Source organism: Melospiza melodia, chromosome 1 (assembly GCF_035770615.1).
Source record: "Melospiza melodia melodia isolate bMelMel2 chromosome 1, bMelMel2.pri, whole genome shotgun sequence".
Classification (NCBI taxonomy): domain Eukaryota; kingdom Metazoa; phylum Chordata; class Aves; order Passeriformes; family Passerellidae; genus Melospiza; species Melospiza melodia.
The window spans coordinates 106,828,574-107,272,206 of NC_086194.1; the positions used below are offsets into that span (position 1 = coordinate 106,828,574).

Here is a 443,633-nt window from a genome sequence, read left to right on the forward strand (position 1 = left end):
TTTTGAAGAAAAGTGACCACATCAAGGAAAAGTACTCCAAACTGGTTTAGACTATTAAAACCCAAAAGATGGACTACCTATTAAACTGAATATCACAGAAAAGAAAACAATGGTTCATGTTGCAGGTATGAAAGTCAGTCTCAAAATCAAGAATGAAACAAACGGTGTATTATTAGGAGTTTATTACTTTTTACCCCACCGATCTTTTTCAGTACTGTTGTTCATGGATTTTGACTGTTGTTTCCATTTTTGCTACATAGCCAGTTAAGATAAGAACAGAAAGACAGGAAGGATGTCTGTGATAGCTTAACAAAATTTTTAATCAAAGAAAATCAGTATTAAGCAAATACGAAGATTCAGTGCCAAACGCAAAAAAAGGATGTCACTGTTCTGAATTTCAGAGTCCCTGATCAGTCGCTTGGCTGATCCAATACTGTCCTCCAATGCAATATTCATAATAAATTCCTTTTAAATCTGCATGTTGTGCATGTACTTCTCCATCTGGGTATATCCGAGGATGGCACTACTGCAGCAGTGTGAGGCACCAAGAGTGCAGATGTTGGGGTAGTTGTTATGGCTAATGCAGTGCTGAAAATGAGCTGCTTCATGCTGACTGACAGACTGAGCCCATCAACATAATTCCTGTATCCCACTGGGAATCAGGACTCTCACCACCTTTACTGAAGTCCTGGCTGAACTTCATTGCAGCCTTCCGATCATTCTCTCCAATAGAAAAGCTGTCTGTGATCCTCCTCAGCCATCTGTGCTTCATTCACAATCTTACGTGTGGCTTATTCTAGCTGCAGCTTCATCTGCTTTCAGTATCCACAGTCTCACTTGGGGGCTTGAAGGGAGAGGTAGGGCAAGGTCATTTTCTGAATCTTGGTTACAGGGGTTTGTAGGAGGTGCCCAGGCTGCTGTGCTTGAACACAGTGGCCTTAAGCAAAAATTCCATTCACTACTTCTTATCTCAGCAGAGATCTACAGGTTATTTGCACTATTCAGCAGTTAAGGGGAAAAAAATCCCACAAACTAAAGAAAGTAAATCTCAAAGCTTTTCATACAGATAACATTGAGAAGTACCTTTCTACAGTAGAAAGAGTAACAAGAGGAGAAGGCAGCATGCTGATGCAAATGTGTTACCAGAGGACATTTTCATTATTACTAATAAAATATTTTGTAAAATTAATGTCTCATGATAAAATAAGAAAATGCCCTCTGTCCTCCTAAATCATTGCGAGTCATTTCTGCTCCTTGCCTCAGATGCTGGCAGATAAGGGGTGAGGACTAGACCACCAGGATTACACATTGTGGGTTTGGTTTGGGGGTGCTTTCTGAAGATGGAAAGGGGGAAAGCGTGTGACATTAAAATATAGGGTGTAGTGCCTTCTGATTCAACAGTTCAAGTGGTAAGCAGGATAGGCTGGTACCCAGAGTTTTAAGGATAGCACAAACTAAGCAAAATAAATAGCTCCTTCAAGGAGTTCCTTTCTCTTGATTAAAAATGCTGATAAAAAACAAATTATATTTTCAAAAAGTGAAATATTTGTCTGTGCATAAATGAAGTGCTCCAGGAGATTTTGCTATCACTCATTAGGGGATGAACTTTGATTTGCCTCTGTGTTCTCTTCAGCATGATTAGTCCACCAGGATAATAAACTTCTCACATGACGAGAATAGTTCCATGTTTTGGGCTTAGAGCACATCCAGAGCTTTCTAACACCTAGTCCCTGCCCCAAGCCACCAGGTTTTGTATATTCCCGGTGCCCACCATGAAGACTGAGGAGTGGAGAGTCTGTCGGAGAAGAGCCTGGTGGTTGTGTCTACATGGCACTGCCAATGCTTCCAAGGAAATGGTTAGAGAGATGTAATTGTTTTCCCTCTTGGCCAAATACAGTTCAAGGAGATAGACAAGCAATCTCTGTGCAGGTTTATTGGACCTTTGCTTTTCAGAAATCTGAAGGACTGATTTGAAAAGTAATATCCAAAAAGGCAAACTCCTTAGCTGGTTGGTGTCAAGTGGCACAGGTCCAAGGAATAGGCCTGCAAGCTTTAGCCAGCAGAACAGGTTTTTATCCATCTGGAATACATAGGGATCCCTTCATGTTTCTTCAGGGAAAGGAAAACGGACATTTACTGAGTTGCAAGTGACAACCTCAGGCTATAGCCGAGGTAGAAGCCATTGTAGAGTAGCGAAACAGAAAACATCTCACTGGCCCAGAGGCATGAGGATTCTTGTGCCATTCAGCCCTCAAGCAGGGGATTCTAAATAAGAGTCCTAGTAGAGAATTATTTTGCAAGTCTTCAAAAAAGCCCATGTTCAAAATGGCCACCTGCAACTCAAGAAGGATGTTTAATTGCTCCCATAAGTAAGGGATATGCAGGAGTTCTCTGTTTGCCTATGCATACAAATATTTATAATCAAATATACAAGGAGATTGATGTACACGAGAGAGATGAGGTAAGACAAGTCATTATAACAAATTATTACGAAAACTTAAAATATGCAATGTGTTTCTGCTATATATTGGAAGAAGCAGTCTGTATCTGGTACAAAGTCTTACTAGGTTCTATAGCAACTGTGCCCATTCCAGGAAAATAGCATTGCTTTAATATGAAAAGATAGATGAAACTCCTGCTCTACATACACCAGGGGCTGGAAAGCGAAAAATTTAATAAATAAAACTATTTGGATGCATAAAAAATGGGATAAAAACTAATACAGAAAACATTACAATGGCTTTATGAAGATAGTTCTTTTTATTCTTACAATTCTCTGTCCAGTTTTCAATTCTCCACTCCCCAAAATACAAGCCAAACATACAGCATGTTCAGAGGTGGACTACAGAATAGCACAGGAATGTAAAATTTTCATTTGAAGAGAGGAAAAAAATATTAGACGTGTTTATTTTACAAAGGAATTGAGTAAAAAAGATGTGAAAAAAACTATTTAAAACAATGAATGCTGTAAAAGTAAAAGTATTAGTATCTCTGCAGCTGTCTACTAATGTAATCTTTAAAGAAAATTGAAAATAGAGGAATTCCAAAATGATGAAGTGGAAGGTTTAAAAAAAAATCCATATTTAGCCTGTGGAACTTCTTAATGTGAAACTGCAATGAGGTCAAATATATGCCTGTATTGAAGAAAGGAGGGATTGGTTACAGCTATGAGAGCATATGGACCTAGAAAAGTGTATGAAAGATGAATATTTACACCAAAACTGTTGTGGAATATACAAAGTCATCTGCCAAAAAGTGTTTATAATTAAAAAGTATGTACTAACTATCTTGCAATTTCTTAATATGGAGTCCCCTGCTTCTCATCGTGGGGGAGGTGATATTGGTCTAAGACTAATATTCTCCTGTTTTAACTGTCCCCAGAAATTTGTTTATGATCTTGTGTTTACAAAACCAGTCAAAAGTAATTTTGCATTGAGGATGTTTATATCAGCATAGGACTCTTTATGTCAAAATAAATAATGCTGGATTATCTACAGTCACTTCACTTGTTTATAAAAGTTGATATGAACACTCCCCTGTGTTTTCATCAAACCACAAATATTTATTCTTGGTCCAATCCTGGGATACACTTGTTGTATGTGTACACACTGACTGGGGAAAATATATTTTAAGTAGTATTTTAATTAGCATCTAACTAACTTAAGGTGCAAATGTCCAACTACAAAGACAGCTTGTAAAACTGCAGAAGCTCATTTTGTTGACAAGAGGACTGATAACTGCCAAGCACACCAAGTATTTGTGGGGTTTTTTTCCATAAACACTTTTCCCCGTAAAATCTGCTTATTTTAACCTCCCCAGTTTCTAGATCAATTTTCATCAAATGAACATCCACAATACAAAGTGGAAACTCAAAATGTAAAATGTCCAAAGTATAGTTTATACAAGTCACTGAGGCAAAACAGCATTACTTTATAAGATAAAAGTAACGTGATAACAATTAACCACTGGATAAACGCTGCTGGTAACAGACAAATTAAAGCAAATTTTGGATGCTCAGATTTCAAACCAAAATGTATTGTTTTTACTCAAGGAGATGCTATTCTTATCTTAGAGAATGCTTTTAAAAATGAACTGGGTCTTGATAGTTTTTCAGTTGTGCTTAGTTAGGTCATGTGCCAGCAAATGGCCACCGCATTCCTGGCTGCTGTCTGTTAAATGTCTGCACTGCTTTTGTCTGGTGCTTGTTTCTGTTGAGCTGAAAATGCAAAAACGGCCACCACAGCTACAGCATGCCTGTAAGCAGGTTGCTTTATCCCTGTTTCCTTCTTCCCCTTAGTCCTGCAATGATAGAGGCTTTCTGTGCAAATGTGTATGAAACACGAACTTTTCTCCTTTGTAGAAAAAAAGAATTAAAAAAGCAGTTACACAAATTACACATGAAAATAAAATTTATTTGCTAAGTAATATAAAGTAATATAATCTATGGCAGTGTCTTCCAATTTTCCAAGAAAGACTGACTAACTGAGTTTTATGGTAAGATGTTATCCTAGCAAGATAACATTATATTTGATAAAACCAATGTCAGCTTATTTTAGAATTAGTGTGTCAAAGAATAAGAAGCTCCTTAACAACCATTCTCACTGCTGCAGGTGGGTTTTTTCTTTTTCAGTTCAGGTGCTCTTTTATAATGGAAAAAAGGACTGTGCTTTATTCTTTATCCCACTGAAAAGAAATAATCAACATCATTGCTGAGCAAAAAAACATTTATGTTTTCAACTAGCTACTGGGCAGGAAATTACTGAAAGTTTTGGGGGTCCTCATAGAATTTGCCATACTAGGATGGACAAACTGGTCCATCATTGTCTCACCTTGCTTCTGGAAATAGCCTTTTCCCCATATCCTCTCTGAAGGCAAAGCTCAGAAACCCTTTCACCACTCTGCTGTTCCCCTTTAGTGAGAATGAGGAGACAGATGAAGTGAGGCAAGCTCTGTTGACCCCCTTCCCCAAAGTGAAGTTTCCAAAGTGGATCAAATGGCTTTTCCATTCAAAAGCCAGACGTGTTAGAATATGGGCTAGTATATTTCCAGTAAACTCAAAGTGAGGAACCCAGAAATAGAAAATGCTCGTGGCCAATTCCTCTTTCAATGCACTGGCAGGGTTAAGCCAGACCTGTCTTCCAGTTCTCTGTTCAGTCATTTCATTAACTTTCTAAGTAGCAGCAAGCTCTGTGCCCTCCCCTCTGCCCCCTAGCAGGTTTTCTTTCCAGTTCTTTTGTGGCCCAACTCAGCAACCTCCCCATCTGAGCATGATCTACAGGCTCTGAGGTCCCTCCTGGGACCCTCACTCTCCACCTTGCCATATACTTTAAGCTGTGCAACTTCCTCCCCTCCATCCTAATTAGCCAATTCCCAGAAAAGAGCAACATTAATGTCACCTGGAAGAATCTACACAGCCTCTGATTTTTTAAAGGATAGTGAAAAATGGTCAGAAAATCATAGAAGACATAACTAGGTGACAAAATGAGTACTTTGATTTGAAGACTGTGTTTTTGTCTGATTTTGATGGTCAGTCCTGGAGATCAGTCACCATTTCAAAAGCCACGTGTGGTTACAGCCCTGCAACATTACAAATGGTAAAAGACCCCACAAGCAGAAGTAGCTCTTTACTGATGCTTGTTCTTTCTTATTGTTTCACACTTACATGCTTATATACCTTAGACATGTTTGTTAGCTCACTGGTATCCATGCGACTTGAGAGCTTGAACAATGACAGTTATTTGGAATTTGATAAAGCATGGATGATCCTTGGCTGGAGGTTTGATGTATAGTTATGGAGAGTAAAGGGTAGTGAGAATTTTCTTTGGAAACTAAAAAAAAAATTTCTGCACATGGATATACAGGCTTACACAGGTGCAGAATAAAATATTTTCCGAATAAATTTTACTTTACAACTTCATGTGATATACTTGTTTTCTTTCTGAGAATGAATTGTGGCTGAGTGGCAGAGAACATTGTTTCCTGCAAGCTCACCACCCCCTTGTTAAGTCACTTAAAGTGAATGAATCCAGAGGCTTGGACTCAGGTAAGGGTATTAAGCCCCAAAATGAAGTCATGATTAAGCCCCATAAATTCTGCCATGGTAAAATTCCAGTGCATAGCTAAAATCACTCCTAGGAACTTTTTCAGAGTCTCACTGCATGCATTTTCTCCTCCTCTGTGCAGTCAAGTGACTCTCAGCTGCACTTCCAAAGCACAATGTTTCTAGAAGTTTTGAAAACTGGTTTAAGGCAGCCCAGAACTGAAGAGCCGACAGCAGTGGTTAATTTTGACTTCATCTCCATTTTTTCTCGTACCACTCCAACCATCTAAGGGGGGAAAAATGACCTTCTCTCTGCAGAGGAGTGCCATGAAAATAAATTAATAAATAGTTGCAAAGCTATCGTCTATTTTAGTACAGAGCACTGGAGCAAAGCTCTTGAGGAAATTAGTTCTGTCATCAGAATAGGGTTTAAGTAGCGTGCAATGGATATGGCAGGAGGCCTTGAGCATCAAACAGTGAAGGTGAAGTAAAACACCTCCATGCATGAATCAAGCTCCCTGCTCATCGTGCTGAAAAAGGCTGGAGTCCTTTAGGAAACCAAACGTGTGCTTGTGCAACCAAAGACTGCATTAAATGGCACTGAGAAGTGTTCACATCACAGAAACCTCACTTTTCAGCCGTTTCAGTGATGATTACATCTTTAAGACCTGGCTGCCGTAGGTGAAGACTTTGCACAGAAGGTGATCTGCAGGATCACCACCAGAACATCTAACAGATTATCTCCTGGGGTGGCATATCCATGGATCAAGGGCTTAGTTTTTACAGATCTGTGTATTATCTTCAAATATTGAGTGACTTTGGAATTGTGAACCTTGAGCTTCATTCCCAGACTGCACTATTACCCAGTGTTAATAGCATATATATTACTTCATATAAAGTATTAGCCAGCCACCACAGAAAAATAATTTTCAGTACAACTCAACAGAATTGGAATGTGTGATTCTGCAATTCAAGCTTAATGAAGACCACTGACAAACTCTGGGACTATTACAAGTCCTTAGCAACCAAAGAAAAATTTTTGTTACCATGGGATTTTCTGTGGATGTTTTCTGTGACCCAGTCATATGACACTCAGTTCAGGTTCCATTGCAATAAGTTAAAAAAAAATCATATTAGTATTGTATTCTTGACCTGTCAGCTTCCCAGTTTCCCCATCTGCAGGGTGGCAGCAAGCAGGCAACATTTAATGGTAGCTGAGTGCTTTGAGATCCTTGGATGATGAAGGCCAAAATCCACAGTATTTTTCTTTTTCGGTCTTGTGACAGACTGGATTTCACTTACCATTATTTTGAAAGTGTGTTAGGTTATTTGCCTGTCCATGCTAACAGTGACAATAAATCACTTTCCACACCTCACTGAGAGAACCAAGCACTATTTACAGATTATAGTGTGGATAAAGCAGAAATACTGTTCCCATCACTATGGTAGAGGATCTGTCAGCACTTCCATTACCATACTTCAATTCCAGTGGTTTGCAAGCTCATTTTGATTACCATTACCAAATAGACTGCTATTTTTCAGCTTTATTAACGTTAAGTGAATAAATCATGGAAGTTAAAATTGCTTTTGTTCTCCCATAACTAAAATTGGCTTGAAGTTCAAACAAGGAAATTTGGAAAGCAATTCAGTTTGTCCAAAAGAAAGAGGTAGCGTCAAAGGATGGGCCACTTCACATACTTAGAATTCAATCTCACCATCATGCATCTAGCTCTGTATTGACATGACGATATATCAGAAAAAATAATACTCTTGTGGAGCTCTTCCAATTGCTCTGATACTTAGAATCATTTTTTAAAACTGCTTAAATACACATTTACATTGTGTCTGGGTGGTCTTTGAGTTAAAAAATATGCTTTCAATAACTTTGCTTCAAATACATTTTTTTTTTTAATAAAAAAGAGGAAATTAAACACAAAAAAACCTATGTTATTTTAACATGGAGGTTTCAACAATAATAAAATTCAAATTTAAGCTTGACACACCATCTTAACTCATTCAACAATGTATTTCTAATAAATCCCAATAGTGGGATGCGTTAAGATGAATAAATCAGTCCTAAATAACAACTCCTAAGTTATGTTTAATTCCTGAGAAATTTGTGCACATAAAGGATTTCTCCCTTATGATTATGTGAAACAAACAAACAAACAAACAAACAAAAAAACAAACAAACTTGTGAGCTTGAAACTGAACTTTACTTGATAGTGCAAACTTTGTTTTCCTGGAAAGGGTGTGCGAGATGGCTCTCGGAGACCCCAAGGTCAGCAGGTAACACAGCCCATGTTGTCTCCTCCAGGTGCCTCCTCCAGGAACGAGACTGGCTAGCCCATGATACCACTGAAGGCACAAGGAACACAGCCTGACCTTTGCTGGCAATTCCTCGGAGCTCCTGAGCGCTGATTTTGTTCAGCATGACTGAAGTAAATGCGCTCTCTCTCTCTGAGAAGGCCTTACCTTCCATCATGGCGAATGGGATGAGGCAACCTCTTATGCTGTTCTTGTCGTGTCTGTGTCTTTCCAGGTGCAATGCCCACGGTGCCTTATGCCAGAGACTTCCAACAGGTGGTATCTGACTGTTTGCATTTGACTGTGTGTTAAGGTTTTTTAAAAGAATCTCACATTCATTTGAAAGGCTGCAGTGGAACAGTGAGAAGGAAAGTCTGTCTGCTTGCCTTGGTTTAGCTGCTGCATTGAATAAATAAAACCTGGAGAGAGAAGAGAGAGGAGAGAGACCACTTTCCTGCAGTCTGCAAAAGCAGGCAGTGAGTGAGGAACGGACTTTTCCTCACAACTTTGCACCAGAATCGTAAACTGGTGACTGGAAGAGGAGGGAGCAAACTATGTACAGCCCTGGCTCAGGCTGATGAGAAGAGACTGCAGATTCAGAAGGCCCCTGAAAAATATGTAGAAAGGTGGGAAAACATTCAAATGTAGAATTTAGGTGTGTATCTCTCCCTCTACACTCACACTTATGGACCTTGTAATGTTATTCTGTTTTATCCAGCAGATTTGTTTTCTCTTTCTACCTGTATAAAGTGAATTAAAATTCAAGTAAAACCCAGATTTTGAAATTCATAGCCTTATAGTGGTTTGGGGGTGTTTACAATTAAGAAATAATTGTAAAAAAGCTCTGGCTAACTCAGGATGCTTTGATGGTTGGATTGCTCTATTTTCCTTCCATCTTGGTCATAAAATGTCTCTCCACTGGCCACCTTGTATTTGGAAATCCAGTTGAAGACCACAACATGCAAGTAATAGCTCTTCCTTATGGGATTTAGAGTCTGCGGCTAGATGTTGAGCTTCAGAGTTATCTGATCTCTGTTAGCTCCAAGGATTGCAGCCATCCTTTGTTTTCATTTTCCAGTACTGGATGAAAGAGAAGCTGATGCTGTCACATAGATTCTATTCAAAATCATGGCTTCCATGATTTATTTAAAACGGCCCTCCAAATATTAATACCTCTGCAATGAGGCAAGTGCCAGATTTTTAATTTAAAAAAAATCAGGGTTAATACAATGAATAGCAAGGATGGCAATCTTATGCCACCTCATATTAACCACTGATTAGCAGCAAATGTAGAAATTTGCTTTACAAAAATGGAAGTTGAATGGCAATTTAACAAATTATGATTAAGAAAACCAAAATATCCTGTTTAACTTTCACTTCACATGGTGACAAAAATACATAACATAAATAAGCAGACAGATATACAGCAGTACTGTTCTCTCTAGAAACTTACTTCCTGTTACTAGAGGAGATGTGAAAACAGATTTCTTTACCAAATAGGAATTTTAAAATAATTAGATGCAAAAATCACAGCCACATACAACTTCTCTTTTCTGAAAATATTCATAACTGCTGGCAAAACTGAACCATGACAAGTTAGTCCCAAGAATAACAGAAACAGAAGGACAGACCATGTGTGGACAGAAATCCCCTTTTGTCTCAATTCTGACAAATACTCCCAAGCCAGTAATCATTTTGGGAGGAAACTGTTGCTTCATGCAAACACTATGATCTAGAGGTCATACTTTCTTGCCTAAGACACATTTCTGTGGTAAATCCCCCAGTTCCCACAGCACTTCAGGTCTTATGCCACAGGCCAGTCTGTGAAGGATGAAAGGTTATTAACCATGGCTTTAAACCATGAAGCATCCCTTTGGGCAGATACTCAGCCTGTGCAAATGCAGCCATTCCCACAGGTGAGACCCTTCACTCTCTGTATTTCACCTGAAACTTATTTCATTGCTATTCCTTCACCCCGTGCCCCCAAGAGTGAAGACCGGAGTGTGCATCCTGAATCCCAGCCAGGAGATCGCAGACAGAGCACAGCTTCACCTCCAAGAGCAAAGAGTGCAGTGCTCTGCCCTGTGCCCACCCAGGGGCTTGGCACTTTGTCTCCATTTTCCCCTAAAAGAAAGAAAGAGCAGGCTTAAGGCAAGAGAGAGCCAAGACGCAAAGACAGGCAGCCTCCTGGCCGGGATGGGAAGTCTGCCCAGGCCCTATGCTCTGGGAACCCCGGCTATGCATAATCCTAATGGCAGAAATGGTTTTGTACAAATACAGAAAAACGATCTTGTGTACAATACCCACAAGGTTTCAGGTCAGTTTCTAAAGCATACCCACGTTACAGGTCAATTTCTAAAGAATACCCACAAGGTTTCAGGTCAGTTTCTAAGGAATACCCAGATTTCAGGTCAGCTTCTAAAGAATACCCATGTTTCAGGTCAGTTTCGAAAAGTTTTTTTTTTTTTTTTTTTTAATATTACACTGAATATTTAGGACATCTGGGATGTTTGTGACAGCAACACCGAGCTCAGTACACGCGCCCTGTTGCCGGGAGCCCAGGGTGATGCAGCGGGCGCGGCCGGCGGGCCCTCTGGCCCCTCTCCCTCTCGCTGGCCCTCTCGGTGTGCGTCTCCGTGCCCAGGGTTCCTCTGGCCCCCCTCCCTCTCTCTGGGCCTCTCGGTGCGTGCTCCGTGCCCGCGGAGGCCGGCGGAGGCGGGGGCTATCCCGGCAGTTCTCCCTTCCCGCCCGGCCGCGGGGAGGTCTCCTCAGGCCGGGGGAGGCGGGGCGGCGGCGCGCGGCCGCGCGGCGGCGCTGCGGGCCCTGAGCGCGGCCTGGGGGCTGCGCGTGCCGGCCACGGCATTCCCGCTGCCCGCTCGGCGCGCAGCGGCCGGGAATGGGGGAGCTGCTGCCGCCGCCGCCGCCGCTGCTGCCGCTCTGCCCGCGCCCCGCGGCTCCGGCGCCGCCTCCTCCTCCTCGCTCGGCCTGAAGCGCGCTCGCACTCGTGGATCCCGGCGGGGAAGGGGCCATGGGCCGCCTCCCCGAGGCGCGGCGGCTGTGAGGCGGCCGGCGCTCGTTCGGGGAGCCGGGGGGAGAGGCTGCCGGCGGCCGGCCAGGCTGCGCCGGGGAAGGGAGTGCCGCTCGCAGCCGGCGGCGGGCGCGCAGGCAGCACCTCGGTGCCGGTGACTTGGGGGTGCCGCTCCCCGCCCGCGCCCGGCCGCGGCGGTGGATGGATGCGCCATGGCCACGCTGGTGTGCCGGGTGCAGCTGCTGGATGACACCGACCCCTTCAACAGCACCAACTTCCCCGAGCCCACCCGGCCGCCGCTGTACACCTTCCGGGAGGACATCCCGCTCGCCACCCAGCTGGCCGGGGTGCACCGCCTCCTCCGCGCCCCGCAGAAGGTACCAGGGAGGGCAGGGGCGAGTGAGTGGGGGGCGCCGGGGAAGGGCAGCGGCCTCTCCGCCAGCGCCCGGCAGCGGGAGCGGAGGCCGGCGGGCGGCCCCCGGCCCCTGCGGGGCGGCAGCCAGGGCTCCAAGCCCGGCGGCGGGGCTGCCCCGCCGGCTCCCCTGCCTCCGCTGTCCTTAGTCCCGACAGTATAGGCATCTCCTTAAGTCCTGGGGAGAGGCCCCGGGGGACGGCGGAGGGGTTCCCTCTGCTGCTCTCCCGCGTTTCCAAACGCTCTCAAGGGCAGCTACCGCCTCTGCTTTAGCTATAGCTGCCTCACTCTTTCCCTAGGAGAAGAAAAACCTCATCACACCAGAGGCCAAGTTGGGTATCAAGTGCTCGGTGCCTGTCCTTCGCTAGCGTTGCCTGGGTATCTGGGGATACTGCGGGATAACGTGGTGTGTCGGGCCAGCCGGGCACGGTCGCGCCGGCAGGACCCGGGCTTTGCCTGGTTGAGATTTAATGAGCCAGGCAGTTCCAGCCGGGGCTTTGGTAAAAATAGCAGCGTCTGCTGCCCTTGAAACAATCGGTGCTATTAGTCCCTCTTGCGAAGAACTGCAGCATGGCCCTTGTCAAGTCTTACCTATCTCTTCTTGCATGCTTCTTCTAATACATGTGCTGGCATTTGTAGCTCTGCCCTTGAAATCAGGCACCCGAGCATTATTCTTGAATTTTTAGTTTTCAAAGCAATGCCACTGATTGGCATAATAATAATGTCTTTTTGTTATTATCTTGTATCTGCACATTAGTTCTGTGGAGTGCACTGAAGAAGAAAGGAAAAAATGCCCACTTTTTTTTTTTTTTCTACAAAGTAAAAGTTGTAAAAGTTTTATTTGCCCTGTGATGAAGTGGGAGGAAAATACTCTCTTAACATCACTTGTTGTATTATGCTCATGGGAGCCTGCGGAAAGATGACAAAGGGCTGTGTGTCCCCTTAGATTTAAGGATATCCAAAAGCCCATAAAAGTATTTCAGAGAAAAGCTCATGGAGCAGACAGAAGTTTTGCATTTGTAGAACGGTTTCCTCGCATAATAGTTGCCAAGGATACAGCATCCAGTGAACAGAGCTCTGCCTAAAGCACAAAAACTTTGGAAGCTCTTGGTGCGCTGGGTCAATTCTGTTTTCATGTGCTCAGTCGTCCTCAATTCAGAGAGTGGTCCCATTGTTTTCATGGGAGGCTTTTTTTTTTTTTGGAGTGAGAGCTAATTAAAAGAAAGGCAAGATGGATTCTGACACCAAATGAAGTGAATAAAGAGATAGTTTAAAATCTGGATTTAGAGTTAATTCAACTTCATTTTCAGCAGTATTTCATTTTGCTATGTTTTGCTTTGGTTTGAATACTTCCCTGACAATTTTTTATAACTTTTTGTACTAACACCGCCATCAACTTGGTTTAGCATCTTAGGAGCCAGCCAAAATCCATGGCCACTTGTATATGCTTCACTCCTGCCCAGTCTTTCTGCATGTAGCATTTCTCAGGTTTAATTAATGTTTGGAAAGTGTACTTGCAGACTTGGGGTGAGAGGTGGCCTGTGTCCCTAGAGGTGCTGTAAACCTGGCTATTGAAAGATAGCTGCTGTGCTAGAGGCAAATCCTGGCCCAGAGAGAATTGTTAATTTGTGGTTCTGGCTCTTCCAAATACTTTGTTTCCGTTGTGAGGGTGTAGGCATTGAAATCTGCTTACATGGTTACAGTTACCTTTGTGTTTGCATAGCCTCCTGTTTCTGCCTTAATTATGTCTTGGCTTCTACCAGGTAAAAAAAAAAGGGTTGGTTGATTAGACTTGTTTACCTTTATTCATTATAATGAAAGCTTAGTTCTGTGTTTACACTTGCAGTCAGGGCAGCATTGCTGTGTTTGGCATTACATCTTTGTACCTGTAATTCTGTAAAATAAACTGATTTGTGTTGCATTCTTCTGTTTTTTATTTTTTGGGTTTTTTTGGGGTTTTTTTTTTTAGTTTTTTTGTTTTTGGTTTTTTTTTGGTTTTTTTTTTTTTTTTTTTTTTTGGGAGGCAGACATATTCTTTCTGCAGCCTTTCCTCAAGACCATATTCACTGGTCAATAGAAGATCACCACATTATTTGACTAAGAAGAATTTTGCTCCATTTCACCCAGAGATTAGGGCAAATTCTGATCTCAGAGGAATGCAGCTGTCAAAGCGGAGCATAGGTTGAAATTCAGGTGTCGGTTCACATCAACGCATGTGAGGTTTGATTGATTAATTACTTTGAAAATTGCTGAGCTAATGGATTGAGGGTCCATTTAGTATCATCACAGTGACTAGAGCAAAATATCTTCAAACAGACCTAGGAGTTTCTAGCTCAAATGATGTCCCTGCCCATGGCAGGAGAGTTGGAACTTTGAGGTCTCTTGCAACCCAAGCCTTTCTATGACGATGATGATGATGAAATGCATAGGAACACCAATGTGTTCCTAAATAATTTCTGAAGTTTTATAAACTGGTAGCCTTTTTGCCAGCAGGTTTGAATGATCAGCATTATACTTTTTTTCCAGCGAGTTGCTCTTGATTTGGGTGAACATGCACTTACTGTCTGAAGAAAGCTGCCACCTTGTTGCCTTCACACCACTGGATGATTTGCACATCTTTTAGATAATCTACTGCTGTGGGAAGCACTTGATAGGATGAAGTCAGTGTCAGGAATCCAGCTCACTTCAGTGGGGTCAGATTTCGCCATTGCTGTCTTGAAATTAGTAATGACGACAGTGTAGTGACGGTGGTATTTTTGTAGTTAGTAGGACAACTTGTATACTGCAAGTCATTTTAAGTTAAACATTATAAATAATTATTAAGAGAACCACTTAAAAAGTAAACTAAAAATGCTTTGACATTCGGACCTGTCATAGTATGTCATTAGTAGCTTTTTTGTAACCAACAGATGTTCTTGCTTGATTCCAAAGAGCAGGATTTCTTCACTCTAGTCCTTTGAAAGTACAACTCAATTTTGCATGTTGGTTTTACTGCTTCTTTTCTTTAAACTCACACTTCTACTTGAGTTAGGATGCAAGTCTAGATCTACACTCTGTCTTCTGAGCAGCAATGTTTTTAGATCCTTATGGAGGTTCACTGGGAAGTTAAGAAACTGAGTTCTGAGAATAATGTCTGGGAGGGTCTTTACAACTCTGAATAATCTGGAGTACCTAAGCTGGTTGATAGGGAAAACCAATAAGAAGAGTCTCTGCAATCTTTCTTTCACTTGGGATTAGGTGCCTGATTGTATCCTCCTTCCTCTTTTTTTCCCTGCTTCTCTCTGTGCACATACTTTTCTCTACATCCATATCTCTGGATACAGCAGCTTGTTGTTCATTGGGTTGTGCTCAGCTCTGTCTGGCATGCACACTGAGCCTCATGGGGCAGGACACTGTCATCAGGAATGCTTGTTTCAGCTATCCCCCGTGGTTATGAGTGATTTGGTCCTAGATGGTAACACACTGTCCTAGCTGACAATGCAATCAAGTACCACAAATTCTGTTACAGTATTTTAGCCACATTTACAAATTCTTGCTGAGTAAGTATGCCACGTTGCAGAGTTTTTGTGGTTTGCCTATATTGATTTGGCTGCCTAAGGTGCCATTTTGAATTTGGCTTTTATTGTTCATGAGGATTTTAGGTCACTCTTACTGTCTGTTGCATGAAGTAGAACTGGATCTAGTTTGGACTCTGACTTCAGATGTCCCTTTTGCCCATTTCTGTGAACCTTGGGAAAATTCAGAACTGGGTCTAAATTTGTGGCTCAGGCCCTGTGCCAATAATGCTCTTTGAATCTAATTCGGTACATTGGGTTTGTTGGTTTTGAATTGCTTTGAGTTACTTGATACTTATAACTTGCTGACATAGGGTCGCTCAGGAGAGTAGCTATATATACATGGCCAATGTCAAGTGGTGTGCTTTTTTTAGAGATCTTCTTCATTATAACTTATTCACATAATTACAGCATGCTGGGTATGTTGCCATAGTCTGTTTTCACATGCCACAGTAGTGTCCAGTGTTGGGGCAGCTCTGTAAGGAATACATCTTTACAATAATAGGACGTCACACTGCCTAATTTATCAAGAAAATGTAATTGAAATACTTTGTGTGACAATGGAAAGCGACAACAAAAAAAAACTTTCCGCATGGGATACTGGTGGAGACAGTGTAAAGGAGAGTTATAGTTCGATAAGGATAATTGTTTTGATGTCCTGTTCCTTCTGAGAAAGCTGGAGATAACTTCTGTGTTTAAATGCTTCCAAGAATTTGTAATTAGGAACAGTGTCATTCAGAAAACAGTGGTATAAGCAAATAAATCCAGTGAGTGCTAGAGGGATTCAGGAGTTTCATTCATAAAGAAGCCATCCACATTTCCATCTTCAGCTGCTGTGATTTAGCCCTGCATTTAAGCCAGGGCTCACTCTGAGGCATGGTGTGATGTAAACTGATAGCAGGGATAGTTCCACTGGTTGTGTCCTGGCATGGAGCTCAGCTCTGGCATTGAACTCAGTGCCAGGCTATACCCTGGCAGCAGCCTCAGGTTTTCTGAGAGCACTAAGCCTACCAGCTGGCTCCTCTTCCCTGGGGTTCCTTGGCATTTAGTTATAATGCATTGGTCCACAGAGGCTAGGCAGAAAAAGAAGAAAGTATGGTTTGAATCCTGATGTAGGTACTGATAAAGAGCAGCTGAAGAGAGCATTTCTCTTCTCTGAAGAGAGTATTTTTGGATTAGTCATTATGTTGTTAATGGGAGCTGAAGAACAGAAGATGGAAACTGGAATATTGTCATTTTCCCAGGGAAAATGAACCCACACCTAAGGGGAACTGGCTGGTATCTTCTGCAAGCGTTGATGCTGAGGACTGGGAAATATTTTAGTTGAGAGCTGTAAGACACATAGGTCTTTCATATTTTGCCTGAGGCAGGTGGACATCTGCCTTTTTTCATCCTTCGAGTGGAGGGAGGATTTAACACAAAGGTTGTTTCCAAAAGATTTCCAAAGTGTTATGACTCTAGCAAGTATTTCTGGAGCTGACAAATTCCTGTGCTTCAAGAGATTGATCCTGTAGCAGAAGAAACATATGCTCGTATTTTATAGGGAATTTTTTATGAGGACAGAGTGGGGTAGGATACTGCTCTATCTCCTGACTTGACAGCACAAGCTGCACCAGAGTCCTCTGTGGAGCACACTTTTCTGGGGGAGTATAAACACTTGCCCTAAAGCACAACTGTGAAAAGTTTCTCAGTCTCCACCAGCTGACTGTCTTCTGTGGTGTGGGCCTTCAAAGGAGAAGAAATACCTGTAGAACAGATACAAAGTAATTGTCAAATGCCTGGCTTTGCCTCTGAAGTTTAAGGTAAGGGGACTTTGAAGTTCCTGCATGGTTCTTCTGACAAGTTATGGTTTGGGCAAGTTGCAGTTCAGTTCAGGTGTTTGATCCAGGCATAAAAGCTGTGTTGTAAAATCAGGGGCACAAATCTATCTATCTATCTATCTATCTATCTATCTATCTATCTATCTATCTATCTATCTATCTATCTATCTATCTATCTATCTATCTATCTATCTATCTATCCCAGAGACTCAGTTTCTGACTTTGACACCTCTCTTGCAGGTCACTGAGTTTGGCTGATCATAGCTCAAGAATGATAGGAGCGAGTGTACTGGTAGTTCTCACGATTCCACTAAATTTTTAGATCACAGATCAGTCAGATACAGCCTCTGGAAACTCACATCATCACCCTGTGTTTCCTGGAGGTTCTTAGTCAAAGAAAGGAGTTTAATAGGAAGAAGTCTGACCTTGCTGTTATCCTACCACAAATCTCATATTTGCAGTTCCAATTTTTGATGCTTGCTCTCAAAACCAGTTTGTAGATACCTCATTTTATCCAAATTCTTCTTGTGTAAAGATTACTAGTGGATTAACCGAGCAAGAAACTAAGATGACTGCAGTTCATATCTATGTTGGTAAAGGAATAGTCAGATATGTGGGACTTGGCCTGTTGCAGTCTCCTCTTCCTGTGTTGTTCCAAATAAGAACAAAAGTTCTCACAGAAGTTTTATTAGAGTTTTCCCTTCCTAGTGCATCCACAGCCATCCTACCTTGCCAGTAATTAGGGTCTAAATGAGAATCCCTTTTCTTTCTGTCTGATCTCACTCGCTGGGTTGTGACGATGAGCGATGAGCGTTACAGCCTTTGTGCAAATGTATGCAAGGCAGCTGGGCTGTAACTCACCCATCCATCACATTGTCACTGATGACAACCCTACTTGGTTTTACAGTCCATTTCTCTGGCTGGAGTTCAGCCAGGACAGGTTGGTACCTCTAGTCTTTCAAAAAGGTGTTTTCTATTTCTGAGTGATGTGAAGTGGTCTGGGCTGGGGCTATACAGCTCCTTTGGTAAGTGCTGCTTCAGTAGGCTGAACCCATGTGCTAAGATATTATTTCATTACCAGCTCAGAGGAAAGAGTGCCAGCTACTTACACCTCTGTCATCACTTTCCACACAACCTGGATTGTGTTATATTAATATTAACTTTATGTTGTATTACAGTTACTAATAAGACAGCAAGGAATGTTGTTACATATTTTTAGCACTTGAACAAGTTGGGACAATAGTAGCAGTGAGCTCTCTAGTAAGCCCAGCTACCTAGAAACATCTGCAACTGTCTGGCATATGAAACTATTGAAGACTGTCCACGTCATCAGCTCAACACATATATACCACAAAAATGCATTGCAGTTTCCAATTTCCAAGTTAAAAAGGAGTAATTCTGTCATTCCCAGCATTTTAAAGATGCTTAAAAAAAAAAAGCTTAGACTTTTTCCTTTACTTTCAGTATGACTGCTTGACTTTAGTAGTCATACTTCTCAACTGACCCTCTGTCTATTTTGTGAGAAGGATATTTATTTATTTTATTCCACAGAATCCTGGAAAATTGCTGATTTTGGTCCTGCATGCCTAGTTGCTATCATTAAATATGGGCAATGCATGCATTAGTTTTAATCTTTTAGTCGTATTGGTTATCATTTTACGTGGTAGTGATCATTAGGCTGAATAGAAAGGATTGGGGTAACTGGAAAAAAAGCTTCATCTTCTTTTAGTTCTAGAGGGGTTTGTATGACAAAATATATATACTTGGAAAAATGAAACAGACAGTGTTGTCTTGTGTTTACTAACAATTAACTCTTGTGTTTACTAACAATTAAACTCTTAGTTTCGGGATGATAAGAAGAAGCTGCATAAATAAGCAAGTTGTAACACAAAGTAAAATCAGGTATGTCTGGTTACATGCAGCAGTGGGGGATTGTGTATGGCTTGAAGCTTTATGTTCATCAGCCACAAAAGTAGTAAGCTGTATCTTGTGCAGTTGTATTACTTTAACTCTAGTGATATGGATAAAGCAATACACTTTTCCTCTTGTACACAGCATGCATGATTCTATTGGAATAAAATGCACTTACAGATAGGGTGTATTTCCCTATTTAGGAAAGAAAGTTTACTTTCATCATGGTTTCTGTGTTTCTTCTCTTCTATAAGCTACAGATTATGCCAGTTAAAAGGATAGTTTTAAGCAACTTTCATATTAGTTAAAAACTAAAAATGAGGGACATTTCAGTGCTGTTCGTTGAAGCTAGCTGCTTCAGGTTTACTAATGAGCCCTTCAAACTTTGTAAGTGAAATTGAGAAAATAAGTATTTTCTTTAGAATTGTGAATATACTATTGCAGCCACAAGTAGCAGCATTGCAGGTAAAGTAGCTGCTCCTATTGCTGGTGAGGTGCCTGTGGATTTTGTGATTAGTTTTTTTTGGGATGGCTTTGTTTTTGACAAGGAGATGATGAAGTCCCTGGACTCTGTCTGGTGGGTTTTCTTTGCATGTTCACTGTGAACCACCTGACATGATTTGGGGGCTGGCAAAAAAGGCACTTGTAGCTCTCACAGCTGTGCCAGCCAAGTTGCTTATCTGAGTGTTATATGCCAGGTAAAGCTAGTTGAAAAAGCACATTGTGTCTGCTTTCTTACTTCATTACTGCAAGGCTTGCAAGGAATGAATGTAGTAGTGGAATGTGCAATCAGGAAACCAACAAGAATCTCATCTGTACTAGTGAAATGGCAAATAGGGTCTTGTGCCTGTTTTTTCTCAGTGGAATTAAAGTTCTGAGTTTTCTCCAAGTGCCCGTGATGAACCCATTCTAGCTATGGGGTGGACATTAATAGACTTCTAGTACTTGGAAAAACTTAGCATTTTATGGGTAGTGAAGAAATCAGAAAAAACCCACATATCTATGCTCTGTTTATTCCCATACTGCAGCAGCTGGCCCTGGAGCATGACCTTTGACTCCCCACACAAAGGGTTGTTATTTTCCCCTTCAGCTCTAGCATTGTGAGGGACTTGGCTTGTGAAAATCTTCAGTCCTCTGCCCTCTTTAAAGGAGGTCTTGGTGTCTCTGTTATGGAAGACCCTTCCAGGTTTGCCAGGCAGAGAATTAAGGATACCTGTTTCAGATTCCTGAAATTGTAAGATTTTTCTGTGCTGCCCTGCCTCATAGGCAGGAAGGACCTCACTGTCTGACTATTGTCTATAAAAAGTAAGTGAATTTGTAGGATTTTCTTTGTGTTTTGGTTTGGGCTTACTTATTTTTGTTAAAATTGGTCACCTTCAAAAAAGGCCGGGACTGGGAAGCTTTATAGTGGTAAGTTCCAAGGAGATGCAGATTCACATATATCTCATTGTGGAACTGTGCCGGTCCTAAGGCTTTCTGAATTTCAGAAATCCCCCTCATGAAGCACATTTCATCATACTCCTTCCTTTAGGCATCTTTATAGGAAATTGTAATGTGATTTGAAAATAGGTGTTTTGTAAAAAAAATGTGTTACTGTGGAAGAAAAAGTGCTGCTAAATTACACTGTTTGTGCTTTTCAGTCTCTACGTGTGTTATTTTAGTGTTTTCATTATTCTTTTTCAAGTACTCTACCATGCTACTAGTTGATTTGAGTTTCAGTTACAAATGCAAGCAACCTGCAATCCCAGTGGCTATGAGTAAGGCAGGCAGGCTTCATTCACAGGTGGAAAAGCAGTGTATTTTATTTCAGACGGACGTGACTGATTTATCCTATATGAACATTCTAAATGATTAATGTATTGCAATGATCATTGCTGGTCACAGCTGACGGGGTCTCATCTTACTGTGAATTTTTTTGTTCAGGTTTGATCATAGTGCATGAGGTGTTTTTGTCTCTGACTACACAAGGCAGAAAGAAATGCAACTCTTCTGGGTTTAGTATCCACAGTTGTGTTTGCCTGTGATCTGAGCACTCCTGTAGTGTCTTATATAGATCCTTCACTTTATACTGTAGTATTGCTCATTATTTTACTTGTTATGTCTCCTTTATTTTTTGCACAGAAGTGAGCTTGAATAACTGCAAGTAATGCACTTAGATTTGTTATACTTGCCTTGTAGACAGTAATGTGTTCTTGTTTACATGCTGATTTCATTTGTTCCTTTTTTAGCCTAATTAAAAAGTCAATTTGTCTGCAGTATTGTTTCAGCTACTGTATGGTGGCATTACTGTATGCTGTTCTGCCTTATGTGTGGATTACTGTTGTTATGCTTCTTCTAGACTGAGCCTTGTCTGGGAAGAAAAATGAGTCATTTTTCTGACAAAGCTGAGAGTTGTGGGGGAAAGTGGTGGAAGAAAATCCTCATCTCTTAAAAGCTAAAGAAGTGTAGTTTCTGAGGCTTAAGATGGGTGTCTCAGTTCAGATGCTGCTGAATTTGCTAAAACCTAAAATGCTTTTAGGTTTTCTGTCTTCTTAATTTTTTTTTGCTTAGTTTTGAAATGTGGATGAAAAAGCCACCAGTTATCACTGTGAATTTATGTCAAGCCTAGGGTGTGCCCGTATCTTTGAGTTTCTGAACTTATTGTTCAGAGACTCTGAATCTGGTTTTTTGGTGCCTTCATTTCATCTTGCTAAAGAAAAGTGATCAGCACTCAAAAATGTGCCCTTTGAAGAAATGACCACCTGTAGTAAGTTTGAAATCTAGGAGCTTTTTATAATGGAGAGAATTATCTCAAGATACAGAATTCTTTCTTTGCTAATTAGATGTGCCCATAACTTATATAAGTGTTTGGCTTGAAAGTCCTCAGAATATGTATGTATTCCTTTTAGTATTTTTCTCTCTTTCATCAAGGGGTTTGAAGGAAGTGTTTCCTAGTGGTCATTTGTATAAAGATGAAGAGGAATAGGATGCTATTTAGGCTACTTTCAGAGGCTGTATAAAAAAAAAAAAAAATTGGTCCTGGGAAACTGGTAACGGAACACAGCCATAAGCTTCCTCATGTCATTGATTAGTATTCAACCATAGTTTTAGTGTATGAAAGTCTTTACTGTTTGATGAATCATTTAACTGTGTCCTAAAGGATAAGTTATTGTATTGTGAGGTTACCTGTTTTTGTTTTGATAGTTTCAAAGCATTAAGTCCTATAGGTCCCAAGTCTGATCCTGTCTGTTACACAGCAAGGTTCATTTAATTAAAAAAAAAAAAAAAAGTTTGTATAGTTGGATGGGAAAAGCCTGAAATGTGACTCCTGAAGATTAAAAACATAACTAGAGTGTAACATTTTTAATTAAGAGTTAGCATTTGAATGTGTAAAAATATATTGGCTTGAAAATCTTAATTTTTCTTTTCTGTGTAATGAAAGACAGCTATTTAAAAGCATCCTTGCAAATGTTGTAACTGCTACCTCAGCGCAAGAGTTCAGGAGAGCCAGAATGAAGACAGTGTTGTCTCTTCATTGGCAGCATTCTCAGGCAGGATTGAAGAGGGCTGCTCAGAGTTGGCGAAGCTAAAGGTTTCTGAACACCTGCCAATGAAGGTAGAAGGATATTGATTTTCAAGATTGCCAAAATGTTGTCTGTTTTTCATAAGTGGTAAATCACATTGAAAGGAATTGGTGTAAAACTGTCATTTGTTTCAGTGTTTTCCTTTGTGGTCTGTTAACAGAGATGGGTGAGATGGGAGCGTGAGCTCTACCACGGAGCAGCTGTGTGTCTGCTGTGCCTCCTCCCAACACTGACTCCAGTTTGCCACCACGTTCTCTCAACATGTTTCAACATGTAATTGCATTGGCCTATATACAGCAATGTGGCTGTCTTGGACTGTAATCCTTGCCATTGTAAGAGTGCTGATTGAATTGCAGACTAAAAATAGGCTGGACTCAGACATGCTGTGGGCTATCACTTGCACTCTGCTTTAGCAGTCTGTTGGTAACATGACATAATTAAAAGTTGACAAAGGCCACAGGCAGAATGCTGTCCCATGATTTCTAGGATTTAATGCTTGAAGAAGGTATTTTCTTAACTTGATGAATTTGGCTCACATTATTTTAGCTCAAATAAATGACCTACTATACTATTCTTCTATAGTTCTGGTAGGCTGTTGAAAGAATGTCCTTGTCTTAAACCCATTCTTTAGATTGATGTTGCTTCTGTGGGAAAGCCACTGGTAATAGACCATAGCATATGGAAATCATTACAGTTACGTGTGATTTGAGTGACAAAAAGGAGATTAGAAATATTTTTCAGTGCAGTGTAATTTGAACTATATTTACTTCCTTTATGTTATTACAGTTTGTCACTGATATTCCAACAAATATTTCCGAAATATATATGCAGATGAGAAGAGGGAAATAGCTTACTATCTTGTGAGTAGTCATCAGCTAGTGTTATTTTAAGAAGTTTCAAGGGAGACAGACTGATTGAAATTATGCTTTCATGTTCTTCATCCACCAAATTAGATTTCTTGAAATGAAGAGTAATCTAAATGTCTGAGATAATTAAGCACCAATTCATAAATTATGGTTTGCAGAAATACTCAAAAAGGAAAAAAAAAACCAGCCTTTTTCCTCACTGAATTCCTCTGCAGGACCAGCCATGGGATAAAGGCTGATGGGTACTCAGTCTCTGTTTAATTGCTAAAATCAGGGAAGGGAAAGTAAGCTACAAATAATTACTGTAAAAACATTACTTTCTTGGACATTTGTGTGTATATGTAACTGCAATCAAAGTAATATTAATCCTACCTTTGTTTTCTCATGTTGATTATTTGTCCATTTTTTTCAAAATAAGTCAAGGCTGAAGTGTGTTCTATAGGTGAGTCATAGGAGGTTATTATTGAAGCCATGCCCCTGTGGTACTTTTTAACCAGCTGGATGCTTGACAGTTTAAATAAAGTGACTGATTTCATGCTTTATTTCCATGTGGCTACTAATAAGTTGTATGGTTCAAGTTATATTTGAAGGCAGATTTTTGAGACAACCAAAGACTGATGGAGTAGGATGAGGGTACATGATAAGAAATAAAAGGAAGTCTCTAAAGCTTTCCTGGCCCAGAAGCAAGAATACAATCATGAGCAGGTTGTCAGCCAAATTTAGTATCTATTGTAGACTGCACTTTGTCACTTGTAACTTGAATAGGTGTTATGTCAAGATATTTTGTAGGACAATCTGTTCTAGCAAACCAAACCCCTTGTTTATTTTTGGATATCTCTGTTAAATATTGATGGGCTTTGTTGTGAGAAGTTCTAATTAGCTGCTTGGGCAAGTCTGAGTGATTTGACTTGGATGTTCTTACCATAGCCTGTAACAGCATAGTTGTGTGAACTTGTGCCTGTCCTATTAGGGAATTTGACTGATACTTGCTGTTGCAGTGGAACCTTTGGCTGTAAAACTGTCACCACTGGGCAATGACCTGAGTGGTGCTCATACTAGTGTCTACCTTTATGAGCTACTAATGGAAACGGAAAACCCTATTTACTTAAGAAGCTAATTACTGTGTTTAGTTTGTTTGTCTTGTGAAGAAGGGAGGTGAGTGCAAATCCCCAACCACAGAGTGTTTATACAAACACATGGAGGTGTTTGGGCAATTACAATGGGCTATGTAGCAAAGCAGGCTATGTAGTTTGTGCCATGTCTCATTCTTCCTACCCATCCCCTTTCTGTTTTTCAGTATTGCAGCCTGTGCTGTGTCTGAAGGTACAAGCTCAGCTTAAAGCTGATGTGGGTTTGTGGTTTGCTGTGAGTCAGGCTCCTCAAGGAGACAGATTTTGGCGACTGATGATAACTACTTTGTTCCTCTTCATGGGTGACACTATGCTGATGGGCGTTTGGTGCATGGGACAGCTGTCTTGAGTAACCAGGGCTTGCTCCTTTCATGCAGTACAGGTAACAGTAAAAGGAAGGTCTGTTCTTTTTTAAGAAAAGGGTTATTTAAAAGACATAAATATCATTGTAATTGCTTGATTCTCAGAAGCAATTTCTGGAGGGCCATCTATAAAAGGGGTGTGGCTGTAATCTCCAGTGCTAACAAAAGGATAAGCAAGTAAGGAAATTACATTTGAACTATGAAGTACAACGTAATATTCAAAGCCTTGTTGTACTCCTGCCCATATTCGTGATCTACATTTGGGAAATGCTTACTGTTAGTTGCAGATCTGCTTGCAGTGGGTCACATAAAGATGATTTTTTAATTTTTTGAGGCCACTGAGTGAAGAGCTTCTGTTTGAAGTAGAGAAAAGGTGAAGCTTTGAACCACATCAGTAAAGAAGGGCAGAACTGGCAGAGCTGCTATGCTAGACCAAAAGGAAGAATCAAACAAAAGCCTTGTAATACAGAGAAAGTCTACCTCATCCCTGGATGCACATGTATGTTTGTGGTATAACAAAGAATGCAAAACAGATTTTCTTTCCTGTATCATTCCTTGGAATATAGCCATTTCATATTCCCAGAGAAACAAAAGGTTTTGAAGCATGGGTCATTGTCTCTATGAGTGCAGGAGTGAGTGGGGTGGTAGAGGAGAGCAGTGCCTGGGATTCCTGTAGAAGCATTTCAGCTGAATGGCTCCTAATGGAAAAATTGGCATGATGTTTGAATAGCAACATTGCTGTTGCAGATTATGCAGTTAATATTTTGTTTATGCAATTTTCCTTTGACTGTTATATTACAACCTTAGCATAGTCTTCTAAAGTACAAAATAAAGTACAAAACTGATAAGCAATCTTTTATTGCACCTTGTTTTGTTCTGGTTCAGGAGAAAAAAGGTTTGTACATAATCTATTGTTTTATGATTTGGAGGCAGGGGAATTATTTTTTGTCTTTAAATTCTTCAAACTTTCTAAAGTGAAAATAAGCTTAAGAAGTATGTCTATTGCCAGGGAAAAAATATGAAGTCTATCCAGCTTCCCCAACTAACTGTTATACTTCAGCCAGCCCCTGAGAAAACTTTTACAACTCATTTCACTTGTGAGTTGGTACCCAGTTGTTTTATTTGTCCAGAGGAAAAATTATGTTTACGTCATGGTCTCATCAGTGTCAGGGCAGCAGGTGTCTCAAGTTGCTGTGAGGAAAACTGGTTTTACTGTATATTGGGTGAAACATGTGTAGGCCATGGTTTTAATATGCTAGTCCAATGTACTAAAAATGCCCAGTTAGTGCAATAAAACTGTATCTAGATGGATTGTTTTGTCTCAAGTGTAAACCTCATGTGTTTAAAAGTAGTTAGTTGAATGCTTGTTGGAAAAGGTTTTTGGGATGAAAAGTTTAATGGAATTTGTCAGGATAGTCATGTCAGTACCTGCTTAAGCAGTTGATTTTTGAACAGGACTCAACATTCAGTTTCCTTTGCCTGAAGGAATCTGTATCCATTTCTCATCTCTAAGGAGACGGCTGTCACTGTTAAATGTGGACCATTCCACATTTGTATTAAAAATAGAAATCCAGCGTACAAGACAGTGGTGATGTTTGACAATATGACCCATGCTGCAATCTGCAGTCACTCTAGTTTTGGCATGTTGAATCCTATCATTCACACAGGAAGGGTGTTAATGAGACTTCCCTTAGGGATGTACTTGTTTTAATGGCCTAAGAGTCTTCTAACTGTCATGTTTCCTGTGGGAATGTTACTGATATTTGAAATTATTATAATGAGTAAGAACTCTGTTTAAAAAGTAGTATATATTTTTGCTATTCAGTTCAAGTAATTTAAACTGAAGAAGGTAAAGAAAGAACGTATAAATAGGAACCTAATAAAAATATAATATTAAAAAAGAACTTGATTTGATAACAAGATTTTTTGAGCTACCTTCAGTTTTGGGAGACACATAGAAAATGAATGATGGGAAGATACTTGTTCGCAAAATACTTGCTGTTGAAGGAACACACCATGTTGGCATATGTGGTGAAAGACTCTCCAGACATGTAAGGTGCTCTCTGCACAATAATGTTTTAATTAATTTTAATCTTATTTAACAGATTGTAGCAGGACAGTTGTCAAAGGTGGGGATATTTTCTTCATGCTCTTGATGACACGGTGCTGGCTAGAAGTTTGACTCTGGATCTTACCATAAGTACTTTTGGTATTTTACTGTGTGTGTCTCTGTAGCACAGTGGTCAATGACTGGTACTTGAAAGCCATTTTCCTACTTGCTTAGCTATCTCCACTGAGATTTTCTAGATATGGGTCGGAGGAGATATTTTTCTTTTAAGTTTGAATCATCTTGAGTTGGATGTGGTGGAATAGTGAGCCATGAGCATGGCCTTAATATGCAGCTCAGATGGATTCTCAAATGTTACTTTTCCAACAGCTCTTTTTAGTGAAATAATGGCTTAAACAGTAAGTTTCTGTGCACTATCCTTGTGTAAATTACAGTAATTGTTTTACTATCCAAACTCGAGGTACTTTTTTCAAATATATTGTAGATGTCATTTGACTACTGAATGAACATTTAGTGCTGGTATGCATTCTTTATTCTGCTTTTTTTTTTGGTTAATTATGTACTTTTGTTGTCTGTTATCCCTTTGTTAGTGTTTTTCATTGTGCCGTCAAATCATTCAGTATTCATAATATAAGAATAAGCTGCTTCTGGTTTGTACTTGTCTATTGAGCCTGATTGTTCTTCTGCTTCTTCTTCGTCCTGGAAAAAGTAAATACCCTTATTTGGTATTACAATTATTGTTTTGTCACAAGCCATCATTTAGGCTTATAATAACAGTCTATAAAAACTGCTATAGGCTTTACATGAAATCTGTTGTGTTTTTTATATTTTTTGCATTTTACAAACAAATGAATTGCTACCAAAGAATACAGAAGTATTCTTTGGGAAGCTGGACATGTTTAAGGGTAACTCAGCAGAATGGTTTGTCAATCAAAAACCCTCCCAGCAGAAAATCAACCATAGCTAGTAATGATCTTGGATTCCTTTCTCTTCACATCCTGTTGAGATTTCAGCAACTGCTGTGTGTAATCAGGCCAAAGCACGGTCAGCTTGTCATCATGACACCGTTGTTTAGCAATCAGAGCCGATCTTTCTGGAGTAGAAATTACTGAATTACTTGATTACACTCTTTGAAAGATGATCATAGTGTACCTGAAAGGTCTATGACCTGGGAAAAGAATCTCTTGAATGTTTTATGTGAAATATACCAATGTTCTCAAATTGACTTGTGTCACCTGAAGCTAAATTCGAACCAAGGCTGTAGCGGAAATGAAGCATGGGTTAGCCTTTGGCATGGGTTAGCATTGGCATGTTATGCATTTATATACTGAGGTTCTCTTATATGCATTTCTGCAATGGGATCATCTGTACTGTGGAAGCCTTGTTGTTGTTTTATGGAATCAGTTTTCTGCTTTGGTGTCTCACAAAACTGTGTGACTTAAGAGCTGTTTCTGTCACCTGTGCTTGAATTGTGGCCTTTGCTTAGCAGGGAGCCCTACTACCTTCACAGCTCACAGGGCCATTAAGGCATACAAGTGTGTAAAAGTTACTGCATATGCCAAACAGATTAAATTTTTAATCCACTGTTTGTCAAAGCTAATGAGGGGAGCCTAATGTTGGGATTGAGATATCCAAAATAAACTTAAATTGCAAAGTTTTACTTGCAGGATTTCTGTCCATCGTGTATTTGCAGAATTCTTGGTTTTTGTTTTCAATGATGGACTTTGAGTTGTGGTTCCCCTCCAGCATATGGACAAAGTTACCACTTACGTAATAATTGCAAAGTATAGTAGAAATTGACTGCAGATCTATACCCTACGCTGTTTACAACCCCCCATCTCGATTATTTAATAAGTAGTTTCTAAAGGAGGACTATTTATTTACTAGTAATCAATATTTTCATATGGTTCTGGAAGGACAGTCAGGACAAATGAATTGTGTTTATTAACTTTTCTGTTCGTTCATAAGGCTTGCAGTAACTCATCCAGTCACTCATCAGTGTAATTTCTTGTTATAAATGTAGGGCAATTTCATATCATAAACACTGTGTCCAACTGGAAAAGAAGAGGGAAAAAGGGAAATCTCACAGATTTAATTCTTTTACCAGAAGTGTTTTGTGCCCCAATTAATCAAGATTTAAAATTTTTTGCTAGTACAGCTCAAGATACAACTTTGTACATTTGGTCTTATAAAAAATACAAATCAGTTAAATATGATCTTCTCTCTGTGTGTTCAGAAAAATCAGGTAATATAGACAAGAAAAGACTGCCTTCTAAGCAAATACTCTGAGCAAATCCTTGTAAACTGTATTGCCAGAGCTTTCTGCTTTGCTCTGAGACTCAGGAGGTATCGAAGCTGATTCCGTGGAGATTTATGGAAGAACTGCACTTATGGTGTGAATGAGAAGTTGCTGTATAACCATAAGTGTGATAGAGACCCCACTCCTGTCCCTCTGAGGAGAACACTTTTTTGTTTGCTCCTGAAAAATTAGGATCTTCATCTCTTCATACTTGGTATTTCTCAACTCAATATATTTTTGTGGCTAAGAAATCTGAGTGCAAAATCTGTCTCTTCCTAGAGGTGGCTGTGTAGAGTTCCAGTATCTTCTCTGGAATTCTGCCTGTATATCTATGAGGAGTAGGAGGTGCTGCTGCCAGAAAAATCCAACAAGAGTACATTAAATAAATCTGCAAACCTGGTCTTGTATAGTGCTTCCCAAAAAGACAGCTGACATATTTCCTGTTTAAAAAAAAGCATGCGGTATTCATTTTTCTTCCCAGCATTGCTTGTTTAGAATTCTTGTGCCACTGTCTCAGGAAAAAAAGACAAAGCTGCCAAGAGAAGTAGGGTTCTTTTCTTAGATGGTGAGCCTTTCCTCGGGTCTGAAATTGAAGTAGGAACTCTGAGGCCTGAATGTCAGAGCACTCTGTGATAGATCATGTTAACATGACAAAAAATTTGAGAGGGAAGATGTCTGATAACTGGGGTGCAGAGACAATGTTAGCAAGGGTGGGGAGAAAAAGCAGCAGTTGCTGCCTGCAAAACATCCAAAAGTTACCTATCAATGAGGAAAAACAGAGAGATAGGAATTTTGGCTACTGAAATAACATGATCATCAAGGGTTCTACATCTTACTACTACCTAAAAGATGGGTCTACACATCATTAAAGCTACAAGACTTTCCAAGGTTTACGAAAAGGAAAACCAGCCCTCACATCAACCTACTTCATGTAATTATAAATAGAGATGATGTATTTTTTAATTAGATTGTTTCTGTCAAATTTTGCTTGCCATAGTGTGCCAAACAAGGATACAGATATGCAAAACACTACTAAGAGGAAGGTACTAGGAAGATTTAGTTGCTGTTCACTCTTTCAAGTAATCCCAAATCCATCTGGTACAATCTGCACCTATAGCCTATGGATACATTTATAATAATCTTATAAGCAACTTTTTGGAAAGAACATATTCATGCCTATCATGAAAAAAAATAAGTTTTGACTTTTAGATATCTGAGACATCTGGAAGGGCCATGAATTTCCTGGTGGAAAACCTTCTCAGTGAAACATCTGGGGCTTATTTCTCTGTCTAAAACCAAATAACCTGAAAACTGTTTGAAGCATGTATTTAAACATAATAACTACCAGGATGTTTGCTCTACCAGTGAAGAGCAATGAAATGCTTCAGAAAAAAAGGACTCAAAAAGCCCAACCTGAAATGCCTCCAATGCAGAAATTGAAGTATCATTTTCAAAATAAAGAAAGAGTAGGAAGGTCTTGTGCTCACAGTTGCTTTTTTCACTGAGCTGACATTTAGTGAAAATGTTTTCTGATTTTTTTGGTTGGGTTTTTTTGCAGACTTTTTTTTTTTTGATTTTTTTGTTTTTTTTTTTTTTTTCATGGAGGGAAAACCTGTATTTCTAATTTCTTACTTTGAACCTTCTTCTTGCATGACAAAAAGGTTCATTCTTTTCCTGTTTTAGGATGATTGAGTTATCTATTTTTTGCCTGGCCAAACTGAGCAACCATAGCTGTTGTTTTCTTTTTAACTGGGCTTCACAATGGCTTTTGGATCATCAAAAACTTCCTGCTACTTAGGTTGTCAGCATTTTCCCAATCTGTGGATCTTTGTTGGATTGTGCTTTGTTTGGGTCTTTTTCCTTTGGACCATTGCCAGGATGGGCTTGAATGTTGCCTCTTGCCTTTGCCTTTTTTTTTTTTTTTTCTTTTTCAGTTTAGTTTTTGCTCTGGAAGTGAAAAGTCATCTAGAGGTACTGCAGGCAGGAGAAGAGTCAGTATCCATGGCCACAGGAATGCTCCTGGGTGCCCAGGGTTTCCATGGCTGTGTACCAACCAACTACAACAGCAAAGCACCTGTGGAGAATTTCAAAACTGTCTCCCCTTTCACAGACTGCCTTTTGAATGCACCCCCAGTATTCAGTCCTTGTTTTGCCCCTTATAAATAGAGAAGGACTAGTGCTTCAAGAGGGGACTGTGTGTGCACTGGTAAAATAATGGGTAAACTGTGTGGGTGGTCTAGTCCAGAGAGTGATGGTGAATGGAGTTACAAACCAGTTGGCAGCCAGTTACAAGTGGAGTTCCCCACAGCTCATTATTTGGGCCAGTCCTGCTTAACATCTTTATTGATGATAAATGGTCATCAATAAATAAATGTTAATAAATATGTGGTCGCATGTACCCTAGGTAAGTTAAAGACAACACCAAGTTGGGCAGGATTGTTGATCTGCTGGAGGCTGAGAAGGCTCTGTAGAGGGACTGGCTGAATCGAGGGGCCAAGGCTATCTGCGTGAGGTTCAACAAGGACAAGTGTCAGGTCCTGCACTTGAGTCATCACAACCCCAGGCAGCACTGGAGGCTGGGACAGAGTGGCTGGAAAACTGAAAAAGGACCTATGGGTGCTGGTTGACAGCAGCTGGACATGAGTCAGCATGTGCCCAGACGGCCAAGAAGGCCAATGGCATCTGGCCTGTATCAGTAACAGTGTGATCAGCAGGACCAGGGCAGTGATTGTCCCCTTGCACTAGGCTCTGGTGAAGACACACTGACCTTCCGTGTCCAATTCTGGGCCTCTCACTGCAAGAAAGACATTGAGGTGCTGGAGCATGTCCAGAGAAGGGTAGTGGAGCTGGTGAAGGGTCCAGAGCACAAGCTTCATGAGGAGCAGCTGAGGGAGCTGGGGCTGTTTAGCCTGGGGAGAAGGAGGCTTAGGGGACCTAATCACTCTACAGCTCCCTGAAAGGAGGCTGTAGTGAGGTGGGAATCAGTCTCTTCTCCCAGCTAACTGGACAAGAGGATATTGGCCACAAGTTACATTAGGGAGGTTTAGATTGGATATTAGAAAAAACTTCTTTATGGAAAGGGTGGTCCGATACTGGAACAGGGTGCCCAGGGAAGTGGTAGAGTCATGATTCCTGGAGGTATTTGAAAGATGTGTAAATGTGGCATTTGGGGACATGGTTTAGGGGTTCACTTGGCAGCGCTACAGTTAATAGTTAGCTTGATTATCATAAGGTCTTTTCCAACCTAATTGATTTTATGATTCTATGAAAGCCAAACAAAAGGAATAGGCCTTCTTGCTTATTGAAAGAACCAGTTTCTTATTTCACTTACAAGCTCTTGGAGAGGATGACATCATCCCTGCAGAGCTGATAAAGTTACACTGGTGTATACATTGTGAGTGTAGAATGGCACAAAAGGCTCTGATGCTTTGCAAACTGCAGTTGTTTATATGTTAATTTAAAAAATTATATAGGGGTTATGCCTCTGTCCTTTCACTATGTAGTCTAAGAGGGCAGCTTAGCCAAGCCATGCTTCTCTTCCCACTGTAAAAATTGCTTTCAAATTAATTGGCAAACAAAAGCACCATGAATAAAACAGAGCTATGTGCTTCATATTTCAGAGTTTTTGATTGTAGCTAGCTCCTACTAGAGAGTGTGAGCTATGTGAGACATTTGCCTGTAGTGAATGAAACTGGAAGGATGAATAGCAACAGCTCCAAGGTAAAGTTCTGTTGTGTTATTGTGGTATAATAGTGGTTAAGCTCACTCTGAAAGTAAATTAGTTCTTGTTGTAATTTATAGTAAAATCAATTCTGAAGAGAGAGACTAATGGCTATTGTTTGGTTTTTTTTTTACCTGAATGTGTTGTTTACTTGTTTGGGGGTTTATCATTGTGCTGCTGTTTATTTTTTAAGTCAGTGAAAGGTATGGTGACTATCGAAGGAATATATGAAATGAGAAACAGGTATGTCTTTCTACTAGTTGCTCAAAATGAGTACTTTTTTATCAGAGGGGAGAGTTTGCCCTTTTATTGAGCCAGATCCTTTTGTAATGAGGTTAAAGCAGCTTTATGGAGGGGAAACCTATTTTATTCATTGTTACTAGTTAATATTATGCTTTTTTTAGTTTAAGGTAGTGTAGAATTAGTTCTCGTGTCAGAAGAAAGCCTATACTTTTGTTTTGAGAGGTTTGGGTATCAAAACAAGTACCAAAAGGCCATGTTTGGAAAGAGGGGATAAGCTTGAGATGAATGCCTTGATCTAAGGCTTGGGAGAACATTTGCTCTTTCTGGATGTGCCAGAAGCTTGCTGTGTGACTGTGGGTTAACCATCTTAGGGTTGCCTCTGCTGTGGGAAGTGTGATTCTTCCCACTGTTTTAAATTTGCTCCTAGCTTTGTTCCAAACTGCAAGCATTGGGCATGTTTCTCCATGTGAAAACATTAAAAGTCTTTTCAACTTTTAGTATTAAAGGTGTCTACATGCAGCTGAATTCCCTTCATAAACCACATACACATTCCCATTTAACTCAAAATCATAAATCAGGGTATTTAGTGTGCTTATTGAGGATTTTTTTTTCTTTTTTTTTTTTTTTTTTTTTTTTTTTTTTTTTTTTTTTTTTTTTTAAGAGAAGTCCTGCCCCACAAAGTTGGGAGGTCCCTAGTTTTGAATGGTGCAAGTATGGTGTTCCTGCACCTTCTGGAAAATATTAGACCAGATAATCCATACAGCCTCAGGACATATTCTGTATGTAATGGGGTATTCCAAGTTACTTTGTTACAGGCAGCAGCAAGGAACATCTGAGCTCTCAACTGCATGGGTATGAAAGCTTATCTGTGGTACAAAATATTACATCAATTAATTTGAGAATGGAGAACTGTGTGTGGTCTTGCCTAGCTCATATGAGCGCAACCCGAAGGACCAGATCTGCACAATAGCCCTGGACATCTGTGAAATAATTTTGACAGTTTAATATTCAAAGTAGCATCTCCCCCTTCCTTGCTTGTTCTCAGCTCTCTAAAGGAGAGTTCTCACATGATGCATGGGTTTGGTTGCAAATCTCCATCAGACACTTCCAAACAGCTGGTCCAGGGCTATTTTGACAGCTTGATGCCCAAATGCATTGCAAGGAAACCCAACCATTTGTTGTGAGGGAGATTGTCAAAATGATCTGTGTTACAAGTTGTGAGTGCTGGCCAGGAGCTGGAGTACACAGGAGACTGTTTGCTCCAAAGCTGACAAAGTTCCAGCTTGCCTGACGATGTTACATAGTTACCTAAAGGTGCCGTGTACAAATGTAGGTCTTGTAGGTGTCTGGGACCATTTCCAGTATCTTTTTTGCAGGCAAATACACTCAAATCAATTAAGATAGATTTCTGTAAGTCCAGACAAGTACTGCAGAAAGCCATGTGCAGTCTTAGTGGGTTTGATCCATTTCTCTTATCAGAACTGCTCTTCATGCTTTAATTCAGTCATTCAGATTTGGTTGTTTGGTTGTTTTTTTTTATGTTGGCAGCAAGCACTGAAAACAAGGGCCCCAAGTGGGTTGGTTTATAGGAACTTTTTTGCTTATAGTGAAATACAGGTACTTAGTTGTTCTTTTGTGCATTAAAAGAAAGTGATAACTGATGTCATTGATCTATAGTAGCTAATGCCAGATGTTTTAGAGGGATTACTGAGATGATGCAGGCATGTTCCACAGCAGAGTAGGAGATCACAGCATATAGGGGGATTTCCTGAGATGGGGAAATCCCAGGGAAGTGCCAAGACCTGCCAGGAGCTGGCCACTTGCATGAGACATGGTGGTATGGGTCCTGTGACTAGAATGGATGGATGCAGGCTCCTTATGAGGGACAGGGAGAGGGGACACAGGGATGGTCAGTGACCATCTGGAGTGCATGGAGCTCTGGCTAGGGGTGAGTGAGGACACAACACAGAGTTCATGGATCAAGATTAAAGGGAGGACATTCTAGTGGGGGTCTGGTACAGGCTGCCTAAGTGGGAAGACCAAGTAGGTGAGGCCCTCTGTAGACAGATAGGAGAAGCTTCATGTTCACAATCTCTGGTCCTCAAAGCGGAATTTGACCATCCCATTATCTGTTGGAGGGACAACACAGTGGGCAGAAGCACTCCAGAAGGTTCCTGGATTATGTTGATGATAACTTCTTTCTCCAAGTGATGGAGGAGCCATTGAGGAGGAATGCTATGATGAACTTTACTCTCACCAGTGTCGCAGACATTTCTCCACAGAAATCCTTTCTTTCGGATTTCTGCGTCTTCTGGAGGCCAGAGGCCTCAGAAGACAACATAAACAATTATTATCAGCTGCTGGGGAATGCAACAGGGGCACCTATTTTGATTGGTGATTGGTTCATGTTCTATGTTTATAATTAAGGGCCAGTCACCAGTGCAAGCTAGGGGACTGAGTCCTTGAACACAACTTTGTTATAGATTTTTTTCTATCTATTCTTAGCTTAGCCTAGCTGCTCTGCAAAACCTCTCTCTATATTCCTTTTAGTATAGTCTTAATGTATTATATATAATATCTTAATAAATCAGCCTTCTGATTCAAGAAACAAGATTCACCGTCTCTCTCTCACCAGCTGCGACCCACTCAGGCGCAGTAATACACCAGCAAGGAGGGGCTGGTGGGGAATGTGAAGCTCAAGGGCAGCCTCAGCTGCAGTGGCCAGGAACTGGTGGAGTTCAAGATCCTTGGGGCAGACAGGGGGATGCACATCAAGCTCTCTGCCCTGGTCTTCAGAAGAACAGTCTTGTCTCTTCAAGGAGCTGCTTAGTAGACTACCATGGAATGAAACCTTGGAGAATGGAGGAGCCCAGAGAAGATGGTTAATATTGAAGGTTCACCTTCTTCAAGCTCAGGAGTGATGCATCCCCAAAAAAAGGATGTCAGGCAAAACCACCAGGAGGTCTTCATGGATGAACAAGAAGCATCTGGACAAATTTAAACTCAAAAAAGAAGCATACAGAAGGTGGAAGCAAGGACAGGTAGACTGGAAGGAATACAAGAAAATCATCCAAGAAGCCAAGTGGGAATTGGGTTAGGAATACTAAAGCCCTGACAGAATTAAATCTGACTGGGAATGTCAAGGACAGCAGAAGCTTCAGCAGGCATGTCAGTGATGAAAGAAAGATTAGGGAAATGTTGGCCTTCTATGGAAGGAACCAGGAGACCTGGAGATCCAAAATATGGAAAAGACTGAGGTACTCAATGACTTTTTTACCTAGGCCTTAAATGACAAATGCTCCAGCCCTGCCACTCAGGGTGCAGAAGGCAAAGGCAGGTACTGTGAGATTGAAGAGCTGCCTAATGTAGGAGATCAGGCTTGAGACCATATAAAGAACCAGAAAGTGCACAAATCCATGGAACCTGATGAGATATATTCATGAGTCCTGATGAAACTGGCAATGATGTTGCTAAACCACTATCCATTGTATCTGAGAAGCTGTGGCATTCTGGGGAAGGTTGACTGAAAAAGGGGAAACATAACCCAGGGAACTACATATCAGTTGGTGCCCAGCAAGGTCATGGAGCACATGAAATTATGTGGAGGCACATGGAAAATCATGAGGGCATTGGTGACGGCCAACGTGGCTTCACTAAGGACAAATTTGGTAGCCTTCTGTGATGAGGTTCTGGTGTTGGTGGGTTGTTGCAGACATCTTTTCATTAAAATCCTTTCTTAGGATTTTTTCCTGCTGAAGCTGAGAAGTTTCAGCAACAAATGTAAACAATGGTTATCTGCTGCTGTGGAATGCAACAGGTGGATCCGTGATTGATCTCCTGTGGATGTTTGGATTTACTGACCACTCACGGCAGAGCTGCTCTCGCTCTCTGCCGGGACACAGATCTTTGTTATTCATTCTATTCTATTCTTAGCTTAGCTAACCTTCTGAGAACTTTTCCTTCTATTCCTTTTAGTATAGTTATAATGTAGTATATATATCATAAAATAATAAATCAAGCCTTCTGAACATGGAATCAACATTCTCGCCTCTCTCTCACCCTGAAAACCCTTGTGACCGCTGTCACAGTGGGTGAGGGAAGAGCAGCTGCCATCATCTACCCATAATTGTGCAAAGCATTCAACAAAGTCACATACAAAGTCCTATTCTCTGAACTGGAGAAACATGGATTTGATGGACATCCCACTTAGTGGATGAGAAATTGTCGGGGTTGCAGTCCGTGTGTCAGTGCCGAAGTGGAGACCAGTGGTGAGTGGTGTTCCTCAGATGTCGGTAATGGGACCAGCGCGTTCAACATCTTTGTTGGTGGCATGGGCAGTGGGATCGAGTGCACCCTCAGCAAGTTTGCTGATGACACCCAGCTGTGTCATGTGGAGGGAAGGGATGCCATCCAGAGAGACCCTGCTCCCGTGAGACCTCACTTGGAGTACTGCGTTCAGCTCTGGCCCCATCAGCATGAGAAACACATGGATGTGTTGGAGAGAATCCAGAGGAGGGCCACAAAGATGCTTAGAGGGCTGGAACATCTTTCCTTTATAGACAGGCTATGAGAGTCAGGGTTGTTCAGGCTGGGGAAGAGAGGCCTGCAGGGAGTTCAAACAGCAGCTTCCAGTATTTATATGGGGTGTAGGATACCTGGACAGGGACTTTCTACGAGGTCCTGCAGTGATAGGACAAGGCAGAATGGCTTTAAATTGAAAGAGAGTAAGTTTAGATTGGATATTAGGAAGAAATTGTTTACAGTGAAAGTGGTGAGGCAGTGGAATTGGTTGCCCAGAGAAGTTGTGGATATGCCATCCCTGGAAGTGTTTAAGGCCAGGTTGGATGGGGATTTGGGCAGCCTTGTGCAGTGGAATGTGTCCCTGCCCATGGCAGGGAGGTGGAACTACATGATGCTTAAGGTCCTTTTCAATGCAAACTATCCTATGAGTCTATAACCTATACTGAGTGCCACTCTAATGAACCAATTTAAATAATAGATGTTGGATGGCTGATGTCTTGAAACATAGGGGTTTTATTTGCTCTTAAGTACAAAAAATTAATCTTCCTATTCCTAAACGTAGGAATCTAGTTAAACTAGATTTGATATCTAAGCTTTGCTCTAATTATGAGCTTTATTGGCCCATTATGTAATGTTTTGAATGTTCACTTTTAAACAGTTTTGCATTTCCATCAGGCTAAAAGCATAATTAACTTTCTTTTTGTTGGTGTTCTTGAGTACCATGATCCTCAATTGCTATTTCCCCAAGCTATTCCCCAAGCTATAGTCTTTTTTTTCCTCTTAGGGCATCAGCTAGTCCTCCATGGTGTCTTTTGGAGTCTCCATGGTGTCCATTGTGAAGGAAAATAGATCAGGAATTTGTTATTGAAGCCATTTTTTTCTACTTATTTTCCCGATGAATCAGGAAAATAAGTAGAAAAAAGCAGGGTGACCAGAGTGTAAGCAAAGAATGAGTATTGTTGAGATATGGCTGGTAGTGTTGCATTCATTCTTTCCCCACAAACCTATTATTTTACTTGTAACTGCATTGAACAGTGTGTTTTTTTGTTTTAGTGTTATTCAGATGTTATCCTAATAAATTGAGAGGGGTTTTTTTGTTTGCCTGTTCTAGTCCAGACAACTGTTTTAAAGCTGAGGGTTGAAACTTCTTGGCAGCTAATCAAACAAGGAAGAAATGACTGATTAAAAAAAAAAATAAGCACAAATGCCAAAAAAATCCTGCTTAAGGGTAGAAAATGTGACTTGAGATCCTTTGTGCTTTTTCTAAAATCTTGAAGCTAAGAAGAGAGTCTGCAGGATACTTGTATTTTCCCTATTTTTCAGTGTTCTTGTATTGAGTTTCATTCTCATAAACTTTAATCTTGCTCTTTTAATGACATCCCAATTGATGTTTGGTTTAGAAACCACAAAGCTTTTAAGAGGCAGTCTAAGTATTAGGAAGAGTTGATGACTGTACTCATTGTAATATTGTTAGTAGAGCAGATCTTTCATTTAAACCTCCAGGGTTCAGGCTATGTCTGAAAAATGATTCTGTTGACAAATGTATGATGTTCTCTTTGATAGTGTTGCCATACTTTATTTTGTTTTGTATTTCATGCAAACCCTTTTTGTGAAAATGTTTAGTGTATTTTCTTCTATCTAAACTTATAGGTTTGCGCTAGTTTTTTAGTTTTGTTGTTATTGTTGTTGGGTTTTTTTAGCTTTCAGACACCTGATCAGAAGATTCTGAGTCAGAGTTTGATTATAACAAGACACTTTATTCTGGGCTTCTTATATCTTTTACTGGCTCAGTCTCTGACTCTCATGAACTCCCCATCTCTTTTAGCCCTCAAAGATTTGTGATTTTACTAGAACTGCTGTTGTTCCAGAACTGTTCCCTACTTCTCTTTCTCTGAAGCTGTCTTCTTTCCCCCAGGACCTTCATGCTCTAGGTTTTCAAATGGCCTGGTATCTTGCCCCTACCTTTCTCATTTTTTCTTAGTTTTGATTTTTCATGGAGAAGTGCTCATGGATGCAAATAACTTCTTCTATTTAATACTGATTTTAAGTACGTCTTATTGCAGGACTGACATTTCAGCTGCACCATTTTTAAAAGAGTGGTGATGTGGGTCATATAGATGGAAATGCCATCTACACACAGTGTTATTGCTTGTCATCTTTGTTTTTTTTTTTGTTTTTTTTTTGTGGTATATTGTCTAATAGGTGTTCAGCCAGTTATGGCAATGAAACCACCGCAGCCAAAGATGGGTAATTGCTTACTGTGTGCATTCCTGTATATCTGTAAATTGTGTGGGTGGTTCTGAAGTAGTCCAGTATTTTAGTTTTGTGATAGAATAGTGAGCTACCTGTGGTGTCCCAAATGCAGTTAGAATAGCAATAGCATAATCCTTGTGTGCAAGATGGAGGATATCAATAGAAAGCTTTTACTCAAGGTTATATGTTAAAAATAAGAGGCTGCAATTTATACATTCATTTTCCTACATGACTACAAAAATACTTTTTCAAATATGAAATACTTCAGCTTTCAGTTTAATAAGAGATGCACAAAAGACAGGTGGAATTATCATGAAGTAGCTATCATTTTGCCTTCCTGGACTACTACTTCCCTTTAAAATAATGATTTCTGAGATTTTAACTCAGTGCTTTTCCTACACACAGATAGACACACTCTGAACAAAAGATTCCTCAGATGAAAAACTTCATTGAACCTAATGCTGTCTCTCCTCCTCCTCTTCTCACTTTTCTTGACCTGTCTCCTTCTTTGAGATTATTTCCATTTCCTTGGATACCTTCACAGTAATTCCAGCCAAATGTTAATGGGAGCTTGTCAGCTGTAGGGATCCCCTATGTATCAGCCAAAAAGCTGTATATACTTTCAAATAAAGAATCTTGGTTTTATGGCATCTCTTCTTTCTGTTCAGCTGAAGATGTCCTTAATCATGAAGGTGAGGAGAGCCAGCTCTTTGTCTTGGTTAGGAAAAGCTGAACACAGATGGGGAAAGTGATTTGAAAAACTAGATGCCAAAAAGTTTGAATAGATGTAGAGGTTAAGTTATTCTCATGCTATAGGTTTGTTATGTTTACTGTGAGAAAAAATGTGGTTTTTTTTGAGTTAGAGATGTAGATGTTAGAGATTTTAGTCTAAATTTGACTTTGCTGAGTTATGTTGCCTGTTTGGTTTGTGTGTCATCTCAAATTTAAGTAAATTAAAATGGTAGAATTAGGTGTGTTAGTTCCCCATCCCATATGCTATTGTCAGGGTTTTTTTATGCAGAAATGCAATTATTTTAAATTTTTTCAGTTAATTTTTTTAGTTAATAGCAAACACTGCACTAAACACTAAATGAATTTAGCTGTCTTGTTCCATGACTATTGACGTTTTGAGGAATCGTACGCTTTCTAACAATGCCTATGTGGCTGCTGTTGGAAGCTGTGGTGTCACACTTGGATGCAGATGCTGTAATAAATTCTAAATTACTCTCTGGAGAGCACTGTGTTATATGGAACTGCAAAGCAAAAGGTCTGAGAGTCAATGACAAAGCTGCCCAAGAATAGCAACAGGTAGGCATCCACTCATTACATGTTCGCTGTGGTCTTGTCTGTACTTGAGACCTCTGAAATAGCAGTTTCAGAATTTTGAACTCTGAACTTCCTTTTGTTATTCTTAAGTCAAACCCATAATATTAACATAACAGCTTTCTGTGTTTGTTTTCAATGTCTTTGTTATTTCAGCAGAATATTTTTATTGGCAGTGTATTTTTCCAGTGGCTCTTGAGGATCTAATGTGGCATTTATGTTTCACTTCATGCCCTGTATTACCTGACCCCAGGAGTATTTTGTGGCGTCTACCAGACCAGAGATAAAAGCTGCTGTTCCAGACTAGGAGTGCAGGCCATGTTCAAAATACCACCACTTCCATATCAGAGTAGCAGTTCCTTTTAAAATGATTGTGCTCCTGTGTCCCTACGCCCAGTTGTGCAAACCTTTGGATTATCCTTTGTGTGGAGGCATGGCTTGGTCAATGTGACTGCACATAAGCTCTGCAAAGTGAGCACAGTTTATGAAGTATTTTGACAATGGCAATTACTGTGCTGAAAATAAATCACATGAGCATTAGCATTAATAACCACTTCTACCAGATATGCTAATCACTCCTAAAGGGCTGAAAAAATTGGGATACTGTTGTACATGCTGGATTACTTCTTATAATGTAAAGTTTAAGATCTAGGAAGTTATGAGGGGTCTTTCCATCAACCTCTAAATGAGTATGGAAGAGTGAGTTTGGTAGAGTTCAGCAACCACTGACTTGTGAGCATGGATGACTGAATGTGGCTCAGTTGCCATCTCCAAAAATGACCTTCTGTATAGCCCCTGTGCCTGACCTTTTAAAACTCTGACCTCACAGATGTATTGGTTTAGATGGAATTTTAAAGGATAGATTTTTGTGTTGTTTTTAGAAGATACTTTGAGTTACAAAATTAGTTTTAAAAGGAGAAAGGTATGGGGGAAGGAGTACAACTTAGTTTCAAGTAATTGCAGTGGAGCTGCTTGGCACACAGGCTTTTAGATCAAGATAGTGATGGTGTGTGGGGTTGCTGTCGTAGTTGAAAATGAGAGTAGTTTTTAGTGTCCACTGTTAATTTTGGGCAGCAACATGTGGCTTACTTACAGATTATTTGCTTTCCTTTTATCTCATGAATGTCAGGCTTTTTACTCAAGAAAGGTTGTGTAGCATCAGTCCTGGCCTAGGTACTTTGTTCTTTCTGCATCATATTACTTAAAGTGATGATGACATGACACAGACCAGGTAGCACCTACTCACATGAGAAGGGGCACACAAGAGAGCAGATGATTGTAACTGAAGTCAGATAAATCGTTTTTGCATTTGCTGTGATCTGTGGGATGCAATTAGACTATTACTATTTTTTCTTAGTCTGTGACAACAAACAGTGACAGCAGCCATGTTATGTTTTAAAGTGCCACCAAAGGACCACTGTGTGCAGGTACAGAAAGCCTGAATCTGCCTATCTGCAATAAAATTTGAAAAACATTAAAATATGGCACATTCTGAAAACAGCATGGTCATTCTCATGTGAAGCTTGGTCTTGGATGACATAGTATTAAATACTCATTTCTGCCAATCAATTTGTACTACTTTGCTTAGAAATATAGAATACCTTTGTGGTGGTGAGTAGGAAGAGCTGTTTTTTCTGCTTTTTCCTGAGGAGTAATTGGTTTTATTAAAGAAGAGGAGAGGATATGGGAATGCAAAGGGAAAATAGACTTGATGCCCCTGGTAACAGGATTCCCATTGTGTTGGAAACAGCTGAACCAGAAGGAAGAGTGTTTAAGAACTGCATAGCTTGAGCGTGTGAATGTGTCAGACTCGTGATGTGTAAAGCTAAACAAGGCTTTGGATTTAAAAAGGGAAAACTGAGTGTAAAGAAACTTTGATTTTCATCAATCCTACTCTGCAGAACATGCTGTAGGTGAATAAGGAGCGCACCACCACTAATAAGAACAATTGTAACCCAATCATGTTTAAATGAAAGATGAGCTAAGACATTTGAGTAAGATAAGGATTTTCAGAGGCTGTGCCAAAGGCTAGAATTAAAGAAGGATTTTTATTTCCGCAGTTTGATACTGGATTACTCTAATCTCTCCCTCTCTCATTCCCTTTCTCTGTAAATTTTGGAAACAACCAAATGAACAAAGTAATCTGTCCAGTGGGTCTAGCTCGAATTACTGGAAATCTGGTGAGAGCTGGCTGTGATTTCAGTGAGCAACTGCAAATTTTAGTGGTTTTGGTGATTTGTACTAACGCCAGTAAAAAAGAGTACCCTCCTCTCATCTCATATGCAGGGCCCTTTGTCCTATGAATGGAATCCTTGATTACTATTTGAATCCTTGATAAATGTTTGAGGTGTGCCTACTTTTATTTAAATAGAAGGTAATATGAAGAGAATACTTGGTGTATCTTGGCACACACACTGGCTGCCAACTTGGTAACACTTTGTTCGCATTTATCATAGATCTGTTGGGGTTAGAAGGGATCTTAAAGATCATTTAGTTCCAACCTCTTGCCATAGGCAGCAATGTCACCCACTAGATTAGGTTGCTTAAGGCCATCCAATCTGACCTTGACTATTTTGATTGATGGCACATCTCCACTTCTCTGGGAAACTTGTTAGAGTGCCTTACTATTCTGAGTAAAGAATTTCTTTCTAATATGTAATTTAAATCTTTCCTCATGTTTAGAGTTGTTCTCCCCTGTCCTTTTACTAAATACTCATAAAAAAAGCTGCTCTCCCTTTTATTTACAAGCACTTTTTAAGTACTGGGAGGCCTCAGTGAGATCTCCCTGGAGCCTCCTCTTCTCCAGGCTGAACAAGTCCAGCTGTCACAGCCTTTCTTCACAGGAGAGGTGTTCCAGCCCTCTGACCATCTTCATGGCCTTCCTCTGGAACCCTCTGATACGTCCACATCTTTGGCTGAGTACCACAGAACTGGATGCTGTACTTCAGCTGAGGTCTCAGGCAGAGGTGGACAATGAGCTCACTCAATCTACTGATCATGCCATTTAGAGATTTGTTCAAAAGATGTTCTTCTGAATAGATTCTCAGGGCAGGGAGTTGGAGGTGAGAAAAGAGCATTTCTCATGATTATTTGTTGAAAAAGTACAACTGATGTCTTTGAATAAACAGGGAAGAGGAGAATGGCTTGTGGGTCTGCTGTGCCTTTTTGATATGGAAGTAGGGTGCATCTGCCATTTCCCTGCCTTAACCTCTGCCAGCCTACTGCTGCCATGGGACAGAGACATTAAAACCAAGGAACATCCACTTGGATGTATACTGGTGCCTATCAAAGCCTTCTGCAGGAAAACAGATTTGTGTGAGTTTGCATGCAGCAGTCCTCAGTCTGTGCAATGGCTCTGTTCTTCTCACACCCCTTGGGCTTGGTTTCTTGGTATTTCTCTTGGATTGTAAGAAGCTGAAGGCAATAGATGAAAACAATGACTGAATACACATTTATATTTTTATTTATTTTTAAATTTACTTTAATTTCTGTTACCTAAATAGTTTCTGAAAGTGGCAGCAGTCATTTTTCAGCACCAGGTAACTGGCTGATTCAACATCTTTTCTTGCTGCTCTTATTTTTTTCCCTGCTATTCTTTGCTCCTTTTGGTGATGTACTTCAAGTAGGAATTAAAAAAAAAAAAAAATAAAGAGCTTTCCCGTTGCACAGCAATAAGGACTTCCTTATGTTCCTTATGAAGAAAAATTACTCTTTCTGTGGGTCAGTGCTGGAAATAAGAAAAAAATAATCATCACTGGTATACTACTAGTGATCTATTCTGAGTCTTCTTAAGCTTGGTATTCTTGTTATATGAACTATCTTTGCCCCACAGGATGAGGAACTAGCCACTACTAGCCACATATGGTTACCTGAGACAGAAGATAACAAACTGAGCTTCTGCCCTATGTTCCTGACTTACTGGTAGCCTATAAGGAATGTGTGCAAGTGCATGAACCTGTATGTGTTCAATTTTGCAGATGGATATTTTGCTGCTGAGGGCTCTCCATGTGCTGGTGAGGAGGGGGTGACCCTTGATTTAGAGCCAGGATCAAGCTCTGCAGCTCTGACCTTGTTATGCTTGTTCCTGGCAATAACTGAAGCCAGGATACCCCTATGCTTTTGTGTGGTACAGTTTTACTCCATAATGTGAGAAATGGCAAAATATGAAGGAGTAGGAAGCTCTGCTTTTGAATATTCTCACATTTTAACTTTTTAATCAAATGTTTATTTGCTTTTGCATAATGAATTGTGCTCAACTAAGTGAAACTTTAACCAGTGTAGGTATAAATATATAACAGTCTAAATATTGTTTGTAATCTTATGATCTTTTTATGTCCTTCCTCTTCAGCTGTTTTAGATGCGTCTGTCAAATTTAGGCAATTGTTACTTTGTTTTTTTTAAACTGCAGGGAAAACTATCTAAAATACATGCATAATTTATATCCCTGTATATATATAGAACTGTCTGGATGGTGGTGTTTAGCTTTGTGTGCATGGTGCTTTCATGCTTTCCATTTGTTTTGGCTGCAGCATAGGTACTGTAGTGTGTAGGTGGTGTGGATCAGTTACCACTGTGTGGATACCAGATACAATCTGAGAAAGTTCAAACATCTCTCTGTTCTTCTTCTAGAACTTTTATTACAGAAAGAATGGTTTAATTTAGTTGCTCTACTTACATGTCAGGCTGTTGTACGCAAGCATCTGGTTGTCTCACTGTTTCTACGTTTCTGGTCAGTTATGGAAAATCAGTGAGTAGCTAGTGAGGTCAGTGCTGCTTAAGAAGCCTTTCCCATGTTCTCCTCTTGTTCAAATAGACAGCTATAAATCAGTGCATCAGCACCTAAGCAACTGCTACTTCTTGAAACTGGTCTGGTCAGGACAGAGTACAGATCTTACCATTTAAGTATGAAACTGAAGATGATAATTAGCACATCAGTTACATTTTTAATGAGGATGATTGTGGAGGGGTAGAATGTAAGAAAATAGTGCAGAAGGCAGTCTCACACCTGAGGAGTTGCAGCTGTACTAATCACCAAAGATTAGGAACAGGCCTGCCCTTAACAGGCCACAGCTGTGTCCAATAAGGATGAGTGCTACAAAAGGTGGGTTAGCTGGGTGAAGAGAGAGTTGGCGTTTGTTGGTTGTGCTGTGAGGAGGAAGGAGTCGGTGCTGTGAGGAGTTGACCGTAAGAAATCATTGAGAAGGTATGGGAGCTTTGCAATGTGATGACCACAGATGACCTGTGTACAGACAGTCTTAATTTCTTTGCTTCCTTTCTGTGATCCCAGTGCACAAGTCTGACTATCCACAGCTGCTGAGTCTGACTAAAACACTTATTTTGTTGACTCTTTCGTGTGTTTTTCTTTCTTCACTTGTGTGAATGAGGCTACTCCTAGGTAGTCCCACTCTTCGTAGAGATTTCAAAAATTTCCACAGGGATTCAAAAATACACCATGGATGTTTTCCAAAGAAACTGTTCATTTGCAAAGATGAGAATGTAATTGAAATGAGCACATTGGGTTTTTTATGGCTTTTTGATAGCTTTTAATGCTTATACTAAAATCAAAAACCTTGAAATTTTGCAGAAGACTGATTATGGAGTAACCCTGTGTTTGACTCAGCGAAGTAGCATTATCTTTGTCCCATTTGATGGCGCTTATTTCTGTTGATGGTTCCACAATACTGGTAGTATTCTTTTAATGTGATTATAGGAAAGTTTGGAAAAGCCTACAGGATGACTTCCATTTAAATGACTTGCATCAGCCTTTTGGATCTTCTTGGCAGTACAGTCAAGTGTCATGCAAAAAATGATAAACAATTTGAAGGGATGGGTTAGGGATTTTTAGAACAAATAGTTTTGTAAGATTTTGAAAATGTCTTGAAGAATCTCACCTTTTGGCAGTAGTATAAATGAATTACAATTTAATAACAGAATGCAGATCAGAATTTTGAGGCTAGTAAGGAATACTGAACAGTTAAAGAAAATTATGAATAAAAAAGATTAAATAAAATAAATTCCCAAGAGCTGAATAGAAGTCTCATTCATGATGATGTAAAGCAATTCAGTTAAATATTCTTTAAAATATTGTTCGTAGGAATTCTGCCTCTTGATTTTCCTAAGAGATGTTTTTAATAAGGATTTCAATGGGAATTATGATCAAGCATGGAGAAGCATGTAATGAATGAGCTAGATGGGGCTATTTGTGACAGTCTCTAGAGAGAGGAGAAGTGATGTATAGCAGATAAGCATGGGATTAAAGTTGAGCAGAGGGGAGGGACAAACATCCTGAATTGTTACTAATAAGCACTAATGAAAGAACATCAGGCATCCTTTGTGTTGAAAAATGCAGGCAATTTACTAATTAGAAATAATTCATAGAGTGGCTTCTCTTTTTGTGTTCTGCCTGTAATATATGTGCAAGTGAAGCTGGAGGCAGAGTAGCAAAGTGATCCTATATAAGGAAGATTTTAAGAGTTTATTGCCGTAATACTTATCTGAACTTTTAAAGTGGTGCTTTGATCAATTCCATCTTTGTGTGTACTCATGAAAGAGAATAAAAAAACCCCAACTTTTTGGCAAGACTCAGAATTAAGGGAAATAAAAGATATTGCCATTTCTTTCATTACCATAACTTCTGTTAACAAATACAGCATGCAATGTACAGTGCCTTAAAGCCCGAATGAATACCATGTTCAGCTGAAACTATGAAAATGAGATGAACATAGGTTCAATGTACTATTCTTACTTATTTTGTCCATGAAGGACTTCCTGTTCCCATAGTGCTTTTTGTACACTAAAGTCACAAGATATTAGTAAGGCACAACTTCTTTTCTCTAATTATGCAGTGTAAATGGAAATTGTGGGCAAATCTCCTAATCTCCATAGAGACAGCACAACATTTATCTAATTAGAAGTTTGCCTTTTGGCATTACTTTGAATAAATTAGCATTTCATTACATACCCTGAACTACTTTGAAAAAGTTTCCCAGAGTAGTATTTAGTCTTTCTTTTCTGAAGAGTGTATTTTGAATTAGTGTAGTTTAATAATCTCCTTTGTAACTGGAAAGAGGCAGAGTAGTACTGCTATTGTATTTTTAATATCAGAGGGTTGCACTTGCAGGTTCTTTGTTTTCTTTAATCCCTAGGAATCAGAGTAAAATCTTATGTCACCTTATTTAATGGCTTACTCCTTTACCAGGGAAAAATCCAAAAAAGAAAGCAAAAAACAAAATGGAACCAGTTTGAAATACAAATACCTCCTCTCGCTACCCTTTGTCCAGTGGTCGAACTTTTCTTTCAAATTGCAAAAGTCACACTCTATCACTAATTGTAAATGAGCTTTTCTGCAGTATTTCCAATGTAGCTAATCCAGAATACACTATTTGTCTTCTTTTCTTGTATATAAATCAGTGGCAGGAAACAGAGTGACTAAGTGTGGGTATTGACTGCCAGATAAGACAAGTGGCTGCTTATTAGGCTTTTCCTGAACAGGTACTGAGAATCAAAGCTTGGATGGGAGATTAAAAGAGATAATTCATCAAGCATAGACTTTAATTTATTTTCTTTCTAAGTATTAAAAAGAGCAGAAAGAAGATTCCACAGAAGTGCTAAAGGATGGTAATTTCCTTGCCTTGAGTCACTGGCTGTTTCAGACCCTTGCTCACTCCTTCAGAGAGTCATTGGCTGACACCTGTGGCAGAAGATGGCCATGAAGTGTGCTCTTAAATATTTGACTATTCTCAAAGTGGCCTTTGCAGCAGGGATGTGTGGTTTCACCAATATTGCCGTGGTTGCCTTTTGGTAGACGGAGGCATGCAAAGAATCTGTCAGGTTGTTTTTGCAAAATCCAGAGGAATGAAACCATCTTCATTTTGGGTTCTTTGATTGTCTTGGCTTGAAAGATGTGTCTGCTCGGGAAGGCAGGAGCGTCCCTTGGAATGGAGCATATGAACGCCCTCCCTCTGAATTATTATCATTTTGGAAATTAAGGGGCTTTCGGACAAAAAGGTATGGGGATAGGAGTAACAGTTCTTTACTAGTGTGTATAATAAACAAGCAACATTAACAACAAACAGAACCAGAAAACCCAGTCCCAGCCTTGTGGCTGTGGCAGTTTCCCCTTTGGTGCAGTTACAGCTTTAAACAAGATTTGGATGGGTGAGGGGATAAAATCATGATCACTGAAGAGAGACCTGGAGGCAGCATGCCACTGTTTGACAGACAGTGTGCTAATGAGGTCCTTTGGTCTGCTGTCTTGTTAGTGTTAGGGGGTGGAGATCCATGCAGCAGCAAGGGTTACTCATGTGCTAGAAACTGCAGAAGCACTTGGGAATGCTCATGGAGGAATTGGAGCTTCTTCCCATGAATAGGCAGTGAGATTGATCATCCAAATGAAGTGCATCTACACACAGACATGCAGCATGGGCAGCCAACGGGAGGAAGTGGAACCCATTGTGCAGCAGTAAAACTATGACATAGGAGGTTGGAAGTAGGTGATTAAGGGTCCTTCCCACCTAAACCATTCTGATTCTGTTACAAGAGGAAATAGCCTCAAGTTCCACCTGCAGAGGTTTAGATTGGATATTAGAAAAAATTTCTTCACTGAAAGAGTGGCCAGGTGTTGGAACAGGTTCTCCAGTAAAGTGGTGGAATTGCCATCCCTGCAGTGTTCAAAAGTCATGTGGATGTGGCATGGAGGAACGTGATTTTGTGGTTAACATGTGCTGAGTTAACAGTGAGACTTGATGATCACAGAGGTCTTCTCTGGCCTTAATGATTCTCTGTTCCTTTTGGCTGTCAGACAGGATTTTGTATCTAGTAGCACAGCACATCTGTAGCTTATGATATTTGTGCGCTTGGAAGCAGTTACAAAAGGACCCCCAGTGCAGTGCTGCACATGATGGTCCCAGCAGCATGTCCAGCTGGACTCACTGATGTCCATTTCTATGCTTCTGGGCCAGATTCTCTGAGCAGATGGTCACTTACCTCCCTAGTGGTGAGGTAGGACAACCCTGTACATTCTCCTGCCCCTTGGTAAATGTTGTCTTGTTCTCTGGGAAGGCTTTTTTCCTCATTATTTGTTATTTGACACTGAGTTATGTCATGGTGAGAGAGGAGCTCATGTTCCTTTCTAGTTCTTCTCCCAGCTTCTTTACTTTTCCCTCTCGATCATTAACTATTTTGTTTTCCTGGTCAATGAGTTGGCCAGAGTTGTGCAATGATTCATCCTAGGTCTTCTATTGTGATAGCACCCTGCAAATAAAACCCCAGAAGTTTTTTTTTCTAACTTTGGTCAAATCTGGCTTTTTTTAACAGCTGGAGCAATTAATGAAAAACTTGAAGATGAAGGAAAACAGAAAAGAAATAAAGATAATTTATTAATCCCTCCCTCCCAGCATCATTGTGGGTAGATTTCTGCTTTCAGGTCTAGTCCTTGATTACCTCAGTACCTTTGTAGGAAGCTGGCGCAGGTTTCCAGTCCCCCCCCCCAGGGCCTAGGAATGTTGCTCCTGCACCTTCTGAGGCTGATTAGTGCTTGGCCGTAAAAGCAGAATTCCAGAAAAAAATCTGTGATTTGCTTGACGGTACTCGCCCTTTCTGTAGGACCCCAACTCTTGGCTGCCACATTTTACATTGTCTCTTGGCTATATCTATCCTCACAGAGGCCATTCAGTGTCTCAAAAAACAGCTCTTTCTTCCTTCTATCTTCATCCAGGGGCTCAGAACCTTTACTTAAAACTCTACTGTAAGAACAGAGAACAGTAATTTGTATCCTAAATACACATTGAAATTAACTTCTCTTTCTGTATTACATTTTAAAGGCTCTGTGCTAAAGCCCTCTAATCTTCTTCTGTATGTTCTAATAAATTTCACTGTGTTAGTTGTGTTGATATTGTGACCAAGCTTGGTCTAGGGAACATGGGTATGCAATTGAGTAAATTGCCAAAAAATTTTTTCTTACTTGCTCCCAACATAGTTTGTTTTAGGGAGATCTTGTCTGGGGATGTGGAAGATGGGAAGGCAATGTTAGAGGTATGTTTGAGAAAAAGACTGCTCTAATGTGATGGTCTGATTTTTGTTCTGCAGCTTGATGACTGCACCCTGCAATTGTCTCATAATGGTACCTATCTGGATCTAGAATCCACCCTAGCAGAGCAAAGAGATGAACTAGAAGGTTTCCAGGAGGATTCTGGGTAAGTAAAGGTTTACTAAATTTTTCTAAATAAGCATGTAGTTTACTTCATGTGTTCAGGTCCACATGGAAGTGAAAAGATAAAAATCTTTCCCTTGTATGCCCGTCTGTCTGTCCCTTTGTATGATTAGAATTTTATGACTTCTCTTTCTACTTTCACTCTTACAGTTTCTCTGAAATATGACATAGTGTAAAGAAATCTATGAATATGAATATCTTGATTAGTCTGGTAAGATTTTATAGTTCTTTGAAAGTTGATAAATTAGGATGGTTTGTTTGGAGAACACTGAGATCTTTCTTATGATATTAGTCATTTAGAGGATTATATTGGGGTGATGTTCCTGAAGTTATAAATTCAATTTACTTTGCCTTGGTAAGTTAAGTCCTCCGTTTGTATTTTTGAAGAAAAGACCTGTATTGGTTTCTTCTTTTACTCCTGGAATTGATGGAACCAGTCCAAGGGATGGGTGTGCATGGTTACTTTTTAAGATTCTCCTCTCTTGCTTCTTTCATATTTAGTTAGTACTGGCACACGTGGATTGTTATGACACAGTTTCCCTAATCATCTCTTTGAGAACTGAAAGTGAAAGCAGAAATTCGTACCAGTGTGTGTTTGTGTAAATGCACATAGGAGATTTGCTTTTTTAAAGAATTTTCCTATTATGGATCTTTCAGATCATTGTCTTACTTAAGATGTACAATGAATAGAAAGTCTAGATCTGTTTTTGCATTTCTGGTTACTATTGGATTGGATAGTTGTGGTTATTTTATGGGTGTGTTTAACTGAATTTTGAATTGGTCAGAGTTTGTTAACAGTGGGAGATACAACCCTTTTACTTATGCTTCTTCTCCAATTCTGGTAGCTGTCTTGCCTTTGATGAATATGCCTTATAAATCTAAACTGTGCCTCTGAAGATTATTTTATGTGGAGAAGAATTTTAAATAATATTTTCCAGATATTCATTTGTGTGCATTTGTGTATGTCTTATTTGCCCCTACCAGTTTGGGGCATGTTTTATAACCATTATGAGATAAAAAACTGTTCTGTTAGAAATCAGTTAAAAGAGAGTCTGTTGGTAGACAGATTAGCCAATACAAGCTGAACTGAGCTTCCTTTCCTATGCAATAGGAGTGTTGAGTGTAGAAATTGATATAGTCTTCAGTTTTGTGCATAGATTATAAAAATCACTGCAAAGAACACCAGATTCATATTTCCAACTAACTTTATAATGAGCTGAAAGCCATTAATTTAAAGGATTTTTTTGGGGGGTAGCAATACATTTTGAATTTGTCACATTTTTTCCCTTCCATTGGTGTCTCTGTGATAATTCTGATAATTTTAACTTCACTGCTTTTAACACCACAGTAGCAATTTGGCACTGCCTAGCAATCAGGCAAGTGAGAGACAATTTGGTGCTTTTCCTGCCAGACTTTGCTCTTGAAATGGCAAGCTATTGTCCACCTTGTTTTATTTATCTGCTTCTTTTGGGCATGTAAAATCAATGAGATGTTTTGTTCCACAAACGATTATAATTTTCTCTGCGGTAGCTATCCTGGGGGAAAAAACCCAACAAAACAAAAAACATAGAAGTGGTGCTTGAAGGTGAGGTTTCAAATGGATATCTGCATTTCAGTTTTGTTCATGTTTTGTGAAAAAAGAAGAGATAAACAAGACCCACCAGAGCTTTAGGAAGTATGTGGGATATGCTTCTCTGTAGGACTTAACATTGTTACTTCATGGTAAATGCAGATTATGTGATGTTATTCTTAAAACTGGAATATTCTAGACTTAGGGTAGCAAATGTGGTCAGTAATATCTTCTTTGTCCTGTGTTTCTAGCAAATTAAACTCCATTTTTGGGCCTTGCAGTTCTGCGAACAAAACACTGAGCTGGAGTGCTCCTGAGCTGGAGCTTCTGGCTGCAGACATTGGGAGCTTAACACCAGGTTGCTGTCTGGGAGGGACTGGCTGCAGAAACCATTTAGTCTCTCTGTTTCTGTCTGGGTCATTTCAAGGTCCTGCTCTTAATCTTCAAAGCTTTTAATTTTCTGAGATTAGGCTACCTCAGGACCTGCCTTTCTGCCATGCCAAAGCTGCTGTGCTCATCAGGGTCACTGAAGCTTGCTGAACTCTGAGTGAAGGCTTTAGTAGCTGGATATTCATGGCATTTTTAAAATTTCAGAACCTTAGCTGTGGAAACTCCTACTCAAAATGGCCAGAATGTCCTGTAATCTGGCTGGATTTAGCATCTTTTTGCTAAAAGTTCCTGTTCATCCTGGGCAAAATGATGAAGATGTTCTTTTTAAAAACTGTTGAAAGGTGACTTGTAAATAAAACAAAACAAGCAGAAAGCGAAGTCTTAAAAAATTTATTGGTTTGAGAGGTTGTAGGTATTTGCTTTCTCTGTGTGGGATTGGATAAGCATAGTGAAAACATGAAGGATTTTTCTTCAAAAGGAAAGAAGAGAATGGTGGCAGTTGCTGCAGGTTTATGATGTGTATCTGTAAAATAACCTGGACAAGAAGCATATACATTCATGCAATTGCAAATCAATGCTATTCTGTTACTGAATATAGTGAAAAGAGGCTTTTTGTCAGTTGCTGTCCACTCCAGCAGAATGGAAACTTTTATCTAGCGAAGGAGAAAAGCCAACACATGTGGCCTTTAACTAAAACATGTGTGGGGATTGGGTGGATTTCTGGTCTCCACAGCTTCACCTGCTGCCATTTGCACCCTTGAGAATAGCTGTGAGATTCAGGAGAATCAGATTGTTTTTGTATGGGGGCTGGTTTTGGAAGAGCCAGGATGAACATCTGGCCAAGTAATGAAGCTTGCCCTACAGAAGGTGTTGCGACAAGCAAAAGGGTCAGTAGGAGCATGTAGGAAAACAACCTTTCTTTTCAAGTCTGGGTTGTGTTCATGGCTCACTTGCTTGTTGGGTTGCTTAGCTGTTAGGCTTTTTTCTCTTGCTTCCAACAGAAGTTACTTGGTAGATGCTTCATTGTGTAGGGTAGTGTACAGTGGAGGTTGTTCAGGCAGGCTGGCTACTTTAAGGTGTTGGGGACAGGTAAAGTTCCTTTGCTTGGCTTCCTTGAGGTTTTACAGAGAAAGCGAGAATTGTCAAGATGCTGTTGTGTTTAAATTAGCATATAATTGCTCAAGCTCTCTTTGTGGATATGTCTTAAGAGGCCATCATGGGAGCCCACAAGGCAACACTGTCCTAAAGTGAAGAACAAGAGTTTTTTCAGGCAGTATGCTAGGAGCAATGAAATTTTTTTCAGAGAATGTTTTCAAGACTCCTGTTCAGCAGGAATTCTTTTAAAGTACTTCTCATAAATGGCTTCAGCACTGATGTTTTTGCATTCCTTCTAGACACCCTATCTCAAGCCATTTTGGTTGGGTGAGTCCCATGATAGACCTTTTCCCTCTTGATGGTGCTATTCATCCTGGTCTTCATTCAGAATCTGTTGGAGACAGTGGAGTCTGGCAAGGATCTCTAACATTCTTTTCCTGCTTATGTACTGTATTTTTTCCCATTTAGACTTTGCAAATAGCACAATTGTGAGAATGAAAACTTTTTGTCACTTGTTTACATAAGGAAGTTGGGGATGCATTTGAAAGTTAATTTAGTTTTTGTCTTACAGAAATGGTATGGCTTATTTCTTGAAGCAGTACTGAAATCTAGCAGATTGTGTGCTGATTTTGCATTAGTTTAAACAGAATGTATTTGTGTTTGTTCATGGGTGGAAAATGATCTTAACTTCTGATAGCTTTCTCTGTGTTTTGTCTTAATGTTAGTTTTATGTTTCTCAGTGCCAACAACAAGAAAAATAAGGGAGGTATCAGGATTGTCATTGCATTGTTACAATCAGAAGACTGTGACTACTTAGTGACATGATTTACTCATGTTTACTGCCCAAATATTGATTTCTCTGATATTTAGCTATTATGCTGAATCTGAAAAATGCAATTGATAGTAACAATTAAAAGCATGCAACAAAGCAAGAGAAACACTCAGCAAAAACACCAGAAAAACAGCTCCCTAGAAACATCAAACTAAAATACCTGGGCTGAGAGGTTATGATATTTTTTTGGAAGGTGTAAGAATTTCTAGGCTGGCAGTATTTCATTCTATAATGTATCAGATTGAGATGTTGAATCGCATTTTGATGTGGATGTTTTGCTAAAACTTTACTGTTGCAGAATAAATGGTGATACAGATGAAAATTTCACTTTCCTAAAGAAATACGTTGGATGAGTAAGTTGGTGCTGTTCTTAATTACCTCAAAAGATTGAGGGCAATAACAGTTACCGCCTGTATTTCCAAAACTTTATGCAGCTTTTTTGCTTCTTAATCCTGATACAATTTCATTGTTTGTATAAAAAAAAATAATCAGGTAAAATTTGGAAATTGATCTTTAGGTTGAACTGTAGTAATTCATTTTCATAGTTATCTTGCAATAACCATTGACAGCAAAATGAAATATAATTACAGGTCCCATATGGTTTCCCTATTTAGAACAATTGGCAAGGTATCTCTGAGCATTCCTACTTCCAGAATATGTAATCAAAATAATTACACAAATGTGCATATATTTTGTAGCCTGAAAAAAGAGACATGTGACTTTGAGGGATGTGCAGGATGGAGGCAATTAACAGTTGTAAGTTCCACCATGAAAATTATTCACCAGTTATGAGATTTCTTATCAGTGGATCTTCTTCACACAGTATCTTGTGAAGAAATTATTGACAAATTAGGGTTCCTACTAATAGTAAAATGCTACTACTTTTGTAGTTAAGAAATAAATACTGATTTGTGAATATAAAATGTATTTAGAAAACAAGCATCTTCAAAATAATAAAAAACTTGAATAAATTTTACTGCAGGCCAAGGTTTGTTTTCTTACATAGTTTCAGCTTTAAAGCTGGCTTGATGGTATAAATCTCTTCTGCATATATTGAGGTCAGAGACTGCAAGCCACTTTGCTCACACCAAAAAAACACAAAATGCAAAGTCTATGCAAGCTTTTGAAAATAACCTATTTTGGTGCCCTGTTTTGGTGTGTGCTGTCTAGGAGGGGTCTGGAGTGTGTCAGTAAGCACAGAAATTACAGGGATCACACCTTACTGGGTGTAGCAGAAGTCTGGGGATGTCAGATGGGGATGCAGTCTGTGCACCTGACAGCTTCTTCCCCGTCTAGATGGAGAACCTTCAGGCAAGTAGCCTACAAACAAAAAGGTGCAATATTGAATAGTGTTAACTTTCACTGACGTGCTGAACATGTCCTTCAAAGGGAAGCAGAGTTGTTTTTGCTCTTCTCCAAGTGCCCCAGTCTTGGAAACTGTTCTGCATCCTTCCGACTGTGAAGGAGCCAACATCTATAGCAGGGGCTCCCCTGGCTTGGACAAGGAGGCTTCATGAGCTCTCAACCCTCTGTGTGATTTTGGTTTGGGGTTTTTTTTTGAGGGTGTTTAAATGTTGGGGTGTTTAAGAGCTTGACTCATTATTCCATAGCTTTTGTTTCTCAATACTGCAGCAGCTGTGTCTCTTTCTCTCCCACTTTGCCCCAGAGTTTACTCAGTCATAAAGGGAAAAAAAACTACATCTGTACCAAAGTACCTGCGGAAACATTTGAAGGTTTGCTGGTTTTGAATTTAGAGATTACTGCTGGCAATGAGTGCTTTTATTGAAAAATAATTTCCACTAAAAATGTATTGCAAAAGCACTGTTGTGCTTAGTTCTCTCCCAGCCCGTTACATACCAAATAAAGTGCCAAACCAAAAAGCGTGTGAATAATTCTTACAGTTTTTGCTAAGACAACTTTTTTAAAGACAGCCTAATTTGGCATTCAGATTTGCATGTGAAAATAGCTGAGAAGTCCAGTATTTTTTGGTGGAAACTTAAATAAAAACAGCTTATGGAAACAGCTGATGCCAGATGTTCTATTTAGAACCATTTAATTTTATTAACATTGAAGCTGCTTAATGGCTGTGTTTGCACTCTGTCCTCCTCCTCGATGATGAGGCTGTGAGTGGCTCTCGAGGCTTGGAAATGTTTCCCTTCAGCTTGTGAGGAGGAAATCCCTTCCTCTCTCCATAAATAGATCATCTGCAGGGCTTCAGGTAAGGCTGCCAGAAAGTGCTGCAGGGCTGCTCTGAACTCCTGTTGGGAGTAGAACCACTGATTTGGAATCCAAACCTGGAACAGTACCAGCACCGTGGGCACTTACTGCAGTCTGCAGGGGCGAACCAGTGTAGTATTGCCCAGAGTGTGTGGGCAGCCAAGGGAGTTTGTGCTGGGTAATTAATAAAAGCTGTGAATTAGCTGCACTTCTATTCCATGGCAACTGTTCCTGTATGTGCTCCTACCCAGCCGTAAATGCAAAGGTCTGTGTAAGCAAACTCATGCTTGCTTTTCTCCCATGGGAATCCATTTGTCTCTGTGCTTGGTGTGTGGTGTGTTTATTTGGTTTACCCCTGACTAAACTCAGGTAGTAATCTGCTTCTGATAAAAATAAGTGTCTCCATTTAACCTCCAGTTGTGAGCTAACAGCTTAAACTGCTGCAAATCTGTGACTAGCCCAGGATCTCCGGTAATGAAGCCATGAAAATTAGTGAATACTGCCAGGGTTAAGACCACAGCAGTGCAGCAAAACAGTAGTTTATTTTACATTTACTGCTCAGTAATTGTGCTTGCTAGCAAAAGCATTGATGGCCCAGCAATAAATGTAAAGCCCATTTCCAAAGTGGAATTAATATGGAGAAATAAGTGGTCTGTGAACAGTGTTTTATATTTAAAAATTTGTATGTCAGGTTAGGAAGAAGCCCTTGTCAAATATGATGCTAATGGAAAACTTGCAAAAGAAGAAAGAGACACAAAGTAGTATGTTGATCAGTGCAAAGTAAACTTTATTTTTATGTACTTACATAATCATATGCATGTTCTACTGCAAAGTAGGAGAGCTTTTAAATGGTTCTTTCTGAGTCTGGTTAAAATGGTCGCATTCTGATAAAGTGTAAATGAGTAGGACATTGCTTTGAAATGTGTTGTGCTGCTTTGGATATCTTCTTTACTTTCTTTAGTATCATCAATTAAATTGGAAAACCATACAAGATGAGGGTTTTTCCCTTAAGGTAGTAGAGAATGATTTCTAGTAAAAGGGAAATGTTTATGAAAATTTCTTAGAAGTATTTTTTACAAACTGAGTCAATTTTTTTCATTTTTTTAAATTATTAAAAAAATGGTGCCTCTTTTGGAACTGTTAGTCAGATTAATGTCAGGTATCAGGAGCTTTTGTAAGAAAAAAAATATTATTCAGATGCTGCTTGTTTCTGCTCTGAAACTATGTAACTTCATTAGAAGTTGGTCACAAAATCACCAAGTGGGTCAGGTTGGAAGGGACCACAGTGGGACTGCTAGTCCAACCTGCCTGCTCAAGCAGGGTCATCCGAGAGGCCATAGCACAGGATTGTGTTTAGCTGGTTCTTGAATATCTTCAAGGAAGGAGACTCCACAACCTCTCCGGGCTACCTGTTCCGGTATTTGGTGACCTGCGCAGTAAATAAGTTCTTTCTTATGTCCAGGTGGAATATCCTGTGCATCAGCTTCTGCCCATTGCTCTTGTCCTATTGCTTTGCACCGCTGAGCAGAGCCTGGATCCACCCTCTTGACACCTTTCCTTCAGATACTGACCTACACTGATGAGATCCTCTCTTGGTTGCCTCCTCTAGAAGCTGAACAGGCCCAGCACCCTCAGATTTTCCCCATAGGAGATGCTTCAGTCCCTTAATGATCCTTGTACCCTCTGTTCTATGTGCTCCAGGAGCTCAGTGTCTCTCTTGTCCTGAGCAACCCAGAACTGGACACAGCACTCCAGGTGTGGCCTCACCAGGACTGAGTAAAGGGGCAGAGTCACCTCCCTCTTCCTAATGCACCCAGAACACTCGCAGTGGTCCAGAACCAAAACTCTGGGTCCCACAGTGTGGCTGCGAGCACTGGAAGGACTCTGCCTGAAGGTGTGGAAACATCAAGTGACTCAGCGGTTGGAGGATAATTTATTTTACTTTCCTCCTTGCCCTTGTCCTGTAGGTTTCCAGTTCTTCTAATGGTTTTTCCCCAAAAATTCAGATATTTCAAAGGCATCTGTTTCTCCAAGTGTGAAGAGGTTTTAAACGAAAATCCTCATGTAATGTGAACTTCAAGTATGGTGATAGCAAAACCATATGACCAGAAATTACCTGATGTAAAGATTCCTGGGAGGAATGTGCAGCCAGAGCTTGACAGTTACTGACAGCAGTGGGAAATACATAACTTAAGAACTGGAAAGCATTGGCAAAGTGATGTGTCATCTCTGAAGAGGAACATTATGCAAAGTTGACAAAAAATGTGGAAACAATGCTTTTGGTTTTGTATTTTATCCAGAAACAATATTATTGTTAAAATAGGTCTTCTAATGCAATTCTCTTCACTCTTTTCCAACTCATGAAGTTTGTGTTTTCTTAATACAAAAATACAAGATGGAGATTTAATTGAAAATGCAATCAGTATTTCACAAAATGACAGGATAAACATCCCACTCAAAACAATTATGAGTTGAACTTTTGGGTTGGGAAAGGACGTAGTTTTGTTCATGAATGACAGTTCTTGAAAAATGGGTATTTTCTGACTGTGAAGGCAGCAGTCAGCTCTGAAACATTTGAGGGGTTGTTGGAAGGTTTTTGTTTTAATGTGTGGAAATCGAGCCATTAACAAGTGAGAGAGAGCCAGCATGATGATTCAGAAGGTATGGGGAGGAAGTGGGGAGGGAATTCTCACTTTCCAGCTTCTGAAGTTTGCTTGCACATAAACTACTAAAAAGGACAAATGGAACAAATGTTTCCCTCATTTTGAACTCATTGCCTTTTAGAGAGTGTAAAAGAGATTCATTATCTTTTGGCAAAAATAGTTACCTTGTGGTGAGGTATGCAGAAGACTGCACCTTTTACCAACATTAATAATAAATAATTTGGTGATATTCACGTGGTTTATAATGCATACTTGATGAATCCCTTGATTATTTCACTCCACACTTTTGAGTTTCTCATTTTCTTCCCCCTTTTCCTTCTATACTATTTTGTTTCCATTTAAAAAGAGGGGGAAAACAAAAGGAAAAAAAAAAAAGAAAAATGGCAACCCTGCCTAGTAAATGTGCTTATGAAAAGTTAGGGGAACATAAAAACCCAGCACCTCATAGTGACAGTTATAGATAGTCCTTATTTGCACAATTATACAGACAATGCTGTGTCAGCCAGGATGCTCTTCCACTCACTGGCATTCAGATGGTGGTGGTTTATAGGTTTTTAGTGGGAATGAGACAATTATTTGTTAAAATCATGTTGACAAACACAGAACGCAATATTAGAATACTCCGCTGGGAAAACACATACAAATCTGAGCATACTATGTTCTTTTGGATACTATTTCTTGCTTTAATAATTAGTCAGATTTTGCCATCCTAGTTTTTGCTTAGGGAATATGCTGGGATTATTTCTACTTGGATTAGTAAAGTTTTAATTATTACGTTTTGGTTTTTGTTTTTTTTTTTTTTTAATACAGACAGGAATGGTTACTATCTGTTTACTTTTGACAAATGATTGTTACTTTAGTAAATTTGTCATGATGCAGGAATGCTCTGAATAAAACCACTCTGCAAAATAATTAGATGACTTGCAAATGTATTACACGAACAGGATGTAGACACGTTCTGACTTCACACTAATTTTTTAGATGGAAAAAATGAGGTAAGAGAGAGAAGCCCACTGGCTTACTTCCTGTGAGGATGAGTGTGTGTGTTTGCCTCATACAGCCTCAGGTACCAGAATAGGTTGCTAATGCTGTCATCCATTTGAAGGGTATTAGCATGTAAAAGACTTCTTTTTAATTATTGATATTATTTCCTGAGCTTATCTGCTTCCATTATTCAATGGCAATAACATGACCTTGAACATGACGTTTGGATAATAATCACCTAAGAACTTCAAAAAGGTTACTTGTTTGGATAAGATTTTCAATGAGTTTCAGGGAGATTCTTAATTCCACTCTCCATGCACATGTGCACTCTCTCACTTTAAAAAGACTTGGCTTTTATGCAACCTTTTTTTTGAAGTGTCAGAATTTTTTTTCCATCTCTTGAATCTGCAGTTGACTGGAGAAGCATATCATAGTGAAATGGCAGTCAAACTGTATCTTAACAGCTTTGAAATCAAAGCCTAGGATTTGTGCTGTCTGATTAATAGGTTAAAAAACACTTTCCTTATTGTGTGTGTGTGCTGGCTTGCAGATTTTTTTTCAGGGAAAACCCGATAGACTCAAGTGCTTGAACTCTGGCAAAAAATTCATCCTTTATGCATTCAACAAGGAACAGTTTGTTTTCCCTTGCTGCTGTGGAGTATCTTAAATTGAAGTAACTGTGAGGCAATACCCCATTGCAGAAGCATTTTCCACTCCCTAAACGGAGTGTGCGAGTGAAGATGGAAATGGATGGGTTCTAAAATGAAAAAGCAGAAGCCATTTGCAAAAGTAATGCACTCTAGAGCAAGTCTCTTGCCATGTGTTTACTTCTGATGGTGTACTGTACTCTAGGTTTCTTTTGTGGGCATCAGTGATTCTTTGTTGAGCTCAAGAGTTGCTGGATGCTGTTCTCATTAAGCTACTTCTGTTGGAAAACATGGATGTGATTATTGGAGATGGTTAATAGCCCACAAAGAAACCTGAGTGCTATGAGAAACTGTAACAAAATGTGAAGCATGTGTTGTGTATGTGTCTTTTGAAAGCAGCATCTGTGCTAGATAGGTTTTTATAGTACTTAGATTGTTACATCAGGCAGAATTAGCTACAGAATTGGTATAGGGTAAGTTGTCAGGTTAGGCTGATGTTAAATGCTGTCCAAGTCTGGAAATAGTTTCAGTGTTATCAGGTTGAAGTTAGTTTTCCATCCAGCCTCTGCCTTTGGGATGAACAGGCAACTGCTCATGGTGTTAGTTTAGCTGGGTTCAGTAGCCTGATGTGTTTGCTTTGGTAGTGGTTCTGAAGGTTAATGAAAAAATCATTTGGTTGTTTCAAGAGAGCCTTGGTGTAAGGTAAATGTGTGGGGATCATCTGATTCCCTCTGGTTCAGATTTGGCCTTCCTGTGAGTGATTGACTGATACTGCACTTCATAGCAGTGTGAAAAACTAAATATGGGGAGAGCTGGAGGCTAGGGGAGCAGCAAACCTTCCCATCTAACAACAACTAAATAATGAAAATACAAGGTACCTATACTGTTTTCCAGTATATGATTTTATTTTCCTTTATTTTCCTTGATTTGGTTAAACTTAGGAGGGCAAACCTGTAGGTTTTGTTTATTCCACAAGTTAAAAGCAGGCTGCAGCTGGGAACCACTTGCTCTTTACAGCGCTCCTCTAAAGTAGGGTGAGGAGGGGCCTCAGCTGTGCTGTTAGCCCAGTGCAGGGGGAAAGGTAAGGTCTGTCCTCTGGACCCCCATTCTTACAATCCCTTTACTGTTATTGTCTGTTTGAATAGAAACTTCTAGAATTCATTTTCCACCACATCTAGGCTATATTTCCAGAATATTGACTGGGATATGAGGGAAAGGACACTCATTAAATATCCAAACTTCTATGTGCACAAACAAGCTACTTTGTAATTCTCAAAGGTTTTGCATAATTGTACTTTCTAGCACAACAAATGATTTTTCTGAGTTATCATGAAGAATTATCTCTGTCTACAACTGACTGATAACACTAATCTTCTTAATGGATGAAATCCCTGCTTGGAACAGAGTACAATGAGAGTCATGGGAATATGCTACTTGAAAATTGCTCTGAGGGTAGGATAAAGTTACCTATTATAATCTATTTATTTATTTTTAAAAAGTCCCAAAAAACCAGAGTTAACCCAAAAAGGTGCATCGCTCTTAGTTGCTGCGTTGCTATATGAATGTGTGTAGCACTGCATGAAAGATTAAAATCCAAGTTTGCCTCTATTGGATAATGTTTTTTTAAATACTTTAAATATTTCTGAAATAGAAGAGTGTGCAGACCTTGGTTAAGAGCAGAGGTTGGACACTCTACATTAACTGAAAAGATCCAAAAGGTTGGTGAGCTTAAAATCATGGTTTCTAACAGCATTGTACTCAGCTTCTTCTTATGATGGCCTTTTCATGATTGAGATGTCTGCAACAGATTTTATTTTTTGAGCAAATACAATGAAGAATAGTAAGTTTACTTGTCTGTGCGACTATAAAGTGTTATTAAAACCATTGCAGTTTGTCTGCTGCTGTGCTATACAACTGTAGCTTTTTCAATGGTTGTCAAGTATTGTGTAGAAAGCAGAACAGGAGGAGCCCAGAAGGACATAGTGTGGCCTTTTGTAGAATTAACACCTTTAATCTAATGAATTTTCTTCATTAAGTTATTAAACAGTCATTAAGAAAGTTAGAGAAGTGATTTTTCTACTTCGGTTTTAAATGATAGAATAACGTATTTTCAGAATCTAGGGATTTTTTGAAGCTAATTTTTTAAAATTGAAATATCTAGCCCTTTGGAAGAATATTAGGAAGTCTGAATAGTTGCTTCCTTAAAGAAACACTGAAATACAAATTGTATGTGAATTGATGTATTCTCCTATTTTACAAAGATGAGCTTTGTCAAGCAATGATTGTGGTCTGTATTGCTAATAACCTTAATAAATCTTAATTAGATATTTACATAAAAGTCCCATTTTTCATACCAGCAGGTCTTTAGTGTAGGTCTGAGAAGAAGGATGTCATGTCTTAATGAAATAAACTCTCTTAAAATTTCCTTTTAAAGTGTCCTTGAAACATTAAGAGGAGACTGTGTGTTGGCTTCTTTTAATGTGTGATTTTAGTGTTAAATGGTTACTTTGTTAATGCTTTTTCCCCTCTGTATCCCTAATAAAATTCTTAGTATATTTCATCTGGTCAAAGGATTGCTTGGCTCAGACATAGGCTTTGTTTCAAAACAAGTAACTGTTTAAGACAGTCAATTGAGGTACTATTTTCAAAATGTCACTTAAATCAAGACTTGAAAACATATAATTGAGGGAAACTATTTGTAACGTGGTACAAAAACAATGACAAAATAAAGCATTTATATTCGATAAGACAGGCTCTCAGTGAACTGTTGGCATTTACTTTAATTTATTAGAGAAATTGAATATAGAAAAAGTTTTGTGTCTTGGTAACTCCAAAGATTAGAAGTTAATCTTATAGCAGTAATGATTCTGATCTCAATACAGGTCAGCAGAATGCTATTTCAGGACAATATGTGAAATTTACCTACTCTTCTATTGCTAAATTTCAGTTATTAAATTAACTCAGTTAAATACTTACTGGATTTTTTTAATAAACAGTAGCCAACTGCACTCACTGAAACATTTTTTTTTAAAGATGTATCAATAAAAAGATAAGCCTTAGTTAAGAGTAGATTATGAACTTCGTTACATGTCTAGACTTTGTTTGGAATAAATGGACCTTGTTTGTTGGAAATAGTCTTCTGTGTATTTTTGAACATACGTTGTTTTTAATTCAAATGGCTTGTCTGTCCTGTGGTACCCCCCTTCTCTGTCCTGATATCATGGCAAGCTTGCCTATGGGCATTCTTTCTAATACTATTTGGTCAGTAGTTCATGAGTCTGTGAAATCATGGATGGATCTCAAGTTAGCCTTTTTTTTTTGAATTTATTATTGTAATATGCTTTCCAGGAAACTGGTATCTGTAGAATCACGGATGCAGTAATTTTCAGAGGTGATCTTCATTTTTCAAAAGTGTTATTCATATTGCATGATAGTCAAAAGTATTCATCAGGAAATTGTGTAATTTCTAATATTTTACGTGTGACTGGTCTTATTAGAATTAGCTGCTCTGTGGTAAATCTAGTATGCCTAAACCACACAAAATGCCTCTGTGGTGATGATCATGGTGTGGCCTGGGGGGAAGGGGGGAAATACAGCATCATAAGTGAGTCTTCATCTTTGTAATATCTGGGGCTTGAATCATACTGATTTTGGTAGGCTGGAAAAATTGCCAGTGCAACTCCAGTGGGCGATAAAAATTAATGTTTGCGTGTGTGAGAATTTTCTGTCCTGGGAGGTATTACAGTTGCAACGATAGTGTAGAACAGAGCTGTAAGGAGATGAGGTTGAGGAGGAAGTAGCATCACTTTTGAAGCTTGGAGAACTACCAAAAAAATAAAGGCCTTGTTTATACTGTGAAGCATTGTGCATTGGATTTTGAGAAAAGGAGGGAAAAACTCTATTCAGTTGTAATGGGCCTGAATCTCTACAGGCCTTAAAATGGTGCTGATTTCTCAGTTTCTTTTAGTTGAACAGTTTTTCAGGATGGGAAAAATAATATGTCTGATTATATAGACTTCCTTTTTCTTTGCTGATTCTGGGCTATCCTTTTACAGTTTTGAAATAAACGATCTTGACTCAATTCTTCCATTTTCTGATTTTATCTTGGAGGAGTTGTATATGTCAGGTGTGTCAACAAGTCCATGAAAGAAGGGAGATCAAGAGAAGCAGCTTCTGTACAGAATCAGACGTTGTGAAGGGCAAGAAGTTTTGTCAAAAATTCTTCACTAACTTGGCAAATTCAATATTCTGGAGGAATCCTGGCATTCCTGTGGGGAGGAACAGCTATTAAAAATCTGCAGAATATGAACGCAGGCAAAGACTGTGTCCTACCAGTACAAAAGGAGGCATTTAGGTGGACGGAGAGTCAGTCCTAAACCTGGAACTGCTCTAGGGAATTTCACTTTCCGAGCTACAGCCTGCTTTTGTGGGGCAATAGCATGTGCTGCTTGGCACTTCAAGTTATTAAGAGAAAGGTGACACTTTGCCCACTAATGATATCCAAATGGATCCTTTAAAGAGTAATTTTGATTAAAAGTTTTTGGTTTTGCTATTTTTTAAAAAAGCCCTCTGTTTAACTTTTTTTTTTTTTTTAATCTATAGAAAAATAGATTACTGAAACTGAAATAAAGGCCTCTATTAGCAGGTACACAGGTCAACATTAATCACCTTTTATCAGGTCCTTAGTTTTCTTTGTTTTCCCTTATATTTTCCGAAGGGCAATATTTTTCTGAAAATACCTGTCACTACTTTCCTTCCTTTCCTCCCCTGAAAATCTTTCTGAGAAGTATAATAAAAAATTTTCCTTAGTGTTTTCGTGAAAATAATGAAAAAAATTTTGTTCTGCAAAATAACTGTGGGTAGGAAAACAGTAAGGTGGGGAAGAACTTCTGTTATTACTAGAAAACTGCATAAGATTCTGCTGGGTGTCTGTGCAAAGGGTTTGGGCCTGAATCCTCTCAGCAGGGTAGCAAAATATGTAACTGAGAAAGGTTGTGCTGGTTTTGTGCTCTAACTTGTATGTTGAATTGGGTCTACAGTTCGCATGACAACTAAGCTTCATTCTAAAAACAGTGCGTCCTCATGAGTGTTTTCCCACAATAAATTCACTGAATCATGGAATGGCTGATTAGAAAGGGACCTCTGGAGGTCATCTGGGCCACCTAGAGCCACTTGTCCAGGAATTGCCTTTTTAGTTTGAGAAAAAAGAGGGAGAATACAATGCTGTACAAGCATAAAAGACACTTGGCTTTTCTTACTCTCTCACTTTCCATCAGGTGAGTGGGTTGGATGCAGAGACAAGGTGCTGTTGGTGCCCTCATGTCAGTGTGCAGGTGTAGCACCTAGAAATCAAAAACTCTGCTCTTGTCCAGGTTGAAGAAATGCAACTAAAGGTAAATTGAGTGAAAACAAAATGAGGTATTTAGCAGCTAATTAAAATAGTCATTCCATTTAAGCCTGATATGGAACTGAGAGTCAGAGTGGAAAAGGACCTCAGTTTTGCCTCTACATGAAAAACATAGCTACTTTTGTGCTTTAAAAACACATTAGGCTACATAGGCAGGCAGATCTGTGAAAGTGTAAATGATTTGTTTAACCTTGGATTTTCTTTTAATGCTTAATTATGCTTAGCATTAAAGTATTTCTGTGAAAACTAAAATGTGCAGTCATCACTTGATACTTCTCTAACAGTTTTCATTGTGGTGTGCTGTCCTTGGCAATTGTCCAGATGCCTGCCCAGCTCTTCTCTCGCTCCCTGTCCTCAGCAAAAGAGAGGGAAAATAGGATAAGAAAACTTGTTGTTTGAGATAAAGATGGAGACATTCCTTAACCATTGATATCATAGTCAAAACAGTCTTGATGAGGAATATTAATTTATTGCAAATTAAAATTGAAGTCGATTATGAGAAACAAAGACAAAATTTCTAATGTCTTCCCTTCCCTCCCACCCTTTTTTTCCTAGGCTCAAATTGACTTGTTTATTTCCAGTTCCTCTTCTTCCTCACTATACCTTTACATACTTTTCTTCTCATTTTAGGAGGGGCAAGAAGCACAGCATAATTCTGAGGACCCAGCTCTCAGTGAGAGTCCATGCCTGCATTGGTAAGTTAAGTTCCACATGTCTGAAAGAGAACAAATAAACAGAATGGATTTCCAAGAAGCAAACCTGGGGAGTATGAATCGGACTTAGCTGTGTTCCAAATTGACAGTAATGGCCAATAAATTGATTTTATTTTGTTTGTTGCATGCTGCTATTAGGTTGTATTAACTACACTACCCTTCAAGCATGTTAAATATCACTGGGAAGTATAGCATTTGACAGTGATGCCAGATGGTTGGGTGATTCTTTGAAGAATCTTCAGTTGTCTGTCTTGTCACAGCCTTTGTGTGCACCTGAAAAAGACTGTGTTCTGGATTGGGAATGGGATCTGAAGAATTGTTGGCTGACAGCTATCTGCTATATTTTAATAGCATATAAAGTTTATTACTTGCAGATCTGGGCTGCATATTTGTCATTATCACAGTGTCACTGTCTTAAAAACCCTGGTTAAAACAATGCTGTCAGAAGGAAAAGTCCAATGAAAGTCATAATGTGTATGTCAAAAGAGCTTTAAGGTTCCATGAAAGGAGGCTGATGGTGTTAATATGTTCTCTATGAAAGGTCTGGGATGGTGTTAATGTGTTGTCCAGCATGCAACAGAGCAGAATGTTTAAGTGTCAGTGGCAAATCTAATGCTCATGTCGTGGTGACAGTATGACAGATTCTATGGGTGGCGGGTCTAAAACAAAAAAAATTAGAATTCCTGTGTGTCTGTGCCACAGTTGTTTTCAGCTTCTCCATAGTAGATTCAACAGTGTAATACGTTTAACTTGTTGGTCTTGGTTCAAGATATCATAGCTGAAGCCTTGAAATATATCTTCCTCAAAAGAAGAGGAGAAAGTCAAAGTTTTGTGTCATTTCTACAGTGACTTTGGAGGGATTCAGCCTTTAAATACAGCTAAACCTTTTCCCCTGCCCCCAGGATATGTTATGAAATGGCATTTCTGAGAATTTGAACTGAGCATAAGCAACCTACAGAATTCCACAAATACCTCTCATTGAGAACAATTTCTAGGCTGCCTTGTGCAGGAAGAGTTTCTCCTCTACTACCATTGACTTGTGGAGGAACAGTAGAGCAAGCATACGTGTTAAATGTTAGAGAAGGAACAGAGATGATGCAAAGTATAAACTGATTTCATAAATGTGAGTGAAATTAAGAACAGCTTGTAGAAGATTGTTCTTGTTAGGTCTGGAAGTATATTTGGCAAAACAGACCAGTACAGCAAGAAAGATTTGATAAGCTTCCCGGACTGAGGTTTTATAAAAAGAATTTTCATGTAATTTTTTTTTCTCCAGAGTGCAGCCATCGAGGAATTGGAGCACATAAGGTTCTGAGTGTCGACGTGTGGTTGCATTGTTGTTATCTGTTTTCATTCAAGCTTACTGTGGGCAATTAGCCATATTACTGTGCATGTATCTTAATTGTTCCTATATGAAAGTGTAATCCCTTGTCAGGTGCTGTTGCTCTCTGGCGGCAGTGATGCATTCAGCAGTGAGTACAGAGGAAGCCAGGCTGCAAAACTTGAGTCCAGATTTCAAACTCCTAGAGAAGAGGTGTGTTTGGATAGGGGCTTTTGGCTTGGTTCATTATAGTTAGAAAAGCCAAATGCAAGTTCTGGTTCTAATTTCCATCCCCCCTGCTGAAGTTTTGATTTTTGGGGTAAGGTTTTGTTTCAGCCCCTAGCTTGATGTAATGTAGTTTCTTTTCTTTTATTTTCTTTTTCATTTCTTTTCATATCAAGTTCGTCTTATTTTTTTGATATGGGATAGTTTGAACGAGTCAGGGAACATTCTGTGTTTCTTACTACTGGCACTGTTTGCAGAGCTGTGCCTGGCAGTCAAACCTGTCACAGAATAAGAGGGCTATTTCATTGGCACAGTGGGTACTGCTGGTGTGTGTGTGCACATCAGCTGCCTGTTAAGTCTCTTTTGAAATGCAAGCATTAGGTTTAGATGTTAAAAGATATGTTACATATTTGGAGTAGAAGTCAGGAGCTGAAGGAATCTGAGATGGTGTTACGTGGAGTAAAACTGTCACACTTTGGGTGTTTCTTTCAGTCTTCAGTCTCCACAGAAAGAATTGTGGTTAGCAATGTTACTGACTCTGCAAAGTCCCCAACAGGTAGCTAGGGCTGCCTTCTGAGAAGGAGTGGTTTGTTGTGTAGTGACCTTTCTGCAGAGCCTCCTGTCATCTTTGTATTCAGAGTTTTACTTTCTTCTTAAGACCGGATAGGTGTAAAGAAGTAGCTCTCCTGCCATAAACTCTCCCATTTTGAAGCTGGATCACTATTGTTTTCCTTCTTCCTAACTCATTGTACTTTTAAATGTTGGGAAATAACAGAAGTGTTTATGTTCAGATGTCCAGATAAAGTTTTCCATCGTTAGTGACTTCAGATCTCTGGAGGATTCATTGGGCTTCAGTGTCAGAGGATGTATTGACTAGATCTACTACTACTGATGTTTTTGAGACCTGGGAAGACTTAGCAAGTCTCATGTCAAGTTGGGTAGGATTTTTGGTTTCAAGCAGAGCAGGGAAGGAATAATACCTAATAACTTGAGCGCAGAAGTTGTGGTATTTTCTGCTCTGTTAAATATAAGTCCCTGTTAAGTACAAGTCCCTGTTAAGTACCTTAATTTAATGCATTATTACTTTCTCCTTTTTTTTCAGCTCTCAATTTCAGTTCTTTTCTTATGTACATATTAAGGACTTTCAGCATGAAGGAATAAATTTTCTTTTAAATATTACTCTATTCTCCCATTTTGGCTTAATCCTGATTAAATTATCAGGATTAATTAATAGCTTATACTTTTAAGTGGTTTTAATATAAACTTCAATATTTAGAATGTTTCTTTACATCAAAAAAGAACATTCCTGAAAACAGTTCTGTTCAGAGAATGTAACTAATTGAAAATTATAGATGTATTTTTGTACTTGTTGATGTCCAAAGACCTTAGTTGAGGAATCATAAAATCATAGAATAGAGAGAGTTGGAAGGAACCCAAAAATCATTTAGTTTGAACCTAATAACTAAAAGTCGTTTAGTTCTAACTCCCTGTCATGGGCAGTGATGCCACCCACTAGAACAGCTTGCTCAGGGCCTCATCCAAGCTGACCTCCAGTACTTCCAGTGATGGGGCATCTACATCTTCTCTGGGCATCCTGTTCCAGTCTCTCAGCACTCTCACGGTAAAGAATTTCTTCTTAACTTCTAATTTAAATCTGCTGTCTCTGAGTTAAAAACTATTGCCTTTTGTCCTATTACTAGCCACCCATATATAAAGTGACTCTTATTTTTTAAAAGACCCCTTTGATTACTGCAAGGCAGCTATAAGGTCTCCTTGAAGCCTTGTCTTCTCCAGGCTGAGACCCAGTTCTCTCAGCCTTCACAGGAGAGGTGACCAGAGGGCTGGAGCGTCTTTGTGCCCTTCAGACCTGTTCTACCAGGTCCATGTCCTTCCTGTGCTGGGGATTCCAGAGCTGGATGCAGAGCTCCAGCTGGGGTCTCAAAATGGCAGAACAGAGGGGCAGAAGCCCCTCACTCAGCCTTCTGGCCGTACTTTTGATGGAACCCAGAACATGATTGGCCTTCTGGACTCTGAGTGCTCCTTAAATCAGATAGTGTCAACTGTAGGGTTTTTTTCCCACAAGCTTTTGAATTTGACCTTTTATTCAAATCACATTTATTATGAGTTACTACCCTTGTGGGAAAAGTATTTTTAGTATTTTTGGCAGCCATATGACTTTGTATTTATTGTGTCTTGACATTATTTTAGTTTGTATGTATTTAACAATTACAGGGCTCAGCTGAAGCCTTGATAAAGTCTAATGTAAATGAGAATGTAACTATAGAAAGTGAACACCAACAATGTCAAAAGTTTTAGCCCCTGAAGCTAAATGGAAGGTTGTAGTCAGAGCAACATGATGACAGTGAAGTTTTAAAGATCTTTACCAGCTCCACTTTTCCTGCAGAAGGACTCTGTTTAACCATTAGGTCCTTGGTTGGCCAGCTCTGTTTGTGGCTCCTGCTTCCTTTGTTTGTTCATTGCTTCATGGCTTTTTTTGTCAAAATCTGGTGTGATCTCTGAGAGAAAAGGCACCATTTGCTCTCATATATCTGGATGCTGTATTTAGCCCAAGAGAGCCCCCATGTCCTCTTCTAAAATGCTTATTCCTGTGATGTTAAATCAGGAGTGTTGCAATCAGTGCTGAGAATGATGTTTGGACAGGGATCCATGACAATGACTTAGAATGATTCTGCCAAAATAAGTTTGGTGTAAGCTTCAGTTGTTAATACAATGTAATACAAGAAGAATGCAAATAACAAAAGTTGATGTGATTCTGAGTGAATGTATTGACCTGGGATTACTTAGAATACTGTGGCTTGGAAGGTTAGCAAATGTTGCAAGGAGTATTTTAAATTTTACTACCTTTTTGTGTCAGTTTGTTAATAAAAAATCCCCCAAAACCCCAAGCCAAATAAACAAACAAAACCAACCAAAAGACACACCCAGGACCCCCAGTAGGTTATTTAAATGCTTTTGCTTTATAAAATTACACTTTTTGTATGGTTAAATCTCTCTCCTATATTTGTGCAAAGTTTTCTTTTATCATCCAGTAGATTAAAAACAATTTGCATGGATATTTGTGTATATTGCATTTCATAGCTTGATCCAGTGAGGGCCCTAAACAGAGTGCAAGTATATTATTGCAAGAGTCTTGCAAAATGTATAATACAGCTTTGGTATAAGTTGTTATAGCCATTTTATAATCCTGATCTATTGGCTCTTGCATGTGAGTAGATGCAGAGTTACCTCCACGGTGGATTATTCCCAACTCTGGGACACCAGTGCTGCCGTGCTGCACAGCGGCTCTTTCTAGCCCCTACTATCGGGGCATCTGTGTTAACCAGCAGTGTTAGCACCAATAACTCAGCCTTTCCACAGTGCTCTTGGGATTATCTTTTTGATATCCCTTGCTCTTAGTATCATTTGTGAAATGTAGCCATAAATATTTTCTTGAGCATGTATTGTTCTGGGATACCTGAGGGAAGCTGTAAGCTGGCTGTAACCAGGGGGCTAGTAGAAGACATCTGTTTTTATTTGTCCTGTAATAGATGAACTATGCACCTAGTCCTTTTTTCCATGTACAGTTTTTCCTTCTGTTATCCATTATGTGGACTTGCTGCATGTGTTAGAGCAGATATGATTAGATTCTACAACTATTTGTGCATCTACTGAACCTTCTGGTAGGACTTGCACCTCAAGCACATGGAGGGACAAGTTCCTCTGGAGTGGAACCACTCTGCTTTCAAAAAGACAAAATCTTGTATCTCAACTTTTCTGCAACAGAAGGCCAGGTAAAGTTACAGACTCAAGACATGGACTGAAAGGGGGAAAACTCATGTTTTTGCCTTGTAAGAGCATTGAAACGTTGAAAAGTCAGTGCTGTTATGGTTAAGGAAATGTGATAAAGGAATGGTGAAACCAAGTTGCATTTCATTCTCTGAGAACTAAGTTAAGCTTGAGCCTACAACCCATGTTCTTGGTACTGTCTCGCATGAGATGCTTCTCCCTGCACATATCATTACTCCATTTCATTCTTCTGGAGTTTGTGCATTTGCTGAGTGCTGGAGTAGGTTTTTCATGGTCATGGACAATTTGAAGTTCCTCTATCTCACACTTCAAATCCTTGGTGCTTTCTTTTTAAGAGGAAATAACTTAATGGATTTTAAAATAAACAGCTTGCTTTTGATAAGGGTGTTTCTGAACACACTAAGAAAAGAAGCCTTACTAAAAAGCTTTCCTAAAGGCAGCTTAATTGTAGGACTTTGAGCTGTTCATTTGGGCAAGTAGTGATACATTCCAAAGAAAGAGAGGAACTTTGGGTTGTTTGAAGGACATTTTACAGTTTTATGTTCAGTGCTAGGCATTCCTAATAGAAAACATTTTCAGTCCGAGAGAGGGAACATGTGGAGAGCATTAGCAGTTCAGTAAAACGTGCAACCAATTCGGATTTAATTTAAAGGGAACAAAAGAGGTGCCTTGAGAATTTGTCGGAAGCGCTGTGGTTTTGCCTTCTTTGCACTGATGGTAACAGGAGAGAGAGAGAGAGAGGTGAGTTGAAATTGCTTTATCAAATATCTTCTTAGCATAATTTGGACCAAAAAGACTGTGATTAATGGATATAATGGTGCTACACAGGGATCTTGCATGCATTATGGATTTGTAATTGTGATACGCTTCCTATGACTCTTGCTGCAACTTGGTAAAAGTCCTGACTTAAATGAAGATAATAAACAACATACTTATTAGATGTAAACTGACATCACACAAATTGAAAAAACCTGAAAAGAAATGCCAGAACTCGGGGGGAGTTTTTTAAGGGCTAGGCTTTTTTTAATAGAATAATTTGAGTTCTAGTTAAAGCAGTGCACACAGTGCTTACTGGGGCCTGAATCCAGATGTTATTTGAGATATCTGGTTCAACTCTCTTTGAGTGAAATGTGAAATAGCTGCAAAGTCTGTGATAAAAATACCTTTTTCAGTTTTTAGGATTATTTAAATTTTCTTTCCTGAGAATGTGGAACACAGATGCTCTAAGTAAAATCCTCTGGTTCTCAGATCCGATTACTTTGTGAAAAATCTATCCATATAAATAACTTGTGGTTTTGCTTTAAAAATGTACACCTCTATAAATTGAAATGTTACATTTCTGTTGTACTTGTCGTGCACATGTTTGGTCAGCCTCTTTTGTGGGTATGAACCATGGTACTTCCCCATAACCTGTGATTTACCTTCTGTTATCTCACTGGGAAAGCTCTGGGCAGTCCTGCAGGATCTGAGAAGTTGTTTGAGACAAGGATAGATTTCCAAGATTTGCCCTGCATATTTGGTTTAAGTTATGATACTTAAATAGACTTTTTAGCAAGAAGAGCGAAGAGACTTTAGAGCAGGTAATGTCTCCACTAGCAGTGGCATTTTCATATTGAAATGGTCGATTCTTGCATTAGATGGCCTTGTTCCAGATTTGAAGGGACATCTCTGGGGCATGCTAGTGGGATGCTTTTCTTGTCTTGGGAAGCATTGTTTTAAAATGTGAAAGCTTAGCTGTCTCAACTCACACTGGGAAGTGTTGCCGAAATTGAGTGAAATGTATCTGAATTTCCATATCCTCTTTCTGACTTTTTTTTTCCTGACAACTTTCCTATTTTTTTTTTGTTTGTTTTGTTTTTGCCATATGTAAAGATCTGCAAGGAAGATGGACTCTGTTTTTGACTCTGAACAGTGAGATTTAAAACAAGTCCTATTTCTAAACAAAATAATAACAACAACAAAACTTCCTCAATCATCTTCAGTGGTACTATAAAGGAAACCATCTCCTCATAAATCCAGGAAGGTAAATTAGTGTGATACTTTGCTTCCCACTGCCCAACAGAAGTCCATTTGGACTTGTTTCAGATTTTTTTTCTTAAAGGACTTTAAAAGTATCATACTATTGATAATGGAATTTTTGTAAGGGGATTTTTTCACGGCAATCTAAACATATCTTCTTGAAGATTAAAAAAAAAAATCTGTGCAACAATTTAAACAGTTTATAGCTGCTTATAATGGACTCCTATGAAAAAAAATGGTAACAAGTGTTGTATCTATGTTATTGAGGTCAATGTTATTGATAGCACATCAATAGCTGTTGATAGTTTTCATGTAGTTTCCCTTTTTGGCTATTTGCACTTCCTAAATACATTATAGATATTTGTATTGACAGGCAATGCAGTTCAACCTCATGGTCTGTATTCAGATGAGCTGTTAACTCATTTTGCTGTAGACTGAAGTACAGCATGTTAAAGCCCTTAATTAGGGGAGGAAAAAGTTCATAAGAAATATCTTCAAATAAATTAGCGTGACACTTGGAAAAGAACAGAATTATTTGTTTCCTGCCTCCATGTAAACCTGCTCTATACATAAGATATAAACCAAACAAGTGAATTGGATTCACATTAGTTCTCTTGAAACAGTCCAGTACACTCTCATGTTTTACGCTTTACCCTGTAGAACAGTAAAACAAAATTAAGGACATAAACTATGGAAGCAAAATTAGAAACTGTTACTTTAAAGCTGTGGGTTTGGAATAGGAAATTTTGGTGTTTCCATGTGATGTTGTTTTCACACAACTTCTGATTTGGCTTTGTTTGTAAGGAAGGCCGAGGGTTGCTGATTTTGCTGAAATGGAATTGGGCGAAATGTAGTTCCATCCTCTCTGAGGTGTTGCAAGATGCATGACCTGCTCATGTAGTGTAATACAAGGGAAGAAGGGTGTTAGTTCAAAAAACAGGGAATCGTGCTAGAAAGTAAGCTTCTCTTCAAAATTAAGCATTACATGTAAACTTTTGATGCCTTATGATGGTTTATTTCATATTAGCTTAAAAAAGAAAAAGGTGTGCATGTAATTGAAATGCAAGGTCAGGAGATGTATGTTTGAACATTGTCAGACTGATTATCTTAAAAAAATGGCATACTCAAAATGTGCAAACTCATGGTCAATGATGCTTCAAGCAAATGCCACTTACCAACTTTTTGTGAACTTGCTGCAAGGCCAGGTGTATAAGTATCATAGTTTAGACCAGGGCTATGTTGTTTCAGTCGTTATACTTACTGAAAGGAAGGTTAGGTTTTGTTACCATTTGAAGATCTCACTGCGGAAGATAATGTAAAATACATGTGGTTTCATAATGCTGTTCAACTGATTTTTTGTATGGTTTAATAACTTTCTTCCCACAATGATAGGTAATGATAAATGCACTATCTCATAATTCAGCAGTCAAGAAATAGTTGCTCCCTGTTGTTGGTTTTCATTATGACATTCAAGTAGTGTGTACTGTTCTTTCCTTGCCTTCAGCAATTCTATTCCACTTTCATTTATATTCTTTTCATGTTTTTCATTTGCAGCTGCTTTTATTTCTGTAGAAATTAAGATGATTTAATTTGTAAATTGTGTGCTTCTCAGTTTCTTTCATGAAAGAAATAGTTCAAAGATTGAGGAGCTTTATTTAAATAGGTGGCAGAGCACCCTGATGTAATATGTGTTGTTTTCTCTAAGACTCTCAAGTGAGATACACCAAATCGACAAATCAACCCAGTTTCAAGAATAAAGTTTACTATTATGAAAAATATTGTGACAGTACCTCTGGAAGCATTTAGATGCAATTCTTGTTTTGGGCTCAGAACATGCCATGGTCAGATGTGGTCATGAATGATGGAAGAAGCACCACTCATTTTCATTATGGTTTTTGTACTTGTATGAGCTTGATGAAATTGAGGAAATCATGGTATCTCTGTCTGGAAAAGGGGAAGAGAGAGATGGCAGTATTTAATTTGGAATATTATGCAATGTGGAAAATTAGCTTTATTTCACAACTTTTCATGTCTTTAAGTGTTTTTAAGTATGAGCTGTCCTTTTTGTGGGTGTGGGCGTTTTGTTTGTAGGGGAGGGGAGAGTTTGTTTGGTGTTGGTTTTGGTTGCCTGGTTGATTGGTTTTCTTGTGTTTTTTATGTGCAGCATCTATTTTAAAAATGATAACATCTTCTTTAAGGCTTTCTTTTCCTGCTTATGACTCAACAAGGTGCATAAAAATTTAGGCTATGAAGAGGTAAAGTTACAACCTCTTTATTTAGAACCCCAGCAGTTACTGTGGCTCAGCATGCTATTGTAGGATGTCATAAGATATGTCAACTCATATTTAGCAGTTTGAGATAAGTCTGATATGTATGAAGTTATAGATCAGGTTTCTTTTAACCTTTCAGACATTAAATATTTAGCTCTGGTCTTTCTATTAAAATATGAAGAGGAGTATGTTGGTAAACTCTTTGCTTAATAAAGGTCCTGTTTTTGCAGGTTTATTTCTCCCTGTGGCTATACACAAGGTTTACACATGAACTTTAATGGCCAGAATGTCTAAAAACTGGCATATCCAGTTAATTTGTTTCTGTACTGGGGAGTGAAATATAAATGTTGGATGTCTTCCTTACTTCTTCCCATAGTCCTAAATTCAGATTCAATGGACACTTAAAAGCCTATTCAGAATCAAATGCCTGTGGAGACATTTGCTTTCTCCTTCACTTTGTGTGAAATAAAGAAAGCTGAGAGTGTGGAAGAGTTTTCATCTGGTTGGGCATGGGAGGAGGCTTGGGACTGATCTCACCTGTGCCCAGGGGCTGGGGCTTTCCTCAGCCCTTTCAACAGTAGGGCTTATTCTGCCATATGTGCGGGCTGCATGAGCTGTTTTGGGCAGGGAGGGTGGTGGTCATGGTGGCAGGATGGCAGCCGCCTGTGACTGCCTTTCTGCTTCTTGCTGCTCAGAGCATGCATGAGTGGTTCCTTGTAACTGCATCACAGGTACATCAGGAGGCTTCCTTACTTTTTTTTTTCCCCGTCATTAATGCTGAAATGCTTGGTGTTGCACTTAGGAAGAACTTGCCGAAGAAAATGTGGGTGTGTTTGCATGAAAGGTCTAGCTCCATAAGTAACTAACCAGAAAACCTTTGTCAAATCCCTCACAAGAAAGTTCTGCTATGTTATTCTCTTCAACAACAGTACATTACAACTTAGTAATTTTTATTAATACCAATATGTTAAAATTCACAGTACATTAAAAATACTTTGGAACCAGAAAGAGTGGATGAGCAAATAAAATCCACCCCTATATCTTTGCTGGAATAGCCAGGTCCTCCTGCAGTATTCTCAGGGGTGGTGTAACCTGGGAAAAGGGTGCTACAAGGATGCTCTGAACAGCTCCTTGAAGCCCTGGCTGTGAGCACATGCTGTGCTTTTGACACAAGGTGAGTACAAGTGATGAATAGCAAGCACCTATAGCTGCCCTAGACAACACGCTCTGGTAGCAGTGACTGAGTCTCCTGGATTTTCACCCTGAGCTTAGTGATCTGCACATTGCTGTCACCAGGGTCTTCCTGTTTTATATCGTGTACTGCTGCTGTTGGGTGTGGTCTTGCCTTCTGTACAGTGCATGTTTCAAGCTGACATTCAGTCATTTGTAGATCTTTACTAGGACTTCGGGAGTTTTTCTAACCTGACAGCTGTGAGATTGAATCTCTTTGTTTTAAGCCACTAAAATGCATATAATTTGGTACCAACTAGCAGGATCTAAAGGACCATCTGTGGTAGTACCTGCTTGACTAGTGCCTGTTACCTTGGGGTGCTGGGTACTGTTTCCAGCTGGCCCCTGGGGATGCTTATTGGGAAGGCAGGAAGTGGGAGCAATTCCAACACAGAAATTCCCAGTTTCTAAATTTCTCAATAGGAAAAAACAAAACAAAGAGCTAAACAGGAAAACCTCAGGTGCTATGCAGAAAAAGCAATTGCATCTGTTTTGTGAAGGCAGAAAACCTTTTGTCTTACTCTTGAAAATAAAATCAAAAACTCAAAAAATGATCACCCAGGCCTCAAGAGAACTCTCCAATGCAAAAAATCCTCCAAATGCAACAAGGAGACAGTATGGATTTAGTTTTTCCCTCATTTCTTTGAGTCAGGAAAGCAGTAAGATCCTTGAAAGCCTTTTTTTCAGCTGCCCGGTTGCTTCAAGATGTCAGGCAGAGTTATTCTTTCTCATATTGCTTAAATTGGTTTTAAGTATGTAGGAAAATCCTGTTTCTAGGTGAAGGTTTACTGCTATAGCAATGCCAGGGTTTCTCTTGTTGTCAGCCTCCCAGTGATGCCAGGCATGCTGCTTGGCTGCTGCATCAGCCACTGGGCCTCCTCTGTCATGGAGAGCAGAACCAGCCTGGAGGGCACTCTGGAACATCTCAGTTATGGTCCTGCCCTGAATTGCTCTTGCTCCATTGGCCATAAAGAAACAAATTTGGGAGACAAATTGCCTGGTTGAGAGGTATGCATGTGGTCCATTGCCCATTTCTGGTTTCTGTCTTCAGAGTCCTGATAGTCAGTCTTGAATGATCGCAGCTTTTTATTGAAGTTTGGTTCTTTGCCAAGCTCTGAATATAGTTGCACTGATTTCTTTTTCCTAGTTCCTGTCAGAATCTAATACATAATTTGTGTATGTAAATTTGGAATAACGTGCTGGAATAACTCCTCTGAAGTTTCACTGTAAAGAAAGTAAGGGTAGGATTCAGGGATTCAGGCTGTGAGTTAGCTCCATTGGCTCTAAGGCCCATCATATGGAATCAAATGGAGATGGAGTCTACTCTGCATGTGTAGTGAAAGCTTTGCTAAGACTGAGACAGAAATTATCAGCGTTGGTGCACAAGACTTTCTGGGCAAACCCTTGCCCCAAGAGGTGGCTTGGTGTTACAGTTGGTCCATTCTGCCCTTATGGAAAACCAGTCTTGCACTCAAAAGTGATGGTGCTTTTTGATAACTTGTATGAGCCAGTTTCCCAGGGATCAGATGTGCAGGTACATGCCTTCCCAGGAAAAGAGGAAAGTTAAGGAGTTTTACTCTGGTATTTCTGACATGACTGCCTTCAGAGGAAGCAAGGAGCTTCCCATGTTGCAGAGCCTGCCATGTTATGTGCCAAGCTGCAAATGCTTAAAAAGGGAATTTATTTTCATGTTGCCTATCTCCTGTTGCTGCCAAAGAGTAACTTTCTGACATTGCCTCCTCCTCCTCCTCTGAGCCTGATGCCCTGCAGCTGGCAGTTTCTGGGGGTGGCTGCCTGCCTGTGCCTCCTGCTGACAGATGGGTGGGGGTCAGGCAGCCCCGGCGCCGCGCGCACGGCCTGCTGCCTGTCCTGCCTCTGAGGGCCGGCTCAGCTGGAAAGGTCTTGTCTGTGTTTCCAAAGAATAGTAAGGAGGACAGAGTAATTTGGTGGGCTGTAGCTGTACCTGCCTTCTCCCCACTGAAAAAACAAGGGATCTGTTTTCAGGGCGGCTGAATGTCCTGGGCATCTAAATGAGATACCTTATCGGGGTGGCTGTGGCACATGTCAGCATTCACCCTTTTTACCCTGTCTTGTTGGTAGATAGTGAAATTGAAATTGTGACTTAGACCTGTCAATTCTGCCTTCTTGATATGACAGCCAGCATTACAGTGACCCAACTACATGCCGGTGACCTCTTCAGATCTGTCTGTACTGTTGCATAACAACATTGTTTTTAATTTTTCTTTTTTTCTTACCTCCTTGATAGTACATGAAATGTATTACAACCTCAGTACTTCTTATCAGGTTAGCTTGTTTTCTCCAGGAAGAAAAACAGTAGCACAGTTTGTCTGAAAAGCCCAAATTCCTATCTGCCTACCCTTTCTTTTCATGCATACTTTGGGTTTAAGTAACATCAGAATTATGCAGGGAACCTCTTATATTTACTTACATCCACCTCTCATTTCAGAATAAAAGTAGCTGTTGTGGATGGAGCATTTGCTTGCAGATGTGTGTTTGTCATTTTGAGCACCATATCCGATTTGAAGTTGAGTGTTTTAGTGTTACAAGGAAGTTTTTTGGTTGGTGTAAATTGGTATAAATGCCTTCAGCATTCACCCCTGCCTTTGTCTGTCCAAAGCAGTGGCCTGAGCAGCTGGGTCCCTCTATTTCTGTTGGTCTAGTGCTTTTCCAGTAATCCCATGGTCCTCATGGGGCAGTGGGAAGTGCGTGTGCAACTGAGAACTTGGCATCTTCCCCTGAATGTGAGGCTCCCAAAGCACTGCCTCATGCCTGAAAAAGCAGGTAGCTTGCTTGTGGCTTTCAGGGGTTTTAATCAGCCTGAACAAACACACACACTGGGGACAAGGTGATGTTCATGTTCTGTGGATTTCTCACATGTGCTAAAGTGACTGGATTAGTTTTTCCCTTATGAGGTAATTAGGATTATGTTTCTCAGACTCACTTCTTTGACAGTTTTGGTCAAATATAAGGAGATTAAATTTCTTGGAAAAATGGGTTTTTCTGAGAATGGGTATTTCTTTTCCATCGTGATTCGTAAGACTTTCATTAAAGATGTGTTAGCGAATACCGCAGTTTTCTCCATCTTATGTTTATTGTTCCACGTTCTCTTGATTTTTGTAGCTGCCGGGTACTTTGGCTGCTCTGAACTGCATGAGTGGGAAGGCCATATTGTGCTGCTTATGTTCAGAGAAAATGAATGAACACCTCTGGACAGCTGCAAAACAAATGCTGGTTAGAGACACTTGGTTCTCTGCTTTCAGCTCTGGAAAATTCCAACCTGGTTTGTTTTTTTTTTTTTTGGTGCCGCCTTTCTTTAAGTGTACTTTCTCTCTGATCATCTCCTGAAACCTGAATACTGTTCCCTTTTGCAGCTGAACCTCATGTGCAGTAGGAAAAATTTTAGTGTCTCTTGCCTGGGGACAGCTGTGCAGGTAGAAAACAGTCTACAGGCAGGATCTGTGGGAGCATTCCTTGCTAGCAAGCGAGGTAAAAGCATAAAACCTTATTCTGTTTTCTAAAGGGAAATCACTTTGTAGTCCCTAGGAACCAAGCTGAAAGAATAATACTATATCCACCCCTTGCAACACAGGTTTGCATGTTTGGAAAACTAAGCAGGTAATAATGTAATGGTAAATAACTCCAGCATCCTCAGAAAGCAGTTATTTGTAGGAAGGTTTTGAATGCATGGTCTTGCTGTTGTGCTTTGATGAAATAAAATAGGCTTGCAAGCACTTATTATGAAGGTGATGGTTTTATTTTGTACACAATTATTTTACAGACATTAATTGGATAATTCCCAATGGATAACTTCTGATTGATTTTCATCTTCCCTTTTAAAAAGGATGGACGATCATTAAGTGATTCACAAATGGGCTGTGTAAGAAAATGGCCTTTGCTGGATCAGATCAAAGCTTCATCTAGACCAGTTCCCCAGTCCTGCTTCTCTTTGCAACAGCTAGTTTGAGTTGTTGAAATGAAGAATATAAAGAAAAGTGACAGTGTTTCACCAGAGTGTTCTCCATTCTCTGACAGTTTTGTGCTTCAGGGACTCAAAGGTGGTATCTTCAAGGTGCTGTCTATGAAGTTTGCCATCCTCTGTAGATTTTTCTTCTGGGAACCTGCCCAGCTACATGTGAGACACCCTTCAAACTTTTAGTGTATATAAAATATCGCAAGCATGAGTTCCAACAATTCAACTGCAGGTGGGTGAGGGAGAGATTTTTTTGTTTGTTTGTTTTTTTGACTTTTTTGTTAGTCGATTAGTTGGGTTTTTTTGGGTTTTGTTCTGGTTGGGTGTTTTTGTTTGTTTGGTTGGTTTTTTTGTGTTTTTTTTTTAGTTTTTTTTTTATACTTGGGGGTTTAATTTTGTTCCCTGTAGCTATATTGGAAAAGGAGTTTGCTATTCACCTTCAGGCTTCTGCTGAAAGCTTGGTGGCTATCTCTCTCAGTTATTCTCCCACACTCTCACCAGATTATATCTTTAAGGAGTGGAAATCCCCATAAAGGATGGGAAAGGCCTGTAAAGTACTTAGGACTGGTCTGGGTGTCCAGTGCAATAGGCTCCAGTGCAAACTGGACTGTCTTTGCTGTGTTATGCTTCCTTAAAATATTTCAACACTGACTTACTGTGGCAAAGTTGACTAATAGCAAAACTGGAAGAGCTAGAGCTGTATGCATAATGTTCGAGACTCAGGGTCTCACTTGTAATTGCTATTGAAAATGTGAGTACACAATTTCTTTAAACGGTACTTTAATGATTCTTTCTTCTTTGTGTTCCTTTTAAAATAATTCCAAAGATAATTTTGTTCTGGAGAAGCTAAAGAGCAATGTTGCTACAGAACTGTATCATCTGAGCAGCTTCTGAGTGATGAAATTCAACTCAAGGCCATAACTATGTGGAGGGTTTGTATGAGTTTAAAAACCTCACTAAAATGCCCACAAAACCCCCAACGAAACAACCCAAAGTCAAAAAAACCCCACACCAAATATGTAACACTGCTGTGCATTGAATTTCATCTGTCTCTTCTGTTACCCCAGTAAGTATTGGGTGTTCCTTTGTCATTTCTTCACAGCTGTAACTTTTATCTCCTTTGTTCATTCTACTCAAATGTTTTTCCCTTTCCATGTAAAGTTTTTATTCACCTTTTTTTGTGATCATGGTAATCAGCACAGGGCCTGTTCATCAGATCGATTCACTAGACCCTATATTAAAATTTTGTAAGTATAAATGGGTTATAATTTTAGCTCTGGACTTTCTGAGGAGTTAACAAAGATCTGAGCTTGCCCTAATACATCTCTTTTGATGTGAAAATGAAAGTGTACCCTGATGCATGTTTAGGTATATTGAAGGAGCCAGAACTAACCCTTGTGTTCATTGTTCCAGGATGGGCTTGTCTTAACTTGAATGTGATTAATCACCACACATCTGTTTTTCATTCTAATCAAAATGTAACTAATACTTCTTTTTGCTTGCTCATCACTGATTTTTCATGAGTCCATAACAGACTCAAGAAAAAGGTTTTCTGTGTTTGGCTGAAATTTGAGATCATTTGAGTAAAATTGCTTGAATATCACCAGTAAATTTCAATTAATGCTATTTAGTAGGAATAATGACTATAATTTGACAGAAAACAGGTCTTTGCTTTACGAGCTCATTCCCTTATCAGAAATAACACCACTCCTCTGTCTCTACTTACTGAACTGCCAAAGACACAGTGAGTGCTTGTAGGGGTGATTTTCTCTTCTCCCTCATGATGGTACTTCCATAAGGCTTGAATGCAAGGATTTTCTGCAGACATTTGCTGAGGAACTTTTTGTGTTTGGAAAGGTCCTGCAATTCATTGAGCCTATTGATGACTTTTAATAATTAGGGTTTAAGAAGGCTAGTGGGGTGTCCCAACCACTAATGTCATGACTTGGGTGCACATGGGAAGGAAAACTAAATCCAGTAACAGCTTTGTACCTCCTGGTCAGTTTGGTGATTTGGGGCAGCTGGAGGACCCTGTGTGTATTGAGGATTAGCTAAATTCAGGTTGTGGTTTCCAAGAGGGACTTTTCTGCCTCCTGCCCCTCCACCACAATTTGCCATCCTCTCAGTCCCACAAGTGCCTCTGCTAGACTGTGTTCCTTGCTGGATCCACCAGTATTTAGTGGGATTCCTGGGAATAATCACAGTCTGTGTCCTGGCACAAGTCCTGGATGGACTGCAAACACAGTGCTACAAGATCTTTTATACTTTCCTCAATTTTAACCAAAAAATATGAGCATCCTGTTAAAAAAAAAAAAAAAAAGAATGTTTTTAGGTAGGTGCTATGTTTCAGAGGATTAAGAAAAAGCAATCTGCATCACCTGTGCAAACTGGGAATGCGTTATCCAAACCAGTAAAAATGTTCTGTTGAGGAAACTTGTTCCTTTTCCTGCTTTATATCTAATATGTTTTAAATCTCCTGATCTCCTTGTCCTCCTGTTATCTTCACTCTCTGAACAGATTTTTCCCATTTCAAGCCAGAAACAGTTGCTGTGAAAATTTCTGCTGAAGCTCTGAGATGTTAGCATATATTGAAATCAGTCCCTGTATTTGTCAAGTACTCATTATTTGAAGATCTGTTTTGGGTTTTTTTTTTCTTCCCTTTCTGCTTTGCAGTGTCTTAGAGTTGAGGACTTCAGTCACTGATACTTGTTCACCAGCAGGAAATGTGCTGACAACTTCAGTTTTATTACTTGGTTGCTCAGTCATTGTGAATTCCCATTTGATATGGGTTGAAAATCCTAAAGCTTTGCAGTCTGTTTGCATGTGTAAATCTGACCCACAATGGCAAAGTAGGGGGTTTTGAGGGCAATTACTGCTGAGCAGGGAGGGCAGCTGATACATGCTGTGTACAGAGGAGATCAGTTTGCCGTGGAAAGTCAAAAAATGTCTGCAAATCTGTACATCAGAAATATAAAGTGACTCATGAGGTGAAAGCATTGCTTTCCACAAGGAAAAAAGAATCCTCTGCTGCTTTAGTTTTTATGCACAAGGGTGTTTATGGATGTTAATTTGAAAATTTGTGCATGCTTTCAAAACTGTGCTATAAAGAATGTGCTTTGGGAAATCACTGCTATTTTGCACCGTTCTATATTAAAGTTGGTTTATTACATCACATCTAGTAAAAATCACTTTAGACAAGTTTGGTTTTTTTTGCTAGTCTATGAAAGGATTTAAGACTGGCAAGGGCATCCTCTGAGAGCAATACTCTGCTATCCCACATTTCATAATCTCCTCTATCAAATTCCTGCTTGATATACAGGGAAATTGCAACAGCCACTATTTTTACTTTCAGTTGCATCTACAGATTTCTAAATTCACCCTGTAGATCTGGGATAAAAATTAATTTCTGCTAGGCCTGCAGCCCAAGATTTAATTACTGCTGATCTGACTTGGCATCCAAAGTTTGGGAACAGCTAAGTGTGCTGAATCAGATCTTCAGCCTGTGCAAACTAATTCTTTTGTAAGTCAGCTGAGACGCTGGTACAGCCTGTATGCCATTTCTGTCATGCATAGATGTGAAACACTTATGCTGACCTATGGTGTTGCTCTCTAGATTTTGGGTTCAAAGCAGCAAGGAGCTTCCAAGGTGGAATCTGAGAGTGGAATAAAATTAAGATAAACATAGTTGGGGTGGAGATCCGCAGTCAGAGATTAATGAAGGTCTCATGCTCAAATTTCAGATTGAACATTTCTGTACAGCAGCACTTCTCCTTTAGGGATTCTGTAGAATTAGTTTTATGCTGAGTATATTTTCATTGCATTGATTTTAATCAACAGAGTGTTGTATGTGGCATGTGTTCATTGAATATTGACAACTTAGAAGCACTGGACAAATGTCTAGAGTGGTGGGAAGGAAGAGACTATGAGTTTGCCCATGAGTCTTGAATTTCTGAATGCGAGCAATTTATCTTGAGCAAATTATGACACGGATTGGTGCTGGATGCTTCTGTGTTGCATATCCTGCAGATTTCCAAAGGAGATGCTGTGAAGGCAGTTAAATTCACTGTACTTTCTCTGGGATTACAGTAGGTTATTTTGCACCAAAAAGGATATTGAAATTTGAGGATATAGACATACTGTCAAGGCTACTAAGCTAACTCAAGGGAATAAAACCTGACCAACTCACCCTTCCCTCCCTTCCTGAGGGAATGCCAGCTTCTGAGGATAAAGAATATCTAAGTGGTGTATATTCATGTTACAGTGGTCTAGGTTACCTTCATATCCAAAAGCAACGCTTGAATTTCCCTATTGCTTTAGGAAAAAGATGATAGTGTTATTGGGAAGTTTTCAGTGCTGCTGTGAACAGATACCTGGGTGAAATGAAGCTGAGTTAATTCAATACACGCTCACTCCTAGAGGACAGGTCAGTTGAGCAGAAGTAAAATATTGCTGTAACAGACAAAGAGAACTGCTTGGGAAAGAGATTGAAACAGAGTAAGGTAATTAGGGCAGGAGACAAATGTATTGCATGACGCTACGTACATACTAGAGCTAGAACCAACAGCAACCTTCCCGGAGGTCTTTGGCTGTAACACCAAAAGGAAGGAGTAGAAAAGTGGAAACAAAACATTATTTCTATTATGATATCTTTTATATGCTTACATACAAGGTACTTTCCAAATACTTGAAAAGGATAATCTCTGCTTCAAAGCATTCATTTTTTGATAACAGAAATGTAGAAATGTATATGTAGTTTAAATGCCTAATTTACCATCCATAAAATTCTCAAAACAATTAAGGTTAAGAGTTAAACTTTAAAAAGTTGGGACCTGTGGAATTACAGTAGATTTGAAAGCTTTTATTATGACCTTTTTATCTGTGTGTCTTTCCTTGGCCATGTATACTGTAGAAGAAGAAAAGGCTGAAAGGGGATCATTCCCTAGGGAGTTAAGCTTCTGCTACTTCAGACGACTGTGTGCGTTAGATGTTGGGTGAGAAGGACCTTTGCAGCAAATACCGTAGGTCGTGGCACACTTCTCACCATCCTGCAGGCAATCAAAGGGCAGAGTGAAGCACTGGCAGATGTAATCACAGCCTAGAAGTGATGGTGGGCAGTGCATTTCCCAGCTGGGATTTGTTCCTTAATTAAGCATGCCATAGAAGTCTTAGAGTTGTGTTCAGCTTGCAGAAAGGCTCTTGTCAAATTCTGATGTATGGCATCCAGGGCTGAGTGCAGGGTTTCTGGGGAGACTTAGGTGAATCTGTGTTGTGGACTTCTTGGCACAGCTGGAATTGCCCTAATGGATGGCATGGGAAAGTTGAGGTTGTCTGTGAAAACTCATATTTTGCCAGTGGTTTTCTCAGTTACTTGCATCAAAAGTATGTTGACATTTAAAAGCTCAGATTTAACTTCAGTTGCTGGAGGGAATATGTATTAGAAACCACCAAGTTTTTCTGTTTTGGTAGCTAGATTTTCTAGCTACTGGTAGAGGAGAAAAGGAACAGAATAAAGTTTCTTTCTTCCATGTCTGAACCATTTTTCCCTTTGTTATCTTTCCTTGACTGCCTCTTTGCCTCCCAGAAAGGAGAGAAGAGGGGACAGGCAGCAGACCAAATGGCTAAAGTTTGGCTAAAAAAAAAGCAGTGAAGAGTAGAGCCTTATAAAACAAGCATTAGGTGATATTAACAAGTGGCAAAGCTTACCAGACTCACTTGTAGCTAACCTACTAATGTTCTGGGACAGAAGTGTCATTCACTAAGGATGACTGATAAAACAGCTGCTTCTTCTATCAACATGTAGGGCTAGGGAGAAAATTCTCATAAAATAACAATTTAACAAGTGTACTTTTAACTTTCTTACATTTCTGTAACTGAGAAGAAGATGGGTGGCACAGTGCACTGTTGAACCCTCCCCCTCCTCTCCTTTATTTTTAGGACAGTAGTTACCCAAAGCTGTAAATTATCCCACTGAGTATAAAGACTGTGCAAGAAAACCTGTAACACGAGCTTACACATTTGAGTTTTCTCTGAGTCGACCTCCAAGACCATATCCAATGTTTGAATATCTTTCCAAAAGGAGGTTATTGCCAAGGACGTCTTGTGGAGGTAAACCATGTGTGACTGCCAGTACCTCCAGCAGGCAATTTATTGCAGGAAAAGTGCCATGTCGAAACATAAGTCCCTTGGTTGCCAAGCACTGGATTGTGCATTTTCTTGTTCTGTTTGCAGCTCTAGGTGGCTATTGTATGGGTTATGTGTTATCTCAGAGGTTCAATTCAGGTTAACCTCATTTATTTTCCTTCTCTATTCCCTGTCACTTCTTCCCTGTTAGATTCGCAATTTACAGGAGTATAGAAATCTGTTTTTTCTTTGTATTGATACACAAAAAATTGGCAGTCAAAATACTCTACAATTCAATCAAAATAAACTAATAAATAAATATATTGTCTCCAGTATAGCAAACCAGGTAGGAGTGGCGATACAGTATATTTAAAATATAATTTGTATGTTTCTTCATCAGCTTTTCTAGACATGGATACAACATTGGGAAGGTGAGAGGCTTTATTATTACTTGAAATAAAACTAAGTGAAATTGTGTGATCCTAGAATTAAATGTACATGGATAATATTGCTAAGGATTTTGTAATCTAAGTTTTATGTAGTTGTATCACTTGAATATTTTTTGTCTCATGATGACTTCATGTATTCAGGTATTAGCAGCTCACTGGATCATTGTATCTTGTATCTCTTCACTATTACCTCTATTTAGGAGATGTACACAGCTATGTGTATTCTATTTTAATTTGAAATACCTATAAAGCCTTTCAAAGAACTGTTTTCTGTGGAACTCTTAAGAGGCTGAGGGAAATGCAAAATAGTGCATTGTAAACTGATGGTTACAGGCATTGCAAGAACCACTTATCCTCCAAAGCTTTATTTTTCACTGTTGAGGCCAACCTTTTGTCGCTGTCCTGCCAGTTCTGTGTTGTGCAGCTGCCTTTAGGCTGGCTCCTTGCTTCTGCCATGGGCTGAGTGGAAAGTGCTGTGGAAGAGCAGTTATCCTTCAGAGGCTGGGGTGAGTAAAAATTTTTAAAGTGCTGGACTGGAGCTTTGAAACATTGCTGTGACCAGAGTGACAACCTGTAGGAGATTGGTTTTGTGTATGGCAGGTAGTCTGTGTCCTGCAGTGTGCTGGGCTGCCACTTACTCCTCCTCCTCCACCCTGGAGTCAGTATCCCAGAGGCAGAGTTTTTTACACCACCTCCACCTAACTCTTGGTCCTCTTGGACCACCTGGGCATCAGGAGTACAGTCAATCTGGCTGCACGCAAGTTTCTGCTGCTGTCTCCAAGCAGCTATGTTTCCCTGCCCATGTTATTTCTGTCTTAACAGCTTAAAGAAAAACAAATAAAAATTCAAGCTCCACAGGACAGGGGATCCCCAAGCTCTATTTATAAAAGCTTCTTACTCAACTTCACATTACTCTGTGGCAGCTGCATAGTGAAGCTGCTATGTTAAACTCACTTTGACTACAGTATTATAGATTCAGTTCCTTTGGCTGTAGGATACAATGGTGTAGGATCATGTTTTGGGGATCAGATAGAAAATACCAAGTCATTGAGTTAGTGATTTTGTTAATCCACCTTTAGGAAGGATTGTGATATTTAAAAAGAGATCACCTGTTAAAAAGCGAGACCTGAGGTGCCTGTACATTAACAGTTATGTGTACGTCCACGTTCAGCATTATGAGAAGCACTGTACTCCTGTTTGCAGAAGGGGACAGCAATGAAAGAAGCTTGTAAGTGAGGACATCAGTTATATCTCAGTATTTGAAGGAGAACAAGTCATTGCCTCCTATTTCTTTGTCATTCTCTAAAAGCAAGGGGCACTTGAGATTTTTCTCTTGAGATGAATAGGTTCAGCTCCTTGAGAGTTTCTTCTAGAAGAAAAAGGCAGTGACACTACTGTTTGATTTTACTGCTCTGTTTGTTAGGTTGTTTATTTTTACAAGCTTAATGCATATAAATTAAAAAAAAAACAACATTTTTTTACTAGAAGAGAATCTGATAGCTAAAACTGAGGAATAAGTAATCTATTTTATAAAGTCTGCATTGCTACTTATCAACTCATTATCTTGTACATGATATTTTATAAAATATGTTGATTCATTAGTTTCATAACTCTGACAAACTTTATGATAGATCACTAGACCCTTATGCCAGGTAAAGAATTCTCTTCATTTTCTGAAATAATTTGTTCTTTTCTAAAGACACCAAAGAGCTTGTTGCTCATTCAAAATCAACGAGTTTCTGAATTTGCAGTGGCTGTGCACTGGTATACCACAGCAATGCAGCAGTTCTGTAAATATTCAACAGGCAAATTCTCTGAAGTTTTGTGGAAATGCTTCTTTTTGTTGATCCACACATCAGGCACCCTAATTATCTGCTAATTCTGTTACTAAAGTTCAAGAGAGTCCTGTACAGCTAAATTGCTTCTTCCCTTACTAGCTTTTCAAATTAGTGAAATACATCCTGGATTAGAGTGAGCAGAAATAAATTGTTAAATTAGTATTGTTTTTTTCCTTTGAAACCCTTTTACTTTCTTTGAGTTTGGTTTGCAAATGTAGGTAATCAGATTTTGTTCCTTGCTGAAGCAGTTTGATGGGTGCTAGTGGACTGATGTGTCTATCGAAGGAAGTCAAGATCTCTGAGTAAACGGAGTCAGGTTAAGATGGAGGAAAGTTCTATTACTGTTGACGTTGGATGCAGCAGTGGTGTTGTCTTATATTTTCTTTTCTAATAGGCTTGTTCTTTGTCACCACTCACAAGCCTATACATAGAACAGCTGCCATGAGGGTTAACAGATTGTACATGTGGTCAGCATACAAAAGGGAATTGTCTTCCCCTTGGTGTTAACAGTCCCTGAAAACCGCCAGGGTCGTACTCTTGTACGACTTCGCTCAAAGCTCAAAAGGGTATGGAATATCCAATAAGAGAACTTCTACTTAGCAGTTTTAACAAATAATTGAGTAAAGATAGAACAAGATTTAAAACCCAGCATCGACGTCTGTCCTTGCCTTCCTGACCTGAAGTTAGCACAGCCCTGTGGTGTCCCAGTGTGTCATTTTCAGGAGCAGAGCTGTGCCCAAATTTCAGTTTTGAATGTCATGTCATCCTTTGGGACCAAGAGACCTTCAAGTGTTGCCAGTGATGGACAAAAACAGACTGCATGATGGCTGAGACTGTGCATGGGCTATTGGGAGTGGTGGGGACAGTCTCCATCCCTCAATCTCCCTCTGTCCAGTGGCTCAGGCCACATGTAGGAGGTGTGCAGGCTGAAATCTGTCTGTGGGGGTGAAGTGAGGTCAGCAGGTCTGAAAGGCTTTTTTCAAGTAGGAAACAGGCATGATTCTTGTTTTCTGATGCACAGTGAGGTAGTGACAGGGAAAGGTCCCACTCCTGGTGGGTTGACAAGCACTTGTCTACCAGTATCTTCTGGCTGAGCACAGGAGGGGTGCATGTGGCCCTCAACAACAGGAGGTTTTTTCATTTAGTTTTCTTTCTTTAAGTCAATATGTTGGACTACGTCCTTCAGTTGTTAATTGTGTACTGAAGTGTTGAGAATATTTATTTCCTGTAGTGTCAGCATTGCACTTAGTTACATTGTTTATTCCATAATACATATTTTGATTTTTGTCTTTATATTAGTAACTAAGTAATAAAATGTAGCTTAAATTTTAAGCTATTACTAAATGCTAGCATTTTGTCAGAGGAGTGGCATTGTCATTACAGCTCTCAGTAGTATACAGTACAAAATTAGCCTTGCTGAGATATGTTCTCTCTGTAGCAGAGACTGATCTCTCTTGGATTGGGTCTCCTCTGGTTGTACTGCTGAAAATGGGAACAGGCATAGCATTTATTCTGTGGTATGAGGAAGCATGTAGTCCATGCTGCTTGAGTTCTGAGTCCTAGAGAGGTTTGGGCAAAAAAGGCATGTGTAGACTTTCTGTAGTGCAGAAACTTTGTAATCCTCTGTTGTTTAGAGATTACTGAGTTTGTGCGCATTATTGAAACATGTATATTTAAACACTAATGCTATCCCTGATCATTGTTTGTAATGACTATTTCATCAGTTGCTAATTTTACTGTATAGGAAACTGTCATGTTCATAAAATGATAGCACAGTTTGAACAACAGATTTTTTTTAAATGCATACTGCAATAGAATTAGTTTTGATTTGTCATGTAACTGGTGTCAGAGTAGATTCTTTCATTGATTCTGATAGTACTAGTTGTTTGTTAGATTTATTTAAAATGCTAGTTCATGATTTTGTAAACTTTGAGGCAAAGTTTTGCCTACTATATTTTGAGATCTATCAATAATTCTGGAGAGTATCTAAGTGGGAGATTTTATTTACAGTATGTACGTGTTAAGATGTTCTTAAGATGTTCTTTTAAAAAGCTGTTTTTTTTAGTCCTGACTCCTACTTGATCATGAATGGATCTCTAGAATGAAAATTCTAGTTACATGCAAATCAATGTATAATATGGTGAGATATGATTAAATGTTGACACTGATATGATTGGTGTTGGAGGCCTCTAATTCTGTACTATGTATACAACTCAGAGTCTTCAAATTGCATTTAGTTGGCCCTTGGATGCTCTCACCCTAGTTTGTGTCACTTACAGCTGTATAAAAGACCAGTCATTGATTTGGACTTTCACTTTGTCTTTAGGAGTTAGAACATATTTGTTGTGTGTCTGGATCATGACTTCTGGTTTAATTTATGTCCAAAAGAAGGATTATGTTAGCATACACCAAAACTTCTCTGTAAACCAAAGCAATGAATGATTAGTGGGAGCAAGCTGGAATTTTTTTTCTTTTGAAACAACTCCAGCTGCTATCAAAGGCAAATTTAGCTGTCAAGAGAGGTTCCAGAAAATCAACTGATGGAAATGCTTTGCTGTAGTTCTCCATCTAGCCTGTCACATCTAGCAATGTCGCTTATAGAGTAAATTAAAAAAAAATGCTGTTCAACAAAGTCCTGCCATTGATGTCTTTTCTTCTAGGGGGATGGTAATGATTTACCATGGGCCAGAAAATGTTCTATCACTGTTTTCAAGGTGGTACCATTGGTTCAGTGAAATAGAGAAGTCTTGCTCGTTTACACTTCTGCCTATGGCTGTTGTCAGGCCTTGGGCCAAAGGGCTAAAGGGCCTGCACCTTTCCATGTCAGGCTGTTATTTCTAGTGATTGTGGCAGTGGGTGGCGTTTGCTGGTTAGGCAGCGTGACTGGAAATGCAAGTACATGAACTGGAGAGTTATTTCAGAACTGGTGTTTCCCAAATGTGTCATGTGCTATGAAAAAGCAACCCAGGTGTGTATAAGCACTCACACTCTACAAGAAGATTTTCAATTCGCTTTCTTTGTTAAATTTTCATGTATTTAATGGAGTCTCTATATGTGTGTCTATATGTGTATATAAATATATATATATAGCATTACATTTTTTTTTCTGTATTGACATGAGAGTTGCTGCAAAAAACTCTCAAAATAGCACACTAAATTTATGTTTCTGTTTTCACATCAACTTCATTAATAAAGCATTAAAAAATTGAAGCAAGATGCAAGATACTCGTTTTCAGTTTAACGTCAGAAGACAAAAGTGGATGTTGGTTAATTATAGTGAACATACCCAAAAATTTCTGTGTTCCAAGTGAACTAGTTGTCATCATTTCACTATGTAATTACCCAGAGAGATTGCAAGTGGTCTGTGTTGTGAGTCTAATCCCCAGGGTGCTGGTGCATATAAATAACCCTAAGTGCATGAACAGACTTCAGCAGTTGTGCTCAGTGCTCTCTTGTGCTGCAATTGCTGTTCTTTGGACGAGGGTCTCAGTGGAGTTGACGTGCCACCAATCTGCAGTAATTTTGCACCTTTCAAGAGAGAATTGTTGCTTTGTAGGATTGAAAAATACCTAAATCAGGGTATAGCATACTTCTTCATGCAGAAGAATGCAGTCTTCATAGTTCTCAGTTTTCTTCCTTCTTCTGGTAGTAATTTGTGCGTGTTTATTAAATATTTCCAATATGTGCATGAGAATGCTTACTGTACTACCCATTCAACTCTTAATTATGCTGTGGCTCTTTGTCTTGAAGTTTGAGAGAACAAAGGATTTGTACTTGACTCCATGGAATTTCTCTTTACACAGGGTGCAACAATACATACAGGTTTAGAGCTTTATTGAGTTAAACACTCCTGTAATTTCAAGTGAGTATGTGGAAGGTGGAGTCTGTCATATGGGAAAAAGATGTACCAGCTATTTCACAACTACTCTGTCTTTTATGCTGAAAAATGTCACTATTACATCTCTTCAGTGTCTTAATTCTTAGGTTGTGTGTTTTGCACTGTCTATATATGTGCAACTGTAAATTGTATTGAAATGAATTGGATTGTTGTAACTAAAAGGACTATGCCCCTAAATTCTGCACGTGCTTTGTTCTTGCACACTTCAATTTTAATTTTATTGGGATGGGATGGGGTGAGTGGCTTGTTTATTTTTTTATGGATAGTGTTTGGGCTTTTTTGGTGACTAAAAATACAGAGTGAATTCAGATTCACATTGAGTAATCCTTTCAGGAATAGAACAAACTGTGATGCCTAGGTAGAATGTCAGGGTCTTCGAATTTCTAATTTTTAGTGAGTTTACTTGATGCTTTAAAATACTGTTTTTAAGAATTGCCTTGACAGTGCTAATATGATGACCAAGTCCAGCAATCTAGAAGCTTTTGGAAAGCTGGAAACTGAAATGTGATGCTAAATAGATAAACAGAAAACCCTTAGCCAACCTACATTTGCTTCATTCAAGCTGAATAAATGATACATAGTTTTTTTTCCAAGCCTTGGCCGAGGAAACATATATATAGTCCATGATAATGCTGAAGTTCAGGGTGAGGGAGAAACAAACCGCCTGAGTTTAAGACAGGAATCCTTTGTGTGTTCTTCTTACAACAATGTCTTCAGTTATTATCCATAACTATCATCTGGATTGGGAAAATTACTTTGGGAAGATATCAAGCTGTTCACCAAATCAGTACAGATCCTTTTGTGATGTCACAATAAGTATTTAGAAATGCAGACGTGGAGTGTGGTTTGTAAGGAGGCAAGATTAGCTGGCAAGGGAGAATCTAGGCAAGCTACTTGTTAGCCCTTTTTATGAGTGTTGTAAAGTAAAAATATCTGATTTATTTCTTTAATTAATGTATTTCTTATGAGGAGATTGGAGTCCATTGCATCAATTCCATGGTGAGGTTTTGTTGATTGCTTCATATCTAGTTCTGTATATGTCTCTAACCTGTTCAGATTCTCCTCAGTTCTCTATATATCTTTATTATTATATCGTTATTCTTACCAGTACTGCTGAGATGAAGATACCATTTTTTTTTCTCAAGATGTGCAGAAAGTAAGGAGGAAATGGGTTCTTTGAAAGCTGTTCAGTGTTTGATCCCAAGCAATTGGTCACATTTTGTTTTGCCATCTGATTTTGACATTAATGTTACTTAGTAGCATGTTCTGTTGAGTGACTGAAAAAGAATAAAGAGGATATGAAAGTAACAAATGAATTTAGTAACAAAAAAGTAATAAATGAGATAAGAAGCATTTAAAAAATAGGTATATTTTAACATGTGGATAATGGGAAAGCTTCTTTTCCCTTAGATAATATGGTAGGTAGGATCTTTTCATGCATGCTATTTCTGCTCCTTCCATTCTTTCTCTTTCATACTCATATTTTCCACAAGTTTTTCCAACTTTCAGAGTTTAGTTAACTTCTTTGCTACATATTTCTGTATTTCTGAAGGTAGTAGTAATTATAATAATAATCTTTTAACATATTGATTTCATTATTAAGCAACTTAATTGGAAGAGCTTTAATTTACAAACAAGGATCAGCTGGTGCTCTTCTGGTTTAAGTCATGGGAACACGTTTCTGTTTTTTGAGAGTGTCTAAAAATTACTCAACTTTTATTTCAGTAATGGTTAAATTGTCAGCCTCCAGTTGGAAATAATTTGGTTTAGATGGTTGTATTAAACTGGAGGGGGAAAATGCATTTTGATTTTGGGTGTGTTTATAATAAAAGTGAGATAATAATAATTTTTTGGGTTGAAGATAAGAGTAGAAACTCTAAAAACCTTATAAGCTACCTGTGGGATGACTTAGGGGTCTGTGAAGTTGCATAGCCTTACAGAGCTTGATTTCCACTGAAACTGGTTGGAAAATAAATAGCACATGAAGCTGCACAGATACAGGAAGCAATAAGAGCCTGAAATTTGGACGTGAATTTTACCATTTGTGTTGGGTCTCTAAATAAAATGGAAATGATGGAATTATTGAATGTGGAATGGAAATGATGGAGTTATCAAATTGAATTATTGTGTGCTTGCATAAAAGAAGATAAAAGTGAAGTTTTTAAGATACTCTGTTGTTATGCTTGAGGAGAAAAATTGTCGCCTGAAGTACCTTTCTCTAATTCCCCTCAGTTGCTTCCTTTAAGTCCTTCACATAACCTGAAGGGTGATAATTTTTTTTTTTGTGTGCAGCAGTGCTAGCATCCTGAATAGATGCAGGGATGCTGCTCTGGAAGCAGAGCTCCTCTGGGAACTGCTGCCTTTATCTTCCCTCCTCGAGGTGGGATTGAAAGATCTTTGATGCCATTTGCATGTCAAACAGCAGCTGGGAGTCCCAGGGCACCCCCTGAAAGGCCTTTGCCACCCCTGGCACAGGGGCTGTGGGAAAGCAGCGAGAGCAGTCAGGGCTTTGTGCTGCTGGCTTTGTTCAAGCCCAAGCGCCATGAGCAGTCACCTAACTGCACTGCGGACACAAGGCAGCAACCTGAGAAATACTGCACTTGGAACAGCATGCAGGCTGCATTTCTCCCTGCTGAAGTTACACCATCACTGAAAGCAGGTGAATGTAAAGTTGGTTGAAAGTAGAATAGTATGAATGTTTCCTTGAAGTTTATATGGTTTATTAATGGTGGGTTTTATAACAATTTCTGTTTGCAAGCGGAATGTTGCTCTTTTAGCCTACGTGTAAAAGTTGTAGAGATGAGCCCATTAATGCTTCAGTTGTTTTGAAATGGAGACATAAAAACAACAGGCAATGAAATAATTTCAAAAGTCTTCCTTGTTCATTGCTTTGGTGTTAACACAGAACAAAAATGAATAAAGAGGAACAAGTACTGTAACTCTCTCTGATAAAAGATTAGTAAGATGATGTTTCTTGTGATGACAGTTCCTGCTGGTGGGCTGTTTGGTTATTTTTGTCTAAAATTTTTGCATGAAGGAAGGGGATCAATGGTGTCATATTTACAGCTGTGTGTAGTGGGATAAAGTCTAAGTGATACACCCCTTGATTTCTTTGGATGGAGGCAAAGACCAGTTTAGCCCATGCTTTTTAAAAGAGTATTTTTCTTAGCTGCAGGTGGAAAAGTCTTTAAGATGAATATTTCTGTAGGCTGTAGCAACTTAAATGAGGTTTTGGCAATACTGCTGTCTTGTAATAATATATTTCTGACATGTTGCTTTTGACCATTTGATGCTTAAGAGCGTAGTTTGTAATTCTTCAGAAAAGGTGGAAGAAATTTAACTTTGTCAGTTGTTTCAAATATTGCCCTCTCTATGTTTTAAGACCTTACCTTGCGTTCAATTACTATGAGTTTTGGCAAGTACAGTATTGACTTCTGCATAACTCTTTTAAATTAATATTTTTTTGTGTATAGGGGGGTGGGTTTTATATTTTTTTTTTAAGAAGTAATAGTAAGAGGAGATGTTTGCCAAGGAAGAAAAGGAAAGGAATAAAGGAAAAAAGAATATATTTTATATTTCTGAGTGTTTCAAAAGTCAACAGAAGGACATAACTGAGTACAAATTTTATCTTAAGGTCTCCTTAAATTGTGTCATTTTGATCAGTAAGATTATACATTCTTCTTATGGCATTTGTTGTATTGAATGAAAAACCTGATGAAGAATAGCTCTTCCAGCTGCAGAGCCCAATCCACACGCTGCTGAACTTAGTTGGAGTCTTGCCACTTGCTTCCCTGAACATTGGATCAGCTCCTTGAAAATCAGCTTTGAGAAAGACTAAACCTGAGAAAGCTTTGAAATTCAAGAAGTTGCATTTCTAAGTCCTTTAAGAAATTGTCAAGGAGACCATGCTGTCAGCGGAGAAAGCTTTTTCTGAGCCCTTTGTCATCGGTGGATCGAATCCAGCCCTGAGAAGAGATCTCACATGGGTCTGGAGTGCCCCTTGGATGCCCAGTTTAAGACTTCACAGTAAATTGTGTATAAAAGGTACATAAGCCTGCTCAGGCATTTTTTCACAGGAGCTGGACCATTGGTATTTTGCATGTGATCAGAAGTAGGTAACACATCTTCAGTCTCCCAGCTTCAGAGGTTGAAGTGATTTTGTTTATTTTATTTTACTTAATTTAATTTGTAATGGTAAAATTAATTTGCACTGTCTTGATTGCAGGAACTGGAACTTCAAGGAAATAATATTCTCCCAAAAGTGAAGCATTGTTCAGATGGGTTGCAAGATTGTGATGTTAGTTTCAGCTACATTGTGATATTGCCTAAAGGATGCAGTAGTTTGTATAGACAAAACTTACCTATTTTTTATTCCAAATTTTTAGGTTTTAGTAAACGTGGGTTCTGAACAAATTTTTTTAATGCCTCTGTTATCTTATGCTAAATAATTATGTTTATTTTATTTCATAACTAGTGTGTGCATATATATGTATATAATCTAGTCTTAGCAGGATTGCCTGCAAAGCACAGGACATCATTGCTAATGAGGAATTGGCCGTGCCACAACCATGTGCACAGGGTTCACTCTCTGTGGATGCTGCAGAGCCCAGAACAGCAATCTGCACAATGACTTCAAGCTTTTCTTACCTGTTGTTTGTGTACCCTTTTCAAATGGTCCGTGGACAAAGGCATGGAAATTGCTGGTGAAATGTAGGAAAAGATGATAAAGAGCCTGTATGTATATATGTGTGTATATATATACATCTCCACCTCAGAGCCCTTGCAGTGGGCTGTAGCTAGAAGGGAGCGTAGCAGAGCTGTGCCGACCCCGGCGAGCACTTGCCGGAGCTGGTGAGGTAGAGCCAGCATCGTGCAGTGCAACGTGGAGACGCGCTGTGGATGCTGGTGGTGACGAAGTTTGGTTTCTATTTAGAGCTGCCTATTGTGCAGTCTGCATTCCTGCCCAAATCCCTCCATTTCGCTGGAGTGCTGCTCTTGGGTTGAAGTCATTAGAGAACTGCTTGAAGAGTTCACTTGTACATTCTCTATATAATTTTAGCAGCCTGCTCACAGGCTTAGTTATGCCAGGCATGATACTGAAGAGCATTTATTATCTTTGGAAACTGTTGACATGACAAAAACACATGGGCTGGAAGTTGTTCTGTAAGCTCATATTGTAACCAGTTGAAGTCAGCTTTAGATAAAAATGTTCTCTCTGTTTTCTTAGTAGTCTTATTTCATTGATAAGTATCATGACACCATAGTAAATTTAGAGGGGAAAAGGGAAGAAAATTAAATCACGCATCCACTTCATTTCCATTAGATGGTTAATGGGTAATTAAAAAGAAAATAAAAAGTTGCAACAGTTGGTAGGTGTTAGCCCTGGAATATTACCTGCTGCTTTTAATTCCCAGTTCTCTGCTGAACCTCATTTTGCAAAGATTCTCCCATTTGCCATAAAGTTCAGGAACAATGAAAAACATTATTTGTTCTGAATGTTGCTGACCAGTATTGGTCATTTAAGTTGACTTTGAAGCTGAAGTCATGGTGATGCTAAAGTAGGAATATTTCAAGTTCTGTGTCTTAGTCAGAAAGGAGTTAAATGTCTTTAGTTCCCAGAAAAAAAAAAAATCTCCTTAGGTGATTTCCAGCTGAAATCATGACCTTTTTGGATGCCAGTGTAAAATTAGTATTGGTCAGATAAGGGTGGGGATTGAAATGCTAGGTCATGAGCATTATTTGATTGAGTAGCAGCAGGTTTGATTTCACGGTTTAAGAGATCTCTGAATTCCCAGATCAGTCTGTTACTCAGTTCAGTTCCTATATTTGACAAACTTAAGTAGGATGTACAAAAAAAGGGAGGGATATGTGTATGGATGGAGGTACTCATGTTTAATATGTGTATAAATCTGTTAAAGACAATGAAAAAGCCAGAGTCTTGGAAAGATTAAACATGTTCTTCAGTGTAGTGTTGAAAGAAGAAGCTATTAGAATTACAACACCAAATGGGATTTGAAAATGCCTTTCTTGCCAGAAACAAGAATGAATTCCATTTTATTTTTCTGCTCTTATTTCAATAAGAAGGATTTCTTCTCATTCCTGTGGGAATGGTCACACTTTTGAGCAGATTGGTCTCTCTTTAATTAAGATCTTGGACATACCACTAACCAAAGCTTCCATGTAATAAATTCTTCTTACCAAAATGTGAATGCTGTTTATGTGTTTTTATTTTGCTGCGAACTTGTGAGAGAAGGTTTCAGTGAAGGTCAATGATGAAGCATAGGATGTAGTTTGTGTTCACAGGATGGGAAAGGTATTGAAATATAAGTAATTTTAGATCTGTTTCTGTATCCTGATTTCATTTGTTTTCCCTTTCAGAAATGCATAATCAAGTCTGTGTCTTCAGAGCTTCTAATCTTCCTAGGGGTTTTATACAAAAAGGTTTTGAAGTTACACAGGTGCTTCATGAAAAAAAAAGCATCTATTTTCATGGTTCCATTAGCTGGTAGAGTACAGACTGAATATTGCAGTCATTTTTCATGTATGACAAGCATCACTCAAGTCTCTGGTCCTACATGCATGACCTTCATAGTCTTTTCACATAGGTCTTTTTATCTTCCTCTTGTCATTTTTGCTTTAAAAAATCCAACAACAGTAACAGCAAAGAAAACAGCCCAAACCTGCAAGTTTTTGGAAAGATTTTTGTATAATAACATTGTGTAATAAACATTAGTGGTAGGTATATTGCCTAAGGCTTGAACACAAGCATGGGGTTTTGTTGCTGCTGACTTGTTCCAGTAACCCATGCAGCAGTGCTTGTGTTGACAAAAAAGGAAGTGTCTTTGGCCTCCTTGTCTGCCATGACAGCCATGGTGTGTGAGTTTCAGGTTGTCTCTAAGTAGCTTTAATTTATTCCTGCTTTGCATAGGTTGGAGCCTTTTACAGAGCATGTTTGGCTTTTGGGTCAGCACCGTGTGTACGTGTTTCTGCAAAATGATGGCTGGAGTGATTCCAAGAAGACTTCCTCAGGAATTAATTGTCCTTGGTAGTACTGCACATGTAAGGCACTTCCATAGTAGAATCCTGCTTCAGAGGCTGATGGTACCTCCACGGTAATGGAGTGCTTGCCAGGATGAAACTTAATATTTAAAATCTCAGTCTGACACGTGACAAACCTTTTCAAACAAGCTGAGAAAAATCCATCTCCCCATTTTTCTTAGTGTTGGGTGAAGTCTGACCCTGACTGAGGCCCATGGTTATATGCTTGTTACATTCGAGTAAATACATGACTTGTCTACACATTCCTTTAGCTTTGACAATTATGTATCTAGTATAACCTCCTCTTTGTCCATGCCTTTAACATTTTTAAGGTAAATTTTAAGTGGGTAATGAGTGTTTTGTCACACAGTTTCTATCCATGTTGTAACAGACCTTGAGTCTAGCCAACCTAATTGATAGGGTGTCCTGGTAGTGTTCTCCAGAGGTGTTAGCTAAGATGCCAGGGATAGGCTCCTGCAATGCCCCATGGGTTTTTATAAAGAGGAGTTCATGAGCAGAAGACAGCTTTACTTGCAGGAAGCTGCATCATGATGGCATCCTCTGGCACGTGCTATTTCCCAGGTGAGAATTGTTGCTGAGATTTTGCAGTGAACATAGTTCATCTTTCTTTACCTTGGAGCTGGTTCAAAGCTCTAATCCTTTTTTAAATTCAAGGATCATAATGTTGTTTCAAAGAGCATCTCATGCCCAATTCCTGTTTATACATGTGCCCAACTTCACTTGATCATCTTGAGAGCTGGAGCCATAACCAGATTGTGAATGAGGAACTTCTCTCTGTGTGATGGGTGGTTGTTCCATGAATGCAACCTGACTTTGATCTAGTTTTCTGTAGTCTGGGCTTTTATGTTATTAAGAAGTTACGATAAAATGTTAATAATATTTTTGTGCTGGTTTGCATTTGGATTCCTCCTCTTTTGGAGGTCATAAAATACTAAGTACATTAGGAATATTTGAATATAATAGAATATTTCAGTTGGAAGAGACTAACCCTTTGCGAACCCATGTTGAGTATGCCTGATAATTGCATTATTCTCTTAATGCCTTTCAAAGATTTTGAAAATATATTTCAGAACATTGCATGAAGGAGCAGAAGCTGTGATATCTTGAATATCCAGAAAGAGAATGTGACAGTCTTGGCAAAGATTTTGTCTCTTTGAAACACTATTAGATGTATATCATCTCTCTTCCCAGTTATGTTACTTGCCATTTATGCAAGCTGTTTGTTGTAACAGGAGCTGTGTTTTGATATTCCTCAGGTCCCTTCCAACTATCCATAGAGGATATTCTGTGATTCTATGAACACTTAAAAACTCTCCTCCAAAATACAGTTTAAAATGTTCTGCAAGCTGGCAGTCTGTTGTTTGCTCTGTGTTGTGTAATTATACCATCTGCAGGATAAACAAAAAGTTGGAGAAGTGCTTGTCAAACCTTTGAATGGGCTGTGTAACCTTTTAGTAAGATAGCACATGGAACATTTAAGTGGCCATTTCTTTTCCTGGTCTATTTACAGATAGCAAAGGGTTGCTTAAAGGACTTCTAAAATGTGGTGCTTAGGCTTACTTGTGCAAAGTGTTTTGGTGGAGTCTTTTGTTTGCTTGTTTGTTTTCAGACTTAGTTTTATTTATTTATTTATTTAGTTTGAATGCCAGGAACAGTTATTCTTTGGTTTACAAGAAGATTTCGGGGAAGATAATTAGAAGTTGCTGCTTCAGGTGTCCTTTTAGTTCTCCTGCTTTAGCTGAAAGGAAATAACCTTGACCAATTTGTATTTTCTTTTGAATGTGTTGTTAGCTGCTAGGAATTATGGGGAAAGTACTGAAACTTCATATCCCTGGGGAAAAATCTTTTATTCGCAGTTGTTTGGCTTTATCCTCTATTCTTATTGGACATTTTGCTGCCTCCTTTATCAGGTGGTCCCTTATGGAAGGCAAAATTCCAAGGGTGGTTAGAAGCAGAAACTAGTCAGCAATGATCCTGCAGTGATTGTCATGAACCTTCAATTGGCCTCAAGTGCAGTTTTATCCACTTGGCTTCTCATGTTTTGTAAGTGCATTTCTGAAAAGAGGAAGGGGTTTATGTTTTTATTATTAAAAAGTCAGTTTGTTCACATGCAGTGACTTAGTCAAAGCTTGGAAGTCTTTCCTCCCTTTTTTTCTTTGGTGCCAGAAACTTAGAATACCCACTCTGTTAGCTGATCATGGCATCTTACTTGCATGCAGTAATTCTGTGTGGGAACATGAACATTTTTAAGTGTGCTCATCCAACTGGACTTGTAGAAATTGCAGTGTCTGCTCGTCATGCAGAAAGAAAGATGCAAAGATAACAAAGATAAAACAATAAGAACAATAGGGGTGTTTTACAATTTCAAGCAGTTCTGGAAAATGAAATAGTATGTGCCAGGATTTGACACATCATAACTCTGCCACTATAGTTCTCCCTCACTGGCAAGGAGAGGAATGAAATGGGGTAATGTGATTAACCTGCCATATAGCTGATGAGAAATACTGTGAAAGCAGAGAGAAGAAAAGGAATTGAGGAAAAGAATTCAGCAACATTGCTGGTGTGTCCTGTCCCCTCTGCATGGCTGCCTATCAAGGAGGTTGATGAATGTTTGCACCTCTCTTTTCTATATAGAAAGGTGTATTGAGAAATCCTGCTTATGTTGAATCTGCTACTGCTTAAGGAGAACTGATCAGAAAAAAAAAAAAAAAGTCCTCTGAAAAGTTTAATGCATAGTTGGAATTTATAATCTATTACAGATGAACCACTCCTGGAATTACATTTTTCAAACAGCAGCCATGCTATACTGTAGTGCTCTAACATCTTTCTAGAGACTAGAGGGCAAAACAAAAGCACTAACTCATTGACAGATTTAAAACAAGTATGAGAGAGAGAGAGAATGGGCTCTTGTCTGATTTAGCATCTGTTGCAGTGTACTTAAGAAACTGGGTAATATTTTGAGCTTCTTCCTAGTATTTCTCTAACAGCAGATAGTTACAAGGAGAAGGAAGGAGCTGCTGTACAAGCTGGATGTCACTCATCCCTGTTAGTGATGTGCTGGTGTGGAAGCATTTAGGTGGGCTGGCACAGCTTAGGTCTGAACTTTGTGTGCAGGCTGACTTGTTGCCATGATTAATTGTTTTGAGAATCATGGGCTGACATCAATTTGACAGTAACTTGAAATGAAGCAAATAATTTAATGAGCAATTCATAATGCTTTCAAGACTTTACCTTTGGATGAGCTCACCTTTCTTGCTGATGCATATGAAGCCACCCTTCCACAGGAAGTATGTGAATTTCGCAAGATTAATTTTATATGAAATTTCTTTTCCAAGATCCTTTTTGTATTTCTTGAAAAAGTCTCTTTAACTATTCCACATCAGCCAACTTTGCTTCAACTGTCTGGGGATTCAGGGTGCTCCCAATGCTACTGGCTTTCCAGTGGTCTGCAGAAATTGCCATCTGCAACAAATCCTTTTCTCTTTCATGCGTCTCCCTTTTGCTGGAAAGACGAATAATCATGTTGATTTTCCATGAGTCAGTCTGAGGTTGATAAAGCAGCCCTTAGCCTGGCCCTAACTTTGGTATCAGAGTGACAAAGTGGGTCTATCAGGAGGTTCCCACTTGTGCCAGATCTACATTCTCCTGCTGGACAGCCTGTCTGTGCTTCTCCTTCCAAATATTTGTGTAGGGTCCTAAAGAAACATCTGTGCCATCCTTTGGCTATGCTCGTGTTTATGGAGAGAGGCTTGGGGCCTAACCATGTATTTTGCTCTTGTTCTTTGTTATTTGAAACACATGACTATAATTCAGTTTAAGGTTTGTGATAGCACTTTCCATGCCTCTTATGCTAACATAAATGTACTGGTTTGAAACATGACTTTTGGATCTATATAAAACCAGGAAAGGGAAGGGGCAAGAGGGATGGGATTGAAGGGGAGGAAATGAGGCACAAAGAGAACAGGTGGAATAAGTTTTTGTCTACTTTGTTAGATAACCTTGAAAAATAACAAGGGTTTTAGGGGGTTTATTGGCTGAGTGCCTGCTGGAAATAGAGATGTATTTCTATAACCTGAAGGTGAGTTATATGCCTTGCCCCAAAGCTGTTCATGTTCCTAGGATAAGACTAGTATTTTTTTTCTCCTAATTGTTTCCTCCTTTCCCCTGATGCTTGCTTGAATTGAGGTGATCTTACAGAGCCAGAATTTGCTTTCGTAAGGTGTTTTGTGCTTTACTATTGCTGTGTGATATACTAAGCCCTTTTTATTCTTCTTTTTCTTTTTTATTCTGGAGATAGAGATTTGGTTTGTTGATTTATGCTGATTTTTTTTGTGATTTTTTTTGGTGACATTTATTTTTTCTGATTTCTCCCTCACTCAAGTCCCAAGCTATTATGGATTAGACATAAAAAAGCTTTTATGATAAAATCAAGTGGTAATACTATGTGGTAAAATTTGAACATTTGTGCAATGTTTTTTCAATTTTTTCAATATCATGGATTTATAGCTTTGTCCAATTCACTGGTGATTTAAATTATTTTTAAGGTCCTTAAATGACAAAACTGTGATACGGAGTTAAAAAGAGAAAAACAAAACACAGAAGAACCAAAACAGCCCCAAACTTTTAAAATTTCCTTATTCTGTAGAGGGTACATTATGACATGTGCCCTACTCAGAGCTACTTCAACCACATTGTGACAGAAAAATGGGGAGGTGGTGGGACTGTTTACTGAGATTAGTCTTCTGCTTGGATCTTGGTTTTAACATAATATCCTGTGTTAGAATTCTGAATTAATTTTTCATCGGTCTTCTTTACTTTGATGGGTACTGGACTCCATCACCATTTTAATTTCTTTAATTTTATCCTTTGCCAAAAAATTCCATGATTTTACAAAAGAGTTTAGCTGTTCCAAGGTAAGGGTAAGGCTTCCACTGCTGGTGCTTAGCTATTGCCTGAAGAACACAGCAAAAAAAATTTAAACCAAATCCCAGGCCACTGATATATATTGCATTATTGTATTCATGGTGTTAATTTACAACAAAAAGAAAAGGCATGTTGGTCCATAACAAAAACTTTAAAATAAAAGAATTTGGGTTTTTTTCTGTTTATCCTTCTGCTTTCCCTCCCTTTCAAAAAGACATTATAACAACCTTAAGAAACTAGTACAGAAATGCCTTTTTCTCTTTGTAAATTCACCCAGCAAAACCAGGACAGTGTGTGTCCCTGACTGACATTTTCTCCTATAAGAGGCAGGACAGCTTGTGCAGCTGGAATTTGACAAGGTAAAGCATTTGGCACAGGACAGATGCCTGCAGTATTAACTGCCCTTGGTAATGCTGCTTCTGGGTATAGACTGCAAGAGAAATTTCTGTGATGGGTTAGTTTCGAAGTGATAAATTTTCCCAAATCATACTTGTTGAAATTTGTGCTTTCATGGAATTTTTTTATGAGCTCTTTGAGAGTTTTCACTGAGACTCTGTGCAGTATTGATGGATCATGCTGCCACTTAGAGAAAAACTGAAAAAATAGTTCTAACCTTTTTGCCACTATAAAACTTAAGCAATTTTTCCTAAAAAAAAAATCTTTTTTTTTCTAAGTACTTAGACCAAATTTCTGAAAATAATTGCAGAGTGGACATCTAGACCATGTCGTGACTTTTAAACATACCTATCAGTTAATTTCTTTTGCATACAAACAGAAAAGGAGTACTTTGAGTGTCTGGTCTCTGAGTTTTCCCTGAGCTCAGCCTAGAAAGCCAACAGGCAGTCTGTGATGTGTCTTCATCTCTGAGAATGATTTAACACCAAGAAATGTCAGTATTAGCAGAGGAGCAAGTGAATACAGAAAAAATGTATGCTAAATGCCTCCAGTAAAACTATTTGTGAGAATTCAATGGAATGTTCAGAACGCTTAAATAAAGAAAACATAAAGGAAGCTGGTTGTGTCAGCACTGTGATCTGTTTTCTACCCTGCTCCCTCAAGTTTTAAGAAATCCAGCTTTCTTGACTTTCAGAGTGAGATACTGTTCTGCTATGTGTTTGAGAAAATTCACTTTAGTTGTAAACCAGTAGCCTCTGGGCAGCCCTTACATGTGCAGCAAGTAGTGTGAGCAAGTGTTAAAAGGACTTTTGTTTGCTGCTTCCTGTGTGCTATTGTATTTGTTTGCTGCTCAGTGAATAGTAGCAAGGCATAAAGAAGAATAAGCTGAAGTAATGAACAGCAGAGACGTCCCAAAGAAATTGATTAACGTCTTAAGTTGCTGAATAGCTCAAAAAATGCAGGCTTGCTATTGTCAAGTTTTAAATTTCTCTGGGTATATTCCACATGTTACTTGCATCAGTCATCATACAGAATAGGGTACTGGGTGTGCCTTTATTTTTTTTGACAGTGCTACTTCTACTTCTGTTTATTCTTTGTACTTTCACTTATTTGTATTCTGAGGTCCAAGCAACAAAGAAAGATGCCCAACCTCATCACTGTTTAAGAAATGTCATTATTCAGATCCTTTCTTTGTACTTTTTTAAAATTATCATGGAATTTTTTGCATGATCCAGATTAGGTACTTTGGTAGAATTTGCTGTGATGAGTTCTTGGCTGTTCAGTGATAAATATGTAGATGGAGATGAAAGTCTGATAGCACAATTTTTAAAATTTTGATATTTAAATAAAGGTGTCCGAACTCTTACATGCCTAAACAGTGCTCAAATCCTATTGCAGCTTCGTGCCAGCCTCTTTGGAGCTGGGCTATAGTTATTTTCATAACTAATGATGAACTTATGTCTATGTAATGAAACTTTGTCCTCTGTCTTGTGTCTGAGGTCTGTGTCTGGCTGAGACTACTGAAAACCTGATGATACATCTAGAATCTTTGTACTTGAGATAGTTTCAGATAGTCACAAACCCCAGGAAATCATGGTATTTTGAGAAACAGAGAAGATGCAGTGTCAATGTTCACTCTCAGTGGTATTGGTCTGAAATGAGGAAGGGGCTTTCCCAAGTCTTCTTTTATAGGAGCTATTCCAAGACAACTAGTTTGAGCTGTCCCATGGCTGAGCTTGAAATGTTCTCTTTTTAATTTGCTGAACTAATGTCAAGGTTTCATCTGGTACGGGTCTGAAGGAAATACAGGTTCTGTAACTGATAGTCAACAGTTTGAAGTTTAACAGTATCAACAAAACTCACCTGGGAATGATGAGTTTTGATGTATTGAGAAAAACATACTGTAGAATGATGGGATTTTAAAAAGTAGAGGTATAATTTTAAGAAATAAAACTCATGGTAGAGGGACTTCTAGCTTATCATTAAAACACCAAGTGGTTAATTAGGTTTAATACCTTTATGCTGGAGCTGACCTGCAGACTGCAGTAACTTCTGGTGGATAAAGTTGAATTCACAGGCCTGCAGCAGTGGATACACAAAACTAAAGACTCAAAAATTCACTGTGTACAGCAAATGCACAGAGTATTATCAATACATACTGCATTTTTTGCAGTTCACATCTGAACTTTACATTTTTCTCTGTAAATTCATTACCATGTATTCTACTGACCACATTTTGCTAATTACTGCTGAAGTGATGTAGGGGGTTTAAGACAACGTAGAGTGTAGTGTTAGGGACTCTTGCCTTATTTTTAGTTCATCATTTAAAATGGTAAGCAGGAAAGTTTCTCATGACAGGCTCAGATTTTCCTTGTTTCCAGATATCTCCAATGCCATCAAACTGCTGAGCATTATAAAGTAATTTTGTAATGTTGTTTATCAAATTAAACTTGAAGCAGTTACTCTCAACTTGTTTATCTTGGAAGTTTGTTACTTCTATTTTAGGCCTGAAAAAACATTTGAATTTCCTTTGTGTTTCCTTCCATCTCCTAATTGAGTCCATTGCTGTGCTGTCATTCTCTATAAACTTTGGTTTGAACAATCTACTCCATTTCAAGGAGAAGTAATAACAAAACCACTATAATTGAGTGCATCAGAAATGTCTTGGAATAATAGATATTTGATTTTATGAAAATGTATATTTTTTGCTTTTGAAGGCTAGATTCTAGTGAGATTTGTCCTTAAACCTGAGGTGCCTAAAATTTCACTTGCTCTTCCATCTCTGCGAAGTGTAGGCCAGTTGAAACAAGCTTAAAAAAAAACCAAAAAACTTCTGTGCAAAGTGAACACCAGTCTAGCATTAGACATCCAAGATGATTGCTCTCAACAGCCTTCTGGATGTACCTGCCTTGCCCACTATGTATGTAGGATGCATCCATAAGGATAAATATTTGAGTCAGGAATTTAAAGATGCCCACAGTATGCCCATGTAAGTGCCTAAGCGTGGTAAAACCTTGCCAAATGTTGCCACAGTTTTATTGCAATAATGTCATCCTGTATCAGTAGTCACTCCTTACTGAAGCAGAATGAAGCAGACCAGCCTCAGTCTCTGTGGCACTAATGTGACTGTACGCATGGTGTGAGAGCTGAATCAAAAGAGCCTTTTACTGATTTAAGACAAAAACTGAAACAAAGTCTAGGTACACCACCCATTCGAAAATAAAGTCTTGAGAAATACATTGGATATAAGAATTTGAATTTCAGACAAAAGGCTTCAAATGTCATTCTAACCCTCTGAATAATGGTTGAGCTTAAAGTAACGAAAACTGAAGAATCCCTATGGTATATCTTATAGCTTGGATACAATTGACTGTCTTCATTGTCATTTAGCAGTTCAGTTCTCATTTCTCAGTGCTAATGAGTCCTCAACTCAGTTTTGAGCTTTCTAATTATTTATTATCTTTTATTGGTGCTGAACATCCTTTTCTGCCAGTGTTCTCTGAGTACACAACTAAATCTTCTCACAAGAATTTAGTTAATAAGAAAGCACTTCACTCTGCAAGAAATCTGAAATTTTTAAAATTGTGTCAATCTTCAGTTATTTACTATGGGAAGTGTTTGCATAATTCTTGCAGGTAGTGCTTGTTCTCCAGCTTGTTTGTGAGAAATCTATTCTGAAGAGCAGTATTTCAAATCCCAAGCTGTGTTGTTGACCTCTATTATAAAGCCCATGGATTAGGTGGTACTCTGATCTGTTCCCCAAAGTAAGAGCCACAAGATTAAAGTGCATTTGTAGTGTAAATATTTGTATTTGCTCTCAAAACTCTCCCTGAAGAAGCTCTCAAAATAATACTTAATGTGCATTTTTTCAGAAAATCCCACCAAAATCTTCACTAGAAGCTCTATGCAAAACAACTGATGAAAGAAAGCTCATCTTTCTTAAAATTGTCTGAATAAACCTCCTCCACCATAATCACTTAAGATTTTAAATTTAGCATACCTGCTTTCAGTATTATTTTGATTGTTTGATGCTTCAAAAGGTATTTGTTCTGGGTTTAATCATCACCTAAAGAACAGCTAATAAAAAAAAAAAAGCAAGTATTTTTACTTGATGAAATCAAATTGCAGACTTTGAAAAATGGCTAAAACATGGGGAATTTTTCAGTGTGGTGTTCATGAAGCAGTTCAACAGAAGCTGTAGGAAGCATTCAGTACAACTGCCCGGTCAATGACATCACCACTGTTATTTTAACTTAAGGCTCACCAAGATTTTGTCAAAGATAGCTTCGTTTACACAGGATTTACAAATGTCGCTAGAACAAGGAAATCATTTATTCAGCTTCCCTTTAACATCCTCCAGGCTAAAGATCAGGTGGAAAATAGTAGTTGACCTGCAGTCATGCTCCGTAGTTGCTGTTGGCATCCAGCTCTCTCTCTCCTAAGAATATCTTGAACTGTGCTTTTCTTCCCCAAACAGATGATTCCTCATTGTTACCACAGATGAAAGCCTGAACATCAAAGAGAAGCAGATACCTAAGGAAGAATAAGGAAACCCAGCTATCTAAGGAACCCTGTATGGATAAGCAGCAGCAAGCATAGATGCTTGGCTGAGAGTGAGTGTGCTTTAGGTTTTGAGGAGTGAAATGGCAGCAGAGCATCGCTGCCATTCGTGTGTTAAGTGGAGATCATGGCAGCAGGATGTGCTACAAGGCCAGCCCGAGACCGGGGCTGTGCAGTTTCTTTGGACATCTGTGCATGGGCACACATGTGCTTGCACTCAGCCCTGGGAGTGTTTGAAACCAGATGGAAGGTCTGGGTAATGTTCTCATCACCTCATAGCATTTCACATGTGGCTTCTTCAAAGCAGGCAATAGTAGCAGTGCAGGGCAGGCAAAGACCTTAGCTCAGCCACAGCCATAGCTTTGATTATTACCTGAACTGGATGGTGCAGATGCCTTCTGTCAGTAAATATATGACAGTGACACACCATGTAGGATTTGCTGTATTTGCCACAGCAGTGGCACAAATTACTTACATTCAACAAGTCTAAATGACAAAGCAATATGGTGTCTATTTCTACATGTACAAATAAGAGTAATTTTACCTACTACTGGAAATAAAGCTTAATTAAGACAATATTGGGGAGGGAGGGCAGGGAATAGGGGCAAACTAGTTTAAGTACTTTTCAGAGAACCTTCCTGTAGAGCCTTTTGTGTGTATGTCAGCAGTTTAAAGGGAGACTAGCTTAACTAGTTGGCATACATAGCTGTGCTTAAATCCAAATGGACCTTTTTTCTACCCTGCCAGCCACTGGAACCCAGAGGAACCCAGGAATAACGGTTTCATTCCCAGAGTCTGGTCCCATTGCTGTGAGAAAATTCCTAGCATGGACTCGACATGAGCTGCAAGAGCTTAGCACAGAGTCTGAAAGCTGATTTTTCCTACTCTATGGAATGTATGTTTAGTGGTATCTAGGAATTTGTTTTCAAATGGAGATTCTAGAAATCCCACCTGTTTTTGAACCCACTGACTTAATGCACATGCGCAGACACATGTAACTGAAAATGCTCAACATCTGGAAGACGGCTGTAAATGCCATTGGCTTTTCTGAATGGTAAAAAGATTGGATAATGTTTTATGTGAGCTTCTGATAATATCACTTCTAAGGAATATTATGCACATCTGAATCATCCATTTGTTTTCATGCTGTTCTCTGTCACTACAGCTACTTCAGGACTTTCTCACATGATCTGCCAAAGATTAGTCACTGTCCTGGTGACATTGTGTACAACCTCCTCTTCCTCCAAGGGCCAAGGCTTTTATTCCAGTTGTATTGTGGTGGTAGTTTGGGTCAGTGCTTTTGTTGTGGCTCTTTGGAAATGGGTCTCTGATTTTGGCTGCTGTTTGCTTTAGGAATTGTGAGGGTATGAAAAGATCCTGTTGTGGTAAAACAGCAGAAACATCTGCTGAAGAGTGGGAGGAGGAGGAGGCTGCTAACCAAATGCAGCAGCAGGGAGCTTGCAGTTCCTTCTCGTCGGCTCTCACTGCTACATGTGAACCTGCTGTAATTAAAGGGCTGGCACCACAACACAGGCTGCAGGGGGAAACAAGTCTCAGGTCAGCCAGCTAGAGAAACCTCAAAAGAAAACATTAAAACTGAATAAACATTGGAAATAGTTTTGGTAGGTTAATTCACTCCATTCTGTCCCTAATGCTGTTCGGAAGCTGTGTGTAAACTCCAGGGAAAGGGAAAGCAAGGCAAACTTGTGCGGTCTGCTGCTTCTGAAGTAATGACAGCCTTTACACATACACATCAAACTTTTGATTTTTATTGAAAAATTAGAGGAATAGGTAGAAATCACATCACTAGAGGTAGGTTTCAAATCATACTCTGCAGTAACCACTCTAAGCATGTGTACTTCTTGTTTGCTGCAAATTAATGTGTTCAGCCTGCCGTCTGTTTGGCTGGCTTGAGCAGTGAGAACAGCTTGCAGTTCTTTTATGTGCAGCATGAAGAATGTTTCATCATCCTCTCAAAAGCAAGCTGCTGATAAAATTACTGATTTCTTGCTTTTATTAGGATCAGAAGGCAGAAAATTCTGGGAAGCAGTAAAGAAGATAGGGAGGTAGGTTTCTTATGAAATAGAATCATAATATCAGGAGTGATGGTTGTGAGTTTCCTAAGAGAACCAAACAAATACACACTAGAAAGTTTGTAAGCAAATATTAGATCATCTTACTGAGATGTGAAAAATTAGGGGAAAGCTTTAAGGTACTACGGTCTAACTTAGAGGTCAAATTGTTGGCTTTGGTACCTTTACCACATCCTTTCAACTTACTGATTTAATCAGTTTTCACACTGTCAGGACAAGGTATGAAGAGCCAGCACAAAAATGAAATAGCAGTCTGTATGTTTGATCTGAAAACCATGTTTGCCCCTAGACATGGAGAGCTCTCTGCTTCAAATTTTTGCATATGGGATTGAAGATGATGAGATGGATGGGATTGAAAGAGAGCAGTTGTTCTACCCATCTCAGCTGCTACTGCCGTGTGTTGGGAAGAGTGGAGTAGTGCCAGGGCAGTGAGCGTCATGTGCCTCAGGTGAGAGCAGCTCCTGTCCTATGGGATGTCTGGTTTAGAGGTGGCAGCAGCTGCTCTTGCCCAGTTATTCCCAGCCTGCAGAGGAAAGGTAAGGATTTTCAAATGGGTTTTCAAGCCATTTTTTATCTCTGCTTTCTAACTGCTGCTGTTGAGGGATCGAAGATGACAGTCTTTGGCTCTGATGCTGCTGTGCTTGGACATATCCAAGAGAGACTGCTTGCAGTGTTTATACACCAGCAGATACAGTGAGGTGTCTACCAAAGACATGTTTGTATTCTAAATACTTGTGGATAATGCTCAAGATGGAAAATGCTGGTATTCTGGAGGGTTCCACAGAACAAACCTCGGAGTGACTGATTTCTGCCTTTTCAGAAAGCACAGTCGTTCCAGGTAGTCTTGATGCTGTCAAGCAAAGATGTGGTTGTGTCTTATGGGAAAAACTGTTGTGAAGATCAGTGTCTTAAGTGTAGGACGTGTAATGAGATAAACATTTTCAGTAGTGGGTAGTTACACTTTATTCTGCTCTTGTAAGTTTTTATGCAGCCCAGTTATATATATTTTGGATCAAAAATGGCTTACAGTCTTTCATGCTGCCAGTCAAAATAGCACACCAGTTTATTTTATTTTAAGGATTCCCACACCAGATTGCTACGAGATATGGATTTGGCAAGTTTTAAGTGATGCCGATAGGGAGCTTATAATTGAGCGATAACCATGTTTCTTGGTAGCATCCCAGTAACTGGGCCCATGTTTGGAGCAAAGCAGAAAGCTGTAAGGCCTAAAAAGCATCCATGCCTGTCATACCTGGAGTTTTGTTGAACATTGCTATGCCTCAGCTTTGTTGGACAGATAGCAGAAGGGTCATCATTCGTCTCTGGTGATTCATTTATGTGCCAGAGGAGAGCAATGGGCATGTCAGCATTGCAACCCTTTGGGTTTTTTAGTGTGTTAAAGGAAATGGGAAGAGGGAGACATCTCTTATTGTCACTCTGTATATTTCTTTGTAAAAGGTCCTTGCTTTTTAGAGTAGAGATGAATCCAGTCTAGATGGCAAAGCATCTCACTAGTCATATATTTCATCCCATATATCAGTTTGCATTCTTTCTCTTTGCTTTAAAAAAACCAACACACAAAACATGTGATTTAACTTCACTTTTAAACCAGTTGAAATTACAGGTTATCTTTTGTTTATGAAGGCATTGTTCAGTTTGAAGAGGAAAGAATAGGAACAGTAATTTGTGACCTAGGTCAATCAAGCAGTCTTGCATTTTGAAAACTCAGTTCCTCTAATTTCCTGACAAGTTTGGTTGCAGTTTTGCTCTATGTTTTCTGCTTTGGTTTTTTTCTTGATTTTTTTTTTTTTTTAACTTTAAAAGCTTCTCTTCTCCTTTTTCTTGTCATTCAGTCAGAAATGTTGAGGAATTGAAGTTTCTAAAACTTCAGCTCCTGGAATTGTGGGTTCCTATCGGAGATATCAGCTTTGGGTGGGAGCGTAAGTTCATATATTGCTTTTTGTTTGTTTTTTTAAATAAGCAGCTTCAAGTTTTGATCTGCCTAAACTGAGCAAGTATCTCAAAACCTGAAATAAACCACTGTGCTGCTTATGTAGTGTGAAAATTTTTAGTAATTTAGCTTGAGTTTTAATGTGACTTTTGTTTCTTTTAACATACAACCTTACTGATTTTTTAATTTTGTATGCAGACATAAGTGCTGACTCATGATATTTCCCTCAATCATTATGAAACACTGTTCAGTACTTTCTGGAGCATCAGTCCTTCCTATCTATCTCATCTCATGTCCTGAGGTTAAAGTCCATTTCCTATGCAGACTTCTGGCACCTGTACCCAAACCATTGGTGATGTATGTTCCTCCATCATGAATATTCTCCTCAAAGCTTTCTAGCAATAGAAAGTAAACTTCTTTAAATGGCTGGCTAAAAATTCCATCTGAAGACCAGCTGGGTCAGAAAATGTTGTACTTGTGAGCTAATGCCACGGGATGTTTTCAGTTGGTTTGTCTTCATTTTTGGTTATGTTTTGTACTGTCTTGGCACTGCAGTGCAAGACCACTCAAGACCACAGTGCAGACTAGTGTGACATGGATAATTTTTGATGGTGACTCAAAAGTGCAATTCAGCCTTTAACTGGTTCCTAGTCACTCAAACAGGAGTTAATACAAAGAACACGTTGGTAAAACATCAAGCTTTTTATTTTGTTGTTTTCATGGTTATTGTTTTGGGATAGCCTGTAAAGTAGAGAAACAAACTAATTCTCTGGAACTAAGCAACATTAGGTAAACTGTGGTTGTATTTAATCATTGTAAATGTACCTGGTGTTAAACAATGTTTTATTTTGCTAGCTGGTGGTCTTCTATGAACACATGGTGCTTTCGAAGTCCTGTCACCCAGCACCCGCCGCCAGGCCTGTCAGCACTTTCATCTGAGCTGTCCTTAGTCTTTCCTGCTGTGAGAAAGGATGACAGCTCATTTTATCTGCCTTGCAAGCAAACACAAAGGCTGGATTTCCTGCATGTTTTTTAATTCTCCTCCGTGGGGATGGAGGCTTGTGTATGAAGAGACACTGATTAATGCCAGCTGTTTGATTTGCAGCTGAGGACGGGTCCCAGCTGAAGCACTAGAGACATTTGTCACCAGGAGAGCCAGTGCTCAGTTCAGAGACCTGAAACTGTTTCCCTTCAATAGGCTTTTTCAAGCACCCTAAACATAGAGATAGTAAATCTAGATCTTAGTCTTGAGACTTTGTTTTATGAATCTGTGTTATCTAATTTGTGCTCTGTACCTAATCTTTTAAGGGTTATTAAGCCATTATAACACTCAGTAGTAAACTGTTTAGGGTAGGTTTTGAAAAAAGGAAGGGCTATGCAGCTTGAGGTGTGAGAATATAGATGGTTGCTGAACAAGTGGCTGATATCAGATTTCTGATACAGGAGTTGAATGGAAGATTTTACTGGGGAATTTTGTACCAGGGCCATTTCCCCCTTCTGTTCCCCTTTATTTCTGCCACTTGTAATTTTACTCCATCTCATCCCACTGCTTCCTAAAAGAATCTGTGACCAGTTTGTAAAAAAGGAACAAAATCTTGTCAGTAGAACTGATTTTTAAGAAACTGTTATGAGCAGGGTATCTTTCTAGGCAAACCTGACATATTTTACATATCCTTTCCCAGAAGGGTAATGGACTCTGAAGAGTGCACTAAAATTGGTTTGTAAACTTGTTATTATGGGAAGGTCAAGATAGAGGAGACAGATTAGGGGCAGTGGAAAGAGGATTAAATGTCCAACAAATATTTATATAATAGCAAAGCCTATCAAATCTAGATTGAACCTTCTGGGATATATCTATTTATGTGCTTTTCTTTGGGGGTTTTTCATGATTTGTATTCTAGAAATTTTCATGGCATTCATATGTTGCTTGGAGCATGAAATACTTTCTCCAGCCTTGCTGACAGGTAGTTATTGGTATTTGCATGGGTTAGTGCCATGTGCTGTAGGCCAGAAACAGGGAACCAGCTCCTTCACAAGGGGTCAGTGAGGCCTTTTGGACACCCTTCTGCAGGACACCCTTCTTTGTATTAACGCAAATCTTTGTGGTATTTGGTAATAGCAAACAGAAAGTCAGCCATTGGTCATATGAAATTAAGCTGTAGACTGTATCCTAAGAAGTGCTGGCTTTTGATTCGTGCCTTTTTAATTTATGTTTTATCTTAATTTGGTTCAAAAAGTTTGACTCAGTGCTGTCACGATTCTTTTCTACACTAAAATTTACAGTGCACTGTTTGTCCTTTCAGCCTGGTTCTGCACCATAAACAGCTTTCTACAAAGAAAGAAAACATCTTCATGCTTGTATTGATTTCTGTTTTTCTGATATAATTGAGGATGCTGAGTTGGAACTAGCAGGAGAGAGAACTGTAGTGTTAATTTGTGCCGTATGGGTTTGGTTCTCCACCTCCAGATGACTGCATTTGGGACTTTCTGAAGACCTGTCTATGCTAAAAGCACATGGGTCATGTTCAGGTTGACATACTTTCTTTAAATATTATAGTTGTTTTTGCTGTAAGTTTGACTTAAGGCACTTTTATATGTTTCTTTCATTGAAAGAAAGAGTACAGTCCCCTTTCATTTTTTTGCTGTAACATTTGACATTCATGTGGCATCTATTTTGAATTCCCCAAGATAATACTTCTTCTTACAATGATACTTTTAACTTATTTTCATGAGAATCCCATGCTGCTCTTTCTGCTTTCCAATAGTTACTTGGTGAACTTCACAAAGAAGTTGAGTATATTTAAGAAAAATGTATTTTGCAGTGTGGCAATTACAGCTGGCATGGAAGTGGCTCAGAATTATTGGTTGTATAGATAACTTGTTTGGTCTGCCTTTTTTTTTTTTTAAGAGGGACTCTGATTACTCTTTAGTTTTACACATGATGTTTACTGTGATCTGTAATTTTCTTTCATTCAGATGCTAAGCCAGCTGGAATCATGTTTCAAAACAAATTGCCGCCTCTTTTATTTTAAAACTTTTTTTAAATCCTGCTCTTTTTAGAAATCTTATTACTTGGCAGACACTTCTGATTTAATAAAACTCTCTTTTTCTGGGGAGGTGTTGTGGCCATTTTGTTTTCCTCCATGCAAGTAGAATAAATTTTTAAAAATTTATTTTTCATTGTGTGCTTTATTAAGCTGATGAATTTTGCCAGTTTTTTCCTAGAGAAATTTCTCAAGGATGATCCTTCTGTGCGGGGTGATGCATACTGTGTGCAACTACCTGTTTTTGTGTTGCTCTTGTACATTGTTTGCCTTTCTCTTGCATGCTCCTCTGTGAATCTGCTCTTATTTTCCCTTTCTGTATAAGTCCCTGCAGCCAATTCCATAGCAGATTAAGATTTTTCAGTGATGTTTTCTGCTTTCTGATATAACATGGAGTGTTGCAGTTGAGGTGGTCGATTTCTGTTTCATACAGAGCTTGTTCATGGTAGCCTCTGCAGAACGAGGATAGAGGTTGGGGCAGAGGAAATGGTGACTTAGCTATCAAGAGCTGGGGAAGATGCAGTGTAAATGAGTAGGTTTAGAGTGATTGATAAAACTTGCAAATATGTTCCTCTTTGAAAGCATAACTGAGCCTCTAAATCACTGATATCAGTGTGTGCTGGTTTTAGGGACTCAAGAAGCCTTTAAACCAGAGTGTAAGGGAAGGGTGGCAGGAGAGCACTGAAGATTGTATGGATGAGGATGAGGTGAAACAAGGAGCCACACAACAGCTATAAGAGGGACCATGTGGTGATGGTCTGCCCATGTCAGGAAGGCAAAGCTGTTACCAGTTGGCTGCACACCTTGTCATGGTCTGGCTTTTGGTGCCTCTCAGACACTTCCCTAAATGTCTGAGCAGTGGCAGTGGCGGCAAGCTCCACAGCCAGGAGAGAATCAGGAATAGAGAAGGCAAGGGACAGCAAATACAGAATAGGCAAAGAAAAAGTAAATGCTAAAGCAGTGTATTGTGCTGATGTTGCTGAGTTGTCATGCATTTACACATATTGATGTTGGCTTTCCTAGTTTGTTAGAAGGATCTGATACTGTTTGTAAAAGAATTTGAAGAGGAAAAATGAATTTCCTGAGATGTATTGATGCAATCATTCCAGGCAGAGCTCAAGGCAGGAGCAAATGAGGTGACTGCAATTGAGTTGCTGCTTATGTTTATATAAACCAGCATCTCTGGCGTATTTATAACTAAAAGGTCTTACAATAACTTAAGAACCATTTTATCAGATCTTTTTCCTTTCACTCATACTCAGTTGAAATAATGTTCTTGTGTAAGTAATCTTCCCCAATTAGAGGCCAAAAAGAAATATCTGTTGCATTCAATTTCTGTATAGCCTTTGCCAAAATGTAAGGTTAAGGTTGAAAATGAAAGAGATGGATTCGATGGACGTTGGATCCAGAACTGCACGGCAGACTTTCTGAATTGCTTATAAAATTTTAGCTATAAATAACTTTTAAGGTGCTATAGAATCCAAAAATACTTTTTGCTTAGTTTTGGGGAGTCACATGCTTCTTTGAGACAAGAAACCACCATCTGGGGTGTATTGCCAAACATAGGTAGTATGTACTGCAAAACATAGGTAGTTCAGGATTCTCTAAAGGAAAACAATGTATCCAGCAAAATACCTGGGAAACAAAATAGCTAGATATTTGGATAAATCTATTCTAATGAATATTATGTATTATTGATAATTATCTTGTTCCATGAAGCAGGAATAACTATTACTGTGTTTGCAATTAAGGCTGAGAAAGAAGCTTGATGCCCCCTCCCATCTGATTTTAGTTTGAAGGAAAGTTTTGTAAAATATCTGATTCAAGGTTGTTTTCAGTTTCCATGAGTGATGCCTGAGTGATTGAAAAAATATGTATCATGGCATAGATGTTGTTTTGGGTCCCTGTCTCTGCTCTGATCTTTGGTATCGGCTTTGGCAGTCCCTTGTGGGTGGTAGCACAGCCAGCTCCCTGGGATCCTTCCAGTCTGCCTTACAGCAGATTTATTTTGGAGACGGTGCTTTTTAGGGCAGTTGCCTCCAAAAGAAACTAATAGTCTTTAGTGTTCTCTGGTAAGTGCAAGTGTTGGCCTGACTTAGGTTCCTAAGGAAGGAAGAGGAAGAAGAAAGTTGAGTTCTGATTGGCATTGTAAAGTAACATCTTTTGTGTGGGAGGCCCTTGGCGCCTCTGCAAGCGTCTTGTCTTTGGAGAGACTCTGCCCAGTCAGTCAGAGGTTGCTGCCAGCCCAAAAAGCTCCAGCAAGGAGTCAATGAGTGCTCTGTTGCCTTGCCTTTGTCTGGCCACATTTTAACAAAGTGCCTGTGTTGGCGGGGTGGTGGAAATGCCATGCCTTGCCACAATAACCTGAGTGGGGGCTACATGAAAAGTTTCCAATTTTAGCTTTTCTTAACATAATGAAAGGGATTGTCTGGGGCAATGTTGATATGAAAGGAAACTTTGAACCATTGAGTAAATAAAACCACTGAACGTATGTGATTTGAAATTTTGAAGAAGCCACTGTGAAATGGTCAACTTGTTCTTGTTTCTAAGTGGAGCGAGAGGTGAAGTTGACTTGGAAAAAAAAATCAGAACCTTTTTTAATCTTGTCTTTGAGATTAAAAAAAAAGTAATGTTGCATCTGAATTTAAGAACCAAAGCTTGTGTAAGGGCAGCTAAAAAGCTGCAGAGTAAGTTCTTGGGAAGCTTGGCCTTCCAGGAGAACAACAGGCTCCAGGCTGCCATGGCTCACAAGGCCTTGGCCTTCAACCCTGCCTGGCTGTGGAGGATCCAGTCAGCTCCTGGGGCTCCCACCCTGCTCCAGCCTGCAGCTGCTGCCTGTGCCACCTCCTTGCAGCTCTCCTGGGGTCACAGGCAGGGGAGGTCAGCTCTCTGCAGCCCCTGGCTCCACATGTGTCAAGGCAGCACCTGTGCTCAGTGTGTCCCTGAGGCAGGAACCTACCAAGGGATGGGAAATGAGGGATGAGAAACCTTTCGTTGGCCCCAATTACTTTAATTTTTGGCAGATTTAGGCTGTTTATAGTAGCAATTTCCTGACATTACAAAATGTGGGAGCTTGGGAAATTTGCAACCTGGAGCAGGCTAATAAATATTTTATTTGATATTTCCTTGCAAAAGCTTTTTCTCTTCCTGGAATGAGCCAAATATGTGTGTCAGAATGCCATTTAATGAAAATCCTCAGCATTTGGTGGTTGTTTTGGGATTTTTTGAGGTTATAGTTTTGTTTGTTTTTGTGGGGATCTTTAGTATATATATATATATATATAGCTATGATAGCGTACAAAAAGTTGTTTTCCTAGCAGACTTAAGTTTTCATTTAAATAATATAAAGCAGATATTTCTTTGACCTTTTTTTAATTGTCTTTTTGTAGAGCTAATGTGCATTAAATTAGTATAGATTACAGAGAAATATCTGTGTGTGTGTCAGGTTGACTTCTAGTGGAATGCATTGACGTCTCAGCTAAAGCAGATAGATCAGTGGTCACCATTGGCCTGTTTCCCACTACAGCATGGAGGTCAGTAAGAAAAAATGGGAACAAAAGAAGCAAAGAGAACACAGTGTATTTAAACCTGGGGAAAACTGCTTTTTCACTGAAGTTAAATAAATCAGGAATACTTTTTTTTCTTGAAGACAAAACTGGTGATATTCATAGTGCATTGTTTTATTTTTGCAGTTTTTGATAGAGATTACTTCTTTATGCCTTCCTGAATATTTACTTGCAAGCATGTTATATGGTATTTATGGGCTTACTATTTTATGGTATTTATGAGCTCCATGTCATGCAGCTCAGTGTTTGTTTCCATGTTCTTCCCCCTTTAGTTGTAAAAATTGTTCCTGTCCTTCAGCTTCCACTGTCTACTGCTGTCTGACAGCCTTCTTGTATTATTCCCATTCCATTTGAGCATATTTGTTGTTTTCTTGTTATATGCAAAGATGTTTGAAGGAGAGCTAAACTGCCACTTCTGAGCAGTGGCTGGTAGAGCCAGAATCCCAGTGGCATCTGTCAATCAAGCTGTTAATCCACTTGGGAAGATTTTCCTTACATACAGCAATTTTATGGCTGCTGTGCATCAATATATTGTGGTTTCTGTTCTGGCTTGTTGGCTTGATTGTCTTTGTTTTCTTTGTGTTGTGCATGTATATTCTTCACATATCGTGATATGTTTTGGGATGTGTTGAAGCTTATTTTTGGCTGGGTGGTACCTGGTTTTCACTCTCAGTGTTCACTGTAGTGGGTGGCCTCTGCATCAACCAACTGCTAAAGGTGAATATTTTTGTGCTGTTGTTTAAAACTCAGTTTTTCATTCAGAAGTCTCTTATGTCATTGACTAAGTAGTCAAGACACCTAGAGCAAGATTTGCTGCCATTTCTTTTGGAGTAATTAACCAGATTTTCCTCTGACTTTGTTCACACCAGACTTTCAAGCTAGTGAGTGAAATGTGAATCTATCTCATCTTTTTCAACTTTCTAACTTCTCTGGAAATCTCAGTAAACAGAAGTAGTAACTTCACAGAGCTTATTTATTTAAACTCTGCAAAATTCTGTCATGATTCTCTGACTTGGTTTTAGGAACTGTTCCTGGGCTGAAGTTTTATTGACGGAAGCAAATCAGGATGGAGTCCTTGCTTTGGCTCAGGAGCATTTGTGTGCAGCTGGGATTGCCCCCTTTCATTTGCCATGGTCCAGGAACAAGTGGTACAAGTCTCCTGCTTTGGGGAAGACAGGGAGCTGTGGTATTCTCTGATGATTTCTCTCAATCTCAGTAGCTTGGAAATGTGCTAAATAATATTTAGCATAATACATGGAAAATAAGACATTTGTCAGGGGCAACCAACTCACTTTTGGCAATTTTTGCCCTTCTGCTTTGCATTCTTTTTTTTTTTACTATTATTTTCTTCCCTCAGGCTGTGTTTTGTGGGAGAATCTTATTGCTAAGGAACAAAAATGCTTCTAAAATATTGAAGAGCAGTGCAAAACTCAACACTAAAGCTACTCAACTCGTTGTGAAGTCTCAGGACCATTCAGTACTTCCAGTTAAATAAGGTCTTTCACACTTGATTGCAATTTCCTAAGACTTGTTGCCCTTTCACTAGTGAAAGTATTTTTTATGATCAATAAAGTAGTTAAACTCCATACTTGAGACCCTAAATAAACCTGTTCTACACTCAAACCAAGAGGAAGAGCTGGTGGGTAGAATCACCAGTATTGCATGACTGCCACAGACCTTGCCCCTTTTCCTCTGGATCTGCTGCTGCTCCCAACCTGAGGTAGTGTGGGAGACTAGGCATGTCTGGGGTCTGGCTGACACCTGAATTCTTTCATTATTTTACAAAATCAGTCTCACAAACAAATTGGTTGTGTGAAAATCTGGGGTAAGTTTTTATTAGAAGAAAATCTTGGACTTCGTCTTGGAAGGTCATGTGAAAATATTTGTGCATGTCTCCTAAAACTTGAAATTAAACAAGAAGTAAAATAAATCAAAATTTATCAAATTAATAATCAATTAATCAAATGTAATAATTTTAAGAAGATTAAATCTTTAAAAAAAAAAAGTCTTAAGATTTCTAACCTGCAGATTTTGACAGCATTGTGCCCTGGCAAGATTTGAAAATGGCAAATACTTTCACTGTCAGGTATTTGTAAGAGTAAGAGGCTGCAGCCCATGGTGGGTTTCGGGGCACAGAACCAGAGAGAAAGCAGGGTCTGTTTATGTGGCAATGTTCCTCTGACAGTTTGGTGTTGTGTTTTTGAGCTACAGCAAAGCCAGATCTAGCAGCAGCTTTATTAATCTATGATAAATCTTACACTCCCTTGAGTCTAGACAGGCAGAAAGCTCTGAACTGTGTAGTGTTGGTTTGGGGCAGCATTATTCTTCTGCTGAAGTTAATCACTCACTGTGCAGCTGTTGGTGTTGCTCTGCATTTGATGTTCATGAAGACAAAGATGGAAAAGGGAGGAGTGTTTTTTGTCAGTCTCAGATTTATGTTATGATTTTGTCAGATGCTTTTCTTCTGCTGTTGCAATCTAGGACCAACTTAAAGTGAATCTGTTATTTCTCATATTTCAAAGCAGAAAATTTGATTCAACTTCCAGGGGTCAAATCAATCCCCTACTACTTCTTTTTAACTACATTTCAGAGTTGTCTTTTTTTCTCCCCATGACTGAGATCCAGCCAAGATAGTCTCTTCTTCATTCCTGCCATTCAACATCTTATTGAATTTTGACTGCAATAAAACTAAAATTTATCTCTGAGTTTGCCTTCAAGCCTGTTTCTTCGTTCAGTTTCATTTGTGTCCAGATATTGTCTTCTGAAACTAATATACTTGAATTGCTTAAGTGGCAGAAATACTGTTAAATGATGCGTGTTTTCTCTTGGACTTGCTGCCTTTTGGGATTTAACATAGCCTTAGAAAACAAGGAAGGCAACTATATCAAAGGCTCATATAGATGCCAGAAAGTATAAAAAAACCCCCCATATCTATTTAGTATTGAAAAAATTTCCAACCCACTGGGAGTATTTTCTGTTTATTTGTGTGGGATGCTCAACATTTCCACCAAGTCTCCTGAGGCAGGAGCAAGTGAAGAAGTGCAGGGACTGGTGTTGCCACTTGGCTATCAAAAAACAGCTAGTTTTGCAATCCAACAGCATATAAAAAAAATGCAGTTAAGAAATCAAAAGAAAATGAACAAATAAAGCCCTGTAAAACTGATGAATTATAAGGATCTGATGATGGTATAAAGTAACTGCCAGTTCCCCTCAGAAATTTCACGCAACTCCACTTCTGAGTCAGAGGAATACAAAAAAATAAAATCCAGTTCCCTTTTAGGCATGGGGGGGGTGAAGTAGCTGGCAGGGATAGAAAATGGAAGGAAAAAGGTATTTTAAATTAAGGCCTAGTCTTTGAGAAGTGTACAGGCAGACCAGGTGAGCAATTCAGGAGAGTCTGAGGTTGTTGGCAACGTGCCAGAAGGCTGCCAGGCATTTTGGAAGGGGCCAGGAGAGTGACAGGAGACAGAAGGAAATATTGGAGGTCTGTGAGTTTGGGGAAACCTTAGAGGGATTTCAGATTAGTTTTCATTTTTAATTTTTTTTAAATCAGCCTAGGACTGAATCCAAGTTTCTAGTCGAGTGTCAAACCTGCAGATAAAGACCTACGCAGAAACCTGGCTTGTAGCTGTTCTTTCCATTTGAGCATGTATAAGTGACACGCTTCAGCCATTTCATTGACCTTTTCTGGTACAGACCTGAAAAACTAACACTGCAAATCCCCCAAATGTTTCTGTGCACCTTAAAAGAGCAGAAGTAAAGCCAAACTCAGGGGTTGTGGTGGGTGAAAAGCACTGATCCTCCAGCTCTGCAGCTGCAGCCATGGGGGCTGTGAAAGATGGCCTTTATCCCAGGCATCACAGGTTAATTTTTGTCTTAGTTAATGTACATGGAAAGAAATTTAGGTTGTTCTAACATCACTGAGTATCAAGTCTAGAACAAGTTTTTGTTAGTGGTATTCCAGCAGCCAAAACCATATTGATTCCCCCATGTCTGTTGGATTTGCAGAGTAGGAAAATATTATGGAGCTAACGAGACTTATCCAGGAGTCACCACCATCATTGATATCACAAGATTGATCTTGACCATTGATTCTTCTCCGACCAAGGATCCTTTATACCTCTGGTGTCAAACACAGAAGCCAGAGAAATATATTTTCTTAACCATGTGAGGGGCAAGGGGACCGAGTTATTTGTCCAGTAGTGGTAACAAAAGTTAACGTAATGCAGAGTGGAATTCTGATCTGCAATTGCTTTAATCCGCATTCCTCAGTTTTCTCCTGGCCACAACCAACCACATACCAGTGCCACAGTATCACACTCTGATTATGGTAGTGCACCTGTGCTCGGTAGGTTTCCTAGCCAACTTTTTGTTAGGATTTTCCACTGATTTTATCTTTAGACTGTAATGATTTTATTCTTTGCAAAGATTTTCAAGCAAGTTAACAGGTTTCTTTTGGAAAATTACTTTATCCAGATCTATTCAAAACTAATCTCTTTTAAAAATAACTTGCTGTTAGTCAGTTTAAGTCCCTCCTAAAAAGTTTGATTAGGTAGAGAAAGGAGTCTGGAAATAACAGTACTTTCAATTTTCATGGTTGTGATGTTATCATTAAGAAATATTAAAGTAAAAAGAATTGCCAAACAAACTAACAAGTTATCAAAATGTGTGCTGGTGTTCTGACCACAAACCACCTATTCTGCTGCTTGACTGCATTTTATGTTGTGAGGACTTTGAAATACAAGCAGTAAAAGAAAGCACATTTTATTGAAAAATACATGCAAGGTCTTCTAAAAATACAGCCAATTCCTTACTGCTAGAATTGCAGTGGAGCTGAATGTAATATCTTGTGTCTTAATAAAGGAATAACGTGTATGTTGGCAAATAATAAATGTGAAATTATTCTTGTTCACCTTTTTCTTTATACTTTATATCAATGTCTGTGCTTTAAATTCTAAGTATGCTTGCAGAAACTAGTGTAGGTTTCATTCATTTTGTTAATCATTACAGCTTTCCACTTCAGCTCCTTCTGAATGAACTCACTTCTTGAGTGGAGCCAAACTTCTTACTTGTCATTGATTTTTAATGTATGGTGGCCTAAGGGTCTGGTAGCAGATGAATAAGCTTTTTAAGAGTAGTTGCAGTAAATGGTCTGATACTACACAAGAGCTTTTACTATTTTGACTTTCATTTGGTAAACAGATGTATTTAATTTTGCTGCTACTCTGCAAATAATTATACTACAACACAAAGGCAAACTTAGGAATTGTTCGGCAAAAGCAACAAAAAAAAATCAATGAATTACCATGAATGTTTGAGTCCTTCTGAAGTGGAGCACACACCTGGTTTCAGGATACAGTAAATGGTGCTTGCACAGGTCTTTCTGCAGTACACATATCTGCTGTGTTTGGCCTGTGAAAAATACTTTCTACTTGTAATGTTACCTGCCTTGTAGAGAGCCAAGCAAACACCAACTTTTTCCATGTGTGTAGTTAATTCAGAAAACACAGGGGTTTCTTATGTCTGTCACTTATGGGCAGTATGGTGTTGTTGGTTCATTTTGTTTTGGTCAAGTTGTCTATTTTAAATTTGGTGATAGGGATCTTAGAGTTACACTCTCCAGATTCACAGAATCACAGAATGACTAGATTGGAAGAGACCTTCATGATCATCAACTCCAACCCAGCCCTAACACCTCCACTAAACCATGCCACTGAGTGCCACATCCAGTCTTCTTTTAAACACATCCAGGGTTGGTTTAAAAACCACCACCTCCCTGGGCAGACCATTCCAGTATTTTATCACCCTTTCTGTAAAAAATTTTTTACTAATATCCAACCTATATTTCCCTTGGCCTAGCTTAAGACTGTGCCCTGTGGTCCTGTAAGTTGCTGCCTGGTGAAAGAGACCAACCCCACCTGACTACAGCCACCTTTCAGGAAGTAGAGACGGAAAAGGTCACCTCCGAGTCTCCTTTTCTCCAGGGTAAACACTCCCAGCTCCCTCAGTTGTTCCTCACAGGGTTTGTGTTCCAAGCCCTTCACCAGCCTCATTGCGTCCTCTAGACACATTTAATTTTTGTTCTTGTGGAGTCTTCCTGTGTTTGACCTTTCTTCACACTTTATCTACACTTAAAAATCATGGATATTAATTTTTGTAAGTAATAGATTTCTATGTTAGATCAAGCCTGAAGTACAAATCAGAAATTCTGGCTAAAACGGAAAGAACTGGCGCGTGTTGTGCCACCGCAAGCTCCAAAAAGCATCTCCTCATTGAATGAGAAACATTGAATTTTACTGCCTGTGGAAATCCCCCAAAGCACAGTTAGCCTGGCTAATTATTTATGTATTGATATTTAAGTGTTGTAAGCAAGTGTAGTCACATGCTCAATCTTTACCAAAATCTGAATCCTGCTTACTACCCCAGGCATTAAAAAAAAAAAAAAACAATCAAAAAAAGATTCATTAACTCCAGTATATGGAAAAAAAAGTCTTTTGAATAAAGTGCTAGAGAATAAGATGCAGCTTAAATGTAGACCGCTGACTGCACAGAGCAGAGATTTCTTTTGCAGGAATAGCAAAATTATATAATAACATTATATATATTATAAAAATAATATTCTGTGTTAATAGCAAAATTGTAAGAAGCCATCAGAATGTGCTTTAAAGCTATATAGATGTACAGGTTGGTGTGGGAAAGATAAATAACATCAGTTATGTCTTTAGGCCATCAGAAAATTTACTGAATTGAATGAATTTCTCAGGAAGAGATACTGAAATTGATACCACAATGAGATATATTACAAGACCTGCAAAATAAGGACTTTCTTAAGACAGTATTTGAAATATTGTGACTTTTTTTATCTTTTGTCCCATGTTTGACCAGGTGGTACAGTTTCTAGAAATTCAGGATTTTTTTCCTTTTTGTTAGAGGCTGATAAGATCATCTTTCTTGTTCACAGATCTACATAGATGTACATAGTATTTTTAGATCACCATTCTGCTGCTTAGATATCATGCTTACGGTTCAAGAAAAAAACCTAAAAACAGTGAAATATGAGTAGTTGGTGAATTCCAGTAGAAACAATATTTGCCTTAAAGCTTTTCAGCTGAGAAGACAGAGTTTATGTCCCATTAGGGAATCTCATTTTGTTTGCGTGGTTAAGTGCAGTATAAATTATACAGAGTTTTTGGAGATTACTTTTTATATTGCGAAAGGATTCACTGGTGTGGTGTTTTGTGTGGTTTATTCTGTATGAGGTATTTCATTCCTGGGTATTCCCATCATGACTATGTGCAATATGCTGCTGTCTTGTTTAAAAATCAGAAGCAACCAACCAACTCCCTTTAAAAATATCAAACCAGCATCCCCACTGACACACGCATTTAAATTTTTTACTCTAAAATATATACAATTTCATGATTTTAACAAACATGATTTTAACGAAATGTATCTGCATGCACATGAGTATATACATGAGTAGACCATACCATATGCCATAATTGCATATACATGTGCACGGAGGCACGTGCATTCATAGCTCATGAAGCAACTGCACTCAGGTAATTCCCCTATATAAATTATGTTTCAGCCACTCTGTTTTTGTCTGATTTCTGAAACTGTTTGTTAGGTATCACTGAAGAATCTCTCACTTGGTAAGTGAAAATGTCAGTATTTATAACACAGACATACACCCTTACCTTTGTGGTCTTTTGGCATAAGTTACTTGGAAGATGGAACTTGTAGATAGGAGATGGCTCAAATAAAACCTTTTCTGTAACACCTTTTAAATCTTAACCTTACATTGTTCTCAGAGTTTGGTAAGTGTTGAATTTATCATCTTTTATTAACGAGTAGGAACCCAAAAATGAGGATTCATGTATTTTAGAGCATTGTTGTGTGTTTTGCAACGTAAAAATCTGATGCCCTTCTGGAAAGTTGGTATTAATAAAGGTTTCCAGAGTGGAGGACCACTTGGCTAGAAGTAAAATGTATTTGTAGATCATATGGGATATGAGCTATATGTAATTTTTCTCTCTTCCTCCAGCCAGTCTCTCTCTTCTGAGTCTCTTACTTTTGTGTCAGTAAATTCTTAACTTTCATTTTTTTGTATAAAGTGCTCTCATGATCCTGGTGAGGTTTCAGTGGAAGTAACTCATAAAACTTTCGTGTCAAATATTTATTTATACCATGTTTATGTGCAGTGAATGAGTTCATAAAGGGAGCTATATTTGATCATCTGACTCTTATGGGAACTGACAGAAGATTTCCAGCAGTGTAAATGAAACATCAACGTGTAGAACTGCAGAATAGAGATGCCAAACTGGGACACTGGCCTCGGTGGTGTTATGGAAAAGATCTTGGTAGGAATGCAGCCCTTAATTACTAATTGAAGGAACATTAAATTCTTTCATAGTTGTCCTATAACATAAATGGTGGGGAGAGGGTTGATAATGATTAAGATACAATGTGTAATCTCTGGAGCTAATGTCTTTTTTAAACATATGAAAATATCTAGGATGATGATCATTACATGCTTAGGAAAGGGATTTAGTTTTTATCTCTTTGGACTGATATATGTAACTTGTAGCATTTCAGACTTGGAGAATTACATATTGCTTGTCTCCAGGAGAACCAATACATAAAAGACAAGTAGCATGCTCTTGAGACTTGCATTTTGTGCATCAACTGAATTGCCTTCCTGAGGTCTGGTACTGAGGCCAAAATTGGGATGATTAATTTTTATATTTAGGATGTCTGAAAATATCCTGCAGATCCTTTTAGATAGAGAAAAAGAAGCTTTATTTTGCAGTAGGCTTCATTTTAATGGCTTCAGTATGACAATTCACTTGATTTTGTGCACTTATTTACTCTCCTGAATAAAATAACTCTGTACATGAAAATTAATTTTTGCTCTGGTGCTTGGTCCTAGACTGGGAGAACAAGGGGACAGTGTTTGGCTTAATCCTATCCTAAGAGTCACAAAAAAAAATGTTACTAAAAAGTTAAAATTCAGATCAGTAATATGCTCAATCACTGGAGACAAAGCTTTTTTCACAGATGAATGGTACATCTGAATTATTCAGATTTCTTTGTCCAGCAAAAGTTATGTTTCCTTAAATGACCTGGGAAAGACCTTACAGCTCTGTTTTGGAGGAGGAGGTTAGTAGTAAAATGTTTATGTGCAAAACCCACAAACCAACCAACAGAAAAATTCAACCAGCTAAAACAACTTGTGTGATTTAGTCCCATTTGGTGAATTTTCTGTGATGTTTGAAGGCAGAGTTAGAGCTGTCAAGTTTCATTTCATCAAACCAAATTTTGTTTTTTCCCATAGGACCCCTTAAAGAAGATAGTGAATTTGCAGTAAAGCAGCTCTAAATAGCTCTGACTTAGGAATTTCAGAAGATTAAGCTAGTTAAATTGAAAAACTCAGAGCCGTTCCAGTTAGCATATCATTTAAGAAATTCCTATTTATTTTATAGTATTATGATTTACTTTGATAGTATTTTTGTAAATTTGTTTTGAACACTAGAAAGGACTCTAATGCACTTCAGTGTTTTGAAATAATTCACTATATATTTGTTTGCTAAGATAATTATTAGATACCTAGCTGAAAAGAGAAGCTTTGTTCAGGAATTAAAAAAAAATTAGAACGTCTTTTTTTTTTTTTTTTTGTCACTTAATATTTTCTAAAAATCTAAAAGCCCTAAAGAAGAGGCACAAATTTCTTAGAGATTTACTGATAGTTATCACAAAATGGTAAAGGTCTTCTTGTATCATGGCTGCCCTTTTATTTGATGTTGATGCTTATTGGCATAGACCCCAGATACTGACTGAAACTCTGCATGTGAAACCAAATAATTACTCCTGATAGGGATAATATATCAGCATTAGGACACTGATAGTGGTAATTTTCCATGTCATTTAGATAGTAGATAACAGCACCACAGTGACTATAAATGATTAGCTTAAGTCATGAAATGAGGCCACATGTGTGTTTTCCCAGTTAGGTATGTGAGAATTGCATTTAATTTTTATTTATGCAGGCGTGTAATGTAGACAATGATTTCAGATAATGGATTTAGCAAAACAGGAGGGGAAGAATGTTTTTTTCAGCTCAATGCTGAGACACCCTTCATTTTCCTTCAGTTTTTCAGAGCATGTGGAGAGAAAAGGAAAACTGTATGGGTCCTACAGATATATCCCAGAGTAAGATAGTAGTGCATACTCTCTCCTTAATCTGTTGTGAATTTCCAGACATCCTCATATTCATTGGATGCTTTCTCTTCTTATGCTTCATCTAGATCTGAATTGGAGGGGAGGGGGAAGGAAATGCCTGACTTTTCTTTTGCTTTTGCTAAGCTTTTGGACATACTAATATACCAAAGGAATGGGATTGGAGCTCTCCCCTGTCTCTGAATCCTCCTCATTTGCCGTAAATCTGTGTCTGGTTACTGTTCATGAAGATATAGTAAACCATTATCTGTCATAATCCAATTTCTTATCTGTTGGAGATCAAGATGTGCCTCAGGATGCTGGCTGACTATCCCACATCTGTCTGTGATGGAGGTCTTACAGCTGTCTCTCGAGCAGCTGGGCTGTACAGCTGTCAAGCACTAGTGCCTCCACTCTGATTTAATGTGGCAATTCCTGTCTTCCTCAGTTTTCATTTTGACTTCTACTGTGAATCTATTTTCATCTTTTTTTCTGAAATGATGAGCAAAATCATGTATAAAATAATCATCATGCTTTCCTTACTGCAGCCAGGTGTACTTACTTAATGAAAACAATGAGCCAGACATAATGAATTTGTTAACAAAATAGAAAATAGGTCTTTCACCATACAAATTATCTACTTGCCATTCACTTTAAGCATGGAAGCTAAATATTTTGAATGCCTTTTGCTCCCAGTTAAATTATTTATTTTGCTGATAGTCACTGAATTTTTGCTGTGAATTTGAATGAGTTTATATGAAGAGCGTAGTAAAAAGCACGTGATATAAGTTGGAATTGAGCCATGAATATATGTTGTTAATAGGGTTTTTACCTTCATACCACTTTTTGATGTATATTTTCTTCTAAAGTTTGGCTGGTCAGGCTTTAGCAGTGCAGTCTGAAAGTCTGTCCTAGTTTGATGAAAAACAGAATATCCTGTAAGATGTACAAAAATTGCAATGAAAGAAGCGATGTGGAGGACAAAGCAGATTCAAACAATTCTTTCAGCCACCCACACTGTCACAGCAAAGCTTCTGAAGAGAAAGATATTCTGGATTGAATATAGTTTTGCTCAGACCGTGGAAAAAAAACATATAGGTTATATTTTAAGGGCTGTATAGATGCCTGTGGGCCCAGTAGTGATTACCTTACCTGTGCAGAGCTGTTCCTTTCTCCCCCCTTAAATTACTGGAACTGCTTCAGCAGTGCAGCACACCTGAATGCATTCATGAGTATTAAAGCATAATTTTGGCAGCAGAGGTGGTGTTTGGCAGACATGCTTCTTTTTGAACAATTAGGGGAGAGATCTGTAAAAATGGTGCTCTTAGTCCAAGCCACCCAAAAGTGTTGTTAGAGCCGAAGCAGAGACGAGCAGTCAAATTAGACTGTGTGATGCCTCCTTACACATCTTTTGGCTGCTGGAAATGTAGTCTGTCACCATAAATCCTGTTTCATGTAAAGATAGTAAATAGGACTCATTACAGCTTTTTGGCTGTTTATGTTGCACTGCTGGCTATCGATACGTGACAAGGCAATATTAATCTTGTCTCTCTGGGAGCCAGAAGAAGCAGACTGCACATGGGCATCCAGAGGCTGCAGAGGAAGCACAGAAATACACACACTGGAAAAGGTGGAAAGGTCAAGTTTAGCATTCAATCCCTGCTCATGACTAACTTAAAATATTACCCTTCAGCTGCAAAAAGACTGGATTTCAGCAGCAAATTTGACCAGACGGACCACACAATGAAGTCATCAGTGCTGAGACCCACCAGCTTGAAAAAACAACAACCCCTGGTGTTAAGACAAATGCTTTGAAGAGTGGATGATATTAATCAGGTGGTGCTACTGGTTTGGAGTTCTTAGTCATTCTTTATGAATAAAAATGCTGATAAAGGACACAGTAACAGTGCAGAGCCAAGGCAATTTTGTAACACAAGAAGCCACAGATCTGAAATCTACTTAGGGAGAATTGGTTAGGGTCCATTTCAAAATTCCTTAAGCCAAACTCATCTGTGGGCTAACTCCTTTGAAGTCACTGGGGTTACACAAGGAATTAATTTGGCCCTTCGGCTCTGTACGTTAGCAGTGATCCTGCTCACCGTGTTGGAGGTTTACTGTTTCAGTGTGGTTTCCTCAGAGGAACTTCTAAGACAACCCATTGTGTTCTCACTGTGGGCAGCCCTCATCTTCCCCACCCTTTCTTCCCATCTGTTTTTTACTTTCTATAGCAGATGAAATGTATTTTAATTTTTTAATTGTCATGTACTATGAAAATACCTCCTTTTTGTATCTAATATTTGCTTACACCTGTATTTGGTAACCTGAAACTAATTTCTAATATGCCAGAACTGGATATGGCCGTGGTTCACTGAGAGAAGTTAAAATTCAGTGAGCCTGGCTGTGCTTGAACTGCAGGCACAGCTGAATCCTGGTAATGTGGGTTGGATCCAGAATTGCTTCAGTGTAATAGAAATGCAGTGTCTGTTCTGTCCTCCTCCCAGCAAGCAGTATTTGTCCAGCTACATAGTGAGCTAGACAGAGAATCAAGTTGATTGGAAATTAATCCAGGAAATCCACGTTCATCTAAACCTGTTATCTGCCCCGGAGCAGAAGATGTGAGAGCAGAAGTGGATGGCTCAGAATTGGCTAGAGGTGACTGACTGTGCTAAGTCCCACTTTAGAGATCTATAACCCTTAAGTAGCATTTAACTAACAGCTGTCCAGAGTACATGTCTGTGCCCACGGATATGTGCACAGCACTGAGCCCTGCCAGGGCTCAACAGCTGCACAAATGTACCTGAGCCCGTGTCCCCTCTGAAGTGTTAGCAGAGCTCAAGGCAAGCACCCTTCTCCCTGGGAGGTGGGTGGGATGTCTGTGATGAGTAAGTGTCTTTAATCATCTACAGGATGATTTCTCTTTGTGAGGAACAGAAATGTGAACTGGAAAGAGTATAGTACCAGTATCTAGCGTTTCAATTCAAATCCTCCTAGAGATTCAAAATATGCAAATATGTAACAGCATAATTTTTCCTCTGCTGAATGTTGCATACAACCACAGGGGAAAAATAAAAAGTTTTATATAGGTGTATTTTGAAAATGAGGACAAGCATTTATGAATACTGGCTTACATAATTTTTCATGTTTTTCTCTCTAGCTCTCTCTGTTTCCCTTCTTCTGTTTTGTGGAGAAGGTTGTCACTCAGGGCCCAGGTCAATGAGTCTGACATCCCTCTGCTGAGGGACTGCTTTTGTAAAACTAGACCTAAAGTCTGGCCTGTAAATTACTCCCATATTTAATATAACAGGCTGGGTGGTTGGGTTGTCTGAGAGTACGATAATATGATACTTTGAGGAGCTGAAATATCCGCAGCATTGCAAGTTAAAAGTTGGAGGTTTGTTGTTTTGTTGCGTTTTTTTTTCTTGTAGCAGAACATTTTAAAATATTACAGACTGCTACACAAATATTATTTCTCAAAATATATTTTGTTGTGTTACACTTGCTTCTGAAAAAGGATACTTTGCATTCAGTCTTGGTGCTGTGTGAGGCTGCCCCTGAGAAGTCTGTGTGTTTTCCCTTGAAGGAAATACGACCGGGTTTTTCAGGACAGCACAGCAATGATGCTAGAAAATGTAACTTCTCTTTTTAACAAGCAAGCAGACCACAACTGTGCCTAGCGTCACAGGGAATTATGGAATGAAACTCCACTCTTCAATCAAAAATTCATAGTAAAAATTTTAATATCTTATTTCAATTATAAATTTTATTTCAATCTGATTTTCACTGGACTATGGCAAATGGATACCTGCTTTGAATAATTTTTATGAAGATATTTTCATGTGTATCATTCAAATAAAATCAGTGAAAGAAATACAAAGCTGAAAAGGTGAAGTCTGTCAGGCCTTTCTGGAACAAATAACATAACCCATTCCTGTTATTGAATCAATAGATCCCTTTTTTTCCATTTCTTATTTTCCTCCAGAAGAAATTGGTTGGGCTCAATCACTGGTTGATGTGGATGTATTGATAGCAGGAAGGCATGCTTTCGCTTGCATACTGTAGCACAGTGGAATAAAAAAGAGACAACCTGGTTTGTGAGTGTTGAAGGGAGCAGGCAGTGTGATTAGGAAACTGACAGTTTTAGGTTGCTTTCACAGTGACAGTCTGAATTTTCCCACAATGAACTTGCGCCTCAATCCCTGAGGCCTCTCATGGAAGAAGCTGCTTGCCGCCCTGCCTGACAGCAGCTGGCGCACTGCAGGCCATCTCCTCTGTAGGACAGCCCTAGTCCCATGCCTGGAAAGGGTGACCTTCTGGCTTGGTGTCCTTAAATTACAGTTTAATGCATGCATCTGCATCCTGGATTTTCACGTTCTAATCTTCCAGCTTCACAGCATATGTCATATGCCTGACACAAAGCTGAAAAACATTTTCAACCCCACTGTTGCCCAATCATTACTGCTCAGTGATTGCTTTCAGCATTTCTACCATACTGCAGGGGATAGCAGGTAGTTGACTCTTCCAAGTTTTAGAATTCAGATAATGTGGGTTTTTTAAAAGCAAAGAACACTTCTAGGATGTCTAAATAGTATGGCAGATGTTACTAGAGTATTTTGAAAGTACAGAACAGCCACTAAAAGATGAGGTAGCATGCCTGTTTTCCAGGTTGTCTCAGGATAATAGCTCAGTTGTCACAGTTGACAGATGGCTTCTTGCAGCACCTGGCTCTTGGAGCTCGTTCTTCCAGTACTGCTCAGAACCTGGACCACATGGATGGCTTCTCAAAGGAGCTGAGCTGGCTCTGGTTCAGTGACTGCTGCCCACTGGATTTGGAGCACTTGAAACCACAGCCATTGCTGACTGCACCAGCACTTGCTGAGGTTTCAGTGTGTCTCAGGGTCAAAAATTTGTATACATGCTAAGGCATGGGCCCTGCAGACTTTGCTTTCCAGGTAGGAGCTGGTGTCCCCCCATTCATACGTAAACTATGCAGACAGTAGCATTCCTTGCATTGTATCAGGCATTAGTGCACTCTGTCTTACAGCTCCGGGATAAATACATACCCCAGATTCAAGTTGCAGCAGGTATTAAAAAAATCCAGTAAGGTCCCAGAAATCATAATTATTAAGCCCATTTGCACATAGTCTTTAGAAGAGCATATCAAAGTTAAATTGAAGACTCCCATCCTCAGGGTTTTTTAATAAGAAAAGACAAAGGGTAGTAAAAATTAGTCTTACATTGCCATCTTTGATTTTAGTGTTCCTGGTATGGTTTGTCAAGTTTTGTGTGGAAATTACAGTAAATTGTTTTCTTTTGCATCCATGTTCTGCAGAGTATTTTTTAATTTATATTTTATTAGACAAATGATGGAAGGAACTTGTATGTAAAATAAACATACATACATTAGTATAACTTCCACCAAAGCAGAGTAATGGTGAAGAGAAAATCGTTGTTATTACCTCAGATAGACAGGCATAGAAGTGTAATTTAGTGGAACTGATGTATGCAAACCTGTGGGTATTGGACTGAGGCTCAGTGGACCTGGATTAACATTCATGAAATACTTTCCTCACTGGGTCTCATTTCAAACCATACAGGAACAATGTCTTTGCCTGAGAAGTGTTTTAATATATGCTGCTTTCCTTCCTGGGTAACAATTACTTTTCTTTTTCACCCGTCAAAATTTTTACTTGAGAAAACAGAAGCAGTCAAAGCAATAACAGTTGAATTAACAAATGATTACTTACTTTTCCATAGAAGCCAAAGCTGGAGATGCCCAGGGGGATGCAACCTTTGTACACTCCTTAACAGGACACCTTGTCAGTGTATGAAACTCCATTAGCAGAATTGCAAGCTTAAATCCAGTTTTCAAAATCTTATTTATGTATGGTGTCTTGATACAAAAGCATCTTCAAATGTGGACTGTTCTATTTTTCTGAAATCACCCTTTGTTCATGAAACATTTAGAAATTGATTTAGCATTTTGCCCATATCCTGCTCTTGCCTTAGATGGCTCTTTTGCAACTATGTGCTAGATTGAAATCTTAGACCAAGCTTTGGTTGTAACCAAAAAGCAATAGTTTCTTATCTTTTCTGGAAATGGCATTCTGTTCTGTAGCTTATTATGTAGTTTTTTGGAGAAGCTGTTAATCTTTCTGTGCTCTTTTTATTTTTTCTCCACACTTGCACAGTGGCTTTTCCTGGTCGCAGTCTCAAGTTCAACTGCTGACGCACAATCCCTGCCTTCTTCAGTGAGAGTTTTTCAAACCCAAACAGGGTGTTAAACATTAAAAGCTCTTTGTTTCTTTGCTCTTGTTTTTTACAAGGTTTTTACAGTCATTTTCTTACTCTAGAACTGAGAAACTTTTTCTTATGATTTATTTTTATGCTTTAATAAAATTTTTAACTGTCTGACACAAGCCAAATCTTGAAGAAGGATGGTAAGAAATGTCTTTTAAGAGGGTAGTATTTTCAAAAGTGTGCTATAGCATAGTATACTCTATGGTATGTTGATATATTATAGTATGCTATAGCACAGTAAATTTCCTTTAGTTGTGAAAGCCTAATGTTAGTACAGAGTAAATGGCATAGTAACCCTTGTAGCAATTAAAAACAGGAGAAAACATGTTTAAGTAATCAGCTGATTTTGCAACCCTGTACACTAGAATGACCAGGTTTTGTATTCAGTAGATAATTTGATTAAATTATCATTCCTAAATAATTTCAGCTGGGTGGTTCAGGTCTTGTTTTGGTGATTTAAGCATGTTCTGTAAATGAAGATGACATCTAAGATGCAGCTTAATCTTGTGACATATTTTAATAATTTTTTTTCAAGTTCCTGTTATCATTAGGCTTATCTACTGAAAGATTAAATTTCAGAAGATTTAATTTTCTGTCATTATAAGATAAAACCTTGTGCAACTTTAACTTACCTGTATGGGAGACAATTTCACCCCAGCTGGAGTCTTAACAAAAGATTTATTTTTGTGAATTCTGAGTGCAGCTTGTCCCTCCTAAATAAGATATTTTTTTTTCTTTTCCGTATGTTACTGCTTTTCCCCCCACTTTTATTTTCTTCCCCTCCTCACTAGAAATTGAAATTCCTCCTGAGGGTTGTTGCCACAGTCATTTTGAAGTAATTTCATTCAAGGTGGCTTTTGCCCCTCCCAAAATCTTCTAACAAAAGTCAGTGTTTTAGTTTCTATGCCTTCTGGAGCCCTGATATATCTTATCAATAGGTATCCGCCATCTTCCATGGTCTTTTTGGAGCCTGCTCCAAACCATGGCCAAATTGGTCAAATTTGTCCTTGTACTAAAAAAGGAAACAAGAAAACAAACAAACAAAAAGCCAACCCAAAACTCCTTTGATGTAAAGACAAATGTTAGAAAGACAGAAATAATTCTGATGTTCCAAGATCTTCCCATCTCAGTTGCCTTTATCCTTTCCATATGGCAACAGATGCATGGAATGCAGCCACATGAAGCATGAGAACTGAGTGCCAAGCAGATGCTCCTGTGAGAAACAGCTCCAGTGCTGCCAATTGCTCCTCAATTTCTTTGGTGATTGAAGTAATGGGTTCTGGTGCTGTTTCTCTTTCCTCACCCTTTGTCATTTACGTGCTTTCCTGTTGTCAGCTCGCTGAGGATCCCTGCTGCAAACAGTGTGCTGCCCATCAGTAGGAGGGAAATAAGGAAGGAGTGGGTAGGAGGCTGGGCTTGGTGGGTTGGGCTCATCCCCACTCAGCCCCACACTGAGATGATCTGTCAGATGGATGCTGGTGTGGGGTTGGGACCCGAGGACATGCCAACTTCCCCTGCCTCTGTGTCACTGAATCCACTGGGGATGTTTTCATCCGGTGCTGGTTTTGTCTCAAGAGGAAAGGAGATGCTTACAAGAAAGGCTTCCTAAGACTAGGACAGAAAATCACTCAGTTCCTTTCATATCAGGCTGAAAAAAGTAGGAGCCTGAAGTATCTTTTAGTTTTCTGAAAATGAATGTGTTTCACAGGTGTTACAGACCCCCTTCCTCCAGCAAATACTCTCACTGAGCATTTGCAAAAGCCAATGCCTTGGCCCCAATTGACTGGACCCAGTCCACAGTCTTCATGTCATGTGGCCCTATTAAATGTTTATATGCATCTGTGAAAGCTCCCCATATTAACTCCTCGTTCTATCCATCATATGAAGTGTTTCAGACAGAACAAATAATAAATGAAGCTGAGGAACCAGTACTGACTAACGAGATAAGGATTAGATTGCCTCTGCTTGGTGATGAGTGAATTACAATTCACAGAATGGTGTGGCTGGATAGATGGTGAAAAATGAAATTGCTGCTAAGTGAAGGAAAAAAACCTTTAAAAGACTCTCGTAATCAGTGACCAAACAACTTTCATGTGTAAAGACTTTCTCTTATTACCTGCTGCAAAATGAGAAATCTGTAAATATCTGTATTTGGCCAGAATGAATTTAGAGAAGAAAAACTCACTCAGTAGGGCAGAAAATAAGTTCAATGAACTCTCAGACGATAGTTTTTCTTTTCCATTATCTTCCAGTGCTAACAGTTGGTCCTCTCAAAACTGAATCTCACCCATGCCTTGGTGGCTCTCACACTCAAATGTGTGCATTTTGAACATTGACCTCAAATTGGTTAATTACCTATGTTGCTCTCTAGTCTCTTTTAAATTTAAGTGGTAATCTGTTACATTTAAGATATATCAGTGCGACATAAACCTTAGAGCCGCATGCATTTTCTTTACTTGTCTACATTCATACAAGGTTCTGTATCTTTTGTTGCCAAAGTATTGAAGGTTTTTGAAGACTGAGTTAAAGTGGGAGGTTGAATATTTTCAGCCTCACAGAAGGTGGAGGTTTCTCTTTATTTGGAAAAAAAAATTAGTGGCCATAAACAGATACTTTGCTTTTTTTACATTTTATTTGCAAGGTCACAGAAAGTTCTAGGTTATGTTCCCATTTTGCCTCAGAGGAAGGTGTGGGCAACTCATACTTTAAAAAGGTTTACACGTTTCTCTCTTGGGTACCTAAATGCCCCTTAGCTGTGTTTCAGCCATGATTATGCCAGACATCCCAATGCGTTCTTTTTTGGTTTTAACTTTTTTTTTTCCCCTGTGGGAGGAGAGGATCAGGAGGAGGTATTCAACACAAGGATTTCTGCTTTCAAAAATAGAACTAAGGTGACTATGAGAGGAACTGATAAAAAAAAAATCACTCACTATGACTGTGGAATGTGTTTCCTGCATTCTGTATAACTTTAGCTTTCAACGTCTTTTGTATCTAGATGCTTCCTTGAAAATTTCTGTATGTTTGGGTGGAAATCAGAAAGAAACAAAACTGTTCTCTGGAGAAACACTTGTTAAATCCTGAATAAAATGAGCATATAATTTTGTGGTGCCTCTGTTCACACTTTCACAACTCCAGGTGTGAAAGTGGTGGCCAGCTGAAATGATGGTTCCAGTGTGGGTCTGAGTGCAGCCTTCCCCAAGGTGCAGCCTGCCTGAGTCAGGTCCAGAGCCCAGTGTCAGGCACCGTGACATTTTCTGTCTCTCTCTGTGCCTTTTAAAAATTTCCTCTCTGTAGCAAGCACTCAGAAACTTCTTGGAAGATAAATGAACTGTGATGGTGAAGGGAAGCTGAATGCTCTCCAGGATTTAAGAAGAGATATAGTACTTCAGCTTTAAACAACACTTTCTGAGAGAGAAAAAAGTGTGTGTTTTGAAAGGTTGTTGACTAAAAGACTTCATGTGTGTTGGTGCTGTATTGCCTAAAGTGCAGTTAGAAGGTTTTTGTTTAATTTGCAGAGGAAACCAGCAGTGTTTTAATGTGGAACTCTGCAGAGGCAGAGTTTGCAATATACAGCCTAGAGTGATAGGTCAACAGAGGTTATTTGAAGGATGGGAACAACCAGATAGATCAATTAAAAATGTTTGCTAATTCTGTAATATTGAGTGACAGGGTGGAAAAATCCCCTTGGCCCTCATTTGAAAAGCACCACTTAAAAAGTCTGCTCGCTATCTGGTGGTGGTGGTAAAACCCATGCCCTTGGAATTGCATCCCTCAATGTCCTCAGGCTTTTCTCTGTGATCTGTAACTGCTGCACTCCTGACTACAATGATGTCCTTCTGATGCTTTGCCAACTTGCAAAATTCTTTGCTTCCTGTGATTTGCAAAGGAACCTGAGTTCTGAAATTGTGCTGATGCAGTGTTTTTTCTCAAAATTTACTGCAAGAGCACAGCAGGCCAAACAGGACAGCATCCAGGTTACCTTGTGCTGCTTCCAAAAGCAGTGCTGTTAGAAAAGCTGAGGAAAGCAATCTCTGTGAACTGGGAAAGGACAGTGGGAATGTGAAAAAATTGATTAAATCCAGAAAAAGAATATATTGCAAAAATTTTCTTTGTTTATTTTTAGCACACATGGTAGCACACAGTGTTTATGCTCAAAGCAGCAGCAGAATAGACAGTGACCCTTAAGCTGAATGATTTCTTTCTGGCTTTCTTTGCCTCCTTCAAAGGCAAAGCATCTGACAAAATAGGGAACCAAATCTGAGGGTTGACACCTGTTCTACCTAAATCACCATCTCCCTTTTCTCAAATCTGCTCCCTGCCCCATCCCACCCTCCTGATACCTACTTACTTGCGTTCAAGTAGATGACGCTGCATCTCATTTCTTTGTGTGAGCTGTTGATGGACTCTGTGGCTGGTGCTTGGGTACTGATTTAGGCAAATTAAGTGTTTCTCATTGTTTTAGCAGAAGAAGCTTTAATCATCTAGCTGGCTTTCATTTAGAAGTCCTTAATTCAATCATCAGGAATGTTGCTGTCTGAAAAATCAAGTCTGGCTGACCATGGCAAAACAGAAGTCTGATTCTGTCCAATCTCTTTGGGAAAAGAGAAAGGAGGACAGCAAACACTGTTTGCCTCAGTGAATTGCCGATTCATTAGAAGAATGAAAAGGGATATACTGGATTCATTAAACTGGCTGAATTAACTATTTTTCCTTTTCCTAGTACTTTAAAAAGTATTGTTTGAAATTATCATTAAAAAAGTGTGGTAGTTTTAGTGTGTGCAGATAAAATATGATACATAGAACAAATTATTTTCTGTAATACGAGGGACCTGAGAGCATAAAAGTGAGACTAGAACTGTTAGATCATGTTTATTTGAAATTTCACAATGGCATTCTTTTGTTTCTACTTACCATTTTATGTCATTGACTGTTTGTATTGTTTTTTTTTAATTGTTAACTTCAAAAAATTGGAAGAAGCTAGCTAACAAAGACAGGACAAAAAATTAATAAACCAAAACCACTGAAGTGAACATGCATTGTGTGACAGAGGTTCACTGCTAAATCAGAATAAAAGACTGTGAATGCAAGCAGATTGTTACTGCAAATAGTAATATGCAACATATGTCTGTGGTTAACAGAATGGCTTAGATGCCATGGGAGGTTGTGGAAAATGTTTACTCTAAAGAAGGCAGTCATTGCTAGTATGAACATAAAATTTTTGACCATATCAGAAACTTTCTAAATGCTGAACTTAGAAATCCATGATAATACCTGGGAAAATTCACTTTTAAGTCTGGTCTAAAATGGATAAGGATGATTTTTCATTTCCCACGTGACATCCTTATCTCCAAATTGGAGAGACATAGATTTGGAGAGTGGATTACTTAGTTCATAAGGACTCGGGTGGATGGATGCAACTGGACAGTTGTGGTCAGTGGCCCTATGTCCAGGCTGAGGCCAGTGATGAGTGTTGTCCCTCAGGGCTCTGTCTTGAGACTGTTGTTCTTCAGTATCATTATCAATGATGCCAACAGAGCCATCAAGTGCACTGTGAACAAGATTGCAGATGGCAGAAAACTGAGTGGGGCAATTGGCACAACACAAGGATGGCATGCCATCCAGAGGGACCTGGACAAACATGAGAAATGGGCCTACAGGAATCTCATGAGGTTCAGCAAGTCTAAAGGCAAGGTGCTGCACCTGGGTCAGGGTAATCCCAGACATGAGCACAGACTGGGGGAAGAGCTCATTGACAGTCCTTCCCTGTGAAGAAGGACTTGGGTGTTCTTGTGGATGCAGAGCTGGACATGAGCCAGCAATGTGCGCTGGTAGGCCAGAAAGCCAGAAGTATTCTGGGCTCCATCCAAAGCAGTGTGGTCAGCAGGGTGAGGGAGGGGATTCTGCCCCTCTGCTCTGCCCCACCTGCAGTGCTGCCTCCAGCTCTGGGCTCCCAGCACAGAAAGGACACTGACCTGTTGGAGCAGGTGCAGAGGGGGGACACCAAGATGGTCAGAGGGCTGGAGCATCTCTGCTGTGAGGACAGGCTGAGAGAGCTGGGGAAGAGAAGGCCCTGGGGAAGCCTCATTGAAGCCTTCCAGTCCCTAAAGGGAGCTTATAAAAAAGAAGCAGAGTGAGTTTTTACACAGGCAGATAATGGTGGAGCAGAAGGGAATGGTTTTAAACTAGAAGAGGTAAGGTTTAGATTGCATGTTAGGATGAAATTCTTTAGTAGGAGGGTGATGGGTGAGGCACTAGAACAGGTTGCTCAGAGAAGTTGTGGATGCCCCATCCCTGGAAGTGTTGAAGGGCAGGTTGAATGGCATTCTGGTATGTGGAAGGTGTCCCTGCCCATGGTGGAGGGATTGGAACTGGATGATCTTTACAGTTCCATTGTATGATTCCATTATTCCATTATTTAGCTGGAAATCTTCTAACCTAATGAGCCATCTCATGATACTATGTGATTGTTTCATGGTTTGACCTCCTAAGTGTAGCAAACCTTTGTTAGCTTTTATTGTATGTTTTTCAGACAAAAGATGGTGGCACATTTCACATCATGGGAAACTTTGTGTGTTCATGGCCATGAAAAGCCATCTTCCTATTCTAGACTGTTTCTTGCTCCTACTACAGAGATAATGGAAACTGAATCTGTTTATTTTGAGATGCATTCTCCATTCATTCATTGGAAATATAAAATTGTTTTAATCATTAGAAGGTTTTGAGACTTTTTTGCAAGCAGCTGCTGAATGGTAGAATATTAATATATTTTAGCATACAGTTATCTTCCCTGGGTTTTTGTTGTTCAACACTTTTGAAGTACTTTTGTTTAAAGGATTTATATTGACTTCCAGTCTGACAACTTTTGGAGTGCTAGTGTTTGTTAAATGATGCACTAATTGTTTTCTTATAAGCTTTTTGTTCATGTGACTGAACCTGTTTTTAAAAGAGAAAATATACTGGGTTTAATGCTTTAGATGTAGTAAGCATGAAGCCTCAAAAATATCTTACCAGATCAGTAGTTTGCATTGTAGTATAATAGGAAAAAGATTTAAAAATCACTCTTATTAATCAACATTGTAAGATACAGTCCTGTGTTCAGGAAAATGGATGCCTCATTGTGTTCTGCTGACAAAGGGCAGGCAGAGAAGTTTGAAGATGTGGTTTTGGTTTTGGTGAGCAACAAATGTTTTGTTGCATATGACAGCATTCTGACAGCATTCTTACTGTGCAGCAACTTTCTTAAATGAGTTGGAAAACTTCAAAGCCATTGCAACTCCAGTAGAACAACATCTGCATTTAACCATGCCTCTCTGCGTAAGCCCAGGCTTGGATGATGATGTCTGTCCATGGCTCAGAAAAGCTGTGTTTTGGGATCTCCATTACCATCTGAACTGCATCTGGTTCCAAATAGTTCAGTGTTTTTGCTGGAGAATGAGAAATCATGATGGAAACCACAGATCTGGTTGGGATACAAGAAGTAGGATGTGTCAAGTTTTGGAATTTAGTTTCCTCTGAGTCAGTCTTTTGAGGTTAATAAGCATTCATGCTGCTTTCTGTGGGATAGCTTTCTAATCCTTCCTTCTGTACTGTTTGTTGACCGCAGGGAAACATTGCCTGGAAATAAAGGGAAAAAGGAATTTTATTATTAGCTAATTGTAGACTTCGGATACAGCTAAGGATACAATAAGTGGTTATGTTGATACTATTTTCATAATTGATAGGTTATTTTTTCATTATTAATTTATTTATCTAAGAATGATAGTAAGTAGTCTGGGTTTTTTTATTATTAGACTGTGGTGTAATTTTCACAAATGTTTCAAATTCAGAGATTTGCACTTATGTGGGCATAAAATGTAAAAATTCATAAAGATGAGTACAGAATATTGCTATATTAGATGAATGATTTAACCATCTTAAAAAAAAGCATTATTTAAGTTTGTCAGAAGGGACTGCGTAAGCGTTTTTCTGAGTGGTAATCTAGGAATTGGAGAGACCTATCTCTTTAAAAAAAATGGGTTTAAAAAACCAACAATGCAGAAAACAAAATCAAGGACAATTTTAACATCAAAACCAATTTTCATCTTTTGGTAATTTGACATTGGCAGAATAAAAGTGTTTTCAGAAAGGATGATGGCCCTTTTTGCTTCTAAAATTGCTCTCACTGAACTTCTCTGGTTTTGGCTTTGTGCTAAATTTGCTGATCATCAGAATCTGTTACAGAACAGCTGCCACACCACTTCTTTGATTAGATTTATGTTAGTGTATTACATTAGGAAGAGGAGAAAACTAAAAGTCATTGCAAGGTCTCAAAAAGACAAATTCAGGAAGCAAGGTGCAGTTTTGCACCTTAAATGCAGGTGAAGAAGAAAAGCTAATACAGATTAAGACTTCCTAAAAGAGAAGACACTTGAGAAGTTGCAGAAGGCATGGCTAAGTCTGATGTATGGGCAGTAGGATTAGATTTATAGACCACAAGGAACCGGTAATAGATGTTCATGTTTAAGTTGCAATTTGAGATTTTTCTGCTTATTTTCTTTAGGGTGCTGGCAAAATAAGCATTTTACACAAATACTTGCCTCAAATTGTTTTACTTACTCTCCTGTGCGTCTCAGAGTAGATACTTGAATTGAGCAAACTATTTGGCCCCTAAAGCTATTGTATGACAGACTGCTAACATATCTGCTAATCTGAAATACAGTAAGCATATAACTAAAGTGTTTATTGCCATTACAAATACGGTCTTGAATCTTTTTTTGGAAAGAATAACCCTTGAGTGATTGCAGTTTTTGTTTCTTTAAGGTTTTTGCTTTGCTTTTCTCTTCCTTTCCTCCTCCCCTCAAGATACATTACAGCAAGGAAAAGAAAGAACATGAGTTCTTTCTTTGGTAGTGACTTGCCAGTGGTTCATCTTCACAGAATTGTACAGACACAGCAAAAAATCATTCAACCTCTGCTGAGAAGGTTTGCAAGAAAACTTTTGATCCTGGGTTGCTCTTGAACCCCCTTAGAGGAGATGACAGCATTTCTTGCACAGGGCCAGGTGTTGGACTCAATGATCCTAATGGGTCCCTTCCAACTCAGCATATTCTGTGATTCTGTAATTCTCTGTATGCTGTGTGCCGTGGGTGGGAGCCTCGCTGTGCTGAAGCCACGGCCTCATTGCTGCCTACAGCCTTTGGGGAATTTACCTGATACAGCATGTGCAACAGGGTTTGCAACTGAGAGAGCATTATGCCTCAACTTCCTAAGGTAACTGCTGTCTTGGCTGGTTGGGACATTGTTTCTGTGTCGAGCTTTTGGTCACCTTAGGGGTTGGATCCTTCAGCTCTTCATTAATGGACTGTGGCTGTTCAGCTGCCAAGCCCTGCAGCTCCGTGTTGCTTGAACAAGCTGGGCTTTGGCTCAGTGATTCCTGTCCTGTATTTCTTGGTGGTTGAAGTAGAAGTGCCCAACAAGCATCTTTTACAGCACAAGAGGATAGTTTGTGTGCCAGGTTTTAGCAGTAAGTGTACATTTATACAAGTTTTGTGGTGTGCTTTTAGTAAGCCTTGTAAACTCGAACTTTAAGAATTTCTCATTACTTTACTCGTGTCTCAGCCCCCACTCACCACTTGGTCTGTCAGCCTTGCATCAGCCAGTTCTTAGCTGGAGTTCCCTTAGTCTGAATCACAGTATTAATTTTTATACATTTTAGGTCTTTTTTTTTTCCTGTTTCACAAAGTCTGCCTTATATCCTCTTTCACATGAGAACAACTGGTCTATTACATTAATTTTTACATCGTAAGGGAATTTTATTAACTCTTTCACTTTCGCCGGGGCCCCAGTCCAAGCTTGAGAAATGAATACCAAAGTATCAGTGCTTGCTTCTGTTTTCATCCATGTATTCACAGTCTAGGTCTTAGATTGGAATTGCACTCAGTGCCTGCATTTCTGGTGCTTAGTCTTCATCTGCCATTTTCTTAATTTTGGCAAGAAGCTAACAATCCATGTGTCTGGAAGGATATACATAGAATACGCAGGGAAATGCAAGTGTTAGAATTGCAGAATGGGTGAGATTACAGAATTGGAAGGGACCACTGTAGGTCACCTGGTCTCACCCCTTGCTTAAACAGGGACACCTAGAGCCTGTTCTCCAGGATTCTGTTCAAAAGGCCTTTGAGCATCTCCAGGAATGGGACACCACAGCCTCTCTGGGCATTCTGTGCCAGTGCTTGGCCACACTCAGAGGTTCCTGATGTTCAGATGGAGCCTCTTTTGTTTCCATTTGTACCCATTGCCTCTTGTCCTGTCACTGAAAATAGCCTGGCTAATGGAGACTAATTATTCTTCATGTATTCCATTACTCTCTTGAATTGTATGAATGAATTCCATCATTCTTCCAAATGCTATGCAGTTATCAGCTTCTTTCTGTTACAGCTCAAAATGCTGATACCTGTCTCTACAGTCCTGGGCCACACAAGGGTTCAGATTTTTTTTTTTTTTAGTTTTCCTGTGTGGTATCAGTGCTGAAACCACCCTTAAATATGACCTGTATTTGGAGGAGTATTTGAAAAATGCTGGTGTCAGCTTAGCTACCCCTCCATCAGAACCTGAGCAATCAAGCCATATGTAATGAAAAGTGGGAAATATAAGGATCTTCATGCCCATCTCCTTTTGGTGGCTGAAATAGATTTTAGAGAGTACATTTGCCAAGCGTGGCCTGTAGAAGTGCCATCATGAGCTCTGCTGCTGTAAGTCAGCTTAGTCTTGATTAAAATGTCACATAACTTTCATCTGAGACATTTAATCAGCTGTTGAAATATAAAAGAAACATTGATGTTATGGTTTTGTCCCACACTAAGGTCTTTAAGTCTGTCTGATATCTGTCTCAAAGCTAATATGACAACACTGTATACAAAAGGGAAAGGAGATTTTTACTATGTTCATCTCTAAAGAGAAGTATTACTAAATTATAATATTTCTGTTAATGTGAAGCAACAGTGGAGAAAGGAGGTGAGGAAGTAAACTCCCTGTTCTTATTTACTAAAAGAATTTTTGAATACTGTGGAAAAAGAAAATCCTGAAGGTGGGCAACGTACCAAAATAAGACTCTCCTCCTAGGTTTAATTTTCTCTTTAAGAGAGAATTTCCCACTCTGTAAGGTGAAGACCTGAGTTGAGATCAAGAGATGTCACCCTTACTGCTTCTGTTTGCAAGTCAGTGGGTATTCTAGCAGAGTAGAAAAATCTGATTTGTAAGCTGAGCAGCATTCCTTGAATACGTTCAGTTGTCTACAATTTTCTGTATTGTTTTTCTTTAAAGATTCAAATCCCATAAAATTAGTTTAACAATAGCTGAAACACAATTAGAAAATACACAGACATGTTCTTCACCTCTTTACTTCCTTGTATGGTCTTTTTACAGAACATCTGTGCTCATCTTACTTGACATGGAAGTAAAATGAGTTTTTTGTTTTTAACACTACATGTAAGTCAGTGGGCTGAGAATTTCTAAGAAATATTGGAAACCAGTGTTTTGTGAGTTCCAGAGGTAGAAATTGCAGATATGTCCCATACTCTCTGTTTTCTCATTGTTATTATTGATGTTTGTTTGGCAAAATACTGTTTGTCATGCAGCTTAGGTTCTCTTCTTATTCTCAATCTCAAAATCTTCAGGTTCTTGTATTTACATTTACTGCAGCCATGTCTGATTTTTTCAGAGTAAGAGTTTTTTTCAAGTGTTAGTGTTGTTAGAAAATAATTTGCTAACTGGAATTAACTGCATGTGCAATCTCCTCAAGTTGACATTTCCTGTGGGAATGGAGCAGCCCCGGTCTCCACAGCAAGCTAAGGTCTGGGAAGTCCTGTCTCTTAGCTGAAGGGCTGCTGCTCCAGCAACCCAGTGTATGAATATGTGTGTTTGTGTATAGAGTGAAAAAGATGAGATATACCAACCATTTTTAAGGATTTTTATTGATATCTGGACTTGGGAAGGACATCTTTTCTTGAATTTTGAAGTGCAGGAGTTTTAGGTGCGTTCCTTGCTTTCTTCAGTCTTTGTTTGAAATCTACCTTGACTGCCTTGTCTTGTTAGATACAAACAAGAAAAAGAGATAAACCTTGTTATTCAAGAATATCTGGATATTATTCAGTAGTCTTTGAGGCTATATGTTCACATCATTTTAGTGAAACTGGATCATAAGTGCAAAGCATAACTGAAACTATTTATGATTATTTTAGTTAAAATGATAAATATTCCCCCAAATTAGAATGTTGTGTATTATATTTTGGGAGGCTTTTTGTTTGTCATTTCCACTTTTCACATGGTAGTAACCTGTAAAAACTGCATTTTTTTCTGTATGGTATCCCTTTTTTTCACCCCTGATTGCCCTGTGCCTTTCTATCTCCACCCTGAGTCTTTTATATGGACCTTTATAGCTTCTGGGTAGGGCTATGGGTACCATGTCTGTCTTTTTACTAATCTGGCGTAAAGATTTGGTTTTTCTGTTTTTTGGTTGTTGATTGTTTTATCTTCATCTGTGCTGCATAATTGCCTGTGGAATTTAATGCATATATGTTTCAGATAAACTCCTTGAAAAACTTGTTATTGTTTGTTTCAACTGCATAGTGTAACTGAAGAAGCACTTTCTAAATCAGGAATGCACAGGAGTGTGAGTTTGGAAAGCATACCATCAAATCATGGGACCTACCTGATAGTGTCTCTGGAGCACAGCATGATGGTACTGGGGGTCTCATGTCCAGCAGGAGAGAGTGTGGAAGCTTATTCCAGGGGCTGGGTCCAGATTCAGAGGCGCCTGATTTGAGCAAGGGAGGTGTTGAATGTACGTGCTTTTCTCTCGCCTCTGACAGCTCAATCAAAGCATCAATGACTTTGTGACAGATTCCTGTCTGAAAGCAGTGAAGTTCCATGAATGCAGGAGATCTCCAGTTCCCCTTGCAGATGTGCCCAAAGCTGCTATCCACAAGCTGGGCACGGGCAGTGGTGCGTGGGTAGATGTTGCGTGGCTCAGCAGGTCCAGCTCTGCCCTGGGAGCAGGAGTGCACAGCACCTGGAGGGACGTGTCAGCTCCAGGAACTGACTCAGCTTCTGCTGAGTTCCTATCAGCATGCTCTGCCACTGGCTTGGAAAAGAAAAATTACCTCTTTCATACTGCCACTTAAGCATTTATGATCCGTATCCTAGATCTCTTTTTCAGAATTTGACCCTGGCTGTTAAGTCACTTCACTGCTTTTGAAAGTTGTCCTAAAGCCTACAGCCAGTTTTTATTATACCACTTGGTTTTGGTAGGTCCTGAAAATTGCAGATCCACTGTCAGTTTTGCTTTTATTATGTCAGAGAAACAAGTAGGAGTTTGGTAAGTACATGGTTAAGATCTTTATACCTGTTTGAGCTTTTTACTCATTGATGAAAACTGGTCAGTGTATAGGAAATTTATAAAGGAAAATCTGTTTGATAATTGGGAGTCACTTGTAATATTCATGGGCTTGTTGGCTCAAGTGAATGAAGTGCTTGCCCCAGGAATATTGATTGCTTCATGTCGGGGGAATCAGGATTCCGCAGGACATCCTGGCACCAGGATTCAGTGGCCAGCTTTCAGCTCAAGACTTGACTGCTGGCCCTGGGTGTAGGGATTCTAATGCTCCATGGGCACTGCAACTTCCTTTACCTGTGCTCTGAGAGCACTGACCAGGGGGGTACTTCTTGTCACTTGTGGCAGTCTTTTGGTTGGTTACAAGTTAGATCTGTAAATTAGCCTGTCCCCCTCAGCCCCTCACAGTCTGTGCACAGATAACTCTTCTACCTTGCAGCCTTCTGGATAACACAACTCCTGGGTTTTTTTTTTGTTTTTTTTTTTGTTTTTTTATTAAGTTTAGCTTAATGTACTGTTAATCTTAGAGCTGAAAAAGGTGTAGGAACATTGAGTTGAAAATATTTGTATTTTTCTAAATCTCCCCCACCCTCAGACGCTGCCTTGGCTGGGTTCTCCTTTTACATTTTCACAGCATTGGAGGAATTGGAGGAACAACACTTCAACTACCAGTCTGAAGTGTTTTCTCAGGCTGTGCAAAACCTCTTTTCATAATTTATAGCCTTGAGGTAAAACTTTTCAGTGTATTCTCATATTTTAATAATAAGACAGATGCCTGTTTTTTATTTCCATACCTGGAGAACACAGGAATATGATCACATGGATCATATCTTGAGATACCTAGTCACTTCACTGGTAAGCATATTTCTGTGTATTTTTCAGGCTGATGGCTTTTGCTCTGTTTCAGATGTCATGTTTCAGTGGTGGCTGGAGGACGGGTTTCTCCCAACAGCGAGCCAATTGTAGGAGCAGCTTTCCCCAGGCCCTCTTCCAGGGAAGGCAGCTGAACTGTGCATGGGTTTTGTTCTGCTGTGGGCAGTGGAGAAGACAAAAGATTGTGTGTAACTGAGGGCTGAAAGGAACAAGTCAGGAATAAGGGGAAGATTGATGATCTCCCAGTAGAGTTTTGTGCCTGGGTAGTTTCCCAGTATTTTTTTTGTCAGTCTCTTGCATCTGAGACCCCATTTCAGACCCTGTTTCAAACCTAAGGCCACTTACAAATACATGGTGATTTTAGAGAAAACTGAATGTAAAAACTGTATCTGATGCAACAGATAACTCTTTCAGCTTAAAAGATGATGAGAACAAATGTTATGCTTAGCCCTGCTGCTGTGGAATTTCTCTTAATATAGGGTAAGCCAAGATGAAAGAAATAGCACAAAAATGTTTGCTGCAATTTTATATTGAGTTCTTCAGGGTGCAATTCTAGATCAAACTATTAAAAAATAATTTAAAAAAGAAGTTAAATTCTGTCCAGGATATTTGCCCAAAAAGATAGTGTTGCACCCACAATATATTCTGCCTGTTTGGACAGAATAGTACGTGTAGAAAAGCTCGGTCTGTGATCAGAAGTAACTTTTTATGAGACATAGAAAGTGCTGCCAACTGCTAAGCTATTTGTGGTACCGTGTTATGGCTAGCAGAGGAGAGCAAGTTTGCATTAAGGCTCTCAACAGTCCTAAAAATATGTCATTAGGGGTGTGTGCTGAATGCTGACCGGCATCAGCAGAGCTTCAGGCATGAAAACTGCACAGCCTTGCTCACACACAGAGAGACTCAGGGATCAGCAGAAATGCAGGGGCAGATGTAATTGGTGCCTCAGCATTGTTGACAGGAGCTGAACTACCTGAAATTTCTGTGTGATATTCACAATTTGCTAAAGAGACACAATTGATCTCCCCAACTATAAGAAGCCCATGCTGCAGCACCTTCTCTGGGGTTTCCCGGGGAGGAATTGGGGCAGAGAGGAAGTTTAAACATTTGTGATAACTTGGATTTGGGGAGCTGCATCTTTCAGTCTGAATCATTGTTCTAATTGCTGAGACTTTTGAAGACATTTTTCAAAATGGCTTCTAATTTCTTTGTATTAACAGTGTATTTATCATTGCTGTGGAAGCTGAAAGAGCTCTGGACAGGATGAATTCAAATGTACTAGATAGAAAGTTCAACTATAAGAAAAAAACAAAGGCTTCTGTAGCTATAGGATTTTATATGCAGGATTAGAAAATGTATTAAACAACTTCAACTGTTGAGTGTGCACAAGTAATTTCAGAGTTGGGAAAGTTGTAATCCCAAATTTTGTTGCATTTATGGCAGTAATGGCAATAATAGGGCAATAATTTTAACTTTACATTAAGAACTGGAATAAAAAGTGTTGTCATGGTAAGCCATTGTATGTTAATCTTGATTACTCACTTACTGGAATATTTCATTTACATGTTTGAATAAAAAAAATTCCTTTGAAGGATTTCAGATTCTCAGGAAACACGAGAATTTGATAGACAAATTTTTATGGAGTTACATAACAGGTATATATCAGTTTGTCTTTGTAAAAGCTTAATTATGGGTAAGTTCTGATGTGAGATCAGAATTATTGTCAGAAAATCATGTTATTTTATGATATTAAATCTTAACTACTTAAATAGAAAAGATGTCATAACTATAACAGGTAATGATATTTGCAAGGTTTTAAACTCAAATGTTTTACTTCAGCATAACTATTGAGTATTTTTTTTTTTTAACCTTTAACATGGATCCAGACAATCCTACCCAGAGAGTTTCTCAGAGGAATCAAAAATTTTCTTCATGGATTACTCTCAGTTAAATGACATCCATCCTTACTGAAAAGGAGAAGTATCTGCTGCATGATGGGACTGATGGTTTTTTATTAAAATCCAACTGCAGACAGTCACATTTCTTCTCTTGTCTGTCCAAACTGCAACCTCATTGTGAGACACTTGATCTCCTTGTATGCCCTGAGGAGACCTTTTAAAAGTATCCATTTTAAATGCGTGACATTTTAAACAATACCTAAATAGCAGCATTCGGTTCCAGTGCTTAATTATGGCTGAATGTACGCTTTCACCAAAGGTGTTGCTGAAGTGTTTGTGGTTTCTCTTCATCTGTTGCTGCTGAGGTTCCAATGTGATGTGATAACATTCACTGTTTCATTCTCTGCATGATCCCTGGGTTATTTTTGCTGCACTGGCAGCTGTTTGATGGGGCTAAATCTGAGTGGCCAGAGGCTTATTTTCTGTAAGGAATTGCACAATTGGCATTTTGGGTTTGTGTGAAATATCCTGCCCTTTTGGCTGGAGCCCACAGGGTCCATAAGCAGAACAGCTGGACGTGGGCATTTCTGTTTTGGTTCCAGCCCATGTAATCTCTGGTTGGAAGTCACCCTGCAGCCCTTCATGCCATGATATATTTTCCTTGTGGCAAAGCAGTCCTTAGCTGAAGGTCTGTTGCTTCATTACAGCAAACACTTGAATGATGAGAAAGACATCAGAAAATAAGTCTAGGCTGTGGAAGAGTACAAAACCAATGTAATTACACAGTTTAACTGAGGGATACCTTAGGAAAGCAGCTGTACTGGGAAATCACAAAGTCTGGTTGGTGTAATAAGCAAAGTGTGTAAAATAATTTCTTCAAGGCTGTTTGGACATCAAAAAAGCTGTATGGTTAGTGCATTAATTGATGTTACAGTAATGAAATAATTACCAAGGTTCAGTCAGAACTCAAATACTCTTAGAGGACCCAGAGAGGAAAATGCTGAATCAAAAAAAAATGTTTTAAGCAAATCAGATAGGCAGAGCAGTAAAGGAACCAGATATTCATGGCCACATGCAACCTCTTGGAGCAAACAGGAATCTATCCATTGCTTTTTAGTAGGATTATATCACTTGTTCTGCCATTTGCTCACACATTACATGTTTTCAGAAGGCCTGCATGGAGACCTTCAAATGTGAATTAAATAAACTTTGCAAACTTTTGGGGATACTCACTTGACATACCAATGTGAGCCAGTCCCTGAAGTCCCTACCTTTTATATATAGTACTGAGAAGTGATGCCATTTTTAACTCATGCAGTGAGAGAGACAGAGAGATGGGATGAAGGTCATTTATCTCTAAAGCACCCCTGTCTTTTAGTATTTATTCAAATGCTTTCAAAGTCTGGAAACAAGAAAACCACAATCATTACTGATGTTTTACTCTTTTTTTTTTTTTTTTTTTTTTTTTTTTTTTTTTTTTTTGGTTTTTTTGGTTTTTTTTGGTTTTTTTTTTTTTTTTTTTTGTTTTTTTCACACACTGCCTACATTACTTCTCTCATTTGCAAAAAATAATTTCTAATTCCATTCTGGTCAGCTCTCTTTTTCAGCTCAAGTGTATTTATTTTTTTTTTATCTCTCATGTTTAAATTTGGGCTCCCTTTTAACTATCCTGTAGAGTCTCACTCATTGCTTCTGAGTAGCCAGACAGCTATTTCAATGTAGGAGCCCAAGCAATTTTAACAGCTGCAGATTCTTGGATGTAACTGATGTCTTTGGTTAGAAAAAAACAGCCATTTAAATTATATGTCCTTGCATTTGAGAACATTCAGTGGAAGAAAGCGGATCTGATTGTTGTCTTTAGGACAATGGTGGCTTCACAACTACACGTAGCCAAATATGGTCCCACTAAAGGGAAAGCTGCAACTGTGTGTCTTGACATTTTCTTGCATGCAGTGCTTCAGGTAGCTCATACCTAGGTTTTTGGAGCCCTGCTTTGGGTGGGTGGTTGGACCAGGTGTTCTTGACTTCACTTGCAGCCTAAATTATTTTTGACTCTGTAACTTTATACTTTTTTTTTTGCTGGGTTTGTTTTAGAAGCATGTTTGCACCTTGATTGCTGTTAGCAGGTATGGCAAATTGAAACCATGGCACTTTGTAATTAAGGTAGTTAAAGATTCCCACCAAAGGCAGATGATTCCATGGTGATGATGAAAGGAGCCCTTGGTTGACACAGTCAACAGTCAGTTGATCTGTTGTTATGAGAGAAAGTCCACTCCTCTCTGTGTAGCATAAATGGAAATCTGCTGCTCCCATGTTTTCCTCTGCCCCTCAGCAGGACCTGCTGCTTTTGCATCTGCAGCAACACAGGAACAAATACAAGAACAAATACGAGACAGACCTCTGGGAAAGACTGAGTTCTGGTTTCTTGGCTCTCAGTGCAGGTAGCCAGCTTAAAGTCATCTTGTGACATACAAACCCAGACGTATGTCAGAGCTCTTTTAATTCCATGTTCTTTGTGTTGTGTAATCATGGGCTAACATGAGAGTAGATTCTCCAAACTAATACCTGTGAGCATCCTGCACAGCAATGTAGCCAGTGTTGCTCTTAATTAGTTTGCAGCAGGGTTGGATCAAGGAGCAGGAGTCTTCTTGTTGTATACCAAGTACAGTGTTTTGCACTTCTGAGTTCCACACCTTCTATGTGAGTACTGTGAGTTTGGGGGCTGTAAGACTGTTTGGGTGACACAGCTGCAGCAGTGAAGCCTTGGTAAGAGGAGTGGGAGGCAGTTATCTTAAGTAATTTAAGAAACTTGGAAATCTGAATTTTTTTGATTCATTGATGGAAAGATTAATTCCTTTATGCTTTCTCCTTTCCAGTGATTGTACCCTGTAGGTACATACAGCAGATCATTTGAGAACTTGCTTATTCTTTCTTGTATGTTAGGCTTCCTCTATTCTTCTGTGGCTGTAGAGCAGAGCACTGGCTATTTGTAAGTGTGTTTTATACAAACATGAGTTTACTGCTGTCAAGAGTTGTAAGGTTAGTAATAAAAAAAAACAAAACTATGTTTTAGTAGGATTGACTCCCGTCACTACCAATGCAAAAAAAAAAAAAAAAGCTACTGGTGAATTTAACTTGAGGAAAAAAATTCATCAGAGAACAAATGAATGAATGACACAGTGGATGCTCTCCAGAACTGATTTAGAAAGCTGTTACTTCATTTTAAATGCTTCAACCATCTCCTACGAGTCAAGACTGTTGCTTTATATGAATCTGTTTCCACAAAATTAAACCATAAGCATAAGGCTTTAATTTGCATGGATTTTCAAACAGACCTAGAAGGAAAAAAAAAAGGATTGTGGATCCTGCCATTTACTCACAGCTTCCATTGATTTTAAAGAAAGTTGTCCCACTTTGAATGATTAGGCAGCACGGCCCATCCTCCATTTAAATACAGCACAGTAGCCAGTTGTGGCTATTGCAAGCCCTTGTGCTGCTTTTCGTTTGCAGTACTTTTGTATTGAGCTATCTAGCCCTTTCAGTTGTCAAGAAGGTAAGTCCCTCATTATTTGGAAGCTGCCTGGAGATGCTTTGTACTTATTTAGGTATCTGAATAAGTCTAAAGAGCTAACCTCTGCCTATAAATATGCATTGTGAAAAGAAATCACCTTGGGTTTATTATAAGGAAACTAGCCAGATTGTATTACCACTTGGAGATCCCTATATTGTCTCTGTGCAGGCTGGCTTCAGTCAAATGGGGCAGTAGCTCAGGCACCAGACGTTGCTGTCTTTTCTTGTCACCTTGGCACTGAACACAGTGGTGACTGCAGCACAAAGCTTGTCTGAGTTTGACTCTCTGAGACAGAACCAGCAACATTAGCCATACTTGTTCTTTAACAAGAAAATCAGCATCTCCCTCATTCCACACTAGGAGAACTAAAGGAGAGTTGGCTCCAGCAAAATGTGTTACTTAAACCCAAACTCCCAACTTCTGAGCTCTAAAATACCACCCCCAAAACCTAATAATGTTTGTGTTTAGTGATTCGCATGTGATTTCCATGTGATTTGTACTCTTTAATTTTTTTTTAATAGTGTCTGAAATTTCACAATTTCTGTCTTTGAAACGGGAGGTGTTTTCAGTTTAAGTTTGGGAAAGAAATACTGCAGAATCACTGTGATGATGTCTGGTTTTGATGAAAGACAGGGTTTGATAAAGAAGGATAGTTGATCAGTCATCAGTAATTTTATTATGCATTAGGGGAGACATTTATCCAAGAGTTCATGAGACATTCCAAGGTATATGATACACTGAAGACCAGACAAAAGACTTGTGATATCCTCCTGAACGTCTCTTCCTCTCTTAAAGATGTTCTGGTAGTGCCCACAGGAGAGCAGTGTTCTCTTCACTGGTATTTGTAACCAGTCCAGGCTCAGAGTGCTTATGCTCCAAGAAGATAAATGATGGGAGAAAACTGAAAAGATTATTAAAAAAATCCTTATTCAGTCAAAACATGTTGTTCAGAATGTAACCTCCAAACCTGGACAGTATTAGTGAGCTAACTATTTTAGGCACCATAGCACAGTAGGGTTTTGGTGAGAGCGTCATTCCTTAGCTAGAAATATAATATAAGTCTTTAAAGAATTTCTAGTCTGAGTAACAAAATGAGATACATTTTCGTCACAGAGGGACACAAGGTGAAAAGTTCAGGTCTGGATCCACTTTGGGTTTGGTCTATTTATATGGATAAATCTGATAAAATGCAGCTGCGAGCTTTAGATTCGTGTTTTTCTAATGTTTTGGAGAACTTGGAGTCAGTTGGGTTTTGCACCTTCTGCTGTTTCCAAGCGTCTGCTGCTAGGGAAGGAACGGTGCCACTGAACAACAGAGCTCGACTTCTCATGCTGGACTTATGTGGGAATCATGCTGTTTCAAAAGCAGATTGAAATCCTAGATCATAGCCATCGGAGCTAAAGCATCTTGACAACTCCCCCTGCACCCCCCCCTTGCTACTCTAAAATTATTTTCAAGTTTAAAATCTGCTGAGTAATAAAGCAAGATGCTATTCAGGTCTCTGATGAGGGTCTGAGCAGCGAGCAAATTGCTGGCCGTGCAGCTAAGTGAAGTTCCAAGTGCAACAAAATTTATGAAGGCATTTGGCTCCACTGCCCAGCTATTTGAAAACCCAGGTATGAGATGCATAGCAGCAATCTCATAGCTCTTGGGCTGGAAATTGGCATTTTACATAGCTGTGTGTGATGTGTCAGCTTTGCCTCTGCTCCCTTTAAAGTAAAACTAATCTGTTCAGAATGTAACAAATGTTTGTGCCATCCTGCATTCATTAAGAAATCTATTTATGTTTGACTCGTCCTTACAAATAAATCTGTCATGAAACAATCTAAAGCAGCCTGCTCCAAAGGCGTATCTGAATTTCTGTTCAGTATGAAAATACTATTCTGCCCATTTTAAATATGACAAAATAAGCAAAAAATAGCTAAGCAAAAACTAATACTTAATCTTTACACACAAATGGTATTTTTTTGCTTTGGGGATTTGCTCACAATTACAAGTGCTGAGGAATTTAGTAGTCAAGGCATAGCCTGCTTGCACAGGTATTACTTTGTTGGGGTTGTCTAAGTGTACCTCAGTCCTTCACCTCCCAGATCACTTTCTTTGTAATTAATTCTGATCAAGGGGAAAGGATTGTGAGATGCTTGTGGTATAAATGTAAGAGCCAGTGAGGCAGTAGCTGATATGTAAGGACAAATGTGTGCAGCCAGATGTATCTCCTACTTCTCTCACTTGAGAGTTGCAGCAAGGGCTTACCTCGATGGGATTAGCTTGCAGCTGGCAGAATCTATCAGTTGGAATACTTAATACCAAGGTCCCAATGAGACTTAACAAGCTCTTTAGTGTGAAATTAAAACTTATCCAGAGTTCACTGGCATGCTTGAGAGTTGGCACAGCCACAGTTGCTGACTTTGATGCAGCATTGTTTTGTCATGAGAAGCACAAATTGCACCAGAATGAAGAAGAATGTTCCCAAATGTAAATGCTCTATTCTCCCATCTTTCCAGCACAAGGAGTGCTGTCTAGGGAGCTGTGATTAAATTTACTACCAGTACGAGGGTACGAAACACAACATTGAGCTTGTCGTCCCAGCAGTTCTTTGCACGACATGAAGAGAAGGGAGTACTGGAGGAGATAAACCTTTGATGCTGCTCGTCAGTCTAAGGGCAGTCAGTGCCAGGGAATTCAGTCTACCAAAAAACTTGAGTTGCCCCTAAGATCGTTCAACATTCATCTTCAGAAAAGTTCACATCTTCTGAGAAAGTCTGCTAAAAAAGAGTTATCTCTATACATAGATATTTCCAAAGTTGCCAAAAGCTTTTTTATCTGATTTTGTAACACCTTAGTTATTTGTGGGAAGGATCAGGGATTTTATCTGATAGTTTTATCTACTTTTATTGTTCCTTATGAATATACTGCAGTAGGCCATGTTGAGCATGAAATCAACCTTGTAAAGAAAACAGCTTGTTCCCATTATGACAGTATATGAACGCTAAAAATGGGCTTCGTTAGTTACAGCAGCTGAATCCCAGCATCCCCTGAAGTTACATTCGGATAATAATACAAGATTTCACATTTCTGCTTGGCATAAGAAATAAATGTGCAATTGGAAGTCAGCACTACAGAGCTTGCAGTAATAGGTGATGTTTATAAAATGTAATTTCTTGGAAGTAATCTCCTCAGGATTCTGTTGTAACAATGCCAGATCCTAGACAGCATCAAATACTAAGTCTTGTTTGCAAATTATATCACCAGAGAAGTTTTATGTTTGATACCTATCCTCATCTGATAGATGAAATCTCTGCCTCCATCAGTATAGGATAATCATATTCTAACGTGCATGGATGTCTAATACAAGTTTATTGAGGATGTCTTGGTCTCAGCTGATGAGTAATTCTGTTCCAGTTAATGCACTGATGTTTGTGTGAGTTACTAATTTAAAGCCTTACTTGCAATTTCAGGGAAATGCTTAGTCTGTAACTTGTACCCATAATTTTCCCCTGACCTAACATTTATACTGGCACTAACAGGCCTTGGTCGTAATAACGATTATGGATGGAGCTGATAGAAGATCAGATACACCATCACTGGGTTCAGCATAGATGAAAGCAAAACTGATGTTCAGTGTGAAGAGACTTGGTGTCAGTGAAAGGTAATCAGTGAATCACACCAAAAATCTGTACTAAACCAGAGGAAAACAAACAAAACTAAGTAGATGGCAGGAAGCAATTCACAGGTTGAGTTTTGCCAGCCGGGACCAGTTAGCAGTGATCTGAATATATCAGTGAGTCATTTTCAGGATATTTGTTTCTTCTTTCAGAAGAAACCTTTTCTAGCTATATAGAGTAATCTTCCAAGGCTGTCAGTTGTGTTGAATGACAGAGGTATTTGCACTGTCTCCAGAAATATGCAAAATAAAAGGAAAATTCTGCTTTCTAAAATATATAAAAAAATAGTAAAAGACTGTGAAGACTTCATCTTAGATCCTGCAATTGCATTAACTACTAAGAAAGCCTCATAGTTGTTTCTCAGCCAGATATATAACCATCCACTCACTTTTCAGTTGCAGAAATGAGAATCCTGAAAAAGCCAAAGTTTTAGAGAATCATTTTTATGACCACCATATGGGGAAGGAGTCTACATTTTAATATTTGTGTACGTCTAATCCCAGCACTGTCAATGGGATTTAAAATGCCTACTAATCAATGTGATACATATGGTAGATGTCATGGAGTGATTAATGCAGTGTAATGCAGTAGCCACTGTATACAGGGAAGCCTCCCATGTGGCTGTAAACATCTGCTTTTGTTATCAATGGCTCTGGAATCATCATAGTTGGCAAAGGGGAAAAACAAAACAAAGAGAGGTTTGCAAAAGAGGCTTTCAGCTTTCCTCTGTGTGGGGGCCCTTGAAGTGAAGGGCCCTATGGGGAACAAATGGAGCTGTGGATGTCCTCTCTCTCTAGGTATGAAGGAGATGCCTCTGCCCCACCAAATGGTTTTTCTTAGTTGAAGGGTCCCAGCTTTGAAACAGAAATTGTTTTGTTCAACTTAAGTAGCAAGGTTTTGTGCATGTGTGGGTGAGAGAGGGGACAAATTTACAATACAAAGGTATACTGGTTTGTTTTAAACTAGTGCTTCTGCCCCTTCTGATGATGTTCTTTATTGCTGGCCCACAACACAGCTCTGTTAGGCTGTGGAGAGTGTGGTGGATACGTGTGGTGTGGATCATCAAGATTCCAGCTCCAAGGGAGAGGCTTCTAATGTTTGACACGTTGCAGCATAATCCAGAGCAGTCTTTTCCAAGAGAGAGGTGTCAAGGTATTGATTTCAGCATCACATGGGTGTGTGTCTTTACAGTTCTCACTTCTCATCTCAAATCTGCAGTGCCTTTGTCCCAAAGGTGAACCAGCTTGCCTCTGAGGTTTGATGAAATTCCATTTTCCAGCACAGTGTGTGTACTGTGACACCATGGTGGCCTTTGCAAAACAGCAGGTGACATTTTAATCATTTTTTATTTGCAAAATGAGTCTTTCAGAGTTAAGGTGGCTCTGTCCAGCTGTATTGTATTGTCCCATGCAGTCCCAGGAGGGAGGGACAGAGATGAGCCCATGCAGATTTACCTCCTGATAGCTTTTTGTTGGGACAGGCATAGGAAGACACTGCTGCTGTGTGTGAACATGCTGGCTTCAGCAGTTGGAACAGTAAGATGAGAGAATCTAGGCTCAGGGAACTTAACAGCTCCCAGTGCCTGGATGCCTGTCAAATGTTTTAAACTGATGCTGCAGTCAAAATATTCACCTGTCATAAACTCCATTGGCAAACTCAAACACAGAGGTAATTGTGGCAATAATTTGCCCCTGTAATCTTTATCTGTTTCATTTCTATTTAAAATTAGGCTATTATTTTGATAATACATGCTGACAAGAATTTTGTGGGTGTGATATTTTAATGTTTGCTGCTTCCCATTGCTTAAACAGCAAAATCACTCTGAATCCACTGCAGTGAAATATAGAGATCAAAAGAATGATCTAAACCTTAACCACTTCATTGACATTTTTATTCACTTACCCTATGGATCTTGGTATTCCAAGTTAATTTATAGATGCATGGGATGCCTCATTTGAATGCACACCTTTTTTGAGTGTTTTGCCCCATTGCTAGCTCAAGTAACTCTTCTCATTTTTATGATACTGCACTGATGGTATAATGCAGTCAGAAAGCTCTTTAAAAAATACTTCCCATGGAAATGGTTACAGCTGCAAATGGATACAACATTCTTCAGTATCTTTTTGTTGTTTGTTTTTAATTTTTAACTGCACCATTACCCTTTTCCCCCTGCTTCCCCTGAACACGTGTGCATGCATGTCCTCTTCCTCATCTTCATTTCTGTTGGATGTAATTCTTTCCGGGTAAATCTTGTCTCTTGTGAGCTTTTTTTGATATATAGGCTCTTTGTTTTAAGACAGCTGTAGTGTCAGGCCCACCCACACTGTGCTGTCCCCATTGCTTTGAAGCCAATATTTCAAACATAAAATAGCCGTCAAGTCTTTGCTTTGGTTCCGCTTGCTGGGGATGGCATGAAAACAAAAGTTTTTGTGTTTTGGGCTTTCATGTAAGTGAGCCAAATGAGTAAAAGTTTCAAGGATTTCAACCAAGGACTTGTCATGAAAGCTGCTTTTGACTAAAACTAAAAAGTTTATCAAAAGGGAGGAAAGCGCAAACCAAATGTGTGCATACCATATCTCTGTAGCTTTTTGGTGATTTTTTTTTGTGCTTGTCTTGTAGAAGAAAAAAAAAGAAGTTTATTTTTGCTGTCACATACTCTCTTCCAATTTAGGCAGAACTGTGTGGATTCTGCAGGTTTGGTCTATTGGAGGGGAGTTTGTCTCCAGACAGAACAAACTGGTGTGACATAGTGTGACTGGACCAGCACTGTCCTACCTCATCAGGGTGGTATGGAAATGCTGCTGTATGAAGTCATTCCCATGCCAAAGCACTTACACAAGTCTGTTCACAGTCTTTTGCTTTGTCCTTCAGAAAGCAGTCCGAGAGAAAACGAAAACATGACCAAGGGACACACAAACATGTTTATCTAGTGCCAGAAGTCTTTGTTGGGTAGGTAGTGCAGTGATGTATTGAAGGCTGTAGCCTGCACAGTAATTTCCATCCACCTGCAAAATATTTCTTTTAGTTATGATTTTCGTAGGACAATATCTCAAAAAGAGGAGGAAAAGGAAACTTACCGGGCAGTGTACTGATTCAATGCAGTTTAGTGCTAAGGAAGTAACTGCCAGGGAAAATTGAAGGCAGATTTTAGGCATTTAGGATTCCCAACTGATTTAACCTGCCTCCAACAGTATGTGTAGCATGGCTAGAGTGCTCCAGCTTCAGGAATGTTGATTTCTTTGGGCAAATTCTGATGTAATGATAGAAAAATTATGTCTGATTTTATTTGCATGATAAAGTCTCATTTGTTTTCATAGTCTTTAGAGAGAGCATATTTGCCACATTCAGGCTCATCTGTTAATTCAGGGCTTAGGGAGTAATTGAATCTGAAGTTCAGATCCTGGATTGCTTCTCACAGAAACTTTGATTTCTTTATTTTTTTCTTTTTTCATTACTGTTTTCTAGTGTCAGAGATTTTGAAGTGAGGTGGTTTTCTGGTTGCTTATAGTTGGTGATCTTCTATGTCCCCCTGGACATAGAAGATTACTTATGTACTTTACATAAGCAAAGTACATCATTGTACTTTACTTACAATCTCTAAATGGTAGTCTATCTGTTGTCACAGCTCATGATGCAGGAAAGGCCAGCATGCCAAAGCAAAAGCAGTTGTGGTGGAATTGCTTTACTTCTTTCAGGGCATATAATTTTCCAGTGAAATGTATTTTTTGGTATCCAAGTATTGGATAAATATTATTGGTAGGGGAAAACAGCAGTGTATTTTGATCAAAAGTGTGATTAAAACAAGGTACCAAAAAATGCAAATGGCAAAATATACTTTAATTTTATTGGTGTGTTTGTATGTGTGCATATATTTCTTGCAAATTCATCTTATATTACTGCTTAGTATTGACAAGGGATGTGATATAATACTCAGGACAAACAGAGGTAGTTTCTGCCTATCCATAGCATTTGATGTCTTGAGGAGTTCTGTAAAGTGTGTTCATATCCTTGGAAGCAATGGGATGTATGGAATTATTTAAAAATCTAACTACCTTTGTTGGTGTAATCACTGTAACTAATCCAGCCCCACCGCAGCTAAAAGATCTGTATAAAACACACAGCTGGGGTGTGGAAGTGACCTTGTACAAATGTCATCTGTAATTCCACTTCTTGTCCTTCATTAATTTCTAGGTTTGATTTGCTCTGCTCTCCTTGGAGCAGGGTTTGTTTCTGGTTTTGCTTTGTTGCATGTCTTGTCACAAGCAAGCTTTGCTGAGGATTGACAAGGCGCTCCAGAAACCCCAGAATGATTAGTATCCAACAAAGCAAGTAGCAAACATTTTTATGGATTGCACCTCCAAAGCTAGTCCCTTTCCCTCTGAATTTCTGCTGGATCAGTAGCAAGTCAGATGTGTTTCTCACTGGAAGAAATGTGTGTTTTGTAAAGAGAAAGCCCCTGCAGTCCCCACGGGCAGCAGGGCACATGAGGGGCGAAGGCACGGAGGGGGCAGGCGTCTCACACAGGATTGCATCCTCTCTGAAATATCTGCCTCTCTGTGGAGGGTGCTGAAGTGTCTGACCATGCCTGATGTCCATGCTTTGCAAACAGAGCCAGAAAAGCAAGCAACTTTTGTGGGCCTTCAGCCATCTGAACTGTTGGGAGATTGTTCTGACCAAAATTAAAACTGCCTTATCCTTGCTTGTAAGATGGGGAGAGACCTGCTAACTCTCATCTCAGCTGTTTCTCCTATAAAAATTTCCTGGATGCTGTTATGCCACAGGAAAAAGGCAGTTTCTCTGTGTGATTTATTTAAATTGATTAGCTGTTATCTGTGTTAATTAGCTGTGAAATACTACAAGACCAATGCTTTCTGACCCTCCAAGATATGTACAACAAAGTGAAAGGAAAAATAGCTGTCCTGTACTGACTCATGGTCTCTGAAAGAATAGAGGAGAAGATGTAAATAATACAGATACGCTTTTATAAAGACAGAAGTCAGAGCAAGCCAAAGTTGCCTCCCATATTTTTCTTTAACTGTGTTATAGGAAATGGTTTTGAATTGTTTTATTTCCTAATAGTCACATCCTTATTAGCCTTGTGTTTTTCCTTCCCCTACCCCTCCTGTGAAGTGTGTTGTACGTGGGAATTTCTAGCCTGTAAAACTTAAAAACCTGTGATAGAAGAAGTTTATAATTTACAGAATCGTTAGTCTGTGTTTTTACCCGCTCGTCTACGTGCACATGCTGGAGTATCCCATGTTTTACTGTTGATTTGGACAGCATTAGGATTATGCAGACTTTTTAACTGGCTATTTATGATTTTATCGGTCTTCATAAATTAAATGTTGCTTTTACTTTAGGAAGGACATGTCAAAATGGCAGAATGAAGGGATTGAGAGGGAAACTCCATTGTTCCCTTCAAATGCAAATTCTTTTCTTCCTCTTTCTCCTCTGCACTTCATGGTGTGATTGGCATAGCATAGCTTGCCTAAAGTTTGAGCTGCCCGGTTGCAGGGAACCCTGTGACATTAACTTTGTACTTACATGTGCAAATTCCTTCTTTTTCTTTTGGCTGTTTTCAGAAACCAATGTAATCATAGCTGATTTTTCTCACTTGAACCCTTGTTTAAGTTTTGGAAAACGATCTCTACTGCCTTTTGGTTTTTTTTCTTTCTTTCTTTCTCCACAACTGTATACATTTTCAGTTAAAAGCTATCATCTGTATGCATTCAGAGGTTATTTGACTTCGTTTTGTTTTCCCATTTTTATTGGTTTGATTCCTAAATGTTATCAGTGAGTTAGAGCTGAGCTCTTTTAATTCAAATGGCATAATGCCCAATCCTCTGAGATTAGCTGGCAAGTGATTTTGGGCATGGTGCCACCTGGCATTTCTCAGAAAGGGGCTGCTAATGAAACACCGGAAAAAAATAAGATTGTTCCAGACATGCAAAACCCTGAAGTTGCAGGGAGTGAGGAGTGACAGAGCTTTCACAAACACACCCAATATTCTGTGGCACGACTCGGAAACTACTCAGGAAATACCATCCTAATACCTCTGCATAAAATTGATATTGAAGTGAACAAGTCTGAGTACAAATGAATTTTTCTTTTCTGAAGTTTGTGACTGATTTTTGGCACTTGTGCTCAGGATTGGGCTCTCTGGGTTGTCTGCAGTGCAGCTTTTTAGGACCTGCAGTTTTGTTCTCCTCTGATTTGCCTCATCACGGTGCAGCACCACAGTTTCCCACAGCACCAATCTTAAGGCTGAAGATCATATCCTTCCTGGATCCTCAGTTAAAATGAATAGAGGCAGACTTCTTTGGGATCCTGTCTTGGATCTAAAGAAAGTTTCTTGGCTGCAAGAGACTTTGAATGCAGTGTTTCCAATTTAGTGACTGACATTTTCTGATTATAACTTTTGTTTCATCAGAAAACCTCCAAAAAAGCTCAATGCCTGGATAAATAGGTCCCAAGACATTTAGGGCTTTATAGGTCTAGACTAACATCTTAAAACTAGCAGGCTGCCCAAGCAGATTATGCATCATGGATTTAATATGCTCATGAACTAAAGTGCCACTTAACAAACAAGTTGCCAAATTCTACATCATCTAAGTTTTCTGTACACACTTGAGAGTTTGTCTTATATACAGCATATGACAGTAGGCTGTAGGGCACTTATTTGCATAAACAGCCTTGCCAAGAGCAATGAAAAAAAAGTATACAGTAAGAAAGTGTTCCTCAGTCAAAAGAATAAGGATATTGTTGGGGTTTTTTTTTTTTTTCTGAAAGTCTTTTGCCCCTTCAGCTTTATTGCCTGCTTTCTGTATGAAAGATTAGTAGTGATTGCAGACCAGAAACATTACTGAGGCAACCTTGAGCAACTGGTTATTTCTTCATGGTTTTCCTTCTCTAGCTGACAGTAATAATATGTATTACATTTCTTCTAAGAAGCCACATTTTCCTGTTTTCTGAATGTAATAGAATATAATCAGATGTGCAAACCCTATTGTTTTCTTGCTGGAGCTGTCTTCTGTACTCATCCCTTGTCATCATTGTTATTTTCCAATGTCTCTGTATAGGCTTTAGAAATAATGATAGGGTGGGAATTGAAGGAGACAAAGGGGTCAGATCCATACTAGCCCTTGGAACATAGTGATTCTCAAAGGCAATGGCACAACACCATTGACTTAAGAGAAGAAGAGATTTTTCATTCTCAGTTTGCTGTCCCAGTTTTTACCTTGGCCTCAAACTCCCAAGGCACTTCTGATTCCTGAAGTGAGAAAGGACAGGGACTTACTTGTTTACTCTGATGTCTGGACTAACCAGCCCGTGCTGTCGAGTGAAAGTATGATGATATTGTTCATATCTTTCATGGGTTTTTATACAGTTTTCCAAAGGGGAAAAAAAGTAACATATGAGACAGCAAACCATGCAGCAAACAGTTGAGGGTTTGCCAGGAATAGTGAACAGATCTTGAATTCCTGCACCCATATGACACTTTTTGAACTGTATTTTTTTGAATCTAGGAAGCCTAGAGAGAAGACGGGATTTGGTCCTTTTAATGTTCTTGTAGGTCTTAGCTGTTAACTTGCTTCTAGTTTCATAGTTACAGACTTGTGTCAGTGTGATTAATGAGCAATAGAAAGTATGCAAAAAAGAAAAAATTAAGAGGAACACTGAAAGGTCTTCCTTCTGCAAGAGAAAAAAGACAATAAATACAGTGTTTGTGCTCAATAATCACAGAAAGAACCGTTTTTACATTCCAGTTTCAGGATCTGATTCAAAGCTCCATCGACTTGGTGTGCTTATACTAAGTGAATTTGTGAATTCGTGAATTTTATGCTACTATGCTTTTCCTAAAACTGAGAATTAAAAAAATCCACATTAAGTAGCTGAATGTGTTTAATGTGTGCTGTAGGGTATGCATTTTGCATGGGGAAGCACTTTGCACAGCAGCTGGCTGTATTTATGGTACAAATGACAATTCAATCCATGTAGCAATTAAGCTTTTCTTATCACATGGAGCCTCTTAAAAAGAAACTATTGTATTTATATGTGTAGAATATGTATATTGTATATGTGGGTATACATCATGTGTGTTAATATATATCGTATACATGTGTATATAGATATCTTCTGATTAATTAGATAAGTAGAGAGAGAGGTAGAGCTCTTTACAGCCAGTGACTGAGTTAATAACAAACAGAGAAAGATTTAGTATAGCTGAATGCTTTCGTGTGGCTTTGGTCAAATTACTTAGAGGTGGAAATAATCAGCGGTTGAATTAAGCGAGAGGCCTGATGCACACTGGAAAACCTCCATCGTCTGTCAGATGTTTTACAACTGTGATGAATGAGTTTGGATAAATAATGCAAACATGTGTTAAACAAGTTCAGGCCGGGTTCCACATGGTATGGTAAACAGAAATTGTGCTTGAGGAATGTCTGAAAATGTAAATGTCTGGTAGGGTGGTATGGTTGGAGCACTGTGAGGATAGCCTTTCTTTTCACCCTGCGAACTTGCAAACTTGCCTGGAGGCTGCCCTGATCCAGCAGAGGATGGGGCCATATGGAAAGGAACCCCAAAGCCTGAGTGACTTTTCATTTAAATTATTTGTTGTAAAAACTGTTGATGAGGAGATGTTGAGGGGGAAACTTAGGCAGGAAGTTCCTAGCCTCATTCCAAGTGAGGCTAGGAATGCTCCAAGGTCTCTCTTACCTCTGTCTCTGCAAACAGAGAGAGAGGTAAAGAGCTGATGCCCCAATGGGCAGCACACCATTGCTTGGAGAGGCATCAGCCAGCTTTTGTTTCAAAAGGGGAAATGTGTTGCCAGAGCAGTGGGTGGATTTATGTACCAGGCTGCAAATGCACTTAACTGAACTCACTGATTTTCGAACAGAACTCAGGGAAGCATCTGGCACAGAGGTAATAGCTGTTGTGTTTGTTAACGGGGGTGAAATGATTGTTCTGATATTGGTTTTGTATTCCTTCTCAAAGATCCAATCATACTGTTCTGGACTACAAGCGTAGTGCATCTTGTTTCTGGGAAATCTAGGATATTTTCAGCCATGAAAATGGGGGAGAATTTCCAAAAGGAAAATTTCTGCCTGATGAACACGGTCTTTTATCAGTAATTTCCTGATTTTAATGCATGTATCTTTGCACACCTCTCTTCACCCTAATCATAGAACTTGGAAATGGTATTTGGAAAATGGAGGCGTATCCTACTTTTACATAATTTTTTATGGATGGAAATACCGAGGTACTTCTGCTGTTAAATCTTTGCAGTCTGATGTACAGGTCCTTAAGAGAGTACAACGGTGTCTCCACTTCTGAAAAAGCCTTTGTATTCCCAACAGTCTGAATGATAACAAAAGACAGTAATTGAAGGACAAAGAGATTGCTCTGGAGTACAGGACAGCAGCAGTTCTCTCTTGCAGGGCTGCTGTGCGCAGCATGAGAAGCTCGAGACTCTTGGCTGCCCCAGGGTGTCACCTTCCTTCCTTCCTCCTGTGTTAAGCTGCTCAGGGTGCCTGTGCCGCGTTCCTGGGACGCCTGTTCCTGTCCCTGCTGCTGTAAGACATGGGACAGCAGATGGAGCTCGGAATGATGTGCTAGCCGCCTGCACCCCCTGTGTGCCAGCGTGACCCAGAGATGGCGAGGCACAGGGGGCAGCAGCAGGAGGAATGCTGGCAAGTGAGTTGTCCGGCAGATAGCAGGGATCTCCGAGCCTCCCCAGCCTACTGAAGGAGGACTGGCCATGTGCTTGATCTGGCATCTGCATCAGATGAGAGTCATGCATTGGCATGGATTTAGCCTGAGATCTTAGCGGTTCTGTTCCAGTTTATTTGTGGGGTTTGCTTTTCAGTTGCCAAAATAGTGTGCTTTTCATATGTCCCAGCAATTTCAGAATGATGGGAAACTTGCTGACCCTGAATTACTTTGACATCTGCTAAAAGTATTTGTGCTGCAGTCTTTCCTTCTGCACATCTGATATTTTTTCATTCACCCTCTGTTGCAAATCCATATCTGTAAATTTAATTTCTGTTAATTTAACTATATCCTTCAAGTATTCTTGAAGCATTCTTCCAAAAAACTCTAAAATGCATCAAGACACATGGGAAAAGGCAGTTTAAGTTATTAGAACAAAGCTGGTTAACAAGCTTATTGTTTTTGACTGAGATCACGTCTGCTAGGAACTATGAGACTATTACTTAAGGGATTGTTCTTTTTGTGTGACTGTTACACTAAAACAAAACCAAATCTTTGTCTGTTGAAATGCTCTTTCCCCTCTATACTCAAAATCAGTAAAGCCTTAGTTGTATTGCTGTGTCTGGGTTTACACATTTAAAGATGTGAATTGATTAGAGGATATACTCAAGAGCAGAAAGGTATAGAAAAGATAAATTACAAATAAAGTTCTTAACATAAGGAAAAGGCTGTTATATTGAGATATTGCAAGAGTTTCAGATTGAGGAGGTCTGTATATTGAATTTAAATTATAAAAAAATGTTTTAGAAATCAATATTATCATCACTAAATGTAATGAAAATTTGAAATAAATATCCTGAAGATGCTATGTGCATTTACAGTGGCATTCTTTGCTTATTCTCTTTTTAAATTAATTTTGGGATAAAAGAATCATAAAGATGAAGCCCCACTGGATTCAGGTGTCACCTCTAGAAGCTTTCCAGAAGGGATCTTTGTGATTGTGTGGATAATGTTTCTGGGGGTTGCTGAAGTACAATTAAATACTAATCCTTAATATTAAAAGTGTGTCACAATCACAGGCACATCTACTGGGTTTTGTGTTTGAGGATTTTGTGGTGGATTCTTGGTCTTGGCCACTTCAAATGGTCAAAAAAAAAACCCTAACACTGAGTTGGAACCAGTTGTCTCCAGCAGCATGGCTGTGAGACTGGAAAGCACATAGGCAGTACAGGCTCAGGTATTTAAAAATGCACACACTATTTTAATTGCTAGCAGCAATCTGAGGAGAAGCACCTTTATCAGGTTTTCAACATGAACTGCTGCTGCTGCTCCTCTTTTGCCTGTTGCCTTGCTATCAGATGTGTGGCTTCATCCTTGCTTTCCAAATTTCTGAACAAATTGATGCTTCAATGCAGGCATTTAATTAGGAGGCTGCATCCTCTGAAGTGAAAGGACTAATTAAATTCTGATGGACTTGTTGAGGCTGGACTTAGGATCACCACAACAACTTGGTCTTGGAGAGAGCATCTGACATACTTTGTCATGTATTATGCAACAGAAAAACTTGATATGAGCTTTAAAGCTCAGGAGCTCTTTCAGGTTCTTGGCACAAAGCTGTGATGTCTTTGTGCTCAGATGCTTTGCCTTTTGCCAAGCTGTCAGCACAGATAAGGAATCCATAATTCAAGGAATAGTGAGGGTGTGCCCAGTTTTTTTAAATTTTTTTTTGTGATGGGTTGTTATAATTTTCTTGTTGCTGTTTGTTTACTAATACTGATTTAACATGCAGAGCAACATGTTGGCACTGTATTTAAAATGGAATAAAACCAGAAAACTCAAATCACAACTAGCATATTCTTATTCAATATTTCTAAACCAGGAGGCACTGGCTAATGTGCTTGTTCAAGCACAAATACACAGGTCAGCAACTCAGAGACTGAGTTGTAAACTGAAACAAACATTAAAGTTTGGTCTCCACATACTTTTTAAAATTGTGGTTTAGCCTCAGTTTTGCTACAGTAATCTCTAAAGAAGCAGTAAGTTCTTCTATATTATTTTCTTTTCTAGCAATTTTCCCCAGCCCCATTCTCTTGAATTATGTAACCTATATTTTAGCATAACAACTACTTTCCTGCTGTATTACTCTCTAGGGAACAATTTTGCATTAGCAGGGGGATGAACAAGATGACCTCTCAAGTCTTTTCCATCACCACTTGCTCTAATACTGTGCTGTAATATCTGACCTTGTTACTCAGCCTTTTCCCTTTTGTAACCCTTTGACTTTTACAGAATAGAAGTCATAGCATTTTCTGGACATGCAGAAGTGCCCTCCTTTGAAGCTGTCAACCCAAAGTACTGTTTCCTGCACTTCAGAACTAAGGAGCATATTAGTGCCTTTTGCATCCAAGTGGAGAGCACCTATATCAATAAATCATTGTAGGGAAGTACACTATGGTGCCTTTTCCATGGCTGGAATAAGTAGGCTGAAGAAGCAGAGGCTCTTTATTTTGTTAATATGTTGGAAAGGCTGTATCTTTTGAATATTTTTTTTTTTTTATTTCAAGGAAGGAAGGAAGACTGAGCTGATTGAGCAGTTTGTTCTGTGTGCATAGACCTCCATAGTGTCCCCATGGGTTCGAAGTTATCAGTAGGCATCAGACTCACTGGGAAATGTATCTGTAACTGTAAAGAGGAATTCTGTATTCTAGTTTACAAAATCAGAAAGGAGACATGAGAGAACTAATTTGGAACTGGAAATAAAAGCTGTGGTGATAATCAGATGGGAAGTGTATTCAGAGATGACTTGCTGTTCCAGTCACAGTTTTTGGCTCATAGAGGGCTGGAAAACTTTTTGTGGCACTGCCCTGCAATATTTTTCCCAGCCAGACCCTGAAAGCCAGTTCTAAAAAAGGTCTTTTGGCAATGAACACTCCATGCATTTTCTTTATCTCTCCAGCTACAACTAATTTTTAAAGCCTGAGGGTATTAATCATGGAAATTTGCAAACAATTCAAGTTTCTTGGGATCATTGCTGTTGATTTTTGTTTAGTGAAGTAATTCCTTGTTGACACTGAGTTTTAATATGCCACTCTGATTTTACTTCACACGTTAGGTAGAACCTACTCTTGTGCACTCCTGCTGTTGGGCTTTCATACTGCTTATGTCCTTTTTTCCACAGCAGCAGTCAAAGATAACTAACACAGGTTTCTGCAGTAGAGAACTGGGAAAACAGTAGTGAGCAGAGACATAAAACTAAGAAGAAAAGTACAAGCCCTTTTTGTCAGGCAGCTTCACCCTGATCTCAGCCCACATTGCCTTATATGTCCTTTCTTTTGCTTATGAGCAAGCAGGGCCTTAATATGCTAATTTAGAAATGGAAACAGTAAGAGGAAGTTTTGACACCATCAGTTTTTAGGATCTCTAGCATAATGCAGTGCAGGATACACAGAGAGCCCCATCTTCCACAGCTTAAAATGCCTGGATCCAGCAGATGGAGACTCAAGTTTCCTTTTGCACTTAACTATATAAACACTTCATGCATTTTAACATCTCCCTTTAGTGTAAATCATTGGCATTTGTTTGCCATAATGTGTGCAGATAGCACAACAAATGTTCTTCCTAGTTCCATGTGGATGGGTCTGTAGAAGTAAAAGCAAGGTAATTTAGAGCTCTGTAAAGAGGAAGCTCTGGCTAATGGTTTATCCATGACATGTAGTTTGCTTGAAACCACGCAGAATATGAAGAAGTTTGGTAGAAATGGTTGAGATCACTATAGTCCTTTTATGCTACCAGAGTGGTTTTGGCTGAGGTAATTTTCTTCATAGTACCTAGTTTGGGAGAGGCTTTTAGACTGTTTTGGATTTCTGCTGAAGACGCTGTTGGTAATCCAGGGATGTGTTTGTTACTGCTGAGCAGCACTTACACGGAGTCAAGGCCTTTTCTGCTTCTTGTACCACCCCATCAGTGAGGGGGCAGGGGATGCACAAGAACTGACCTCAGCATACCAAAAAGGGACATTCCATGTCACATGGCATCATGCTCAGCATATAAAGCTGGGGAAAGAAGGAGGAAGGGGGGAACATTGGGGATGAAGGTGTTTGTCTTTGTAAGTCACTGTTAGGCATGATGGAACCCTGCTTTCCTGGAGGTGGCTGAACACCTGCCTGCCCATCAGAAGTGGTGAATGAATTCTTTGTTTGGCTTTGCTTGTGTGGGTGGCTTTTTCTTTACTATTAAACTATCCTTATCTCACTCACAGGTTTTCTCAGTTACACTTCCCATTCTCTCCCTCATCCCACTCGTGGGAGAGTGAGTGTCTGCCTGGGGCTTGGCTACCAGCTGGGGTTGAACCATGACAGTGGAGTACAATAAAAACTGGAAAGTCCCTTCTACCAGATATCTGCATAAAAACCTCCTTCTTTTAAATCCCGTGGAATGATTTAGATGTTACTGTAGTTTATGCCTCCATCACTGACTAACACCTAGAACCAAAGGTAGGGGAGTCACCAGGACATTCAGGAATTACATGTTCGGAATGTAAAGGACCTGTTGTTGCATATCTCTGATTCCTCATCTCAGGGTCCTCATAATCCTCTGGACTTTTCTTATATGTTACTTATTTCCCACAATTGATTGAGTCTCATTTCATATCTTAGAAACACAGAAGCAAGAAGTGAGGGGGGACACTTACACCTGCAGGAGCAGATACTTTTTTCAGCGGATTTAAATGTATAATCATTCATGTGCTGACAGTCTTATTTTAATTCCCTTTTGACAGAAGTTAAGACATTTGGCATTTCAGAAAAATATTAAAAAAATATTAGCTCCACCCATCTTCCCAGAGTAGGAGTTTTGCCATGTGTACTGTCCCTGTGGAAATCCAGGGACTCTTTCAGCTGGGTGCTTTTTGCAGTGTCAGGAGAGCAGACTTCTACTTTCAAAGAGGCAGAAAATCCCATGCGTGAGTGTATACAATTGCTCTGAAGTGCTGGCCAAATTGGGTATTTTTCATTCCCAGGGGAGATCCTGCCCTGGAGTTCTCCCTGCTTGTCAGTCCAAACCCACAGACTCCCTGGGGTTTGCAGGTGGCTCTTAGCACTCTTTGCTTTGAGCCTTTGCCAACATGGCTTTAGGGTATGGGATAGGAAAGGGTGTCCAAGACTATTTTGTCTTTCCCTCCTCCCACTCCCCACCTGCAGGTCCTTTACAGAGAAAGGGAATAAGGATGCAGGCTTGAAGCTGAGCTCTTCTCATATGCAGCTGTAATAGGATCCTTTCCCGACAAAGGATCCCCCTCTCCCAGTGGGGGCAAAGGACCCTGCTCGCTGAGGGGACCCACTGTCCCGGATAATTAGCTAAGCAGCTGCTGTGTGTCTGAATGAAAAGGAGAGTAGGGAGGGTTTTTCCCTGCCGGGGAGCTGGGGCGGCATTCCTTGGAGGCAGCCTGCACATTCCTCCAAAGCAGTCGGTGCTGACAGTGATGTGGGCTCGCCTTCCCGAAATTCGTACATGGCCACTTGCTTTGCCCAAGGTCCTTTATTGTGAGAAAGCTCCTTTCCTCCGCTAAGTGCTAACCATTTATCCCTGGATAAGTGGGAGAATATGTAGCTTGAGTTCACATGCGACATATTCTACTAATTAATGCATTTATCCAGACAAAATAAGATTGAATTCAGAGAGAAAAAAAAGGAAAGTTGTAATATGCAAAGCAAAGTAATCTCAGCAGAAGCAGCAATTGTGTTAATGTAATAGTGGGCAATATGCCTGTGAATGAATCCCTTCTTCGTGCATTTTCTAGGGGGCCTGGGAAGAAAAGGAGAGTGCCTTGTCTGGCCAACACATTTATGACTAACTTTCGTGGACAAAAGCTAAACTAAGAGCCTATTCTTGGCACAGGACCAGGTCTTTTCTTAGAGAACTGCTTTAATTTGTTTGACATAAAGTGAAAGACTGGCACACTACGCTAATTAGTTTTATATACAGTTGTTTTATAGATCTGCAGCACTGTATGTACCCATGAGCCTGCTCGAGTGAAGTCTGCCTGGCTGGTTCCTGATGTCTGTTCACAGGAGTGGACCCATTTGCATGACTATTGCTCAAATTTTTAGTTCTAAAATTGTATACATTCATTCAGATAAAATAACATGCATTTAAAATTGGAATAGTTCAGTAATAAATTTAAAAGTGTGCCATGGGCATTCACAGAAAGAATGAATGCCAAAATTTCTTACCATTATAAACATTTATTTTGTTCTTTTAAGTTTTTTTTTTTTTTCCCCATCAATGCTGCTGGAAAGGTAGACAGTTCATTTAAATTTTGAAAGCCTTTTAGTTTTATTAACACTTTACCCTAGTGAGCATTTAAAATAATATTTTACTCCTTGTTGCAGAGAGAGGAATTAAATCTTTTAGTTTCTAAAAAATTTAGAAATTTTTTAGAAAACTAAGTACTGCTTAATTTGCAGTAAGTACTTAGAAAACGAAGTACTGCCTAATTTGCAAGTGGCTACTGGAAAAATGTTGCTACTTCTGTCCAATGCCAGGTAAAAATGAATGGCAGGAAATGTTTCAAATGTCATTTAAGTGGATCTGCACCAGGTATCCTGCTAATGTAATCAAATGTGGAGTTAATCTCCCTTTTATGTTTTTGTAAGGAAAGGAGCTTCATCTTGAAATTATAGTTTAAAGAAAAGAGGCATGGATGGGAGACATGGAGGTCATTCAGGCAGCAGCAAGTGAAGCAGAGCAACTCCCATTTGTGCTCAGCCAGATGTTCACAAGCCTTTGCCAACAGCTCAAAGGCTGATGCTGTATAAATTACTATATCCCAGGGACTAATTCAATGGGTGTGATGGAAGAGGAAGGGAGGAGGATGGTACCCTGTCGGTCAGAGGTCAGGTGTAACACATGGGACTGAACCAAGCAATGTTCAGCCAGTTCCACTTTTTCTTTTATTACTGTGGATTGAAAAAACTCTTTTTTTCCCCTCAAAGAAGGCAGAAGAAAAGTCAATACTTTATTTAAGAATATAAGGACAAATTATTGTTTTCTTTTAAAAGTCCCTTTTCCCACGTAATCAAAAGAGGTGAAAACCAATGAAATTTGAGCCTCTGACAATTATCTTTGAAAATACAAAATCCATTTGAAAGCTGCAAGTTGTCTGATAAAATATCTTTAAATACTTCTCTTCCTTTCTGAAAAGATGTTGATTTCAAACCAATCTGCCTTCCCTCCACTGCTGCATTTGTACCAAATTTACCTATAGGAATCCCTTTTCACTTAGCCTGAATTATTTTTCACAAAAGTAAACACAAGCAAAAAATACAGAGTAACAAGCAATATTTTTATTTTAGAGTGTAATGGCTTCTCATAACCAAAGTTCTGCTGTTGCAGGTTGCAACAGCAAACAAAATAGCCCCTTGCAGGTTGCTACCTGTCCCACATGTCTGGTCTACCACAAGACTGGTTATCTGTGATTCTCTGCCTCTAGAAACAAGTGCTGAGCTAAGGAAATCTCTCTGTCTTCCTCCCTGCAATGATGTGAAGGATAATTTAGGAGATGTGACTCCTTGTTCTTGCAGTAAATAAAACTCAGGCCCATACCAGTACCTGGTTTTCTATCAGTTTCAAAAGAGTTGACTCTGATTTTGAATGTTTGAGATTGGCAGAGTTGATGCTTTTCAATTTATTGGGATATCTTACAGTCTACAGATTAAAAACAGGGTTTCCCAGTAAATGGAGTATCAACTCTGCATCCCAAACAGTGCTGCTCTATCAGTGGGAAGCCCATGGAGGGGCAGAGTGCCTTTTTCTTTCATAGAATAAGGAAATAAGCAGTGCCCTCTAGTGTTAGGTAACGTCAGAGGGAGCCACAAGGAGAATTTTCTGTCATCTGTGTATATGCAATTATTTCACAGCCACAGATGCAGCTCTTTATTTCTTGGAGAAAGGTAGTAAAAGTGGCTGCAGTAGTGTCACTTATCAGCAGGACATGGCTGTCAAAGCCACCATCATTAACAGTGTCAGGTATCACAAATTCCCTGACCTACAAACTCACTGACCTTTTTTATCTTACCTTGAAGTGTATGAACGTAGAATGTCTCCAGCCTGCACCTGGCCTGGGGAAGGAGAGAAAGTGTGTTTTACCAAAGGACCAGAGAAGTTTCAGGCAGAGGTGTAGCAGCACATGTTCCTGCTTGAAATACAGAGGTTTGTTTTCTGGTGTAAAGCAGTCATGGTGTACACATTCAAGCTTATCAGACACCTTATAACAAAGCAGTAAACTTGTGAATCTTTTGGGCTGTCCATGAAGAACCTCAGAATTTTCTGGGTTCGGTGATGGTGGCTGGCTAGACTCCTGTTTCAAATCTGTAGGCATAATTTGATTCAGTTACAGACAGCTCTTCCAGGGAGGTACTGTGGGAATTAGTCACCTCTGTGCTGTAACGTGGAAAGTTATTTCTCAGTCTGCTTCATAGGGCAACACTTTAAACTGCTTATGTCAAACAAGCATTAAAAAGCATTTGCTATGTAGTTTCTGAATCATCTGCAGTGTGAAAACATTGTAAGCAATTGTGGCTTTTCCTCTCACTCTCTTTTTTTTTTTTTTTTTTTTTTTCTTAAATTTCGTTTTTCTGCCATAGGAAAAGAGCTCAGAACTGGTTTCTGCTTTCAGTTTCTGCTGATGCATTTTTGTAGCCTCACTAGCAGTCGGGAGATTTCAAGATGAGTCTGAGGTCCCTGGAGTGCCAAAGTTACTGTTAACAAGTAGGAATTCTCTAAGGCCTTGAGAACATCTTAGCAAGTGTCCCCCAGCTGCAACATGAAAAACAGCGCACACAATAAAAGGACAAACTTTTTTAAGGGTCCGTGGAGTACCTTGGCTTATGCAGGTTTTCCTGCCCTGGGTGAGGTTCATCCTGGGCTGAGGTTTTCTAAACCAAAGCATCTTCTGATGTAGCATGGTCACCTCACTTTCCTCCTTGGGTTATGGCCAGTGAATGTTTCTGGTGGCTGCCAACACTGTAAAACGCGGGTGTCAAGACTTATGCAGAGACTGTGTTGCCGATGTGTAAGAGTAGCAGGTGAAGATGCTGTGCACTTGTATCTTTGAGCTGGGTGAACAAGATCAGCTCTGAGGGAGGAGGTACCTGCGAGTGTACATTGTCTCTGGTAGAAGGTGTCAGAAGTGAGATGACTTACCTGGACTGTCACTCCTCAGATGGATCTGTAACCCACCTCAAACATTTGTGACGCATGCCACAACTGTTGTCAAACTTGATACTTAGAGTAGTTGTTGATTCTTAGCTCTATCCATAGAGCCCTTTTTGAGCTGCAGTCAGTAACTTCTGTCCTCCTTGCTGCAGACGAGCAGGGAGAGCATTGTTTGTGCTGACTGCCAAGGATGAGGTTATGCTCTGTGAAAACACCAAGGAGAAAAAATGTTCAGCATTGTTCCTCTGAAATGTACCAAAAATCTTCACGCACCAACGAAACAACCAGTGTTATGGTATCATAACAATGGTTTGTTAGGACTTCACGCCAGGCTGGGATGATGATTTCTGTTCAAGACCAAGACCAACAGATGGCATTTGTTAGGACATTGATATTTATGTACAAAGTTGCCAGGACTTTAAGAAGTGGTGCCTCTCTTAATTAAGATGATAATGCACTGCCTTGTTTGGAGACATTCTGCTCATAATGATGCTGGTGAATTATGAATAGAGGGAAATTAGTAATAACAAATGCCAGATGGAGGTAACTTTCAAAAAGAAATATTTTGTGTAATGTGGCATGTAAAGTTGACAGACCGGGTCTTAGAAGATCTTTATTATTCTTTAGGCTTTCCTGACAAAATTACTCTTTATCCTGCCAAGAAATGTGGTCCCACATGCCAGTGCGTTTTTAAGTGAGAGTAATTAAAGTGTGCCTCTAAGTTTATAGCTTGAAGTGAAATCTGTTTCTCCAATGTTTCGTCAAGAATCTATAAAAGTGCAAGAAAGGAGACAACTTATAAAAACAATAGTTTTGCCAGTTCTGTACATTCTGCCTTTGAAATCAGAGGCAATTAGGGATGAACAAAACTACTTTCAAAGTAAAAAAAAAATAGTGTTAGTTCTGCTGACATTTTGCTTCGTCTTTTCCCTTTGGTTGAAGATGACTGTTGGAATAAGAAATGTTTTTTTTCTAAAATTAGACCCCACCTTCCTTGATTGAAGTAAAAAATGATCACTGACTTATAAATGCATTGAATCCTCAAGTGCTAGTCTCTTTTTTGGAACTTCCTGACAGAGGGAAATAAAATTGAATTTGGTTTTGTAGTGTAAAGTAGTAATTGAAAGAGAAATAGACAAGAGAAAGTAAGATATAAAATGTTGGGATTTGATATTTAATTTTCTCATAAGATTATTATCATTCCATGGGCATTCCAGCTTTGATCTCAAGACCTACTGGCCACTACAGGCCACTACTCTGTCAATTGCAAAGAGGCTGCTTTCATGATGATTTGTGGATGAGGCTAGTGTGTCATCTGAGGTGACCATGAAGATTTGATTTTCCTTTGTCATTGCTCTTGCATTACAGTAGTGTAATAAAATTAAATTTAGGATTCTAGATGTGTTGTATAAAGTCTCTTTCCATCAAATACACCAAGCATAGTAGACCAGGAAGGTTTGAAGAGCTCACCTTCTGCTTCATCCCTGCACAGTCACAAATTTGCAACAACAGACTTGAGAGGCACAGTCCAAGACTTCTTCCAAAGGCACAATCGTTGTAGCAGGGTTCAGAAGGATAGCAGAGTTGCTTTTGTCTTTAAATTATTTCTGTGAGAATGCATTAGTAGGGGAATAAATGAAGTAATACATTTCAGTATTGGATGATGAAAAGAAGGCTTCTGGTTCATTTAGAAAAAGGTCAAGATCAGTTTTCAGGAGAATAAAACACTGTTTTGAATTATGCTAAGAACAGACTGTCCGACTATTTCTGGTATTAACGTTCATTGCTATTGGAGAAAGGATTTAACAATAGAAAGATGAGAACATGAGAAAAGAATGTCTAGAGGGAAGGCAGTCAAGGATGGGATTCAGTGGCTCTAGCTTTGATAACAAAGGCAAAGAGTGGTCTCAGACAAGTCTTTTGAGATTAATCTGGTACTTTCAGTAAACCCTAAATTTACCTAATGCAGAAAGAACAGTATTTCTCAGCATTTTCAAAAACTCCAGAGACAATTGTTTCTCATGGATCTTGTTGAAACTATTGTGAATTTACCTGGAAGATGTCATCTTAAGTTATAGACAACTAAATCCTGGTTTATATGCACATTTAATGAATAAGTCCTGTATCTGTATTTTAAAAAAGTAATTTTTTTAAGAGAAGTGTGCCTAATGGGAAGTGGGTGTATGATCCTTTCAAAAACTGTACTACATTCTTGTTGTGTTGTCAGTTTTGTTTATGCTGAAGTTTTTTCTGTTGTCTTATTTTGTTTTCTCAGAAAAACTTTACAATTCCAGTGGACGGGAGCTGAGACGGGCACTTTTTTCCTTGAAGCAGATATTTCAGGTGAGCAAATAATACCTGTCTATTCTGTGATTTGAACATGAATTTAATTTTTTTTTTCATTTTTTTAATTTTAATTTAGAGACTAACTTACAGTTTCTGGCAAAAGAGACTTTTAAGACTTCATTTGTAATTTGGAATAGGCCAATTCTGGGTTTATCAGAACCAGCCATATCAAAAACTTAAAAGACTTGTGGGAGACGTGCAACAGTTCTGATGAGGAACCAAAATGCACTGAGAGATCTCTAAATGTGTTTGAATTTAGACTCAGTTTAGAGGAAAAGATTTACTGATAAGGCAAAAAGATTTTTCATAGAGCTGAGGAGGATATGGTAGTGACTGATCATTTTAAGGAAAGGCATAGATTTGAATGTGAATGTTCATAATGGAGGAAATCTGAAATCTGGAGGATTTTGGGTACTGTGGGGAAGTAGACAATGTGATAGACAAGTGGTGTGGTATCACTTCATTTGCTTGAATTAAAATCTTGGATTTCAGATTGGTTTCACTGGATAAGGAGAAGGACTTGGGTAAACTGCAGGATGCGAGGAAACTTTTGGATAGGAGAGGTCAGGAAAAGTGGAAAAAAAAAACCCATCTGTGTGAATTAGAGCATGCTCTCAATGCAATTCTAAAATTGAATTCATTTGAGACATTCCATTTTCAGTAATTATAAGTGAGAACAATAAGAGGAACTCTTCTTTACTAATGGATGCAAATGGAGGATGAAAACCTATAATTCTTTTTTTTAGCTGTAATAGATAGGTGGAAAGTTAGTTTAACATTTAGTTTAACATTTTTGCTTTGTTTTAACTAGACATTTATTCTAATAAGAATAAAAACATTTAAGAAATGTGCAAGACTACAGAATTGCAATTTTTCTAAATGCATAATCCTTTTTATAGGTTTCAAATTTAGAATTTAGGGAATGCCAGAATTAAAATTTTCTAAACAATAGGAGTGAGTGGTGAAGAGTGGACCATTTAATGGTAAATCTTGGCGTAGTTGAAGATGTGTGCTGGATCAGAAAATGTCCCTGATTTTTGAAATTTTTGGACAAAGAAAGGGGTTCCAGTTCAAAACAGTCTGGTCATCTCATGAGTGCGGATTGGGAAAATCACTATTCCTTCAAGAAACAGTCCCTCATTCCCAGAGGGAGACGAGTGCTTGAGACTCACAGGGATGCAAGTTGGGTATCCCTGTGAGGTTGCCAAGCATGTGGCCTGTGTGCTCACAGGAAATCAGGCAGGTTTCCAAGAGTCTTCTCTGGTTTGTTCTCTTTCTGTGCACCTTGGCTGTTTCTGGGAAATGTTTGTATTTATCTGCATTTATGTGTTACACAGATAATCTGGGCACTTGCACATATTTAGCAATGAGAAGCTAAGCCTCTCTTTCCACCCATCCTTCACCTCCCATCATTAATTCCCTTCCATCATCCATGCCCTTCCATCATGAATTCTCCCAGTTTGGGTATTCATAAATGCCCTCTTCCCTATAGGTTATTTGAAGTCTAGTAGATATTTCTGAGCACAAGTGCTCAGTGCTTTCAGAGAACACACCAGTAAGATCTCTCTCTAAAAGCTGATCAGTTGTTCTAATAAAAATGCTGTTTAAATATTTATCCTGGTAATTTAAGGGGTTGACTGGGTTGGAGAATAACAAGAGAGAAGGGAAAAGCAATGCACAAACCCATATCTGTGTATGAATTGAGTTTTAAGTGAAACCTGTCGGGCTGCTTCAGGACATAATTTTCCTTGAAGAATTTAATTTTCTTGTTTTCTAATGAAAGTGGTAGGGAAAGGAATTTGGGAATTATCAGTTATCACATAAAGAAGTTCTTTCTGCTGGAACTGTGGCTAATTGTTGAGCAAATGTACCCTTAAAAAATCTTACAATACAGGTTAAAATACATATAATCTTAAAATACAGGTTCTCTTAGGGGGAACGTGAAAAATGTTCCTTGGGCTGGATAGTATTCATACAATATTATATTTGAGGCAGTACACTTTCAATTGGAAAACAAGCCCCTGCCAACCCAGGTTTACCTGCCAGCTTTGCTGTCCTTAACAACAGCATTGCTAAGGGCATCCTTTGAGTGTGATTTTAGTTTATCTCGTAATGAACCATGAGAGAAAATGTAAAGTAATTGTGTGTCAGTTTTAGAAAGAAAAGCTGTTCCAGTTTTTTACTGAAAAAAAATATAAGTAAATATAATAAGGTTATATTATAAATGGAATATTTTTATCCAAAATGTCTTTTTGTGTGTGTGTGTGTGTGTGTGTGACATGAAAGTATGTCAGCATTAGAAATTTGTCATTATGGTAATAGTTTTTTAATGTGTGTTGTTCAACATAAATATATTTTTTAATTTTGTATGCCATTAAAAGAGAGCATTTTAAATTCCTTGAGAGTGTAACATTTTAGAAATAAGATGTTGACTTAAAAAGAGTGTTTTCATAATAACAAGGTTTCCAAGTGTTATGGAGACTTCATCATGTCTTTAAGTGCCAGGACAGTTCATAACACCATTTTTTTATAATTTCATCATTGCTGACTTAATTTGGCATGGTTCTACATCAGGATCATTTTTAATTTAAAGACCTTCAAGTAGTGTGCAGTGTCTCATTTGCATTAATTGGGAGTAAGCCCAAGTTTTACATTGATTTTGAATTCCAAATAGTCAGAGTTCTTGATTTTTCACGTGAGGCCTCGGCAAAGCTTAGCAATGTTTGGCACGAGCAATGTCTTTGTTTCAAAATTTAGATGAAAGATTCATTTGGCAAGTCCACACTTGGAATTTCTCTTTGATTTCTTCTGGTGGGCTGGTTTTGGCAAAGTGATGAAGGTTATGTGGAGCGTTTTTCTTTGACAGTGCTGCCATTCTGTTCCAGTCATTCATTCTGAAGGGGTGGGAGAGCCACAGTCATCATCTTTTTCTGGATTGTACTGCAGTTTTCCTCCTCTATTTACCAGTATGTTTTTTGACAAATAAACTTACAGAGTAAGATAGGATTCACAACCAGTACAGTTTCTCTCTTTTTGAATGGATTTTCTGACAGACTTGTATTTATCAAAACCTCATGACTTTTGTGCAAAGTGTTAAAAAAAGGCATTGAGGAGAATCCAGCCAAAACTTAGAAAATCAGGATCAAAAAATGTTATTCATTTCATGAGAGTTAAAAATACATCTGCTTAAAGTATTTAATTCAATATCACTCTTAAAAGCAAAAAAAATGGGCAAAACCACAAAAATGAATATAAATAGTGCTGTGAGATTTAAGTGATACTAAAAAGTTTATGTAACATGGCCTGTGATACAACAGGATGCAATATAAAGCTGGCATACTTTAAAACCTATAAGCAAGTGTACCTTGGAGTTACAAAGCATAGTTTCAAATCACTCTGATTGCATCATTTCAAAATAGGAAATAACTGAATAAGAATATGATGCTGTGAGAAAAATAAGAAAGCCGTAAAGCACATTTTAAGTCTGTGGAAATTGATAACCTTGTGGAAATCTGCTTATTAAAATTTTGGAAAATACTTTTAATCAATATCAATAAATGCATTAGGTTTTCTGATAAGCAGACCTCAAGTGTATATTTTAAATTCTTCAGGAAAACAAAGATAGTTTTTTTTCAGGATTGCTTTGCCTGCAAGTGTCATTTGACAGAGGCAGGGGCAGGAGATCTCCCGTCAGTTTTCTTAAGGAGCCTAGATTCCTGTTTTGTGTTGTGATCAGACTATCAAGGGACACAGTTACAAAATTCTCTTTTAAAATTTTCATCGGTTGTTGAAAAATTCATTAATCATTGAACAATTGAGCTTTGTGTTAAAAAATATCACAAAGAGCAGCTATGTGGGGGCCCTGGAAACATTAACTAGAAGGTGTTTGGAAGACACAATCTTATCAGTGAGTGAAATCAAATGTCACACACTTCAGCTGCTAAGGAGTCATCAATCATCCTTAGGAGTGCAGAAGGAGTCTTCTGTGTTTGCCTCATTGATCTCAAGGAAGGAGGCTACTCCTTCCCCTCCTGCAAGCATGACTGATGACTCCTTAGGGTTTGAAGCTGTGTGACACTTGATTTAGGGGCTGCTGTCATCACTTGTGAGGAGGCTGCCTGCCACCTCTCCCCTTTAAGAGCCTCTTGGAAGGGTTCTTGTTTAAGTCATGAAAAAGAGAAACCTTCATTTCCTTCACAAATCAAATTCACCAGTGTTCTGTATAGCAGTTTACAGATCTGTTTAATCCTATTTTACAAAGGAGATGTCTCATTACTGTTTAGAGATTATAAATAAAATAGATATGACACATTAAATGTCAAAATGAGTTTCTCCATTTCATTAGCAAGTAGAGTGCCTTCTTCATGTCTAGACAATGTTACAGGCCAAGATCTAAACAGTGCTTAATGAGAGTAAAAATTGTGAACTGCTTTCACTGTAAAGATAGCCTAAAACTTGGGAACCCACCAGTATTCCTTCTCTAATCACTGTGAGTGTTTGAATTGTAACAGGAAATGTTGTTTAGTATGATGCCCCTGTCTACTTTAGCTTCCTCAGGTATATAATACAATGCCTAGATGTTGCTTGAGCTGTTGCTTATCTGCCATTGGAAATATTCCTGGTAGGGTCTGCTCTAGGTAACTTTTCTAGGAATTTTTAATTCTGCTGTTAACTGAGAGATCAAACACACAATGTGTTGATATATCTGCTGTCTACGAAAGATGAAAAAAAAAGAAATTCTGTCCCCATCAAATCAGTGGCGTAAAATGTCTTTAGTTTCACTGCTATTTTTATCTGGTGGTTGAGTGTATATAGGGAGATAGACTGTGGTAAACAGAGATAGGTACAGCAGGGCTTTTTTTTGTTCATTTCCCGCTAAATGCCACTAAAGGGGGGAGGCAACCAAAGATTTTCTGCCTAATAATTGAATAGCTCAATGTGAGACTAAGGTGTGACTTTTTTTTTGCTTGCTTGCTTCTTGCACTCACAGGGGAAAGAAAAAGTTATGTGGGGATAAAAGATCTTCTAATTATCTGGGCCTTATTAACTGAATAATATGAAATATTGAAAGCAGAAAGGTACTTACAAATTGTTCAACATGTTAAGTAGGAGCAGAATTTCTTTTCTGTGTTGTTCCTTTCAGCCTGTTTTTAAGAATTGTAGCACAGTTCAGTTCCCTCTCAGTTTATTGTTCTGCACAACCCAAAAAGGCAGCCCAACATTTGCAATGGTAGAACCTCATGATAACTCTGGACTTTTCTCAGGTGAGCATGGCATTCATCCCAGGTACAAAGTTAAGTTCAGCAGGAGCACTAGAAGTAAACATTATATCATCACAGTAAGGTGGCTTTCCTACCCTCATCTGTTGCAGAAATCAGGCAGGCTATGTAATAGTAGTGAAGTTAAAGTCACAGAAGAGGAAATGTTCAGAGTAAAGGGGAAATAAGACTTTTTTGAAGAAGGTAGTCGTGAAGATGAGGCAGAATCACAATAATTCAATCTTGGTTATGGAAGAAAGCAAACTTAAAGAATATAAGTGACATGGGAGCAACTTTTTTGTGCAGGCTAAGGACCCTTTCCTCTCTAAATTCTGTCTTTAATTAACCTAAGACAACAGTAAATTTTTAGGGTTTTCAATTACATCCGCTGGAGGAATCTTTGTTTTTGTATTAATTGTGCAAATCTCTATTTCCTTCCCTCCATGTTAGGTGCCAATATGTGTGTTTTACTGACTTGTTATCTATCAGAAAAATGAAGACATAAAAGACTTTAGGCTGATTTTCTCCTTGGTCTAACCTAAATTTTGCCTCTTTCAGTTTGTACCCATTACTCATTGTCCTATCACTACAGTTCCTGATGAAGAATCCCTTTCTGACTTCCCTGTAGGCTCTCTTCAGGAGCTGGGAGGTTGCTATGAGGTCTCCATGGAACCTTCTCTTCTCCAGGCTGACCAGCCCCAACTCTCTTGGCCTGGTTTTGTAGGAACAGTGCTCCAGTCCTCTAATCCACTTCATGGCCCTCCTCTAGACTTGCTCCAACAGTTCCATGTTCTTCTTATGTTGGGGACACCAGAACTGTGCACAGCACTCCAGGTGGGGTCTCACCAGAGCAGAGCAGAGGGGTGGAATCCTCTCCCACACCCTGCTGGCCACGCTGCTTTGGATGCAGCCCAGGATACTTTTGGCTTTCTGGGCTGCCAGTGCACATGGCAGGCTCATGTTGAGTTTTTCATCAACCCAAGTATCCCCTACATTTTTCCTCCAAGTTTTCTCCACAAGGCTGCTATCAATTGCTTCTCTGCTCCACCTGTAAATGTGTCTGCAATTGCCATTACCCAGGTCACTTTGTTGAACTCCATAAGGTTTGCATTGGCCTACCTCTCAATCCTGTCAGGGTCCCTCTGGATGGCATCCCTTCCTTCCAACAATAGAACTGGGGATAAATTTTCATTGTTATCATCACCAGAAGCCATTGCATGCTGGCTAAGTATATTGCCTCACTGAAAGTAGGGGGGGATGGTAATTTCCATCCATGCTGTTGTAAAATGTTGCTCCATGTAAATAGATGAAAGAATAGGAAAAAAGGGAACAGTATAAAAATACTGATGTCTTTGTGTCATGTTATGGCCACGCTTCTACACAGATGTCCATGAAATCATCCACAGATGTCCTTAGTTGGGAAGGTGTAAAGGCTGATGAACAGAAGAAAATGAGGAGTGGAGCCACAGCATGGAGGAGTGTAGGGAAAAGTTTGGAGGGAAGAGGAATGGAAGCTTGGCAAAGCTGGTGAGGTCTGTAAAGTGGGGGAAGTGATTTGCAATCAACAAGTGGAGCAAGGGGAAGGAGCTTCCATGGAGATACAAAACAGTTGCTTGATCCTTTACCACTTAAATGTTTTTACCTCATTTATTTCTGGCAGATGAGCAGTTTTGGGACATCCTAGTCCAGGGCAATCATGTTCTCAAGGAGCTGTTTTCTAGGTGTGCTGGTGGGAATTCGACAGAAAAAAGACAGAAAGTGAACCTGCCAAGGACCTATCTAGGTTAGTTTCTGGGTTACCAAGTATCATGGAGTGGAAATACATGTCTGAGAGAAATTGACTCTTTGTCACAGCAGAGGACTCACAGTGTTTGGTTCATCTTCTAGGAGTTATGTCCTAACACAAAATAGAGCTGAGGTTTCATATTTAGTACAAGACTTGCCTACTCAACCACTGGCTCATCTAGTCCATACGTAGAATTGTTTTGTAGCTTCATAAATAATTGAGGTTGAAATGGGAACACAGTCTTGAGAGACTCGTAGGACTTCAGTTTATGGATGGATGTGTGTAGCTGTTGTATGGATGTGTGTGTATATGTGCATGTGTGTATGCTTTTGGAATGATTTCTTTCTAGATTTGTTTGCAATAGATGACTTGGCTTTTAAAATGGACTGAAATAAACAGTGAAAATTGAATTAGATAATATCAGGCACTTCTGGATTGGCAATCTAGCATTTTAATTATATCAATAATTTTGGAGTCCAAAGGACAGAACTATAGTTTGAAGTGTGGGAAAGCAGCTATAAATTATATCTTGGCAATCTGTGCTCCTTTAATCACTTCCTGACTATGTTTACTCAGTTTCAAGCCAGAGTGAGTTTTTCTAATGGCAAACATTGCAAGCCAATCTTGATCTGCAAAATGCAACCTGTCGTTTAGCCAATAAAAAAGCTGGACCATGGAAACACTTTGGGATTTCTGTTTCTAATAGAGCACGAAATAACTTTTATTACTACATCATTTTAGTCTTGTCAGTGGGAGTAATTATCTTGCTGGTAACTTCAGCAGATGTGATGCATACTGAAGGCAGGTAGCAATAGTTAAAAACGTTATTGTGGAGGCTTAGTTGTGATATATTTCTAATGTAGTCACTGAGGTTTCAGAGGTAGGCACCCGAAAGGGTGGCTGAGAGGAATTGTGTGTTAGTTTTCCATTGCTGCTGGGATGGGGAATCATATGAGCCTTTGAAATTGTACAGGGAGCCTGTGGATATGAAGGCTCTCAGGTCATGGAAGTGTGTTCTGATCTGTGCTGCCACATGGCTACTGCTGCCCAGGACAGTCAAATTAGGAGCAAAGTATGGCACTGGTTTGGGATTTTTTTGGGGGGGGATTTTTTTTTAAAATATGTGAAGATCTTCCTGATCCAGAGGAATGCTTAGGACAAAAAATCTGTTTCTATTCTCCTTGTACTATTAAGTATAGGAAGGGCAGAACAAATACCTACTCATTGTTGATGCTGTTGCTAATAGAAATCTGGATTTTATCATTCTGCCTTTATGTAGTAACAGAGAAAGATTTTGAAGTATATTGTGCAATATTCCTTTATTTTACTTTCTTGTGGTGGAGTGCCAGATACATTGTGATTTGAGATTTATGCCAGCGAAAGCCTGCAGTTGTGCATGGTTTGCTCTTTGACCTGCCTCCTCCTTCCTCCCTTTCCTCACCAGTCAGCTGCTGTCCCTCTGCCGCTAATTTACATCCCCAAATGAATGAAGCTTAATCCCTAAACCTTAATCCTCCTAAAACCAGCTGAACTTTGTGATCCTATCTTGACTTTGCAGGAGATTAAAAATAAAAAAGAGAGGGGGAGGTGGGGGCTACTTGAAAAAATGTGCTTTAACTTCTAAAGAGTGCAGCCATCTTTTATGTTTTTCAGAGGGCTAAAATGCTCTGACATTTTATTGATCAATGTAGGTTTCCTTGTTATTTTTTATTTTCATGTTGAGCTTAATCATTTGGGGTTTCTGTTTCAGTTCTGTTTCCTTGCTGTGCAATGTGAACTCTTGGCAGGGGAATCTGAGGAAGAGAGCTTTCCAAGGAGACCTTGTTCTGACATAATAATGTGGACTAGGGATAGTGCACTCTGCTATGATACTGCTTCAGAGATGAACATAGGAATTAATCAAAATTTCACAAGCTCTCCCTCTTGGAAAGTAGGGATATTTACTTCAGGAGCCAGGCCAGGTAGTATCTGAATGAGCTGTGCCCTTTCTGCTCCTAGGATTCTGTATTGATATACTGGCAGCATCTTGTCCCAAAAAATTTCAGGCGGCAGAGGAGGTTGCTCCTCCTCTTTAAGTCAATATATATTTCTTCTCCTATGCATGATGCCCAGTGAATTGGCAATATTCATCTTACCTTTTGCCTAGGTGAATTATCATAGTGTTGGAATGTGAATGCAGTATATCTTTGTGAAGCTACAAGATTTGGTCTACAGACAAAACCAGAGCTGACCTGATAACCAGAGTTTAAATCTCTCTTAATAGGGATGTTGCAGAGTGACAGAGCCGAGAGGGAAGCTCGTCCTCTAGCAGACAGTGAAATGCATCAGCCACTGGAGCTGGTTTGAATGCAATCCCCTCTTGTAAACCCACAGGCAAGGCTTAGAGAGGAGATTCTCTTGTCTGTGACTGGTACTCTGTCTGCCTGTGCTGCTCTCACTTTTAGGCTGAATTGCAGCAACTTCTGCATTTTGGAAGGTTTGGTCAGTACGGAATGTGATTGCTGGCTCTCTCAATAACGTGTCATGTGGACAGCACAGACTGGGGAACCTGGAAACCATGGGAAACTCATGGTTTTCCTTATTTAAAGAAATGAACATTATAAAATGTTCAGTCTTTAATTCTGTAACAAAAACAGGAGAGAATTGTACAAGATAGAATTAAATATGGGAATGCTTAAGCACACAGAAACAATGGGTTGGCTTATTAAAGGGAGGGGGAAGCTCAAAACATAAAAATGAAATTCTTCTTGGTGAAAATCTTATAGACAAGCAACTTGTTTTGTTTTATGATTCCTTGGAAAGACAGTATTCTGCACAGCTGTTAGCCACGTAAGAAAGAAATACATATGTGCATATCCAAGTGTGAATATTCCTTACTAATCCAGTTTCCCCAAATACTTGGAATGAAGCTTTCAACAGTGCTTGTTAGATTAAAAAGAAAAAAAAATCCCCTCGAGAAACTATGTTCCAAAACCTCAATTCTTATTAGGAAATGAAGCAACTTTCTTGTGGCATAAAAATAATGATGCTTTGGGTAAAAGCTTTCAACCATATGGCCCACAGAAATAGCAGGCTTCAGAAAAATTTATCTTAAACAGTACATAAACATTTTATCTTTGCACATGGAAGCTGCACACCAGATAAAACATGTTCTTGCAAAATGCCATTCCTTAGAAAAACATCTTCAGGTAAGACCCTGCAAAACTGCATTATAAAATATATCAAATGGTACAAATGCGTGGGAAGGAAGGCCGTGTCCCCTGCTGCTTCTGCCAGTGGAGCACAGGAGCCCATGGTACAGACTGCTTGATCACAAGGTTTGTGGGGACTTTTTAGTTGCTAGGCTGAGATATGGAGATGAAAAAGTGTAGCTTGTACATTTTGTCAACCACACAAGCAAGTTGTAAAGTCACCATTTTGAGTATATTTGGTGTCTTTTCTGTTTTACTTTGGATGAAAATAGACTTCTATTGCACAAACATACATTATCTTCTTTGAGAAGCCTAAAAAAGGAAGACATGATCTAATTGAAGTTGGTGAATAAATGAACAAAATATATTTATCTGTTGAGGCCAATGGTACCTTTTCATAAAGACTTTTAAGTAGCCAGCCTCTGTGTCAGTACACAATCTTTATGGTTGCAGGAGCTTAGCAGTAAGCTTAGACAGCTTTGCCTGTTTTGCTGCTTTTCTCATCAGTGCCTTAATGCCTGCTGATTAAGGGCTCATAAATCTTTGCAATATTAGCAGAGGAGTCCATTTCCATAGCAAATGGCAACATTTCCCTGCCTCCTTCTCGCTGCTATCACACACGTGTGGCATGTACTTGTAGGTATCATTGTCACGCTCATGCCATATATTCTGAACAATGAATGCTCTCTTCCTGGTAACCTGAACCTCTTAACCACTGCTAGAGAGTAGCCTTTACTCTTGAGGTCACCTAACTTGGCAAGTCAGTGAGTTAATGGGTCTGAAAAGATTATCCTAGACCAAAATTGATGTAAACATTCTCCTTTCAATGTAGAACGCATGGGCTTGCATGCCTTTCATCTTTCACTGCACATTCCAGATGTTTGCTTCTTTCCTCTCATCGTATATACATGATGGGATAGATAATGTACTGAGCTGAGATTTATGTCTAAGGCATGATGTGTTTGTACTCTACTTCATTACACCTTCTTTTTCCCTTTTATTTGGGAAAGGAGAAGTATCTTAAAAGCCTTTTTTTAAATTCAGGTTTGATTTGTTTATTCACTGCTTTCCAAAAGCAGTCTAGTTGGAGTTCCTCATCCCCTCTATTTCCTCTGCTGTTGCCCTGCAATATATCTCCTTTCAGTTTAGGGTGACTCTATGACTTGATTGCTTTGAAAAAATTCCAGAAGACAGACCTCAAAATTTGCTTTGAAAATGTCCATATTAAAAAATAAATAATTAAATAACTAAGTAGACAAATAAATAAATACCATCAACGTAAACCCAGATTTTTTCCTCGATTTATTTTGACAATCAAATGCTAATTTCTAAGTTTTCCCCAGGTGATGCACTAATATGTATTCATTATTTAAGATTATGGGAAAACATCCTAAAATTACAGTGGGTTTCAGTGTTCATCTTTCACTGAATGTCAGCAGCCCTTAATTGCTAAATGCAATTAAAAAATTATTTTACTTTTTGGGTTCAGTCTGGAAGACTCTAAGACTGAACTAATGTTAACTTCTCTGCTATATGGACTTTTTTTTTTTTTTGGTTCATCCAAATGTCATTTATTTTTCCCAAACAGGCATTTTAGATCTATTAATAAAAGTCAGAATCTGCCACAGACCACATTTATTCCTACTTTTTCCTGTTTTTCCAATGTTCTTTATTTCACTATCTGTCAATCCAGAATAGATTCCTTTTTTCCTCAGTTCAAGGACTATGCAAACACACTTGATGCAAAATGAAAATATATGTTCAAGTTTCAAGGAAAGACATTTTAAGAAAAAGGAAATGTTTTTGAACTAAGATAACATTACCATCCAGAAAAGAATTGTGATTATTTCACTCAATAATTAGATATGTTATATATATATATCTATTTAAGAGAAACATATATGTATTGTTTCTCTTAAATTAGACAATTTGTTACCATTACACATAGCCTTAGTTTACCTGAAACCTTAATATACTTTACATTAAGGTTAGGAGATTGCATAGATATGTTTCCTCTCTTGAGTTTGAAGGAAACTAGATTCAAAATTCTTAAAAAAGAAGAAATTATTCAGGTATTTTGAGTTAAAAATGCCATCTAACAAAGGGATACTTGGGAGGGAGTACTCACCTGGTGGTGAAAATGAATAGAGAAAATTTGTCTTCGTGAAATTGTGGGCTTGCATCTGTAGTGCCTTGGTCTGACATGTGAGTTTGTAAACTTCTTAGCTTTCCAGAAAACACTATTAAGGCTTCTATCTAGCTACTGAGAAAAAAAAATAGTGCTCCTAAAAGATAAAACATTGACACTAAGAAATAAGAAGAATTTTTAGCTCAAGGGTGCACATGCAGGGGTGAATTTTATCCTATGTATTTTGGGCTTTTACATCCTTTCACCAAGACATGGGGTATGATTGCATGCTTCCACTTTGTGTACTTTTGTACTTTATTTGAAGGATAAATCACCCTTACCATGTGATAAATTTTTGTATCTGTACATAACTGTATAAGATTTTTCAAAATGTTTTAACAAATTTGACAAGCTTAAACATAAAATGTATTTTTTTCTCATAATTTCTAAAATTCTCACAAACTGATAGATACCTTCCAGTTATTAATATCCCCTTTGGTCAGACTGTAGAAATTATGTAAATTATCTCTGGTGAAAAAAGGAAATTCACAGTAAATAAACGATCCAGCTGAAGGAAACTTGCAGTAAGTGAATAGTCTCACTAAAAAGGGGCTTGATTATTTGATTTCTCTTGGCAGTTTGCTAAGCATTCGCCATGAATTCAAAAATCACTCTCAGCAAATTTACTGTACAGATCTTGTGTTCTTGGAGCTGCATTATTGGAAAGCTGGAATTTGTCTGTTACTCTCTTATGTATGAAAGGATAAATTAAGATTATTTAAAAGAAGGCAGTCAGCAACTGGGATTTTCTGCAGAGTAATTCACTCCCATTAATACCTTTAATTGGTCTTGTGCCTAATTTGCATGGCTTATTCATTAAGGGCTGTTTAATCCAGCTCTTAACAGCTTCTTATTTGTCTGCATGAGGCTTCTGTAAGAGCAGACAAGCTTTAGATGTGGTGCTCTGTAGTTCCTTGACACAGTAGTTTTGTATGTAAGGCTCAGGGAACCGCTCCACTCCCTGGTGGCACTGTGTTATGGGATCATTCTGCTACCCTGAGCAAAGACATGATGATGAAAAAATAGTGAGCCACTTTACCAAGCATAAACTCCTGTGAAATTTTGTATTTGCCGTTTTCCATCACAGTGTAGGCATATTGTCTACTAATGATCTTATCTTTAACACTTTACTTTCCCATTTTAAATATAATTAATTAATATTATGCTAAGGTAGTAAATGTAATATTACATTGCAATAAAACCAGTTTTAAAGTTTTGCTGCACACAGCTAAAATATGAAACTGGAATTATGCTAAGGAATAGAGATGCTGTTCTCTTGTTGATCCTGACACTTTGGGGCTTTTATGATATTTGTTTATGTGGTATGATTAGAGATTTAGTATTGTGGAGAATGTCTGGAAGCCTTCAGTGAAAAAAAGGAAAAGTCATATTTTGCAGATTTTAATTTTCTGTAGTTGATGGAAAGGTTAAAGCATGTTTTTTCTTGCTTTGCACTGATGTATTTCATTCTGATTTTAAAACTTAAATTTTGCTTTTGGTCCTCTGTGTAACAACTTTCAGATCAACTTGCTTACAACATGTGAAACATAAAATCAGTGTTGTAGGCATACATTTGTTTTTTACATTATGATATAATCTGTTTCTTTGTCTTTCAAAAATCTAATTCAGCTTTTCTTTCTCCTGTGGCAGGATGACAAGGACTTGGTTCATGAGTTTGTTATTGCTGAAGGTCTGACTTGCTTAATCAAAGTTGGAGCAGAAGCTGACCAAAATTATCAGAACTACATCCTGAGAGGTAAAGGAAATGCATCCAAAAGTTGGTTTTATTGCTTGGAAGGTCTCAAAGGTCTGCAGCAACTTTCTGTGTAAAGTGTCTTTGAACTTGCTTCTGTTTGGTCTTGATTCTTTCACCTTATGCATAAAGCTAAGGGAAGATTAATGCTCACCACTGAGCAGAATGAACTGGAATATTTGGAATTGTAATATTCTCCCCATTGTTCACCTTTTCTTGTAGATTACACTGCAGATATCTAATTCTAGGAAAGAAAAGGCATTCTAAAGCCTTTACTGGATAACTGTGTCAGAAGGCACAGAACAAAGTGGACTGTGGAGTCTGGTCATCTTTTACAAAGGATCTGCTGTGAACAGGTTGAGCTGTTCAGAGCAGGAGGAGTTCTGTGAGCTGTGTTTCTCTCCTTTCTTGCAGTGATGGGTGGCTGTTGACCTCCCAAGCAGCATGGAGGGTTTTCTCCATGCTGCTTAGGCAGTTGAAAAGTACCGGGGAAACAGAGGAGGGGCAGCACCTAGACTGCTCCATCACCTGGTTGGGAGATGTGTTTTCTTATTTTCTTATTTCTTTTCTTAATTAATTTCCCAGAATGCAACATCATTGGTATCTCTTGGATATCATGCAGTGTTTATGGAATAGACTAGGAGAAAGTTACTCCTTAAGGGGTCAGTTGGCTGGAAACCATTTTAAGCTATCTGGCATTTTGGAGTTAAACAGGTAATGAGAGGCTTATGTTCTGTTCTATGCGATTAAAAGATAACTGGCAAAGGTGGGGTTTGGAGAGGGATTTGGAAAAAGGTGTGCTACGTGATTAGAAAGTTGATTTCCTCTGTTGCGGGGCAAATGGATGCATGTGTTTTTCATCTAGCCAGGGAACCTGGGCTGTAAGTTTGGAGAGTTTCTTCAGTATTTGAGGGGAGAACAGTCACTCCAAGGGATTTTTGCTGCTGGATGATCTCATAGTAAATGGAGGCTGATTACAAATACATAGTTGTGGTAGATTGCTCATTTGAGTTTTCTTAGACTGACATATATAGCTGTATTTAAAAATGTCACTTTAAGGTATTTAACTGCTAAAACCCAAACTACACATTGTGGAGCAAAACAAACCCCCAGAAACAAGAAAAATAAATAGAAGGATTTTGTACAAACCAGAAATTATTATTGTACAAACCTGAATTATGGAAAGCAAGGATTCAAACAGTAAGTGAAGCTTCATGTGAAGACATTGAAGATAAGACCAGGTTTGGAGGTGTAAAAGAAGCAAACCAGTACTACAGGAATTATGTTCCATGTCAGTAGCTGTGCAGTCACATAAAAGTACTTGAATAGAAGACAAGGACACAGAAACGTGTGCAATTAGAAATTTCTGGGAGAAAACTGGCCATAGATGATCTTGGAAAATTCTGACTGGAAGCAAAATAAAAGTGCTGTATGGGACATTCTGGCCCTTAGTCTAGGAGCCTTCCCATTCTCCTTCCCTTCCCATACCCTAATACATCCAAAGAGATCTAATGGTCTCTTTCTTGTGGTGGCTTTCAAGACCCTGGTTTCCATGATCTAAAATTAGAAATTTTCATGTGAATTCAATTAATGGTAAAACAGAGACTTAGTGTCCATGGCATCATACAAATGCAACTGCAAATTCACCTTGTTGCATTGTTGTTAACAAGTGATTACAGCTTGTTCAAAATGAATGTAACAAAACAACATTACAATCACAAAAACTAACTATGTCAAAGTATGTCATAAAGGTAAAAACATTCTTTTAGGAAGATGCTTTTAGGGATTGGTAGCTTCTGAAATCAGGGTTTTTTTTCCCTATACTGCTGCTGTGTGAAGCTGAAGTTTCTCTCTGGGTAGTGTATCCTAGTATCCTTTACAATAATACTATTTTTTCTGTGTGATGTGGGCTTCATTTCAGTTTTGGTCTTGATTGTCTTTCAGGAATTTCAAAGGTTGTTACAACTCCAAAATTATGTCAGGTGGTTTGCAGTTCCAGGAGGCATCATGTACTTTCTGAGTAGGTCTCCATGTGCAATGAGATAACGATAGATTTGGAAGTATGGTATAGCCAAACAGTCTTATCCAGATTCACTGAGGAGGGTGCTGAAAAGAGGCATTAAATACACCATGTAAGAGTGTTTCTGGTATATTATTTCTGGAAGATCATAGTGATTGGTTAGGTTGTTTCGTTGTTTTTTGGGTTGGGTTTTTTGTTTGGGTGTTTGGGTTTTATTTGTTTGGTTTTTTTGGGGTTTTTTTGTGGCAGTTGTGTGTACCTGTTGCAGTGCTGCATTTTACAAAACCTGGAGTACTGGTAAATACGTGAATAAATTTTACTGAAGGTGCATCACTGTTAGCACAGAGATGGGTCCTGTAAGCTCTAAGATTAGTGTTACATAGTGGAGATTTGAGAAGTAAAAAGTAGTCTTTTTTTAAAGATTTCTTGCCTTCCTGCTGTGTTGTCCTTGTTCTGCAGACCCTTTTGGAGTGGAATATTCTTCTTATTTTCATTGCATTTAGCCTAAATCATTAATAGATGGGATTTCTCCTAAGTTCCATATTCTGGCATTTCTCCAGCACCTTTGGTGTCATTCACTCTTTTCCTGTGGCAATTCTAACTCAGCCACTTGTGACAGTAAGTGGCAGCCTTAGGCACAGCATAACCTCGTTTGCTTGGAGGACTCACCTACATGAGACTGTTCATCATCTTTACTGAGCAATTTCCCAGTGTTTCATATCAACTTGTTTGCCTGCACTCATCAAGAAATGGCTATGTACCTTGGAGGGAAAATAGGCTGGAAATACACATGTGCTTAAGGGCTGTAGGTGCTTCAGTGTAGCTCCTTCAACTCCAGGTACAAGTTGTTTTTTGAGGATATTATTTTCCTTTTTCCAAAAGGCTGCATTGTTTCACTCTAATGTTCCCTGGTTGTGAATTTCTGCTTAGGGATTTTGACTTGGTTCAAGTCAGACTGAGCTGCCAAAAATGATTAAATATGAGTCATGAAAATTTTAGTTACTTTGGTGGGTGAGTGTAGAGAAGGTAAGGGGATTTTGCATACAGTGTTGAGAAATAACAGACAGTTTATTGTTGAATACTAAGGAAGAACTGTTTATTTCTGCTCAGGTCCCTGAACTAGGGCTATTTGGCTGTATCTTCCCCAAAGGATTCCCTTCTGTCAGCACATGACCTATAGACTGGAAGCCAACAGTAGCCAGGCTTCTCTTGAGGGTTTCTTTTTAAAAAAGACTGGCTTAGAAAACAGCTTTTGATCCTCCTTATTTAACAGTTCTTAAAAAGAAATTTATTCTCCAATGTTCCTTTTAATTATTATGGCCATCTAAAGAAATCGTGTTTTGAGGGACTTCCCCCCCATAGAAACAGGCTTGTTTCCCCTTTGTTCTTTCTTCCCTCTTCCATTTTTTCCACAAAGATGAAGAACTTCATTGGATAACACTGAAGTTAAAATTTTCTGTCCCAGTTACAAGATTGCAGTATGCTGGATGTTACCTAAATATTCAAAACCAGATAGGAATAAAGGTAATGAAAATATCCATTACTGATGAGGATTAATATAAACCTTACTGTAATTTTGAAGAAACTTTGGATATAATTTTGAGAGCATCTGTTCCTTGCACAGAATAAGAAAGCAACACATGAAATGCCGTGGTAGCCATGTTTTCTGATAATTTGTCCAGTGCTGTTGGGAAGGTGAGGAAAAAAAAAAGCAGCTTGTGCAGACCAAGGCTTGATTCTTTTAAAGATATACTTAATAAATAAGCTGTGAGGTTCAGGGATGGCTTTGCTGGCCCTGTGATGTAAGTTCTGCCTGGTGGGGTCCTGTGCTCTCTGTCCCTCAGATCAAATGAGAAGGTTGTCAAAAGGTCATCCAGCCTCATTTGTAGGGTCCAATTGTGTACTTGGGTCCATATTTGGCTGCTTATGGATTCAGATCAGTATTTAGAAGTCTCCATAATTAGATGAAAGCTAATATTGTTCTTGTGGTCTGAAAGCACAAGCCGAGTGTTCAGTCTGAGCAGGCAAAGGCCTTCACCTTGCTGCAAGGTCTAAGGAGCTAAGGCTGAGGGAAAAAATAGGACAGCAGTCATAGCAGACTAGTCATAAGTGCTCATGCTAGACTATGCTTGAATCAAATTCAGCTTTTGGATGCAGCTCTCTGATTTAGTGAGAGCTGTGTGATTATATGGAGAATAAGAATTTGAGTGTCAAGTCTGGATGAGAGATGGTTTCAATTTTGTTGGACAGTTTTGAATTTCTAGTGCAGGGTTTTTTTTAAAAGAAGAAATAAAGTGCTTGGAGGAGCCTAGGAGTTATGATTTGAGGTAATATTTGGGCTTTAAGTTAACCACTCTCCTGTAAATCCCTAAACCATTACTGTAATCTAAAATTAAAGATAATTAGAATCCTAAAACATTTAGGTTGAAAAAGGCCCTCAATATCACTGAGTTCAGCCATTAACCTAACATTGCCAAATCCACCATGAAACCATGGCCCTAAGCACCATGTCTGCACATCCTTTAAGTATCTCCAAGGGCAGTATAGTCAAAACTTCAATAATTTAGACTTAATTCACTAATCTGGGCAGAACACTAGGTTGCAGTAGACCATTTTCCTTTCACATACTCTGCACTTCTGATAAAGTGCTGAAGTCCTGTGTATTTCTACAGATATTGGTGCAAGCACAGAAGATATTGGTAATGGACCTGGGTAAGGGATTTTACATACTCTGAGGGACAGTGACATACCAGTTAAGAGGATTAAAGGTTTATAAATTCATGCACAAAGTCAACAGCATCTTCAGTCTGATAGAACAGCACCTTTACTATTATTATATGCCCTACAGGTTTTTCGTTATAAATAGCAAATAGTAGTTTGTTTTGGAATTGCATTTGTACAAGCATACTTTTATCTTTATGCAGATAGCATGAGTATACAATGATGCTCTTTTCTCCTTTTTTTTTTTTTTCTGTGTTTTGCAAGACTTTTGGGGGCTTCTAAGTAGTTTTATGAGGGGCTTTTACCAGAAAAGTTCTATATGAGTCCTAAAATGTAAATAATAAAGAACTGAGTGTCTTAAAACACTAAAATCACATGTGAAACATAATTCCAAGGCACATTTTGATCTTTGTTACATGCTTAAATTATGAGGGATCCATTAAAACATTTTCCTTCAGTTTTCCTGATAGTTGCAATTTGCACAGATGTGAACTGCCAGCGATGGAGAAGTTCCCAAGAGGAGCTGTGACTTCCAAAGGTAGAGCAATGAGTACTGAGGAGCCTGAAACTTTCCAGTCCCCCACTGAGGCATAAGAATGGGGCAATATTTTGATTCCTCACCTGTCTACCTGGTAAATGGGAGCCAACCTTTGCAAAGGATGGATGAAGAGAGAAAGAGTGTAGCTGTATCACAGTAGTTACCCTTTTAGTAACCTCAGCTCCCTACTGCAGCGAGGTGGTTCTAAATTTGTATTTTGCATGTGCTTTTAATTATGCAGTACAATGCAGCTGACAACAATAAAAAATGGAAAGAAATTACTGGAAGAGCTACTAGGTTGTAAAACAGAAAGTGGCTTTGCTGTTGGAATTAGGAGATGCTGTGCTCTTTGACAGGCTGGTTGGATGTGCACAGGAGCCACCAGAGTCGGTCAGAACCACAGATGGATGCCCAGGCAGGGGTTCAGGTTTTCCAAACTAACGGCAAGCAGCTCAAACACTGACATGTACCAAAGCCACCAACAGTTATGCCTATTTATAGAGCCAGAGGCATGCAATCCCACCTGCATGCCAAGTTTGGAACCAAGGGCTGTGCTGCATATTCTGGGAAATCAGATTAAATTCCTGAAACGAGTCAGTGCTGAATGGTAAAAGACCATCTGGTTACTGTCTGTCACCAGGACACCATGTGTGCTCGAGGATGTCAAGGAGCTAGAGGAAGTCGAAGGTGAGGATGAGGTTTTGCAAGCAGGCAGTGGAAGCTGCTGCTGATAACCCTTTCATTCTGAAAGCCAGGCATGAAGTTATCAGCAAGCTGGTGGCATTTCTGCATTGAGCCAACTGCTAGGAATGCTTGGGGTTTGTAAGTGTGCTCTCTATAACATGGGGATGATCTGCTTCCAGGAATTGACTGGCTGTTTTTATCAAAAAGACCCCTCGTTATTTACAAGGACATGAATGTTTCCAGTGCTCTTGAACTTGCCTCCCTCAGCCTGATAAATTATGGGGCTTTTGCATTAAAGGTTAGGTATTACAAAGCATTGAGTATAGAGAAGCATGTTCTTCTGCAGTAAATGTCTGTATGGGAAGCAGGTGTTGTGTAAATAACAAAGAAAATAGAAATAAAGTCTGTGAGAGGCTATTTCTATCCTAAATAGATGTGTCTTGCTGGTTGGTACTGCAGCAATAAAACAGATGGTAGTAATGTAAGTTTAGTAGGGAACAGGGAGCTAATATTCAATACTCCATATCTTTGCAATATTTTTGTTTTAGTGTGAACTGGAGAACTGTTTAAAGTTTTCCAGCTGTAGAAAAGTATCCCAGTCCCAAGTAAACAGGAATAGACAGTACTTGATTAGGCTTACCTTTGTATTTCTTTCTCTTAGCCTTCAGTGTGAAGGCATCCTTATGCAACTGTGAAGTTCCTATATATGTCTCTACATATCCAGGTTGTTTTCTTATGTGCAGTATAGGATGTAAACTTCTCACTCTATCTCCAAGTACCTGCTGTAAGAGCCTGAACTTTAAAGACAAACTGAGTGTCTGTAGCTTGATTACTTGGAGTGTTTCTTCTGAGATTTGCTGGCACAGTCTCCCAGTAAATTCAGTTCTTTGGCCTTTCAGAAATCTTATCAGAATTGGACACTTGTCCTGTGGGCATTTCAAAATTCATGTCCTTCAATTTTATGCTGGACATCAAACCACAGTTCCTGTGGAACCATACCAACAGATGACAACTCTACCTGGAAGTTGTTATGCCCACATGGTACAGGGCAGCTCCACATGGAGGTACAACTTAGGTTTCCTACCACCATTCCAAAAAAATCTGCGAAATAAAAGACACCAAACCAAGCCCTGTGTGAGCAAATCAGTCACAGATTACTGTGTCTGGGCTAACAAGACCTGTTACTGAGCAGCACTGCTGAGCTGAGTTACAGCCTGGCAGGGATGCAGCCGTGCTATCTCCCTTTGTGAAATGGACTACACTGCCAGTTTTCCATCAGCAAATGTTATAGGTACCACTTCTTGTAGTTCAGGTGAAAAGTAGCAGTCCCAGAAAAATCAGACCCATATATCTGATGGATCAGTAATTCTTTCTGTTACATGTGCAGAACCCTCAAGATGTGCCTCTTCTTGAAAAGCCATGAAATGAAAAAAAACACAAATGGATTTGGCATCCAGATTCACGAACCCTTTAGATTAGAAATAATGATGTCAAGATGCTCTTTGTTATATCAGAAACTATCTCCATGATTAATAATATAAACAATAAACCTCCTTGTTTCAGTAGGTGAATCCTCTTTCACTTCTGCAAATATCTCTTTAAGACTAAATGCATTTGTTTATGTGTACAGGGGTAGTTGGGAGAGCTTGACATTGGAAGCCATGCAGTTTAAAAAGAGGGAAAACATCCTCTCTCCTTTCCACTCTACACTTCTAGCATTTCCCTTCTTCATTTCTCATCTGCATATTTTAAAATTATGTTTATTAAACTTGTTCTATGCATGCATTACACTGAGTTCCCTACTGAGTACAACCTTAGGCATTCCCTTGGTTGTTGGAGCAAGCACTGCACTCTCCTTTGTCCTCCTCCTCCCTCCCTTCTCCCAGGATGTGATTGTTATGCATGATCCATCTGGAAGCAGAGCCACATAGTCCTCACACAGAGCATACAGTACAAGTCCTCCCAGTCTGGGATGGGAATTGGCATCAAAGCAAATTTGAGTTCAAAAGTTTAACCATCCTATAGTAATTTACACATCTACAAAAATAACCTGAGCTGTTCCTTGCACCATGCATTATATGAAATGGCCTTTTATGCTGGGACTGCTGGTGAGGAGGATATAGGTTCTACATGGAATTCAGTAATAAAACCACCATAAAATTATGGATTTCCCTTTTTTTTAAAGCTGACAGGGGCTGGGAGCCTTTGAGATGCTTTCTGTCTCTATGAAAATGAATCTTAGGTTCTGGGTAATATTTTTATGCCTTGGGAAATTCCCATGAAATGTGACACCTCAGACTATGCAGACTCCATGTAAAATGAGGAACTGAATATGAAAAATGCACATCCTGAACTACTGAGCAAAGATAAGTACCTGGGAAGTACTCCCAGAGGCCTTTAAAGCCATTGTGGATATTTTATGCTTTAACTACTCAAACTTCATGAGCAAGCCTTGAAAACAATGTACTGATTCCAACTGGCTATGAGCATATTACAGAGTGTTTCTGCCTTTTTGTCGTAATACTGTAGCCCAAAAGTAGAGAAGGAGAAAATGTGTAGAAAAGTAAAGACATTCATAAGCCAGCAAATATATGAATAATTACACAAAGTAAATGGCTGCTGGTAATTTCACTATAAATTATTTGCATTGAATATATGCACATAAAACATGTTAAAATATCATTGGGAAATAGAGTTTGATTATTCTCATTTTGAGATTAGAGACTTTCACAGCTATTTGAGATGGTAGTCACTAGAGTGCCACACAGAGTGCTCCATCCTGATACATAATCAAGGAAAATTAAAGACTTTAAATGAGAATTGGAAGAGGTGGAGTCAAATTTGTAAGATAATTGAGAGGTTCTGGCTGCTATTCCTTGAAAGTGATTATTGTGTGATATAAGGACTTGACAAAAATGAAGTTCTTCAGATATCTTCAGAGTTAATTTCCATATCCAGTTACATTATTTTAAGTCACATATTAGCTCTGTGTGTCTGGAATCCTTGCAAATGTGCATGAGTATGGATTTCTATCAATCATGTTCTCATAGGTGCAATCAGGAAGCAGGACCAGTGAACTGTAAACTCTTAAAATACTTATTTTCATTACTGTTAGGCAGGGACCTGCTTTTAAGTCTATGATCACTACTGCATCAAATACCAAGAAACTGTAGATGATTGAGGAACTTAAAAGCTAAGCCATGGGACTTGCCTGTATTAGCATGGTCTTAATTATTAACTGATCAGAAGTGCTGTTCTCATACATATGTGTCTAAGAAAAACTGTAGAATGCTTGTAGGCTGGTGGCAGTGAAGGATAATCTTAGTGAACATATGGGAGTAATAGTGTTTCTGTTTCTGCAGTGGAGGGTTTCTGCTTGCCTGTTCTTCTGTGCAGCCCAAAGAAGCATGAATGGAGCAGCATGTGCCCCTCAGGAAAGCAGAACTAACAAAGAAATACATGGGTTGAATGAGAAAGATTGAAACTTTTTGCTGCTTTGTAGTGAAGTGTAAGGACCAGCTCACCTTCTGCCAGCCTTCTACTTCCTATCGTCCTCCTCTGCCATCTCCACCTCCTTCCATACGCAGGACAGGAGACACTGAGGGTGGCACTGGAGTGAGGACAGTAGAGTGGGGGCTGACATCCCCCCATGCCCCACGTGTGTGTGAAGCTGTCAGTGGATGCACAGGCAGGGGCTGAGCAGACCGGGTCAGGCAGCAAATTCAAGGTGCCATGTAAAGCCAGACAGAATATTGTCTTCCTTTTGCAAGCTAGAGGCAGAAGAGTTGTACTTGGGGCTCCCTGCCTGTAGTGTGGAGAAGCAGAGGTTCATCCCATTCCTACAGTTTTACAAAAAGTGGAGTTTGGTACAATATTTATTAATTGTGACATGATTTCTTTCTCTCCATATTGCTTGACAATAAGGATTTTTTTTTTCTGTTTTCAGTGTGTGAAGCATTTCCAGCTTTTTCCATTTAAATTCTTGGCACTAAAGCTGGTGGTGTCATGCCAAAAGAGAAGACTATGCCTACCTCCTGCACTCAAGCAAGAAAGGATCACTGGTCTGCACTAGCTGCTAAAAATACAGTTCCTCTACTGTTCAGGGTGTGTCTTTCAGTAATTTATTGTTTTGAGGTTTCTTCCCACTCAGTTTAGTGAAGAGAGTTTACTGATGTAGGTGCTATGTAAAATAAGCTTTTTTTTTTTCCTTTGCCTCTTTAATTTGTTTATAGTTAGAAAACAAATATTCTTCTGTCCTCTGAACTTATAAGTGCTTTGGGTTCCCTGAAGTTGAGAAATACTAAAAATACTGTTGTGTGCTGTGAGGAGTGCCATCAGATGGTCTTGGCTTGAGTCACTGAAGTGCTACACAGGATATGCTGTGTCTGTTATGTGTTTTAAGTAGGTTTATTTCAATGACAGGTGGGGTCTTGAAGAACTTCTGCCAATACTGGGCAATATCCTGTTTCCTCTTACTTAACCTTCCTCCTTCAATATGTTATCACCAGCATAAACAAAGCTCTCAACTCCCTCTTGCTTTCTCTGTCCCCTCCCATGCCCCCTGCAATTCCCTTCTTCAGAGACACCTCTGTGATTTATAAACTTATGCCCCAAACTGGCTTTGGGTGCAGCAAGGTTGCACAGCACTTACTCCTGATGAGCATCAAGTCTCTGTAGTGACAAGGGTCCCTGTCTGCAGACTGAGATCCCAGGTGTTCCCAGTCTCACTACTCTTCCCTGGCATGCAGGGAGCAGTCTTAGGAGCAGACACTGTTTTTCACTCAGGCAAAATCCACTCACTGGGCATAAATCTTCTAAACACGGTTTCTGCATTCCCAAAATTCGGTAGTGGGTCACCATGAGCTTGCTTTAGTATTTGGGTGAATATCAATAATGGAAATATTGACTGTATTGTGTATAAACTATATATATTGGTTAATAAGGATATTTTTTTATATTTGCTTGTGATAGATGTTTTTGGGTTTTTGGTTTTTTTTCCTAAGATGATTATGGACAAATGCGCTAAGAATACTGTTAAGGTTGATAAACAAAACTCTTGAAAATTAAAAATACTTGTCTGAGCTTTCTTTGCAGACATGCCTGCCCCCTTTGTGTGGCAGTTGATTCAGCTTTTGATGGCACGGAGCTTTTGCCCTCAGCTGCCTGCTTCAGCCAAGGAGCACCATCACACCTGTGCACTTACTGAACACCTTTTAAATAGCTGCTCTTATCAGCACTCCTTCCCCAGGCTTTTCAATTATTTCATGCTATGCAAACTCTCTTATAAAATGTTTGTTTTCCTCATGCATGATTCTGTGTTCTGTCACAAGATGTTATCCAAGAGCTCAAAGGGCAGCATTATCTTTGTGTGGCAGATAAGGAAATGAGGCACTTGAAAACACATTCTGAATTCAGAAAGACTCAGTAACTCTGAGTTATGGTTTGGAGCTTGTCCTTGGGCTGTTTTTTCAAAGTTGATATGGTATTTTCTGTTTATTCCTTTTTTTATTGTTACTCTTAGCACTTCTTTTCCTATTCAGACCCTTTTCCAGTCTGTCCTAATTATTTTTCTTGGATCTGTTTCTCTTTCATGCTTTTCACATCACCTTCCTTTAACCTCCATCAGTCTGACAGTTTATTTGCATCATCAATCCATTCAACAATATTCATAAATTCATTTACATTATTTTCTTCACCAGTTTAAGCTGTTTTAAATGCCTTTTCTTCCCTTCACATCTTTCCACCTCTGCACTGTCTGTCCTGGGTTCTGAAACCGCAGCTGTGTTTGTGAGCTGGTGTAATGAACTTGACAAAGGAATGTGTTCATCTGAAAAATGGGTTTGGAAAGGTTGTTATATTGTTATTGTTTTGGATTTTTGTATAGTACTGTTGAGTTACTCTTTCCACTTCTTAATGTTGAGACACAAACTCCTGTGCCAGAAAAACCCTGATTTTGATCTGAGTCAAACAAATAAGGGAGAGTGTTGCGGTGCCACTATCAATGATCCAGTCAAGCTTCAGTATCTTATCTTCTGTACATTTCTTTCCTCAACGTCACTCACATCAGCCCTAATCTGTGTTTCCTCCAGCCAAATAGCTGTTAGTCTTTCCCATTATTTTCCTCATTAATCCCAGTCATTTAATCTCTTTTCATAACTCTCAGACACTCATCGGGTATTCTGTCAGAGTTTCTCCCTCTTTCATTTCCTTGACCATCTCTAGGTTTGTATTTTGTTTCCTTCTTCATTCAGATGAGAATTCCTCTTATCATCTGAGTAAGAAGGTAGTTCTTTAAAACAAAACAAAAACTCTCAAAAGCTGCTACTCTTTCTTTGAATGCCTTGGCCTTCCTTGGAAGGCAGCAGCTGGGAGCTTTATGGGCATATTTTGAGCTCCAAGAATTGAGTTTACAGAGATTTCAGCTTATTATGTATATTCAGTAGAGGCTGTTGCAAGTGTCAAACAGCTATTTCAAAACCTTATAATCACACAAAGTTTGGGCACATTTTAATGTTTTCTGTATGAACTTTTTCACTGACATGAGGTTATAGCTTTTCTGAGTATTCCAAAGAGCTCATATTCCCAAAATATTCATCTTTCTGAAAATATTCTCAGTAGTATTTTCAATTTCAGTGATAAGTTCTCTTCCTCCTTTTTCTTCCTGCCTTTTAGAAACCCACCCCAAATGTAATAAATTTTGGAAATTTTCCATGAAAAAAAGAAAGTGTTGTAATTCAAACACCACAGGGAAACTTTCAGTTCAAACCTAAAACTTGAGGAAATTATGGACAGCTAAATCCTGGATTGTTTTCATGGGAACTAACAGGCTATTTTAGAAGCAAGCAGACTGTCCCATATGAGGGATGCTTTTAATTTCTGTGTCATTCTGAGGCTGATGGCTCACTTCAAATGTTGAAAATACGTAGGAAACTATTGCTTTATTGGCTACAAGGATGAAATGGCTTGTGTTGCTTTACTCTGATCTTTAGCTGTAGTAATGTGATTTGATGGGGTGACTACTGAATCAGTTACACTGAGAGTGTAATTGTTTGGATTTTGCCTACAAAGAACTGACTTTTTTTTTAATTTAGTGTTTTAATGTTGAGTTCTTGTGTAGTATCCTCATCATGAATTAGTAGAGCAAGGCCTGATGGAGAAGTATATGTTTATCAGAAATGTGTGTTGGAATCTTGCCTTTATATCAATCCCTTGGAATATATAATGAAAGTTAAAGATGTAGGAAGTATAAAATAATCCCTTTTTGTTGGGGTGATAGAATGTAAGAAAATAAAGATAGTAGAAGGTAATCTCACACCTGAGGAGTTGCAGCTGTACTAATCACCAAAGATTAGGAACGGGCCTGCCCTTAACAGGCCACAGCTGTGTATAATAGGGATGAGTGCTACGAAAGAGTGGGTGTTGGCTGTGCTGTGAGGAGCTGTCCATGAGAAATCACTGAGAAGGTATGGAACTTTTGTGATAAAATGATAACACCTTTTAGTTATATTACAAGATAGAATTCCTCTCACCTAATTCCAGTTACCTTGTCTCAAGTAGTTAGGTGGACTCCTCGAGTGTACTGGGGTACGCACTTGTGACTGAACTGGATTTGCTCCTTGATTAGTAGTTTGTTTGATATCTCTTGTTATCTTTTGTTTCTCAGTTTTTTTTCATGTGAAGTCATGAGTCTGTGTATGAACTTATAGTGTAACATGGAAAGTCTTGAGTATTTGATGGAATTTCTTTCATTTTAATTGGAACTCTTCCTCAAGTCCATTTGAGGGAAGTGGCAGAAACCACTTTGGATCTGTAGGCTTCCTCAGTTCTGACAGGAAACCCATTGGTTGTGGAGAGTCACAGTAAATATTGGTAGTCATTTCCCTCAAACAATGAGTCTCATCTGTCTCTCCTTGAAGAGGTTGAATAAGCTGGTATGTAGTTACCTTTAAGAAAAGCATTTGTTTTTCAGTGACTTCCATTGCATTTGGTATGTATTTGGAGACTGGATGAGATGAGGAAAGAGAGACAAACCCCTGTCTTCTGCTCCTGAGCTTGAAAATCAGAGAGCATAGACACCTGGGCTTCATGTTTTCAGGCTTTAGAAAATCTGATGATGTGACATGATTGTTGTTGCAGTCGATAGGTGTAGACAGTGCTATAGTCAAAAACCGTGGCATGGTTAGTGGGTGTAATGGTTCCCTGAATCACCTAATTAAAGGGCAAGACTATCCCTTTGGTTTTAAGGGCTCAGGAAGACTGAGCTCCTGTATTAGGTGTCCAGGTTGTATACTGTGAATGTCACCTTTCCCTAGGTCTCTCTAGGCAAGCGGAACAGCAATGTTTGAAAGAACATCAGATTAGGAGCCTGCTTTGTAATATGTAATAGTAATTGGACACACACTATAGAAATAACCATCCCTGTGTAATATGTATCTTTAGCCATGCTGATTCTGAAAGAACAAGCTGGGAAGGATCTGGAAGAATAAGTTGGGAAGGACATTTGGACCACCTGCAAAATCAGGTCTCCTGGATCTCTGATGAGTACATACAACTGTTCTTGCATACTTGGGACTATCAGACCGGTTAGGACAGGGGTCTGCCTGCCCCACAGGACTTGGTCAAAAAAAAGGTCTGTCTTCTGTACTGCGTCCCACTGGAACTGAATGATACCCAAAGCTGTGCATTGTCAAGGGCTGGGCTCACTTGCTTTCCCTGACTGGCATTTTTGTTGGCAGAATTGTTATTTCAAGGAGGAATTTGGCCTCATTGCCTCAGTTGATGGAAGACCTGAGTAGATCTTTCAGAAGAGCAAACCTGAATCCTATTCACCAGACTATGCCAGCAAAGTCAGCTTTTTTGCCAACAAAACCGTAGTGCATGTGTTCCAAACCTGACAACCAGAGAGGCTGGATGTGCCACCTAAACCCAAAGTCATTGCACACAGAGACCTGTGTTGGCCTGGAGCTCCTTATTTGAGTACCATGGACAGGGGCAGCTCAGCTGCAGCCTGCTGAAGACTTGGGGTTTAACAGCCTCATTGGAAAACACCATTGTAAGCCTTCACAGTTGGTGCCAAATCAGTTATTATTGAGTGCATGTAAAACAGCTAAATCCTCCTGAGCCTTGTCTCACAGGCATTCCAGATTCAGTACTCCTGTGCGATTGTTTGGTTCAGAGCTACTCAAGGCTCTTAAAATGCTGAGAGATTAGAAAAATCTACTCCTGCCTGTAGACTTGAGAAAGAACTGCAGGTGTTCATGGAGTCCTCTCTTGGACTGTTTCCCAGATGGTGCTGAGAAAACCTTTTTTGAATGCCTGTGTGAGTGAATTTCAGGAAGTCATAGACTGCACTCTTTATGTGCCACTTCATTTGACCACAATGATCAACCACTGACCTTAAGCAACCTCTGTCCTCCGTGGTACTAGAACTTCATGCAAGCTAACTTATGGTGGAAGTATTGACAGCCTTTTTGCAGATGTGTATCAAAATATATTGCTTGGTTACATCTAGATGTTAGGCTGTGGTTACCCACCAAGGGCTGTTCTTGGATGCATCCCCTTGCAAAGGTTGTGGCAGAAAGAAAATATGTTGGAGCTTTTTCTATCCTGAAATATTTCACTACTGGCATTTGGTATCATGCGCTTGTTTCAGACAAGGCCAGGTACAACATGGATAGATGGATGGATAGATAGATGGATGGATGGATGGATGTGTATGATGTATTTGGGCCAGGAAAGCAGTCTGAACTTGAGTGACTGAAGCTTATTCCTCATAAGCTGTAAGGATAAAATGTGAAACACTCAAATACTGCATGAGTACTTGAAGAATATCTAATGGTTACTCTCAAGAATCTGAAACTTCTTGATATGGGGTCAATATGAATAAGGCAACACATATTCTTTCTTTTATTTATGAGTTCTTCCCCCATTCTGCACTTGCAATTGTCAGGGAAACAGTGTTATGACCACTCTAGCCTTTGTGTGTAACTGAGGGAGAGCCAATGCCTCAAGTTGTAAGGTAAGCTTATGTAACACTGAATTATTGGAAATTAAATGTACTGGATTCCCTGCATTTTCAGAATGATTTCTGCATGGAAGAGGTATAATATTTCGAAGTTTTACTCTGCAGTCAAAAGACCAAGAAGCATGGAGGAGATTGTCTGCTAATGACATCACTCCAAACAGGATCTTGAAGTTAAAATGTAAACAGGTTGCTGTGGAGTTACAACATAAATAGGTTACTGCTCCTTATAAGGTGATAGTACAAGAAATAATCTTTCTTCTGATTGCAAATGGCACTTGAAAGAGCTGCTTCAGCACACAGGTACAAGGTGTGTGCATGACAACCAAGTCTCTCAGTTCTGGCTTTAAATGCTGTAAAACAGGATGGTTCTTACCAGTAGTAATTCACGAAGTTTTATTTCAAAGTAGGTTAAGATCTGAAGGGCTTGATTGTGCTTTTATTTATTGTACTGACATGAGTAGGAGTTAACTCTTGACATGTGTGTGAAACACAGATTTGGTCCAGAATCTTAAATAATTAAGAGTGTTCCAAGTCTTCCATATTTTTTTGCCTTTCACTTGTACTGTTCAAGCCAACAAAAACACAGCAATCTTGATAAATATGTTCATATTGAAAAAATCATCTTTATTTTTTCTGCATGTTGTATTGACATTTACTGGCAATTTTTCTTTTCAGAAGAAGCCACGAAACACAAGAGCTTTTTTATGTAGGTTCTCTGAAGTTTGTTAAAAATAATCAGGATAATGCAGTGCTGCTTTAGCTGAAGAGCTTATTTTTCATTTGTGTTCTTTCATGTTTATTTATAAGGGTTTTTTTAAGCTTTTAGATTAAAACAGATTTCTGTGTTATCCTGTGAGAACGCAAACACATTACTATACATAAAGAAAATTCAGTAGATGTCTTATTGTATACAATACATAGGACTATGATTTCTCTAAATATAGTGATTGATTATTTTTGTTTGGCATTTCTGGTTTTCTCTCAACACTTGTGTTCACGACGAGAACCACATTGTGTTTGAGGCCTTTTTTATATGTGCTAGCTAATAACTTGAAAGTATTTTAAATCTATATCCTTCATGCTGCTAATGAAGAACATAGCATGTTATATTTTTTGGAAACTTTTTTTTTTTGTCTTATTTTCCCCATCAAATGAAATTCAGAGAGCTTTTAGGCAAAGAAAAGAAAATTTCAGTTTTTAATTTCCTCTTCTTGATGATTCACATCTTCTTTACATCACCATTACTGCCAGCAGATAAGATCCAGCAAAATAAAATCATAGAAACAGCTTTGCTTTTACAAAGCAATATTTCCACTGTAACAGGCATTAAGCTTTCCTTTGGCATCTCTTTGCAACAGTGGAGGCTATTCTATATGTCTGTCAGTGAAAAGACAGCCTCTGCTGCCTCTACTCCATTTGTAAGAACATAGGGAAAGCATTAGTTTGCTGTTCCAAAAAAGCAGAACAAAATGTCATTCCCTTCCTGTCCTTCTGCACTATTGCTGTTTGTTCCCATATTCCACACCATCCACTCCACTTGTCCAGAATGTGTTAAATTCACTAGTTTCCTATTAATTTGTTGGGTTTGAAATTCTTTCAGTTCTTGATCCATTTATTCATGGGCATGCATAGACAGATACAGCATTACAAATTTAAATGGTACCCTTGAGTGGGAGAGGGAAAACATCTTCCAGCGATGGCATTGGCTGTTTCAGAGTGCAAGTGGAATTCTTGGTCCAGTGACTTGTCTGAGACAGCTTTGGTTGCTTTCTGCTGTTACTGGCTTGGGGGTTGATTTCAAGTAAGGCACTTTTGACTCCAGCTGTTTCAATGTGACCATCTGTAAAACCTTATGCTAATATATTCCCTTTTTCTAATTATTTTTTAAGTTTGTAGGCAAAATTATATATTCACAGTATTCTGTCAAACATGCATAGAAAACACACTCAACATGATCTGGCAATGTGTGCTCGCAGCCCAGAAAGCTAACCGTGTCCTGGTCTGCATCAAAAGGAATCAGAAGGTCAACAGAGATGGTTCTGCCCCCTACTCTGCACTCGTGAGACCTCATGTGGAGTGCTGCATCCAGCTCTGGAGCCCCCAACACCACAAAGAGGTTGGCCTGGTGAAGTGAGTTCAGACTAGGGCCATGGAGAGGCTCATAGGGCTGCAGCACCTCTCCTATGCAGACAGGCTGAGAGAGCTTGGGCTGTTCAGTCTGGAGAAGAGAAGGCTCTGAGGACACCTTAGAGCACCTTCCAGTACCTACCCAGGGCCTGCAAGAGAGGGTTTTTTTAATGGGGACATGTAGTAATAGGACATGGGGGGAATTGCTTCAAACTGAAAGAGGGTAGATTTAGATTAGATATCAGGAAAGCATTCTTTAATGACAATGGTGAGACACTGGAACAGGTTTCCCAGAGAAATTGTGGAAGTCTTGTCCCTGGAAGTGTTGATGGCAAGGTTAGATGGGGCTTTGAGTAACCTGGTTTAGAGGAAGGTATCCCTGCCCATGCCAGTGGGTTTGGAAGATGATTTTTAGGGTCCTTTCCAACCCAAACCATTCCATATTTCTAACACTTCAGGCTTCTCTCCATTGTGATCAGAACTGGTTTATGCTGCCTGAGGGCAGAAGCAGCAGGGCTTTCTGCTGCTGGATGAGGAGGAGGAAGCTGCAAATAGGAAGGACAGCTGGGAAGTGACCTGGGGAACTCTCTTTGCAGCTGCTGCAAAAGAGATGGATCAGAGCAGCAGTTGGTTGCCACAGGTCTTACACATCTCCAGTGATAAGTACCACCCTTTCAGCTTTGTCTCTTCATTTTGTTGCCATAGTCTAACCCAGCCTGTGTTTTTCAAAGGGAAGCAACATTCTGGCTGTTTGAATCCTCTACTAGTCTGCTGCCTTAGGGAGATGCTCATATTAAGGTTGTGTGGGCTGTCACTCTGTTCCTGGAGTTATTTCTCAGAAGATGCCACAGATTTTATTAGACTGGGTAAAGAAAGGGAAGAATGTCTTAGCTAATATTTTTCTTCTCTTCTTTGGAAAAAGGAACAGAGATGAAGTATATATGCTTTTCAGCACTTCACTTAGCTAAATGAAGAAGGTTAGTTCCTTAGGGCCACTGGGTGACTGACAGACTGCTCAAGAAAACCATGAAGAGGAAAGCCTGGTTTTTATTCATATGTTTCAGGAGAGTAGCCAGAGAATCTTAGGTACCTAAAGCCATACTTTGAGAGATGACTGCTGGGAAGTAAGTGTAAAATTCATCTAAAGCAAGCCAATGAACTTGTAAATGCTTTCAAAATAATGGCACTGTGCATAATAGGTATAATATTTGTATTAGAGTGCATCAGAGAGGAGGGTGGTAGATATCCTCAGGAATTCATACACATTTTTCTAAGTACTCATATGTGAAGCAGGATTACGGTTGTTACAAGTTTGCTTTCTGTTATCAGATTAAGTTATTCATGTTGTGAGACCTAGATTACAGCTAGGTTCCATTTTATTTGACATCTAACTCTTTTCACGAGCAATAGTATTGAAAGAAATGTTATTGCTCAAGGCAAAGGAAAATTGACACCGATTCTTTTGAATCCAGTTCTACTCAGGATTTTGAGATGCAAAATCCAAGGAAGGTGAAGTGCTCTAGTGAATTACAGATGTCCTACAAACTGGGAAACAAGGCAAAATGCTCTTCTTGCCATCCTTATTACCATAGGTAACCCATTCTGCCCCTTGGGGTTTGAACTGCTTTGAGTTTGCCTCCTAAGAATCTGGAGGTGCTGTTGTCCTGCAGGTATTCCTAATACAGTGGAAATCCACTAGTCCCTACCTTTTTTCAGTGTGGTTTTGGTTCATAGCCTAATGCAGCTATCACTGTTCTGGCTGGAGAGCTGTGGACTACTTGTCCAGGGTTATATATATGGTTGATGTTCTCTGTGTCAGAAATGCTAAATTTTTGGTCTCAAAATACAGCTCTTGTCTAGCAGTCTTGGGTCCCCTTAAGCAAAAAGTGACTTGTAAAAATAAAAGCTGATTCTCTACCTCAGACCTTTCTATTGCACATTTTAAAAGCATCCAGACTAAATTATCGTGGAATTAAAATGGTGTTAGTGCTGTGTTCATGTTACTGTCTGTTCTGCCAGGCTTCCTACTTTGAATGAGACAGATCACACAACACAAAATCCTGCTTTCCAGCACTGAGTGCTGATAAGTCATGCAGACTGCAACAAGAAACCATTACTTGGTATCTCATATTATCTCATTTATTTAGGCCTCTTTAAAGTGAGAAATTACAGGTGTTGCTCACATGTTTTCATATGCCTTCATTTGATTTTAGAAACTTCTTGTGGCAGTTGACTCTCTTTTGTTTACTTTAAGTGTCACATTAGCTATGACTTTGATTGGATTGACTTTTTGCTTTTCAAAATTCAGGCTATAAAGATACCTTGCATGGCAACTCTGAAAATGAAAGCTGCAGAAGCACTGTTCTTTCACTAAATACTGTGAAATTGTTGTAAGGAGTGAGTGATTTCAAATTTAACCTTGATAAACTTTGTCAAATTGGGAAGAAAAAAGAGGTAAGTATTTCTACTTCATTGAAGGGAGGCTAGATTTAGGAATTTTCTTTTGCTCTTTGGGTTTTACCTCTTCAGGCGCTGAAATTATATTCTAGTAGGAACTGGTGGTGAAAATGGTGTGAAACATCTCCTTTTCTTTCCCCATACATCATTACCTTGGACCTTAAACAAGGCAATGTTGCCTGTTGTTTGTAGTATGCATTTTGTTGTAAAAATAGAACTCTGAAACCACTGTGAAGGTCAGGGCTTTTTAAGCATTATTTCTACAAAATCTTTCAAATAAACAACAATCCTTTAAAAACTAATTATACATATATGAAAGCATTTATCATTAAATGACCCATTTTTTACAATACTGTAAGAATTTTGAGAGAGAGAGATGTGCATTCAAATACATATAGTTAAATAGTTTTATCTGCAGATATACATCTGTAAATGTGTTGTGTATTTAAAAGCAAGGATATGTGCACAAAAATACCCAAGCATGTTAACGCACAGTTCAGAGAAAATAAAAAGCATTGCTGAACTGTGGAAGTGACCTGGTAGAAGTAGTTTACACTGCAATAATGCATTTAATCTGCATTTGAATACTTCCTAATCTTCCAGATCTCTGAAGTTTATTTGCTTAATTGTAATTGTAGGTACTAATGTAGGTGAGTTTGGAAAACCAAAGGGAAAATATTACCCTATTTGGAAGGCACAATTCCTTACATGGGTCCTGGCCAGTCTTGCTAGATCTGGAGTGTTTGTAACTGGTTGTGCAAAGAAAAAACACAGTACAAAAGCTCAAACAGGAAAGCACTATGGCAGTTCTACAAAGACAGACTATGTCACATCTCTAGTCTTTGAGCTCTTCCTTCCACAAGCTCCATATTCTTCATGTCAATTAGATGAGGAATGTGTATGGTGTGTGATGCACATAGAAGGCTTGTTAAAGTTGGCAGTCTAGATTTAAGAAAAAAAGGTGGTGAAAGAAGACAGGAGGTAAATGTAGCAGTATCTGATTTCAGCTTTATAGCTCTCAAGGGCTTGGAGGGCAGGCAAGCTCAGTGTGACCTTGGAAATCCACCTGGGGCTCTGGTGCCTTGCTCTGTCTCTGGTTTGCATTTTACTCTCCAGCTTTATGAAATGTCATGTAATTAAACCCTCAGAGAAATGAAAGGAGACCGTTGAATCTGATGAGTTTAGAACATTTTTTTTTTCCTTTTCCTCAAGTTTCACTTTACTGAAAAACAATAGAATGGTAGAAGAACGGAATGATAGATAGATAGATAGATGGATTAAGAGAATCTACAGTTTTTCCATGTGCATTGATGAATGGTTTATGATGATTGTTAAGGAGATAGTAAACACACCTCAGGTTGAACAGATAGCTCTACCGGTGCTGTTTCCATGAAGTCTCCACTTTTCATGGAGCATGTGAAGCGCAGGGAAAGGTTTTATTTGTTTTGTTAGTTGGATCATTTCCCTCAAGTGTGTTCTTAAAGCCCTTTGACTAATGAGAAAATGAAAAGGTGTTTCTTTTGGCAACAGATAAATAAAATATTGTGCTGGAAATCATCCCAAGAAAATAAGGCATTTTCAATGTTTGAGAAAATTCCATCTCTCACCTTTTGAAAATTTGTGTTTTGATGAGTGAAAATTCTTCCTTATGTTTCCTTTAAGAAGGTGAGGGAAGGAAGGGAGGAGAGTAAAGTAAGAGGGAAATATGCATGTGGTCAACCCAAAAATTAATTGCTTTGCTAATGGTTCCATTCCTCTGATTGACCTTTCCAAGGTGTTACCATGTTTACATTATTAGCTGGACCAGCTGTCTTAAATAGGTTGTGTGGTGGTAAATGGTGTTGCCTCCCTTTGACCCTGCTCAGGAATTCAGGAAGGGAATAAGGGAATTAATTGGGTCTTTCTCAGAGGCAGCCTCAGCAGCAGTGTGGGGTACACAGTTGCTGTAGAGTTCACTTTGGGTTTGGGGGCTTGTTTCCATTTCCATTTCATTTGATAAACATATTACAAGGAAGGGTATTCATTCTTCTAAGGAAAGATATGGTAGGAAAAGATTGATCAAAGATTTGGTGAGAAAATATAGCTCTCTAGTAGTTTTTCCTGCTGGAAAGCACCATTAGGAAGAATTGCAAGGTTTTATGGGGACAGGACCATATAGTATGGAGAGTTTGCCTATGGATTTATGTAGTTTGGATAAGAATTCTGGCTCTGAGCCTTTCTGTATGTTAAACTTGAAATGAAATTACGGGAGGCAGAAAAGAATAGACTTTATTTTTTTAGTGCTTGTACCAGCAATGTTGATTCTTTCTCTCATCACTTCATATTTTATTTCTATTTGTAAGGTCACTTGGATTGGATGCATTGTAGGCAATGTATTTATGTAACCAACTTAGAAGCATTTTCCCAAGTTGATATGCAAAAATGGAGCTCTCAAAAGTTCACACCGAGTGGTATTTTGGAGTCTGAATACTTTATTTTGAAGATGTGAAACAGTTGAGTGCAATTTATTATGTAATGGTTGTAAAATATTTTTTTGCAGGTTTATATCAGCTATAGTACTGCAATGTTGATTTTGTAAAGCTCTGAAATTTTTTTTCACAGTAGCAAGCAGCCATCCTCATTTAGGCGATAAATGTTGTTTGCTTTTACTTTTTCTTCTGTCCGACTGTGAAATGTGAATTACTGGCTTCAAAGATTTTAGTTGCTTTTACACTTTGTGCTAACATAAATTCCTGTAGATCAAGCAGTGAATCAAAATGAGTGTATTTTATTTCCACTTTATATTCTACACCAATAAAGCAACTCAGGTGTTTTATTTACTTTTTAACTTTTGCATTATTTGTACTATGTGAAAAGTGAAAAACTGTTGTGGATGGTCTGTATGCTCTGATAAAAATCACCCTTTGGCCTTGAGCAGTCAGAAGGGATGAGATTAATTAAAATATTTCTCTAATTACTTAATTCCTAAGTAACAATTCTAGAGAAAGTAGGCGTGATTTTATGAAGAGGAGAAAGGCTGAAGACAGCATACACCCATTTCATTTCACAAGCAAGTAATTTACCCGATTTTGTTTAATAATCTTTTGTTAAAAGAGGTTGTTCTGTATAGTAACAGTGATCATATTGTTAACTGCATTCTTCCAGACATACAGATACCAGCCCGAAAAGAAGGTGAGATGTACTTTGAATAGATGCTTGGAGCTAAGGATGCCCATGCAGGACAACTAGGAGGCACCAGAGCAGTAGCCTCAAGGAACAGTAGCTTAGAGCAGATCAGAGGTCTGTTGTCTCTCCCTATCTCATAATCTCCACTTACCAGAATGTGTTGTGTAGAGCAGCAGGATGCTCATCATTCTCTTAGGGTTCAGCAGGGTATGAGAAAGCTTTGGCATTTTGTGACACTTTATCAGTGTTGCTGTTGAGAAACATGAATGAAGAGAGAAGGTGTCCCAAATCCAGATAATAAATTGGAGGGTGACAAAGCTGTGGATGGTGTTTTGTGGAAGCTTAGGGGTATCAAAACTGATCAGCCAAGTACCTCTAGATATGTTGAATTGCAGCCCATCTGAAATGACTCTTGCTTCTTCAAGCTCCAAGTATTGTTGCAATGATGTCCTGAACTTTTTAAATCATGTCTGTTGAAGCAACTTCTGTCAATGTGACTTCTATCAGAAACTAGAAGTAGCTTGTAGAATTGTTTGTTGCTTTAGAGTGTGTAAAAAGTTAATGGGAAAAGTATTTGTTCCATTAAATTAAATGGCAAAACCCAATGTGATGAGCGTCACAGTTTCATTCCACTTACACATGATGAGTGTGATGAGGGATTCTTTTACAGACATTTTTTTTTCCCTCAAAATCAAAACAAACCAATCTAACAAAAAAGCAGCTTACAAAGAATATTCTGAGTTGGAAGGGACCCACAAGGATCATTGAATCCAACACTTAAAGGATTAGAATGTTTATAAAGCCAAGTTTTCCAGACATTGAAATAAGGCTGCCAGTCCTTGAAGTTCAAGCAGAGCAAAGGGCTGGTGGTACTACACATTTTAAGGTTCCTGACATAGCAGGAGAGAGATTTTAACTGAACCTCTGCCACAGCATTAGAATGTATTGTACTTGCTAGGCAAGTAATTTCAGCTCAACTTGTCAGAAAGTATAATTATGTTCACTGTCAAAGAGTGTTTATTGTTTTCTGGGGGGCCAATCTGAGACTGTACTGCGCAGAGCTTAACCTAAACTACAAGTACTATTATACCAAAAGGTATTCTCAAATACAAGTCAGATTATCAGGTGTCTCAGATGTGACCTCCAGAGCTAGTGGAAGCCCCAACTTCTCTCCAGGACAGAGTAGTTTCTTTACTATTCATCAATGTGCTATGCAGAAAAGGTATTCAGACCCGTGAAGCACTCACTGTATTGAGGAACATCATCCTGCAGGAAATGAAATATTCTGTCTTCTCAGCAGGTTTGCACTAAAAATTTCCTAGGACCACACAGTGAGAGAGTGCTTTATAGACAGTACTTTGCAGCACTTACTCTGAGTGAGGAAGTACTCCAAAGCTCAGGAATAATGTTTCTTGAAATTGATTTTGACATAGTTAAGTTTGTGCACAGAGTAGGCTGAACAAAGTTTTCTCCAGGAATCTTAACTCTGGCATTTCTTGAAGTTTCAAGTGCTTGAATTTTGTGTACCTAATTTTCTTTTAACTTCTTTCTTAGTACCCAGAAACAGCTAATTGCCCATGATGGATTTTTCTTGTTTGTGGACTAATTATTCCATAGATGCATAGCCTTCTACTCCAGTTATGCACAGATGGTTTGGGTTCAGGCCACATCACTTACTGGAGAAGTGTTGTGCAGAAGTGTCCGTGATACTTCCAGGACTGGTTTGGGTCTGGAAGTAATTTAGCTGCTTCTATGTGGAGCCTGATGTTATTGGTCATACAGCAGAGCTCAGCAACCTTGCTCTGAACTAACACAAGGAGCTGTAAAACACTTCCTATCTCCAAATTGTCTCTGCACCGTCTTCTTCAGTGTTGTTATCCTGGATCCTATAACCATGCAGTAATGCCTGCTAAGGGAGTGCTGACCAATCATACAGTCATGGAAACCTGCTTGGTTTATGTGAGGATTACCAATAATGCTATGATCACTGAATCAAGGAATAATCAGCAAAAATCACCTAAAAATATTCTCTATAAATAAAATATGGTTATTCAACTGCATTTCTCATTTACAGGGTTACTGATAAATTAAAAATGTAGATGGTCAAACCTGAAAAAAGCACCACATTCATCTTCATATTCAGCTTTTACATGATTATCTCTCCCTGCCACCACATGGATGACAAGTGGTTACCAATGGCAGACCTTACATTCTTTGGTCAAATGAAGCTTATGCCCCCAAATACTTTTTTTTTTCTTGAATCGATTTTATTAATTTTTTTATATGCTAAGGAAATAAATTTCAAAGCAAAGATTCTCTATTCTGTCTTTCTTGCAATCAGAAATTAGCAATTTTTTTTTTTTTTGTAAATGTCAACTGCAAATTTTGAGAAAGCAAAAAAACAGGACCGGTGTGCGTTGTGCTTAGCTGTCCACCTATTGAAGTCAGAGCAGAGAAGTCTGAGCATGACACCAGTGATTTTGTTATGTTTCTCTCAAAGCATTGCTGTAATAAGGTGGGATTCAGAATTCAAAGGAGTTCTCACTATCACTGTACTGAAGGGGGGGAAAAAAAGAATAGAGGGATTAGAAGAGAATTACAGTTAATTTGGAAGGAATCTTTGCTCATTATCTGAGATGAATGAGCAGAGACACAAAACAGCATTTTCAGTCAATATTTTGGGAGAGTGTGAGCTCTGTACTTAAAGGGATTTGTAATTATGTCTCTTCCCTGCACCTTTCTCATGGGAAGTCCACTTCAAATGGGAGGTATGAACTTGTGGCTTGAGACATTCTTTACTGTGAGATTTGAAAGGAGACTGTATAACTCTAAATTTCACATAGCAGCAGACATACTTGAAAAAAGAAGAAATAAAAAGCACATTTAATGAAGTGTTGTATTGGTTTGCTTTCTAGTGCTGACTTTGGCTTTGTTTAGCCAGTACTTAAAGAATAGAGTCTTTCATTAATTTGCCCTAACAAGCATAAATTCAAGAGATGAAAGTGAATTCTTTAATGGCATGCACATTACTGCAGGGTAGAGTCTATCTGAAACGTTAGAGACAGGCTGAGCATGCTGAAGAGCAATAAATATCTGAAAAGTATATCAGGAATTTAGTTTCAGCATCTGTCATGGTATAATTACAATAAAGAAAATTAGAAAGATACACTCACTATTGGTTTTAAGACAGATAAATGAATAAAAAGTGACAGATGCAGTCTTTTTCATAAAATCATTGGATGTTGGGATCTATTCCTCAGTAGATAAGAGACAGAGATCTTGTTTCAAAGAGCTTTTATTTTCAGGCCATTTGGTTTGATTCATTTTTAGCCAACACAGTATGCTGAAGAGGCTGGGGTGCTGTGAGAAAGCCTTACTTCCAGTCTTGCCTTTGCTTTGAACAGACATTTTTTTCATCCAGTTTGTTAAAAACTATTTTAATTTAGTTGCTGAATTTAAGGCATAGTCAGTTCTTGTTTCTCCTACTGATTTCTGCCCTTGAGTTAGTCCTTCTTGAGCAGGGGAGGAAACTTTTATTCAAGGATTTTGGATGGTCTGGAATACAGTTAAGAAAAATATGACTTTCTGTGCTGCTCTACGGTGCTCTTCAAATCAGTTGGTTTCAAGACGATAAACGCATTGAAGTCTCAAGTTTATACTAAAAAGCATCCTTTTAAAAAGCAGAACTTCTTTATCTTTTTTGACACTAATATTTCAAACACTACTCAAGTGCCTTGAAATCATCTTAATGCATCTGTGCTGTGTGTGCACTCGTTGCATTCTGGTCTGCTGAGATGATGAAAGCCAATGGATCCCTTTCTAGGAACTTCTGGATTTGTCTAAAATATGTACCTGTTGTCACTTAAGTAACGAGAAATTACAAAAGTGATTCTACATAAAGTTTTTGTAGTGCTTCTTAATTTTTCTTTTATTGTGCTTTACACATGTGGTACCTCACATTGGAAGAAGAGGCAGCTGTGTTTGGAATGCATCTCCAGGTGAAGGAACTATGTGAGAATTAAGAAAATAGCTTTATATTGAAGTAAATAGCTGCAGAATTTTACTTGTATTTTTATTCTCAGTGCATCTCTACCCTGGTATTCCCCAACCATACCTTATTCTAATGGCTAGAATAAACAGTGTATGAATTTAACTCAAAATCGGATGGCTTTCTGAGAGTCACTTTTGGCAACATGCTTTGTTTCCTGCAAAACACTCTGTGAGAAGCGAAGTAAAACATAAGTGGTACGATTACTGTTTTCAGTGGTTTTCATTCATCTTTTTTTCACAGCTTTTCTGTTCCTCAGGCATATAGTTTGTGTCATGTTTTAGAGTCCAGGTTTATTGAACGAATGTCACAATACATGAATTTTGGAGACTGGCTGTTGGCATGGGAGCAGCAGAGGTAAATTTACATGCCCCTGGAAATCATTGCAACTCTCTGTAAGCCTCTCTGCTAAACCCTGGTTTAAGTGTATTTAGCAACCATACTGATTGCAACGCTGTTATCCCAGGATGCCAAACTGAGCCCATGTTTACCTGCCCGGGGCTGGACCTCAGAGAATGAAGTTGAGCTTAGAAGACAAAGAAGTGCTATCTAGGAGAACACTAGCTCTCATGATATCACCAATTTGTTGCTACACAACAGCAAGAAATCATTGGTCAATGTTATGCTTTACAAAGGCTGTGCTTGTGGAGCTGGGCAATGCTTGACATTTTGACTGGCACAGTTTTTTATCTTATTTTTTATTTTTGTAGTCCTCTAATAAGAAGAATAAAAATACAATAATATAGTTCTCTAATAAGAATAGTATGGAAATATGAATATTATAAATTATTAAATTATAGGAATGTAGTATAATATTTCTGTAATAGGAGGAATACAATAATGCTTGGAATTGTTGAATTTCCCCCTTTTGCTTCCCTGAGAATCTTCTTTACTTTTAGGAAAAAAATAAATATTTGAAAGTGTGGCTTCTCCCCCAAGAGAAACAGGGGGGAAAAGCTGTCAGTGAGAATTTATCACTTGCTCACTTTGAAACCACAGGTTTCATTTTGGAAGGTTTACAGTTGTACTAAGAAGAAACACTGTTGATGACTAAAAATGTTCGGTATGTGAATGCTTTTACCCTACCATATGTCCTTCCTCTGCTCTAGTGTTAGTCCATTTGTTAAATAGCCTAGCTGTGCCACAATTCTTTACTTGCCAGAGAAGGCAGGAACCCCATGACAGTGTTCTTTTTTCCATAGTCACGGGCAGCCTACTTGCAGTCAGCAAAATCCTGCTGATGTATAATAGAAAAAAAAAAAATTCCATGTATTCCCTCATACTTTTCTTTGCCCCAGGTGCAGCAACACACGGAGTCCAAATCAAAATAACCTGTGCTTTTTGCTGATACTGAGTCCTGATTGCATTTTCTTCCAAACCCATTTCTGACCCTACAGTGTTTCCCAATCCAAAGGCTGAGTTCATTCTCAAAGCTCAGGTTTTCGGCATGTAAAGCAGATGCTGGAATTCCAAACTGATGTGCTGTATGTAATTGATAATGATTGATAAAAGACAGCTTGCACCTGCAGGACCTTTCTTTGTGCAGGGTAAATAGATGTCTGAGGAGCTCAGGAAAGGGAGCTACAGAAATTATCTTTTCCATTCTGCAAAGCTTGGTTTGTGTTTCCTTCTTTGTACCTTCAAAGTCAGGATTAGTATTGTTTACACAAACAGAAGGCTTATGTTCATGATGATTAATGGAGAGGGAAAGGCCTTGAAATCCATCACATTGCCAGACTAAATTACTCAATCAGCTCCCAGATAGAAGCACTAAGGTATCACTTCTAAACTTGGGAGGCTCACTAAATTTCCTTGTTTTGCTCCAAAATTAAAGTTGGTTTTTTTTTGAGATTTCTAGCTTAATGTGTAGTTTTGGTTTCTTGACTGTGTATTAATCTTCAGTTTAAATTCAGTTTAATTAAATTTCAATGTTATGAAAGGGACTGAATATATGATTGGGAGAGTAAGAATGGAGCCAGATTTCAGAGATGCACAATAAAAGACAAGAGGCCTGCCATGAGCACTAGCTGAAATACAGGAAATTTGATTTAAACTTAAAAAATTAATACAAAAATCCTGTGAGGGTGTCTGAGCACTGGCACAGGTTGCCCAGAGAGGCTGAGCAGCAACCTGGAGCTATATTCAACACCCAGATGTACAGAGTCATGAATACCCTGCTCTGCATTTCCCTAGTTTGAGCGACAGATTGGGCTAGGCAGCCTCTAGCATGATAAATCCAGTATAAAGAGTTTAAAATACATTTAAAGATAAGAAGAGAGACCTAATCCTGAAATAGACTCTAATTTCTGCCCTGAAATGAAGCCACTTCTCACTGGCTGCAGCATCAGTACTCATTGCAGGAGTCCATAGCTAGGAGGTGAGGTCAGTTTATTGGAGATAAGCCTTCAGTGTTTGCATGGGCAATGTCCTGCTCAGCTATGGTGCTTTTGCAGAATAGCTCACCTTCACAAGAAAATCTGGCAATCTCGTCATCATGTCCTGCTCCCTCAGAATTTAAGTTCTGAGGGCCAGTGAGGAAGTCTCCTCAAGAAATGCTTTAAAACTCAAAAAAATCTCAGTTCTTAAGAAAAATACTCAACTTCATATATAAATTGGATGAAGATTATTTAGTGTTACAGCCAGTATTGACTCCATTAAGAAGGAGCTGCCTTATTTCAGCTCTATACCTGCATATGCATAATTTTAATTACAGGCTACCACACCTCTTTTTCTGAATGCATTTTGCTTCATGAAGCACTGAGGATGAATAAGCATTTTTTAAAACCATCTACTCAACCTTTCATATTCATTTCTTTTGTCTTTTTTTCCCATCTTCTTCCTTCCTTAATTCTTCCTTTTGTTCCTTTCTTTCTTTTTTTTTTCATTCTTCCATGCTTCTAGTCAGCTTGCAAAATAGCATTCCAGTTCTCAGCTATAATTGCTCACTTATAAATAAGGTATTTTAATTAGACATTTATTCTTCATGAGGAAATGTTTTTACCAGTTAATTTTACATTGCTATGTTATTAATCTTGTAAAACATGCTAGAACATAGTGCATTTAAAACTGGAGTGCTGCAACATAAAATAATTATTAAAACAATTATGATGTATCATGCAAACCTTTTATAATGCATAAATGTAAGCCAGGTTTTAATTCATATAAAAAGGCCTTCGGTAGTGTAACTACTGGCAGAGTCAAGTGAGAGTCCATTCTTTCTTTGCACTCAATTAAATTTTCTAAAATAGCACAGAAGAAATCCTGGAAAAGAAGCTGCTTTGGCTCTGTTGGGACTCTCCGCTGCCACAGGTGTTTCATGGTGTGTATAATGATCAGCTCTTGATGAAACTTGTCAGCTGAATAAAGGTGCTGTGTCCCCTTTGACTTGGCTGGGTCCTGTTTTAAAGGCAAAAACACCAGAGGAAAAGGGTGGCAAAGCAAACATGGAGAGGAGAAAATTCCCCTGTAGAATGTTTCTGTGGTGGTGGACTTGTGGTGTCTCTATGTGTTCTCTGTGAAGTAGACAGAGGGAAAAATTAAGATGGAGTTTGATTTGGGAACTCACTGTCTCTGCAAAAGATTTGAACTTTGAGTAATGCTTTAGGTCTGAAACTGGCTTGCAGAAGTTCTCAAAGAGCGTAAGACAAAAAGTTTGAATTGAAAGTAGCGTTGACCAGCATAAGAACTTCTGAAGTATAATAGCAATTTAATGTATTGACCTCTGTTCAGAACTGGTTTTGCAGCTTTGGTTCATAGCATTAGTTCTTCGATGTGATTTTTCTGAGATAGTTCAGTTCTTGTGTAATAGAAGTTCAGCCTATGGTTCATATGGGAGTTCTGAAAATTAATTCCTTAGCCTGTTTCAACCATGATGTGTGTTATAATAGAAAGAACAAATGAAGAGAGGGCAAAAATGCAAACTTAAAAGATTTGGGATTTTAAAATATTTGATAAGAAATAAAATATTAATGCACTTGTGGCCAGGAACAAGATTGTTTTTAGCTTCTGGGTGACATTACATATAGAGTCAACAATAGTAAAGAAATGAGAATAGCTCTATAAATAGCAGATTTTTCACTGAAGCTTAAACCAACCCATACAAATAGTTACAGGAAAAAAACAAAACCAACCCCAAACACACAAATTTTAGGTGGTTCTAATGATGTGGACTGAGTGTGAGTCATGAGGTTTGCCACAGTGTTGCTTTGTAAGATCATTTTCAGAAGCAGTGGAGAGTCCAAGTCATCTGTTTTATCTGATGTCACCTCTTAGAAGAAGGAGCTCTGCTGTGATTTTACTAATTTTCAAGTAGCTGGATGGTATAGAAGTTGTATTTAATAATGATTTATCATCAGGGAAATGAAATATTCTTGGATTTTATAGAGACAATAAGTTCTGTTTGGAGGGTGGGCATGCAAGCATGGTGGGAATGTGCTACAAGCAAAAGTAGCAGCTTCTGACATCCAGTGTATGGAGGCTGAGCTGAGTTGGAGATTTTGTGTTCAAGATGGTGCCACTTGGTAGCTGGGATCTTGCCTCTCTCTAATGAGGAAACACCAAGAAAGAAGTTTGGAATATGGTTGTTTTCTTCAGAATTACCACCTAGTAGTAGTAGTAGTATACTAGTAGCTCTATAGCAGTATATTAGGTAACTGCATTATCTCCTTTATGGGATCCCTCACTTGACATGGGGTTTTTCTTCATCATGAGGTTTGCTTTGATGGAGTAAGCCTTTTTGGTGCCCAGGATAGCATACCAAAACTAGCAGTCAGTTTTCAAATGTAATTAATGCAATCACACAGACCCTTGATTTCTCACTGATGATGGTAAGAGTTTAGCTAGCAATGAAAATATGAGTTTTAGCAGCTGGTTCTTCTTTCCCTTTAGTTTCATCACCATTGTCTGTTGTGCACACCTGCCTGTAGTTGTAGAGGCATGTAGCTGCATGTTGCAGCACATGTCATGCACCACAGCTACTGGGTATGAACTGAAGAACTTGGGCCCAAAGCTTTCTTGGGAGTGAAACCTGCAGTGACAAGGTCTGTCTTTGGCCTGCTTCATGCTATACATTTTGCTTATTCTGGTGGAAACAAATGCAATCAGAAAAGGCATCCCTGCCATAATTTTTGACATGATGAGAAGGGGTTTGACTCATGGGAAATTGTAAGAAAATAGGTTTTCTGCTCATTCAGTGATTTTGTTTTCTCTAAGTCAGTCTTGTGGTAAAATAGAAGCAGAGAAGACTAGAGAAGCAGGTGCATGCCTGGGCAAGGAGCAGCTTTGAAACTTTTTCCAGTCTGGGTGGGATAAAGAGACTTTAGGTTTAAGTGATGTTCATTGTGATGATGTTTTGTGCTAGAGCTTTTCCTCTTTGGTCCTATAAACTTTATATCCCAGGAGAGTATCAGTGCCAATATTGGCAAGTTTTTAGAGGCTTTCTTAAACCTCTTATTTCACAGAAATCTCTGAGCTTTCTGGCTGGTCTCTCCTTTTCTAGCCTAAGCCTTTCCTAAGAAATCCATCAATTTTCCACTTGAAAATAGCTATGGGTAAAGTCACAGACTACTTTCACATAAGATTAAGGGTTTGACAAGGGTAGTGAGAACAAAGAAATTCCAAATTAGGTCTGCTTCGTATTTAAACTCCCCTCTCCCAGCCCCTTGTTGCACAATAGTAAACTTTCCTAATACAAGTAGGTTGTTGATATACTTCCAAAAAGAATTCCAGTTAGCTGAGGGATGGGATTAAATGGATTAAATAGCCTCCTCATTTTTTGGTAAAGAAGAAAAAAAAAGTTTGGTTAAAGGCACAGACAAATGTGAACCTAAATTATTTTGGCGTAGATTGGCCTTCCAAACTGCCTTGCAGATGAGGCTGCCCACCCTTGTTGGGGCCCTGGATGTTGGTGGTGGATGTGTGAGCGTGCTGCATGCGTGGAGCTTGCGCTTCAGCCACGGCCATTTCAGCAGATTATGGCTGTGGGTGGGAGGTGAGATAGCAGTTGGGTAGAAAAGCTTCAAAGATTGTAAAATGTCCTCTGTCAGTCTCCTTTTAGTGCCAAACTGCTGTGTCTTACTCAGCCAGACCCAAGGCCTGGAAGGGCCCAAGGACTTCCAGCCTGCTCCTACACTGGTGTTTTTGGTGGTGTCTTCCATTTTGGCGGTGTGGTGTGGTTATGGTAAAGGAAATACCTGTTCTTGCTCAGCACAGAAACTTGATGGGGTATGAAAACCATCATTCTCCTCCTTTCAGATCTTCTTCTGGCCTTCTTTTCCTAAGAATTTATGGGGCTTCAGCTTTGTACAAAGTACAAATTCTCCTTATCTTACTCTATCTCTTAATGAAAACAGATTTTTCCTCAACCATACCTATCTTGTCTCATTTTTCTGACCCCTGAAGACAGGAAATAGCAGTATGAAGATCCACACCAAGGTTTGGCAGCAGCTGAGAGCTTCATGTGTGGCAGATAACTGCTGGAGATGTGACTTGGTTGTGGACACATAAGTGTTTACATCTTGGTTGTTTGATAGCGTTGTTTATCATTCCTTGCCCTGTGAAACTTATTGGCCACTAGTTCAAGCAGCAATGGGAGTGGTTTTTTTCTTGTGTTTTAAAGAATCCCTAAAACATTTTTTTGGCTTCTTTCTAAGGTCTACTAATTTGCCTTAACATATTGCTGTTATAAAGAGTCACATCTAACAGGCTGAAAACAAATGCATGCCAGATCTCACTTAGCCTTCCTGTCTAATTAGTCTTAAGTATAAGCAGTGGAGTAATTTTGTGTTGTGTACATGTTTTTTAAAGCAAAATTTTTGTTGTCTGTGATTTCTATATTAATTTGGAAAGCATGCTCTAAGACTTAAATTTGTTTCACATTTGCTTTAAATTCAAATTAAAGCACTTCACCCCCAACCAAAGAATTTGCAAGAGGGAAAAAAATGGATTTGTTGACCTTATCATGACTGGATCTCATCCTGATCCAGTGCCAAATCTTTTCAGCATTGAAAGGAAGTAAAAACAAGAATTAAGAACTTTCTCTGATTACTGCTGGGATAGTAGCATTTTCTCTTCCTGCAATGAAATGCTTCAAAGCAGCCATTTATTCAGGTAGTGTAATTCATATCTCTTTTTACTGCTGACTTACATCTTTTATTTTGCCATAACACTTGGGCCTGTGTCCCTCCCACCTGATTTTATTCACCTGAGAGGCATGTCTTCAGAGGGTGCTGAGTGATTGTTTCCTGGAGAGGAGGAGCAGAGAGTGCCTGGCATACTCCAGTGGCAATGCTTGCCTAGGAGACGTGTTATCTCTGTGTCAGAGCTCTCTTGCCAGCTTTTTCTCAGTCTTCATTGATTGTGTGGCATTCACTGAGTGTGGCTTTCCTTCTAGCTTTTTGTGACAGATGAGATAAAGAATGTAAAAATAGTACCTCAGGTTTTTAACTATAAATTGACCAACTAGACCAAAGGGAAAAGGAGGAGATGGTGCAAGAATGACTGTTAGCTATTTGGCTATAGGGGTACCGAAGTGCTTGCCTAGCATACATGTCTTTGAAAGTCTGCCCTCAAGGTAAATGACGCTGCACTGCACACAACCTGTGCAAAGGTTAGCAAACATTCAGAATGTGTTTGGAAGATTAATAGTGTGATAATTATCCTCACCCTTTTTTTTCCTTTTTTCCCCCCCATAAAGCAGTGTTCTAGGGGCTCATCAGGCTGTTCGTTAAATAATTGAGTTGTTATGCCAACAGGCTGTGCTAAAAGGTGTTACATCAGCGATTTCTTTTTCATCCCACTGTGCTTTGATCTCCTGCTATAAAGCAGAAGATCTAACAGTGGAAACTTTTGAAGATGATAGATGAATTGTACTAATTCACTTTTCATAATCCTTACAAAAAATGTCTGTCCTTATCAGTCAGAAAAGATTTAATAGCTGTTGTCTCTTGAAAGTCTCATATTATCACAATTGCAAACTATGAAATTACTGTTATGAAATATTTTACTAGTATATTTTTAATGCTGTTGTAAAAGCTTTAGGATAAATTAATAAAGACACTTCTTTGCTATAACCATGCTTTGCTTTTTCTGTATTTTCTCAGTAAAATGTAACAATCCTTTTCAAGAGAGCACTGTGCAGTAGTGAATAGTTGATGTCCTTATTGATGTTAATTGTCCAGCTTTAATTTCATATCACTGGAATTCACTGAAACTGTCAATCCAAATATACTAATTCCAAACATTATATATGGTGCTGAAACAAATGGTGAAAGTCTTGTCTCATAATATAAAAAGCACTGTAGCTGAAGGAACCATTGCGACAGTAAGCCATGTGTAAAGTACTGTTTGCAGATTTGGGGAGCATAAAATACACCATCTTCTAGGAAAGAACAAGTGTTTGGGCTTGTCTCTGGATGAAATTCACAGTTATATTTACAGAATAAGTCAGTAAAGTTTGTGAAGTTTCCCCAGGATTTAATCCAGCACAATCTTGCCCAATATATCTTTCATTAGTTGAGCTCCCGACTTCTCTGGTAAACCCTGCTCAGAGAAAATTGTCAGCAATGCTTAGAATTATAAAAAGTCTTCACCAGCTCTAATTATATTTTCTCTCTTTCCTTTGCAATAGCCTTGGGCCAGATAATGCTTTACGTCGATGGCATGAATGGAGTGATAAATCATAATGAAACCATCCAATGGCTGTACACGCTTATTGGCTCAAAGGTAAGACTCTCAAATATTCCAATTTTATATGGCTTTGGTGTTCTTTTGGTGCATTTTTTTTTTTAATGCTTTTAGGGTATAAATAGACTTTGTGTTAGGCTCTAAAACATTCTATAATACTCTTTGTGGAAACCAGGTCACATTGAGCTGATACTTCTACTGTTTTTATACTCTTTTGTCAGCACATATGCTGCTCTTAAAGTCAAAGATGCCCTCATTACTGTCTGCGCTGCCATTGCATTTGACCATGGAGAAATGGTCAGTTTTTTGGTTTTGTAGTTGCAGTTCCCAAGGCATTCTTTGGAACCACTCTATTCACCATTCTACGCTGCTCACCTCTGCTGAGCACTGGGAGAGGACAGTTCAGAGTGACCCCCTCTTAAAGTAGAATACACAAGTTCAACTGGAAGTTACCTACAACAACCATCTAGACCAAATGCCCGACAGCTTCACTTTATGAAGGTCGTTGTCCAAATACTTCTGAAACACTGACAGGTTTGAGACTTTGCCCACCTCTCCAGTAAGCCTTTTCCAGTGTTTGTCCACCCTCTTAGCAAAGAAATGTATCCTAATGTCAAGTCTTCTTTTGCGTGGAGAGACCTTGAAGGCAAAGTCATGTACCAGCCTGCAGGGTATTCTTTCTGGTTCCCACATACTGAGACAAAAAGTTGAAAGCTGGAATATATGTAGCTTGGGTAGGTCTTTTCCAGTGGAATAGTGATTTATATAGTGCACAGTCTACCTTTAAGGCCAGCTTTGCTGGAATTTGAAAAGCAAGCAGAACACAGATTCTACTGACATGCTGTTCTGAGGGGCCATGGGATAGGTAAACCCACAAATGTACCCTGCTCCAGCCTGTTGGCTCTTAATGAGCTTTAGGAAGCTTATTAAGGCCTGCCAGGGGCTCCTGCTGCTCTTACCATGCAGATCTGTACATAGATAGATATGTATGACACAGTAGCTGGAATAGAGTATGCTAGTTGTTTACAACTCAAAAGTTGCTGTAGTTCGTGGAGTTGAATCCATAGTTATAGTTACTAAGAAATTTCCAAGAATGTTTCAAGTGTCTGAGTCACACAAAGTTGCTGTTGCGTACTGTAGTGACATGGAGAGGCTGCTGCACTCCCCTTTTCCTCTGATAGCTCTCATAACACAAGGAGGAAGAGCTCAATGTCCCAGGAGTCCTTTTTTAACTAGAATTTTTTCTACAAAGTGCAAACTTCACTGCTGCAGCAGACTGTCAAGTCGAAGAACAGATGCTGCAGTATTGAAAGAACTGATTTATATTGGGTCGACATACCTATATTGGTAGATAAGTAAAAGTAAGTTCATTATAGTTATCAAATCTCAGGCTTAAAGGGCAGGCTTCATGACTGGGAAAAGATAAGCAGAAACTTTTCCCCCAGTGTAAAATGTTCCAGGGCTGTCTAGGCATTACTCTGAGCCATTTGTCCTTCTGAAACAGGGGATGTTGCCACAGTGTAAAAAGCAGTGTGAGGTGAGAGAGAAACTATTTGCTTCATATATAGATCTACATTTTCTATGGAACAGATAAAGAAGCAAAAAAGAAACAAAATTACTGCATGTCCGTGACCATTTTAATTCTCTAAAGCAGATAATGGGAGTGGAATGGGTGAGAAACATGACTGTATTGCTACCTTGCAGATTAAATTCTTTCTAGATTTTCTTGCTCTGAGTACTTCAGCTCTTGGGTCCTTAAGCTCCTTTCTCCCTCCCCCATTGCCAGCCTGAATGATTATCTCCATGTCCTGGCTCAGTGCCTGCAGCTGAGGAATGCAGGCAATGTGCTTTGAATAGTTTGGTTTCAGGTAGCATCAAAGTTGCTTTTTCATTATTCTTCAACTGTCTTGGAGGAGATCTAAGTCCCTGTCTGTGTGCCAGAAGTTAACCAAAGGTATGGCAGGCTTACTGTCAGTGTGGTGGGACAGCTGCTTTACTCACTTAAAGGTGGTTTTGACTTTCTGTGAAAAATGAAGCCCTGGAATTTGCAATGCACCTACAGTCTGAGTTGCAGCCCGGCTATGCTGGTGCCTTTTCCACAGCAAAGATGATGAAAAATATGTTAACATTGCTGAGCAAAAAAGGAATAGTGAAACTGCCAATTAATTCTTGGGACAAATCCCTCTAATAGGATACAGGAGGAGTATAGTTATTCAGCTGCCACAGCTGTGACACATGGTTTCTTGCCTTCTCAAGAGCTCTGACTGGGTTTACTATACTTAGCAGTGGAGGTTGTTGAATCTGTTCCACAGATATTTTTTATTGTTTTATCAAAATCTGTAGTGGTTTTGCCCCTTCACTGTTGCTTACTCTGCTCTGTTTGCAAGGGGCTGCTGGCTCTGTCACCCTTGCTCACTTTGAGCAGTGGATTGTTGCATCACACAGGCTCAGCAGAGCACCTTGGGGGCTGGCATGCTCAGTACTGCAACAGCTCTGATTTTGGTACCCAGCTCCAAGATCACTTTACACACCCAGCAATACTTCTGTATAAAGATGGAGGGAAAATGTGGGAAGTAAAAGTTTAAATTAGTGTCAAAGAAGGACTCTAAGCAATTTACTGAAAGCCTCCTCAGATTTTTGCCATTGTATTCCTTACTATTGCTAATTCTACTGCAGTTTTACCCCGCTGAGCATCAATGAATACTTACATTGATGGGTTATCAGAAGTTGTTGGTCATTTTAGTGCTGTTATCTAAGTTGGCTCTCAATAAACTTATTAGGGAGGCAGTTGGAATTCCAGTGGTGTGACTGCACTGCCACTGTTGTCATTGTACCAGTTGAGAGGCACCAGCTGTGTCAGGGTGAAGAACTGAAAAGCAGGAAGAAACTTAATCTCAGATGACTTGTTTGCCATGGCACACAAAGAAAGAGCCTTTTGTTGTAGATTGGTATTATATAGGCACTAGGTTGGAAGTGTGATGGTAGCTGTACCATTGTTTAGTGATATTATGTGGAGGTAAGAGCGTTACTGGCACATCCCAGACTTTTAGGCCCACTGCTGGTTCTTTGTAAGTTGTGTCCAACCATAAATGACCACGCCACGGTGTGGCAGTGGGCTTTCACAGGCTGCCTGTAGACTGCTTTCCAATCATCAGTGGCTCATACATCCCTGGCATAAAATATTGGCAGCATAATCCCAATGTAAATGCACATTACTATTATTTCATCATTAGTTATATGGGCAGTAATTCATCAGTGGTTCCCTGTTTGACAAAGCATTCAAGTATGTACTCAATTATGGGTGTATGGTTACATGTTGTTGGCTTCCAGATAGCTTTAATACATAACTGAGGTCAGCAGTGAGCTGCTGCAGGCATGTAAAAGAGGGCTACAGCAGGCCAAGGCTCTAACCATCTTATATAAGCTACAAATTATGTAAATAGGAAATATTGGTGTCAACCAAGTTTTCTTTTAGCATTTGGTGCTAGCATGGGACATTTGTGCAAGAGAGTTTGGTTCTTAGAAGACAAAACTAGAAGTTAATTGAATGGTAGTTAACAGTGCTTTTAGAATTGCTCCTTAATTTTTGGGTTTTTTTTTTTGAAATTAACCTGTCAAGGATGGTGCTTAAACTGGCCACGTGCTGTAGCACTCATGTTTCAACTTCACGGTACCTGGGAGATGATATTTCACCACCTTCTCAGTGCTTCTGCCACCTATGCCTTACTACTCCTGCAATTGGATTTGGTTTTGTGTTGTATTGCAAATATATCTAGGCTGGTTGTAAATGGACTTTTTTTATGCTGGCAGCTGGCACTGGAGCTCTTTGGTGGATCGCTGGCAGGTAAATGGTAATACCTCTTGGAAAAGTTCTCTTATCCAAAAGAAGGAACACCAAGTTAAAGACATGTGCATATATTAAGCCATATTAAGTCCATAGAATGTATTTCTGGTCTATAGGCATATATAAGGTGTTATATATATACACACACACACATAAAATCTTTCATATGTGTTGGTAATTCCTCTAACCTAGTAAGAGAAGGTGTACAATACTTTTAGTGTATCAGTGCTTTCAGTCCTCCAGAACTAGCTATTGACTGTTTACAAAAGTACATTTCTGGACCAAACATCTTGAAAAAAGCATAGCAGCTTCTCTGTATCTTCTCTATATGTCTTTATCTAGAGAAGCAAACATTTCTTTGCATCACAAACTCACAAGCTTTTGCCAATCCATCTTGGTTTTCAAAGCCACTTCTAAGGCATAAAGTGGTCCAAAATCTGAGGTTAGTTTCACCTTTTCTTTCCCCCTGTTTTTTACTGCTCCTGATAATGATTATTTTTTCCCATTTGATGATCCAGGCTGTTCTAATTTCCCCCAGGGGAGCTAAAGCCCCTTTTTGGCATTGTTTTCAGTGGAAAATAATCCATTTTCAAAGTGGTGCTGGGTAACCTCAGAAGACAGGGTGGAATGCTGGGCCCAGGCTGATACAACGAGGTTGATTAAAGATTCCTATCTCACATATTGTTTTAATTTTTTTTCCTACTTTGCTTCTGTCTGAGTCTGAGATTGCAAAGTTAACTACAAACTTTAACGATCAAGTTAAAGTGCCTTGTGTGAACCTTTTGCTTGCTTTGGTATTGAAGAAATGATTTCTGAATATTTAAAAATATCATTCTCTCAGAAATAAGCAAAAGAACCTATTTCAAAGCAAAAGGAAAAACAAAACCTGACACATTCAGATAGAACAATGTCATTTTAGTGGGTAAACTTGTTGATTGCAAAAGGAAAGTTACAGAATCATAGAACCATAGAATTGGTTTGCATTGGGAGGGTTAGCAAGGATAATTTAATTCCAGGCTCTCCCTGCCACATGCCGGGACACCTTCCACTAGACCAGGTTTCTCAGGGCCCTATCAACCTGACTTCAAACAAGTCCCTTTGGGGCTGCTTTTTCTGCATGGTGCCACGGGCAGGTTAAAGCATGCCTGTGGTTGGTAGTCATTTCATGAGAATTTTGAGAGAAATAGTACTCACAAAAAACCCTATTTTTTTTTTTACACAAATGAATCATTTAAGGTATGTAGAGGTAGATACTCAGTCAAAAAGCTTGACTAAATTAGTGTCCATTTCACAAGTCACTTATGCATGTGCTACACTGAAGACAGAAACAAACTTGAGAATTCCATAACTTGATCTTTTCCTCAAGAAATTTCTCACCCAATCTTATGCAACTGGATTTTAAAGTGGGTCTCCAAATAAATGTCAAAAAATGGATTGTAGTAATGGAGAAGGTTACAATTCTAAGGATCTTAACAGGTATGAATAAATAGCAGCGTCTTAACAGGTATGAATAGCACAACCTAACCCCAAAGCATGTTGAGTGAAATCACTGCCAACCTGGTGGTTTGCCCTCTTGTTGACAATCTTGGAAATATGAAGTATTTGGATCTCATTGAATTTTATGGCCATATATTTTGAAAAATAGTTGTGTGTATAGATGGTCTATTCATATGCCTGATTTTTGTAAGGAACTGTGCTGTAGAACTGTCCTATGCTTTATTCTCAATGTGTTTGGAAGGTGATCTAGGAACTCTGGCTAGCTAAAAGAATTAAGAATCCAGGAAAAATCACACGGCTTGGAAACCTGCTGTGATCAGTTTTACATGTTTTTTTCCCAGTCTGCTGCCCTGATGGTTAACAAACCTTCCTGCAGCTCCTGACAAATGAGATGCTCCATATAATTTAAGCACAGGCTATTTAGATTGCATCATTGCTCTCTTACCTCTAGCCACAACTCTGGCAAGCCTCTAGTTTTGTTCTGTTTTCAGGCCTAGACCAAGTAGAAATGTTAGCTGGGTATCATTCTTACAGGCTTTCTGGTTCCTTTGCTTCCTAAAAGTGTTCAGAGCAAAACTGAGATCTCCTCTCAAAGCCTAAAATTATTGCAGTCTCACCCATGGGCTGCCCTGCATTCGAGATGTTGGTGAGCAGGTGCAACTGCTTTGAGTTTACTGAAACCCTGAACATCCATCTCAGCAGCTGCCTCTTATAGTTAATCTACTGTGCATTTGGCCATTGAGCTGTTGTTATGAAAATGGCTGCGGGAGGCAGAAATGAAATCCTGGCTTGACTGGAACTTCCCTATTACCTACTTCTTGAGGTCTTGAGCCTATGCTCACCCAGGCCATCAGAGAGCTTTCTTCCTCTTTCACTCAGAAACTGGATCATCACTGTTGCATGAACTGAGTTTATTTTGAATTGTATTTAATTAGTGCTTTGAAGATAAGGATCAGGATGTTGCAATAAACTTGGAATAGGATACACTAGCCAGCACAGACTGTGTTAAGCACTTGCTTTGGTCCCTCCAACTCAGCAGACAGATTGCTGTGAGTGCTGCTGCTCTTTACCAGACATATTTTTAGGTAGATTTCAAAGTCCTTCCATCAGACATAAAAGTAGTTGAGTCCTGCAGCACTAACTATTCCTGTAGCTCCATCTGTTGCATTCCCTTACGAGTATTTTGAAGGGATGAATACACATTTTTCTGTGGTCAAAAGGAACTCTTGTAGATTAAGGAGATACTAGAAAACATACAGTTCCCTCACAAGATATCAGAGATCTGATTTCAACTCGTTTGAAGTGGGGAATGAGAAAATGTAATGATTAACTGCCAGCAATGTGGCCAATGCTCAGGCACAACTTTTCACTCAATCTCATCTATTCAAAACTGTTTAAGAAAGTGTCGGGTTAGAGATGAGTGAAATATGTCCAACTATTCCCAGAAAATACCATGCATCTATGCAGATGTACAGATTTCTGGTTGTGAAGGAAATGCAAGAAGAGAGATAAAAAGCAAGAGTTATACTAGAATTAGGTGGGGTAAAAACTGAAAAGCAACCCTAAAGTCAGTACTAGCTTTTAGGATTGCCTTGGTCTCCCTCACTAGAGTAGTTCAGTGTCACGTGTGTGAGCAAAATGCTGTGCTTCACACCCTAGCTATTAATATATATATTTATTCGATAATGGATTACTATTATAATAACATCTATATCTGATATTAGCTCCTAGTGTTTTCTAACAAGCATTATGTCCAGCACTGCAGTGAAAGGAGAAGGAGCAGTTGGAAAGTTTGTCTGTATTGGGGACTGAGACTAAAGAAAATGGAGCCTACTTATTCCAGCATGCTTGAAGCCACCAGCAGCAAATGTCTTTGACAATAAAATTAATTGCCTAACCAAAAGAAATAGAAAATAAGTTGTCAGGTGAAGCAGAATGAAGAAATATAAGAGAGTTTCTTGAAGGATAAAAAGATGGTAGTTATAATCCAGGCTTATGGTACAGTATACTCATGAGAGTTTTATGCATATCTAAATGCAGAAATCAACTTGGCCAGTATAAAGCACATTGTGGTCATTATGACAAACTTTTTGGGACAGCTGTGTTATCATTTTTCAGGGTAGAAATATCAATAATCCTAACTCAGGAGTTTAATAAGCTGCATTTTCAGGAGTGTTTTAAAATTAAAATAAGTAGCTGTGTCTGCACCTTTTCTGGGAACACTGTTTCATGAACTCTGGTGCATAATGCTTCAGTTTCCAGAGTTTCCCATTTTCTGGTGTTGTTGCTCTTAGGTGTTTTAGTGATGTATCTTTTATGACAGTGGCTGTGGTGCTTGGCAGAAGACATCAGAAAGTAGGCTATTAGAAAGTTTAACTGGAGCAGCAGGGAAACATCTTCTGGTGCACAGTCATTGAAATGTCACCAAACTCAAATGTGTTAGCTCAGACCTTTAGTGAAGGTCAAGTGATACAGTTTTCTTAATCTATCTAATAGTTAAAATAATTATTCACAAAACGTCCTCTAATGCTGGCAAATACCCTCTGTGCTCAGTCATTCCTTCTTGCCTTCACTGACTGGGCCATGTCAGTGGCATGTGTGGTACAGGAGATAGATCACTATGAAACATAAGAAAATGCCCAAATGAGATTGGCTCAGTTGGTTACAGCACAGTTCTAAAATAGCACCAAGGCTGGGGATTCCATCCTTGAATGGGCCATTCATTTAAGAGATAGACTTCATGATCCTGTTGGGTCCCTTCCAATTCAGAATATCCTGTGGTTTTGTGAAAATGCACCATAGTGAATGTACATGTTTCCACAAAGTACCAGTGCCTTATCGGAACTGTGTGCTGAGACCAGTGTAAGAGACAAACCTGGCATCCAGATGTCCTGAGACTTCGTTAAGTGTCCTGAATTTCTGGCAGAGCTTTATGGTTATTCTGTCAGTAGAAGGCAGCGTATGGGGGTGGAGGGTTGCAGTGGTGGTGCTGAGAAGACTCCTGCACTCCTATAGAAGAAAGGAGGCGGCCAACCTTTGCATTTTTGAGTAGGTGTTAACATTCTGGGGTTTTTTGACTGTTAAAGAAAGGGCATTATGGTAATTGTTACTTATTTCATCAGATTTGAAGGATGCAGGTATTCCATCCTTATTTTAACAGAACTTTGGGCTCAGTTTACATATTTATCTCAATGCGCTATGATATTTATTCTGGTACAAGCAGAGTTCAATTGATTCATAGTATGTGGGTAGGATGTTTTTGTTAATCACTTAATTTCTCAAACTGTTTGTAGTAAACTTTGTAACTTCATTACCAAGTTACTTCTTTCTCTCATCTCTATTTTGATGTTTATTGAATTGTTATTAAAGATATTTGAGAAGAATGGCCCAAATAGGGAGAGAGTTTTTACATTGGGAGACCTAGGCTGAATCCAGCTGCCCGGCACATTCTTGAACCAGTTTTCAAATCCCTTTTTGCCTTGGTCCCTCATCTGGAAAATTGGTATTTGGATTTTAGAGGCCTGGTGGAAGAACACAAGGAAGTAGAAGGACAGATTATATGTGAAGACAGATACGTAGGTAAAAGTTGAACCTGATACTAATTGTTACCATATATGCTCTTTTGGCATCACTCAAAAAAATGTTTGTCATTCTTTCATTTAGAATAGCTGCTTTTAAAGCAAAGGCTACTAGCTGAAAAAACTTGGATAACAGAAAAAATAGGCTGTATCAAAAGTGGAAACTGCCAAAACACACATGATGGTTTTGTATTCAGCATGTAGTGCACCCCAAGGAACCTCTGAGGTGCAAGCAGCTCAGACCCTCACCAGGGTATTACCCAAGACTCATGGCGACCTCACAGATTTTATGTTGGTCTCCTCAGTTACACAACTTGCCCTTAGGAAGAAAAAGGTCTGGTAAGACGCATGGACCTCAATTATTTTCATAAGATCAAGATCAAAAGGAAGGTTCTTTGGTAGGTTCCTTTTTTTTTTTTTTTTTCTCTCCACAGTTCTCTAAGAGTAGTTGATACCATATAAAGACTTTTCAGAATAATTTCCAGCATACCAGCAGGTTTTCTAGCTGACTTCCATGATACACTGAAATGAGCCTCATCTGGGCCTGCTGTGTACTCTCTTCCCATATTCTGACCCTCTTTGATCACAGCAATTGAACAAGGAGTTCAGATGCTTCCTGGTTTGCCCCCCTCTATCTCTTCACTGTTTCCCCTTTTTGAAGACTGCATTAATAAAAAACAAGAATGTGATGTTCAATATAAAACATACTCGTAATACCTCAGCCAGCATGGAATTTTTGTAGATTGGTCCCTTTTATTTTTGAATTTCCTCTTCTAATAAGAAGACACACAACTGTAGTAAATGTATGCTTTGCCTTTTTCATTTCCAGCAGTGTGTAACTGCTTCCTTCTTTAGCTCAGTAATAAAATTAAAGCAACCTCTCTGAAGCCCTTTTTCTCCATTGCACTTTAAATGTCAGTGTGGTTATTTAAGCATCTTATTGTTATGTTTTTGGAGAGGAATGTAACACTTCTCTAACTTAGAGTTTGACTGCTTCTGCTTCCCCAATTAAGCTTTTCCTATGACACAGGCTTTCTTATAGTAAAGAAAGAGTAAAGTGGGAGAAGAGACTACACAGCTATTAATGTATGGAGTCACTTCAAAACTGTTAATCCCTGGGGACTGTGTTTTAGTTCACTGTGTTTTCCTGAGGATACTAAATATATTAAAACTATATTAAATATATGTGTCTATTAAATATAGTGAAATGTTTTACTCCTTTTATTAAGTAGAGAGGATAGAATTTCACTTCATAATTTTTGCTCGTTTGTGTCACTGCGACTCTGTGAGGTTTGCAGTGTTTTCTGTTCAGGTAATTTTTTCTTTTTCCCTTTCTCATCTGCAGTCAAGCTTCCACAAATACACACTCTTCACATCAGGTGTTTCTTGGGCCACCCTTCCAGGCACTCAGGAACTCTAGAGCCTTTTGCAGTAAAAACTGTGCATGGCTGCAGGGGGAAAGACATGTTACACCACCTGAAAGTAGGTTTGCTTCCAGATCTGAACTGCTCAGATGGATGTCCATAATAGCTGGATCCAGTAGAGAGATTTGAGGCAAACTTCCTTAGAATCAGGATATACTTCAACTTTTGTCACTGGTCTGCAAAATTTTTCCTTCTTGTTCTTTGTCATCCCCTTCTGATGAAGGGATGCAATGTGGATGCCCAGGTTCAGCTTCTGGCAGTGGAAGATCATTCACAGCAGAGCATCAGACAAAAAATTTCTATTCACTACACAGAAATTGAAAGCTATGTTAAAGACACGTTGCCATTTACTAGGCTGTCTTTTGTAGAGCAACAGCAAAGGCTCCGAGGGTGTCCCAAGGCATTGGACCACGGGACAGGATCTGAAAATCAAGCACAAGATTTTCCTGATGTCATCATTTGATGTAGTACTACAGTTACTCATCTTGGAGGTTGTTTTGTTTCATTTCCCTCCTGCTCAGAAGGGTGGGTTAGGATTATTCGTCATCTTTGGCTAAATTGATGCGAAGTTATGTGGAACAGATGGACCAGACTTACTTTACCTACAGATCTGACTAGTTCAGTCCCAGTCTGCACCATTTATGACACTGTGGATGTTATAGCACTGGTAGTGTCCTGCCACTTGAGTTATTAGTTAGTTACAGAAAAAAAACGAAGCCTAAACCAGCATCCTTCTTGTTACCACCCTTTTCAAAGGGTGTCTTCCAAAGTTTTTGCAGTAGCTTGCTTTTCATCATACAAGTAAGTTGCAGTCTGAGGGGGAAAAAGGGAGACATTTCACTCGTTGGGCCTCTGGGAAGTTTTAGTCTTTCCCTTTTCTTTGAAATCATGCTTTTGATTTGTGTATCTGAATTAATTTTAAATCCTTCTTTGTAAATGGAAATAGTTTGTTTAAATATCCTGTGTCTTTTGAAACAAAGGGTAATGAAAATTTTGAAAATTTTAGACTAGATATTAAAACCTCCTACCTCCATCTAAGACTCCAGCTTTCCTGCATGGATACATGCAGATGAAAGCTGATACACTCATTTTCCCTGACTGCTCTGGAGAAGCAGCATCCTCAGTGGTGGCCACCACGTGCTTGACAAGAGACCTGACAGGACACATCCTGTACAGCCAAGATACAGAAAACATTGCAGCTGTTCTCGTGCAGAAGGAAAAAAAAAAAATATCAGTGAGGGGAATGAAAAAAGCAACTTGCCTTTCTGCCTTAGAAAAACCATCCCACAGCACCACCTAGCAGGCACAGATGGATATGAATAAAGAGTGTGAGGGCAGGACTGGAGCAAAATGCCTCTGGGAGAATGCAATGTTGAGCAGGACTATGTGCTTTAAAAGACTTATTCTATCTAACACCTAGCATGGGTTATTGATAAAAACTGAGTTGTGCTGCCTTTCCCTCAGGCAATTGATATCCTTTAAGTTTGGATATTTGTAGCTTCATACAGCTAATGAATCTCTCTGCATGTCTAATGAAATGCATCCTCAGTTTTGGGGTATTTTTTGTAATCTGGAGTTTTTCTCTTTAACTCCATGTGTTTCTAACACATCTACTTTAATCACAGTGATGGAATTAGTTATCATGGAATTCTATGGTTTTGTCTGCATTCAGTCCAAGGTGCTGGGGAGGAATTACCCAGCTGCCTGCTGAGGAATACTGCCAGAGCACAGATTCTGAGGAGGCCAGTAAGCACATCCTCATCAGGGAAAGATGTATTGTAAAATAGTTAAGCTACAGCTGCTAGATGTCTCTGTTTTTAAAAGCAGTTGTTTTACACGTTTGTTCTAGGGGGCCCAGAACATGGAGCATTCTTTTGAGCTGCAAATGTGAAGCATTTATTTGTGATTCTATAGCAGCCTATTGCCTCTCCCTTGGTTAATTTTGTTCATCTCCATAGCTTACAAAGCCTTTTAGCCTTCATTCTGCTATCCTAAACAGGCATAAATGAAAGGCTCTGGCAATACCCACTTGTGGGAAGCTGTCTAGGAGATCGAAGGGAAAAGTCAGGGCTGCAATAAAAGACCTGCTTTCAGAGCATGAGTTGTAGCTGGTTATGCTGAGTTAGAGTAGCACTGTTTCTGCTGTGAATATATGGGTTAAAAAAAATGACTCAGTAATTAGGGAGGAGGAGTAGGACTTCCAGCTTGCAGGGATTTTTAGTTTGGTATTATGCATTTAGGCTGATCTGCTGTACTACTCAGAGGCAGTAAAGAGGGATCTCTGGCAGCAAGGCTGAAGTCCAGTCCTTTCCAGGTTCTGAGATCTTACTTTCCTGGTTAAAGCAGGTGACGGTCTATCAAGACACTTAATTTGCCTGGTAGCATTGGCAAAACTGATGTTATTATTATTTTTCTATTATTATTAATAATAATAAGAAGAATATTCAAGAACTGTACAACTAAATCCCTATGTGGAAATTTTAAATAATTCTTTCAAATATTGCAAGACATTTTGCTCTTACAGAAGGAAATGTGCTTATGTACTAACTTGTGTCAGGGGGGGATGGAAACACCACCAGAAAAACCCAAATTTTTTTCTGGTGTTTCCATGCTTACTGTGGTAATGTCTTTCATGCCATTCACACGGTTGCTCCATATGAGAGCCTACCATGAAAAACTTGCTAAAACCAAGCAAAATTGCACCAAAAGTAAGAATTCAGTGTGATTTTAGTGCTGTCAATAAAGTCACCTCCTCAAAACCTGTACTCCACTGCATTGAAAGGGTCAAATCTCAATTACGTTCGCTTTTGTCTAAATCTGTCAGAACTATTCCCATCAGGCATTACACAGCTACCGCAGTGCATTTCAGTTGAGCTTTCTTGGATGCAAAGGATAATGTTCTGGAGCAGTTTACTGCTTTTGTTAACTGCTGCCCATCATTAATGCATCACTGTATTTACTGATTTTGTCTGCAGTTACTCTTGACTTCAGAAGAAAGTGGAAGTAATCTCTTGTGGTTAGTTCAGGAAGAAGAAAGGGTTGGGGTTTTTTTGTTGGATTCCCCTGTCCAACCCCTGCCCCACAGTCTCCTTTCTGTCCCTCTGTACTGCTCCCAAAGAACTGAAACAACTGCTCAAAATTGATCTATGATGCAAGTCAAATCACTGCTGATTATGATCTCATGCTTCTGTGGGTTCAGCTCTTTGAATGACCCTGGCAATTACTTGGCTAAAAACTATTCAAGTCCTAGAAGCTGAATAATTCTTAAATACTGCATCTGAAATCGGTTTCATTCTGATGAAACAAAAACTGAAATATGTGTGAAACAATTCCGCAAGTAAAGGCACATCTCACTGTGCAGTAGCTTAGTCAAATATGCTTAGTCAAAAGTCTTTAGGTCCAGAACAGTGCACTAAGGGTCAGATGAAGAGAAACACAGACTCTGGAATCTGATCCCTTGTCACTGCTGCTGCAAACCTATAGCTTGGCAGCTACAGCCTCTTCGGAATATACGGCACATACTTGACTTCAGCTATTACATTGCTATTTGGTGTTTGTGGTCACATCTCAGGTGATTTCAGATGATGCTCTGTTGGACTTCGGAGGCTCTTTTAACCTCACTTGGGAGATGAGAACCTAGTCCAGTCTTGTCTTTGAGCTGCACATCCAGATTTCCACAAAAGTAGGCTGCAGGGAGACTACACATGCCGATGGGTTAGTTCAGAAGCCCTGCTGGACCTAACAATTCTGACCATGAGTTTCCAAGCCTTGAATACTTTTCATTTCCATGTTCCAATTCTGCTGTATAGAAAACATGTTTCTATCCCTTTCTGTCTGCTGTCAAACTAGACCCAAAGTGAGCGTTACTGTGGTGCTGCTGAGGACCTGAGACACAAAACTTGAGTCAGTTCTCATTCCTGAGAAAACCACTCAGTATTCTCTTAAATGCTTGAGAAAATGTAATTCAATTAATATACAATATCACAGATTTTTACTGTAATCCCAGACCATACCTGGTGTCCAGAGAGCTACAAGGTATCATTGCATAAAAAATCTTGTCTTCACATGATACATGAACTGAGAACTACATTTTGGGCATATGTATAGGCACTTGAATCTTAACTTACGTGGAATTGCTTTTTTATAGTGAAATTAGGTAATCTCTGTGATCTGGTGAAAATAAGTGTTAGGGATTTTTTGTCTCTTTCAGTATATGTGTGTTTGGGAACTGGTATGGGTGTGTGAGAGAGAGGCAGAAAGTAAGTTTCAAGTGCCATACTTTGAAAAAAAAATTGTTTAAAATTTATATTTAAGAATCACTATTTTTTTTAATTCATGGTTTTTATATCTGTTAATTTTTAACCACGTTTAATAAATTAGACACCATCCTGGACAACTAAGTGTAGGTGGCTTTGCAGAGAGCTGGACAAGATGATCTCCAGAGAGGGCCCTTCCAGCTCAACCCTTAAGTGAATCACCCAAACTTCCTCCTCTTTTTCCTGCTGTAGTGGTACCCACATATGTTTGCTTTATACTTTGAGGAAAACTGCAGAAGCCAGATCTTTTTTATGAGCTGTAACAAAGACATTTCCTTCTAGTCAAACTAAATTGGGATCCAGACATGGAGGTTAGTGAAGCTGAAGTTAACTTCATCTCATCTGCAGACCTTTGGAGCACAATTGAACATGAGTGTGATTAGAGTTAAGCCCATATTGTTAAGCCTTTGCCACATCACCAGAAGTGCTGTATGGAAACAATTCCATTTCTCTTATCAAAGCAGGAGTCTGAGGAGTCTTTTTCCAGCTCTTTCACCTTTCTGGGATTCAAAACCAACCATACATATTTTCAATTTGTATGTTTGTTTGATTTGCTGTAAAATTGGGGGTGGATAGAATGAGTTTGATTGATAAAAGTCAGAGGAAGGAGGTAGCTTGAAAGAGTGGAATTACATTATGTCTTTGAACACTGAGCTTTGTAACTCTTCAAAAATAGTTATCACTTTAATAGAAGATCCCTGTTGAGAGAAGCCTACAATAATATAACATATCCTTACAGTTGTAGACCTGTATGCAGAAGTTGCATGCTTGCTAGCACTTATGAAAACCAAAATTGAGAATAACCCCATCCTTGTCCTCTTCTGGCAAAGGAGGGAGTTAGAATAGTGTGACACTGCTAGGGCTGTGTAATTAAGCAGTGTCTTAGCTGATATGCAGAGACCTGTGTCTCCATAAATCAGGTTTATAAATGGCTCCATGAAGTATTCTGCCACTCCCTTCCCATGATGTGGGAAGCTGGAAATGTCTAGTCTGTTACATTTTTGTTTTCAACGTGAAGTTTTTTTGATTTACAAAAAAAGCATCTGGACTAGACTGATAATGAGAACTGGATTAGAGGATAGCAGCCTCTTCCAGATTTAGGACAGACAAACAGATGATTGCTGGAGAAATATGATCACTTCTGTTATGTTCACATGGCCCCCAGCTCTTTAGGGGAAAAGTATATTATTTATTAACTTTATTTGGCAATTTATCCAAAGGTAAATAAGTGTCTGGTTTTGCAGTCAAACCTCTGCTTCTGAATAACTTTTTATGCCTGATAATACTCAGAAGTTTGGGAATAGAGAAAAATCTGCAGTCTTTATGTACAGTGAAACAATATTGCTTTTATCATTATAGTAATAAATGGAATATATATATATGTGTGTGTCTATATATATATATATATATGTATATGTATATGTATGTATATATATCCTTTCTCTAGTTTTGCTTTATTATATATTCTTTCAAGAAGAATTACTTGCAGTGGGTTTGTCCCATGGTTTGATGTGTGCTATTTGTTCTTTCAACAGTTTTATCATTTCAGTAGTTCAAACCACTAGCATTTGCTTTTTAAGATGCTTAAAAAGAATAACCTGTTAACAATGAATTGCTTAAGAAAGATATTGCAATAGGTAATATTTTATAATTTGGAATCTTTGTTGATGTACTATCTTCAACCATTTCCACATACTTTATTCATAGGTTGTTATGATTTTGTGTTTTTGCTGTTGAAATGTTGTCTGTAAGATTGTACAGTGTCAGGAAAGGACTGGTAACCATATCATTCAGCTTACAGTTGTTTTCAGGCGAAGTTATTTAAACACAGGCAAAGTTTGGGTATTTAATATGAGTACATTTTAATGAAACTGTTGAAAGAACAAATTTCACGTGCAGAAAACCACAGAATAATAATAGAGTCATTTTCCACTGTACTTGCAAACTCAAATAGTTTTTTCCCCTCGGGTCCTTGAACTCAACCTTGATATTATTTAAACAGGACATTTCCAAGGCCACTAATTCTAGCAAGTTGTTTCATAAGCAGTAGAACTAATGAAACAATTTGTTATCTTTGTTTTCCTTCTTTCTTGCTTCTTCCTTGCCATCCCACATGCTCCTGGAGGCTCAGTCCTGCTGTGTGTTCCATGCCTGCTGTCTTTTGTGCAAATAGCCTGCAACCTGCAGCATGGCTGGTGTAAGGCTGAGGACGGAGAACCAAGTTTCTAGCTGTGTCCCTTTCAAAATGACTGGAAACTTCCTTTTCTCTTACGTGATTACCAGCTTGGGGTCTTTTGTAATGCCTTTTTCAACTTGAGTTGTAACATAACTCCATTACTGCCAAGAGTGACAGAGCAGTGGGCAGATAGATCCCATAGTTACAGGAGAGAATCCAGAAGCAGGCAGTGAGAGGGACAGCAGAGCTGCCTAAGGAAACAAGGGTGACAGTGCTGTGCTCCTCATGGCTGTTGTGTGTTTCAGTGGGTTTAATTTTTCAAGAGGCTCCAAGAGAAGTTACCCTAATAGTTCTGTTATTTCTGTTTTCCTCTGACTTTGACCATAATTCATTCATTTTATTGGTGATGGCTTTCACAATCAGGGACAGGGCTCTACTTGAGCGACTCTGCTTTGGCCAGGAGGAAATTTAACATCCTGAAGATATTAGAGTTTTAATATTCTGTTTTGTACACAGTTCCCATATCAAACGTAATGAAGATTGTGAAGTCCTCTCTGCTGCTGTCATGAGGAAATTTCTGGTCACCAGCTATATAAATCAAATTATAGAGAGTGGGTCTTGGAAGAAAATAGTTTGCTATGGAAAATTGATGTGGAGCAAGTGACTTCCTTCTACATAATTTCTAGTCACTCAAGAAAATTATTCAATAGTAATTTGATCTTAAATCTAAATACTTAATTCAGAATTTAAAATATTTCTGAAAACACACATTAGTCAAATACTTACTTGGAGGCTTAAAAGAAGAAATAAGATGCAATGTTAGATCTTCTGTTTGCCTTTTAAATGTACAGTACTTCAGCTTTTCTGGACATAAAATGTGATCAAACACAGCATGCATCACAGAACTGTTGGATTACTTGATTAATTGTAGATGACTTTCAGGTGCTTACATGCTTTGCATGATATACCTTAGTAATAGATTATTGAATCCCTTCTCTCTTTAAAATTAATTGCCTTTTGTCTTGAGTAAGATGACTTTGTATTATATCACATGTTTTGTCAAACAGAGATGTCATTCAGCAGTATAACAAATGCTAAAGAAGTGTGATATGAAAGGGATCTCAGAGTAGGCAGTGAAGATAAAGTCCTATCTGCAATTAAGTTCATAAAAACTCTTTTCCTCTCCCATTTTTTTTGTAACACAGTTAAGGAAATATCAACTTGGCCCTGCCCAAGGAAAAGAAGTTGCTGAAACTGCCAATCTCTCAAACCTTTCCGGTTGCCAGAGGTTCAGCCCAATGACCATCTGCTGAGGACAGCACAGTTCAAGGCTAAAATCATGCATCAATTTAGGGGGCTGGTGGGAAAGCTCTGCATGTAACTCCTCAGTCATAAAAAAAAAAAAGACATACCAAATGGCCTTAATCATATTTCCCCTATGCAGGCGCACAAAACCCATTCTTGTGATCCATTTCAATTTGCAAACTCATTTCTAATACAGAATTCTGATGCTGCATGGCTTCAAATCTTGTTGTTTATTATCTACTTACCTTACTGTTACCAAAATATGAAATGTCATTATTGCATCTATTGCTGAACATATCATCAGGGTAGTGTTCAATCTTTAATTTATTCTGCTGATCAGAAGCATGCATTTTATTTAATAGACATATGACTATTCCTAAAGACCCATCAGGTCTGACTGTGAATTACAGACTTTAGGGTCATGGATTTGCTGGAACTACCAAAAAATGACCTAGTCAGGCAGTATGTTTCCAGATGCTAAGTTTTGTTAGAATGACATTATTCATATCATAATATATTGTTGCTGTTGCTTTTGCATAAAGCTAGTTTAGCATGTACCCAACAGAGATTTTGCTATCTAATGAAAGGAAAAGACTTTACTAGACCATCTTGCTCTATGATCCATAACAGGAAAATGCTAGAAAACTGAGGCTAGACATAAATAAGGTTCATGTTTGTAGAAGACAAAAAGAGAATAAAGAGGTCTGTTCCTTATCATGTTTGATAGCATGTTACACACAAGCATGAGTCTAACCAGAAATTGGTTCTCATGTTACTGTGGTTTCTCTCAAGCTAAGTGTTTTATACCTTATTTAAGATAATTCAATCACAATCTTTATCCGGAGAAGACAGGGCTAGAGGTACTGATAGTGTTTATTTTCCTAGAGTCCTAAAAGGTACCAGTGTTTGGGAATGGTTAATAAAAGAATCAACAGATGATACAATGAAACTGCACTATTTAAAGAGAGAAAGAAAATTAAATCTGAGTGTAAATCTTTACAAGCGAAGCATAATTCCTAGTCTGGACACAGGCTGATGGCAAATTTCCAGTGAAATTTTTTTGGTTTGCGTTTTGCAATGGAAAAAACTAAAACTTTAATTGAAACCAAGCCCTTTTGTTTCAGCAATATCTGAAAAAGCCAAATAGAAAGGCATTTAAAACTGTGTAACACCTAATAGGTCTGTGGTTGGGCCCCTGACAAAGGTGCAAGGACACCAGCTCAGAAGTCACCTGAGGGTAAAGAAGTTTAATCCTTTTATGTCCTATAATCTCCAAGTCCTACCCTGTCCTCCTTTCTAGCTCAATAATTACATGTGATTTTTACACAATGAATAGTTCTTGTGGGATACACTGGGGGATTGGCCTGGTTGTAGGGGGGAAAAGCACAATGAGATTCCTCTCACTTTGTGTGTTGTCCTGGAGAGCTGTGAATGGTCTTTCATTTATCCTGTCATAAAACAAAAACAAAAAAAAGTCATTTTAGACTACTTTATGGGAGCAGAAAATCACTTCCTCATCTCTTCAAGATTGTCATTGATAGTCCAAAAGGAGGAGAGGGGAATACCCAAAAAAACCCTGTAGCATCTCATGTCTTGTTCCAAACGCTGCAGCCTCGGGTTTATTCAAACAATGTCTGTCTGATGTGGCAATTGGTGCAAGAGAAATGCAGCTACATCGGTAGTTCATTAGGAGTGACTTAACATAGGGCTGATTTCTACCCCAAACATATTCTTTCAAAGCTCCCATCAGAACTGCATGTATTCACCTGAGTGCCACTTTGACCTGCTGTAGGCTTGGATTTGTTCTATGAGTTGCCTACTTCTGTGCACAGATGTTTTTTTTTGTATTTCCCCCTTCTTCTGGACCATGATTGATGGTGTACATTGTAATTTCCAGGCATGAGCCTCTTTTTTTTCCCTTGTTGACCATTCACTAATCACTATTTGCTCATCCCTGTGTTTTGTTGGTAGGCCAGATGAATTTCTTTTTAATGACCGTCTTTCTCTTCATGTCAGAAGTCTCACCACAGATAAATGACAGATACACACCACATATGTAACAGTGTGCAGAACATGTAATCATTACACAGTATGTTTGCAAAGTTTTGAGAAATTTCATTTTCAGAATAGTAAATGCATGTATTTCTCTGCCATTCCTAACATTACACATTCTGTGGAGGAAAAGAAATTAAAGGAACATTCAGAATAAAATGACTGTTGTTTAACTGATGGTTTTGGAGCATCTTGCATCTAAGCTTATAGGGGTTTTCAACTCAATCTAATTCCCTTCACAGCTTCAGTCCTGAGCTAGCAAAGCCCTTAGCAACAGTTCGTTTGCCTTATTTAAGCATCCCTCTTTGAAGATTTGAGCAAAAGTTGAATATTAAAATGCAATCTGGCATTGTTTTTATATTAAAACTTATAAATATTGCTTAAAATATAGATATGGCATCTCATGCATTCCTATTTGTTCTATCGGTAAACCAGCCCACAGAAACACAGATTGTTTAATAGTTAAATCCCTAATGATATAAAATGCCTAGGTGTTCACAGTATTCAATACCTAGAATGTGGGTTATTCACATGCTTTGTGCACACTGTATTTAACTGTGTATGTATTTATTCTAGAATGTGGGTTATTCACATGCTTTGTGCACACTGTATTTAACTGTGTTTGTATTTATTCTAGAATGTGGGTTATTCACATGCTTTGTGCACACTGTATGTAACTGTTGCCTCACAGCTTTGTGATCCTCCCTGTGCTTGGGCAGATGCTGCATCTCTGAAAAGCAAGTGTGGGAATTGGCACCTGTTCATTGTGATCCATCAAGCAGCTTTCAGGGCCCTAGCACATATGAATTCTTTCTTCCTTCTGGTAAAGGAAGATTACACTTATTTACAAAGTTTTGGTTGATATTCTGTAGGTCATTTGAATTTCTAATTTTCCATCTTTAAAGATGCCGCTTTGAAGTTCTGATGGAAAATAAGGGTGATTGGAAGTTCTTGGCATAGGTGACACAGAAGAATCTCATTCTTTTGATCATTCCTGCCTTCAGGAACTATGAGTAAAAAGGAACTGAATTACTAAATAGACTTGTCACCTGTTTTTGGACTGAAGTAACTGGCCTCAAATGTCAGTTTTGGACAAGAGAGAGACTAGAAAGAATTTGGGTTGTTTCTATGTTCTGTAAGGCATTTGCAAATCCTAGGATTAGGGAGCTTCAAACGTTTTACCCTCTAATGTCTTTCCCCTTGCTTGTTTGGCACCTCAAGCCCCAATTTTGTCTGGGTTATGTAAGCACTCATATTTGCAAAACTCTTGCTGTAGCTGTTAAAGCTCTTTCCAATGTTTAGCCAGCCCTGCATGCTTCTGAGACAGAGGTGGCTCTTCCTGCTTATGCACTCAGTGCTGGAGCTCTTGGTTGGCTTTCTGCAGTGCAGATGTGGGAAAGGTTCACTAAGATGTTGGATGCAGCAGAGGCATTCTTTTGCGTAAATATGGGAGCATGTGAAATACTGAAATAACAATGTTGCAGAGATTTCAGAAAATTTAATATTAATTAAAAAAATAGTGGGATGTCATAAAATCACACAATAGAATGGTTTGGGTTGGAAGGAACCTTAAAGATCACATAGTTCCAATTCCTCTGCTATTGGGTTTACTTCCACTAGACCAGTTTACTCAAATCCCCATCGAACCTGGCCCTGAAAACTTCCAGGAATGGATCATTCACAACCTCTCTGGGCAACCTGTTTCAGTGCCTCACTACCCTCACAGTGAAGAATTTTTCTTAGTGTATAACTATGATCTCTTTCAGTTTAAAGCCCTTACCCCTTCTCTTCATAAAAGCTGGGAAAATTACAGGTGTTTCTTTAAGCATCACACTATTTTAGTCTGTGTATTTATTCTGAATAAGAGAATATGAATTGGAGCAGGCGTTAATGGTGTGCCTTTGTGTGAATGAAGGTCAAACACATCCCAGGATGGGCTGAGGGGAGCGCAGCCACCGAGGTGAAGGAAGTGCCTCTCCCTCTTTGGTGCTGATAAGGCAGCATCAGGAGTTCAGGAGTCCAGTGTTGGGCTCCTCAGTATGAGATAGATATTTATCTACTGAGCAAGTGCAGTGAGGCTCACCATGATGGTCAGATGGGGCAGACCACGTCGTGCTATATGAGGAAAGGAACTGGATTTTTTCACCTAAGATAAAAAGGAAAATCTTATCAGGGCCATTCCAACTTAAATTATTACTCTGAGATTCTCTCAAGCTCACTATTTATATTTCCTTTTTTTGATTTTTACAAAGGAAAACAATATATTATCATAATATTACCATATTATATTAATATTTATTTTACATATTTGTTGCTTATTATAATAAATAGTGGCTTTATATAGATACACTATATATATATATTTATATATAATGTATTTAATTTATAGATATATATATAAAACCTTCAATTCCAGGAAGATCTTTCCTCCTTTTGTGAACAGAAGTGATTTTATTTCCTTGTAAAACATGAAATGGAGTCGAATTGCAGATGATGGTGGGATGCCAATGGGCTCTTCCTGCAGCACTAGACCTGAAGTTGGGGGCATCTTTGCACCCCATGAGAGAGAGGGGTTCCAGCTTCCCAGTGCACCTCTCCCAGCCAGGCTGTACTGGTTGTACTGGGTGTTTCTTTAGCTGCAGCTCTGCCTGGCTGTATCCTACAAAAAGGATGAGTAGCTGACCTACAGTAAATCCAAGTATGCACTTGGATTAGGTTTCAGAGGATTTGACCGTAGTAAATATTTATTTAAAAATTCAATGCCTATTTCTCCTTTAAATTTGAATAGCGTAAATCCGAAGTAGCTACATGTCCCCAAGTAAAATATTTTTATTCAATTTCCTTTTTACTTTCTTCCTTTTTAAAAGGAAAAATAATTGAATCCGGAATGTTTCAATCTGAACTCTACAAATATTGCTTTGGTCTCTAAGTCAATGAACTTTGTGACAACATTCCTTGTAAAGGTTAAAGCCTTTCCAGACAAGTGATTAACAACTGTGATAAGCCCTTCCATGAGACATGAGTTTTGCAGCCTGTTGTGTGGTATCCCTGTCTGAGTCTGTAACTGTCTAAATATAAAAAGATAAAAGAGAAAGGGATTGCCAAACTGCACTGTATAAGGTAAAGCGAGTCAGAGGGAAAAGGTTTATAATTTTTCTTCTTCCTTTTGCGTTGCTGGCTTGTTCTTATCTTTAGCCAGAAGATGCTAGCATCATTTCCTCTCTATAAATTGGCTTGCACATGACACAAAAATACAACACGAACTTTATTTTCTCGCTTAATAGAAGTTCTGATGCTTCACTGTTTGGATATTCAAGAATCCTGATTTAATCTCAGAACTGTTAAAAAATTATTTTACCAAGCCCGCAAGTGTGCATATTGTCTCAGTGAGCCTTCCTTTTTAACTAAGCAGAAATATTTAAATGGAATTTTGGATTTAGTTAGAACAACCAATGTTTGCAGAGTGATAGTAACAGGACTTATTTTGAACTAGCATATCTATTTCTTTGTTGCCTTTCTTGTCCTATTTGAAGTAGAAGTGTGATTGGCCCATGGGTTTTAACAAAACTGTGACTATTGAAGCAGATTCAGAAAGCAGTTGATCCCCTCTTCAATAGTAAATGAGTACCAGGAAAAAATCTCACAAGCAGTCTTAAAAGTTTTCATTTAGTTTTTAACAGCGATTCAGATTATTAGTGATTCACCTGCTTGTGAATGAAATATGAAATGTGTTTCTATTGCTCCCATTGCTGTGCCACCTGGGTAAATCATGTGAAATGAAATTATGGTGACTGGCAAAATGTCCCATGACTTCGCAAAAGGAAGCAAGAAAATCAGTGAACAGCTGCTGCTTTTTTCCTTTATAGCAATCTTCCAATTTTGAGATTGTTATTTTATTTGCAATCTAGCTATATAATTAATTGAAAAGGTATGTCCTGCAAACACATTTTAGAACTCACACAGGAAGCTGTGAGGATCTTTGGCAATCAAATAGTTACTCACAAATGGGAACTTCAGTCCCACAGGTGGTCACAAAGGGAACATTTAACAGATTGGACAGAATATGGGAGGCCACATTAAAAAAATTCCTTGTGCTTCACATGGGTCCTGCCACCAGGTATCCCTGAACAAACCTTTCAGAGACTGCTTGGTGCCACAGTGGATAATAAGAGCTGGTTTAAGTGTGAGTATGTCAGGCTCTGGACTGTTTTTGTGTCTGGGTGTGACAGGCTATCAGATGTCTCAGAGGGGCTTTGGCTGGCTGAAAATTCAGTTTCCTGGGGCAGTGCAGCTGCTCAATGACTGCCTGCTCCTGTCAAGAGCACTGTTAATGCAGTTTAGAAAAGCACTGCAGGATGAGCACAAAGACTGTGTGGGTCATGGGTAGCTAGGTAAGTCCTCAGCATAGGCATAGTGCAGCTTAGTCTAGGACTCCAGTGTTTTGTTTTTGTCTTGCCCAAGTGTCCAGAGCAGCAGGCAGGCTTAAAAGTGCCCACAGGGCTCCCAAATGCGATTTTCTGTTAAGCAGGAAACAGCATCATTTTAAACGCAGGTTTTCTCAAAGCTAGTGTTTGTGGTGGTGCAAGAAGAAAGCAGCCATGGTATGCACCTTCAGGGGAAAGCACATCCACTTCCAGGGCTGATTAAATCTTTTGTGAGGAGCTGAATAAGGCCTGAAAATTTGCAGTTTGACAATCTGAACTTAGAGTGTCCTTCTAGGACCTAAATGGTAAGCAAAACGTAGCTTTCCAAATCGCTCCTTTTCTCCAGGACTGCTTCTGACTGTCATTTATTCCTTACAAATCATCTGTTAGCTTGTTAAGCACAGGAAGCTGATACCTGCAGATAGCACCTGAAATCAGCCAGCTTGAGCCTTGGTCTGCTGCAAGTGCAGTGGGCTGCCCTGAGGCTGCTCAGGGTTTGCAGCGTGGCAGGTGCAGAGGGACCAGCTCCTCATTGCAGCAGGTGCCATGGCCTGCAGGCAACAATCTGAGCAAAGGTACTGCCAAAGGTTCTTCTTCCTGGAAGAAGATTTGCAAAAATAGACTAAAGCCTGGTGTGTCCCCCACTGATTGCTTTCAAATGGAGACATATGGAAACTTTGCCATGCATCACTTTTGTGAGAATTCATCCTGTTGTCACCACATGGCTGAGGCTTTAAGAACCATCAAAATTAATATACAAGCTCTACTTTCAAGGATAAAAAACCTTAATCAGATTAGTAGGTAGTATGTAAATGGTTGTCTGGGAAGCATGTTAATGCTAGAATAGTTTATAGTAATCTGGTATAACTCCTATTTACAAAGTAACTTCACAAAAAAGTGCTGACTTTTTGGAAATTCTTTCAGTATGTTTCTTAAACAATTGAACTTGATTCCTAAGAGAAATGTCACCGCAGACCAGCAACTCCATGGTATTGGCCTGACAGGCAAATACATGGATGTACAGTGCAAATGTGGGGAAGTGATTTGTTGTGTTATCAGGTTTCAATTCCCCTTGACTACCTCATGTATCTATGAAGTATCACTGCAGCAGTACAACTGCTAATTAGACTAACCAAGGGTCTTAAGGGACCTGGTCAGGTTTGTCACTGGTATTTCCTGGCTGTCAGCCCTAAAATTCAACCATTTGACAACACATAAAGCCTGGAAAAAGCCTAGCTTCAACAGCAGAATATTTTGCATTGCTAGTAGTGCCATTGGGGGCATTAAGCTCAATTCTAGATGAGTGGGTAAACCCCAAGAAACTAGGCAAGTAGCTGGGATCACTGTTGACACTGAACAGTGTGTTAACAGCAGCAAAGCTGCATTTTTGCTCATTACCTTCAAGTGAGCTCTAGTATATCTCCATGAGTGACTGTGTGAGCACAGCTGTTGCACTTGCAGTCTTTTTTAGAAGACACAGTCACTGTCTTGTGACCATGTGTACATATGTGAATTTATTAATAATGATTTTTTTTTTGCTTCTTAGGATTTGTATTAAGAGGACTTGAAAAAAAATTTGGAAATGGGAATTAGTCAATATTGACAGAAACTGTATGGTAATCCATTATTGAGATTGAAAGAATAGCAAATTTGAACCAGTATCATTTCCTGCAGTAAAAGCCCTCTTAGTATGCAGAGCCCTGCCTATTAAAACATCCTCCCCTCAAGTAAAGAGTTGTTTTTTCGCATACCTGATCATGCCAAGTCATCATTCTTGCTTATCCTTAAAAATTCTTACTCAGCTCTTTTAGTCAAGTGATCCTCCCTGGAACTGGGAGCTCTGAAGTGAAACTGATAGAGTTTGACTATTGAATTTTACCAATGCCGAGTCTTTGATGAACACTCACTCCTAAGGACGTACAAAAACCTGAGTTTGAAAACTTGCAGGTAGAATGCTCAGTTCCAGTAAATCACACATTTTGTGACAGGGTGGGATAGTTGGACATTAAACACACTTCCTCCCAAGTTGTGTTGAATAGTGAATATCAATCTATTTAATAATTTAGGGGTTAAACAGTAGCATTATAAGAAGAGAAGAAAGCATAAGGAGGAAATCATCCCATCATATAGCATTTTGGCAGGATTAAAGTCTCAGAGGAGAAGGAGGAAATAAATGTGTTGAAAAATAAAGAAATATATGCTTTGTTAGCTCAATAAGTTCTGTATACATCAAACTTTTGGCAGCAGTGTTGAGGATATGCAGAGGTGGCATGTTCACCCTTTTGTTACTTGTGGCAGTATTAAGACTTCATTTGCATTTGTTACTTGCTGGGGATTCTCTAGGAGAGCACTGTCTAGTGAATTAAATTCTCACCCAGCTGTTTACCTTCCATTTTTCAGTGCTGTCACAGTTTAATCTCTTCTGTTTGTGTGTTACTACCAGATGTGGACTGCTGGGCTTGCTCTTGCCCAGTGTCACTTCCCACAGCTGGGAATGCTGCAGTTTGGAGAATGACAAGTCACACTCTTTTCTTCCAGTTTCGCCTGGTGGTAAAGACAGCACTGAAGCTGCTGCTGGTGTTTGTGGAGTACACAGAATCCAACGCCCCACTTTTGATCCAGGCAGTCTCCACTGTGGATGAAAAGAGAGGTGAGTAGCCTTACCAGGGGGTTGCAACATCCCTGCACTGCTGAGATCAAGGTGGCATTTCATCACTGCTTTCAGTGGTCCTAGAGTTGCTGTCATTGATGCCTGCTTTGTCCAACATACCTTTCATTTCTTAAAAGCATTTTTTAAGTATTCATATAATCTAAGGTTGTTTGAAGAATTAATTGTAATGGGAAAGTGAAGAGGGAAAACTGAAGAACTCCATTACCTCCTGGGGTGCCAGAGTCATTGCCCTTTCCCTGCACCCACATGCTAAGTAAACCCACCCCCATATCTTCCGACACAGAGACTCCTTTGGGCAAGACCATCTTTCCACTTCCTTCTGGGAAGCAGCAGTCTGATTTAAAAGAGAAAATGATATCTAATCAGTGTAATCCCTTTGAAGAGAAAGACGAGGTCAGTAATAGTACAGGCTTTATACTAAAAGCAAAACCATCTGTTGTTACATTAAAATAACGCCCTTGAGCAGATATTATACTATGAAATCTGTTACCCTTCAGGCTCATGAAAAATACTTGAATATGTATACTGTATTTTTTACAAATAAATAGAACAAAAATGGTTCTTTCTTGTTCTTCCCACAAAGCCATCACTAAGCTCCTGGGGCATTCTCTCTTGATGCAAAACATTCCTTTGCCTCAAGGAGAGTTTTTGAGGTTAGGAGATCCATTGTTGTGGTCTCAAACATGGAGGTTGAAAGCGAGCTTCCCTCTGTGGAGCAACTGCCTCCATACTCAGCTTGTCTGAGAGACTTGATATGGTAAAAGTGAAACAAGAAAATGTTGGGGGCTGGGGAGAAAGGTGGTGCCAGAAATAGGAAAAAGATGCCAGATTTTGCTTTCAGTTATCAGAATGGGTTGAAAAGAAAAAACCCAAATTATCTTTTATAGCAAGGAAGCAGGCAGGGGCAATTCCAAACAGCAAATTCTGCCAGTTGGCTTTCTGTTTTATATTAAAAGCAATAAACCTTACAATGCCATAAGCATAAATATAATTATAATATTCATGTACCTGTGAGCACTATGACTCCTTTTGTCAGTCATTCTTAATATTTCATCAGCTTTTTGAGCCCACTGATATTCTCAATGAGTTCAAAATGCCCTATATCTCCTAACATGCTAGTAAATTCATTATAAAAAAAAAAGGAGAAACAAACTATTCCCTTCTCTGTCTGTAAAGCAGTCTTAGGCAATCATTTAAATGCTCCAAAGTAATAAAACAACTTAAGTAACAACACGAGACTTGAAAAAACTGATGCATTTAGTTAGATGAGCATATGTTAAGAGCATAATGAGAGGTTTTACAGGAATTCTCATACCTGTGCTTTAGTGGATTATTTTATGAACTCTTGCAAATACCTTAACCCAAATACCCAGTTTTTCCTTTTTCCTATTTTTTAAAATTATTTTCATTAAGCAGTTGTTCTTAGCTCCTTAAGAGATTTTTCTTTCTGATTTTATATTTAGTTCCCTTTTTAGGTCATCAATATAATAGAATCACAGAGTCATTTTGGTTGGAAAAGAGTTTTAAGACCACTGAGTCAAACCATTAACACAGCACTGCCAAGTTCATCACTAAACCATGTCCCTCAGTGCTGCATCTGCATGTCTTCTAAATACCTCTGGAGATGGTGACTCCACCACTTCCCTGGGTAGCCTGTTCCAGAACCTGATAACCCTTTAGGTGAAAAAAATTCTTCCTAATATCTGACCTAAACCTTCCTTGATGCAACCTGGGGTAATTTCCTCTCATCCTGTCATTTGCTAACCAGGAAAAGAGGACAACCCCCACCTGGCTACAGCTTCCTTTCAGGAGTTGTAGGGAGAAGTAAGGCTCCCCTGTGCCTCCTTTTCTCCATGCTAAAGATCCCCAGCTCCTTCAGTCACTCCTCATAAGGCTTGTGCTCCAGCTCCCTGCACCATCTTCGTTGCCTTTCTCTGGACACTCTTCAGCACCTCAATGTCCTCCTTGAAGTGAGGGGCCCAAAACCAAACACAGGATTCAAGAGGAGGCCACACCAGTGCCAAGTACAAAGAGACAATAACTTCCCTGCTGCTGCTGTCCACACTGTTCCTGATACAGGCTAGGATGCCATTGGCCTTCTTGGCCACCTGGCACATGCTGGCTCATGTTCAGCTGCTGTTGACCAGCACTCCCAGGTCCTTTTCTGACAGGCTGCTTTCCAGCCGCTCTGCCCCAGCACTGCATGGGGCTGTTGTAACCCAAGTACCAGGACCTTGCTGATTGTCATACAACTGGCTTTGTCCCATTGATCCTCCCTGTCCAGATTCCCCTGAAGAGATTTGTTGCCCTTCAGCCGATCAACACTCCCATCTAACTTGGGAGTCACCTGCAAACTGACTTGAGGGTGCCCTCAGTCCCCTCATCCAGGTCATTGATAACAATATTAAACAGGAGTGGCCCCAACATCGAAGCCTGGGGGACCCTAAGAGTGCTCATCTGCCAGCTGAACTGAACTCCAGGCGCTACTGCTCTCTAGGCCAACCATCCAGTCAGTTTTCTACTCAGTGAACAGTGCATGAGCAGCCAGTTTCTCCAGAAGAATGCTGTGGGATACAGTGTCAAAGCCCTTCACTTTCAGATGTGCATATGCTGTGTTTTAATTTATAATTTTAAATTTGTGGCCTAAAAATGAGAAGTACCTGCTTTTAATGACTGATGAAACAAAGCAGAAAAAGAGAGAAAAGCAATATTCCTTTTCTTGAACCATTGTCATAAATCTTGGAGGTATGTAATTAAGTTCAGCACTGCTTTGATAAAAGTTTGATGTTTCATGTACATACAAGGTGATGAGATATGACATAATTCTTCAACATGTGTAGCACACATGATTAACTTCTAGAACCCCATATTAACTCAGCCTGGTTTCAAAATGGTCCCAGCTGTGATGTCTCTGTGTGAATACATCCATATGCAAACTGGAGTGCAGAGATCCATGGAAGTACTGCCTTTACTCTGAGGTACAAGCAGACCATGAATGAGTAACTGCATGGCCCTTGTCATATAGGAATTAGCTTCTCCTTGCAATTCCATTTAGCTCCTCCCTTCTCCCATCCTTTTTGTTTCAGAACTCCAGAGGAATTTGGTCTCTTTTCAGTTTAAGCATAAGATTGCAAAGGCTCTGGGAAGTGGAGCTGGTATTGTACTCTGCTGTCTAGGGCTTCTTTATCACAATCATATTTTAGCATAGAGATTAGAGCCAAATGGCCCTCATTATCTGTTCTTTGCTTTTCCTGCAATTTCATTCATAGTTAGATTCCACTAAATTAACTCACACACTGTAGGTACCATGGAAAGATATAAGTTCATTCAAATATAAATAGTCAGAAGTACAAGATGTCAAGGTCTTTACAAAAGTATCACTACCTTTCCAGCCTATAGCTGCTGGAGACAGACACTCTAAGCTGGTGGCAGTTCTCATGCATGATTCTGCCCTCATGCACGATATTTCATGTTTTATACAAACTGTGCACCTGTTTTGTAGTTCTGGTGTCAAGGTTTTGTGTATGACATGAACAAAAACATTCAAATAAATGTAAAAGCATTCAAAGAGGAAACTGAGAAAAGACTGGGACTTAAAACAATGGGCAATGTCATTCTGAAAATATACTGAATTAATTTAATATTTGCTTAATTGTTGCAGACTCATTGTTCTTTGTCTATACACCATACATGGTTACTCATAACCCTGCAAGTAGCATCAGAGTTGAGACTGCAGCCTCCCTGTCAGAATAGCTGTGACAAAGAGCTCTTCCAAGTGACAAGCCCCTATTGGGCAGTCAAACAGTTCTCATTTTACCCATTAGGAGGCAGGAAAACACACAAAACTCAATCTCTGGCGCTTCACTTCACTGAGCCTGTTTCATCACTCTCATTGATTTTGCCACAAAGTCTTACCCATCTGCTCCCAGAAAAATCACTGGATTCTATATCATCAATCTTCTAGATCATCATTTTTCTACATCAGGATCTGGTGAAGGAAGACATTCACCTGTTCCCTAACTAGAATCAAGAGGAGGCAGTACTATCAATGACTTTGGCAGAGCTACTCCAATGTGTACAAGATGAAACCTTTATTTTCAAATGCAGTTTTCCTCATTATGATCCTAATCTGAACAGGTCTCTTTTCACTTTAAGCGTGCTGGACTGCACAGGCTCTGGAAGGGGGAGCTCTGAAAGGGGGAGCTGAGCTGGATCTGTGTATGTCCCATGCTGTATGGATATAGGTTGGAAACTACAGATTCTCATTATATATGTGGAAGAATATTAACCCAAGGACAGCAAGGCAGGAAGCTCATGGTGCAGCTTCCACAGCAGAACTGCCTTGTTCTGGGTGGGTAGTAGATGGCCTCACAGCTATTTCCACGTTCACTTCTTGGCTGTTCAGACTGAGATCAAAATGGAGGAAATAACATTTGAAGGAAAGGTTTAACCTGGTACAAATTGGAATAGCTCTGTCAAAGTTATTGATAGTACTGCCTCCTCTTGACTGTAGTTAGGGAATAGATGAAGAATTTGGAATTTAAGCCTAGATTTTGGAAGTTTAGTTGCAGAAGCATAAAGAAAGCTTTTGAAAGATAGATGAGCTGTTACAGGGCTGCATTACTAGCAGGTGTGTCCAATTGACAATATTTTTTAAAAATTGTATTCTGAAATAAAATAGGAGCATTGCTTGAAAAATATTATGTATCATCCTTGCAGGAAAACAGCAAGGTGACCATGAAATTATTATTTTATGATACATGGATGCTGCCCCAAAAAAAACCCAGGATTGTTCCAATAAGAGTAGAACCTGCCTGCAATAACAAAGAACTCTCATTGAATAACTCAGTGGATTAAATAATTATGTTTTTATGTTGTTATCAACTCACTTTTTTTCCAAATGGCATTATTGTAAGTCAGACTTGCATGGTTTCCCCATTTTGTTTCTCTTTCCTATTTCCTTCCATTTTTCATTTTTTTTCACTGGAAACCACAGGAAAACATTTTTGTAGTGAGAATATCATTCCTGCTGATCATAAATCATTTGCAAGCTGAGTGAATTTGTTCCACATGACTTTTGAACATATACTGCACAAAATGCCTGGCAATATAGAGAATCTGGTAAAGAGGTGTCTAGTGTATTTTCATTACAGACATGTATTTGAATTAGTATTTAATTAGGAATGCATATAGATACATCTGGAGATCTGAGAGTGAATCCCCTTCCTCCTTTGATTTTGCTGAAGATATAAAAGCCCTGACTGGTAAAGATCAGAGACTGTCTGAGGGGGGAGAAAAAAAGGAGAAATACTGCTGTCTGCACATTCACTTTTAGACAGGTTTTTCCACGCAGTGCATTGCCATTGCCTTGAAAATGCAGATCCTTGGTTAGCAGAGATTTTATGTCTGTGTAGCAGGGTACCTATCGGATACCATCTTTAATAAGCAAGGGCTGTTACAGGGTAATACAGAGTTTAGACCTTGGGGTGACTGATCAGTCAGCAACACGTGGCTGTGATGGCACGTTTGCATTTTTCTGCCTGATTATACTCAAACTCTCATCAGCTATATAGTGTTCAGGGGATGTGGGCTGTTGGAATACTCTGCATGTTTCCCTCTGAAACTGAAAGACCATCACAGTTATGTTGTGTAGTTGAAATGAGTGTAACTCGGGGCTAAGGTTAGCTCTCTGCTTTTGGTGACTGGATTTATAAGTCCTCCTCACCTTTAATTTTACTCTGAACAAAACACTGGATTGCAGTCTTTTGTTATTTATTTCAGTTTTCCTAGATAAAATTCGGTACATACAGCCATCTTGCCATTCAGTCAAGTGAGATAGGACTGTTTTACAAGCACCTTCCACACAAGAGGCTGAGTCTGGGTAGTGTATTGCTTGCCTGATGTTTTTAGCACAATAACTCACTAAACCGTTTGGGTTTAGATCAGAGAAATATGTAAATGCAAACCAACATGCAAATCAAGCTAGTAACTAAAAGCACAAATTTTGACCTTTCTTAGTGAAAAATGAGAGAATCATATCTGAAAGTTCTGTAGGTGGGTTTCCTATTAAAGTATTTTGGGAATGAGCCACAGCACAAATCTTTTCCCTCATTGATCGTTTCTTTTGTCCAAGACATATAGCCTGTAATTTGAGAAAACTGTTTCTCTGCCACAATGTTTTGTTAACCTGCCTTACCTTAACGCAGCACAACTCGGCAATAGCACTAGAAATAGGAGCAGCAGGCACACTGAAAGCACAGCACGTAGGTCTCTACTGAAGATTTATCAAAGCCTATGTGAACCTATGATAGGCTGGGTAAAATTCCTGTCACCTGATTTTCAGAATTTTGGTGTCAGTCACTCTGTGCTAGCAAAGCACAGTGTGCTGTGCTCCCTTCATCATCAAGGGAGAGAAGCTGGTGCCTTTGTAGAGAGTCCACCTGCCCTATTTTATATCCCTGCAATAGGCTGGATTGTAGTTTTCACTGTCTACATTAACTTCACGCTCAGGGGAGCAAGGGAGACTGTAGACAAAGCTGGATCTTTCTGCTTGAGCTTTCACCTGGTCACAAATTCCAATTTGTGCCACTTTGTGGATAAGTAGATGCTTTTTATGTAGCTTCCCATTTTGATCACCATAACCAAAGTTTCTGCTTTTCCTCTAGGAGCCAAGCCGTGGTCCAGCATCATGGAGATACTGGAGGAGAAGGATGGAGTTGATACGGAATTACTGGTTTATGCAATGACCTTGGTTAACAAGGTTTGTTTACTTTGTTGTCATGACTGGTGCCGATAATATTGGTGTTTTCAATTGTGTAATGGACTTCCCTGTTGAGAGTATGTGATGGAAGAGACCTGTCATAGAGAAGCTGCAGGACAAGCTGTACTCAATCAGCACACTCCTGTTACTTGTGCTGCAGCCACCCAGAGGCAGCAGCCGGGAGCAGAGGTGTTATTTTGGTGGATGTTGTGTGGAATTGTGGTCTGACATGGCTCCTCTCCCAGTGCTGACAATGCTGTGCTAAAGGAAAACATGACAAAGTAACTCAACAGATTATCCAAGGGGAGAAGGAATGCAAGTGCTGGTGAAAAGATCACATGCTCACAAAGGCTTGTGTCATGCACAGTTTTCTAGTTCAAATAGTTTAATTTTTTTTTTTTTTTGCTGTGATATAAATATGATTAATTTAACAGGTCTGAGTGCTAGTAAGGGTGCTTCTGCTTAAAAAAGTAAGGTTACATTTTTTTCTGATTTCCTTATATTTTTTGGTGACTGATTTGTAAGTCATAGTTTTGCAGTAAAGTCAAATATTTTCTGAAATATTGGCTTATGCTGTTGGGAGGGAGAAAATAAAAAGTTCTTGAAAGTTAGAAATTTATAATTGTAAATTCCTTAAAAATCAGCATCTAGTCACAGACAAATTGTAGGGGGAGGGAGTACTAAAATTAAAGATTAATTTTTTAAGAGCACAGAAAGCCAACATACTCTTGGCAAACAAAATAATTGTGTGGTTTATGGTTATACTTAATAGGGCAGAGTATTAGGAAATATTATTATTACTCATTGCATTCACTTGAAAATGCTGATTTTGTTCATGGGGGTTATATACCAAGCTGCCAGTTTATTGGGCTCTTGGCTACATGATTGGAATTGCGGGTTGCATTTTTGTTGGATTTTTGTTCATTTTTGTTTGTTGTTTTTGTTTTTTTTTTTTTTTTTTAATAAAATGATTTCTTAATGCAGATATTTTCCAGCAAATATGTCTGAGAAGGACTAACCTCTCCTGGTGATGTTACTGATCTTACTGTACTTATGCTTAGAGTCACCTTTGCTCCTGATTCCACAGTAGTAAGGTTCCTCTTGAGTTTAAAAGACCACCTTACTTTACTGCTGTACTCTTTCTGAAAAGCATCAGCAGTTACATATGCTTCTGTCTGTATCTGCTATTAAAGCCAAGGTGATCAGTCATTAATGTCTCTGCTTTCCACCTTGTTTTGTGTACTGATTCCTCATTCTGAGATAGTTCTCTTCATCATTTGCACAGTTGTAACCTTCCTGGTGTTTGACTTCCTCAGAGGTTTTCCCTGCTGATGCTTTTATTGTCCTGTAGTTGATTCCATTAGTCTGAGTTTTTCAGTACATTTAAAGCTATTTTTAGGAGGAGGTAGTTCTTTAAAAACATTCAAAAAGAAAAAGCATGTCACAGTCAAAGAAGCAAGGCAGTTATGAAGATCAAGGAAGAGAGGAATCCCACAAATCCACACTTATAATTATGATCTGGCTTATGGGCAGCTTTATGATGTTTTTAATGGGATATTTTTCATGATTATAGAGAAAACAGCAAGCAGCATGTAACAGTTGTAATTTTTTTACCCCAAAGAGAATACAAAGAAGCCTCAGATGGTTTCAGCTTCTCTAGACAAGGAAATGTCAAAGTTTTCAGTGCAGGCAGAGTCCTCATGAAGGATTTGTCTTAAGGAAGCATGTCTGTACTCTTTTTTCTTTCTCCATGTATCCATTTACAGACTGTGTTCCTTCCTGCTCCAAAGCAGAAAACATATCTGCCCAGACATAAGAATTGCTCTAGTCCTTTTATCTTCTCTTTCTCTTTTATTTATGCTTAACCAATTTAGTTATGCCAATATTTTATTAACCCTCTCTTAATGTGTGAGGATTTAGGTATTAATGAATTTCTTAGATGAGAGTGATCCCAGTGCAGATACTTCTGGTTATGCATAGTTCCAGTATAACCTTTGTTATTTTTCTTGGAGTAGTTAGAAATTGAATTTGATGTGCTTTAGGCTCTGAAAGTGAATCTGTGAGTGCAATGACAAATCATGCAAAGGAAAAATATTTTATTGTCCAGTTCTGGTCAACAACATGCAGTGAAAATTGGATTTACACTGCTGTGTGATTTAAAATTATAATAACCAATAAAAGACTGCTGACAGCAGCAGTTGCCAGTAAATACTACCTTATGCTGCTGTTTTTCCAGTCTACAGCTTGCCTTAGTTTGGATTTTAAAAAAGCTGTACTTGAAGGTGGGTGATCTGCATATCAACATGAAGATAATTTCCTGTTATTTTAGGAATTAAATGCTCAGAAGATCTGACTGTTCCTCCACCGTTTTGCAGATAAACATCACATCCTACTGTGCACTAAGGCATTTTGGTCAGAATAGTTGCTGTCCATGTCTTTCATTTGCAACTGAAAGCCTCATAGTTGAACACTTTTCTATGATAATATTTCCACATCCAAGTTAAAGTTCCACTGAATGTGCCGTATGAGAACTTCATTTGCTGAATCCTCCGATTTTTACTCAATGCTAGGTGTCAGTTTAGGAAGGAACAAAATAAATGTGGTACCTGTTTTCAGCGCTATTCAGGATGTTTTAGTTTCATAGTCTTCAGTGGGTTCTAAACAAAATGCTATCTTGGAAAGAGAGAAATTTCTAATTAAAGCCCGAACATATAACCTTAACACTTAATTGATCTTTGTGCTAAGAATTCCTGTTGTTGTGAATTTCACCAGTTAAAAATCCTGTAATGACTGAAGAAAATGTTGTTGTGTTTAATTAGAAAAAAAAAATTAAAATGTACTTTGTTGGTGCACATATTTCATGGCTTACATCACAGGAAAGATGTGCTTTAGCAAGACAGCTATGTCAGCTGCCCATTTCTCTCACTAGTCATGTAATCCAGATCCATTTTTCTGAATGTGAAGGTTCTTGGTGTAGGGAGGCAGCCTAGAGGGGCTCCTGTTTTCTGCACTCTGCTGCTCAGAGCCGCCTTGGAGAAGATGGGCTTCAGAAAAACAGCATTCACAAAGCACAGTTCATCCCAGCCATGAGAGGATGTAACTCTCCTTGGCGAGGGCCTGGGTTTTGCATCTCTTTGCCTTGCTCTTTCTCTCCTCAGCTGGGACTATAGATAAATTACTTAGCTAATTGAATGGGAGAGAGGAAACTACTTCGGAGTAAACCTCTCTGATGAGCTAATCCAGAAAAACTGTGTTGCTTCCAGCCTGCACTCTCACGTATTTTGCAGCAGCAGCTCTGCACAGTCTGGTTCCTGTGGGGAGGGATGTCCTTGCCCTGCAGGTAGGTGGCATGGTGTGTACAGTTGTTTCTGCTCAACATCTGCAGGATTAAACTAGTCTTTCTGCATCATGCATAAGGAGCAGTGAAAAATCAGCACAAAGTGACTAGGAATCAGTAGCAAGCTGGAATAGGAATTAAGGAGTCAGTGTAACTTTAATAAGCCTTTTTAATTGGAAAGGGAGCAGAGGAGTCACCATCCTGTACAAACCAATTTGTGCTCAGGGAAGATGACTGTTGCTGCAGGTGTGGAGGGCAGTAGGCACATGGTGCAGGATATTTCCTGCTATCCTGACATCACATAGCTGTGCATTGGACTTTTTCTTCTTAAGGCTAAACCTAAAAGAATGAGTAGGAACTGAGCTTTACTCTTTTTAGCTAAGCATTTTGGGGTTTTTTTCCTCCCTCTTTGCTTTTATCCCTGTGTTTGATGGTTTAACATTTTCTGTTCTTTAAGTCTGCACTTGAATGCTGCCAGAAAGAATCCAACTGCGTATTTTAAAGACCTACATTTTCCATACTTTTTTGTATAAAATAACAACATTGATTTGTTTTGTCAATTATTCATTTTTCTACATAGTGCAGAGAATTGTTTGTTAAAAACTGTGCCACTTGTTTTTTATTTTCTGTCGGTGTCTCTACTCCCACATCATGGGTTTTACTTTATTGAAATCATACATAGCACCACTTGCCACCCACTTTTAAAATCCTTTGTTTAATTCTTTTCAAAACAAACAGATTTAAATGTTTTTCCTTTGATTCTTAGACGCTGTCAGGATTGCCAGATCAAGACTCTTTCTACGATGTGGTGGACTGTCTGGAAGAGCTAGGCATCGAAGCTATTTCACAGAGACACTTGAACAAGAAAGGAACAGACTTGGACTTAGTTGAGCAATTTAACATTTATGAGGTAACATAACATGCCCTGTTTTATGCATCTTACAGCTTGTGCAAACTTCAAAGCTGAGAGGAGGGGGGGAATGTAACCTAGGTGAAATTTGGTTATCTCTCCTATTTTAAAAGAAAAACATCTGGTTGCTGTAAGTATTGTACACATTTGTGTATGTAACCTGCTATGGCACATAGCTGCCTTTAATGCAAAGGCATTTTGTATTAAAGCTGGGGCATAGTCCAAGGCAAACCAGCACATTTACTAGCCTCCTCTCTGCAACTGCTAGTTGCACATGCTGAAGCAAGTAGAAGTTCTTCCCATGTGCAAAAGTATTCAGCTCATCAAAAAGGCTCAGCTGAGCTCAACTTCATAAGTACCACTTGTTCTGCAACTGAATATCCAGCAAATCTGTGTTTAAGAGTTTACACTGGACCAGATCCTATGCAGTTTGCAGTAATGAGTGACTCCACATTTACCACCTAGGTATAAAATAACTTCTTCTGAAGCATTTATATGTAGGGGTAGGAAATACAGTTTCTTAATAATTAGCCTTTTTTCAGATTTTGGGAAGTGGTGAAGGTAGGAGGTTTAGGCTGAAGTTGTAATGTAAATGTAAATTAATGTTCTCAAATGACAAAGTTAAATTACTTGATCGCTGCCTAAGTCCAGCAAAGGATTTAATAGATTTGATTCTCCATTTTCTCCATCAGTTCTACTCCCATGCCACTTCATTAACTAGCAGAGTTAAGCTTTATACACAGCAATTTCTAGGAAGAGCAAGAGAAGCAGAGGGCTCAGTAATGTTCTTTCTTTTTCTATTATCGGAGGCATCATCTTATAACAGCCTTTTTAAAATGTAGTGATTAATCTTAAAAGGATGGATTGGTTTTTGTGCATGCTGCACCTACTGAAAGACTTACTTGCAGAATTGGCAGTTGACCTAGTTGGTGCCAGCTTTTCCTTGATGACCAAATTAAATTTAAACATGTCTTTGCAGGTTCTTCCTTTTATCTGCCAATCCTGTTTTTTACCTGAAAAATCTGTTTTTCCTTACAGAAACAGATTTTACACCCCAAGCAGAGATATCTCACTTCCCCCCTTTTTAAAAGAAAAAAAAAAAACTTCTGGTAAGAATTACCAGAGTAGCAAGACTAATAGGAACAAGAAGATAGGCATTCTTCTGATGGCACACATCACTCTTTTTGTACCTCTGCCCATTTGAGTGGATCTTTCACTTCCAATGATTATTTAGATGTTAGGCTGCATTTCAGATGAGAGTCATTAGATACTACGTTGTTTCAGCCAGGAACCTCTCTCCTCATGTTTCTATTAGAGGTAGTTTCTATTAGAGGTAGTTCACATTGGCACATCTGGGGCGTGCAGCAGTTTGAGATATTTGGCATTGCACCCATGCTTTAGTCCTCTGCTAATTCCAGCACACTCTAGATGGTAACTTCTGCTTAATCACTACAAGTGTCGTGTCTGACCAGGAGGAAAGGTTGAATCAGTCAATGCATGGAGTTTTTTCCTGTTAGCTTCACTAAAACCAAGTCTTTGCCTAAGTATTTTGGAAGGATATAAAGAGAACTAGTTATCCAAGACTGCTCAGCTTCCTTGAAAATTCGGTCCCACATTAAAAAGAAAACAAAATGTTTAGGAGGCACATAAATGTGTTGTTACAGGTCCTGTAATGTTGCATGCAAAACATCAGTATATAATTCCATGGTTAGAGCTGCTGCTAATGGATACACAGTGACTTTCAGGGATAGCTGCAGAAACAGTGACGCTAATTGGAGTTAATCATGTTGAGACCAGGAAATTTCTAAGCCTAGGTGTGAAGACCTGTGGTAGCTGAGGGGACCGTGTGGGCCTTGTTCCTTTGTTTCTCAGGTGACGCTGAGGCATGAGGACGGAGATGAGGGTGCCGAGCCGCCTCCCAGCGGGCGCAAGGACCGGAGGAGGGCCAGCCTGGGTGCGGGCGAGCGCAGGGGGCTGGAGCGCCGGCGGAGCCGCAGGCACTCGGCACACAACAACGTCAAGAGCACTTTGTCAGCCCCTGCCAGCCCCTGTGGGCAGTCCAGCTTCGTGCTGAGCCACGGGCAGCGCGTGGAGGAGCTCAGTGAGAGGTAAGGGCAGGAACCGAGGGATATTCCTTTCTTCTCCCGTCGCTTTCTGCTCATTGCACTTTATTAATACGATAGGCTTTTCTTTATCTTCCTCTTTTCGTTGAAATAAAAATGAAAAAAACAAAAGCATATTCAGAGTTAAAACAGCAGCACAAAAAGGAAATGTATTTGTAGGTGACTTACCTACATAGCTAAGTTCTTTGGCACCATCCATCCTAAGGAGACCCAAACCACAGGACATAGAGCATTTGGTATGAGAACTAACTCAGCCTAATTTCATCCATTGACAGATTTTATATTCACTATGTTCACATAACAGAAGATTGTAACAAGAGCATGGTAACGTTAATTCAGAGCTATTTGTCCTGTGTATGTTACAGTTCATTCTTATTTTTTTTCCTCCTCTTCATTCCAGCATAAATATTTGCCTTTGAGGCTACAGCAGAGTAGTGAATATATCTAATGTTTTATAATTAGCAAAAGAGAGGCAGTAATGGCTAGCTGAGCAGCAGTTTGCAACAGTGGAGTCAGTTGAAGATGGTGTCTTTGCCAGTCCTATGATGGTTGGCTTAGGCTGTGTGTGCTTAGGAAAAAAAGGAGCTGCAGATCCTCAGTGTGTCTGACTGCTGCACCACAGGGCTGGAAGTAATTCACCACAGTTTTATGTCTGATCAGCCCTCCTCTCTTTGATGTCAATGCAGTGCAGCAAGCACTGGTGGGCCTTCAGTTATCTAATGTGTTCTACATGCCTGAAATTTCAACCAAGATGAATCAAGCTCTGAGACTGGCTGTTGATTCTAAAGGGAAGCTGGCTGACTAGCTCAGATGGTGATACATGAAAGCTGCAGACAGCAAAAGCTGGACACTGTCATCTCATTGCTGAAGATGCAGTTTGAAAAACTGAAGCATGGTCTGTACAAGAGCATATCTTGTATTAATTATAACTTTTGGGAAGTTCATTGAAGGTTTCTCTTGGTTGGCAGGGGATGTAAACTTAGTGTCTTAAAATCCTATGTTGCATGTAAAGCAGTCCTTCTTGCAAAGAGACCTGGGTTGACTAAAGTTTAATGGGTTCTGGCAATATGAAAATGTAAGACCCCAGATAACTGGAATAATAGTTGAAGGTTGTATACCACATACATAGCACCTTATTTTCTTTTTTTTTCTTCTTCTTTTCTTTTTTCTTTTTTTTTTTTTTTTCATTTGGCATTTGACAACACATTAACACTTGTTTTCCATCACCTTCCATGGCCTGGTCTTTAGTGGGCTGCCAGCTGAGAGCCCCATGCTCTTACAGGCTGATAACAAGGATGACAGTGCATTTGAGGATGAGTTTAAAGCAACTTCAGAGTGAGTACAGCTGGGAGCTTCAGCTGCTCTGCATGGGATGCCTTGTGCATGACCTTCTGCCCTGCTTCAGGACTTAACAATATGACTGGGAATCTGTAACCATGAATGTGGAGCAGATAGTTATGGTTATCTGATTTATATGATTTTTTTTTTGTTAAACTCATGAATTTGGATTGGAAAGGAGGAGATGCTTCCATTCTGCAGAAGGGAATTGTTCATTCCCTTACTGTTAATTAAACTAATAGAAGCCATCCAGGACAACAACTTCTACCAACATGTTTTCTCACTATTATTGTGTGTGCTTGCTAGCTTTATTTTGCAGGCTTCAGTAACACCTGATAAATTTGCGTTTGAGCTAATTTTTAGTGGGAATAGAATAGAAGGAATAAAACCACAACAAATCAGTTTCAGACGCTCTTTGAAATATTTTTTAACCAACATAACATAATTTCAATAATAATGCTACTTTTTTGAAAAAAAAAATATAGTTCTGCTTCACACGCTTTTTGACAGTGACATATTTTAAACCTTATTTAAAGTTTAAATACAAGAAAGAAATCTTTCTCTAAGCAGTGAATTTTAATTTTGTGTTACAGTTATCTTCTGTAAGACAATAATTAAATTCTCTTCATTTCCATTTGGAATGTCCAACTTGCTCACCTGGCTCTGTAAGGAAACAGGCATGCAATTATGAATGCGTGTAATTCTGATCCTTACTTTGCATATTAGTTAAATAAAAATACTGCCTCAGCCCCCACCCCCATTATCCAGTCCTCTTAACAAGTAAAGGCAGGGAATTATTTGTAGCTAGAAAATCAGATTTTTTTCCCCATGGGACATTGCAGACTACAAAGTATGTTCAGGATTTGAGGATGCAAGTTCTCTGCTCAGTGAAATTGTTTAAGTTACCATAAAAAGAAGTTAGTCAACTGTTGGATCTTCCATAATTCTTATTTTTCTGGTAAAGTGTTTCTGGTAAACAAGCTTTTCAGATAAGCAGTTTCTGTCCTTCACATTTTTAGATTTATTATCTGCCCAAATCTGTAGTTGTGGTGGGAAGAGGAAAAAGAGCCTTCCTACTTTATCTTATTCCAGTAACTCTCAACTTCTAGTGAAATAGTCCAGATGTGTGCAACAGTATCTCTACACCTGATAGCTAAATTGAGACCAAAAAAAAAAAATAAAAGGAAAGGAAAAAAGGAAAAGCCTAAAAGCCTTATGGCTTCTACTCATTAATGTTTAGGCAGAAAAATAGTGAAGTTGAATGTGTCCTTTAAGGTTTTTACAAATTTATAGAATTTGAATTCGACTAAAATGGAAAGAGGTTTTCTCTAATCAGATTTTCAAATTTGAGCATATGATCTTAAATGCAAAATATTTATGGGTTTAAAGGACTTGAATAGATTGATCTTGTGGCAGTTTGCATTTAAATTTTAAAATCCTATGTTAGAATATGATGCAGGCATCACTTGATTTTGTCAGAAGAAATGCTCGTTATGACCCTGTTGCTTCCATTGTTAATGTTGTAGAGAGGAATCTATACAAATAGATAAAATTACTCACTACCTCTGTAAATTGAAAGTGACTTCTGTTCAGCCATGAAAGAACTGTCTCCTGCTAATGACTTGTTAGTTCATAACCCTGGTTCCTCTTGAGAAAAAAAAAAAATTGGCAGTAAGTTTTTGCAGTGCTCTATTTCCCAAAAAATAGTTACAGAATGGATTTCAGTCTCAATTCCTTCACTACATTTTCTTTCCCAGTAGGAATTGTAACAGTACTAATGATAATCTTACTATGTTGTTCCTGCTGAAAGCTCTAAACTTTGTGTGTGGCTGCAGATGTCTTATATCTGGTATTACAGTGGATTAGACCCAGTGGAATTGCTTCTGATGAACACGGTTAGAGATTGAAGTTGCACTCATACACTGTACTAAGTTTTATTTTGGGAAATATTCTAGGTTATTTTTGGACTTCTGTACCAAAATCAGGAGAAGGTTCAAGTTCTTTCCCATCATTCTCCTTCCCACAATATTCATGTTTCTTTTCTTTCTAGCTCATCAGCTGTTTTGGCAATGGCTTTGCTTTTGTTTACCACATCAAACAGGTTGTCCACAGTCATCTGCTTTGTGTTAACCGATAAGTCTTCCAAAAAGAGAGAAATTCATGGTGCCGGTAAAACAACAAAAAAAAAGACAATATTGGCCAAATTCTGCTTTATCTCACAATGCTCTATATCCAGAAAAGTTTTCTGAAGTCAATGGAGTTGTTCTGATCTATGCCAGGCTAATTGAGAGCAGACTTTGGGTTTTGAGCTGGGAAAAGTTGACAGTAAATGCTAAGGGCGACCAAAAGGAAAACTTGCAGGCCTTTTTCATCCACTTGGCAGCCTTTTTCCAAACTAAATGTATTGTTTTTTCGCCTGTGGTTCAAAACAAATAAGGATCCAAATCTGCTTTGTGTTAAAATAGTTTTCATGGAGAGCAAAGCTCAGCCTGATGTGCCTGTTACTAAATAAGTAAGTAAAGTTGATAACAACTACTAACTAAGAAAGGCCGAAGGTTGATTTAAAGGTCTGTACCTACTGCAGCATACTTTAATATCCCTGTCCTAACCAGGAGGAGGTCTGCTTTGCTAAAACTTCTTTCTCTTACCATGATGGCATAGAGCACCAATAAGCCCTGTGGGAACTTTGGTCATGTTTAGCATGATGTTTTAATGCTGTGCTGGAGGTACCTCCTAAGGCTTTCTGCCCTGGCCCAAACTGAGTGCTCTCAGTCTGTGGTCTAGCATGCTGCTTCTTATGCAGTAGTCTTTTAAACACATTCTTCCATGGGTTGTGTTGTTTGTTTGATTGTTTTCTTTTAAAAGTAAAGCTAACTTTTTCCAGCCACACCATGGATAGAGTCAGGGAAAAATGCAAGGAGTGGCATGGGATTTGCGCTAGATTTATGTTGTTATTTATGCAGTGATTTCTGACTAAATAAGCATTAAAAGGCAAATTTCTGTCTTTCTGTCTTTTAGTCTCTTCCTGACTGGGTTTCAGAAAGTAAAAGGCAGCCTGGTCAGAAGTTCTCAGTGCTCTCCTTGAGCATGGCACAGCTTCTCTGAGTTCAGTACATCAAAATCAGAAACAAGTGCTCCTCCCAGTTTTTCAAATTAATGTTTCACATTTTGCTGTGCATTTCCTTTTCTCCAGTACTGCACAGAGACCATACTCATCTCTTGCTCTGGGTGTCCCATCAGAGCTGTATCAGCCAGACCTTAGCAAATATGTTCAAATGAGCTTCTGGGAGATTTACACTGACCCCTCTTACCAGCATTTGAGTGAACAGCTCCATCACTATGGAATTAGTTACAGGTCAAAGACTGAGGTTTATGAAGCTGTAAATAGCTAGAATTAGGTGTTTTCCTCTCTTCATTAGACTCTGCTTTTTATTTCCATAGCTTTGCTTTGTTTTATATTATCAAAAACCACCAAATAATTGCTAAAATTGATCTTATAATACTAAACACATTCAGCTAGAGATAACCTGGCCATGGTTAGAAGGTTCTTTTCAGTATTCCTGTGTTTGACACCTAACAAATGAAAGAACTGACTGCCATCTTAAGAACTGATCAGAGTGGAGCCAGCATTCTGCATCAGTGACCAAAGCTGCCCTTAGTAAGCTTTATCTTAGTAGACCATGAGGCTAAAAAGATATGAGGAGGACCAACTGTTCAGGTCCACCTGAGGCTTCCATATTTTTAAATTTGAAGAAAGCTGGCTTTCAAGAGAGCTAAATTGATAAGGTAAAAACAACAGAGAAACAGGGAATTATGTATCTATGAACTTGGCTTTTTTCAGGGTCCTGCCTGGAAGCCTGTTTGTACTGTTCCTCTGAGCAAAGAGTAGCACAGGGAATTCCAAAGTTTCCCACAAATTCCTAGGCTAGCTGGACACAGCTCCATTGCATGGTGCGCTCTGGGCTCAAGGTCCTTAACACCCTTTATGGGCCTAGAAAAAACCAAGCAAATAGTTGTCTAAATAAAGGAAAGCTGTGCTGAGAAGTTGTAAGGTCCTGTTTGTTAGAAAATGCATGTTTCTGATGTTTGAGGATTGCCAAGATGCAGGCAGAAATTGTGATGCTATTTTGGTTTTACCAGAAAACAATGAATACAGCTGAGCCTCTGATGCTAAGCATTTTTTCGGCTCAGCTTTGGATTCCTGATGAGTTTCTAACCAACAGCACAGACCTTAGTTTGCTTATTAGTCCTCATTAACTGATTGTTCAAATTGCTTCACGTAGAGCCAGGACTGCAGGGTTGGTTTGCCCAAGATACAGCTGAGACTTGTTCTTTTTATTATCATGATTTTCCATGTTTTCAGACATCCCAAACCATAACTAATCTTTTGTTTTTCTCTAGCATTTACTATGGAAAAATTCTAGTTTTGTCATGATGTTTCAAGTTCTACTGACTTTCCACAACACTATAAGAAGAAAATATTTGATTGTATAAATACTTAATGGGTATAGATCAAAGATACAGTGGTGGGTGGGGTTTATTTTATTTTATTTAGGATCTCTTAGAGTTGTTGTCTGTGTCAAATATGATGAGTGGTATATAGATATTAAACAGCAAAGTGGGGAGACTCAACATCATCATTTGATGTAAGACTCAGGTTGTGGTATACATTACTAAAGGCCCAGGTGAGAGAAGAAGTTAATTTCTCTTTTATTGCTGTAATAGAAAGAAACACATTGGGTTTTTTTTTTTTTTCCATGATGTTTATCTCTGGTTCCTAGTTTTGGATATTTAAAACAACTGAGGCATGAAATTTGACAAAGAAAACATCTCCAGGATAAACATGCAGGCACAAATCTGCGGATGTGAATCTCTTTAATACATATGTATACACATAGACATACACATATACATATGAGCAGAGCCACCCAGCATTCGTGTGTGCTTTGACATTGAATGGCATATGATCAGTTATGAGGGAGATAATAACTTTTCACAGTTTGGTTGGTACGGGTGAAAATGAAAATGGGATATAAAAAAGAAGAGGTTTTGGAAAGATTTATCTATGAAATGAAATGTCTTGGTAAGGTTGCCAAGATGGTGTCTGTTCATAGCATCAGTTCTTTATTAGTCTTTGACAACAATATCATATAAAAATCCCACCTGCTATGTTAAGTTTGGAGCAGGAGAACACATTATTTCTCCTGCGCAGGTAGGATTTGAAGCTTTAAGTTCAGCAGATTCTAAAGGAGAACCCTAATAGAGTGAAATTTGCAATCTTGCTCTTTGTAAGAATATCTTGGAAGCTCCCATAAGGAATGCAGTAGAGGAAGATGCATAAGATAGGTTAAGAAAAATATTTTTTTAAAGCCATACCATAAAAAAGGACTGCATTGATGTATAGATAGGGATTGACCAAATAAGTAATAATAACAGAAAAATTTAAAATCTACAACTTGAGGAGTATCCCAGGTCCAGGTCCAATTACTGTTTCAAGTTTATATCATCTTTTTTTTTATGAATTAAAACATCTCTGTAGGTGTGTGTCAGGTTTTCTAGTAGGGATACTCTTTTCTGACTGCACATCTCGCTGAAAGGAAACGTTTTATGCTTGGTATATATACATGCAGAGCCTAGTTAACAGGAGTGCACTTTGCTGTAAAGGCAATAGGAGATTTTCCTATTTGAACTTCAGGAGGAATCAAGAAAGCACTGAAATTTAAATAGATTATAGCTGCATGGCAAATGAAATCACAGCATGACTTAGCCTATTAGCCTAATTATTTTACTTTGTTTTTTTCCGCTGTGTGTTTATCTTTCATGAGCTACCTGAGGAAATGCAATGCCAGACCAGGGTGTGAATGCATTTCTCTGGATCTCTCTGGTAGTGTCTTATGCACTGGAGTGTACATGCCTTAGAGAGTTCATCTCTCCAGTGTGCTCCCAGTGTTTGTAAACACGATCCTCTGAGAACAGGAAAGGCTTTTTTACACAGAGGATGCAATGGTGGGGGGCAGAGGGAAAAGACAGCTGCTTGGTAGGATGCCATTTCCCTTTGAGGGGTCAATAACAGTGGCCTTCAACTGTTAACCAGTATGCACTTCCAAGCTCTGAAAATAACATTTCTTCTCTCTTTCTGTATATGTTTCAGTATATATTGCTCCAAAAATCTATCTGCATCATTATTCTGTTTCTTTACCTCTCTGTTCTTAGAAATGTAAAAACAGCAATGCTGTTCAATGATCAGAGTTGTGACTCTTGAAGTCTTTGCAAAGCCTTGCCAGTGTCTTATGCAATGTTCTGCTGTCTTGCTCTGCTTTGATGTGTCCTATATAAACCAACTGCAGCAGTTATGTCTGGAGGCATTGCCTAGGTATTATTTAGGTTGCTGATCATAAAAGCTGTTGCTGATCATAATTGAGGGATAAAAATGTAACAGGAACCTAAAGATAAAAGACAGCTATGAAGGCATAGTGAGTGCATGTACTTCACGGTATTTGACATTTCCTCACCTTTTTGTCTGAACTGTTTTCTTTATCTAGAGCAGAAATACCAGGATCACTTTTCTTTTGACCTTTGTAATTAGTCACCTTAGTCTTCCTGTATGCAAAAGGTCAAATTTTGAGGCTTTGTAAGTACATTGTTATCCATATAATTTTATCTAATTTCATCTTCAGATAATTCTACCGACTGCAGTGGAATAGAAATAGGTAGTGGGGTTAATAGGTGGTTTTTTGGTTTTATTTTTAATGGAGGAGGAAAGTGTATTGCCATATCTTTATACAGACTTAGAAATGTTGAATTTGAATTATTACCACTTTTAGCTTTCACCTAAAGGACTAGTTGAATCTGTTTTGGCAGCTAGGATAGAAGAAAGGAAGAAGCAACAGAAGTGTACCAAAGTATTTGTTTATTTTGCAAGGATTTAGGAATTTGGCTATGAATTGTGCCATCTAAGCTATAAAAGTGGAATTGAACTCATAAATTGAAGAAAATGGCAAGCAATGGCAAGAGAAAATAAAATTACATCCAGTGTGACTTATATCTTTCCTTGATGGGACATTTTTCAGTTTTTCTTTGTTCAGTTGGAGTTCAGGGATGCAGCTGTGCACGAGGTAAAAGAGGTCAGAGGTTTTCAGGAGAGAGGGTGGAAAACAACCTTGAAAGGAAAGTTTGTGACATCAGCTGTAGTATGCAATTTTAAATAATATTGTGAAATGGGTAATGGTGGTCTTATTTCACTGAATGTGCCTTGTAGGCCTGGTCACAGAATCATAGAGTGGTTGGTGTTGGAAGGGACTTAAAGATCATCTACTAGATCTCATGAGTTAGCTTCTATGTGCATTTTATGTGTTGACCAAAGCCTTGGTAGCCTAATTGTGCCAAGATGATAATTTTTTCCATTGTTCTATATTCGGGTTCATTACTGGTTAAATTAATCCTGAATTAAAATTATTTGAAGCGTATCTTACCTTTTCAAAATTTCCTTTGATACTGAGCAAAGCAGAATGTGTTTCTGTGCTCATGCTTATTTGTTGGTGTGGGTTTTTGTTTGGTTTGGTTGGGGTTGTTTGTTTTTTGGGGTATTTTTTGTTCCTTTAGGACAGCCTTTGATTTTTCTTTTAGCTCTACCTTTGGAATTCTTTTGGAGGCAAGTAGTGAGAAACTTGTGTTTCTGGGCTACAAGCTAGAAAGAAATCCTAAGTTCTTTCAAGCTGCCTTCATCAAAACTCTGCAAGGAGACTGGGGAGAGCCTGGAGAACACAGAGACTACACAAAACCTTGTACACGTTGCTCAGCTCCAGAGTCCAGTGTGATAGAGAGCAAGTTTTGGTCCTTTGAGTTCTTGTGGACTAAGAGCCATTGTCTTCAGAGTGCTCTTACTTTTAAAATCATCCAACTGTGACCAGGTTAGGTGTGTGTGAGGTGCAAGGTCTGGCATCTCAAGGACTCTGCCCCTGCCTTCAGCTAAACTTGTAGAAGAGTCCATTTCTTATAATTTCCTTTCATCAGTCTGCATTTATTACTGCTTTTCTCTTTTCAGCTTTGAATAGGTATTTAATATCAGCTGGGCAAGTTTCCATTCTAAAAAGGAGAGAAGTTAATCGTTTAGTTCTAAATCCTCTGTCAAGATTTTGTTTGTCTGTCTAATGGTTCACTCTCCATAAACTGTACTTTCATAGTCTTTTTTAATATGCACATTATTTTTAGGGGCTAAAAATACTGTAATGTCAAATTTTAGTTGAAACGACTGAGCAAAACCTGTGCTCTAGAAGATGTTTGTTATTTGCCATGACCAATGATATATTTTCTAAAGATTAGTGGGGGGTGGGGTTTTGTTTATTTGTTTAGTTTTTTAAGCCTGTAGCAGTAATGCATTTTAAAGATTGCATTTTAAACAGAGTGATTGTTTTGAAATTTGTTTTCAGTGCTATAAAGCTTTTGTTTAAATATTTCTAACCTGATGGCTTTTATCATGGAACTGAAGTTACCCAGGAACAGTTAGTCTTAAGGTTAGCTGAATATATCCGATCCTTCTACATTAGCTGAAGACCTTCTTCCCTGCCACTAGATAAATATTTTCCTTTTGTAAATGGGATAGATTCCTCTGCGCTACTAAATACCATGCTGGCTTCTGAACCTCATTTAATTGGAAACCTCCCTATGAGTCCTTTTCTCTTAATTTAATTCCACTACTGCATTGACTCCAAATTTGCATCTGTATGTGAGAGGTACAATGAGCTTTTCCACACCATCCCTTCTCCACTGCATACAAAAATGAACACATAACTCTGAACAGTTCAGATGAGTTCACAAACCTGTCTGCTGTTGTGTTTGAGCACCTGACTCCAGTTAGTGTTTTCCCATTTTAATAAATATTCACAAGGAAATGCTCCTTTTCTACCCTTAGGAAAGATTTAGTTAGCAGGTACTACCTGTTTTGTTGGACAGAATATCTGTCCTCTGACAAGATTGAAATGACTGCCACTGTTGCTGTGTTTAAAAGAAGAACACACATCATTCCTGCCTGTGAGTTTACCCCTGTTCTCTGATCTGTATCTGTGCCCCCTTCTGGCGATACTCAAGGACTCTGAAACTGAGTTTAGTTGGTAAAAGAGTGTTGAGTATCTCCCCTATGCCATCACTTATTTCCTTTGCGCAGGTTTTCCTTGACCACACTGGCTCCCCAGACTGGAGGGTGTGCTGCCTCTGTGCGCACCGATCATCTCTGCTACCAAGTCACACAGAGCCAGATCCTTCCTCTGGCTTTTCCAACCACTTGCCATGTAGTTCCTGCACTCCTGCACTTAATAATAGCAAAGGAAAAGAGCTTTACAATCAAAGCTTCTTCTGAGAGTTTGACCGAGACCTCAAGGACCCTTTGAGGAAGGAGTTATTGGCATGACAGAAGAATTATCACTCTGGAATCTCTAAAATTTTTTTCAGCTCCTTTATCCGTGCTGTGTAAACTCCTGTTGTTTTCTCCATGCCCTCATAAGGTGGAATAAATTATCAAAGAACTCTTTCAAATTAATTAGATACACCGTATCAAATGAGTATTTCACAAATGATTTTTGATATTTTGAGACAATTGAGGAGAGGAGAAATTTTGACATCATCAATGTGGAATCCTGGTGGGAGCTTTAAACACAGCAATAATGGGGACACTCTTGTTCATATAAGCAATAGCTGTGCTGCCAGCGTTACAGGATGCTTTGTACTCTAAACTGACAACCATGATCCTATAGAGCTTCATGAGTTATTTCTTAAATCTGAGTGCTGTAGGACAAGCAGATACAGAGGTTTTCCTTCATAGGAAATAGCAGAGCTTGAGCTAGTAAGAAGGGAATATGTGAATGCTCCCTGGAGCAACTCTTTCTTTTCTTTTTTCCAGTAAATGAGTAAATGTGTGAAAGTTGAGAGGTGTCAGTGTAAGGGAGGCACATATTTGTGGGCAGGACATGGAGATGATGAGATGACAACTGAGATGGTTATGTCTCTAAGCCACTTTTGGAATGGCTGAAAGCGTTCACTCTGTAAATGTTTGCCAGAGTATTGGAAAAGTTCCAGGCGCTGCCATTTGCCTGGTTATTCTGTAACTCCACATAAATGCAATAAATTTTAGATTGACACTTTGCATTGCACTCAATGAGTTCGTGATCTCACACTGTAAATATTCATTATTCTTATAACATGGAAACTAATTCTAAATGGGAAAAGCCATAGAGCATCCCTTCAGAATCAGAGAAAAGAAAACAAGCTTTCAGGAAAATGCAAGGAATATAAGTGTCTTACAAACTTCATTACTGATTGAATGTTTTTCTTTTTGCATGGAGCATAGCCTAATGGTGTATACATTTTTAAATCAAGTGGAGAACTGTATCAACTGCAAATATATCTTTTGTGAGTCTGTTGGTTTGGGAAGGTGAAAAGCATAGATACGAGGGATGGCAGGCAGACAGTGTAGCTTTTCCATTATGTGTAATATTGTTTTCCTGTTTTACTTATGTGGTTTGTAGGTTGTGCAGGCTTTATGCATGACTTACACTTCTCTTCTGCAAGAATTACTGCTGAACTGAAGCCTGCTTTGACCATAGTAATGACCCTACTGAAATAATTCATGTACTGGCATCTGATAACTTAAATATTGCTATTTGCTAATAGTCCTGAACTGATTTGGTCTCTGTTATTTCTAACTCAGTGGTTCACCCTGTTCTCTTTTCCAGTTGAGCTATTGGTTACTTAGCAGGAATGTTTTATTTGGTTTAATTTAGGAAGTGTGATGTCCAGTGCCAGCTGTCCCATACCAGCACAGCGTGTACTGTCCTTTAGGCCAAAAAGGCACAACTTAATGACTAATGAGTTGAACATTGCTATTGCCATGAATGCTTTCCATTAATGCCTCTGCAGGTAGGGCAGCTGCAAATGGAAAGTAAAGCTCAAGAAAAATCAATGGCAGCTTTGAATCTTAAAATAATAGTAAAAATGTTAATAGGGGAGAGGATAACAGTTTTATATCAGTATAAACAAACACATACTTATGCAAACACATACTTAGCAGGAAGTTTTAGGTGGACTAACATAAGAGGCCCATAACTTCATCTGGTTCTTCCTTCCATTTCTAACTTCATTGCGTTTCTTTTCCTGGGGACTCATGTTGTTTTCTCTTCCACCTTCTTTCTTTCCATCCCACTGCATGCCTCTTTCCTTGGTCTGACCTCAGAGAGGACGAGTATGAAGAGGAGGAAGAAGAACAGCCAGTCACAGAGCCCAATACTGAGGATGAGGGGGAGGAAGAGGTCAATAGGCAGGTCAAAGCCAGGTACCAGGATTCAGCATTGTCCCTCCACCTTTTCTTCAGGCTCTGGCGTGAACTCACCAGCACAGTGTGCAGCAGCATCCACCTTTTCACTGACATTCCTTGATCACCTGTTAAAGCCACTCCCCACAGAAATATTTTTGCATTTAAAAGCTTTGGGGAAGGGACTGGAGGGTGGCATTGCTAACAGAAACACTCAGTTATGTAGGTTCATTGCACTATGAGCTGTCTGCACTCACTCCCTTTAGGTAATACTCACAAATCCTAAAAGCTTTAGTGAAAAGCATAACTTTAAGCATGGTTTGGTTTAACTTCTTAGTTAAGGCAATGATGAAACACCACAATGCTTAACTGAGGATGTTGTTTGGTTTCTTAGGTTTTCATCCCTGTCTTCATAATACTACCTTTTTAGGAATATCTGTTGCTATGCAGTAAATTGAAATTTTTTGAATGCTGCCTTAGATTCCATATAAGTTTTGTTCATGTTTTAATAGCAAAGAACTACTTTGAGGCAAAACTGATATACATGTGTATATAATATATATACATACATACATATGCATATATAAAATTTTATAAATGTCTGCCCATCTGCCCATATATCTATATATACAGATATAAGCAAATCACCAATCAATATGCTTTATCACTTATCAATACTCTTGTGTAAAAATTTTCCACTTATTTCTGAGACATATATATATATATATATATTTGGCATTTGGCAACTTGATCCTAATAAACTGAAAGCAAGAAAATATATTCTTTGTTCTGGACAGCCATTTGATTTAGGTTAAATTGTTTGGCTTTGCAACTCAGCAAATGAGATTGGAATTTTATTTTTTTTACATAAACCACATTCATGCAGACACTGTACAGCACAGAAGGAAGAAAGGAAACTGTTTAATGTGTGAATTCCAAAGAAAATACTGTACTTTTGTTATTATTATCTTCCAGTCTGCAAATCTTGCCAATGGCTGCCTGAAACTTCAAAATTAAGTGACAGTTTCCTCAAATCTGATTCTTAAAAGTCAAATTTAAGACACAAGTTACTGGTGAATCTCATGAGTATACTAAAATATTGCTTTAAAAAGTGAGGAAGAGCCTCATTAAGAAATGTGAAGAGCATAATATGTTTTTAGGTCATTGGTCTTTTTAAGATAATTATCTCTTTAAGATAACTAGGTGATATTCCCATGACTTTCCTAAGAATCTTTTTTTCACTGTCTCTGTAGCATTAAAAAAATTATCTGTAACGTGGCTATTTGTATTGGATGCTGACAGGTAGGACTGGCCTGGCTTCAGTGTCTCCTGTCAAGCACAGCAGGTGTGATAGATGAAGGTTTCCAGATTTTCCATTGATAGAACAATTACCTGGTATGCACCTGATGATTTAAGTGCATAAGATCCCAACATATCTAAATTTTGGTTTTCTTGCCTATGCTGTGCCAAGCCCACAGTCCTCAAATAAGAACTGTGCCTTCCATGCCGGCTGGGGGATTGCAGAAGTGCTCTTGGGAGAATGAAATCAGCCACGCCAATGATCCAGCCCAAAGCCGATGCACAGTGTTTGTGCTGGAGTTCCTAGTGAAAACAGACACCCTGGAGTGCAGATCCCATGGCTTCTCAGCTGCTTTGTGCCTTCTGTCACTCACCAACATCTGCCTTCAGCAGAGCAAAGCAGACGTGTTTTCTCTTTTCTTTGATGCAAACTCTGCAAGTCTCTATGAAAGACCAGCATGGAATGCTGACACTCAGAGAAACCAGAAATTAGTGCCTTCATACCTAGAAAAATATTTGTTAAGGTGTGGCTTTTGAAATAATTTTAAACTTGATTATTTACAGAACAGTGTTAGTTGAGTACTTTTTTATTTTCATCTTTGTTGGATGAACAATTTTAGTAAAAAGATCAGATTCCCAGGGAGGATGATAGCGAGATATCAGACAGTCGAGATATCTATATAAGATAGCTGGTCTTGGAGAAGCAGTCCTGCAGACTGTATCTTGAACCATCTGTTCTCCATGGAGTGTTTTCCAGTGTGCTCAGTCTGCTTTGTACTGCTCTGACTATGTTTACAATCTAACTTAAAATATATGAAGACTGTTCCAAAAATAAGTGTGAAAAGGCTCATGAAAATTAGTTTTGAAGCCTATAGGTTAAATCCCCTCTTTTCCTTTAGAATGATCCCCTCTTTTCCTTTAGAATGAGTTGCTTCTTTTGTCCAGTATTTCCAATCACAAGAAGAATCCCACTGGGATACAGAAGAATCCCACTGGGATACAAAGATGTGAGTTCTCTTTATTTAAAAAGATGTGATGATTGTCTAAAATTTGGAAGTTTTTGTTTGTCTGACTCTTCTTCATTTTTTTCCCTGCAAGTGATACTATCTGTGATCTCCCTTCACCCCATTTTTCTCTCTGCTTCCCTTTCTAATGATGTTTTCCTCCTGCAGTGAGGTTCCAGATGTGCATGAGGCTGTGAAGGAAAGCTTTTCACAGTGTTCTGACTCTTCAGCTGTCTCCAGTGCCATTTCTCCAGCTGAGAGGCCTCTCACCTGCTCTAGAGCAAAGAGCTTTTCTAGCAACTCCTCTTCTGTGCCTGACTCATCTGTCTCTCATCATAATTCTGTCCTTTCATCACCATCTTCACCTGCAACAGCATTGCTGAGCTCTCCCCAAAATTCCTCAGCATCCATTACTCCAAAGGCATCTCCAACAGTGGAGAAATTGCCTTATGTACCACACACTCCTTTTCACCTCTTCTCGTATGACTTTGACGACTCTCCAGCATCTGTGAAAGAGAAGGAAGCAGAAATGATGAGGGAAAACAGGTAGATTTTATATAGCTAATAATAATTTTTAGATAAATTAATAAAACCTTTCAAGAATTTTGCAGTGCTAATAATGCTACTCTATGTGTTGTATTATTTCCAGAACATACTATTTCTAATTTTAGTCCTGTAAGCCTGTATTTTGATTTGATATTTTCGCCTTGCCTTTGCTGACATCATTACTCTTCTTCCAGGTCTGTAGTTCATAAATATCCTGGCCTCCTCTATAAAGGAGTGGGTAAATAACCCATGGTTTCCAAGAAAGGAGCACCATTTTGCTCTCATTTACAACAATGTAATCTGCAGACATGTTTTCATGAAAATTAATGGAGCTCTTCTGTTATAAAATCAAGAGAGGTCAGATCAGCACTTGAAATTCACAAGGGAAGTCCTGGCTTCAAAGGCTGAACTGCCAAATCCTAAATTTGTTGTCTGGTTACAGTGCATGTCCATCTCATGTGCCATTTAGCTCATGCTTGTAATAAGAGATCTATAAAGATAACATAGCACTCAGAATAGACAGTTTTATCTCCACAACATCTGTTGAATTTACTTGTTCCTCATGTGTTTATCTTAGTTTTTAACTTTAATTTCCCCATCCCACCCCTCTAAAATAAAACAGAAAAATATTGTTTTGTCTCATCTGTTTTCAAGTGAAAGAAATTGACAGTAAGTAGCACTAAAAACAATGACAGAGAATCACCTTGAAGAGGCTGATGATTTTTTGCTGTGTCTTACAGTTGTCAGTGTTGTTTGAATTAGGTGCTGAAAATGTACATTTATATTGCATGCGTATTTACTTCTTCCTCTCTCCAGCAGTCCTTCTGAGTTTCTGCATGTGAACAAATGTTTTGATTCTTTTGATCCTTTAAATTTTTGATCTTTCTCTCCTAATAGGTGGGTGTGTTTTGTCCCTTTTCCATTTTTCTGAAAAGTCTGTTAATCCAAGTAGTTGTTGACAAGTGACTTAGTTCACATATTTTTCCTTTACCTGCAACTTGAACACTGGAGTTCCTCTAAATTTACATTTTCCTTCATAGGTGCATTTTTCCCTTAGACCTCTCACACTCGTTTATTGTCTCCCATTGCTGCTGCTGTTAAACTTCAGAGAGTAGATTCCTAAATACCTCCTGTTCCTGAAATATTTAGTATTTCTGCAGTGATTTTTTTTTTCCTCTGACCATCTTTTCTGCCTTCATTTAGTACAGAGGTTCAGGGGTGGGGGTGAGGATGGAGATTCTTCCAGGTTTATCTGGAGGAAAAGGAGGGCAAAGCCTGCACAATTTATTCAATAATATGCCCATAAAAGAGGAAAATGTCTTGAGGGTGAATGCTTTTGGATAAGACTATTGCATCCACACTAGTACATAAGACAAGAAGGGAAAATGGAAGCAATAGCCAGTACCAGAGGAAGGTTAGAAAGATAAACTTTGAGTACAGCATACAGACTTAACCTGGTATTCTGGTCTTGCCTTGCTGCTATTGCAGCAACTCAATGTTCCTCTAAATTTGGTAGGATGTTGTGTCCAGACCAGTCCCTCTGAATTTGATTTTTTTAATCGTTGTTGGTCTGACTCCATAGGAGGTGCATTCCCTCCATTTACATGAGAGTTATCTTTGGACTAATTGAAAACCCTTGGTCTGAAAAAGGACTCTGCTCTATGTCAGCTTTCTCATGGGGCATGAGAAGCGCATGCAGTGGTTGATAAGAAGGTCTCCTTGCAGTTGATCAAAATGGAGGTTTCTGTCAGATCATACCAAATCAGCTCTGAGTTCTTATCAGGACACTGGAGTTTACTTATCTGTAAGTCAGTACAGGCACAGTCAGAACATTTCCTGACCGGAGCCTGTTGGAGGGAAGACCCAAGCTAGGTCTGTGCTGCCAGGGAAGCTCCACACTGTCCAGTTACACAGTCTCCAGTGACCACTGTCTCCAGTTCCTTGTTAGTTTTCTTCTAGGACAAGAAGACCTGGACAGCAATTATTTCCTGCAAAATTCCTTTTGTGTCTCAGAAACATGCATGTTAGAGTTTTTTCCGAAATTATTTCCCTGTTGCTTGTCAGTGTAGTGTCTCAAAAACAGATGAGGAGTGGGGGGTGTTTTCTAAAGCATTAACCTGGAAATGCTGTTCCAGAGGACATGTTCTCTAAAGCACGATCCCTTCCATTATAAAAGCACCTAGCTGAAATCTACTCTGGTTTTAACATGGGCCTTGGCAGGAACCCTAAGGAAAAACTTGAAACTTTGAATGAAATTTTGCATGCCTAGATGAGTATGCTAAGTGGAGCTGAAGGAAACCAACCAGGCTTTTCAAATAAAATTGCTGAGTGAAATTACTTAGTGCTGATGTGTGTGAGAAAAGAAGAAGCATCAGAGAAAAGATATCGTGAAGGAGGATATATTATATCTTGTGGAGTATAAGGAGAATGATGTCGCTCTATTTCCTGAAATGAATTTTGCAATTTGGATGAGTTGACCTTGCTAAGTACTGATCTTCAGAGCACCATATGATTTCCATGTGGGAAAATGGCATTTTCTGTGAACAGTATTAAAGAGAGAAATATTAACATTTTCCCAAATCAAAAATCTTTTTTTGACATGCTGTTTAAGTACAATGGTTAAAAGGCACAGCAAAGCAACACGACTGCCTTTTCCATTCAGTACAGGAGCCAGGATGAAAACATTGATAGAAAGGACTCTGGGGAGGTGGCCATTCCAGGAGTCCTGGAAACAATTTCTCTTTGATCAGCAAGCTCACATTGAAGTGAAGCGAGTTTATGGGGTTTTTTAATGGAGAGAAGGGCTGATAGAAATTTCTAAAGCCGTGCTTCCGGAGACATGTCTTTTTAACCATGGTGATGATTTTTTACAGGCATTGTAAGAAATGGCACATAAGCTATTACTTATGTTGGGGGAGGGGGAAGAAAATACTGCTGGCTTTAATTGAAAATAATGTGGTTGCTTTTCTATTTAAATTGTAAGCATTTGCAAGTCACGGATGCCCATGTTCAGATCATGTCTCAGGAGTGCTGCCATTTTCCTTAATTTTAGTAGATATGAATACTGCTGTCTTGGGCTGGTTTGATCCCTTTTATAATGGCTGGATATCACTCCCAAAACAGCTAATAATTCTGAGTAACTGAGCAGTATTCAAGTATTCCTGTTCTGAGTTGTCACTTGGGAGTACCATTCAAATCTCTCATTATTTCCCTTGCCAGTAGTTCACTGATTCATCATGTATGTTCATGCCATGGTTGATATTAAGAGTACATGATTGTTTGCATATTTGGAAATAGAGTAACATTTTCAGAAGGTGACTGTTTGAAAAATTCTGGGGTATGGAGTAATTACCACCCCGTAAACAAGAGGATTTATTGTTGCATGCTGGTTTGCTGATGGATTTTTTCTGTCTCTCCCTTTCTCCTTCTTTTCTTCCCATTTCTTCAGATACAATAGCTATGGCAGCAGCTCTTACTCTTCTCCACGACCTTACGCTGGTGTGAGTGCCCCTACAACGCCCACTACTCGTTATGGGACAACTCTGTCACCACCTCAGGAGACCAAATCTGACAGGTTTGTAAATTAATCAGTGTTTTGACAACAGTTCCTTTGCAGACAGAATGAAGGAGATAAATGTAAGCTGTTCTGAATGAGTATTGGAAATAACTTCTAGCCAGTTTTTCTTTAACATTGGGAAAAATGGAAAAAAAATCTAAATATATTCATTTCCCACTCGTTCTCAAGCCTTTTAGTCTGACTTTGTGTTAAAGGTTGGGTGTATTTCCATTCCACTTGTGTTTCTTCTACTTAAATGGATAAAGCAGAGTTGCTTTGCACATAAGCTGTTCTAAGTATTAAAAGGTGAATTAAAATTTTCTCTCTTTCCATTTTTAAAAATAAATTCAGATAGATCTATTTTCACTTCTGTCCTTTTAAATCAACTGCAAAATCTTGGAAATTTGCTTAGCTCAGAATTTCCTAGGCCATAATTTTGTCCTTTCTTCAAAATACGTGATATATCTCATTGTATTTCATCAAAAGCAAAGCATTTATTACTGTAGCTAAAGCAAACTCCGAATAACCAAACAGTTATCAGATTGCTTTAAGAAAAAAATTTAAAGGGGGAAAAAACCCAAACCAGCAAAAAAAAATGTTTCGAACAATCAAAATACTCTTTTGAATTATGTAAGGTACTAGAGGAAGAAAAAAAATAGGAAAATGTTATGGATACTTGAAAGAAATTCTTGGCAAGAGGTTTGGACCACAAGAAATTAACTATCTGTTACAGCATGAGAGTAAATGACAGCTTCAAAGGATATCATGCTGATTTTAAGAAGGAAAGGTAAAAGCTTTTGATTAATTTAATTCAATAATATGATACAATAATGTAAATAATATCCAATTAGGTCAGATAAGGTTTAGATTGTTTGTTTCCAAATTGGCCTGTAATTCATAAAAAGTGCATCTTCCATCCTGTTTTCTGAACTTAAGTTTTTTTACAGGACTCTTGTTCTGTATTCCAGTTAATTTTTGCTAATGACTCTTTGGCATATTTCTGTAAATGTATGTGTGTTTGTGTATCTATTTATGTTTGAACCTTCCTAATGCCTCACATCCTCTCCAGACTGCTACTCAGAATGGTTCAAGTTAGGTTCTTCCAGCATACATGTATTTGGAGCCATGAGGTATTGATTTAATCCTTTTTTTCGAGTGAGTGATTAGATTAAGTTTCTCTTTGGAGAAGGGCATTGTTTTTCATTTGCTCATCTTCCTGGAGTACCTTGCCTCGATTTGTCTTTCCTGATCTCAATTAAATTATTGCCAAGTGCAACCACAATAAAAACATCTACACCAGCATATTCACCCCTGTTTACCTCAGCAAAATTGATGCAAGATAAGCAAGAGTTAAAAGTATCCCGCTGGTTTGGAAGTTTAAGGTTTTCAAGCTCCTGCTCTTGTAAGCTTCTGATTGCTACTGTGGCAAAGAAACCCCAAAGTGGTCAAACGCTGACATGGCTAAAGATGGTTGGGCTTGTCCTGCAAGAGGCTGATGGTGCTGGCCCTGCTCCAGTGAGGAAAGCCAGCTTTCATTTCGGCATCTGCATAAGTGCCTTGCTGGTTTGGAGCCAAAATGCCTTGGCCCCACAGGATGAATCTGTAAAATTTGCAGATTCATGGAGAGTCAGGCCAGAGGGGAGCTCTGCAATCATCTGTTGTGACCTATAATGGGTCTCACAGAAGCTAAATGAAAGACCCCTGTACTCTCATGTGTTTTCAAGTGGCAGCACATGATTTCTCCTGAAAATATTCCAATATTTCTTATCACTGCTAGGAAAATATTTTATATTTTGAAGCCAGTTTTTCTAGCAGCATCTTCCAGCCAACGCACCTCATCTTTCTTTTTTCTCTGAAACTCTAAAGAGCTCTACCTTCAACTACCAGCTGCCTCTTACATGTTGTAAGTGACTGAACACAGTGCTCAGCATTGCATCTCTGTCTTTGCTTCATGTTATGTTTGCTGCTTTCCACATGATAAAAATCTCTGTATTCTTGTTTAAATTTGCAGCTTGCTGTTCATGGTAGTTCATGAGCTCACAAGGGTTCCTGCATTTTTATATCCGAGTGATGTTATAGCCTGATGCTTCCTCTATATGAGTCTCTAAGAAGCGTGAAAAATGTGTGTACAACACGGCTGTGTGCTGTCTGCAGGACAGATGCAATTATTTCTTTAAAGATAATTAAGTTTACAGTTTCAGATGCCATTTTGTATTCTCTTGTTCTTTTGAGAGTGCTGCAACTGCAGATGTATACTTGTGCAAGCTCTAAAGTACTGACTGCTTTGAAGAAGGGCAGAAGCCTTCCTTAATTTCATTGTCCTGAAAGATATGCACTGAAGAAGTGCCCATGTAGAGACTGATGCATGGAATTTGCTTATTGGAGAGTAAGCTGTGTAGTGTATGACGCAATGCTTGGCACTAATTAGTAAATGGAAAGTATTGTGGAGGTTTTCACAGTTTTCTATGAATGGTGTTTGCCCTAGATTATGTAAACACTATTTCCTACCTCCTGATGGTAAAAATTTACATGGATTCAAACACCCAAAAAAAGTTAAAAGATGTGAGGGGAGGGGGGAGGAAGACATTTGATAAGAAGCAGATGCGTGTCTATGGTTAGCTCTAAGGTGTGTTTTCTGGTTTCAGCTTATGCTTCAGTTATGCAAAGCCTTCCCAGAAAGATTCCTGTCTTTTATCATGCCGGGAAGAGCTTCAGATGCAAGCCCTGGTACCGTTTATCTGACGTTCGAGAATGAGGAGGAAGGAAGAGGCAGCATTTAGAGCAGTGCCCAGCACAGTGATTCATGGTCCCTTCAGTTGCCCTGACAGGCCTTTCAAACCCTTAGCTGCATATTGCTTACGTAAACAAGAGCCACAACTTAGGTGGAAAGAAGCAGTGTGGTTGACATTTTGACATTCATACTTTTAAAACCCTCTTTGGCTGAGATCAGTAGGGAATCATAAGAGCAGTATAAGTCAATGCAAAAGTAGCTGGATTTTGTTCTTTGAAATCCACATCATCTATATATTTCTGATTGTACAGCAGAAGAAAAGGCTTACTTTACTGTTTCTAAATACAGCTGCATCCTTTTGGCAACTTCTTGCCATGCTGTTGTTCTCTCTCATTTCCCTGGGTCCCCTGTGGAAAGCCATGTTTGTGAAGTGCATATTGCAGCCATGGGAATCCTGCTGAAGGAGGGCAAATTGCAGGGCACTTTCTGTTCAGCCCTTCATTGGGAGAGAAGAAGGAGAGTGTCAGTTGTCTTGTATCTCTCTGCTTGTGAAAGTCACTCCTAATGCATAAGTATAACCCAGTCTGCCTGTTTTCTAATGCCAAAGAGTGCTTTGCTCCATAAATACGCTGCTCCCATTCTCCACAACTTAAATCACGATTAACTCCTTCTCCCCAGTTAATAAAAAAATTTTAAAATCAATCTCATAACCTCATAAATTTTAATAACAAAGGGGAAGAGCGATGCATGACTGAGACACATCAGGAGGAAAAGCATTTTTCTGTCTCTCCAAGCTGACCCCTTGCCCGAGGACAGAAGGTGTTGTAGGACTAGTCTGCATTTCCATGCCTTATGGTCACACCTAGGATATTTCTGTCTAGCCAGACTGCTTTGTCAGACTCGGAATCTAAGACAGTCACTCCAATTGAAACTGCAGCCTGGAATCTGCCACAGGACATCAAACTTGTTACTTGCAAAGCTTCACACCCCCTCATAGTGTCCTTTTGGTGGTGAACTGTTTGCACTGGTGATCATGGCTATCCTTCGAGGAGATCATGAAGGAGTGTAGCTTCTAAGGCAAGAGCTCCTAAATTCAGCACCAGCTTTAATTCATTCCACCACCAGAAAAATATCCTGCTGGTGTGTTTTACATGGTGGGTTTCTTCTGGCATTTGCCAGGAGGTGGTTCCCCCTGGGCTGGACAGTCAAACAGTAGTACAGTCAGCCTAGCTCAGAAAGTCTTCTCAGGGCACTCCTGCCAAAGGAGCAGGAGTTCAGGGTCTCACCTCTATCTGTTAAATCAAATGCCAGAAAGTTCAGCTCGCAAACCTCCTTCTTGAGGCTCTTGGCCAGTCTCTGTGAACTTATTCTCCACCTCTGGCTGGTCCCTCAGAAGTTCTTCCAAATCTGCAAGCCTGGTAAAGGCCTGCTATGGTGTTTGCAGCTTATTCCTGTTTGAAGCATCTCCAGCTTTTCCAGAGCGTTAGAAAATAGGCTTAAGAGATATTAAATATATTTCACATTCTTTAATATGTTTTCCATCTCACTGGCTTTGTGATCTACAGCAGTACATTACCTTGGGCTCCCATGATGCAGGGCCTTGAATATTGAGTGCTCATTTCCATGTTCTTCTATATATTTTAAAGGAAATGTACCTTCAAACATTTATTTCTAAAACAGATCACAGACAGTGAGATTAGCATGCCTAGATTATAGGTGGTTTTTTTTCTCCTCTGACACTTAAACACCATACCTGAAGCATAAGCATAAAGTGCAGCAAAAGTCTACAGATACTCTTCTTTTGAGTTTTATTCCCTTTCCAGGTGCCTGAAATAGTGATTTGCTGGAAATCTGGTCCTTTCTTTTAAATTTCTTTCTTTAAAGCAAATCAAAACAAACAAAAAAAAAACAAACCCAGGTTTCAGTAATTGACAACACCAGGGAGATGCTGCTGGATGAAGCTTCTTGGCAGGTTCCTTTTTTATTTTTGTTAGCCATTTATCACTAATTTGTGCTCTGCAGTTCCCTTCCTCCATCTGTTAAGCACTAAGGTAAAACAAAAGCCTATTAAACACAACCTGCTATACAGCCTGCAAAGCTGCTGCTCTCCCAAGAACTGCTCCTCTTTCCTTGGCTTTCTGTCCTTTCTGTATGTACTTCTGGGCTCTCAGACCAGAGATTTTTCCTTGTGGTAACTGCCAAGCACATCTCTCACCCCGAGTAACATAATGAGGGACAGATAGCTTGGTAGCTGATAATAGTGGCCCAGAGCAAAAGCCTCAACTTTATTGCTGAGATTTTAAGAGGAAAAATGGCCTTAGGAAATACTTGATGATTTACAGTTTGGGAAGCAGTGGTGGCTTGCACTGGCCTAGCTGCTTGTCAAACTACTGTGTAAGCAATATTCTTGATTGCAGCTTTGGAGACTTCATCAGAGGGCATATGTTTAAACAGAAGCATGAACTGGTTGTGGTTTCAGACTGCAGAGTGTTGCTGGCTGAACATGCCATGTGCAGTGCTGATGCTCAGGGCTCACCCACCTTGCCTCGATCTACACCTGGGCTCTGCAAGTCACTTCCAGGCAAGGTGTAACTCAGATGAGGATGAGAAGCTGCAGGTTGGAGAAAGACAGAAGCACAGTGTAAAAGCTGCAGAGGTCAGCTGGAAGAGGAGGGTGTATTTAGAAAGTCCTTGTGCATTGCCCAGGCTTTGTGTGCTGCTCTGTCCTGCTGTAGTTCTAATTTGGGTAGTCCCCTGTACCACTTAAAAGTCTAACATTAATCAGTTCTTCCCTTGGTCATTCTCAAATTTCTTTCTTAAAGTAAGCATTAGTAGTTTTAGCTCTCAATTTTATGTTTATTTTTGAGAGAAGTTTCATAAACATTCCTTAAGTAATGTTTAGTCTGTTTGCAAAGTCTTGTATCAACATGTTTATGAATTTGCCATGTCATGTAGGGAGACATAACACATAGGGAGTTTCTGTAACTGTGAAAAGCAATATGGCTCTTGGCAGCTTTGCCTCCCACTTTGTCTCTTCCTAAGCTGGAAAATGGATTTATTTTTTTGAAGCCAAGAGACTTTAGAGTTACTTAAGGCCGAGTGGGAGCTGCCGACTTTTGTACCCTCGCTGTAGCACTCCCATGGCTGCTGGAACAGGAGCACTTTGCAAAATTAGGTAATTAGTGCTTCCTTATTAAAATTATTAATGACTCTGCCTCATGTTGTATTAAAAACAATCCTGAATATTAACCTTATGACCTAAAGGGATTTCCTCTCGTAAGTCATCTATTTATTTTTAGCTCATAAAAATATACATTTCTATTTTGTATTCTTCCTGTAGATAACCATTTCTATTTAGAAAATTTTAAAAATTCAACCAAACAGAGGGAAAGGCAGCCACAAAATAGTATCTCAGAGCTTACATGAATGAAGAACGTTTGAAGCTTTCAGTAAGACTGAAATATTTTCTTCAGTTTGCAACAAGATTAGGGTAATTCAGGGCACATAATCCCCTTCACAATGTATAGTCTGTGATGGAGTATTTTCAGAAAACTGCAAGAACTTGCAAAAAAGTGTGAGAGATCTTGTGTCTGCATGAATTGGTGTTTATAATAATGATTACTAATTCACTGCTGTGTTAAATGCTGTAGGTCAGACTAGCTGAATTTTTATTCAGAAGAGCTTTGGCCTACAGTCAACCTTTTGGCTTCATATCCTATGCTCTGTCTATGTTTTGCCTTTTTTTCTCCCCCCCCCCTTCACCCCCCATTCTTTCCTTTTCCTATCTCTTCTTCCAGTAAGATAAGTTACTAATGACCTCTTTGGCCCTGTGTCCTGATTCTGTGGTGAGGAGCTCTATTCACAAATCCACAGACCTAGATGCTTTCTGGTTGTGTATTTTCTTTCTGGAATGAGAAAGTAATAACATAGCTTGTTTAGCTTTTACTGGTCTTAACAGCAGGCATAAGAAAGCTTTTCTTAACATTTTTTATATTAACAGTCCATTCTTAATAGCCTTGCATTCTCTACAAGACTAAAAATAGTAGTCAGAGTAAGTATCCTTCTGGATTGTATTTTTGGAGCTGAACAAATGGTTGATATTACCAGCTGGTAACACATGACACCAGCACTAAAATGCTGGCATATATTAGCTGTAACCCCATTTTGCGAATGATCACTCTATTATGCTTTCATTGAGCATTCACATTTCTCTTTACTGTTAAAATCTGTTATCACCTTTGATTCAATGCCAGAAGTTTTTAGCCTTTTTCTTGCTTATCCATTTTTAAAATGCAGCCTGCAGCCATAAGACCTAAAAATTCATGAGGCCTGAAGGCACTGTCACCCTTCAAACACCATCAATGCAACAAAATTACCCAATGGCTAAGCCCAAGCCTTCCCACCAACTGGTTTGGCCAATGATGCTGCCATTTGCAATTTAAGTATGTGCTCACTGAAAGGGAACATTTACTTTAAGTGTTATTGCCAGGGAAATACAGAAATAAAAATCAGATTTTGTCAACAAACTGTAATAGACAAATCCCTTTTCAAATTGTTTAGAATGTGAGAGGAATACCCCTTAATTCTTGTTTTTCCTCTGGCTGCTTTACAGGTTTGTACACCCTGAAAGTAACCTGCTTAGCCCAGGTTTAGTTTATGCTAATGTAGAAAATTGCCAATATAGTTTACTAAATACTAAAACTGTGCATTTACAGTTGCAGTTCACATTAAAAAGAATATCGGTGCACCCAAAGACCAGTTGAGCCACAGCGTTTGATATCTACAGTGAGGCTGTGAGTTGAAGAGGCTTCACAAGGCAGCTGGTCTCAGCATTTGGTGTGAGGTGTGGTCCCCACCGAGGGCAGATGTGTGTGGTTAAGTGGGTGTAACCACTAAGAGAGCACTAACTCAGCTATGGCAGTGCTGTTTCTTTGCCAGCCCTTTTCTAAATGTGACTGAAGACCCAAAACCTTGACTATTTGTGCTTCAAGAAGTCAGTGTCACACAAGGGGTCAGCTGACCATGCTCCTGTCTGTTTAATTATGGCCTCTATGTACAGTACCTTTTGGCAGCTTGGACTGTTAGATGTGACCATTTCATGCAAAAAACTCTTATCGCCTTTGATTCAATGCCAGAAGTTTTTTTAGCCTTTTTCTTGCTTATCCATTTATGATAGGGCTGTGTTTGGGACAAAGGAATTGTATGTGTGTTCACAGCTTGTAATTCAGCTGAAGTACACACTCATAATCAGTGTGTACATAATCAGGGAAATACGGGAATTACAAGTTTTGACAAATTGTTGTTGATTTGATTAGTTTTGAAGAGATGGCCAGCTAACATTTTCAGTTCTTTAGACACTGGCTTTTTTTCTGGACATACAGCTGTGGATCTTCTATTTAGATTGTGATGCTGGTCTTCATACATCTGCACATTTTATCCCAGTGAGCAATGCTAGCCAAACTATGCTAGATCAAACCTCCAAACAAGGTGTGGAGATATTTTACTACCGGGGTTAGTTTAGAATCCCATCTGCAGGACTAAGCTGTGCATCTCCATGTGATTTCCCTGTAATCCCCTGCATAAGAATGTGCATTTATTGTAGGGCCTCAAAGAGCTCGGTCAGAGCTGAAGGCTTCCAACCTGCTAGATGATGTGCAGACTTGCAATCATTCTTTTGGTCTCTCATCATCACCCCATCCTTCTACTTATTTTTCCTTCCGTCTTCTTTTAAGCCATACCTGCCTTTGACGCTAAATGGAGTTTGCAGACTTCGTGGCAGCTGGACAGGATGGGATATCAAGCTGAATACACAAAACAGATAAAAACAAAGACCTGATAGGGACCCTCTTTTGCCATCTCTCCTATTTAATTTCCATATATCTTCACATGGAGGCAGAATTCATTTTTCCCCTTCCAAAAGTAATTTCTGATGTTATATCCAACCATATAGCCATGACTTTTTGTGCTACTACAGGGATGTAGCTCTAGCTTTTGAATTTTAGTACAGTGGTGCTACTGTTTTTGCTAAGAGCTTTCTCTTGAAACATGCACTAAGAGGTCAAAAGTTAAAATCAATTTAAAATATGCTCAAGGGAAAATTCACCACATGTACTTGACTGTCAGGGTTTGAGGATTTTTTTCCCCCTTTTCTTAGTGCTGAAGCATATTAGAGATTTTTATGGTTTTGAGTGTGATCCAGCATTGATACTGTAGCTTTGGAGGAGTGCCAGCAAGGACTCTTACAGAATATCAAGTTTTATACCATCTTATGTAATGTTTATGCGGGTGGGATATGACATATTGAAATTCAATTTATTGAAATTATTGACATTATATTCATGCTGCCCTGCTGCCAGTGGGGCTGAAATGGCTATGTTTTGTGGTGTTCCTGCTTATACAGACATAGACTCTTGGGGAAGATAGGTTTGCATTAATATTTTTATCTTTTTTTGCACCTATGTTCACTAGTGAATTGGTGCCATTATGCTAAATGCCTATATTGTGCAGCCATAGGCAAGTAAATAAATAAGGGAGAGGGTCTGAGTTCTTAAAAATAAGGAAAATTTATTCAGGTTCTCATAACTGGTTAAGGAACCTTCCTCTAGGCAGACAGGGTTTAGTTTCTTTTTACACAAAAGGCAGTATCTATTTCTCTTGTTAATCCTTTCATTGCAAAACTCATGTTACAACAATGCACAGAAACCTCTCTACATGAGTTATGTCCTTTTGATTTTATCAGTCTAATTCAATCAGTGTGCATCTGTATAAAGCTACCCTGTGCAACTGAGATTTTTTCGTGTCTGAGAGACAGAAAGAAAGACATGTTTAACTCTGAGGTCACTCAGTTGCCATGTCAGAGGTTGGTGGTACCAATACCACCATGCTGGGGGAGGGTTGTGTAAGAGGACCCGCTCTCCCAGACAAAGTACTACTTAGAGTAAAGCCAATAAAAAAATCTATGTCAGCACCAAACTATAAGTGAATGTAAAAGTATCTTTATATCTTTGAAAAGTTTTTACTGTAGAGGCCATCATTTCTGTTAGTTTTTAAAAATAGTTTGAGAAGACTCTGCCTTTGTGTTTTACTGATGTATTCTAATATGAGATTCATCTTGCACTTACAGCACATGCAGCCGGGAAATCATGATAATCAAATTTATTAATTTATTAAGGAAAAATATGCCTGATACAAGAGCATTTGGATTCTCTAGGGCTCTTCTGACATCTCTTACTTTTGTTTTTCTGTATAGAGGATTCTCAGGTGTTTGTGACACATCTGTTTTTAACATCATTGCATAACAGTTTTTTTCCTTTAAAATTTCAAAAATCCATTACAGGATTCAGCTTTTCTATTAACAGGATTATAAAGTAAAAAAAGAATAGACAATATTGCAATTGAAACAGACTGAAGAATTCTTACACATACTTTATTTGTGCTTTAGAAATTTGGCTATTTAGGAAGCCTACCCTGATTGTTTTTCTTCAGCTCATTTCAGAATCTATAATCAATTCAGCAAGAAGACGCTTAGCCAATGCCTTGAAAGATCTCTACATAATATTGCCATGTCATTCTGCTGGTTGGGATTATGTTACTTGCTTCATGACTGCTACTCATTTTTTGCCAGTATAATCAATAAAAGTGACACTGAGAAATCTGATCTTCCTTTTCTGCAGGCCAGCTTTGGGTGGTCTCCTTACATCATCTTTTCGGCAGCACCAGGAGTCCTTGGCAGCAGAAAGAGAACGACGGCGTCAGGAGAGAGAAGAAAGGTTGCAAAGGATAGAACGTGAAGAAAGAAACAAATTCAAGTAGGACCCAAATTTGCTCTCAGTCTCTTGCTTTAATGTGTGATAGTTTGATCAATCTTTGACACATTCAACTGCAAAATAATTGAATTGATGAATAGTTTGTCTCTTTAGATATTTTTCTTGATCTACATATCTTAAAAACTGGTAGATTAAACACATCACAAATTTTGGCATTTAATAAAAAGCTATTTTTGTTAAAGGTAGCCAATTACACTGCCTGGGTATGTACAGAGGCTCAATTTTATTAGTTAATATTCTCAAAAAGTTACAACCTCAGTGAGGCATAGGATTTGAAGGTGAAACAGTGGGACAAATGTATCAAAAAGTGAGGAAGGGACAGCACTGAAACATCTTTTTGCTTTTAAGTTACGCAAAGTAGAAATGTCTTTCTGAATGGTAGTGGGTTTTAACTACTTTTTCCTGCATTTTTGAACATGTGTCTTTTCCTCCTGGAATCAACAACTGACAGAAGGTAATGACTGTTCAAACCTTGGCCAAACAAATGGCATGGCTGAATGTGGGACTTCACATTTTCACATCTGAGAAAATGCTGTGTGATGTGGGATCCCAGGGTGTGCTGCCTGGGGCTAGTAAAAGACAAGCCCCCTCAACCTCTTGAGTCCATGCCTAGAAATCCCAGCAGAGACATTAACAAAGACTGCAGTGGGCCAAGGATTGATATGGAATCTGTACCTGAAATTGTTTGCCATCAGTCTGAAGAGTGTACACTAAGAAATCAATTTGTTTCCTCATAGACAAGAGTGAAAAGCAAGCCTATTTTTAGTATTTAGAAGACATAATGTAATAACTTAAAGAAGAGTAATATAAACATTTTGTAGCTTTAGAATTGGTAGTTACAGAAAAGATGGCACAGGGTTTCATGTTAGCTTGTTTATTAGTATGCAGGATTGTTTTCACTGTAATCATCCCTTTAGTAAAAAGTGGAAACAGGCTGTGATTCTGTGAATTTGGAAAGAGGAATAGCTTAGGAGTGGTTGATTGATATTCTCCTGGCTCCAGAAGATAGCTAGTTTAGAAGGAAATGAGAGGCAGAGGGAAGGTGGAAGAGCACCATAATAGGATCTTTGGCAGCCAGCAGCTGCCCAAGTCCTCCTGAAACAGAAACAATAAGGTTGCAGTCTTCCAGCCTCTTCCAAAAACTCTCCCTCTAAGTGGTATCATCAGGCTGCCATGGACTGCCAACATGATCTTTCAGAAAGGAAACTCCCAGACCAAAAAAGCCAACAGGGCATTTGGCAGATCGACCTGTTTGAATAACAGATCTGCACATTTCAGTAGAGGTCGGCTACGCTGGTTGTTCTGTCACTGAAAGAGGTTTCTTAAAATCAGAAAAATAAAGTATACATTTTCATCCCTTCATTTCAGAAGGGATGAAACTGATTAACTAAATCTCATAATTATGCTACATATTTAAAATTATTTTTCAATGCTCAGTGTTTTCATCTTTTGGATTTGAGTTTTGTGATCACCCAAAAGTTATAACTTTTGTTTGAGCAGAGGGTCTCCAAAGCCACCAGACTTCACAAACAGACAGCATCCCACAGTTGATTAAACAGTCTGGCAGGAGGAAGACAAAGTCACAGCAAGCAGTCATGAACAGTTTCATAAGAGTTCCTGGGATTTCATTATCATATCATCAGTCTGGCTAGAAACCCAGTCTCTGAAGATGTATTTTTGATTAAAAATAGCACTTGCAATTCAGTCTTTAAACTCGTGAGCCGTACTGGATTTACCATCATGACTCATTTGTTATCTCATTCTTTCCAACTCTGCCTCAAGAACATTGCACTAGGTTCTGGCACCATTATTGACAAATTGAGGATAATTTAAAGGAAAGCATCACTAGTTGTGAAAGAGCTGGAGGATAGGAGAGCTGGAGGATTAGGAGAGGAGCTACAAAGCTTCATAAACTATTGCTCACTAAAGGAATGCTTTGCAGAATGAACATTTTTCTCAGTAGAAGGACAACTTTACCCATTGTATATGTAGAACAATATGTCCTAAAATAAAGTGGTTATTTTTCAGCTGTAGGGAAGAGTGAAAGTTGTCAGAATGGAAAGAGTATTGTTAAAGTTTGCCTGCTGAAGATTTCCTGGAATACTTTTTAAATATTGTGAAAGTATAATCAGTTCAGAATTCAAAGCCTATGGAGATGGCCTGAAATAGTAATGTGTGTTCCCTGTTAAAGGACTTTTGAAGAGCACTTGCACCCAGATTTTTGATAGCTATTGGTATAATAGATGATAAGTAATTCATTTAATGACACAATATAAAGGGAAAAAAAGGAGTTATTAATAAAGCAAGTAGTTCTGAAAATATTCCAGTACTCACAGCTTACACTGTGAATGACTCTAGTAAATAAGGTGAAAATCACATCAGTTTTGTCTACCAGATTCAACCAAGTATTAAAAATATATTGTAAGAAACCATCTTGCTGTGATAGTGAGACAGGGTGGACATTTGCTGGGTTCTGCTGTGCTCCAAGTTGAATTTGCATCCATGTTTGTGGATGTGGCAGGCCTGTCTGAAATCATAGCACTCAAGCATCCAGCACAAAAATTAAATATATGGGTTACTTGAGGAGCTGTGGGAGTGGCAGTTGACATGAAAGGAGTTTTGTGTCTAAAACTCCATGTGAAAAATGAGGAAGTGAAAGGTTGTTATCTGTCCAATGATGCTGCACACACCCTCTTGGAATGCAGAATTGTCCTTCTTAGTAAAGCCATTCCCCTGTCCTGTTTCTGGCTGTGGCAACTAAAATTCACTAAGGAAAGATTCTTTAGAAAGAAGGCCAATAGGTTTGCTCACTGCCTCAGTCACTGTCTTGGGGCATTCTAAGAAGGAGTCAATGAGGGATGGTTTAAAGGCACTCATGTGCCTGCTCCCTATGGATAAGGGCAGTTCATTGAATCTCATTTCAGATACCAGATTTCAAAGCATGCTTCAAGTTTTTCACTTTTTGCAAGTTTTTTAGAATTACTTTGAATGACCTTCCAAACTACATATTTGGTGGTGTATGTATGGATAAGTGTACAGTTTTCAGCAATTTTTGCAAAAAAAAAGCAGTATTTTTAACAACAGCCTTCATTGTCTCCAATCAGTTTGTGTGTACCACTCTTGGTTTCTCCTACTGTACTTATATTTCTATTACTTCCCTTTTTCTTCTGGTTTCTGCTGCAATTTACTGTAATTCTCTTTCTAGCCGGGATTATTTAGACAAAAGAGAAGAACTAAGACAAGCAAGAGAAGAGAGGTTTGTATGTCATGCATCCATCTTTCCCTATCCTTCCCTCTGGTTGTTTGTACTTCCTGTCTTCTTTGCTGTGGAGCTGTCAGATGTTTACATTTTTAACTCTGCTTGCACAAAACACTTTTATTCCAAAAGACTTCTATAAGAAAGAAGTTGTTAAAGAGCAGAATGAAGTCCAGCTGTAAGTACAGCAATAAATGAAGAGCAATGAGACTGCTTAAGAATGATTGATGATCCTTTATCTGTTTGTGTGGGAAATAAGCTTACCCCATTTGCCTCAGAAATTTGCCCAAATTTAATAGAGTTATAAATTGAATAAGCCTGTTTTTTTCACCCAGTGGGTCCCAAGCTTTCTGGAGGGTCAGAAAAGGCAAGTGAAGATAGAGGAAATTGGGGTCACAAGCATTGCAAAACTGCAGTAACAGGCTGATGGAAATGGTTCTGACCCACTCTTGGCATATTTTTATCTTTGAGCCAAGTTTTCTTTGCTGATCTCTTTAAACATCAGCAAGTAAATTACAAAGCTTAGCAGTGTTTATCACTGGGGCATTGTTTTAGTTTTATTTAAATTGCATATTTGAATGGACAGAGGGTTTGGGTTTTATTTTTCCTTTTTTTTTTTTTTTTAAATTCAATGAACAAATTTAGAAACTCTGGGCTAGGCTGGGAGGTATGTGCTTATAAAAGCATATTTTTCAAGGAATGCTCAACTAAGGACTTTTGTCTTTCAGTAGCTTCATCTCTACCCCTGCTAGGAATTGCATCCTGGAGGGAGTGCTTGTTTTTACCTGGAAAATATGCAAGTTACTGTACAAATAGATGAAAAATCATCCAGAGTGCTTCAGTTCTGCTTTTATGATCCTCTAGAGATTACTCTCTGGAGATACATTTGGATTGTCAAGAATTGGAGTTACATTATCAAAATAAGAGAGCAGCCATCTCAGAAATCATTGTGTTGCTATGTTTTTACTTGGGTTTTTTTCTGTTTGCTTTTGTGTTTTGGCCTTTTTTTTTCACAAAAATCATCACAAAGGAGACAGTGTGTTTCTGCAGATTGAAGTTTTATCTGTTGAGGCTGAAGAAGCTAATATTAAAAAATTATTTTAGCATCTCTTAGAGTAAGAAAAGATGGATGGGCTTTCCATTGTGCTTCCAGTCCCAAAACAATTACAAACAGTTTAAAGCATTTTTTGAAATTAAATGCATCTGAGCACATAAGCGTCATCATTGAGCAGAGTAAAACCTTTCTTCAGTGAGCATGCTCATCTGCAAGTTTTGAAAAAAATTAGAAGGGAGTTCTTTAGAACTTTCAAGTTGTAAGGGAGAATGACAACTGGAATATTTTTGGAGAAGTGTTCACCATCACTGCTGCACAATCTGAGACTATTTCACCCTTCATTACTAATGTTTTGTTATCCTTAGGGCTCTTTTGAACTGAGATATCAAACTATCAATTCCTGCTCATAAAGAGGAAAGACATGTTTGCTTTCACAGCAGATAAATATTGAAAAAAACTTCTGCAAATGAATTCTTGCACCAGTAGTCCATTACATTGGCATTCTGTAACTACTTTTTATAGACACTTTTGCACAAATGAAGTGTTATTTCCTGTAGGAAATTGCATGATAACTTATTTTAGTAGACTGCATAGACTGTGAGAAAATCCTATCGTCAAGGTGCCTAAAATCCTAATTAAAAACTGATTTTTATGTTTCCTCCATATCAGTTCTTGCTGTTCAATGATTTGAGGCCTTTTCCTTTTGCTTGGCTGGGTGTTTTCCAGTGGTAATTAAAGAATAAAACCAAGGAAGGTGAGCTCCCAAGCCCTCTCTGGTTTGAGGTAGTTCAAATGCTCTCCACCCCCATGACTTTGTTGGTGCCTTAATATTTTAAGTTGCCCTTGGGCCATTACTCAGATGCCTAGATAACTCAAAATGATAATTTCATCTACTTGAAAATGATAAATCCAGTGTTATGTTCATGAGGAATACCAAATGGATAGCCACGGAGTTTTGGCTTGTTGTCTATAGAGAAGAGTCAGCATAGCTGAGATGATGTCTGCAGGTTCCCATGGTTTAAAAGAATATGGCAGCATATACAGGGGTAATTTGTCAATCTGTAGTGGAGGTATGGTAGCTCATCCTTTCAACCCCTTCAGATTTTGGTCTATGTGACCTTGCATATCTGCTGCTGGCATTTATTCAATATGAAGATATTTGTCAGAAACAAAAAATAACCTGAATAATGTAATTTATCAAGTGTGAAGCATTGGTAACTGATTCTTGAATGTTTTTTTATTTCTCAGTGATACCTATTTATTAAGCTTCCAGTTTGATAATGAGTTCTGCTGATGTGCTGCCATTGGTTCCTGTTCTGGTTCTGGTTTTTGTTTTTGTTTCAGTATAATAATCAGATACATTTTGAAAAGTCACCTCTTGATGATAGTCTGCTTTGCTGGTTGGCAGTGCAGCATGCAGCTACAGAAAATGTTAAAGCACCTGAAAAAGAGCTGCGGACAATAAAATATTGTAGCTCCCCACATCATATAAGGATCCATCCAGATTTTTGTTGTAGTCTATTGGCAAACTGCAAAACCCCCTTGGCAGCAGCCAGCTGGGCTGTACCTGTTAGTGCCAAGTGATCAATTTGAGTGGCTCTTTATGAGTCTGGAGTCCCATCTGCTCTGCTTGTGAGGAGGTGGAAGGCACTGTATATAAGTGACCAACATTCAAAGAAAGAGTGGCTTTATGAACTGTAACAAAACATCACACTGATGCCAGAGAAATGCTTTCCCCTCTATTGAAAAGGCAAGACTCAGTCTCGAGAATTGGCTTCATGTTAGAACTGTAAACAGTTCCTATTTTATAACCATGCAAGTATGTAGCTTGTTATATTTTCATCCAGAGTCTGTAGGGGTTCTTTTTCTTGCAGAATTTGTTCAAAGCCTGTGCATACCTCTGGAGGAATAAAGGAAAATGAGTTTGTTCTTCATTATTGCTGTTTGCAGTAAGGCAAATTGCCTCTGAAAACACAAGGACTGCTCTTCAAAGACACATTTCTGTCCTCTTTATGAATGTTTGCAAATGTGCATGCGTGTGTGGCTACCATATGTACTTAGCATGTTTGTTGCCACATGTGGCTGACTTCTTTACCCTGCCTGCTTTTAGTGCACCCTTTTATACTAATTTGGGCTGTCAGTGATGCAGAAGGGGGGAGGAGAGGTGTTCAATGTTATGGAGTGTTTACAATACTGTGTTATAGGGAATGACCAGAGTGTTTCAGAGACATAAGAAGTAGTCCTGATTAACCTGCTTAACAGCTCACTTGTGGATAAGGCAAACAGTCTAAAGCCTGATCCAGCTGTATTCATGAATTTATTCCTTAGCAAATAATGGTGGATAAAATTAGCAGACATCTGGAACAGGCACATATTTAAAAGTTATTTTGGTCGAAATGTATAAAGCATACTATGAAGAATATGATTGGTAGCTGGTCTTAATAAACAGTTAGTGAGTTCTGCCTGCCTAAAATGCAAAACAGATGTATCTTTGTTCTTTTAAAGTGACTTTGATGAATAAACTACATGTGACGTCAGGTACAAGCTATTGGATGTCTGAGTCCGGCAGAGAAATTTTTCAGAATAAAAAAAAAAAACTTTCCATTGTAGGCTCTGGAGAGAACAAAGTGAATTCCAGTGCATTGCTCTCAGAGCAAATAGAAGCAGGTTCAGAATCTTTAGATAGTCAATTCAGATGTTTATTATTGTTGTAATTTTCAGGAAGATCTGGTTTTGTCTGCTGCATTTTCCTCTCCTTACAGCAAGTCTCAGATTTTGGCAATTTGCACCAGTATTAAGGGGCTCTGGGTTTGGAGAGATTTTTTTTCTTCTTTTGGTTGTTTTTTTTTTCTCTCCCATTTTAGTTTTGGGAGAGGGAGGGCTGAGAGGAGGAGGAGGTGAAAGAGGAGGGTGAAAAGGAGGACAGACAAATGCTTCCAAAAAGGAGAACTGTGCAGACAAAATACTGTAGCTAAAGGTTCTTTAATTCTGCTGGTTTTTACTTTTATATTGTAATGAGTAATTTAACATTTTTCAGGGCAGCAGTCTTTGCTTTAGTGTGCACTTTTTGGCAGATTGAGCAAGCAGGCAGTTCAGTGCTGTACTCCTTGTGTCAGGAAGTCAGCTCATTTTCTGCAGGTGTTTCATCCATAAACAAGCATCAGCCACAGGCTTCTTTTTCTTTACGGAAACCCTCTGGAATTTAACTTTCAGATACAAATACTTGGAGAAGTTGGCAGCAGAGGAGTATGAGAAGGAGCTGAAGAGTCGGAGTGTCAGCCGAGGCAGAAGTGAGCTGTCCTTGAACCTGAGATCCCCTTCAGCTCCATCCTCACCTGTACCCAAGTGCATCAGCCCAGCATCCATAGAGTCCCAGGAAGAGCTGAAGACCCCTTCCATCCCAAGTGGAACTCCTCAGCCCTCAGAAGGTAAGTGAAAAGGAGGGTAGGGGTAACAATCCTGGGTTTATCAGTTTCTCTTGGGTTGGTGATTTTTGATGCATGAGTGCAAGAATGCAATCTGTAAGGTGCCAGAGTAAAGGGTGCTACATTGTTCCATCCTGTCTTCCTAAATTGCCTATTTTTTTTTGCATTGATTTGTATATCATGTAATCTGTTCAATAATAGGATACATTGCCAATTGTTGCTATGATTCATACTATCATTTTCTGTTGCTTTTCAAATTGAATAATTAGAAAATAGAGAATAAAGAAGGTCTTAATTTTAGTGTCATATTCCTTATATATGAGGAGTTACTGAATACTAGACAAACAGCATTCCTGCCAACAGATTTTGCGTATGTGGATTCTCTGAAAGAAATGCAACAGATGAATGCCAAGATTATAATAACCTTCCACTAGAGCACAGGCTGAATGTGACCAACTGAAAAGTTCTTGAATTGAAGGCAGGGGGAGTGTGTTAATTATTTTTAATACCAAGAAAAAACTCTTAAAATTGTAGCACAAGTCATAAAGGACTTAAAAGAGACCACAGACAATTAGTAAAAAGGAAAGTATAACTAGTGTTTGCATGGTTGGTTTGCTGTCACATAATTTATTGGTGTACAGAGCAATGCTTTTTGTCTATGTTTGTATGTCATTCTGCCACTTGCATCATGTACCTCTCCTTCAGTCCTCAAAACAACACATGCCATACAGATTTATATTTGCACCACATGATGTTGCATTAACATGGGGAGCTAGAATGCATGTTGAGGGCAAATTATCACCATCACTCATTTTTATTTTATTTGATTTCCTGCTACATGCTATTGGTGATTAATGCATTTGTAACTTGCACTGCTTGGTTTTATGGAGTGTTATGGCTGGTAGCATGCTATAAAGTAAGGCAATTTAAGAAAAATGTTACAAATACTGAATGCTGCATATGTTTGTCCTCACCGTACTAAGTAGGTGAAGTTTATTTTATTTAGTTTTATATATTTTCCCAATTATATTCCCCAGTTTTCTTGTTTGGAACCTTAAGAGTCTCAGTGGAATCATTTGAACTTAGAAATCACAGATTTTTTCCTCCAATACTGATAGTCAGAAATATCCAAACACCCATTTTGTTTAGTGCTGTATTGCTTTTAGAAAAAATAAGCTGGATTTTTCCACCATTAGGATTTCAGAGCTGGGTAGGGAGCAAATATCTCTTTTGATGATTATTTTAACATATTTCTCCTGGAAGCATTAAAAAAATTGCAGCATGAAATGGAGCAGCACGAACCATTTGGAGAATACATTTAGAGCAGGTGTACAGGGCAGCTTCAGACAGCCAGAATATGGCAAAGCTATCAACATGTGGGTAGACAGGACATCTCTACTAAAACTCTTAGCAATATAGTAGGCATTGGAGGGCAGCACCTGGAAGCCTGGCAAATGGACCACAAGGAGAGACTACATGGATGGGGCAGGGTAGCCTTCCAGCCAAGGGCAGCTGCAGGCAGACAGCCAGGATAGAACCTAAACAGGGGCCTGAAATCTGCATACTTCAGTGGGGTCTGGGCATGGGGAATGACTGTTTTGTCAGACCTACCAAGAGTATTGGAAAGATCATAGGTAGTCATGAGCATGTGGGCAGGACACACCATCTGGAAGTGCCCATATTATTGGATATCTGCCAGCAGGGGATAGGCTTAATGTAGACACTGTGCCATGGTCTCTCTACTATTACTTGACTTCTATATGCTCCATACTTAATTAAAATCTCAATTTTACTGGTTTTAGGAAGGGTTATGAATCCCACTTAATACGTAGAGAAAATGAAGCATTAACTTGCTTAAGTCAGTTGTAAGAAAAGCTGAAACAGAGCCATGGACAGAACTCAGATTACTTGCACCTCAATATGGGGTTGCTTTTAATATGAAGTTTACCATCTTCCCAAGCAGGAACAAAACTGCAGAAGGAAAACAGTTCCTTGGTTCTGTGCATATGATGCTCTAAAGACTCTGCAAGAATGGTGTTAACAGATGTGTGACATTCATCTGCAGAATTCAGAACGTGAGGTCAAAGGCAAAGAGTGTTCATCCACTAGCTAAACAATAAGGGATTTTTGATTTATTTTATTCCTTTTGTGCTGAAATATCCTTTGGCCAATCCGGTATCTACTGTTATTAAGAAGGAAACAGATTCTGTCTGTGGAACCTTGTCTCACACTGTGAAATGTGTCAGTGCCATTACCCAATATAAAAATCTAGGCTTACTGAGCTGCAGTGTTTTCTCATATAAAACAATTGGTTCCACTAAAGTAATCAAGTCTTGTAGGACTTACTCTTGTAAAACTTGTATTATGGTATTCAGAGGAAATGAAGGCAGTCCTGTAACTACAAAAAGGAACTTAATATTTTTTTTTCAGAGCAGCTACTTACTTTTTTGTAATTTAATTGGAGAATATTTTGTGAAGTGCTAGTATGCAGTAAAGGAGGACCAACAATAACTGAGACATCTCTGAAGTCAATCTACAAAGGAATTTCAGGTGAACCCTTCTCTGAAAAAAGCAGCTTTTTTAGCTCTTAATAAAGTAAGCAGGCCAACCCAAGTGCACATGGTGGACAGTAGGACACCTTCTGAACATAGTGGTAGTTGAGCAGGGTTCAGATGCTGCCCAAAGCATGGCTGATAAGAGCATCTCAGCAAATGGGGAAGCAGCAGAGCATGAGCATGCAATGAGGCCAATGCAGGCCCAGCTGCAGAGCCAAAGGAACCATGATACAGAAAGTCTGAGGAGGAACTGGGGTTGGAGGGTAAAAAATGAACATTTCTGACTGCACAAAGAAAGAGCCAATTCAGTCTGCACCTGTTCTTACCAACACAAAGAATGGAAGGAAAAGATTGGAGTGGGAGTGGGGAGGGATAAAGAGTCCCTGCAGAATTCAAAGGAAGAGGAATCCTGTGCTGGAGTAGCTGAAGGGAGATAACAGCCAAGACTTTAGGCAATGCCTGAACAATTGACTAAGAGGTCTTGGGCAGACATAGACATTTTCAGACTTACTGTATGCATCCACAAGAGACACCAAACATCTCTATCTCACACCTCCAAGTAGAAGGCAGAGAAAGTAGATGGGGATGTGGTTGGCTAATCAATTAGCCTGACAGGGGATTAGATGTGAGCCCAGAGGGATATTTCTTCTCTCTGAGGGCTTATAGGGGACTGTAGGGTTGAGTTCTTATCAGCAGGATACAGCATCTTGTGTCTGCTTCAAAGTTGATTTATAGTTGAGTATTAAAGGAAATATCCATATCCCTCTACCACATTATAAGTCCTTAGGCTTGCTTTTCAGAAGTGATCAGCTTATAAAGGTATCATGCTTCTTCACATCTCAGGCACACCTTCTTTGCTGTTGATGCTTTTTGATATGACCAGGCTTGCTTTCCTGAGTCTTTTCAGTCTCCACCGGCAAGAAGTCTGAAGACAGGACAGAGCCTAGTCTGTTATTTATTTCTCTTGCCACCTGTGAGGTTGCCACTTAGAGTAGTGTTTTGTCTGATATTAAAATGGAGCCAGTAGGTGGGGGACTGAAAGATTGAGCTCATTTCAAATAGGCCACTACCAAGCATTCACTGAGAATTGTATTTTTTAACATCATCAGAAGTTCCACTAATATCAATGCAGTGGATTACATGATGGAAGTGCAAGGGATAGACACATGTCTAGCTTGCTGGCTTTGTTCTCTTGATAGTGTTTCCTGGCAGATTTGATTTTTTTACTGTTTCTTAAGGGAAGTGCTGCTGGACTTAGCTCACTATTTTCAAGTGATTTTGGCTATAGGTGGATTGTTTGATATTATCCCTAGAGAGAGAAAGAGAGGGGTTGTCAAAATGAGTGTCAATATATCCTTGTTTTGTTCCAGTACTTAGATTTTGTTATTCCTGGAACTCAAAAGCACAGACTATGTTAGTATGGTGCTCTTTACTCTTTGTTATGTATTAGATTTTGCTAAGTTGCTGCATATTTCTGGTATATGTGGAATATTTCTTGTTAGAAGAGTATCTGGAATTCTTTTGAACATTCAAATTTTCTCAATCATTTCTTACATCTCCTCTGACTTTTTTCTATTGAATCTTCAGTGTGGCTTCATGGTGACAAAGTTGCAGTAAGCTTTAGGTGTCCTGGCCGTGTTGTAATTAGCTTCTTTCTCCATCTGAGATGTTGGAGTTGACTTTTTTGGTTATTGCATGACAGTTGGTTTGGTTTTGGGTTTTTTTAGAGATAAATATCTAACATTATCTGAAATTAGGATAATTCATGGATGAATTGGTGACATTTGTATATATGGACCACTGAACCATGGCAAGCTGAGAATCTTTCTTGCTAAAGCACCACATTAGTTCCAGGAACTCCTGAAGAATTCCTAAGCTTTCATCTCAGTCATATTCAAATCTTGGCTTGACTTTTAAATGTTCTCATTCTATACGTACACACTGACAGCTGTGGTGAGAAACACATCACCGGGATTTGCAGCATCTGCCAACTTCTTGACAGCCCTCTGTAATTTTGATTCTCTCCTAGGCCGTGTCCAGGATACAGTCATAGGTAAGGTACATTTGGAGAAACGAGGCATGGGCAGAGGTGCTTTCTTATCTAGTATTAGACATTTAGGTGCTCTCAATGGAGAAGAATGTTCATTATTTTGGCTTATATTTACTTAGGATAAATCTACTTACCTGTTCAATAGAGGACTGAAATATTTAAATTGCATTCCAGTATTTCAGTGTGATTTTTTTCCCCTTCAAAGGTTCATATTGTACTTGAAGAAATTCTCATTGTATTTTGTGTAATCCAAAGACAATGAGAAGTCCAGAAAACTCTTTTGCAATATTGTAATGAAAAATAGTTAACAGAGGGACAAAACAAGTGTGACTTGGTCATTATAGTTCAGCCACCCACAAGATGGAATACAGAGGAAGGGAAAAACAGGCAGAATTCGGGAAGTATGCAGAGCTAACATGCATGTCCATTTTTGCCACACTTTGCATGACCATTTCAGGTTTCAGAGAACTGTGAGCTTCTTGATGTGAATATGTGTGGATGCTCTTCATTTTCTTTGCAGCATGCAGAGAATATTTGCATGTGAAAGTCTGCTGTTACTGCTAAAAACCCTAAAAGTGAATTAATTATTTTTACTAGGAAAGCAGGGAAGAAGAAACCAAGTATACTATCAACAGTGTTTGCTGTGTGCCAACTGATAAAAAAGCTCATTGTGTGCCATATGCCAACCAACTGGAACTAAATATGTGCCATATGCCAGGCAGTTGGAAACTTTGCTGAATTTTGATGTGGCTATTCTGAAGTAAATGTGCATGAAACAACATATGGTTTTTGTCAGCCAAATGTGTGACAGTGCCATTTCGAGACTGTGCCATTCAAGTGTGTTATTAAAACTAATATTTGTATTTTTTTTGTTGAAGTGTTCCTCATCAGGTGAGAAAAGAACTCTTCCAGAACCTAAAGAAAATTCAACCAAAAGCCACAATCATCCTCCTTTTTGTTTGGTTTTTTGTTTGTTTTTTTTTTTTAATCTCTTGTTTCCTGGGTCTGTCTAGGGGCACTGAGTTGTCAATGCTCAGGTGAGATGCCCATTTTCTGCTGATTCGTTCAAATCCTTGTGCGAGTCCAACACTGCAGCTGTGGAAGTATGTATAAAACCAGTGGGCTGGCTCCAGACAGCCAGTGAGGGGCCTGCCAGGCCACTCTCACCTGCAATGCTGTCGTCACACAACATCCATCAGTCTGTTGCTCCTAATGTTCCTAAGCACGCCATGGGCTTGCATTTTATTTTCTTTCCATAAGGCACTTGTACAACTCTCACGTCGCTCTCGTTTTGAGGGGTGAACCTGAGACTGCTCTGTTGTTAAGTGAATCTCTTTCTCCCATTGTTCTCTCCACCAGTGAGTGCCAGTGAACCCGAACCTGAGACAGAGACAGAACCAGAACCAGAGCAGGAGGCTGAGGCTGAGGCCAAGCAGGGAACGGAGACACCCAAGGAAATAGAGGCTGCAGAGGTGGGACCAGAGAGTGAGGTGGAGCAAGGACCAGAGAGAGAGCCAGAAGAAAGTGCAATACTCAGTGAAAAGGAGAGGCAGAATGAGGAAGTGAATGAAAAAGACAACTGTTCTGCATCCAGTATATCCTCAGCAAGCAGCACTTTAGAGAGGGAAGAGAGAGAGGACAAGTTAACCAGTGACAATGAAACTGGTAAAGTGAAGCTTTTTCAATAATGAAGGGTTTCTGGTGGAAAAAAAAGTGTTAAATTAGCAGCTCTGATATTGTGTTAATTAGCTAACAAACCCTTTGCACCTGTCTAAGACTTTCTTCACCATGGCCAAATCTTGTCTACTTTCTGCTTGGACATCCAGATGTTATTTGGGTTACTATGTTTGAGGGACAGTAGGGCCTTGATAAAATGAAGTTTCATTTGATTTGAGACCATTTTCTTCCCCTAAGATTATTATATTAACTACTGAATCAGCATGTGCAGAGACTTGGATCTCTAGGTCCTGGAGAACTTATTTGGGTTTTCTGTACATGAGGCAGTGAGACAAAGGGCTGTGCTGGCACGATTCCTCATGAACTTCCAGATACCATTTCTCATAATTTTAGTGGAAATTTCAGTGAGGGCAGAGATGTTTGTTCCTTCCTTTCAGTACTTCTGTCTTGGACAGGCTTCAGACAGCAGAGGGAGATAAATAGGAGCTGCTGAAGATAGGTCTGGGCTGTGGCCATCTTTAGCTCATGTGGAGGAGGTGCATGAAATACACCTTATCTGGAAAAGACCAGTTTCATGGTGCTGAGGGATTCTAGTGAAATAGGCCACCAGGTACCAGCCTGGAAAGGCTCAGCCTGGGAAACACCCTAAGTACCAAGCTTTTGCTCAGAGAGATAATGATAACCAGTTTCTGCCCAGAAAGATAATGATTTCAGCCCAGGCAGGGAGGAAATAAATGGCAGATTTTGACTTTGTTGATTACTCTTTTCCCTTTTTTATAGGGAGGTAAAGAAATGTAATGTAATTAGGGCATTTGATTCCCAAGTTTTCTTTGGTCTGAACCATGGAATTGTCCTATACTCTCTAAATTCTAGATAAGAAAATGAGATGTGCTTCATAGTGTGAAATAATCCTGCTCTGCCCTGGAAGAAGAGGGATAGTTCTGAATCCCAACAATTACCTCACAGACATAAACTGTCAGATTGAATTGTTCAAGTTTAAATCTGTCACTTTTTTTCTGGGAAGCATTACACAAATTTTATCCTAAATTTTAGAGCTATTTTCTTTTCAGTCTGCACCAAGATTGAGTTACTTAGAATGCAATTGTACTCATAAAGAATGTAGATGGATATATCTGTAGGAAAGGCTAGGGAAGGATCACAGATGAAGGATGCTGCTACACTGTGGTATAGTCCAAGATAGGCCAAGTGCAAAAAAGAACAGTTGCAAGTCTTTTCTCATTACCTTGTCTATTACCGACCTGTTACCACTCTAATTTAAAGTCCTTATGTACTTTTGTTAAAAGCTAAGAAATGTATTCTTACTAAAATCAACATCTTAAAATTGTCCTACACGACCAGTAGACCAAAGATTTATTTGGTAGTGCTGTATAGGAGGACTCATGTAGTGAGTTGTTTGCTGTCCAGTAGGTGAGGAGTTCTGGAAAGCACACAAGGACTTCCTGTAGCAGTTTTAACATTCTCAAGAAGCATTTTGCCATTTATGAGATGGCCCATTGGTTCTGCCCAGGTGCGTTGAGGACAAAGGCTTGCCCTTGGTGCAAGCTTCTTCATTAGCCATATTGCCAAATTTGGCTTCCAACAAGTCTTATTTCTCCAATGGTATTCCCCACCTGTGAAGGGGAGAACAGAAGAGGCCACCAAGGTAGCAAGAGTCTTCACAGATATGATCTTTGATCAACTTGGACAGTTGGGAGTGGAATTGGAGAATGCAAATTAGAGATTGTGTCTGGGCAAATTCTGATGAGTAGTTTTGCAAAGGAATTAAACACTAGAGGATCCCATCTGGTGAAACTGAGAGGGGTAGATCATGTGGGGTTTCTGGGATGGATCTTGGGAGCCATCTTCAACATCTTTGAAGGAAAGGCTTGGAGTAGGGGAAAATCCTCTGAGAGGGCACAGCTGGGTAGAATACATAGTGTGGGGAAGGAGTTGTCTAGTGATGTTGTCTAATGAAGCTATCTCAGAGAGAAATCAGAGACTACCTCAGGTGGACAAGTATTGGTAAGAAAGCAATGCCAAGGATCAAGTCTGAGGAAAAATGAGCAGATAATGGAAGCAGTCAGTCCACCAGCAGGAGAGTAGGTCGTATCCATTTCTGAAAAAAGTCTTTCTTTTGTGTGGGATTAAATCTTTGGACTGATTTTAAAATGTGGTTTAGACCTTGATCTAAATAGAGGCAGGAGTTACTGCTGTCTATATACTTTGTGCTGCAAGGCCCTACATTTTAATGCAATGTTGTTTTAAGAGAGGGGAGGCTGGGAGTTGTGGGGCCCTGGATGTATCTCATCAAGAGGACACTTTCTCAGAACACAGGACTAGATATTGTGGTAAGAAAGCAACTCCATTGACAGAGAAAGCTGTAAAATATACTTAAATCTCCAAGGTATTTAAAAAAGTGGCAGCATAAGTGAAGAAACCAAGATAAAATGAGTGTTTAAGAAAAATAAAGATTGTGGGGGCCTTGTGGTTAAAGATTTTATTTTATACCTGTAGGCAACCCACAGGTATAAAATAAAATCTTTAACCACAAGGCCCCCCCAAAAAAGGCAAGCTAGCAATCAAAGTAAATGATGAAATAAAAGAAGTAGAGTTTATGAAAAATGTGTAAGGACTGTGGGGAACAGAAGGAATTCCATACAAGAAATACAGTAAGTGTGAAGAATTATCATTGTTTAATCACTTCATCTGATGCCCACTGGAAAAAGGAACACCATAATTGTTAGACACATTATCCACATTGGTTAGTAGTATTAAATTCGGGGAAATGAAGTCACAGAGATGCTTACATCATATATTTTTCAAGTTTGACCACTATAATTTGTTATTTATGGTGCTGTCTCAGACATGGTATTTTCCTTATTATTGGTGAGAAAAGCAGTAGTCAGAAAGATGAAGGTTCATTACAGTGAAATGTTAAATGATTGTAATGTGGGAAGGCCAATAGTCTTTCAACACTGACATATAACAAGGAGGTTAACAGTGGTTGATGAGCAGAGGTATTTTATAGAGGTTCTCATATCATAAACAACTTTTAAAATCTTGCTTATGCTTACACTCTTTTCCCTGAGAATTGCCCTGAGAGCTATACCCTGGGTATGCATCCTACTTTGGAATTCAAATAGTCTGTGTTGTGAAGATGGCCAGGTACCCAGCCAGGGGGTTCTGAGGGTCTGAAAGCTGCCCTTCCCTAGCCAGCAGGGTGGGAAGAGAAGTAAACAGGTCAGCCTTGGCATCAGACAAGGAAGATCTCTTTCATATGATAATATTTTCCTGAGGTTGTTGGTCCAGTACATGGCCAGGTGAAGAATATGATGATAACCTGCTTTGTGTCATTGTCATGATATTTAAGCCCCATTCTGAAATACCAAAGGTTATAAGAATTTATGTACTGTATAAAATGAACTGAGGTACTAAGTACAAAATGAAACATGACAGATTTCAGGAGAAACCTGAATATTCAAATCCTGAAAGTTATATAGTCCCTACCAAACTACATGTTGTTCTCTAGTCCCCTTCCTTTTTTGAGAATTACTCAGAACCCAAGATCAGGCCATATCAGTGCTGTATCTTATTTCAAACTTTTCACAGTAACTGTTTCCCTAGTTTAAGAGTAGTTGTACCTGCATCGCTCGCATGGGTTTTTTTGTTGCTTGAAGAGTGTTCTTGGTGCTCTGACTTCCCTCCCTTGACTCTTCCCATCTTGTGTGTGTGATTGCAGGTCCATGGTCACAGACCATTCAGGATGCTGGTGTGAATGAGCAGTGCAGCAACATCCTCAACAACAAGCGGTTTATGCTGGACATGTTGTATGCGCATAACAAAAAGCCCAAAGATGAAGAGGAGAAGGAGCTGGAGGCGAAGGAGGAAAAGAAGGAGACGGAGGAAAGCGAGGAGTCACTCACTAGCCTAGCCAGCAGGATCTCTATACTTCAGGCCACAAAGCAGGCCAAAGATGAAAGTGTCAAAAAGATGGAGATTGGAAATCTGGACAACCAAGGCAGTGTGAAAGCCTTTGCAGAAAAATTTAACAGTGGTGAGCTGGCTAAAGGGACAGCAGTGCCTGAAGATGAAATCAGTGAACAGATCCCTGAGAAAACACCAGCACAGACAAAGAAGGAATCTGATTACATCTGGGATCAGCTCATGGCTAATCCTCGAGAACTTAAAATCAAGGACATGGATTTTACAGACTTGGGGGAGGAGGATGATGTAGATGTGTTGGACATGGATATGGGTCCTGGGGACTCCCTTGCTCCTCCTCCTCCACCTCCACCTTCTTTTTTGGGTTTGCCTCCTCCACCACCTCCCCCCTTGTTTGGATGTCCGCCTCCACCACCGCCCTCTGGTAATTTATTGGCTCCTCCTCCACTGTTCGGCACTCCTCAGGGTTTAGGGTCACCCCAGGTTTCTAGGGGTCAGCCAGCATTTATAAAGAAGAAGAAAACCATCCGTCTGTTTTGGAATGAGGTACGGCCATTTGAGTGGCAGTGTAAAAACAACAAACGCTGCAGAGAATTCCTGTGGTCGAAACTGGAACCCATTAAGGTAGACACTTCCAAACTGGAGCATCTCTTTGAGTCGAAATCCAAAGAACTGCCTGTCACAAAGGTACAGCTTGTATTCAGTTTGCTATTTTTCTGCTATTGTATTGGTATTCATTCTGAATTAGATCTAGGTGATTTATGTTGTTTATATCAAACCAGTGGAAATTACTGGATGTGTTTCTAGCTTGGCCTATGACGGAAGATATTCCATGGCTTGACACTAGAGATGAGCCTGGGGTGGTTATGTGCCAAGTTGCCCTCCTGTCTCAGGTCTCCCAGTTGTGGGATAGCACTCCAGGTGGCAAATACCAACACATTTTACATTTAGATTGTCCATAGCTGAGTGCCAAACTAGATACTGGAATCTGAAATATTTTCTGTTGCATTCATAAAAAGGTCACAGCGTGGTGATTCATATCTGTGTATTTGACAGTTCTTCACTTGGTAATATTTTCCTAATCATTATGTGGAAAGGTTAGAATATCAGACTGGATCTGCTGCAAAGAGTCTGCCCATGTGCTTTGTTCTGAAGGATGGAATTGTCATGTTTACAGCCAAAATCTGCAGGGGTGTTGGGTTTTTGTTTTATACTGTTGAACAGGCCTATTTAAATCTTTAATTTATACAATGTGGCAATTTTAGGACAGAAGCTGGTACAGGAAATACCTCCATAGCTAGGATTCCCTCTTCCTTAGTATTGTTATAAAATAAACTCACAAAGGCTCATGACATGGTTGTTTAACATTGGAATCAACAATAAAAGGAACCTTTTTATAGTTACACTTAAGAGGAACTTGAAGTAGCGTTAAAAAAGTTATTAGCCTGAACATTTGTTTTTCGTGGCTACATAAACTCTTTTTCTTCTAAGCAGCATAATTGGTATCAGGGAAACAATTTTTTTTTTCCAGTTCAAATGGTAGTAAAAAATGTCCATCTCTCTTAAAATAAATGAATGGCTTGTGTGTTTTCTCTGTATGCCCATATGTGTTATAGTAATATAAAAACAGTCAGCATCTTGAATATTTTACTTCTCTTTAACTAGAGAAAATTATGTGTTATAGATATTGTTGTTTGCTCCTACTCTGGGGAATCTGAAAGTCTCACAGTAAAGGTTCTCTGTGTCACTTGCCCAGTTTATTAAGTCAAAATTTTCTAAAAGTCATTCTTGATCATCTTGACAAAGTGGAAACCTTGGAATTTCTATAATCAACTCCCAAGTACCTAGCATGCAACAGGTACATAAAGAGCTGGCTCATGTAGATCCTGCCACCACTGCTCTTAGCTGAATTTCTTTGTAACACAGATGCACACAAATCTGAAACGTATGTGTAGCACCTTTAAAAACACATCCAGCTGATTGTTCATCTGGCCAATGCCGAGATTAATTTCTCTCTCTTATTCCTTCTCTGCTGAGGAAGGAATGCTGGTGACACCGTGGCGTTGTTCTCCTCATCTCTCTCCCCGTAAATACAAATCTGACACAGATGGTTCATAGATGGAAGGAATGAGAGCATTTTCTTAGATCCATAAAATATTTAATTCCTTGAATTGAACGTGGAATGATAACATACTTGCCATTTCCAAAATTTAGCTTTGTGCTAAGTGCCAGCATTGTAATGGAGCACTCTGGCTGATTCCTAATTTTTTATTCTCGCATGAAATTTTGATAAAATTTTAAGTTGTTGGAGTTATGACTTGTTTACTTTTCCAGTCAATCATCATGCATGTTCCCAAACTACCCTTGGCCATTTTCCCTCCCTCACACTTGCTTCTCAAACCTGCCTGATGCTTTGGCAGAGCTTTTGGCTTCTGGCTGGAAGATGAGTGAGCAGGTTTCTTTGAAATTAGTGCAAGTCTGAGGAATGATTTAGGTGCTTTCCCCTTGGCTACCAATAACTGCTCTCTGCATGAGACATTGTACTTTTGGCTCTCTTTCCAGCCTGTCCCATAACACAGACATAGAAGTCTCATTGTCTCATTGCAGAGAAGACAATGGGGACTGAGAAGTACCATAGTAGAGCTCTGTGCAGGCTTTTGAAAATCCTGCCTGGTTTTCGTGAACACCAGCAAATCTTCCAGAGCAGGAGATGGTCCTTAGATCAAGCGAGAGTGGGAATAATTAGGCAGACCACCGAATCCGTGAAAGACTTGAGGTTTGGTACAAAGATTGCACTCAAATTAGGATAGCTCTCGATTTTTCCAGACTGCTTGGTTTATTTCCAGAGAGCACATTCCCCGTTGTGTCTAGTTTCTCCTGTCCAATGGCTGCAGTCCAAAACAGGTTTATGCTATAATATCGTAAAGTCTGACTCACAGCTCAGTTGGTTCAGCTGAAAAAAGAGAGTGCAGAGCAACAAATCAGAAGTCAAATCTCTAGATTTCATTTTAAGAGATGGAAGTAGCTGCATAGAAAAGGAACAGTCCAGAAGGATGAGAGGAAAAGCTAAGTCAGGGTGCATAAAGGGGGGGGGGGGGGCTGGGGGCTTGGCTCTGTCTTGTGCTTATGCTCTCTCATACAGCTGTAACCAATTTTACTCCAGTTTCTAATCCTTCACTGTGATTTCCACAACACACAGCTATAAACAGCTACTTCCTGGCTCATGAGAAGTTTTTCATTAAACACAATAGACTGTAATAAAATAAAGTGGATTGAAAATTGTAGGATATAATACAGGATTTTGGGGGCTGGGACTGCGAGAGGAGATTCTTGATTTTAGGAAAACTTATGCCACACTGAGAAACTTGCACATTGATATTATTTAGTGGAGCACCTTTAGTTGCAGATGGTTTATTTTTTAGACTAGAGCACCCTGCATTATATTTGCCAATAGAAGGAGTGATCAGGTATCCCCTCCAAACCAGTGTAGTATTTCCTTCCTTCTCACTCCACTGAACAAAGCAGATATTTTGGCAAAGTACTTCAAAGTGTTTACTTTTCTGTGAAGAGAAGTGAAAACATGCAGACACTCCTCAATCAAATGCTGTTGTTCAGCCCTTTTACCATCCACTTGGTTTTGCATGAAAGTATCATTTTGCTGATTCATGTATACCCTGTGGGATATAGTGATCCATCATGTGCCCGCAGACATAAAAATTAGTAGGAGAGAAGGAATCTGTTTTCATGTGCACATGCTTAGTAGACATGTTCCTTTTGAAAGGATTTGTTGCAATTTCAGTGAATGCCAAGACAACTCATAAATGTGGACCAGAATTTCTGAAAAAGATTGCATACAGATATCCTGAAAAAAGTCAGTGGCAGCTGAGCGATGCCATTTTACATCTCTTGTATTAAATCCTTGCTAATTGAGATAGAAATTAAATAATATTTTTTAAAAAAATTTAAAAAGCCATCTCACTATTAAGGTAGATTTTATGCACTACTTTTGCAGTAGTGCAAAATGCAGACTTTTACAACTTTAAAGGCAGAAGATATTTCTAAATTGATACTCATAATATAATTGTTTATTTATGTGACCACTTGAAAAGTTTTTTAATTTTTTTTCTGCTTCCCATATTAATTAAAACAAAGAGGCATGTTTAAGACTCATCAGACTGCAAATCCCTTTCTGTGGGATGGTAATAGGTTCTAAATAATCCATCTGGACTACCCAGTCTTCAACAGAGGCAAGAGAATGTGGCCAGTTAGGTCTTGTAAAGTGTCTTATAAACACTATAATTGTTACTACGTTGCAGAGGTGTTTGATTTCTAAAGATTATACTAGCTGGTATGTTTGTATTTTATAATTACTTTGTAATTACACATAATAATATAGTACATATAATATTCAGAAGTTCAGGGATTACGCTTCATACTGACACATTAAAATATAAAATCAACCGCCCTAGTTCACTGTTCCCTCAAGCCATTTAACTCACTCTCTGTTAATGAATTTATAAAGCATAGATTGAAGTCACCAAATATTGTTGTAGAACTTAGTAGTTGTAGCTTATTTTAACAGTCAGACACTTCCACCTGTGCAACTTCACTGCAGACAAAAAGCAATTCTTTTCCTAGGGTAAGGTAGTAAAGTTCATAGTCGTAAAATCTTTCTCTTTTATTCATCCTTTTATTTGTTTGGAAAGGATTTCTTTGGAACTCAGACATCATCCCAAGAATGGATTTAAAATCTCTTCAGCCTCTGTTTTTGAGAAGGGTTACCAGCCCAACATTTTATATCCCATATGCAGTTCTAGCTGTGGAAAATGCCTGCATGCACTCATGCCCTGTGCAGCTGATCTGTCTTCCATTACTCACTGCTCAGGAGTGTGTGCACTGTAGGGATCGCAGTGATCCCGGCTCTGAGCGTCCTGCGTCCCCCAAGTGAAAATGTCTGTCCTGTCAGACTTGGGAGCCTAAAAACAGAGCTGAAGATTTGAGGCTTTCTTACCCATACCACATGTGGGAAGCCTAAATTTAACTCCTTTCCTCTGGCTTTTTCCCTTCTGCATAAATTCTTTGGAGCTGTGTAATTCTGTGTTCTTAAGAACAAGGTAAAAAGTGATGGTTTTAAAAAGGCTTAGTGCAATACAAGCTCAAAAGGAGGCAGTCTCTGGTGAACACTCTTTGGTCGTAATGTGGTCTTGGCCACTAACTGTGGTCCTGAGAATGTGATTAGTGGCTTGGGAAGTAAAAGCTACTGCATCAAAGGAGAAGCTGCATCTCACATCCTTCAGGTAGCTCCCCAAGAAAAAGAGAAGACTATTATTTAAAAAGGGAAAATCCAGGAAGGCTTTGGGGATGCTTTTAAGCTGTTAAGAAGAGATCAGTTCTGACAGAACTGATAGAAAAACATTGAAAAAAATGTGATCTTTGCTCTCCTTAAATTTATTCCGTTTAGTGCAAAATTGTTGTTTCTTTTTAAGTTTAGAAAAAACAACCCTCCTATTACTTTCTCAGATCATATACATGTGGTATTCTCTAATTCCTGTAAACAGCACCTGCCTTGAGTCCCATGTGTGCAAAAGTTGCATCCTACCACGTTAGTTGTTCTGGTATGATGAAAGGACTGTGGTATCATACAGCTATTTTGCAGGCTGCAGGAACCAGTGGGCAAACCTCTTCCTGTGTGAGCAAGGTTCTGGGCTGTGCCAGAAAAAGGTATCTTTTAATGATACAGCTGTATTCCCCATTATGGGCTGTCCACAGCTGGAGGTGCTTTGATGAAATCCTATTTACTAACTTCCAATTCCTAAACAGCATGTAGGCCTGGCAGTGGGGTATTTTGTGTCTCAGTGGCTGTGGTGCAGATCCAAAGAAAGTGAAGGGCAAAGCTCAGTAGTCTAAAAAACAATCCTGAGCACAGATTGAGACTGGAGCAGTAAGTCTCCTCTTGGGCTTTCCCCAAATCCACAAGAGATCAAAGACTGATAACATCAGTGTGCAGGACTTCTCCCTACACTCCTGTGCTTGATGGCATTCCTCAGCCCATGTCTGATAGGGAAAAGGCAGAAGAACCACAGAAAACATGTTTACAGTGTTCACATATATGCAGAGGGAGGAAAAAACCTGAGTATGAGGAGCAGAGTCCTCTCACCTTTCAGCTACCCAGCCCGACATACATAGTTAACAGAGACACCTTCTAGCATGGGATGATGAGAGAGAGAAAGAGAGACATGCTGAGGTGTAAAACCAAAGACCTCATTCAACACTACATTATGCCATGTAAGTGGATTTTTAGTCACCTTGCATAGTTGGTTCACATTTTGTCATTATAAGGATGGGGAGAAAGAGAAAAATATCCTTGGGTCTAATCTAGAATGGAATTTAAAGTATATGTTGCCAGTCCTTTGCGATTTTATTATTATTTGTACTGGATGTAAGATCCAAGGATATGGATAGTCTCAAATACAACTTTCTAAGAAGCACAAGAGTTTAAATGTTTCTGCATCTATGAAGGACTTGACAGACATATCATGAGCAGCAAGAAATTTCCCCTGGCAGCCAAAGGTCAGAAAACCAAGCCAGTGCCTCCAGAGAGGCACCTATGGCTCCTTTGCCAGTGTCCGAGGTGGTTTTATAACAGAGGAGAATGCTAGCAGGCACATGGGAACTACTCTGTTTCCCAGCCAGACACACAAGTGAGAGAGGGTCCAGATTGGTGCATCCAACAGGGAATTGAGCCCTGGAGCCCCTTGGGTGCCCAGCTGCTGCCCCAGCAGGCCTGTGCTGGCCAGTCCTGCTGCATAGCAGAGCTCTGGGCTGGCAGAGGCAGTTTCAGGTATTTTTCAGACTGGCTCCTGCCCCAAACTGCCCTTTTGAGGACTGTATCAGGCTAGCTCTGCTTTGCACAGCGGTGTTCAAATCTCTGATTGAATCCTGGCAGCTCATGTTGATAGGATAAGGATGTGCAACAAGAATTCAGCTTGTTTTGATGCCTAAAAATAAATTAGGTTTACACTCAGTGTCAGCTTTCTTGAGTGGGGGAAGTCATTAATGAAAGGTGTGACTTTTCCTTTATGAAACAGATCAGAGGAATAATGACCTTGTTCTATTCTTTACCAAGAAAACTGCTGCAGATGGGAAGCGACAGGAGATCATTGTGTTGGACTCAAAGCGGAGCAACGCCATTAATATTGGCTTGACTGTGCTGCCCCCTCCCCGCACCATCAAGACTGCTATTTTGAACTTTGATGAATATGCCTTAAACAAGGAAGGAATAGAGGTAAGAAAGAACAGTCAATGTCTTCAAATCTGCATCTTCAATGCTTTTTTTTCTCATGTTGTATATGGTACAGGCCAGACTAGGCATGGAAGAAGGGGAAGGGGGTGTATTATATCGTGTCTGATTGTTGAAATTTGTGAAACCAGTGTAGTGGACTCAGAAGCAGGAAGTATCATGGGGCTGGGCATGCTCAGTGATCATGGATTATCTGCTTTGTTTGAGTAGCAGTGGTGTTAATTCCTATCAGGTTTTTCAGAGTATTATCTGAAGCCTGACTGAAATATTGTGAGCAGCAAAAATAGGCAGTGAGTTACTAGGGCTGATGCAACTGGTACAGGGTTTAATAAATTTCATGCCCAGCTAGCTGTTGGAGTCATTCTAGATTGTATATCTAATGGAAAACAAATACAGCGACTAGTTCTGCCCAGAATAGCATTTCTTTGTTACTGTTGTTTGAAGAAAAGCAGTTGGTATAAAGATTACAGATGATGTAATTTTTACCACTACATGTTTGACTTTGCAGATATTCTTACCAAGATCCAAGATGAGCTCTGTTTATTATTTTTTTTATCAAAACATTTTTCTTCTGTGAAGTGTAAAAGAAGCCTGTGGCTCCACTGTTTTTTTCATTATGGTCGTATTCATTTCAATTTTTTTTTTTTTCAGTAAGCCTGTATCATCTAGTAAGAGTAATCTGCACAACTACAAATCTCAATCAGTGGCTCTCAGAAATCATATATTGATTCACAGTCACCTTTTTGTGGTTTTGCACTGTGTTTCATTATTTCCCCCTTTCCACCTCCACCTTGCTGACTACAAAAGAAAATGAGAAAAGCTTCCTGGAATGAAAATGGTATTGCCAACAGTTGCATGCAAAAAAAAAAAAAAAAAACGCTTAAAGCTAAAGATCCTTCTAGTTAGAAGCCAGGGGCTGATTTGTCTCTATAGAACATAATTTCTTCCCCAAGCTATATTACTTTTTCGCTGTATGCATATTTTACTCATATTATGAAGGTGGCAGATCACTCTAACACCAGTGATTATTTCATGACCCAGCCCAGATACCCACCGCTGCAGTCTGCAGTATTAAGCTTTAAAGTGTTGGAGAGAAGTACCCCTCCAGCCAAGCCCAGCTCACAGCCAGGTAGATCTCAGTGCTGTAGGCAGTGTTTCCATGCAGAGTCCAACAGAAAATGGCTGACAAAGGAGGACAAGTCTTCATTAACTTCTGGGTATCATCTCCTTGGAATTGTGTCCTCCTCTGGCTTCAGGTGCTCTGTACAACCCATCCTTTCCACTGCCAACATTTGTCTCTGGGCTGCCCATCTGCCAACCACCTGTTGTGGTGTCCTCAGCTGTGCTTTGTACCACCACACACTCCTTTGGGTGGCCTTTCCATTAGCTGCCAGGAACCCATAATTTAATTTAAAATATATATGAAAGTGGATTTCAATCTGAAGAATTCAAGAAACCAGGAAATTGGGCACTATTAATATACTTGCCCAGTGCTAAAGAAAAGGTCTCTGAGGTCTGTCCCCACAGCTTGAAACTAGAGATGTGAGTAATCCTCATGTGATCATTCAGGTATTTGAAATCAAGAGAAAGGGTAAGTGCAGCTGAGCCCAGATACTTTGCACTTTGAGGAATGAGGTCTTGATTGGTTGGGAAGGATTATGTCCATGGAGAAAAGTTTTTTTCCCTCAGTTATATATATTATTTACTTCTTATCAGGTAAAACCCTACACTGAATTCAGATCTCTTTTTCACTCCCAAATTACATATTTTTCTTACAGCATGCTGCAGAGTCAGACCTTAATAGTGATGGAGAGGGCTGGATTAAGCTATTCAGAATTGGCCACATAGCACACAGGTTGATACTAAAATGCTTTACTCTGATTCCCACTGTTTTCAGCAGATCCCTGCCTCAGTTTTCTATACTGCCCCTTTGGTCTACAATGGAGGCAAACTTTGTTGTGTCTCTTCTCCTTTTCTGTCTGTTTAGCCCTGAAGTTAGCATAGAGGGAAGACAGATTGTTTTTTCAGTCTAGAGTTTTAGAAGTTTTCTGGTTCATATCTATCTAAATATAAGAAAAAAATTGGTGGCCATTTTGAATGAATCAGTAATAGTGTAAGAATCAGGTTCATGTATTAAAAACCCTACAGATAATACAGCAATTTACTATATAATGCAATTGATTTCTTATCTATGGGTTGATTGAGGCAGGACTGGTATGGGAAAAAAATATGCTATTAGCCTAATTAAAAAATTGTACCACCGTGGACACTCAAAAGCCTTTCTGCACAATAATTGTGCAGATCTAGATCTAGAAGAAATGTCACATCCGGTAAGCAGAAGAGAGATTTAAAGAGAACAGGAAAATAGATATGTGCAGTGGCAACATAACCTTCACTGCTAATATTTCAGAGAAGCTACAATTTAGGATCATCTTCAGCTTTTGTCAGATCCAACAAAGAGCAGAGCACCTACAGTGTAAAAGTCACCTTAACCATCCTTTGCCTTGGCAGAGAGCTCTCTGCTCTGTCCTTTGCTGAGGAGCATTGTCACTGTCATGTGAGTGTGTGTGTTCTGCACCTCCACCAGTGGATTAAATGGTGCCTTTAAACTGACCTTAAGGATTCCTCTAAGGACAGAGGACTAAAGCAGTGCTGGAGTTATTGCTAGCAACAAGCAGGGATGCAGTGGGCTGCAGGCCCAGGTTCATGATAGCCCAATTCATAATCTGCTCAGTCCATTGTTAGAGCACTGGGTCCAGTAGAGCCTCCACTGCTGCCCTACATCTGAATGATGAATGATGCTTTGCTTTTGAATTCTTGTTAGTAATCCATACTTTACTTTTTAACTTTAAATATATAACTAAGTGGAAAAAATACTCCACTTATTTTATAGCCCTCTGTTCCTAAGTATGTTGCATATTTTTAGGTCTTAAAGCAGTTAGGTACCTCTGAGCTGTGAAAAAAGGCAGAAAGTGGGGCCATGACACTAGAAAGGCAGATGTAGTCCACTTAGAATGCAAAGCAGGAACTATTTGAAATGTGTTTTCAGAGGAATGCACATCATGTGTTTGCAAGCACGAGCTAGTCCAGCTAAAAAAAAATTTTTACCACCTTACATTTGCCAAAGTGTTTGTGTTTTCCTTTCTTTGAAAACCTGGCATTCATTGTGTTTAAACAACCTGGAGCTCAATTCAGAATAAAGAACTGCCTCCTTACAGTGGAAGAGGTCTTGCTGGGAGTTAAGCAAAAGAGGCAAGCTTAAAATCCTGGCACCTAATTTTTGTGTATCAGAGGCAACTGCAAGAAAGGAGTCCAATAAACCAGTCCTTGGTGCTTGTCTGTACAGAAGGAAATGAGTGGATCTCTCTATAAAAGGTTGCTTAGTAAGGAAATGTGGACCAAAATCAATTAATACCAAAGGCTATGGTTAATTTAGCAGACTAAAATTAGGGTAATGCTGTGAGGAAATTAGCATGGTTTGTTTTCTGCTTTACAATATGGCTTTGTGATGCTACATGATGTTGATTTCATTAGCAGGTATAGCTTTTTAATAAAGCTTTGAAATGAAAAAAAAAAAAAATATCTCTGGGTGTGCTGTACCCTCCATACCCAGGTGTGCTACACCCATAATAAATAGCTTGATATATTGGTGTCTGGAGTGGCTAGATAGCCCTGAGATGTAAAAAGGGGTAAGATGTGAGAGCTTGATGTTAAAAAGCCAGATGTTGATATGTATAAAAAGAAATCAAAATTTGATTTTTTGAAACAAGTAAGGTATTTATATTTTTATTCTGATCATTGACATGGTACATCAACATTTGCAGTTTCCAATTTGTCTAATGCTTTGTAAGAGTGTGATGTTTCAAACGATGCTAGCTTGTGTGACCTGAAAGAACACCTTTTTCACAGTCTACACAGAACAGAGAATGGCCTCAGTGGTGCCTTGCTGACCCACAGTCATCATATCACAGCCCTAATCTGTTTCAGACTTTATTTAAAAAAAAAAAAAAAAAAAAAAAAAAAAAAAAGCCACACTTTTTCTCCTTGCAGCAAACCAAAACATAATCTGCAGTTCCTCTGACCAGCAATGACATGTTCATGTATTTCTGTAGAGAGCTGAGGAAGAGGACTGGTCTGTCTGAGGTATCAGTTCCTGATTTACAAGGATGGTCATCATCATTTCAGATGGAATTCTTTCTCAGAATTGGATCATTTTTGGAAGAGTTGTAATAATATTAGTGCAGGCAGCTTCCCTTACAATGAAGTTCTGACCTTCATATGCTGTTACATTTTCTTAGAGTTTCAGCAGGTAATGCAAACCAGCAGTGGGTCTTGTTAACAGTTGCCTGGGAACCTGAAATGTGAGAGAGCCTTTCAGGAGTTGGATTGTCTTCTGAGGCCTGTCAAATATCTGGTGAATACCCACTAACATGTGCTTGGTGATGCAGCTTATGTGTTTGTGGTCCTCAAGTCACAGAAAGCTTTGGACATAACAACAAGCAGATATTTGAGTTACTGTTTTCTTTGGCTGTTGTTCTCCTGGTAAGATGAGGTGAAACGAAACACCAAAGATGAGACACCCCTGCAACCTCATCATCACTGACAGGCCCAGCATCTCATGAAAGAGGAAACTTAAGCACCTAATTTCCTCAGAGGTGCTGGGCTATTCGCCATCACTGCTTAGGTGCTTCCCTGCATCCCACACTGAGGTGTCCATCATCCTCAGTCATATCTTGGTTTTGTAAGTCCTCCCTCTTCGGAACTTTTGGAGATTATACCTCAGGATGGCAGAGTCCAGGAAATGAGCAGTTTGATCCCTTTGCTGAAAGTTGAAGCAAGTGACTGAGTCTGGCAGCAGAATAATTGGGGTCCATTTTCTCATGCAAAAATTGCTTATTTTCCTCGATTATTTGAACACGTTTTCCTCAAAACATAAGGCTCTGGCCCAAACAGTTTTGTGAGAGTGCATGAAGGTGAAATACATGTGTCACATGTACTAGAGAATATGAGCATAGGGTTTATTGATTACCAGTTTTTCTTTCATTGACATGAAGGTTGCTGACACCACCTCAGTTACAAGAAAAGACTGAGGGAGCAGGGCCTGTCCAGCCTGGGAAAGAGCAAACTGAGATATTTAAGTATCTGAAGGGAGGGTATCAAGAGGATGCATCCAGGTTCTTCTCAGTAGTTCCCAGCAATAGGACAAGAGCAATGGGCAAAAACTGATGCACAGGAAGTTCCACCTGAATATGAGGAAGAATTTCTATACTGTGCAGATGACTGAGCACTGGAACAGGGTGCCCAGAGAGGCTGTGGAGTCTCCCTCACTGAAGATATTCATAAACCATCTGGTTGCAGTCCTGTGCTATGTGTTCTGGGATGGCTCCTTGAGCAAGGAGCTTACATCAGTAGTCCCACTGTGGTCCCTTCCAACATAACCCACTCTGGGATTCTGTGTACTGGGAAGAGCAATATGAACTAATGATTGGACTCTAAGCTGTTTGTGATTTAATGGTCACATCAGGTGCCAGTAACCTTCTGCCCTGCTGTGATTTTATGCTACTTTTACTGTTAGGGTTTTATTTTTTTTTTTAAATAATAGAAATAAAAACTAAAATAATAAAAAAGTGGCAGATGGTGTACTCATCAGTTTCCAGCACCAAACAAATGGCTCAAATTAGTCACAGCATGGAAATCAAGAAGAGGAGCATTTCACTACTTGCTCAGGGGCACGCTAGGGATGATGACCAGCAGGATCAGAATCATTTGCCCAAGCAGGTCAGGAGTACTGGTGTAGGTCGTTGTCGTGGGGGCACTTGCACCCTGGATGGTGTGGGATCTCCTAGCAGCTCTGGCTCCACAAAGGCAAGGCTTTCAGCAGCAGGGCTGATCCACTGCAGCTGGCACCACAAGCACAGCCTCTTTTGTTTGGCATGCCCTGTTTCACATAGTATGGTATGCAGCACAGCAGTCTTGCAGAACTTGGACTTGAATGCTTTTTGTCAGCTCCATCTATCTTGTGATGTTTATATAAAGCTCAAGGACGAGCAGAGTGCCTTTGGAAATAAAGCTTACCGTTTCTTTGCTCTCTTTAAAATGCCCCAAAGCAGTGTAAAATTTGGAGTGAAGGCATTGCCCCACCACAAAATACTTGTGGGATCCCTGAGTAGCTGCCAAAATCCTAGTTATTTGTAGGAGGCAGTTGAGAATACTGCTGCAGTGTTAGCCTTCAAAAATGCATCAAAAGCATTTTTACACCCATCACATGGCTACTGCTAAACTCTCCATGTATGGATGTCCAATATGATCCTATTTGCAAGCTGCCTTGTCTCAGCTGAGGGCGTGTCTTCCTCTTGTGGAAGAGAGGAGTAGGCACTAAGATGCCTGACTCCTTCAAGGGACACTGCAAAGCACCTTTCTTTATGAGTTTCAGGCTCAGTCTGGGGTTTTTTTTTGCAGTCTTTTTTACATGAGTATTAATTCAGCAATGAGACCATAAAGCAGCTAATTAGAAATCTAGTTTTATGTTAGGTATGACCCAAGTTACAGATTTTAGCATGTCTAGGTGGATGGATGGATGGATGGATGGATGGATGGATGGATGGATGGATGGATGGATGGATGGATGGATGGATGGATGGATGGATGGATGAATGGCACATCTCAAAATCAATACACAAATGCTGTCAGTTGAAACACGTGTACATCAGAATATTTTCCAAGCAGTCCTTTCAGGCTAAGGAAAAGCACCAGAGTGTGTTGAGGGATTTTCCTCCTCTTTTTTTTTTTTTTTTTTTTTTACTTAAGATATTAATTTATTTAGGTGGAATCTTGAGTGTCCAAGCAAGGAGGCTTTTTTTTTGTTTTTGTTGTTGTTTATAACAAAGAGCAAGAGAGAGATGCAGGCAACATTAACAGAAAAAATGCTTTTTTTTAATGTTTATGGAAGTCAACAGAAGAAAATGGACAGCAATAGAAATGCTGTGGCTGAAATTAAATAAGTCCCATTTCAACAAACTGAACCTTATTTGCCTACTTAACTTTCGTTCTCGGCCTGATTGCCCAGGAGAAGTCCCTTGCTCTCGATCCACACTTAGCTCCAGTGCTGTAGAAACAGCCAGGGAAACTTTCAGTACTGGAAGGGGGCAGTTGTGCTGCTTTGATGGATTGGCTATGTCCAGTGCTGGAACAAGGCTGTAGTTTGGATTGGCGGGTCCGATAGCTCTTTGGCTGTATTTTTATTATTCTCTCCTCCCCTTCAAAACAGCCTCTATCATTATAGACGGCTACAGCAAAAACATGTCATTCTTGAGATGAATAAACATAAGTTGTGTTAGAAATCTGCTTTGCTTTAAGGAGGCATTGATCAGTAGGGTAGAGACCTCAACTTTTCTGATGCCTTTATGTTGTTTTGATTTTCTTTTTTATTTTGAAGTTCATTTATTGTGTTAAAAGCTGATTAAGAAGCGATACCTTAGAGAGCAATAATTTCAGAAGGAAAGCTGCCACATTTAAGCAAGCCTGTAAAATTAATGACTTAAAATTTAAATATTTTGTACCACACTGACAGCAGAAACTGAAAATACTGAGATCCTCTTTCAGATAAGAGGAAAAAAGGCCATATTTTATGCAATGCGTAATTCAGCTTTAAATTCAATGTGTGTTCCTTGGGAAGTTGTTGTTTGGGTGAAATCTTTAAGAGTGACCTAGTAAGCTGTAATAGTTTCCAGGTTCCATAAGAAAAACAAAACAGACTGAACAAAAGTAAGAAATTATGGGGACAGCAAGGGACAGGAGTTTTCAAGTTATTCCTGTATACTTACAATTGTGCTAGAAGATTTATAGATATTGGAGCTAAATGAGACCTTAAAGTCTAGTCTGACTTGCTGTAAACCACAGGCCACAAAACTGTTCTCCTTCTACCCTTACTTCCTCATGTAATTTACAAAAAGATACTAAGTTCTGACTTAAACATATGAAAGTCGATGAGATCAGTCCTAACCAATTTCCTTTCATGCACTTCAGTGTTTCATCCCATGGTTAGCCACTTACTATCTACTGAACACAGATTTCAAAAAAATAAAAATTTCAATCCAGACACATTTTTAAACAAACTGCAGGTGTGTGAGATAGCAGTCCTTGTTTTGCTTCCTTGTACAGTGGATTAGTTCTTGGTTGCTGCTGTGCTGTCCTAATTTAACAGCCAAGGACTTGAGGGCTTTGACTGTGGCTGCTGTGGGGTCACACAACAACCAGCCCTCACACTCCTCTCAGCCCCACCACTGATGTTTGCCTTTTGGCTCCCTGTACAGAAAATCCTGACCATGATCCCCACTGAGGAGGAAAAGCAGAAGATCCAGGAGGCCCAGCTGGCGAATCCTGATGTCCCCCTGGGCAGTGCTGAGCAGTTCCTCCTCACCCTCTCCTCCATCAGCGAACTCTCCGCCAGGCTCCAGCTCTGGGCCTTCAAGATGGACTATGAGATAGTGGAAAAGGTGAGGAAAAGCACAGGGATGGGTGGAGACTCTTCTGAGGCTTTGCTTAATCTTTCCCTGACCTTGGTATTATATGGACATTTTGAGGAAATGGTAAATGGGTCGCTTTTGTTTCGGTGCCCAAGCAGGAAACAGCTAAACTGATCCTTCATAATCTCTTCTTTCTATAAAAGAAAATTAAGAGATTATGTCTTCCTTCCTTTAATTAGTCACTAATGATGTTGAAACAAAGAAGAGGGCTAAATCTCTGCCACATCTTCTCCAGATGTTGTTATTCAGGAAATTACTTCAGAGCAATGAGAATTTTTCTTTCATATAGATTGAGTGAGGACTACTGTATTCAGTCTTATATCATGAGAGTATTGATCTTTCTTACATCCATTTGAACTGAGGAAAACACCATCCATTAAAGTTTTTGTGTTTATAGCTCTCAAAATTCTAAATAAAAGACAGTTCAGCTCAGTCACACACAGTTGTTGCCACCTTCTCCGTGGCTGGCATTCATTCAAAGAACACTGTAATTGGGGCGTCTGTCAAGAATGATGAATCATGGGCACAAATTTTAAAAAAGAGGATAAAATTTTCATGCATAGGTGAGACAGAATGAAGCTGTGTTTCAGGAGATTTCAGGTACTTGCTGCCTTTCACAAGGTTTTCAGAAATCTCTGCACAGGAGCTTCCTTTTGGCTGCACTTGTGGTGCATACCCCGGGCATTGCCACTAAAGCAGCTCTCTCCTCTACATAATCCTTTTGTATCTGTGCACATACGCGTGTATTGAAAAAATCAGTATAACTGTGTGATATGGATTCTAAAAAGTGAAACGTGAAAAAAGTTTCACATGCTTGTGAAAATTCCTTATGTTTACCTAGAAATGGTTATTTAATGAGTTGTGCAACAGTGGATTTATTTGCAGGTGATACTGTCAAGATTACTCAACATTAATTTTCTTAGATGTTAGGACATGCGATCACACAAATACCCAGGATTTTTATTGGAATGTTTTAGTATTAGCCAGTTACATTTCTGACTTCGATAGCAAAATACTTGTATCTGGCATGAATACTTCTTTGCCATTTTGTTCTGTTTTGTTTTGGGTTTTTTTCACTCTGGTACAGCTATTTATTCTGCTTTGAAGTTACCACAAGGCTAAATTGTACCTTTCATGGAAGCTGAGTTAGCAGTAGTTACTAATCTCTGCATATACCTAGAATTTCTAGGGTCCTCTCAATCAAAAAGCAACATTTGAAGCACCACTAAATGCTAAAGAAATTCTGAGTTTCCTTTTGCCACAAAGTTAATTTATTGCCAGCTAAAATCTGTGTAGAAGGCATGCTAGTACAAAATGTCTCAAATAGTTAAATTACTCAGAGAAGCAACATCTGTAGGGAAGACAAAACCAATATTTTTGTCCCTGTTTGAAGGTAGATAGGACTAAGCACAGTACCTACCATAAAATGGTAGAGGAAGTAACATGTGATAAGTGTGATAAAGTATGAGGAGCACATGATAAGCCTAGCAGACAAGCATAGATAGGACAGACAGCTTGGGTCTTGGGTGAGGACAAAGAAACAGGATCAGACATCAGGAGTGCAAGGCAGAGTGAGCACCTGGGTCTCCAGTTACAGAGTAAGGTCAGAGTTCCAGGTAATCAGTAAATGTACATGTTATTTGGACTGAAATAAGATACTGTGATATTCAGTTTTTAAAAAAGGAAGTAATTTGCATTAGTGATTATGATGATAAAAGAGACCCTTGAGCTGCTAACATTCTTCTATTCTTGAAACTATGTTTTTGTAGATCTATCTGCAAAAGGTCAAACCCTTCATGAAAAGTAGGTCCCAAAATCACTTAGCTCCACAGCTTTGCCTTTCTTTTTTTGTCCAGCATTTGCTTGATCTTTTCTTTTTTAATCTTATTTTGTATTAAGGAAAATTCATAGCGGTTCAGAATGCACTCATATTATTTATCAAGTCACACATTCATTTTCTGTAAGATATGAGTGCTATTATTTCCATGAGGCTGGAAGTTTTAGATGGTCCCTGTTACCAACAGTGTGAAATACCTGAGTTATTGGTAAGACCGGGGTTCTCATACATGAGACTCTTCTGCTAACCTGCCAAGAACAGAGCTCTGCCTAAGTAGGTTTTAGCTTCATCTCTGACAACCTGAAAGAAAAGAATGTTAATTGTTCAAGAAATGGGTTAAGTGATACCTTGTTTATGTTCATTAAAAACTTTTCAGGCATAATAAGAGAAATCATCTTTCTTAGCTTGAATTTAATTAACTGAAGCAAGTAGGGGTACATTTGTAGGGAGCATCCTCAGCCTGTGTGGAGTTGAACTGGATGAATAAATAATCACTCTTTGCTCTCTCTAAAAAATTTAAAATTAAAGAAAAATGAATGAATGTTAACTTAAATGCTTACTGAAGGTCATTAGTTGAACAATAATTTCCCTCTCCTTTCTTTTGGTATCCTAGTTTAGATGCACAGACAGAAGTAGTTAAAAAATTGCACTGTGTTGCTACTCATTCCTCATATGGAATTACTTATGATGCAGATATTGTCAAATTCTGTTATCTCAAAGGGGCTGTAAAGGTCTTAAAAAAGGAATAGAAACTTTGATTTTTTTTTTTTTAATTAAGATCACTGCAGGCAAATATATCCTTTTTGCTGACTACTAAAAGGTCACAAAATTAATAAAAGCAGGTGCAGAAATGAAAAAAGTACAATGAGTTGAGTACATTTGTACATGTCCATCAAACATTGGATCAGGCATTATAAGATGTCTTTCAGACAGAAGTTCTGGACCAGTCCTCAAATTTCATTCAAACCTAGTTTTTAATTGAAAAGTAAAAATGTGATATCCAAGGATATGAGGTAGCTCTGCCTTATCTATCTGCCCTCTTTAGGTGGAAGGTAAGTTTTATAGGAAACAAGAGTGGATAAATTTGAAAAAATCATAAATTTGTCTCATTGTTCAGTATGTTGCACATTTTTTTATTGTTCTTTAATCCTCCAATAAAAAAAGAAATAAAGAATAATTGCAAATGTGCACTATATGCTAAAAAGTCTAAGATTAGATAACTTGTCTAAATAGCTCAACGAAGGGCTCAGTATGGCCTGGTTTGGAAGCCTCTTATGCCACCTTCTTATTTACCTGGAGAATGTTTTAAATTAGTCTTTTAGCAATGCTTTTTTGGCAGGTTGAAAATTGATTTAAATGAAATAGTTCAGAAGCCCATGTTTACCACAGATTCAGAGCAAATTGAGTCATTCCATAATGCAACAAAACAAACTAAATCAACTCTGAATTTAAAGCAACTCAAAGAATACTGTGCAGCAGTATCATTTTAATTCACTTTGATAATGTCTTGGATTATTTAGCACCTCTCCTCTGATGTATAAACTACTTAGCTCACTATCTAATCTCTTAATTTGTCTTGAATTTTCCATATTCTTTTCATGAGAAAAATTTTTCTGTAGGGACTAGAAATATATTTCATTCATCTTTTATGGTAAACTATCACTGCAGTTGTTGAAGAAACCATTGTGTGTCTCCAAGAAAGTGAAATTCTCAATTACTTTGCCTTTTGGTCTAAAATAGCAGCTTAATTTTGGCTTCTTGGCTCATAAAGAGTATAACAATATGGGAAATTGGGAAAAAAGTCTCCCTGCCCATGGCATAGGAGTAGGAACTAGATGATCCTCAAGTCTTTTCCAAAACAAACCATTCTATGATTCTGTGAAAGGAATGCTGCTCACGGATGTTAAAATGGCATTTGAAGATAGGAACAATGTGAACTGTTAGTGTGCATACAAAGTAAATAACCCTGGGCCTCACACAGAGACATAGCAATAAGTTCTGTCAACTCAATTACCCTCACTCTCTTCTTTGAACTCTCTGGTGCAGTTCACTTCCTGAGGTAATGGAACAGAATTTATGATTTCAAGCCATACCAGTATGCACATCTATACTCAGATAACATGTGAAGATGAAAGATGCATTAAATTAAAATATTGAAATGAGACTATTTCTAAAGATTTATGTTTACAGCAGATTTTTTTTCAGTTTTAAATTCTCATAAGCACAAAACCATATCTAAAACACAGAAATAGCTATCATTTGAAGAAAGCTGTAGGGTCAAGCTACAAATTTTAAGTCAGTAAGGTTTCTAACTTTTTAAATTTGTTGTTCAAAGATTAGAAAAAATACTTTTAAGAAGCCTTTTTTATAAGTTGGGGCTTGGGCATGTTCATGGATTTAAGTGAAATGCAGCAGCATTCTCCGGTATGGAATCACAGGATAGTCCCAGGACAAGTAAGGCAGTTGCATACATAAAGGAACAACAGTAGGAAAATATTTTATGTACTTTTTTTGCTGTCCTTGTATGTGATTTATTAGCTGGAACATGGAAGAAAGCCAGCACACATGGCCATTTTACACTCTGCAAGACGCCAGTTCAGGAACTTTTTGCAGTAATTAATCTAAACCATAGAATTAAAAACTAACCTTCACTTTCTTGTTTCTGTTCTTATGGTAGGAAGTTGCAGAACCGCTGCTAGACCTGAAGGAGGGAATGGACCAACTGGAGCACAATAAAACTTTGGGATTTATCCTTTCTACTCTGCTAGCCATTGGGAACTTTCTGAATGGAACCAATGTAAGCCTGATGTCCCAGAATTTCCTCTCTAGCTTTTTTCCTTCAAAAAAACAAAAGTCAAAACCATTGTGAAAATTGTAACCCGCTATTTATTTTGTACCAGAAAAGTAATTTAGGGAATATAACGTGCTTTTTTTTCTGTGTTAGAGTGTTTTGTATTGTGTCTTACCTCTTTCAGCATAATCTGAAGGAAAGTGGAGCTAAGCACTGTTCTAGTGTAACTCCCTTAAGTGTACTATTGATGCTTTGCATTCAAAGTGTGAGAACTGTGTCGTGGGTCATTTCACTGCAGATGGACTGATTTTAGGCCTAGTCTTCAGCAAGTTAAAAATTAATAAAAGCAATGAGTTTCCTCTCCTCTAGGATTCTTCTTCTTTCACCTCTGCCCCTTATTGCTCATCATTTTTGTCTACCAATCTGCATGGGAAGGAGTAAGCATTTTTATTTTTTAATGTCTTTTTTTAAAATGTCTTTATTTTTAATGTCCTTTTTTTACATTACAGGCCAAAGCTTTTGAGTTGAGCTACCTCGAGAAGGTTCCAGAAGTCAAGGACACAGTGCACAAACAGTCTCTCCTGCACCATGTCTGCACTATGGTGGTAGAAAAGTTCCCAGACAGCACTGATCTTTATTCAGAGATCGGGGCCATCACTAGGTCAGCCAAGGTATGTCCAGTAGGTAAATACATCTACATGTAAATTTTTATAACACCTCTTTGAAGTGAAATATTTAAGGTTTTATTCTATTCTCTTCTTTGATTTTTTCATCCTCCCTGGCTGCAGCACTATTTACAACTGTGTGTTCATTTTGTCATTTGCACTGAGTTTCAAAGATGCCAGTACTCCCTCTCCTGAACTTTATTTGTGTCTGTCACAAGGTTCCTTCGTCAGAGCACTCTTAGGCAGCCATTGGTTGTGACAGCCATGTTAATATTATGTACATTATTAATGTATATTACTATTAGGAACTATTTTCAAGTTAAAACTTTGACCAGTATCTTCAGGTTCATTTATTCTGTGGCTTGGGGGAATCTCTTTTATAAGGCAGATGCCTGATTGTATTTTTTTAAATCCAATGGAAGGAATTAATTTTTTACTAATAAAATTTGTCTCTGGAATTAAAGAGTCCTTGAAATACTTGGTTTAACTCACAGGATCACAGAATTGCTGGGGTTGGACAGGACCTCAGCATATGACTTAGTACAACCCCTGCTAAAGCAGTTTCACCTAAAGCAGATTGCAGAAGAGAAGTCCAGGCGAGTTTTGAGCATCTCCAGAGGATCTCTTGAGATCTCCATAGGAGTTAGAGCATATAAATAGAAATAAAGGAATCTTGTAAAAAAATGGTAATTCCCTGGTTAATGTATAGGACTGGTCAATGGCTCAGTATGGTATGGAGATTATAACTGCTGTGACCAGCATCATAGAAACACTGTAAACTCACTCTTGAATCTCTCAGAGTGTGAAATTTCATGAATAACCCTTAAAAATAGTACAATGCTTAATGAATGGAGTAAACATGGGAGATAGCAAACATAAAAATTCTCTTTAGGAGTCAAGTCTCATGGAAATGGTAATAATTACAGCAGATAATTATAGTGTCCTTCTAGTCCAGTGTCTTGATTCAAACAGTGGCCAATACCAGCTGCTTGACAGAAGAGCACAAGAACTTTCTAAGGGAATGAAAGATTTCTCCTAGAAAAATGTTATTTCATGAGCCATAATTCTCATTATGTGCATCAAATAGAGGGAGGATTTCTTTTCCAAAGGCCACCTTATTTGGATACTGGGAGAGGAGCTGGAGAGTGTCAGGGCAAACAACTCTGCCCCCACAACCCAGGACATCTGTATAGTACAATACTTTTTTTTAAACAACTGCAAAAATGAAATCTTATTTTGGCTCCTAGTGCAGTTCTTGCAACAATGAATTCATAATCTATTTTTTCTGCTGTTCAATTTGCCGGTTTCAGGAATTACTGTCTGAATATACTGAACAATAAAAATATTTTTTCTTTCTAATTAACAGAATAACTTAGGTTGGAAAGGATCTCTGAAGGTCATATGATCCATCACCCTTTTCAGTGCAAGACCAGATTAAACTAGGCTGCTCAGATCCTTGTCTTAAATGATCCTTTTATATCTTTTGTTTATGAGACCACTTCCACACTTTTCCTTCATCTTACTTTTTTGGAATGTGTTAAACAATAGTAAGTACAGCATTCCAGCCTCTCCTTATCACTGTCAAATCTTACTGTGTTTGTCCATTCTGCTACTTTTTGTTAGATGTTCTGAGGTTTTCTCTGTGTTCTTTGACTGCTGGTACCCTTTGGACACCCATTGTCCCAGGGCAGTTCCCAAGGAGAGCCAGGCAGTCTCCTGAGCTGACAGAGCATTCAGAACTCCCAATGGAGTTGGATAGTGCCGTGCACTCTGTACTTCATTGCAGTCTACAGCAGTGACCATGATCTGCTGAAGAAGATTTACTGCTTATCTCTCAAACCCCTAATAATCTTCAATCAGGACTAATCTGAATAATTTCCTGCCATCTGTGGATTTTACCTTCTGGATATGCTTCCTTGTTTCCAGATAATTTTGAATATTAGTATGATACAAAGCACAAACCATGAGATGCCTGCTCTTAGCCCTGTCAACAAAGGAGAATCAATGTGTATTCCTTCTTTTCTTTTGCTCTCTTAACCTCACAATTCACAGGTGGCCTCCCATGAGTCCCTTGAAAAGATTTTGAAATTTTATTTTCTTTACTTAGTCTTATCAATTTCCTATTTTATAAACATTCAGAACATAGTGGTGGTTTTTATGTATTAAGTTTCCTGTCACTCGTCCTTTCAGCCAAGTTACCAGATACAGTAACAAAACCTTGACCACTGCACAAACTTTGCTGCTTTTCTAGGGATAGGCAAAACTTCTACTATCCTTTTATTCTCTCAGTTACCAAGTATAGTTTCATACATATTCATGTTCATTTTAGCCAGTGCCTCAATTTCTTTATTTTAATTGATGACATAATTACTGTATTTTACTTGTTTAGTTCTTTGTAAGATATCATCTCTCTCCAACACGTATTTCTGCTAGTAAGGTTTCAAACCTCACTATCAGTTCACATCTCTTAAAAATATAATACAGAAAAAGGAAAGGAGCACCAGAGTAGTTTTTTCCCCAATATCCTCTGTGGTGAAGCTGGATGAAAAGAAGTAACCTTGCTTCCCTTCTCTGATTTTTGTCTTCCTCGGTTTCTTTTCTCCCCAGTGATCCAGGACCTCCTACATATATTTTTTTTTTTACCATACAGGAATTTGTTGCTTTTGTTTTATATCGTTAAATATTTTCTGTTTAGATTCCATCTCTTTTCTCCTAGTTTTCCTCTTGTACAGCCTATGTTTAGGCTCTGGTTTATTGCCTTCAGTGAGTTTGGTTTCTCATGTTTGGAAGATTTTAACTTTCTGTTGTGTTTTTTGTTTTAATTTGCGTGATTCTTACTTTTTTAGCATTTAGGTGTATTGGTTTCTCATTTCCTGCTTCATCTCTTTGCTGAGAAGTTATTTCCCTTTTTTCTTAGATTGGGATCAAGTTAATCACTAAGAAGAAAAATTACCACAAAAGAGAAGAGCCTTTGTTTTTCAAAATTCTCACCACCATGTATGGTATTCTCCCAAGTGGTTCTTCTATTTTTCAATCATAGAAAGTGGAAGAAAGCTTAACCTACTCCTGTCACTAAAAAAAAAAAATTTAGGTCTAAGAGCGTGCAAAATTGAGCACAGTTTTTCAGTCTGTGGTTTGCTGATCCAGTGGCCCTGCCCAAAGCGGACGAAAATCCAGAAAGGCCAGACAAAATCACATTAAGAGAAATTATAGCCTTAACCTTCCCCGTGTCGCCCAAGGTCTCCCTCCTTGGGATGTTCCTGCATGTGTTAAACCACTGATGGATTACTGTAACAAGCTCTATTCCCACTTGATCATAGCTGCCACAAATCAGAGAGTTAGGATGTGGAAGCCATCCAAGCTGCCCTCTTCAAGGGAATGTTCACAGACAAGGCGAAATCTTGGTTTAGGAAAGCTGACAGGAAAGGAGAACTAATATATCACTGTGGATTAGGCTGTGTTTTGAGCTCTGTTTTGCCTACAAACATCTTTCAGAAACCACAAAGGCTAAACAATTTCCATCCTGTAGATAAACAGAGATGCCCCTTCCCCTGAAATGCGCATCATATAAGAATTTCCTGAGCATTAGTTCATGAAAAAACCCAAAATCATAAAGAAAACAGGCTCCCCCACCAAAAAGGAGCTAGAAAGACCAGAAACAAAATGGTATAGTTATTGCAAAACTTGTGGCTCTTTACTGAAGGACTGGCATCATAAGTAGCACCAAAAAAACACACAAGTGAAAAAATTAGAGAAAAAATACAATTCTAGACTAAAAAAAAGCATTTATAAAGTCACGCACAGCACTGATAATTTAGTATCACATGATTAAAATCACTTGTCTTTTTTATTTTCTTTGTATTTTAAGTTTTTTTTTCACTGAAGTTGTACCAAAACTGATGTACCTAATACTGAAGCAGACCCTCAGATTTCTGCAGTTAAGATCGAGTGTTGTTCCTAGAAATTTACTTAAGAAGTGATTGCCTCAACCCCAATTCTCCTCTGTTAGTGAATAAAAAATGCATCCATATTAAAAATGTTCATCTTCTCTCTCTTACCCATAAATACTTCCCCTGTACACCTGAAAACTGGCCAGCTCTATAGATAAACTATAAATGTCATTTTCTTCCCCGATTTTAATTGACTTACAAGATGTCAAACTTCTGTCTGGTTTTTTACCCCTGCAGCAAGACATTTGGACACAGGACACTCGCAGCTACTAAGCAGTAGAGGAGCAGGCAGCTTTTAAAATTAAGAAATAGGAAATGTGAGTAACACAGGAGGAGACAAGGATTGCTAATAGGAAAAAACTTAGGATGAGCCTAAGGCATACAGAGAGGAGAAGGAAGCCTGCAGTAGCCTGCCCTCCAAGGACCTTAGCAGGGAGGCATAAGGAGGCAGGAGCTAGCTGGCTGGAACAGAAGTGATATCTGACATGCTGTAGCTTCTGATACAGTGGAAAGCAGAGAAAGGATTTAAAAAAATATTTTAAAAAAGTAGGGAAAATCATGTTGCCTCCTGTATTCTTTCAGTGCGGTTTCTCTTGTCTCGCTTGACAGAAAGTATTTGTGTGCAGATATCATTCAAGTATGTTTTCCCTACATTATTTCAAACAAAAATAAATGCCAAAAGTCAAATTATTTTCCATGGAAAAAAAGTCCAGGAATGCAAGATTTCTTGCAGTCATTCCTTGTGATGCCAGCAGCTGCCTCAGATCGTGGCATGGGCTAGCAGGAGCAGAGGTGAAAGCAGAGCAGGGAGAGTCAGATCCTTTTGGCTGCAGAGCATACTGGGGCAAGGGGTAAGGAGTTTCCATGGCAAATGAGACTTTGAGGTTGTGTTTCAAAGACAGCAGATGAAGTATAGCACATGTGCCTGATGGCACTGTGGTGTTTCAATAATATTCCAGGTGATATGACTGCAGGAATTTTTGCAGGTGACATAACACTGTCTGAAGGGACCTATGTCACCACTGTCTGGTATGGCTCTCCTTTGTCCCAGACTGTGGGAACTGCCATACAGCATCTGCAAAAAGATCCCATGTAGTTAGGATATTGTTCAATGAAGCAAAATGCAGTAGAGATGTGTGTACAATTGGGCAGACTCATCTGGCCATACCTCAGTAAGCACCTCTGCCATCTCTGTCCTGTAATTTTTCATTAGTGGGTTGACTCAGGTGCTCTCATTTCCAAAATTATTTTCACAGAATGCCACTTCTTACCCAGGAATTAGAAATGTCTGAGCAGAACCTTCTTTATATATTGCTTGCTTAAGAGAACTGGCATCTATTTTGGTTAAAATGCATGCCCACAGTGTGCAAGTCAGACTAACAAGGGTCTTGGGATAATTCTTGTGACACTTGGTGAAGGAAACCACTCTGGAAATATCAGAGGAGACAGAGTTTTGAACATACGCCACAGAAGGTCGCTGCTCTCATATGACAGTGTGTTTGCAAGGAGCAATTCTCAGAATTTCCTTTGGCACTGAACCAACTCAGGAAAAGAGGAAGATTTCATGTTCCCTGCCAGAACGCATCCCTGTAATAATGTGAGAATGAACGTTCTGACCCTAAATTATAAACAGCTCAGACTAGACTGTGGTCTGCTGCAGAAACTATCTTGAACTTTGAAAAGAGAAAGCTTGTGTGTGGTTATGTATATCTTTCTATGAGGTACAATAAAATAGTTGTCATTTTATTGTGCATTTAAGACAACGTGTCATTCTGAAAGCATCAATCTTCTCTTAAATGCACCTTGTTACTAAGAAGAAAATGCAGAAATCCACGTCTTCCGTAGAAAATAACTGGATTTTATATGTTCACCACTAAAAGAAGCAAGCTATACCAATAAACAATAGAGTATCAAACAATAGAAATCTTATGCAAGCATGCTGAGGCTATGTAATAAATTATTCACTGGCCTTCAGAACAAAACTTTAGATACAGTGATTTTGAAAATAAGTCTTTCATCAGTTTCCATTAATTTCCTCATTTTGGGGTTTTTGCTTCAATCCACTTGTGACATCTTTGACCCTGTTGAAGAGCTGAATGTTAACACAGGAGGCAGGAAACGTGAGTGTATTTAGGTGCAGCATCTTTGACTTCAGGATGGTTTTGTATTTGCGGTGGGGGAGCTTAGCCCAAAGACTAGAGGAGATTTAGCTGGAAGAGGAAACGTGTTTGTAAAGCACATTCCAAGTAAGGGAAAGCTGAAGAAAAATTACCTCTTATCTCACAGTGGCTGCAGTTGTTTGCAGTGCATGGCAGTGCATACCTGGAGTTGTATATGCTGCCCTGGGGAATATATAGTGGAAGGCACTTCAGGTTTGAACTACTGCATTTAATTCCCAAAGCAGCCATTGCTCTCTCTCCCCAAAAATAATAAAGTGTACAATTCCTGTGTTGCCATGAGGTATTTGTGGCCACACAGAGGAATAACATCCCAACCCAAAGACCTGAAAGGCTCCCTGATCCATGCCTGAATGATTAGAGCATGGTGTAGTATTTCATGAATGAGAAAGTTTTAAACTTTTATACATGGCATGTGATATTGGATGGAGTTGAACTTGAAAAAAATATGCCTTGTAAGGACCAATGTTCAGGGAACCAGAACAAGCAGGGAAGTAAATGCTGAGCCATTTGATGGTGGTGGCAGTTTTTGAGTCAGGTGAAAAACAGTGAGAACAGAAGCTGTTTGTTCTGGTATGTTTGTTTGTAGGTCTGTCACGAGGTACTGAATTCTCAGCCCAGTGGAATGAGAAACTTGGTGGAATTCTTTTTATTTTTGTTGTTTATGGGAAGGTCATCTGCTTCTATGGTAGCAGGCAGTAAATAATGATATAAAGTGATTAAAGCGAGTGCTGCTGTTTCTGGCATGTGGTTGGAAGGTTTTATTCTTTGTTCTGAGTCATTTTATTTTTTGTTTCTGAGTGAAAAACATGGTTGTGTTAAATTGAAAAATAGTCTTTTGATTCTAAAGTTGCCCATTAGTGAGTTTAGGGCAGTGGTTTGCTGAGGCTTACCCCGAGGGGCTTTTTTCACATAAACTGACTTTTACATCCTGTTTGCATATACTGTCTGGTTACTCCCCTCTGATCAAACAGTGTCTATAAGGCACTTCTCAGAAAACTGAACAGTGGCCCTAGCAAGAGATTTCACAGATACCAATAGTTCTGAATATTTTTTAGCTAGCGTGATTGTGAACAGAGAGGAGCGTGGCCAGAGAAATGAGGAACGTATCAAATATGTCCCAGAACCATTTAGAAAGTTGCTGTTTTTAAATTAGTTTACAAATTAAAATAAACATTTCATAGTATTTGAAAGAAGGGACTTTCCTATTTTGCATAACAGCTTAAGACCACTCATTCTTTTTCCCACAGAAAAGAACATGTATTAATTTAAAAAAAAATAGCAGAAGGTAACTATTCAGGCAGCAAGCTGCATGTCTTGCACATATATGTGCTGAGGAAGAAGAAGAATGTATGTTTCCACCTTCCTCCAAATCCTTGGGCCTGGTACAATATCTGTACACTACTGTCCAGCAAGAAAGCTGTACTGACTATTTCAGATTACTGCTTCCTTTTAGACAGTGGAGCATAGTTATAAAATAATGCCACAGCAGTTCTTGTCTGAGTGCCTCCTATGCTGAGCTCTCCTGGAGCTACAGCTCACCTGAGTTCCTTCTTAGTCCGAGCATGACCATCCACCTGCACGCAAGAATTGGTGCATCTTTCATTTCAAGAAAGAAAGAACAGAAAAGAGGATTCATATTTCTCTACTATTATGCATCATTACTTCCTTTTACTTCCTTTAGTGAAGTGTTGGAATTAAGCACGTAAATCAGAAGGTATAATCCATGCTCCCTTAGCAATGCTGTGTGAACTGGTAAAGAGGTAGTATGGTATTACAAATGCTTTTTTATGTTTTCTTTATGCATAACATATTGAATAATTGCCATTATTACCCCACACAAGTTTTTTTTCTCCTTATCATATGAACATGTTTTGGGGTCTCTTTTAGTTGGGATTTCTCATCACTCTTACTGTATATAATATCCTAAGCAGAGCCACAGACCTGGAGCAGACTGAAATGTAATGGATTCTGTGTCTACACACAAAACTGGCACTGATGAAAAAGCATTTCTTAAAGTCTCAGGTGGGGTACTTGATTGAATCCAAGAAAAATTGGAACTTCAATATTTCACATGAGGATGTTTTTCTGCAAATATATTCCTTTCTGTCCACAAGCAAGTGACCAAACCCTGGAGAGCTGGCAGACAGAGATTCCATGGAGGTTTGGCACATTCTTTCAGGTGCTGTACAGTTTGCCTTTGGGGAATACACCGGTACATTATACTGTACTGGAGTTCCTACTTTACTCCTTCCAGGACTCTACAGCTCCTGCTCGAGCACACCTGTGCTCCACAGAGGTTTATTCCAGGAGAGTTCAGGTGGTGTTCTTCTTACTGCAGTCTCCTTAGGACTTCCATAGAGGACTGAATTTTTGTTTGTGCTCAAAAAACTCACGAGTGTCCCATAGCTCAACCTACCAGCCCCCATCCCTGCTGGAACTTCCCACTCCTGTGATTGTGCTGACTTGCTGACTGTTGGCAGATTTCAAGGGGCCAGGAATTTCCCACATTCCCCCCAGATTTGTTGTTCTCCAAAGATGTTTCTTGAACCCCTACAGGCCTGAAGCTCAGACCTTTTTTGATAGATTAAAGTAAAACTCATTCTGCCATAAAATGTCATGAGTTTAAATTTCTCAGCTACAGAGGCTGAGATGCTTCCTCACCCAGGTTGGATAATTCTTACTGAGAAGACCTAAACCTTGTGTTTTTTTTCCTTAACAGGAATGCTAGTATTTTTCTCCATGTGTGTTTTAGATACACCATCTGTGGAGAATAGCAATGTGTTTATCATCAACAGTGAAAATACTGACCTGGAAAGGACTTTTTTTTTCTTTTCAACATATGCATTGATATGGATATAAGGAAAGCAAATACCCCACAGCTGCTCCGCCTGCAGGGCTTTTCTGAATAGCAGAGTGATCAAAGGATGTTTCTATTTCCTTGGGAAGAGGAAAAATTCATCACTTTATAAATCACAGCATAAACAAATCAAATCAATACCAGGAGCTTTTTAATAATAATGCATTTCTTATGGCTATTCTCAGTAAAGGTCTCAGCAGTGGATGCTGCGCACAGCTAAGAAGAATGAAATAAAACCTACCCCTGACACTGGTTTTCATTTAGCATTAAGGAATTAACTGGAGTATGAGACTGTAACATCCCAAGCACTGATGTGTTTAGAATCTGAGAACTAAGTCTGTACTTTATAGCTTCAGTTCATCTGAACTGTGAAGTGGTATTATAAAATCATTTTTTCCTGTCTCCAGAATTCCAGAACATGGGTAGTTTTATTTTTCTCATCTGTTGTGTGCTGTAGCTGGGTCGTTGATGCACTTTGTTGAGTTGTTAGCAACACGTCCTGAGTGTCTCCTGTAAGAGTATCACGATTTGAACACCTTTTTTGGTTGATGAATAAAGGAGAAGCTCTCCCTCACCTTCTGTGGAATGTGTTGGCCTCTATCCTGATGAATGTTACTGTAAGGTGCAATCATTTATTTTAACTGTGTTGAGAGACTTTCAGAGTCGTTATATGATCTCGTTACAAGCCAGTAAATTGGGATTGTATATCAAGGGATGAAAGTTAGTGCTGAGATCACTAAATAACACATACTTTCAATAGAGCTTTAAAAAATTCTGGCCCATGAATTTTGTGATTAGAACTAGATCATCTATTAACAAGTCAGTGCATGACTAGGGAATAGATCCAAGTACTTCCTAAAATGGAGAATGCTTGGCAAGGTACAACAGTGAGCAGTAAACAGGGCACAAAAAGCTTTGAGTAGTAGAGAAAAGGATTAAGAAAAAGAGAAAGTTTTGTATTACCTCAGAAAGAACTGAGTCATGCAGTTACTTGGTGCAAACATGAAGTTATTAGCAAGGGAAAAAACACATCACAATATTTTTTTTGTCCCGTCTTTAGATGTTAGGCCTCCAAGAATAAAACCAAATATATGTGCATGGGTATTTCTTTGTTTTCAGTTTTTCTTTACTAGCATTACATGCCTAGACATAGTGTGATAGAGAAAGCTATTTTTTATTGTTTACTAATAATTAATAATGTCATGCTGCCACTACCTTGACTCTTTCATATACACAGATTGCATTGCTTGGATATCCAGGTATACAACTGCAGTGTTTTCACTTCAAGTGTTACCTTTTCTTTTCCTTTCTCTTTTTCCAGGTTGACTTTGAACAACTCCAGGAAAACTTGTGTCAGATGGAAAGACGGTGCAAAGCATCATGGGATCACCTTAAGGCTATAGCAAAGCATGAAATGAAGCCAAGTCTAAAGCAAAAAATGTCTGAGTTCCTTAAAGACTGTGCAGAAAGAATCATAATCCTGAAGATTGTTCATAGAAGAATAATTAACAGGTACAGAATTCTATTGGTGACAGCAATACCTTGATAGTAAATGACTTGATAAAATTATAAGTTATGACATCATAAATATATGTGTTTTGTAAGTGTTTAATGCCCATTCCTGCAGGGAATGTTGCTGAGTTGTGTGTGGTGCATATTTTGTTATAGTCTCCATTTAAGAAATACCCCCACTCCAGAAATTTCTATATTTTTGATTTTTAAAAAGCAATCATCCAGGCAATCATTTATTACCAAGGTGTAATAACTGTGTCTTTTGCCTCCTAGTCCCCAAAAGCTAGCAGCTTTAGAGTTAAGTTGATAGATTTTCTGTTTATCCCTGGAATTTTTTTAAGGAGACTTGACTTACTGTCTGATAAACAAGAACAAACTGTCACAAAAAATATTGTTTTCTTAACAAATTCATCATATGAAGAAGCTGAAATCAGTCTTGTACAATGAGTTCTTTTGTAGGCAGAACCACTCTTATTTGCAAGATCTTCGACTATGTGTTTTATGCTTATACCAGCTGAAGACAGATTTAGGATTCCTCTCCCTAGGATTTGCAGTTGAGTTTAATGAAACTGTGAGAGGTTTTCCAACTTCTGGATAATTTCCAAATTGCTGTGGTCAAAATAAGGAACTGGATTCCACATTATCCCAAATCTGTGGGTATACACTTGAGAAGTTGATTCAGTTCTTCTTTCATTTTTGTAATGACTTAGGGTTTGTGCCACAAGTAAGTAGAAATCCCAATTGCAATGGAAGGGAAGTGAATTCATTAGTTTCCTGTTGTGTTTATCATATGCATTGTGCAAGTAAAAAAAATATCAGCTTTCTCCTCTGATATCCTGAAATGGCTATGATAGTTTTTAAAAATGTTTTCATATACTTGCATCTTTCTAAGATTGGGAAGACTTTTTGTCCTCAGGGATGTAGATGCAGTTGAAAGGAATTCCCATACATTTTTACACATTCAGTGTGCTGCTGTAAATCATGCAATATAGAAGCAATAGTAAAAACTGCAAATAGTGCAAAAGCTCTGAATGCCACAGAAGCAGTAAAACTGTGAATTGAGAGTGTCCCAAACTAATGTACTTGGTAGATAATATAATTTTATGGTCAGTTTTGTGAACCAGAAATTCTTTCCTTCTTGTGTTTGCTAGCCTGTAAATCTGCATTCTTCTTGTCTAGACTTTGCCCAAAGTCCTAACAGCCTCTTTGAAGTTGCTTAATACAAATAAATAGAATTGAAACTTAATAAATATTTTTTTCTATAACAGACATGAAATTGGTCATTCACGTGCCAAATTAGTCATATAAAGTGATGGAGTTCCATAAATATTTTATCTCCTGCATCAGCCTGGGAAAGTAGACTAGGATGAAGTTATCATAGGCTAGACTTTCATGGTTTTAATTATAAAACATACCAATGTTATGCAAAGCATCCATGAAAATTCTGTAGCACAAAGGAAATGATGGGAGCTAGTAATGTAATAAATGGGCTCAGTGAAATACAGCGTTGTTGTTTTTTTTCCAAGAGACCATCAATAAGGATTTTTTCCCTTTACATTTATAACTCTTTTTTTTTCCAGGTTTCACTCATTTTTATTATTTATGGGCCATCCTCCCTATGCAATACGTGAAGTCAACATCAATAAGTTCTGCAAGATTATCAGTGAGTTTGCTCTGGAGTACCGCACCACCAGGGAACGAGTCCTGCAGCAAAAACAGAAACGGGCTAACCACAGGGAAAGAAACAAGACCAGAGGGAAAATGATTACAGATGTAAGTGGCAAATGGTATCTCCCATAGCATGGATTTTTAAAACTTTCTTTCACTGCATGTGGTATATGAAGTATTGTTATTCCATTTTTTAATTTTAGGGGTCCTTGTGCTGTAAGTAATGAATTCTCCTCTATTAGAAGACAAAACTTGCAAGTCCTTGATTGTGTATAATTTCTACTTCATAAAAATGTATAGGACAAGAACGAACTGAAATTAATTATCCAAAAAGAGCTTCTCTGTGTGCTGCACAGACAGTGTCCAGAATATCTAGAAGACGTCAGCAGCCGTGTGTATCTGACCAGCCAAGAATATGAAAAAGAAAAAAATCCTAGAAATTATAGTCTTAATAGAGAGCATAATTTAGATGATGAATCATTGTAGCTATTTAAGTGATTGCAACCAAATTTTAATGGATTTTTTTCTCCATCTTACAATATTCTAGTAGTCTTGAGTCTTGACATTTTATTTTTTTATGTCTGTGTGTATATATATATGGACATACACATGTATTTCATATGCATTTTTTTCTTAACTTTACGCACAGACCAGCCAATTTTATGGTAATAGACTGCTTGGGATTCTGAAAGGATGGACAAATTTATGTCCACAGTAGATGTTACTCTGTAAATTTTTTGAATGTAAGATTGAATACTCATAGAATAAATTAAAATAAGATTAGTTTTCTCAGTATAATAGGTTTTTAAATCCTCTTTTTATATTTTTTCTATATTTTTTTAAGTTGATGTAGTTTGACTCAATCCAAATAGAGTTTTAAGAAGTGCCAGTACTTAATAAAAGTTTCCAGCTGTCTCAAAATCCAGATCTGGAGTCTCGATTAAATGCAAGTGTTTCATTGCATATGAAGCTACCCCTGCCTTTGGCATGAAAAGCTCAAAGCTGATTACAGTTTTATGACTCAGGCAACATGGTTCAATATAAATACATATATATGTATTGGGACTGACATCAGTTGAGATTGTATTTAAGTCATTGACTCAAAATCATTTGTAGATCTTTCCTGGCAATATCCTCTTTACATTTGGAAATCTGCCCCATCTCAAGAAAATGTTAAACCTGCATTATTATCAAAGGATTTATTTTCTGTTGGTGTAGTCTCAGGTTTAGGCAGAGGTTCTGATTTTATACAAAGGGTGTAATATAGTCATACAAATTTACAAAAGTACCACTAGAGAAGTGAAATCACTTTCTGCAATTGCTTCTTGGTTTTCCTGATGTGTTTTGAAGGAGACAAAAGACAGCTTTAACCTAAGCGTTTTATAAATTAAAATTTTCATTCCCTCACATAGCCTTGACACTTTTTATTAGTTTAAGCAAGACAGAGATGTAAAGGAATTACTGTTTTCCTACTATGTTCCTACCATATAATGTAGTGCTTATGTATTATCTGTCCAGAATAACTGTTGTGGCAGGAAAAAAAGCTGCAGAAAATGCAAGAGGGAAAGGAGTTCTGATCACTGGGTTCAGGAAGCAGAGAAATGGGACCCTTTCAAACCACAAAAAGTCTCAGGCTTGACAGTGAGTCAGCAAGGGGCAGCACCAGGGGCAAAGGCCTGAAAATGGAGGGAAGGAAGCATCAAGGCCTTTCCCAGAACAAAATTAGTATTGGAGGAAGATCTCTTGTTGAGCTCAAGATTCTGTTGAGATTTGGCAAGAATTAAATGCTATCTGACAGTTAGTGTTAGGCCAAGAAATATCTTACAGATCTTAAAAAAGGGAGTATATTTTGCCTATCACTAATTTATAATTATAGAACAGTTCTATTAGCTTGAAACCAAAAAGCCTGCATGAGTAAAAACCAACAGTCTTTAAAACTGCCCTTACAGGAATATTCTTTAAGAGTGTTATTAATGTAGCCACATGGTTATTTCAGAACTTAGCTAAATCTCTTTGAGCATAGCCCTGTAATATGGCCTCATTTACCTTTTATTTGAACTGCACTATATGGTAAAGCTGAATTGAAGTTGCATCAGACTATTTGTCACATCTTCCTCTGACAACTTCAAAGTTATACCTACCTCAGAACAAGTTTCCAAGTCAGCAGGATGGAAGATATTTATGTGCGAAGAATTATGAAAATGTGGAATTTTATTGTAGTTTTGTTTTGGCTGTGGTTGTATCTGGTCTTGATTTTCTTAGTGTTTTATATTGGAAGGCTTGGAAAGGGGAGATGGATCAGTAATGCAATGACAATGATTCACTAGTTACAAAATACTGATAGAAGAAAGTTGAGATCTTGACATTGGAAAGAAATTCTTTGTAGAAAGTGATTATAATATGCAGTAGTCATATGGAATTTTACTTTCTGCTTTTGATGACCTAAAAGTATTGTACAGTTATTTGAAATTTACCTCCCTGTCCTTTTGAAAGTTTCCTCAGGGTCTCATTTTTATCACCTCACAGTACACTCCTTTTAGGCAGATGAGGAGGGATTCTAACAGAAGCAGGAAAGGAATAAGCCAGAACCAGCCCAGTTCTTAAGGAGAAGGGCTGTTATCTCTCAAACCTTGTCCCCCCCTGCAGACTTGGAAGGCAGAGGGTGCTGGCTTGTTGCATGGAGAGTCTGCTGGCTCTTGACATGGAGAACTTGCATCAGCTTCAACAACTGCTCACATGGAGAAGGGCTCAGGAGCACAATGGGGAACGTTTCCAGTCTTTGTTTCAGCCTTTTACCACAGATATCTTTGTGTTTAGATGTTCTTTAATAGCTGAAGTTGACTGGGCACTGTCAGAGTAAATCTTGGTGAATGTTGTCTGGAGGAGATGGGTAAGGAAAAAAATAAGTTTTTTGCCACAGTTTCAGAAGGAAAATTGCCTAGTCTCTGTAACCTTATATCTGGCTTTAGCCAATGATGGCACTCATTTCAGGCACTCTAAAAATAACAAGCAAGCAAAATTGGGAAGAAATGCAATTATAGATACAAGTCTCGGCTTTTAAATGATTATTAATAATAGTAGGTAATATAAGCATCTGTCTCCCAGATTTATGAAGCTCTGCTTTTCATGATACTTAAGAGTTTCAATTCCAAAATTGCTATGTAATAGACATAATATTTTATGTCTATTACAGCAAATCCATTGCACAGAAATGCTAGCCTAAAGGAAAAATGTGAGGCCAGGAGGAAGAGAAGGAGAGAAATGTCAAACTGTCCTGCAGCATACAATATTGAATGACAGAAGAATCAAATGGCCTTTTTTCCTTCACATTAACATCTTGTGTCTGCAAGTGGTATTCAGTATACCAATATTCTTTCACTGCTTTTTGGTAATATTACATGTTAAGAAATTCCTAATTTATTTCCATTTCTCAATGGTTTTTATAATGATGAAATAAAGATGTAAATACAAGACAGAATGTACACACCAGGGTGAGGGACAGATTCCTTTGTGAAACATTAGGTTGAATTATTTATTTTGCTGCTTTTACTACTGTTGTCAGTATTTGCTAGAGGCAAATGCCTTTTCAGACATGGGAATATGAAGGGAATGGTGAACTATTCCTCCTGTGCACTGGAGTAGCTTTGGGTGTAGGACAGTAGTTCCAGGAGTGAGTGCTCTCTATATAGAGCAGGAGGGAGAGAAATGGTAATGCCCAGGTACTGGAGATGAGCAAAATCAAGCAAAGAAGTGCTCTTAAAGTGAGTCCACAGCAAATCACTCCTAGCTAGATTAAATGGGCTGGAAGGCCAGCAGTTGGGCCTTTACCCTGTAAAAAGCTAGCTTGATACAAAGTAATGCTATAAGTACACTTTTGTTTGGAGCACACTCTTTGTAATGTGTGTTCTCTAGTATTTTACCTTGCCCTGACTGCCTTTTTGTATTGTTTAGGTTAATTTACTCTTCTGCTGCCCTTTACTTATTGGCTGAATGTACAGAATGATGCATTAGATCAGATAGATAGATAGATAGACAGATAGACAGATAGACAGATAGACAGAATTAGAATACAAGACTGTTTGTATTGCTTATTCTTCTTTCTGTTTCTTACTCATGACAAAAATGAACAGTGATCCTCTTCAGAAGAATTGTTTTTTATAGAGTGACTCCCTGCCCCCCAGGGAACAGAAGAAAGACAAAGAAACAATTTTAATGCAAAGAGAGCATACCTGCTATGGTCCCTCTGCAAAACACACTGCCTGTGTTTCTGTCAGTACCACTGTGTCCAAATTAGAATAAGCATCTCACTCTTTGCATAAAACATACCCTTAAAAAGTAATGTTAATGTGCTGCTCAGCGGTCACAGCTAATCTTCTTATGGAGATTGTGCTGAAACTAAACTGAGGGCCAAAGTAAATCAGGCTTTAATATTTAATGATGAATGTTTCTGGAACAGAATGTATCAATCCCAGACAGAAATCAGAGCTGAGATGGAGATAAGGTCAAAAATGTGTATTAGTAACACAAGGGAGAGGAATACTATTGGTGGAATGCTTCTTCAAAAAAAAAAACAAACCCCACAAATTAAAAAAGTGCATAAAATTTCTGGACTATGCTTGTATTTTATAAACAATCAAACTGAAAATTATGGAAACAGGGAGCCCAGATACTTGAGAAGCCATGTTTTACTTTGGGAAACTTTCATGTGGGGTATCTTCTAGCCCAGTGAAGAATTCCCAAGGCATTTGGAAATACAGATCTAAATAGTTTGCTAATTCCCTGTAAATCCCCAAATTTAAGAGTACTCCATACCCCACAATATTTTTTTATGTCTCTTGCATTTAAGGTAGTGCAACCATCAAGATAGTTTTAGATGCGTGCTGTCACAGAGGGTGAAGGCCCTGAATAACAATGGATAATTGCATCTCTGATTTCCAGGATCGGGTATCAGGCAGCTACTGGAGAACTTTAAGCATTTATTGAAAGACTACGCAGCATTTGATTTGAGTGCTCTGTTGAATTGGAAGTTGAAAAAACCCCAGCTTAAAAAAGGAATTAAAACAACACTTAAGTGTAGAGAAAAGGAATTGCTAAGTTGACCTCTGCACTGAGAGGAACAGCAGCCAGGACCTCCCTGTGTTGCACAGAGCTGGAAGAAGGAGAAGGAGCCCTACCTAGTGTTGTCAGCTTCCATGGGGCAAACAACCTCATGACTCAAGGGAGAGAAATGGGATGGGTTAGGGGTAGTTTCAGTTCACCATTTCTATAAGGAAAATCAGGAAATTTCTACATACAGTACTGGCAGGGACAGAAAAAAAAAAAAAAAGAAAAAGAAAAAGAAAAGCAAGCTGATTGTCTAAGGCATGAAAATGAGCTCCTTATATGTCTTCTATTTTTATGTCCTCTTATTGCATAAACAGTACCATGGTTACCTCTTACTCTGTCATGGCTTGACAGTGCTGTCTTTCCTAAATCTTGCTGTTTGTCCTTCTCCACCTTGTCCTTTGTTTCCAGTGGCAGACTGATGAAGAAGAGGATGTTGAGGTATGGTTCTCTGAAAAAGCATGTCATCTCATGTCTCCTGTGTGCTGTGACATCTAATTCCTAACTCAGTATGGACTGCTCAACTCCATCTGCTCAACTGGAACTATGAACCATGACATACTTCTCATACCTTTTTGTCTCAATCATAAGAATAAATTTTTACAGTCAGCTTTACCATATGCATTCCTGTCCTCTTGAATAAGGAAATCCTTATCTGAGGCCTTAATAATTTTAAGTTTCCTCATTTCTTTTCCTTACTGTCTGTAATGTACTGCAAATTCTCCCCATTATCCAAAACATCAGTGATCTAAATGTTATGGATATCATAAGTTACCTTGGGCTATGGATTACCAGCATAACTTCATGCTCCTTAAGCTGTGTAACCCCATATGGTATTCTTTTATAAAGTTTTCAAAAGCATCAGGATATGGGGATGTTAAGCAAATCCTAACTGTTTGCCTTGTGTAAATAGAGAATGAGACACTACATTCATCATAGAGGTGAGCCATGGAGTATTTCATGTATCATCTATCATAAAGTGCTCCTGAAGGGCATGTTGTAGCTATATTCATAATAAAAGTTTTTTGATTTGAGGAGCATCTTTTTTGTAATGCATTTTTTGTTCAGCATTAGAGGTTTCTTCAATTTGCTGAACAGAAACAATGTGTCTTAGTGCTGTTTCATAGTGGTGGTCATTTTCCCACCAAGCTGGGGTTTGAGCAGCAATTTATGGCAACATCGGAAATTAAGGAAATAAAATAAAACTTTTGGCTCTAGAGCTTTGCCCCCCAGTCATGGTTTGTTCTGTATAGCTTAGGGCATGGAAAGAAAATTACATTAATTTGCCTGTTTATGCCAACATGTAACTAATCTGTGTGAACAGGAGCTATCAGTTATGTGGAGGCTTTATCCTTTGGAATTTTTTGGAAATTGTATTGATTACTGAACTACTCACTTTGTAATAGTCTTAATGTGAAAACGGCATGTCCTTTCATAGGAATTTTTCTCTAATATTTTTCTGTCTCTTAATTTCACATGTGAAACTCTAGCACTTGCATACTTTTCACTCAAAATGTTTCAAGCTAATCTTTTAACAAGAAAACAAACTTCTAGCTATCAAAATAGGTCTTTTACTGATATATTTAGCTCAGTGCCTTGTAGGGATTATTGTTTTGCTACTCAGTTAACTTGCTATCTTACCCCAAAAAGTCACTATGTTAAAATAGAATCATTTTATCATTGGTTTCCAGATTAAACTTTTTCAATTTGCAGTCTTGAGATGGGGACTTGATCAAAGCTCTGAAAGTAGGGCTCAGTCTTTTCTTTCAATTTACCACTCTCTGACAAAGAGCTTTGCAGGTTTGCATCCCTTTAACTAACTGGACTGATATCATCAAGTGAATAATTAATGTTGTTTATTATGCAAAGGAAGAAGAGAATGCAGCACTTGTCCTTTCATCTGTGCTGAATTAGAGTAAGAAAGATTAAAAGGAATAACAAAACATACTTCTGTGTCTGATGCTGGGCTGATATGAGTGAGAGTACTGAGGTTTATTTTTATCTGTTGATGCCTGTTTGCTGTCAACAGGGTCGGTATTTCCTGCAGTCAGGGCTGTATTTCCAGTGTGCTTTGACCTTTCTGTAGATAAGAGCACAGTGGTGAATACCAGCATCCCAGCCCTTTGGAGGCAGAGTCTGGGAAGAAAGAGGAGCCCAGCAATGCAAGCGCTTCTCCTTAGGAAGTGCCCACTCCTGCTGCTCCCACCCATTCCCAGGTGTTTGTTTTGGTCACTGGTGGGGATGCTGCATACCCACACTGTGCGTGCCCAGCTAGTGTAGCTGCTGTTGTTCACATAGTTGTGGTGACAGGGAAGCAGAGGGCAGACTCCTCAATCTCTTGTAAGGTTTTATTTGTTCTTCTGACTTCTGACTGCAATTTTTGTGTTTCAGCCATAAATAATTTGTCTGGGTGTTTTGGAACCAGGGACTTTTTAAGTGTTAATGATAATGTGTATTAAAGTTACCTGTAGATAATCGGATTTTAGAGCAGACTGAGAGTTGTCTGAGCAGCAAGGCAGAAAGGCAGGAGGGAAAGGTATCTTTTCCTAGACCACTGTCACCATTTTGCCTTTCTAGTGAAAGTTGATTGTACAGAAAAAAAAGCAATTTCTTTTTTCTGTTGGGTCTCGTGCTGTTCCTCTCAGCATCATGCCTGACCCCAGATCAAGCCCAGTCTGGATCGAAGGTTTCAAAGCAAGTCCTTGCTTTGTTCCTTTTACTCTCAGACATAAGGTCAAAATTACAAAGCTCGAGCTAATGCATCTGCTCTTTCTCTGACTGTGTCTGCTCCCTGCTGTCACCCTGTTTCAGGTTTATTTCTGGTCAGAGTGAATGCTCTGGGAGAGGAACAACTGTTGCTGGGCTCTTTTGGGAATAGCCCTACTCCAAACCAAGCCTGGGAGGACACTTCTTTCCTTGCAATTCGCAGTCGAGCCCCTGGCCTATTGTCCATGCTGTTCAGTTGACACAACAATTCCTTTTCCTCCCGCAGTCTGGCAAGTTCTCCAGCAGCTCCCCGCCCTGCCAGAGCCAGCCCCAGGGCCTGCAGTACGCCGAGGATGCTGCTGAGCACGAGAACATGAAGGCTGTGCTGAAGACCTGCTCCCCGGGGGGGGACAGCACCATGGCCCTGGGCGTGCGCACTCGGAGCCGCGCCAGCCGAGGTGAGCGCCACTTTTCCTCCTGGGCACCTCTCCTGGGCTGTGGGAGCTGCACCGTGGCCCAGACGTGGGTCATGTGTTCCTCGGGTAGCACTCACGGCTGAAAAGGTGGAAGGGGAAGGAGAACATCCCAGTGGTGTTTGCATGATAGAAGTGATTTGAGGCAAGGGGATGAAGAAGAATTTTCCTGACATTTAAAAACAATTTTCCTGATGTTTCACAGCCAGAGTAGGGGTATCAGGAGTCCAAGTCTGCAGAAATTTTCACTTCTCCCTGCATGATGATGGTGACTGTCCACTAACACACCAATTCTCATTCTCATCATGAAAGCAAAATGGGCCATCTGGAGGATCCAGGATGCGGTTTTCTCTTTGTTTTCAATAGAAGCAAGTAGAAAGCAGCAATTCAAATTCAAGTGAAAAGACCTTGCAGCATTTTATGAATGACTGGGGAGAAAATGGGTAGAAAAAGATGATGTGTCTTTAAACCACCTCCCTGCTAAACTGCAAAGGTAATGGGTACTTGCATTTGTGTTTCCCTCATCACTCCCATAGTTGCAATACATGGAAGATGGTTTTGGAGTAAAGATGATGCACCAAAATTCACGTCTTCATTTTCTTACATGGTATTTCTTCTCCTTCATATCTGGATATCTTACACTTTCTTGATACCTTTTTTTTGATACAACTGATAGCACATCCACAGCATCCAACTCTAAGTCTGTGTATGTGTAGCTTATTAAGGCTTAAAACCATGGTCCTGGCTAATTCAGAAGTTTCACAGCCCCAGTGTCAGAAGCCAGTCAGCTAGGTATGAAGATTAAATAATTCAAGCGGCACTGCAACAAGCTGAACAGCTGAAGTAATCCAGTGAATGCTGATGAGGGGAGTATCCTGACTGTGAGAGTCAGCTTGTGTTCCCCAGAAAAACAGCAGAGGCAGAAGATGGATGAGCCAGACAAGAGCTTCTCAGAAGCATTGTTATAGTAGAACTGCTCCTGTAAAAGCAAGGAGATGAACCAGCTGAGTAAAGGCTTAATCAAAGCTGTTCATGGACTTCAGAGATGTGGTATAAAATGGCCTTGTTGGTGATTTCTTAGCTGCTCGCAATTGTACCACATCCACTCCTGCAAAGCTCACTGTCAATATTCACACTGCACACTAGCCTTCAAGTAATTTAAAAATAAAATGCACACAGAACAGTAGCCAGTAGTGAAGGAACCCAAAGATGTGTTACACAATGGTCTGTGGGGTGAGGAGTGCCAGAGACTTGGATTTGGAAATATGGCTCACTTTTTTGTTTGTGGTTTTAACCAAAACTGCTTTCAGCTTTTCAGCTTGCCAACAACTCTTCTACTCACAGCAGAGCATACACAGTTACACCAGGACACGTGCAGCTCTGTGATAAGAAGGTGAATTCTTCATTGTGAGGGAAACAATACATATCAAACCACACTTTATGCCCTTTTCTTGTCTCCTTTGCACTAGGTTGTGATACAGATGCTCAGAAATTGTTATGTCTTTCTTTCAGTACCAAAGGACCTGTGTTTCTGATTTGCATCAATCTCTAAGATGTGCCATGTCTTGTGCTGTCTTTGTAATAGGAGCAGAGAGAAACATGGTCACATTACACTATCCATCCTTGGCTTATAGGCAGCCTCTAGCAGGCATTTGCCAGTTGTGTGCTCAACAGCAAGACACCACGGCTTAAAGGAATAGAAAGTGTGTATATTAATATGCATAATAATTGTGTTTGAGCTCTTGGCTCTCTCCTGGTGCAGCAGAGAGTCTAGGCTATTATTTAGAAATATTCTCCATTAGGCAGATCCTTCTTTTTTGGTCAAGTTGAAGTCGGGATGACTGAGCTGCCTGCTGTAATTTCCCAAAAAAACCAACTGCAAAACCAAAGTGATGCAAGAGACTTCCTCTGTTCCCTGAATCACCTGCTGGACTTTTCCAGGCCGTATCGGTTCGTGGAACGCTGGCAATGACGACTCGCCGAACGCGACGGATGACGCCGCGGATGAGATCATGGATCGCATCGTCAAGTCCGCCACCCAAGTGCCAAGCCAGCGAGCGGTGCCTAGAGAGAGGAAGCGGTCACGAGCAAATAGGAAGTCATGTGAGTATAAGGCTATTGAATTGCTCAAAGCAAGGGAATGTGCAAATATTTATGTATATCGGTGTAGGAACCAGGCCTTGGGTAGGCAGACATGCTTTGGGAGTGGCTTGAGTGTGTGCTGGTGATTGGCTTATGTTCCTCTTACTATTGTTTAATCAGTGTTGTATGCAGTGGGTGACTCTGTCTTCTACAGAACTTGAAATGTCCTTAGCAGAGTATGAAGAATGGTTTATGGTGATTTATGACAGTGCTTATGCATAACTAGAGAGTTCAGATCAGGACCTCAGATGGAGACTTCTTAAAATGCTGTAACCTACTGTGAACTGGCATAAAGATTAATAGTTGTTTCTGTAGCTGAACTTATTCATAAAGCAAAAAATAGTCTGAGATATTTCGCCTTTTAAAATCTTTCTCTCTCGTGCTGTATGCTATCTTTTTGCAGCCCTGAAAACAAAATGTCTACTGCTGCTTGGCTGCAAAGTGGTTATAGAGGAGTTTAACTTCCACTGGGAAGAAAAGGTAGCACATTTATAAGGTGGTCTTTCAATGGTGTAGTGTGGCCTTGGGAATGAGCTGCGACACCCAAGTTTGAGGAGTTTGGTTTCATGGTTTAGTAAATCCAGTGTTTAAGAGGTGATGAAACTTTCTGGGTTTGTTTTTTTTTTCCTAATGTGCAGAAACTAGTGCAAATACTATGAGAAGGATAACTACCCAAAGAACATAAGATTTTAGTGTTTTAACTCATTAACCATATGTGGCTTTTTGACTACCTTTCCATCCATTTTTTTAGCATTTCTGGGAAGTTAGGACAAAGAGGAGACAACAACAGTGAGTGAAAAATGACACAGATTTTCTTTCTTGTGGAGTTGTTCTAACATAATGGGTGATCAAAAACATTTGGTATTTGCTATAAATTAGCATGTGCTGAAAGCATATTCACTTTCCCCAACATGCTAAAAAAGGAACTTATGCATGTGGCAATAGCAGAGGCAAAGTGGACACTCTGGTTAGATGAGCCAGTCTCTAAACAAAGAAAATGAGCTGACACTGGATTGTCTGTCTTACCTTCTGTCATACACCATGCCTTACCTCTTTCTGGCATCACCTGCTGCTACCCACTTCCCCACAGAGTTCTGGCATTCTGCACGTGCTGACTGCTGCAGTTGGCTTGTGCAAATCAAATAAATCTCCTGTATGTTTGCCTATTTCCATGCTTTATCCCTATTTCTGTGGTTTATCCCATATTAAAGTATCTCCTCTGTTGGCAACACTGTCTTCATACACACATATACCAAAACTTCTTATTCCTAATTTTTGCCAGATACCTTTTTTCCCTAGGAAGCACTTGCTGCAGAAACAACAAAACAGGATAATGATAATAAAAATACTATATTATTTTCCAATTGAACTGTCTTTTATACTCAGTAAAAGCATTAAAGTATTAAAAAAGGATTAAACATTCAGTAAATGTTTAGGCTGGGACTGATTTCCATTGTAATTAATCATGATAGAATCCAGTTCTTGTGCTTGTTTTTTCTTCCAGATCTGGATGAGACTCTTAAGTGGATTAAAAGACAGTTTCAAAACAAACATAAAGTTCAGTAGTTTAATGTCCCTTTTAGCTGACATGTGCAGAAGCATGGAAGAAGAATATCCTAACTGAACTGTTTCACTCTGAGAGATAGTCAATATACTTGGATGATGAATTAATTAAGTAGTTTAAAATGCACTCAGCTGGACTGATAATATGACATCTCCAGGAAATGAAGAGATATCAACCCTTGCTAATGCATGATGTGAGTTAAATGGGCAGAAGATAGTCCAGTTAGAAACACATAAACATGTAAGAAAGTAGATTTTTAGGCATATCTCAATGATTTAGATTAGCAGACACTATGATATTTATTACCTGTAGAGCAAAGAGACCCTATTATCTGATAGGTTTGATTCATCACCTTCAATCTTCAGACATCTTTTGGCTTTTGCCATGAGCTTGGTATTCAATCTTTTCAGGAACATCAAAGAGAAACTCACTTGAAAGGAATTATTTTCCCTGTGCATCACGTTGCATATGTCTCATTGCCTTCAGTGCACAACTGGAAAACTTGTCAGGCTTACTTAGCATTCAGCAAAGATTTTATGAGACACATGTTTTTTAACAAAATCAGAAACCCAAAATATTTATATGCAGTTGCACTATAAACGTTTGCTGTGGTTCTAGCAGAAGGTTCTCATGGGCAAGGGATTTTTTCCCATAAAAAAGACAGTGAAATGTGAAGTAAAAAGAAGAAAAAAAAACCTCATACTAATTAATCAACTCCTTTATAGCTAGGGGAAAGCGGAAATAGGTTTATGGAAAATGTTATGTTAAATTAATATTAAATTGTTGCAATGGGAAAATGAGACATCTTGATATGTTCATTTGAAGCATTTTACATTTTGTGTTTGTTGACCAGCGTGACTGGTATGGAGAGAGCTTGGTTAGGGCATAATGATGTAGAAGAGTTTGAAAGCTCAGGGTAATCATCAGAATTATTAAATTGGAGGAGGAATAAGGCAGGGAGTCACCCAACAAAAGACAGATGAAAATGTCTGTATGTGTTGGTTGAAGACAGAAAGGGTCACTGATAAATCAAGATATGACTAGTGGGAAGGAATTTGTTCAGTGGGAGCTGAAGTGAATTACAGAAATCTAAGGTACATGATAAGCGGATAACAACTAAGTTCCTGTGATGATCTGGAGAGATTCTGTGCTAGACCTTTACACAGTGGAAGATTTTCAGGATAAAATTTGTCATTTAGAAGTGCAGTAATCAACTGGAAGTCACTGCCTTATGACAGGTGTTTAGTGACCTGCCTACCAGATACACTAGAGTGGCATTATATCTGAGAAAATAACATTGCAGTTGTATTTGTTCATCAGAAAGGCACAGGATTGAATGAGCCACAGGAACTGAAATGCTCTGTCATCCCCTCAAGGTAATTGTTAAAAGACAGCTTCAAAGGAATTTGCCATGGGAAGATTCTGCCATGGGTTTTTTTTTCCTCTTATATTTATATTCTGTGTGTAAAAAAATAGGCTCCAGCCACCAGAGATGTCAGTTCAGCATGTTTTAAAAGCATAAAAATTAAGTTGAAAATATATTGTTTCTCTTCTTGCAATCTGAGGGCAGCTTCCTGTGAGAAGGTTTTCTATAACATTATAGGAACATGTTCAACTTAGTAATGAAATAAAGATAATATAATAAGGATTGTCTGGTTCTCTGGTGAGTTTAGGAAAGCCTTCACAAATGATACCATAACAAACAATGAGTGCAAGGGAAAGTTGGGATAAGAAAGTTTTAGGAATCACTCTACTTGATATTCCAAATTTCATAAAGACTAGCAGTATCATCTATAGGATACAATGTTTTACTTACATATATTTAATTAAAGAGCCTCCCCAAAGCTCCATAATAGCAAATAGGAAGATACTACTGTTTTCTTACTTGTCCATGCTATTTAAATATAGCTCCCTTAAAGGAAAATCAGTCTCCTCAGGATTAGGCCCTTGCTGTGGTGCCATCTCTGTGTTGGTCTCATTGAACTGGATGGATCTGTCTCAGGAGAATGATACAATTCCTATGAGTCAGCATCAGGAAAAATCACTCCAGTTTATTAGACATGAATAAGCATATGGAAGATATTTGCACTAATTCTAGTCTATGCTGGGCAACACTTAGAAATGGGCAGTGCTTAGAAATTGTGAGCAACATTTGTGAATTCCTTAGAAATCAATAGCCAAACAGGACTATTTATTTCAAAGGAAATAGCTCTTTAAAGATGGCTTGACTGTGCAGCACTGTTTGGATGCAGATCTTCATCTCACCCTAGATGATGAACTATAGTGTAGGGCCTGGGTGTGATTGGTATTTGATGATGAGGAGCACACTGATGGCTTTATCAGTTGCTGCTGGAGACACCGCATGGGGATGGCACAGAGTGAGAGGCTTGTTTCCCCTCACATTGTTGTAACTCAGTGTCTCTGTCTGTGTGCACATACTTCTATTACTCTTAGATTTCATTCAAAGCTAAAATCTGCTTTAGATTTGAGTTAGAAAAGAGAGTTTGAAATGCATAATAATTGAATCACAATGTAATTTAATATTTATGTGAGATAACATGATCAAACTGATTTGTGATGTTTAAAAAAAAGAGAGACATGATAATGCCTTGTTCTTTTATCAGGCTTTGAAATCATGTGCCAGCCTAATAATGACAGACCTTTGAGGTATGGAAACATCTCATAAGGATTTATTATTTATTTGTGTAATGGCTTGCAGGGAGTAGCAAATACTTACAAATCATGATGCAGAAATGGGTCTGAGGCGCCACTCGAGTAGGTGGACATAGGAATTGTGTCAAGTTTACCTGAATCCTGAACAAGTAAACTCAGGGCTGGTGGATTAAATTTAACTACAGAACATCCTAGGTCAGGTTATTCATACTGTAAAAGTGAAATAGGAATCAGCCTGGTGCCATCAGGTGCTGAAATGTGGGAAAGAGCTGTGCCAAAGGGCCAGGCATGGAGGCCAGCTTTAGACAAGTTTTAGTACCACATGCAGTGCTGCTTTGGAATAAACATGTTGTAAGCAAACAAAGTACTACATGGGACACTATTTGAATCCAAAGGTGCATATTTTTTGTTGAGCATTCATAGGGTGCATTGTTTAACTTTTTCTTCATATTTGCTTTGTAATTTTCATTATTTTTCAGTTTCATGTCTCTTCACTTACATTTTCTGGTTTTGAAAATGTACAGAAGTGCCAAAATACCAGGAGGGAGACTGTTCTTCTGGTATTTATAGCCTGACTAAAAGCAGGAGTTAATGGAAATTATACTTTTAAAAAAATGAAAACCTTGCAAGAAGAAAGACTGTATAAAATGCTTTAAAGGCAAACAACATCACTTTGAATTTGCAATTAATTATTTAGGATTTGTGTAGCTGGATCCTATCAGGAGTTAGAGTATGGGGCAGAGTAATCTAGTTAGTGATGCATATTTAGGAACCATTCTTTGCATTTAGAAAAAGTAAATGTATGACTGATGGTATTCAGTATCAAAGTCTGTTTGTTCCTACAGAAAGTACTGAGCCTTCAAAAGCCTGTACATGGTTTAAAAAATGTAATTATTGAATAAAAATAGAATGTGAGATAAAGCACTTGGAGCTCTGGCAGCTGGAAGGTTATCTCCATTAGATGCCAAGATAGCTTGAGTCTTGGATGCCTTTTAAGTAATACATTCTTCCATCCTTAAGATGGAAAGATCTTTTTAAAAGTAGGAGAATAGAATTCCATGATCTAAAATAAATAAAAACAAACCCAATGAATTTAAATTATTAATAGCACTTCATGGGCTAATAATAAATGCAGTTGAGCACAGTAAGCTCTAGAAACTGATGTATCTAATTAGGGTGAGGCCTCTGTAGTCCCCTAGCTCATCTATGCCAGAGGTCAACATCAACAGCTGTAGGAGAACAAACAGGAGAGGCAGAATCATGGAAGCACAGAATCACTCAGGTTGGAAGAGACCTCCAAGTTCATCACGTCCAACCTTTCCTTAAGTACCACCATATCTGCAGTTCAGCTGCATAACCATTAGCCATTAGTTGTGTGACCCACAGGACTTGCCATGAGTTTTGATAACTATAAATTTATTTAACTCTTGAGGCTGAATAGCTGGTTCTGTGTTTTCAGTTTTGTCCCTTGTAATTGATGTCAATACCATTTCTAAGTTGGCCCACATTTATTTGTAAAGTGTTCAGTTTCTGCTTTACAATGTGTATTGTGGGGTTTTTCAATAGGTTTTTTTTAAGATACCTGATTTTGACAGATAGGGGTAGACATTCTACTTTTTGCATGTTCAGATATATAGTACCTACATATTTTGTTGGCAGTCTCCATGAGTTTCAGACCATTTCTCTCATACCTCAGGGTTTGCTCAAGAGTGTTTGCCTGATCCTAGCAATGTAGAGGGAACTTGCAATCATCCTGTACAATTCTACATCATGTAGCCTTCAAAACAAAAGGGTTTTTGAAAGGCTGGTTTAAAAAATGGATTGTGAAAGAGGCTTAAATTCATTTTCCACTCACTATTTTAGAGGAATCTGTGAGTCATTTCTAAAATGAGTATTATTCTGATAGAAATTTTTTCTTTTGGTGCTCCTAGGCTCAAACTTTCTGATTAAAATAGCTTTTTCTTTTTTTTTTGTTGTTAATAGAGGGCACATAACAAATTATCCTAGCTGCACCAATATGTCCATTCCTTAACTTTATGTTGGATTCCTGTACCACTTTTAGAGATTTTGTGGACTGTAGTATTTGCTTAAAACTGGGCAGTATTATTGTAATACATCACCTGAAAAAGGGGCAAGAAGTCTTTGCATTGATGTGGTAAGTCAGAATTAAATATGCAATGTCTACAAAAGCTACATATCTTTTATCCCTATTTATTTCACTTCACAGGGAGAAGAGAGATAGGAACACTACACATTCACATGTACATGTACATTACAACCCAAGCACAGGGGTTGTGGTGCAGGAACAAGGAGAAAACTGCTGCTAAGATGGGTGGTCCCAGGTGGTTTTAGAGTAGCTGTCACCTCATGGGACAAGTGTCTGTCCAGGGGAAGCCAGTGTCCCCCCAGGATCTGACAGCATAGGCAGGCCATCCTTGTGCCGTGTCTCCAACATTGGGAGAACCAAATGCAACTTCCCATGGGCTTCTAGACAAGGACTTAGAAGTGCTGGAATCTCTCTGGCCAACTCTTCTTAGCCAAGTGGCACTTCCTTAATTTCAGGAGAGAACAAGCTGAAGGTAATGCAGGGGAACCTGCAGGAGATGAGCAGCTGATAAAGAGAAAGTGCTATCAGTATTATATGTAGGAAAAAAGCTGTTCCTGTTCCCTGATCACAGCATATTGGCATTGGCATTTTCTATATAAATACCATTATGCTACACAGTTTTGCTACTTTTTCAACTGTAGTTCTGTAGGAAGGAATACTTACTCCATTTGTTTGCATCTTATAGGACATACAAATTGTTTTCACTTTTGCCAATTTGCCATTCACTGCATCAGTCAATTCATCTATATTGTCCTCTGATTTAATTTTAATTGATATCTTTAACAGGAAAGGCTTTTGAATTCTTGTCACAGGATTCATTCCCAAAAGTAAGATACCTAAGTTTTAACTGTCTAAAAAAATGGGGATAGCTTATTTGCACACCATTAATCCAAAGTTGATAGGATATGTATTTTGTTTGCTTTCTCTCGGTATTAAAGTAAGTTGCAAATGCTTCTTCAGTCAGTAATTTATTCCTTATTTTTGTCATCCTTCCTTCCTGAAAGATCATGTCTTTCTAGTAAAACATCAATCCTAGTAAGAACTCAGCGGCAGTGAGTTGCTGGCTGGAAAAATCACTGAGTTCTTCCGGAAAGCACCTCATCTGAGAAGGAGAGAAGGCAGAGAGGTGCAGGGCAGCTTTCATGCTGCCTTTCTGAAGGAGCGCAGCAAACAAACAGCATCCCCCGTGTGGCGTTCCGGAGCAGGGCGCTGCCACAGCTGCCAAAGGGAGCCCTCTGCTGCCACCAAGGAGATTAGCAGGAGGAGCTGGGAAGGCAGGGATTTGCTTGGACACGAGTGTCAGTGTTTGGAGGGAAGTCTCTCCTAGAAGAAGAAGAAACATGTTTCACAAAAAGCTATTTTGCATTTATCTTGTCCCAGCACTGTGGCCAAGAAACAAAAAATTAAGAAAATATATATATGTATATGTGGCTTTCTCTAAGCAGAATAACACCATCTGATCAGTGAATTTACAAGATTGTTTTGATCACAGTTATTTTCCATCTGATGGGCTCACAGAGAGGATGCCATTTACTGTTTTATTCCCCAGCGTGGATTCCTAATGGGAATAATTAATTTGCATTCTGCAGAGTCCAGGTGCTCAAGCTTGGTCACACTCCTCTGCCAAGTCACTCTCCAAGAGACATCTCAGTGTTCAGAGCTTGATAAATACCTTTAGTGGGTCATTTTAAAATTCCAAATAAAAGGTAAAGGCTGCAGGCCTTAAGCATTTACAATAGATTATTTGCTTTTTGTATCCCATCTCCTGTCTTTTTCCAACCTGTACATATTTAATGCACAATCTGGTCTTGAAAACAGTGTGTAGTGACTCAGTCATGACTCACTGTATACTCAGTCATGCAGCCTTGGTTGCTGGTGAGCTTTATACTCTTGATGCTTTACCTGTTATTAGTGGAATCACTTCTGACTGGTGGAGAAATTATGAAAGAGGTGGCAGCAAGATTGCTTTTAGTAGTAACTCTTCATAGTGGAATTCATGTAAATTAAGGGGATTTTGTCACAGAGGTCTTTCAAGGAAGGAGTTAAATCTTTTATGCCCTACTGTTGGGACTGTGTAAATGATGATCTGTGAAATACATAAAGTTAGAAACTTTAACAGTTTCAACTACATGTTAAATATTACTTTGAAAACACATATGCTCTTCATCTGCAGCCCAGGTTCTCTAAAGCAATGTTACTTTTTGTTCCCTGTAATATAAGCCACCTGGAGATGAAAAAAGCAAATTTAGCTTTCCTTATAAAGTGCCAGTTTGTCCTTTCCCACTGCTAGACTCCTCTTTATCTCACAGCCACCATAAGTAACACCCAAAGGTGGTTGTTACCTACTAGATTTCTTGTTAGGAAAGACTTGTGCCCTCTGTGAAGTGCTGACAGGACTTAAAGCAAAACTACAGAATAATAATGCATAACAGTGTGTTGGTTCTGAGAGCTTTCTATGTGGCTGACCCAGACAAAGACCACATTTCAGTTGTCTGTACTTCATCAGAGAAGTGTGTGATATACTCCAAAAATTCACCTACAAATCTCTGTAAGAAAATCGCTACACAAAATGTTACAGCATTTCTATGAAGCATTTAGGCTTACTCATATTAAGCAATGATATATGCATAATTAAACATAACTTATACAGACTGTGGCATAAAAATATGACAAGGATTAAAATAAGAAAATAGGAACAAGACTGTATGGATTGAACTTTTGAGTTGGAAATTGCCATTGCTGGACTCACTGTAATAAAGTCCAAAACAATATGTTAAATGTAAATATATGAAAACATAGACTTAAGAGTGCAAGCTGTATGTGGATAGGTAACAGAAAAAATAACCTAAAATACATTTAATGAAATGAGATTATGGAGCTGGCCTGTATTGTCTCTTATAATCTGCCTTTTTTGCTGTCCTCACTGTGTAATTTACACCATGTGGAATTTTCTTCATTCCAAATCAGCAACTTGCTGCTTTACCTTTGCAGCTGGGATTAAGGCAAAGTTCTGTGGCTGCCACATCTTTGTAGCAGGAATAGCACTCATTCTGAGTGCTATTCTGAGGAATAGCACTCTCCTGCCTGAGCAGGAGAACGGTCACATCTGCCTTACAAGTGACTCACACAAATGTAGACACACATGCCAAAAGCCATTGCAAATGCAAGAACAAATGGTGCCAGCCAGACTGATCTCTACTCTTTGTTGAATCTTAAAAAAAATAAAAAGGAAAAGTATGGAGAGAGGATTTTGAAGTGCTATTTGCTCTTAAAAGAAACAACCAAACACTAGGTAATTATGTTCTCTGACCAAGAGAAAAGTTATTCTTCAGGAATTACTCTTTTTAAAAACTTTTCCAGCATAAAGAAAGGGCTGTATGTCTCTGTAGATTTTGACCCAACAGTCAAAGTCATTGAGTTCATCCTAAGCACACTGCATTGTGCCAGAATATCAAATAGAATTCTAGATTTCATTATTAATAATGCACTCTAACCCCAGAAAAACAACATTTAGTTTCTTGGTTATGGGATCTCAGCAGGCTTTGCTTGTGACAAGAGTAAAAGTTATTTTCTCTCCGTGTTATGTTTCTTTAGCAAATGTTTTAAAAATTGCTCAAAGAACCTAAAAGGTCATTTGAAAGTCTTATTTTTATTGTCACTGCCTCCAAAATGCATTCCATAACTCAGTTTAATGTGATCTGCAGCAGGCCAAGAGTTTTACAAGCCAAGATATTATGTCTAGTCCAGTTAGAAACATGACAAAGTTCAGTGAAGCAGGGAGAGTGAAGACCTAGGTTGAGAAATGTAATTTTGCATTTTCTATAAAACATGGAAGGAGAACATCTCCCTGCATTCAGTTTTGATGACAGAACATGTTCATGACCTAAGGTAGAGGAACCCTACCAAGCTTTATGAGGAAATAGACAAATTACTGAGGACATCTGTGTAACAGAATGTCAAGACAAGGTTCACCCATCTCCCACAGCAGTTTTTGCTCCTGTAGATAACTCAGCCTTCTCCTGGTTTCATCACCCACAAGCCTTTATATTCAACAAATCAGTGCAGAGAATAGTGGGGCTGGAACTTGTATTACTATGTATGCTGCACCCATCCACTGTATCTTCAAATGAGGAAATATATTGTAATCTCTGTATAGTAGATACAATTTTTATACAAAGAGACCTTTTATTAAACTACTTTCATCTCCCTAAGTACATAATACTTCAAACACTAAGTGGCTTCATTTGTGTCATACTGGCCTGTTACATTATAGGGTTAAGAATTCCCTCATTTGAGTCTGGACCATGGTTCTGTCAGCTGTTATCCTTCCAGTTGCCTATTGATGGTGGACAGCTTTAATCTTGCCAGTAGCCACAGCATATTGCAGTATTTGGCCCCACATGCTTAGTTTATACAAGTCAGTAGCCATCAGTTTTTATGGGAATCATTCTGTCACTGAAAATATTCTTCACATCTTTGCTTTTTATTATTTTCTTGACAATCTCATTATGACCACAAAATTCTGCATTGTTTGAAGCTCTCTTTCTTTTTTTCCTCTTTATTTTTCTTTTTTCCTGCTGGAAATTTCCTGCTTAAGTCCCTGTAATATTTTAAACCCAAGTTATCGTTCTCTGTATTAAAGGAGAGCCAAGTTAGAACTTGGGATTGTTTTGTTTAATTACAGCTGCATATGTCCCAGCAATTCATTGAATATTGCCATTCCTACTTGTTTTGCAGTGGCACAAAAAATACAAGTGTGAGATTGGTCTTCAGACTTCTTGTGTGAATCATACAGCCAACCCAGAAAAGGGCACTCATCTTTACCACCTGCTACATACAGGATTTCTCTCCTTCAGTCATTAAAGGGTTGATACAAAAAGACATCAGTCTAGTACTTTAGTATGTTTGGAAGGTAGGCATCTGGAGATTCAGAGACTTATCTTGTTTAACATAAAGAAGACTACTTGCTTTTCCATGAAGATGGTTTCTACCATGGTATTTTAACTCTTAATTATGGTTTCTGAATATAAACTCCTGTAGTTTGCCTCAAAGAAACCTATATATTATTGTAGATCCATTTGGCTTTTCCTAGTAAACTAGTAATTCTCTCACTCAGGCTGATGGAGGAATTTAGCAACTGTGTCCTGCTTGGTAGGATTTACAGAGGCTCTCATTTTCCTTTCAGTTGTTACACAGACTCTCAGCTCAATTATTTGTGCAGTAGCAATTGTACTGACCTAACAAAGGTTGTTCCAGATTTATCTTATCATTAATAAGAGCAGAAATTAGATTAGTCTGATACCTAACCAGTTTTACCAGAGTACATCATTTCCTGTGAAATGTTTACAAACAGGAATAACAATTTGTTCTCTTCCTGTCTGACAAGAAAAAAATAGCTTTTTTTACCGTAGTTACTGTGCTTAACTTGAAAATGTGAGTGAGTAAGTGAGTGAGTGAGTGAGTGAGTGAGTGAGTGACTGACTGACTGACTGACTGACTGTGGTCTGAGAGAGCTGGGGATATGTGTGGGAGCAGTCCTGAATGCATTTGGTTTGACACTTCCACAGAAGTGTCTAAAACATGGAAATTCATTCCACATTTGGTTTTCCAGTTCATTTTTGCATCAGTGGGAAGATAAAATTTCATCTAGATAGCCACCCTGGGAAAGTTTGGTCCCCTGTGTTTTTTAGCATGACACTGTTGTCTGGTGGCCAAACAAGCTACGGTCCATGTTTGGCTGTTGATGTTACACAGGGTAAAGAAAAAAGCATTCAGGGCAGAGGCAGAGTAGGTAGATAAGCAGGTGAAATACACAGGGAAATCTTTGGGTTTAATATGAAAGAAATGTTTCTACTGCAACTTCCTTGGATTTTTTCCTCCACTTCTGATACCAGTTCATTTTGATACAGAAATGAGCATTGGGTGATTCACTGAGACATTAAGATCCTAAGATTTTCCACAGCCTATGTCTAGAAATTACCACTTATCACCATGGGCATTTTGCATATCAAATCTGAGAAGCTAGAAAGAGTGACAGTGATAAAAACTGACTCAAAAGTCCTGTTGGCTGTTGTTTACCAAGGCAAGGAGACCAGAGCATTTTCTCTCTCCTGGTAGTACTTTTTTGGTCTTTCTTAAACCTAGTTTTGGCAGTTTCATTTGACCTTGCAGTGCTTAAAGCTAAGTGTTGGTAAACTTGGGAGATGTTGCTGATCGGTACTGTAGGAAAAACTGGGTATCCTAAACGGCTGTCATGCAGACCCCTGGTGGTGTTTAATAATACAAATAATCTAGGAGAAAGGAGTGAGCTTTGGAAAAATGTTTACAAGTAAGGATTTGATAATGGAGGAACTAGAAATGTGGCATTCCCAGCTCATTTGATTAACCTCAGTATCTGATGAAAGTGGTTTGATAATCAGAAATAAACCCCATTCATTCAACCTGCATGGTATCAAATGTTCAGATATGCCATATTCTTCCTTTATCTTATCCCCTTGTTTTCTATGCCAATCCATTCCCTTCTCTCTCCTGTTCAACCCTTGAGTGTGACCACCCAGTTTCAGTTACATGGACTGAATATCTCATTAAATGAGAGATCTTAATTGTGCTAAATGATGCGAGAGCTCCTTGACCACTCTTTGCAATTGGTTTCTCTAAGATTAATTTCCCCTATAGTTCACTGTTTCTAGGCTCTAAATGTATTCTGTTCAGTATTAAGTCACTGTTTATGCTTTGCATGAAGCTTGAACTTCTCAATGTGCATTTTGCACTTGAGGAACAATAAAGTATGAACACCCCACTTGTGTCTTGAATTAAAGCCCATCCACCTGAAAATCAAAGCACCAGTGAAACTAGGAGGACACTGATGCTGAATGTGTGCAGTCACAGTCACTTGTTTCTCAATAAAAAAGGCAATCACAAATTTTAAAACTCTTGTCAGGGCTAGTGTTCAGAACACTCTATGGAAAATTAAGAAACAAGATTTTGGCTTAGATTTATCATTTAAATTCAGCTGAAATGCTGCAAACTACCAATAGCAAAGATGACACAAATGGCACTAGGATGGGGGAACATTATAAAAGAAAGGGGAGCACGTATGAAAACAGTTGTTTTAATGATTTTAATCAACTATAAAGTAGTTATTTTTATAATCTTTTAACTTGGGCGGGGGGGGAGTTTTACAAATCAAAATATTGTCAAAGGATTTAACAGTGATAAATTCAATAGGTCCCTGTAAAGATCCCAAAGCTCTTTTTAAAAATTCTTATGAAATTATAAAATAATAGGGTAGATGATACTTGCTATGGACTGAAAATCAACTGATACAATTTCAGAGAAAAAAATTCTTAAAAAGCTGGGGTATTTTTCCTTAAGACTTTTTGTTGACTAAATGTCAAATGACAAATGTATTTTTGCCTGACTGTTTGGAGTTAATGTTGATGCTCCCATGAGTTTGGCATAGGGCATTTTTGTTTCTGAACTTGAGGCCCTAAATAGATAGAAACTTTTGATTTGATTGAGCTTGCATGTTAAGAGGGGATTTTTCCGCTGAAAGTCTTGTGTAATTACTGATTCTAATTGTTTGTATTTTCTCTGTTGTTTTTTTTGTTTTTTGCTTTGTTTTGTTTGGGTTTTTGTTTTTTTTTTTTGTTTTGTCTGCTTTTGGAACTGACGACTGTGCAGTGAGAAGGACACTAAAGAGTGGGCTAACACCAGAAGAAGCCAAAGCACTGGGCCTCATCAGCACTTCTGAGATGCAGGTTTGACATCCCAGAGGTGGCCACAAGAAGAGCCGATCATCTGAAGCACACAGGCTGACACCCCTTCAGCATGGCATTGGACTGCCAGCCTCCTCTGCTGCTCCCAACATCCCTTCCTCTGTTAGTTCAATTTCAGTAAGCAACAAAAGCAAAACCCCACATCCAGGGCACAAGAAGGGTGTGCCACAGCTCAGCATGACATCCAGACGGTAACTGAGGAAGCATTTGAGTGTTCCTAAGTGAAAGCACATGGCTTCTTCTTCTCCTCATGTGGGTAGGAGGGGGCTCTCTAAGTTATCTGTCATTATGTGAGCTGTGTTTATGTTGGCTTTCCTTGTGCCCTGTTTTAGTCATTGTAAATGTATGGTGTTTTGTCAATGCAAGGAACAGTCCTTAAAGAGGCAAAATAACTCCTGTTACAGCAACACATATTTCCCTCAAGCAGATTCATTAAGCAAAGATGCACAGTCTGTGCAACCCTGTGGTTTGTTGGGTATTTTATTATTTTGCCTCCAAAGAATGTAAAAATGTATGTGTACCTTTGTATATGTACAGAATGAATGTGTGGACATGTGTGCATGTATCTGTACATATGCAGTCATGGTGTGAAATCATGCTTTTGCTGAAGCCAGCTGGAGCATGATTTTCACTGTGGGGCCTTACCGTTCCACCTGGACAGGAGGAAAAGAATGTCTTTTTTGCAGGAACTCAGTGTTGTTCAGTGTGATTCACCCTGTGGGGCAGGCCATGGCCTGCAATACAATGGAGAGTTTAGGATCCTGAATTCATGTGCATTAATGCACACCCACACTGTACATAGCAGCATGCACACAGAGGAGAGAACACAATTCCCCCCTCTTGCTGAGCTGTGGTTGTACTCTGCATTTGTACAGTTTCAGAGAGATCTGTGTCAGCAATTTTACATACTCGATAAGTGCATTTGAATGCTAAGATCAAGAAGTTTTGTTCACTTGCCTGTGCCCTTCATGCTGCTTTTCTCTGCTGCAAGATAATGTGGTGGTGATTTTATTTCAGTTTAATGAATCTGAATATGAAATAGCCCTGCTAAAAAGCCTGCTGTGTTTTTGCTGTTCTTTACTGGTTTTTTGTGATTATCCTTGATACCAGTGGAGTGGGTACCACAGTAAACAGCTCCAATATCTTTGCCCTTATCTCACAGTTTTATAACAGACTTTTATAACTGCCCTCAGCATGTTTGAAGAACCTTTAGTCAACTCATCTGCCTTGAAGTGGAGGACATGTACAGCAGTGAAGAAGAATTGAACAGTCACCCCAGCCAGTGCTGAAGTATTTTAAAGAGAACTGCAAACAACAATAACATAAAGGGAACTTCTTAAGCCAAAGTCTGTATATGTCCAATAGATCCTCAAGGATGCACAAGATTGTCTCTTTCCATTGCCTTAGCCTCTAAGATTAAGGGTATGTCTGCACAGCAGTAACAACTGAGACTTTGTTCAAGCTGGTTAACTGAGGAGCTGCAGCAGTTTAGTCATGGTAACAGGGTTCCATTTTGGCTGCAAAACACACTTGGAAAATAGAGTTAAATAATAGTCTATGCTGGGGTCCTAATGCCATAGCAATGTTACTTTTGGCACCCAGGCTAGGTAGGTACTTCAGGTTATTCTACTCTGCTCTCTTTAAGGACAGGATAGTCAGTGGAGATTGTTCAAGAGAGTTGAACCAAACACAATAAACCTCTGAAACCATGGTCATCCATCACATTGCATTGAGCACAGCATCCAAGTGATGGCAGAGCCAGGCAGCTGGCAACACTGCAGGGAGACCTGTGGCTGAACATCCTACCTATGCTGTCCACCTCTTGATTGTAACATTTCATTCTTTATCTGCCGATGCCTTGAATCTCCCATGGAATAAAAAGTCACTAATGAACAATGGTTCTTAAGAACAGCATTGAGTTTGATGTGGTTTTCCCCTTAATTTGTTAAAAAGCCAAATTTACAAGTAGACAGGAGGCAGTAGTTGGGTAATCAATACAATACGTTGTGTATATGAGGGCTGTGGAAAGGAAGAAGCTGGTTAGGAAACAGAAATGGCATATAACTAATTTCACTGTGAAACAGGCAAGACCTTTGAGCATCTGGATTTTGAAGTGGATCTTTATGTGCTGCTCACCACTATGGACTTTTAAAATCTTGCTTAAGGATGTTTAGAACAAAGAACTGAAGGTAATGGGGGTTCGTGGAGGTGTTTGAAGTCTGAAACAAGAGGAAGACACCCTGAATGTAAATGGTCATGTTGAACTGTCCTACTTGCTAAGTGATAAAAAACCAAAAATGCAATGAAGCACATTTATGCTGTCAAAGATCCTATATTTGATTGGAGGGAGAAAATCAAACAAGTCCTTAAAAATTCATATTTTAATTAAAATATGCTGAATGTGCATAATTGGTGACCACTGGGCTATTGGTGGCCACTTTCTAACAGGGAACAAATTTGTGTTTCATTTAAGCATAGTACGGCATCTGTCTCTGAGACATACCAACGCTGGTGAATTCCTAATGGTTGGTCAGATGTATTTTCTAAATTGTGCAAAATTTTATATGCTCCTTACCAAGGAGAATATTATATATGGGGAATAATAGAGGTTGGGATATGTTCGGTGGGAAAAAATGGTGGTTTCTTTCAGATTCTCTGGATGTGTCTTGCATGTGAAGCAGATTGTTCCTTTTCTGTTCTTCCATGGCGTTCGTTTTTCAGTTTGTGCTCTCTATCTGTAAAACTGATAGCAACTTTTCTGAGGAATAACTTGGTCTTGTTTATGCACTAGTATACAGTCAGATAAATTCCACTGTCCTCACCATTTATTGCAACAAGATGATCAGACTCAGTGTAGCCCAGTAACTATAGGAGAGATTTCCATTTTGTTTCCTGATAAAAAAGACTGACTAATCTGTAAGGGGGCAGTATTTCCTCCAGAGTGCCAGCATGCCCTGACTGTGGAAATAACATTTCTTCCCGTTCATCTAACTAGTGGATTCCAGATGAAGTGGAGGAATTCATTATATCTGTATGCCTCCCTCTGCCTAGGGAGGTTATAATCTTCAGGTTTTGAGCTACTGCCTGCCCTTCCATCGTTGGAAGAACTTACCATAAGGATGTAACACTTGTTACAAGACAAGTTTTGTGTGAGATATGGATTGGTTTCTGACAAATATAAAAATCTTAGATACACAGTGTAGTAACACATGTTCCCATTTCTCACTCAGAGATCCATGAAGGCTGTTTTTAAACACTTGCAGCCATAATAACTACCTCTCTTTCCTTTCCGATAGATACAGTCAGCTGCAGATGCAGTGCCCAGAGCACTGTGTCTGCTTGACTGCCACCATAAAGCCTTCCTGATCTGGCTGCTGAGGTAAGCTTTAGCACATGAAATTACCTCCAAAGGGAAGCTATCCTAATTTTCTTTCATCTCACTTAATGTTTAAAAGCAGACTGCATGCAAATGCTTTCTATAATCTCACTCCCAAATGGAGACAACGCTCAGTAGCAGTTGCAGTGAAGAAACCCCCAGGGAATGCTTGTGTGCCACACTCGAGAGTAAAAGATCCCTCACAAAAGTTAAATTCATTGCTCTTCACTCTTCAGTCAGGCCAGGCACCAGATTCATGGATTCCAGATGTTTTATAGCCCCTTGGCTGCTATGTATGACCTTTCTGTTTGATAGCTCCTTGTCCAGAATCCAAAATCAACAAAAAAAAGGTGGTTTAGTGAGGGTCTTTCTTTCTCCCTTAAATACTGGAAGTAGCTTCAAACATGATTTTAAAAATACTTTTTTTTTCTCTTTTGACACCCTTTTTCAGTGAATCTTTTCACTGGTTGATTCTGTCAGCAAAATAACACATCAGTTTTGTAGATAAACAAGAATTTGACTTTAGTTTAATAGATACTTACATGTGAATATCAAGGTATGAGTTATTGTCCCAATTTAACAGAAATTTTGAGTCAGTCATGATGTGAGTGAACAGCAAGGACCTTCTGTAAGGTTCTACAGGACAGCACCTTAAATCCCTGGTGTGCTGTGCTCTAAATGTACCCTGGCTAACACTAAAAGCTATTGAGAAGTTACATTGAGGATTTCAACAACCACCACAACCCCCAGGGGCACAATGCCATTGCAGGTGCAGCAGTGGTTCCTTCTGTCAGGCATCTGCCCTGCAGCAGCCTCCCTGGGGATGTAACCACAGCCAGTGGCTGTCCACAATGTGTGGCTGAGGGCAGCGGTCTGTGTTCAGGTTCACTGTGCAGCTGTGGCTATTGCAATGCTTTGATTTCACAGAGATGAAATGGGAACAAAGTGCCAGCCCACCAGTTTCACATCCTTCATCCTTCATCCTTCCTCCTTCCACTGCAGCTCATGGACAGGCGCACGCACTGCCTGCCTCTATCCAAAGGATGCACAGGGACATGGTGTTAGGCAGAAGCAGGAGCATATTCCTCTCTCCTTTTCACTCCTGTAGCTCACTGCACATGTTCCAATCCTCCCATTACCTTCAAGGCGGGCTCAGTGTGCACTGGTGGGCAGCCTGACCCTGGGACACAATCGGATGGTGGCTCTGTGCTTGCAGCAGCAGGATGCAAGAAACACTTGTTTAAGCTGGAAGGGATACAAATGTTGATGTTCCTCTGGAGGAAAAACTGTCAGGTACTTACAGGCACTGAAAGAAAATAAACTGAAATGGTTTTTGAATGAGAAAATGCTTGGTTTAGGCAACCACTGAAAATCATTCACAAACACTTGAACAGCATGTAAGGCCCACCTTTCTTTGCTTCAACTGGGGCAGCAACTGGCTCAATTGGCATTTCAGATGTGAAAGATGTGAAACCCCAGGAAGTTTTTGGCAAACAGTTTAATAGTTACATAGCCAGGAGTTTAAGAGATGTATAGTTTGATGTTTATGCCAAAAAAAAAAAATCTAATTAGTCCCATTTCACATTGAGTGGCAGATAGAGATATATTTTGTTTAATCACTATCTAATACAGAGGCTTCTGTGAAAGAAAAGGTTTATTTGTAGCATTGGATACATTGCTCCTTTTTAAAGACTGTCTTTGCGCATATAGTGTCCTTTTTTTGTGAGCTGGGAATTGTAAAAAAAATGTAAAGTAGAAGAGGATGTGTTTCTTAGACAAAGGAGAAATAATGTAAAATTGTGTAAATGTCACTACTCATGTTTTTCCATGTTCTGTGTAGCATAGTGTAAAATAGGCTCTCCAGCAGTGTTATTCTGTGAATTGTAATTTAAAAAACAAGCCATGCATGGTCAGAGATATTATCTACAGGTTCTTTTGGTTGAGTTTTTGGATTTGTTTGTTGTTTTCTCATTTTAGGTGAATTCATTCTGTGTTAAATTTAATTGTCCATGAAAATGCATTTTTGTTTCTGTTCTATTTCATAAAGAACTTGAATTACTCCTTTAAGATTTTATTACACACGAAACTCACCTACCATTTGTATTGATCCTTCAGAAGCTGTGTCATGTTTAGTGTAAACTAGGGGGGATTTTATATTTATCTGCCTCTTCTCCCCCCACTCTTCCCACTTAACTGTCTGGAAAGATCCAATCACACCCTATTTTTTTTTTCTGTGCCATGCAGGGTCAATATGGAAAACTGACCACAGACCAGTGTCCAAAAGTTCTTGATATAAGTAGTTGAAAAGCTCACCTCTACAGCGTTATGTAAACACATCTTGCAATAAAGCTTTATAAAGCACTGACTGGGCTGGTTCTGGTTTTGTTGATGAAGCCAATCATGGGAGCTTGGGTGGAAAAATGGATGGGAAGGAGGATCATGAATTATTTTTCCTCGTTTCCCCCATGTGCCTGCAATGCCATCATGTGGACATCAAAACAGCTACCAGTAAGCCATCTGAGTGGCCTGATCATAAAAAGCTGATCCTTTACACCTAGTTCCACAGTTTCAGCCTCATTCCTAATCTTGAGAGGGGAAAGTGAAAATGTGTCTCTGGTTGTCCAGGCTTTCAGTACTCCAGCCCTACAAATCCTCACGTAAACATACATGGGACTGTCATCAGCTTGGAGTTGGCTCCTGCCTAAAAAATGCTCTGTGCACAGAGCACACAGCATACAGGTATGGGATTTACAGAAGCAAACATCAGTAGGATGAAAGACAACCTCTATGTGGGGAAGCTTTTGACTTTGCCTCTGCATCCAGATGTGAAACACCATCCCTGGCAGAGCTTCAGAGCTGTAAAGGTGGTCTGTAAAGAAGACTTGCCTTCAACTTGGCTGAAATATTCTTCGTGCATCATTGTGGAATGTATTTTTCTGGTGGCTGCTCATGAGCATGCCTGGAGAGGCAGTGCTCTTGCAGTTTTGTCTCTTTGCTGGTCTCTGATGCTTTCTTTTACTGCTATTTCCCAGCACTGGAGAGAGGCTGAGTTGACAAACGTGGTGTTCCTGCCCCTACAGAAGCTGAGCTCTGCCTGAGGGTTCAATGAGTGTGGTGACAAGGGGGTCAAAGTGACTTGTAGGAACTCAAAATGCTCAGACTTCCACTGCTAGTCCTGGGAAAAAACAACTCTCAATTGCTCTTTTGAGTTGTACTTGTAAAGAGGTCAAAATATATTATTCAAAGACAGCTGCACATGTTCATAGCAGCACCCTGGAAAATAAAATTGGTCGACAGAGAGTCTGAGAGAGAATTCTCACCTGTGGTTTCTGAGATTGTAGGATCTGATATACAAGACTAGGTATGTAAACCTTCCTCCTTTTTAATTAGTTTTTAAAGTTATTTCAAATTAAAAGGTGCTTTTTGGGATATGGCTGCATCCCTGAAAGAGCTGCTCAGCATTCCAGATGCACTGGTGTAAAGTCTGGAGGATGAAAGGCTAATAGCCAGAAATGTGGTAATGCTTTTTAAAATAAATATATAAACCAAGTTTATTGGCCAGACACTTTTCTATCACAGCATATCCATTAGCAGTTCTAAATTCCAGATGTGCAGTGACAATGCATACATATATTTTTCAGACCTGGTGCCCAGTCAGAACTCATTTGTTGTCACAGAGAAGCCTCTGGCCTGTAGTCAGGGAATGAGTAAGTATGCAGATTATCCTTGCAAAGCTGCATGCCCTGGTTTATAAACCCTTCAAAACAGTTTGAGAACACACAATTAAAGAAAAAAACCAAACTATTTTTTCCTATAATAACTTCTCTAAGTTTTCTGATGGGAATGCAGTTTGGAAAAGGGAGAGGGCTGTTCTCAAAACTTCACCTCTTGCAAGTTCCTGTGCAGGAAATGAAGAATGATGCCTGTATTGGCATGGCTCTGATGAGACAGACCTCTGCTGGGAAATCCCAAAAGGAACACAGCCTACATGAAGTGTCATGCCAGTGAGGGCCTCTCCACAGCCTTTTCTGAGTGAATTTTGAGTAGGAGCAGGACTCACCCATCTGAAGAGGTATTCTGCTCAAAGTTACCAATTCTCAGTTTCCGAGATTCAAAGTCCAGTTCTCTCCAACACCAACCTCTCTCCCACTGCTGCACCAAGCCTGCTCTCTTGCTTGACCAATTCCAGAGCATGTAATTTGTTATGTAGCTGCAAAACACCGTGGAACGTGTCACTGTACAGATGTGTACCAGCACTGGGGATGGTGAGATCTTTCAGTGGGCATATCCTGCTCTATAATTGGTGTTATAATGAGCAGAAATGCTTTAAGCATGTGCCAAAATCTTGCAAAGAGGTTTGTAGCCCTCTCTTGGTGAGTGTTCAGATCTTTCTGCCTAGAAAACAGACATAATGACTAGTCTTGACTTCTGTACGTCTCCTTTCTTTGTTCCGTACTTAATAAAAGAAGAACAGCAGTTAGCAAGCAACAAAGGAAATTAACTGTCAGTAAAATCCACAGCACTTAAAACTGGACAAACTTGAAGGCAAAGGTGAGTCAAAGCTGTGTCATAGCCTCCAGGAAATATCCTACTCGTTCCATCTGTGGGCAGCATTAGCCAGGCCTATCTTGGAAGAGCTCTGCATTTGCTTTACAGCAGTGGTTTGAAATCCTATTGCTGGTACAGGGAGCACAAAGCTCTGCCAGAGCCTGGCAGGGCTCAGGTGAGGGGTCAGCATGTGACAAAAGGTCTGGAATAGATCCATTTCTGGAGTATGTACACCACTGTAAAGGCATGAACCATGGCTGCCTGTTGGGTGTAAATGTGAGTACTATGGACCCTGGAGTAACCTGTGAAAACACATTTCTCCCAGGAATCAGAGAGCTACAGCAGGGTAAAAATTCTCCTTTCTAATAAAGCAATGAAATATTGAGACTCTTGAACAAGATCTCAAAAAAATGAATCCTCCTTCCATCATTGTCCAAGCTTCCTATAAATGTGCACTGGGAGGCTTAAATAATCTTGGCAAGATATAGCAAAGGAAAATTATTGTTAAAAAGAGGCCCTGGATATTGTTTCAACAAACTTTTTCCTCGCATAAACTTACGGAAAATTATTGACCTCATAGTAAAGTCAAGAACAAAGGGGACTCTTCTTGTAAAATGGCAAGATACCTGTTTGAATGTGGGCTAGACTGCCTTCACACAGGTCTGTCTGGAACACCTCCCAGATGTACTGCATTAATTATGGGGAGCAACGGCTGCACAGGTTAATAAAAAATAAATAAATAATCCCTGTATCAACAGTTCTGATCTAAATAAAACTAGCTGTGAGCATAATGATAAAGTAGATTGAAAATCAGGCAGTAGTGACAAAAGCCAAATGAAAATTTGATGATATTGGCTCTGTGAGCAGTGGAAAGAGCCTGATGGACATCAGCAAGCCTGAATCAAACCCCCAAAGATAAGTATTAGAATGCTAAACTAGATGGAAAATGGAATTTCTTCTCTGGCAAAAAAGGCCCTAAATCATTTTAACCTTACCAGTTACACTGGGGAATTCTCTTTCAAGAATGGACAGCACACCATAGCCTGAAAATAAAGAGTGAATCCTTGTTTCCAGAGAAATTATCTCAAATGTGTTCAGATTACAAGCATGTGGGACAAAACACAGTTAGCATCCAGAATTAAATGGTCTGGAAATTCTGCATCTTTTTAGAAGCCAAAACACTGCAAAATCTGAAAACAAAACAACCTGAAACAGCCAGTTGCCTTTTTTTGTTTTTTTTTCCTTTTACTATCGAATGTGACAACCAGTAAATTTCCTCACAGGAAATCAAAATTTCAGTAGAAACTCTTTTACTGTTACAAAATTTTTGCCATTTTTTTACAGAAAGACACTGATAGACAGTTTAATAGAAATTAACAAGTTTAGGTTTAAGGCTGGTCTTAAGAACCCTAAGAAGTTTCTTGCCAACAAATTTTGCTTAATGTAAATAGTTACTTCTCCTAATCTGCATCCTCCATGCAAAGCTAACTTCTATCATCTTCAGATTTTCTTAGTTTTCTATGATAGGAACTACTTAGCTGGCACACATAATGACGAGCTAATTGCTTATTGTTTGATAATATCCTGTAAATCTTTCTAGTAATCAGGGTATTCATAAAGTTGAGGTTACTTGATATTAGTAATTAATCTGAGAGTGCACCTTACATCATGGTATGTAATGGATAAATATGTGTATTTTCAAGTATCTCTCAACAGCATTATATAATTTATGCTTCTGTCACACCTCAAGGGAATTTTTGAATATGCAAGTGGATTCTATAATCTGGTAACTTCTCATCTTGACTTCAGAACATATTTTTTCAAGGTGGGAAGAAAATGAGATGGTTATATGCGTGGTTTATCTTGGGAGATTATTTATTGGTAGAGGGGACTGACGCTATTAGAAAGTAGCAGGGTTTACTGCTCTTTCTACCTTTCAGAGCATGGCTCTGCGAACAACAAGGCTGGAGATCTAAATACACTGGGATATGAATGTCCTGAAGAATGACCAGCAGCTATTTCTTACGCGTTCTTAGTGTTCTCTTCTACAATCACAACTTCTTATGTGTTTAGACATCAGAACCTCACAGAGTCCCAGTAAAGGGGAACACTAAGTCACATATGAAAATTCAGACTCCATCAAAGAGCACTCCCTGTGGCAGAAAGGATACTGGGAAAGAAGATATTTGGGTAACAGAAAGGAATCCAAAATTGGCAGTATAAGGTAAAAATAAACAGTCAAGGACAAGATTCTTATTTTGTTATACAGGCAAACCCAACAAAGAAAAGTGCAGAGATCATTTTAACAGCAACTTTTCAAGCGTTGGACTAAGTGAAGCCCAAGGGCAGCAGTGAGTTGGAAGGCTGGGAAAGGGACATTTAGCTTAATGTGCAAGGTAGAAAGGCTTACTTATAGAGGAGTTTTATATTAAACTACATGACAAGAAGAAGGGGGTTGATTATGACCTCTGTCATTATATGGAGGGAGGAGCAGCTTGTATGTACAAAGAAAGAAGATAAGAAAGGGGACATCACACAGGCTGTTAAGTGGATTTGCCCTAACAGACTATCTAATCTGTTTTAAGAATTTGATAATTACCAAGGCTTCTTTTTTGAGGTGAGAAAAAATGTAAGTGCAACATGAATGAGCCATGGCTCATAAAAAGGAGCTGCTCTGGGCCTTGCTGCCTTCAGACAATCACAAATTCTGTGTGTGGCAGTGAGGGCATCACCTCTTGGGCTGTAATAAAATCCTAACTGGAGAATATGGGATAATCTGTGGTTCTGCTGGTGTTGTTGCACCTCTGTCTGTGCCAGGAGTTTGTATTCCTCAGGCTCTGAGAGGCTGGACTCTGCTGAGCATCATCAGCATCATGGCCTCTGACTCCCGTTGTCATTACCTATATTGGAGCAGCAGTGGACACAGAAAAAGCCAGAAATTCTCCCTGGTATCAGATGCTCTTCTCTTTTCCTTACATCAAGTAGCCTTAGGGCTCCTTCAGGCAACATTTTGTACCCTCAGGATGGCTAAAAAAGAATTTATTGCTACTGGAATTGATAAGAACAAGTTGGAGGCTGCAGACAAGATGCCAAAGAGTCTTTTGGCCCCAGCAAGAGGGCACAGAGAGCCCTCCCATCTTAGCTGGGGGCTGAATTTTGTGGAGATGGCTGCAGTGTGCTTTAAATTGGACCAGATCTTGGTAAGAAGTATTTCAGTGCACGGCTAGAAGGATTTAGCAAATGTAGCAAATTTACCTCCCCTAAGCAAGCAGAAGTTGGAGTGGGATTATGTTAGTGGTTCTGGATGCTCAGGGGAATGTGCTGTTGATCACTCCCCTTGCAGCCAGGGATCTCACTCACAGAACCTTCAGTCAAACCTTGGGTTGCTGTCTATGTCAGCCACTCTTTGTACACCCTGAAGAAGTTATTCTCTCTTACTAAAGCATCTGGGTCAGCAGATACAGGCAAAGTTTAATGCAATTCATCCCCAGCTGCCAAATCTGATCAGAGGAAATAGGAAGATGACAGTCAAAAAGCTCTGTGGTCTCCCCAGTCAGACTGTTAGCAGCTTCATTTTCTCCTTGGCAGTTAAAAGGGTGTAATTGTGGAGAGAAAGCAGGCTTGCTTGTAGAAAATATGTATGTTTTCTGCATATAAGGACCACAATTTGCAGGAAACTCTTAAAAATCTTTACTGAAAGTATACTGTTTCTGACAACATTGCCATCTCTGCAGTATTTAGAGGTAGTTTCCTTACAAAGCCAGAGTACAAAGAGAATAAGTCCTTGAGAAATTTTTCTAAGTGCAAGTAGGAAATGGTTGGCTTTCTCTTTCATCAGCTTAAGTGTTCCAGTCACTCATCATCATATGTTACTGTTTCTGTCCATTCTTTATTTTTTTTGGCACAAGGTTCCAGGAATTCATTGCAAGTGATCTATAAGTTTCCTTGTGTGATCCCTGACACCAGAGTGTTGGCCCAAGAGTAAGAAGAGGCTCCTCAGAGCAGAGCCCTGACCACATCCCATTTGCCAACTAATATCACTGTGCTCCTCTTCTGTGTTTCCTTCCTGGGGTCCAGAAACAAGGGTGAAACTTTCATTTTCTAATGTCATCTTCATATCTGCTAGAGAAGCTACTGCTAGCAAGTGAGGGAGACAAATAAGCTCATGCTCTCCTCTAGTTCATGCCAAAAATTTTCTGACTTTATTCTATGATTACTGGCACAGACAAATGTAGAGGCTTTGAAAAGGAGAACTTCAATGTGAAAGTTATAAGAAAACTCATAATGTCAAAGAGAAGGAGGTAAAATTTGTAGTGATGGACAGGACATGATGATGCACATATGATGGCACATTGTAAAATCCAGTCTGCAAAATCAAAGTAATTAGAATGGAGTTGGAATTTCTTGATGAGGAAAATAAAACCAGCAGTTTTTGTAAAGGTGATTAGTCTTGGTGAACCTCCTGAAAAAAAGGAAGAAAGAAAATTAACTTATTTTAAGATATAGTGGTAATAGATGGGAAGGCTAAGCAAATCTTGATGTAAGGAATAGAAATTGCTTGGGTAAAAGCAAATTATCTACAGTTTGCTTATTGTAATATCTTCACTGGGAATTTTAGACCTAGAAAACTGAAGCTGGAATAATAAAAGTTAAATTGATACGTCTGTGAGCCTTACTAGAGTGAGGTTGTTGAAATCCCATTGAAAAAATCAAGACAATATGGAAAATTATAGAAAACACTTGTACTTCAGAAAGATTGTAAGGTGCTACTGCTAATATCAATACTCATGGTAAGAGTTCAGTAATGCTCAGTAAAACGTAGTTTAAAACAAAATGCTCTGATGTGACACTTCTGGACTGTAAATGGATGTATGGTTTTTGAATAGGTGATGGATTAAATTTTGTAGGCAATTATGTATACTCATCTCTGTGGACTTGCAGATAGGCAAAAAACAGAAGTTGAATTTGGTGCTTCTTCATTCTGATGTAATTATATTGTCTTGCTTCTATGAGCTACAGGTGTGACCTCAGCAGAACAAACTGAAGGAGAAGATAATTTCTTCCTTTTACTTTGAACATTAGACATCTTTGCAACTTGGAGCTGTAAATGCATTTCAGAGAAGACTGTAGTACCATTGGATACAGAATTGTTTCTGTAATACTTAGTCAGGGTTGCTTACCAAGAGTGTGATGTTGAACCAGACCAAAGGATGCTTGTGTTCAGAACAGCTGCAGGATAAAACAGCACTTTGCCACAGGCACAAGGAATAGAGGCAATCTTTCCTTGTTCCCATTATAAAATGTGAATGCAATCTGAGTGCACCAATGTCTGAAAATACTTGGCTGTCAGTAAAGCCTGCATTATTCTTAAGTGGATTTTCAACAACAGATACTTCTGAGATGTTCTGAATTTGTAGCACATGATAGCAAATGACTTCTTGAAAAATGCGTAAGCCTTAAAAGCAGCCCTGTCAACATTTTAAATGCTGCAACCAATGAATACAAGACTCTTAACTTAGAGGAGTGTGGTTGCAGGATAACTGCCTTGTAGCAGTTTGTGTTTTCAAAGTCTTTACTTATAGTTGGCAGAAATTGCATTATCCACAGTTTTGGAAAGAACTTTTGGCAGAAGTTACTGTCTGTGATAAACCTTGTGCATATAGTTATACCCAAAGTAGAATTGGCATTGACATAGACCACAAGTTCTTGGAGAGATTTTTTTTTTTTTTTAATGATAGTACTCTCTCTGTGTCACCCCTGAAGATTTAAAGTTGGTGTATGAGGATACAAAATATCACTGCCATCTAAAATGTGTGTCTTTTATGTTATAATGGACTGATCCATGCTGTCAGGTGGAGTAGTTGCAACTCCCACGATTTCATTGTGTGCAAACAAGGAGTTTAGTATTTATTTATTGTCCAGTTGCATCTCAGTGCAATGTGGCAAGTTTGCCCAGATGTTCATACAGTGGAGCAGAAATGGAAAAAGGAAAGAAACAACAAAACAAAGAACCAAACCAAACCCAGCCTGCCCAAACCCAGTAATTCTAGAAGGTGATCCTGAAAACTTCCCCAGGGACTTTGTGTGGGGGATTTCCCACTGCAGCATACTGAATACATTTGATTATCTTCTCATCAAGGAGGCCTCTGAAATGCAGAGCTGATGCCACTCCTCACACAGGTGCCAGGACATCTCAAGTCGCCCAGACCTCAACTGGAGCAGCACCCTCGAGAGATGTGCAAGAGCACTTAGATAAAGAGGTTTTATGAAGCTGAAAAGCATCTTTCCTTTGGTGTGAGGTGCTCTCTCTATGCTGCAGATCATATCTTGGCCAGGACAAGCAGGGAACCAAATTTTGCTGTGCTTTTATTTTAGTAGCTCTCAAAAATCTGAAGAAAGAAGAGAATGTGTCTGAACAAAGTCCTTAACTGGTGCCTTTAGAGCACGAAAAGCCCAGCTCAGAAAAGGTAATCATCACTTAGCAGAAGTGAGTATTTTGTTTTCACCTCCTCAGCCTCTAACATATGCCAGCAGATGATCTGCATGCATAAAAACACCTTTGTAAACAGGCATCAACCACGTGGGACTTGTTTAAATGGACTTATTTCCTATGAATGAACTTAATTCCTACAGCACACATTAATTATATCACTGTCCTTGGACACCTCCAGCTGAGGCAATATCATATTAATTTTTCCATTTAGTTTCTGTGGGATTAACAGAAGCCTGCTGTAGTCCAGTATGTTAACTCCCTTACCCTCTCTGACTCCTGCACAGTTTGGATTCCTGCTGGTATTCAAAGTATTATAAAAAGTTTATTTCCCTGGACTAAAGATCACCCAGCAAAAAAATTCAGAACTTTAGCATTCAAGATATTCAGTATTTTTTTCCTAGTTTCTCTCACTGAATACTGCTTAGCAAAGTGGTTGCAAGCTCTACTTTTCTCCTACCATTATCTTGTTCTGTTTCTTTTCAAATGCAGAATAGAAATATTAGTGTCACATTAGTAACAGAAATATTAGTGTCATATTAGTGACAAAAATATTAGTGTCATATTAGTGACAGAGAAGACTTCTGTCTTTTCTTCATCAACATTCCTACATGAACAGCCTCCCTATTACCAGAATTAATGACTAGTATATTCAGATTTCTTCTTAACATTCATTGCTCTGCCAGACATGATTTCTGTTTCTACCATCATCTTATTTTTCTTTTGACATTTGTCACCTTACAGATTTCACTTAACCATTAAAAAATTAGGAGATTTTAGCCAAAGTTATCTTCTTTCCCCATTGGATAATCAGGAAACTCAGTTATCTAATCAGCAGCTCTCATAGAATTATTTAAGTTTTTATTCACTGTTTTTTTCTCTAAATTTTCCATTTCCCTTTATTTCTCTTCCACATTTTTTAGACTTAAATACCAAAAAATACTCTTACATGGAGTATTTTCCCTGCATATATAAGCTGGTAATGATCACAGTAATTTCATATATTTTTATCTACCATTAAAACCTTCAAAAGATAGAAGAAACATTAGAAATTCATAGAGTGTTCTAGAGGCAAACGGATTCAGTTGCAGTGAACATTCAAAAAAAATTGCAGCTGTAAATAATGAACATGGCAGTGCTCTTGAACAAATTCCCCTACTTGTCCTCTATGAGATTTATTGGGCAAAATTCAAATGGTAAAAATTTCAGTAATCAAGGTTTTTTGAATATGGCTTTTTCTGAATATGGCTCCACATACACACTGTGTATGATAAGCACTGTAAATGCCCTTTTTTAAGTCCAGTCAATTTGCAAGTCTGCCAGATGTATTCAAGTATTATGAATCCTTATTGCCTTGGAGAGAAGGTGAATTAGCTTGAAAGATACCTGGAGTATCAGTGTGTCCTCACAGAACAGGAGAATGGTCTTTATTGGTCCTTACTTGCTGGCAGAAGGCACGGTTAAAGTCATGCTAAAAGCAAGTTTCTACTTCTGTGTGTGCCACATTTCAGCCAAAATGCTGTTATTTTTATCTCTTGTTCTGAATAGTAACTTCAATACAACTTTTCATTAGTATTCCTACTGATAACCTCTTTAATTTTAAGTTGCAAAAAGGGATGAAAAAGCCTTTGGAAGTTTTCTTCTCATGATGTGGAGACCTAGCAATTTTGGAGAGGTTAGACATCTCAGGAGACAGGTGCTCCAGAAGGCTCAAGACAGGAGAAATGTCCACACAGAATGAGTAGTTTCCAGTCTGTGACAGAGCTTTGAGATGTTCTTTGGCTGTTGCACGAATATTGCCTTAATTTTACTGAAATATTAAGTAGTCAAGTAGCTCTGCCCCCTAGTACATTTAGCCATGGCTGAGTATAGATTCTCATTCACTCTTTTCCTCTGAATGAAGGTGACAAGTGAAGCAGACACTGCTCTGTTTTGCCTTCCTCACTCTCGTTGTTATCTTGGAGATCTTGCAAGAACAGCACACTGTGACCTGAGCTAAAGAGTGTCCCTGTAAGTGGTGTCATCCTGTCTCTTCTCATTTTAGCACTTCCCAGTGAGCTCTGCTCTGATGTTTGTGTTCTGAGGGGCTCCTTTGGCCGAGGATATTCCTGTCTAGTATATGGAATGAAGCTTCAACCTTCTGTATCTACAAGTCTTGAGTATTTGAGGAAATAGCCTTTCATCTTGAAAGCTAGAGAGACTAAATAAACTTCTTTAAGCCACTTAATCAGCAGAGAGGGGATGTGGGGGATTAATGGGGCTACACAGAACTGTGTCTTGCTTGGAAGGGGCAGTTTTAGGACAGGAGTGAGTAATATTAGTGCACTCAAGAATTGATGTGGAAACCAGACTCGTTGAAGTTGATCTCCAGGGTATTCTTCCTGATCCTTTTTATTACTTTGTTGTTGAAATTGTTTTCTAATATTATTTATTGTCTCAAATATCACATTCCCATCTCTTAAAGAAAAAGGGTTGCCCAGTCTTTCATCTTCTTCTGGTTATATTCTTTGCCTCATTACACATTTGTTTTTACAAAGGATTTGATCATATTTTCCAAAAATTATTTAAGCTTTGGGTGTCTTTCTAAAAGATTTTTTTTTAGTTCAGCCAAGATTCTGTGGGCCTAAGGCCCATCTCTACAATGACAGAAATCTCTCAAGTTAACTGTTGTGAAGGATGTTGACTGGGCCATAAAAGTGTATAAAAATTCTGATGGCCTTATTACAGGGTAGACACTGTGTGAGTACATTGATTCAGTCTAAAAAGAGGCTGTAAAGAAACAATGAGTCAAGATAAGCCATTCCACAGGAATAGGATAATAGGAAACCAACTGGCTCCAACAGCACTGGTTGTGATTTCCTGCTGAGACTATTGGACTGGTTTTGTCTGGAAGGGCAACAGCCCAAGAACTGACAAAAACAAAAGGAGTCCCTCTTTCCAGAGAGGTGCTGGCTATTGGAAAGGGAAATCATGCTGATTTCAAGATCCACAAGGCCCCATATGTAGAAAGAAGCGGATGGCAAGGTCAACATAAACATGGCATAAAATGTTTAAAGTAAAGGCACATGCGCTTGTTGCTGGTTTTAAAACTATTTGTTGGATTTCTTTTATTCTGTCATAGGTAAGGGACCATTATGCAGGTCTCTAATTTGCTTATACCTATGAGCAAATTCTTTGCATTCATATAATCTTTTATCCCCACCTTTAACATATTTTGCATGCAATGAATTTGCTGGGGATATTATCTGCAGTGCACCAGCAAATGGAAGGAGTTTCTGGAACAGCAGACTGTGGCGTGACTCCCATGTGGTGATGGTGAATCCACTCCCTCTCCTGTCACTGAAAAAGGTATTTCCTGAGAAAATTTTCACCTCTCTTTCATGATTGCCTAGATATGCAAACCTAAAACTGCTCACATACACCACTTGCAAACTCATGTTTATCAAGTATTAGGAAACTTAGCCCCCAAGGACCATGTGTCTCTGAGCTGTCATTGTCTCTGATGTGTCTTTGCATCAGCATTTAGTGGCATAACAGCTTTGAGTTTGGAAAAAGCACTGTTGTTGCAATTCAGTTTTGGCTGTTCAGCCTGGAAGCTGTCACTTCAATCTCCTGCTAAACTCCACATAAAAGACAATATATTTCTTCATATAAGATAATAATGTGGAAGTTCAAATATTTTAACTTGTTCCTCATTTTGTAAGATAATTCCTCTGTCAAGTTGCTCTAGTTGCCACCAAAAGTTACCCAAGTAGCACAAGCATTTAAATACACTTTTGCTGTCAGTTATATATGCTAGAATGACATTTTGGGCTTATGTGGCATTAATGCTCCTTGCATTAATGCTTGATTCTTGACAATCTGTCCTACATGTGTGCACATGCTTGGTGGTTACCTCATTATCATGCTCCTGAGGATGTCTGAGGGGTCCTGAAGATAAAACTACAGGCTGCATCTGCTTCTTTGACAAGCTTTGATGAGACTCAAAATCTGGGTGCTTCTTTTGCCCAGTTGCCAGGAGAAAATGCAACTGCTGATCCCTGATCTACACCATGCTCATACTCTAGACTTATCTCAGTTTTCACTGTGATCTTCCCTGCATCACAGTGCACTCATTCCTGTAGAATGGAATCCAGCCAGCATGGTTTAAGGCAAGTCCTGCCTGACCAACCTGATTGCCTTGTATGACCAGGTTCTGCACCTGGTGGATGAAGGAAAGGCTGTGGATGTGTCAACCTGCACTCCATCAAAGCCTTTGACAACATCACCCACAGCATCCTCCTAGAAAAGCTGGCAGCCCATGGCTTGTAGAGGTGGGACCTTTGTTGAGTTAAGAACTGGCTGGATGGCCAGGCCCAGAGAGTGGTGGTGAATGGTGCTGCATCCAGCAGGGCCCGGTGCTCTTTAAGACTTTTATATTGATGATCTGAAATGGGGATCGAGTCTGCCATTTGGAAATTTGAAGATGACACCAAATAGTGGGGAGAGTTGATCTGCTGGAGGGTAGAAGGGCTCTGCAGAGGGACCTGGACAGGCTGGGCTGATGGGCCAAATCTGATAACATGATGTTCAACAAGGCCAAGTGCCAGTACACTTTGGATAGAGCAACTCGCTGCAGTGCTGCAGGCTAGGGACAGAGCAGCTAGAAATCCTCGCAGCAGAAAGGGACCTGGGGGACTAATTGATGGCACACTGAACATGAACCAGCAGTGTGCCCAGGTGGCCAAGAAGGCAAACATCATCCTGGCCTGTATCAGGAATAGTGTGGCCAGCAGGAGCAGGGCAGTGATTGTCACCCTGTACTTGGCACTGGTGAAGCAATACCTTGAGTGCTGTGTCCAATTCTGGGACCCTCAGTTTGGGAAGGATGTTGAGATGCTGGAACTTGCCCAGAGAAGGGCAACAAGGCTGGTGAGGGGTCTAGAGCACAAGGCCTATAAGAAGTCGCTGGGGGAGCTGGGGTTGTTTAGCCTGGAGGAAAGGAGGCTCAGGAAAATCCTTATCAGTCTCTACAGCTGCCTGGAAGGAGGGTGTAGCCAGGTGGTCTGTTAATCAGATAGCTCCAACATTCAGAGCAGAGAACAGACTTTTGTTTAGAGCAGGTGCTAAAGTACGTGAATAGACACAACTGTACACACACATCAGCGTTATCATCCTGCAGTATAATTCCAGTGAGATAAATATCATGGGATTTTTACTGCCAGAATTCTTTCCTATTTCTACCCTCCAAAACATGACCAAATCCAACCTTAAAGACATTCTGTAAGACAGACATTACACTGTGCCTGTTATTAAGATGAAGGTTAGTCTGCTGCATTTTTATGCTGTCCCAAAAAAAACTATAAATCCATGTTTCTGAACAGCTGATATCATGTTCTGTTGTCTAACACTTCTACAAGGCTCCCACCTGAAGCAAAATTTTTCCCTTTCCATATTTTTGTTTTATTCTAAAGCTTTCTTGCATGCAAAGGGGCCTTGCTATAGTTTTGTTTTTTGTTTTTTTTCCTGAAAGGTAGAAATTAGTGTATCTTATCACCAAACATATTCAGCAAATATTTTTCCAGAATATGACATTTTCCCTTTTATTCGATGCCTGGGTCTTGCAGAGATCTAGGAAAAACTGATCTGACACATTCTGTCTCTCTCTCTCTCTCTCACACACACACACACATACACACAGGGTCTGACTATGGTTCTCAAGGATGTGCTAGGTAGATAACCAAGAATTCCTAGGAGCAAAATCTTTCTAAAGTCTGTGTAGACCAAAGTTTATCTGAGCTCCTCTTGAATTCCTACACTAAAATTTCCTACTGCAATGGATTTTTCCCCTCAGGTTCACCTGCAGGTTCATCTTGGTGGCAAAGATGTGTTCATCAGGTGTGTGGTTTTCATGGTTGCCCTGTAAATTTGTGAACAAGAAACTTCAGCCAGGCTGATTTTGCCTGCTGGTGTCAATCCCCCTATCCTTACTTTTAAAACATAGATGTAGTAGAAACTTGTTATAAGACATAGTGAATTGGGACACATTTTCATTCATCATCCCACCACAAGGACAGCATCTTTCTCTGAATGGTTTCTATATATTGTTGCAGTAATGTCCCTTATGGGTTCCTGAACAATCTGAGTTCATGACCATCCTTTGGACCTTTCTCTTAAAAGCAGCTTCTTCAGCCCACTGACAACTTCACTGATAGAAGATACTTCTGTCCACTTGACTTAGTTATCCTCTGCAGATTTCTCAATTTCACTTTCTAGCATCTGCTCAACATTTTCTTGCCTTTTAGATGCCATGGATCTTTCTTTTCATTACAGATGCACTTTCAAATATCAGATTGACAACAAAAATCTAAAGAAAGATAAATTAAAATAAGAAGGGAAATAGAATTGCAGCAAACAAATACATTTTCCTAACACACCATGATATACATAAATTGTCAAGCTTAGGTATTCTTGGCTTAATCTGGTGAATAGTTTTTGTTTCTGAAAACATTATCTCTCTCTTTGACTACTTCTATCAGACTTTCTTCTTCTACAAAACCCTTCTCAATTTTATATGAGGCAACATTGCTCTGATTTTTTCTGTAATTACTGATAAAAGCAGTAATTTACTTTGAACAAGCACATATAACAGTGGTCAGGTAACTTGCATGTCTTCAATATTTTTTCTGTTAGGATTTGTCAAAAAATATGTTGTACTGCATAGTAAAAATGTATCAAAGTTGTTTTTACAGAATTGAGAGAATCATAAAAAATATAGAAATAGAGAAAGGCTTGGGTAGGAAGGGACCTTATAAATCATCTAGTTCCAAGCCTCGTGCCATGGGCAGGGACACGTCTCACTAAACCTGGTTGTTCAAAGCTCTATCCAGCCTGGCCTTGAACACTCCAAGGAATGGAACATCCACATCTTCTCTGGGCAAACTTTTCCATTGTCTTACCCTCCTCCCAGTGAAGAATTTCTTCAGTTTAAAGCCATCCTCCCTTATCCTGTCACTATTTGCCTGTGTAATGTCACTCTCCCTTTTTTGTGTATTTCCCACTACTGGAAGGCGCTACAAAGTCTCCCTAAAGCCTTCTCTTCCCCAGCTCTCTCAGCCTGTCCTCACAGCAGAGATGCTCCAGCCCTCTGACCATCTTGGTGTCCCCCCTCTGCACCTGCTCCAACAGGTCAGTGTCCTTTCTGTGCTGGGAGCCCAGAGCTGGAGGCAGCACTGCAGGTGGGGCAGAGCAGAGGGGCAGAATCCCCTCCCTCACCCTGCTGGCCACTGCTTTGGATGGAGCCCAGAATACTTCTGGCTTTCTGGCCTACCAGCGCACATTGCTGGCTCATGACCAGCTCTGCATCCACAAGAACACCCAAGTCCTTTTTCACAGGGAAGGACTGTCAATGAGCTCTTCCCCCAGTCTGTGCTCATGTCTGGGATTACCCTGACCCAGGTGCAGCACCTTGCCTTTGGACTTGTACTTCATGAGCTTCTCATGGGCCCACTTCTCCTGTTTGCCCAGGTCCCTCTGGATGGCATCTCATCCTTGTGTTGTGCCAGTTACTCCACTCAGCTTCCTTCCCTCTGTCTGTGTCGTTGATGAAGATATTGAATAACACTGATGGCAAGACAGAGCCCTGAGGGACAACACTTGTCACTGACCTCAGCCTGGACATAGAGCCACAGACCACAGCTCTCCGGCTTTGTCCATTCAGCTAATTCCTTAGGCACCAAATAGCCCTTCCTTTGAACCTATGTCTCTCCCATCTGGAGTTAAGGATGTTGTGTGGGACACTGCTGAAGGCCTTACACATGTCTGGGTAGATGACATTGCTTGGTCTTCCCATGGTGATAGTTGCAGAGTGAATGTTGCAGGCAGATATTTCTGGAATCACAGGAGAGTTTTCATGGATTAATCAGTTCCATATTGACAGTTGCCAGCACATTATGAAAGGAGTCTTCACAGCGTATTTAAAGTAATTAGCATGCAGACACGCTTTTATGTGACTGCTAAAGGGTACTATGCTGTAAATGTTATTTTTTCTGTTAGAAGGCAATAGTAAGATGATAGTTAAAGTCAGATTTCATGTCTATCAATATGTTTTTGTGGCTAAAAACAAAGGAATATATCTACCTGCAATTTTACTGTGTGGGTTGCAGAACATCTGGTAAGCAGCTGCTTTCTTAAGACAAATTTATTCAGATAATCTCACTGAATAGCTTTAGGTTCTGTCTAGCAACAAATGGCAGAAACAACCTTATTAAGGCTCATACCCAACAACAGCCAACGTGTCTCTTCTTTTTGTTGTTTTTTTTTTTAAGTACTTAACACCCAAAACTATGTAGTGGGCATGTTTCTTGGGCATCCTCACAGCATTAGCACTCACAGTCCTGCTGCCTCTCAAAGCTACTCTGAGGTCCATTTTCAAAAGGGATTGTTTCTTATTAAGGGCCTACATTCCCTTTGGTTGCTTGCCATGAAGGGAAACAGTGGGTCACAAGTTACGGGCAAAACTGGTGATAAGCCCATGCAAAGGAAATAAATACACTGCAGCACGCTGTTTCTGGAACATGGCTCAGCACTTTCATATCAGGTCTTCAGAGCTCTGAGGAAAAAGCATTGGGTGAGGGATGCTCAAGGACACAGTGGCACACTTGTTCTGTCATTTGCACCATTTCTTTAAAATGAATGAAAATCTGAAGAATACTCTAAAAAGATCTCTTCCCCCATTTAAACCTCAGGTGTGCTTTATCCTGGCTTTGAAGACAGACAAGAGTTCTCTTTTCTAGAAAACTTTGGTATAGGACACATGAGCACTTGGCAACCTCTCACCTCATTGATGTTCATGAGAGCAGCAGTTGTTCCATGGAACATGCAACATGATAGTTGAATTGGGGAGAAAAATGATGGAGGTGTAGTTTAAATATCACCTGAAGCACTCTTTTGTAGAACTAAGACATCAGATGAGCAGTCGATTAGCAAAACAAATTTGTCAAGTTTCATGTCAGTATTTGTTTTGTATGTATGTGTACCCTGTTCCAGGCTGGTGGCATGAAGTACATCAGGACACAGGGAAAGTAACTCAGATATTTTTATGTTGCCATACAAAAAATTGATAAGTTTTTTGGAAACGTGAGACAAAGTCTTTCAAAATAGGTAAAAACTGTTCAGAACTATCCTGTCTAGCCCTGTACCCCACAACAGGGCCAATCTTTCCTGAACCATGGAAGAACTGTATCTAGACTGTTGTCGCCTCTCTCAGAGATGTTGTGTTGGAATCCATAAAATTAGAGGGTTTTGAGAAAGTTGTGAAAAAGACAGGCCCCAAAGGCAGCAAGGACAGTGAAATGCTAAGGCAGCAGAAAAAGTTTTGTAGGCTGTAGCACAGACATGAGAAATAGAACAATAGGCCTATGTGATTTGCCTTTCTAAGTTGCAAAAAGTATATTTTAAGTATACATTTAGAAGATTAAATATGAATGGGTCTCTGTGCTTTGTCTTTTATAAACGAGGCATTGTATTAGAGAAAAAACTGCTATTGTTTTAACCACAGCTACGCATACTTCAGGTGATTGGATAGAACTATGGTCAATATGCTTTTGCTCTGTGTGATTGGATGAAACTTGAACTGAGACTGTCTTATGTTATGCTGTAATGTTAAGTTTCCTTGGCATTCTGTTTGATCAGTGAGCTGTTAGCGTCTTTCTTCTCCATTGTCATAACAATGTAATTAGACTGATGCTGAAAAAATAAAAGCTCTAGATGCTGATTTCAAATGTCACGTCCTGTTCGTGGCTGTATATAAACTGCCAGCGAGGCATGTTGCAGCCTCCCAAACATGTCCCCTAGGAAGATTTGCTACTCTCACAAGTGGAGTTGTGCAATGACCACCAGACACTTTTATAATTTTATTTACTGTAGAGATGCAGACTGTGCATACCTCTAAGCATTTGAAGACTACTCTCCTTAGAATGAGAAACCCCAATTATTTTCTCTTGGGAAAAACACACAAGAAACTACATTGGTGGAAGCTCTGGAAAGCTATACTTCACTAAATAAGACCTGCTATTTTGTGTAAATCAGCCATATGCTGCACTTGATGAGGTGAAGACTTATGCAAAGTCTGTTTCACATGCAATCTGGCATGTATTGGCTCTGAATGTAAACATCTCTTTAAACAGGTTCATATTCTAATATACAGATGATCCATAGGTCTATTGTAGTTTTAGGATATGTTAAAAAAAATGGGCAGAGTTTGTCTTCTGAAGTAGGAAATAAAAAAGTACATGCATGGTTCTGTATGTGCCTGACCTCCAAAGGTAGGGAAGCGCTGTAAATAATTTGTTGACTCTGTGACAGATTCTTGTGTTGAATCTTCCCATGGGAAGCAACGTGATGACAAGGCCAAAAGAACTTCAGATTCAGTTGTTTTAAAACTTTGTTCCTTTGAATGCTACCTTAAGAAATTAGAGCAATAAGAATTAATTAATTGAAAGACTACAAAATGCACATACAAAAAGTACAGTCCATTTTTATTAACTTCTAGACAGTACTTCAGTCAAGGAGGCATTGTAAGCTCCTTCACCCTAAAGTATGAACTGCATGAAGAAGAATGATGATCACTTCTACGGAAAGCTATTAATGCTATATGACAATCAAAATTTTCCCTATTTCTTTTGATACAGTTATGGCTGAATAACTGATGTAAAGTACCACTTTTGTTTTTTATCATTTGTCCTAGGAAGCAAACTCCATAGTTACGCAACAAATCCTTCAGATTTTAATTCCCTTTTACCTTTCTGGTGAAAGATTATTGAGAATTAACAGACGTCAATGTGCATGAGTGACATAGATAAATAAGTCTTCAGTTCTGTAGTAGAGGCTGCAGATAAAGAGGTTTGAAGAAAAATGGCAGGAGATGTTATGAGGGAAATATTTACTTCTTTACTGTAATTCTGAGTGGATGTAACATCAAAAATATTTTCTGAGATGGACTACAAGTAAGTAGGGATATAGATAAGAACTAGGAGCAACCTCAGTAGGCTACTCAACTAAAAAGAAGAAAGGTCCTCCTGATTTTCAGCTTGGCCCTGGAGACTTGAACTTAGCTTAGTATTAAATAAGGTTGCACAGCAGATAAATATTTTCACTCTGCTGAAGGGAAGCTTTTCAAGCACATTAGCCTGCTTGAGGACTCAGCTCTTTGTATGCACTGTCTCCTCTGCCATCCCACTAACAGCAGAGCTAGAATGACAACATTTTGAGTCCATAGCCACATATTTTTGTCGCTGTGACAAGTCCCATTTGGAAAATCAGTTGCACAGCAAAACATAGGAAGTATTTGCAAGAAGTGTTCATCAGAAGGCAACTCATTTCAGAGCTGTTTTGATCAAATTTTGGGCCATAGGCCTGCTCCATTTCCTTTGCTGCAGTTGGTAAAGGCCATCATGGGTTATTCTACTCTCAGCAGGTAAGGAGTCTTATTTTAAAAGTGCTAAAAAATCCATCTGCATGGAATCCCGAATCCTGATTTTTATGTGTTAAGAATAACACGAAGAGGAAAAGAGTACTTGTTGAGATTGTCATTCTTGCAACAGTTAACAAATCTTATTTAAGGTCATATTTTCTCTGGGAAAAGATATGTTTTCTTCTGTCATTATTTAGTGTATTTTAAAAGACTTTATAGCCTGCCTTTGTATGTGTGAAAAAGGGGTGAAAACCAACAGCAGCAACCACCAAAACCTGACAGATAACCCCTGTGTATTTCGATTCATTCAGAATGTATGAGAAGCTCAAGTGTGCTCTGCCATTAGACATAGATGTCCAAAGTCATAGTTTACCAGGTGTCACATTCATCAGTTTCTATCACAGATCTGATATTCTTTCAATCATGATTTTTAAAAATCATTTTAAATAGCAAAGCTTAAATTATCCTTGCATTATCTCTTCCTTCCTGGAAATGAGAAGACTAGTGTGACATAAAGAACAAGTCTCCATACTTAGCTGAGTTAGGGATGCTTTAATAACTTAAAAGTCTTCAAACTTTTGAAGTTCAGTATGTAAAGCCCTGACTGTACTGAAGGAGGAGAAAGGCATGCACGAGGCCGGTGGTGGGGCTTTCATCTTCATCTCCCTGCCTCCCTTCCCTGTGTGTGTTTTGCAGGGGCTGCTTTAACCTGATGCCAACAGTTATTGTAGTTGGATCACCTTTCCTGGCAGTCTCCTCCCTCTGGCCTCTCGGTTCTTTACGTGGAGGAGAATGCACAGCTGAAGAGAAGATCACACATGTGACATTCCTTTCCATGATTTACACAACCAGCTTCATTGCAACAGAGATGCACACAGATGTCTGCAGGAGGAAAACGTCTGCTCAGGTGCAATACAGATTTGGATGCCAGAAGGCTTGGGCCAAGGAAAGAGATAGACAGGCTTCATCTTGAAACGTGTTGGGGAGTGCATATCTCACATATTGTAAGTTGCCCATCCCAAGGACATTGAGGTGGGGATGATAAATTTTTGACTGAAGTATTCCAGAGAAGTGCTGAATTAGAAAACGTTTGACATACTAAATGAATTATTCAGTTAGAAAAAAAAAAACCTTTTTTTTTTCTCTTTCCCTGCTACAGCTTCAAGCTGGTTCTAGGCTAAGGAACGAAATGAAACAGCACATGTTTCATGTTATGATGTGGGAGTTTTTTTGCAGGTGACCTTTTTTTTCAGGTGATCTTTTCTAGACACCCTGATCTAGTTTGAGTGTTAGCAAAACCTAAAACTGGGATTCAAAAGAACATAGTAAATAGACTTTGTAATCACACGGTGTAGTCCCTGCACTGAACATGGCATCTGTCATGAAATGGGTGTTTTCTGGGGTACCTCAACTTTATTGCCTTAAAGAATATGCAGCTGAATTCATACTCTGGCTATGAGGAGAAAATAAGTGTTTTGTTGGGTCTGTTTAGAGCCATACTTTTTGTCCAGAGCAGACAAAATTCTGGTATTTTGCCTGTGGTTAAAACAGAAAAACTTTTTCTATTACATCTTTGATAACATATCATGAAAATACTTCTTGTTACAAGGAATTCAGAGTTGTGACTACACAAATAAATTAAGCTCCCAAAACTGCAAAACTGAAAATTATAAAACCACAGAGAACAAATCAAAAATTCCATGAAACATAAATTATCCCTAGGGACAAACACGCAGAGGGATAGGGATTACTCATATAGAATTTGCACATGTATATTTTAAAGGTGCTTATACCTTAACATGAGGAAGCAAGTGAGATTTACAGTTGTAAGGTTGTTGGCTTTTTTTTATGTTTAAAATTAATCTGACTCACTCATTTTCACCATAGGAAAACTTCTGGATCAATCAGCTTTATTTTGCATTGCTGTTTTCAGCATTTTTAAGCCCACCACATTTCTCTCTGCAGACTTCAAGGGAAAAAAATGGAACTGCAATGTCGTTGTCTTTCCTTTATTTCAAATATGGCTTTGCTCCTCCCTGGAGGAAACAGGTTCAAAATATAGAGGATGCTTGTATTCCCTGAATCCACTGAGTAGACATATCTGTGCTTGGAGCCATGTAAAGATGTGGATGTCCTTTGGGTTTAATTGAAGTTCAGTTACACTTTTTCAGTCTGTTTCTTTGCTCTTTATTTTCTTGATGGGTGATTTTTTTTCCCTGTATATCCCACCATAATGGTACAGAAAAATATTTATCCTATTTTTCAACTCACAGTTAGAAAGTATGAAGTGAATTTGCTCCCTGTAACACATCACATTGGCAATAGAGCCAAGCTCTGAATGCAGAAATCAGGAATCCCAGGGCTGCCTTTAATCTGTGTTTTCTTTGTTGTGCTTGGAAGGAGACCACAGACCTGAGGCCATCTCTGCTGAAGAAACATTGGGAATTTCAGGTAGTCATAACCTTTATCATAGGAAGCCATAACTTCACCCTGAAATGAAACATGCCACGCAATAAGAAATGTCACATGGAAAATTGTTTTTTCTGCCATAATTCTAATCTATATTGGTTCATTGAATTAGAAATAGTTGAAAATTGATATTAATATTTCATGTTTCTAATATACAGGATTATTATTCCTGTGATGAAAAGATGTTCCCTCTCTTTACTAGAAGGTATGACTTTAACAGCTGAAAATCAAGAATTCCAGGAGTTTGTCCCTTAAAATAATTATTTTTACTGCAGTAACCCTATAACTACTCAATATTACATCACAGTCATTTCATTGCTAAAGCTGAGAACAATACTGCAATATGACTTTCTATTTCCCCTTCCCCCTCTCCCCCCTTTGAGACATTTCAGGATGATTTGAGACACATATAGACATATTTCTCCTCCCCAGGCATTTCATTTAGTCTTTGCAATAAAAGCCATAAGACTTGCAAAATATTACATGAAAAGACATTTTTGGAAAAAGAAGTTGACTTATGTCCCATATTATATACTCTCACAATATTCAGCAGAGAGAAACAAATCTTTGATCATATTTCCAGATGAAATTTTTTTGTTACTCTTTTTTTTACCATATAAAGTATTAATTGAACAATGATGCTGTAAAAATGTGCATATGGAGACAGTTAGATCCACCCATGTTATTGTAAAGTGACTTGTTTGATGTTTCATATTGTTCAGCAGAAGAACATCATTAGAATATCCTGTCTGGCAAGAAAGGCTATCATGTTGAAAAGGAACTTTTGCCTCAGATTATTTTTTTTATTTTCTCTTTTTTTTCAGTCTGAATTTGAAATTCCCCAAATATACAGCAGCACTGGGCATCAGGCTGGATTCTGAAATATCTGCAGCTTCATAGGGACCAGACTGTCTGTGCCCAGAGGGAATTTCAGGCTCTACTGCCCCTTTTCCCTGCATCCTGCCCATGGCCAGGTCAGCCCCATGGCCCCAGCTCTTGCCCCAGTGATGCTGCAGCAGGGCTGGTCCCCAGCATCCCACAGCCCTGCTACTCTTCCTGAGAGCAAACCAATTTATATAGATGCTTTGAATGCCTTTCTGACAGCAAGGAACTACTACTCTGTTGGCTTCTTAGCTGATTTGCCTCACACTGGAAAAAGCAATAAAATTTTATGCTGTAAAGTTTTAATTGTTCTTTTGGTGTTTTCTTTTTTGTTTCCCAGATTATTCAATGTAATTTAGAATACATGTTTTACCTTAACTACACCATACATTATTTAACCTTTTTTACCTACAATGAACTGTTTGCTGGATGAGTGTGTTATGCCAATATTTAAGTCTTGTAAGTCTTGAAGATAAGTCATGTGGAAGCATCCAGAGGAGACATTAATGAACACAGCAGTATACCCCATCTGCAAATGAGCTCCCATTAGCTTGCTGGGATCTCCACCCTGCATATGGAAAATATACCATGACTTGTTATTCAAATGTGGAGTCGCCAACTGAAATTTTTAAAGACAATTACTATTTTAACATCACATTCTAATCATTTTTACAAAACAGGAAGAGGAGGGGGATAGACACACGGGAGGTTGAAGCCCACATTGCAGCTTTTCCAAAGATATTTATGGGTTTTGGTGGTTCTCTGCTATTATAATTACTGCACTTGGGAAGGCTATCTTGGCTCCTACTTACATAAACCAAATCATTCAGTTTAATAAATGATGAGGGTAGTTTCTGAGATGGCTGAGAAACATACCAATGGTGTTTGACAGACATCTCAATATTTATCCAGTTCCCTTTAAGACCTCCACATTTGAAGAAAGCAACAGAGACTTGGTATGCTGAGCCAGAATATATACAGTTTTGCCTTTCAGCAGCAGAAATAACAACAGATGGTTAGTAACAACTCACAGAATTTTTATTGTTGATGATGAATAGAGATGCTTGAATGTCATCTTTATCACTGGGCTTGTGCAGTTCTGTGTCTGCACCATCTTGATGGCCACCGTGAGGTTTTTTACCTCTTCACTCGAGGCCAGGCTGTGTGACAAAACAAGCAAAATGCCTGTTTGTCAGGGAAGAAGGATGGTAACTGGCACTGCATAGTTCTCCTATTACTAGGTTTGTGACAGACCTATTTCCTCTTTAAATAGAGGGTGTTGACTGGGAAGCTATATTTCATGGTTGTTGGTTAGAGGGTTGGTTAGAGCTTTAAGTAAGCAAATGGAAAATATCTGAATCAGAAGGAAATGAAGGGCAATAAAAAAGAAATCCCACCACACCTTTCATTTGGGTAGTTGCTCACAGTACAACTGTACATGAAGGAGACTCTCTTCCAAGTGAAAAATCCAGTCTACTTCTTTCATAAAACCGCCAATCCTTAATAAGGCCTTACCCTGGCCTTCTTCAGTGCAGGAATAGATAGGGGAGTATAAATAACAGCTAAAACAAACCATCTGGTGAAAAGGAGGCACACTGCCTGGAAAGACAGCAAGAGCACTGTCTTTTGAAGGCAAACAAGATTGCCAGTTTGCCAAAAACACCACGTCTTTCACTTAAGGAGCAGCTTTTGTCCCATTCAGCCACACACGAAAGGCCAAAAGGGCTTATGTTTTTTTAAGCTATAAGCAATTCTTTATAGCCCAGAAACACATTATTTAGCCCTACAAATCACTTAGATTCCTTAGTCATCATTATTACAATGACATTGCTACTACAGCAGAGTAACAAACTTAAAACTCCTACTGTTTTTAAATTAGCATCCAGCTCCTCACCCATCAGTTTAATAATTTACCATTTTTTCCTTTAAGATTTTTAATATAACTTTAGAATTGAGGAGATCACTTTCTGATAAGTTGGTCGGTGACTGCGCCACTTGAGAGACATTGGTGTTAACATGAATTATGCTCATTTATGCCTAAACATTTATGGCTAAATGTTTTACCTACCATTCCATAAACTTATCCCAGATCTTGGAACGCTTCCTAGCTGCTGCCTAAATAATGCAATGATGATGGATTTTTTCCCTTTGTAAAGATAGATTTCCTAATAAAAGTGGTGTTTTCTCCTCTTTTATAGCGGTCTTTAAAAGCATGCTTTGATGCAAAATCTGGTACACACTACACATCATTTCAGTAAATGATTCTTGTTCTGAGACTTCTTTGAAGACTCTCAGTGGCCTCTTCTGATATTAAAGTATGCCACTAGGAATATTAAATTACTGTCCCACCTGTTTCCTATACTGTGTTATGTACTCTAAAATCTCTGCCAGAAACATAAACAGAGTTATTGTACTATCAATAAAAGGCCTTGAAATTATATTGCATTGTAAACACAGATATTGTTCTGATATGTTTACAGATGCCTTTTTCTAGGGTATTATTAGATATTTTTTATTTGGTAAAGCAGAAAGGCAGTATAATTGCATATATCTGTACAAGCAGTGAAAGTATAAGTGGGTAAAAGTTACAGCATTTCTCTATACCCCATTCTTTGTTCTAGGTGAATGCCAAGCTTTCTCAGTATGGAAGGGCAGCTTCTTGCAGTCACCATGGGCCAAATTGTTTTCATCAACATAATTTCTGAGGCAAATTATTATTCCCTGGGTTAACCACCATGTTCTGCCAAGCAGTATCCAGTGTTTCCCAATTTGCTTAGTTAGACTTCTGAACATCCAGGAGTTCCAATCCACAAAGCAGTGAATACCATAACATCTAATCATGATACCAAAGGGTATTTTCAGTCAAATATTAACAAAGCACTTTATATTTTGCAAAGAAGAGAAACCTAGTACAAGCTTTACTTTTACAGAGATAAACCTATTTTCTGGAAAAACCAAAGAACTTTTTCTTTTTAGCTCTCTGTTGCTGCTCATTTCAGAAAGCTTGTAAGGTAAGGGCTCATCTTCTTAAGGGATTTTCCCAATATATTTTAGACAGGTCAAGTTTTGCTACTGATCACTTTATGCAATTCTTCAGCTGAGAACAAGCTTTCACCTCTCTTAATATGAACAGAATCTGTCCCAATGCTAAATTTTCATTGCTATTTGCAAGGCTAAATGGAGGCTAAAACCCCCAAATAACCCAACCAAAATGCTGTCAGCTATTAATGTCTGAATGTCAAATGGAACCAGAATAAGTACTGCTGTTGCTATCGTAACACACTAACTGTAAAAAAATGTCTAGCCCTCTAAAAACTTAAGTACATCCATATGCAACAGCATACATGTACTTAGGTGATTTAAAGGATTCTTGGTCTTTTCCCTGGTAAAATTATGTCTCCAATTGGAGGTATTTTATTATCTCTTAGTTTCACTAATGTGGGAACTCAGCACATCATTCCTGATGTGCAGAGTCACCGAGACAACCCTTGGGGGGCTCGGAAGTCCTGGAACATTGCCAGAAGCGTTTGGTGGCTGGACTTTGATCCTGCACAGGAAGCAACACCTGTATGAGGATGGGAGGATCACACGGGGATAAATGGTGAAGGGATAGATTAATTATAGAGTGAAAACACAGGTTTTAGAATCTCGGTACAGGGGGGTTCTAGGAGACAAGATGGAGGAATTAGGGCGTGTCCTGTCCTTCTTCTTCTTCTTCTTCTTGTCATCCATCTTTGATGGTGATGGTGGCACTTTGAGATTGGTTCTTACTGAATGTGCACTTGTCAATAAGGGTGAAAGGTATTGGGAGGAAAAGGTAAATATCTTACACGTAGTTTTTGGTATAAAAATAAGCGGCCGCCCCGAGGGAGTCAGAGTGTGCTCATGGCTGGCTTGCTGTGCGGACCTCTGTAGGGCCGGGAGAAAATATTGTAAATAAGAATTAATAAACAACACTGAAGAACTGAAAAACCTGAAGATTCCTTTCGTCCTTTGGAGCGCGGGCTGCCTCAAGGCCATCCAGAGCCTTACCAGGCCATTAGAACAGCCGAGACAGGACACACTAACAAAAAGCAAACACACCAGGAAATGGCAAATGAATTGCCTTCATCACATTATACCACTAAGACGAGTATAACTAAGTACTAATTTAGGTCATGTAAGGTAAAAGGGAGACAGAAGCAATGTATATTCAGCTTTCCTGCAAATATTTTGACTAGAGCCAAGAGAGCATGGGAAAATCTGTGTGGTAAGCATGTAAGACACTGCAGCAGATAAAACTTGCCAGGATCAAGAGCTTTTAGACGAGCAATTATCTCCAGAGAAAGCTGGAGAGAGGATAACTCTTGACCAGAAACCAAGGGTGGGAGATAGAGCAAAAAGATAAAAAGCACACAGTACTCTCTGATCTAACATGCTGACTGGTTCCTCCAAGTCGTTTTTCAGACAATCCAGCAAAGGAGCCTTTTTCTTTTTACCTGGGACCTTTTTCAAAGGCAGAATGGCAGTGGCTCATATACAACCACGCATGTTTGTTATGAGGGTATCTAATATTTGAGTAACTGAAAAAGAAGGTTACCAAGAGAATAAAACATTTTTTTCCTACAAAGTAAATACATGCTGTAAAAGCTCTATTGCACAGCAAGCTCCACTCTTAGTCCAAAACAACTGTTTTCCATACTTAGTCTTCTCTGGGTCAGGAGTAAATTCTCTGAACTTTTCTGTAGCTGAAAATGAATGGCAGTAGATGCTACTTCCATTTTCTCATAAATTTCGAAATGCCTGATGCTTTGTGGTTCTCATTACCCAACTCAAGTCCTTCCCACTCAGTTCAGGATAACCTGTCTGTGAGCCTGGATTCACTTAAGGGTAATTACACAAATGGTTGGGGCGCTCAGTCAGGACAAATAGGCAGAAGGCTGGTGGCAACCTGGAGGCATGTGGCACATGGAAATGCAGACTTGGCAAACGGTGCCACAGCAGGCACTCCAATGTTGTGGAGATGGATAAAAAGCATCCACATTCAATAGGATGTGATTATATGCCACCTGCTCACATTATCATCATGTGCTCTGCAGCATATTTCTCATCTCTAGCCCATCTGTTATTCTCTCCTTTGCTACAAAAGTTCTGCTCAGTAGGTTTCTTCTTTCTGTCACACCATTTCTACATATGCAGCATCTTCTTCATCCTTCTTCCATTCACTCCTCATCTGCTCCCTTCTGCGTTTCTCAGCCTTGTACTCCACCCACTGTGGAGGAGACAAGCCCAAAGCAAGGTGAACACAACTCAGCTGGTACCAAACCTGGGCCAAAAGCACTGTTGGCTATTCCTCAGGCCGTGTGCTTCTGTAAACAGCTCCCTTCCAAACAGCACTTCCTAAGAGCATAATTTTCCAAAGTTGCGCATAAATATATATTTCAAAGTCTATATCTTATATTACTATGAATTAGATGTATTGAACTTGGAAAAAAAATGTTCATTAACTAGTTTTTCATTTGTGGGACAGCTTTCAAAAGTAAACAAGCACAGTATCATGCAAAATGTATATCTTTCAAAGAGTATTTTGGCATGGGTTTGGCTCCTTCTTGTACTGGACAAAGACTTTGTGCACCTTGGCGTTTTGCCTGTCTGTGTGTGATGATGCTGTGGTGTGATTGGATTCCCATTCACAGGTAAACTGCACAAGTTCACAGAATTACAAGTCTGGCGCCGACTTACTGGCTGTAAATTTTTTCATTACTCAGGGAGCTGCAAAATGTTCTTGATTATTTCCTTTTCAGTTCTCTTACCCAAAAGAGTGCCCACACCTACAGGCGATAATCTTCTCCCCTCTCCCGCCATGCAGCAATGGCACTGCGGGGAGGGACAGAAATAAAGGGATTAGTCAAAAGGTAATAACACATTTAAATCTATCAGAATTCCAGATGGGACATAGCAATCAGTAGTGACACAGTGCCTGGGATCCTCTGTAGGAAAGGCTTGCTTTGTTACTTTAATAAAGTTCTTCCTAATGGACGGCTCATGGATCATGATTACCTGACAAGGGTTTGGAGCTGGTGGTGAATGATCAAAGTTCCTGTTGCCTCTCTCATCCCACCCAAACGTCCCCTCTTGTAGGACCAAAAAGCAGTGAGTCTAGCACAGTCCCCAGACCTGTAAAGACAAAATAAAAATGCAATGTCTGAACCCGTTTTATCCAGGTTGTTCTTGTGCAACTCAGCACGTGGAGGGAGGGAGGGAGGACACAACCCAGGCTGCTCCCAGCCTTTCCTACCAGCACACTCATCCTGGTGCTGCAGCACTCCTCTAGCTACTTTGAAATAAATTGGCTTGAAATGACAATATTTGAGATTAGAAAATGTAGTCCAAGATTAGAACAGTTTTGTTCTCCTGTAAATTCTCACCAGACCTGTATGTAAGAGCAAAAGAATTTGCAGTCATGAAATACCATTGAGCTTTGAGTTTGGAAGTAAACCACTCTGCACTGAGTCACCTGGCCTGGCCTGATTTGATGCTTTCCTTCAGGCTCCTTGGCCCAAAAATGAGAGACTTCATAATGGAAGAGGGTATCTGTAGAGGGTTGGTGTGCTTTAAATAGATGCTTTAGAGGAAAAAAAGGAAATCCAGCCTGGAGATGATGAGGTTTTATTTAATGTTTTCAGGATAGTTTTAAAACTCTTTGGTTTTTTCTTTTTTTTATTTTTTCTTCTTATACTTCTTCTTATACTTTTTTCTTCTTTTTATTTTTTCTTTCTAGTTGTGCAAGTGTCTTATGATTTTCGGCAGGTGTTCTGGGCTTGTTCTTTAGCACAAACTCTGGACAATGAGCATGTGAGTTCAGAAGCATTGCTTGTCTTAGCTGGGATCTCTGGCTTGCACCTCATTCCAGCACTGGCTTTGGTGCCATACAGAACTTGCTGGCTAGATCGAAATGATGACACAGAAAACACTGTGTGCTTAGAGGAGAGTCATTCCAAGTGTCCAGGCAGGAAAATTAGGCTGAAAACCTGATAGAATCAGATCTAACCTGCGGCTAAATGCTCAGTGCCAGATCCTCTGGTAGATTAAATCATCATTAGGTCATTCATCTTGATGGAAGAATGTGCTGATTGACCTCCACTGAAGATTTTAGCTGGCCTGTGTACATGCCTGTTGAAATTAAGATGACTTTCCAAAGAGTGATGTGGTTTTGAATCACTTGTTTGGTACATTTTTTCTTTTATTCCATTTTATTGTCTGTCTTTCACCTACCAGAACACAGTTGCCCTCATCACTGGCCCACTCAAGGACTACAACTTTCCCCTTTCCAAGTCTTGTATAACCAATTATTAAACAGTCACTAATACCGGGAAAGTACACATATTATTTAGAATCAAAAAGTAACTCTTTGTGGTGCAGCTCTTAGCACTGTTGTGCAAACAATGTGAAGTTTAGGTCCCTTTGCCCCCACCATTGTCTGAGCAGTTTAAGATCTTGAATCACACAAGGTTCAGCTACAGAAAACAACCAAACACATTCGTGCTATTCAGGATATTTGCTTCGGCTTCTCTTTGCAACACAAGTCTGGAGATAGGAGAGCTCCAGTAGGTAATTCTTACAGACCATTCAGAAAATAATGAATGCTCTCTGTGCATTGGAGGCCCCCAGCTTTCTGCTTTGCCATGGAGAGAGGTAAAGGAAGGCTCTGAATGGGAAAGCAACCTTGACAAGAACCACATCTTCTTCACAATGCCTGATTAACATCTGAAAGTTGCTGCCATACGATACTACTGAGTCTTCCAGAAATAGTATGGTTTCAGTATTACAGCCAGACAGAATGAAAATACCCTTTAGTACTCTGTACTTCAGTGGAGAATTGAGCAAGCTTTTCTGCCTGCTGCATTTGAAATTTATTTCTGTCTAAAGTATTTGGTAGGGGCCTTCTCAAGAAATTAGTTTCATGGTCTGATTCAGACTGCCATAGAAATTTTTGTATTTCTATATTTTGACACACTTATTTAATGTACCTTTGCCAACTAAGTAGCAGAACAGTATTCAGTCTTTATGTAAGACTTTTTATTCATATATCCAAATACTTTCCACATAAAATTTATGGATATAGAAACTAAAACTGAAAGGAACATCTCAATTTCTTGGTGTTACAGATCACAAATAAAATACACATTTCTTCAGTGAATCTAATTACTTTTTTAATATGTCAGGCTTAAAGATTGCATAATTCATGTGTACTCTTAATTAACTTTGTTTTGAAAAATCAAACTCAATTTAAGACAGAAGGAGTCTAATATTCTTACATACTGTTAATGGTGATTAATACATTATTACATAACTGGAATGTCTTTTGGAAACATAAATAGTTCCAATGAAAAAGTCTGGTGGTGTAATAAGAGGTCTCTTTGGGAAAATTGTATGGTAGACTAATAGCATTATTTAAGAGAGGTCATAGGGATATTAGAGAGTAAAACCAGGGGTTAGAAGGCTTCTGGGAGTCCACAGACTATTAGTAATGAAGCCACAAGCTGTAACTAAGAACAATAAGTCAGTCAGGGATTGTTTTTGCTATACTACAAATGCATAAGGACCTGCAAATCAAACAGGACTGAAAGGTACTGCTCCAAGCAGATAGCATGTCCCTGCTTCACAACAGGCACAGAACATGGGAGAGCCCTGACTTCAAAATCCAAATCCTGGTTGCCAAAGGCTCCATGAGTTCAAAAATATAAGTGAAAAAATTTGTTTTAGAAGATCCCTTGAAAGGTATAGAGTAGAAAGGAAGAGGCAGCCAGCTGCATACCAATGGAGGCAGAGAATATGTGCTGGCAAATAGCACTGCATGGTTATCTCATCCTCGTGCTCCTTTCTCTAGGCATCCCCTGGATACCAGTGCTAGGGATGCAGTACTGGAAGAGAAAGATTTCTGATCTGCTATGATAGAGCTGTTCTTACATTACCTGCCTTCACAGATGGGTACCACCAGGGTAGAGTCTTATTGACAAGGAAGTTGCATCACCAGTTACAGGCTTTGTCTTCTATGCTGGATTCTGCTTTGCTTTTCTGTAACATCGTGTCCTGCCCTATTTATTCAAAGATTGGAGAAATAGTCAGTGTTTTCTGTTTGTGGATCAGTAGCATCTTTTTTGACTGTAAATTTCAGAGTACTGAAAAGTGGAGTAGAAGCAACATTTCAGGTGAAGAGACTTCAAATGATTCTGCATGCCATGGTCACCAAACTGGGAAAACTGGCTGCAGTCCCTCAGAGAAATTTACTTGACATTACAGCCCATGAATGGCTTCTGAGAAAAAAATCTCATAGTGATGACAACCTTGCTCATCTGAGGTAACCCCTTTTTGTCACTGAAGCTGTTCCTCCACATTGGGCAATAAGTCAGAAAGCCACTTTCTCTGGACTGTTTGCTGAGCTTTAGTCTAGACTTAGAATCAAAAGTCTCTGGTTTCTGCGCAGCTCTCATAAAAGTCATTTCCTAGAACAATAAATAACTAGACCAGGGTCTCAGATACTTTAAAAGCTACATTTATAGTAACAGTTCAACAAATACCGCACATTTTTAATGTAAGTAACTCTATAAAGTTTTAAATGGTGCATGGGTCAATCTCACATTCCTTTTTACATTTGTTTCTTTGGAAACATAAAAGTGATGGAGTTCTAGCAGCACTTACGTTTGTGGGAACAAATTTTTGAGGTCATCTATACCAACATATTAGTATTCATGAACACTGGACTTCATATGTAACTACTCAGATCAGAAGGGCCTTTGGTTCACATCCCTACTCCAACTCCACATTTGTTTGTACACCCCAACTGTACCAGAATTGCAAAAGCATTTTGTTACTCCAAGGTATACATAACCACCCATTAAGAACTTCAAAGACTTAGGAAATTTCAAAAAAATACCTTTTAGGTTCTGGTCATGAAAGGACTCAGATGTATTAAGATTGGCTAAGACAGACACTTAAGTCTAAAGTGCAGATTCTAAAAATCCTCAGAAGGTGTGTACGCGTTGAAGTCTCTGTGCTCAGACTTCTGACATAAAGCATCACAGGTGCCCACCTGCTGAATTAATAACTTGTCTCTGAAAAAACAGAGTGACTCTGCTCTGTTTTTCTGAAGTCTGAAGTGTGGCTTCATGCTCCAGTCTTCAAGAGACCAGAGTTAATACAGAGCACAAAATAGAAAAGAACAGCCCATCAAAGGAAGGGCTTATGCTTGCTGCTAACTGCCTTTTAATTGATGTTTTATTGTTTTCTTCACCTGAAGCTCCCAAGTCTGTGCCATATGAGAAGAGTCCCATCACCTAGCCTAAGTGACAGGTTCTGCTTTAGGATACTCTTGTATCACATGCCATAGCCCCCATGTTCTTTCTGGGCCTGAATCTCTGTGCTCTGCATCTTGGGAAGCCAAGTGTCTATGTGCATCTGACAATTCTGCAAAGTGTCTTTCTGAATCTTTAAGTGCCTCATTATCTTGGAAAATAAGATTTACAATCTTGCTTGCATTTGATACCACAAATAGATCTAAGGAATCATCTTCATACCTCACAGGGTTATTTCATTTTTTCACTGTTTTTAAAAAGAACTAAATTAAATTTCTGATGAGGAGGTGACCTGATAAATACTGGACTGAACAGATATTTAATGTGCTGCAGCAAAAAATAAAATTATATTATGTTGATCAGATACATTTGTTATAAACTATTCCTCAATTGTTTCTTGTTGATAAATGCACAATTGTTTCTTGTTGATAAAAGCAAGGTCTCTGTAATTCCCATCTTGCCTATCGAATGCTTTAGCACAATATTAACAGAAGCAGAGGAGGATAAGATTACAAGCCAGTGATGAAATATCTCAAGTAAAGACTTGCATTGGCATTAATTAAGCAGTGCTTTTCCCTTCCAGACTTAAATCTTGATTTTTTTGTGTCTTGACTTAAATACAGGTTTCAAAATTTTCTGATTGAAAGGGCATCAAAATGGTAAGGTATAATGGCTATGATGTCTGCAGGATCCTATGAAGACATTTCAAGAGCAAAGTGAATTTGGCACAGGCATGAGCAGCAATGGGAGTAAGGATCAAAGTGCAGTTTTTGCAAGGTTTTCTAAATGTGCTGCAGACATTCTTGGCTGCCTGCAAACATCAGATAAGAGCCTACATAAAGATGATGAAAAGAAGAATAATTGCCACATTTATGGGATTTGCACACCAGATTAATAACTTGTGGCTAGGAGTTGATATGTAAGCAAGCAATATTTAGTAGGTGTGAGGAAAAAATTCCAATCATGTCTTGAACTGGAACATAGTTCAAATCCATGAAAAGAAATCAATGACTCAGTACCATCAGCTTAGAAATTAAATACAATGAAGAACTGAAGTTCAAAGAAATATTCAGGCCATATTGAAGAGATCAGGCAGAGCCAGAAATAGGAAATAAAGCCTTGAAGGAACTTCATTGTAAACAGGTGAGCCACAGCTATCATCTGACATTCTGAAGATAGGACAGTAAAGAAGCAGACATTCTCTCCAAAGTGAGAATAAATGTATGTTTTCCTCAATTTGAAATTGCACTTGGCTCCATAAACAAATAACATTAGACTCTAATAGATGCTAAAAGTAGAAACAGTTGGATTTAGCATATGCAACTTTTCAGAATATATATAGCAAAATGACTGCTGATAGGAAGAAAATTCATCATTAAGGCCAAGAAAATTATCAGATGTGTCACAATAATAGAAAGACTGTACAGTTCTTGTTAACCACATGGGGACAGCTACTACTTAAACTTGCAAAAGACTTGTAAAATAAATAAATCAAGCATTATTATTTCCATTCAGCTGATGTATGAACTCAGGCACAGGTGGGTTTGTCCAGCTCCTCTCATCAGTAATGCTGTTCCCTCATGCCCTTGGCTTATCACAATTAAACAGGTTAGTTTGGGAGCTCGTTTGTAAATTACTAGCAGGAAAACACTGATTTGATGCTAGTTATTCAATGGTTATCACAAACCATGAACAGTTCTGGGATATGCAAGCTAATATTACCTTTCCTGATCTTGCTTGGCTGCAGCATTAGGCACTTCAGCCAACAGCTATTGTTTTCTGTCAGAAGAGATTGATCAAGATAAAAATTTGCAAATAAAGTTTACAGATTTTTCCTTTTAAACAGGACCAAACCAAGCACTCTGGGGAGATTTCCCCTTTGGTCTATTGAAATAGTCACTGGAAAGAAAAAACACAACACTCCGAACAGAACTTTGTTGCTTCAAGTCTCCATAACAATTTGAGAGAGATATTGGCAGAACTTGTTTGCTCCTGTAAAACAGCATTCAAAGAGTGAAATCCTGAAAATATTTGCTTACATTTGTCAGTAGAAATTTGATTTGCCAAAAACTGCACTGCAGAAGAAGAGGCCTTAGTAATTAAAAATTTAGGCTTGGATTCATTTAATGATTTCTCTTGGCCTCCAGATGCCACTTTAAATTACCTCCATTCCTTATATATTTAAGTAATTTCTAGGAATATTTTACAATCCTATTCATTTAACTGGTTGGAGTAAGGAAAAAAGAAAATTACATAGGGCAGTGAAACTAAGTTTGCTAACTGATTTTCTGCAAATGCATTGGCTTCCAAGCTCTTTAGTCCACACTGAAGTTGGCTGACTGAATGCAAGTGATCAAAACCAGACTGGAAGACAACTGGCAAGAAGCAGGAGTGGGGTAGATGAGCAATAAAGGGCATGGAGGTGGTAAGGCTGAGCTTGTACAAAGTGCAGTCTGGTTTAAAGGCAGCCTCACCTGGGAATACTCAGGAGTATAGCAGGAGGTGTCTTCATACTCACAGGGACACAGCCCTCCACGTGTGGACAAAAGCAGGTTTTCACAGTGCAGCCCATTGGCATTCAGCTCTGATAGCAACTGTGTAAAGCAAACTTCAGACTTCTCCTCACAGGGCTTGCAAATCATTTGCAGGACCTCATTAAAGAGAACTTTGTTAAGCACAGAATGCTAGGAAAGCATTGCCACTAGATGAGAAAACGATAGAGCTACAGCGAGTCATTAGAGTCAGGTATCACTTTTTCCATGTGCAAGGCAAGATTTTCCAAGTCAGTGTCTGGAATTCAAACCCAAATATGTCTGAATCTCAGATGAGGCTTTTATCTGGAGGAAAAATACTCCCAAGAAGCAAGTCTTCAAACTAAGAAGGGGGTAGACATAAAAATCAGGAATGATTTATTTTCAGTGTCATGTCCATATTGGCTTGTTTGCCAGGATGGCAGAACCTCCAGTGTATCAGTGCAAGCTCTCCCCAACAATGAAAAAAAATACCCTGAAAATATTGAACATACAAGATATTTTTAGCACCTGTGCCTGTTCTTTTGCAGCTTTCTGTGGTTGAATTCCATAAAGAACTGTTGGCCCTAAACATTGTAAGCTCCAAAGCCTGACAGCTGACTGGCATTGTTACAGTACCTCAGCACTTGGAAGGTGATCAGCACAGCACAGAATGCATGCTAGAGTTCAACCTGCTAAAACAGACTTTAAGGGTTTGAGAGAGTTTCCCAGAGAGGGACTGCAGCATGGAAAACTCCTGCACAGTGGCCTTAGGCAAATGTTCAGGAGATATTAGGGAGAAAGCACTGGATTCTTGTCTCTCTGTAAGTTTGCTGCAAGGCTTTTTAAGGAAACAACAAAGACTCCAAATGTTCTGCGGAGCCTTTCCATCATTTCCCCTTTTCCACAATAAATTGGAAAGAGACTCCTCAAAATGAAAAGTGTTTTTTTCTCCCCTACAAACTTTTAAAACGACTACATGGACAATGGCAAAGTCCAAAGTCATCAGAAGCCCTTGGTAGAATGAGCTAAAAAGTGATTCCCAAATTACAACTGCAATGTGAAACTGCAAGACACCTCAAGCTCCAACTTTTTTGATGTTTAAGGTCTTGTAGATAAGAGTTAGGATAACAGCTTAGTTCAGCAGGGCAAAGCTCCTTCATGCTCTCTGGTATATGAGGAAAATGGGGAGAGGCTTCTCGTTGGAGCCAATTCCTGGTGCCAGACAGCAGGGCTCATCCCCTGGCACCCATTCAGACTGTGTCAACCAATCAGTTCAAAAAAGGGAAAATTTTAAAGCTGTCTTCCAGAGGACAAAAAGCAGTTCTTAGAAACACAGCAAGGAAGAGGCCACCTGGGGCACCACAAACAGACCCAGTTTCATTATTGTTCCCCAGTCTCCAAGAGATAAATCATTCTTGGCTACAATCAAACCTCCCTGCTTCAGGGATGTTAGATGCCAAAATTAGTAGTCTAGGGACTTTCTAGGTGTGTATAGTTGATGAGGAAAGAGAGGCTCCCAGAAGGCATAAAAGGAGCTTCTCCTCTGCTGTCTTTCTCTGGAAGACCTTTCACCTTTCTCTGTTCACTATGAAAGGATCATACATGATAAGTTGATTGACTTCTTCTTTTGAGCTTGGACTTGCTCCTTGATTGACTTCTTCTTTTGAGCTTGGACTTGCTCCTCTTCTCCTGCTGCTCTGTGCAATGAAGACTGAAAGAAATTCCAACAGAGAGAGAATGAAATGAATATGCTGTTTCATAAACATTTCCACATACTTAACACCTTCTTCCTTCCCCACTCCTCAATTTCTCAAGGGAAAACTTTTTTCTTTTTTTTAAGGAAAACTTATAAATTTTATCTTCCATCAGACTGTCCTGACTTAACACCTTCTTTCGCAGACCTTGGGGTGGAAAATGCAGAGATTTCTCAAACTGTCATTTTTTCTGCCTGAAGAGATTTTGCTCACAGCTGAGCACAGCTGTTGCCCACAGAACTGCTGTTTGTGAGGTTCTGTAAACAATTCCAGGTTGCAGTAAACTGTAGGGCTTATTATTTGATAAATCACTTTAAAACACGTAATGCATAGCTTTACTTTAATGTGCAAATACAAGGGTTGGAATTAAAGCATTTTCAGTCTTTGTTCTGCATTTTCTGCCTGCTCAACAGTTTTCTGCTTTGCTTTAGAGTTCATTTTCTTTAGAATAGAAAGTAGCTAATTTTCTTTAGAATAGAAACTACTGTATCCTTCTTTTTAGCCCCAAATTTATAGCTAACATCTCTTTCTCTCCAGATCACTTAAAAACTCCATCCAATTGTTTAAAACAAAAAGACTTTAGAAAAACCCAAACCAATCACACTATCCTTTTATTTGCCTTCTTAATTTCCAAGCACTTAATGAGCCTTTCTCAGTTGGAAAGGTGGCAAATTTCCAAGCATGTTCTATGCTGGCTGCACTCTCAGGTGTCTGGGGTGTTGGCATTCAGAACGACTCAGCAAGCACAGACTGGTGGGTAGGAACAGAGTGAGGCAAAGAAAAAGGGTTTCTAGGATGCCATGGACTAAATGTTGGCTAGAAACACGTTCTACATGTTCCATAGGTCAAAGTATAAATCTGAGATTCTGGAAGCTGTTACAAGCTTAGGACAGCATCAGACTTTTTGTGATCAGTATCTGTTGGTCTTGAAAAAGGCAGTGCAAAAAGGAGAAAACATATTTCAATACCAAAGGGCTGCTGAGGGAATTTCATAGCAAATGTATCTGAAGCTTGATTTTTTTATTTTTTTTTTTTAAGGGTTCCCTGCTTGGTGAGGTGAGTAAGGATGAATAACATTGCTGTCACCTCTTCTTATATCATGTAAGCATCAAAGAAAGTTCTCTAATGCATCCTAGAAATAGATAAAGAGTGTCAATGATTATTTGGCATCCTTCTTATGCACTGTGTCTCATTTCTGAAGATGAAACTGTTGGATGCTTCACTCAAATTCACTGGCTGATCTTCAGCAATCTGGTACAGAACATACACAGACAGAGCCTCATAGAAGACCCTGGTAGGCAAGAGCAGCTGCAAGTGTAAGTGAACTTCATCCCTAGATTTTAGAGACTTCTATTAATGTCTTCATTACTCAGGGTATTTGAAAACTCAGCCTCTTTGATACATATCAAGGCAAGTTGGTAGCAGCTTGTATACAGAGTTGAAAAGCAATCAGATATTTGGCAGTGAAGTGCTCAGACCCCCAGGGCATGGGTCTTACAAACCTTTACCAGGAGAATGCTTTTTTAGGGTGAGACTGGGGAGAATGGGGAGAATACAGCCCGTTCTCCCCAAACTTGCAACAGATGTCTACAAGGCATTCCCAAGATTTAGAAAGACAGCCTAAAATAATAGGTAAGTAAGTAAAAATGCGTTCTTTCAAGTAAGTTAACATCCTCTTTTTCTCATCTTTCCTTTCAACAACCAGTACTTTCAAACTCTCAGTAGTTTTACCTAGTCATAGATCTTACATATTCCTCCTGGGGATTAGGCACCCTGGGCTCAGGGCCAATTTTGACAACAGAGATGTTCAGGTGTAAACCAGTGCTGTGAGAAGATGCAGTGGGGGCCTGCCCCCTCCTTCACCTGGTGCTTGTCAGATGGCTCAGGCTCTTGATCTCTGCCTGAGCTACACTGTTGGTTCACCAGTGCCCACCCTTTTATTTCCCTGATTTTGGCCATGATCCTTACCCACTGACTTGACTTTCTGGCTTGACTCTGGCTGTCCCATCCCTATGGATTTACCTGGCAATTTGGACTGTTAGCTGAGGCTGGTTGTCATTGCAGGCCTGCTCTGTGAGATGAGAGAAGATGAGCTAGAGCCAAGACTCACACCAAGGCACTGACTGTACCCTCACAGGTGCAGATCCAGAGCAGTGAAGCAGAAGGAACGGAGCAGGTCCAGTGTTGGCAAGATTAGGACTCAACATCTATTTTTATTTCAAATATGACCATCATTGCCTTCTGGCTTCCTCTAGGGCTAGTAAAATGCAACATCTAAAGAATGATGCTGATCAAAACAAGGGACTTGTCTCAAGTAAAATCTCATCTATATCCAGCTCTGGTCCTTAGATAAGGTCATTGTACCAACTTTTGACCTGCTGGACTCCTATAACTATCATGTGAGAACAAGTCTTGTGGAGAGGCAAAAATAATGGTGATAATTTAGAAAAGCCAGACATTGCATCATCTCCTACTGGGGTCAGAACCAGTCATAATGATTCATAGTTACTATGAAAATGAAGAAATCCAGGAAGACCCATATGCTGTATGAGATATGGCAGCCAACTTGGTAGCAGGACAGATTGCTTGGAAAATTTCATATTACTGCTTTCTCCCACGTGAAGCCCCCAGATATTTAGGATGTCTGTCCTAAGCACATAAAACTTTCTATCAATTGAGATGCAGATGCTTAAGGTGCTATTTCTCTTGATATGACTACCAGTTTCCAAGGTAGTAGTGCTCCCCTGGAATTATAAAGCCATTTGTCTTGTGACAGAGAGCAGAAAGTGCATGCTGAAGCTACTTTCTGCAGTTTATTCCCATAAAGAAGAAAAAGCCATCTTCACTCTGGTTATTTGACTTCACTTGGGACACTTGGAAAACACTGGAGCATTCTTTTTGCACTCTCAGTTGCGACTGCGACCAATACAGACACTGTTCCACTGGGATGAAGAAATTCTTTGTTTTTCCAACACAAAACTTTGTACTGATTGGCCAAAATTAGGCTCTCTCATTAGAAGAACATGTGGGAATGTTCTGTAGTGCCCTATAGTGCTCCTTTTGAGCCCCAAAATAATATTGGTCAATATCTTTGAGCTGATCCTTAGAAGAACTTTATAAAAGGATATATCACAAGGACAGCAATTCTCTACTCCATTTCTTTTTAAACTAAATGTTTTATGATCCACCCAGGACAAAGAACTGCATTTCTATGCTAAATACAAGCACTGTTTTGGCATTCTCTGGCTTACAAACACCTTTTGGTCTAGAGAGCATGTTTTTCTTTTGCAGAATGAAAAGAACAACCTAAAATGTCAACTTGATGAGCACACTGAAGGAGATTGTTACCTGTGTTATTTTGACATATCTATGTCTGCTAAGTCAGCTCCGGTGGACCAAAATACAATTTGGCTATTGGTGTATCACCATTTTCCTGTCTGCAGCATGTGCAGGACTAAGTTTTTTTCTAAAAAGCAGAAAGAGTCAGAAAAGCTGTAGCAGTCTTTGACCATTGATGTTATTTCATTATTAACTTGGCCCTCTGATCTTTACAGCCCTAGTGTTGAGCTTGATTCTTTTGTCATCCTTCTTTATTTACTTCTCCAACAGTAGTTACTCATTGCCAGAAATTACATATGCTGGGCAGATGTAGAATCCAGATATTATTGTAAGTTTTATTTCTCTGGGACTGATATCTGATTTTACCTTTTGCTCCCCTCATTGTTTGTTTGAAAGCCCTTTTAATACCCTTCTTTGCTGGTATCGTGGCTTTGCAACAGAGTTTCACATGCAGTGCCAGCTTCTGGGGCAGCTGAAAAGAATCTGAATGCTGTGTCACAAGCTCATGTCTGAAAATACAGCTGAACTCTCTGGTCAGATGCTTCAGGAACAGTCATTTTTGGACCTGCTCTTGTTCAGACTCCGATTAAGAGAATTTTGCTGCTAATTTTTGGGAAGCAAGATGATCCCAGTACAGTCTTGTAAAAAACTTGGGGAAAGAGTTTATTTTCTGATTTAAATAAAATTCAGAGGAGCGTAATTATGAAGGATAGGCATAGAAGAACTTCACCAAAAAATCTTAGTAATTTCCAATTCTGTTCTTTCTTTTATGGGCTCCGAAACATCATGACACATCGATATTCTGTCACACAGCATTCACACATGAACTGCATGTCTATCATTACTGTAAAACAAATTAACACCTCATACTACATTCTGGAGGGCATCTGAGACAATAACTCATCTTATGTAGATTTGTGTGTGCTTGTGAACAGCTTACTTACTGTTACTAAGCAGTACTGATTACTTATTAATTGATAATACTTCCTCCCAAGTAACAAGTACTAGTACAGCAGGCTTATTCTTTGATATTATTTGTTCCATCCCTCCTCCTTTCTGAGTTTTGATGACAAGCTACAAGGTGCATCCATGCTTTTCCAGATTAAGAGCAATTCTGCAATGACCCTTGAGTCCCAAAGATTCTGACAGAGCTACTTATGCTGTGCACATGCCTAAGTATCTTGCAAAATTAATACTCTAAGTCACTACATTAATCTGTTGCTTCCTCTTATTCTTGCATAAAAATAGAAGTCCTCTTAAATCTCATATTAGAGCATAATTTTTAAAACATAGACATCTGGGACATCTTCTGTCATGATTTTAATGTGAAGTAATTCAGTGACTGGAGTATAATGCAATTATCCTACACAGTTAATAGGTTTGCTCTGCAGGTACGACAACCTGTGCATTACTCTGCACTAACTTCACTGCTGCTGAGTGACTGCCATAAATCATTCATCTCTACCATTGTCTAAATGATAAACAATCTCCACTTCATCTCCAAGGTAATGTTCTGAAGCAGGAGTGAGAAGCTGCAATTCCTCATTACATTCCAGGTGTATCTGGAAATGTAATAACAAGGAACACCTGGAAGGGATTGTACAGAGAGGTGTGAGGAATGACTAATGTAGTTATTGCATTGCCTAATCCTTCTAATGCAACCTGATAAGAATGCATAAAATACTGGAAGAAGAATGCCTTGAAAATTGTTGTTATTATTAATGACAAATATATAATGTTGGCAAAACAATAAGAATGTAATTTTGAATTTTACAGATTTGCTTTAGCACAGTAAAGGGTGTAACCACAGGTAAGTCCTATTGAACTTGTCATAACATGAGTGAACCCAATATACAGAGAGGGCAACTTGTACTCAAAAGTGATGTTAGTTTTCCCAATTCCTAATACAATTACTAAATATTGAAACAGATCCTCTGTGTTCCCAAGTGGGGATCAAAGCAGAATAATGTGTGCCTAGAGGAGCATCTGGCTCTCTTCCAAACAACAAGGAATCCTGGAGAGATGGTGTGATTAAAAGTCTTCTGATTCCTAACAGGACAACCACTTCTGGATGTTTTACTTTACAGTAGTCAAATTTTGCCTTGTTATAGTGGAAAATACCTTACCCCAACATAAACTCTTACAATTTATTTTAGTTTATGTAAATTAGTTAAGATAGTTAGCTGATGTACAACTTTGATTTGGGTTCTAGTATCTCTCTTTAGTGAAACTGAGTCATTACCAGCAGAAGCAAGAAAAAGGCTGTCAAACTTTTCATTTAAAAATCTTTTTTTAATCTTTTTTTTTCTTTTTTTTCCCCATTTTCTCCTAATCTTCAGAGAACTAAACTTGGTTTTAATTTCTCTCCTTTTCCTCTTGTTTTTCCCTTCTTTTTGTTCATATAAGAAATTGTTATCTACCATCTTCCCTCTATTCCTTTATTTTTAGATATTCTTCTTTGTGCCAGAAATTTTTCAGCAGTTCCATACCTTTGAAAAAATATCTGAGATATGATCTGATAACTGCTTCAGAATTGGAGCAATTTTGAATAGTTGTAGAATTGCAAAGAAGAAAAGCAGTCAGGGGGAAAAAAAAGCAACCCAAAGTAAACCTTGAACCTTGTTCTTTTTTATACTCAAAGAAAAAAAAGTAGGAACAGGAAAAAATAACAATTTGAATAGTCTCTTCTGAAAGGTCACAAACATGTGGGTGGAAAAAAAATCTCAACTTTTAAGCCTTTAGAAACAAAGAAACTTCAGAATGACAGTGCACTTCATAAAATTATTTTTCCATTATTTGAACCAGGACAGGACTAAATGTTCAATTCTGGGCAAAACTCATGTCAACCACTGTAGCAGTGTTCAAGGGTTAGAGAACTTGTATGAATAATATCATGATTTATGCCTCATTATGTGTTGAGAAGTTAATAGGATGGCAGGGCAACAGTCAGGGAACTGGTGTAGTCTTTTGTAACAGGATTTTAGCATTTGGGTAATGAGTTAAAACAGTCGTACTTTAAATCACAGATGTACAGCAGTTATCTGGACAGTCCCTATAAAATAAAAAACCCTGCCCAAATAAACACAAATGCAAAATTAATATTGTTTGTATTCAGTCCCAAAATGTCTTATTTTTTTTTTCTAAGTACAGGTTCATGCAAGATGGACAATCATTAAATCTGGGATTTAGATTTTCTCAAATTTTGCAGTGTTTGAAATCCAGAACCAGATGTGAATTGTACAGTTCAATCCTAGTAAAACAAACATAGGTGAAGTCTATGAAACTTACAGGAATCAGTGGAAATTTTATTATGTGCTCAAGAGGAGAAAGGATTTCACTCCAAGATGCACTTGGAATCAGAGAGCTTTATATATTAAAGTTATGCAGAAATATAACTATGCATGACTGTTAATTTGTCCACAGTCAGAGAAATGGATGAAGCATGAAAAGTCCATTAACTTTGTCATTGAAATCCAAAGAATGTGTGCAGGCTACAGTAGTTACACCCAGCTTTTCTAGATGAATGAACACCAGGATTAAATCAAGCTAAATTTCAGAAAGCTACCAGTATATGTGATGGCAGGAATGCCTTTAATCATGAATTTTCAATGTCAAAACAATTTTGGAGTTCTGCCATTTCAGAAGGGTCACCAGGTAGTAGTGTTCCATAAGGATGGAACTAATAGGACAAACTCAAAACCCATATAAATAAAATATAATAATAGATTAGCAGTTATTTTTCATTATTTCTGTTAGAAATTCACAGAAAAAATATTATAGTGTGTAACACAAAAAAAAAAAATCCATGGAAAAATGTGAACAAAACAGTCGAGAAATCAAAACAAGCTGAGTCTGGCTTTTGGTGCAAATAACTTTGTCTGAAATCTTCTTTCTGTCTTGCAAATAATAAACCTATTTCTATCACTTGCAGGATTTGGATTGCTCTTGATACAGAGCTATAACAGCAAGCCATGTGTGACTCCAATAAGACATGATAATATTCTGTCAGATCGTCGGTTGGACCTTTACACTGGAAATACCTGGCTCTGTCACTATGTGCAAAGTGATGCCAAGGCATGAAAATAATGTGATTCTTTTAAAGGGAACAGTTGTTTAAAATACCCCGTCCTGCTTTATAGGCCATCCATCCAAAAAATAATTATAATACTTTGGAGCTATTGGAAGACAGATAAGCTGAAAGCATATTTATTTTAAATGGTATAATATATAAAAAACATTACATGTATCAGTGACTTTGACAAATTCCAGTTTATTTTGAGTAATGCCCTCTGCAAATTGCTTTGTAAATGCTGATCGATGTGATGTTTTGAAATCAGTCAGAGCCAGTGAACGTGGCAGACACCTTCAAATTGAGTGTCCATTTAACATTTTGTGACATCTTGTGCCAGAGCAGCTTTTGGGAACACGATGATTCATCCCACTTACCTAGCTCAGTGTAATAGCAAACAACTCACAGCAGCACTGTACAGAATGCAGCTGTTGTGAGCAGCATGTGACAGAACACTGACTGTGACAGAGTGGAGCTGTGTCACTGTCCCATCCTGGCTCTAACCCACTGGACAATTCTGGTTTGCACAGGAAGAACAAGATGTGAGACACTCACATATTAATACTGACATATTATAATACTGACATATTAAAGGTGAATGACTCAAACCATCAGCCATTTACAAAAGCAGAGGTGCATTCCTGAGGCAGGTTTGCACCCTCAAACTGAAGGGGAGGAGGAGAGTTTTTGGATGGGTGGTAGAAAAATCTCTGATCTCCATAAGAACAGCCCAGGTGCAGAGTGGTTGTGAACCCTCCACCGGAGGCTGATGACGACAAACTGACTTTTGTTTACCAACAAGTTGGTTTTTGAGTCAGAAAAAGGGAAAGGCAGATTCTTCAAAGCAGGACAATGCTTTTTAGCGTGCCAATGTCCTCTGTCCTGAGTCCTGACAAGGCTCAGGCATAAAACTTCCTCCTGGGGGAGATATAGGGACATTCACTCCTAGGTCTGAAGGTGTTCATCCCTTCTGATGGGGCATGACTGGCTCAGCTACACTGGCATGAGAGGCAGATGTAAGGCCAATAAAATGTATCAAAAACCATCACAGACCCTCAAAGCACCGCCAGACTCATTTCTAGGCCCTCCCACCAGAGCACTGCGCATGAACCACAGTGTTCCATAAGATAGTGTTAAACTCCCCCTCCAGATGGGGTCCCTGGGTGTTCCCACCTGAACCTGGGCGTTTATTAACCCACTGAATTTTATGTTCCAAAGACTCTCCCTGTCTCCTCAATGGATCAAGTCTACGACCATCAATTCAAACATCAGACATGGAAATAGCAGCAATGAAGCCTTGCCACTGGATCCATGCATGGTGATAGCTTTCCTTTCCCCTATCTACTCTTATCCTTTCTTTCTCTTTCTGGCTTCTCCTTATACATTTTCTTAAGTGAAATCCTTATACTTTAAATAGTTATATTCCTATAGATAATACTCAAAAGTGCCACATACCTCCTTTCCATCGCAACCAAATTCTTCTAAAATGAATCTGTGTACATATAATCTATAAATATAAACATAAACATTAATATAAATATAAATATAAATATTAATATAAATATAAATATAACTATAAAGCCTAGAAATAGAAATATATGAACACTAGTGATTCTGGGTATTTTCACTTTATTCTGTCCCAAGAGATTAACAAGAGTTGTAGTTACGCCACCACAGGGGGTGGGCCGTAACACAAGGAAGCACAGTTATCACCTGGGGAGACCCTACCTGAAAGCGCTGCTAAATGTGCTGGGAGAATCAGATAGTGCAGAATTTTCTTTTCTTCTTACCATCAAAGAAACACTGGCTGCAAGACATAGCTCTAAAATCTTTCCACTCTTTCACACTCAGGGAAATTAATTACTTTTTGGTTGTGGAAACCAAAAAGTTTTTCTTTCAATTTCTCCAATAAGAATTCCTTTGTATACTAAAAACACAGTGGGCTAAATCCAGCTTTCCTTGTGCAGTAAGGCATGAAATATATAAGATATTCACGTAAGCAACCTTAGCAGGATCTGGCACTCAGTCTTCTATGCATGAAAAACCAAATTCACATATGAGTAATGTGGTTCAGCAAAATACATTCTGTAACTACCCTACGCACATGTCTGCCTTTGGCAAAGATGGGATGTATTCCCTGAAATTAGAGCATATAAAAGAAATTTTCCTCCATGAAAGGTGGTTCTTTTTCACTTCCATGTAGTCTCACCGAAATGAATGAAGATTGCACATGAGTAAATTATAGAGTACTTTGACTACACCACCACAAGGAGGAATATTTTGTGATTGAGAGAGAAAGAGGATTAACTCTCACAGTCAGAACACAGTAATTTAAAACGGCTACAATTTTTAAAGTATGCTAAAATTTTGTGGTTTTTTCCACTTGACATTTCTCCTTGCTGATTTTCTAGACAAACAAGCAGCTAAGGATATTTACCAGAACAATTACTCAGCATCATTACCCAATTATAGATTTTTGGCTGAGAGCTAATGCAGAATTTCTTTCCGAAGAAGAAAAAAGTACTCCTGCAAAAGGTCTTTGTGTCACACTTTGATCCATTCAGGTGTGTAAAGTCTTAGGGTCAAGGACAGGATATATCTCTCACATTGACAAGTCTGAAATAGCAGTTGTGTACAATCTTTTCTTCAGGTTTCAAGCTGACAGATATCCTGCAGTGTACATTATACCGATCCTGAGTACCACAAGCAGCAATAGAAGAGCAAGTGTGAGCATCTAAAATGATGCTCTTATTCAGAAATGAACTTCAGGCCTTGGTAATGTTGGCATCAGTAATTTTTTTAACAGAAAAGGTCATATTCTGAAGGGTTAAAAAACTGCAGTTGTTAAGAGAGTGACTTATTTTAAATTACTTAGGGTCTCAAGTGTAAATGAATCAGAATTAGTCTTCCAGGTGGTTTGTGCAATGTGAGTTATTTATGTTACAGAAGTTTAGTACCATTTTAGTTTTTATGACAAAAACTGCTGTACCAGACGCATTTAGGCCAGGATTTGCCAGCCTTGAAAAGTGATCACAGAGTGGTGATTATAGAATTCAGTGAGTCAAAGGAGAAAGAGAGAGAATAAGTAGGAAGTCTTTACTTATGGTTCATTGTAATACAATATATATAAGGGTTTAATTAAAGTTATCAGCAACTCAAAAAGGAAGTAAGTTTTAACAGAGTAGAATTAAACTCTGGTATTCATTGTTAGAGGATAATTGTGAGCATCAAAGTAAAATTTGATTTAGAAAGTAATTAGAAAAATTCAAGGAGAAAATCCATTGAACACATTGATATAACTTCAGACAAGAAATATTTTGTTAATAAAATTATATTTGCACATAGTCTTTTAACTAATATAACTAACTAATAGACTAATATATTTAAAGAAAATATATTTTTTATTTTTGACTAGATTATAGTTGTTTCTTAAATTGTTTCACACCAGATACTGATATTTTTGTATTATACATTTATATAGATAACTATTTTTTAATATCTAATAGAAAATATTTCTTAAAATTGACTTTTGGGGACAGCTTTTTTCCTTTCTTCTATTTTTTTTCATTTTTGTTACTTAATAGAAAGAGCAAAATACTTCTGCACACTGATTTTTATTCCCTGCTTTCCTAGTTCTGCTTTGGTTTAAATTTCTAAGGGTGTCTTTTTGGCAATTTGTTTTTGGGGTTTTTTGTTTGTTTTTTTCCCCTTAAAAAATTCCAACTGGGTAAGAGCTATCACAGCCAAGGCAACAGGCATGGGTTGGCTCTTTTTTTAGAACTGATGTCAGGGGAAAACCCTAGAGGATCATTCCTAACTTCATTTGGAAAAGAGGTGCCCAAAGCATAATTCAATCAGTTGTTGACAGAAGAGAGGAGAGACAGACACTGTCAAAAAAGAATGCCCAGAGAAGATGATAAATGCCTGTGGCTTGTCAGGGTCCTGATCTCAGCTTCTCAGCCTTTAAACCTCTCACAGTGAAGCTCTCATTAGTAAACAGATTGCTCACAAGAAGCAGAGGAGGAGCAGGACAAGAACAAGGCTGTGGGAGCCAGAAACACCATGATTAATGATGTTCTGCTGACATGCAAAAGCAAACGCGCTCTGTGTCCGCGGCATCGAACTCGGCTACAGTCTAACAGTGATTCCTTAATTGTTCTCTTGGCATGCAGCACATGGCTCTTCTTCTGGAAGTCATTTCACATTAAAATTTCTGGTAAACCTTTTATCCAGACCAGAGTGAACTGAGCAGCGAAGCTTGTGCTGGGGAGAGAAAGAAATAGACTTGAACAAAATGGTTGGAGAAGTGGTGGAGGAGAAGGCTCTCTCTGTAACAAAGAGCAAATACCACGCTGTAGCCAACTGCACCATGTGAATCACTTGGATAGAGAAGGGAAAGAAAAGTGATTTCACACAGTTCTGTCTAAGGAGGCCATCTTCCTGCCAGGGAGAATCTGCCTCTGGCAAGAGCAAAGCTATCTCCTGAGGCAAGTGTGTAACTTTGGAAGCTGCAGGGCGGCATCTGAGGTGCTCTCCCAATGCCCACCCAGTACACCTGGTCCTCTGATCCTGAACCACAACAACCTCACTGCACCGCTAGGCAGAAGGAAGGTCTGGTTTGTTGCCCCATGGTTGATGGAAAGAATAAAAAAGGTTTAGCTTTATATTTGCACTTAGCCCAAACCATAAACATTAAAAAAATATATCACATTTTTGCTGTTCTTTTCAGCAGTCACTTGCCACCAAGTCCACTGACAGGTGGTGCTCATGGCAGAAAAGGAACTTCACTATTTACTGGTCACAATCTCTGCTAACATGGCTATCTCACTGCAGCTTTATGGTATCTGGGTGGTTCCTTTTGGAAGAATAAACTGATAACCTTATCATACAGCCTTCAAATTAGGCTTTTACCTTTCACTCATCTACCTGTTGGAGATTAATTGTAAGCAAAACCTACAAATCAGTATTTGCAGAACAAAGTTAAATACCAATCAGTCCTGCTATAGCCATCAACTTTCCATCCAACACTCCTTAATGAAAATAAAATCCAGTGGCTACATCTAACTTAGCAAATGATATATGGGAGCTGCAGTCAGAGGTTCTATCTGGGTAACACTTGGTAGCATAGAAAGCATTTAGCTGAGATGTATCATCAGAACATCTCATTTACCATACACACACACACACACACACACACCCCACAAAACATATGTTAAAAAATAAGAGTAGAAATAGGAATATGTATTCTGGAGACTGTTGAAAGCCTAACAGGAAAGCAGATTTTATTCTTATCAGCTGGGAAAACAATTGCAAAACAATAATCTTGTTTGGCCTGGCTTGTATTTTGCTCTTGTTCTTTTCATTTTTAAGATGATACCAGTTCTGTGCAGCTTTTTTTTGTTTGTTTCACACCCTACTTTTTTCCCCAGAAATTCTTTCACTGGCAGATACCTTTATGTCAGTTTTAATTTCAAAGCTGACATTTAACATCTGTTCTGTGGCACTGATACGTTTAGTGGCATGTTGACTGTTGTTTCTTCTGGTTTCTTGTACTCCATCTGATAAATTTTACAGTCCAAATAGAAAATATGAAACTAAGTGGATCTTTGTATAGCAGACTGGAAGAAATACATTGCTAGCAATTTTACAGTAACAACATATATACTGTAATACTAAGGCTACCAGCAAATATATTTTAAACTGATATTTGCTTACTATCACAAACAAAGGTAAATGCAAAAAATCAGTGGATGTTAGTTGTATGTAATTTGAACCTCTGGAAAGTCTTTCTTACATAATGCACAATGCAATAGCAAAATAGAAAATACAGCCACTCAAATCAATTAGGGCCTTTTTGAAAAGATGGGTTCTACTCCCTTGGCGAGTACTGCCACCAGCAAAAGCCAAGACAGGACCCAGAGTACCTGAATGTGCAGTTTATTGTGCTGCAGTGTTCACAGCATCAGGCATCCATCCACACAGAGATCAGAATAATAACCTTGAGTGTAGGGAAAGCTCCAGCAACAATGGTTGAATTCCATTTTACCTTAAATCCAGCGGGCAAGGATATGCATTTAAGCTCACCAGTGGCTGCACACTGATAGCAGTGGGAGAGGCCTGGGCCATGCAAAGTGGAGGTGAACTCCAAACATGGCTGTAGGACTGCTTTACACCGATGGTGCTCTGCTGAGGTCACTGATGGTATATATTGGTATCAGAGTAAGAAAGATGAGAATCAGCTTTGCTTAAGACAAGAAACTCAGATCACGAGTTTAAAGGTTTAAAAAAGAGAGGAAAAAGGACCAGAGACCACAGTCTGGCCTTGCCATGCTGGGAATGGATCAAAATCTTACTTACAGTGTCACAATTATGATACAAGATATTTGTGGCAAAATACCCTCTTCATTTTTTTACCAACCCTCAAAGCATACTAAGACTGAAATAATTTGGCTATGCATCTGAACATCACACAGATCTGTAAAATTTCCATCCTTTTTTGACTGTTATCTAATTCTGTGTGTTAGGGCGAAAACAGACCTTCAAGTCATGTTTCAGCACTTGAGTGATTCCCAGTCAAAACTGCAAATTGCTCTTTCTGCTCTATAAGGTCAAAGTTTGAGGATAGAGAGGGCAGGAGGGATTTTCTGCTATTTTTCATGCTGAATGGGAAATGACCGCTAAGAATTTTTAGCTGGCCCTTTTAAGTCTTGAGACTTAAAGACAGGTGGAGAATTGCAAGGCATAAATGCCATGGTAGCTGAAGCAAAGACAGACACATCAAAGCATTGGCAATTTGGCAGCCATGCAGTGAATCCTGAGAGGAATGCCTGCGGTGAAATGAGGTTCTTGCCATACAGGTATAGCAGAAGTTAACTCAGGACAGTTGTCTATGGTGTGTGGTTAGCTGTGCGCACAGCAAACTTCAGATTAAAAACAAACAAAGCACAAGTTTGTAGTCATTGGGAGGGTTTCAGGCAATTTTCAGTACAAATCATATACTAATTGGAAGTAATCATTGGCTTCTTGGGGTGAGCAAAATTTCTTGATGATATCATATGAAGTCTGTTGGCATAGTCCTGGTACCTTACGAGACCGATGGAACTGAGAGAACTCCAGCTCCTTCCTTATAAAAGCAGCACTTAAGGCAGTTCTGGCAACCAATACCTCCCTGTCCTGCCAAGTTCTTCTGACTGCTTTTCATACTCATGATGCCCAGACAACTTTCTTCAGCTTTATGGAATATACAGGGTGGGAAGATATGCTGAAAATACAGTCTGTTGTCTACAAGCAGAACAATACCTGTAACAACATGAAGAAATTATTTTATTTATGTCATTAATTTTTGTGTTTTGAAAACAATATCACTCTAAAGTATTGTTTCATGTCATAAGGATATATTTATTTGTGGATATCTCATCTACCCGTGCCATGAGGAATGTGTTCAAACACACAACTGATCATCCTTCTTTCTTAAAATGCTTTGAGCGATTCCCAGGTCACAGCTGGGTTGTTTCATTCATTTATGCATGAAACAACAGTGACTTTGATCACAACTAAATAGGTCTGATTGAACATACCAGGCAGTATCCAAGAACTATACAATAAGGAATTGCTTCTACATTATTTATATATGTTTGTTTTTTTTTTTTCTCAGCTCTGAACAGACACAGGACGGTGATTAGTTCTGAATGCTGATGATCTGTACCATCATTACATGCAAGCTGAAAATGTCAGGAACTGCTAAATTGCTAAATTTACATCACTGATATAAAGTTTCCCTTTGGGGACATCCTTCTGCCATTTTCTGCCTGAGCCACAGTGTATTACTATGGCTGGGTGATAGCAGAAGTTGTTGGGAGGTACAGATGTTTACTTCAGGCATTCCAAAGCAGTGGAGTTCCTTTCTGCAAAGAAAAACAGCTTGTATGTGTCTTTACGGTCTGAATCATGCATGTGCACCCATCCCCTGATCATACAGAAGAATTCTACATGCCATAGCATTGATATGAACATTTTATTGAGTCTGTACATTTTATTTGAGGAGTGTTAAAAAAATAATTTCTGCCTATACAGGGAAACTTAGTGAAGGAATTCTAGAACATAATGATTACATAAAAAGCTCCTTACTTAAAAGGACTGTGCAGGTCATGGATTTCTTCCACTCTGGTTTTCAAGCAATCTTTGATAACCCGTCTTGAAAATAAGAATGTATTATACCACACTTTTTATTTTCAGCACTGCAGAATACTGTTATTTTTGGGTATCCACTGTAAGGTCAACACAGTAGGGTGCAAGAATTCAGGAAATTTATGGAACTTAGATGCAATTCTTTAATACAGCTTCTGGATATATCAAGCACTTGAAGTGCCTCTGCTGGATTCCTTACTCATAGATAGTAGTGGTTTAACATGTGATATTTGATGACATCTTGGCTGGGATTACCATAGAGAGGATAGGGATTAGTGTCCCTTCAAGATTGGTAAGAATGAGGAAACCATGGACTACCAGCTAGTCAGCCTAACCTCAGGCTCCAGGAAGTTTAGGGAGCAAATACTCCTGGAAAATGCATCCAGGAGCATGAAGACCTAGCAGACAGCATCCCACAGTATCTTTTGAGGGAGTCAGTGAGATCTAGGACTAGAGAAGCTGGCTACTGGGGAGTGAAAAACGGAATTTTGTGGTACAAAATTCAACTGATGTTGAATTTGACTGATGTTCAGTTTCTGTGCACCACTGGAGGTATCTGAATGGATCAAAATGGTTAATGCCTGTGAATGACCTGGGCAAGGAGACAGCACATACCCCCAGCAAGTTTGCAGTTAACAGCACACTGGTGGCTGGATGGCAAGGTGGGGAAAAGCACTCCGTGCACTGGTGGGTAGGGCAGCCATTTGATGCCAGAAATGGTGGAACTCTGCAATGCAGGTGCTGCAGACTCGTGGTGCTGTGGAGCACTGGCTGAGGAGAAGCTCTGCAGGACAGGACTTTCTGAGTCCTAGAGGCAGAACAGTGGAAAAGGCAGAAACAGTGAGGATGGAAGATCATCCCATACTCGGCAGTATTAATGAACCCCAAGGGAAAGGCCCTCTGCCTGGCACATGTGAGATCATTCCTGGATCTGTCTGGCTCTGGGTCCCACAGCACCAAGAGAAAATGAAAAAATCTGTGTGAGTTTCACAAAGGTACACCAGATGATTAAGATGAGACACAGAGACAAAGGACCTATCTTTCTTTGCAGATACAGAGACAAAGGACCTATCTTTCTTTGTCTTGATGAGAAGAAGGCTACAGAAGAATCTAATTTCACTCTTCAGTTCAGAGAAGGCAGCTTCATGCTCTTTTGGATGTGCACAGGGAGAGGCTGAGAAGTTATAAATGAGTTGCAGGAAAAATAAGCACATAGGAATGAAACTGTATCTGCTATTTCTAAACCACTAGTGACACCTAGTTTCCAAGAAAAATACCAGTAGTTACATTAACACTGCAACTTGGAAAAATGCATTTGATTGCACTTGCAACACTATAGGTCTTGGTAATTCCAAAGCTCTGCATACCATAACCCCAGACAAAAAGACTTAGACAATAAAAATATGTGCATTAAATCTGTGCTTCATTTAGGGACATAGAGCTAGCAGGTGTGGCCTCTCAGTGAAAGGAAGTGATGCTATAACATATCAGACATTTTGCCACGTCTGTGTCTGTGCTGTCTGGCTACATCATTGGTTTTTCATTGATGCCCTGATGGTTCATACACTGTAAACATTGATGTGCACTCAGAAAAGCTCTGGGGTGATACCATCTGGCTCCTCAGGTGGGAACCTTGAACTTGTGGAAGCACCTGATGCAGACATAAGTCCTATGCTCACAGGCAGTAGAGATGCAATTGAGTCAGACCTGCCCTCCTTACAGTACTCTGAGGACACCAGAGAACTGGGAAGGCCATGAGCCTCCCTCTCCTTGCACTGTGCCCAGTTCAACTCAAAAGCAAAGCAAATGGCCACTCTGAGTGCTGGAGGACTGCACAGGAAAAGATCAGATTCTCCTTTCTGGGACAACAGCAAACACCTCTCAAACATGTTCATTTGAAAATTATGCTTTTTGGGGACATAAAGTTGTAGGTATGTGACACAGCTCACAGTTGTAGGTATGTGATAGCTGGAAGAGATGAAACACCAGGCGATGGCTGTGGGCAGCCACATTTTCCCAGCATTGCTACAGCGTTCTCAGCTACAGCAATCTTATCCACCTTCCAAATTTTTCTGTCTCCTGCTCCCCATTTGCCAAGAGAAATTAGAATCTCATTTCCATGGAAATTAGGGGCTTTTACTTTAATTAGGCAGCAGTGCCAGATGTGACAGGTTAGGGGAGTCACCTGGCAAAAAAGTATATGGTGGGCTTGGACCACTACCAGACAGTGACAGCGTGTCTGGTCACCACTTTATAAACCACAGATGTCTGAAGAAACATGGACTTTCCGTTGCATTTACAGCTGACTTCTGCACGCAGCTGCTTACCCATCACCAGCTCTGACTTGGTTTTGAGTTAGATATGGCAAGACAATGGCACAGAGACCAAGTATCATGTCATTAACAATAACTGGAAAAATTACTGTGCCTGAGTCATGTTCCTGAAGGTGTTGCAAGAGTAAATTAAGCTCCTACTGCCTGCACAATCTTTCTTTCTTCATAAACTCACTTCATTCATTGTTCTTTCCTCAAAAACCGGGCTCAAAAATACATTTTTAGGGTGAACAAATAAACCTCCATTGGGAACAGCCACTAGCACTCTGGCAATGCTCAGTTTAAGGAAGAGAAAAGAGCAAGTATGCATGAAAAAATGCATGGCTTTTATATGTGGATCCCTGTGCATTTAAGAAAACTATGTCTACCTAAGTAATTGATGTTTTTGACAACATAACTGATGGCTAACATGTAGAAGATATGGCTGATGGCTGTGTAGTAACAATTTTAACGGCAGACCTTTCCATCCTACTCTGCCTGCTCACTGAGCAGTAGGAGTTTGAGGGTAAGCACACTCCAGAAGACAACAAGCACCCTCTGTACTGAAGGGTGACACTGACATTCAACTTAACCTGTGGTTAGGCTCTGCATGACAGGACAGTAACATTGTGCAGCTGCACAGCCTATTGCACTGTGTGGATCCAACTGATGGAAGCCCATCAGGCTTGAACTTGAACTCGTACAAGTTCACAAATGTGAATAGTGTAGTGTGCAGACAAAACCTGGAGCATTACTTCACCATCCTCCTGCTCAAAGCAGGCACCACCACATGATCAGACCACAGTTGTAAGAATTTTATTCAGTCTAGTCTTGAAAATACTCAAGGATGCAAAACTTTTTTGGGCAACCTGTTCCATTGCTTGACTGTGCCTGAGGTGAAAGAACTTTTTCATTCTACCTAGTTGGAGCTTCCATTTCAGTTTCTCACCATTGTTTGTCAGCCTCTCATCATGCATGTCCATGAATCACTCCATTTTCTCAGTTTACCTCCTTGTAGGTACTGGAAAGCTGCCATTAGGTTGAACCAAACCCTTCACTTCTCTAGGTTAAAACGAGCCCAATATCCACGGTCTCCCCACCTGGTTTCTGTGTTCCAACCATCTGACCATCTTGGTGGCCTTCAGCTGAACTTACTCAAGCTTATAAATATTTTTCCAATACTAGGGAAGGCCAAAACTGAATGCACTATTCCAGATGTGGTTGAATGTGTGTGGAGTAAAGGTGAACAAGTGCTTTCCTCAGCCCTCTGGCTGTGCTTGTGTTAGTAGAGCTCAGCATGCTGGTAGCAACCACCTCCAGTACCATGAGCTGAGTACACAGTAACAAAAACACAGTGTCTGCTTCCTACAGCTAAACACTTTCTGGA

General features: G+C 39.1%; 1 protein-coding gene across 14 annotated transcripts; it reads left to right on the forward strand.

Moving 5' to 3' along the window:
• Positions 1–11,549: 11,549 nt before the first annotated feature.
• On the forward strand, positions 11,550–386,262 carry FHOD3 (formin homology 2 domain containing 3). 14 transcript variants are annotated; one of them, XM_063163493.1, is made up of 31 exons: positions 11,550–11,752; positions 51,508–51,614; positions 68,067–68,131; positions 184,000–184,067; positions 198,144–198,249; positions 234,657–234,751; positions 261,867–261,978; positions 268,665–268,759; positions 272,863–273,006; positions 274,879–275,114; positions 276,378–276,464; positions 287,692–287,790; positions 290,241–290,618; positions 294,067–294,192; positions 304,579–304,713; positions 307,937–307,987; positions 312,255–312,469; positions 318,431–318,736; positions 322,488–323,377; positions 329,817–329,975; positions 338,303–338,485; positions 343,030–343,149; positions 343,653–343,814; positions 354,117–354,307; positions 355,888–356,080; positions 361,490–361,519; positions 364,071–364,242; positions 366,199–366,360; positions 366,803–366,879; positions 367,151–367,188; positions 380,427–386,262. In XM_063163493.1, exons 1-31 carry the CDS (start codon positions 11,588–11,590, stop codon positions 380,494–380,496), a joined length of 5,037 nt encoding a protein of 1,678 aa, XP_063019563.1. In that variant the 5' UTR covers positions 11,550–11,587; the 3' UTR covers positions 380,497–386,262. The 14 variants fall into 14 exon arrangements, with proteins under 14 accessions (XP_063019563.1, XP_063019617.1, XP_063019572.1 ...); XM_063163547.1 differs by lacking the exon at positions 366,803–366,879; XM_063163502.1 differs by lacking the exon at positions 361,490–361,519.
• Positions 386,263–443,633: the final 57,371 nt, after the last annotated feature.

What these genes read in the sequence shown, in the direction of transcription:
- FHOD3 (XM_063163493.1), top strand. Translation starts at nt 11,588, where the DNA reads ATGGCCACGCTGGTGTGCCGGGTGCAGCTGCTGGATGACACCGACCCC. An exon ending in AACCAGTGACAATGAAACTG is followed by an intron (nt 318,737 to 322,487) that starts GTAAAGTGAAGC and finishes GTGTGATTGCAG; the next exon opens with GTCCATGGTCACAGACCATT. An exon ending in ACTTTCTGAATGGAACCAAT is followed by an intron (nt 343,150 to 343,652) that starts GTAAGCCTGATG and finishes TTTACATTACAG; the next exon opens with GCCAAAGCTTTTGAGTTGAG.